The 554,099-nt window shown below is 46.0% G+C and overlaps 4 protein-coding genes, 1 long non-coding RNA gene and 2 other non-coding genes across 13 annotated transcripts; 4 read left to right on the top strand and 3 right to left on the bottom strand.

Annotated features, from left to right (window-relative positions):
- Positions 1–4,324: 4,324 nt before the first annotated feature.
- Positions 4,325–66,947, bottom strand: Mthfd1 (methylenetetrahydrofolate dehydrogenase, cyclohydrolase and formyltetrahydrofolate synthetase 1). Its single transcript, XM_021635535.2, has 28 exons — positions 66,645–66,947; positions 55,373–55,457; positions 46,569–46,628; positions 46,139–46,192; positions 45,628–45,764; positions 45,406–45,506; positions 42,689–42,825; positions 41,865–41,976; positions 37,553–37,680; positions 37,058–37,155; positions 36,704–36,877; positions 35,520–35,656; positions 33,218–33,264; positions 32,448–32,555; positions 32,232–32,306; positions 28,433–28,535; positions 25,423–25,499; positions 24,457–24,597; positions 22,792–22,860; positions 22,106–22,217; positions 21,872–22,011; positions 19,818–19,859; positions 15,279–15,379; positions 14,306–14,483; positions 11,107–11,214; positions 10,508–10,660; positions 5,943–6,036; positions 4,325–4,542 (listed from the first exon to the last, which is right to left on the bottom strand). The coding sequence occupies exons 1-27, from the start codon at positions 66,683–66,685 to the stop codon at positions 5,947–5,949; spliced, it is 2,808 nt and encodes a 935-aa protein (XP_021491210.1). The 5' UTR covers positions 66,686–66,947; the 3' UTR covers positions 4,325–4,542; positions 5,943–5,946.
- Positions 66,948–67,012: 65 nt separating this feature from the next.
- Positions 67,013–108,965, top strand: LOC110547761 (coiled-coil domain-containing protein 170-like). 3 transcript variants are annotated; one of them, XM_060387669.1, is made up of 14 exons: positions 69,912–70,075; positions 70,283–70,468; positions 70,730–70,869; positions 71,793–71,813; positions 75,155–75,510; positions 79,155–79,241; positions 80,716–80,844; positions 89,773–90,029; positions 92,981–93,104; positions 95,357–95,662; positions 97,747–97,944; positions 102,635–102,856; positions 105,519–105,734; positions 108,697–108,965. In XM_060387669.1, the coding sequence occupies exons 5-14, from the start codon at positions 75,373–75,375 to the stop codon at positions 108,853–108,855; spliced, it is 1,836 nt and encodes a 611-aa protein (XP_060243652.1). In that variant the 5' UTR covers positions 69,912–70,075; positions 70,283–70,468; positions 70,730–70,869; positions 71,793–71,813; positions 75,155–75,372; the 3' UTR covers positions 108,856–108,965. The 3 variants fall into 3 exon arrangements, with proteins under 3 accessions (XP_060243653.1, XP_021491209.1, XP_060243652.1); XM_060387670.1 differs by lacking the exons at positions 69,912–70,075; positions 70,283–70,468; positions 79,155–79,241 and adding an exon at positions 67,013–68,126; XM_021635534.2 differs by lacking the exons at positions 69,912–70,075; positions 70,283–70,468; positions 79,155–79,241 and adding an exon at positions 67,014–68,126 and having other exon boundaries at positions 102,650–102,856.
- Positions 108,966–123,519: 14,554 nt separating this feature from the next.
- Positions 123,520–174,622, top strand: Esr2 (estrogen receptor 2). Of its 2 annotated transcripts, XM_021635561.2 has the most exons (10): positions 123,520–124,058; positions 131,616–132,068; positions 133,568–133,740; positions 141,927–142,043; positions 148,789–149,088; positions 152,654–152,792; positions 153,639–153,692; positions 158,206–158,339; positions 171,059–171,239; positions 172,456–174,622. In XM_021635561.2, exons 2-10 carry the CDS (start codon positions 131,650–131,652, stop codon positions 172,640–172,642), a joined length of 1,704 nt encoding a protein of 567 aa, XP_021491236.1. In that variant the 5' UTR covers positions 123,520–124,058; positions 131,616–131,649; the 3' UTR covers positions 172,643–174,622. The 2 variants fall into 2 exon arrangements, with proteins under 2 accessions (XP_021491236.1, XP_021491237.1); XM_021635562.2 differs by lacking the exon at positions 153,639–153,692.
- A 7,218-nt stretch (positions 174,623–181,840) lies between these two features.
- Syne2 (spectrin repeat containing nuclear envelope protein 2) lies at positions 181,841–484,428 on the bottom strand. Of its 4 annotated transcripts, none has more exons than XM_060387664.1 (116): positions 484,291–484,428; positions 440,721–440,847; positions 417,077–417,138; positions 415,211–415,306; positions 415,033–415,110; positions 414,852–414,944; positions 408,188–408,375; positions 406,559–406,755; positions 404,197–404,297; positions 401,213–401,314; positions 398,602–398,730; positions 394,343–394,507; positions 393,371–393,483; positions 391,985–392,147; positions 390,129–390,207; positions 389,440–389,627; positions 388,402–388,566; positions 386,799–386,921; positions 384,433–384,585; positions 380,327–380,485; positions 379,878–380,051; positions 377,392–377,526; positions 375,346–375,504; positions 373,210–373,421; positions 372,986–373,076; positions 372,140–372,258; positions 371,257–371,383; positions 370,309–370,466; positions 368,676–368,823; positions 367,235–367,836; positions 364,156–364,335; positions 362,935–363,085; positions 361,461–361,619; positions 360,263–360,424; positions 359,145–359,246; positions 357,760–357,960; positions 356,534–356,705; positions 355,985–356,097; positions 354,747–354,949; positions 353,609–353,728; positions 353,231–353,522; positions 352,041–352,192; positions 349,788–350,097; positions 348,566–348,730; positions 346,809–347,150; positions 338,462–338,617; positions 336,297–336,562; positions 331,930–334,027; positions 330,193–330,515; positions 328,282–328,426; positions 326,634–326,852; positions 320,590–320,855; positions 318,537–318,705; positions 316,508–316,663; positions 313,583–313,723; positions 311,410–311,592; positions 310,646–310,783; positions 306,718–306,903; positions 304,823–304,945; positions 303,795–303,977; positions 300,437–300,556; positions 296,439–296,633; positions 295,795–295,869; positions 293,112–293,222; positions 292,245–292,361; positions 284,623–284,802; positions 279,742–279,924; positions 274,540–274,668; positions 273,919–274,040; positions 273,411–273,552; positions 271,321–271,452; positions 269,467–269,619; positions 269,163–269,372; positions 267,656–267,757; positions 265,533–265,652; positions 265,185–265,385; positions 263,674–263,847; positions 262,109–262,240; positions 257,928–258,124; positions 256,671–256,803; positions 255,356–255,538; positions 254,803–254,949; positions 251,190–251,366; positions 250,250–250,405; positions 246,749–246,901; positions 242,980–243,150; positions 242,386–242,516; positions 240,635–240,839; positions 238,181–238,360; positions 237,490–237,618; positions 235,547–235,701; positions 235,309–235,453; positions 234,856–234,950; positions 233,608–233,842; positions 231,148–231,342; positions 229,074–229,199; positions 224,668–224,823; positions 222,378–222,536; positions 220,840–221,006; positions 208,439–208,601; positions 201,005–201,192; positions 200,228–200,378; positions 199,734–199,916; positions 198,406–198,543; positions 196,356–196,550; positions 193,034–193,316; positions 192,489–192,557; positions 191,409–191,548; positions 189,583–189,697; positions 188,466–188,668; positions 187,205–187,405; positions 186,249–186,377; positions 184,699–184,890; positions 184,032–184,118; positions 183,303–183,379; positions 181,841–182,718 (listed from the first exon to the last, which is right to left on the bottom strand). In XM_060387664.1, exons 2-116 carry the CDS (start codon positions 440,797–440,799, stop codon positions 182,496–182,498), a joined length of 20,664 nt encoding a protein of 6,887 aa, XP_060243647.1. In that variant the 5' UTR covers positions 440,800–440,847; positions 484,291–484,428; the 3' UTR covers positions 181,841–182,495. The 4 variants fall into 4 exon arrangements, with proteins under 4 accessions (XP_060243647.1, XP_060243649.1, XP_060243650.1 ...); XM_060387666.1 differs by having other exon boundaries at positions 273,411–273,549; XM_060387667.1 differs by lacking the exon at positions 192,489–192,557.
- Positions 196,943–197,049, top strand: LOC132655712 (U6 spliceosomal RNA). The gene has a single exon (XR_009593496.1). It is a non-coding gene; the product is annotated as a U6 spliceosomal RNA (small nuclear RNA).
- Positions 449,002–450,276, top strand: LOC132655436 (uncharacterized). Its single transcript, XR_009593247.1, has 3 exons — positions 449,002–449,520; positions 449,600–449,649; positions 450,152–450,276. It is a non-coding gene; the product is annotated as an uncharacterized LOC132655436 (long non-coding RNA).
- Positions 458,096–458,202, bottom strand: LOC132655484 (U6 spliceosomal RNA). Its single transcript, XR_009593292.1, has one exon. It is a non-coding gene; the product is annotated as a U6 spliceosomal RNA (small nuclear RNA).
- Positions 484,429–554,099: the final 69,671 nt, after the last annotated feature.

Below are 554,099 nucleotides of genomic sequence, written 5' to 3'. Positions count from 1 at the left end.
ACTTGTAGCCCTCTTACTTGCTTGGCTCTTAAAAGTAAAGATGCTGAACAGAGCCTAAGGTAAGAGGTGGATTTATCTCACATTCTAGGGAAAATAAGATTTATGTGATGAATAACTTATCTGACATCTCTCTTTCATGCATACACACACACATACCCGAGAGAGAGAGAGAGAGAGAGAGAGAGAGAGAGAGAGAATGACTATAAATAAAAAAATCTGCATTTGTGGCTTTTCTTTAGCATATGAGTAGAACTCGATGCCAGATGTTTCAACAATGTACCCCGTACCTCATACATGAAAGAAAAAGAAACCTGTCATTCCTAAACACACTTAAGTGACAAGACTGTTAAAGCTATTACTGTATTATTGCCTACTACTCCATTTGAATTATATAATTAGGAAATGAGCTATAAATACACTTCCAATCTGATGAGGAACCATCCTCCTCACAGCTTTATCTTATTAATGTCACAGATACAGCATGCCGACAAAATAGCCTACATATGTAGCTGAACAGCACTGAGCTGACTATACCATCTCTTCCACTGGGTTCCCATCCACCCAGTTCAGGCTTTTAGTACCAAAGCGGTCTTCTGCTCTTGAGCCTTCCTCGGTACCTTTCTCTGGAACACCATCTAACCCATCTCCTTAGCTCCAGGTCCCTGGTGCTTTGTTCTATTCTTGGGCACCACGAGAGCTGCAGGGAGCCAACACAAACCCAAGTGCTTTCCTTGGCAGCACAGACATACATACTGCCGTCACTCTTAAATTATGTGTACATACAGCTTCACTGTACGGCATTGGAGGTGCGATTGGGAGCCACAGTCTGCTCATCAGGGATCCTACCAATGCGGAGAAGGGAAGGCCAGGGCGGGAACCAATGGAGCTGGGACTGCTGCTAGTCCCACACCGCGCTGGCGACATTGACAGGACCCAGTGTGTTGATGCTCCTCTAGGTCTTTTATATAAGTGGCTGAAAGTACCTTACGCCTCTGCAAGCTTGTATCCGTCACGTTTTCGAGCAAAGATCCAAGAATCAATTGCATAAAATCCTTGCCCATTGGAAGTGCTCAGCAGCCACCAAGACCTATTTCTTCTCGAAACTTTGCTGCACCTTAATTACCTCTTCCTTCTAGAGGGGAGCGGAATGGACCCGGCTTTTACTTTGAACAGCTTGGTAGGGGCTGCCTTCTAGGAACTTCTGGCTTTGGAATAAGGTGACAGCAGGCACCAGCATTGATCCGCCTCTGTAAAATGAGGCTATAAGCCTCATCGATTATAAGTCACCTACGAGCAGGCGTTTCCAAGCAGGCGTTCAGCTCTTGTTATGAAGCCGGAGGCTCCCTTTGAGCAGTTCCCTGGCAGGAATTAGCTGCGTAGATGCTTGCACCAAGTTGCAAAGACACATACGAATTTCCCAGCTCTCTCTTCTCTTGCATTCTCTCTGCCTCAGTTTCTCTCCTGCTCCCCACCCCACCGTGTCTCTTTCCCTACCTCCATCCAATAAATCTTCCATAACCCCCCCAAAAGAATTTCCCATGTTTCCTACTGATGTCTGTTCACTGTTATTTATTTATTTACCTGTGATTGTGTGTTTGTGTGTGTGTAGCTGTTGATCCAAGCCAGGGCCTTACACATGCCAGGTAAGCACTCCACCACTGTACCACACCTGAAGCCCTACGCTGCATTATTTGTAACGGTAAACGCCATGGGGCTGGAGAGATGACTCAGCAGGAGTGGTTGCTGAGCTCTGATCTAGAGTTAGGATCCCAGCACCTCAGGTAGCTCTCAAAAGCCTGTTACTCCAGTTCCAGGGGATCCAGTGCCACCGGCCTCCATTGGCAACAGCACATTCTCACACACTGATGCATGCACATAATTAAAATTTAATCATCTGTTTCTCTGTGTCGTCCTGGAACTCTGCTCTGTAGACCGGGTTGGCCTCAAACTCGGAGGTCCACCTGCCTCTGCCTCCTGAGTGCTGGGACCAAAGTGTGTGCCACCAGGCCTACCTTAAAATCTTAAAAACAAACAAACAAACAAACAAACGGAACCCCATGCCTTTAAATCTAAGCATTCTGGAGGCAAAAGCAGGAGGATTTCTGTGAGTTCAAAGCCAGCCAGGTCTTCATGGTGAACTCCAGTCAGAGTTACACAGAGAGACCCTGTCTCCAAAAAACAAACCAGAAACTTTAGGGCTGAAGAGACCCTCAGTGGTTAAAAGCACTTACTGCTCTTCTAGAGGACCCAAGTTTGGTCTCAGCACCCAGATCAGGCAGTTCACAAACACCTGTAAGCCCAGCTCCAGAGGACCCCACACCCCCTTTTAGCTTCCACAGGTACCCACATATATGAAATAAGATGAATTTTAAAAATTGATCCAGATGGGCATGGTGGCACACACCTGTATCCCAGCACCCTGGGAGGCAGAGGCAGGCAAATTTCTGAGAATTTGAGACCAGCCTGGTCTACAAAGTGAGTCCAGGACAGTCAGGGCTATACAGAGAAACCCTGTCTTGAAAAACCAAACCCTACCTCCCTCCTCCCCCCAAAACTGATCCTTTAAAAAAGTGAACTAAATCCTTCTCCATCCTCTCTCTCTCCACTATATTCATTTGTTCATTATTCTTCCCAGTATTGAGGATCAAAGTTTGGCAACATGGAAGAAGACTGCATTCTTTAAGATGGGCTCTAAATCACTGCCATATCTCATTAGACTGCTTCCTCCTTGTTGACAAACTGAACAAATAGAAAATCCCAGATGATATTCTATTGACCATTTTGAAACTTACTAGAAAGATGCTTCACATCAGGGACAATACTCCAAATATGCCAGGCACTGTACAAAGCTCCTTACAGGGCTTGTTTGCTCGACTTCAGAGCCTCCCACAAGGAAGTAGCAACAGCATCTCTATTTCCATAAACTGGGTGAGCGGACAGAAGTGAGGGGACAGAGAGGTGTGTGAGGGGGCAGAGAAGTGGGTAAGGCAACAAGGGTCAGAGCGAGACCATGCTCACGACTCTTGTCATTCGTCTCCCAAAGGGCTGCCATTGTTTCTTCAGACCACGAAACTGTATTACAACACTGATGTGAACCCATGGGATCAAGTATAACAAAAGCAAAGATGCCCGGGAAAACAGCTCTGTCCACATCAGCAATGTTTAGCTTTGGTACCAGGGGAACGCAGAATCTCGAAGGAGCCAATGCAGGAAGAGAGGAAAAATAGATGACACAAGATAGAGGGGGAGTGAGGACATTCTAGAAACTTTAAACAAGCAGGAACTCACAAGACGCTCTGTATGGAGAGGTAGAGCCCAGGAACTTAGCAGCAGTCTAGCAAACATTCGCCAAGCCAAAGGAGCAGGAACAGTCCACCTAAAGCTGGTGTTGTCATCCCAAGGACTGGAAATGGAATCAGCATAGATGTCTATCACCAGCACGACTAATTAGAACGTGGAACATACATAACATAGGATTTTATCCAGCCACGAAGAAAAATGAAATTATTAAATGACGTGTCCTGTGCTCAGAAGACAAGTGTAGCTTGTTCTCTGCTACTCGAGGACTGTAGCCTCTACCTGCTTAAATGTGTAAATCGAGGTGGGCGTAAATAGGAGTAAAGGTCAGGAATCTAGAAAGGGGTCCATGGGAGAGGGGTAGGGATGATAACAGAACAGGATGGAAGGAGGAATGAAAAAGAAGGGATGTGGGGAACAATCAACCAAAATCCCAGCGCTCGGGAGGCAGGGGTAGGTGGATCTCTGTGAGCTTGAGGTTAGCCTAGTCTATGGAGTGAGTTCAGAACAGCTAGGGCTACACAGAGAAACCCTGCCTAGAAAACAAACAAACAACAAAAGAAACCTGTTCTTTTGTATACTAATTTAAAAAATTACACACATACACCAGTAACAAAAACCAACAGCCTTAAAGCAATGATTTGAATGGAAATCCCAAAGATGTCAAGACAAACATTCCTACAAGCAGGAGTTCCTCTGGGGAACTCAGTCAGACAGAAAGGTGTAAAACAGGAAAGTCTCCCTCTGTACTATACCCTCCCCTCCGTCCTTTCAGGTCTCCTGAGTTATGTGTCCTATGAGTTTCAGATCTAGTACAGAGCAGGAGGGAGGGCTTGAAGGAGGTGTGAGACTGGGGTGTTACAGGGTCATAAACATAGGCCAGCACCCCAGTGCTGCAAACAACAGATCATAAAGTACCTCCTGTAGCTTCCTTCTTTAACCCTGGACTCCCACATCCCCATCAGATAGAGGCAGCCATTCTACTCTTCTGCCTAGGTCTATCAACGTCAAAATTTACGTTCCGACACCAAGGTAGCAAAATTATTTATTCTGTGGACTTTCATTAAGTAAATAGACATGATTTATGTTAATTTATACATGATGGGATTTAAGGCTGTGAGAGGCTTCAGGGAAACTCCCACTATTTCTGAAGCTCTTCAGGGCAGGGGCAGACTTCCTGCACACTTCCTCAGTGCCTGAACAGACAGTGGCCAGACAGAAAGTAGCCTCTTGGAGATGGACCACCTGGAAAGACAAGAATGGATGAATGAGTGAATGTTTTTCTCTAAGCACAGCGGTTTCCTCTTTGCTTCTACACTCCATCGTTCTCCAGCTGCATCTCAAAACTGTTCACACCTACACCCTACTCTCTGGGTGAGTCTTCCAGGCTCTGTCCATATATGAACTTGATGGCTGTGTGAACACCGTCCCAGCAAGCGCAGGGAGCTGGCACATTCAGCCTCTGCAGATAGCGCTTCCCTAGAGCACAGCCTCCCCTGACCCTCCTCACCATGGTCAGAATGAAGACTGTGGCTTGCCACCTAGACCTTGACTTCTCAGGGCAGGTTTGTTTCTTACCTCTAACACCCCGTCTCCCAGCCCCTTCCAGCCCTCCCTCCTGCTCTGTACGAGATCTGAAACTCATAGTTGCGTGCTTGTGTCAGACTGCCCTTCACTCTGTCCAAAGCCAGTTCCCTAAAACTCACACCTTCCCCTTTTCTTGGCTTAGTTCCTCATTTTGCTGGAGTATATGACACTGTTAAATAACTTCCTAGCAGAGGTAGGGGTGGCAACCCTTTGGCTGTCTGAAAATACCTCGGCAGATTTGGCCAGGGGTAAACAAGGATGAAAGTTATCTTCCCCTCACACACTTGGGGACATTCCTCTACCGTCTAAAAGCTCCTTATTGCTGATAAGACAGGCATTTGTTCTCTTTTCATTCCGTGCCCTGGGTGCAGCAGACAGGCAGGCCACCACTCAGTCTCCCACAGGCAAGCTATTTTGCCAAGGATTTTCCTGCTTGACATTTTTGAGATCTGAACTGAATGTGTGACTGTGGTGAATGTACCTGGGGCCCTGTTACATAGGGTCCAAGAACTCCAGAACTGGTTCCGTTTCCTTCTCTCCTCTGCTTTCTGGATGATGACCCAGGTTAAATCTGAGAGTGTATGGGTGCGCTTTTCTGGGGACTGAATGTGGTTCCCACACAGGGTACCTATTCCACCATCATTTATACCTAGCCCAACTCTTGCCTCCTTTCTTTCTTTTTGAAGCAGGGTTTCTGTATGCAGCCCCATCTGTCCTGTCTGTATCTTTCCTGACTACCTCTTCTCAACGAAGCCTGGAGAGAAATCACTAGAATTTGAGTATTTGTAGACTTAGTTTGACTGCTAGAATTCATGAAAAAGCTACAAAGTGAAAAACAGAAAGACAGACAAACTTACTACAGGGTAGGAGAGATAGTTCAACCGGTAAAGGAATTTGCTGCCAAACCTGAAAACCCAAGAATACTGACTCCTCTGACCTCAACACACACCATGCACACATCCCTTCCTGATCCTATGACATAAATAAATCAATAAGTGTAGTTAAAAAAAAAAAAAACCCAAACAGAACAAGAAAACTCTTGCCCAGTCATAGCTCACCTGTTCAAAACAACCCGTTCACCTGTTCGGTTTTAGGGTCCAAATCAATATCATAAAAACAGGGCCGGGTAGGGAGTCCAGGCATGGTGCTCATCTAAAAGAAAACAGCACACAAGTCAACTCAACAGACCAGCGACAGCTCGGTGGGGAAAGGTGTTTGCTGTTGAGCCTCACAGCATAAGTTTGATTCCCGGGACCCACAGGGTAGAAGGCAAGAATCAACGGGTCGCCTTCCGACCTCTACACATTCCCCACGGCCCACGCACACACGAGGTAATGACTATTTACCTGCCTTCCCCTTTGTGCCTCCCAGCGGGGCCAAAGAACCAGACACACCTTCTGAGTTATCACCAAGGGGTGGGGAGGGGGCTGCTCTTCTTTTTACACATTAAAAACCCAGTCACAGAGCTTGACAGGAAGTCAACAAGAAACCCTCATGCCCTTCTTCAAGCCAAAGGCCTGGCCTCAGTCCACCCTTGCAAAGGACAGCTGTAGCTGAGGTGGCGGGGGAAGCGTGGACCCACCCCAGTGCCAGAGAAGCTGAAGAGTTCATCCTTCATTGCCTCAGCTGTGCTTTGGTGAAGGGAGACACCCTGTAAGCCCAGCACTGGGGAGGCCAAGGGAGAGCTGTTGAGAGTTTGAGACAAGCCTGAGGTACAGTGAGTTCAACACAAACCAGGGCTACCTGGCAAAAGCAGCTCTCAAAAGCTAAACAAAGCAACCAGGAAGAGGCCTAGCCCTCATGTCTGCTTTGAGCTGTTCTTCTGGCGAGCCTCACATAGGAGCCCATGCGATTTCTGGTGCCGGGACCTGTTGTGATGATGCTCCACATCCTATAACCTGGGTGTTGGGGGTTGGTCTGATGCTTGTATTTTGATGCTAATTACTGGCCCTCAAGATCTGGTTACTGCCTGGATACACCTATCCTTGTTGTAGAAACCTGCCTATGATATTATACCTGATTGGTTGGTTAAAGGGCCTAAAACCTGGGCAGGGCAGAATGGGGTAGGTGTGGCTAAGGTTCTGGGGCTTTGGGAAGAGAAGAATTATGGGAAAAACACAGACACATGGGAAGGACAACAGGATGAGTTATGGTGGAGAAGGTACCATGTGTGCTGGGAGGAAGGACTCCAGCAATGGCATAGGAAGGCCCAGATGAAGAATACAAGCAAGTATTTATAAGTTTATGGATGGAAGATAGGATGGTTAAGGCTGGTTAAAGAATGCATTGGATAGGGCTGGGAGGTGGACGGTGAGGTCATAGAAATCGCGCAGATGGAATTACCTGCCCAGTCCACAGTATTTGAAGGCAATTATAAAAATCTAACAGGTATCTGTATCTTATTGTGACAGTGGATTAAATTATACTGCTGCAATAATTATAGGGCTAATAATAAATAATTTACAGCCCAACACCCACTTTTTAATTTACTACAACAGTTGGGCCAAGGCATTTCTGTATACAGCCTGGACGGTTTTACTGTCTCCATTCTTACTGATTTCAGGCTTTCTAAAGCTACATACACTTCAAGCTTCTGTGCTATATTTGTGCTTGCTTCTTTTCTGAAGACTTGGCTCCACTTATTCGCATGGCTTGTTACTGAAAATGTGGTATTTTTTTCTGTCATACTGCCCATATAATGAATACACACACATGATCCTGACCAAACCCAGAAAGGAAGACAGCTTAGACTGAAGTTCTAAAACTTCACTATAAAAATGTTACAAAATAGACGAGCCATTTTCTGTAACACAAAACATCAGTATTTGAGGAAAACCTAATCCTGACGTCTCAGGGCCAATCAGCACTCTCCAAGGCACGGTACGTGGATCTGAGAGCTGGCCTCTGCTAAAGCATCCTGTAAGGAGCAGGAAAGGGTTGGATGTAGGGACAAACAGGGGAAAGGAGAGAACTGGTCTTCAGACCCAGAAGAGCAGACAGCATTAGGAAGGCAAGGGATGGACACCACTGACCCAGATACGCATGTGTGCTGGCTAAAAAAAAAAGAAAAAAGAAAAAGAAAAAGAAAAATAATCTGGAGATGGTTCTCAGAGCAGCAGTGAGTAGGATTTTCAGTGCTTTTATTCTTTCTCAAAGAGGAAGATCTGCCCCTGTAAACACTGGTCACTGATACGTAGAAAAAAAACAACAAGCGATGGCATATATACTTACCTGCAAACCTAGATATAAAACTCTGAAAAGCCACTCTAAAGCCACACACACGTGTGCACACACAAATGCACGCACTCGGGTGCTCAGGAAGACCTCAGGAAGTATCAGAATACAATTACTAAGAATGACTAAGGTGACTTCCTTGAAAAACCTGCCTACTCTGAGATGGGCCCTGTGACAGCTGAAGTTTTAATTACTGTGCCCGCGAGACCCACGAAACAAAAATGCCCCTAACCTGTGAACCCTTCTTTGCCCAAAGACAGGAACTTCCTGAGACGCTGCAGGCTGTTGTTTACGGGAAATAACAACCCCAAACAGGTTTGATCCAGCTGCACCAGATGTACTTCATGAGGGCAAGGAAAACATCAGGGTATGCTTGGCCCTGACAGGGAAAACGGTGACCTTATGGAGTTGCCCTTAAACAAAAAAACAAAAAAACAAAAACAAAAAAAAAAAAAAAACAAAAAAAAACCCAAAACGATCTGACTTGATTTTACACTAGGTAGGGGGCACAAAGCAATCCTCTTTAATAAAGCTGACAGTTAGCTTCACTTAGAATAATGTACATTAAAAAAAAAAAAAAAGTATTCACCTTACAAATTGTTCTGCAATTCAACAGCTCAGAAAACAACGTTTTGAAGACACACACAAGCCAATGTAAAAAGACAGATTAAAACTACTACAACAGTACAGGTTTGATATGGCTCAGACTTTAGAGCTATCTTACTGAATCTTACTGTTCCTTCTACTGTCTTACTGCTCCTTCGGCTGGCTCCATTGCTCCATGTTTAAAGCAACACCTCTTCTCCCTGGCTCCCTTTCACCTTTTGAGTCCAGCCAATATTCTCTAATATCAGAACTTTTTCAGCGAAGCCCCAAACACTGACGTGTCTCAGCTTCCCAACACGAAACTTGTCGTCACCTCGGCTGCGGCTGCTCTGCGTGGAAGATGCTGGTGCTCTCTAAGCCTCACCAGGCTTCTGCTTTCTCACAGGTTTATCTGGAGCAACCTCCCTTTTCCTCTCTAACTTTGTTTCAACTTCGCTGTCAGAATCACTGCCTGAAGAGCTTGGAGAAGCAAGTTTCTTTGATTTATGCATTGCTCTGCTCCTACCGTCCAACCTTGGGGTCACCTTTTGAAGCCTCTGCAAACTGTCAGCACTTATTTTTGGGAACCCAGGACTTGACCTGGCCAGAGTCTATGATGCTGGCCAGTATTAAATTAAAGCTTGCTTCAGATCTGGCTCAAAATTATGGTAGTGGTCTTATTCTCAGGGATTAACAGTGTAATAATGCCCTTTTCCTATTCTTTCTCTTAATGACCATTTTAAAAATCTATAATAAAACCTTTTTCTTTAATAAACAATTTTGAAAAAAAAAAAAAAAAAGATTAAGTCAGCCAGACATGTTGGCATGTATTTGTAATTCTAGCCCTTGAGAGGCCAAGGTACCAGTTCCAAGGTATCCAACACCCTGGTCTTCTTGGGCACCAGGCACACATCATTTGTACAGACATACATACATGCAGGCAAAATAGTAAGTTCTACATCTGTTAGACAGACACCGGATGGCACAGCCTCTGGGCTTAGTCCTGGGGCTCGGGGGAGGGCTGGTAAATCTGTATACCCTGCTCAGTAAACAGAACTGTGAGGACAGTTTCTCCCCATGGGGGTGGCTTTCTGTGACCCTATGGACCTCCAAATCTATGAGTGCTCAGTCGTTTTTAAGATGGCATGTAACTCACGCATACCTTCCTGTATACTTCACAGACACTTTTTTTTTTCTGTAGCAAGGTCGTTTTGGAAACCGAGTTAGAGATTTTATTAAAGATACTGTAATAGAGGCCTACGTAAGAGGATTAAAAAGAAAAGGAGAGGCATGTAGATGGTGGACTTCCCACAATCCACAGCAAGTAAGACATCAGATTCTTCAAGGGAGGGTTGCTGAACTTGTTTGGAACAGGGCTTCACTAAGTAGCTTTGGCTGACTTTAAACCCATTATATAGAGCACACTGGCCCCAGACTTCCTACCTGTGCTTCTCAGGTACTGGGCTTACAGGTGTGTGCCACCACTCAGCTCCTGTCACCAATCCCCAGACAACTGAATCAGTGGACGCTGAAGCCGTGTACACAGAGAACAGACTGAATACTGGCATCAACTAGACCCACTCTGGATTCAATCAGGAGCAAGCTGCCCCCGGGAAATAGAATCTTATTCAGTGGAGGTAGGCGCAGCATTATTCTTGAATGGGCACTGCATGGTCCACACAAAGACCACAATTAACCAGGATAGGCCTAATTACAACTTTCTCCCAGACAATGGCAACCTGGCACTTTCCGACAGCCTGAGCAGAGGAGCGATGAATGGCTTCCACTTATAGCTTCCACTTACCGTTCCCACTAAAGGGTATAGAAAACCAGCCCCAACACTGGCACGGATGTCCCGGATGGGCAGGATGAAACCAGTAGGCACACCTTTTTGCTCTGGGTTGTGAGACAAGGACAAGTGCGTTTTGGCCATGCAGATGGGTAGATTTCCAAAGCCCTGAGGGGGGAAAAAGGGGAATAGGGGTGTGAGAAAGGAAACCCTGACTATGCAATGAGAACATCTGGATGGCGTCATGAGGTGGCTAGCTCCCTGCATACCAACCTCCACCTTAGTTACCACAGACCAGAACAAAAGAGAATCCCTCTAAGAGGAGGAGGGAAGTACTCAGCTATATTCTACAAATGACTGCTTGATTCCCATCCACAGAATCAAACACGGCACACTACAGAGGGGTCCCAGCATTTCTGAAAGGCAGCCCATAGTTCCTCCTGGCTTTTCTAGATGCTCATATACACTTACAGGTAAATGTAGGACTTAGGGCTGGAACCTCTGATCCAAACCCAGTATTTTGGGAGAGGAGGCTGCTATCTGGAGGGGTGGAGCGTAGGAGGTCACACGGCTGGGAAAACTCAGGGTTCAAGGGCTCAGGTTCGAACACCTACCTGCTTTGTGTAGATTTCTGCTTTTTTCTGTGCTTCCGGGAGCAATTCGATGTCATCTGCCCCGTAGATCTTCTGCGCAATTATCCTGATTTTATCCTCAATTGGGAGCTGATGTACAAGAGAGAAGGGGCTGTGACTGGACACACACAAGGATCCTGAGCAAGGACATTCCAGACCAGTGTCCCCAAAAGGGACAGAATGCATTCTATGTGCGACAGACATGCAAATAACTTGAGGGTTTTTGGGTCACAAACATTTCACTAATTCGATTATTGGAGGTGGTGAGGATAAAACCCAGGGTCTTGCATATTCTAGGCTAACACTCTGCCCCAAATCCACACCTCCACCCCCAGGTTAGAACCATTTTCTTATAATTAAAAAACAAAAACAACTGAGTGCTGGTGGTGCATGCCCTTAATCCTAGCACTTGGGAGGTAAACGAATCTCTATGAGTTCGAGGCCAGCCTGATCTACAGAACATGTCCAGGACATTCAGGACTACAGAGAGAAACCCTGTATTGAAAAAAACAAAAGCAAACCAAATCAACCAAACAAAAAAAACAAAAAAACAAAAACTACCTTATGTAAAAGGATCTTTTATTCACCTGTTTCAATTGTCTCCTCCTTCTGCTAACCTAGGCCTAGTCCTGGAAGCTTCTAGCCTCTGTATAATCTAACCTAGGCCTAGAATGTTTTCACTTTTTGAGACTTGTTGCTGAATAAACTCACCCTTTCTTGTTCTTTCTGGCTCTGGCTGGCTGGTTCAACTCAGCTCTTCTGGTTCAGACATCTCTCCCAGCTGACTTATTCAATGTGGCTTCTCTCTTGGGACCCTGAATTGCTCTGCTTGGCCTTAAGTTAACTCCAACAATCTGCTCTAATCTCCTGGCTCCTTCTGTCTTCACCTGTGTCTAGCTTGCTCTCTCATTCTGTGTAACACAGAGGTAACACTGCCTCTTCTTCCCGCATTCTCTGTGCCGCTCCTTAAATAGCTACCCTTTCCTTTCTGTTCTCGTTGGGTGGATCCTAGCCTGTCAGACCTTTCTCTGATCTGTCACTTGTCCTGCTACTCAATTAAACATCACTTTCAAGCATGGGTGCCTCCTTTTACAGACTAACTTTACTTTCATTGTTTGGGATTAAAGACATGGGCCACCATGCCTGGACCTAAGTTTTTCGTTACCTGATACTTGCTCTATACTAGGCTGGTCTTAAACTCAGATTTTCTTGCCTCTGTCTCATGGATTAAAGGCATGTTTGTAAACGTGTATTTACATGTTTGTAAAGGCTGCATTGCACAGACCTAGAGGGTCTTTGGACGTGATCTCTTGCCAGAGCAGCCGTGTTCTGAATGAACAGTCCTCTACAACCTTCTTTATTCGTTGTATGTGGACAAGCATGTATGTGGATAGGCATGCATTTCCCATTGCTCCTGTGTGGAGGGCCAGAGGACACCTTCTGGGAGTCAGTTCTCTCCTTGAGGAATGTGGGTTTGGGGGATTAAATTCGGGTCATCATGTTTGCCTTGCCAGTCCAGAACCGCTTTCATGTGTAGCTCCAGATTTGATGAATAAGTGGGGAATATCTCACAGATGTGAAGTTATTGTGTCTATACACACACAGATATGCAGACGTGCACACATATTTGCAAACATCGTGCTTATCAGGCTTTCTCCTCCTTAGCAGCTAAGGCTAAATGAATATATTGGGTAGATTTTGAAAGGGGCAACGTTCTACCTATTACACATAAGCTTTACTTTTTACTAAACAGTGGCCACTTACAAGGGAGCTTTATAAAACGGACATGAAAACTGCGCTCTCAGTAGCGGCTTTAGAGAGAGGCAGATGACGATCATGTGCATCTTATAATTGGAGCTTGTTAAATGCTAAGGCACATTTAGAACTCTGGAAGCAAAACCATGTTGGTTGAGGGGTGACTTTAGACTCGCAGATGCTGAATAATACAGAAAGTGGCAGCCTCCACTTTGCCAGAACTGAGCTCCCAGGGGAAATGGGTCACCAAGCCCCTGTTCTCTCGCTTTTTCAGGTCACCTTCTGGCTCTCAAGACCTAGGGGTTCCTGGCCGTGGACAGTGGCTTGGCGGGGGGGGGGGCTACGAGTGAGTGCTCCCCATTTGTGTTCATGGCATGTTCTAGAAGGGCGATTGTTAAAGGAGATGTCAAACCCGTTTACAAAACCAAAGCTCAATAGGAGAATGTCATCATCAACAAGAGGATTGTGTGAGTGCCCGTGTGCTCAAGCTCAAGAGAGCAGGTGGAGGCGAGAGGATGGCCTCCTGGTCACTTTGTTTTCTGAGTCAGGGTCTCTCACTGAACCCGCAGCTCATTGATTTGGCCACCCTGGCCGAATAGCAACCCTAGAGATACCCAGCGCTGCAAGGGTTACAGACATGCACTACCACGCCTGGCTCTTCCGTGGTGCTGAGGATCTGCAATCAGGTCCTCATGCTCATGGGGCCGACACTCCAGTGAGTGATCCAGGCTCTAGACTTATTTTTGGTGGCCATTTCTGATTGTCTTCGAAAAACCAAGCCAAAAAGTAGCCTAGGGCATTCAAGCTGAATGGACTATAAGGTACACTCCACCTTCTAAACCAAGTTTCTAAGTACAGTTGATAGACTAACACCTTATCACATCCTGAAGTACAACCCTATCTGAAAACGGCATGCTTCGAGCTAACTGCAGTCTGTCATGGAACACACTGCTTCTGCCAGGCCAGAGTGATTCCCCTGACTGGGTGATGGAGACTCTGACAAAGCTGTGGAGGTGCTTTGGTTTTGGCGCTGGGGTTTCTCTGAACTGAGGTAAGACGATACCAGGAAGTGTGCTTGGGAGCACTCTTCTTTGCTCTATTACTGAGAAGTGGTCAGAAAAATTTCCAGAGCCAGATATAGCCAGCCCCTTGCCAATTGCTTACTGGTTGGCTCATGCCATGGTGAAAGGCTTCAACGCAGTGAGTTGCATGGTTGGCTCACCCACGAAGTGGCGTGTATATTGTAAGCTCTACAAAGTTAGGGGGTGAGGTCATCTGTGTAAGACGGATGCCTCGAGCTCAGAGTCCAGGCTGTGGTCGGGGTGACTCACTCATAAGGGGAGGCAGACACGGGTAACTACCCACACTGAGGCATTTCCACGCAGACTTCTGTTTCTGTTCTATAGGCACAGGGCAATTAACTCACCTCGAGGTCATAGAGGAGCCGGAAGCTGCTGGGGGCCTGTGAGGCTCTCTGGACCGCCTGGGCCAGGCCCAAGGCTCCCCGGCCCCCTTCCGCCCAGTGCGTGCACTTGACAGCATCGAAAGCTCCATGTTCTCTGGAGAGGCGGCTGATGAGGTCCAGCTCGGCGTCTGTATCTGTCCTGTACAAGAGGGCTTCAGGTTAAGGAATGGAAGGTGGCTGGGGAGGGGAGAGGTCGTCTTGCTTATGCCACTAAAGCCCGCACAGATTACCTCCTGAAAAACGGACACTACTCAATCCTGACTGCTTTCAACCTCAGCTCTATAACCAACCAGCGGGGGTGACCTTTGGCTGGTGACTTCATCTGTACTTTTTTGGCTCCCACAAGGGGAAAAAAAAAAGGAAGGAATCACAGCAGTGCTGCCCTGGGATATTGTGAGGCTTAGACAGCAATCCGTGTAAAGAATCTGGAACATTCCCAGCGCACCACTGGGAATCAGTAAATACCACCTTTAAAAATTGCTGCCTCCCATCGTGCTGCGGTGAGGGCATTATTGCCAAACCCTAAACAGTGCTCACGTGCCAAGCGACCCACACAGCTCTCGCTTGAGTACTTCTAGCTCGATACATTCAACCCTCTCAGCATAACGTCCCACCTGACCCTGAGACATAAAGACCCGCTGTAGGCTCTGCTCCTCCGTTAGCACAAAAGGCCTTGGAACGACTGAAAAGATCGTTCCTTATGTGTTCTTCCCATTGCTCAGGAGAGAGGAGAGCTCTCGGGAGCAATTTGGATTTCTGGACCCCAGCAGTGAGATGGCGAGTCTGCTGTGACACCACAGGCTAAACCACAAGCAGCAGCCATCAGCAGTACGTGAAGAAGAGAATGAAGTGAGAAGGGGCCCGGCACACCCTGCGGCAGGGGCTGTCGGCTGGCACTTTCTGCATTCCTCCTTTCTCTGTATTCTGTACTTACTTGAATGCGTTAATGGCCACGACCACAGGCACTCCAAACATTCTAGCATTTTCTATTTGTTTCTTCAAGTTACTGAAGCCCTTTTCAACCAGGTCCAGGTCCTGTAAAACAATAGCAGAAGGCCAGTAAGGTCAAAGCAAGCTAACCTGGAAACAGCTGTTGCCTCCTTTTAAGACAGATCGTCTCTGGGGCATGACAGGCACATCTGTAAACCTAGAACTCAGGAGGCTGAGCTGGAGGATAGATAAATTGAGATTAGCCTGGATATGCAGTGAGTCCTTGTCTCAAATAAATAAGCCAGCAAGCAAAGAAACAAACAAATAAGTAAATGAGTAAATGGAAGGTGTGTCTTTGAGCCAGAAGACACTCATAGCAAGGGCAAGAAGGTGGGCCAGCTGCGTGCTGTGATGCACACCTGTAATCCCAGCATTTGGGGAGGCAGAGGCAGGAGGATCTGTGTGAGTTCGAGCCCAGGACTGCCAAGGCTACACAAAGAAACCCTGTCTCAAACAAACAAACAAACAAACAAACCAATGAATGAATGAATGAAAGAATGAATAAGTGAATGAGTGGAATGAATAAACAAGCAAGCACATCTAAAGAAAAAAAAAAGAGAGAGAGGGTGTTAGAGATGACTCAGTGATTAAGAACACTGGCTGTGCTTTCAGAGGACCTGGGTTCAATTCCCAGTGTCTACATGGTAGTTCACAACTGTAATTCCAGCTTCGGGGATCCTGACAGCTAGCTTCACACAGGCATACAAAACACCAATGTACATAAAATAAAAGTAACAAATAATTAAAAAAAAATAGGCCAACTGGAGGTCCAGCAATGCACGTCTTATAATGCCGCACTCCCATCTACAGCACGGGAGCGAAGCTGTGCTGTCTCCCCACACCATGGAAACACGGCAGCTGGGCCATCAAGCATCACTATGCAATACAGTAATGGCCTCTTTGTTCACACCCAACAGCCATAAACACGGTCAGGCAAGAAGTCAGGCCAATACTGTTTGGAAAACTGGGCGGCCCTGATAGCTCAGTGGTTAAGAAGACTACTTCCTGTTCTTCCCCGGGAAATGAGTTTGGATCTAGTGCCCAAGTCCAGCAGCTCACAACAGCCAGTAACTCTAGCTCTAAGGCACACACTCTTCTGGTCTCCTGACGTGCCTTCCCCCCCACCCCCACCCCACGTGGCATGCACACGGAGACACATGAAGGAAAATAAGCTCAGAAAGAAGAGCCAGGGCTGGAGACGTGGCTTACAGTTGAGGGCAATGGCTGCTCCTGCAGGGGGCCCTTCATCAGTTCCAGGGGGACTGATGCCCTCTTCCGCCTCTGAGGGAGCCAGATAAGCACATGGAGGCTCTTCCCACGTACACATAAAAACCATACAGGCGTATAGCTCGCTTAGCAGAGTGCCTGCTCAGCATGCATGAAGCCCTATGTCTGACCCTCAGCACCAAATGAACCAGCTGTGGTGGCACATGCCTATGACCCCAGCACCTGAGCACACGAAGCCAAGGAGGACCAAAAGATACAGAAGCAGGCAGAACATCCCTACACGTAAAATGAATCAACCTTAAAAAAAAAAAAGAGAGTTTGCTCTGGGCAGCGTGCTGATACAGTCTCATATTCCACTCCCTGTACGTACATCTCCCAACAAATACTATAAAATCTAAAATTTAAAGGGACGTAATGAAAGGAACTAGTGGAAATGTTTACTTAATTCTTCCCTCCTAAAAAATGTACTTATTTATGATTTTATTTTTATGTGCATTGGTGTTTTGCTTGCATGTCTGTCTCTGTGTGTGAGGGTGTTGGATCCCCTAGAACTGGAGTTACAGACAGCTGTGGGCTTTCATGCCGATGCCGGGAAGTGAAGCCCGGTCCTCTGGAAGAGCAGCCAGTGTTAACCACTGAGCCATTGCTCCAGCCCCTTCTTTATTTACAGATAGGATTTTTCTATATTTTCTGGGTTCCTGTGATCCTCCTGCCTCATCCTCTTGAGTGTGGGGATCACATGGGTGTGCCACCATTGTTGGCTTGAGACACACCTTTAAATAAGTTTGCGTATCATCACTTAAAGCACCGATCAACTGCAAATGTTACTGTCCTTTAATAGTCTTGGCCAAGGAGGCCACACATGCACCTTCAATAAATACCCATCACATTGACACTATGAGAACCATCACCTATCTGTGCTAACATGGAGCCTACCCTAGGCGTACTACAGTAGCAAAGCTGTGGAGGGCTTAATCAACTCTCCTTAAAATATTTCTTTCTTTTGTTTTTTTCACTAGGTAGCTCTGGGTGTCCTGAAACTTACTATGTGGACCAGGCTGGCCTTGAACTCACAGAGACCTGCGTCCCTTGTGCTTAGATTAAAGGCATGTGCCACCATGCATGGATGATTTTAATTTTTAAATTATGTTTATTTGTGTGTATCTGTGTGTCATCGCCAACCCCCACTTGACCGTGCCATCGCATGAGCGTGGAGGTCAAAGGTCAATCTGCAGGGGTTGGTTCTCTCCTTCCTCCAGGTATTTCCCCGAAATGTAACTGTCTGTCTAGAAATAGATAGGGTCTCATGTTGCCCAGGCTTGCTTCAAACTTGCTATCTGGTCAAGGATGACCTTGGACTCCGATTCTACTGCTTCCACCTTGCAGGTGTCCCAACACCTGGACTCCTGCGCCAGCATGACTGGCCTCGTGTGGTGGTCAGGATTAAACCCAAACGTTCGTGTTTGTGTGGCCATCAGACTACCAACTAAGCTACTTCCCCAGTCATGAGAATATGTACTAACTGTTAAAGAATTCCATTTCCTTTACATTCTTGTAGTATCTAATTTTCTTTTTGTAAAGAAAGGACATATCATTTAAAATGCATTTCAAATGGGGGTAGGGTTTCAGGGTAGCACGCATGAGACCCTGATCTGATCCCAGCACTAACGTCAAAACAACAACCCCCCCAAACAAACAAGAGTACGTATCTGTGAGTTTCAGGGCAGCCTGGGCTACAGAGTGAGTTCCAGGTCAGCCAGGGCTATAAAGTGAGACCACATCTCAAGACAAACCAATACATAAATAAATATGGTTGTCTTCATAGTAACACCTTGGATCACGAGGAGAGCCTAGCACTGTTACTTCTTTGTGTTTAGATGCCTAAAAGAGCAGAAAAAGTAGGATGGTAAAAGGCAGAAAATGATCATGATCTTACAAACACTATTTATAACCCCCCCTTAATTTAACTGTAATCTGAGATCAAGATTAATCCGATGGTCTAAAGAGCACTCTAATTGTTTTTACTTCTAGTCACATGAAAACCAATTAATACATAAGACCCATTGAGAAGAGCTTTAAGTTAAGTCGAATTTCTTAAATGAAGACACCAGCTGGGCCACTTCGGGGCAGTCACTGTAATTAGATACAGGAAAGGCTGCGGGGTGGCAGGAGGGCCAGAGCTGTGAATTCCCCTCCTACGCGTGAATCACACAGATGACCATAAAAGGCAAATCAGAAGACAGGCAGACTCAAGGCACCAACCATCTCCCTCCCCCCAACTCAGTTTTGCAACCTTCACTTGGGGGCTGCAGGCTGACCCTGAGCTGACCTGTAGAGAGAAAGAGAATCCTCAGTGACAGGGCCGATGCTGCATCTTATCCCAGGGCCTGTCTGCTGTGTAACCACTCACAGTGGCCCTAAGGATGTTGCTTTGATGGTAAATGGTATCAGTATGAAGAATTAAAAAACAAAACGTTTTTAAAGTTTTTAAGAATTAAAAAAAAAAAAAGAATTAAAAACAAAACAAAACAACAGAACTGTTCCTTGAGCTCCTGCCCAATAGATCGAATCTGTTTATGGAAGATGCACTTCCTGGCTCTATCTCGGAGTCTTGGTTTGCAGAGAGAAAGGTTATTTCTAAAGCTCTCTTCTTGTTTGGTTTGAATGGTATTTGGGAATTTATTCGGTGCAGGAAAAACAACAAAAGAAAGAAACGCGCTGTCAGTCTGGGGCTTCTTAACTCCAGCGCTGCTGTCATTTTATCACCGGGGTGGGGTTGCCCCACAACAGCCTGGGCTGTTTAACAACCATCCCAGCCTCTACACACCAGATGCTGGTAAAATTTCCAGAAGCAGCTGCGACAACCGAAAATGACTGTCTCTAGCTGGGTAAGGGGTACATACTTCCAATCCCAGCACTTAAGGGGCTGGAGTTCAAGGCCAGCTCGGGCTACTTACCAATACTTACTCCTCTAACAAATAGCAACCAACAGCCTCCAGACACAGCCTTGTTCCCTGGAGTACAACTGCCTTCCACTGGTCTAGGGCAATGGCTTCCAGGGATGCTTGGTGGGCCAATTCTCCTCACTGCTACTTCTTTAATATGACTTCCAGTACACCACATGCTTTTTCCTCCTGTACCCCAAGGAACAGCCCTGGGTAGGACTGACTGTTGCCTTAGTTTTCCAGATTAGCTAGAGCATGCTGATTTGGGGGTGCTTTTTCCTAGGACAAGTGATAGAAGTGATTGTAGTTACCTCTTCTATGTAAGCCTTGGGAAGAGGCAGTCCAGCAGTGACCTGGAAGAAAGGAAACAGAGTCAGCTGTGTTTCCTACTTACTAGCTGAGCTTAAAGTGGCGCTTAGTGCATGGGTGACAGGCAAGTGGCTGCATGCTTCAGAGAGCAAGCGGCGATAGCGTGAAGCAGTTTCCTGCCAGGCGGACTTGGAGCATCAGACGGTGGAGCCCAGGAGGAGCACTTGGGTAGCTCTTTGTGGTGTGAGACGAGGAGGGACGGGTCGGATGAAGGCCAAGGTGGACAGGGATATGCTTGCGGCAGGACAGTGATCCCGGGGAGTGAAGCCCACACCAGCGGAATGGCAATGACGGTGAATGTTGGGGGAAAGACAGCCACCAGCCTGTGAAAAGTCACTACTGGTGTCTGAGGTCAGGCCTGCAAAGAGCACTGGCCGGCTCATGCCTTGGCAGGAGGGGTGGGGCTTGAGCTGTCAGAGAGGGGAAAAAAAAAAAACAAAAACAGCCAGTGAGCACCTGCCCTCCCTAGCGCTTGGAGGACCACTCCAAGGCCCTCATCGATACCAGCAGTTACAGGCCAGCCTGGGTCCAAGAGGAGAGAGAAGGGGTGGGACACAAGGAGACTTTCTTCCTCCTTGGAGCAGGCTGAGGGGTGTGTGAACGCTAAAGCAGTTAGGTCACTGTGTCTCTGGGAAGGGGACCCAGGGCCTGGGTCCTGATCTGGGATCTGGCTCAGCCCCACCGCGCAGCACAAGATCAATCCGCTGGTCACAGCTGGCAATGTCAGTGATTAAAAAGCCTCTGGCTGGGGCTTCTGCTCTTGAGGAAGACAGACGTCTGCATAGGCTGTGACGCTAAAAGGGCCGTGTGGAAGATAAACAGGTAGCCGAGATGTCCCACCTAACTTCCCACAGGGCTGGCTCCTGGGCAGAGCTAGGGTGGTACAGGATGAGGCTCCTGTAGCTTCGAACCTGGTCACATGCAAGTTGGTGATGGTGTGGTGTGAGGACAGTGGCTGAAGTGTTTATGAGACGGGAATGCTGGCCAGGGTCAGAACAAAGCCTACCCAACATTCCTAGCAGAAAGGTTGGTAGTCTAATCAGGGCAACCAGGCTAAGGGCTGAGAGAGGCAATGGTTCACAGTGCCATCTGGGGACCTGAGCCTTCCAGAGGGACCCCAGACCAAAACTATTTCCCTGACGGAGCCTTCACTTTCTCACCGAGTGGACAATGATCTCCCCAAAGGTCACATGCCATGTGATAACACAAGGCCACGGGTGGACGAGAACCCACCATCTCTAGTGAACCAGACATAGAAGAGATTAATCCCAGCGCTCAGAGCAGAAGGGTCTCTGTAAGTCTGAGGCCAGCCCGGTCCACACAGCAAGTTCTAGGACTACAGCCAGGACTACAGTGTGAGGCCCTACCACAAAAAGCAAGCAAGCAAGCAAAATAAACAAACACAGAAAGAAGAGATGGGAAAATAGTAGAACAAGAAGTGTAATTTTCTAAGCAATAGGAGTTCAGGAAGACACACCAAGGCCAGGCTGGGGCTGACCCTGAGGGAGCCCACCGTTTGCCTCTGCCAGCCGACAGTCCTGAGTGACCAGCATTCTCCTTCCCCTGCCCCTGGCAGCCCTACCAGCTCACTGCAGGCTCCCAGGGTCCTGCCAGCCAAGACTGCTGCTCACATCTGACTTCTGCTTCAGCTTGGTGTTTGGCCTGGCTGGCTGCCGGAGGGAAAACTGAAACTGGGTCTATATAAATAACAGGTTGAGGCGGACTTTCGTATCGGCAGGGTGAAGCGCAAGCCCTCAGAGGGGGGTAGATAGGTAAGTCACTAAAGCCAGTTTGGGTCCCCTCAAAAGGCTGCAAGGGGATGCGTCCCAGAGGGTGAGGCGACCTGTATGTGGGCACCCTTGGCTTTCGGCGCCCCGTCCAGCGTGAGAATGAGTGGGAGCAGCGGGATGCAGGCAGAGCCGGGGACATGGCCTGAAATCTCCGTCAAGCTCCTGGAATGTTCCTGACAGCCACTCTCCCGGCCCTTGGTCCTCACCGTGGGGCCGCCCCCGTGCATCTTAAGGGCCCTGACAGTGGCAACGAGAACCACCACATGCGGCTGGAGACCGGAATAACGGCACTTGATGTTGAAGAACTTTTCCATTCCGATGTCTGCCCCGAATCCTGCTTCGGTCACTGCAAGGCACATGAGCAACTGTAAGGTCGCCACCGCCGCTCCAAGACGGAGAACCAACACACGGCCACCCACTGAGGGTGCACTCGGACTCACCTACAAAGCCCTCAGGGCCAACAAGCTTGAGCGCAATCCGGTCTGCGATGATGGAGGAATTCCCGTGTGCGATGTTGGCAAAAGGACCAGCATGGACAAACACTGGCGTGCCCTGGGGAGACCATGACATCGTGAACAAATGCCAACTTGGCTTCACAGTGGGGTCACATTAGCCAAAGGGCTAGAGTTGAGTTGGTATTTGAAAAAAAGACTTCCAGGAGGGGGAAAAAAAAACAAAAAACAAACAAACAAACAAACCACCCCCTTTCCATGGCAGTGCTGGGAATCGAACCAGGGCCTCTTGCATGCCAGGTAAACGCTCTGCCACTGACCTACACCCCCGCCCCAATAAGAAAGGAAGTAAAGGAGGAGACAAGCGGTAGAAAAGGTTTCTAAGGGATGGCAAGATGGCTCACTGAGTAAAGATGACTGCCTTGCAAGGAGGACTGAATTCGTATCCCAAAGCCCAAGTAAAAGTGCTAGGAGAGAACCGACTCCACAGACTGGTCTGGTCCTCTGACTTCCCACACGCGTGGTGCTGCACACGGAATGCCCCCCATAACAAACCGATTTTAAAGAATCTTTTGTTTAAAAGGCGCCTGATTCTGCGGGGAAGGTGTGCTTCACACTCTCTTGGCTCTGACTACAGGGAGTGAACTCTGGATCCTGAGAGCTACCCAGCTCACCTCTAGGGTCTGCATGAGATTGGGCTTGATTGCGTCCTTCATCAGCACCGTCAGCGCTCCGCTCACACCCTGCAAGACAGGCCGGTGAAGCATCCACTCGTGCCAGCAGAAACCCGATCTCTTGAAGCCAGAACTCAGCACTCCGGGGGCTTCTCATTCATTTGAACCATCTTGGAGCAATCAGTACTTTACACTAATCTCAACAATTCATCTCCATTCTCTATTTTTCCTGGCTGTCACCGGGAAGTCATCTTAGCAGGGGCAGGAAGTAGAAGGAGAGTGGAATTCACATACAATTTCGGAAAAAGCATGTGGCGCTGGAAACAAGTACCCCAATCAAGCTCTGCTGCTGGCTGATGTGGGGAATCCATTTAGACCAGTTTAGCTCTAAGAGCATTGAGTTATTTATAACTCTGGTATCTGAGCAGAAATGGGTATAAATCAAATTCAATGTATGTTTCCCAAAGCTGAAGCAAAAATACTAGCCAGAAGTCTAATTCCAAGTGCTAAATCCAGCCTCTTCTTTTAAGGTACCTAATCGCTGCTGAACAAACCAGTGGCAAAGTAAAATCAAGCAATGGTTCCCATTTATATTCAACATTAATGTGCTTCTAAATTTAAGGTTTGGGTGTTAAAATTTAAAAATACACATATTAACTGTGAAAACAAAGTTAACATTTTTCTCCCCTTTCTAGATTTGTCTGCCATAACACCAACTATACTGGTGTGTGTTGATATAAATTAGTTCTTAAAAAAAAATTAATACAAAGCTAGTATGACCTATGGGTCATGAAGCCTTTGGCAAACCTCTATCTCTAAAAATATTTATATTATGTTCATAACAGCAGCAAAATTACAGTTACAAAGTAGCAACAAAAATAATTTTATGGCTGGGGTCACCACAACCCGAGAAACTACATCAAAGGGTCACGACATTAGGAAGGTTGAGAGCCACTATAATAATCCCACGACTCAGGCGGTCAAACTAGGAGGATTAGTTTGGGAATAGTCTGGGCTACATGATGAGTTCCAAGAAAGCTTGAGTTGGTTGAGACCTTGTCTAGAAAGATATTTGTTTTTCTATATGAATTTTTATTTCAAACTTTGTGTCATGTACATAGAGAGCTGGACATGGCGATGCACACCTTTAATCTCAGCACTTGGAGGCAGAGGCAGGAGGATCTCTGTGAGGTCCTGGTCAGCTTAGTGTACATGGAGTTTCAGGACAGCCAGAGACACATAGAGAGACCCTGTCTAAAGCAACAATAACAACCAACCAAGACAGAAAGAGACCCACTAGAAGACCATCACCCAAATTAGCTCGAGTCCTTCCAAGCCAAGTGTCATGGGCGGCAGCAGGGTGACACCAAACACTTGGAAGCAGGTGTTTCATACAAACTAGTCACAGCTTGTTCAGGAAGATACTTGAGCAAGCTGTATGATGCAGGATGAAGGCATCATTCAAATCACCTGGCACTTGTGGCCCATTCCAAGAGCCCAGTGCCAATACCGTCATTCACTATCAAGATCTTGAAAAAAAAATGCAAATAAACTTCATAATTTTTGCAATGAGCAAAATCAGTGAGTGAGTGAATTGCAACATTTTAAGTAGAATGTACTCTTTGTTTTCAGTAATCACTGGCGAGGCATGGCCATGTCACTTACCAGGTCTTCACAACTGATAGGCTCTCCTTTCTTACTGGACGCCACCACCATTTTGCCCAGTCTTTCTCTCATGTCTTCCAGAGAACTGGTGAGGGCCAGGACTGCCATGATTTCACTGGCTACAGAGATATCAAACTGGGCCTGTGAGCAGAGTGACAGAGGAAGGCCCTTTGTGTTAGACCAGAAGATAAATTATAGGAGGCATCCCTCTCGGCTTGGACAAATAGCTAACAAGGACAGAACAGAAATAACCAAATCATCTTCCAACAGTCAAAATTTGTAATTGTTCAGAGGCCTTGAGTAATCATTAAATAAAAATAAAAATAAGAACAACGTTCTAGGGGTTGTAGCACCAGGACACAGCATTTGCTTACTGTGCACAGAGCCCTGGCTTTGATCCCCTGAACCTCATGACATAGGTGTAGCAGTGCTTGCTTGTACTCCCAGCCCGTGGAAGGTGGAGGCCGGAGGATCAGAGTTAAAAGTCATCCTTAGCTTATGCTAAGTTTGAGACCAGCCTGAGACCACATGAGAATACCCCGTAAAGAAAAAAAAAAAAAAAAAAGTTGTAGCATGATAAATAAGCTTGGAATGTTGGTTACAGTTTTCCTGACTCAAAAGGGACAACACAGGTACTCTTACACTGAAGACATAAACCGCCAAATGGATACAGAAGAGGAACAATTTGATTGAATTTATATGCAAGAATATTCACTCAGGGTTCTCCACCTCCAGGAAAAGAAGGCTGGGGGAAAACCACACAGGTGACACATGCATTTACTGCAGAAGCTGTCAGGAGTGCTCGGTGCCACACCCACTCACTTCCATTTTAAAAGGAAGAAGGCAGAACAACACCTGCCGGTGTGGTCGTGGAGGAGGAGGAGGAGGAGGAGGAGGAGGAGGAGGAGGAGGGAAGCAGAGAGAGAGCTAGTTCCCACGGGGTAATTACTGGAGGTGAACAGTTACCGTGCGCGCGTGGCCTTTCTCTGTTGGAGACTGCCCAATTGTAATCTTCCTCAGGAATCTATCATTGGTGTCCAGCACTGCGGTGCAAGGGGAGGGCAGGAAGAGCTTTTAAGAAAAGGTGTCTGAATAAAGGGGTGGAGATACAGTCTAATGGGAGGACACTAATGGCATGGTCTAAGGTTGATCCCAAGCACTACTGGAAGGAAGGAAGGAAGGAAGGAAGGAAGGAAGGAAGGAAGGAAGGAAGGAAGGAAGGAAGGAAGGAAGGAAGGAAGGAAGGAAGGAAAGAGACACAAAGCTAGAGGAAACAGCATACAACTGTAATGCCAGCCCTGAGGGCTGAGGCAGGATGAGCACAGATTTAAGGCTTTCCTAGGTTAGACAGCATGAGCCTATCTTAAAAGTAAGTAAACAATTCCACAAAGATGTAGGGGCCATAAAAGCTAAAGGGAGCAGCAGAGTTTTGTGTGTGTGTATGTGTGTGTTTTTATTGTTGTTTTTCTTGACACAGCCTCCTGTATTATGTAGCCTTGGATATATCTGAAACTCACCAGGCTGGCCTTGAGCTCAGAGACCCACCTGCCTCTGGCTTTTGAGTGCTGAGATTAAAGGCATGCGCCACCACATCCAGTTCAACAACAGAGTTTTAAAACAGCAACTGTAACCTAGTGATGGTCTATTCACACTTGACTTCAAAGGACAACAAAGCTGGACTAGTGTGAGCCACAGCCGCACATCAGAAACGCAGAGGGACGGCACTTAGAGCAAAGGAATGCGGAGTGGCTGAGCCTCACTGCTTCCAAAGAATCCCAACAATTATGAAATCTGGACTCTGTTTCAAAGCTTGATGTTAGCAGAGAAGCGCAGAGCCACCCAGTTATGAAAAGGCTAAGGTATGTATTGTTCTGTGGGGTGACTCACTTGACCATACACCCACATAAGAGCCATCAACTCAGACCAAGCGCAAGTGCCTGCAAAACACTCCAGGTCGCGGGCCTGGCCTCTCCTTAGCACATTCTCCGGTGATGACAGAATATATACCCGTTTGTCTAACCTCAGGGAACCTGGAAAGACCAACCACCTGCCGATTCAAGCTTGCCTTCCCAGGCCCGGCTACTGTTTTAGTGGGTCTTTACTTTCGATTTTCCTATGTTTAGAATCCAAAAGAGCATATCTCATCTTCGCCATGGGTTCATGGCACAGAGCTCACAGAGCCCTCAGAACGTTAAGGGGACAGAAGGCCACCAGCAAGAACAAGCAATTGGAGGGATTGAACTTTCAGACTTATCCAGAGAAACTGACTGCCCCACCCCAGTGGACTGAGGAATAGAGATGAAGACCTAGAAAAATCATCATCATCAACATATTTAGTTGTGTAAAGCAGTGAGTTTCCAGGCTGGTGAACACCTGAAGGCTCAGGGAGGGTGATGTAGACAGATCTTATATAGGCTTCCGACACGCTCTTCCCCAATTGTTTCTTTTGTAACAAATCAATAAACATCATGAGGAGTAGTGAGGTGTGGTGCCTCATGCGAGGGTGAGAATCAAGAGTTCAAGGTCAGTGTAGGCTACATAGTAAGACACTCTATGTCTACACATGACCCGCCCAATGACACACACACTAAAGTTCATGACTAAGCAATGTATTAAACTCTCATAACAGATGGCGAGCTTGTTCCTTGTAATACTGCAGTGGGGTCTGGAGAGATAGCTCAGTGGTTTAGAGCGCTTATTGCGCTTGCAGAGGACGGAGGTTCGGTTCCCAGCAGCCACCCGGCAGCTCACAACCACTCACAGTAACTCCAGTTCCAGGGGCTCTCAGGCCTTCTCCCAGTCTCCCAGGACCCCAGGCACAGACATGGTGCTCATACATGCATACAGGCAAGACACCCATTTACATGAAAAAGAAACAGATTTAAGAAACTAAAAATGGTGTGGCCTTTACTTGAAGCTATTGAGGCAAAAGGAAGAATGCCAGTATGGTTTTGGTATTAAGAATGTCACTGGGGGGCAACAGAGATGGCTCCGAGGCTAAGAGCATTGGTTGCTCTTCCAGGGGACTTGGGTTCCAGAACAGGCATGGCAGCTCACAGCTGTCTGTAGTTCCAGTTTCAGGATATCTCACGCCCTCTGCTGGTTTCTGTAGACACCACAGAGATGAAGGCAAAATATTTATATACATTAAAAAAAAAATCTGAAGAAAATAGCTTTAAAAAATGGCATTTTAAAAATGCCATTAGGCCAGGATGGTGGCCCACACTTGTAATTTGGTATTTGGAAGGTGGAGGCAAGAGGGCTAGTTCAAAGTCAACCTTGGCTACATAGAGAACTCAAGATCAAAACAAACCAAAACCTCCAAACAAACAGGACATTAACGGTTACTGTGTCAATAAAACACATGTACACACGAAGTCGGTAAGTTGCTTTAGGGTACATTCTGCATGGCTAGGTGAAAATCTCTTCTCTGCCGTGATACAGAGGAGGTGGAGAGGAAAGAAAATCTCAAGCCACACTAATTGTACACAGAAAAAAAGCAGCATATGGCAGTGAAGTCAGGCAAATGTCTCGAAAGCTGAAGGCTGGCAAGCGAGTCACAAGAGGCGTTAATAAAATGAGAAACGATTAGCAGGATGAAGAGATACACGAGAAAGCAAGTCACCGGTGCCAGAGTTCTCAGAATAAAAAGCACACATGATTCAAGTGATTAAACATCATTTTCCCACTTCATGACACCAAAACTTTCTGCATAAAATTGAAACTTAAAAAATGTTATTTTTGCTTTATGCATGAACTTCCTTGAAACTGTCATTTCAATCAACACTGAACAGACAGCAAGACATTCAACCAATCCCACAACGGGACATCTACAGAGCAGCTAAGGTTGGCGAGCAAAGCGAGGGAAGGATATGACCATTCTGGACAGCATCCTGACCCAGGAGCATTCTGGGGGCATGGGAGGTGCAGGGTTACTGAAGCACAGGGGGTTGGCAGCCTGTGGTTGGGCACATACCTCTCTGCCACGTTATGGTTTCTGGATCAATATCCAGTCTGGCAAATCTGTTTATCTCATCGTCCGTCAGTGTGGTAGGGTCAGTCTTTTCAATGCCTAGCCTCTGAAAAAGACAGAAAATGAAAACACAGAATAAGACAAGGGCCAGCACTTGGGAGGCAGAGGCAGACAGATCTCTGAGTTTGAGATAGTCTGGTCTGGTCTACACAGCATGTCCCAAGACAGCCAGAGTACAGAGCCAGACCCTGTCTCAACAAAACGAAACAAAAACAAAACTCAGATGAGCATTCATTCGTTCATCCCTCTGTTTCCCCGATTATAGATGTGATGTAACCAGTTGCTTCAAGCCCCTGCTGCCTCAACTTCCCCACTATAAGGGACTGTACTTTGAACTGTAAGCGAATCTAATCCTTTTCTCCCATAAAAACATAAAAAGAGACAAAACAGAGAAGCATTTTTTTAAGCGACTTATATCTTGAGAGAGGGTCTCCATTAGGAAATAAGGACCATATATCCAGCTGGTGGTGCGCCCTTGGGATGCCAGCATCTGGAATGCCAACATCTTAAATCCAGAAGGGAAAACCCTGATGTGACCCCCACCCCCCGGCCTAAGCCTGGATGTTGCTTCCTGTTCCCACATGGTGTGTCTGCCTCTGTAGCTCATCTCCAGAGGGTTCCCTCAACCCAGCTGAAAACAGCCCCGGCAAAGAGGTATCACTGTGCATTTCTGGATTCATCAAATATACTGGAATGAAAAGAAACATGCAAAGTGACACTACTGAGAAACCCAAGACACCCAGTTGAAGGCAAATTTTAGGAAAGGCAAAAAATGAGTAGCAGTCAAAAAAAAAAAAATCACCTTAAATTCTTTTACATGGCTTGAAGGTTTTACTGACTTCTTACTGTTCTAAAAAGACATATTTAACGTCTATAAGGGTCCCCTCTCAAAACGGAAAATGCTTATAAAATAGCCCCTTTGAATTCAGGACACTCGTGAGTCAGTGAGCCCCAGCCAGATGAACCCCTGGCCCACGATTCTTTTCAAGACAGGGTTTCTCTGTGTAGCCCTGGCTGTCCTGGAACTGTAGACCAGGCTGACCTCTAACTCACAGATCCACCTGCCTCTGTTCCCCCAAGTGCTGGGATTAAAGGCATGCGCCACCACGGTTCTTTTCTTCTGTAGAACCTCGGATGCCCCAAGAGCCTCGAACTTGACACCGTTCAAAGAAAACGTGAACCCCTCAATGACCCCGCTGCTGGAGGTGAAGGTCAGTCTCATGGTCAGTGTGATGAGGTCTAGGGTCCCCTGGGAGCGAGGCTGCGGGGCAGGCCCACGGGGGAATCTATCGTGAGTAGGCTAACAGAGATGGGTGAGAGCCACCCACTCGATGCAGAGGACGTTCTTTGAGTTCTGACCCTGCATTGTACGAAAAGGAAAAAGCGAGCTGAGCGATGCTCTCAGCTTCTGGGCTTCTCCATCGAGGGTACAATGTGACAGCTGCCCTGCCCTTCCCTGGCTGTGACTTTGCCACCATGACGGGCTCTAACTCCAACTGAGGGCCAACACAGAACCTTCTCTCCACAGTTGCTATTGTCTGGCTTTTTTAAAAATCACAGCAACAGGATCATAGAACCCACTTTTGACTGTGCACATGAGCAGACTATGAAAACACTATGTAGCTGGGGGGGGTGGCACACACCTTCAGTCAGCACTCAGGAGGCAGAGGCAGGTGGCTCTCTGTAAGTTCGAGGCCAGCCTGGTCTCCTGAGTGAGTTCCAGGACAGCCAGGGCTATGTAGTGACACCCCATCTCTCTCTCTCTCTCTCTCTCTCACACACACACACACACACACAAACACACACACACACACATCTCAACAGCAAGGCACTGTGCATTGGAGAGTAGTTGGAAGGGAGGGACAGGAACCTGGGTTCTAGTGTGAAATGCAGCACTGGGCAATTCTCCTGATTTAAAATCCTTGAGCAGGTTGTCCCTTCCCCACTGACAGGAAGTCCCTTCAGGAAAGGCAAGGTTAGGTCATTGGCTCCCCTCACAGTACTCTACCAAGCCACAGGATGTGGCTGTGTCATGATGGAGTAACACCTGAGGTACCCGATGCACAGGTTTCAGGGGAGGCATAAAAAAATATGCTAAGGAGTATCAAACCACGTGAAAGCTGGTTAGTATCTTCTCCGTGGGCAACAAAAACAACAAAACCCTCACACAGAAATTATCAACAGAATTTTAAGTACAGAAACATGTGAGCAACACGTCGGGTAAAGGGACTTGCACGGGTTACTCTTGCAGCACCAAAATATGGAGTTGCTCAGGGCTGCATAGAAGGCTCAGAAGGTAAGAACCCTTGCTGTTCTTGCAGAGGACCAGGTTCAGGTCCCAGCACCTATGCGGAAGCTCACAACTGTCTGTGACTCCAGTTCCAGGGGACCTGATGCCCTTTTCCTGGCCTCTGAGGGCACCAGGTACACACCCACATACATTAAATAAATATTAAAAGAAAAAAACAACCTGACCCCCACAAACTTTGGGGGGTGTAGCTCAGAAGGGGGCTTAGTAAGTGTGAGACCCTGGGCTCAATCCTGAGCGCCACAGGAAAAGACAGGTTGCAAAGAAATAGAAATGAAGTGGATAGAACGGCTGATAATAACTCTATTCCGAGGGTGCTACCGTGCACACAGACACACAAACTCTCCCCCCACTTCAATTAAGTCACATACCCCTGGGCTAGTCCTTTAAGGTCACACCTTCCCCTTGACCCAGGACAAGGGACACAGTAGCCTGATGTTCTGTCACTGAGGTTGCACATCAACAGCGCAGCCGACGTGCCTTTTGATACTGGCTTCTCTTACTCAACAGGATGCCTTGGAGAGTCAGGCCAGGGGCTGTGCCTAGCAGCAGCTCATTTCTTGCTGCACAGATGCACCACAGTTTGTTTAACCATCCATCCATTGACCATTTTTCTCACTTTGGGGGAGATTATTAATAGAGTCCTTAAAATATTCATGTACAGGCTTTTGTGTGAACACCGATTTTCATTTTTCATGTTAAAAAAAATAATCAGAGAGTGGAATTTCTAGGTTGTGTGATAAAGCATGTGCTTACTGACAATAAGGTTTGGGGGAGAGGGGAATCAGAATGTAGACGCATTGGCTTTGAAAGCCCAATGACCTGAGTTCAAAACGCCAGATGTGCGCGCACACCTACAATCCCAGCCGTCCTACGGGAGGATGAGGGAAGACGGGAGAAGGAGCCACTGCGCGGCAGCAGAAACAGGCGTGACCTGCCGCCACAAACTGGAGAGCAAGCGCTGACTCCTGAAAGTTGGCCTCTAACCTCTACACGGCGCTGCAACCCACACAGGCCTACCTCTAATGCACACAGATTAATATCTGAAAAGTGGTTCCAGAGATGCCGCAGAATTCAACAGAGGCACAGGCGTCACCAATACTCCAGGAGTCCTTCCTCTGCATAGGGTGGGCGTTAGGCCCATTTATTATAGAAGACTGAACCCAGAGGCGGCCCACGGAGACCCAGGGCTAGTGAGAACGGGGATTCCAACCCTGGAGGCTGCACCCCTACCCGACGGCACCCTCACTCTTTTCACAATAAAAAGCACCTCTCCTCTCTCTCAGCTAGGACAGACTGCCAGCGCTCCATTTACTATGGGACCAATCACACAATTCACAAAGAAACGAGGGGAAAAGCTCTACCCATCAGTCCTCGCTGCCCTTTTCAGTTAGGTTTCTTGCAGTATCAGAAATCAAGAAGGAAGAAGCTTACCCGTAACCTCCGGATTTGGATGTCGGAGAACATTCTTATTCCATTTACTGAGGGTACCAAACGATTAAAGAGAGCCTTAAAGAAAGGGAAGAAAAGAGCTTTAGGTGAGGGGGCCCACTGTCATGAATCAGCACCCAAGGGACTAACACTAACCCAGGAATATCCACCACCACCCCCCTCCACATACAGACACACACACCCCCCTCCGCATCCTACCTTGTCTGTCTGGGTCTGCTCATGAAACATCCGAGCATCGATGGCCGCAGCCACAAGGTTGTTGGCTGCAGTGATGGCGTGGATGTCCCCAGTGAGGTGGAGATTAAACTGCAAAAGAGCAGGAGCCACAGCAGTCTCCAGCGGATCTGTCTTTCCAACCCGTACAGTCCTCCTCCCATCCTCCCCACACAACCAACTCATTCAGTGGGTGCGGGCTGAAGGACAGCTGACCGACAAGCCCAGGAGTGGGCTTCTCTATGAAAAGCTAATGCCGAAACTGCCACTGGCTGAAGGCCAGCCTGGGCTACACAGCAAATACCGGAGCTCTTTTTTGTTTGTTCTTAAAGAAACACAATGCCTGGCTGTCTTGTCCCTGAAACAACTCCTCCCAGAGAAAGAAGGAGCGCTTCTCTATCAACGTGTCCAGAGAGCAGAGCGCGCACCCCACTGCTGAAGCCAACAGCGGGTGCAAAAGCAAGAAGGAGCCTGACAGCTGCTCCCTGTGGGTCCCGTGCAGCATGTGTTTAAACTATCCGAAGGATTATCCCCCACTGAAAGGCAGACCCTGACACCAAGCTGTTGTCACAAGCCTACAGAGAAGACATTTTTGTTTAATGTGTTGCTCCTGCCAAGAAACAAGTGGACTGTCCACTAAGCATTCTTAAAAAAACTAAAAAAAAAAAATAATAATAAATAAATAAAAATCTCATCTCTGGAGAGGAGAGACTACCATAGAAGGTCGGATTGAATCAAGCTCTGGGCTGCTTTACCTCTTCCATAGGAATGACCTGCGAATAGCCGCCTCCTGCAGCGCCACCTAGGGGACAGACCAAGGGTGGGGACTCAGGTTAACTGGCTTCTCCAGGAATTGGAATGTGGTGTTTTTTTTTTTTTTTGTAATTACTAAGCATATTGTTTGTTTACTTCCTCCAGTCATTTGGACAGATGTGAGCAGGTGTTTTCTCATTTTCTTTACCGCACTAAAACACTTGATCGCGCTCACGCTGAATAGTCTCTCAATTGAAATCTGAGTGCAAATGACAAAACCATGAACACACGCATACATACCTACTCATTATCTTTAGAAATAGGTTCCCCGTGATTCCTAACATGTTAAAAAACCCAGGTGACAGTTACATAAAGGCAAGCCTGTTTCATTTCCTATTTTACAAAGCTACTCTAGTTTCCAAAAAAGGAATCGGTAAAGGTACACACCTAACAGAGACACCAACTCTTCTAGAAGAGAAGATACATAAAAAAAAAAAAAAAAAAAACAAAAAAAAACAGCTGAACTGCCAGAGCCCTGTGGCCTATGTGGTCGACAAGGGGCCACTCAAGATGTCCACGGTGCCATAACATTGGTTAAGGAAAATGTCAGCGTTCGAGTTTGGTGAGGAAGAGACTATACAAGGAGGGAAATTCAGTAAGAGGAAAAGAGAACAATGGGTTCTCTAAGCAGAATAAGGCAAAAATGCTCCTGGAGTCAAAAGGTTATTACAACAAGAGGGGCATTACTCGAAGGCGGGGCGCGGTGGCACAGACAGATAATTCCAGTTTTCAGGAGACAGGAAGAGAGAAAACTGGCCAGCCTGGGCTACACAGTGAGCTCCTGGCCAGCCCGAACTACCTGCAAAGACCTTGTCTAAAAGACAAATGGAAGCTAGCAAACAGAAGCAAGCCAGCCTTGGCCAGGGGGAAGAGGTGCACACGCCAAGGACATTTGCATTCATTACAGAACAAGCAGAACGTGATGCTTTGTCATCTAGCAAATGGATACTCTACCTCTGTCTGAGAACACATTATAATCAATAAAAATATAATCAATTAAGAGAGTATGTTTGGAAAGTAGGAGTAAAACTGTCTAGGAGAACAAAGAGGAGTAATAGGAGGAGGAAGAAATGAGAAAAGGTTGGGCATGGGGGTTTGGGGTGTGGAATGTATGTATGTACGAAAGTGCCGTCATGCAGCATAGCACCGAGTACGATGAATACACACAATGGAAGTTAAAACAAAAACAGAAGCATGTTTGGGTGTGTAGCTCAGTGGCAGTGTTTGCCTAGCATGACTGAATTTAATTCCAACCAATATGTGTAAAAAAAAAAAAAAAAAAAAAATGAATAAAATCAATCAATGACCTGAAAAAGAATAAAGAAAAGAGAGAAAACAAGAACGTCATTAAAGAACCATAGTGATCAAAATTAGGAGGGTAAATATGGTCATCGGCCCAGTGTTCTTACCCAACCAAAAGTGTTGCGTATAGTGGCTTAGGTGTCAAGTAAGAGTTGCTGTGGTCTCAGTTATAATGATTCCCATCTTCCTGATGCGGTGACCCCTGAGCTCCTCACAGCCATAAAATTATTTCGCTGCTACTTCATAACTATAAATTTGCTGCTATGAATCACAATCTGATATGCGACCTCAAAGGGGTCACGACCCACAGGTTGAGTCCAAGGGGCTGGTGGGACGGCTAAGTAGGGGGAAGGTGTTTACTGCCAAGCCCGATAACCCGAGTTTAATCTCTAGGATCCATACAGTGGAGGGAGAGAACAAACCTAGCAAGTTGTCCTCTGACCTCCATAGGCAGGCTGTGGCACGAACACAAACAAACAATCACAAACTAACTAACTAGCTGTATAACGGTACCTGTTACCAAGCTACCAGTAAAGTCGCATTGCGGCTGTCATAAATCGGTGGTGACATCATCTCATGTGGGAGGAGAGAGTGATGCATACACAAAGTGTTTAGCACGGGACACCCAGCACACACTAAGTGAAGGCAGGCCTTTCCTTTTCCCCAAAGGGAGACCTCTGAGGGGCTGGGCTCTTTCAGTGTAAGCCTGGACCAACAGCTGTGGTTTCCTTCCACGTCACACATCCCCAAGCATCTCTGTGTATGTCAAAAGCGGTAAGACCCAAGGTAACCACGAAAGCCTTCCTCAAATGCATCGCGAGACAGATGTCTGAAGCAAATAAATATTCCGGCTGTCTAAAGGAGCTAAAGCCCCCCATAAGCATCCAGGGATAAAGCCAGTCTGGGAAAGGCAGGGGAGGCGGGTCCCCCCCCCACAGGTACCTTTTATTCCAAAGGTAGGCCCCTGAGAAGGCTGTCTCACACACGCAAAAACATTCTGATGCAGGTGGGCGCCGAGGGCTTGCACCAGCCCGATTGTGGTTGTGCTTTTTCCTTCTCCCAGGGGCGTTGGAGTTATTCTTCAAGAAGACAGCAACAGACAACAGAATTCATGTATTTGAATCACTGTGCACACTGCAGAATAACTCCTAATCTAGATAATAGGCACAGGGGGCTAGAGAGAGAGAGCTTGGCAGTTAAGGGCGCTTGCTGCTGTTCTTCAAGAGAACCGAGTTGGGTCCCAGAGCCCACGTACCTAACAAAGCCATCTAGGTTTGCAGCCATCTGTAACTTAGCCCCAGGGGAATGCTACAGGCTTTTCTGGCATGTACACACACTCACGATTTTTTTTTTTTTTTAATAACAAAAGGCCTGAGAGCTTTTCTAAGAGTCCCAGTCATAATTTTCAAAAACATTAAGGACAAAAATAATGAGGTCTACCAGATGGCTCTGCAGCCTCAAAGCCTAACCCCGAGTTTCATCTGGAACTCATATAATGGTGCCATGAACAAACGAACTCTACAAAATTGACCTTACACTTCCACGTTCGAAGCCCTACATGCACATATCATTCATGTACACAATAATATAAGCAATTTCAAAGAACTTCTGCTCTACTCACTATGAGAGAAAGGTACCTGACAACCTGGCATCCCATGATTTTAAAAAGGTAATTTTTATTCTACGTGTATGGGGTTTTTGCCTGGCTGTGCACTGCTGCAGTGCCTGTGGAGGCCAGAGGGGGGCAGCAGATTCCTCAGGACTGGAGTTACAGACAGCTGTGAGCTGCAACACAGGTGCTGAGACTCAAACCCGGGTCTTTCGGAATCACTCTACAGCTCTCTCCTCCCATATAAAAAAAAACAAAAAACAAAAAACAATTTACTTATTTGTTTTGCCTGCATGCCGTGAGTGCACCACGTGTGCCTGGTGCACCAAGAGGCCACCGGATCCCCTGGAATCACCTGGTCGGTGGGTATCCACACTCACACGCCTGCGTGCACTCACGCAAGTTAAAACAAACATAAAACCAACACCAACAGAAGACCGGGCTAACGGCTCTTCCACACACTCGCAAATGGTGATGACGGCTGAATGTGACCCTGCTGGCAACAGGGCATACGTACCCAGTCACGACCACGTATTTCCCGTCAGGCTGGCACTTCAGGCGTTCTAGTACCGACAGCAAGACTTTGGCCTTCGTTTCCCCGTACAGTTCCACCTCCTCTGTGAGGAGCCCAATTTCTCGGGCCAGTTTCCCGATGAGTTTTGGTTTGTAAGATCGAGATATAGCAATGTCACTTTAAAAACACACAAGGACGGGTGCCGACTTTTAGTCACTGCAGTGAATTAAGCCCACACTAGCAACACCCTTTCACCCCCAATCAACGGTGCTGTCAGAAGCACTCATGGACTCACAGTACCCAATGGTTAACCCCTAACCAGCTACAAGGTTCCGACCAAGAACACCTCACTCTTACCTGGGGACGGGTGTCTGCAGGTTCAGCTTGTTATACTGAATCGTCCACTTTCCTGGCTTAAATTTCCGCAGGAAACGCTGCGCGCTCTCCACTGTGCTCTGGGTGTACGAGAGGGACGGGGTGCAACAGGTGAAGAGCCTAACTCCACACACAGCAGCTCCAAGCCCCAGGTCACAACAGTTCAGCCCAACTGAATCGATTCAGTTGTAAAGCCTCAACTAGAGCTGAGCGAGGAGGCGCCATGCTCTAAGGCCTCTGCCTCACCCACCCCTCACTGTGGCCAGCCAGCGCTTTTCTACTTCAGTTCTAAACTCCAAAGGCCTTAAGAACGGTTCTGCCTCCGCTGCTAACATGAGGGGTGCCATTTCTTTGTTCTCTCGTTCCTCTTTCCTTCAGCAGCCTCCTATCTGTGCATAGCTTCCAAGCAGGTTTTAAGTGGTGGTGTCTTAGGGTAGAAATGTCTCTAGAACAGTCACAGAACTGTCTACACCGTACCTGCATCAGCATTGCCACAGTCATGGGCCCCACGCCACCGGGAACAGGTGTGATAAAGCTTGCCCTCTCCTTGGCCTCATCATACGCCACATCACCCACAACTTTCTTTCCATTTGGTTTTGTATCGTCTGGGTCAGGAGGGGGGGGGAAAAAAAGCAAAGTCTCAGAGTCACGATAATGGCGTTTGACAATCTGGTTCCCCACACCCCCAAAAAACGATCTATGTAAAACTTATGAGTGCATTAGTCCCGTTCGGCTGAAGTGTCTACTTCCCCAACACCAGGGCTAGGTAGATGCTCTCTAGTTTCTAGGGAGAAAATTATATTATCCAAAATAAACCTCTTAAGATGTCTAAGTGGTAAGAAAAGAAAATTAAAATAATTTAGAAATAAATAAATACTTTTAAAAAGGGGGGCTTTCCAGATCCCAGAGAATCCTATTGTAGCCCGTCTGGTGATAAATGTTTCTTATTCTTAAAACTGACGACCTTTTAAAATGTTAATTTACCAAGGCCTACAAAGGATTTTTTTTTTAAAGGTACACAAAGCGCCAACTATGTCACAGCTGCCAGATACGGTTTCTACAGCAACTGTCTGCAGTTAGTGAGCTCCAGGCGGGAGCTGAAGGAACAATTCAACATCCCGTTCCAAAGACTGAGCAGTTACTTAAATGCTTGCTCAAGGCAAAGAATAGAATTATGCTTCCCTTAAAAGGACCAGAACCACAAACCTCAGCAGCAAAGAATAGCTATTGAAGGGAACAAGCTCACTGATGCACCATCGCTCACTCACACAAAGAACATCCTACACTCTGCTCTGGCGCACTTCCGGGAGATGCTGTGGGGGACAGGCCTCGTCCTTGGAGCATTCAAGTTCCCCAGAGAGGATCCGGTAGAATCTTAGCCACATTGCCAGCTCTCTTTAAGCATGCTGCTGGGTCGAGAAGGAAGTCTCCAGACGTAGCCAAAAACAAAACAAAACAACCCAGACTCTTGGATGAGCCCTAACTCACTAACTGTCCTCCACCCTTGGAGGCTCGGCATTGACCGGAAGTTCAAAACTGCAAAGGCCTAACACACAGCCACTCACAATGTTTTAGGTTACTGAAGAGACACACTATGGCAAGAGAGATTCTCGGTCAGATCCCCAGAGCCCACACAGCGCCGATGCACCTGTAATTCCAACATTCCTAGGGTGAGGTGTAGACAGAGACCAGGAAACTAGTGGGCCAGCTAGTCTCAGGGGAATAAGGAACGGCAGAAATGAAGCTGTCTCAACAAGGTGAAGGCAGGAGCCAATCCCAGAAAAGTTATCCTCTGACTTCATATCATTCCTAGCCCAGGCTTTCTCTTTCAACGGAAAGTTCCAAGCACTCGAGTTTGACCGTGACATTTAGTTTGGAGACCACTAACTACAGAGGACAGCACAGAAGCTGTCTATGTGGTGAGCAGGCACTGGTTCAGGGTGTGGTAGAAAAGCTTCTTTTCATAGCCCTTTAAGTAAAGCATTAGCACTTCTCAAATTATCTTTTCTAATGAGCCACACAGGAAAGCCACATTCACCATTCTGGCAAATACCTTCCTCATTCCGGCTCATTCCTAAAAAATATTCCTTTGAGGTAACTGGAGATGTGGTTCAGTGGCGGAGCGTTTGCCCAGAATGGGAAGGTCCTGAGTTTGATTCCCTGACACTGCAAATCAAAATTTAAAAACTGGAAAAATGTGTGCATTAATTCATTCTTAACCAGTAAAGTGATCTGTTCCTTTTATCCTTGAGTGGATCACAAAATCAATCATCAATCAACCAACCAACCAAACAACCAGTCTATTGACTTTTTTTGAGACAGTGCTTCTCTGTGTAGCCCTGGCTGTGCTGGAACTCCTTCTGTAGACCATGCTGGCCTCAAACTCTCAGCGTTCCTCCTGCCTCTGCCTCTACTGGGGTTAAGGGTGTGTGCCACCACCACCCGGCTCAATTTTTATTTTTATTTATTTTTAATAAGATAACCCCTAGAGTCTTGTGCTTGCTAAGCAATTCTTCTCCCACGGAGATTCAATTCTCAAGAAAACAATTTTAAAAAATATAAAATAAACCAAGAAGTGGCTTAGGGGTGGACTAAATAGCTCCATCAGACGAAGAGATTCAAAGATCAGCCTTCAAGTCTTCAGGTCTTGAAGCCTACGTCTGGCCAGTAGCCACGTGATTCTATCGTTCCCAGGGAGCTACCCCTTCCAGACATACTAGCATTTATGTGCCCATATGCCTAGGACCAGTGAAAATATTGATGGCCCCCTATGCTGTTTTAATACCTACATGAGAAATCAATGTTTATGCCGAAGTTTCAGGCTTTGTATCTACAGAATTCTAGCTCTTAACCCAGTTTTATTTTTCTTTTAATTAAATCTCCAATAAACAAACAAATTTCCCCTTTTCAATGAAGTAATAGGATAAAATCCAGGGTTTAGCACAGCTAGGCAACCCTACCACTGAGGAGCACCCCAGGCCACGTTTTTTCTTTTCTACCTCATGTCTCATTTTGTTGTTGTTTTTTTGTTTGTTTGTTTTGTTTTTTAATGTCCATAGTAGTTTATGATCCAGAGATGATGGGATGTAAGTAGACTGAGCTCAGATGTCACCCTGCAAGTATTCACAGCGGGGAGATTCAGGCGAGCAACTTCTTCCACACCCGTTAGATAATTACACCCAGAAAATGAGTGATCAATTATGAGCTACTGTCTTAAAAGCGAGGCCGAGTGGGAGGGAGGTTAGAAACAGCGAGAACTTGACAGTGACTAATGCTGCTGGCAGCTCAGTGTCTGCATTTTAAACTTCAGATGGGAAGAGGAAAAGGGGAAAAAAAATCCTTGCTGTAACTGGCCTCAACAACTCAACAGATCTGTCAGGAGGGAAGGCAGGGTGCCACAAGGCAGCTCGGAGACTACTGAGGAGCTCCCGGGAGCTGACTGAGATCAGCACAGGACGCAAGACACCCAAAACGCTAACTTCTGTGGGACAGGAGCTAGCGAGAGGGATATTCAGAAGACAAAGATCATGCCTGGATGAAAGGAAACCAGATATGGTTTAGGAAGGACTGCCATGAGGAATCGAAGAAGCTGCTTGAAGTCCAAACACAGAAGGGTGATTGCTGGTGAAATTCAATGGGAGGGCACTTGCCTACCATGCACAAGGCCCTGGGTTTGAGTCCCACAATCACAAAATGAATGGATAAATAAATAAATAAATAAATAAATAAATAAATAAATAAGAGAAGTCTGTAACTGGGCCATACTCTGTCACAGAGCCCACGGCCTGCCATGGTGCTCAGTGCACAGAAGTAGTTACTGAATTGGGAACTGCATGAAGGTACTCCTGAACTGTTCCTGAAAATTTCTTTTGAAAGAGCAACGCGCCGCACAGGCAGGAGGAGACGCAAAGAAGATGGCTCAGTGGGTAAAAGCACTTGCCGCCAAATTTGATGACATAAGTTCAAATCCGATAAGCGGAGGTTACTAAGAGACTTTCAGGTAAGTTGTGTAGTTGGCCTGGACACAGGTGACAGAGGGATGATTCCTGTCCCAGGGAGGAAGAATCGAGACAGAAAAGGACAGCACAAGATTTCATCAAGCCACACAGGACAGCAAACCATTTAAAATCCATTAACTGTCCAGGAGTGGTGATGCATGCCCTTAATGCTAGCACCCTGGAGGCAAGGGTAGGCAGGTCTCTGGGAGTTCAGGGCCAGGGTGATCTATATAATGAGTTCCAGGTCAGTCAGAACTACAGAGGGAGACCCGGCCTCAAAAACAAAGGAACCAACAAACACCTCACTGACTAGGAGTCCTCCGTTTAATAGTTTTGGATCACAGTTGACTGTGAGTAACTGCAACCAGGGAAAGCAAGATCATGGATAAGGAAAAACTACTGTAGTGTATCACACAAGTCTGCCTTTATCAAGATAAAGGTGTCAGCTACATATACGGAGGCAGAACGGACAGCAGGTGAAGTCCTGCACACCTGCAATCCCACACTCAGGGGCTGGCACAAGGCCAAGACTGTGATTTCAAGGCCAAGACTGGCTACAGGAAGAGCTCTTGTCTCAATTGAACGAGCAAACAAGCAAGGATGCGCCTGTCCCCCCTTCCACTCTCTCTGCACTGAGTCATCTGAGAATTAGTAGAGGACAGTGGCGAGTCATGCATCTGACAGCAGGCAGGACAGCCCACCAATGACAACTACTCCCCCACTAACCCGTCACACCAAGCCCCAGCCCCTGATCTAAAGTGAGCTGAGGGTCGTCTCCCGGCACCACTCACCTGGGACATAGTTGATCCCACAGTCTATGACCACAGCCCCGGGCTTGATCCAGTCCCCTTTCACCAACTCGGGCTGTCCCGCGGCAACCACCAGAATGTCTCCTTTGTTGACCTAGGGAGGGGAAGGGATCCAGACTTCAGAAATTCAGTGACAACGCTCCCGGTGAGGGAACCCTCTTTCATGAAATGCAAGTGCCACTCCCATCACTACCGCTGAACAGTTTAAGAATATTAGAGAGGGGGGTGCCAGGCCTCCATTTTATGCTCTGCCCGTACACAAAACTACACTGCCAACAGGGACACAGCCACGTGAGCATCCTTAGACTCCGGACTCCAACACAAGGCTCAAGAACAAGCTCCTGGGGCGAAGGCTGTGGCTCAGTAGTAAAATGCTGCCTACCATAAGGGGCTCAGCCCCAGCCTACCAACAATAATAACAGCAATAAAATAACCAAGAACAGCTGAAGATGCCCACTGCTCAGCCTCTGGAGCACCTCCATCCCCAAGGCCAACAGCATCAAGCCTGGGAGAGCTGTACATGACGTAATTACTGCACTGCGTTACTGCCACAGGGCACGCTGGTATAGAAAGTTTACGGTCAGAGCGTCAGAAAGAGCTGAATAAATGTTGGCAAGTTTATGATTTGAGTTTGCTCCTTCCTCCTGAAAAAACGAGTCAAGGAACATAGCACAGTTGCTGGTGTTAAGTGAGAGGATATACCTACACATGCATGCACGCATGCACACACACACACACACACACACACACACACACAGGCATGGAAGCTCGCCCTCCGGACACCTACTCTACTCTGGACCACCTACCTCTTTGTCCAGATGTGCGGTCTTGGAGTGGCAGGTGGTCACCGTGGCATTATTCCACAGAAGCAGGTCATGCATGGGGGCACCGACGATCTTACTCCGCCCAACCACCACGGCGTGCTTTCCAGCAATCTGCACCCCTGGAAGAGAGGCCAGAATGCATCAGAGATGGAGATCCCTGCACCGCCCGAGCGGAATACAGGGCATGAGTGCAACAAACAGAAACCTTCCTATGAGCGTTCCTTTGGCAATTGCATACTCAGCTGCAGCCTCAGACGGGAACCTGTGCTGTCCTTCTTGCAGTGGGATTTGGAGTTCTGCTTAGGTCAAGATCTGTTCATTGAGTCATAAGAGAGTGGGAAGAAATCCTACCCTCAAAAAAAGAAAGCTCAACATACGGCTAACAGACATATGGATGTAGTTATCAGATTAAAAACTACATGGGCAAAACAGTCGTGAAAACTATGGCATATGGAACAAGGTCAGAGCAAAGGAGGAAATTAGATTGTCATCAGTCGGGCTTTCCAAATTCAGCGAGTTGTTTCTCATCCAAAGTTCTGTCTGGCTTAGGGCCTGAAGCACGGGGTTATTTGCAGGGAAGTGACAGCGGGAAGCGTAAGTGACTGGAAAGCCTTTTAGCCGACTCAGCACCCGTGCTTCTGACACTGTATCAGCATCCCCTCCAACCCCCACCCCAGGGTTGGGGTTGAACCCAGGGAGCACACATGGTGCCCACCCCCCCCCCACTGAACCACACCCTGCAGCTCCTTATGCTGTCCCACAGAGGAGTCAGGTGCTCCGCCGCAGCCCTGACCTATGAGGTGCAGTCCGAGACTATCTAGCCTGAGGAGTGAGTGTGGGAGGAGCCTCACTTCCAGGAGGGGCCTGCAGATGAGCTGCCCACCCGGAAGGAAGCAGAGCAGCCTGGAAAACTCTGTCCAGCCGTTCTACCCCACTGTTGTAGATAAAAAATGAGTTTGGGGCTATATAAATGTTTATAATTAGTCCTAAGATGATCATGGCGGTATTATTTAACCAGCTATCACAAATAATAAGACACAGACACCTGTTAGATTTGATAATTGCCTTATTTACCCTGGGCTGGGCAGAATATTTCACCTACGATGGCTCAATAACCTCGCCATCCATCTCGCAGCTCCATCCAAAGCCATCCACCTTAATCCTCCTCATCTGGTCTACTTTCCACCTATAATCCCATGGGACTGGCTTGTTTTTTTTTTTATCTGGGCCTTTTCACGCCATTACTGGAGTCCTTCCTCTCAGCCCATGTGGTTTCCTTCTCCACATTAACCCGTCATGGTGTCCTCCTTCCTCTTCTTCTGTCTCCTGTGATTCTCCTGTCCTCTCTCAGCCTAGGAACCTTAGCCATGTCTATGCGATTCTGCCCTGCCCAGGTACAGGCTGTTTGATCAACCTATCAGGTACGTCTTAGGCAGGTTTACACAACAAGGATAGGTGCAATCAGATCTTGGGGGCCAGCAATCCACATCAGACCAACTGCCAACATCCCATCAAGGCTGAAAAGCTATGAACCCTTGCTTGAGGCAGCCTGAGATTTAAACCACACTTCTTGAAGAGTAATCAATTCCATCAGAAGACCAGCGCTTAGAGAGTGTCACCATCATGTCTGTCTACACTAGATGTGAAGTCCTCAAAATCTGAAGTGATTAACAAGTACAGCACTGGGCTGGAGGCGTGCCTCAACTGTAGAGCAGCTACAAGGTCATGCTGGAGGCACCTGAGTTTCATTTCCAGCACAGCAAACCAATCAGTCAATGAGACCTTATTGGACTAGTTAGGATTCAGCCAAGATTTGAAGCTGAGAAGCCACAAGTTAGTAGTTCATGAGGTTTGTTTCTATAAAGCTGTAATAATCGTTGGCTAAACATACTGAAGAATATAAACTGTAGGCCTGAACTGTCCTAGCTGGGCCAAGGCTTCTCATCGCTGGCCGACCACAGACAATTTTCATTACTAACATGGGCCAAACACCTCGCTTGAAACTTCTGACCTACTTTTCCCTTACAGGACTCATTTCCTTGCAAAAAATAAACTCTGCTGAGAGTATTCATAAAGAAAGTAAAACACGAAGGTACTAGCTATGTTATAAAGTAAGGCGGGGTGACTGTTCACGAGATCCACTCCAGCAACTGTCTAGTGCTGGAACCACAGTAGACTTGGTGCTGGCTCCAGGGACAGGATCCCACTGCTTCAATCACTTTTCTACTCTCTGAATTCTTACTGCCATTTGGGATATCTCCCCCCGACCCCCCCCAAAAATAAACTGCTTTTAAGGCACACAACCCTGGGTTCAAATCTTGACTCTGTCGTCTCTTTTGTCTGTTTGCTTCTTTTTGCTTTCAGGGAAGGGGACTGAGCCTCAGTCCTTGCTTTTGAGGCAGTTTCTCATGTAGCCCAGGATGGCCTCAAACTCCTGACCCTCCTCTCCTGCTTTTGCCTTCCAAGTGCTGGGGCTGCAGGTGTTTTTGCAAGTACACCAGCTCTAAGCCTGCTTCCTCGGCTATTAAACAGCAGCACGTGTCCTCCTCAGGGCTGGGGAGAAAACTGAGCATATTTTTCAGCTTGTTTTGTGCATCAAGTCCATTTCCCTATGAGCCACTTCTTTGTATTGCACATATCTTGGAGGCTCTTTCTCAGGCAGGCGGTGCCTTCCCGCTGCTGGTCTGGCTCATGTTTACCTGTCTCTTTGATGAGCTCCAAGCATCCCTTAGGCGTGCACGGAATGAAGCAGTTGTTTAGATCACCTCTGGCAAGTTTCCCAGCGCTGATGCTAGTCAACCTGAAACGAAATCATCAAAATAAGGCGGAAGGAACAGAGCCTCTGTTCTTTAGAAACAAGCGTGGCACTACGCTTCCAGGACAGAAGCGTGCTCTAAACCAAACCAGCGGGCAGCACTCACCCATCCACATCCTTCTCGGGTGAGATAGCATCGATGATGGCTTCCGTGCTGATGGGGTTCTCTGAATCCAAAGGTAGCTGCACTATGAATCCATGCACAGTGGTGTCTTCATTCAGGGAGATGACGTATTTTAACACCTAATAGGAGCGCCACATTTAATTTGCATGTTACACAGATGTTGAAAGGGGGAAGTGATCCGGGCACGGTGGCGCACACCTGTAATCCCAGCTCTCAGGGAGGCAGAGGCAGGTGGAACTCTGTGAGTTTGAGCCCAGCCTGGTCTACAAAGGGAGTCCAGGACAGCCAAGGCTACACAGAGAAACCCTGTCTCCAAAAACAACAAACAAGCAAAGACAAACAAACAAACAAAAGAAAAAAGAAAAAAGAAAGGGGGAAGTGAGGGCTGTGAAGAACCTAGAGATTTCTTTCTACAAAGTGTACCTCAGCCCCTAAGGCTCCACCAAAGCAAGTGGACAGGGAGGTACCTCACCAGGTTTGTTCATTGGCTCACCTCAGACTCTGTGGACGTCCTCAGTAATTTAATGTGAGTGGCTTTGATCCCAATCTGCAGAAACAAACACAGGAAACAGGCAAATGGTAGGAGAGCCTGAGAGCTGGGCCCGTCTCTTTGAAGGACTGTGACTGTGTGTGGAGAAGAATCAGCCTGTCCTGTCATTCACTTGTCACCATCACTCTCGGCATCATCCCACATCCACTCATCTGGCTCTCTGGGAAGAAAACCATCGATGAGAAAGAAGCACGCTGTGGGGAAACCCAGCTGGGCTAGGTCACGTGACTCTGGCCTGCCCAACAGTTGAATTAGGGTCTGCTGGTGACAGTTTTGTGGAGAGGGGCACACAGGGCAAGGTTAACCAACAGGACCTTAGGTTGGTGGGGGGTGGTGTGAGTTAGGATGCCAGCATTGGTGTTCTGGGCTTTACCTCTTCAGCAGCCTTCAGCTTCACATTTATATAAAGATTGGAGTCATCTCTGTTGCCAACCTGGAATAATAAATACATGCAAATCAGACAGGAAAAGGCAAAGTGTACAGAAAAACTTCAGGAATTTTAGTTTAGATAAAAACGAATACTTGAGCAGTGCTACTCTTGATGAGGAGAACTTTTACAGCTGACAAAGGAGGCCGGGGGAAGGCAGGAAGGCTGGGGGCGAGTACAAGTAGCTTTACTCTCTCACTCGGTTCACACAATCCGTTGGCAATGCCAAGGGAAGAGAACACGTGAAGCTGGAAGCAGTGACACGCACCTGGTTTCAAGCCACTCAGAGGGCTGAAGCCTGGGCAACAAAGATAGCCCATCTTTAAAAACAAAAACAAAACAAAAAAAGGGTGTGTACCTGTACGATATACAAGGCAAGAAAGAGTGCTACAGGCTACTGGAAACATGGGATTACTTAGAACGGGGCAGCAACTGAACGGAGAAATTATCCTCAGTCCGGAAAGACACCAAAGAGGCAGACGCACCCAAAGGCATAGACAACCCACTCTTCTACCCCAGGAGTGGTGGAAAATGCTCACATCCAGCCATACTGTAGCAAAACCTGCAAGAGAGGACGCTGGGCTCGCTTTTACAGACACCAGCAGGGAGGGTACGCCAGTGCCCACCGCAAAGCAGGCAGTGCCCTTTGAACCCTGACCCCACTACCCTGTGTAAGTTCTTCATCATGACCATGATCGCAGTTCTTTATTGCAATCAGTCATCTATGGAAATTCATGTCACAAATATTCTCTTTGCAGTAAGTTTTGCTTCTCTCCACACCACAGAAGGCAAGGTGCTGACTAAGGGAAGTCAATGACAGGACGCAGGCTGGCAGAGGCTGGCCTTCATAACAGCATTTCCAGAATTTGCCGTGTGGACAGTCTGACAGTCCTGGGATCTCAGGAATATGGCCTGAATCTGAGCTCTGGTTGTCCCATATGCATAGGCCCTCAGCTTTTTGGACTAGTTTGAACATCAAAGGAACTAGGAGAGTCCCAGAGGAACTCGATCCTTGGAGGTTTAGCTGTGTGTGTGTGTGTGTGTGTGTGTGTGTGTGTGTGTGTGTGTGTGTGTGTGTGTGTGTTTGGTCTTGCCTCCTGCATGCTGGATGCTAGGCAAGTGCTGAGCCTGCAGTACGTCCCCAGCCCTAACCCTCTCGTAGGGAAGCTGGTTATATAATCAATGATAGACTAGATGCAGGAATGTTTAAAGAACATTAAATTCCTGACTGGCAGTCAAGTGGGCGGGTGGTAGACTGGTTCCCCAGAACACATCTTAATCCCAATATGATTTATCAAGAATGTTACTTAAGCATTTCATCCTGAGTGCTAACCCTTCCTGCAAAGGGGCTGTGCCTTATACCATCAGAAAGATCCAACACGATTCAAGGTAGATGTGGAGGCACACACCTGTAATCTTAGCACTTAGAAGGCTGAGGCAGGAGGAAGACATGTGAGTCTGAGATCAACCTGGGTCTCACGTAGCCCAAACTGACCTAGAATCTTTTATGTAGCCAAGGCTGGCCCTGCTCTTCCTGCATCTGTCTCCCGCATGCTGGAATTATAAACCCTGGTCCAGCTCCTTTGCAAACACTTTTTATAACAGGCCAGACAGAGTGCATATTAAAGTTTGTTTTTTTCTTTTCTCTTTCAGACAGGGTCTCACTGTGTAGTCCTGGTTGGTCTAGAACTTGCTATGTAAACCAGGCTGGTCTTGAACTCACAGATATCTGCCTGCCTCTGCCTCTTGAGCACGGGGATTAAAAACATGCATTACACCATGGAGAACAGAGTTGTAATCCTGGCATTTTTGAGCTGTCTGCAGAGTTCAAGGCCAGACTTAGCTGCACAGCAGGTTCAATGTCAACTCCTGCTACATAAAACCGGTCTCAAAACAAAACAAAACAAAACAAAAAACCCAAACAACAAAAACAACCATCATCACTAAACTCCAAAAAATCCACTATCCTCTTCCTCAGGAATATACTAAAAGGCAGATTGCACAAGTGAAACAGGAGGACTGAGGGGTCCAGGCTTGGGAGGCCCATCCATCTTAGAGGCTGTGGTGAGGCCCCAGGGGCTCATGGAAGTAAAATGGAAGACAATGAGTGGATCCCCTCTCCAAGCTGGGCCACCCGGTCAAGGACATGAAGATCACCCCCCTGGATGAGATCTACCTGTTTTCCGTGCCTATCAAGGAATCTGTTCTCACTGAGATATTCTCTGGAGTGTCCCTGAATGATGACATTCTAAAGATCATGCAGATATGGGCTACAATGGCCATGTTGGTTTCAGTGTTGGGTGCTGCAAGGAGGTAACCTGTACCATCTGGGGGGCCTTCATCTTGGCCAAGCCTTCCGTTGGCAAGCCCCACCCAAGGTGGCAGTCACGGAGGCTTTGTGCTGCTGTACCTCATCCCTGCCCCCAGAGGCAATGGCATGATCTGTCCCTGTCCCCAAGAAGCTGCTTGGATAACCAGTGTTAATGACGGCTACATACACATCAGCCAGGATGTGCACTGCCATCCTGGACAACTTTGCTGAGGCTACCTCTGAGGCCACCTCTAAGCCTATAGCTACCCAACTCCCAACTTCTGGAGAGAAACTCTGTTCAACAAGTCTCCCCAGCAGGAATTCGCCGACCATCTTGTGAAAACTCACACCAGAGCCTCCACCCAGGCTTCATAAGGGTTTTTACACTAGAAAGTGAAGTGTAGGAAGGAAGGAAGGAAGGGAAGGAGGGAAGGAGGGAAGAAGGGAGGGAGGGAGGGAGGGAAGAAAGGAAGTCAACAAGCATATACTCGGACCAGAACATGAGTATCCTGCAGTATGTTTGTTGAATATGGATTGAATTTACAGCTGTGCACCAACACCCTGGCTGTATGGATGTCCTTGAAGAGAATGCTAATGAGCTTGAGATCCTGCGGCCTGCTGGCCTGCGAAGTAGACCCCTATGAATGTGAAGAGACTGTTGCCAGTAAGAGCCAAAATGACCTCTGGCTATCTTTATAGCTCCATTTGTTATCCACCTTGTATCTGACTTCCTCATAACCTTTAGACAAAACTCTAGAAATAAGCTTGAGTTTAGCCTCTATTAACCCTTGAACTAAGAACAAAAATAATACCTAAGTCGATTTCCTTGCCTTGGTATAGCGCACCTACCTGATTGCCCCACCTATGTATTTTGTTGACTGATAACTTTCTTTTAGTCATTCAGATCATCTGAATCCATATTTCCTGATTTCTCACGGCCACTTGTAATTGGCTGAGAATAAACTATTTTCTTATTCCCATAAGCAGTGTTAATTTTTATGGTGACAAGAGAGAAAAACAAGCAGGTTGTAGAACCAGTGCTTGGCCGGGATGCCAAACTCATCCTTTTTGACTGGCTTTGGCCAACCCCACAAGATGTTTGGGCATCAGTTACTGTTAGGACAGCTTTTATCTTATAGGGGTAATGTAGCGATCAGTACAATCACAAATATATACAGAACCTTTGAACCACAATAAACACTTATCTATGTGAGTAGAGCTATCATTTCATCAGTAAAAAGGGAGTGTGGTTGGGTGAGTTATGATAAGATTCCTATTTTAACACGAGCTTCCTGCTGGAGACAGTTCAGAGGCTAAGAGCACTGGATGCTTCTTCAGCAGAGCCTGGGTTTGATTCCCAGCACCTATACAGCAGCTCACAACCATCTGTAAACTCTAGCTCCAGGGGATTCAAATGTGTCTTCTGGCCTACATGGGTACCAGGTATGCATATAGTGCACAGACATTCATGTAGGTTCATTCATACACTTAAAAAAAAAAAGGATGGAGGTGTTTAGACCAGAAGCAGAAAACCAGTGAGGGTGACCCAGAGTAGGAAGAACAGGGACCTAAGGCAGGGAACAGATTCCGAGACCCATGAAGCAGATTCTGCAGGACAACAGCCTCAGGAGGACGAGACTTTGTCTTGTTTTGGAGACAGGGTCTCACACAGGAACAGACTGGCCTTGAACTTCTAGTCCTCTGGCCTTCATCTGAGCGATAGGATTACAGGCGCGTACCACCCAGGCTTTGAATGGAGATGACCTTAGACCTCTGGCATAGGTGTGGAGAAGACATGAAAATCTCAGGGCAAAAAAGATAAGAGGTCTGAAGAAAAGGTGAGATGGCAGTATCTTATGTAGCCTTACAGTCAAAGAACACGCCTTTGTTCCCTTGCTGACACATATGCAGCAGAAATTGCTTAGACTACGGTAGACACTTGCAAAATCAGTAATTTTGAGGTCAATTAAGAAAAGGGTTGGTTAAAAGGACTTAGGCTGGTATTGTGGCAGGCCGCTGTTATCCCAGCACTAGGGAAATAGAAACAGAAGGATATCAAGTTCAAAGCCATTTTAATTTAAGGGCCAGTCTGAGATACAGAAGACCCTTTCATGACAAAAACATCTACTAAAGGAGGAGGAGGAAGGAAGAAACCACAACGACTGAAAGACCTTAACTGGTTTCCTCTGCAATTCTACAATCACGCACACTTCATAAAACAGAGGAGCTTGGTTTTGTAGGCAGAAAAAAAGGCTAACGAAAGCAGGAAGGAAGAGCACCCGCCATTTTAAAGTTACCTGCTCTGGAAGGTGGCAGGGAGGGTCAGGGAGTCAGAACTACAGAAAGAGCAGATGGGGCAATGTCAGGTTACAGAGAGACTGGGCAGTCTGGGCAATTTGGTTGCTTTTCCTCAGGTCAGATAAACAGCTCGGTGGCATTGACCATTATTAGCATAACTGGGTCCATTTTGACCTCTCACAGGACCCAGGGAAGTAGCTTGGTCCAATGATTTACAAAAATGAATTCCATTTTTCTTCCCCTGCTCCACCACTGAGCTACACCTCCAACCCAGAGTCACAGTTCTTGCCCACGACATGCATTTCTTCCCACAACAAACAATTAAGAATCAGTCAAGAAGAATCCAGTCCCCAAATGGGCTGGGTCTACACCCACCACACAAATCTGTGGTTCTTGGTTATCCGAGGAGAGGCAAAAAAGGAAAAGCTACCACAGTGTGGAGCACAGCAGGGAGAGCCACAGCCTTCTGTGCGGACATTTCTGCTCCGCCCAGGCGGTGTAGATAAACAGCAGTGTGGGCCGGGGGAAGGCGGCATTTAACTACCACCCATTCTGAAATTCTTGATACATAAGGGACAGAGGCTTAGCACAGGATTAATTGGCATATGTGCAGGCGGGCACAGAGAGAATGTGGGACAAGGAAGATGGTGACTCTGAAACAAGTTTCAAATGAGAGCTATTTCTGCTGCCGAAATCAATCCTTCAGGCACCCATCTGTACATATGTCCAAGCAAATAGTTGCCTCCCTAGTGGATGAATTTAGAGATCAGGAGGAATGGAGTTTGGCAATACTTCCTATGAAGGAAAGAAAAGGGTGGAAAAGCTTGGTACATGCCTCCCTGATTCCAGCACTTGGAAGGCTGAGGCTTGAGGGCTGCCCTGAGTTCAAGGCCAGCCTGTACTACATAGTGAGCTCCAGGCTAGCCAGATGTACACAGTAAGATCCTATCTGAAAATATGAATGAATGAATAAACGAAAGCAAGCAAGAGAAATTACACTGAACTACATTAATGTATACATAACGTACAAATGTGTGTATGTGTGTGTGTGTGTGTGTGTGTGTGTTGTAATCAGCGCATGGGAGGCAGAGGCAGGATGATCAATGTAAGTTTGAGTTGATCCTGGTCTACAGAGTGAGACCCTGACTAAAAGGATATCATTAAAATGAATAAAAATGATTATCTTTCTTTAAAATGAGGGTTCCGCTAAGAAGAGCACAGCTGTCTTCATAGGAGCAATTCTCCGAAGAGAAATGAACACTGCAACAGAAATACATACACTTGCCACAGTAAATTATATACGTATCCAGGGAGGCAAAAGAAGACATGACTGTTTGCAAAATGAGGGCCCCTTAGGTTGTTCTGATACAATCACAGTTGGGCAGGCAGCTTGTTGCTGGGTGTATAGCCTTGCAGAAATGTTGTCTGTGTGGGGTTGTGGTTCTGTGGAAGGTTGTGGCATATGGGTACAGAGACTCTGATGACACAGGAATGCCTGACAACGGTCCCTTTGTGAGCCTCTCTCTGTCGAGGTCTGTCATTCAATTTCGTTTCAAATTCTGACCTTTAGTATGATGACATTTGCCTTTTTTTTTTTTTTAAATTATGTTGACTTTTGTATGGGTGGCACAAAAGTGGCAAGGGGTAGGTCTGCTGGTGGCGGCAGAAATCAAGCCAAGGACACCAACCCCCCTATTCTTCCATGTCTCCCACCCTGCCACAGCCCCTCAGGGAAGACAGATGTCAGTTTCACTGAGGAGCGCTCTGGACAAGTCGTCCCAATTATTGATGTCATTAAACTTCAACCTGGGAACCTCTTCAAGACTGTCTGTAAAGAAACCAGGAAGTTCCCACAGCACTCCTGCTGCCTGTGAGGGGAGCTCAGCGGCTATTAATAGGCCAAGCATTTGTGCTATTTTGCCTTGCCAGATAAACCAGATGCATTTTCCCACAGAAAACCAACTTTTCTTGAAAGAACTGACAAACAATGACTACTCAGGCTTGAGTATTTTGCAAATACATTCTAAAAATGATCAACTGAGGCACTACAGATTTGCAGCCCCACCACTGGGGAGGACTAGGCAAGAGGATGACCAAAAGTCTAAGGACAACATAGTGTGGCCACAAATTATAGGCACGGTTAAATTAAAGTGTAAAATCCCACAAAAAAAAAAAAAACCAGAAACAAAACCGTTGACTCTTGGCATGCTGACTAGTTTTTTTATGTCAATTCGACACAATCAAGACTCGTTTGGGAAGGGGGACCCTCCACTGAGAAAATGGGCCCACCAGACGGCTCTCTGGGCAAACCTGTGGTGCATTTTCTTAATTAGTGATTGATGTGGGCGGGCCCAGCCCATTGTGGGTGATGCCATCCTACAGGCAGGTGGTCCTGGGGTGTATGAAAAAGAAGGGTGAGTAAGTCTTGGACAGCAAGCCAGAAAGCGGCAGCCCTCCATGGCCTCTGTGCCAGTTCTCGCCCTGGCTTGCTCTGCTGATGGACTGATACGGAACTATAGTCTGAAGGAAACCCTTTCCTTCCCAGGTTGCTTTTGATCACGGTGTCCTACCACAGCAGTAGAAAGCCTAAGACGACTGGTCTGAGGCAACACACTAGCATGTGCTGGCTAGTTTTTATGTTAATTTGACTCAGGCTAGAGGCATCTGAGAGAACGAACCGCAGCTGAGAAAATGCCTCCAGAAGATCAGTCTATAGGCAAATCTGTAGGGCATTTTCCCCCACTCCGGACATAGCTTTTATTAAGTCAACAAATTTAGTTTCCATATTTTGCACAGGGTTTTGCCATATACCCAGGGCTGCCTTGAATTCACAGCAATCCTCCTGCGTCAGCATCCCAAGGGCTGGGAGTATGCATACGTGCCATAATGCCCATCTGTCTATTTTCTTACTGTGTGCGCCACCGTGGGAGGGCCCAGCCTATGATGGGTGGGGCCATCCCTGGGCTGGTGCTCCTGGGCTCTATAAGAAAGCAGGCTGAGCAAGCCAAGAGGAGCAAGCCTGTAAGCAGCACGCCTCCATGGCCTCTGCATCAGCTCCTGCCTCTATTTTTATGCCAGTTTGTGTTCCTGCCCTGGTGTCCCTCAACAGACTGTGATTCAAGATATATAAACCACATAAGCCCTTCCTTCTCCAAGTGGCTTTCGTTCACGGTCATCACAGTGATAGTAACGCTCATTAAGACAACTCCTGAAAGTTATTCTTTGACCTCCTACAGAGCGCCATGGCACACACATGCACCCATTTAAAAAAAAAAAAAAAGTCAACAGGTAACACATGCCTTCTCAGCAAATTTTACTACCAAAACGTTCTGAACTGGGGATGGTAGTGCATGTCTATAATCTCGGTGCTCTGAGGGTCACTGTCAGCCGGGGGTACAAAGCAGGGCCTGTCTCAAAGCTCTTTCTCCATAATGTTTATGTTGACATACTGAGAGTTTCCTATTGGCATTTTGAAACAAACGATATTTAACGCTTAATCTGGGGGATGGGAGGGCTGGTTCGGAGGGACAGAGTGTTGTTCTCAGCACCCACATTGCGGAGCTCACAACCACCACTAACTTCAGCTCCAGGGACCCTGATACCTCCTCTGGACTCCAGCGGTGTCTGTGTTCATGTATGCACATACCTACCCAAGGATTAAACTTATACCAGCCCTTAAAAATAAAGAAAGAAAAACCTTTTAGGGCATGGTCTGGTGGTACACACATTGAATCCCAGCACTCAAGAGGTGAGGTAGGCAGACAGATCTCTCTGAATTAGAAGCCTGGTTGATCCAAATTTTATTTCCAATACAGTAACTGTTAATAGCCAAGTTCCGAGAGATCTCTAAAATTTATGAGTACAAGGGGTCCTAAGAAGACCTACGGGGCAGGGCTAATGATGCAGCTCAGTGGGTACAGGACGTGCCTAGCATGCAGGAAGCCCCATGTTCCAACCCCAGCAACCCCACAAATCCAGGCAACAATCCTGGCAGTCCGGAGGCAGAGGCAGGAAGATGTGAGTTCAAGGTCATCCTTGCCTCCATAGCCTACATTGCAGAAGTCTGGAGTGCCGCAGCCTCCAGTGCTGTGGAGAGGCTAGGTTTAAGGGTGGCATTAAGGGAAACAGGATGTTATACTACCTGTAGGATTGCCAGGCCAGGGGTGAAGCCAGGAACTTGCTCCTTCATCTGAGTAACCTGGTTCTTCAGCCGCTCCCTTATTTGCCTAGAGGGAAAGGCAAGGTGGGATTACCATTACTTCATGGGCAGATCATAGGATATATCTCTAGGAAATCAAAACCACCTTCGCTGATGGATATTATCAAGTATGCCGCATCACATGGCCTTCCTGATTTCCCTGGCCTCAATTTAACTTGGCTTGTTTTCTGGCTTCTACTGACAGTCACTGAATCAAGAGGTAAGTGTAGGAAGAGTCGATTTAAAATACCTCAGTTGGGGGCTGAAGACAAAGCTTAACAGCGGATAGAGAATTGCTGCTGCAGAAGACCCGGCCTCTTGACCATCATGATAAGGGCCACACATGGTGGCTCAGCTGCTCAGGGTCAAAAGTTCAAGGTTTTTCTCGGCTATAAGTGAGTTCAAGGCCAGTCAGGGCAACTTAAAATGAAAAATAAAATCTGGGTGTAGGGAGGAGACTCCTGTAATGCCAGTATTCAAAGAGGCTGAAGCAAATTTACTGGGTGTTCAAGGCCAGCTTGAGCTATGTAGAAATATCAAGTAAGCCCATACATAGCAAAGGCCATGCCTCAATAAAAAGAATTCAATTTTACTAAAAATTTCCAATTTTTATTTCTAGTTAGTAACCTTGTCTTTTTTCTTTTTTCTTTTCTTGAGACAGGGTTTCTCTGTGTAGCCCTAGCTATCCTGGACTCACGTTAGAACAGGCTGGCTTCAAACTCACAAATATCCACCTGCTGCCTCCCGGAAAGCTGGAATTATGCCACCATGCCTGGCAACCTTTTTTTCTTTTCCGAAGCGTTAATCAACACAATAATAAAGTTCAAAACAAGAATAGGCCGTAGATTTTTGTTGTTGCTTTTAAACTGGATTTGACCTGGACCATGGACAATACAGCTTGATGGAAAACATGATCAGGCTCCCTTGCAGCCGCTGAGTTTCTGCTTCCCAGGAGTCCCATTGCTGCTCCCTGACAAGGAGTTGTGACAGGAGGACAGAGCTAAGGGCAAGCTCTGACTTCTGCCGTCAAGTTCCCAGGCTTGCCTCTTCTTCCCACTCCCTTCCCTCTAACCCGTCAGTCAAAGCACCTGCCTTTAATCCCAGCAGCTGGGAGGTAAAAGCCAGAGGGTTAGGAGTCTGAGGTCATCCTCCGCTACACACTAAGTTCAGGTCTAGCCTGAGACTGTGTCTCAAAAACAAAAAAAAGGGATAGGACGGAAGAGGGGCACGTGGTAGGCCAATATTTTCTGCCTTATTCCAACCTAAGCAAAACCTATGCTTACAAGCAATTACTAGCAAGACATAAAAAATGGCTCAAAGAGAGCAGGAGGAAAAGGAAAAAAAGAAGAGGCGGTCACTTCTGAGACTACCCTGTTGTCAAGTACGACGCCAGAGGTGTTCTGTGTGTCCTTCGCAAAGGAAACACAGGCTCACAATAGACCTGGAGCCAACGGGCAAAAAGATGAGCACGTGCCACGGCCTGGGAGCAGGCGACTGATGACGAGAAGCGGGGAGCAGCGCCAGCACAGACACTAGTTTCTTCTAATGTAACAGGAGGCCACCACAGGGTCTTGAACACAGGTCACATGGTCATTTGTACACCGTTACTTGGCTTGTTCCGGTTGCTGAACTGAAAACGGACCAGGGATGCTGCAGTCTGAGGTACTAGAAAGAAACCATGACCACTACAAAGCACAGGCCGGCAACGGTCTACGGCATTGATGACAGGTTAACTGAAAAAACACGAGAGGGTTCTAGACCTGTCTGCAGGAAGCACATAAAAGATGCCACATACAGGCTCTGAGCTTTGGGGACTGTGGAATGGTGACAGGAAAACTAGCAATGGGGTATTCCAAGGCCCAGAGCAGATTTCACACCAACACGCTCAATCTATTTACCAAATCCTCTAAAAGTAATTAGGCATTTGAGACTCCAAAGTTGGAGGTCTAGGGAGAAATAAAAGTAAAAACACTCAGCAGGTGGCTAAGCCGCAGGAACTCAGCGCCAGCGGTGGCGAATTGGAAAACACTGGTTTCGCTCAGTAGGATAAGACCATAGAACAGAATGTTCCAGAGTTCTAGTCTGCCATTTAAAAGAACCTAAGCTTGAATTTTCCTTGTTTGGGGAAGAAAAGGTTTTAGTTGGAAATCATTTACATTGACTCTCCTCAACTTTTCCTAACAGGCAGCCCTCTCTTCTTTGTATGTTTTCATGTACACAGGTATGCACATGTATATGGAGGTTTGTGCATGTGTGTGGAGTTGGAGGACAACCTTGGTTGCCATTTAAAATCTCTTACTGGCCTGGAACTCACTTACACTGGCTAACTAATGAAGCACGGAAAGCTGGGCTATACCCGTATATGGCCAGGCACAGTGGCACACACCCTTAATTCCAGCACTTGGGAGGCAAAAGCAGGTAGATCTTTGGGAGTTCAAGGCAAGCCTGGTCTACATAATGAGGTCTAGGCTAGCCAGAGTTATACGGTGAGACATTGTCTCAAACACAAATACATAAAATTACTGTGTGTATGCCATAGTATCTATGTGGTCAAAGGACAACTGGAGAGTCAATTTTCTCTTCCCACAGTGTGGGTCTTGAACTCCTGAACTCAAGTCATCAGGCTTGCTAACGGGTATCTTTACCCACTGCACCATCTCACTGAGCCCCTTTCTTTTTCTTAATAAGCCATCTCTATTTCTAGTACTTTGAGGAAGAAAAAGCACTCTGCTTTTGCTTTCAGGGTTGGCTACTAAGAACCCTAAAATAAAGAGTTGGAGGAAAGCTAAGAGTCGGCTGCAGCTGAAGCAATGGCAGGTGAGGAGCCACAGAGGAGGGGCATGGAGAGAAAACGCAAGCCCACCTTCACCTGGTCTCAAGGTCATTAAATGGTAGTAAGTTCTTCAATTATACCACGAAATTCCCTGAAAGTCTAAGTGCTGTAGCAGAGCGACTTCCCAATCACTACAGTCTTCTAAGTCATCAGTTGCAGGAGCCTCTGCGCCTCTCCACTGTCCTTGGGCTAGATCTTGCATGGATAAGGACACCAGAGCCACGTGAGGCCAAAAGAAGCAACTGGAAATACTCATGGTCCTCCAAATAGAAATATTCATGGCAGATTCACAGTATTCTTCACCAACCACCTACAGTCTAAGGGAAGACATTTGTCAGTCTCTGTGTAAGAGCAAGCAGTACTGAAGTGTGCACGGAAACCCAAAAGCCAGGGTAGCACTCAAGTCTTTTTGGTTCTGATTGATGGACACCAGTAAAATAATCGTAGCCAAGTCAATATGATTCAAGAAGTGAAAACATGGACACAGGTGCAGCTTTAAGATGCTACTGGCATCTAGTGGGTAGAAATCAGAGGTGCAAGAAATAGATTTGGTTGAGAGAGGCTTCAAAAATGTATTATTTTTCCCAGCACTCGAGAGACAGAGGCAGGTGGATTGCTGTGAGTTCAAGGCCAGCCTAGTCTACAAAGCAAGTCCAGGACAGCCAGAGCTACACAGAGAAACCCTGTCTCAAAAAAATAAAATTTAAAAGTAGACTATGTGGATGTGGTGGTGTATGTCTTTAATCCCAGGACTCAGGAAGCAGAGGCAGGTGTATCTCTGAGTTCAAGGCCAGCGTGATCTACAGAGACTTCCAAGATAGACGGAGCTATAAAATAGAGACCCTGTCTCAAAAAGCAAAGCAAACGGTGGTCTATAAGGCTGAAGAGATGGCTCAGTGGGTTATAGCACTTACCAATAAGCCCAACAACCTGCATTTAATCAATCCCTGGAGCCCACATATAGAAGGAGAGAAATGACTCCCCACCAGTTGTCCTGACCTCCAAACACAGGCTGTGGCATGACACCACCAAGCTCCTCCCCTCCGCCCTTTACCAAATAATAGTGTCAGCAGACCATAAATCCACCAAACACACAATTAATGTAAACGGAATTTTAAAAAATTTAAGATTTATTTATATGCATGGGTGTTTGCATGTTTGTAGGTACGTGCTCCATGTGTGTGCCTGGTACCCATGGAGAACAGAAGAGGGGCATATCCCTGAAACTGGAATTGCAGGCGGTTGGTGGGTTGGAAGCTTCCATGTGCTAAGAACCTAAGCCTGGCCCTCGGGAAGAACAACCAGGCTTCTTAACCCACTGCCCCAACAAAACATCTTAATTAAAATAAATAAATAAATAAAGTTTAAACAGCACATTATAAACTAGCAGTGGTAGCCCCTGCCTGTAATCCCAACACTCAGAAAATCGAGGGAGGAGGACTGTTACACTTATAGGTCAGCTATAGACTAAGTCAGCCTGGGCTACAGAATAAGAGCCTAATAATCCCAGACTAGTGAGATACCCCAGTGAATTAAGGAGCTTGCTACCAAGACTAACAACCTGAGTTCACATGGTAGAAGCAGAGGGAGACCCTACCTCAAAATAGAAGACAGATATAGACAGATAGATATAGACAGACAGAGAGATAATTCATTCGGGAAGGATAACAGAGAAAATCACTATCAGAATCCCAGTGTATTCAAGGAAGGGTAAGATCCCTGCACACATCCTGATGCCCTGCCTTCCACCCTCTTCAAGGAAGGAGTTGACCAGCACCCACTCAGGTCCAACAAGCTCCTGACAACAGGCATTCAGAGCATACGGAATGCAGCCCGGTGGCTGGGCTCCTGCCTAGCACACACAGCGCCCGTTTCAATGCCAGCACTGCAAGAATACAGAACAGAACAATGCTAACCCTCCATCGTCTTTCAAAGAGTCAGGCATCCAGATTTTTAAGTATAATTACAGACACGAGTGTGTCTGAAAGTAATCTAATTTTTTAAAATAATTCTGCCAAGTAAAACAAAACACTTGGCTTATAAGCCACTGTTTTGTTAGAAGACAGAGTTGAGAGGCAAGATGGGATGGCCCTGCATACAGAGAACCCAGAAGCTGTGGCCAGCTAGGGAAAGGCGGGTCAGTGGGTCTGCTAGCATGGGCCTCACACCAGAGTCAGTCTCTCTATCTATTATCACCTAACCATAGGTCTGCTGTCAGAGCTGGTTATGGTGACAAGGGTTAGCTACAAGTCACCTGTAAACCTGGACATTATCACCAGTGGGGGACATGGCAGTCTAAAATATATCTGCTTAAAGAAGAACAGGCAGAAGCCAGTACATGAGCCACACAAATACCCACGTTTCTGCTTTCGAAAACAGACAGACAGACAAACACACACAGTTAAAAATAAAATGAATCTTAATGCTGGGTGGTGCAGGAGCATGCCTTTGATCACAGCACTCGGGTGGAAATTTCAAGGCCAGCCTTGCCACAGAATGAGTTCCAGGACAGCCAGGGCTACAGAAATCATTTGAGCAGCAATCTCAGTAAGATAGTGATGGTTTCCTGAATGCAACACCTCAAGACTGGTCATGACCAGGGACACAGAGGAACTTGGGAGCCTAACTGTGACATCAACCTGTTTTCCAGAGTCAGTTTGTAAAGGCAAAAACCACAATTAGCTCACAAAGGGGGCAGATGCTGAAACAGGGTGGTCACCTCTGACTCGAGTTATTTGGCTAACAAGCAGTTCTAGCTGACCTTGAAAGTGTGCCTGGCAGCTGGGGCCGGCTGTGCTTGTGGTTGGGGAATTTCTGGGAATAACAAGGCCACAGAGTTTCTCATTGAATGCAAACATAGTTTATGATCAACCTGACCTTGTGCAGAGAGTCTGTACAGATTCTTTTACATCAGCAACAAGCTGAGATGATATGGCTGGTGGACCTTAAACTAAAAAAAAAAAAAAAAAAATGGCTATACTTATGCCAAAAGGCCCATGCCTCAACAGTAAGCCCTTCAACTCTCTTGGGAGCTCTTTTCTTACTTTACCTTAATAAATTTACATTTACTCTATTTACTCTTTGTCTACATTTCAATATTTTTGGGCTTTTTTGTTTTGTTTTTCTAAATTAGGTTTGTCTGTGTGTAGCCTTGGCTGCCCTGGACTCTCTTTGTAGACCACCAGACTGGCCTCAAACTCAGAGATCAGCCTGCCTCTGCCTCCCCTGAGTGCTGGGATTACAGGCGTGAGCCACTGCACCCATCTTAAAGGAAAAAAAAAAAAAAAAGGATACACACACACACACAGGGTTTCTCTGTGTAACAACAACCTTGGCTGTCTTGGAACTCTCACTGTAGACCAGGCTGGCCTCGAACTCAAAGAGATCTGCCTGCCTCTGCCAAACTCTTTTTGTAGATCAGGCAGGCCTTGAACTCACAGAAATCTGCCTATTTCTGCCTCTCATGTGCTGGAATTAACCGCCTGGCTCAAATTTTTTTTTTAACTTAAAAAAGATTCTTGCCGAGTGGTAGTGCACATCTTTAATCCCAGCACTCAGGAGGCAGAGGCAGGTGGATCTATGTGAATTTGAGGACGGCCTGGTCTACAGAGTAAGTCCCAGGATGGCCAGGACTACACAGAGAAACCCTGTCTCAAAATAAAACAACTCCCACCAAAAAACAAAACAAACAAACAACAAACAAACAAAAAACCCAACAACAATAACAAAAACCCTATATACCTCAAAATGACTTTCTAAGGGAAAAAAAAATTTTTTTAAAGGCAGAGATAGCTGGGCATGGTGTTGCACACCTATAATCCCAGCACTCAGAAGGCAGCAGCAAGCAGATGTCTGTGAGTTCAAGGCCAGCAAGGTCTACAAAGTGAGTCCAGGACAGCCAAGGATACAAAGAGAAACGCTGTCTCGAAAACAAAGACAAAAAAAGACAGAGTCTCATGTAGCCCAAGCTAGCCTCAAACTTACTGTGTAGCTGAAGATGACACTGAACTCCTGGTCCTCCCACATCTATCTGCCTCGTGCTGGGCTTCCAAGTGTGTGCTGCCACACCCACCCTTTTTAGAAAGAAGAATTAAGGGAAGTACAAGCAAACAAAGGCAAAGCCCAACAGATCGCACAAAACAGAACAGCCCCCTAGAAGAATTATGCTCTCACCTAAGAACCAAAGCAAGGTAGTTCTGACACTGGCAGACACCCCTTGGGCCATGCACACAGTGCTCACCCTTTTTCCGGGGGCAAATTTCACCTCCAAAGTCAGTTCTGCCACTCACTCAAGAGGGGCCACTCAGTTTGCCACAGAGCCATCCCTGCTGATCCAAAGGTCCAAAGCACAGGCTATGCTTGTATTCTTGATTCGGATCCTCCTTCCCCAAAACACTGACAGGCTCACAGCACAAGTCCAGGCCCATAGGTCACTTTCACACAGAATTAACATTCATGCTCATTAACCCTGAGCCCAAAGAACAGAAACCTCCAGCTTTCCTCCCTGCTCTGGTTTTTTCCCCCCAGCACTTCCTGATCCTAATTTATCATGTACACGTAGCTATTGGTCAGCAAACTCTGTGAGGGGAGAGAGCTGGGGTACTTTATGCACTACTAGAGTCGTGGGCTTTGACGATATCCTGACAGAGAGAAAGCACACAGATACTGCTGAGTAAGAGGATAAATGCCCCAAAGGACACATAGCTGTCTACCCCAGGCATCACCCTCCCACAAGTTCCAGGATAGTACGGGTCACACAGGAAGACCTCCCGCCCTCCAAAAGCAAAACCAAAAGAGGTTGGGCCTAGCGGCAGAGGGCTGTAGTTTTAGCTGAGAGGTGGAGCCAGAGGATAGCAAGTCTGAGTCTTGCCTGGGCTACGGAGCTGGTTCCAGGGCAGCCAGAGCTATACAGAGAAACACTGTCTTGAAAAACCAATAGATAGACAGATAGATGACCAAAGAGATGATAGCTCAGGGGCAAGCTAGCTTTGGTCTCTAACACCAGTCAGAGGGGAGGACGTCTTTTGCCTAGCAAAAAGAAAAGTGTGGACAACCTACGAGCTCTACGTACCTACAGCTCAACCTGCTCAAGCTGAGAGAAAACCTCTGGCTGACTGAGCCAGGCAGGCCATCTCTCCGTCCAGGATTCTTGTTCTCTGAGAACTGTCAGCAGGCACACCAGCTCCTACAGTCAAGCTCTGCAGGAAGGCCAAGTGACAAATGGCCACCATAGGAGTATAATGAGTTTGATCCCTGGAACCGGGAGTGGGGGTGGGGGTAGAGGAGCAGGACATGACCCACCCTACACAGTAGTCTTTTGGTTTCCATATGTGCACCATGGCACAACTGTATCAGCACTCACACACATCCAATGATAAATTAAAAGAAAGAAAAAAACTCTTGCGGTTGGCTGATACACTCAAAAGCAGAGCACGTGCCGAACAAGGTCGTAGGTTTGAATCCCAGCACCCACCAAACGAAAAAAACCTTACAACTATGTAGTGGTACATGCTTGTAACCCCAGCATGCCAGAGATGGGAGGCAGCAGGGTCAGAAGTTCAGAGATATCCTACACTACATAGCTAAGTTCAAGACCACAAAGAAAGAAGAAAAAAGTTGTTTGGAGCCAGGCACTGTAGCTCAGGCCTGTGATCCCAGCACTCAGGGAGGCGGATACAAGTGAATCTCTCTGAGTTCAAGGCCAGCCTGGTCTACAAAGCGAGTCCAGCACTACACAAAGAAACTCTGTCTCAAAAACAGAAAAAGATAAAGAAAAAAAATTCCCAGCACTTGGCAGGCAGAGGCAGATGGATTGCTGTGAGTTTGAGGCTAACCTGGTCTACAAAGCGAGTCCAGGACAGCCAAGGCTACACAGAGAAACCCTGTCTCAAGCCCCCCTTCCTCCAAGAGAAAGTTGTCTGTAAGCAAAAAGAAACCTTGATCTTGAACCTGGTCCCTCTGTAAGAGCAGCAAGAGCTCTTAAACGCTGAGCCATCTCAGGTGAACCGTATTGGTAGGAACTGGCCACTCTTTAAAGAAACAATGTAAAAAGTTAGCTTGTTAGATTCTGATCTTGCAGGGTCCCACCCAGTCCCTACAATTCTAAAACACATTCCCAACAGAAACCTGCACATCAGAATGTTCCCCCAGAAAAATGTTCCACACACAAAAATACCTGGAACAGCCAGGCAAGGCGGCACACACCATTCATTAGTCCCAACACTTGGGGTGCTTGTGACCTTACTGAAGGTCGCTCTTAGGACATTAAGAATTCGTTTGGAAGGCAGGGCATCGCAGATGCCAGGCGAGTCCTCTACCAATGAAATAATAGCCACAACCTCAAGAGACAGAAGGATAAAGAGGACACAGACATATTGTGGAATGGTACTCATCCTTGAAAGAGGAGATCTCGTCACCACACGGGGGGAACCAGAGGACAGTACGCTCAGGGAAGCAACCGTGACGCTGCAAGGAAAATGCTGTATAATCTCACTTACAGCGAAGCTACCACCCAAACAGATGGCTAGAGAAGAAAACAGGGCTTGGGGGGGAGATGGAGGGAACCAGATCAAAGATTACAAAGTCAGAGACCGGTAAGAGTAACAAGTAGAGTAACAAGTTGGGAGCTCCAAAGGACTGTGAGTAATCAAAGGATACTGCATCCAGGATTGTGTTGAGTAAGTTTATTTCAAAATACATAACTACCCATGCATCTACTTCACTATAGGAACCATATTTACTGCCTATATGCATCCCATAATATGTAACCAACCTCAAATATACATACTAATTTTTTTTTTTTTTACAAAAACTGCTAAAATTATTTATGTGCATTTATAAGCACATGCCATGCCTGTGCAGGGGTTCCCAGAAGGCACCGGTTCCCTTAGAACTGGAGTGTGATTACAGGCAGTTGTGAGCGGTCTGACCCAGGTGCTAAGGACTGAACTGAGTCCTCTGGAAGAAGCGCTCTTCACCTCCCCCCCCAGCCCCCTTCCAGCCCCCCACATTAAAGTTTAAGAAAGAAAGAAAAAAAAAAGCCCAATGTAGTGGTACAGATCCGTAATCCCAGCGCTTGGAAGGTGTGAGCACTGAGGCAGTAGTTCGAGGCCAGGCTCGGCTACATTTGAGTTAAAGGAAAAAGCACTCAGACGACTGTATTTTGATTTCTAGTCCAAAAAACCCTTCCTCGCCTTTGCGCAAGAATTCGCCATCTTTATTTACATTTCTCCTCTTTGTTCACCTTCCCAAATTGTCAATGAAGGATTACTCTGCCCCAGGGTAGATTTCCCCATCATTCCCTCAAATCTTCCACTGACGAAGCCAAGGGTTTACTGGGCACTTACTATTAGCCAGAGCGGTTAAAAAATAACCAGTGATACCTAATGTAAGAGCAACCTTCAATAAGGTCACAGAAACACACCTTTCTCCCTTCACAATCATCATTGCCAAATACTCCACCCCAAAAAAAGCAAGGAATGTAGGCTCAGTTCCCAACCCTCTCTCCCCACGAAAGCAAAAGGGTATTACTCTCCGGGAGTACACCTGGCAAACATTTCCACCGGTTAAGCATTCAAATGTGCAGGGCCGGCACAGGTGGGGTCAAATGAAACCGAATCAGCACGCAGGAGCCAAACCAAAAACTTCTGCGCCAAGACGGATAGGTGGTTACGAGAGCATGGAGCAAGAGAGGGTTGTGCGGCGCTTGCGTGGAATGTGGGACACCTTGGAAGCGGGACACAGACCAGATGGAGAAGAAAGTAAAAGATGGGGAGAACGCGTTGGATTCCAAGAGACCCTTTAGGCAGGGGGTGGTGGCGCACATCTTTAATCCCAACACTAGGGAGGCAGAGGCAGGAGGATCTCTGTGAATGCCAGCTCGGTCTACAGAGTGAGTTCCAGGACAGCCGGGGCTCTGTGGAGAGAAAACCCTGTGCCAAAAAAAAAACACAACAAAAAATTTAGAAAAAAGACCCTTCATCACTAACCAACCGTGTCAAGTCTGGTCACAATCGAACCACACCAAATTACAAGACCAGCGGCTACGCTGGGTTTCTGAGTTCTGACTCTTCGGGCAGCCCAAGTCTGGGCAGAAAGACGCCGCCGGCAGCTACGCTTTTGAGAGCTAGATCAGGCCAGGACTTGCCGCCAAAACCTAGGAACGCAGCCACCAGGCAGCCGATTGCAATCGCACACTGGGCCGGGGAGGTGTTTCTCTAGCTTCAGGAAACGGATCTTCAGATTCGAGAGGCCGTGTCGGTGTCCCCTCTTCCCACCATCTGACTGTGTGACGGGCACCTCTCCTGCAGAGCCCAGGAGCCTGGGGACCCCGCACGCCCTGCTCTGAGCCAGCCACCCCTATCAGCAAGGGCAGGTGCTTACGCGGAGATCACCTTCCCGTTCAGGATTCCCGCCGGTGCCATGGCCTTTACTAGTCTGCCGCCCACGATCAACACCAGCAAGAACCAGGCTCCTGCCCCTCCGCGCGCGCTCCGGACTGCACGACCCACGTGCTCGGGGAAACTCAGCCACTGCGCTTGCGCCGCGCTTCCTGGAGCCGAAGGTGCGCAGGCGACCCGGAAGGACGGCGGACGGCGGAGGCCCGGGAGAGACCGCGGGAGCGGTCGGAGGCTGCAAGGAGGATGTCGCCGAAGACTGGCTGGCGGCCGTGACTGGCTGCGGAGAGAGCCTGTGCAGAGCTTGTCTCTGATGGGCCGGGAGCGTCCCACCTCGCTTCTAGCCAATCAGAGCTCGTGTCTAGGGGGCGTGCTGACGGGGGCGTGGTCTGGCCGGAGCCCGGGCGGGAGCGAGCCTGTCTGAGCAAGTTTCTCTGATCGAGGTTACAGGGTTGCTGTGACAGAGTCCTGTGCGTCCCTGTGTCGTGGCGTGATTCTTTTGGATCGTCCTGGGCAGGAGCTGTTGGGGGCCTTAGGCTAATTGCGGGTGCTGGACCCGGAGCCCGTGATGCGGCTTTCTCCACTTTGTTAGGTCCCGAGCTTTGGGGTAACTTTGCCTCACTGTAACCCCCCCTAGCTGGAATGAGGACATCCTAACGAGGCAATTATGTCCCTCCCGATAGCCGTCTGCCGAGAAACAAAACATCCCAGGGAAATGAATTTCCTCCTGGAATCTCGTGCGGGGAGAACCTGCTTAGTGTCAGCCAGAGTGGAAACTTGTTTCTGGGGAAAAGATTTCACACACAGATCACCTTGCAGGACTGAAGCCTAGACAGTGATGAATGGGACACGCCTTGGCTTTAACTGTTCAGCTCTGTATAAGTCTGACCGTTTAAACCTTACCCTCATCTAAGGACCGAGAAGATAAGACTTCTCTTTGTCCCTCTTCCCAGTGTGACCACTTTGAACAAATCTCCTTTTTCTGTTACTTAGCATTACTTGCTTAGTTGGCTTATTAAGGATGGTGGCCAACTTTGTCTATTAGATTGTAAGGGCCCAGGGTCTGACTGACAAGCTCTATAATCCAGCTTTCCGTCACTTAATAATATTGGTCGAACCTGCTACCCTCTCAGGGTTGAAGCCCAGAGGCACGTTCAGCCCGGCAGCTGAGAAGGACGCCAAGCTGCAGTCTGGGGCGCCAGCCTTGTGGAGGCAGCAGGAGTCAGGATGAGCGTCCCTCTGCTCTCAGCAGATCAATATTGGAGCAGCGACCACCCAGCTAGATGCCAGTAAGGCCGACACCCCTCTGCGCTGGTCCGGGTGCAGAAATGAGTTTGGGCATTTCCTTCGGAGCCTGGTGATGGGAAGGGATCAAAGTCGCTGAACTGGCTTTGTTTTTCCTGCTGCTGGAACTGGGCTGTCTTCTTGCCCTTCTCTGGTTGCAGTTTTCCCCACAACAGTTCTAAAGGTAAGTCCTTAGAACGTCACCACACGGCTGTTGACTTATCTATCAGTCATTGTTAGAGTGGCTGTTTCAACGAACGGCGGGACGCGTGGTTACCTTGACCTTTCTGTGCTGGAGTTAACCTAAGGCTCACATGCTAGGCAAGCGCTTCTCATCCGCTAGGTTCCCAGCTCTGGGACAGAGCTTGTACTGAACTTGACTTTTTTTTTTCCCCTATTGTGTGTGTATTTTAGTTTGTGATTTTTACCTGAAACCACATCATATATAGAGCTAGAAGATCTTTCATGTCTCATTGGCAGTTTAACTGAAGTATGATGTGCATACTGTACAATTTGCCCATCTTTAAGAATAGAAGTTGATGATTTTTAGTTTACAGTGTTTGCATTTACAGAGCTGGGCGACCATCACCAGGGTATAATTAGGAAATCTTCGCAATCTTCGCCGTCTTCATTGTCGGTTGGTTGTTTATTTATTTAATTAACTTTGGATACCTAACCCAGGCCCTCGCCTATGGTTCAACATGAATTCTACCACAGCCCAAGCCTGTACTTTACTATTCTTTTTTCAAGACACTTCTCTATGTAGTCCTGGGTGTCCTAGAGATCAGTCTATAGACCAAACTGGCCCCTCAAACTCACAGAGATCCACCTACCCCTGCCTCCCAAGTGCTTGGATTAAAGAAAAGAAAAAGGGGTAAGGGGAGGCTAGAGAGATTAAGAGAGATTAATCCCAGGTGGTTAAGAGCATTTGCTGCTTTTGAAGAGGGCCCAGGCTTCGTTCCCAGCACCCACACAGCAGTTTACAACCTCCTATAACTCCAGCTCCAGGCAATCCAACTCCCTCTTCTGGGTATCCATACCACATCACACACAAGCTATACACATGAATACATTCAATAAAAATGTTTAAATGTTTCTGTAAATTGCAGTTAGTGTTTCTATTGTATATTGCGTTTCAAAGAAGAATCTTACTAATTTATTGCTAATTAATTACGAATTTGTGAGGAAGAGGCCCAAGCCCCATTTAACAGGTAGAGAAATGGTCTTAAGCCCATATACCTACTGCCAAAACCTATGACCAGATTAGGCTCCAATCCTTGATGCCTCATCCCTAAGTCTATTGCCTTTACCATCTCAACAGACTGGTTTTAAGCTACAGTATCAATGTGTGACATGTTTAATCCATTCACTGAGCAAGTAATTGTTGAACAGCCATTTCCTGCTAATAATTCTGTTCCAAATGCTGACAGCACCCTAGAGAGCCCAGTATCACAGTGAACTGTTCCTGAACCCAGCTCATATTCTAGTGAGAGTAGGGTATAGCCTGTTCTGTCAGATATTTTTCTGATTCGTCACTGTTTCTGCCACTCAATTAGACATCACTTTCAAACATAGGTGCTTCCTTCTGCAAACTATCTTTACCTTCATTGTTTGGGATTAAAGGTGTGTGTGGCACCATGTCTGGATCTAAGCTTTCTTTCTTTCTTTCTTTCTTTCTTTCTTTCTTTCTTTCTTTCTTTCTTCTTCTTCTTATTTTATTTTATTATTATTTTTTTGTACCTGATACTTGCTGTACAGCAGGCTGGCCTTGGACTTAGATCTGCTTGCCTCTGCCTCCTGGATTAAAGGTGTGTTTGTATTCCAGCCGGATCACACAGGTCTAGAAGGTCTTTGGATGTGAACTCACGCCAGGGCAACCATGTTCTGAAGTAACATTCTTTTATAAGAGGAGATGGGGAAATGCTGGGGGTTGGCTGGTTTGTTTTCCGTGGCTGAAGGTTGAAGCTCACACACCTAGGTGCCAGGCAGTCACTCAGTACTGGTGCCCCATCCTCGGTCTAAGTGCTGGAAAGAGAAGCTTTTCCGGGCATCTGATGTGAGAGAAACCTGACTCAAGCAAGGGGCTTGGAATGTCAGAGAGAAAGCAAGGATCTGGCCTAAGCAACTAGGCAGGTAGAATTGCCATTTTAACTCTTGGGGGTGGAAGGCTCATGTTACGGGGATAAGATTCTCAAATCATTTAAACTGTTCTTAAATGCCTCCCGGACATCCCGTCCCTAGAACAGTCCAGTTTAGAATCCCAGGAGATTATCAGGGGAGATGGCCCTGTGGGTAACAACGCTTGTCATGCAAACCCTGACAACCTGAGTTCCAACCCAGGTCAAAGTGAAAAGCTGGGTGCGGCAGGGTGCATATGTAAACCAGCACTCCTGCTGTGAGACGGAGGCAGCAACCGGAGACGCACAGAGAAGCTGGAAGCAGCGGGAACAATGCGAGACCTCACCTCAAAACAGCGGAAAGAGAGAACTGACTCCTGAAACTTATCCTTTGAGCTCCATGTGCAGGGTTGGTGTACACACACACACACACACACACACGCACACTATCTGAATGCAATGCCAGCATTACAGTAAGGCTGTAATGTAAGGCTACAGTACCTTGCAGCATCTCTACCTTGTGCTGAAACAATTCATCTCAGTGTCTCCTGGAGCCCCCCCATGGGACATTCCACACACACATTTTTTAAATTTGTTCATTGTAGGCTTAGATTTTCTTTCAAACACCTGCTTTATTTAATGTTCGTAAACACCTCTACCTCCCTTCCAGCCTCCTGACCTCAGGTGGAGAGATGGAAGAGAAAAAGAAGCTGAAGGTGATGTGGATAATGAAGAGAGGCAGAACTGGAGACGCGAGGGTAGTGAGGAACAGCCTGATGAGAGTAGGCGGCAATGCCAGCTAAGGCCACGGTAAGGTCCTGGTCCGTGCTGCCACCAAGAGCCATGTCAGGGTCTGTGGTCCTGTAGCAGCGAGGCTCTGTTAGCAGAAAAGAGCAGGAGGTTTTTCCAGGTCTGGGCTGCTAGCTGGAGCCATGCTGATATGGAAGGGCGGTGCAGAGCTGGCCCCACTGGTTGCCTGAGCATGTTGGGAAAGCTGGTTCTGGCAGCAAGAGAGCTGACCCCACCCATCTCTAGCCAGCAGCAGTAGTCAGAGAACAGCCTCCCCACCCCCACCTTGCCCAGGCAGCAAAGGAGAACGGACCCCGGTTGTAGGAGTTACAGGTAAGCTGGCCTAAGAAGAGTGGTGAACGGGCAAGGAAGAGATGCCCTCCTCCCTCCACTTCACCCCTCACTACCTGTGGCAGGCTGGAGAGCTGGCCCTGAGGTCATGAGAGCAGGAGAGCTGGCCCTACTCCTCCCAGGCTGTAACACTCAGGATAGCAGGACCCAGCACCTCACCAGGGCAGCACAGTAGAGCTGGCCCTGCTGGCATAGGTGAGCTGGCCCCAAGGGCATAAGAGCAGGAGCTGGCTCTGTCCCCTGCCATCTGCAGCAATAAGTGAGCTGACTAGGGCAGTGTTAGAGAGCTCACCCTGGTGGTGTGGGTGCCAGAGAGTCAGTTACTACTCAGCCCCAGGGCTTTGAGGGGGCCCACCCCAACATCTACCCCACCTCTGAACTGCTGGAGTGCATGAAGGGCCAGGTCCTGCAAATACAAAACTGCAGGGTCTCCGTGATATAGAGCAATGACGGAAGCCAAAGCCCTGAAACCAGACCAATGACTCATTGCAATGACCATTTACAAGTAAAGAAGTGTGGACAAAAGGTTATATTTTGTGATGCACTGTGATACATTAGAGCTTCTACAATGAGATTTTTCTCTTCTTTTGCAGAGGAGGCCGCAAGGATGAAGGGTATGTACGAAGGGATGAGGAGATGAGTGGGACTGAGAAATTCACAAAGAATCAATAAAAAATTAAATTAAAAAAAAGGCAAATGAGGATGTATTTCATAGAAAGAAAGACAGTTCTGCAAAATACCAAAGACAGGGCAAGTACATAAAGACTAAAATGACCATTTTTTCTAAGGCTAGAAAGGCAAAGTATTTAAAGGCTAATAATGACATTCATTACTGACACTGTATATCATTTTGCATTAGGCCCATTTTTAATTTCGTAATATCTATCAAAAATTTAAACATAGCATGGTGGCACATGCCTTTAATTCTAGCAGTTGGCAGGCAGAGGCAGAGGAATCTCTGTGAGTTCAGGGCCAGGCTGATCCACATAAGGAGTTCTAGGCCAAAGCTATGTAAGTGAGACCTTGCCTTAAATATATATACTTAAATGTCAGGGTGAAATGAAGCATGCTCTAAGATCAGCGCTTGGGAGGTGCAAGGTTGGTCTCAGCTAAACAGATTTTGGTGTTACTAATATATATATATATATATATATATATATATAAATGGGTAATTATTTTGGTTTTAAGCTCTAAGAACTTATCCCACAGTGATTTTACACAGAAAGATGTATCTATGAAGGCATTATTAGTCAAAATATTAATTTTAATAGTAAACATAAAGCAGTCCATCATAACCAATTTCTTTGCTAAAGACATAGTAGATACACATGTGAAGACGGATAACATATGTGTCACACACTACATAGATGTCTCACATGTCTGACCTTTTTTTTAGGTGGGGGAGAGGGGTGAGGCAGGTCTCATATAGCCCAGGCTGACCTTGAACTTGCCATGTAGCGGAGGAGGGCCTACAGCTTCTAATCTTCCTGTCTCTACCCCCTGAGTGTTGTATTTATAGGCACGCCACACACCTGTACTGGCAGGATGATGGTCATCTTGGGTGGCAGGACGGATCTTTTTCTCTGCCAGTTTAAAGAATGAAAAGTCAGGAAAAGCACGGTCTCAGGATTCAGGGGAGTTTTATCAACACTGAAAGCACAGGGCCTCTCTGCCTCCTAGGAAACCCTTCTACCAGTGAGCTACACGCAAACCTCAGAGGGTTTCATTTTAGAAATTTTATAGAGAAAATGTTGTTTCTCCGGGTTTAATTATCTACTACTCTCCTTCTTGTGAATCTTAATTTCTTTCTGCCTAATTTTTATTATACATAAATAAAGACAGTGGACAGTCATTTTTTTTCACCCTAAATTTTACATTTGAATGGCCTTACAGCTTCAAAAATATTTATGCCTAGGATGCACCCTCAAATTAGAACTTGGAATGAGGTCAGACTATCAGTATTATTTGATATTTGAAGTATATTCTCGGCTGTTTTGGCATCAAGAATATACATATATTAGAGACAAACTTTCTCTGCTGTGAAAATATTTTTCCTAGAATAAAAAATTCCTGTTTTTGAGGTAAATCATCTTTTCCTTAGGAATAGTAGGTAGAAGTTTCATTTTCTATCCTATTAGGGAATCAGATGTTTTATGTATATAATTATATGATGTAACCTATATTTACATATATGTACATATGTAAATATATGTGTTTTATATTTATGTACATTTTACATATATGTGTATATATCTCTGAACATATTGCATATATATCTGAACATAACCATTTGATCTCTTCTAAGAATGTCATCAAAGCCTCCAAATACAATTGTTTTTATGTTTGATGGAGTGGTGTTTGTCCACTATGGTAGGCTCATTTTCTTGCATTGTTTTTTGTTTGCTTGTTTGTTTTTTTTATGTTCACTAATATTTGGTGAAAATGCTTCGTGCTTTTACTTCCTTAGGGAAATAGTCTCAGCCTAACTGCCGCTTTGAGAGGGTTCTGCCTCTTTTGCTCTCTATGATGTGTTCACCTAGCAACGGTTTCTGTGACATGCAAACATTCTATTGGCAAATTGCGCAGGACACCCACTCGTTTGGGTGTCTCCTGGGAATCGATTTTGGATTTGGGATGTTTCTCTTGATCCTGATATGGTAAAACAAACAAACAAAAAAAGCTTTGTTCTCTCTCCTAAGTGAGCCATAGCAAGCTATATCTTATGTGTAAGAAAGTAGGACACACGGAGTGTGAGGGTGGGATTTTCAGAGTTGTAGAAAGTAAGCAGTAACCTGAAATAATCTTAGATAGAACTCAATGTCCATTAAAAATTTTTAATTACATATGTGTGCATGCGTAATTACCATGGTGGTCAGAGGACAACTTGCAGGAGGTGTGTGTCTATGTGTGTGCATGCCTGTGTATACAGATACACAGTACATATATCATGTGGAGGTCAGAGGACAACCTTCAGGGGTCTGTTCTCTCCTGCCAGGTGAGTCCTAGGATCAAGACTCGGGTTATAGGAGTTCGGCAGCAAGGAGCTTTGACTGGATGACCCTCTCACTGGCCTTCACCCTTCTCTTGAACCTCCATAAAAGAAAGACTTAAGTATTAAGCAGGCCCTCCGAGTGCCCTTATGTGTGTGGCCTGCTACTCTAGGCTGTTCTCATCCGAGCTAGCACTAGGCGTCACACAGTTTCCCTGGTTCAAATCTCTGCGTGCTTACGTCAGTGCTTTGAGTAAGATTCCAAGAACCCGGGAACGTGGGACTGGCTCAGTGATGAAGGACCTCATTTCTCTCAGGGAGGACCCGGGTCCAATTCTCAGCACACATATGGTTCTTCACACCCTGGAACTCCAGTTCCAGGAAACCTATACACATTGTATAGACAGACAGCTCGGGCACACACACTTACACACATACACACACACACTAAAATAAATATTAAAAAAGAGTATTGGAAACACCAGCCCAGACCCTGACCTCCGGTAACACTAACACACTCAGAGACCCTGATTTTAATCCTTAAAACTGAAAAAATAAACAAAAAAGTAGCATAGGTTACATTTACGCTTTCCTTTGGACATAAAGAAGCTCTATAAACTATTGTATACACATTATCAATTCATCAATTCATTTATGAGTTTTTATAGGTTGGTTCTTGAATCCTGTAGTTAACATTTTTGATGGGCTGAAAACTTAAAAATGATGGAAATTCACAGGTCATAGAACTATGACTCAGATATAGCATTAGGAATGGCATATATATATATAAAACATTAGAAATATATAATTAAAAATTAAATTTATAACATGTAAATATAGATATTATAATATAAATATTTATAAATAACATAAATATAATATTTAATAGATATAATATAAATATTTAAGAAATAATATATTCATTTATCTCCAAATGACACTTCAACTATGTTATGTTCTCTTTAGAAACTAGGTCCACATTGTCTCCAAGAAACAAGTTCAGCAGGCAGCCCCTTCTGAGGCCTAACTGAACACTGAGACAGCACTGAAACCGTCAAGACATCTTTGCTTGTTGGCCCTGGGCACGCCTCAGCCTCTCCTCCTGAGCGCTGTGCAGAAAGTTCCCTGGGAAGCATCGGGGGTGACCACGGGTGGACCTGTTTCATGCTTCCTGTGCCTCCAGCATGTCGAGGCCACTCCAGACTGTAAGTCACTCGGATCCAGGGAGGCTTGCTCATAGCCAAAGCACCGAGGCCTGTGATTCCAACCTGTTAGAAGCCAGGCACCGATCACATCTAGCAGCTCAGGAAAACGTCCCGGTGGTGAGTTGGACTCTAGTGTTTTGTTTCCATTCTGAGAAGGAAGGAAAATATTGTTTGGGTACTGTTGAGAGCAAGTCAACGGAAGGGAAGGGTTGCTTCTGGCTGCCCACTTGCTGGGGCACTTAGCATTTCTTTGCTAGAGTATAATACAAAAGATAAACTCAGGGGCCTGTTGACAGAGTTCAGCAGATAACAGTGTCTATGGCACAAGCCTGATGGCCTGAGTTTGATTCCTGGGACCCACAAGGTAGGTAGAGAGAACCAAGTCCCAAAAGTTGCCCTCTGACCTCCACGTGAAGGTTGTGGCACACACTTGATCATACATGCAAAAACAAATGTAAAACAGCAACAACAAAAAAAAAACCCAGAGGTTAAATGATATCCCAATTTTTTTTTGTTTGCTTTTTGAGACATGGTCTCTCCCTATGGCCCAGGACCCTATAGCCCAGGCTAGCCTCCCATTTATGTCTCCTCCTACATCAGCCTCCAGAATTCTAGGATTGCAGGTGTGAGGCGCCACACCTCCATCTTTGACTCTTGAGACTGTATACATGACTGACCTGACTATCTAATCGGGCAAGCCTCACAGTCATGCTGACCACCCCTGCCTCTGTTTCCCTAGCACTGGAAAGACAAGTAGGCCATCAGGCCAGTCCTCTTCCACTTACATTTTTAATTTTTTTATTTACTGATTGATTGGTTGATTGATTGATTGATTGATTGATTGTGGGGGGGTCAGAGGACAACTGTGACAGTCAGTTCTCTCCTTCCACTATGTGCTTGTCAGGGACAGAGCTCAAGCCATAGGTTTAGCAGCAAGTGACTCTACCTCATGAGCCATCTGGTATACCTCCCACTGCTCATTTCTAAGTTTAACTCCAGAACAAGAAAAAGTGAAACATCTGGATCTAATAAAACCTCCAATAAGTTTTGGGGTTGCTTTTTTTTTTTTTTTTTTTTTTGGTAGTTCAAATTACTACTGCCCATTACTCAATCAAAATGAAAGCCTGCTACAGAGTGTCTCTGACCTTACTGTCTTGTAGTTTAGGAAATCCCACTAGCGAGCAGCCACAAGATTTAGTGGCACCACCAGATGGCCCAGCTCTCCTCTTCTGCCCTATGGGGCTGCTGGGTTCACAGACTTCATTCAGGACCTTAATGGGGATTTTTTTTTCTGGAATTTAAATATCTTTCTCAGAACAAATGATGGCCTTCCACTGACGTTTTTAAGAGCACTGAAAGATCCAGTCTTTAGCTTATTTACCGCTAGAGCAGTGGTTCTCAACCTTCCTAATGCTGCGGCCCTTTAATACAGTTCCTTATGTTGTATGACCCCAAGCATAACATTTTTGGTTGCTACTCTCATACCTGTAATTTTGCTGTCGTTCTGAATCATAGTGTAGACATCTGATATGCAGGGTGTCAAGGCCATTCTTGGCTGCATATGGAGTTTGGCGCAAGCCTGGGGTACTCAAGACTCTGTTTCCAAAAAAGAAATTTGGCCACATTCTACTATCTTATTATGTGTAGTCTGTTTGTTACACCTCATTTGAGCATGACAAAAATCTGCTTGTTTTTTTGCATTTTGTTTATTTTATTTTTGCATGCCTTTCCTCTTTTCTATTATCTTAGAAGTTATACAATATATGATATTATTTCCACAGCTATAAAGCTTTTACTATTGAGGTGGATGTGATCAAAACACATTTTATGCCTCTATGACATTCTCAAACAATAGTTTTATTATATTAATATACATATACACTTAGCATAGTTAACTAAAATCTTTACTAGTCATTTAAATTCTTTAGTACTAAACTTTTGTAGTACTTAACTTCTTTTTATGTTATTAATCTATGTCCCTCTAAAAAAAGAAATTTCTGCAGGGCACGATGGCACACACCTTTAATCCCAACACTGGAGAGACAGAGGCAGGTGGATCTCTGAGTTTGAGGCCAGCCTGGTCTACAGAGTGAGTTCCAGGAGAGCCAGGGCTACATAGTGAGACCCTGTCTCTAACTAAGTGAATACAAAAAATTATAAAAAGAAAGAGAAGAAACTGCTTGTATTAGTTGCTTTTCTATTTTGATAATACAATATATCACAACACAAGGTGACTTATGGAAGAGTTTATTTGGGCTTACAACTCCAGAAGGTTGAGTCCCTCATGGTGGGGAGTAATGGCAGCAAGCAAGCAAGCAGGTCTGATGTCAGGATCATGTTGAGAGATCACATCTCAACCACAAACGCGGAGCACAGGTCCGGCTGGAAGTGGCAAGAGGCTTTAAACTCGCACAGCTCTTGCAGTGAGGTTCTTCCTCAGGCAGCACCTTCCCACAACCTCCCCCAACAGCGTCACCAACTGGGGACCAAGTGTTCAGATGCTCGAACCTAATGGGATTGGAGGAGCCTTCCTTGTCCAAGCTACCACACTGTTTTTCGTGTGTGTGTGTGTGTGTGTGTGTGTCTGTGTGTTGTATGTTTGTGATGTATGTAATTTTGTGTGGTAGATGTACCTGTGAGTGTGCAAGCCTGCTCATGGGCCAGCAGAAGCCTGAGGACGGAGTTGGATCCTCTATCACTCTCCTCTTCTGAGGCCGTATCTCTCTGAACACAGCATTCACGTCTCTTCTGCCACCAGCCCCGGAGATAACCACTGGGCCATCCCTCTAGCCCAGCCTTCTTGTTGTTGTTGTTCAGTACCTTTAGTTTCTGCCACAGATATTACAATTTAGAACCCACGTGGTATTCTATTTCCTTCTTCTTTTTGTACTCCCTCCCCACCCTTTTGGTGATATCTGTGGTCCAGGTTGACTGCAGACTCACAGCAACACTCCTGCCTCAGCTTCCCAAGAGCTGGGATTACAGGTGCCAGCCACAGCACGCAGCATGTCTGTTCCCTATTCTTGCTTGTGTTTCACACTTGATAAGTTTGCTTTCTTTCTTGGTGGAGTGCACGAGAAGCTTTCTAAAGTACGGACACATTGTAGTAAACTCAGTTTGTCTAAAATGCCTTTATTCCTTTCTCAATCTTGAAAAATAATCTGGGCGTGTATTCCAAGTACCTGGGAGACAGGAGGGTCACAGTTTGAATCCAGCCTAGGCTGAATAGCTAGACCCTGTTTCAACCAAAACACCCAGACATAACTTAATTCAGTATGAAAGTATGTTTCCAGCTAAGTATGAACAACATGAACCATCTCGAAGATGCCGCCCCAACTTCCAAGATAAGGAAATGTAGGGGGGCTGGAGAGAGTTCACTGGGTAGTCTGCTTATATCGGAACTGTGAGAGTCTGAGACCAGCTTCTGGCATCCACGTGAAACCCACAGGCACAGCCAAATGTGCCTGTGATTCCAGCACCGTAGAGACAGGCAAAGGCAGATCCCACTGGGGGAGCAAAAAGCCAGCGAGAGATGACAGCACCTAAGGAAACACAACACACACACACACACACATACACACACACACACCAAAAGGGAAAAAAAAAAGAAAGAAAGGAAAATATGAAAATTTATACTTCTTGGAATGGATGAAATATGTTACATTTAAAAAAAATACATTAAGAATACCATTCTGCTGTTTTCCGCTCTCTGTGTTAGTAGCAAGAAATCACTTTGTTGTTTGTAACTGTCTTGTGTCTAGGCTGCTCTCAAACTCACCATACAGCTGAGGAGGGCCTTGACTGTCTCATCCTTCTACCTTCACCTCCGGAGTGCGGGGATTACAGGTGTATGTCACCCTGCCTGGTTTTCCATTAGCTACCTTTTTCTTCTCCTTTTTGAAACTACTTTTTTGTTTTTAAAGAAAAAAAAGTTTCTTTTACATTTTAGTGTGTGTGTGTGTATATGTATATGTGTGTGTATGTATGTGTGTGTGCACACATGAGTATAGGTACCTTCAGAGGCTAAAAGAGGAAGTCAGATCTCTTGAACAGGAAGTTGTGAACCACCCAACTTGGCGCTGTGAACTGAACTTGGGTCCTCTGGAAAAAGCATCAAGTGCTCTTAACATCTCTGCAGACCCTAGAAACTACTTGTCTCTTTCTTCTTAGATTGATTTTATGTGCGTGAATGTTTTGCTTTCATGTGCACATTTGTAGCACATGCATGCCTAGTGTTCTTGGAGGTGGGAAGAAGACATTTGGTCACCTGTAACTGGAGTTACAGATGGTTGTGAGTCACCGTGTGGGTGCTGGGAATTGAACCCAGGTCTTCTGCAAGAGCCACAGGTGTTCTAGACTTCGGAGGCATCTCTCCGGAAACTACTTTTAAAATTCTTACCGTGCATGCATTTGTGTACATATGTGAGAGGTGTATGTACACCTATGCCTCCATCTGTGTGCATCTGCAGACATGCTTGGAGGTTGGAAGAAGATGTTAGGAATCCTCTTTGGGGCAGGGCTTGGAGCTCATAGGTTTTTTGTTTGTTTGTTTGTTTGTTTTTACTTTTCATTATATTATATATAGTATTCTGCCTGCATGTACACCTGCATGCCAGAAGAGGGCACCAGATCTCATTATAGATGGTCTTGAGCCATGATGTGGTTGCTGGGAATTGAACTCAGGACCTCTGAAAGAGCAACCAGTGCTCTTAACCTCTAAGCCATCTCTCCAGCCCACTTGTGGGGTTTTTTGGTGTGTGTGTGTGTGTGTGTGTGTGTGTGTGTGTGTGTGTTTCTGTCTAGATGGGCAGCCAGCAATCCTCAGAAATCCCCCTGTCTACATCCCAACCTGCCTGGTACGGGCTACAGGTGTGTTCGGGACCATGATTTGCCTGTTATGGGGGGTATTGGAATCCGGACTCTTGACCTCCTGCTTGCTCGCTGAGCCTCTCCGCAGCTCTCTCTAGAGTTATTAGACACACATGGAATCCAGACATCCAGGCGCTGTGTGTATGTTGTCTGGATTCCTGTCCCCTCAGAGATCACATCGCACCATTCACACAGGCTGCATTTGCTTCCCGATTGTAGAAACTGTTGACGGGGAAGTATTCGGTTTAGAGGGAGGTAAAGCAGATCAGCATGATTCTTTCTGTTTTCCTGCAAACTGCTGGGTTTGCTAGCATGGCACCTCAGAGTAAATATTCTAAAGCTGTGTCCTGTTTGCAGCTTCTTGTTGTAAGAGTTCGCATGGGCCAAAACGTTTATGTGTTTGGATCTGCTGGGCACAAATTTAGTTAACTAACTGGCCATTTCTCTTTATAGGCGTGTTTTGATCCACCTCTTGAAGTGGATATGACCAGAAAGCCAGCTGTGTACAACCAAAAGGCAGCTGACCCACTGCATCCTGGCCTTGCCAGCTTGTTGGTGAAAAACAAGACTCTTTTCGCGGAGGTATATGGATTAAGAAAACAAAAGTGGGGATTATGTCTTCCATCAAAGTTAGGAGGGAAATTTCTGGCAACAGCACGAGGCATTCTCTTAACCCAGTTTCGTCCTCCTCCCCGTACTGAACTCTCATCTCTGAGGAGCTCAGTTTGGATTCATGGCCACCTTTAACACTGTGCTGAAGATGGCGCCTGGTTCAGTGCTTTTGGAGGTCAGCCTGTTGCTTGTAGAATACCATGCTCAAGTTTTCTGATACAGGGGCTAGAGAGATGGCTCAGCAGTGACGAGCACTGTCATGCTTGCAGAAGACCCATCTTCAATTCCTAGCACCCACATGGCAGCTCTCTGTAATTCCAGTTCCAGAGGATCAGACACCCTCCTCTGGCCTCTGCAGGCACTGGGCACACACCTGGTACATAGCTGTACATCCAGACAAAACACCTATACACATTAAAAAAAATTGTAAGGGGAGCAGAGGCAGTTACCAGCATGAACTCGGTTGCCTGCTCTTTGACCACCTCCCCTTGGTAAGGTGGCCTTACTAGGCCACAGAGAAAGAGGATCCAGACAGTCCTGATGAGACCTGATAGGCTAGGGTTAGATAATAGGGGAGGACCACCTCCCCTATCAGTGGACTAAGGGAGGGGCGTGGGAGGGAGGGTGGGATTGGGAGGAGATGTAGGAGGGGGCTACAGCTGGGATACAAAGTGAATAAACTTAAAATAATAATAATAGAAAAATTTAAGTAAATAAAAGATGTTGCCCCACAAGCCCCTCGCCCGTGTGTGTGTGTGTGTGTGTGTGTGTGTGTGTGTGTGTACCTGAGGCTCTCTCCTAGGACCTTGCACATACAGGACTGAGATACACTGTGTGTCCTAAAATTTTGTTTTGTTTTGTTTTGGGAGACAAGGTTTCTCTGTGTAGCTCTGGCTGTCCTGGAACTAGCTCTGTAGACCAGACTGGCCTCGAGCTTACAGAGAGCCACCTGCCTCTGCCTCCCAGTCCTAAATATTTTTAATAGAAAGGATGAGTTCCCATTTTCAATGCCTCACGAGGTGGCAAACATCCACTAGTCTTAGTTAATACTTGGTAATATCTGAGTGTATCACACGAACCACCTTTGTAGGAAATACCTCGACTTTACTGCCTGTGATGAAGTCCGGGGAGCGACTGTAGAATTTCTTTAACTGAGCATGACTGTCCTCAGGATTAGTTGGCTGAGACGGCCTTCTGGTAACCACGGCTGGAGGCTCACTGGTCTCTGTCTATGTGAAGGGTGCTGTACTATAGCTGCCCGCGTCTGTTCCACCTCTCTGTGATGACCTTCAAGCAGAATCCTCCCAAGGCTCACCAACAGGCCAGCCTCAGACAAGCAGCTTCTCTGTGTGGCTGCGTTTGCTTCCTGGGGCTGCTATAGTCAAGCATCAGACTGAGCACTTAAGCAACAGCGCCGACTAGTGGTCACAGCAGCTAGAAGCCAAGGTGTCAGCAGGGGTAGCTGCTCCTGAGATGTTTCTTCTGGGGCTGTAGAGGGCGATCTTCTCCTGGTATCTCTCTCCCCCAGCATCTGTGTTCAGGTTCCCTCCCTCCCTCCCCTGCCTCTCATCCTCCACCTCCTCCCCTTCTGAAGATTTATTTTATTTGTATTTACGTGTGTGTCTTTGTGTATGTCTGCGGACACACCTACAGGTGTCCCAGGGGACTAGGAGACATCGGAGCTCCTGGAGCTGAAGTTACAGGTGGCTGGAAGCGACCTGACGTGGGTGCTGGGGACTGAACACCAGTTCTCTACAAAAGCAGCAAGGCCTCCCACCTGTGGAGTCACCTCTCCAGCCCCGAGTTTCCTTTTCTTATAAGGACACCAGCCAGGAGGCTGGCAGGATGGCCCAGTGGGTAAAGTGCTTGCCTCCGGTCCTGATGACACGAGGTCCGTTCTGGGCCCCAAACAGAAGGAGAAACCCAACCCTATGAATTGCCTTCTGATCACCGTGTGCATTACACAGCGTGTGCACATGTGAATGCGTGCGCTCACACATACAAATTAATATTTTAAAAAAAAAGGACACCAGGGACCACCTTAATGATGATATTTTAACTTAATTACTTGACTTAAAAGTATCATCACATTATGAGATATTGGGGATTACAATTCCAATATAGCAGCTTGGGGGGACACTCAAGTTGTTCCTGTAGAGGAATGATCATTCAGAACATGGCTGCTCTGGCAAGAGATCACAGCCAAAGATCTTCTAGGTCTGTGTGATCTGACTGGAATACAAACACGAGTCTAATCCAGGAGACAGCGGCAAGCAGATCTGAGTTCTAGGCCCGCCTGTTATAGAGCAAATTTCAGGTAAGGAAAAGCTCAGATCCAGGCATGGTAGTGCATGCCTTTAATACCAAAACATGAAGGTAAAGTTAGTTTGTAGAAGGAAGCACTGTGTTTGAAAGTGGTGCCTAATTCAGTGGCAGAGGAAGTGACAAATCAGAGAAAGAGTTGACAGAGTAGGATATGCCCAAATCTTATGAGAAGAGAGAGGAAAGGGAAGCTACTTAAAGGGCAGTGAGAGAGAGAGAGATGGCAGTTTCACCTGGACAGTAAGAGAGATAGGTTGCAGAAAGAGAATTCAGGTGAAGCTAGAATGAGTCAGAGAATGAAGAAAGATCCAGGAGATTAGAGAAAATTGCTTGAATTAGTTGGAGGCCAAGCAGAGCAATTCAGGGAGCTGAGAGAAAAGCCAGATTGAGTGAGTAAATTGGGAGAGAATTTTGAGCCACAACAGCTGAGTTGAACTAGCCAGCCCAGAGCTCAGTAAGAAGAAAGGGTGAGCTTATTCAGCAGTAAGTCTCAGAGGCTGAAAACATTCTAGGCCTAGGTTAGATTGTACGGAGGCTGGAAGCTTCCAGGACTAGGCCTTGGCTAGCAGAAGGAGGGTTGGTTAGCAGGAGGCAGTAAACCTTTTGCAACAATTGAACCAGACAAAAAAAAAGTTCCTCTTACGTGTTCATTTTCTGCCAAGACTTTTGGTTCTTTGTTGCTGTCTCATCTACCAATAGCTCAGTCCCAGATTCCACTTAGGAAGACACAACTGTAGCTCTGAGGGACTGGGGTCGTAGGTCAGCTGGTACAGTGCTTGCCTTACCTGTGTGAGGCCAAGATTCGATACCCAGGCCCACAAAGTGTGTATGTGTATATATTTTCACATACTTCGTGTATTTTGTATTTCTTTTGATTTTATCTTGTGTTATTTTAAAGGCTCATTTAGTTGAGCCCCCGGCTCAGTGGTGCGGAGTAATGGCGGAGGCAGGTGTGGTAGACCAGGTCTTTTCACTTTATTTACCCCGAACATTTTAAAAGTGCGTTTGCCTCCATGTGGGAACGGTACACACTTTTAATCCCAGTATCAGGGGGCTGAGAAAGGACAGCTGAATTTGAGGGTTACAGGAGACCTTGTCTCAACAAAACAAAACAAATCCAAACAATAAATAAGCAAGAATAAGGACGAGAGAGAGGAGTTAATTGGTCACGTGTTTGTCATGCAAGCACGAAGATCCCTAAAACTGCTTTAAAAAGCCGAGCGCTGTGGTGTACGCCTATAATCTTAATGCCGGGAGGCAGGGGCAGGAGGGCCCTTGGGTTTGCCAGCCGAACTGGTGAGATCCAGGTTCAGTGAGAGACCTTTCAGAGATTAAGGTGGAGGGGCCAGTGAGATGGCTCGGCCAGCATAGGCACTTAACTATGCAAGCCTGCCGGTTAAAGCTCGGTCTCCAGAGTCCACGTGCATTAGTTGCTTTTCTGTGGCTGACCAAAAGCGGCTTAAGAATTTAGTTTACAGTTTTCAGAGGGCTAGATGTCCGCAGTGACGGAGAAGGCATTGAGGTAGGAGTGGGAAGCTGAGAGACAGCGTGCAGGAAGCAGACATCAACAAAGTGGGGAGAGGCTATAAACTCTCAAAGCCCACCCCCAGTGACGTACTTCCTCCAGCAAGGCTCTACCCCCCCCCCCCACAAGGATCCAAAACCAACCCTAAAAACACCATCAGTGGGGACCAAGTGTTCACATACATGAGCCTTAGGGGTCATTTCTCATTCAAACCATGTAAAGACGGAGAGGAAGAGGCTTCACAGAGTTGCCCTCTGACCTCTACACATACAAATGTTATGAAGCGCTCCAGGCCCCCCCCCATAGGAATAACAATGATAAAGATTTAAAACGTAAAATGAAGAACGCTAAGGTGAGAAAGGCAGCTAACATGGACTTCTGGTCTCTCCACACACACACACACACACACACACACACACACACACACACACACAGCAGCAGCAGCATAGAAGTTGTCGTAGTTTGCTTTCTATTGCTGTGATAGAGACAACGTGACCAAAAGCAACTTGGGGAGGAAAGGGTTTATTTCCATGTAGAGATCACAAGTTGACTGTAAAGGGAAGTCAAGGCAGGGACCTGAAGGCAAGCACCAAAGCATCTTCTCAGCTGAGGTTTCCTCTTCCTAGGTGACCCTAGTTTGTGTCAAGTTGACAAAACAAAAACAACAAAACAAAACAAAACTAATCAGCGCATAAGTTTTTCATGTTGTCATTGTAAGTAATAACACAGTAATGGGTTTTCAGCACACTAGCGTGAGTCTGAGTTAATAACACATAACCTACTTATTATGTTTGGTAAGAAGTTAGGAAGGAAGGAGTTTTCCCGAGAGAGTAGGTTTTTTTTTTTGTTTTGTTTTGTTTTTTTAAGATTTACTCGTTGTTTAAACAGCGTTCTGCCTGCCGTGTGCCTGCAGGCCAGAAGAGGGCACTATGCGGTTGCTGAGAATTGAACTCAGGACCTTCAGAAGAGCAGCCAGTGCTCTTAAACCTCTGAGCCGTCTCTCCAGCCCCAGATCAGATTTTCTTTCTTATCGCGTAGGGATGGAGTCCTCCTTGGTTTTTGAACTGAAGCGACTAACGCAAAGGCAGGCTTGGGATGAGGAGAGGGGGGAGCAGAGAGCCGAAGAGAGCCGAGGAAGGAATGCTTGTATGAAGGAGCTCAGTAGAGATCACAGTTCTGCCTCAGGGCCACCCCTCCCCACCCCACAGGCTGTGGCACAGGCTGCAGTGACAGGGAGGTGGGGGCAACGTGCACCCTCATTCTTCTCTACGGTATGTCTCAACGGTAACGCGTGAGAGGTTTGGGGGTTTGTTGAGCTGGACTCAGATGCAATTACTGTCAGCGGTAGTGGCAAGTTTGGTGTGTGTGTATTTGCCGTGGTGTATGTAAGGCAACACTCTACCAGCTGACCTACGGTCCCCAGCCTATTTGCCATCGTTTAAGATAGACTCGAACTATGTAGCTCAAGCTGGCCTTGAACTTGTGATCCCCCTGCTTCAGTTCCTGAGTGCTAGAGTCAGTTCTCTCCTTCCACCCTGTGGGTCCTAGGGATGCCCTTCAGCTTGTGGAGCTTGGCTGCAAATGCCTTCATCTGGTGAGCCATCCTTCTGAGCCCTGAAAAGCTTTGAAACCGAACTGTCAAGAAAGAAAGGTTTCAGGTACCTTGCTTAAAGAAAATATGTAAATTATCTCCAAGAAGTTCAAAGATTTTCTTCAGTTGCTTGCTTTGAGATGGAGTCTCACTATGTCACCCTGGCTAGCCTTGAACTTGTGGGCTTAACTGAGTCTCCTTTGTAGGTTACCAAGTAGCTCAGGCTACAGCCATGGGCCCCAGTGCCCTGCTCACTACACACTCATGCCTGGCTTTCAAAGAATTATTTGTTTGAAGCTACCCTCTGTGTACATATAAGCATCTAAATATTCTTTAGGATCATTTTGTCATGATTTTAGATACTATATACATTTAAGAAAGAACATTCCATCCAGGCAAGGTGGTGTGCACCTATAGGCTCAGGGCTCAGGAAGCCTCCACAGGAGCCTTACTTCAGAGGCTGGCCTGGTCTCCATAAGGCTTAGAGATGTAACTCGGTGGTGAGAAGCCTGCCTAGCAATGTGCAAGTCTCTGGGTTTGATCTCCAGCTACACCCCATCCCCCAAAGACTCTGTAGCTCCTATTCTAATCTAACAGAAATTACAAAGTCAAAGCCAGGGAAATGCCAAAGACAGGCAAAGGCCTGTCTCCAAGACTGACAACCTCAGTTTAGTCCCCAGGATATACATGGCGGAAGGGGAACAAACTTCTGCAGGTTGACCTCTGACCTCTGCATGTGTGTTGCCATGACATGTAACACACACACACACACGCGCGCACACACACGCACACACACACACAAGCTAGGCATGGCTGCATACTCCTATGGAGCCAGTACTCAGGAGCTTGAGTAAATTTGACGTTAAGTTTGAGATCAGCCTGGGTGGCCTAATGAGACCTTGTCTCAAAGATAAAACTTTGGTGATAGTTCTTATGATATGGTATTCTCATGTTAACATTACAAACGGAAGTTTAGCAATTTCAACAAGATACCTGATCGTCGGCATGAGTCATCTCCACCTCCCCCGGCAGCCTACCATTAAGTCCCTTGGGGACCCAATTGTCTCGAAAAGGTAGTTTTCCTCTTCACAGCATGCTTTTTGGTTGTTTGGTTATAATTAAACTTATTTCTCTGCATAACGTGCAAAAATAATTGCAATGTTTTTCTGTCCTATAATGGAGAAACAGGTGCAAGAGATCTGTATTTGGCTAGGGCCAGATTTAGAAAGAATAAATATCAGCCCATTCAGCTGGTGGTTGTGTGGACTGGTTTAAGGAGTGTGGTATTGAGCTAAAACTCTAGCAGAGGTGGGCTGCAGTGGCAGAGTTAGGAAGTCACTGAACATATGGAGTTGGATATGGTAAACAGGATACAAATTCAATGCATTTTAAGGATTTATCTTTAACTTATCTGCATGAGTGTTTGCCTGTATCTACGGCCAAAAGAGGATATCAGATTCTCTGGAACCAGAGTTACAGATAGTTGTGAGCCAAGCCACCATGTGGGTGCTGGGTGCTAGAGATGGGACCTGGGTCTTTTGGAAGATCAGTGGGTGCTTTTTAACCTGTGTGAGAGGAGGAGGACTTCCTGAATAAAGCAGGCAACTACACTGAGCACGAGGCCGGACAACGAGAAGAGACTGTGGACCTCGTCCAGCCTGTCTCTAACGCAAAACAGCTCCAGGTGTCCCCACCCTCATGCTCACCTTTGGCCTCCCAGGAAGACCATCACCACAGCTGCCTGCTTCGGTTGCTGCCTGCAGCACAATTCCGCTAGGAAGCACGTAGGGCCCTGAGGGTCACCCTTCCTTCACCTGTGTCTACTTTTGAAGCTGCACTGTCTCAGATGCTGGCGGAACTCCCCCGGGGTGTGTGTGTGATAAAATCCTGGAGTCTAGTGCTTGCTTTTCCTTTAGCCCCATAAACTTGGTGTTCTGCACAAGGGCCACAAGACCACACTCCAGTGACACTCAGACTTGGCGATAAGAAACCCCACCACAGACTGTGACTGGATGAGGGGCCCGTTGCAGCTGCTTCTGCACATGCTGGCCCTGCCTAGTTGTGAAACTTCACAGACCGCATAGGCATTCAAATGACGTGTGTATTTTATTTACTAGCAAACAGATGTTGGGCCAAGCACCTCTACCCCGTGGCTTGGGTCTGCAACCCTGGGTAGGAGTGGTGTAAGAGGTGACTGACCTACAGAAAAGCTGAGGTCAGATGGCTACTACCTCGGTACTGGGGGAGGAGCTAGCTGCTCTCTGTAGGACCTCTCCATAGTAGAGAGGCTTCTCAGGCAGGGAACACCCAGAAGGATGAAGCTGCAGGTGCTAGTTTTTGCACACATTGGTCAGTTCTTCATAAAACCCTCCTGCCTAGAAGGAGGAAGGCTTTGCCTTTCTGAACCTGGGTTGCTGGGACCGTAAGGGGTGTGGTGGGTGGGGGACGGGGCTCTTGTCAAAGGACACACACTTACTCAGAACTTCCGTAGCTCAGGACGTCGCTTGTTTTCTATAGTCAAGCAATTATTGAAGAGAAACCCAAAGAAACTATAAAATACACATTGCCAGTCTCTGTAAAATATAGCAGGAACGAGATCCAGATGTGCCCGGGATCCAGATGTGCCGGGTATCTGGGAGCCCTTAGGGGCAGATCTGGAACTAGAGTTACAGGCAGTTGTGAGATAGCGTGTGGGTACTGGGAATTGAATTTGGGTCCTCTGGAAGCACAACCAGCACTCTTGACTGAAGGGCCATCTCTCTCTTTCATCACACAGCTAGCCTTTTTTTTTTTTTTCTTCTTCTTCTTCTTCTTTTAGACATAGCTCTGGTTGCCTTGGAACTCACTATGTAGACCAGGCTGGCCTTGAACTCACAGATATCCTCCTGCCTCTGCCTCCTGAGTACTGGGGATTAAAGACGGGTATACCACCACACCGGCTACAGTTAGGCATTTTAATTTTTGCTCTTCTTCTGGATTCTCTCCCTCTATTTTTTTCCCCACCAGCACGAATCAGGAACCAGACAGAGCTGTGAGCATGCCTGTGTTCACACATCAGAATGCAAGACATCCAAGGCTATAACATCGCTCCTGACAGAATTTCCCAAATCCATTATTCCTGTAATTTTTTTTTTTTTAAGTTTTTTGAGACAGGGTTTTTCTGTGTAGCCTTGCCTGTCTTGGACTTGCTTTGTAGACCAGGCTGGCCTTGAACTCACAGCGATCCACCTGCCCCTGCCTCCCTGAGTGCTGGTATTAAAGGAGTGTGCCACCATGCCTGGCCTGTTGCTATTTTATTTTAAAGGGCTTTTAAACATTAAGAGATACTGTTAAGGAATAGATTGGAAAGGCTTCATTTTATTCTCTAGTAATGTGTAATATATTCACAGTAACGTAACATCAGGATGTTTAATGCATGGTAAGTTATTTTAAGTTGGTACTTTCTTCCCCTTCTCATCAGCTGAGAAATCTTCAAAGCAAACTTTTCATGAAAGAAACTTCATTGCAAGAGATGAAGACAGAGCTAGAGAGTTACAAAGAAAGTAACGCCCAGCAGTCGCTACAGATAACATCCCTGAGAGATGACGTCAGGAATCTTCAGGACCTTATTGCTTCTCTAATGAAAATTAAAATTTTGAAAAACACAAATTCTCAGAATCTTGGAAGAGGCAACTGGGATCTAACTGAGCAAGTTATAGACTTAGAGAACCGTCTAAGGTAGGGATTTTCCGGTCTGTTTTCCAACATGCCTTTTGTTATTTGGTCTTTCTTTTTGCCTTTCTTTCTTTCTTTCTTTCTTTCTTTCTTTCTTTCTTTCTTTCTTTCTTTCTTTCTTTCTTTCTTTCTTTCTTTCCTTTCTCTCTCTCTCTCTCTCTTTCTTTCTTTCTTCTTTCTTTCCTTCCTTCCTTTCTCCTTCCTTCCCTTCCAACTTCTCTCTCTCTTTTTCTTTTTTTTTCCGAGAAAGATGTTCTGGAACTCACTCTGTAGACCATGCTGGCCTTGAACTCACAGAGATACACCTGCCTCTGCCTCCTGAGTGCTGGTGTGGACCTGTAGGTGCTCAGCACTGCTGAGGCTGAGCCACGTGCCTTCCTAGGGGCTTGCTAACCCCAGAACCTGACCCAACTGATGAGCTTTGGGTCTCAGTGAGAGAACCTGTCTCAACTGAAAAGATGGGGGTCTCCTGAAGAATGCCATCGTAGGCTGACCCTTGCCTCCACATGTATGCGCAAACACACACATGCTTGCATGGGTGTACACATACATACACACACACACACACACACTTTTTACTAAATTGTATAAGATCCACCTTAAAGAGTATACCTGTGTGAGCATGTGTGAGTGTGTCTGTGTGTTATTGTATACGTTTGTGTTTGTATATATTTGTGTTTTTGTATGTGTGTGAGTGTGTGTATGTGGTACTGTGTATGTTTTTGTTTGTGTATCTCTGTGTGAGAGTGTTTATGTGTATGTGTAGGTGTTTTGTGTGTGTGTGTTTGTGTCTGTGAGTTCGTATATGAGTATTTGAGTGTGTGTGTGTGTGTGTGTGTGTGTGTGTGTGTGTGTTGCTGAGTGTGAGTTGGCCAGCCATCACCACTATCTAGTTTTAGAACATGCATCACCTCCAAAAGAGGTCCCACACCCATGGATGCCACACTTTCATCACCCGGAAAGGAGATCCCCTACCTGTGGACGCCAGGCTTCCCCAGCCCCCAGAGGTCACTAATCCTTTATCTCCATGGAAGTTCCATTCAATATGAGTATAACCATAAACATACGTGCCTGTTCGCCTGGGTTGTAGCGTTAATCAGTACCTCGGCTTCTCTTACAGCTCAGCTATTATGGCTTGGGCACGATGGCTATTTAGCCATTTATATGTTGAAGGATGTGTGGGTTGCTGCTAGGGGCCTTTTTGTTTTATGACTTATGCTGCTATAAACATTCAACTACAGACTTCTACATAATTTTCTTTACTCAGGTTTTGTTGGGCTATAGAGTAACTGTTTAATTATTTGGTGTTACTTGCTTTGTTTGTTTGATTTGGTTTTTCAAGACGGGTTTCTCTCCATGTAACCCTGGCTGTCCTGGAACTCTCTGTAGACGGGGCTGCCCTCAAACTCACGGAGATCCCCCTTCCTCTGCCTTCCAAGTGCTGGGATTTTGTTTGTTTTGAGATCCAGGTCTCATTGCGGTTCAGACTGGCCTCAAACTCTGTGTCCTGGAATCTGGACTCGCACTGTGATCCCCCTGCCTCCCACGTGCTAGGATTGCAAGTGAGCACAGCCAGCTTCTTTGAAGTTATTTCTAAGGCGTTTCCAGACTGCTTTCCAAAAGAGGCCGTTCCTCTGTCTATAACCCCAGCAGCAGTGGGGCCGGGTCACAGTGTTCCCACAGTCTTACTAAGATGAGGAAATTGGGCTCCTGGAACCAGAGTTTTAGGCGGTGGTGAGCCACCTAACGTGGGTGCTGGGAATTGGACCCAGTCCTCTGTAAGAGCAGTAAGTACAACCGCTGAGCTATCTCTCAAATTCCTTGTCCCCACCCTTTTTATATAGGGTCTTACAATGTAGCCTAGCCAGCCTGGAAGTTGCCTTGTAGACCAGGCCAGCCTTGAAGTCAAAGAGAGATCCACCAGCCCATCTTTCATTGGTTTCAAATATTGAACCGGTTGCTTTTTTGTCAACCTGACACAGACCTAGATATATCTGGGAAGAGGGATCTTCACTGAGAGACTACCTCCATCAGACAGGCCTGTAGCCAAGCCTTTGGGGACATTTCATAACTGATGATTAATGTGAGGGGGCACAGCTCACTGTAGGCAATGCCATCCCTGGGCTGCTGGTCTTGGGGTGTATCAGAAAGCAAACTGAGCAAGGCATGGAGAGCAAGCCAGTAAGCCTCATTTGCCCATGGCCTCTGCTTCAGGTCCCGCCTCTAGGTTTCTGCCTTGAGTTCCTCCCTGCCTTGCCTTGGTATGATACTCCCTAACATGGGAACTTAAGCCAGAAAAATCCTTTTCTCCCCAAGTTGCTTTTGATCATAGTCTCTTATCACAGCAACAGAAGGAAAAGAGATAGATGTCCTTTGCTGACATTTATTATTTCTGTTGGAAAGTGTGCCATTTGCGTGCCTTCCTGCTCTTTGAGGTTAACCTGGGCTTCTCTTGCAGGCTTCTCTTGCTGTTTTTAATTTTAGTGGCCTGACTGTGATATGGCTGTATATTTGTCCAATTTCAAATTTGTAGATTTTATTGGATTTTCAATTAATACCTTTGATTTTTGTTTAAAAAAATCAGGAGCTATTTTTCCATATATTGTTTCTGACTCACCCTGTCACTTGTGTTATAATGCTGAAGTTTCAGGTTTGTTAGTTTTGTTCTGTTGTATTTTATTTTTATTTGACTCATTTATTTAATGTTTTTAAACAGGAAATTAAAAAAACATTAGAGCCGGGCATTGTGGCACACACCTTTGATTCTAGCACTTGGGAGGCAGAGGCAGGCAGACTTTTGTGAGTTCGAGGCCAGCCTGGTCTACAAAGCGAGTTCTATGACAATCAGGGATGTTATACAGAGGAACTCTGTCTCGACAAAAAAGTTTTTTAGTTATGTTGAAAATTGGTTGAGCTGGTTTCATTGCACTGTTGACCAGTTTTACTCTACACAGAGAGTACCTGGTAGAAAGAGAGAAGGCAGAAATTCTGGAGAAAAGGCAGTCCTATCCCAGCAGACTCTCTCCCTACATACATCTGAAAGGACCAGAAGAATCCTTGGATATTTTCCCAGTGAAGGTGAGAATGAGTTTTGACTGTTTCCCAGGAGGAAATGGTAGGTGTTGGGAAGGATGCTGGTTCTGTTGTGGACAGAGAAGTCAAAGAAGCTTGGTGGACCAGATGGCTGGGGTACTGCAAAGAGGGCTAGAAGCTGTCTGTGATTCCAGCAGAAAGGTTTGGAGGGAAGGAATGGGGCCCTGAAACACCCGGGAGGGGGGGAGATAGTGAGATGTCAGAGCTGTCCATTTCTTGTTCAGATAGGCTCTTTTGATGAATTCACGTCCCTGGATGTAGGGGAGCAGGCCCAGGTACCACAGCCAAGTTGTTTGTGGTTATCAGTTTTGGTCATTGACACCTAACACTATGGATTCTAAGACGAAGTGCTCCTTAAAGAGGAAGGGAGGAGGCAGGCCATTACCGAGGGAGCCCTGAAAGTTTATTGCCAGCTCCTTACACCATCACAATTCATTCTGTAAAACAGGGACCTGTGTGACTCAGTTAGTGTGGAGGATCCCATTAGAAACAAACAAACAAACAAAAAAAAAAATCAAGGGCTGAAGAGATGGTGCAGCAGTTAAGAATGCTTTGCTGTGCAGGTGCGAGGACCAGTGTGTGGGTTTTAACACCCATGTAACAAGGCAGGCATGCTCAGGCATGCCTCTATCTATCCTCAGCACAGAAGGGGCCAGGATCAGAGGGTCTCTATGGTTTTCTGGTTCCCAGGTTCAGCAGAGACCCTTCCTCAAATGAATATAGCGGAGTGTGATAGCAGGGGACACTTGACACCTTCCTCTGGCCTCTGAGAACAGGCACACACAGCCATGCACACGCACACGCATTCAGCAACTACTGTCAACGTAACTTCAATTGTTATACGCATCTCAAGTAATTGATTTTAACACTTTCCCCCTTTTGAGCTTCTGTTGTGAATCTCTCATACCTAAAATAATAATAATAATAATAATAATAATAATAATAATAATAATAATTCCACGAGAATTGGAATCCAGTCAGTTCGAGCTTTTCTTTCTTGCTCTTTTTCCCCTCTAGGTTTTTAGTGATACAAACTCATCATTACTTTTATTATTCTTTTCTCTCTGAACTTCACCCAAGAACAACAATGACAGCAACAGCCCCACAGCAATTGAACTTGCTGACTCAGCAGGCGGACTTCTGGGCGGGGGTGGGGGGTGGGGGGTGGGGGGGGTGGGACTCAGCAGGGCAGGCAAGCGGGCTCAGCTGGTAATGTCCTTGCTGAGAAAGCCTGATTGCCATTGTTCGGTCCTCAGATCCAAAGGTGGAAGGAGAGGATCAGCTCACCAAAGTCGTCCTCTGGCCTCTCTCTACTTGCACTGTGGCATGTGCGCTGTCCGCACCCACTTACACACTTACTTTTTAGTTTAAAAAAGCTCAGTGTTCTCTTCTTTCTTGTCATATTTACAAGATAAACAGCCCAGGGGAAAGAGATGTAATTTCTTTCACTTACATTATCAAGGTTGTTACATTTGATAAGCATGATTCTTTTTTTTTTTTCCTTGCCACTGAGCTACAGTTTCAGCCCTATAGAAGTATAGTTCTTTATGAAAACATGTCTCCCTGACAGCTCTTTCCATAATGGCTTCCGTATTTCTTTGGTGACCCTTGCCCAAATCAGTCATTTCATTAGGCGTTATAGAACGATGGTTTCCCAGCTGGGCATGTTGGCACACAGGTGTAATCCCAGCCCTAGGGAAGACTGCGCTATGGGCTCATTATAGTTTGAAGCTAGCTTGGGCTTGGCTATACAGCAAGATCTTTTTTCACAGAACCCAGCAGGGCCAGTGTGAAGGCTCAGCAGTTAACAGTCTGGCGACTTGACTGGCAGCACGTGAGAGATGGAGAGAAGTGATCCCTGCAAGCTGTCCTCTGATCGCCATATGTATACAGTGGCACATACCACCTCCCTCATAATAATAATGAATAAAATAATTAAAATGATAAAACGATAACTTTTACATTCCTTCTACACCGTGAGCGCGAATGTTCTGTAGCGTTTTGCCCTCATCCACAAGGGCTTTGGGCTAGCTGTTTCAATTCCTACTCTTTGCAGTTATTATTTCTTCTTTTAATTCTGTGCCCTTGCTTCTTATGTGACTCTAATGTTTTGAATTAAGAGTCTTCTCTCTTGAGGGTTCCTGTTATCACTGTATTTATAGTTCCTAAGAAGGGGCATAGGTATCTCCATATTAAGTTTCAAATGGAAAGTTTAAACCCTGTGTTGGTACATTTAGGACAATGGTGAAGCCTCCAACTTTGAAAGAGACAACATTGTTTACTCTGAAGGACCAATCGATGGACAAAACTTCGGGGATAAATGTCAACAAGATTTGATACACAAAGAAAAATTAACGTTTGAGTTGGACAGACCGCCACATTCCTGCCGCCGGGACACCACAGCTGAGCAGTCCCATCACCAGAATTTCCTTGCTCAGCTGGCTACTTTACTGAGCGACAGCATCGGCCCTATACTAGCCACAGAGGAATCAGTGAAAGAGAGGATCCAGGAAATGGGCATAAACGAGCAGCTGTGGAAATCTGTAAGTATACCGTCAGAAAAGCTATCCTTTCCAATTGAATTCTTTTTGTTTGTTTTCAAGACAGAGTTTCTCTGTGTAGCCTTAGCTGTTCTGGAACTCACAGGGATCCGCCTGCGTACCCCTCCTGAGTGCTGGGATTAAAGGCGTGTGCCACCGAGGCCCGGCTTAATTCTCTTTTGTTTTTTTAATGCATGTGTTTGAGTGTGTGTGTGCGTCGGAATGTGTGGACGTGCAAGCCAATTCATGTGCAGTCCAGAGGCTGACCCTGGGTGTGGTCACTGGGGTTCACTGATTTGGCCAGTCTGGCTGGTCAATGGGCTCTAGGGACCTGCCTGCCTCTCTAGCACTTGTGTACACACTAAGCTTTTAATATGAGTGGTCAGTGTCCAAGCTTGGATCCTCGTGCTTGCACAGCAAACATTTTACCGTCTGAGCCATCCCCCCCACAGCTCCCCAATTTTATTAGTTTAGTATGTAGATTGTGATATTAGCCAATTAAAAGCTCTTTGGCTTCACTGTGATTTTTTTAACTATTTGTTTCTACTTTATGTATGTCCATGTGTGCGTGTGTCTATGTGAATGTGTGTGTGCCTGTAGAGGCCAGAGGAGGCCGGAGCTAGAGTTCCAAGTAGCTGTGAGCTTCCGGACTGCAGGGCTCCCAGCAACTACCTTGGAGTAAAGATGTAAAGCAGAGTAAGGATCCCGAGGGAGACAAGAAGCTGGAGTTCGGTAGCCGGTGTCGGTTCAAAACTCAAGAGTCTGACCCAGAGTATTTTCTTTCAGGCATATTTACTCACAGCACCATTTGGTGAAAACTTGAGGTCTTCAACCTCAAGACAAAGCTACATCGGAACCCTTTGTAAAGTGCGTGTGACGTTTTCCTTTAAGATGGCTTCTGTAGATTGAGGGCAAGGGATGTCTTTCACAAAGACAGTTTTTATAGATCGACAAGTTCACAGCAAGGGCCCCGGGGGAGGATCTGGTGTGGTTGTCTGGGCCGCACAGGTAGTACAGCACAGTGCAAAGGTCACCTGGCTGTTCGTCCACTCCCAGCCTTCTCAGCGGAAAATAGCTTGCACAACCGTCCGTTTGAAGAGACAACCACGTGTGTTTAACGTGTCTGGTTACCCCACCCCACCCCGCCCCGGTGCTCTGTGAGCCAAGAACTTCTGGGCCTACCACACCCGCCCTGGGTGTTGGGACCTGAGCCTGAATGGTAAGCGCCTTACAGTTCTGAGCCATCTCTCCAGCTCTTCGAGGTCATTTTGACTGCATTTTTATTACTAAATAAAAATGTCCTGAATTGTGCTGGAGACATTGTGGCTTGGTTGGAGCACGGAGGCCTGCTATGACCCCAGACTCCCCCAAATGCCAGCTGTGCGTTCTCGGGCACACATTATCTGTCCCGTGTTTTAGTTCCATTTGTAAACTGGAGTGAAGAGGTGTCATTCCCACTTCTCAGCGTGGCTGCAAAGATTAAACGCGTTGATACATGATAAGTGCCTACTGTCGTTCAGTTAAATATTAACTTAATAGTACTATATTAGCCAGCACTATGAACGTATCTTATCCCTAAGGTTTTCTACTTTCCCCAAACAACAAATACATCCAGATGGATGATCCCCAGCTATAACACTAGTACTTGAGAAGCTGAGGCAGGAGACATGCTGTGAGTTCAAGGTTGTCCTGGCTGACAGAACAAGATGCTGTCTCCAAAATCCAAACAAACAGTGCTATCGAGACGGCTCCGTGATTAAGAGCACTTCCTGCTCTTGCAGAGGACCCAGGTTCGATTCCCAGCACCCACACGATGGCTCCCAACCATCCAAAAACTCCAGTTCCAAGAGATCTGATGTCTTTTCTGGTCTCCTTGGACACTGGGCATGTATGTGGTGGTGGGGCACAGACACACATGTAAGCAAAACACCCATACACACCATAAAAAAGTACAGGTCAAATCTACTCATCTGTCCAGTAAGTCAGCCTCACAGCAGTATGTACAGAAACAGAACTTGTCTATGGTTGGAAATGGCGTGGGACCCAGGAAGCACTGGGAAGTGCTTACTCAATGTCACGTCTTACAGAGGTCTGAAGGCCTGCAGCAGGAAATTCAGAAGCTCACCAAGAGGCTTGAGCAGCTCTACTACCTCTATGAAGAGGCCATGGAAGGGTTACCCCAGGCCGAAGAAGATTACACAGAGCAGAAAAGACCCCCTCGACGTCTGGAAGGAAAGGCTGCTGTCAGCCCCTCTCCGAGGAGCTTAGACGTGGGCAGGACAAAAGTAAGGGCTTCCTGAAGGTGACACGTTTTTCTAAGAATGATCCTGGTTTTGTTTATTTCCTCACTAGCTGTAACATTACTAAAGCTGCTTTGTACTATTTATATCTTTCTACTTTGTGTGTGTGTGTGTGTGTGTGTGTGTGTGTGTGTGTGTGTGTGTTAACATCTTACTGAATACCTGGCTGTACTCAAACTCAGAGCATTCCGTCTTCAGCCTCCCACAGGTGTGCACCTGAGATCTGGCTTATACTTTTCTTGAGGACAGGAAAGGGGGAATTTGCTTCAAATCATTATTGCTTTTGATTTTCTAAAAAAAAAAAAAAAGAAAAGAAAAAAGAAAGAAAACCTTCTCTTGGGGCTGAAGAGATGGCTCAGCAGTCAAGAGCACTATCTGCTCTTCCAGAGGTCCTGAGTTCAATTCCCATCAACCACAGGGCAATTCATAATCATCTATACTGGCACCTGATGCCCTCTTCTGGCAAGCAGGTGCACATGCAGATAGAGTGCTCAAATAAATAAATCTTTAAAAAATTAAATTAAAAAAAGTTTTAAATTTAAAAGCCTCTCTTCCTTTTTTCTATCTTTTTCTCTATTGTGCATATATTTGATAAGTATTATGATGGTACTCATTAATATGAATCTTATTTTTAATAGTTTTTTGGGGAGACAGGGTTTAGTTTAACAATATAATGGAGCCCAGGCTAGACTGAAACTCTGTGTAGCCAAGGCTGACCTTACATTGGCAATCCCCTCCTCTCTGTCTCCATAATCGAGCTGTGACTGGAGACTTGTGCCAACTCCCCCGGCTAAGCCATATCTTAACTCACCTTTAAATGAGGATGATTGGGAATTACACTCAAAGGGATGGCTCTCTAGTGGTGGAGTTGAAGGAATTGTGATGGATAGACACAGTGGTAGCCATGAGGGGACATAGACAACACTTCTCATCATTAGCTGCAGACCTTCTCTGCTTCCTGATTCCATGTATCTGTGAGGGAACCGAGGGCAATGGCTGCAGTTTATTTCCAGAAGTTTCTTTTTCCATTTCTGCTCCTCTTCATTGAAGTATGTGCCATGTGCTGGCCTATGCCACACAATTATAGAAGAACAATGGCTCAAAGTGCTATCTCGCTCTCTCACCATTGACTGAGTTGATCTCTCGGCCTGGTCATCCATCAGTGTGTACTTTTGTTGTTTTGGCTTGACACGCTGGGAATCAATCTTATCATGTGGCCTTGGCTGGTCTGATAGCTGCCAGGAAGACCAGGTTGGCCTCAGACTCATAGAGATCAACCTACCTCTGCCTCCCCAGTTCTGGAGCCTTTCAGTATTTTTTAATAGCTTTTTAAAAGCCTCCATCATTGGGGCTGGAGAGATGAATCAAGAGTTGTTGCTCTTGGAGAAGACCTGGGTTCGATTCCCAGACCCCACATCATGGGTCATAACCATCTGGTACTCTAGTTCTCAAGGATTCAATGCCCTATCCTAGTCTCCTCAGGTACCAGGAATGCACATGGTACACATACATGCATGCAAGCAAGGAGTATAAGATACAATATAAGACATGATACGTGAGTCTAACAAAACCAACTCCTTTATCATTATGAAATGACAGGGGTTTTGGCTTTGAGGCAGGGTCTCACCATGTAGCCTTGTAACTTGATACAGAGACAAGGCCAGACCCCAACTCTGAAATCTGTAGCCATTAAATGCATGTGCCATCATGCCAAGCTTCAATCTAAAATAGTGTTTAAAAAAAAAAAAGTGTGCCTTATAGTGTCCAAGCTTGATCATAACCTTCTGCATCTGCTCTTGGACAATAGTGATTCCTGTCTGTGCAAAAATTTAAACAATTTATCAGATTTTAAGAAAACATGAATAGCGTATCATTTCCTCTACCTCTTTCTTTTTTTCTTTTTGTTTTTTTTTTTTTTTTTTGAGACAGGGTTTCTCTGTGTAGCTTTGGCTGTCCTGGACTCGCTTTGTAGACCAGGTTGGCCTCTAACTCACAGTGATCTACTTGCCTCTGTCACCGCGCCTTGGTTTCTGTATCCCTTAAAAAGGTCTCAGGGAAACAGTAATAACTGTCTGATCCCTCTTTTTGCCTCTGTCATCCCAGGAACCAATGGTTTCGGCATGCATCTTTCAGAGACATGGCTGTGGTACCTTACTGTTGCAATAAGTGAACGTCACAGCCAGTTGAGTCTGGTGACATTTTTTTTTTGTTTGCTGGTTTCTCTGTGCATATAAAAATTGTAATGACATTATATTGTAGTCTATTATGTTTTCATTATCTATAACATGTGTCAAAATAAACTAGTAAAATGTTATTTAGAAGGATAAAATAGACAGCCAGGGAAGCTGATTTAATGAAGGTGAAAATACGCAGTTATTTGTGTGGTGGTTTGAATGAGAATGGCCCTCATGGGTGCCTATATTTGAACGCTTATTTCCTAGCTGGTGGAACTGTTTGGGAAAGGATTAGGAGATCTGGTCTTGTTGGAGGAGGTGTGTCACTGGGGCTGGGCCCAGGCTCTCTCTGCCTCCTTCCTGTGAATAGGATGTAAGTTGTTAGGTAGTGTTCTGGTGCCTGCCTGCCCACTGCCATGCTCCCCGTCGGGATGATCATAAATTCATCCCCTGACGCTGTAAGCAAGCCCCCAACTAAACGCTTCCCTTTATAAGTTGTCTTGATCATGATGTCTCTTCACAGCACTAGAAAAGTAGCTAAGACAATTTGTATAAATAGAGCAGGAAAATAGAAAAGAATGTTTTGTCACCTAGAGACAATAAATAAAAAATCTGGGGGGGTCTTGGTGGACTGTGTGTGCTCAGCATATTTAAAATGCTTGGTTTCAATAGGTGGGGATGGTGCATGCCTTTAATCCTAGCCCTTGGGAGACAGAGACAGGTGGGTCTCTGAGTTTGAGGTCAGCCTGGTCTAAATAGCTCCAAGACAGCCAAAATTACACAGAGAAAGCCTGTCTCGAAAAACATAAATAAATAAATATCCTTGGCTTGATTTCTACCAAGGATGAGGAGAGGGGAGAGAAAAGAGGAGAAAGCAGAGGAGAGCTAAAAGAAATACATGATAGACAACATAACAAGACAAAGTCAGAGCCAACATATCCAAGATACTCAGAACACCAGGAAAAACAAACAAACTACTGAGCTTAATGAGACAATCCAGTAAGTAAATAATTAGTAAAAATATAAACACACAGTCTGAAGAAGTTCAGGTAGCAAGGCACTTGCTTAGCATAAAGAAAATCCTGGTTTCTGAATGAAAAAGAAAAAAAAAAAAAAGAAATAAAAAGGAAAGGACCTGACTGCTTCTAAGTATAGTGGAGAAAGTTTACTGCAGAGAAAAGGGAGAGTCCAGAGTGGTCATGACCCTGAGCCAGGTTGAGGAGAATGGGGAGGGAAGGGGGGAGGGGGAGGGGAGACCAGCTGCAGCAGCCCGGAAGCCAAAGGTACAAAAAGGGGCAGGTAAGGAAATGTCAGGATCATATAGGGAAGAGCCTCTGGGGAGTTCAGGGTAGAGGGTGGGGTATGCCAGCCATACCCTGTAACAGGTAGGGACTGAAGGATGCTGGGAGAACCTGAGTCCAGGTCCCTTTGATAGCTTAAATAGGCACCTCAGCTGTTTGTCCCAGGTTTGAAACGTAACAGGTTCCACGTCCAGTAACACATAAACTAGGCATGGAGGCACACGCCGGTAATTCCACCATTCTGGAGGCGGAGGCTAGAGGATCAAAAGGTCAAGGTCATCCTCAGTTATGTGATGAGTTCCAGGCCGGTCAGGGATTCATGAGCCTCTTTGTCAGAAACCCTCCTCCAAAACGTCAATCAATTCCAAGACTTTGAGGCAACCAGTGTTTTATGAGAATATTTTCTTTTGACTATCCTATACGTGTGTGTGTGTGTGTGTGTGTGTGTGTGTGTGTGTGTGTGTGTTTGAGGCATGGTTTCTCTGTGTAGCCCTGGCTATCGAGAAACTTGCTCTGTATGTAGACCAGGTTGGCCTTGAACTCAGAGATTCCCCCTGACTCTGCCTCTGGAGTGCAGGGCTTAAAGGCTTGTGCCACCACCGCCTGGCGTTCTATGACTATTTTAACATAACTGAAATAAGCATAGTTTCTTTAATACACTTTTTCATTTAGCTATATCACTATTTTTGTTTAATCTATATTTTAGAAATAATTTCTAGGAAATATATATCTAATACATAATTTAACTATTCTGATTTGACATTTGCACAGTTTCCATATTTTCCATCACAAATTATGTTGTATATCATGTTGCATGTGAATCTTTATCCAAGTTTTTAATACATTTTAATATGTTCCCAGAAAAGATGGATGAATCTATGCTAGCACATAGTAGTTATTATAAAAGTGACCGTTTAACTGTACTTTCTCTAGCATTGTGTCATGATTTTCATTTGCACACTTTTTATTATTTTATCAGTTGATATTTATGCTGACGGATATTTTGCTTATTCAGTTATCATTAAACTTCACCCAGAACAACATTCTTTTTTTAGTTACTTTTTAATTTTAATTTTATTTTTATTAATATCAGTTCATTCACGTTGTATCCCAGCTGTAGCCCCCTCCTCCTCCCCTCCCAATCCCACCCTCTCTCCCCAGAACAACATTCTTAAAGTACAGTTCTTGATTTCAATCCAGTTAATCTCTACAAAGGAAAACTCCAGGACTGGAACTGCCCATACAGATAAACACAGCAAGTTCACACACTTAGAGTTGTTATTGAATATTGAGCAGAACTCCAAGACGGCTGCAGCCCCAAGAATGGAGGAGAAAATTCAGAGACTTCAGAAGCAGCTTAGTGATTTGAAATTGTCAAACAAAAACATGAAAACTCAACTGACGAGGGTAAATGTCCTTAAGGTGAGTGAAGGGAAGCCGGGCTTTCAAACATTCACCTTTGGCTTCTTCTATTTCAGTTGTGTGTTTCCCAGTGAACTCTGATCCTTTTCATTTGATGGGTTAGTGGGTAGAGGCACTTGCTGCCGAGCCTGAAGATATGAGTTGAATTCTCCTGAAAGTTGTCTTCTCGGCTCCACGTGTGAACTGACAGCAAGTCAGTTGGTCTCGGCCTGTGCTCCCAGCCAGGTTCCACCGCTCTATGCCAATGGAAAGAGCCAAATTAGGGGCCTGGAGGGATTGCTTAGTGGTCAAGAGCACTGGCTTCTCTATACAGACGATGCAGGATTGATTCCAAGCACCCGCATGATGGCTAACAAACCGTAATTCCAGTTTCAGGGGGTCCAACTTGACCCTCTTCTGGGCTCCTCAGGCATTGCATACAAGTGATACACAAGCATTCCTGCAGGCAACACACCTACACGCATAAAATAAATAAAGTATACATTTTTAAAAGGAGTCAGATTAATAGTGGGAAAAGAGGAGATTTATTCAGTTAGTTTGGCCACATTGTGAAGAAGGACAAAGAGATCCAGAGACACCCCACACACAAGTCCATCTTTGGGGTCTTGAAGTGAGATCTCAGTTTAAATAGTTTAAATATGCACATTTAATGCACATATTCTGGGCCGAGGTGTGACTCTCCCAACCACTGACCTATCATTGTCTGGGTCTCAGTCTCACACATCCACTGGTCTGACAAGTTGTTAGGATTGTGTACAATTTCCTCCTAGGAGACAGGTTTCCCCGCCGGCTGTGACTGTTGCTTCTCCCAGGGTGAGATTTCTGTGGAAAGTCCCGTTCCTTTGGGATCATTGAATAGTCTGATAGTCAGATTGAGAGACACAGTCTCTCACTAGGACATATTCATTTCTGTCATGTTATTTACAGTGCTGTGGCATGTGCATGCATACATGCACACACACACACACACACACACACACACACACACACGCACACACACACAGGTGAGATCCCTGCAAGCATGCAATGCGCAAAAACCCACACCTCACCTCCACACAAAAAGAAATGTCTAAAAACTTTAAATCTCAAAATGATTTTGGATACATGCAAAATTATTACAACTTACAGGACGGTGTGACCTGTATTCTAATTCTGTTTAACACAGTTCCTCATGTTGGGGTGACTCCCAACCATAAAATCATTTTCATTGCTATTTCATGACTGTAATTTTGTGGCTGTTGCGAACTGTCGTGTAAATCTCTGGGTTTTCCGATGGTTTTAGGCGACCTCTATGAGAGTGTCATTTGAGCCCCAAAGGGGAACCATTGCTTATAGGATAATAAACTGGATGTCTGTGTAGCCACCAGATTGTTACTGCTCCTTTTGAAGCCAACTTCTCAAAAGTAACTAGGATTCCAGCTGTCAGAACTGGAAACCACTCGCTTTCTGTCTTAGGCCCTAAAGATTTATTTGTATGTATAAGCTCATTGTACCTACATGAGCTTGTGTGTCCCACGTGCACACGTATGCCCACAGAGGCCAGAAGACGGTGTTTCAAGATCCCTTGGAGCTAGAGCCAGAGGACGTTGTGAACTGTCTTGAGGGGGTTTTAGGACCCAGACCCAGGCCCTCTGCATGAGCAGTGAGCTGTCTCTCCAGCCCCTGCTTTTGGTTTTGCTGGAGTGTTTGTTAGAGAAATGATCTCACCCAGTGGCTCTGGCTGGTCAGGAACTTCTGACCTTCCCGCTTCTGCCTGGAAATTGCTGGGGTGTTTTACTGTAGTGTTTTATCGGGTCAATAGGCTATCTTATTTTTAATAAAATATATTTTTTTTATTCTTTTTGGGCCTTCTAACTTCTTGAACTATACTATTTCAAGAGTTAGTTGCATCTAAATTCAAACATGCACTAAATAATCAGCCATCTGGTGGGTGCTTTATCGATATTTCTCTCCTGCAGAACCAGTTATTTTCTGAGATTTAGTTAATATGCAGTGTAATAGCATTGCGGGCATAGAAAATGTTAAGCCTCTTTGAATTTCATGTGTCCAGAATGTAAAATTACTAGGACAAGGTATGTTACTAGTGAATATTATAGAATATTAAGAAATATTCTCTTAATTCTGAAAAATGTCCCCATGTTTCTTATGAAGTTTTTTCTTCCTTCCTTCCTTCCTTCCTTCCTTCCTTCCTTCCCTCCCTCCCTCCCCCTCTCTCCCTTCTTTCTTTCTTTCTTTCTTTCTTTCTTTCTTTCTTTCTTTCTTTCTTTCTTTCTTTCTTTCTTTCTTTCTTTCTTTCCTCCTCCTTTCCTAACCCTAACCTAACCCAAACCCGAACCCTTTTTCATTCCTTTCTTTCCTTTTTCTTTTCTTTCTTCCTCCCCTCCTTTCTTTTTCTCTTTCTTTTATTATTATTAAAGGCATGTGATACAGGAGTAGTATCATATGCCTTTAATCCCAGCACTAGGGAGGTAGAGGCAGGAGGATCTCTGCAAATTCAAGGCCAGCCGAGTCTCTGTACCAAGTTTCAGACCAGCCAGGACTGCATAGTGAAAGCCTGCCTCAAAACAAACAATGAAACAAACAAAGAGGAATTGTCTGTTACTTCCAGGAAATCTAAACATATTTTTCTCCTTTCACCCCCCCCCCCTTCATCCTCACACAGGATAAGACAATCGAGAGGCTCAGGCAATCTGTAGCCAAAGCTGAAACATTGAAAGAGAAGACAGCTGCCAAAACAGATAACTTGAAAACCACAGCAGACACTGCTGAGGAGGCGGTGAAATCCGAGGAGAGGGCCCAGCCGAAGGCAGCCCGGGACCCTCCTGAGCTTCCCACGGTCAGGAGCACCCTGAAAGGGGTCTCAGGACGAGAGCAAGAGGTCTCTTTCTTATGACTGTATTAAAATCTGATTACACCGAAGTGATCAACATTCATCTCAACTTAGACTTTATCCAGCTTTGACGAAAAGGGGTGTTTTGGTCACTGGCATCAGAGACGGTTTGAACTACCGAGCCTCTCAGATGAGTCCCTGACTGCCATAAGCAGCACCTTGCACCTTATAAGGCCTTTTTTCTTCTCTTCCTGGTGTCCATGTGACAGCTTGTGTGTTCCATTAGCAGCTGTTTTTTTGTTTGTTTGTTTTTTCCCGTATGGCAGGAAATATGGCCACTGAGAAGCATGTAGTTTCATATTTAGGTTCTGTGACAGGATCCATAACCCCAAGAGAAGTTCTTCCGGGTCGGGGTTGGTACTGGGTCAAGTGCATCTCCCTATGAACCCAACATGGCTAGGGCCAGGATATGTGCCTATTTTAGCTTCTGTTTGTGTACACCACCTCTGACAAACCAGGATGGTCGAACACGTAAGACAGGGAAACATGCTTTATGTTGCGTCCCGGTCCTTGGGTTAGCACACCTGCCTAGATTGTCACTTTTGACATAAAAGCCATGGCTGGCACGAAGATGAGACATGGCATATTCTGAAGGTGACCATGGCTTAGACAGAAAGATTTAGGTTGCCCCAAGTACCATGTTCCAATGTGCCAGCAATTTCATGAAGTTTTTGTAGCAACAACAAAGAAATTATAAATTGAAGATAGATTTTGTTTTTATTTATTAAATTGCTGTTTGTTTGTTTTTTGGGACGGTGTCTCACTACATAACCTTGGTTGGCCTCAGCCTTCTATGTACACCAGGTTGGCCCTGAACTCACAGAGATCCTCCTGCCTCTCTGCTTCCCAAGGGCAGGGATTAAAGGTGTGCGCCACGAGCCTGACAAGACATTAAAAATCATTTCTATTTTATTTAGTTATAGTTTATATATAGGTGTTTTGCCTGCATGTATGTCTGTGCATCATGTGTGTGCCTGTGGCCTTCTGGGTGCTCTCTCCAGATCCAGAGAGACAGACAGTTGTGGGTGGTGGGAATTGAACCTGGGTCCTCTGGAAAAGCAAGCACAGTGCTCTTAACCACTGATGCATCTCTCCATCCATCCATCCATCCATCCATCCATCCATCCATCCATCCTATCTAATCTATCTAATGACTGTTTTGTACATATATGTCTCCACATGTGTGTGCGATGCCTGAGGAGTCCAGAAGAAGGTATCAGATCCCCTGGAACTGGAGTCACAGGTTGTTGTGAGCTGCCATGTGGGTGCTTGCAGTACTCTGAACACTGAGCTGTGTCACCAGTCCGCTGTTAAAATACTTTGGTCCACGGTTCACGAAGGTGCATTGTTCAGTAAAGTGGGAATGGCTGCTTTGGTGCTTCAGGTGCTGTCTGATGAAGTGCTTAGCCTTCGTGGTAGAAGCTAGGGGCCATATTTATACATTCTGAAAGTTCCCCACCAGTCACAAAGTTGTCAGGTCACACGTGAAGCTGGGCAGTAAATGGCACAAAAGAGGACAAGATAGCTCAGGATAATTTGGCTCTGGATCTGTATCAGTCTCGCCATATTTCTGCTTTAGAGCACTTCCCAGGTTTCTACCAGGATCTATGATTATTTCAGCTGAACAGTGCCCTCTTCTGTTGTCAGAACAAGGGTGCTTGCTTTTGACTTTCCTTGTTTTTGAGGTACTGACGCAGGCCTTGCAGATGCTAAGAAAGCACACTGCCCTGAAGTTCCAAACCCAGCCCTTAAACTTTTCCTTCTGAGACAGGGTTCCACTCAGTTGCCGAAGCTGGGCTTCAACTCCTGTAACCCAGGCAGGCCTTGAACTGCGTGGTTTCTTGGCAAGTCTTTCTTTGGAGGTGGAGGGTCTGTGTGATGGCTCCTTCTGCAATACTCTCTTTATATGATCCCTTAGTTCCATCATCTCTCTTTTCTGCTCCCCACCTTTCCCTTGTACACTCTTGCAGCCTCCTCTCACAAACCTTGCCTGTTAGAACTGCCGTTCCTGGTCTCACAGGCTTTCAAGCCTCTTTCTTCTCATTTCCCGCCAGTCTGTGTGCTGATCCTTCGGGTCTCAGGCCGGCAGACATTGAATTCACCACCCTCTGGAGCTGCTCTGCTCTCACACACAAAGTGAAGGCTGTCATTTCCTTTCAGTTGGCTTTGTGGGTGTTTTTTTTTTTTTTTTTTAATTTGCTGTCCTTGTTAATCCCTTTGGCCTTTGGAGGATGTTTCGAGAAATATACATTGAGGATTGCTATTATCATTAAACAAATCAGAAGCCCAAAAGACCCAGGGGTACGTGCCAATAGCCCCTAGTTTGGGAGATGGAAGCTCACGAGTCACTCAAGCCCAGGAGTTTCAAGGCTAGGCTGAGTAACAGAACAAATTAAAAACTATGCTGGCAAGACACATGCGGTGGGTAAAGGGGCTTCTGCCAACCCTGCCAACCTGTGTTCACTCCATGGTAGGAGGAGAGAACTGACTCCTGAAAATGTCCTCTGACCTCCACATTTTACATACATGTACAAATAACTAAATGTAAAAAAAAAGATTACAAAAAATAATTACATTATGAATGAAATAGAATGAATAATAAAATCAGGTTTAATGTACAGAAGTAAAAAAATGAGAAAAAGAAATAAAAATACACAAGAAATTTTAAAGAATTCTTGTAATAGAACAGATTTTTCTAACTTGACAGTGCTGCTTCACCCAGGTGTGAAGGAAAGCCTGGCTGTAATTGCAGCGTTTGGGAGACTGGGAGGAAGAAAGTGGGGTTCAGGTCTAGCTCAGCAGCAGAGCAGGACCCTTTAAATCCCTCTAAGATACGTTGCATTAAAGAAATGTTTCATGAACCTAAATTTCAGTCCATACCAGTTTCATCATACGTGAGTGTCTGACTCACAGCAAACGACACATTGATTTGTGCGGTGGTTCTTTGCAGCTTACCGACTTTCGAGAGACCATTATGAAGATGTTGGGATTTAACTTGAAAACAGCAGACAAGGAAGTCATTAATCAGCTGAAGCTTGTCATCCAAGTTTATGAAATCTCCAGCAGATCAAAGATGGCTTCTCACCAGGAGGCTGGACAGGACAAGTGAGCAAGCTCTGCCTCTACTCGCTGCCAAGAACTTGGGTCCAGAGGTTTCGTACAGCATCCAGGATACAGCTCCATTGTGAATAAAAAGCACCCAGAAAGGTTCACTTACGACCTCTTCTGTCCTGTGTTTGCTGTTTACCTTTCCCTTTGGGATGATCTTTCTTGACACTATCCCTGGCTTAGTCTGTCTTGTCACTGATGACATATGGTACTGACCTGATTACTTTTACTATTTTAAATAGGATAGGAATCATAAACGTATTCTGTAATATCTAGAACCCTAGTCAATAGCCCATGTCTTGAATGAGTGATTGCATCAATAACCCCTCTTAGAAAGGCAGGGAATCTATCCTCTGTTGACCGAGTCTATCTCATTTTCTCAGCCGGGCACACGGATATCAGATATGACATGTCGAGAGGCTAGAAGGCCGTTGAGACTCCTTGTAAGTAGAACAGGGCAATAAACTGTGTTGCGGTTTTTGTCCTAGTATTCACTAGTATCTACCTAACATAGGCTCATTTTTTCCTACCAATGGTTACATCATTCATTTACATGTGTGTTTTGAGAGAGGCTCTTACTCTGTAGCCCAGGCTGGCTTCACACTCAGGGCCTTTCCAATTTCTATCTAGAAACCAACTCTAGAACCTAGAGGTTGCTACGTGTGTGTGTGTGTGTTTGTGTTTGAGACACAAACATGCTAAGCAGCACAGACTGGCCTCAAAGTCGTGCTCACACACCCTGAGTGCTGGGATGAAAGGCCTGTGCCACCACTCCTGGCTAGCTTGCTCGCGTTTTGTTTTTTAATTTTTAAAGATCTACGAGTGTTTTGTGTGTGTATCGTGTGTGTACAGTGCCTGTGAAGGCCAGAAGATATCAGATCCCCTGACCCTGGAGTTAACAGATGGTTATGGTGTAGCTCTGGCTGGCCTGAAACTCGCTATGTAAAGGAGGCTGGCTTCAAACTCACAGAGATCTGACTGCCTCTGCCTCCTGAGCACTGAGATTAAAGGCAGGAGTCACCATGTCCCACTTTTGTTGTCATGCTGTTTCTCTGGTTCTCATATGTGCTGCTCCTATTTCTCATATCAGAGCCCTTGTCGTTACATTAGGGCCGCTTGGACAATCCAGAAAGGTGTCCTTTTTTTAATGTATAACTTTTGCAAACATAGGGCCCTCACACATGCTAGACAAGAGTTCTACTACTGAACTACACCCCTAGGGCCGACCACCTTATTTTAAGGTCAGCTGATTTACAACCTCAATCCTCTTCTGCCTTGAATAGTCAGGTTCAGTTACTGGACATTTTGAAGCCATTATTTAGCATCCACTAAAACTGAGCACGAATATACTTTATGAACAGGCAACGTCCTTGCCTGAGGTTCAGAATACCCAAGAGGCCACCTAGTCTGTTCAGAATCTGCTTTCGTGGTGCCACCAAACTTGAGGCTCCGAAGCTCACGACAGTTCAGCAAAACGGGTCACCAAGCCTGAGCCCGTGCGGGCCATGCTGCGCTTGCGCACACCGCAGAGGGCGTGGCGTTGGCGACAGAACGTCCCTGAATTGCAGCCAATCAGGTGCGGAGGTACCAGGGCGGTGCCAGGGCGGGGCAGAAGTGCGTGTATTTTCCGTCTGTGCAGCAGCTAGCGGGTGTTTTCCCTGACCTTGCTCCTTGTACCCAGGGTAGGAGCTGGTGGCACGGTTAGTGGCCTCCCACTGTCTAACACCAGCTGAGCCTGACTGGGGTCCGCCTCTAAAAGCGAGGCTGTGGGACGGTTTCCAGAACTTTGCAGTGCTGCCAACAGCTCTGCGCCTGCTCGGCATGCAAGATTCTCCTAAGAGACACCTGTACTCGCTCAGCTCTGCGAGGATTTAAAACGCCCTGCCTTAATACTTCCACAGCTTTCCACGTAAATTAGTAATTATATGATAGTCTAACAGAATTTGACTACTCCACACCTACCCTAATATAGTCTTTTGTTGATGTTGAGATGGGGTCTCACTATGTAGCCCTGGCTGGCCGGGAACCCCCTATGTAGACCAAGCTGGCCTAAAACACACAGATTTCTTGCCCTCCAAGTGCTGGTATTAAAGGCTGGGTCGCCATGCACAGCTTCTTTTTTTAAGAAATACGTATATTTTTATTTTATGTGTATATGTGAGTATATGTTTGTATGTGGTCCACATACGTGTGGAGGCCTGAAGAAGGTTTTGGATTGCTTGCACCTGGGCTTAACAGGTAACTGCGAACTGCTGTGTAAACGGAGGGATCTGAACCCTAGTCCTCTGCAAGAGCAGCCGGTATTCACAACTTCTCAGCCATGTCTCCAGACCCTTCTTTCTTCTTTTTTAAAGATGAGTAGGCCAGCTGGAGGCAGGCTGTGTTTGAGCCCCTGGTGGTCTACAGATCAAGTTCTAGGACAGCCAGAGCTACATAGAAAAACCGTGTCTCTAAAAGCAAAACAAAACAGGCAAAAAGACAGACAGAGCAATAAAAATAGGCAAGGTTTCTCTTTTAAAAAGATATTTCTTGGGGTTGGGGATTTAGCTCAGAGGTAGAGGGCTTGCCCAACAAATGCAAGGCCCTGGGTTCAGGCCTCAGCTCTTAAAAAAAAAAAAAAGATATATTTTTTTTTATTTATATTAGTGTTGGTATGCAAGTGCTACAGTATGTGTGGAGGTCAGAGGTCGATTTGCTGAAGCCATTGCTCACTCTCCACCGAGTGGGTTCCAAGAGAGAGAACTCTGGTAGCCAGGCTTGGCAGTAACAATGCTCTTCACCTACTCAGCCCCCGGCCTTTCCCACAGGGTCTTAATATAATTTTAATCAGTATCACTTACCAATCCACCAAACTGATGACTTTCTATAATTATTTTGAAACTAACCCGAAAGTTAAAATCCCTTCTCTGTGACTTCTCTTGTCTTCCTGCCTTCTAAACACAGTTCTTAGCGGCAATGATTTTTGAGAACCACGAGAAAAAATAAAAAATCTAACATGGAAAAGGAAAAAAGAGTTCGTTTTGCTGGGAAGGGCATATGAGGAATTCACAGGAGAATGACCCAGAAACACTGGGATAAGAAAGGGTCAGACTGATTGAATTAAATATTTTTGTATGGTCTGTCGATAGAAATTTGAAATCAATATGTCCTTTTTATTGTCTCCACCAAGGACTTTTTGGGGAATGGGCAAGATGAAAGCTATCAAGGTGCTTGCTGAGGCAAATGAAGACCTTAGATGTGAAAGCTCCCCAGAATCCCTGGAAAGAGAAAAACAAACAAACAAACAAACAAACAAAAACCCAAAAAAAACCCACATCCATCATTTTACCTTCTGGAATGAGCTTTTTATAAATGTGTATGAGCTACCACTGCCATACGTGGGATGCTGGTCTTCATTTGGAACACCTTCCCGGCTCTTCATTGTCTCGGGGTTCCATGGGAGCCTCTGGAGCAGTTTCTGCAAAGAGCACATACCGATGGTCCTGTATCATGCTGCTTTCAAAGGCAGGTTTGTTGTTGTTTTTTGAGGCAGGGTCTTATGTAGCTCAGGCTGGTCTGGAATTGGCTGTGTAGACCAATTGGTCTCAAACTCACGGAGATCCATCTGCCTCTGCCTCACCATCTGGTATGTTTGTGTGTGTGTGTGTGTGTGTGTGTGTGTGTTTATCCAGCTTAAAACATTTATTTGCTCTGTATGTGCCTGAGCGCAGGTTTTTGCATGATGTGCAAGCAGCGTCAGAGGGAGCCAGAAGAGGGCTTTGCCTCCCCGGAACTGGAGTTATAGGTGGTTGTGAGCCGCTGTGTGGGTGCTAGGGACCACACTCAGGGCCTCTGCAACAGCAGTAAGTTCTCTTAGCTGCCGAGCCATCTCTTCAGCCTCTGTTTTGGTTCTTAATATGTGTATGCGCTGTGTCTTTGCGGGGTTGGGGTATGTGCATGTGTGTGCAAGCGCCTTGGAGGCCAGAAGAGGGTGTCTGATCTCCGGATGCCCCGAAGCTGGAGCTGCAGGCAGTTTGTGAGCTGCCTGATGAGGGTGCTGGGAGTTAAACTCAGGTCCTCTGCAAAACTGGTATCTGCCCTTAACCTCTGGGTCACCTCTCCAGCAGCTTGTTTTTATTATTTGAGACAGGGTCGCCTGTAGCCAAAGATGGCCTTGAACACCTTAAGTAGCCTCCCCCCCCCCTTTTTTTTGAGACAGGGTCTTATGACATGGCCCTGCTGTCCTAGAACTTCCTATGTAGACCAGGCTGGCCTGGAACTTGCAGAGATCCACTTGCCTCTGCCTTCCAAGTGGTGGCATTAAAGGCCTGTGCCACCATGCCCGGCACATATCCAGCAGCCTTGAATGGACTTTCCTACCACCACATCTCAAGTTCTGGTATCATAGGGGTGTGTGAGACCCAGGTTTTTTTTCTTTTGGGGGGGGCTTATTTGTGTGAGTCTCACGTAACCTGGGCTGGGTTAGAGCTCACTGTGTAGTCCGGTTTGGCCTCGAACTGGCAGCAATTCTCCTGCTTCTGCCCCTAAAATACTAGGACCACAGGCTGATGCCACTAGGTAGCCTAAAGGGACAGTCCTGGTTGGATCTCAAGAAAACATTCTAAAAGGGACACTCTTGGTTCCTTTCGCTAAGGACACTTCTTTCTCCTTCCTCCCCGCTGCGTTTCATTTGTTAAAGCCCCACACTGCCCTGCCCCTACGGTCCTGGGATCTGAGCTCCTCACACAAGCTAACTGAGCTATCCCCTTCCCTTAGCCATTGGCAGTTCTGCCTGAGACGTAGAAAGGTTCCAGGAGAACTGCTGGGAAAACTTTTCTTACCCTCAAAGACACAAGAAAGAGTGCTACGTTTCCTGTTGAACGGGTGCTTGCGCGTGACCCTTGACAGTCACATCCACGGCCATCACGGATGCACCGCTGTTAGGACAGATTTTCTGGCAACCGAGAGCTTCTGGATTAGTCAAATAATAAAGGGGAAAACGTTGCCCTTCTTTCCCTTTCCAGTTTCCCTGTGTTGACCTCCTGACGTCGGCATTTTCCGTACCTACAGCTAAAACTGTCACCTGTCCGCTGGCTGCGGGGTCATTTGCTCTGCCTGCATAGAAACGGTGGGCAGGCAAAGAGACCGGCTGGAAGGACCGTCTCTGGTACCTTTCTGTTCTTCCAGGGCTTGTCAGCTGTCGTGGCAGTAGGCGGACGGAAGCAGTGGCTGGGGGCGCCCTCTAGTGTCAGGGCCCTCGACGCCTGGGCTAGTAGGACCCTCAGCCCTGCAGGGTTTCAGACCCTCGTCCCTCCATCCAGGATTGTAGCTCTCCTCCTGGGCTCTGAGACGCCTGGCCCTGAAGGCCTGCTTTCGTTCTCCGTAGCTGGCGCTCTGCCCCTTCCACAACCCAGTCCTGGCTGCGGCGACTTGAGTGTAGGTCACTCTGCCTAACTCCCTCGCCTTCTTTTTGTGCTGCTCTTGGAGATTAGTGAGAAAAGTTACTACTCTAAAAAAAAAAAAAAAAAAAAAGAATTATTTACTTTCAGTGCATTGGTGTTTTGCCTGCGTGTGTATCTGTGTGTGGGGTGTCAGATCCCCTAGAATTGAGGTTTACAGACAGCTGCGAGCTGCCATGCGGGTGCTGGGAATTGAACCCAGGTCTTTTGGAAGAGCAGCCAGTGCTCTTAACGGCTGAGTCATCTCTCCGAGCCCCAAGTAACTAATTTTTTTTTTCAATGAGTTATACACATCACAAAGTAATTTAAAGAAAAAGCTATTCAGAACTGGGCATGGTGGTGCACACGTTTAATCACAGCCCCTGGGGAGGCAGAGGCAGGAGGATCCCTGCTAGTTTGAGGTCAGCCTGGTGAACACAGCAAGTTCCTGGCCAGCCGGGCTTCTGCGCGGGACCCTGTCTAAAAAGAAAGAAAAGGAATCTAGCGAGTCGTACTCTCTCCCATCCACTAGGGGGAGACATGAGCCTGCTGTGTGATGCTTCCGGAGGGTCTAAGGAGAATGGAGGCAGCCGGTCCTTTGCAGCTTGTGAGGCCTGACTCGATTTCCGCAGGAGGAAACACGCATCCACGCAGGGAGTGAGGGAGGTCTGTTGCTTACAGTGAGATAAATGACCCGGGACAGGAAAACTCTCTCTTTCAAAAAGTAATCTAAACAAGTTTTTAATTTTATTTCTGCTGTTTTATTATGTGTATAGGCGTTTTATCTGCGTGTACATGTGCGCATCACTCACATGCCTTGTACCAATGGAAATCAGAAGAGGGCGTTGGATCCCCTGGAATGGCAAGTTCAAGACCAGCCTTGGACAGTATAGCGCGCGCACACGCACACACACACACACACACACACACACACACACACACACACACACTCTTTCTCTCTCTCTCTCTTCTTAAGTTGAATTTGATCAGTATTTTGTTACAGCAATATAAAGTAAATCTAGAAAATACCTAGAAACTGGCTGGAGACAGGGCTCAGCTGTAGAGTGCTTGACCAGCATGTACATGCAAGGTTGTTAGGTTTCCTAGTTCTGCAAAATAAAGCATTATCTGTCCACCATTTCTCCGCTGATACATGCTCGTGTCTCATTCCCATTTTACAGAGAAAGATCAAAGACAGAAGCGTTAGGCAAGTGAGACCTCAATTGAGAAAATGCCTTCCTCATACTGGCCTGTCTATAGGGTGTTTTCTTGATTGATGATTGATGATTGATGTGGGATGGCCCAGAGAGGGGTGGTGACACTCTTGAGTAGGTGGTCCAGGGCTGAATGAAAAAGCAAGCCAACGAACGGCTGGGTTTCTGCCTTGAATTGCCGCTCCGACTTCTCTCAACGATGGGCTATACGCTGTAAGTTGAAATAAACCCTTTCTCCTCAGGCCAGCTGGAGGATTCAGATGAAAACCCAAAGGAAATCAGCACATCAGGCTCCAAAACGTCTGAAGTCTGCTCAGATAATGGTCTCTGAGGGTTACTCTCTAACACAAGCATAAAAACAGGTGGAAGGATGGCTCAGAAGTTAAGGGCACTCACTGGCTGTTCTTCCAAGGGTCAGCTTCAATTCCCAGCAACCACATGGTAGCTCATAGCCATCTATGATGAGATCTGGTTGCCCTCTTCTGGCCTGCAGGCACACACATGCAGGCAGAATACTGTATAAATAATAAATAAATCTTTTTTAAAAAGCAACTTAAAAACACTGATACAACTTCTCACACACACCCTGAAAGCCCACAAAGTCCTCTGCCTCCGCCATTCATTTCTCATTTACTTCTACCAGGCCTTGAGGGGATCTCATGGCTTTTTGTTGTTGTTTGTTTTGTCTCCTTACTTTTATTGTACGAAGTATTGGGAGAATAGCAATGCAGAGAGCCTGGGCTTTGGAAAAAGGCAGGTCTCGTTCGAAACCTTTGCTATTCATTCGCTATGTGATTTCTATGTAAACTCCCCGATTCTTGGTCTCTTCGTTTGTGAGGTGGTGACATAAACAATAACCTGTCTTGCCTGTTTGGATCTTGAATGTTTTTCAGTGGTCCAGGTGTTGAAATCTCGAAGTCCATCCCCATGGATTGGCAGGTAGTGGAAGTTTTAGGAGGTGGGGCCCGGTGGGAGCGAGTTAAGTCACTAGGGCACGTTCCTGACATGGATGCTGGGGCCTCAGCCTCTCGCTTTCCCTTTCTTCCTGGCCATAAGGCGCCGAGCTTCATCTGCCATGAACTCTGCTTTGCTCTAAGCCCAAAACAATAGGGCCAACCTTGGACCAGAGTCCTGAAGCCAGTGACCAAGGGAAACTCTTTTGGGTGTAGGCTTGGGAGAGGTAGAGTCTCATTGTATGGCTCAAGCTGGCCTTGAGCTCAGGATCCTCCTTCCATAGCTTCCCTATAGCTGGGACTCCAGGCATGCAGCACCCCACCTAGTTCAGCTTCTCTCTGAAGCTGATCTCAGGCATCTTGTTATAGGAATGCAAGCCAGTGAGAGAAAGATTGAGTGAGACGAAGCCAGTAAGGGGATAAATGATAGCTGTGTCCTCCTCGTGAGAGAGCAAGTGTCCTCATATTTCTGCATGGCTCAGACACTCAAGGCATTATGGTTTTCAGCATTAAGGGGGCATCTTTAAAGACATAAATGCAGGCAAATAGCATCCTCAAGGAAAAGTGTCTTATGAAAGAATAAATGGGATGTTGACTGTCAGAGACGTTTTAAGATGAAAATAACTGAAGAAGCTGTCAAGAATCTTCTCTCCTAAATTGTATTTTAGAGCGAGATGGGCATGGGAGAGTACAGGCAGGCACAGAGGGAAAGGATGGGGTCATGCCGACAATACTAGGAGACAGTAATTCTGGCAGCGGACGTTTGGAGATCCCAGTGGTATGAACATAATGACGGAATCTCCCTGAAGGAGGTGGATACAGACCACCATCCAGGCCAGACATCCAGGTTTCTACAGATGTAGATTTTTCTTCTTTTTTTTAAAATGTGGTAATGTTACCTTTTACTTTTTATTCTCTAAAAAATTGACACATAGTTGGGTGTGGAGAGATGGCTCTGTGGTTAAAAGCATGGGCCACCACTTAATTTTCCAACCTGCTTTGAAATGCATAGTCAATTGCTGATACTTACCGCTGTCCTACTGTTCCATGCTAGGATTTACTTCTCCCCCTGATAAACCTCTGCAGATCTGAATTAAAAAGAGAACAATTTATGAAATGGTTATTGGGGCTGATATGGGTCCAAAGGACATTATGAGTCATTTCCTCTGTGTTTGTTTATTTATTATTAGTGGTGTGTGTGTGTTTGTGATGTGTACGTGTGATATATGTGTGTGATGTGTGTGTGTGTGTGTGTGCGTGTGTGTGAGATGTACTTGTGTAGGCGGGAGTGGAGTTCAGGAGGACAACTTGTGGGAGCTGGCTCTTTCCTTCTGTCTTTTTAGGTAGGTTCCCAGGACTGACCTTAGGCTATTGGTGGTTAATTTGTCGTTACTCACGGAGCCATTTCTTGAGTTCAATATGAGGCATTTCTAATATTTTTCTTTAATGAGTGAAAATTTTGAAAATGTTAAATACATGAGAAGTACGGGAAAAAAAGAAAACCTGGTCAATTAAAAACGGAAAAGGACCGAATTATGGAATTCAGACCGTCTTATTAGAATACGTAGCTCTTAAACCGTGTCTGTCTATAGCCCTTCTCTTTCCTGACCTCATTTCTGGACTGTTACCCTGTCTGGCCAGTTATTAATACTGTTTTATTCTGAGCCACGAGAGGTAAGGACGCTACAATTCCAGAACTGAGTTTGAGTCATTTGTGAAATTGCATCTTACAATTGGCCACCTGTTCTGGGGGCTCGTTAACATTTCCTTCTCAAATGGGCATGTGCGCTCACACCAGGGACTAGTTTTCCTTCTACATCACGTGAGAACATTGCCTGGGAGGTGGGGAGGTGAGGCCAGGGATCTGCACCCTTCAGGTTGTTTGGTTTCAAACGGCTGGTGTATTAGCAGCTCAAGGTATCTGAGAGACTCAGCCTCTTCAAGGAGTAGCGGGAAAGTAATTCACGGATGTCGAAGATTAACACTGAGACATGCATGGGTACCTTGTAGAGAGCTGGCTGCAGGTCAGAGGACTCTTGTCCTGTGTACACAGATATCAAGTTAGATCCGCAATGCTGCTTATGTCCTTGGCCCCTGGGATGCCAATCAAACATAGATCAGTAAAGAGTTTGGTTGTACCGTTGAGCTCGTAGGCGGTCGGGTCTGGAGCAGAACCGGATGACATTTCACACAGCACTACCTGCTTCTACAGGATGGTCCCACTTCAGGCTATGTCACGAGTAAGGAAAAAACGTCATATGCAAATAGAGATGAAGGCAGAAGGTTAGCAGGTGCATAGGTAAACCTGAGGTGGAACAATTGTTTAGCCCTACGCGTGTAGAAACGTCTCTTCTCTCTGAGCCTCGGTTTTACCATCTGTAGAAAGGGACAGGCCCCCGGAATCTAGGAGGACCCAGGGAAGCAGGTCAACAAAACTCTGCAAAGAGGCTGTCTGAGGCCTGGGCTGGAGAGATGTTCGCTAAACATTATATTCGGTTTTATTTACATTTTAATAAACATGACCTATCTATCTATCTATCTATCTATCTATCTATCTATCTATCTATAGTTACACTTCGAGCAATGAAACATGTTTTTGCAGAGACAGAAATGCCAAGGTTTGGCTGTTTGGACAAATGAAGAGATTTAGAATATGAAAATATTGTCATAGTTATCCCGGGACAGACAGGGACTGCTTTTGCCAAGCAGCTGTTAACCAGGGTCATCCCGTCTGCCTGGCAGAACTATGCCTCCTGATAAGGGGCACAGGGTTCAGTTAGCACTGTCAGCCAGCCAGGGTCATCTTCTCAAAACTGCCAGGAAGAAGCAGTGCTCCTTTAAACCTTACTTTCGTGTAACTTAGGAGTTTCTAAGAGAATATATTAGTAAGCCCTTTATAATACCAGTTCGTTACCTCCTTCAGCATTGTACGAAGTCTGGTTTCTCTTCTTTTCTTTTTTCTCTTCTTTTGGTTTTTCAAGACAGGGTTTCTCTGGGTAGCCCTGGCTGTCCTGGACTCGCTTTGGAGACCAGCCTGGCCTGGAACTCACAGAGGTCTGCCTGCCTCTGCCTCCTCAGTGCTGGGTTGAAAGGCCTGCACCACGGCAACAGCCCACACAGTCTGCTTTCTGAGCAGTGGAGATGACCTCTGTACCACTCATCACCAATGAAGGTGTGACTGCTTTGCCGCCATTCAGCTTCACGAGTGTGGGTTCTGCCTCCCCAGATCCTCTTCAAACAGGCCAAGTTATAACCACAGAAAGTGGAGTAGGTCTGACCGTATGCTTTAGATCAGATAAGAGCACCCCAGGACCGGAACCCTCCAGCTACACTCATCAGAGAAAGAGCAACAATCCAAAGGCATGCCCTAGCGTGATCCCTGCCTGGTAGTTTTGTTTTTATTTTTTTAAGAGTCCCTCCATCCTCTTCAGTTTTTCACATCGGTTTTTTCCCCCTCTTGCCTTGAACAGTCTTTTGTTTGTTTTGCTTCTTGATTATTTCTTACAGAAATGCCCCACCCCCACCCCGAGCCCATTTCCTCCGATCTTCCGCATTGATGCCTTTGTGAATGCCTGAATGGGCAAAGTGGTGCTCCGAGATTGTGAAGGATGCCAGCGACACGAGATGACACCTTCGTCGGTGTCAAAGGTGAGCTGCGCACTGCTGAGAAGCGGAGTGCGCATTCCGCAGGGCCGATGTTGGTAGAGGCAGGGAGAATGGAGCCGGGGCATCACCAGAGAAGAGGCAGGACCAGAGATTGGCGAGTCCGCCTTCGTGCCTCCCTACAGCAGAAAGCAGAACAGTTACAGACAGGATTCTTTGCCTTCTCCAGTGTCGCCCACATCACGCCCCACGCTAATCCGGTTACAGTCGTCGTGAGCACCCGCGGATGGAAAACAAACCGGTTCATTAGAAAGCGGTGTGTGTGCTGGGAGTGAGGCTCGGTGACAGAGAGGGTGCGTTGCATTACAGGCTGGGCACCCTGCTTGGCACCGGAAACAGCAGCAAACACAAGCGAGTGAATTGCTGTTGCCTATCATGGGTAACGCTATTGAGCTCTAATAATTCGGCGATTCATTCCTGAGGGCGATTTACTAGCGAGGAGTTCGGTCTCTGTGATGGGGTATTTCAGGGGAGAGGGAGACCTTTTCTTGTCACACCTGTGACTGCCCTTCTCAGCAGCGTGGAGGATAAGACAGAGACAAGACCGTGTCCCTGCTAAGCAGAAACGCCATTCTTATCACTAGGCTGCAGGGTTCTTTGTGGTCTAACCATTAGCACTCACTGTCCCAAGAACCCCTCCTACGTTTTGGTCATGGTTCGGGTAGACTGGGGGATAATCACCGTCCTTCAAGCAGGCAAAGCACCGATCTGAGTTGCACTGTCTTTCCTGACGGGCAGGGTGAGTCAGAAAGGCACTTTCCTCACCTCCACTCATTCTCCTGGCCTCAGATGTCCTGCCAAGGTGTGTCTGGTGCAGTGAGCAGTAAGCTGTGGGTGTTTGGGGGCTTCAAAGCGGAACGTGCTGCCCCTGAGAGCAGCTTTCTGAGGGAAGTATGACGGTGAGCCCGGGGTTCCATTTCTGGGCCTGAGCAGTCTCGGCTTTCACAGGTGGCAGGAGATGCCCAAGAGGGCTGTCTGTGGGAGGGAGCAGGGTTCTGCATAGAGCCAACCTTTGAGTCAGCTTGATTGCTCATTCACTGTCGATGTGTATTTTTTTGTCCTGGTTTTTACAATTATTTGTTTGTTTGTTTTCAGACAGGGTTTCTCTGTGTAGCCTTGGCGGTCCTGGAACTCACTCTGTAGACCAGGCTGGCCTCAAACTCGGAGATCCTCCTGCCTCTGCCTCCTGAGTGCTGGGATTAAAGACCTGCACCATCACCACTTGTCTTTCGTAGATGTGGTTTAAACGGACACAGGTCCGGGCCTTAGGCTCTGTCCTAGGTTCAAACCCTTCCCAGCCACTCCCAAGCTCTGTGATCTTAGGAAGCTCACTTGATCTTCCTGGTTATCCATTTTTCCATTGGTAAAATTGGAATAATTAATGATAGAGTTTGCTCTATTGGCAGCCATGACAAGAGAATTGCAAATTTGAACTTAGAGGCAACCTGGGCTACACAGTGAGTTCAAGCCTGTCCTGTGCTACATAACAAGACTCTCTCTCAAAAAAAAAAATAAATAAAAATAAATAAATAAAAACAAATAAAGGAAGGAAAAGGAAGAATGTGTTTTATATGTTCATTGTGTATAAAATAAAAAGATGATACATCTGCATGTGTAGGGTAGGGTTTTTTGTTTTGTTTTGGTTTGGTTTTGCCAACTTGACCAGCCAGAGTCATCTGACAAGAGCCAACTTCAGCTGAGAAAATGCCTTCATAAGACTGGCCTGTAGTAGGCCAGCCTACGGGCTATTTCTTGGCTAAAGCTTAACGTGGGAGGGCCCGAGCCTTTGCAGGCAGTGCCAGACCTGGGCAGGTGGTCCAAGATTGTGTAAGACAGCAGGTGGAGGAAGGCAGAGGTGCAAGCGTCTACAGAGCACTCCCGCCTGGCCCCTGCATTGCTCGGCCTCCCTGTTCCCCGCCCTGACTTCCCTTCCTAACAGAATACAGCAGTAAGCCAAAACAACCCTTTCCTCCCCGAGCCGCGTTTGGTCACAGTGTCTATGACAGCAATGGAAACCTCGTGAACGCACAGGCACGCACCCACGCACGCACATGAAAGCGGCACGCAGTGAAATGGCCCCTCGGCGGTCGCTGTGTGTAAAACCACCATTGCTGCTGGGTTCCTATTCGTCTTGTGCCTTCACATAGTGGAGGTGAGCTCTGGAGCCCCCATTCCCGTCGGGAAGGCGAAGCCGGTGCTACCTGCCTCTCAGAACTCGAGGAAGGATCAAATGCTGTGCAGTCTGGCTTGCTACGGATGGTTAGTTGATGGATGTCAGCTCTCCTTCTCGTAGCACCTTTGCCTGCCTCTTGGCTCGTGACTGAGATGCCTTCACTGGTGTTCCCTTCCAGATGCTTTTTTCTTTTTAAATTATTATTAAAAATGTATTATTGATGTGTATGTAATGTGTGTGTATGAATGTGTGTGCACACGCCACACATTTTGTGTGTCAGCCAGGGTAACTTTGGGCTTACTTCTCCTTCCGTTTTTATTCGAGTCATTCGTTTTTATGTGCATGGGTGTTTTGCCTGCTTGTGTGTGTGTGTACCATACATGTGCTTGGTGACTGGCGGCCGGAAGAGGATGTGGGGTCCTCTGGAGCTGGAGTTACAGACAAGTGTGAGCCACCGAGTGGGCGCTGGGAACTGAGCCCGGGTCTCACGTAAATCCTTCCACTTCCCTTGGCTCGCTAGGACTCACCTCGTGCCCTGTCACACCAGCTTGGCTGCCCCTCCCTCCGGTTGAGTCTCGTCAGCGAGCGAGTATCAGTAAATGAACGGATTGGCTTAAAGTCTCCACTTGAACTCTTCTACCTAAGGCAGGAAGGGGGGGGAACACGTGGTCCCTAGCAGGACACCCGGGAAAGGGCACCCTCTTCTAACCCCATGGATCCCACACCCACACCTATAGACTCCGTGAGCATCTGCACGCCTGTGCACCCACGCATGCGCACAATAAAAAGTGTCACCAACACGTCCGCACGCTGTGCCTGGATGACTGGACGACCCATTAGGTCCAGCCGTGACAGCAAGTTGGCCTACAGGGCTTTTTTTTTACCCGTTTAACTTTTGCCACCAATGGCTGCCTTAATGTTTAAAGCCGATTGTCTCTCCAGGACGGAGGGACGGGCCCAGCCTGTGCACCGTAGGGCCACATCCAGGCGGGATGGACCCAGCCTGTGCACAGTAGGGCCACATCCAGGCGGCCGAGGAAGGCGAAGGCGGGAGAGCCGGGAGAATGCAGCCGCCAGCAGGGGGCGCCGGACACCGTCCCCGCGGAGGAGGAGAGGAGCCCTGGATTGCAGGAGGCGCCGGGCGATCTGGAACTCACCCAGCGCTTCTGCACTCCCTCTCCCATCCCGCCGCCCCAGCCGCTGAGAGATGAGCCTCCACGCCTCCGCCCCCTCCGGCCCGGGGCCTTGACGTTCCGGGGGGCTCGAGCTGACACTCCCTGCGCGGGGATCTGGCTTCGTGACACCCACGTGGGATGTCAAAGTCTGGAGACAGGATGAAGCCGCGGGCCCCTGGACCAGCACCATCAACTCCAGAGTCCCCGGGCATCTGATCAGAAACGCCCCTTCCCGGGCCCCGGCTCTGTCACTCGGGAGGAGGGGTGTCCCCCCGGGGGGGGGGTGTCTGTCTGTGGCGCGGCGCGGGAGTGCCCGAGATCTCCCGCCCCGGGTTCGCGGTCACGTGGGCTCCCCCGCCACCCCCTCCCACACCGCTCGTCCCCGTCTTTAAAAGAAAGACCCGCTAACCGTCCCTTCGTGGTGGGTGCTGGCCTGGTCCCTGCCTCCTGCACCCAAAGTTCCTGGAAGTGGAGGATCTGGCCCTGGCATCCCTTGGCATCCCGGTCTGCATTCGAGTCCCGCGACAGCCAGCGGCGGCGAGACCCTCGCGGGGGAGGATCAACACGTGCATTCAGAGGATGCCCAAAAAGAGGATGTTCAGCTGCCAGGTAGGTGCCCCCCTCGCTCAGAGCGTGCTTCAACCGACTCTGCGAGCAATAAAGGGGCAGGAGGGGTGCACGCAACTGTGTTCAACTCTTACCGGAAAGGGTTGGTTTTGGCTGACTTTTGGGTTGGTCGTGTGAACGCAAACGTCTCTGCAAAGGAGGAAAACTGCCGTGGTTTCCCCCCGCCGCGTGGGTTTCTGGCAGCGGGTGAGATGCCGCTTCTTGCTCGAGCGTGGTGGACCCGGGAAGAGGTGTCGGTCTCAGGCAGCTGGTGATGGCTTGAAAGGGAGTCGACCGAGCGGCCATCGGCAGTAGTGGCAGAGACAGAGCTGAACTTCTGTCCTGGGGAGCCCTCGAGAGGTTAAGTCCGATCTCTCTCATTTGCTGGCGAGGAATCCAACTGTTGCTTCTTCGGGATTCCCTGTGGTGACCGCTTCGTAGCAGAAGCAGAAAATTAGGTCAAGTGAATATCATTTTGGGGTGTGTGTGTGAGTGTGTGTGTGTGTGTGTGTGTAACAAAACTTCGAGTTTGAGTGGAGCGCTATTCAGAGAGCAAGCTTGACGATTTTACTTATGTTTTAGAAGGCAGGTTTGTGTTTGGTGCGGCTGGAGGAAAGATTTTTTTTGTCTTACTCTAGTTCAAGAATTTTTGTGAGCACTGCACTTGAAATTTCATTTCTGCTTGCAATGAGCCGGCTCACAGTGGCTGTTTCCCCTCTCCGTGTGTAAATGTTATCTAACGAGTGAGAGGAAAGAGTAGAAAGCAGGTATGTGGAGACAATGAAAAGAATCGGTAGATACTTTGACTCACTTTCCAGAGAATGGTGCTACAGAAAACATTCTCAACCTGTGGGTCGCGACCCCGCGGCAACCATATTTGTATCAGGATCATAACAGTAGCAACATTGCAGTGATGGGGTAGCAACGACAATAATTTTATGGTTGGAGGTCATGACGTGGGGAACTGTATTAGAGGGTCATAGATTGCGAAGGCTGAGACCCACTGCTCTACAGACATTTTATCTGAGGTGAAAAGTGAGGGTCTGTGAGGAACTGTTAAAGCAGAAACTTTAGGGTTTCATTTTATGTTCAGTGGTTTTCTAGATCAAGCTGAAATTCTTATTTCAAGGGCAGTTTTAAAAGTAACACTCTCAAGTCTTGCTCAAGGTATATGTGTTTGAAATCACCCAAAAGCAATTTCAAGGTGGGTCTGGTGAGCCCAAACGGATCCAGTCAGATTTGATGTTTCTCAGAATTTATGTTTAATATAAAAGGCAAACAAATGCTAAATTAAACCTGTCAAATATATAATTAGCATTTAATGGACATTATGTCTTTTTTTAAAGGCTAAAACTCTGTAATTCTTGTTAAATGTGTATCCAAAAGGCACTGACTTAAACATATTTTTCATGATAAAATTTTAGTTGATATTTCAAGCCATTTTCTGGAATGTGTTAGAAAGTGACTCTATAAAATTCTGAGGCATGAACTTCAATCATCTCCTGGTAAGTTTTTGTTGATTATATGCAAAAGCCCTTGAAAACTGAATTTGGATAGTAGATTCCATAATCCAGTGTTTAGCACCTCATTTATAGACATTTGAAAAAAAATTATGATCATTGCAGTATTATTTATAGACAGTTACATCTAAGCTTTTAGAAGAAGTGCCACTCTGAGAATCATGACAGCGAGGAATTACCTTTTTCTCATTGTAGAAGATAACATACACAGTTTTAAAGAGGTTCGTGCAAGTCAATTATTAATGGTCAGGTTCATGGCTATTTTAGAGTACATTCTCTTTGGTGCTAACATAAAATTGATTGGTGGCCTTGATATGTCCCTCTGGGAAGGATGCACTGCTAACAGAAGCACACAGTAGGGCTGCTTGACGCTTAAGAGGTCTATCTAAAAGGGCCAGATATGTAGCTCAGTTGGTAGAGAGCCTCCCTAGCTGGCACAAAACCCAGGCTTCCGGCCACAGCATCACATGACTCAGGCATGATGTACTTGCCTATAGTCCTAGAACTCAAAATATAGAAGCAGAAAGATCAGGGAGTTTAAGGGCAACCTTGGTTACATGGCACTTTTTAGGCTAGCCTGGGCTACATGAGGCCTTGTCTTAATACAAGAAGAAGAAGAGAAATGTATTTATATGTATTTTTTTCTTGTCCATGAAATTCTTTCCGGATTTTGTGAGTGTGAGTTTTTACTTTTTTGGGGAGCACAGGTGTGGGGTGTTCGAATAGGCTGCTTCAGGGAGTGGGGAGAAGAATGGGGGTAAAAGTTGGCTATGATCGTGGGCCCGGGGCATGGTACTCGGAAGAGGTGGCAGTTTCTTTAAATACACATTGCAGACAGATTCCTAACAGCTTTTCGGACTGCTTGTAGAGATGGATTTCTCTCAAACACAAATTTAAAAAAAGGAGAACTCAGAAGCAAAAGTTGTGGTGCTCAGAATGCATTTTGTCTAAAACTGCCTGGGAATCCTGACCATCTTGAGAGGTTTGCCCAGTGGCATGTCAGTGGACTGGCCACAACCCCTTCACGGTCTCACGATCCCTCACGGAATGCCTTCACAAACGCCGCTTCCTGCCTTCCCCAGAGCGCTGTGAAAAGGTGCAGTGAAAATTCCCATTTCTACTGCAAATGACATGAAAATCCAAGGAATTTATGTGACTCGTCTGAGGCCTGGCTTGAGGCATTGAGGAGCCTGGGGTCCAGTGTCGTGGGTCCACAGGGCCGGAGTGGTCACTGACTTCTGTCCTTCAGCTGCTTCTGTAGGTCTGTCTGCTTGTTTTGGAACATCATGTCATTTCCAGGGCCAACCCTTTTCTTCTCCACAAGAACCACTGTCAGTATCTGGGGGTTTTTTAAAAATTATCTCTTTAGCTTGGGGTCCAAACTGTGTTTGCTAGGACCTTAGCCTGCCATGCATAGCCACGTGGGTGTGTCAAAAAGATATTGGGGGGGGGAGGAGAGGGGCAACCCTCGTTCTATGAAGACCGTCTGTCCAGCAGTGGTACTGATTGTGCTGGGGCTTGGTAGAAAAACTAGAGCAGTTGGTGGAGGGCATGCCAGCGTACGAGGCCTCTGTATTCCAGGTGATGCCATTGTGGTAGCTGGTTGATGACCTGGATGACGCCTGCACTCGCCTTTCATCGGCAGGGACCTGACAGGCTCCTTTGAGCTGCTGACCGGAGGGAGGGTGTACGCTTCAGCTGTCGGTGAAGGGATCAGTTCTCTGCTGGTCTTAAATCCCGAGTTTTTTTTTGAGACAGGGTCTCTCATCAGTCTGGTATGGACCATCCAGTAGCTTTTTACATGGATTCTTGGACTGCACTTGGGTCTTCAGGCTTGCAGAGTGAATGCTTTACTGACTGTGTTATTTCCTCAACACAGGTACTTCATGCTTCTTAGAAGCCTGGCAGGGCCTGGAGAGATAGCTCAGCAGTGAGAGGGACTTGCTGCTTTTTTCAGAAGTTCAATTCCCAGCACCTATGGGGCATCTAACAACCATTTGTGACTCTGACTCCAGGAGATCTTTTGGTTTCCCTGGGTGTACAGACATCCACAGGCAAAACACTTATACACAGAAACTGAGAAAAGCAAATCTTCAATAAGAGAAGAAAGCACGGCAGAGGCTTTGACGGTTGCTATGTAGCGCCTGCTGAACTTCCAGCTGCTGGGGCGCTGACTGTATTCCTTTTGGAGATGAAAAGCTAAGACCTGTGTGTTCAGAAAGACCTTGCTTGATCACAATGCTAACATTTTATCAGACCATTTAATTATATTTGTGTTAACTTAGCATTATCTTCAAGTCCTCTGCTCAAATTTGTTTCAAATTTACTATTCTCTTGGCTTTTAATTTCCTGAATTCAATTACTTTTCATATGTCGATTTTGAGTGCTGTGTTTGTTCCTTATAGAGGTTTGCATTCTGAAACACTCGATGGCACTTCTGTGTTTTTCTGTTTGTTGATTGATTTTTGTTTGTTTGTTTGTTTGTTTAAACCAGAGTCATAGTACATAGCTCTAACTGGCCGGGAACTCACTATGTAGAGCAAGCTAGCCTTGCCAGCAGTAAACCTTGCCTCTGCCATCCCAGTGCTGGGAGGGAGGTGTGTGTCACCGTACCTTTCATTTCAGCAGTATTCTGCATGGGAATGGCCGTCAAGGGCTGGGATGTGGCTCCATTGGTTGTGTGTTTACCCAGCGTGCACAAGGCCCCGGGCTTGATCCCCAGCACCACAAATCCTGGCTATGATTGTGTACATCTGTAATTGCAGACTTGAAGAGGTGGAAGAGTTCAAGGTTATTATTACTTACATGGCAAGTTCAATACCAGCCTGGGTTACACGAAGCACTCACTCAACAAACAAACAAACAAACAAACAACAAAACAACAACAACAACAACAAAGGTAGGACTGGAGAGATGACCCAGTGACTAAAAACAATCATGAGGACCAGAGCTCCAACCCCAGGACTGGTGTAATAAGCTAGACATCCCATGCTTGCACTCTCAGCTCCAAGAGGGGTGGAGAAAGGAGGTTCTGGAGTTTTTGGCTGATGGCCTGGTAAAGAAAATCTTGAGATCTCGGTTCAGAAGGAGAAGGAATAGGTAGGGAGTGACAGAGGAGGCCATCTGACATCCTCTATCTGCAACCTCCATGGTTGTACACACACACACACACACACACACACACACACATGCACACACACACACACACACACACACACACACACACACACACGCGCGCGCATGCGTGCGCGCACACACAAATATATAAATAAACCTTTAAAAAAAGGAAGACAGCATCCACACCACTGTGACTATACTCATTTTTGGATTTAATTTTGGATTTGTTAAGTTGGACCTTTTTATATTTTTTGTCATGTTCAAGAGATCAAATTTTTAATTACTACCTCTAAATTTTGTGTACAAACACTATTGCTCTTCATGCCAGGAGCAACAGCGTGTTTCACCCCCAGTCGATAGAAAGTGCGCTGCTGAAATCCCGTTGCTGAAGTGCTTTGAGTGTGTTTTGGTTTAGGGCCTGGCAGCCTCCGACGTGCTCCGACGATAGGCTGAACCGTGTGCACTGACGTGGGGTCACAGAGCTGAGATGCTGAAGATAAAGTACAGGGAGGGCCGGGCTACGATCGTCCTGGGCCTCGAGAGGCTGCTCAGTGGCTAAGAGCACTTGCTGCCCTTCCAAAAGTCCTCTTCATTATACACCAGATTTCCCCTACCTTTGAATCTTTGTCACATCTGTTTCTAGTGGTATACAAGTTTGGGTCAAATTAGGACATGCGGTTATACAATACCTCCAGTCGGGGAAGTTTAGTGCAAAGAAATACTAATTATAAGAAGAGGTGATTATAAACTCTGCAGCAGTTCTTTTGACCCCTTAGTGCCGAGGGAGAACACTCAAGGAAGGACGATCCTGAAGGGCTTTAGGACTTGCAGGGCAAGGTGAGGTTTGGCCATTGACTCGCAGTGATGTCTGCGGGGTTAGAGGTTCTAGGCTTGCCGATTCATCAGTGGGTGTTCCCTAAAATGCATTTCGGGGGTTGGCTGCCAGCCACCAGGCCACGCACATGAAGTAGGACTCTGGGTTCGGAGCGTGCCCAGGTGTTGGCAGGGTGAGGGCATCTTGTGCAATGGATATCTCTGCAGTGTTTGACCTTTGGGCCACAGTCTAGAGAGGTACCCATGAAAAGGTCATGGCCGCGCAGGCTGCAAGGTTGCTGAGGGATTTCATTCCGAACCTTTGGCGGGGGCAAGAATCCATCCTGGATTCTCACTCACTGCCGGCCTCTGCCAGGGCCAGAAGTTGCAGCAAACCTTTGTCACGTGTCGTCTCTCTAAAGCTCTCTGCTAAGTTTAGCAAGGAGCTCAGGAATTCTGTTATTTATTTTTTGTATAAATCCTATATTGAAGGTTGGTTTTAAAGTTTAGAGGCAATAGGCTGACGAAGTTTCCATGGTCAGACTATTTATGTGGTAAATTTCTCATTGTTGTTATTGTGAGTTTACGGCATATTTGAATATGTTAAAACTGTAATAGTCTCACTCACTGCTGTCCCCCTTTAGGCTTATTTTTTTAGTAACAGCTTACAGTAGAACCTTATGTAGTTCTCGGGGGAAAAATACCATATGTATTTTGGTGTTTTTGAATTTAAAGGTAATTTTGTAATAAATTATGGTGGTTAAAAGTTCTCATACTTGAGGCCTGGAGAGGGGGCTCAGCAGTTAAGAGTTTGCTTCTTCTCCAGACGACCTGATTTGATTGAGATTCCGAGTGTCTGCATGGTTGGATCCAAGTACCACAGCTATCTGCAACTGCAGCCCAAGGGGATCCTGGCACCTCTGTTGGCACCAGGCACATATGTACCACACAGACATACATCTGGCAAAACATCCATGCCTATGGAATAACAATATCTTTAAAAAAAACTCCTGTAGTTGACCTCAGCAACAATAGCGTAATGAAGTGAATTAGGGGCAGGGGCGTGGCTAGAATGAGGGGTGGCAGGGGTGTGGCTGGCAGGTCGAGGAGTTTGGTCCCCGAATTGCACAAGTCCGTTGGTGAACACATAGAATCCCATTTGGGAGGGAGGTAGAGACAGGCGGATCAGGAATCCAAGATCATCTTTGGTTGCATCAGTATTTTAAGGACAGCCTGTCCTAAAAAAAAAAAAAAGTGCACTGCGCCTTACCTTTCCAGCCCTCTGTAGGTAGTGTTTCCATGTGTATCTTCCAGGATTCACTTGGAGTCCCTTGCTAATATGTGTGTTAGCATTGTTCGGATAAAATGAATACTCAGATAAAAAAAAAACCAAACACATTTTATGTGTGTGTGAAACAGGCAGACACAGAGAGACAGGCGTGTGGGCACGTGAGTGCTGTGGGCTGTGTGTGTCTCCACAGGACAGTCTTCAGGGCTGCCTCCCACCATGGGTTCCGGGATTGAATTCTTGCCATCGGGTCTGAGCAGCAAGTGCTTTCACCCACTGAGCCATTCTGCCGTCTGTTCCTTCTCTATTTATTTATTTATTTATTTATTTATTTATTTATTTGAGATATAGCTTCATGTATTCCGTGCCGGTCTTGAACTCCTGACAAGAGGATAATCTTGAACTTCTGATCCTTCTGCTTCCCCCTTCTGAATTCTGGGTTTACAAAGCTCTTACACTATGCCTGGTTCATGCAGTGCAGGGGATCAAAGTCAAGGCCTCCTGGGTGCAAGACAAGAACCAACTGTATTGTATTTCCGGTCTCCTTCCTTCCTTCCTTCCTTCCTTCCTTCCTTCCTTCCTTCCTTCCTTCCTTCCTTCCTTCCTTCCTCTCTTTTCTTCTCCTTCATTCGTTCACTCATTTCGTTTGTTTATTTATTTATTTAGAGATTGCATCTCACTCTGTAGCTAGAAATCCTCCTGCCTCAGTCTCCTTGAGTGCTAAGGTTACAGGTAAGCACCGCTGCCCCCTAGCTAGGAACGCATTCTTCTTGTTATTTACCCTCCCAGCTTGAACTAGGACTCATCTGCCTCCCTCTGCAGGCCTTCCTCCTGACGGCGCGTCTCTGAGAACACAATGTCCATCTGCACCTCCGCTTACAAGGATCTTCCTCAGCTGCTGCCTGCTCGCGACATGGAGATCAAAAACTCACCATCAAGCCTTAGTTCGCCGGCTTCCTACAGCTGTAGCCAGTCCATCCTCACCCTGGAGCACGGCCCCCTCTATATCCCTTCTTCCTACGTAGAGAGCCGCCACGAATACTCAGCGATGACCTTCTACAGTCCTGCAGTGATGAATTACAGTGTCCCTGGCGGCGCCGGGAACCTGGAAGGAGGGCCCATCCGACAGACCGCCAGCCCAAACGTGCTATGGCCGACTTCTGGACACCTCTCTCCTCTAGCGACCCACTGCCAGTCGTCGATTCTGTACGCGGAGCCTCAGAAGAGCTCTTGGTGTGAAGCAAGATCGCTGGAACACGGCTTGCCTGTGAGCAGGTAAACTCCTGTCCTCCTCTAAACCACGGGCGGCTCGGCCCTCACTTCACAGTTTAGCATGAAGACAGACATGTTTCAGACTAGGTCTTTATCTTGTCACCTACATTTGTAGGGTACTGGGGACATGTCGGTCTGTCCTATTCGGACCGTCTTATTGAAAGTTATGCTCCTGGGTGGGTACTGTGGAGAGAGTCCACCATAATGAGCATTCTCTTGATGCAGCAGGCATCAGACTTGCATCAGTTTGGTTTGGAGGAAGGTGTTGGGTTTTATTCTTATTTTTTATTTTTTTAGGTGTTGGGTTTTAAATGGCTTTTTTTTTCCTCCCAGCGAGATTAGAGCCTTACTGTAAAGTGACAGGTTACTTACTGTTAATGACAAATTGTCTCCAGGATGAAAGTAGCCATGGTAACACCTCAACTTTCATGAAGTAGCCATGCGAAGCCAGGAAAGCTAACGGGCGTAAGCTTCGGTGATGAGGCGGGCCAGTGCTTTGTGTAAGGAGCAACGAGAGACTGACTGGAGGGTCGTGTCGAGAGCATCTGAGGTGGAAACAAACTGAACTCCAAATGCACGGCAACAGGACGGATTGTTTCAGCCTAATTTGGCTGTGGAGGGAGAGGCTGGATAAGTGGCAGAAAGAAACGGGATTCTAGAAGGAGTTAGTGCTAAGCTGGGCACACTGACTATTCAATACATTATCTGTTGGGTGGGGTGGGGTGTCCACCTTTGATCTGCCAGCCTGGTCTACATCGTGAGTTCCAGGACAGCCAGGGTTACATAGAAAGACCCTGTCTCAAAAAAAAAATAACAGAAGCATTACTTCAAATATTGTTATTAGACTTAGAGGAGGCAGAAGCTGGAGGGCCCGTCTCAGGTGACAAGGCTCTGGGTCCAACCCCCAGCAGCCCCCAAACCAGCACCCCTGAGCTCCGAAGCAAACCAAGCCAACCTCTGAGAAAGCATTGCAGAATAACTTAATTTTTCCTTTCAAATCTTTTTCTTTATTGGTAAAAAGCAAATATAAAAACTGTGAGTCACGTCTTAAGATGAATGCTTTTCACTTGCATCTCTTTTAAAGGATGGTTATTTTATTTTTTTAACCTCTTGAATTCTCATCAAGGTCCTGCTAATATTGGTGAACTCGTTTTCATCATTCCTAAACTAGTCAGCTCGTAGGTGGGAGCGTGCTGCTGCCTCTGGGCTCTTCCTCCTTAGAGCTCTTGATCCCAGCCCTGCCCCGAGCCACCTCCTTCATAGTCTTCCAAGGACTAGTGCTCACCACAGAAGCACTCACAGATGCCCGTCTTTCCCCCCGAAGCTGGGGCTCCCGGTGATCGGATGTCAGGTTTCCTGGAATATATTTATTCCTAGCCCTGGAGGGCAAAGAGATTAAATTGGCAAAACTCACGCTATTTTTTTTTTTTTTTCCTTTCTGGAAAGCCTTCTCCCTCTCTTTTGTGTCCTTCTACAATGGCTGTTTTCTCTGCTCCCCCTAGAGAGACACTGAAAAGGAAACTCAGTGGGAGCAGTTGTACCAGCCCTGTTACCAGTCCAGGTGCCAAGAGGGATGCTCATTTCTGCGCTGTGTGCAGCGATTATGCGTCTGGCTATCACTACGGCGTCTGGTCGTGTGAAGGATGCAAGGCCTTTTTTAAAAGAAGCATTCAAGGTACAGGACTTCGATAGACCACATCTTTGGTTTTCACCCTTTGGCTTGCAAGCATCTTTGCAGAGATGACCTGATACAAGTGTCACTGTTGGCCTGGCTGGCACAGTCCATGCGCTTTAGCAGCTCAGACGAACACGTGTGTTCGGGAGTAGGTTGAGTCGGGGTGTATGGATCTTTGAATGGCATGTTTCCGCCCCATAATCTCAAGATCACAGGGCTCAGTTTGCCCCGATATTACCTAACTGGGGAGAGGGGATCTTTAGGAAAGGAGAGAAGATATCTATTTACAACCTGGAAAAAAAAAATCTGTGCTCATCAGGAACTCTAAAGGGTGTCTGCCTGCCTGCCTGCCTGCCTGCCTATCTGTCTGTCTGTCTGTTCTTTCTTAGGTCTAATATAGGGTATGCTTATGGTGGATTGGCTCCTCAGGGAAAGAGAATCAATATAATGTATGGGAATAGTCAGGAAGCAGGAACTAACTATAGCAGACTTTGAGGATTGTGTTATCCTTGGACTCACGGAGTTTCCTTTGTAATCTAGTTTTTAGTCTGGTATCAGACTGTCTCCTTGACCTTCACTGGAGTCTTTGCTGGCAGAATTTTACTTGTTGTATTATGTTTGCTGTTAGTGTGTGCGTGTGTGTGCGTGTGTGTGTGTGTGTGTGTGTGTGTGTGTGTGTGTTAGGGGAGGGCATGAGTATGCCACGGTGCACATGTGGAGATCAACGCACAATGTGCTGGAGTCAGCTCTCTGCTTCACTTTGTGGGTCTTGGATCTTGAACTCGGGTCGTCATGCTCGGCAGCAACTGCCTTTACCCACAGAGCCTATGTTGTTTTAATTACGTTTTTAATAGCGTTCAAGCTGAACACGCCTGGCTCTCAGGCTAGTCAGCCTGCCCCTGCGGCGTCTCCCTCCCTCACCTTGCTTTCCTTTACAGCCCTGACGGGCTAAAGTCATTTGATTTTTTAAAGATGTTTATTTTTAATATGTATGGGGGGGAGTATTGTGTGTGTGGAGAAGGACATGGATACAGGTGTGTGGAATGGTACACGTGTGGAGGAGTGCGTGTGCGTGGCATGTGTGGAGGTGTGTGTGTGTATGTGCACAGGAGTACGTGTGCACATGCGTGTGTGCATGCGTGTGGAAGCCACAGATAGACATTAGGTTTTTTTCTTCATTGTTCAATCTTCATGAATTTTAAAACGCCATTTTACTTTATATGTACGAGGGTTTAGCCTGTATGTACGTCTGTGCACCACCTATGTGCCTGGTGTCCAGGGAGGCCAAAACAGGACATCAGACCCCCTGGCACTGCAGTTCCAGATGGTTCTGGGCTGCCACGTGGGTGCTGGGAATCGAACCTGAGTCCTTCTTAAGGGCAGCAAGCGCCCTTGACCACTGAGTCATCTCTGCAGCACTCTCTATCTCTGCTTTTTGAGCAGTGTCTCTCACAGAACCTGGAGCTTGCCAACTGGGCTGGACCGGCTGGCCAGGCAAATCCCTGGAATCCTGCTGTGTCTGCCTCCCAACACTGAGGCTACAGGAATGTGTTTACCTAGGCATTGGGGCTCAGAACCCAACTCCTCATGCTTGTACCACAGGCAACTGACTCACCGAGGCATCTCCCCAACCCTAGTCCCAAAGTTACTCTCTTTGGGCTTCTGTCTGTTCTGGGGCTCGTTTCTGTTCTGTCACTCTGTCCTTTCTCCCTTATAGCTTTCTTTCGGGCAATCCCTGTCTCAGAGTTTCTTTTCTTACCCACGCTCCAGTGCCCAGTTCTCAGTTATTAGCGTGAGAGCGACGATTTAACTTGTGCATTGATAATTCTAAACTAATAGGACATTTTACCTCAGGAGAGAAACAGTGGTAACATCTGGAGGCTGGGGGTAGGCATGAGGTAAAGAGCCGTCTTTCTGTGAGTGCCTGAAGTGTGTCCTGTACAGATGACCACCTGTTGGCCCCGGCTCCTTCATTTGTTAGCTCTGTGGCTTTACCACCATCCTGCGTCCTCTCCTCTAATGGAAGCATTCATGGAGTGGCAGTGTTAAAATACAGTTATATGTGTTTTTATTTATGATCGCGGCAGAGATAGATTATAAAGCCCGGTCTCGTTTCCCACTCTATGATCCCAGCAATTCAGATTTTCTGAAATTTAGGTTTGAAAGGTTTTTGTTTGCTTGCTTGTTTTTTAGATGGGTTCCCAATATAGCTCAGGCTAGCCTAGAACTCTCCATAGTCCAAGCTTAGTCTCAAACTAACAAAAATTATTTACTGTGGTTGGAGAGGTGGCTCAGTGATTAAGAGCACTGGCTGCTCTTCCAGAGGACCTAGGTTCAATTCCCCGCAGCCACCTGACAGTTCTCAACCATCTGTGACTCCAGTCCCAGGGGATCTGATGCCCCCTTCTAGCTCCCATGGGCACTGCACACATGTAATGGTGCACAGACATACATGCAGGCAAAACACCCATATACAAAAAAATCTTTAAAAAATATTCATGTGTGTGTGTGTGTGTGTGTGTGTGTGTGTGTGTGTGAATGTCTTTGTGATGTATGTGGGTGTGAATGTTATGGTCTGAGTATAGACATCAGAGGCTCAGGACTCCAGGTTTGCATGGCAATACCTTTTACTGGTTCAGCCATCTTGCTGGCCCCACCCACTCTTTGAGACAAGGTCTCTTACTGAAATTAGAACTCACTCATTTGGTCAGAATAGCAGGCCACTGAGCTCCAGGGATCCTCCAATTTTAGACTCCCCCAGCACCCTGCCTCAATTTTCACAAAGGTCCTGGGAACCCAAACTCAGCTTCTGTAGTAAGCTCTTTGCTGAGGGAGCTGTCCCTCTAGGCCCTTGAATCCTGTATCTTGCTCGGAATGACCACGTAAGGAACTTTTGACCTATTACAGGTAGCTGCCCTCTTTAACAGGAGAGACTGTTCCGTTTTGCTGTGTAGGAAATGCATGTCCGCTTGAAATATCTGTGGACCTTGAAATATTATAGGTGCCAATTGTTGACAATAAAATTTGCTCTTATTTTTTTTTCTATTGTGTCTGCCCAGATGCCAGCTCCTAAATATATATATTTATATATATATATATATATATAAATATATATATATATATATATTTCCTTTTATATATATATATATAAAAGGAAAGTTAATGCTCAGGATGATCCTTTCACTAGACTCTTTATATTTTTGCGGGCATAAAAAACGTTGCAATAGTTGAAAACCTTTCATTTATTTATTTATAAGACAGGCACGCACCATCTTGCCTGGCTTCTGTAGTTGCAGGGGCCCAAAGCAGCCATGCTAACAGCTTTACCACCCCATTCTTTCACACATGGATAGCTGTTGCAATTTGAAGAGGCTTCTTTTATTTTACTTGTGTAAGGTTTCTCTAGGCTGTTTTTAATTCAGCATGATCATATTATTGAACCTTCTGATCTTTTTTTTTTTAAGGTAAAAGTATCTTCTTATATGTAGAGCTTATCGTTTTTGAGATTATAGTTACATCATTTTCCTTTTCCTCCTTTCAACCCCTCCTGTGTGCCTCCTTGTTCTCATTCATGTTCATGGCCTTTTAATTTAGTTGTCGTTACATTTATATATAAGGCACTGGCTACTCTTTCTGAGAGCCCGGATTCAATTCCTAGCAACCATGTGACAGCTCACAACTGTCTGTAACTTCATTTTCAGGGTGTCTGGTACCCTCTTCTCATTGCTATGGGCACTGGTGCTCATGTAGTTTACACAGACTTGTAGGCATTCATACAAATACATAATATCTTACATCTATTTATGTACCTATCTATCTGTCATCTATCTATCTATCTATCTATCTATCTATCTATCTATCTATCTATCTATCTATCTATCTATGTATCTATTGTCTATCAACCAATCTATCTATCATCTATCTATCGTCAATCTACCATCTATGTATCTATCTTTTCTTCTTGTTCTTGTTCTTCTCTCTCTCTCTCACTCTCTCTCTCTTTAGTTGGCTTTGTGGCTCTGAATCCACAGGGATCCACCTCTGGACAGCTGGCATTAAAGGTGTGCCACCATCATGTCTGGCCTACAAATAAAAATTAAGGCTCTATCACACAGATTAGAGAGAAATTTGCAATCACGGATGCATCACTCCTGGCCTGGAAGAAAGCTGACATTACTCTGTGAAATAGGTGATGAGCTGCAGATGCCTACAGGAGCTCAGGGCAGGGTACACTGAAGAAGAAGAAAGAAATGGAAGCAAGAAATGGACTCCTACACTGCCACGACAGTGTACCAGTTCTACCAGCAACTCAGATGAGTGAAGAAGACCTTAAGCTGTAGTAGTTGAGTGAATAATTAGCTACAGTTTTAAAAAAGAATGTCAGTGGAACCAGGTGGTGAAGGCTCACACCTTTAATCCCAGCACATGGGGGGCGGGGGCAGAGGGAGGTGATTTGAGTCCAAGGCCAGCCTGGTCTACAGAGCAAGTTTCAGGACAGACAAGGCTACATAGAGAAACCTTGTCTTGAAAAAAAATCAAGAAAAAAAAAAATAAGAAAAGGAATGAAAACATTTAGTTGTTTGAGAGAGAGAGAGAGAGGTTGGCCTTGAAGTCCTCCACTTCAGCCTCCTGAGTGCTGGCATTACAGTTGTGCTCTACCATCTCTGGTGCCAAAATATTTGTTTTTAATGAATGTTAAACTTTAAGTATGTACATGTGATATAAAGTACATTTCCCCGGGAACTGTTTGGGGAAGTGTTGCCAACAAACTTCATCACCCAGAATCCTTTAACATGTATCTGTGTATCCACCATACAACTGTCAAATCTGAGAAGCGAGTTACCATGTTACCACCACCTAATGCTCAGGCTTGGAGTTTTGCTCATGCCCTGCCTAGCACAAGGGTCAAGATCAGGAACTGACTGTGTGTTTAGGTGTGATGCCTTTAGTGTCTGTCCTTCAGAGCTCGCATTGTTTCCATCAGCACGATACTTTGGAAGACTGAAGCCACCATCTTGCATACTGTCCCTCAGTTTGGCTTTGTCTCATCTTCTGTCTTTAGACTCTGCTTGCTCGTGAGCAGGGACAGCCCAGACATGCCGCTGTTTTCTCAATAGCACCTTTCATGTCATGTGGTATGAGATTTCAATTTGTTCTGTTACTAGTGGGCTCATTTTGATTATTTGATTAAGGCTGCCAGGCATCTGTTCTGCAAAATTACTCTTTTTTTTCCCTTTGTGATGATTTTTTTTTGGGGGGGGGTTGGAAACCTTTTGAGTTAAGTAAATACTGGATTTTTTTTTTTGGGGGGGGTTGGAAACCTTTTGAGTTAAGTAAATACTGTATTCTTCACTAAGCCAATGAATTAATTTCTGTCAGTACGACTTATGGTTCTTATTTTCTGTATTGGGCTGCTATCATTATTATTATTATTTTTTTTTTTTTTTGAGGCTCATATTATCTCAGACCTGGCCAGTAGGAGTCTTTAAGCTGACTCCTGTCTTTTCAGGATGTTCTTGTAATTTCTTTGGGCATTACTTTTCTCCTTTCTGGCACAAAGTGTTTCAGGCAACTTGTGCATGTTACCTGCCCTAGTTCTAAAATAAGCTGGGTTTTTTTTTCCTTCTTCTTCTTCTTCTTCTTTTTTTTTTTTTTTCATGGAACCCTGCTTCCCCTTACTGGAAAACGACAGTACTAAAAGATCTGAGTGCTCCTTTCTCTTTGCTCTTGGAAGGTCCTTGTACCAGGTCCTCTCAGGGGACGGAGTTAGAGAATAGATTAATGTATAGATCCATGTGTGTGCGTGCACAGACATACATTCATCTGTTCCCATTTCTCTCTCTGTATGTATGCCTGTATGAGGCTGTATTAGAGATGCTGTCATGTGTGTGTGTGTGTGTGTGTGTGTGTGTGTGTGGTATATGTGCACTTGTGTGGAGGTCGGAGGTCAACATTGGGTCATCCATTGTTGTCCACCTTAATTTTTGAGACAGTTTCTTTGCACTGAGTAGTGAGACTAGTTCGCCAGCATTTAGATATCTACCTCTCTCAACCCTGCCCCCAACATACTTTTTAAAGCTAAATGCTGTATGTGTGTGTATTACAGAGCTGGAGTTAGTTTTTAAATTATCTTTTTGCCGTGTGCTAGCGTGTGTGTGGAATCCAGCGAATAAAATCAAGAGCTAAGGTACTCCTAGCTTTTACCGTTTGTGTTTGACCTTGCTATGGGTGTTACAGGTACATGCTGCCACTGCAGTTGGATTTTACTTGGGAATCACATCTTGGGTCCTCTTGTTTGTGCAGAAAATATTTCACTCACTGAGCCATTACCCCAGCCCCCCAAAAGCTCCCCTGCCACTTCAGTGCCCCAAGAAGAAGAAAAAGAAACTATCTCTTAAAAAAGGATTTTTTTTAAAAAAGTGTTTATTGTATGTCCATGAGTGTTTTGTTTGCATGTATGTTTTTACCTAATTCCCTCAGAGGCCAGAAGAGGTTATTGGATCACCTGGAACCAGAGGTACAGAAGGCTGTAAGCCTCCACGTAAGTGCTGGGAATTGAACCTGGGTTCTCTGGAAGAGCAGTCAGTGCTTTTAACTGTTGAGCTGTTTCTCCAGCTGAGAAAAGTTATCCTTCGTAAGAAAAAATTAACCATAGGGCGATGGTGATGGCACACACCTTTAATCCCAGCATTCAGGAGGCAGGAACAGGTGTATTTCTGTGAGTTTGAGGCCATCCTGGTCTATAGAGCTAGTTCTAGGACAGCCAGGGCTACAGAGAAACCCTGTCTTGAAAAACAAACAAACAGAATTATAGTTTGAGTGTAATTCAAGAAAAAAACTCCAAGAAAAGCTTATAAAACATTGTACTTCACGCATATATTTAAAAAAAAATGAAATTAAATTTATTTTGTATGCATTGGCGTGAGGGTGTCAGATCCCCTGAAACTGGAGTCACAGACAGTTGTGAGCGGCCACGCTGGGGATTGAACTCAGGTCCTCTGGAAGAGCACAATCACTGTGCCATCTCTCCAGCCCCCTTCACACACTCTTTAAAGATAAATGATATATATGTATGTTACACATATGGACTAAGTTTTTAAAATATCTTTCCAGCATGTGCTAGTATATATGCAGAATTCTGTGACTTAAATAAAGAAGGGGAAAGGAAATCCTTGTATAGTCAGAGTTCGGGGCAGTCTCCCAGCCCCACTCTGAACGGGCTCTACAGTCACAGTCTACCCCACCCCCACCCCTCTTCCCCTGGCTCCAGAACCAGGATGCTCTTAGCTTTTACTGTCCTCGCTGTGGTTTGACCAGAAATGCACACTGTCCCTTCACACTGTCATTTGCACTTTTTTTTTCTATTAATAGAATTACATTTTTTTTCTCTCTCCACCCTTTCCTCCTCCTCTGTCTCTCTGTCTCTGTCTTTCTCTCTCTCTTTCCTTTCTGGGACAGTCTAACTTAGCCCAGGCTGGCCACTAACTCAGTATGTAGCTGAGGATAACCTGAAACTTGATCTTCCTGTCTTTATCTCTGAAGTGCTGGACACAGACGTGTGTCACCATGCCCAGTTTTATGCAGTGCTGGGGACTGAACCCGAGGTCTCATGTGTGCCAGATAGGCTCTCTTCCAGCTGAGTTACGTCATCAGCTTTAGAATTCTATTTTCCTATAATTTGCCCCTTTTTCAATGCATCCTTTGGCTACTCGCTTTTTTTTTTAATTTTAATTATTTGTTCATTTATGAGTTTCACTTGTTGCTGATACTGACAATCCGGGCATCACAGACATACACAAGTACAAAACAATAAAAATAATTTTGGGACTTGTGGCATGGCTCAGTCTGTTAAAGACACTTGCTGCCAAGTTTGAAGGCGTGACTTGGATCCCCCAGGACCCACACAATGGAAGGAGAACTGACTTGTAAGACCTTTGACCTACATCCTTTCTCTCTTTAAATAAATAAATGTAAAAAATTAAGTAAACCTTTAAAAAAGAGTAAAGGCACCGAGGCTGGGCATGCAGCTCAGTGGGAGGGTGCCTAGCACGAAGCCCCCGGTCTTTGTACCCAGATATCCTCTTCACTGGGCTGGACTTTGTATCTGTCCCCCGTCTCTCAGCTGCTTGGTGTTACCAGTGTCGTCTACCGAAAGGTTTCACCAGTCACCCTTTCTCCTGCCGTAGGACATAACGATTATATCTGTCCCGCCACGAATCAGTGCACCATCGACAAGAACCGGCGGAAAAGCTGCCAGGCCTGCCGGCTTCGCAAGTGTTACGAAGTCGGAATGGTGAAGTGCGGTGAGTCTTGGCTTCCTTTTTCCTGTATCAGGTGCCCGTGAAAGCCACGAAAGCCGAGGAGCTGGAGACGAGGCCCGGCAGAGAGGAGACTTAGGGCATGGGACGTATCTTTGAGTACCTGTGTCCATCCGAGGGAGGGACCGGTTATTCCTTGGGATCGCAGGCAAAGTTGGGGGACAGTGACAGGCACAGGGCGAAGATGTCAGCGTACTGGAGTCTTGCACAGCTCAGTGGCGGGGCAAGGAAGAGGCCGGGGGACTTGAGGCACTGAAAAGCGCAGACGGCTGGAGGCCCACCTGCCCACCAACGGTGGCATCCTGGCGTAAATAGACTCGGTTAAGGCTTGTGGCAAGAAAGCAGACTGTCTTGTGGATTGTTCAGGTGACGATGGGGAAGGTGCATTTCTATCTCTCCACCAGCTTTCTAGAAGTAGGGGGGAAACATGAATATATTATAGATCTTATTTATAGTATAAATATTTATGTTATATATAAGTATATTTGCTTCTCACTCATATATATATATTTACAAATACGTCAGAAACGTGATAGAACTATGAAAAGTACACAGGACACAGATCTTTATCTACGACTGTGTTTACTTGTACTTATGCACACACATGACTTACAGTCAACTTAGAGATAAAAGTTTACATACATACATAATGTATTTTATGTATCCATCTTCTTTTAGCTTTTTCCTTCTTAAATTCTTGTAAAAATTATCTATATGTGTGTGGGTAGGTGAATGTAAGCTGCAGTGCCAGCAAAACTTAGAGGTTTTGGGTCTCCTGGAACTGGAGTTACAGGGGGTTGTGGGCCATGTTGTGTGGTGCTGGGAACCAAACTTGGCTCCTTTGCAAGAGCGGTACATGCTTTCTGCCGCTGAGCCATCTCTCTAGCCATCTCGCCATCTCTCCTGGCCGGCCTTTGAGTCACTCATCTGTACACACTTTCTTAATTATGTATATTCACATTGTCTTTGCCTGCATTTATTTTTCAGATAGCCACTGTTTTGCCAGTAACTACTTGTAACTTCTGTTTGAAAAAATTTAAAAATAATGTCCTTCCCCCTCCTCCCCACCCCCCCCGTCCCTGATCATCTCTTAGTAGCTCTGCTTAAAAATATTTTTTTTACAAAAGTATATCTGTGTTTGGCTATGTGTGTGTAGGGGCCTGAGGAGGCCATCAGAGTTGGAGGTACAGGCAGTTACGAGCAACGTGAGGTGGCTGCTGGGAACCGAACTCCGGCCCTCTGGAAGGGCAGCAAGTGCTCTGAAACGTGGCGCCGTCCCTCCAGCCCCACCGCCTCTGTCCTCTGAATATTCTCTAACTTTAACTCCTTTTCTTTTTCTGGGTGCCGTGGACTAGAATGCCCACCAAATTTGGAAGGTCAGCAGGACTTCTCTTAATCCCTCTGGCTTGCTAGAGTCAATGATTCTCTCCACTTCCTGTGTGAGACATCCTGCTTGTTATACACTCTCCAAAGGTTTGTGTGCTCAATAAAGACTTGATCCCCGGGCGCCTCGATTAGGATGTGGTGGAGCCTTTGAGAAGCTGAAGGCTCCGTCTTTCAGGCACCGAAGGTGTGCCCCTCAAAGGGATTTGGGGACCCTATTTTTCTCCTCGCCTTGTGTCTGCCATGAGGTGAGCAGGTGTTCCTCCCCAACCCCCAAGACTACTGGCTCCCTCCTGCTATGTCAGATACTCACATCTGCCTGAAACTGCCAACACAGAGGACTTTTTCTTTATACAAAGCTGCTTACATCTTGGGTCTTTGCTATGGTAGCAGAAAGCTGACTAACGTGTTCCAGTGTCCATGACCCACCCCCACCCCCCACCCCCCGGCCAGTGTGCAGCGTGTATTGGTTAGTCTCTCGGAGACTTGAAGACTTGAAGACTTCTGTCCCAACCGCTTCAGTTATCCCCGTGTTAGAAACTAGTGGGGCTTCTCCCCAAACCTGTTTTTAATCACGGTTACGTTGTATAATTAAGATTTATGTAAACATGAAATATGAGTAGGAGAAGACAGCTGTTTCCAGGAAAGCCTTCCTGGTTGAAAGGTTTAGTTATGGAGTTAGGAATGAGTGAGATTTGGGGGTTAAATCCCTAAACTTGAGAAGATTCAGAATTCAGATTGCCCTGGAAGTGTCTAGGTTGTTTCCTCTGTTTCGTTTTGTTTGGAAGGGGAGGCTAAAGAATTATTTATTTTTGTTTTATGTGTATAAATGTGGCTTGAGTATGTGTGCGTGATCCCCTGCAGTTAGAGATGGTTGTGAGCCTCCCAAGGTGAACACTGGAAACTGAACCTGGGTCCTCTGTGAGACCAGCAGGTGCTTTTAGCTGCTGAGCAGCCTCTCCAGTCCCTGTTGATCTGTTTTAGCCACTGACCCTGGGACTCCCGAGATAGCATATTACAGATCTGCGCAGAAAAGAGACTGGAGCAGTTGCTAGAGATGCTTAGAGAGAAGGCCTTGGCCCTTTGATAAGATACTGCAAATACATGTTTTCTGCTTTAGGCTAATCGGAATTTTAAGACGAGTGTGTATTTAGGGAACCGTTTCCAGCTTAGCCGTTGGAACACATTCCCATATCGTTTGTGTTGACCGGCCGTAAAGGCAGCTTCAAGGCAGCATTCCTGGTCGGCAGAGCTGGCATCTGCGGAGCTTTCCATCTTTGCCTCCTCGCTTTCTGCGGACTGCTCTTTCAGCTTCGGCCCTCTAGCCCTTGGGTTTCTTATCTCTGAAACTGAGCTATCGGCTTGTTTGGGTTTCGAGGGGAGCGGCAAGCAGACAAGTGGGGATCCTGGCACTGTGTCTGGTACCCCCCCTTAGCTCTCCTCATGGATGGTGCCTATGGATCATGACTTTGGTACGGGGGGTTTCCCCAGGCTCGGTACAGAGAAGTAAAGAATTGTTCACCTAGGCCAGGCATGGTGAGGATTGCCGTGGATCTGAGTCCAGCCTGGATGACAGAGTGAGACCCCGAAACAAAACAAGACAAAACTGGCTGAGGCTCTCTAACCTCTGGGAATCCAAGAGCTTGTGCTTAAGAGGTGTTAAGCAGATGAGCGTTCTGCCCTGCACTAATCGGAAAGCACAAATAAGCACAAATAACTCCTATGACAAGACCTCACTTTCTCTACCTCCCAGTAGCCATCGCATTATGAGTCCATCACGAGATTAATCTGCTGAAGAAGTCACAGACTTTGCAGCCCAGTTACCTCCTTTTTTCCCTTATTATTATTATTTATTATAATTTATTCACTTTGCATCCCTCCTTCATCTCCCCACCCCCATCCTACTTTTCTTCCCTCTTTCTCCTCCCCCACACCTCTCCCCTAGTCCACTGATAGGGGAGGTCCTCCTCCCCTACTACCTGACCCTAGCCTATCAGGTCTCTTCAGGACTGTCTGGATCCTCTTTCTCTGTGGCCTAGTAAGGCCACCTCATGATGAGGAGGTGATCAAAGAGCAGGCAACCGAGTTCATGCCAGTGACGGTCCCTGTTCCCCTTACTAGGGTACCCACATGGAGACTAAGCTGCCTGTGGGCTATATCTGAGCAGAGGATCTAGGTCCTTTCCATTTATGGTCCTTGGTTGATTTATCAGTCTCTGCAGGCCCTGAGGGCTCTGCTTTTTTGGCTCTGTTAGTTTCCTTGTGGGGCTCCTGTCCCCTCCAGGTCTTTCTATCTCCTCTGTCTTCCACAAGGTTCCCTGCACTCTGCCCAAAGTTTGGCTATCAGCATCTGCTTCAATAGCCTGCTAGGTAGACTCTTTCCGAGGCTGTCTGTGGAAGGCTCCTGTCCTGTTCCTTGTCTTCCTCTACTTCCGATGTCTATGAGTCATATCTCTTGAGTTATTTTTTTTCCTGTTTTTCTGATCCTTCCCTTTAGGCTGAAGCACTCAGATGTTTTTAAAAGGGTGAAAGGACGCCCACCTAGGCTGACTTCTTCGGGGGTGGAGGTTTGGTTGGGAGGAAGGGGTAATAGCTTCATTATAGAGTCACACTGTGGTGTATAAATATCCAGGAGCAAAGCTGAATGGCCGTACATTTGGTTTGTATCGCTGTACCAGGACAGTTGCTCAGCACATTAGGTGCCATCTCTTTACCCCTGAAGGTGGCCGGGCCAGTGACAGTAGGCGGTATAAAACAGCCATTACAAATCAGCTTTGGACCAGACTTTGTTTGGGGTGACCGTCATTCCCTAGCTTTTCTTCCTAATTTTTAAATTTTGTGCGTACATACATGTTTGCATGTACACACACGTGCAATGTGGATGTGCATACATGTGTGTATATGTCTAGTGGCCAGAGGTCGGCCTTCAGCTCTTTCAGTTGCTTTCCAGCTTTTTTTTTTTTTTTTTTTTTTTTTTTTTTTTGAGACAGGGTTTCTCTGTGTAGCCTTGGCTGTCCCAGACTCACTTTGTAGACCAGGCTGGCCTCCAGTTCACAGAGATCCACTTGCTTCTGCCTCATGGTGGCACACACCTTTTATCCCCAGTGCAGGGATAAAAGGTGTGTGCCACCATGCCTGGTTCCAGCTTACTTTCTGAGACAGTTTCTCACGGATACCTATTTGTCTAGACTGACTGGCCTAGGTAGCCCTGGGGACCCTCATGTCTCAGCCTTCCTAGTGGTGGGGTTTCAGGGATATCCTGACATAGCCAGCCTTTTCATGTTGGTGCTGGGGTCAAGCCCACTTCTTTATCCTCACACAGCAAGCACTTTGCTCACCGAGCTGTCTCCTAGCCCTCATTTTTATTTATTTATTTTTTTGAGATAGGGTCTCATTTAGCCCAAGGTAGCCTCGAACTTGCTATGCAGTCAAGAACAACCTGTAGTGCTGGGAATCAAACCCAGGGCTTCATGCATGCTAGGTCAGTACTCTAGCCCTCAGCCCTGACACCTCTTCTTAAACTCCTTATCCTCGTACACCATACAAGAGACAGAAAAGTACTTTTAAAAGATAATCTATTTCATTTCATTTTACTCGTGGGGCTATACTTGATTTAAAGTGTCTATAGCACTTTATTAACAAAGGGAAATATATTTGGGGTGGTCAGCTGGCTCAGCTGGTAAAATCACCAGCCACTAAGCCTGAGGACCCCAGACTCTGCGTGTAACCACACCGTGCAAACGAGCCACGTCCCGCATGCAATCTATTAGTAGGTATAAAATTTAAATGTGTGTGTGCCTTGTTTCAGCAAGTTGGCTCCTTTGAATTTATTATAAAGAACTAATAGATCTATGAGACAATTTTCATTGTGACAGTTAGTAAAGAAATTATAATGTCATGGGCTTACACCAACATGGGACTTTTTAGAATTTTGTTTTTTGAGGTATGATTTCCTGCACTCTCGAGTTAGTTCAGCCTGGAACTTACTGTGTGTCTCCGGTTGACCTGGAATTTGAGGTAATCCTCTAAGTTCAGGTTCCAGGCCTCTTCCACCATGCCCAGAACAGGGCTGGATTTCAAAAATAAATATTATATTAATAGAATGGAATGCTTTACAGACTGTGGACTTTGTTTATTATTGTGTGTACGTGTGTGTGTGTGTGTGTGTGTGTGTGTGTGTGTGTGTTATAGCTCATCCAAGGAGATCAGACAACTTTTGGGAGATTTCTCTTGTTACCTCATTGAGGCACCGGCTCTCTTGTTTTCTCAGCGCTGCATTCGCTGGGCTGGCTGGCCTAAGGGAGTCTGGGCAGCTCTCCTGTTTCCGCCCTCTACCTTGCTGTAGGAGAGGAGGGGTTACAGAGGTGTGCTGCATACACAGTGGAAGCTTATTGCTGTTGTTATTGTTTACCAACACAGGGTCTCGCTGTGTAGCCCCCGGCTGTTCTGGAACTCACTCTGTAGACCAGGCTGGCCTCGAACTCACAGAGATCCATGCACCTCTGCCTCCTGAGTGCTGGGATCAAAGGCATCGCCACCCTGTCCGGCCTAGAAGGCTTCTTCTACTTCAGTTCCGAGTGTTGAACTCAGGGCATCCAAGCTTGTATGGCTGCTGATGTTATCCACAGTGCCATGTCCCCAGCCCAAGTGACGTTTTCTATAAGATAAAGAGAAGTTTATAAAACAGGGTAATGTGCTATGATTCTGATTTTTGTTTATAAAATATTTAGAAAGCACAAAAGAAAAATACTGAAAGAATCTATGACAAAAATTAACCTCCTTTTGTATTTTCCAGGCTTTGTCAGTTAATTTATTTGAAATATATTTGTTTGTATAAGTATGTGAAAAGAAAAAAAATGCATACATGTGTGTAAGTGTTTTTAAAATGTTGTTAGCACAAATTATTTTTGCTAACTGGAAATTTCAGTGTTAAAGTCCTGACTTTTCCTCATTTTCTGCTTGAGGAAGAATTTCTAGCTCCCTATCTTTGAACCTGGGGTCTATCAGCATACTTTGGGAGAGAAACAGATTCAGTGGCCAGTGATAACCTTGAAACAGAGCAGAAGTTCCCAAACACGTCGTGTTGTTAACATACCCAGACCGTAGTTATCTTTGCCTGTGGCTCACAGACTCCAAAATACAGAATGGAATGATATCAACGCTCTCAACACAGCTGCCTCTTAGTGCTGGGGCTGGGGGTCGAACTCAGGGCCTTAGCACGTGCCAGTCGGACACTTAACCTGCTTACCTACAGCCTCAGGCCTTACCACTTTAGCCTTGGTCGTTCAGTGAGTGGGGATCCTGGGCGGAGAAACCACCGGACTGACATCCTCTGCTCTCCTCCTTAGGATCCAGGAGAGAAAGGTGTGGGTACCGCATAGTACGAAGACAGAGGAGCTCCAGTGAGCAGGCGCAGTGCCTGAGCAAAGCCAAGAGAAACAGCGGGCACGTACCCCGGGTGAAGGAGCTGCTGCTGAGCGCCCTAAGCCCAGAGCAGCTGGTGCTCACCCTGCTGGAGGCGGAGCCGCCCAACGTGCTCGTGAGCCGTCCCAGCATGCCCTTCACCGAGGCCTCCATGATGATGTCCCTCACCAAGCTGGCTGACAAGGAGCTCGTGTACATGATTGGCTGGGCCAAGAAAATTCCCGGTAGGACTCTCCCCTCGTTCTGTTCATCTGTAACAAAGGCCCGTCTGTCACATTTTGGGGGCGGTGATCTTCATCTGCGTATGTAATAGTTTGTTTGGCACTTTTCTTATACGATTTTTGTTTTTAAATTAGAAATTTAATTTTACGGCTATGAGCACAACCGCCCGGTGACCAAGGAAGCCAGAGGTGTTAGGTCCCCTGAAGCTGGGGTAACAGGCAAGAGTGAACTGTCCAGTGCGGATGCTAGGAGTTCAAACTCAGCCTAGGTGCTGAGAATAAAACTTGGGTCCTCTGCGAGAGCAATCCATGCTCTTAACCTCTGAGCAAAATTTGTAACTTACAACGATGGTATTTTTTGTTGTTGTTGTTTTTTCTTCCTACCTTGACATACGTAACGTGTCTTGGGAGGTTAGATTCTGTTTAGAATTCCCAGACTCTCAAGTTTTATATCAGCCAGAGTAGTTCAGGAAGTGACATATATCACCTTTCTCTTTACCTGACTCTGTTTTTGTCCGAGATCCATCTTTGACACCTTCCAACACTGGTTATAGCCACCTCTCCTGCAGACAGTACCCATTGCTTACCTCTGATGCCCAGGTGTAGTTTGGGATAAAATCTAAGAAGGGACACACCCAGGTTTGGAACTGGACTTAGGGACACTTGGGCCGGTCTAGGGGTGTGGGGCTTGGTTAAGAAGGTAGAGATAAGGATTTCATATTGACCAGTTTCTTGGCCGTTGACATCTCCGCTTGTGAGGAAGGGCATGGTCAGATAGGGCCAGGATAGGACCAGTCCCCCAGTGTGAAGGTGAAAGCTTTGTCAGATGAAATATCACTCCTCTAGAGAAAGAGTCAGTACTATATACGAGTAGGGTAAATCAGCAGTTGAAGGATTGTGAATCAGTGGGTCAGTAGCTCCTCATGCCATCCAAGTGTGGCCATGTAGAATATGCACTTTTTCAGTCTATAGAGTGGTTGTTGCTCCAGGTCCCACCTAGTCCCCAAGTTATGGGTTAGCTCACGGTTCTTCCCTATGGATGTGATGCTTGAAAGTAATATTCTTTAACTCATTCTGGTTTTTTCCTTCAGTACGAGACTCAAGAGACCACTAGAGCTATTTGATGCGTTATTATAAAACAGCCCTTGTACTAAATGGTTTTACTAAACTGTAGGCAGGCATAAAGTTCTAAGCATGTTTAAGGTAGGCTAGGCTGAGTTATGATGTTGAGGTTAAATTTTTGTTTGTTTGTTTTTTGAGACAGGGTCTCTCTGTGTAGCCATGGCTGTCCTGGAATTGCTTTATAGACCAGGCTGGCCTCGAACTCACAGAGATGCACCTGCCCCTGCCTCCCTGAGTGCTGGGATTATGAGGTTAAGAGTACTAAATGCACTTGTTTTTAAATTATTATTATGAACATTTGTTTACTATTATTGTATCATTATCATTAGTGGTGTGTGTGTGTATGTGTGTGTGTAGAGGTCAGAAGTTAGTTCTTTCCTTGCACCATTGGTTCCAGGGATCAATCTGTCATCGCCATGCTTGCATGCAGAGCGCCTTCACCGAGACGTCATGTAGCACAACCCTCCATTTTGCCCTGTTGTGAGGGTCTCACAAGGTGGGCCATCCACTTCTTTTTACCACCACCCAAGAAACAAAGTCTCCCTCTCTCTGAATTCTAAACAAGGCCAAGGTTCCCGTGGCCTGGAGGCAGCAGGGGCAGTAGTTGTACCAGGCAAATTGTAAAGGTTTGGCATCGTTGAGTAGACGGATGAACGCTATGGGAGCCATGGCCCCAGGTGTAAGGCTGTCTCCCAGCCATTGCTGGCTGGGCTCCATTTTTTTCTGAGCATTCTGGAGATCTCCTGGCTTCCAGCGTTGTTTTGTCTAGTGCCTCCACCTTTGCCAAAGTTATTTCATTTTGTCTGCTGTCTCCCAGAGAAGAAAAACACGAGTGCACTTTCCTCTACTTTTTATTCCAAGTGTTTTCCAAACACCGCTTTCAGGATCTTGCAGGAAGAATGGAGATGAGATCACTTACTATGGAAAGCTTTTTGGCCTTTTTTTTTTTTTTTTGGCTGCCCCCCCCACCATTAGTCTTTCTTCAAGCCTAGTGTTTTGAAAGATTTGCAGGTGTCTTACATATGACTGTGAGCGAGATAGCAAAGTGAACATGTATCAGGAACCTGAACTGAGCATGAGCATGTGGCTCTGGAAAGGACTTGTTCGTCTCTGTGTGGTGTGTATATGTGTGTATATGCATCCATGTGTGTGTCTAGAGGCCAGGGGTGGACACTGGTACCTTTGTGAATTGCTTGCCATCTTATCTTTTAGTACAAACGTTCTCACTGAACTTGGAGTTCACTGATTGGCTAGACTGGCTGGCCAGTAAGCCCAAGAGATCTTTCTGTCTTTTTCTCTCTCATGTTGGCATTATGGGTGCATGCTGCATGGGTACTGAGGATCCAGCTCAGGTCCTCATCATTTCCTGCAAGCGCTTTACTGACTGGGCCATCTCCCCAGCTTTGGGTTTGTCCATCTTTACATTCATGCGTGGCTTTACGCTGTAGTAACACTGGTAAAATATTTATATGTGATCTTAACTGTAGTGAATTCTCAGAAGGAGGGAAGACCCCTTCCATTTTTTTTTTCCCACAAGAACAACTGATTTGACACGAGGGCAGCTAGGGATGTAGTTTAGGGGTAGCATGCTAGCATGCTCAAGGCCCACACATATGCACAACTGTACACACAGTTACTAGTTAGGAAGGGACTGAGCTGATACTCAAAACCAGAATCCATTTCGCCCCAAGGCCATGCCTTTGACTGCTCTGTTTATGCTTCGAAGCCCCCTCTTCTTATTGTGGGTTATGGAAGAAGTTCCCGTGCCCCCCGCTTTGTACTAAAGGGATTCACTCCCCTAGAGATTTTGTGTTTCTTTCCAGTTCTGTGGCTACTTCATACCATCAGAGTATCAACTGCTTTGGCTGTTATCTCTTCTCTTTAGATAGACTCACCTAGAGACGGCCCTTCTACCCAGAACCGTCCTAAACTTTGCATGGGAAACGTCACACAGTCAGAAAAACTATTTCAGTTGAAGCCTTGGCTTTCTGCAGGGGTTGGCACCACTCTTTGCTTACCTTCCGCCCCCAAGCCATCTAGACGCTAGCTACCCGACCCATCCACCCTCCAGACCATAGACTGGGGTAGACAGGCAGCCCTTCTCGTTGACAGGTGAGCTTTGGCTTCCTCAGCAGGGCACAGGAATTATCAGGACAGCACAGCTACAGCTAACCAGACTCAGCTCTGCCTTTTGGGTCCTTCCTAGCATCTGTGTGGGGAGCCGATGGCTCTTTAGAAATACTAAACAGAGTTTGCTTGTTTTCTGAAGGAGTCAGAGGCCGGAAACTGCAAACCACACAGCCCAGGTCCTTTTTAATTAACATTTAATCAGCTCTTTGGAACACTGATTGATCCCTTCCCCACGTAGTCTGGGTTTCCCTAGCACTTACAGAAATGGGTTGCCGAGGGGGAGGGAGGTGTGTTTAATGGATTCTTGTTTCCCCAGGCTTTGTGGAGCTCAGCCTGCTGGACCAAGTCCGGCTCTTGGAAAGCTGCTGGATGGAGGTGCTGATGGTGGGGTTGATGTGGCGCTCCATCGACCACCCCGGCAAGCTCATCTTTGCTCCAGACCTCGTTCTGGACAGGTGAGGGAACAAAACAAAACAAAACAAAACAATGTTGTATTTCATCTCGGATCTGTGTGACTAAACTAAGTGAGTGGGAACAGAATCCTAGGTGTTGCAATTAAATTCTCCCACCTGAGAGGGCAGTTGGAGGATGATAACACCATCTACCACTCCTCCATGGGGTCAAGAGCCCAAGAAGAAGAGGGCATGGGCATGGGATTCATCTTCCATGATCCATTTTAATCAACCGCCATTAGCCTGGGCTGTGGCAGGGCACTGAATCCTGTGATTATCGGCCACCGAGTGCACAGTCAACAGAGATTTTTTCTTTTTTCTTTTTGCATTAAAAATTCTATTCTCACATTATATTCTTAAGTCACCCTGCTGCTGAGTGACCAGTCACATCCCTGGATAGGTGATGAAAATGCCTTTGACCCTTCCAAATTTATTTTCACGCGCTAGACCTTTAATGCTAATAGTATCACTTGTCTCTACTAGCGTTTTTTTCCACCCAAACATGTGGTGGGAGTGCTTTTTTATTAAGGCCAAACGAAAGCCAATGGACACCGGGACGCGACCAGTGCCGATGTCCCCAAGCTGATTGCACTCAGTTTTCTTTTAAAGATGGCACAGAGCGGGTACTAAACTTGGTTTCAGTTGCCCTGCTTCTGGAGATAAGCTGGGATAGCCAACAGCCGTCGAGCTCTGTGGTAGGAAAGACGGCAACCTCTTGGTGCTCCTCTGAGCGGCCTGAGAAACCTCCAGGGAGAAAGTGCTAGCCAGCGCCGAGCAGGAGGCTGCCTGGTGCCGCGGACCGGAAGTGCACGCGCCAACTCTCGCATCGTAACCCTGTTGCCACTGTAGGTCATCAGAGGACCCTCACTGGCACGTTGCGCAGACGAAGAGTGCCGCCCCAAGGTATCCATTCTGCCCGTTGTCATGGATGGCATTGCCAGAGAGCACTGTTCTGAGTAACGGAGGTCTTGTGGTGGAGAGCAGATCCCGTGGGAAGAGCTGAAGCCTGGGATGTGGCTTGAGCACGAGCAAGCCCAGGTGGTGGAGAAGAGAGGGAGGCTCTGGAGGGCCAGAGCAGTGGGGCAGGTACCAGGCCCCTCAGGGACCATTCAGATGGCCAACTTAGTAGCTGGTATGTGCCGGGTACCACCTTAAGCGCTTGCTGAGTGTCGCCTTATTGAATCTTCCCGAAAGCCCTTCTGGAATAAACACCGTTGATCGTCCCAGCTCTTTACTTTAGGAAATGGGAAGCGAAGCCACTGACTGACAGCTGCTGGTAGTAAGTGACAGAGCTAGACGCGGGGATCTGTCCCAAAGCCCATACGCACGGCGCATTACCCCCGTGGGAAAGAGGATGGGAAGGGAAACGAGGAGGCAAAGGGCAAATTGGTTTCATAATTTACCCTTTTTGTCGTAGCACACAGCCCTAGGACCTACCCGCTTCAGAAACAGGCTTCTAGGTGTCACTTCAGGGTTGTCAAAGGCCAAATACCCAGGCAGGCCATGCCCCGTTCATTCATTCTGCTTCACAAACACACATGCACAAACATATACGTGTAATCCTGCTACCTTAGCTGTTCCACCCACTGGGGCACATTGGGGTTAAAATTATGTTGCTTTTTGTTTCAGTTTCTCGGGATGCCAAATGGGGCGTTTCAGTAACCGAGTCTCAGTGGGGAACATGTACCAGGGTAAATTTAGCCCTCCCCTTTCTCCACCCAGGTTCTTTAATCCTTAGAGGACTGAATGTGTTACTGTAAGGAAACCCAAGCCTCATAAATATCACGCCTACCCCTTAGATAGCTGATAAACAAAACCCAGCTCTGGCCACGTGTGTCTGTAACCTGTGTACTCGTGCTGAAGCAAGGGAATCAAATTCAGGGCTAGCGTGGGCTACGTAGACTAACCCTGTCTCAAAGAAAAGAAAAGAAAGTTTTTTTAAAAAAATTATTTTAGGAGATTCATCTTAGTCTATAAATACTTATTTGTTTTTTTTTTTGTTGTTGTTGTTTGTTTACTCTTGGTGCTGGGTACAAAACTGAGAGCCTCCATGCTTGCTGAGCAGACACTGGGTTCAGACCCCTACCCATGCCATTCACTCTTGCTGAGATCTCTACAGAAAACAAAACAAAACAAAAACCCTGAATGTGCTGAGAATGAGAGGAAACCCGGTGATTTGGGCTTATTTGTAACAATCTGGCGTCCACTAGAAACGTGGATTCATGCGAAGATCTGTTTTAGAACCTGAGCTTCTGTTTGCCCCCAAAATGCATACGTAGCTGGCAGGATGGCTCAGTGGGTAGCAGAGCTTTTCATCAAGACCGGTGACCTGAGCCTGATCCCTGAGACTCACATGATAAAAGGAGAGGACTGACTCTGCAACAATATCCAGGCATGCACAAAACATACACACACACACACACAAAATGTAATTTAAATTAAAAAAATGCATGCTGAGACTTTTTGTGTCAGTGTCAACAGGAAACGGTCTTGGACTGTGGAGGACATTTGGAGCCTGGCCAGGACCCCACTGGGAACACCGACGGGGCTCTTGGGACCCTGCGATTTTGAACGCCCTCATGGGCCGCACTCGCATTCAGTATTGTTGTGCTGTATTCTCTTGAAGGCCCTAAACCTTGCCTTACCCTTTTAGCCGAGCATTTTCATTCTGGTTAAACGCTTACGAAGCTCCCCCCTGTGCTAAGCCATAACTTGAGCCCCTTTACACAAACCGGGTCCAGCTGCCATGCCTACAGAGATGAACTGGTGTGCAGCCAGCAGCTGTAGATGCAGGTGGTAACCCACTGAGCATATTTTGTTGTTGTAGCAAACCGGATAGGGTGTTTTTACTAACTTTACTTGGCACTGGTTCAAAGCACACTTCTATAAATAGGCTGATTTGACCAGCGCTTTCTAACATTCCAGCGTCTCTGTCTTTAACGCCAATCTCTCAATCCTGTCCTGACTCCTTTACTTGTAACTCAGTTTGCGTCCCTACTGAATGTCGTGGACGCTGTCAGCTTGTGAATGTCCCCATCCCCTCCCCTTTTTTCTGCATCTCAAAGCAGGAGGTTATGAGGTGCACTTAGGAGTTTATGAGGTTGGGAGCTAGGAGTTGCACTTTCTGACTTTCTGTCCTTGAGTGGCTTCTATATTCTCTAAAAAAAAAAAAAAAAAAAGTATCTGGTTTCTGTAGTCTGTGATGTCATTGAAAACACCTGAAGCCTGCGTGAGAGATGAACTGGTTGCCTGTCCCCACCTGCTGGAAGGAAATAGTTAGGCCTGGTCCTTTAGTTTAGCCTGGACTTTTTCTGTGAGGAGCACGTGTGGGCAGCTTGAAGTTACAGTGTCTGTCAGGGCTTTAGATGCCCCAACACCTAAACAACTCAGTTTTGGAATGTTAATTTTATTGTAGTAAACTGTTTTCAATAAGGAAATGGGGGGATATTAGTCCCTATATTTAGAGGCTTTTTTTTTTTTTGGCATGGGTGGAAACTTCTAGATAATAAGATTGATTTTGACTGAGTTGATTTATCCCTTTGGGAAGTGTGTGTGTGTGTGTGTGTGTGTTACACAACTGTGCACTTGAATTTGACTTTTGCAGAAGAATCAAGAGTCAAACTATTAAACCATCAATGCACAGTTGTGCATGGTGGCCTACACCTATACTAGTCCTGGGAAGGTGGAGACAACAGGGTCACACATTTGAAGCTAGCCTGGGCTACACAGTTGGACTCTGTCTCAAAAAAAAAAAAAAAAGCAAATAAGCAGAACAAAATGAAAACATCGGTGTAAGGGTCAGTGTCTATGTGTTTCCTCTTTGGTGATGTTCTAAGACCAGCTTCTCCTGGTGTCAAGCATCTCGGAGCTCAGCGCTCACAGTTGTAGGTAATGATCCTTCAATGGGCGGAGTGCTGTGAGGCTTCGTCCTGAGGAGCCTTCAGTGCCCAGGCGTCTCCTCTCCGCTTGCTGTGTTCCAGGCTTCCGCCACCCTTACAGGAACTCAGAGCTGAGCAGGAGGTTATAAGGGAGGTGTGAAGATGGGGTGTATTGATCGGCCAAAGTGAGTGTTTGCACGCTTGTGTGGGTGAGCCCGTGCGGGCTCTCAGTGCTGTGGAATGCAGGGTCCTGATGAGTTGCTGTCACACCTAAGTCCCTGTAGGCAAGACTGGTGGTTTCTGGTGGTGTCGCCCCGTGTGACTCACAGTCTCTGGAATATCACAGTCGCTAGAGGTGACAGGAGACAGTGAGCAGTTTGTTGTTGTTTTGTTGTTTGTTGTTGCTGTTGTTTGACTTCAGCCCTCCTCCTCAGTCTCCTGAGAGATTAAAAGCAGGCCCTGCCTGCACTCATCGCTGCCACGGCGCCCTTCGGTGCCTGCTGCCGGCTTTCAGGAGCTGGGAGAATTTGTGGCAAAACCATCTAACTGCTAGTCAAGGATCTCCGGGGACTCTGCAGCTGAAGAGAACGGTTTTTGAGAGCAGTGAGCCAGAGTGTGACTAGAAATCGGTGCTCTCCGGTTCACGTATACATTCATTCCAAAGGCAGGTGAAACAGTTCACTCCCGTCAGGCATGCTTAAAAGGCTTGTCTGAAACCTTTGTTTAAAAACCTTCTTCGGGCTGGGTGTTCGGGCACGCGTCTGTAATTTCAGCATTTCAGAGGTGGAGGTAGGGAGACCAGCTACACAGCCAGACCTTGCCTCAACAAAACAAACAACAACAACAAGACAAAAACGAAACAAACAAAAACCCCACGTCAGCAGCTTGCCCCCATGTCTGTCTTCTTTCCCTAACGAACCCACCTTCGAGTGTCACTTCTTTGTGTGTTGCATCTGCCTTCTTTAAATGCCATCTAAATGTCTCTTGGTTCCTAGACCAGTTTCTAAATTCGGCCCCATGTATGACGATGATATATGAAAGCTTGTCTTTCTTGAAATATTTGGTTCTGACAGTCTCCCTCAGCAGCATTTCCTGCTGGGTGTGTGGGATCTCCCTCTTTAATACTGAGTCATTTCCAGCAGGGCTGGCTGACTGCAGTGGTTTGTGTATAAGCCACAGGAGTGCTAATTTCTTTGAGAGGCTCTTACATAACAAGTAGAAAGAAACAGGCAGCCCCCATCCTCACTTTTGCCTCAAACACTGTTTAAGACTTTCTAGGAAATGCCCCCCCCTTAATCCCCTCCCCTCCAGTGATAAGGATTTAAACCACAGCCTTACGAAAGCTAGGCAGGAGTTCCACCAAGTCATACCTTGTTGCCGTTGTATGGACACAGTGTCAGTGGCTTCCGGCTGCTAAGCGTGGTCTCCCTAATTCCTCAGTATAGTCAGAGGGCGCACAAGACGACACCCGAGATGATGGCTCTTTGATGCCCGCCTAACGCTGTGTGTTCCTTCACTTCCCAAATGAACTCTTGCAGGGATGAGGGCAAGTGCGTGGAAGGCATTCTGGAGATCTTCGACATGCTCCTGGCGACGACGTCAAGGTTCCGTGAGTTAAAACTCCAGCACAAAGAGTATCTCTGTGTGAAGGCCATGATCCTCCTCAACTCCAGTGAGTAACCACGTGGCTGTGCCCGTGCTTGGCCGGGTGGGGGGAGGACACCAGAAAAACTGGTGTGGCAGTCGAGAGTACTGAACTCCTGTTTTCTTTTAAAAGAATTGCTCTGCCCCCCCATGACTTCTCCGTGTGACCCCGTGTGCTTGCTGTGGGCGAGGTTGTTATGTTGTGTGTAGAGAGTGGTGACAGAAGGTGTGCGATTGTAGGGCTCTTTAAAATGGGAGGTCAAGCCCAGAGCTCTGCCTGTGCTGGGTTAGTGTGCTAACTCTCTCAGCTACCCCCTTGGCCGGCCCCAACTCAGGGTAATAACAGAAAATTACCATAGAGAGTACGAAATGCTATGCTAACACTTGGAGTGATTTCTGAATCACTCTGCCTGAGGCTGTGTGAGCATCCAAGCGCTTGCTCTCGGATTCTTGTCGTCTCCCTGTGGGTTGGAAGAGAATGTTCATGGCGCATTCTGGGGGAGAGCATAGGGCGTGGTTAGACAGTGGTGGGACGAGAGTGAAAACTGGGTTAGGCCTTGAAGGGGAAGGGTAAGGAGGGCCAAAGAAGGAATCCAAAGGACCACAGACTCTTAAGACAAGTTTGGAATCTTTAGATGGAGGTTACCTGGGCCTTTTGAAAAACCCAAATGAAGGTCGTCTTTTATTAAATTATTTCAGGCTGGGTGTGGTGGTGCGCGCCTGTAATCCCAGAACTCGGGGAGGCAGAGGCAGATGGATCTCCGTGAGTTGGGGCCAGCCTGGTCTACAAAGTGAGTCCAGGACAGCCAAGGCTACACAGAGAGACCCTGTCTCAAAAACAAACAAACAAGAGACAACATTTGGGTGCTTCTGATAAGGCGTTTTCCTGAGCCAACACCTCCCCTTTCTCCCATTTCGTTACTCTTCACCTTTTACAAAGCAGTGACAGAGCATTACTTTTGTCATGATTCAGGTGATGTCCGTGCCAGAACTGTCTAGTGAGGTGTTTCTTTCAGGCCTCAAACTCAGAGATCTGCCTGCTTCTGCCTCCAGAGCACTGGGATTAAAGGCGTGCTCCACCACTACCAGAGCAAGGCACTTTTAACTTGCTATAGACAGTGTCTCCACCTGTCTGTCTTTGTTAAACAAAGGGAGATTTGCTTGAAAAGTATTGTTCCCAGCTCATCGGTGGAGGTTGCTAAATGTCAGACTTGTCATTCTTCCAGGGGGAATTTAGAACCCTTGCAGTGTCACCGAGCACCTCCCAGAAAGCCATTTGTTTGTTGTTCAAACACTTTATGGGAAGGAGCTTTCTGCTTGGTGTGGCTCTGCACAGCCATTGGCATCTTCTAGACTTCACTGTCCTCAGAGCTGCACATCCTCTGTGTAGATGGCCATGACAAAGCTGTGGCCTTCTTTCTGTGGCATCAGATAAGGGGTGAGGAGGGCTGTGGAGGACTTCAAGCTGGACAGATAGTCATCTGTTCTAACCTGATTATACTGGTCTGGCCTACTTCCCAACCACATGTCCCCCTAATTGCCAACTAGATTTGCCCTGGCTGCTCCTGCTCAATCCATGTCCTCCTACCTGGGGTCAGAAATCCCACCTTAACTCTCCTGCCCAGCTATTGGCTGTTCAGTCCTTTATTATACAATCAGAGGTGGTGGAGAACAATTTTTACACAGCACTGAGACAAGGGATGCTTCAATAATAATGATAATGCCAACATCCTGACTGTAGCCAGGTCTCTGGGTACAGAAATCAGTGCACAAAACTTTCCCCTTTTAGTCTAATAAAAGGATCTTTCTCTTACATTAATAAACTATATACAATAAGAATGATTATGAAAACTATCAGGTAAGACTTATAGTCACAAATGTCCAGTCCATTTGTATTTGGCAACCTTGGAGAAAGTAGTCTATCTATCCTGTTTTGGCGAGTTTAAAGTTTTATACTTAAATCATAACTTGCATTTATCAAACTAGAAATATCTTTTTAGATCTTAAAACTTTTTTAAAAATCCTAAATAGTTTAAGCTTAATTGTGAGGCTATAACTATCTAGTCCTCAACCCCATCAGAGACCTGAGAAGGATACATATTACCTGAGTAGACAGGCAGGGCAGAGCAAGCAGCTTCCAAAACTACAGAAATGACAGAGAGTACTGGCTACCTGGACAGTCACCCAAGGCTTCTCTATAACTTTGGGGCATCATCTTCTGCCTCTGGCTGAGTATATGTCAGCATTTTCTGTGAAGCAGGGATTAGGAAGGACTGCCTCCCCTTGGCTTTGCAAAGCTTGGCAGTCTACTTCCCTGCCAGTTTGTCCAGTTTGTCCAGCATGCTGTCTGCAGTTGAGGCAAAGGCAGTTTCTTGGCCAGTGGCTAAGCTTGCCACATTTGACGCAAACTCCATATGGAGGTTCTTTGGTGCCCATCATCTTCTTTGAAGTAGGCTGAGGGTGCTGCCAGGAGCTGACATGTCTCATGTCAGAAGATACTTTCATTAATAAAACATCCTTAAATGCCATATTCTCTGAGGTGTTGAATGCCATCTATTTATAGCATATCTGAATAGAAACATTGCTTGTTTCTAGCTATTTACCATATGATTAACTTTGAAAACATCTACAGGAGGCTAAATGAAACTTGTTTCTGTGATTATCTAAACTAGCACCTGACATGACCATAAGTTTGAGCGACTATTGCATTTCTTAATTATCTTAAACAGCTTGTAATAGCAACTTCATAGACTAGAACTCCACATTATATTTCTAAATGAGTTGCAGAGGTACAATCCCTTAAACAAGAGTTGAAACATACGCACAGTATGCTATAACAAAAATCTTTATCAGTATACAAAGATCCATACCAATGTAAATTTTTTGGCTTGCTGATGCTCCTTATTTTAAAAGTAGATTCAATAATATACCATTTTATCCTATCATTTCTGTAATCCCCCTTTTTTTCTTTTGTTCCTTCCCCCCTTTTCCCTTTAACACTAAATAGGAGAGAAAGAAGGAAAGAAAAAGAGAGATCCCTGAATCTAACATTCTTTGCTTTAAGACCATTAACAACTTGTGACCAACAAGTTAAATGATGACAAACACCCATCACCCGCCGAATGACCAAAAACCACCCACCCCATTTTTTTGAGGACGGGGTATCAGTCTCTTAAAATTGCTTTCTGTTGTCTTGGGGAGACAATTTCTTTTGGGGGGCCCAAGAAAAGTGGGAAAATGTCCAAGTCCTGGGAGAGCTAGCTGTCTCGTTTGCTGTCCAGTCTCTGAGTGATGGGAAAGTGCTGGGCTGAACTGAAGTCCCGGCTGGAACAGTCTGAGGCTGGATGATCTAGCTAGCCATTTAGAAGTTGTTCTGGATGCAGATTCTTGAGGAAACAGCTAGTGAGGCAGTCTGTGAGGCTGGATTATCTGGGCTGCTTGTCTTCCTTGGTGTCTGGTCTTTTTGCTCTGCAAACACATGAAGTGTTAAAGGTAATTTACATGTCTGCATTTACACTTGCATGGAATGTGCAGTGTGTACAATTTAGCTAGAGATGATGCTCTGTTCTTTTTTTGGCGGGGGGGGGGAGAGGTAGAGACAGGGTTTTTTTCTGTGTAGCCATGGCTGTCCTGGAACTCCTAGAGATCCACCAGCCTCTGCCTCCAAGTGCTGGGATTAAAGGTGTGCACCACCACTGCCTGGCTCCCCCCTCCCCCCACTGCTACCCCCTAGTATAAGGATGTTTATTTGGAGGAGGGAAATGGAGAGGAGTTAGGGCCTCTGCCTCCTTTCTGTCTCTGTTTTTTAAGCCATCTAAGATGGCATTATATAGTGTCCAAAAGCTCTGTTTTATTGTTTTTTTTCTACATGTCTTATTTCTTTTAATTTTGTTAATTTCAAATTATTTATAGCTCTCTATGATTTTTTTATACCCCGTCTTCTTTTTTTTCTTTACTATTTCAGCATAATTCTGAACGTCATTACCTGATCAGAGGTTTGGCTGTGCTTGGGTCTTGGGTTTCATCTGCCTGACGTCTCTTCTGTCCAGCTCAGCACAGTGCAGTGGTTGTTCTGTCCCAGCCCTTCAGCTAGCTCCGAGCTAGGTACCAGTGGCTGCACTGGCCGCAGGGTGCAGCTGGTTCCAAGTGGGATGCTGTTTTGCCCTCCTTCTGCCTGGGCCCTGTCGTGGGCTGAGCTGCTGTTTACACTCTTATGAGAGAGCCGAACCTTATGTTTGTGGGCACAACTGGGAGCTGCATCTCATGCAGCTCTCTCTCAGCGCGGAGAGTGCAAGGCCACCCAGGTCCGGCTGCACAGGGGAGACGGTGTGCTCACTGGACCCTCTCCCAAGGCAGGGACCCCTTGGCTGCCACCAGTTGCACCCCTGGCCCCTCCCACTTTGTGCCAATGTTCTGGGGAAAAGCCTGAGAGAAGACTGCAGTGCAGTTCCAGGACCTGCCAGCTGGGTTAGCTCATGGCTATGGTCAGTGCTTGGTGGCACAGCAGGGGCGCTTGAGGAGCTGCACCTGTGAAATGCACTCGGCTTCAGCGTCCTGTCCCTACCCGGCAGCTGGCTTTGTTGCTCCGTGGAGGCTCTCGGGGAGCTGCCTTCCACTCTCAGACTCTCTGCGCTCTCCCAGGCTCCCGCTCCTAACTTGCTAGGAAGCTGCCTTTGTTCCTGGGGCGTGCCTGTTTCTGCCTGACTCGAAGGAGTTTCCTAATACCCGAGTCTTTTGTTCTAAGTGTGGATTTCTGGATTCTGTGCCCCACGTTGGGCGCCAAATGTAAAATTATAAGTATGGGCTTTTCTGTGCCCACCTTAGCTCCCAAATAATGACACAGAGACCTGTTACATTTATTAATAAGCTTCAGGCTCTTAGCTGGGCAGATTCTCAGTTAGCTCCATCTAAATTAACCTGACTAGTGCTGACACTGGCCTACTTCAGAGCCACGTTGCACCCTCGATGCTCCTGCTCCAGCCATGTCCTCGTGGTGACCTCTTCATGGTGACCTTCTCCTCTCTCTTCTCCACCAGGGATCCTCCTTCTGGGATTGCAATTAATTTAAAAACAAGCTTAAAGTAAGGACTAGCTTGGTGGAAATTAGCTGGTGCCCTCAACCAGAATCTGAACAGCCAGGGCAGCTAGGATTTGTATGGGGAGTGTTTGAGAGGAAAAGGCTGAACATAGCACCTGTGGTTTGTAGGCGGCGCTCTTTAAGGCTTCAGCTGAGTGCTAACCTGCTCATGTTTTGAAGCCACTAAGTGAGGGAGGGCAATGATCTCTAAAGTTCTCACAGGCTCAGGAAATGCCTCACATTCTCACCAGTGGGGTAAGGTTAACCCAGGTCTACAGACTACCAAATGAAACATAAAAGCAAGCCCAGATTATCAAGATGTCATGAGATCATTTAACTACAGTCTAGCACAAGGCTCAAGAACATTTGGAGGAATTCTTACCTGCTTATGGACAAAGCCTGTAATCCAGTCTCTAGTACTACCAAGAAGCCAGGGGCCTGGGAAGGTAGTTCATCTGGGAGAGTGCCTGCCTAGCATACAGGAGACCTGACTTTGATACCTCCCCACCCCAACAACCAATGTGAATACTCACAATCAAGGAGAAAACAAAAAAAAACAAAAACCCCAAACAAAACAAAGCAATGGCAACAAAAAGAACATAATGTTAGCCAGAGCCTAGAGGTAACCATCACAATACACAAAATAACTAACTGAAAATTACTAAACGTGCAAAGAAGAAAATATGATCTTTAATAGGAGAAAAGCCACCCAGCTGGAAAGATGACAAAGTGAAGTAAATGAAAGAGATAGTATATACAGAGACATTAAAACAGTTCCTGCATCTTACAGGTAAGGCAGGACACAGGATGTGAAAGCTGTCGCAGAAGGTAAGTTAGCAGACGTGAAGCACAGCAGGTTTGAAGTGAACTAGACTTACTGAAGACTGTGAACAGATTCCAAGATGCTCTGTTAACCCCTGCGTAAGAAGCATGTGCAGAGCCACAGCCGGGACGGGCCCTTACCAGAGTGTTTAAAGAGGAAAGAGAAAAAGCCACTTTCCTTTCCTTTCCTTTTCCTTTTCTCTAAAACAAGGTCTTGCTGTGTAGCTCAAGCTGTCCTGAGGCTGATGATTCTCCTGCCTCAGCTTCCTGAACAGTGTTCCATGATGGCCAGTTCTTCTTCTGTCTCACTGTATAGCCCAGGCTGGCTCAAGTCACCCACCTGTGTCGGTGTTTGGAGTCACTGAGAATATTTAGGCATAGACTACCACACCCAGAACAGAAATATCCGTTAAAACAAACAAACAAGCAAGCATCTGGATAAGGAGAGGGAATGACTATATAAGCAAAGAAGGAGAGGTAAAGATGACAGCATATTTCTGTTTTGAAATCCAAGTCAGAAGACAGAGAAATAGGGGCTGGATCGCTGGATCAGCCATTAAAAGAGCTTGCTGTTTCTGCAGAGACTTCCTGTTTGTTCTGAGGATCTGCAGAGAGCTCTCATAGACACCACCAACTCCAGCTGCAGGGGATCTGACACCCTTTTTTTTTTTTTTTTTTTGCCTCCACAGATACCTGCCTTCATGTGCCATACGTGCATACGTGCACACGTGCACAGTGTTTTTAAGTCTTAAAGAGACAGAAATGGCATCTTTAGAAACAGTGTTACTCTAGAATTCTTTATACTTTCAAAACCAGAGGCAAAATAAAAATATTTGCCACAGGTACAGTTTCCTGTATCTAAGTCAGGTAGCTCTCACCTGCCTGAACCTCCAGCCCCTGGGGAGTTGATGCTTTCTTCTGGTCTCTGAGAACTCTGTATTCACATACACATACGGCCCCATAATTGAAAATATTAATACACATAAATCTTAAAAGAAATGGTAATAGATATTCTTTGAAGAGGAAAAAAAATTCTACCAAAAAATTGTGGAAACAGTTCTATGCAAAGGCACAAAGACCACCTCTAAGTAGGAATCTGCTGAGTGAACATTTAGTTTTCTTATTATCTAGTCCTCTGTGCTCGTATTTCAAAACTAAAACCAGAAACAAACCAGTGATAAAACAGTCAACTAAGTAATAATAAAAAGCCCCAATGTACTGAGGGTTTTTATTTATTTATTTATTGAGGGTTTTTATTAGAAGTAAAATATATAGTAAGTGTGCTGATATCAGCGTGGTTGGTGGCCAAGTCATTGTCAAAGAGATGTTTCAAATAACTGCAGGTTTTGGTCGATATAGCCCTACTAATGGGAACAGCATAGACTAGAAATAAGCAGTATCATCTAGTAAAATTTCAACTCAGTTTCTGATGCATGCCAATGATTTTTAAATATTAAGGATAGCAGAATGAGCTAACTGCAGGGCTTTTGGCTTAGGGTGTTTGTATTTCATGAATTACAAGGTGTCACCCAGGGTGGTGGTGGTGGCATGGACAGGGGCAGGGACAGGGGCAGAGGCAGAGGCAGAGGCAGATTGATCTCTGAGGTCGAGGCCAGCCTGGTCTATAGAGCAAGTTCCAGAATAGCCAGGGCTTCATAGAGAAACCCTGCCCCCAATAACCAACAAAACAAAACAACTTCTCCCCCCAAAAAGGTATCATGTGAGCCTTTGGGGCTAGCAACATACACCAAAATAAGGTGACATCCCTTGTCACCTGGGAATCTGAAACTATACCCACGTTCCCCTAGAATTAGGGTCTAAATCTAGGGGACAGAGTGGAATAACCCTGCAGATGATTGCCATTGTTCTTTTAAAGTAGCTTAAATTAGGGGCAGGGAGCTGGGCTCAGTGGTGCCAGCCTGCCGTTCCAGAACCTGGGAGGGACAGCAGGAGGATCAGGAGTTCAAGCTCTTCTTGGGCTTCATAGCAAGTTTGAGGCCAGCCTGTATTATACAGACATTGTCTCAAACAAACAACAACAAACAAATAAATTAGCAACAGATCTATTTATTTAAAAAATTTTAAGGTTTTGAAAGAAAAAAAAAACCCATTTCATTAATTAAAATAATTATAAGGTTAAACCCAGGCCCTTTTATTCTGCTTTAGAACAGCACACACATTTCCCTTCACCCTTCAAGGCCAGAAAAAAAAAAAAAAAAACAAACACCAAAAAACTCCATGATACTATTCTAGGATTTTTAAGTAAAACACTCCAGATTTTCTGAATTATTTCCCTTCAGCTGAGCAAAGCTTGGATCTTCCTCTTTGAACATGTAGAATACCACAAATCTTGGAATTTGTGCTTCCAGAATGTCAGATGGGCTAGAGAGAGGAACACATAGCTGTTTCCAGGAAATAGCAGGGTCAGGGTTTGTGCCCTTGAGTGACTACCTTTGCTATGTTTGGGGCATTGTGCCAAGAGCTCCCTCCCTCCCCTTTCTCCTCTGCTAGATCTCTTTAGTTTTAGGAAAAGTAATCGGTTTTGTTTTACAGTGAGTCATAGTGTTTCTATTTTTAAGGGTGAAAGGGGCTCAGGTTTGTTGCTTCCTGTGTATCTGATTGCCAGGGCTTCTGGCTTGTCCTTTGCCCCTTAGAAGGCCTGCCGCTTAGTAATTACTGTGCGCACGCGTGCTGTCTCAGTGAGCAGGCGTGTGGACGCCCAAAGTGTGGTATTCCCGAGAGAGGTGCAGGAAAGCAGGGATCCTGGGCGATTTTATGTTACTTTTAGATGTCTCATAATTCACTCCCCCTTATAAAAACTTGACATGGCAGGTGCCTCTTTAAATGTGGTGCCTCCGCTTCCCAAGCCGATTGATCGCAGGCTCTGGATGAGACTGCACTGCCTCCAAGCTCGTGGAAGGCCCAGGGTCAGCCCTCGGTAATGATGCTGAGTCACGGAGAAGGGGGACAGGTTACCAGCCATGTTCGTGGAGGGGAGCCACACACTGCCCGTGGCCATCTGTGCTGCTGCCATTTTGGTTCTGAGGACTATTCTAACAACTCTATCAATGACAGAATACCACAGTTGTCCCATTTGGAGTCTATAATTCAAGCTGTGTGGTGGTGCCGCCACCAAATACCCTACAAAATGCAACTAAGGGAGGAAGGGTGATGGGAAAGCATGGCCTTGGGGCCAGTGTCTGTCCGTAGCTGTGGGGGACCACAGCTTTCACATCCTTGGGTCAGGAAGCAGATAGGGAGCTCTGGAGCTCGCTGCGGTAGACTCCAATCCACCGCACAGGTTTCCCCCTCAGTTAATCTTCCCTGGGGAAGCCCTCTTGGACAGTGCCCCAGTCGATAATTACAATGAACCATCACCTAGCCACCCTTCATCGGAGTGTAACTGCCAGTCTGTTTTGTCTCTGTGGCCGAGTCTGTTCTCGAGAGGATCTTAATAGAGGAATGAAAAAAAAAAGGGGGGGGGATTAACGCTGGGGCTGTAGCTCAGTTATTGATGGTGTATGCTTGTAATCTCAGCACCCAGGAGTAGCAAGATGATCAGGAGGTCAAGCTCATTTTTTTTGCTATGTAGAGAATTTGAAACCAACTTCATGGGCCATACGCTGTGTTGAAAAGTGAGGTCTTGGGGGCTGGAGAGATGGCTCAGAGGTTAAGAGTTCAATTCCCAGCAACCACATGGTGGCTCACAACCATCTAGAATGAGCTCTCCTGCTCTCTCTCCTGCCCTCTTCTGGTGCACAGGTGCACATGCAGGCAGAACACCGTATACATAATAAATCAATAAATATTAAAAAAAAAGAGGTCTTTTGTGACAGGCTTATCTCATTAGCATAATATACAGGGTTTCTCTATGTATCTCTGGCTAGGTTATCCTAAAACTTGCTGTGTACACCAGGCTAGCCCTCAAACTCACGGAGTTCTAGCTGCCTCTGCTTCCCGAGTGCTGGGATCAATGATGCGCACCACCATGCCCAGCTCAAAATTCCCTGTATTTTTTAAATCTGTATGAGCTTAAAACATACATTATTATTTTAGGTATAATCATGTGACCGGCTAAGAACATACAAAAACGTGAACCCGCGTGAATCCAGTCTAGTTCTTTCCGTACGCAAATGTGTCTTCTGTGTTAGGCAATGTAGAAGGAGATGGGGATACCGTGACAGATGGGCAGGGTCTGTGCCCTCCAAATGCTGCGTTGGCCTTGATGAGGGTGGGAGGGTGGCTGTGGGGCTTCGGGCAGACACGGCAGACATGACGGGGAGAAAAGAACTCAAGGCAGGTGCAGGCTGGGACTCAGGAGGCGCTCCCAGAAGGAAGTTCATGGCCAGGCTGAGATGTGAAGGAGGGATGATGGAGAAGGAAGACTCTCTACGCAGACTGTGGAGAATTCTCAGTGGGTCACGGGTGCAGGGAGTTCAAAGTGGGGTTCAGGGTGAGGTGTGGGGACTGGGAGAGCCAGCAGAGGGCCGGGGTTGTAGATCCGCTGGTAGGCAAGCGCCTACCACACACAAGGCCCTGGGTTTGGTCCCCAGCACTACATGGATAGGGTGTGCCAGCTCAAGCCCAGATCACAGCACTAGGGAGATGGAGGCAGGAGGAGCAGCAGTTCAAGGCCATCCTTGGCTATGTTCACAGTTTTTTTTTTTAATGGGGTTGGGGTCAGTGAGGTGCCTGAGCAACCAAAGCTTCCTACTACCACTAAGCCTGACGACCTGGTTTTGATGCCTGGGACTCCTATGGTGAAAGGAGAGACACCTGCAAACTGCCCTTTGACCTCCACACATGTGTTATGCACCCCTCCCTCCCCCAGAAAAAAAAAAAAGATTAAGAAGAGACCTGAGTCCCTCAATGGCGGCAGCACACAGTAGGGATCTGCTTTACCTAGCTAGCTGGGATGTCATTAAAGGAAGCCACTAGGAGATCCAAAGTCCGGCCGCCTAGGGGAATGAATGAGTGGCTGTGGGGGAGGGTCTGAGGGTATGGAGGAGGTGAACAGCAGCTTGAGACAGAGCTCCGGGGATGTCTCAGTTGCTTACTGAGGCACAAGGGCTCATACCCAGGGCCTTGTGCACTCCAGGCGCACGACCACCGACCTCCGTCCTCAGAGCCTCACTGTGTAGCTGTGGCTGGTGGGAACTCACCAAGATCCGCTTGCCTCTGTCCCCTGAGTTGTACTAGTTAATCCTGTCAGCTTGACACACACTAGAGTCAGCTGGGCAGAGAACCTCCACAGAGGCACCGACTCCATCAGATCGGCCTGCTGACAAGTCTGTGGGGCATCAGTTTTTTCAATTAACGATTGATGGGGAAGACCCAGCCCACTGCGTGGTTCCCCTCTCCCCCCGGGGCAGGAGGACTTGAGTGGTATAAGAAAGCAGGCTGAGCAAGCCAGTAAGCAGCTCTCCTCCGTGGCCGGCTCCTGCTTCAGCTCCTGCCTCCAGGTTCCCGCCTGTACTTCCCATGATCTGGAAAGGTAACTTGTAAGTTTGCTCCCCTACGTTGGTTTTGGCCAATGTTTAATAACAGCAAGTGAGAACCAAACTAGTGCTGAGATTAAAGGTGTGTGCCGCCGTGGCCAGCTGACCCTTGGTTTCTTTTTCTTGTTTATTTTTTTTTCAAGACAGGGATTCTCCGTGTAGCCCTGGCTGCCCTGGAACTCACTCTGTAAATCAGGCTAACCTTGAACTCAGAGATCTGCCTGCTCCTGCCCTCCAGAGTATTGAGAATAAAGGCCCACGCCACCACTGCCCGGCTTAACACTTGGTTTCTTGAGATAGCACCTTGTCATTGCCAATTAGCATTCTCTCCTCAAAGGGAGTAAAGAAGTAGTTTATACTGAGCCCAATATGAATGACCGTGGCCCCGGAGCACAGGTTCAGGTTGCTACAACGGTGTTTCCTAATGTGAAAAATTTTATAGTTACAAATCCAGGTATTTGTCAAGTATACTGATGGAAACACTGGGGAGGTGAGTTCCAGTAAAGCAGGGAGCTACTGCTATGGGTCTCAGATGCTGTCTGACGTCATTCTCAGCCTGGGTTGTATGCGCCGAAGGTTGTACATAATAGTCAAAACAATAGTAGGTCTAAACCAGGAACGGGAGTGGGAGGAGCTGGGGAACTGGTTTAGGGCCAGAGAGCTCCAGTCAGCTGGTGGAAAGTAGGTTAGACCCAAGTAAAGATTGGTATCCTTCCTGCCCCTGCAGGGAGCCACAGGGAGGAGACACTGGGCAGAGGTGGCCTCAGGCGGTGTTCTGGTTGTCTGCGGCACACGGAAGATGTGGGGGGAGCACACAGAGGTTCATAGCATTGGCCGCCAGTTTGTTTCTTCAATGCCAGTTTGTTTCTTCAATGCTGTGATGAGGCTGGGGAAAGTGACGCACGCCTGTAATCCCAGCACTCGGAGAGGCATAGGCTGGCGGATCTCTGAGAGTTCAAGGCCAGCCTGGTCTACAAAGTGAGTCTAGGACAGCCAAGACTACACAGAAACCAACCAACCATGTTGTGACGAGGAGCCCTGCTTGGCACTAAGTGGAATTAACCTCACCTGAGCATCTTCATGTAGCATGTGCCACAGGTTCAAAACATAATTACTTGGTTGTCAAGGAACAGCTATCCAGCCAGGATTCTGTTACAGTGATAAGGTTTTGCTCTCGGGGAGGACTTAGGGGGAGATAGTTCCTCGTTCATGTTGGCCATATGCAAGTTAGAATAGGTCTGGTCAACGCTGCCTCCTCCCTGAGGAACCAGGCACACTCAACAGTTGAGTATGTGACCCCAGCTTCCTTTTCTCTGGGCAGTGACTACGGGGCTCTCCTTCTCTGTCCAGGCATGTACCCGTTGGCGACAGCAAGCCAGGAGGCGGAGAGCAGCCGGAAGCTGGCACAGCTATTGAACGCAGTGACGGATGCCCTGGTCTGGGTGATTGCAAAGAGCGGCATCTCCTCCCAGCAACAGTCTGTTCGACTGGCCAACCTCCTGATGCTTCTTTCCCACGTCAGGCACATCAGGTACACCCCCCCGCTCCCCGCTCCCCCCTCCCCCCCACTCCCCCCTTCCTCCCCCCCGGAAGCTGCTCCAGTGGGTGTGGGTGTGGGCGGGGCGTGCGCTCGGAGCTTCCGGAAAACACAGGCAACGTTGCAGCGGATGTGGTAGAACGTTCAGCTTTAAAGAGAAGTTAAACTTTACAGTATTCTTTAAAGTTCCCCACACTTTCGAATGGGAGCAAGCACGTCATCAGTGCTTGCTCCTGCACCAAAGCCTGGCGCATAGTAGGTGTGGAAATGAGTGCCACTCAGCACCTGGTTAGATTTTTGTGGCAGCTGCGGGACCCACCTTGGATGTAGTGTTTAGAATTTGTTTGCGGAGTCCTAAAATGGGCAGTTCTCCCTCTAAAATGAGTTGCCGCCCGCCCTCCTCCTACCACCCAGGGCCGAGGCCTGGGCTTATTTTTGTAAGGGTGCTAACTAAGCCTGGCTCTCCTGGTTGTCCTTCAGCCGAGGGACTGGGGACGCGATCTGGGTTGTCCTTAGGTTTCCATGGCATCGGGCTACCAAGGGTAAGATCTGAGGGAGCTTCCCAGCAGGTTGAGGAAGCAAGGCTGTGGATGGAACAGAGTCCAGGTCAGGACGAGGACAGTGTGTGCACTGAGGAGCATGGGCTGTGGTAGCTATTGCTGGCACAGTGATGCTCAGGGGGGTGGTGTCGCCCAGGAGGAGGTGAAGATGGATGGAAGTGCTTACCTGTGAGGAAGGACGCTGTCTGGTTCACCTAATTGCCGAAGTTTCTTCGTGACCCCCCCCAAATCAGTACACGTGACCTTTTCAAGGTCAAGCCAAGAATGGTGATGTTTTTCGGTGTCTTGCTATGTCCATTCCCAGCCGGGTCGGTCAAGGAGATAGGTGCTTCAGGTCTCCCGGCGTTTGAAGCTGATTCACAATTACACTGTTCAGAACCATGCTTTTGGTTTTGTGCTCTTCATGAGTGAGCTCGTGGCGCAGCATCCGGTGGTGAGAAGGAGGTCAAGGGGATGTCACTTTTGCCCTTGAACGTAGACTGTTGAGGGATCTGGATGCATGAGCCACAGAACAATGAAATGGAAGAAAGTACAGGAGAGGTGTGTGGGGTGATTGGGCTGGCTTTGTGCAGGAGCTAACAGGGACCATTTCTGGCATTCTCCTGGCCATCTGGAGGGAAGGATTCTCAGTGCTTTTTCCCTCCTCATAGTAACAAGGGCATGGAACACCTGCTCAGCATGAAGTGCAAAAATGTGGTCCCCGTGTATGACCTGCTGTTGGAGATGCTGAATGCGCACACGCTTCGCGGGTACAGGTCCTCCGCTTCGGGGTCCGAGTGCAGCCCAGCAGAGGACAGTAAGAGCAAAGAGGGCTTCCAGAACCCACAGTCTCAGTGATGGCCAGGCCTGAGGTGGACAGTCTACAGAGGTGTTCAAAGGCGGAACCACACACCCTCAAAGCTCGGGCTTCATCTTAATGGCTGCCTTGGTCATGTACCCCTTCCCCGACGTTCCACTTCCCGGGAGTCAGGGCGGGTGGGTTGTGGCGTTCCTTGTTCCAGGGTGTACCTTTGAACTCAGAGTTCTGACTTGTATAGCCTTAGAAGGCTCTTGATGTGGCCCTCCTCTCACTTCGCACCTCCTTGCCCGCGTGGAAGACACCTTAAAGGTTCTGGGACGAATAGTCAAAGTCTGACTCGGAAGGATTGGCCTGAGATGGGGGAAAGAATGTGACGTGGGACACAGATGTAAGAAACGAACTGTACAGTTAACTGTGTGGCTGTAAAGTTAGCCTTTGAGTGGGGTCTCCTGGACCCTTGATTGTAGGGCGGAAAACCACACTGGCAATCCACTGGCTTCACACTCCTACCTCGCAGGCCTGTGAGGAGTAACAACATGCTACTGGTGATTCCATCAGAGACTGGAGGCATAATGGCCAGGCTCAGATGTGGGCCTTGTCCCTCCTCCCCAATCCTCTTGCTGTCCATGTGCAGACTCATCCTTCTGGCTTACCTTTGTAAAGCCTGCTTGTTTGGCCTGTCAGAGTGTGCCCACTGTCACAGATTAAGATTTAAATTTCTGATGTTCTTGAAGCTATGTTGGTGTTCTCTCTCTTTTTTTTTTCTCTCTCTCTCTCTCTGTGTATATGTTTGAAAGGCCTCGTTTTTGCAAGAATGGAGTTTATCCTGTGGGTGTGAGTCATAACACATTGTGAATGTAGATTTCATCTTGCACAGCAGAGGAAAGGGATGGGAGACAGGAATGCTTCAGGCTGTAGATGTACAATCCTCTGTAAAGATTACACACACACACACACACACACACACACACACACACACATATACATACCTTCAGGCCTATATAGTGTGGATTGGATGGGCAAACACCTGAACACATTTTTTTTTAACCCCTTCACAAAGAGTTATTTAGGGATAATTATAGCAAAAAAAAATATTCTTCTCTAAACTATATAGGTCTCTTAAAATATTATCAGAACATTTGTGAGGTGGGTTGGATGAAGCAAAAATGTGATTTGTAATTCACGTTTTAGAAACTGGCATTTTTGGACAGCTCTGCTTTGGAAGTAAGCAATTAAATGATCACGCCGATCGGATGTCTTTAAGAGTAAAACCTGGCGATGCAGTATGAGGTAGACTTCCCTTTGAAAATGGTGTTTCTGTGGTCAGTACATCCTGTGTTTACTGAGTCATTCATTAGGAAGATTACACTTAACGAGAGAGAACTTGAATGTGTCTTAATTTTGCTATTGGTATGCCGCTGCTAAAGCTGACGTTAGCAGCTGTGACAGATGCAGGCCTAGGGAACACACAGGTGCTGGGGGTTCAGAGGCATTTTGAAGTTATTAGCAGTTCAGTGCTATAGCCTGAGCGCAGCAGTACAGAAAGCATCCCACTGCGGACAAAGGTTGGGTTGGAGGGCAGGAAGTTTGATGCAAAGGCAGCCTTGAAAAACATGTCAGGAAAATTTTGTTTCTTTCTAAAGAGCCTGACGGACGAGAATAATAAAACAATCAGAAACGAGCTCCAAGCTGCTGTCTAATTAATACCCAGTGAAGTTCTTGGTTGAATTTGGATGCCTAATGAAGGGATCAGTTTGAACTCAATCAGTTACCCTCCCATGGCAAGGCCATTAATTAGCCTGGAATCTTTAATCCTCCCTCAGGAGCCTGACAGAATTCCAGGCGAGGACCACCACACCCAGCCGGTTTCTTATTTCACATCACTTCTACCTGCTCTTAAGGCTGCTCCTGTCACTCACTGTGCTTGGTTCAATGGGAGGAGTCTTGGCTTGTGTCTCCCCCGGGTCTGGCAGGGACTCGGGTTAGCCCTGCCCGAGACTTCTCAGTACGGGGCTGTTTCCCACTGGGCTCTGGAACAAGTGGATGGTTGAGATACAGTCTACCCTCTCAAGGCCACGTGTTGGCTTTGCGTACCCGAGGGTCCCGCTTTCCCTTTCAGCTGAAGTGCTAGCATCTCTGCCCATCTGTTCCAGACATGCTGCGGAAGGTTGACGCGGTTTTCAGCGTACTGGTGACATGCTCAGTGCCCATCTTAACGATGGGCCGTTTCTCTTTAGTGGGTCGTTTCTCTTTAATGCACGGCGGCCTCCTTGAGCCGTGAGCCGTTCACATTCCTTTCGGGCAGCTCTGGAGTTCTCTCACAGCTGAGGACAAATGTCTCAAATGTTTAAGTTTCCTTTAAAGGATGGCTAGGACCTGGCACCTGGGAACGTGGATTAGATTACCCAGCAATGGACTCCCCCTTGAAACCGCAGCTCACAGTACAGAGCAGCGGGCCTCAGCTTTGCCTCAGTCGGGTATGGCAGGGTTCTTTTGTTTTAATGTGCAAGTGGTCACCCAAGAAGCTTCTCTGCGGATGAGTGGCTTTCCCTGTCCCCCAGGTCACATGTTTTAATAGAAATGTTCACCATGACATTCCGAGGTGAGGATTCCCACAGATTCCTGGGTCTGAGCTAGCCCTAGAGAGGAATGGTATGGCAATCCCGGGAAACCACACAGTGATTTCCTGCAGATATCCCTGTCCTTTCAATGCCTCTGCTTACTCCACTTGTCACCAGGAGAGGGACTAACTCCAAAAAGAATCTCAAAGAGGTTTTTTTCTCCCCCCTCTGCCCCCCCCCCGAGAAATCCAGGTGAGAACATAAGATAACACAGTGAGGGAGTTTTAGTCATTTAAAAAGACATACCAGCTATTCTAGAGTTTTGCATGGGTAAGAAGGTTACTTCTAATTCTCAGTACAGAGACAAGTAAGCTAGGTGGAAATTTCTAGCATCTGAAGGGTTTGGTTCCTGTTCGTGTCTGCATATGTCCTTGACTTCTCAAAAGTCAATGTATTCTCTGGCTTTCTAGTTCTATTTAGAAACAAAGGAGCTTTGTCTTGTAAGACCTGATACATGGCTTTAAGCTGCTAAAAAACGAAACAAAACAAAACAAACATAAAAGTCACACAGGTAACAAAACCATACATCTGGTGTGTAAAATGGGTATCTGGAACTTTCACTGTATGCCAGACGCAGCTTTCACGGCTAATCTTCGTAATCTGTTACTCTGACTCCGTTTTCATCGTCATGATGTGGAAGCTGGAAGGCCAAGCAGACGTACTCAGGGTCACACAGAACAGATGATGGAACTGACGCCTGGCAGTTCTGGTCTAATGCTGACAGTGGTTACTCAGTTTACCCACTTAAAAATACTGAATTACCCTAGTGGAGCTTCACTCTAAGAGTTCTTGCTTCATGTACAAGGCCATGGGTATTGTCCCAAGCACTGCAAAAAAAAATATAGTTTTAAAAATATATATTTTTTGCTCTCTACCATTGCCCTACACTCCCTGCCTCCCTACTCCAAAATTACAGAATCTATTGATCAGGCAGGGCTGGTCAGTGGGATCCAGCCCTGAAACTCCACACGTCTAACACCAGGACACCCGTGGAAACGGTCACAAACCACTTTTGAAATTTCTGACACAAAAGTCCCAAGTCTGTATTTCATCCATGTGCAAATTAAAGCTCGGAGGGGCTGCCTGACCAGCTGCTCAAAGTCCTGCAACTTCCTGTGGTCAAGCCTGGTTCGCTGGCTGCGTTCTCTGGCCCTAAGATTCTACCTCTGAAGCAGTCTCGTGACAGTTGGGGAATCCGGGGGTGACTTCTCGGTCCCATTTCTTTTCTAGCTTCTTAGCTGAGAGGGGGTCTGCTTGAACCTTGTGGAGCAGCAGCCGGGATGGGCAGAGTAGACTGACTGCTTTACTCCTGTCCTGGCATCTGGGGTTCTTAAGCCAGGGGGCCCTGCCATCGCTTTCTGGTACTTTTCCTCTAGTGCATCAGAGCTTCGCATGTGCCTGGAAATGATACCCGTGTGAAATAGCACATCTCTCGGGCACCAGCGCCTCCCTGTGGAGCCGAGGGTAAGAACGACACGCCAGTCCTCCCCCGTAGCTCTCAAACTTCATGGAATTTGGATCCAGTAGAATCTGTAAGTTGAGTGCCGTCTCTGTGTATATGATTTTCAAAATCCCAGGGAGCGCCTTCACTTGCAGGCTGGCCAGTGACTTGATAGCAGTCTTGGCCTTTGTGGAGGATAAATGTTTGCCAGCCCAAAAGAGTCCCCGGTACCTGCACTGTCAGTGTTGATCGCGTGTTTGCCTGTGAGCCCTGTTCCTAGAACTCCATCAGGGGTCATGTATCTTTCTGAGCCTGCTGGCGGACTCTAGTTTGTCATTTTTTTTTTCAGACAGAGGTCGTGTACCATCAGGCTCATGTGTGGGTGACAGGCTTTAAACTGTGAGCCTTCAAAGAAACGAGCGTTAGTTGGGTGTGGTGGCTTACTCCCAGGAGCCCAAACACTTGGGGCTCTTGACATGAATTTAAGGCCAACCTGGGCTACTGAATGAGATTCTTACCCGAAAAAAACCAAAAAACCAAAAAGACTGTGCTTTTAAGACTCGCAGTCCATCCCCATAGGGGTCCTTTCTCTTGGCTATATCCCTTCCATGTCTGATTTTCCTCCTCGAATTGTCTTCAGGGTCTGTGTTGTTGAAAGCGGTGGTCATTCTTCCCAGGAGAGGGATCGTTACTGTGGCTGCTTGCCCACCGTTTTAGACTCGCCACCCCCACTTCCCCTAGGTTTCCTAAACAGGAACAGTTTACCTTACAGTCACCTAATCACTTGAGGCATGTGACCACAGGCACTGTGTGTAGATGTGAAAGTCCCCGGGTAGTTTATTTGGGTAGATTTTCTGTAATTTTGTCATCTGAGTCAAACTAGTAACATACCCTTTGGAGATGGGGTGAAGCCAGTCATTCATTCATACGGAAGTGTTTGTTTTGTCTTTGTGCCTATGGTCATTTGAAGATTACCCCCACAAGTGGGAAAGGAAAGATGTGAATAGTTTAAGAGTGGGAGTGAATGACACCATGGATCGTGTCATTCAGTTCTTTGGGGGATATTCCAAGGTCTACATGAAAGAAGACAGAAGTGGCTTCCTGTGGCTGGAGATGGATGGTGTGTGTGGGAGGGGGGTGAGGGCCATACTCAAACTCAAAAAATATCATTAGCCTTTAAAATGCCACCAACCCTTAGACACACCCCAGTGTCCCTTCCTGAGGCATCGAAGGCCTGTGAAGCATTTTCTTTGGAGTGCAAAATGGAGGCGCTGGAATTCTGCCACTTGCCTCGGGCTAACACAGAGCATGGAATCTTGAAGCAATTCAGTGGCTTAAGAAAAAGGTGGCGGTAGCATTTAGGTTTGTCCCCTGTTCCCAAGACTACTCTAAGCCACACCCAGTTATGCTGGGAACGTGAGCCTGCCTTTTCTCCCTATCCACTTAATAACTTGAGAACGTAAAATGACAGATTTTTAATGGCCCCTGGAGAAGCTTCGAGGTAACTGAGTGAGGTGGTCTGAATGTCTGAGGAGTGAAAGGGTCACCTGTCGAGACATTCTGATAGGCTTTGCTGGCCTAACCCTCCAGTCATTGTTTGGGCCCGTCATTCCTGACTCCATGTACTAATGCAGGTGAGGAACTGGGTTAGTAACGTGTATCAAGGATGGAGAGGCGCTGAGACTCTCTTCATCCTGAAGCAGGATGGCCTCAAACTCCAGAGATCCACCTGCCTCTTCCTCAAAAGTGCTGGGCCTAAAGGACTGCACCACCACACTCAGCTCAGACAGAACCTTCCCTCATTTACAGATACAGAGAGTCACAATAGCCTAAATTGACCTCTCCGTCCCCCAAACTTTGAAGGCTCAAATGAGATCACAACCGGAAAGTTTTGTACCATGAAACTTTATTTCATGCACAAAAGTCACTAAAAACACGGTACCTTCAGAATATATGGCTTAGGTATATGTGAAAGATAATCCTTTCTCCAGATATCTCATTATAAGTAAAAATTCCCACATGCAAAAATGCCTTGAACTCAAAGTACTTCTAGTCATAAGCATTTGGGGTAGAGGTAAGGCACCTGTAGTTCATTCCAGAAAACTAAGAACGGAAAGATCTGGGCCAAGCGACTCTTTTTATCTTTAGATGCTCCCCCTGCTTCCTCCCCTCCCCCGGCAATGGATGGTCAGGGTTTGTTGAACCATTTACATATTGGGATGGTTACTGTGAACTGGGCGAGCCATACATCACTCTGGGCACGCCTGGGGGGGAAGATCTCCCAGCTGTGGGCAGCAGGATTCCATGGGCTGGGTCCCCACCTGAAGGAAAAGGCTCAGGTCCGGTGGCTTCCAACTGCCTTGAACTGCAGTCCTAGGGGATCTGACAGCCTCCCATCTCAGCAGACACCGCCCCTCTTGTGCATGTACCACACATAATACACACAAGCTCACATTTAAGAAAAAAAAAATCTTTTAAACGTCTTTGTTGTTGTTGTTGCTCTGAGAATTTATGTTTACCCCCATGGTGCCAAGATCTGTCTTGTCCCTCCTTCTCCCCTACTCAACTGTGCCTTTTTTAAACAACAAACAAGCAGTTTGTGCTGCGCAGATATTTTTGGATGTTTAGCCTTCACTGGAGGGTGGTCAACCCACTGAGGGCCGTAAAGAAAATGGACTATCCCTCTCCCAGAGGCTACCAACTCCCAACGGTTCCTTAGGTATCAGCACCGCCTCCTCACTTTCTGTCTGTCTCACTGCTCTTGCGCTTGCAGCCTCAATTGCTGTGAATTCATCTGTGCAGCTGTTCTGTGTCTGGAAAGCTCTGTTTCCTGTCATCCACTGCTTAGGATTCTTAATAATCTCCCCACACCCTCCTCCACAATGATCCTTGAGCCTTCGGAGGAAGAGGTTATGACGTAGATACAGGGCTTAGCCTTCCACAGTCTCTTACTCTGTGTCCTGATCAGTTGTGGGTTTTCCATGTGAAATCACCATCTTACTGCAAAAACAAGGCCTCTCTTATGAAGGTTGACATACACACTAACCTATGGATGTCACAGTAACTCATTAGGAGCTAGTTTTAGGAGCTAGGATCTGAGTTCAAGGCTGGCCTGGTCTACATAGTTGAGTTCTAGGTCAGCCAGGGCCGTAGAGTGAGACTGTCTCAAAAAGAAAAAAAAAAATCCTCCTCTTCTCTGTAGCATGCTTCATTATAGCCTTACTTGGCCTGGAACTTAGCGATCTGGTTGCCTCTGTCTCCCCAGGGGTGCTGGGATGAAAGGCATGTGACATCATGTGTGGCTGTCCTTCAATTTCAGTATATAGTTTTGTTGGGTGAATTTATAAGTGATTTGAACTTCCTCCCTTGGAGCTCTAAAACCCTGTCTATATTTTGTGTTTTTAATATCTTAACTATAATATGTTGTGGAGAATTTGTTTTCTGGTCTTAACCATTTGGTGACCTCAGGAATCTTTTCCTCTAGGTTTGGGAGATTTTCTTCTATTTTCTATGCCTCTACCATGTTTTTTCTCCTTCTATGCCCAAAATTAGGTAATGTCTTTTTATGGGGGTACCAAAACTCTTCCATGTTCTATTTGTTGTTATTATTAAATTTCTCTTGACCTCTACTAAGTGATCTAATTCTTCTGTTTCATCTTCCATCCCTGTCTGCTTTTTAACACAATCCATTCTGTTGCTCAGCCTTTCCACTGGGGCTTTTAATGGGTTTATTAAGGTTTTCAGTCCTGACATTATTTCCATCTGAATTGTCTTTAAAGACTCAAACTAAGCCAGGCATGGTGGCGCATGCCTTTAATCCCAACACTCAGGGAGGCAGAGGCAAGTGGATTGCTGTGAGTGTGAGGCCAGCCTAGTCTATAAAGTGAGTCCAGGACAGCCAAGACTACACAGAGAAACAAACAAACAAACAACAACAAAAAACCCTCAGACTGTTTTCACGTCTTGGACCAGCTCTCTCATCTCGTCTTCTTTGAGTTGTTTGACCATAGTTACAATCATTCTTTGAATTCTTTAACGTCTGTGCCATTTTCACAGGGGCCATTACTGTTGAGATTTGTACATCGGAAGTCTGTTGGGGAGGATCTTTTTGTTTTTAGATTTTTAAAAAAAAGATTTATGTATATGAGCACTCTCTCTGCACATGCATCTATCTGCATGCACATTATAGATGGTGGTGATCCCAGTATAGGTGGTGTGATCCCAGTATAGGTGGTGTTGAGCTGTCATGTGGTTGCCGGGAACTGAACTCAGTACCTTTGGAAGAGCAACCAGTGCTCTTAGTCACTGAGCCTGGCTGAGGGTTTTTTTCTTAAGCACAGGTGTTCTAGTGCTCAGGATGCTAATCAGTTTGTCCGGTGAATGGAGATACAGCTTCTCTCCAAGTCTGCTGTTTCTCAGCTAGTGTCATGAGAACAAGCTTCCCCTGGCAGTATGGACTGGGTCTCAAGACTGGAGAGGGCAGCTGGCAGGGCTCTGGGACTGTGGGCCACGTGTGATGGCTGAATGGTCGCTGGCGGGGATTGTGTTAGGATCTAGAGGTTAGGAAGACAGACTAAGAGGAGGAGGAGGCTATTCCTGGCAAGCAGCCAGAGGACTTGGGTGACCTAAATGGAGGATAAGGGGAAGGAAAGTGCGGGCATCCATTGGGCATACACCAACATGTGGTGGCTGTTAAGTCACTAAGATCAGGTGAGTCTCCAAGGCTGTGAGGAGGGCGTGGTCTGCATGAGGGCACTTGGGGAGGGAGAGCTCAGCCTGTGTCTGTGTCACATGTGGTGGCTTCAGGGTCCACGGTATCAAGAGGGGTTGGGATCAGGTGCGTCCAGGATAATATTTGTTGTATTTGGAAGAGCAAGTGTGCCACCAAACTGCTTTCTGACAGAATCCAATACAATACAACAATATAGTTCTTTGATTTTTTTTTTTTTTTTTTTTTTAATGAGAAACCTCTGAGTTGTACATATCACAAACAGTTCCAAGTTTCTTTACCAGGCCCTGGCGGCCAAACAGCTCAACCAGACCTGAAGTGTCTTTTTAAACATGAAAAGTCTTTAGAAAATTAACTTATAAAAACATCCCTAATAAGTCTGAAGTTTGGCATTTACTGTACATTAAGTCAAAAAGCTCAAGCTAAAATCTGTTTTTTTTTTAAGTCAAAGTTTACATTATCCATACAGATTCAGCATTGTTAAAAAATATGCACAAATAACCACATCCATGCAATAAAATTTCTTTGAAAATTTTAAAGCAGTATAAAAGAACCGACCTAGGGACTGGATGGGAGATTTTGGTTTAGGACCCCTGCACACAAACCACTAGCTGATTGGAGAAAAACAAACAAAAAAACTGATTCTAAACACTTAAAATGTGTTTGACTCAACCAACCAGCTCAGTGCATAAGAGTTCCCGAACCATTACTAAGGTAGGTACCCATTAGCTTCCTGGACATGGTTCATTTATTTACGTATTCATTTATTTACGTGTTCATGGGCCTTATCAGCTGTGCTGCAAAAACAGTGTTTTACAAAGTGCGTGGCTCTTGGGGGAAGCCCCCCTTCCCAGAGTTCTCTGAACTCATCTGCTAGCTTTGTCTGAATGCCAGGTCCTGCTGTCCTCCTGTCCCCCAGAAGGACATCTTTTCTGAGCAGTCCTGGGCCCCCAGGGTCCATGTGGACAAGAGGAGGGAGGTGTCTGCAGCAGGTCCCTGGGCCTTGGCAAGGCTAAGAGTCACTCATGGGTTGGCCTGACAGCAGCTGAGCGCCTGTGGCCAACAGGCTGCTGGCGTGGCGCTGCAGCTGGCAGCGCCCTCTAGGTGGGCGGCGGCCCGTTGGTGTACCGCAGCATGGGGTAGAAGGACCGGGCGAAGTTGTTGGCTTGGGTGCAGCTGTAGTCGTCCTCGGAGGCCGGCAGCAGGCAGGCCAGGAGCAGCAGCAGCAGCAGCAACAGCTGCAAGGGCAGGGCTGCCCGGATCACCCTTGAGAGGAAGGAGCGCTTGGGCTGGGAGCTGCTGGGGCCATCAAGACGGGGCATCCTGCCAATAGAGAGGTTGGGGGGACTCGTCAGGAGGGTTCAGAGAGCACACTCTTCATTAGCCGGCTACATGCTTATGGCAACAACTACAGGGCTCTGAGATTCAGATGAGCTGACAGCTGTGGTGATGGTTAATTAACACTGTCAAATGGACAAACTATGGAATCATAGAGGAGATTAGCCTCCGGGCATGCCAGTGACAGGTTATCTAGATTAGGTTAAGGGCTCTAAGAGTGGCGGCACCATTCCATGGGCCGGGGCTCTAAACTGAATAAAATGGAGAAGGCAAGCTGAGAGCAAGCATTCCCCTCTGGCTGCTGCTTGACTGTGGGTGTAATTCGACCAGCAGCCTCAAGCTCCTGCTGTCATGATTTCCCTGCCATGATGGACTGTACCCTTGGACCTGTGAGCTAAAAATAAACTCTTCTTACATGCATTGCTTTGTCAGGGTATTTTGTCACGCCTACAGGTAACTCAGACAGCTGGGATGCACTTTTGGAAGAGGAGCCTGGTCCTCTCCAGAAGGACCTGGCGCATGGCATTGACAAGACCGGGGAGTCGCTGTGGGGACTGTAATGCCATTACCTGTTGTCTGTCTCCTCCTCCTCTTCCTCCTCCTCCTCTTCCTCCTCCTCCTCCTCTGTAGATCTCTCTGTCCCAAACTGTCGGAACAAAGAAGCCCATGATGCAATGTGTCCTTCCCTTAGGTTAGCTATTCCCCCTCCCCCCACTTAGGTCACTTTTCCTGCCGCACTTTTGGGACTAGAGTCATACCGCATTGTGATTCAACTTGATGACATAGGGAATGATTAGGTTTGTTAAGCCATCAAGATTTTCATATTTCAGTTTACTGGAGACAGGAGGAAACCCCTTCAGCAGAGGCCCTCATCTACAACCTCCTGTGACCTCAAAGAAAATCAACTCACTAGGAGAGAGCCTTTGAGTCAAGTCTTTAAAAACAAAACAAAACAAAACATTTTTACTAATCATTTTAAAGGGCCAGAGAGATAGCTCCACAAGTAAAGGTACTTTCTGCCAAGCCTGATGGCCCAAGTTCAATGCCCAGGACCCAAGTGATGGAAGGAGAGACCCGACCCCTTCCTGCAAGCGGTTCTCTGAGCTCCACTGTGCTATATGTGTATATACATTGCCCACAAATAATTGTCATAAGAAATGTTAGCATTTATCTTTTGGCCAGAAGGTTGAAATAGATATGTGCTGTCATGAAAGGTCCAAAAGGGCCTCGGGAGTTTCTGCTGTTATCGTGACTATGAGAGCCATACCGGTATTGTTTAAGGAAGGAAGGACACCGACCTTTGCATAGGAAGCGACTGCAGAGGGTGCTGGAAGCCGTTCCCCGGAGTCCACGTCATCAAAGCTGGCCAGAGAAGGGTCTGGATTCTGAAAGCCACAGCCACTCATTCAGTTTAGGGCGACACAAGAGAGCAGTTTGTTCTTAACCTAGCTCGCATCCTTCTAAGTTCTCTCTCCTCCCATGCAAATAGAGTTTTTTTCAGGCAAAAGGCCAAAGCGCGGGAAACCCATCATCCCCTGTACATCACAGATAGACTTGTGTGTCCTGCTCCAGCTGAGGGAGGCCACAGTCTGGTACGCCCTTTGAGTTACACTGCATTTTCAAGAGACCCGAAAGTCAAATGAGTAGAGAATAATTAGGAAAGAGTGCAGGACAGTCATGAGAGAAAGTGAAGGCTTGTTTGTATTCAGCACGAAGGTAGAAATGATGGCGGACCCCACTTGCGCACAGCATGATTGTTACCTGCATATTTTCCAATGACAGAACACTATCATTTGTTACTGGGCTTATGCAACTTATTTTATAAAGCTGCACAGCCAGAAAAGGGCCGGAACCTTCCCACAGACTACCTGCCCCCTCTACCATAGTGACAGAGCAACCTGCCTTCCCACCGGCCTCTACCCAGGTAGCTTCTTGACCTAGAAAAGCAAACAGGGCCTGACTCACCAGGTTTCTCTGCAAGGACATCAGGTCTTGAGCCACTTGCTCTCGCAACTGTCTGAGCTTCTTCTCGATCACGTGGACCTTCTCTTCGGCCTCAATGTAGTCTTCTCCGTGCCCCTTAACGAGAAGGCTGGAGGAAATCTCCTGCAAGGAGCTGACCTGAGGCTGACGGTCTACCAACTCCTTTTCCAGTTGCTGAAAGCAAAAGCGAAATGGTGTAAAAACAGTTGTTGGCGGGGTGGGGGTGGGGGTGGGGGGCTGTGGGATGCAGCTTTCTGTGTTCTGGGATGGATGCTAGGTCCCGCTCAACTCCAGAACTTTCTATGGTTCATTAGTTTCAACCTTGGCTTGGCACTGTTGGGAGGGCACTTGAATAGGTTGTACCCCAACCCTGTTTTTAATTCCTTTTAACTCCAAAGATACTTTGATGTCGAGAAATGAGAGGGAAGAGGTGATGGGGTGTGGTATGGAAAGACCAGGCCCCTTAGATACCAGGTCAGGGAAACTGAAGTCAGCTTGTCAAGAGCTGTTAGCTTCAGCACACTGCTTGGATATATGGAGGGTGTACCGGGTTAATCACTTGGAATAGTTAAGGGCTGTTTTCTTGCTAGGCTGCTAACTCCCTTCAAACTGAAAGAGGAAGATTGGTTCTAATCACATTTCAGGTCCTTAATAGCCACCTGAGGCTGTAGAGGCAGGACATTTCCACCCATGTAGCACTGAATGCAGCTTTACAAGAATTTTAGTATAAATTTGTTCCAAAACAATGCCCACCAATTTTAAATATAAAATACTGAAAATCAAATTACATATGTGCTTATACAAGGCTCCTTGAGTACCTTGAGTACATACATGAGACTGTATAGATCTCACCTTGGCCTATTAGTGAAAAAAAAAATCTATAAAGATACAACTTACCTCTAGAAAATAGGATATTTTTACTATGAATATAAATAACTCACGCATCTCATCTAAATGAACAGTAATGTCGGCCCTCTGTGCCTGAGGGTCCTCCACCCACAGTCAGCCAGCCACGGATCAAAAAACACAACAAAAGAACTACCATTGTTCTGAACACACAAATGCTTTCCTGTTGTTGTTATTACCTAAGTGTGATCTAACAGAAAATTATGCGGCATTTACACAATTCATTTACATTATACTAAGGACTGTAGTCGTCAAGAGAAGACTGGAGGTTTACGTGAGGATTTAGGTTGTATGCAAATAACATGCAAAAATAGGTATGTTTTTCCTAGCAGACTCAAGTACCCCCCAAATCTGGGTATGTGTAGGAGTCTAAGCCCAGTCTCCTGTGGATATCCAGGGATGACTATATTAACAATGGAAAAAATAAATGCTTCAGAGGCCTTGAGTTTCAAAAGGTATTGTTGAAACACTGATGTCCCTAATTCCCAAGAGTCTTAAAAGCATCTTGCTACGGATGAGTCACAGCCATCAACAGCATCGTGGTCCCCAGAACACTGGGTGAAGCTGCCAAGGACTCTGACCCATGGAAGCAGGCCCTGGCTGGTGGTCCGGGGGAAGACACTTACCGTCAGCTCTCTCTGACACTCCAGGAGAACCTGGCGGTCTGCCTCAGGGCCGGTGACTTGAGCCTTCTGCCTGCGGCTCTCTGCACTGGCTAGCCACAGGAGCAAGTCTTGACTCAGCTGGTGAAAGTCCTTCAGAAACAACACTCCTTAGAGTACTGCCCTTGGAGGGGGGCTGAGGGCGGGCGTGCCTAGAAGGAGCTTGCTCTTCCAGATCCGTTAGTCACCTGCCCTGCTCATCATCCCAGCCAGTCATCAAAGGACCAGAGTTCAGCAACAGGCCAGGGACTCAACCAAGGAGAGGGAAAAGCGGGAAACGAGAGGGCATGCTTGGCTGAGCCCTGGGAGGCATCAGGGATAACGTGATACACACCAGAAGGGAGGGGTTCTAGGTACTGATTTAAATGTGAAGCCCACGTATGTTACTTGACCAACATTCCCAACAGAGGTTGTGAGATCCCACCCCACATGACAGGCTGTGATGAGCTCATGTTCCTCAAGACAGACTCAGAGCTAAACAGAGAGCTAGCGCACGCTCGACACGTATGTGTGCTGGGTAGTGGGCTGGCATTATACACGCTGCATTATTCAGTCCTAAAAATGAGGCCGAGAGTCAGGCTTGGGTCTCAGAGGGGAACACTGGGGTCCAGAAGCTTCGAGGATTTGTTCCAAATATTAAACTGATCTCCTGTTTCGGGGCCAGATCTCTGGATCTCTCTGACTACAGGACAGAGAGGGGCAGGTCCCTCAACCTGATGGCACGCTTGCTGTGACCCTTACTTCCATGGCGGGTCCACAAACACAGGGTCATTTTAATGGTGCTGGGGGGAAGGGGATAGGGAGGGGAGCCTTCTTACTTCCTAACCCAAGCCAGCTTGATGATGGTTAAAAATATCCGTAGCTCTTAGCATGTGGGGCAGGCTGCTGCTGGGGCCCTGCCCTCGGCTGAGTCAACGTACCTGGCACTGCATGAGTGACTGTCGTAAGTCTCCTCTCCAGCTGTCCATCATGCCCTGGACCGCATCCCAGGACAGGCTCAGCTGATGGAGCCTATTTTGGAGTTCTGTGGACTCGGGGCTCTGGCTTGGCAGAGATTCCTCGTGGCTCACGTTGATAGAGACCATTAAAGCCTTGTAGGTATCAAAGGCTTTTAGTAGCTCCTGTCAGCAAGGGAACAGACTGAGTCAGGGCTTCCGGGAGCAGGGAAGAGGGGTTCATCATTTTGAATACCTGTAAGGGACAGACCTTCTCCACGCTTCTCCGAGCAGTGGCCACCGAGAGAGAACTCGCCTGTGAGTGGCTGGGAAGCGTCAGCTGAGGGAACGGCCTTACAAGGTTAGTGAGCTTGGCTGGCTGGCTGGTTGGCTGGCAGGGCCGGGGAACCAAAGGCCTGCCTCCTCACTGACAGGCTCAGGCTTGACCAGAGGCATGAAGAGACCCCTACTGACCTCCACAGTCCCTTTTCTGTCACTGGCTTAGGGACAGTTCTAGGGGAGGCTAAAAGTTTTCCAGATAAAGACAACCATGTTGCTATTTTGCAGTTGCCCCTAAGGACCCCAGGAATGTCACCCGGAGGAATGGTAACCCCTGTGTACACAACGAGAAAGCACAGGTGTGAAGAGAAACTGGACATCCCCCAAGAAGACTCCTGCCCTGGGTTTTAGGACCTCAGACTTCTCTGTTCAGGGCACCCTCAAAGCACAGGGCTTAAGCTGCCTCCCCCTCCTCCCACACACCTTGGGCTGGTGCTCCTGAGGCCTGGGGCCGATCACCTGGGTAACACATCCTAACTGTATCACTGGTGAGCCGAGTCAGGCCATAGGATTCCTCAGGCCAGTGAGCCGGTCCTCCCAGTTTGAACCCCTCCCTGTAAGACTCTGCTGTCAGTGCTGTGTGGGATTGTTGCATACAGGCCACCAGGCTGGCTTGGCGCTCTCTGACTGCCGGCTACCAGCACCTCCACAATATAAAATCTAGACCTTTCCAGCCCTGGGGGGTCTGAGCCCTACCTTCTGGATTTGGGGATTGTCTGTAGAGCCTCTGGCATGTGGAAAGAGAACCCCGCACTTCGGTCCTTACTGAAACAAAAGCCGCTGACCTCTACACACCCTACCCGCATGCTGCCAGCGACTCCAAACCCAGGCCCAACCTGTTTGTTCAGCGCCGCAGAGCTAACCCTGCCCTGCTTTCCTCTCCCCTCCACCCACGGCCCCCACTCACTTGCAGCCTCTTCACCCTGAGTGCCATTTCCTGGGTATCAGAGGGAGGGGCTGCCAGCTTCAGGGCGCCCAGCTCTGCTTCCGTTTTCTCGAGCCAGGCAGCGATGTCGCCGACCTCAGAATGCAGCCGCTGCGCTTGCTGTTTCAGCCGGAGCTTGCCGGGAAGCTCCTGCGCTTGGATCAGCTCCCACCTGTCGAAGGCACCTGGAACCCCAAAGCTGCTGGTTAGATCGGAGCACTAACGCAAGCAGATTTCCTCAAGCTGTGGAGTGGCTCGGAAGGTAAAAGCGAGTCAAGGATGCTCCTGGCAGGAGGGCCAGGGCCAGGGAGTGCTCTCTTCTTGGAATCTCCATGGTCCGATCTAAGGCCTGTCCCCTCCACTCCCACATGGCTGGAATGGGGTGGGGACAGGCAGTGAGGAAACCCAACCTGTGGCCAACAGGTATTCTGGCCTCCAGCTTAGTGTTTCAGGTAGCGCCGCTGTTTTGATTCACAAGTGATTAGCATGACGTAATGAGCTCTACTCTGCCTTTAGCTCAGCAATTACTTTGGTAACTACAGGACTAGTCTTATGAGGCAGCTGAGACAATGTGTTAATTACCGATTTCCCTTCTGGATTTTCCGTGCATGGGAAGTTAGTAAAACAAGCATTTCATATCGGGCAGAGGTGGCGCACGCCTTTAATCCCAGCACTCAGGAGGCAGAGGCAGGAGCATCTCTGAGTTTGAGGCCAGCCTGGTCTAAAGAGCAAGTTCCAAGACAGCCAGGGCTACACAGAGAAGCCCTGTCTCAAAACAAAACATGCATTTCATTTTAGGAGGCTCCTTTGTCACTCACTGTGTAAAGAAGAGTTTGCAAACAGCCAGGGGCATAGCTTTGTGGGACACTTGTCTACCAACCCCAGTACCACAAGAAAAAAAAAATCAAATTTAAAGAGAGAAGCCTGGAGGTTCATTCATAAACACAAATTGGCTCGTTTCAAATAACAGGCCATTGTGGGGTAGGCTCAGCCGTCTTGGTAAATTATGTCATTGCTTGATCTCTAATTAACATTCTGTCAAGCAGACACCTGGCTAGGCCCAGATACCAAGCTCCACATCAATGCCCATTTCTGGTACCTGGCTTCTCCTCCGATGAAGTGGCCAACTGCTCATCTTCCTGCTGGGCGCTGTCCTTTGAACCCTTCGGGCCACCTTTGTCATCATCAGCGCCTTGACGTAACAGCAGCTTGACCTAGAACGAGCCAGTTTTTAAGGTTATTTCTGTAAAATCCTGAAGAGATCTTAAAAGTGTGGGACCCTTCCCACCCAGAGGCAACTGATGAGTGGCAGATGCCATCACTGCACAGGGCGAGATTTGTAAAGCGAGCAGAACCGAGGGCCGACAGCAAGCTCCAGCCGCCGCCAAGGAAACAGATGGCGAGTCGTGGATGGGAGTGAAATGGCCTGTCTAATCTGAACCCTTCCTCAGGATCTCCACACAAACTATGGGGAAAGGTCAGAGGTCTCCTAAGGTAGCACTTTTACACTTTCATGGTCTTTCAGAAAGCCTCCTCACTCCTCCGCCTCAGTCTGTTTGTGGGTTTGGCATTTTCCTCACTGTGAATGGGAAACACAGGCTCCTCTGCCTCTCTGGGTCATTCATTGTCAAGCATTTCCCCTTCAATGTACACAGTGACTCTTCCGCTCCCGCAGAGCTGATCGGCCTGTCGTGTCAGGCCTTTCTAAAAATAAATGGGTCCCTCTTAGAAAAGCTGTGCTTTCTCTGGGTGGTGTCCATATGGCCCTCTTTGTGTGGAATGGGGGGGGGGAGACGAGACTTCCGATCTCTGGCAACACGTGTGGTTTCACAGCCAATAGCAGAGCCAGAAGTTGGCCTGGTGAGGAACACAAGCCTGATGCCTGGGAGAAGCCGAAGCACAGCGTAGGGACAGGGTTCGGGGCTGGGTGGGGTCTCCTTTCCCAGTCTGTGCTGCAAGCACAGATGGAGACAGTAAAAGCAGCAGCTGTCTGCTAAGCAAGGGGAGGAGTTCTAAGTGGGCACGGCCAAGCCTGCACCAGATCTGACCAGTTGAAGACACAACTGTTTCCAGTTAGCTAGCAGAAGCACCCCCAGACACTGAAGGCACACACGTTGGCTAACCCCACTGGCCCTCCACCTCCACCGCTGTTGGCTACTCTGAAAGATGCCCGTGCCACTAAAATGCCAAGGGACATTTTAACCTCAACTCCCTCACCGTGAGTGCTCTGGACCAACAACAATCAACGGCCAACCTTTAAACCTACGCCATCTCCAGCCGCTGCCTCCCTGGAGCACACCTGGAACTCTTGCCACTGAGAGGTGCAGGCGTAGTGGTTATAGCAAACACCCTGATGATGTCCTAATAAGGACCGCCATTCTGAGGGGCTCCTCCCTGTATCCACACTAACCCTGACGTATGAGGCAGGTTCACTATCAGGTGAGGGAGGCTCCCAGAGTGCTGCACGCTCCACTGTTACGGCCTGGCAACCAGATCCACGTCTCATGACCACCGTAGCAAACAATGAAGTCCCCACCCCCCCTTCCTTTTTCTGACGTGCAGTCAGAAAGCAGATAGAGCAAAGATCTGAGAGCCAAGAGGCAGCCCAGGAAGACTCTGGAAGCCCTGATATTTAAATGGATAATTGCCTCTAGCAGAAAATAGTTCTCGTCGCTATCGGCACACACAAATCTTGGGGCTGGAAACCTTCAACCCTAGTCCGTTTGCTGGATGCCGATGAAGCAGGAGGCCTCAGCAAAGGGCCCAGTTCTTTGTGTGGTGCTGGGAGGTGAACTCGGGGTCATGCCAGGCAAGCTCTACCACCGAGAGATGCCCCTTTCCTCAAGTCTCAGAGCGCAAGAGTTGCAAACGAGCTTGCAAATGCATACATGTAACCGGCTGCATTCCCAAGGGGTCGGGACTCACATAGGCTGGTTTGTAAGGGGTGCTGGCATCCGCAGGGGCTGGTGCTACAGTCCTGTCGCCTTCCACTTGTTTGTAGTGATGCTTGGGATGGGAGGGGCTGTCGGGAACATGCCACGGGTGGTCCTCGGAAATGGATTTACCTGAAACCAAGTGTCACGCCGGGTTAGGGTCTCCTCTCCGAGCAAAAGGGTTTCTATTTAGCGACACAGAGATGGCCACAGGTGACACGGCATCAGGTTATAGTGTCAAAATGAGCTCTGCAGCTTGTCCTTGCAAAGCATGCAATGTTTGCAACATGTCAGTATGTCTTGGGAGGGAATGAGATGAGTCATGCAACGGAGCGACACTGCACGTTCATGAGATGGGACCACAGCGGAGCATAACGGACATATGAGTTGCTGCAGGATGAGCGGCCGCCCGGAGGGAGCTGGTGTCTGCAGTGGTGGGGATACTGGGCAGTGAAGGCCGGGCCCGGGGGCCGAGGGGATAGAAGGCCTTTGAGTGGGGAGGGCAAAAGTGATGGCGAAGGTGACCTTAGAGACCAAAAAGCTGCTGCTAGCCCTCTTCTGCCACTGAAGATGGGGACAGGGTGTGTGTGTGTGGGGGGAGTGGGTGGGTGGGTGGGTGTGCACGCACACTCGATGGGGAGCGGGGTAGGATTACAGCTGCAAATCGAGGAAAGGTTTCTTTTGCTGTGGCAAAGGCAATGGTCCTTTCCAGCCCCAGCCACCCATCTCAGTTAACCACCAGAAGCAAGGAAACAGTCTGAAACCAAGCCACCATGAAGAGAGCTTGGCCCACGCCGAAGGACTTGAGGTAGACGGAGGGGGAAAAGAATAACCAAAGACAGACAAAAACCCTCTCTGTGGGCACAGGCGTGGGTGGGAGGGCACTCTGGCATGTAAGGAGCACGCAGGTCTGGGTGAGTACAGCCGTGTAAATACACCATGACTCTCGGACCGAGGCGCATGGTGTCCACAGAGGCACAGGTCAGACGTGACAGGGGAGCGGGGTGGAGGGGGTGCAGTGTGTGCCATGGGATGCGGCCATGTTGAGACACATGCATGGGCGGGGGCCTACCAGAAGATGCTTTCAAAGATTTTGTGGTCATTTTAAGATAAGCCTCAGGATTTTCGGGGATTTCTACATCTGAAAAAGAATAATGGCGTCGTCCTCACCGGAGGTGCCCAGGGAACAGTGCCTAGCTAGTCAGTCAGCAGAGCAGGGGCGTTGCCGGGCGGGAGGAGGCGGTTAGGTAAGGCAGGGTAACCCTATATGTTTTAGGAAAAGAATTTCAAAACCCAGAAGGATTTTCCCTCCCGGTCAACTCCTGTTCATTGCAGTGATGGGTTAAGGGGCACGTGTGGTAACAAAGGCCACACTCAATCTCCTAAGTAAGCTTTGATAGGTGCCCTAAAGTCAGAACGTGGGCTTCACCCTGCCTATAACAGGAGCGAGCCAGTTCGCAGGAGAGGCGAAAGGTGGGCAGGGCAGAAGCCAGGAAGCCGCAGACCTGCGCCCATCACAAGCCATCCTCGGCGTCACTGAGAACTTGCCATGTTGCTATGGAGCTGGAAATACAGCCCAACGGGTCAGGCTCGCAGGCTCCGGGAAGCCGCCTTTACCTGACAGTGCGCTGTAGAACGGGCCCTCCTCGTCGTCTTCGTGAGAAGAGGAGCCCCCCACGTCACCTGTGTGGTCCCACTCCAGAGGGATCGAGTCCACACTGACAGGGGTCTCACAGCCGGATCGCTCATGGCCCAGGGGCGGGGGCACGAGGTGGCACAGAGACTGGGCGGACGAGGGCTCCTCGCTCTCTCTCCTCTTACGCCAGGAGTCAGCCTGGATCTCTCTCGGGTCTTCTATGTCCGTTTCATTCTCCGAGGCCTCCTTTTCATCTTCTAAGCCCTAAATGGGAAGCACTGGGGTTTTAGGATGAGCCAGCTGAAAGGCTACCGCAGCTGCCAAGAGCTTTGGAAGCCGCCTGTCCAGCAATCCTGAAAACAGTTGGTGTCAACATTGCTGAGGCACTTTTAGGAACTGAGGGTGTACTGGGGAAGAGGTGACGACCTGAGGTGAAATCCTTAGACCCAAGTGGAAACAGGACATCATATTCCGTGTGGCTCAAATCCCAGTGCTCCTGCTGGAGGCAGAGCTCCTGGACATCTGCTGGTCAGCTAGCCTGGCTTCTATAGCATAGGGTGTACACAGCAGTGAACGAGCTGGTGGAAGGTCGGATCAACAATGGTTGCTCCTTCTGAGCTCCACACGTGCCCCATGGGACACTTGCACGACCCCTCACACTCAAATGCGCAAACACACCGCACACGACGCCATTTTTAAAAAGTTCTTTGGTTATTCAACTCCGAACAACCCACAGTGGGGCCTGGAATCTGTATTTTCAAAGGGCTATAACTTTTTTTTTCTTAGCAGAAAATTAAAAATTAAAAAGAAGAAGAAGAAGAAGAAGAAGAAGAAGAAGAAGAAGAAGAAGAAGAAGAAGAAGAAGAAGAAAGCTGAGCATCTAGGCTAAGTTTATCTAGGAGAGAAGGAAGCAATGGCCCAAGTGTCACCATGGCCAACAGAAACACATCTTCAAGAAGCACACGCTCTGCTTTGCCCTTTGTGTGTGTGTGTGCCTGTGTGTGTGCAGGTGTGTCTGTGTGTTTATGTCTGTGTGCAGGTACAGGTTAGTGTGTGTACATGTATGTGCATGTGTGTACATGTATGTGCATGTGTGTACGCAGGCTGCAGGCTGATGGTAGGTATAGTGATAGTTGCTTTTGATGGTCAACTTGATGGAAATATGCCTGCAGCCACGCACGCCAGTGTGGGATTTTGTGGATTGGGGTGACTGGCTCGGGAAGACCTACCCTGAAGTGGGTGGATTCCGCTCCACGGGCCCCAGATTGAATAAAAAGCAAGAAGTGAGGCGAGCAGCAGCACTTCTCACTCCCTGCTTCCTGACTGGACACCATGTGGCCAGCTGCCTCACTCTCCTGCTGCCATGACGGATTGTGCTCTTTGTGAGCTAAAATAAACTTTCCCCCCCATGAAGTTGTTGGGGTTTTTTGTGGGGGGGGTGTTTTGTGGCTGCAACAAGACAAGTGAACCAAAACAGGTGTCTTCCTCAGTTGCACTCCAGTTTTCCAGCTGAACCCGGGGCTGGCTGGCTGAGCTAGACTAGCTGGCGAGGAAGAGCCAGGATCCTCCTCTTTGTCTCTTCCAGCACAGGGTGACGCGGGGCCTAATACTGTGCCAAGCTTTTATGTGGGTGCTTGGAATCTGGGCTAGGTCCTCATGGTTAATACAGCAGGTCATCTCCACAGCTCTCATTCGCCCTTTTTGTTTTTTAGTTTTATAGTGTAGTGTTTCTGTTCAGCTTCTATTATTAAAAAAAAATGACTGGTAAGCAAATACATTTAAAAACGTTGACTTCTTGGAGACTTTCTGAGGCTACACTGATGGAAATTCAACTATAATTGAAGTTTGCCAGTTGGACCACACATAGAAGAGACCATCTAGCCAGTGATGGTGGCCAAGAAGTAACTGTCCTGGTCCAGTAAGATGGAAATGTTGAGTGAGGACCTTAACTCTATGTGAACACTCCAAACTGCCTTGAATTTAGGGAAACATCAAGGTCGCATTGGAATGCGGAAACACTGGGCAAGAACTGAGCACGGGAGAGGAGGCATTGAAAGCTTCCGGACATGAGAGGAAAAGATAAATTACATTCTCAAGTAGCTAGTGGATATGCTCCAACCTAGACAGTTTTCAGTGAGTTCTAGGGGCCATTGACACTGACCAGAAAAACCCTGTACTGAGAGGATGATGAGGGCAGGGGAGAGGAGCACAACTCCCCAGCACCATCCTTCCCCCAGCTAAGTAACTGGAGCTCTAAGTAATTAAGAGTGAAAACAGAGTTCCCACCCCTCCACCCCCCTGTGCCGCCATTTTGGTTCCTGTTTCTGTCGTACTTGGCACCATTTCTTAAAAGTAGTTTCTCAATCGTCCTCTTGAAAGAGAACATTCTAGAATACTATCATTAGAAAAAGCTCTGAAAAGCATGGCTGTTGCTATGTATTATAAGACAGGCATGAGGCACTTCACTTTAAGAGGAATGATGCCATACTGCCTTATACTTGTAACATATACTTTAGAAGCATTCCAGAGACTTGAGCCACTTTCCCACCAGAGGGCCCAGAGGCCAGTATGACACAGCTCTTAAAGAAATGCACCCTTGGGATTTCCTTTTCATTAGCCACACAGTTCAAAACTCAAGTACTACTTTCTTCAAGAATAGTTAAAATACTGTTATACACTAAAGAAGGCTGGAGATATGAGATGGCGTGAGTTCAGCCATGTTGGCTCACAGCTGCCTGTAATTCCAGCAGCAAGGGATCTGACACCTTACTCTGGCCTCCAGGGTGTTCTCTAAAGGTTTTCTACTGAGACTGAAATATCCATCTTACAGGGAAGCTCTTGAAACAGAAGGTACCCAACTCAAAATAGCTTCAGGAAGTTCCTGAAACTGACCAGATTCACTAGGCTCCTCCCTGCCAGAGTAAGCAATTAAAGCTGAGAGTCCCCCTCAGATGGAAGAAAGCTGAGCTGCAAAGAAGAGTCTTGAGGCCAGAGCAGCTGGCTGGAAGTCACAGAAACCATGTGAATTGCCTGGAAGAGGTTTAGACAAGGAGTCACATGGAAAGGACATTTTCCAACCTGCTGAGCTGCCTGCAGGCTGTTGCAGTGTGCTCTAGGTTCCCAGATTTTCTGAGCTTTCACCCATGCTGTGGTGGACTTTGGTGATACATCTGTCTTTGAGTCATTTCTGCTCCTGTAAGTAACCCCAATAAAACTCACTGCTTCACCAAGCTGCACTCTGGTGCTATCTGTGTTGTGGGCTCCCTCTGGAGCTGGGAGTCCTGGCCGGTGGGCCCCCCTTACCGGGGCGTGCGAGGTCAGGCGACAGTGAAAGCGGGACACTCTGCCGAACACCTCCTGACAGTATCGGTGGAGCTCTTCCAGCTCGTCCTCGATCAGGACGGCATCCAGGGGCTCGCTTTTCTGAATGAGCTGCTCCCCGAACACAATGAGCTGGTCGATCTTGTTGGTGTTCAGGGTGATTTCCTGTTGGAAGCCCTGTGTGCAAGATGAGATGGAGCTTTGAGGAGAGATTCTTTTTTTCTCTGCGTGCGCCTAGGGACTGGTCCACATGACAGGATCATAGGGGAAAAAAAAACATTAGGTGCCATGATGGTTTTGTCCCTTTTCCCGTTCTGCTTTGTAGGGGGTACCATGGCTTCTGCTTTTAAGGAACTGACCGTGACAGTTAATTTAAAATGATTCTAAAATTCTAAACTTTTTTTTCATATGAAGAAATTATGAATTTGACCCAAATGGATAGGCATCATTATGGGCATGGGTGAGAGAATTCATCTTCTTGACACTTGGCAGGAACAGAATATTTCCCCAAAACAGCCTTGGTGAAAATAATAATAATAATAATAATAATAATAATAATAATAATAATAGTGCTCGCTTCGGCAGCACATATACTAAAATTGGAACGATACAGAGAAGATTAGCATGGCCCCTGCGCAAGGATGACACGCAAATTCGTGAAGCGTTCCATATTTTTATGAAATTTGCAGGTAAATGGTGGGATCTGGAAAGGATCATCCTGAGTGAGTTGTCCCAGAAGCAAAAAGACACACATGGTATATACTCACTCATATAGACATACAACATAGGACAAACCCACCAAAACCTGTGCATCTAAAGAAACTAAGCAAGAGAGAGGACCCTAACTAAAATGTCCAATCCCCATCCGGAAAGGCAAAGAGGATGGACATCAGAAGAAGAAGAAAACAGGAAACAACCTAGGAACCTACCACAGAGGGCCTCTGAAAGCCTCTGCCCTACAGACTATCAATGCAGATGCTGAGCTTGATGGGCAACTGTTGGGCAGAGTGAAGGGAATTTTATGTAAGAACTGGGAAATAGTAAGAGCTGGAGAGGACAGGGTCTCCACAAGGAGAGCAATAGAACCAGAAAATTTGAACACAGGGAACTTCCCAGAGACTCATACTCCAACCAAGGACTATTCACGGAGATAACCCAGAACCCCTGCACAGATGTAGCCCAGGGCAGTTCAGAGTCCAATTGGGTTACATAGTAATGTGAAGAGGGACTGCCTCTGACATAATCTGATTGGCCTGCTCTTTGATCACCTCCCCCTAGGGGAAAGCAGCCTTACCAGGCCATAGTAGAGGACAATGCAGCCACTTTTGATGTGAACTGATAGACTAAGATCAGAAAGGAGAGGAGAACCTCCCTTATCAGTGGACTTGGGGAGTGGCATGTATGCAGACGGAGGAGGGAGGGTGGGATTGGGAGGGGAGGAGGGAGGGGATTATGGGGGGATGCAGAATGAATAAAGTGTAATTGTTGAAAAATTAAAAAAAAATTAATAATGTGCTTTTTGTATTAAGAGGCAACCAGTTTTCATTTGTTGATGTTTTCTAACAAAGGAGAGAATGGCTGTGAAAGAAAACTAGTATGAGGCTGAATATGTCTCTAATCTCATCATCACCAGGCAGGGTGTCTGCCCACCTCAAGGCAAGACATTATCTCGAACAACAACCAAAGCAAAACTTCCAAACTGACTGTAAACAGAGACCTATAGCAGTGGGAGAGCAGACAGTGTCTGTTCTTGGCCCAGCCAGTGACAGCTAGCCTGCCATGCATGGACTCAGGTACCGGATAAATGGCAACCTATGAAGTACAGTCTGGACTAAAGTGAGCTTTGTCCTCAGAATGAGCCCTTGACCACCCAGCATCCCTGGTGTGAGCAGTGTAAACGCTACAACTGACATGTGGCCTGTTGCCTGGAGAATTCTGGAACATTCTCTGAGCAGCGGCGAAAACCTGGCACTCGGCCCGTTCTCCTCCACAGAGCTGCCCCTTCTCGAGGCACTGAGGAGGTGACACTCACATTCAGCTGGCGCATCTTGTCCTCGGCGTCACTCTCGGAGAAGTGTTCCACGTTGGTCAGCTGCAGGTCCATCTCCGTGAGCCACACCAGGATGCTCTCCCTGGTGCCCTCAAATTCTTCCCTCTGGTTGGTGAAGTACTGGGAGGGAAGGGAGAAAAGCCATGTTTGCACCACACACTCATGTCGGGCTCAAGGAAAGGGTGCTTAGTGCTCTCAGACAGAAGCTGTCTGTCTCTGGGGTGCCCCAGAAGCCTCGACACAGTGCGGCTGGGGCCTGGGGGCTTGTCTTGGATATAATTCGAGAACGTTCGGTAATGTGCCACATAGTCTCTTAGGTCCTTCCAGGAATTTGAAATTCTGGGTTTTCTAATCTAACTCAGTGAATCTCCCTGTCCATGGACGATGCAGGCAAGATGCCCAGGGGATTTTCTTATTAGTCTGGAGGCTGAGGCAAGAGAAATCATGTGTTCTAGGCCAGCCTGGACTACATGGTGAGGCTCGGTCTTTTAACATAAAAAGAAAAAGAAGGAAAAGGAGCCACGTGGAGCTTAGGTTTGATGGCTTTGTTTGCTTTCCTGTAATTCTGAACTTGCAAAAGCAGATTCATTCCGTCCAATGAAAGAGGCCTCCCAGATTACCACTTCATCAGAGACAGGCAGCTGTCTCCAGACAAAGGTGGCATTTCGGGCTGTGTGAAGGTTTAGACTAGTAACTGCCAAACCAGCAGGAAATAGATTAATGCAAAGGAATCGTCTGGATTGTTGGACAAACTGCTAAAGCCCTTCTAAGAGGGTTAAAAAAAAACAAAAATAAGAAGCCTAGGTTCTCGTCTTCCTAGACTGCTTTGAGGTTAATCAGCGTGCTCTAAACCTCAGGTACTGTCCCAATGCCCCACACAACAGAGTGTACATACATTCGGTGTTTTATCCGTATCTCTGATGCAGGGCTGATAAAAACAGATGGGCAGACAAGGCTCTTTGCAGAGGTGCGTGTGTGCTTTTCACTGTCCCAGGAAAGCCATGCCCCACACTCTGTGGGCAGCCCGTGTGCCAACGCCCACACCATCGGGTTACAGAAGTTGTAGGGAGAGACGTGTTTTGGTAACGCAGATCACACGGGCAGGCTCTGCCCGAGAAGCCCTATGCGAATCCCTCTTTAAGAATGAAGGCCGGCGGCCAACTGACTCCTTTGTGTGGGAAGAATGTTAAGATAACTCGGGCTTTCAGTGAGATCTGCCTGCTGTTGTCCTGCCAGCCTGCCACGGCATCTCACACATCACCTCTCCCCGAATAGCCACCGACAGCATCCCGGGGCCCCGGGCGGGTTACCCTGAGTCTCCGTAGAATGGCCGTGACCCGCTTCTGCAGATTGTCCCAGCGCTGGTTGCCCTCATGCACCATCTGCTTCAGTTTGCTGGCCGTGTCCGTGCGGTTCTCCCGAGCCAGCCGGCGGTACTGTTTGTTGATGAGCTCCAGCTGGGTCAGCCTCTCATGAATTTGCCGCTGGAAGGCCTATGGCGCAAAGGTGGAGGTCAGCACCACACGGGCAAAGGGCTGGCACTCCCCGCTCCGCCAGCCCCGGGTGGCTTGCTTTGAGAGGCTGATGCCCAAGTCGGTAAGAGCAGCAGAGCACCACTTCCCGGGTCTGAGGCTGGCAGAGCACGGGCACCGATGCACACGGATGTTTCCAGCCAGGCCATTCCGGCAGCTGGGGGTGGGCTGAGGGCTGTGACGGGGCTGGGAGTGTGTGTCCACTCAAAGTCACTGAGCAGGCGTGGCTTGCAGCGGGAGAATGCAGTGTGTGGGGGTGGGGGAAGGCTCACCTCAAACCTCTTCAGCTCCTCCTTGGCATTTGTATACAACACCTCGGAGGAATTCGGGCAGGCCGCCGTCCTCTCGGCAGACTTGAGCCAGTCCTCGAAGCGGGAATGGTCATCTAAAAACTTCTGCCACAGCCGCCAGGTCTCCTCGATTCTGACGGAGCGGAGGGCAGAAGGTTAGCACCACCGCCCATGTCCACAGGTAGAGCGTGGCCTGCCCGTTCCGGAGTTCTGTGTGTACCCTGATTGAGCCCACTTCCCGGTCTTTTATTTGAACTGTTAGGGAGATACCCACTACTCTTTTCCAGGAAATAGCTAAGGATGATGTTGTTCTTGGTCTAAACTCAATTCTTCTGGGGAACCCAAGCACCTCAGAACTCCTGCTTCCAGGGCTTGGGGCTGCCTGCCCTGCTCTGTGGCTGGAGAAAGGCAGTACTCCAGATAGGTTTTTGTTTTGTTTTGTTTTTTCTCAAAGTGATTTCCTTGTTCACCCTACTGGGCCTTCTCTGCCAACTCTTGGCATTTCTTTCTTTAAAGACAAGGTCTCTTTGTAGCCCAGGCTGGCCCTGAACTCTCCACCCTTCTGGCTCCACTTCCTACAGGCTGAGGTGACATACATGCATGCCATTCCCTGGGGACTGAATTCAGAGCCTCCTCCATGCTAGGCAAACACTCTACCAACTGAGCTACTTCTTGGTGTATTTCTAAGTGACTCGAACAGGGCGCAGTTACTGTGGCTGTGTGTGCGCATGCCCTGTTTCAGGCCAGCTGGCTGCTTACTTCATGCGCCGCTCCATCGACATGGCACAGATGTTCCTCCAGCGCCTGTCCAGGCTCCTGGTGGTCTGCTGGATTGAGTCACACTCCGTCTCGTTCGCACAGGCGTCAGAGTCATGCAGTAGGACATCACAGATGTTGAACACAGACTCCACCCCTGCACTGTGCTGTTCGATATCGCGCTGCAGATCCTACAAGAGCAAGAGGGCACGAAAGCACTTGAGTCAGAGGAACCCTGCCCACTCCTCCCTCCCCACCCCCGAGCCAGGGGACACGGGTGTCTTGGGATTCAGACAGACTGAGCCTGTTGCCTTCGTGTGGCCCCGCGCTGTGGATACCTGGCTCAGCCTACATATTGGCCTCTGTGTAGCTGCACTACTATGCTCAGTTTGTGTACTGGTTGGGGAGGGGTGCCCACCACACGCTGACAGATGGCCGAGATGCTACTGCCCAGCAGCTTTGGGCATACATGGGGCTCGATCCAAACCATCCAATTCTGGAGGTCCCCAGTAAAGACTCGGTTTGGGAAAGGTTTTCTTTGAAAAATAGTCTGTTCAGCAGGAACTCAAATCAAAGCGACCGGCTTTTGATCTTTGATGGGTCACAGAATTCTCAAACCTATAGAGACTTGAGCCTACACACCCCTGGCAGCTGCAGGCACGGGAGTGGGCGGCTTCTTCATGAGCCCATCTCAATGAGGACTTTGTGGACCCCAGGGGAGAATGCTGAGGCTTCTAATTTATGGGGTACAGCTGAGCCTGTGGCTTGAGAAGGTGGGAAGGCCTCTGGAATTTTGTCCCAATACCTACAGTCATGGTACTTCCTTGCTTAGAAAATATAAATACATATAAAGAGATAGAAGGGTGGAAGATCAGTTTCTGTTGTCCTCCTTTTATCTTGACCCTCAACCCCACCCTGGCCAAGTGATAGAACGACAGGCATATGCTAACAAAGCCTTAATAATTTTCCTTAATAATAAACATGGCTTCTTCTTCATCAAGAGACTGAGGGAATCCTCCCCACCCTGTGTACTGTGGGTGTGGGCTGGCTGGGTGTTCATAGAGAGTTGAGAAGTCTTTCCTATCATCCAGACTCTGTGACAAGTGATGAGAGAATTGCCCCCAATTGATCCTGGTGTCTCAGTCACACACCAAGAGGTAGCAAAGACAAAGTTCGATTCTGTTTTAATTGTTTCATTAACGTGTCTGTTTCTGAAGTTTTACATTTTCACATGAGCCACTGTTAATAATGCTAAGGCTGTAGGTCAGGCCACAAGAAGAGCATTTTTTTAAAAGTGGCTTCTGTCCACAGAAAGGCAGCTAAGGGTCATTCTAGGTCACCTGAATATTACTACTGTATGGACTATGGTTTGGCCTAGTATTTTCTTACATCTCTTCTGATAAATGTAAGCCTGGGCATTCTGTGTTCACAGTAGCTATGAGAACAAATGCTGGCACCCCATTCTCAGTTCTCCACCAGGCAATCCCTGACTCAGATCCAGAGTGAAGACAGGACATATTTATACGCAGAAATTCGCTCTTGCTTGGCCCTGGGAGGAGAGATGTGGGGGTGGAATTCTTAAGTTCTGTTGTCAGGGAGAAGGCCTGAAGTACCGCAGGGCCAGGAGGGTCTGCAGGATTAATACTGGGGCTGGCTCTACAGCGACTGCATTTAAGCAGAACTCCAGCTTTAAGAATTCTTCCTGGTTTACAGAAGGGTCTCTGGATTTTCAGAAGCTCCCTGGCATTGATGTACGCTCTTTTTAGCTACGAAAGCAATGAATCAGCACCCCAAAGAGTGGTCCTGAAAGAGCATAGGGACACTTTCAATTGGGAAATGTCCAGGATGCCATCTGGTTCTAGTTAGCTAGGATAGTTTGGAAAGGTGCGGAGAAATTCTAGCCCAGAGGTAAACATGAATGTGACATACTGTAAGAATCATTTCAATGGTCTTACGTAGTCATTAATTTTAATATGTAATATGAAAGAATTATGTATGTGGGTGTTTACATACATGTCCCGTGTCTATGTACCTTATATGTGCCTGATGCCTATGGTGGCCAGAAGAGGGAGTTAGATCTCCCAAACTGGAGTTACAGATGGTCACAAGCCACCCGGTGGGTTCTGGGAATAGGACCTGGGTCTCCTGGAGGAGCAGCCAGTGCTCTTAGCCACTGAGCCATCTCTCTAGCCCCTATCTTATTATTATTAATCCAGCTCATGCCGAATAAAATGGCTAAAGAAAATGGAATATGTATGGCAAGTGGTAGGAAGAAATGGGCTCTGAAATCAATCAATCAATCAATCTGGGACAGGGTTTCTCTGTGTAGTCCTTTCTGGACTCACTTTGTAGATGAGGCTGCCCTCAAACTCACAGAGATCCACCTGCCCCTGCCTCCCCAAGTGCTAGGATTAAAGGCATGTGCCACCATGCCCAGCCTCCTGAAATAATTTATAAAAGACCACCTTCATTTGGGATTTTTAAAAGGCCCAAGATTTTTTAACAGAAACCTCCATCTAAAGATTCTGTATCTTCTTGGAACACTACAGAGTAGCTGAGTGATGGTACAGTAGTTATCTTGTGCTGCTACTAGTTACCTTGTACAATATAAAAGAAAGTGGACTGTATCTGAAAATGTAATCCAAGTGAGTGCAGGACCAGTGACATTGTTGTTTGCAACAATAACAAATCCTATCACTAACATACACCAGGGCACATGTCTGAAGAAGAGTTACATTTCAGAAACTGTCTAGACTCTGAGAAACAGCACAAGCTAGCAAGAAAGCCTTTCTGCTTTCTGAAAACAAATTTTTGTCCAACTTGATTTTTCTGCCCTTATCAGGCAACCCAGGGCCCTGAATTTGAGAAAGGGCCAGGAAGGAAGAAGCAGGCATCAAGAAGAGATGAGAGAAAAGTGAAACAAGAGAGGAGAATGCAGGCAGAAAGAATGGGGATAAAAAGAGCCAGGAAATGGGATGGAGAAGAAATCCCAGGGAGCACTGTGGTGGCAGCTGCAGGATATCCCTAAGGAGAGGCTTGAGGGACACACAGTCAGGCAGCAAGTTGAGCCAATGGTGGTGATGCTTTGGTAGTTTGGCGTGATGCTAAACAAATCTGCATGGGGGAAAGAGCCTATTGCTAGTCAAAGAATAACTGATAATAAACCATACCCTAATCCATCATGGGACACCCCACAAGGAACCAAGAAGCAAACAAAACCAGAAAAGAAATCCTGGGACTCAGTGAAAGTGGTCCATGACTGAAGAGCCCCCAAATCCCCATTGTGTTTCATTCTGAAGAAGTAATGGTACAATTCTAGCACCAGTCACTGAGAGGAGTACATGAAAGGGCTCAGTGGGGCCTAACCCAGCATTTCTCAACTTTCCTCATGCTGTGACCCCCTAAATACAGTTCCTCATGTTGTGGTGACCCCCAGCCATAAAATTATTTTTGTTGCTACTTCATAACTGTAATCATGCTACTGTTAATGAATTGTAATGTGAATATCTGATGTGTAGGTTATCTGACCCCTGTGAAACTGTTGTTCAAGACCCACAACTTGAGAACTACTGGCCTTACTCCTTCCTGTGCCACCTCCCCAGGGTTGTTGTCCTAAGAGGACTGAGGAACAGCAAGGACCATAACAACTTTAGGAGCTAAGGACTTTTGAGAAGATAGTATTAAGTGATCTCAACTTTTTAGGTCTCATTTTTGGAAGCAGTCAAACAATTTATGCTATTTATCTGGGGTGAAAACATAAGCAAAGTTTCGAGAAATGACCTAACCGTACCTCCTTGCAGTAATATTCTGTCTCCGGTGTTTCAGAAAGTCTGGACTTAGCATACCAGACCTACGGCCATGTTCTTTTAAGTAAAACCACTAACAATTGCCTCAGCACCTCTGCAGTAGGTAGGATACGACCTTTCTTGCCGTCAAGAAGGTCCAAATCCTAATCCCAGAGTCTGGAGGAGTGGTTTGAGTGAGAGGGCCTGGTGCTGTTTGAAAGGGTTAGAGGGCTTAGAAGGATTAGGAGGCGTGGTCTTGTTGGAGGAAGTGTTACTGGGGTGGGCTTTGAGGTTTCAAAACCCTTGTCAGCTACTTCTCCAGCACCACACATCCTTGCTGCCATGTTCTCTGCCATGATGGTAATGGACTAAGCCTCTTCAACTGTACGCAAGTGCCCAATGAAATGCGCTCTTTATATGAGTTGCCTCGGTCACGGTGTCTCTTTACAGCAGTAGGACAGTGACTAAGACACTTGGTAAATGAGAATTAAATTAGTCAATCATGTGACCTTAGAACATCAATAGTCTCCTGATTATCTGAGTTAAACTAATGTAATACCCACTTAAAAGTGACTGGGGGTCACCACAGCTTGAGGAACTGTATAAAAGGGTCATAGCATTAGAAAGGTTAAGAACCAATGCTTTAGAACCTCGAGAAAAGATGGCAGCCTTCTTTGACACCCTGTTGGAACTGTAAAATAACGAGTTGGAGATTTTTAAGCTGCTAAGTTTGTGGAATTTTATTAGAATAATAGAGAAATTAATACAGTAACTATTTTATAGTAATGCTAGTTCCCTGTAGCAACGCTACCATTTTTCTTGGTAATTATAAAGGACAAAAATTCTATTTCTGGTGATCTTGAACTCTACAAGGAGGAAGCCTTAAAGTCAGCCAGGTTGAAACTACCTACCGCTTTAGCATGGGGCACAAAGAAGGCCATGAAAATGCTAGTTTTAGATTTTATGGCTTGAGGAATAAATTCTCTGCCATTTACTGTTGTGTCCCACTTTTGATTTATGAAATATGAAGACAGGTTTCAGGCCCAGCCAACCATTCTTTGAGAGCAAGGATGTTGCCAGCATCCATAGTCACCTGGATAAACCCACCATTCAGTGGACAGTTACTTGCAAGGCTTTGTCTGTTGAGAGGCTGTCCAGAGGAATTCACACTAGTCAAACTGGCAAATAAAACTGAATATTCCCGCAGCTGTGACTTCACTTAGACCATTCTCAGTGCACATTCACATCTCTGTAATGTCCACTGATACTGTACGATGCTCAAGACTGTCCTTTATTTACCAAAGCAAAGACAGAATCTAGCAGGATGGTTCTCAAACTTCCTGATACTGTAACCTTTTAATATGGTTTCTCATGTTATGGTGACCCTCCAACCATAAAATTATTTTCATTGCTACTTCATACTTACAATTCTGCTACTGTTATGAATCATACTGTAAATATCTGAGATACAGGATATCTGAAGGGGTCCTGACCCACAAGTTGAGAACAGTTGACCTAGATAATCTCAATAAAAAGACATGTTTAGCTGAGTGTGGTGGTGCATGCCTTTAATCTTAGCACCAGGGAGGTAGAAGGAGGCAGATCTTTGTGATTGGAGGCCAGCCTGGTCTACAAAGTGAGTTCTAGGCCAGGTAGGGTTATACAATGAGACTTGTCTTTAAAAGAAAAAGAAAGAAGGAAGAGAAGAAGGAGATGGAAGGAGAAAAGGAAGAGGAAAACAAGGCCAGCATTTCAAATCTGTTGCATTACTAAATAATACTAATTAGAAAGCCAGAGAATAGGTATCAGTTAAATGGTAATTGTAATTCCACTTTATTTATTTTTAAAAGAATTTACATGTGTGTAGCATGGGGTCTGTATGTGGGTGGTGCACGTGCCCACAGAGGCTAGAAGATGGCATTGGATCCCCTGACCCTGGAGTTCCAGGTGGCTGTGAGCTGCCTGGTGTGGGTGCTGTGAACTGAGCTCAGGTCCTCTGCAAGAGCAGCAAGCATTCCTAACCACTGAGCCACCTCTCCATCCCTAGTGATAGCATTTCAAAACGACAGAAACAAAAGCACTGTAGTGAACACCTTTGCTCTCAGCACTTGGAAGGAGGCAAGGGGATTTTCTGGGAGTTCAAGGCCAGCCTGGTCTGTAGAGCAGGTTCTAGATTAGTCAGGACTATATAATGAGATGCTTTAAAAATGAAAACTGTTGAGTGGGGGCTGAGGAGATGCTCAACAGGTAATCGTGCAGACGGCTGTTGCACGGGGCCCTGAGTTCAGTTTCTAGTACCATGTCGGGAAGCTTGCAGCACCCTCTAACTCCTAAGGGACTCAATGTCCCTGACCTCTGTGTATACCTGTGCTCATTAGCACACGACACACTTACACATAATTAAAATAATCAAGACAGATTTTTAAAAGTGTTTTCAGGTACATTTAATTTAAAAAGTTATTCTATGTAAGGTAGCAAAAAAATGTTACTTTGAAATCAATAAAAAGCCAAGTATTGGTGGTGTACCCCTTTAATCACAGCACTTGGGAGGCAGAGGCAGGCGGATCTCTGAGTTCAAGGCTCAGGACATTAAAGGCTACTCAGAGAAACACGTCTTGAAAAGCAAAAAAAAAAAAAAAGCAACAACAAAAAATTAGGCCAGTAAAAGTCAAAGGAAGTTTTCAAGGTTACCCTCAGCTATCTCTCTGTCTCTCTCTCACTCAAACACATATACACACACACACCAAAAACAAAACAAAGCAAAACAGAAACCTGGGGTGTTTCTTTTTGGTCTTGACTGAGCACTTGCCTAACATATGAAATCCCAGGAGCGAGGGGTTGGGGAGGGTGAGTGTGTCTGTATCCAGGTATGATGGCTATAGTTATGGTAGTTAGCAGGTACTCTTGTTTGTTTCTCTGTTGTGAGAAAACACTGACCAAAAGCAAGTTTGGGAGGAGGAGGTTTATTATTTGGGTATAGGCTATGATTGAGAGAAGCCAGAGCAGGAGCTCAGGGCAGGAACTGAAGCAGAGGCCACGGAGGAATGCTGCTTACTGTCCCCCTCTCCTAGCTTGCCTGGCTACCCTTCTTATACAGCCCAGGTCCACTTACCTAAGGATGGTACCGCCCACAGTGGGCTGGGCCCTCCTACATCAATCAGGTGTGCGCCCTCAATTTCAGCACTCAGGAGGCAGAGGCAGGTGGAGCCCTGAGTCTGAGGCTACCCTGTTCTCCAGAGACTACTCTGCGGAGGCTGTTCCTCAAGCGAGAGTCTCCCCTCACAGGTCTATCCATCTGATGTCAGTATGATAGGGCACAAGGCTGAGAGTCTGAAGTGAGTCTGGATCATATAGCAAGACACTAATGATCTCATCCCCCCCAAAAAAACACAAAATATACCCCCAATTTATTGCCTTTCAAAGCGACAAAGGTGCAACAAAAAAATCCCACTGACCATCAAAATGAAGGTTTGCATTCTCAACATTATCTGAACTATCTCACAAAGAGGTGTGCGAGAGGGAAGGTGGCATTCGGAGGTAGACCCGCCTCCTCTGATGAGAACGTGCGCCGGCCAGCCGGCAGATGAGGGCAGGCCCGCCTGGGCCTCCCATGGTGCCCCTTTTCTTCCCAGCACTCCCTCCCATCGCTCACCTGTTGCTCTGCGAGCCTCTTCTGGATCTCCTGGTTATCGCACACGTCATACACGACGGGCTTGGAGAGCTCGGACTCGATTCGCGCCAGCCAGGTGCGCAGGTTGCTCATGTTTTTGTCTAACTGCTGGATGAAAGCAAATGTCTCTTTCAGCTTCTTCACCCTGAATGCGTTGGGGGGGAGAGAGAACCCGTCATGAGCAGGAGGGAGCGCTGGCTGGTACGGATGCTGCTGCTGGGTGGGAGAGCGCGCATGCTGCTTTGGTTTCATAGCAGGGACAACTCACACGTCCCCGGGTACGTATGTTCTCACTGTTGGTCTGGACGGTTTTTCACAGAGACTCAATCCTGTCAAACCCTCACGGACTCCTCCTAACACCCCGGCCAGCTTTCTGGGGCTCCAGACTGGAGGGAAGATGCCGTTTCCCCCCTCTAACATACATACATTCTGGTCACTTCGTTCCAGGTTCTGTCACCGGCATGCCTGAGATAATAGTCAGTGGTCCTCCCTGGATGGCTGATGTCTTATACCCAGTTCACTCGGTACTTATTTGGCTCACGATGCCCCTTATATATTCTGAACAAGGACAGAACACACGGCCACTCTACCACTTCGGTGTGAGGGTTGGTGCTCCATTGAGTCTGCTTTGTGGGCTTGTTACGGGGCGTCTCTGAGTCAGGAGGGAAACGCCACTCAAGCACAGCTCTGCTTGCCATCTCCCTGACAACCTCAGTTCCCTTCCAGCCTGGCTCGGCACACAGCAGGTTTGAGGGGATGCACGTAGCTCGTGCTCACTGGCATGTCATGCTAACGCTTACAGGGGAAAGGGCTACTGAAGCAAAAACCATCTCTGTTGGTCTGAGACAGGGTCTCACCAAGTAGCCCATTCTGGCCCCAAACTCACAGACCCTCCTGCCTCTGCCTTCTGGATGCTGGGATTATAGGTGTGTGCCACCTTGCCTGGTTAGTCATCTTTTTTATTTAGTTTATTTTTTAATACAGAGAGCAAAATGAAATGCTCCAACTGGCTGCCTTCATGAGAGTCCTAAAGCAGAAAGGGTGAGCGCTCTCACTGTTGATCTTGGGGGATTTGGGTTAACCCCAGAGCCCTGAAGTAAAGGTTACAGTTCAAAGTCCCTACTCACCAATCCTCTCGTGGGAAGATGCCATCAGAACTGCATCCTGGCTGACAGCAATAGAAAGAGAAACTGAGATGCTAACCTCAACTCACAGGAAGCACACTGCCTCTGCAACACCTCCATCGACTGGTAACTTAACCCGACAACTTCCTCCTGGCCTCCGTACCCTCCCACCCGCCACCTTTGCTTCCATTTCCGAAGACAGGTCTGATTCATGCTCGGAACCTTTCAACAGTCTGCTCTCTACCCTGACAAACCAATTTAATCTCATAATCTGCCTTAACACCTCAAGCAATTTGAGCGGCCTCTCACCAAAAAGAAAGCTGTTCCTCTCTCCTTTGGGAACACTTCTTCCATCACTGGCCCTGACTCCACCCCCACGCTCCTGGAACACCAGGGCAAGCTAAGACCACTGTGGGAGACCCTCCGCACTCTACAGAAGAGAGACATAATTGAGCAGTACCTTCCCTAGGCGGCTGTGGACAGGGCTGCCAACAAATACTTGTTAAATGAATAAATGTGCAGGATCACTTCCCCGTAGGCTGTTTTATTTTCAGATAGGGTCATTTGTAGCTCAGGCCAACCTCTATCTTTCTGGGTTGCCAAGGATGATCTTGAACTCCTGATCCTTCTGCCTTCATCTTTGTAGTGCCTGGATCATGTCTGCATAGGACCCCCACCGGTTTACGGCGCTGGAAATGGAATCCAGGGCTTAGTGCATGCTGGGTAAAGCGATCTACCAACTGAGCTACATTCCCTACCTCCAGGCTGTGGGGTAAGTGGACCAAAGAGTCAGGGTGTTTTTATCTCACAGTTAACCAAGACAGCCCCGGGGACTGCCTTCCAGCTCCGGATCTACTGGCAGCGAATTGTACGACTTCGGGAGAATCCTTTCACCTCAGCCCCTCTACTTACAAGCTTCTGGCGTCTCTCAAACCTCAGGGATAAGGATAAGGCCAGAGTGTTGGAGTCAAGCAGACCAGGATTACAGTCCTACCCCCCTACCATCTACAAGCTCTACCGCCCGGTCGGCAAGATACTTGGCTCAGACTCCAAGCATCCTTATCACCTATAAAATTAGACATCTTGCAGGTGCTGTGGGACCAAGGCGACAGACAGCCGCTGGGACACACTAAATGTTCAGCAGCGTGACTCTTAATGCTCCTGAGGAGGTGTGGTGCTACACTGCCCTGTCTAGCTGGCACTGGACTTTACAATACTCTCTCCTGAGTCTTTTATTCTCAGTGGCCCCATAAGGTGGGAAGGCCTGAAGGCAGGCCATGCAGTCTGTAAGGGCCTGGGGTTTGGGGTGTGGCTTCACTAATCACTTGTGAAATGGGCCTTCCTTCACTGGGTTAGCTGGGAGGAAGGCAGCAGGTGTGCCCGCAGGGTGCTTGGGACAATCTCTGGCAAGGACAGGTGCCCAGGAGTCACAGGCATGATCGGTTTCAAGGAGGTACATTTTCCAAACTGCACACTTGCAGCAGGACAAAAAGTCTCCTTCAAAGCCACAAGATGATTTATTGAAAAGGGAAGTAACAGAAGCCAGGCCAGGCCTGGAGAGAGCTCTAACCTAGATCATGCTCTCATCTCCATAGTTTAGCACCAGGACCCCCTCTCGCCTCATCTCACCATTGACTGTGCAAGGGCCAGATGCTGTCCACACAGCTATGAGGGGCTGCCCTCACAAAACAAAACAAAACAAAAAACAACGCCTCTGGCTGGAGAAGAGGCCTGGCCATGACAGCTTCCAATGGGCAGAGAGCAGCATTCCAGCTCAGCGATCATCTTACTGCCTCCCACCTGCCCTTCCCCCTTCCCAGGACGGCAGCTCACCATCCAGAACCTACCCCTTGGCCACTCTGAGGATCACAGCTTTTCTCTTCTTACAAAGAAAAGAGGTACGTGGAGATCACTTTCCATGTGAAGGGAGCGAACACTCAACAAAATAAAATAGCCTAGGCACAAACATGTTTGCTTTTGCCAACCAGAGGTGAGAGATGCTGTAGCTCCTGGAGGAGAGGAACAGGGTGCTTGCTTTTCCTAGGACGGTGGTATTCAAAATGGCATGCTCCAGACAGACCAGCGGGGGAGCGGCTGGAACTAAAATGCAGACTGGACATCCCTAATCCGGAAATCCTAATCTGTAATGTTCACAAACCCAAAGCTTTTGAGTGCTGTCACGATATCACGAGTGAAAAGTTCTGCATCAGACCTTATATGATGGCTACAGTCAAAGGACAGGCACACTAAAGACGTATAGAATTACCTTAGCTACATGTATGAGAAATAGCAGTGGATTCCCAAGCGATCTCATTGTAAATATTCAAATATCTCAAAATTGAAAAAAAAAAAAATCCAGAGTATCTCTGTTCTCAAGCACTGGGGTGAAAGGATACTTAGCTACGCCAGCCTTTGCAATGCGTAACTCATTCCTTTAAAATACCTACACTGGAGATGCTCTGTAACTCATAAATAAGCCACGGCACTAAACCGGAACACGTATGCAACATGCTAAGATTTCCCTCATAGGCTAACATATGTCAGGCCTGCTGGGCCTCACGTGCGAGCCACTCAACTGTCCTAATGAGGCTGACAGACAGGTACTGTGGTACTCTCACCATGTCACCCCCATTGGACACTTGAGGAAATAAAGGCATATGGGGGTCAATAACCAGCCCCAGTCACTTGGGCCATTGCTCAGGCAGGGGCAGGAGTCTAACCGCTGGCAGTCTGGCCCCTGCGGCTTGTCACATATCTTGCGCACACAGATGTACATAGGGGTAGAAGATGGGTTTTGCTGCTGTCAAGGAACCAGATTCAGACAATGGAGTCAACATAGGTGTTTCTGCGTCCTCCGGCTTGTGGTCAGCGCAAGGGACGAGGCTTGAAGTCGCAGATTTACTGCCCATGTTTCCCTTGCATGGGCTCCTTTCACTATACATTTGAACATTTGCTTTGCTTTGGGCCCTATGCACATTGTGAGGATTCAGTAGTAAACTCAGAGATGGGCCATAAGGCCTACAGAGCTTATGCCCCTACAACTTGATAGCGCAATACAGTATCAGAAGCACTCAGAAGTTCCCGAGGGAGGAGGAAGTTTTTCTTCGCCATCGTTTTGATGGCGATTCCATATTTTAAAGACTAGAGGATATCAGAATGTTTTGCCCACAAAGCAACCTGCTGCCCTACTGTGAGTGTCATGTGACCCATTGATAATAAGTATACTGAAGGCCAAGTAGAAGAGAGAGAGAGAGAGAGAGAGAGAGAGAGAGAGAGAGAGAGAGAGAGCGCACCTTACCCAGTCAGAGTCTAACCTGCTCTGCGGCTCATCCTCGGTCTGGAGTCCTGACACCCTCAATGCACTGGCATCAGACTGTTTCTCCAGCAGTCACCTGGGCATTTATTCCAAGAACCAACCGGCAAATTGTTGAAGTTTATATAGTTCTGTTCCCTGCAGACACTGTAACTCAACTGTCATCACCTTCCCTGGGTCAGGAAGCTTGTGCCCTTTGCTAATCCTAAAGGCTGACCTCTATACATTAGGCCTCGTTACTACGGCTCTTGAAACGCTCAGCTCTCCAGATCACGTCAGGAAACAAGGAAATCTATTCAGAGACCAGGCTGTTGGCATGACACCAATCACCTAGGCAGTTTGTGGGGCTCCCACCTTACCCATGACCATCCAGGTAATAGTTCTCATGTACTTCCCCAGAACATGTGACATATACCCAGAAGCAGCAGGGTCTCCTGAGCTGAATTCTAGGACTGATGATCAAAACTGTAGTTTCAGGTGCAAAGGAGAGGCCATCTACCCCAGAAGACATTTCCCCCCATGAAACCAAACAAAATTAGCATCATGCCAAAGAGCAGCTTTGAATAGAACAGAAGAGCACTATTACAGGAATTACGGGTATGATCAAGGTGAATAAAGTTTTTCTTTCATCTTAATTAGACGTGACTCGAGAACGGTCAAAATGAGGGTGCACACAGCAAGCAGAAGTCTTGCTCTGTACGAGAGAGGCTTTAAATAGCAAATACGTATCTATCTGGAATAGTTCATCTTCACGCACCTGGAACAACATGCCTTTCACAGGTTATTAAATGCTCAGGTCTGTGTGAGTTAAACGGTGCCTCTGTCAAGGTGGCCAGTGTAACAAAAATTAGTAAGGAGAGCAGAAATGATCAAAAGTATCTGAGCCTATGGGTAGCTGTCAGTTGCTAAACATGCAGTACCAAGCCTGCACAATTTTATCTTTTTAAATAATATCTTCATAGTAAAAATCATTAATTTCCACACCCTGATTTCAGGGCACGGACAGTACAGTACGTTTCTGAGCCAGCTGCTTCTCTGAAGCATTTTTGATGCCGGGAGATTTCCATTTTTCCCACACAGCATAATCCCATCTCTGACCGGCTTGTCAGAGGCAGACTGCGGATACCACAAGCACGCCGACCACAAGCCAGGGAGAGAACCCATCCCCCGATGGCTGAAGGCACACACTCCGCAGCCACCATCTCATCGGTGATCTCTATTGTAACCAAAAACGCGAGCCAGACAGCAAGACACAGGGAGATAACGCGTGGGGGGTGGGGGCAGCTGGGTCACGGGTGCGGCTGTCAGCTGAAATGGCACTTACTGTTGATGAGAAAAAACCATTCCTTAGGTTTCCGAGGACGCTCCAAGTTCCCGGCTGCACCTCCACCTCCTGGCCAGGCGGCCCCTCCCCCTGCCCAGCCTGCCCTCTTCATTCACTGGCTCAGCATCTTCCAACCCGGCCCTCCTCCCCAAGGTTCCTCGTCGGAGGAGGCAGCGGCACCACCATAGCGGCTGTCTCATCGGCGCAGGGCCATACCGGCGAGGAAGGAAGTCACCTTTTCTGGGCTCTGCGATTTTTCATCCGTTTCCCCCCTTGCAATAAAGAAAACATCTCTCTCCAGCTCTTTCCTCTCACACACACAGCCTTTGTTCTGCCGGCTGCTACAGGACTGCGAGGCTGAGGGGAGAGCGTCCCTGCGTTATCTTGGCACCGTGTTATTTGTGAAGTGCTATAAAGCCAGGAGGAAACATTTAGATTGGGAACATGGAGGAGAAAGAGATTTCTGGTCTATAATTTCTCCGTGTCACATTTACAAGTAGCAGTGAAACCTGAAGCCCGAGCCATGTGGGGGGGTGAAGTGGGGGGGGCTTCCACCAGTCCTGTGGAACCATTTCCCTGAGGAGTTTTCCTTTTGCCTTAGTCCTGGAGTCCTGCCTGAGGAGGCCAGAGTTCATTCACTTGGTCCCACTGACTTGCACAGGGACTCCACCTTGCAGTACAAACGGGACTAAAGACAGAGGAAGAGATTTAAGCTTCTCCCTCCTGGGTTTTTCAAAGTAGGAACACGGGAGTCCTTTCTCCTATGAAAAGGTGTCAGGCTCGCTTCTTTTCCTGTCTTGAGACTTGGCCTCCTGCAGCTCCTCCAACCCACCACTTAGCCCTGACTACCCTCCCCACCTTGGAGATGAGGTGAGCCTTCTCTACCTGTGGAACAAGGTACGCAGGCCTGGCAACACTTCAAAAGCGTGGCACCTGCTCGGCATACTCCCACTTCCTGGGCTGCTCCTGTGACCTCCTAAGTGTGAGACTGGGGAGCTCGTTTCCTGACCATGCACATCAGGCCAGGAGCTTCCCATCTGCTGATGGCTGGCTACTGTCCCCTTGGGGAAGCCCTTGCTTCTGCAGGGTATGTAATGATAGTCCAGAAGTGGACCGGCTGGTGGGAAGGAAAATGGAAAGGCTATGGCTGTCTTTTCTCTAAGCCCCTTGACCTCCAGATCCTCCCTGGCACCTATAGCAGCTAGAAGAAGGCAGCTCTCTGACTGGCAGCATTGTCTGGCCTTTCACAATGACCTTGAGAGACTACAGATAGAAGGAGAGCCATGGACAGGGTTAGCTCATTCTACAAGGGATGAAAATATTTACCACGGTTGCCAGGGTAATAATTGCTGAGTTTAAATGACAACATTTTACTTGCTGTTAGTATACATTCGATGGGATTGTCACAATGATAGGGAAAATGTGAAAAGTATGTTTCATTTCTTTCAATGGACATGATACTTCTGAAAGCAAAATGGCCATCCAATGTCAATAGGAAGGGACTGGTTTTTCGGTTACATGTTATTGTTTGAGTTGAAGTCCCTCCTTTATAAGGATATACACTAGTAAATATAGTAAGCCCATTCATGATGATACCATGGAGGAGGTATGGAAGAGAATAGTAACAATTTCCTTCCTTAGAAACTGTAGATAAAATGAAAATGACCACTAAGGGGTCTCTCACAGGGGACATGGCCAGTATAAATCTTCCAAGGGAGCTCTTGCAGGCACTGGAAATGTTCATTAGGTCATTCACCCACACTGCTAGAAAGAGTGTTCATAAATGGTCCCACCCTAGGGCTAAGGAGATGGCTCAGTTTGGTAAAGTGTATGTCACCCAAGCATGAGGACCCAGCACCCATGTAAGAGCTGAGCATGGTGCTGCACATACTTGCAACCCTAGCTTGGGGATGGGGTGCATTGCAAGATCTCACTGGCTAGCCATCTAGCCAATGCATGAACCTGGGGCTCAGTGAGAGACTCTGCCTCAAAATATAAGGTTGGGGAGCTATCGAGGAAAGATGCCTACAGTCTACTGTGGGCACCTGCCCTCGCCCTGGAGCTTCTGAAAAAGTTCAGCCAAAGACAGGCACTCAGACGTGTGTGTGTGTGTGTGTGTGTGTGTGTGTGTGTGCGCGCGTGTGTCCCCACAGTGACTAACCAAAGACACAGGGTGACCTGTGGTCATGGTGCCTGCTTCACACAACAGAAGATGCCAAATCCTCCCCTGACTTTAGTCCAGTGAAATTTAATTAGGAAGGCCCTCTTTGAGCTATGTTCCCTGTTGTTTAGTTTATGTGGATCTCCCTTTGTTTTGTACCCAACCAGTTTTAAGGGAACCCCACTTCCTCTTAGAGGACCCTACAGGTAGATGGCTCTGAAAAATAGCTTCTAAGAACATGGTTGCCTCTCCTGTATTTAGGTTTTGCCAAGATATATATATATGTGTGTGTGTGTGTGTGTGTATACACACACACATAAATATACATATACACACATATAACATCTAAGAAACATAAGAAAGAGGGTTAATGACTGTTTAACAAAGTGTATTCTCCATTTAACCTTTTGAGTGAGCAGAGAAGTATGAAACTAATATTCCTTGTCACCGAAGTCTGACTGGATTCTAGATAATTATAGCCCAGGGCCCATGTAATCTTGAGTGAAGGCATCTGGGGCTCCCCAGCCCTTGTCAAGGTTATTGTAGGAGCCGGACCTTCAGCTTCTTTGCTTTAAGGAAGTGGAGAAGACGGTGGTTCGAGGCCACGCCCCCTCTTCCTGCTGTGGTTCTCTCACAGCCACACTGGATGCCATGGAGGCAGATGTGTGTGGACCCTTGCAGCTCTCTCACCGGGACCTCAGTCCTCACAGGTCCACTGCGGGGGAAGCAGGAAGCAGGGCTTGTCCATGGTTTCTCAGCGTGGACACTGGGGCTCAAGAGTCATTCACAGATTTCTGACTTACTTCAGCCTATTGCTCACGTGTTTCTCAAATACTGTCCCCATCAAGGGTACCACATGTTGGCACCACACCAGGGCACATCTTAGAAATGAAGGCCTTGGCCCCACCCAGACCTGTGGATGGAGCATCTCTAGACGTGGGACACTGAGGCGGGTTCTGGTGCGTGCCGAAGCTTGAGAACCATGGTCTTCCAGTGGACAGTACCTGACATGGGGTTCTAAGGTTCAGAAAAATGTTAATACAGTGCCTTGGAAAGCCCGTGTCTCACAGGAGCCAGGCATGCTTTCCTCCCCCGTCTACCCTGAGACAGGCTGTCTCTGTGTAGCACTGCTGTCCTGGACTTGCTTTGTAGACCCAGCTGGCCTCAAACCCACAGAGATCCACCTGCCTCTGCCTCCCCAAGTGCTGGGATTACAAGCGGCTGAGCCAGGCCACTCTTAAGAAGCTTCCTGTAGAGAAACAGACGGACTTTGGCTCCTGTTCCAGTTCTGCGCAGAAGTTCCACAGTGACGTCATTTTCCTTCTCAGTTTCTCTCTGTGTAAATGAAGGCTCAAACTGGCCGTTCAGTGTTGTTTCAAGAGTCAAAACAGCTGATATGAAGAGCCTGGCTCTGCTTCCCCTGCCCCGGCAACCCCAGAAGCCTACTTGCCTGAAATGATCAGATGCAATGTAGCTTTAAGAAACCCAATGCATTGTCATGTTACACTAATTATTTTGGAATTTGTTGAGAATAAACCCAAAGTAATAGATTTTTTTTCCTTTTTTTAAAATAAAACAGTGAACAAGACCTGTTTTAGTGGGCTTTAGAGTTCTGAACACAATGACAAGCCTTCAACTTTAACTGAGGCCTAAGCGAGAACTCACAGAGTTCTAGTCATTGTGTGTTTCCAATTAGAAGGGTCTAAGGTGGTGGTGGTAGTGTGTGTGTGTGTGTGTGTGTAAACTGCCTGAGTTGAGATCCTGGTTGCATTGTGGGCTGTCCATTCATTCAAGCAAGTTATTTAACTTCAGCCTTCAGTTTCTTTATCTGTAAAATGGGATGACGGCACCAACTTTTCAGTATTACACTGAAAATCAAGGGAGGGCTACAGAGATGGCTCAGCAGAGAAAGGTGGTTCTTGCCAGGTCTAATGACTTGAATTTCATCCCTGGGATCCACCATGGTGGGAGGAGATTCCGCAGGTTGTCCTCAGACCCTCACACACGTGATGTGGCACTTGCTTCTATCCTTTCCCTATATTAAGTGACATCATGCATAAAAAGCATATTGCTAAAAACTCAGTTAGTGGGGCTGGAGAGAGCTCAGCAGTTGAGAGCACTGGCTGCTCTTCCAGAGGTCCTGAGTTCAATTCCCAGCAACCTCATGGTGACTCACAACCATCTATACTGGGATCTGATGCCCTCTTCTGGCAGGCAGGTGTACGTGCAGATAGAGTACTCACATACATTAAATAAATCTTAAAATGGAAAAAAAAAACCAACCCAACTCAGTTGGCAGTCAAGATAATTGTTGCCAATTGCCATGGCCAAGAAGGATTACGAACTTTCAGCTGCTGTTTCCTCTCTTTTCCACCAAGGGCAGCCAGCGAAGCAGAGAAGCCGATGGCCTTCTACACTCACAGTGGTACAACCTGAAAAATGCAGGCTACTCCCCTTTTCAGGAAGCACAAGGTAAGACTTACTCCTGAGCAGCTGTGGTGTCATCACACCCTTGATCGGTGCCGAGTACCCAAGCTGACGTGGAACATCAAGATGGCAACAGCAAAGCCACAACTGACCCAATGGAGAGGTTCTTATTCTCACCCCATCAGAATACTTAGCCAACAAACACACGGGACCGTGTTCTCAGCCCTGGGAATGATTATTTCCTTAAAGCTTTGTGTGTGTGTGTGTGTGTGTGTGTGTGGTGTGAGAGAGCAGGCACACATGTGCCACACCAGTCATGTGGAGGTCAGAGGACAAATCGGTAGCATCAGTTCTCTTCTTCCACCTCTTCTGGGCTTCTGGGGATCAAGCTGAGGCCATCAGGCTTGCGCGACAAGCGCCTTTTACCCAGTGAGCCACCCCAACTGCCCGTCCATGGGAATAATTTAATCAAATCCCTGGCCTCACGGAGGCCTCTCTTCCCTAGCTATAACTGAGGGAGTCTGCCTCCACTTCGCAATGAAAACCATTGGTTAACTAGTCCACAGAGAGGCCGTACTGAGGATCCTGTGTCAAATGAGCACAGCGCATGTCACACATCTGAACAGTGCGAGTGGCTTCAGATGTGCTGTTTGGACACACGTGAAAGACGAGGAAACCGGAAAAGTTAAATCCCACACTCAGCTTTCTACCATGGGAAAGCCAGGAAAGGCTCAAACATAAGCCTTGCATCCGGCCGTCCTAAGTTCCTGTAGGTTTCTTTTTCAAGTGGTCGATGAGAGAAGCTGAATTCAGCCCAGCCTCTTCCTCCAGCCAGGTCCCCCAGATCTTCCATTAGGAACTTTGTCACCGCTGAGAGACCACGGCAGGCTCAGCCTTTACTTAGGAGGCCAAATCTGTGGCTGACATTCTAAGCTCCTATCTCTCCTCCTGTCTTTCTTACGCTGGAGCCAAGGGGCCTTCTTGTCCCTTCCTGGGTGGCTTTTCTCCTGCTCCACGTCATACCTGTTTGCTCCTAACAAGGGTCTCTCCCACTGCCGGCAGTGGCCTTCCGGAGCTCCAAACCTTTGCTCAGGACCGCCTGGGTGGCAGCTCTTTCCTTGTCTCCACCCTCAGAAGATAGGATCTAGGCTCTCCATATGCTCACTCTACTGCTGCCAGAAATCCACTCCCATTAACTGCCGCTTTCCTCCCCGCCTGCTACACTCATGCCACGTCAGCCACGGCCTCTGCTGAGCGAAGCAGGTTCACTTACGTTTTCCAGTGACCGGGGAGGGAAAGGATATGCCACATCATTAACAATAACTATCCTAGTCTTAGAGCCCTCCAAATCTTAGCACACTCTCCAGGCTATCCTCCAAATTCCAAACCATAACCATGTTCACCCTTGTGCACACTCTTCCGTAAGCCATGTTCAGGACCAGTGGCAGATAATGTTGCATAAGCAGTTCCAAATAGACGTCTCCGAATACCAGGTCGCCACAGAAAAACGTGTGGTTTGGGGAGAAGGGTGCCGTCTTTATTGAGGGGACTTAAAAACAGAGGCTGTGTAAGAACATTGGGCATTGCCACTGTTGGTGGGAGACAATATTAACAGGTCTGTTTCGGGCAAAACTGCACTGGAGAACAGAGCTGTGACTTGCAGTCACCATTGAGAACAAGATGCTGACCAGTACTCGGGGCTGTATTCTCCAGTGGATCTGGTGTCCAGCAAGGACTCCTTAAACTGTGCACTGGGCCCCAGCTGTTACTACACAGAGCGAGGTGGGACCGGGCAGGCGTAATTTCATGGGGTGGCGGTTTCTAAACGAGACCTCCCCGTTAGGGTCACTTTTCTACCTAAGTTTCCAACCCTTGCTTAAAACAAATCCAGCTGGGCACGGTGGCAAAGGCTTGCAGCCCCAGCTCCTTGGGAGGCTGAGGAGGGAAGACTGGTTCAAGGCCAGCCTGGGGAACACAGCTGGACCCCACCATCAACCGTAACAGTAGCAGAGGCAGCGATCACAAATTTCTTACCTCGATCCAATGACATCAAAGAGGTGCTGCCAGCGATCGTTGACTTTGCTGAGCTTGTCCTCCGTCTCGGCCGCCTTGGCCTTGCTGCTGGCCTTGATCAGCTGGTCACCCAGCTGCTTCAGCTGGAGCTTGTTTTCACTGAACAAGCTTATTTCTTCCATGCAGTCCTGGCAGGAGGCAAAGAACGAGGCCCTTGTCATCACCACCGGCTCAGTCCCTTCTCCAGCCAAGGGCACAGTTCTCTCTCAACACACTTTTATTTTTATTTTTATTTTTTTAATGTTATCAGACAGGGTCTCACACTGTCGCCTAGGCTGATACTGAACTCCAGGCAATATTCCTGCCTCAGCCTCCTACCTGCCTCAGCCTCCTAGGTGATGGATGGGACTGCAGGCGTGTACTGCCAGTTCTTCCGGGAATGGCTACATCAGCTAGTAGTAGCCACGATACAGAGTGCGGCAGGAACAGGCAGGCAATAATTTCAGGGGTGACACATTATTGCTAGCACACGAAGACAGTTTCTTGCCTTTTCTTTTTTTATTTATTTTACGTAGATGAGCGCTCTATCTGCATGTACACCTGCACTCCAGAAGAGGGCATCAGATCCCAGTACAGACGGTTGTGAGCCACCTTGTGGTTGCTGGGAATTGAACTCAGGGTCCTCTTGAAGAGCAGCCAGTGCTCTTAACCTAGGAGCCATCTCTCCAGGCCCTTAAGATTTATTTATTTACTGTGTATACAATGCTCTGTCCGCGTGCCAGAAGAGGGCACCAGATCTCAATATAGGTGGTTGTGAGCTACCATGTGGTTGCTGGGAATTGAACTCAGGACCTCTGGAAGAGCAGCCAGTGCTCTTAACTGCTGAGCCATCTCTCCAGCCCCAATGACAGTTTCTAAATAAGACCTCCCCTTTTGGATCTCTTTTTTAAACCAAGTTTTGAAAAGCTAAGTGTGGTGGTGAGTTGATTCTGAAGTGTTTAAGGCAGCAGTGACTTTCTCTCACTGCAGCTCACGATTCTCCTGTCTCAGCCTCCAGAGTGCTGGTGCAGGCATACACTCCCCCTGCCTGGCCGTGGGCACTTTCTTTTTTTTATCCTTGTAGGGCCGAGGATGGAACTCAGGGCTTCACGCATAAAAGGCAAGAACTCTATCACCCAGGCTATATTCCAGCCCCGTCAGGTTCTTTCTGAACAAAAACACCTCTCAGTTTCCCCTCACAAACATGGAGCCCAGGCTAAATGGGTTTAACCGAGTCAGCCTGAGGTCAGAGTTTTCCCAGGGTTTGTGGAGAGGTGTTTTGGGTGACTGTAGTCTTTCTAACCAAGGGAAAGCCGCGCTCCTCAGCGTCCTATCCACCTGAGACAGGCTCGCACTGCTCATCTTCCCCACCTCTTCCTTCAGCGAGATCAAAAACTATCCCTCAAAACGTGTTCGTCGCCGCTAGAAATGCCCGTGACAATGCTGGTCCTCGAGCCCCTCAGAAGCCCACGGCCCCTCTCTGTGCACCCCACCTGGGCCCTGCCCCGTTCCCTGCTCACCTTCTGTAACTTTTCAATCATTTCTTCAATGCTAATATCAGCTGTCTGTAGAACCTTGTTTTCCATCTGTACCAGCCAAGCACACAGTTCTTTGTTTTTTTCATTGAACACGATCCATGAATTGAGTCTGTCTTCAATCTCCTGCTTGCGGACAGCCACCTAGGTGAGACATGCATTTGGCAGCTGAGGATAGCAGGGAAGGAAAATCCCTTGACTCTCAAAAAAAAAAAAAAAAAAAAAGTGAGCATCCCTCCCACCAACCCTCCCACCCCACCCCCAACTTAGACACACAAACACAAATGAGCACAAATGTCACGTGCTTTTGCCAGCATCTCTAAAACCTGTTTCTTTCTCTTAAAAGTTCAGCATTAACAAAAGTTTTTTTTTCACCCTTGTTAACTGCCATAAAAGCTAACAAAAGACGAAACAATGGCGCTTCACACTCGGCGTGTTCACCACTATCAAGCCTAGGAATCGGAAACAAGAACAGTTAGGTACAATCCAGAATTGTCATTCAACACTGTTTTCCTTCTTCTTTCAATATTTACTGGTTGCTTCTTCCAATCTAACTTCTAACTTCGTGGCCCAAAGTGGTTTCCTTTCAAAACTCAAGTCTTTATATCCAGAAGGCCCTACACTAGGAAGAAACAACAACAAAAACAAAACAAAAAAACCAGACAACCAGTCCTTAGTAACACAAATGGACCACAAAGCTCAAAAGCAGTAAAAATGTTTGAATATTTAAACAAGCCAACAAGGCCCAAACCAATTCATTTAATCTACTTTGCTGTTACTGTAGCTTTTTGTACACTGTAGCTTTTGTCTGGAAACCATGAAAATGTCAACAAAAATTGGTTTGGAGCAAGCAGGCTGACCCCCAAATGCCTAGTGTTCTATTATGCTCACACCAGCCACGGGGTTTCCCTCTCTCCTCAGGGGGCCACAATTTAGCGATCAAAATTTTACATCTAACACAAACCAGCCTTCATAAATGTACATCTACTCTCAGTTTCTGAAAAATCTCTGAAATCTTAAATGGGGTAGCTAAGAGTTCTTTCGGTAGTGTTAGCGCCCCGCTTTATAGAAAAGGAAAAGGCAGCTACAGTCTCTGAGATTTTTCTCACCACGTACAAAAGAACTTCTGCTCTTCCCAGACTGAGGTCAAGATACCAAATGCTTCTTTCTGTGTCCCGCCCAGCCAACTGTGTTTAAAAGGCCCGAAAATCTATCCCTAGAAAAACAAGCATTTTACTCCCTTTCCGCCAGCAATCTATTTATTCTAGCTCTTAAAAGTGCTGGCATTTTTGTGCCAGGATTGAGTCTACAGTGGTAACAATTAGGACCATCTGGGGATGCTCTTCGAGTCCTCCTTAACCCTTAGAAGACTTTTCATGGATTCTAAGTATTTTCTTTTACGTAAAACACAAATTAGAACAATTTAACAGACACTTAGAGTACACTGTAGCTACTAAAATCAAGTTTTTGATAAAGCGTATTTACTTCAAAATGTAATTAAAAGTGTCTTTAGAACACAGGTGTTTACAAGTGTCAAAATTCATTCCTACAAAAAAAAAATTAATGAGATTAAGGAGTTAACTTTTCCTGAGAATTATGTATCCTTAACACAGGCTCTTTGAGATTAATTGAACCCTTTAATTCCACTTTGATCCTGTCAGAGACTTGAACTGGGTAATACTCTAAACACAATTCCATCTTTATCCAGTAGAAGTGACCTGCTCAGGTCCTCAGGCCACACTCAATCACTTCAGAGTTTAAAAAAAACAAAAAACAAAAAAAACGAGCTCTTAGGACTGAACACTGGAATGCAGGAGGAGCCTGGTTCTCAGATAACTGCTTCCGTGTCTGTGGGCATCGAGGCCCTGGAGGTTAGCCCAGGAGAGATACACAGAGGGCTCAAAGAGATCTCTCCCAGTACGCTCTCATTGGTACCATGCAAGCCACAGAGAAGAGTAAGCATGTCCCTTGCTTGCACCCCAGCTTAAGATGATCTTACACACACACACACACACACACACACACACACACACACACAAAACCAACAAAACTCAACTCAGGAGAAGTGTGCAAAGTTGCCCAGTGGGTGCTGTTGAAACAAAGAGGTCAAATCTGTGAAACCGGGTTGCTGCCTCCTAAAGGAAGCCGCAGGGATACAGGGTCCCAGCACCAAAGGGCCCGGGCTTCAAGGCGGCCAGGACCCTGGACCCTTTCCTTTGCCCTTAGCACATTTCAATCAACTCTCCGCAGCTCCGCAGGCAGCTGACTGACTTACTCTCAGGCAGAGGTCCTCCCATTGTCTGTGCAAAAGCTCGATCTGCTCCTTGAGGACCGTCACGTCCTCCGCCAGGATGTGCTGGCTCAAGTCGGCCTTCATAGCTTGAAGTTCTTTCAAGTTGTGTGTCCAGTGAGCCAGAGACGCCTCTACCTCCTGCATTTAAACACAGGGGGAAAGAGGAAAAAATGCCTTCAAGCCCAGCTGCTGTTGTTTCCAAACCTGTAGGCTAATCCTTTGATTAGGCTCTGGGGGAGGGGAGCCGGGGAAGGGGAGGGACCTTGGAAATGAGAAACAGCCGCTTGCCTAGCTTGCCTACTGCAGCCCTGCCAGGCTGCCTACAGTCACCTTTCCCTCAAGGGGGACAGACTGTCTTTGCTCTCTTCCAGGACATTCCTTCAGGTAGCTTGCGGTTAAAGAAGTCATTGTGTTGGAAAGCCACCCAGGCCCTTTACCATACTTTGGAGGGCGCAGCGTGCGTAATGTAGGAGAAGCACCCTTTACACACGTTTCTGGGTTAAGACTCAGAAACTATATTAAGAAGTGACACAAAGCGTGGTGCCTCACATTGAAAACGCCCGGGTGTGGTACCAACACTGTGTCTGCTGTAAAGTGACAACTTCCATTTGGAAGGAGTTATCTTTGATTTTCTAAACAAGTGACTATAACAGAAGGAAAAAAAAAATGCTTGCTGATTACTGGCAGAGATTAATTAGCAGAAAGATTCCTATGTTTATCGTTTTTCATTCATTCATTCACTCACTCATTCATTCATGTGCAGGAGATCCAGCCTAGGGCCTCACACTAGCTAGGCAAAGACTGCATCAATGAGCTATACCATGAGCTCTGACAAGTTTTTAAAATGAAGTTATTTCCAGATCCAATGAACTGTAGCAAGTGACCAAGAAAATTCTTTTCCCTACAGAGGAAGTGAAAGGAAACAGTCCAAATGCTCGAGGGTCTACGAGGTCTTAATTGTGTTCAGGGTTCCTTAGGTATGGCACATTTTCCAAGCCTCTGGTCCTGCCCTTCGGTTGAAGCCAGATACCATGTCATTTACACCAGAGATCAGTCCAAAAGAGGCTACGGTAAAGAGGAGCTAATTTTTTTTTCTTTTTGAGACAGGCTTTCTCTGTGTAGTCCTGGCTGTCCTGGAACTACTCTGTAGACCAGGCTGGTCTGGAACTCAGAGATTCACCTGCCTCTGCCTCCCAAGCGCTGGGACTAAGGGTGTGCGCCACCACCGCCACTCAGCATTATTCACAATAGCCAACCTACAGCAACAATCTAAGTGTCCCTTTACTGATGACTACACACACACACAATGTAGCTATATGGTTAGCATGCATCTCTCCAACAGACTGTATGGACAGAATGGCAGGGACCATGGCAACACTGCTTCTGAAACACAGCCTTTTCCTCTCAAGATGCTTTCGATCGTGGCGTTTTATCATGACTTGCCACATGCACACTGAATCCTCAGATATCAAAATGTGTGAACGAAAGGAAAGCAGTCTGTCCATTTATACCAGTAACTTTTTTGTTGTTGTCTATCTGTTTGGTTTTGCAGTAATGGGGATTGAACTCAGAGCTTCATGCAAGCTGTGCAAATGATGGGGTCCTGCCATGCAGCTCCAAAAGGCCTGGTACTCGCTATGTAGCTTAAGCTGGGCTCCAGCTTGTAGCAGTCCTTCTGCCTTGGCTTCCTAATCTGGGATTAGAGGTTTTGTATAGCCATACATGGCTAAGAGCTTTAAAATGTTCATAAGTGTTAAGAGAAAAACAAATGAGGGAATCGGACAATACACAGGGAGGTCTAGTGTGTGAGCTAATTAGAGCTGATGATTACTTTTGTAGAAACATTCCAGAAACCATGCCTCAGATTGGGAGTTTATCTCAGTGGTGGAGTACTTGCCTAGCATGCATGAGACCCTGGGTCCCCTCCCTTGGAAAAAAACCATCCATTCACCCAAACACCCAACCAAAGAGTACTTCTGCCTCTAAGTTAAGATGCCCCAGATTTGCTAGAAAATGATTGCAAAAGAGAATAAGTCAGTCAGATAAGTTTCCTTTATCTTTAGCCTGATAAATGGTCAGTATTACAAAACTAATACATGTAAGATTCCAGTTACCCCATGATGTATAACTTCAGATTTTTCTATACAGCAGCATATAGGCTTCGGTTGGTCTCCCTCCGGCAACACGGCAGCATAAGCCTTTTCCAGTGGTATCAGTTCATGGTCCCATTTTTCTGCTCTACCACTGGAACCAAAAGGGATGGGCAGATGCTTGGGAGATACCTGAGGATCTGGGTTGGATCCTCCAGTGTGAAAAAGCTGGTGCGTGCCTCTCTAGCACCAGGGAGGGGAAGACAAGAGGGTCCCCTGGGGCTTGCTAGCCAGAAAGTCTAGCTGAATCGGTCAACTCCAGATATAGTCACTGGTTGGATGAACTTGTGGATCTCTGCCATGATTGTTTTCACTGATCAATGGGGCTGAGCCAATAAAAGCTTCGGGCACCTCGGGAACGTCCCTAAAAGTTTTTATTTCAAGGTCAGCACAGGCTTCTAGACTTTATGGAAGAAAATTCCCACATATCAGTGGAGAATGACTCTGTATTCTCTCATTTATTATTGGCATCTTGATCTAAATCTGATATAGCCCAGACTGGCCTTAAACTCTCTATGCAGCTGACACAGGCCTTAACCCATGATCTTTCTGCCTCTACCTCCTAAGACTGAGATGCCCTGCTAATGGCAGTTTAATACTGAGGCCAGCAGGAAGGGCAAGCACACTGGGAATTTGAAATGTTTATTTCTTTACCCGATGATAACAGACAACAGCTGTCTGTCATGTTTTTTGTTTCCTTGTGATAATACTGGGGAGGAAGCTAGCTAGAGCCTTCTCTACATGCCAAGTGAACACTCTGCCTTAGCCCTTTGTTGTGTCATTTTACAGTAATTAATTTTGAGAGGAGGGTCTCGCCTAGCCTAGGCTGGCCTAGAACTTGCTATGTAGTCAAGGATGGTGCTGACCTTCTGGTCTACCTGCCTCTAACTCCAAAGTGCTAGGATTCATTACAGAGATGACCTTCAGCACCCTTTATGCTTTTGTGCTTTTATTATGCCTTCAAAGTACACTAGGAAATTTTTATGACAAAGACAAATGTATATAGGAAGAAAGTCTACTTTCTGACACAGATTCCAGTATAAGACCCTTTCCTTTTCCTTTTCCTTTTCCTTTCCCTTTCCCTTCCCTTTTCCTTTCCCTTCCCCTTTCCTCCCCTTTCCTTTCCTTCCCTTTCCCTTTCCCTTCCTTTCCTTCTTTCTACTTTTTATCAGTTCAATCCCTAGTCACTGAAGGAAGAAAAAAAATTAAAAGACCATTCCAAAAGGTCTCAAGAAATTTCTTAAACACCAAACAGGTGGACAAGAAAGAGATATGGAGGTTCCTGACTTGGAATTCAATGATCTACAATTCCTACTTGGAATTCCTGTATATAACTCTGCCCCATCTTCTGCAAAGATCTCTGATGTTCAAGAACCTTTGCCAACTAGACAGAATATAGTTCGGAGGGTTTTCATAAACATGTTGTACTTGAAAGAACTCAACTCTATTGGTTTTAAAAGTGAGCTTTTAAGTCATACTTCAGTATTACTTCAAAGACAAAGTCATTTGGTCAGAGAATAAACAGGTTTTTGTTTTGCTTTGTTTTAAGTAATCTCAAGGCCAGGAACACAGCCCAGTGGGCAAAAGTGCTCACTGTGGAAGCCTGATGACCGAGTTCAGATCCTGAACCCACATGCAAGTCAAGCGTGGGTGGTGATGCATGCCTGCAGTCCCAGCCCCTCTACAGTGAGACGGTGAGATGGGGTGCAGAGCTAGAAGCTTACCCCAAAGAAGCTCACCGGCCAGCTAGCCTGAGTACTTGGTGTAGGAACACACAAAAGAAACTTGGCCTCAAAGAAGGTGAGTGGCAAAGACACCTGAGGCTGTCTTCTGACCTGCACACTACACAAATAAACCTGCACATGTGTGTGTGCACACACATACACACACACACACACACACACACACACACACACACACACACACACTAAAATACTCAGAAGCCAGATCTTCTATTACAGGAAAGAAACAGATAGAGAATATGAAGGAGAATTGCCCTAAGAGCCTACAATGTACTGTTTTGCAAAAGCCTTTCTCATCTTTACACAAGGACCACTCGAAACATCGATTCTAACACCTTAAGAGACCAGAATGATGTTAGACTGAAGACAGGGAAAATCTTTTCCAGCTGACCCAGAACACTCAGCCTGATCACACAAACACAGAGGCAGGAAAGCATTTTGAATGCCCAGAAGGCGGCTGTGTGATTATCTTGGCCACGGGCTCGGCCGTCAATACCTTAATCAGCTCCTTTTCTTTGTGGAGGTCCTCGTGAAGTTCGGGAAGAGGATCTTTGCTTTGTGCGTTCAGAACTTGCAGCCTGCTTTTCAGCTCCTTGATTCTCTTTTCACACTGGTCCCAGGTCTATTTGAAAACAGTGTTAGGACTGGTAAGCACTTGGCTCTCCAGACTGAATTAGACAACAGACCAGTTCGCTTAATGCACGTGTGCATTCTTACAAATGTGTTTGGAGAGGCCACATAGAAATCAGTCCCTTCCTTCACACAGATTGACCGGGGGGACACACAGGACATCAGCACATGTCAATCACTGAGATGGATTGGTTTGGGGAAGGATCTCTTCCTGTCTCTCCCTGGCTCCATCTTTCTAATCCTTTGGGTCAGTTCTAGATGCATTCACATCTAAAAGGCTACCGGAAGGACTGACTTTCAGCATGCACACCTTAAGTGCATGTCACGACAGCAGAGGCAGGCAGAGTGTACTACCATTCCCGTCCTTGCTTATCTGTTCTGTGTCTCTCCTGATGCCTGGCTCCTTTCACAGCTGCAACTTCTCTCTCCACCTGCCACCTTCTGCTTAAAATACTTTGGAGTTTGCAAAGAGTTTTATCACCTCACTGAAGTTGTAAAAACCTTAAGACACGCAGCGCTGGCTGACACGTTTGGAAACGAGAAAGCGGAGGCTTGGGGATAGCAGTTGGCTCGCAGATGGGAAGTTAAAGATGTGGGTAAGAGATGAGCCTTCTCTGCCTTAACCCTTATGGTACTAGGCCAATAGGTGCCTGCCTTTTCATGTTTGTGGCATCCAGAACTGATCCACTAGGGTACGTTCCTACTTCTGAACTTGCTAAAAATGTATAAACACGAATAGAATATTCTATTCTTCAGTACTGACCCTAAGCATTATCGGGGTAGTCTCAGTCAAGGGTGATACCCTTGAGAAGGGTATCATCTTGGGATAAACTATCCGGAACTTAGCTAAGAAGGAGGCAAACGGAGAAGCACCCTCCTGCATGCAAGTTCCTTTACCTTGATGTTCATTTACGCCCTGCTCTAGGAGCAGGGCTGACACTTAGCCTGTCCGCTAGCTCGCGCATTTCACAGAGTCAGCACAAGAAAACGCAGATGCTCTGTTCATAGCTCAGGGGCTCCAACCAGCTCACACAAATTCACTCTTGATTTAGAAAAATTTCCCTGGGTAGTCTGGTTATGTGTCTTTGGTACGCCAACAGATTGGAGGAATGTCAGAAATAAGCATACAAATGAAAAATAAAACAAAAATAGCTTAATATTCGGACAAGAGAAACAAACTTAAAAACTGCATTGCAGTGTTGGGTCATAACTTTAAAACAGTTCAGTCCTTGAGAACAACTTGGTGTTCGAGCCAAAAAAAAAAAAAACAAAAAAAACCCCAAAAAAAACAACAACAAAAAAAAATCAAACAAAACAAAACCAAAACCAAGATTCTCCTACTAAAAAAAACATTTCGTTCTTAAACACATAGTGATCAATTACCCAAGAAACTCATGTCCGTGGAAAGATGCATTCTTTGGTGATAACAGAAGAACACAGCACAACTGTGTCATTTTCATGTATCATACCCCAGGACGGAGCGTGAGTGGAATGTTAGTTTCATGCACTGAACATCCGATGAATCTGACTGTTTCGTGCTCCATAGAACTCTCCTTTTTACATTTGTTTATTTACTCATTTATTTAGCGTATGTGGATGGGTGGGTACGGGTTTGCCACAGCATGTGATGGAGGTCAGAGGACATTCTGTGGGAGAGGGTTTTCTCTGCCCACCACATGGGTAGCGGGGATTGAACTCAGGCTGCAGGCTTGGCTGGAAAATGCCTTAACCTGCTAAGCCAATACCATCTCAAGTGTTTTTAGATGCAATACTTGGTTTTCCCCATGCAGTTATTATTTCATTAACAGCAGTAACTGGCATGACTCATATATTGGTAAAAAATTGACTTTCATTAGAAAACTCAAAATACTGGATTAAACAAAACAAAACACTCCTATTGTCCCAGATTATTGCAGAGGATTGCAAGGTCTTTCATTTACCTCTGCAGTGCTCTGCAGCTGTCTGATCATCTCTCTCAGGCTCAGCTCCGTGTCCTTCCAGGTGTCCTGAAGCCTGCTGGCTTGCCTGTCGATGAACTCTTTAGTCTCCAGGTTGGGTGTGTCCCGTAACTTCTCCCCAGCTTCCAAGGCCAGTTCATAGGTGGTTCGCCACCTCTGAACATGGATCTCTTTGTTCTAAAGGAAAAACAGGGCTTGACTCTGGTATGCTTAAAAGGTGACCGTGGATTTCCCTCAGAGCTCCACTTGAATGTTAAGTTCTACATAAGGTAGACAAATCTGTACAGAGTATATGCATGTGAGGATGCACACACAAAACACATTCACATCCAAATCAAATGCTTAACTCCGGGTAGGCCTATGCCCCCGCATGCGATGGTCATGGCATCATTTCCAAGGATATAGTCACAGTTAAGACCTTTAGTAGATGAAAGCTCAGGGTGCTGGAGGGGTGGCTCAGTGGTTAAGAGCACCAACTGCTCTTACAGAGGATCCTGGTTTAATTCCCAACGTCTGCATGGCAACTCACTACTGTCGGTAACTCTAGTACCAGGGGATAGGACATGGTCTTCTGGCCTCTGGGGCACCACACAGTGTACAGACATAATGTAGGCGGAACACACATACACACATACATACATACAAACAAAAATTACATGTACGTATGTTTATGTGTGCCTATATATATTCACAAATAAAAATCTAGAAGGCAGTGGGGATCTCAGAGCAGTAAGAAGACAATTAGAGTCTTTGAATTGAAGTCGTTACACAGGTTATCACCAGGGTAACTCAGTGGAGTGAGCGTATTATGCTGAGAGCACAGGAAAAGAGAACACACAGACAGGCAACACCACTAGAGCGTACAGTTAAACACTGACACACTGGTCAGTGCATGAAAAAACAATGAAAACACCTGACCTGAATAGGACACGGGCTTAAGGTAGATTGAAACAAGCCATCTCCAGCACAGAAACGAGGAATTCTTTGAACTGACTCCTACTTCAAAAAGGAGCGGTGTGTGCCGCTCCTCAGACAAGAGGCCTGGCCTCTTCTGCTTGTCTCTGACTTGGTCAATGGCGCATGGTTTACCAAGATGCTTGGCCAAAACCCTGGAGTCTTCTCTGACTCAGTTTCTTCTCTATGTGCATGTAGCAGCCAAACTATGTTCCAAATCTTTTTGGGGGTTGGTTCATTTCTCATTATTCAGGTCCTGCTTTAAAATGCCACCATCCCATAGATCACCCAAACCAACTCCTCTGTAAATTATCTGGTGTAAGCTGACTACACTCTTTATTTTCCTTAATTGAATTAAATTAATTAATTCTTTAGTTAATTTCCTGGATGTGTGCATGAGAGCAGGAGTCTTCTGGTTGGTCCTTATACTGCGATGAGGACAGAGACCAGCACAGAGAAGGTGCTCAGTCAATAGCTGAGGACTGGATAAGTGAATGAGGCCAGCCCAGCACTTCAGGGGGTGGCATCTGGCTGCGTCTCCAGTGGAGGAGCGGTTCTCTCTACTAAAGAGGGAATGCGTTCACTATACTCTAATCCTATGCTCATGCAGCAGCTTTCCTTTAGTTTTTTATATGTTGATTTGCGTATAGAATTTGGGGCGCATCTGCCACTCAGTGCATATCTGGAGGTCATAGGACACTTGTGGGAGTCAGTTCTTTCCTTCTATCATGTGAATCCCAGGGATTGAACTCAGGCCTTCAGGCTTAGCAGCAATCACCTTTACTCTGAGCCATCTCGCCAGCCCCTAAACCCTTTCTGATGCATGCCTGGTTGTCTGACTTTGCTCTGGAGGAACAATCAGCTCTTCCATCTGTCACTGTACCTGTGGACCCCTTACACATGTGCCAGTCCCTGAAGGGTTTGGGTGGTATGATCCCATCACCACAGACTTCTCTCGTTTTACCCGCCTGTCGGCAGTGCGTGCTTTTTCCACACCCTAAGAGCCCACCTCCATTTCTAGGTGTGTGGATAAGACAGGGCTTCCAACACACAAAGCTAGGGGGCAGGCTGTGGGCAGCCATACCTAGCTGGCTTCCCATTGTACACAACACACTTGGGTCGTGATGGAAAACACTGAACCTCAGGGGGCCGGAGGGACGGCTCAGAGGTTAAGATATACTGCTCTTTCAGAAGACCAGAGTTTAATTTTCAGCACCCCTACAGGCTCACAACCACCTGTAACTCCAGCTTCTGGGGGAACCCAACACCTCTGGCCATTTCAGGTACTAGCACTCTCTCTCTCTCTCTCTCTCTCTCTCTCTTTCACACACACACACACACACACACACACACACACGCATGCGTGCACGCACCCATGATTAAAAAAAATAATAATACAAATAGATTCAAATAAAGCCTCAGTCCAACAAACATCTTGCATATATAAAGCTTTCCCTCTCCTCCCCCCCCCAAACTGTGCATTCATACCTTCAGCTCGTGGATCAGGCGTCTGGTTTGGCAGGGGCTGGAATGGTCCCGTTCCTTCAGTGCGGACAGTAGGTGGCCGGTGTCAGCGAGGAAACGGAGCAAGTCCTCCACAGAGGTGGTGAAGAAGCGCCACTGCGTCACCAGCCGGTCAATGTCACACTTCCTCTGCTGAACAGCCCGGCCAGCACTCTGCCATCGCTCTGACAGCTTTGAGAACTCGGAGACAAATTCTGGTCTAGGAAAAAAAGAAAATGATGAGAGATTAACGGGAACGTGTAGAGAAAGCAACTGGCAAGGACCAGCAGAAGTCTGCGTGCGCGCTTTTCACGAAACAAAACGGCTTCAGGTCCCCAGAGCCCCGTTCGTCTTAAACACGGTGAGGGGTGCGGCGCTTCGGGTACGCCGTGTGTGTAGAATGTACCCAAGCGTAACCTGGTGACTGGCCAGCACTCCCGGGGAGAACTCCCTTGAACACTCAGAGTTGACTTCCCGAAAAGCCAGAAACCTGACCAACGGGACGTCCATAAAGAGGCAGGTGCTTTGCGGTGCTCAAGATGACTGGACGAGTGCTTGACATGATGCCCACCAGGATACTGGGGAAGGTTTGAACGGCTGGGCCACCTCTGGATTCTGGCCGTGCCAGCTAGCTACAGGGGCGGCTCAGCTGTGCCCACAGGCTGGCCTCGGGGCTCTGCCCAGCTTGCCTGCCGCTGCCCTCCATCTGGGACAACATGGCTTCACCCTCAGGGACAGTGGCACCTGACAACCTATTTTCAAGTGACAAAACCGCATACGGGTGACAGAAGAGAGAAAAAGGTAATGCAGAGGAAGCAGCAGAAACTTAGTTAATATGCCCGGGTAGCGGCCGTTTCCAGGCTCCTCTGTGCTGCCGCCTTCATCACTTCCAACAGGGAAAAAAAAAAAAAAAAAAAAAAAAAAAGCATTGTTAGCATTTTTTCAGGGCTGTAAGGCACAACCCTGTCTTAAGGTTTCCGTTTGGTAGTTAGGCACCCTAAGAACTGGAGTTCACAAAGACTCTTACGAAGAGCCGGGAGAGAAGCGCTCGAAGGCTCCGTGCACAGGCAGGTGTTAAGGAGACAGGGCTAATTACCCGGAGTGACTAGAACTCACTGCGGCATGACGCTGATGGGCTAAGCTGCCACCAGGCACCCTGGAAACACCTACAGAGGCTCTCGTGACAGGCCTGTCCCAGCAAGTGCAGCGGCTCCGGAACCCCACCCAGCTTACCTGCACTGTATTTCTGTTGTGTCCAGAAGCTGTAAGGACTGGGCCACGTAAGCATCGGCAATGGTCTGGCTCACAGAGACTTCAGCTTCCAACATCTGTTTGTGAGCCAAAACATAAAACATCAGCTGGAGGATTTCACCGCCAGGAACCTGGAGCATATGCTTCCTACTACAGCTCCCGGGGCGGGGGGGGGGGGGCTCTGTGAAATGACTAATTCCCAAGTTATTGGAAGCCAACTGCAAGAAACGGTCAACGATCAGATTAATATCATCCAGGAATACAATACTGGGGGAAAAGAAACCAGACCTAGTAATAGTAGCTATTTCAATCGCTGGATGACAATTAAAAACTTTTTTTGGAGGGACAGACACTCCTTGTGTTTTATTTGAATGGCTCTTCCCCCCGCCCCCCCGCCCCCCCCGCCCCAGGGGGAGTGGCAAAGCGCCCATTTACCTCATAGGTTTTCTGCTGCTCCAGGAGTGCTGGGAGGTCATGGGCAACATTCTCTGTGAGGGATTCTTGTATCTTCTCCAGAAGCTGGCTCCATTTTTCGCAGTAATGAAGGAACTTTGCATTCAGCCCGTTTCCCTGAAGTTTGCTATAAAGGTTTGAAAACAAAGCTGAGCCTTAGAATAGCGATGTTAATCCTGCCTTCCCTGAAGTGATGGGGGTAGGGGGAAGATGCTCTGACCTGCAGTGGTCCAGCGCTGTGGCCGTAGCTCGGATCCACTGCCGGTTAACATTTTGTAATGTTTTTATTGTTATGTCGCTGAGGGGGAGCCTGAGGCTCTCCTCATTCAAACGCTCAATGTCAGGTGACTGGGCTGTCAGTGCCAGCACATGGTTCTGTGAGAAAAAAAGTAAAAATGTTTACATGATGAAATGGCCTCCTTACCTTAAAGATGAAGGGAAACTAGGCCCGAATAATACAATTTGCGTACAGTCAGACAGCTAGTTAGAGTTAGAATTGGGCCTCAACTTAGATTTCTCATTTGTGGATGCCAGCCTACACATATGGCATGAGGGCATGTGTCAATTTTGACAGGATTTAGGATCATCCAGGAGATACATCCTCAGGAATGTCTGTGAAGGTGTCTTCTGAGAGATCTGAGGGGGGCAGACCCATCTTGAATGTGGTTGGTACCACACAGGCTCCGTAGCCTACAGGTATTCCCTATGGGCTGGGTAGCATAGGCTGAAGAAAAGGAGAAAGAGAAGCAAGCCAGCTGCGTGCCGGCAGTCATGTCTCTCTGCTTCCTGACTGTGGGCACAATGCGTCAAGCTGCCTCACCCCTGTGCTACCACGATGGACTGGAGGCCCTCAAAACACGAGCCAGAATAACCCTTTAAAACCCTTATTATTATTACGGGCGTGAACACAGGATGTGGAGGGCAGAGGACACCTTTACGGAATCGGTTCTCTCCTTCCACCTTTGGGTGGGCTCCACCCGCAGAGCCACCTTGCTGGCCTCCAAACCTTTTCTCCAGTTGCCTTTGCCAGGGATTTTGTCATAGCCAAAACAAACAAACAAACAAACACCATGCACAAGTAGCACCAAACCAGCTCAAGAAGTAGGAAGGGACGTTAAATCTTGTCTTTAAGCAAGACGGAAAGTGAGTTCTTCTCTTTTTAAAGGACAATTCTGGACTTCCAAGTCCTACGTAATCTGCCAATGACTTGAGCTTCAACAGGTTATTTCTACAGTGTGCCTACACAGCGACTGAAAATCTGATCGTTCCTATTACCCTAGCTAAATGGGACACTTAAACCAGACCTAAAGCGTTCTACCCATATTTTCCTAGGGTAGGAAAGCACAAGAAAGAAAGACTGATCAAAACTTGCCAAAAAGATGTCAACAGTATGTAAAATAAACGCCTTCCACAATACCCATACTTTCTCCTCAACTCTGCTGTCATAGTCTAGGTCAGGGTCAACATTTTTTTTTTCTTTAGATGGCCAGCCTAAGAGTGTTTTAGCTTTGTGGGCCATCTTGTCTGGAAAGCAACCATTCAAGTCTGCCCTTATACCATAGACTCCCTCACAGATAACGTGCAAATGGGCTGGGCTTAACTAAAATTTTTGTTTACAAAATGGACTGGGATTTGGATAGCATCCCATCATTTGCTGACTCCTCATAGGGGTAAATTCTGACCTTTGGGAATCTGCAGGATCCAGAATTCTTGAGTCCCTTCATTAATTTTATGTTAATTATACAAAACTCACTGAAGTAAATTAAAAAAGGAAAGCACCCAATTTTAATTGAATATTTTATATTTGATCTTCAAACTAAATAAACCCAACTAGTCACAACAGAGAATTCCTTGAATATTTGGGTTCACTGATAAAAAAGTCTATGGGCAGTGCATACATATTAATAACATAGGTATATTGATAACTTATTGATAAAATAGAGTCCCACAATGTTCCGTTTTTTGAGACCTTAAGAAAACGGAGCAGGAATGAAAGAAGTGAATGACAGTGCTCATGAGTTAACCAGAATGCAGATGAAAGAGAAGTGAGTGATTGAGCTCCCAAGGAAAGAAGGATGAGAGCAGGTTCACGCAGTAGTAATCAGTTTATTTTTTTAACCCTATAGAAAATAAGCTCTTAGGAAAGACACATATTGCCAATACCAGGAACGAGTCAGGAACTTCCTCTTTCTCTTCCTGGTAAAGTTTATTCAAATTTTCTTCCTCGTGCATAATAAGATCTTTTAAATATGTCAGTCGGTCGCCCAAATCCTTAAACTTCGCCAGAACAATCTATAAAGAGACAGAATTAAGCCCGGCATTATGAACTGCTAAGGGTTCAAGTTATTTTTCTGCTCATCGTCTCAAAACTTCACAGAGGTCTCTGCAAAGGCTCTGCAGTTTCATTCTGTGCCTTGGGAAGGTCTTCCTAGTTCCCTTTGCCTACTACCTGCTTTTTCTCCTTCCTGCTGACATGGAGACAGTATTAGAGATTCACCGCCCTCTAGGTATTCCGAGCACTGCAACTCGGGAGATGAATGAAGACTCCAGTGGACAGCTGTGTTTCCAGCAGCCACATCCATGTCTCAATTACTCTCCTTAAAAATTCCGATAACCGAGATCTGAACAGGGGAGGAGGCACGCCCCTTGCTAAACTAACATGTTTGGTCGAGAACAAACGGCTGCTAAGGAGCTGGCCCTCGGCCCCGTGACTAAGCAGGACTCTGGGATGGCTTCACTCTATGGTTTCCCCGAGGTGCCTTCCAGACGGCACAACTGCCTCATAGGCTCCAACAGACTGGGGGTGGCATGAGAATGTCCACAATCACTGCTCACGCGGAAAGGCAAGACGAACCTCAAATTCATTTGATTTCGCCAGCAGCATCTTTTCCAGATAGGCAGCTGTTTGGAGGGCATGCAGTTGTCCGGAATGGAGGCCAGGGGTGCTGCGCTCTGCAGGCCGTGGGAGCTGATCCAAGAGGGTGGAATTTTCAAGGAAGGCCTCTTTAGTCTTCAGGACATCATGGCACAGCTCCTGGAGAAGGAGAAAGGGTAGCAAAGTGTTTGCTCCTCCCCTACCACGGCCCCAACCCCTGCTGCTTATGCCTCTGCAAAAGCTTTTTGTTGTTACTGTTTAAGTAGCTGAAAAAACAAACAAAAAAAACAAAACAAAACAAAAAACAAAACTTGGGCTTTCTTAAAATGATGTATCGTACTGGCGCTGCTCTGGAGGTTGGCAGTTCAGCACGGAACCTGTCATTTCCCAACAGTCCGGGCTCCTAGGTTCTGGAAGCAGGAGACTGACTGAGAAGACGGGTGCTTTCTGTTTCTAACCGTCTAACTCCTGAGGGACGAACTTTGAAATCATCTCAAGAACCACTATGGCCTGTCCCTTGCTGTTGACCTTCCAACATAAATGGGTTCACGTAGGGTCCTCAGCGTCTCCCTAGGCAAGTGGACTGCAGGGCACTCTAATTAAACCTGTTTCTCACTTTTGATTTCACCTACAGTGTCACAAGCTATAAAACACATCTTGTTACCAATACTATGGCGTACTCACATTCTGGCTATTTCCTCCCAGCACTGGAAAAACACCATAGCTCAAACTGCTCTGTTCTTAAACAGTCTAAGATTACTGACTTCCCTGAATTCCCAGACGAGCAATACTCATGTGGAACCAAGTCCAGGTGTTACTGTTTTTGCTACATTTGAGAGTACGTACGGGTACGAGCAGGCGTGTTTGAACTGTCCACTTTGTTTACTTACTTAATGTTTTGGGTCAGGGCCTCTTCACTGGCCTAGGCTCACTGCTCTGGCCAGTGAACCCTGCCGTCTCTGTGTCCACTGGGATTTCAATTGCCACACTTAGCTTTTGACATGGGGTTGAATTCAGGGCTTCATTCTTGTATGGCAAGTACTTTAATCACTGAGCCATCCCCTAAGCTCCCATCATCATTATCATCATCATATCATCATCACCACCATCACCTCCATCACCACCGTCATCATCACCATCACCACTTTTGTTTCAAATTATGTGTACTGCGCTGGCTAGTGCTCTGTTAATCATTCGGAAAGAGGGAGCCTCAACTGACAAAACTGTCCCTGCTACACTGGCCCGTGGGCAAGCCTGACGAGCATTTTCCTAATTAATGACCGATGCATGCGAGTGGGCTCAGCCGTTGAATGTGGTACCAGCCCTTGGGCAGGCGGTTCTGAGTTGTAGAAGAAGGCAGGCTGAGCAGGCCACGAAGAGCAGGCCAGTAAGCAGCGTTCCTCCACGGCTTCCGCTTCAGGACTTGCCCTGCCTTGCGCTCCTGCCATGCCCTCCTCTGCTGATAGACTGTGAGCTACCCAACCTCGGTGCTGAGGAACAATCCAGGGGCCTCAGAAGAAGCGGGTCTCATTCATAACTGCGGAGCCACCTCCCTGAATTCTTGTTTCGTTTGGGGTTTGTTTGCTTGGTTGTTTTTCCAGACAGGGTTTCACTGTATCCCCTTGGCTGTCCTGGACTCGCTTTGTCAACCAGGCTGGCCTCGAACTCACAGTGATTCATCTGCCTCTGCCTCCTTGCGTGCTGGAATTACAGGCATGTGCCACATCTGGCTACCTATGATAATTATTATTATTTTTTTTAAAGATAATTACTTTTTTCTTTTTAAAGAATTTATTTTATTTTATGTACATTAATGTTAAATTGTCAGATCCCTTGGAATTGGGGTTACAGACAGTTGTGAGCTGCAATATGGGTGCTGAGGCCTTGAACCTGGGTCCTCGGAAGAACAGTCAGTGCTGTTAACCACTGAGCCACCTCTCCACCCCAGGATTATATTTAAAGCAAGACAGTCTTACCTGAGCAGCAGTAACTCCAGCTCTAAGGGATCAGACACCTCCTTCTGGCCTCTGTGAGTACCCCCACACCCGTGTACGTACATTCACACAGACACAGATGCGTGTCTTAGCTAAGGTTTCTATCGCAGAGACCGAACACTGTGACCGAGTGAGGTACTGTGGTTCTATTACAGATTTTGTATGAGGCTTTTCTCTAGGGATTTAACTGCTGACACAGAAATGTGAACTTGGGAATAGGTGGGTGGCAGGACCTCCCCCCGGAACCACCTGCTACCCTGTTCTCCCAACCCCACGTGTCCCATCTCACCTGTGCCCTACACAGCCAGCCCAGCGCACCTGTCCGATGACTTCGCCTTCCCTGTGGTCTATCCCTTTCCCAAGGCCATGGCCGCCCCTCACTGGCTCTGCCTGTTTTTGCTGATGCGGTTTGGTTTCATTCCCAAGGCTTTGGACCCACCTTGATGTCCTGCAGGGCCGGTGGCAGGATGTCTGCCAGGTTGTTTCCAGACATATTGATATTGGCAAGCTGTTGGAACCTCGCCTCCTGCTGCTGGAGCCGGGCTGCGGCCTCTGTGTGAGCGCCGTCAGCAGCCTTCCAGAGCTGAAGCTGACCGCGGGCCTCCTGCAGCTGGTCTGCGAGGTCTTGGTTCACCTGGGTCCACCTGGCAGTTAACGATAAGACAACAAACTTCATTCCATCCTCCCCTTGCAGCAAACTTACATGTACACGCTCTACTAGAAGTTAAAAGCAGGGGGATTTTTATTTATTTATTTATTGAATTTTTGAGGCCAGGTCTCATTGTGAATCTCTCAGTGTCCTGGAACTCACTGTATAAACCAGGCTGGCCTCGAACTCACAGAGATCCTCCTGCCTTTGCTTCCCAGGTGCTGGGATTAAATGGATGCCCAGCTTTTCAATAGGTCTTCCTTATATACTGTGCTTGTGTCAAACAAATTTACTGTGCAATTAATGAAACAAACAAAATATTTATTTTCAAGTTAAAACAAAGGAATCTTTAAATTCCATTTACAGGTTTTCATCTTGCTTTTTTCCTTTCCCCTATATTTACTCCTTTTTTTTTTTTTTAATTTTCCATGCTAGTAATCAAAAAAGAAAAGTTAGCCAGATATAGTGGCTTGATTAGAATCTCATCATTTAGGAGGTTGAGTCAGGAAGATCATTACAAGTTTGAGGCCAGCTGGGACTACACAGTGAATTTTAGGTCAGCTAAGAGCTGAATGAGATTCTTCCAGAGGAGGAGGAAGAGGAGGAACAACCGTTTCGTTTTTTGTTATTGTTTGTTTGGTTTTGTTGAGACAGAGTTTCTCTGTGTAGTCTTGGCTGTCCTGGACTTGCTTTGTAGATGAGGCTGGCCTTGAATTCACAGAGATCTGACTGCCTCTGCCTTTTGGGGTTACAGGGATGCGCCACTGTGCCCAGCTCGGAACAACCATTTTAAAAGACTGTACAAAACATTCTGCAGATTATTTGTTGCACTTGCATGAACGGAGCTGGGAACGTGGCTCAGCGGTAGAGCATTTGTGTAGCAGGAGTCCAGCTCTGGGTTCGGTTCACAGCAACCCAAACAACAAGCAGAAAAGAATGAACTTGTATGTGCAAAGATTCAGTGACCTGAATCTTTTAACAGCAACGGCACTGCCTGTGCAGTGAGTGTTGCTGAAACCGAACCCGGAGCTAGACATATTCCGGCCTCCCTTCAGTGAAGAGTCGGTGGAGAGCTGGGGACACCACGTCAGGGTCCGCACTTTGCTGTCCTATGTTCAATACTTTGCAAAACTCGGCTGGCTGAGGCAGTGGAGTCTGCAACGAAGGAAGACTCGAAAGCAGCCTGCTCGGGCAGAGCAGCGTTAGGTCACTTTCCAAGAGATGCTGTGAGCACATCCATCTGAGCTTGTCCTACAGGTGCCCTACTCCTCAGTGTTTCTGTTGCTGCTTTGGGGGTTCCCGAGACTGAGCCTGGCATTTAGAGGATGCGCTATGGAAGTGGCCCCACTGAGACATTTCTGGCTTGATTATCCCAAACACCGTACAAGACACACGAAAGCTCTCATGACACTGAACCTCACATGATGATACGCAGAGCCACAGTAATGCTGAAACTGGGCATCTTAGAGGAGTGGGAAGCCTGTTCAAGGCATAAGGAGCAAGAGAGAGGACTGCTCTTTCAAGTTTCCCTCTGAGCGTACCTTGAATGAGCATCCTGGCATTTCTCCTCAATTATCCCAGCAACGTAGGGGCAGGAATCTTTGAGCCTGCCAATAACCTCCTGCAGTTTCTCCCAGCTGCCTTCCCTGCTCTCAGCTTCATCTTGAAGGGCCTGAGGACACAGACAAAGGTCAAGTTCAGATGGTTTGACTATCCCTCCCCCAACCCCGAAGGTAACATTTTCTTGGCCCTTGTGGCTGCACAATAATGACACAAACACTTAGACCTTACAGGACGGTGACACACAGCCAAGAACAGGAAGAAAGCAACCAACAACGCATTTCTTCCTCAAGCTGAACTTAGAAGTATTAAGCTGCTAACCACACAGCACCCGGCCCTACAAACAACGTCATAAGCCATGAAATGAAACAGACAGAAAATGCAAGATACACTTAAGGTTTCCTGTGGCTCATGCGACTAGCTTTAAAATTCCAAGCTGTGCCTTTGGTACCTCTAGTTAAAGTGCCACTTTTTGCTTCTCTGTGAGCAGTGAAAAAGCACCTGCATTCATCCTAAGGCTTGCTCCAGCCTTCAGTTTCTACCCACAATACCCTTGGCCACGCTGGTTAATTTACCTGGAGCTTCTGCACCTGGCAGTCCAAGGCCTCCAGTGATAAGACCGCAGGCTTGCTGTGCTCCATGGAGTATGCCAGTTGGGTTGTCATCATATTGGCCTCATCGTAGAGCTTCTCACAGGCCTTCCACTCCTGCAGCGCCGACTGCACGGAGGCTCTGAGCTGATGGACCTATGGCGAAAGCGCAAACCCTGACTTAGCATTCCTAAGACTCTCTCATTTTGTTTCCTCCCAAGGAATCTATTCTTGTATCCAAGTTAGACATTTCAACCTGAAAGCACTGGAGACCTCCACTAACTTCCTGAAGGCCGGAAGGCTAGGTTAAGGAGCATACAGATCTCAGAGAAGGCTGTTCTAATATGAGGTAGTGGGAAAGAGTCCCAAGACCATGAGGCTTAGGACAGGCAAGAAAGGGAATCTGAGCACGTGGGTCAATCACTCTGCTAGCCTTCTGGCTTTGGACAAGATTACTTAACTTTGTTATTGGTTTCTTTATCCACAAATCAAATTAATTAGCAAAACAGACAAAACAAACACACACACCCAATAGGGTTTGTGAAAAATTCTCTACAGCTGTAAAGTGTTGTAGGTTAAGATGCTAAAGTGATGCCTGAACTTAGCTGTGACTCCCTCAAAGCCATCACAAGCTGGAGAGAAACACACAGGATGCCCATGAGGGGCAGGCACATTTTACCCACCGGGACATTTTGCCACTTAGTGAAAACGGTCCCTGAAGCTACATGTGGGTGTGTGCCTGTAATGCCAGCACCTGGAAGGCTGATGTGCTCAGGCCTGGGCTATATGACGAATTCCAGGACAGCCTGACTATTTGAAAATGTTGAGGGCCATGAGATGGCTCAGCAGGTAAAGGTGCTTGCATATAGTTCAGGCAGGCATGGCACCTGGACTCTTCTAGAGTGCTGGGATCAAAGTGTGCACCACCACACCCAGCTTTGATCCCAGAAGATGCCACACGTTTGGTCTGAGGGAAAAGAGAAGAAATTTGTTAAGTGAGCCTTCACAGAGCAGAAAGAAGAAATGTGAGAGCTGGGCTCAGCTGGCAGAGCTCTGAGCACCGTGATAGGCATCCGTCATTGTTACAGCAGAAAGGGGTCAGATTGTGTTATCATTCCAGAGAACAGGCTTGGGGAAGGAACCTGCCCATGGACAGAGACGGAAAAGTGAGGCAATCATTGCTGGCAGTTGCTGGAATTACAACCATGTATCTTCATGACCAGCATCTCTTAATGTGGGTTCTGGGACTCAAACCTGGGTCCTCATGTTTGTCCCCTCACCAACGGAGCCACCTCCACAGCCCACCTCCCGCATTTTTTTAAACCGATACTTTACAGAGATAAAATTCACACATCATGTAATTTACCTATTTAAAAGTTAAAATTTTACAATCAATTTTAGAACACATTTTTTTTTTTTTTTTGCTCCAAAAAGAAACATCACATCCATTTAGAAGTCACTTTTCTTCCAGCCAAAAATAACCCACTTTCTGTCTGTACAGATTTTCATATAAACAGATTCATACATGGTCTTTTTTATGAGAACTGGCTTCTTTCGCTCACCAGGCTTTAAAGTCCATTGACGTAGACTACACTGTCGCTTTAGAACAGCTGAGTAATATCCCACAATGCAGGTACACCCACTACATTTTACTAAGACATCCATAGTTGGATAGACAATGGGTTGTTACCGCTTCGGGGCTATCACGATTAGATGGCTGTAAACATGGACCACCTAGCTGAACTGCAGAGTCCTGTCAACTCTACTGTTTAACCTTCAGGGAACTGCTGCGCTCCTTTCCAGCGCCTCCGGACCACTTTACACTCGCACCTGCAGCGTATGACCGAGTCCTTGCTATCGCTTGCTATCGTCTGCCACCAGCATTGGCTAATGCCGCCATCCTCGTGGGTGGCATCTCATCACGGCTTTGATCTTTATTCCCTCGATGGCTACTGATGTGCTCATTGGCCATTCACATCATCTTCTGCAGAGAGAAGTCCATTCAAGAGGCCTTCCCATTTTCCTCATTCAATTACTGCCCTGTGGCTTATTCCACTGTAAGTACAAGCCCCTTAGCCAAGACACAATCTGCAAATACTTTCCCCATCCTCAGGGTTAGGCTTCCATGGTTTTCTCTTTTCTCTTAGTCCTGGTGGTTAAGTAACTTAAACAAACAAGATGGACAAATGACTGAATGAGCTCATCCCTGTTTCTCCCCGTCCTCTCCGCTTGTCTTTACATTTCTTTGTGGTGCTCTTCAAAAGCACAGAGTGCTTGATTTTGATGAAGGCCAGCTTTCTGCCCCCTCCTCCGGCGATCGATGCCTCAGTGTCCTGTTTAGGAGGACAGGCACGAACAATTATGGTGCTTCTTAAGGAGTTCATAGCTTTAACTCTGACATTTGTGTCTGATTCATTTAGAGTCAACTTCTGTATGTGGTACGGAGTCAGCAAGTCATTGTTTTTCATGTTAATATCTGGGCGCCCTAGTGTCATCCTGTGTGGGGAAAAAAAATCATCCTCTTCCCTGTGAGTAATCTTGCTACCTTTGTTGAAAAAAAAAAAAACTGAAAATGTATTTCATGGTTGGACTCTTCCATTTACTTGTGTGTCTCTCTTATGATTTTGCTCTCTGCATGCTATTATTATTATTATTACTACTGTTGCTATTATTATTATTGTGTTTATTTGTTTGAGACAGGGTTTCCCTGTGTACCCCTGGCTGTCCTGGACTCATTTGGTAGACCAGGCTGGCCTTGAACTCACAGATCCACCTGTTTCTGCCTCCTGAGTGCTGGGATTACAGGCTTGTGCCAAGGAGGTTGGCTTCTGCATGCTTGTATAAGTACCATCTTAATTCAATCCCCCTCTGTATTACACCACACCACTGTGATCTGTTCCTGTGCATTTCTTGCACTGCTCAAGCTCCTCGGAGAGCATGGTCCCATTACTTTCTGCTTTCTCTCACCCCTGGTGGTGAGCACAGTCACTCAAACATGACTGACAAATGACTGAGCCAGCTCATCCCTATATTCCCGGAGTCCCGGTCCAGGGGCGAGGCTGCCCGTTGCTTAGGGATTTCAATCATACGGCTTGTTCCCAAGTCCCCTAGGGGCACAGGGTAGAAGGCAGATTTTAACACGTGACATATATAACTCCCGGTGAGGAGGCTGGAGGAAACGCAAACACATTATAACTGAGAGCCTTCAGAGCATCCTCGGCGGGAGGTAAACGCCTGTGCAGAGTCTCAGCTTCCTCTCCCAATGTCCTCCTTTTGCGGGGGGGGGGGGGGGGAGCATCCTGCACACTCTTTCCCTTCCCTCTTTCTTCCTGCCTCTGGGGTTCCCCCCATGCTGACCCTGCTCCCAGCTCCCGAGGCTATGTGATACAGATCCCGCAATCTCTCCCGCATCTCCTTCAGGCTTGGGCTGCTCTTTTCTAACTGCTGCTGTGGAGCTGACCTGGAACAATACCAGATGCTCTTCTCGTCCGAGAGAAGGAGAGAGACATTTATACTTGCCTGAGTACGTTAGACAAAACAGAGAGAGCCAAGCGTATTTCCTGCCTGCCAGTGCCGCTTTGACCCATGGCTCGCCTTCAACTATTTAGTGCCTAAAATGAGACTTGAAATACTTCTCACTTCAGTATTCTTCCCAGCCGCAACATGGGGTGAGTCTCCGTGATCCAAGAACAGCAACAACGATAAACGAAAAGACTGTAGGAGGAGAAACAGCAGACTGACGGATGTCCCCTACCTGGCTGGTCACGTGACCCTTCTTCTGAAACAGCTCATCAATTCCAGACGCCATGTCCTCTAACAATGGCACGCCTCCCCCCTCCAAAGTCAGAGGACTCTGTCTCAACTCATCCAGGGCTTTGGATTTCATGGCGAGCTGATTTTCTATATCCTGGATGGGCAAGACAAAATAAATAAATAAAATAAATAAAATAAAGTATAATAGTTCTGAACAATTAATAAGCAGGCATTTACTCTTTTGAGTAAAAAAATGCCAATGGAGCATATAGTTATACAGAGCACTGCAATGACAGCACTTTAGTCACGGCTTGCTTTTTGAGACAGGCTCTTGCTGTGTAGCCCAGGTTGGCCTCAAATTCACAGGTCAGGCCTCCGCCTCCTGGGTCCTGGGATTAGAGGTGTGAACCACCATGCCCGGTCTCACAGCATGTCCTTATTTCAACTCTATAGTCTATATTTTAGGAGATGCTAGGAAACAGGTTGTTAGGGGCGTGGTATGGGAGTGATCCAGATCAGCTAGTCTTTGTTAAACGTCTGCCTGTGCTAGCCCCACCGTGTGGCCCCAAGTCATCAACCCCCAAGTCCCCGTTTCCTTAGCACCCGGAGTCAGCCATGGCTGGAAACCACAAGCAGGAAGGCACTTTCCATCATCAAGGAGCATGTAAATGGCATGCTTTGCGGCACTTGAGTCAGCTAACAGCCTGCCTGTCTTTTGTATCTTCATCCATTAAGTCACTCATGAAGCCACGCTAAATGGCTCTGTTCGTTACAGCCATATTCCCAGAAGCCTATAATATGGTCTACAGAAAAACAGAACACAGACCCAGCAGTGTAAGCCAGTTGAAGGAGGCCTGAAGCAGCTGGGAATGATTATATACGCCTGTAATCCCAGCATGTGCAAAGCAGGAGGATTGCTATAAGTTTGAGGCTAGTCTCTATCTATCTGTCTGTCTGTCTGTCTGTCTGTCTGTCTATCGATCAGATTATATATAGTCTGAGATAGTCTGATCTCAACCAACCAACCAACCACCAACAACCACAAAGATGATTCTCATGCTTGGGAGTGGGCCCGGACCACCAGAACACGGAGTGACAGGAAGTCTGTGCTATGTAGCCTTCTACCCCTGCACATGACTGCAACACCCTCACTTTGACAGAAATCCATGCATAAGCGCACCATGGAGTCCTCACTGACAAGGGGCTGCTTTCTGGGCTCTTCTTTCTATGGTTTAGTTGTGAAGGTCCTCGGCACACAAAACAATGCCTCAGAAGCGGGCTTTGCCAGCAGGATTCACTGGGCACTGCGCTGCTCACCCCTCCCCCATACACCAGGCTTATGCGGATATGTGCCTCAACACCCATCGGAAGCTAGCACGTTTTTCTGTAAACTGGTATCTTGAAATATATTTGAGAATGTTGAATTGCTGTCTCCTTCAAATTTCTAATAACCATCTACAGACGCTCATGGAACTAGATGTTTCTAAAAAAGTACTTCTTCACCACTAAGTTGTTTTATTTCCTCTCCAATAAAAGGGAATTTTTTTTAAAAAGGGCTGTTTAGCAGGGAGTTAAAAGGAAATACCAACACACACTCACGCACTAGATCAAGAACGAACAGCATAAATAATAAGCCTGGCAATGCTAGCTCCTGAGCCCTTCCCCACGAGTCTTCGTTCTTTTTCTCCCGGACTGGGCCTAGTGGTCCTGAAGTCCACTCTTGCCACACTGGGGCCTTCCAGCGCTTCTCAGGCATGCCAGTTCCCAGCTCACACTCACCACCTCACTTTAAATCCTAACCTGCAGCACAAGCCATTAAGTGGAATGAAGAGACTTGCTAATTACATAGCTTCTCCAGGAGCTAAGTCCTGTGAGAAACACTGTGAAGGACTGTTTAAATATCCCAGTCCCAAGGCTGGAGATGGTAAGATGCTCTTGCAGAGGACCCCAGTCCGATTCTTAGCACCCAGGTGCAGTGGCTCAAGGCCACCTGTAGCTCCATCTCTAGGGGTGGCTAGCTCAAGGGCTAGCTAGCACTCATGTACCCCCAGACACGGGCACATAATTTAAAAAAAATCACAAAATAAACCTTTAGGAAAACATCCAAGTCTTCTGAACGGATAGGGACTGACTTCTGCTAACTCTGCTTGCTTACAGTCTAAGGCACCAAACTTTAACTTCCCGCTTTAGCCAACTACACATTTCTTTGGCAACTGCCCTCGCTTTTGTTGTTCATATCCGTTATCTCACGGTAACACAAATGTTTCTACTTCAGATGGTCTGGTCTGGTCTGGTCTTGTTTGGTCTGGCATGGCTGTCTGCCTGTCTCTCTCTGTCTGCATGGCTAGGCTAGTAGAATACTTAAGCCATGACCCCTTAAACCTTGCATCTGTTAAATTACAGCTTGGGGGTGAGACTGGGGTGGGCAGGTGGCTAAAATGAACCTGTCTCAGGCTTGTTTGGAGGGCAGCGCCAGCAGAAGGAAATACAGTACTAAGACTAGAGTCTATGGAAGACGAGCTTAGGTTAGGCCTGTTGGCATTTCTTTGCAGCTTCCTGCAGGGGAATGCTGAGGTGGACACTAAGGGAGAGAGGAGAGTAGGGGCTGGGAACTGGAAGTGGCTGCCAGAAAGGACCTCCTACTTGCTGCTGTTCTTACGTTATGACCAGTGCTGACTGTAACCTCTGGAGAACAGAATTTTGACCCAACCTGGCAGTCCCAGCGGTGGCTAGTGTGGTGCTTTCTTTCACACAGAAGCAGTATGTGTGCCCTCTGCAGCCAGGGCAACAAGTGATGTGTGACCCAGGCATGCCCAGCCCTGGCATGGGTCTACACACTGCAGAGTTTCAAGGACGGCATGACCTGGTCAATGGATAACAGCTTCGAGTCACCAAAGTGTGACTTAGATCCTGGCTCCAAGGGACAAGTGGGCCTTCTGGAACACTGTTCACAATAGGTGGAAAAAAATTGTCTCCTTCAGGCAAAGTGCAGAACGCAAGAATAATAATAATGGGAACATCTAAGTACCGTCCCCAGTGCTGGGCAAAATGGTAATAATAATAGTAAACGCAGAGGAAAAGGCATGGAAGCCCAAATTTCCTGAAAACGTTTCCTTTCCTTAGGTCTAATATTCAAACCTCATAAAAGCAACAGTGACCACAAAAGGGCCTTCTTCTCCGCTTGAAAAAGTATCACGTCACAATTACTTAAAACCCATGCATTCCTGGCTGATCTACATGAGAAAGGATAGTATGCACCACACGCTTTCTGACATTCCCATACATCCCGGGTGTGTGGCCGGCAACCGAATCCTAGGTTTGTGTAAAGACAGTCTGATGCGGACTCTGCTGACTAGGAGCCTCTTAGATCCACCCCTGTCACTAAGCAACACAGAGCTGAGCTCGCCTGGGCAGCTGCAACATGGTATCCCGAAACTACAGCATCTTTCCTCTTCCTCAGAACAAGTGCAGTACCAAGCACGAGGGTGCTACCCCGCCTCACCTGGCAGTCCAGGAGCAACTTCTCCATGGAGACAGCACTTTCGGGTTTCTGCAGCATCTTCAGTCTCTCTTCCTGTGCCTCCAACCAACTGTTCAAATTCTGTATCTTGTTTTCATTCTCAGTGATACTTTCCAAAAGTTGTTCTAAATGTTGAATCTATACATGATGGATAAAAACATTACAAAGGAAAAAAAGTTCTTACTTTCACCGCTCTTCTTTAAAAATGTGTGATGGTTTGACAGAGAATGTTCCCCCATAGGCTCAGGCGTTTGAACACTCAGTCCCCAGGTGGTGGAGCTGTTTTGGGAAATTTAGAAGGTATGGTCTTGCTGGAGGAAGAATGTAACTAGAAGAAAGACAAGCAGATGGAAAGGAAGAAGAGAGAGAGGGAGGAGTGGGCTTTGAAAATGTACAGTCTCAGCATCTACTTTTGGTTTCGCTATAATAAAGAGTGCAGGGAGCCTTATGGAAGAGGTGAGGAGATAGAAGGACCCAGATGGACAGGAGCTCTACAAGAAGAGCCAACAAATCTGGGTCCAAGAGAGCCTGCGGGCACTGATGCTCTAACCAAGCACCATGCATGGAGGGGACCTAGCCCCCTGCTCAGATGTAGCCAATAGGCAGCTCAGTCTCCATGTGGGTACCCTAGTAAGGGGAGCAGGAGTTGTCTCTGACATGGATTCTGTTGCCTGCTCTTTGATCACCTCCCCCTGGTGGGGCAGCTTTGCCAGGCCACAGAGGAAGAGGATGCAGGCAGTCCTGATGAGACTGGATAGGCTGGGATCAGTTGGGAGGGGAGGAGGGCTCCTCTTCCTGAAGACTAGGGTGGTTCAATTTCCAGCAACCACATGGTGGCTCATAACCACCTATAGCGAGCTCTGGTGTGCTGGCACACATCCAAGGGCAAAACGATGCATCCACGTGCGAGCTCAGGACACACCTTTCTATTCAGGGTCCCGTGCACTCGCTGCCACTGGCGGTTCATCTCCCCCAGGTGCTCCGCGAACTCCGTCCTTTCGTAGCGCTTGCTTTCTACATCACAGGTGCTCAGCTGAAGCAGTGACTGGTTGACAAAGTCCACTATCCACTGCTTGTAGTCCATTTCCATCCTGAACTCCTAAAACACACCAACAAGCGAACTTAAACCCCAAAGGCAAAACGAAGACCCCTCACACTTACGGCTGGACTCTAGGGGGCGCCAAGCGCCTATCCATCGATCCGGCCGCCAGGCCTACCTTCTACTCTCCCACCTTCCTTGGGACAGGGTGGTTGCTTTGGACGTAAGGAGGCTGGGAGGGAATCACACATTATTAGGGACAGCAATGACTCACTTCCCTCTGAACTCACTGGAAACTCTGAGGGAGCTCCAAATAATGGTAGCTGCTGTCTGTGAAGGGGTAGCAGGACCCTGGTTTGGCAGAGGGGTCTTGTGACAAGTTGCCTAAGAGTTATGAGACACTCTGAGCCATGTGAGGACTCAAGGGAACGGCAGCGTAGAAAACAGAAGCTAGGGGTCCTGGCCAACTTAGGTAGCTGTTCCTTGTAGACAGAGGCCTCCCATGGCAATTTGGATGGCTTTAAGTTCTACCATGGTCCCACTTGGGGTAATTACGCTTTCATCAAGCCTCTTAAGCTCATCACCCGTTGAGTTTTACCCAAGGAAGTTCTGGCACTTCTAACGGAGACATCCAGGAGGAACCAAGTGGATTGTGGTAGTAACTGTAGCTTAGGTCAACATTTTGAAGATGCGCCCAGGCACTCAAGTTAGGATGTGATGGTAGATCAAAAGCAAAACCAAAAGCACCCACTCAGACCAGGCATGGTGGCACACTCCTTTGATCCCAGTGCTTGGGAGACAGAGCAGACAGGTCTCTATGTGTTTGAGGCCAGCCTGGTAAGCAAGTTCCAGGCTAGGGCTAGAGATCGAGATCTAGCTTTGCAAAGGAAAAAAGTCAGATCGGCTACAATCATACTTGGTCATTAGGCCATTATCTTCTGCCTGCCAGACACTAGGCTCCATCGACCTACAAACTCTTTGAAGGTCACAATCCTCATTAACCTTCCTAGAATACTACCTGATACACATAATTGTGCTTTGTTATATGCTAATTAACTCTACTCAAAATTCCTATCTGGTGTAGAAGACAGACATCAACTTGTTTTCTTTCTCAAGGACATTTATTACTAATCACTGCAGGCCAACTGCTGGAGTATTTTTTTTTCCAGGTAAGAATCTCAGTCAAGAAAGGGAAACTGGCAAAGTAACTAAACGGCGGTAATAGCATAGGAACTAGAGAGAGTCACAGAGATATCAAATTTGGCAAAGCCATCTAATCAGGCCGGGAGACCTGGGGTCAAAGAGCCATTGCAGACATGCTAGGGCTGACCCCTGAAAGCTGGCTCAGAGGGTCTGGAAAGCGGGCATTCCAGACAGAAGGTACAGCGTGCACATGGCATGTGGTGGGAGAGCAGCAGAAGCAAGTGAGGGACCAAAACTGGATCCGGTGCTGATGTGGGGAGTAAAGGGATGCCAGGATTGAGCATCTTCCCTAGGGTCTTCCGTGTTGTTAAGCTTCTTTAGGAGTATAGATTTTAGTATGCTTATCCTATATTATGTGGCTAATATCCACTTATAAGTGAGTATATGCCGTGTGTATCTTTCTGTTTCTGGGATACCTCACTCAAGATGATCTTTTCTAGTTGCCACCATTTGCCTGTAAATTTCATGATTTTCTTGTTTTTAATAGCTGAGTAATATTCCATTGTGTAAATGTACTACAATTTCTGTATCCATTCCTCTGTTGAAGGACATCTAGGTTGCTTCCAGATTCTGGCTATTAAGAATAAAGCTGCTGCAAACATGGCTGAGCAAGTGTCCTTGTTGTATATTTGAGCATCTTTTGGATATATACCTAGGAGTGGTATAGCTGGATTTTGAGGTAGCACTATTCCTAATTTTCTGAGAATGCACCAGATTGATTTTCCAAAGTGGTTGTACAAGGTTACATTTCCACCAGAAATGGAGGAGGGTTCCCCTTTCTCCACATCCTCTCCAGCATGTATTGTCACTTGAGTTTTTTATCTTAGCCATTCTGATGGGTGTAAGGTGGAATCTCAGGGCTGTTTTGATTGCATCTCCCTAATGACTAAGGATGTTAAGCATTTTTTTTTATGTGTTTCTCTGCCATTCGATATTCCTCTATTGAAAATTCTCTGTTTAGTTCTGTATCCCATTTTTTAATTGGATTACTTGGTTTGTTGGTTTTTAACTTCTTAAATTCTTTATATATTCTGGATTTTAGCCCTCTGTCAGATATGGGGTTGGTGAAAATCTTTTCCCAATCTATAGGCTGTCATTTTGTTCTGATGATAGTGTCTTTTGCTTTACAGAAGCTTTTCAGTTTCATGAGGTCCCATGTATTGATGGTTGATCTTAGAGCCTGTGCTATTGGTGTTCTGTTGAGGAAGTTGTTTCCTGTGCCAATGAGTTCTAGGGTCTTCCCCTCTTTTTCTTCTAACAGTTTTAGTATGTCTGGTTTTATGTTGAGGTCTTTGATCTACTTAGACTTTAGTTTTGTTTAGGGTGATAAATGTAGATCTATTTGCATTTTTCTACCTGTGGACTTTCAGTTAGACCAGCACCATTTGTTGAAGATGCTATCTTTTTTCCATTGTATCATTTTGGCTTCTTTGTACAATAGGTGTCAGAAGCAGGAGAAGACTGGGAACAGGACAGGAGCATACTACAGACAGTCTCTGAAAGACTCTACTGATCGAGGTATTGAAGTAGAGACTAAGACTCATAGTCAAACTTTGGGCAGAATGCAAGGAATCTTATGAAAGAAGCAAGAGACAGAAAGATCTGGAGAGGATAAGAGCTCCATGAAGAGCCAACAGAACTCCAACAGAGCCATAAAAACTGAGCCCTGAGGGCCTTGAAGAGAAAGATACCCCAACCAAGGACAAGGCATGGAGAGGATCTAAAACCTGGTCTCAGATGTAGCCCATAGACTCAGTATCCAAGTGGGGTTCCTACTCCCTAGTAAGGGGAGCAGGGAATTTCTCTGGCATGAACTCAGAAGCAGGCTCTCTGATAACCTCCCCTGGGGGGGTGCATCCTTGCCAGGCCACAGAGGAAGACAATACAACCAGTTCTGATGAGACCTGATAGGCTAGGGTCAAATAGAAGGGGAAGAAGAGTCCCCTATCAGTGGACTAGGGGAGGGGCATGGGGGAGAAGAGGGAGGGAGGGTGGGATTGGAAGAAGAGATGAAGAGGGCCACAGCCAGGATACAAATTGAATAAACTGTAATAAATGATAATAATTAAAAAAAGGAAAAAAAAAAAAAAGATGGCAGGAGGCTGAGCCCAGCCCGAGCCCACTGAAGGCTTGGGCTGTCCACTCTAGCATCATTGCCAGTCCCTTCCCTCCCTGCCTCCCTCCAATCCATTTCTCTTGATTATATCTCACACGTCTTTGGGTCAAGCCTTTTCCCTGAAGTGATTTGCTTCCGTATTCAGTGGAAAGCCGTCGGCCCCTTCTGGATAATTACCTTGAGCTTCTGCAGAAGGCTCTTCACTTGAGACGCAGAACACTGCTGGAGCTCAGCGTCCCCACCTGCCACCTGAGGCTCCACGGAATTCATCCAGCTGATCATCTCGAAGATCGCTTCTCGAGACGGCAGCTTCTCCATCTGAAGCTGCAAGGGCAGAACGATTTCCATTTAATTACCTGCAGCTGACCAAATGAATCAGGGCATCGCCAAGGAGGGCGCCTGCTTTGATAAAAGGTCTTGCAGGTTGGCCACAAAAACAAGCCCCCAGTCAATGATAAAGACCTTCATATAAGCCAAGCCAGTGGCACAGAGACAGCCAAGCAATAAAGTAATTAAGCTTGATTTTTCTCTTAAGAAAGATCTCATTGGAGGAGAGTCTAGCGATTAAGACCTATATTCAGTGGTGTGAGTGTGTGTGTGTATATGTGTGTGTGTTGGGGGCTAGGTAGTGTCAAAGAAAATGATTGAGTTAGAAAGATAATTTTAAAAGAGTTGCGAGCTCACAAGCGCACGCTCATTTCAACGCCAGGCCTTTAAATTTAAAGCGTACCTGGTGAAGCTTCTCTTGGATGTCGGGAAGCTGAGTTATGAGCTCCGTCCACTTCTGTTCAAACTGTGCTAAGGAGGCTCTCAGCGCGGCCGTGTCCGCCTCTTTCAGGTGGAGAAGTTGGTTCCCGGTACTCATCACTGCAGATTTCAGGGAGGACTTCTCATCAACTTCCTTGGAAAATTCCTAGAGGAAACAGTTGCTGAGATGAGACACTTTCAAAACTTAAGTACAGTCAGACTTTACTGTCTGAACTGTAAAACTAAAGAGAGTAAAATGTCTATACATACACACACTCTCTCTCTCTCTCTCTGCCTACAGAGAGTTGGATAGCATTTCAGGGGCCACATATATGCTGCATGGGGTCCCGAGCTCCTTTTAACCTAGAGAATTCATATTTTTTTAAATATACAAGTATTGCCTGGAGAGATGACTCTCCAGTGATTAAAAGCACTTCTTTTACAGAGGGCCCAGATTTAGTTCCTAGTGCCCACATGGTGGCTAGCAACCATTTGCAATTCCAGTTCCAGAAGATTTGATGCCTTCTTCTGACCTCCGAGGTATCAGGCAAAACACTCATACACATAAAATAAAGCTAGATAAGGCTGCATTCAATGGTCAACTTTGCAAGAAACTGTGGAGTCCAATACATGTCCATATTCAACTAATTACTTGAAATAAATTTTCGAATAAACTGTTTGAAGTCTTTCCCTTTCGCTTGAAGTCTTTCAAGTGCATTAAAAAAAAAAACCTATATTTTAATATCTGAATAGCTATAGCTATAAAATGGAGGAGAGTATAGACCCAGGAAAAATATTCTGTATATACCTAACAAATTAATACAGATCCCACGTATAACTTTCTGTGCTGGGTGTTGATCCCCAGTACCTGCACATTTGTTAGGCCAGTGTTCCATCACTGAGCTACATCTCTGACCAGTAAGCGCATTTCGTTATGAAAGAAGAGCTTCTACCCACCCCACCCCGCGATCAAAATAATAAAACCGAAACTTGAACAGGGAATTCTCACAAGAACTTAAAATCACGCATCTGTTGACTCCATGAAATAACATTGGTCTAAGGCAGCCAGAGGTTTGGCTGTTTCTTTTCCTATTAGTAAAATATGCCCGTGTGTGAGCAAGCTTCCCGTAACATATGTTCCATAGAGTTGGTTAACAAGCAAATGGCCCTAAGAACACGTCTGCGACCTGCCCCCTGCGTAACCCCTCACCCGCAAATGGAAGCAGAGACCATCACAGCAACCCTGATACTTTTCTTTCTGGGGTATTTCTTCCTGACCGGGAGTCTGAGCGACTTACAAAGAATCTGCCGATGCTGCTTCTGATGGTATCCAGGTCCTGAGATGCATTGAGGGATTGCTCTTTCCAGTAATTCAGCGTTTGCTGAGCCGATTCCAACCACCTGGTGAGCTCGGCTGAACCGCTGCTGTAACTGATGGGAGCCAATCAAGAATGGAAATGAGAACCCCAGCTCTGGCGATGACACACACTAGTACCTAGCGCTCTTAGTTTACGTTTTATAAGATAAAATAGTGCCCAACAGCACCCTGCCATTGGCTCAAGGCTGCCGTATATCATCTTAGGTGACGGAAATAGCAATCAGTGCTATTATTCAGAAATCCATGGAGTGTGTAAGTACTCTATCATGTCTTATACTGTGCCCCAAGCTCAATGGTTTTTACCATTTTCTAGAACTCTCGCTATTGGAAGTAATCAAGAAGGAAGAGGCATTTTTTAAAAGTATGAAACATTCTTACCATAGCTATACTGAAGCCTACCCATCAGCCATGGCAGAGATCAGCTTGGTCATCAATGTTTTCCAGTTATGTGTTTACAGTGAAAATGGAGCTGGCATTTGCATACGAGTACACATGACATTGGCTGCATGCTATTATATTATCTAATATGCTGGAAATAGCCAAGCAGAATGCTGTCTTCCTTGTCACTTTTCAACTTCTTCAGCTCTAACGGTCTCCGAGAGGCAGGCATGAAACTGAGGCTTAAATGCTCTCTATTTTTCCCATCATCCTCTGATGGTTCAAGAAGACTCCAAGAGAACACAACACATCCTCTGAAGAAGTCAAAAGTCCTCCTCAAACTGCTCAATGAGCTAAAATCATTAAACATTTCTAAACTTTCTGTCTAGCCCTGACTGTCCCGGGACTTACTCTGTAGATGAAGCTGACCTTGAACTTGGAGATCCACCTGCTTCTGCCTCCCAAGTGCACTGGGATTAAAGGCGTACCACCCCCCCAACCCTGAGTTATTAAACTTCTTAAATCTTTGGAATCGTGTGTGAGATTGTGACATGCCGGCATGAAAGTATCCTAGGAATTGCACCAATCCAATTCCTTATGCTTGTGGAAATGTGCAAATGCCCCAGGAGACTGCTAGCATGTTATCCTGAGTCTAGTGAACCAAGATCGGAGGTTAGCCTAACTGGAGGGAACACGGCCTGATGTCAGGGACGGACAACCTTGGGCTGACTGCAGACTCTCGCTGGGGTCTTTTCTCTACAGCAGAATGCGAAGCCCGCCTGTCTCGAAGGCGACGTACCTGAGAAGGTGCTTCAGGAGTGACTGCAGCCGGTGGAGCTCCTGGTCAATTCTCTTGTTGAGGGACAGCCAATGCTCTTCCAGCTTCGCGATCTGGCCCTCTAGCTCGGGGCAGCTCACAGATGCCGCCAGCTGTTTGCCTTCATTCAAGGTTTGGCAAAGCCGCACATGCTTTCCATCAGTGTTTCTTTTTATTTGCTTAAAAAAAAAAAAGTCACAGAATAAATCATTTAAAGCCAAATCTGCCAATCTAGTCTCTCTCTCTCTCTCTCTCTCTCTCTCTCTCTCTCTCTCTCTTTCTCTCTCTCCCTCTCCCTCTCCCTCTTTTCATAAGACAGGGCCTTCTTGTATAGTCCAGGCAGACCTGAAAACTCACCATGTAGCCCAAACTTGAAAAAGTCCGGCCTGAGCCTTTCAAATACTGAGATTACGGGCTGGCTTCAAACACTGGGACTAAGGGAGGCCCTGGCTCCACCTCCTCAGCAGCGTGACTAGCATGGCCTACCATTTCAGACAGGTTTGCCTTGACATGCAGATTACTTTTTCAAACTTATTTAATTCTTTAATATTACTCTTTTGTGTGTATGGATGTTTTGCCTGCATGTATATCTGTGCCACAAACACATACCTGGTGACAGAAGAGGGCATTGGATATCCTGGAACTAGACTTACAGCTGGTTGTGAGTGGTTGTGTGGGCACTGGGAATCGAACCCAGGTCATCAAGGAGAGAGCAGCTAGGGCTCTTAACCACTGAGCTGTCTCTCCTGCTGACGCAAAGATTAATTTTGAAAGTCAGGAAGTTTTAGACATTAATTGCAAAAAAATATAGATATCAGGATTTCCAGTGCCTCTGGGAACACAGGGAGATGTATCAATGAAGGGTCTATAGCCCTCTGAAGAAGGGCCTGAATTTTGCAGTTCCTCCCACATCAGTCCCCACTCCCAGCTGCTGAGTCTCACAGACTGAAACTTAGACTTGAGCAGGGGGATAAATGTAAAAATAATTATCCATTATCCACAAGACACAGAGACCAGGCAGAGAACTAATTTGTAGAGGTTTCTGAATATGAGGACTAAGAGGGGGAAAAAAAAATAACTTTCAAATAAATTAAAACAGCACGTCATTAGGCCGACTTCACACACACACGGAAAATAAAATCCTTCCAAACTGCAAATGCAATGACCCCCTGAAGAGAACTCTGCCTAACAGCAATTATCTCCACAGCTTGATTCAGCCAATGCCACTTACCTGGTGGCTGTTTAATCTTTAAAAGTAAATTATCAAAATAGAACTTTTGCTATTTTCCAATTAAGCCTTCTTGAAAACCCATCAGTTTTTGTCCCCCCCCCTTTACTTGTAAGTCTCCTCCTACCACTCCCAGCTACAATCTGAACCTACAAGCTAGGATAAAATGTCCAAAGCCAATCACAAAACGAGTCGCCATTTTCTAAGCCTTAAGCATCAGCTGCTGTGTCATTACAACTCCTCTGGGAGTTGTTTTTGCTTTTTAAAAACGTATATATATATATATATATATATATATCCTGAGTTAATATATACCACCTATTCCGGGAGGTAAGGGGTCATCTTTATAGGTTGACCTGATCTAGGATCCTCCTGCTCCTACCTCCCACGTGCTAAGACCATAAGCCTGCACTAACGTGCTCGGTTTATGCGGTAGATCAAACCCTGGATGGGCTTCATGAATGGCGGGCAATGAATTCGACCTACTGAGCGACATCCTGAGTCCCCTCTGAGGGGTTCTGATGCCTTCATTCATGCCCTAGTCTCTTCTAGGGCAAAGAGACTACATGCTGGTCAGTGAAAGCTTTTCAGTTCTAAGCAGCGTCTGAATATGAGTGTGTCCCAGAGCAGAGGCTACACAAGCACCATCTGCCTTCCTCGGTCCAGACTCCACCAACCAAGGAAACCACATTGGTTGGACATACACAAACCTCTGTGACTACATGGGACTATGAACGGTCCAAAGAAGTCTACAGCGAGGGTGGGCTTTGAGGGATACAGTACGGAGAATTTGTTTGGAAGTCTTAGAACAACTATTTCTTTGAAAAAGGCTTTCAGGGATTGGGTGGGGGTTGGAAACTTTGTGGTTTGGACCTCCAACACCCATAAAAAAAGTTGTGTGAGAACGTATTTGTAACCCCAGCACTGGGGCAGTGGGGAAAGAAAGGCAGATGCCTGAGGCTCTCTGGCCAGCCGGCCTAGCTGAAATGGTCAGCTTCAGGATCACATAAGCGAGGGTCTGTCAGGCATGGTGGCATGTACATTTTTTTTTTAAATTAAAAACATTATTTTATGTACATGAGTGTTTTGTCCGTAGGTCTCTCTGTCTATCTGTATACCATGTGTGTATCTGGTGCCTGCAGAGGGAACTTGAGTTACAGATGCCTGTGAGCTGGGAATCTAACCTGGTTCCTTTGCAAGAGCAGACAGTGCCTTGAACTGCTGAGCCATCTCTTCAGCCCCAAGCAATGCACACCTTTAACCCCAAAATTCAGGAGGCAGAGGCAGGTAGGTTCCTGAGTGTGAAGCCAGCCTGGTTTACATAGCAAGGTCCAAGACAGCCGGGGCTACACAGAGATTTCATCTCAAAACAAGGTACGGAAAACAATAGAGGACGCTGATCTTCTACTCTGGTATACACACATGTATACACACACCAACATATCACTCACACACACATGCTTTATATCACACACACATGCAAACACACAAGATTTCAGATTTACTAGCATAACACTAACATCTGAGAGGAATAACCAGGGCCACATTACATTGTCTACTCTTAGATCATTTCCTTTTTTATTGCTGTTGTTTTGCTTTTGTGATATGAACCTTTACTAACTCATTCTGTAGCCCAAGCTGAGATGGAGCTTACAGAAATCCTCCTGCCCCAACCTCCTGAGTACTGGGTTTATAGACAAGCTAGATTGTATTTTGTTGTTGTTTTTAATATACCGTGGTTTAATTTTCAACCTCATTCATCTAGGTGTTTGGCTAGCACAAGAATCCTGCGATTCTTGATGTTTCATGGATCCAGATTTACCTAACTGTGGATCGTTAGCAAGTACAAATAAAGTGTTCCAGCCCTAGGAAAATGCCATTCTCTCACTGGCCCCCACTGTGCATCCCAGGCAGTTTTCAAGATCACAGTCTTCTTGTGTCTCTGGAATGCTAAGATTACAGGTATGTATGTCAACAACCCCAGCCTGCAGGCTTTCTATAACACTAGAGGCAGATAACAGATCTTATGTGCCTCGGAGGCTATGTCCAATCAGAATTGCATTGTAAGCACATGTGCAGAAGCTCAGGGTTTACGAAACTCTTCCTGTTCTCATCTTATGTACTGATAGGTAAAGAATAAGTGACCATGTTTGCTCAGCCACAGATGGGATGTCTCTGCCCCCTCCCGTTCCAAGGCTCAGAGGACACACTGTGGAGGAGTGGGCAGGAAGAAGGCAAAGACAGAGGGAAGAGTTCTGTGGAATGCTGTCCTCTGACATGCTGTCACTGCTGTGCACACGAACTCACAGCCGCTGTGATTACCTGAATAAAACCTGCAGGAGACGGAGCCAGTTAAAAATGACCGCACAGGGCTGGGACCTGGCCCAGTGGTTCAGAGTGGGTAAAGCTTTTACACAGGACCAAAGCTCAGTTCCCACGCACCCATTTCCGAGAGGTTACAGCTGCCTGTAAATTCTGATCCAGGGGATAGGAAGTCATCTTTTGGACCCCACAGGCACCGCACTCACATGCATAAACACACACACGCACACACAATTAAAAATAAAATCTAAAATATTTTTCAGCATGGAATGGGGAGGGGCTCCCAAGGTCCTCCCCCTTACCATGGAGCTATTGGCAGTTAGTAGCTGCTGGGGGAGGCAGAGTTGCTGCTTTGGGTGTTGTTTGCTGGCACGGTGACCCCACATCCATGTGGACCGTGGGTTGTTTAAAAAGCAAACCAAAGAAGTTGGAAGGAAGGTATACTAGGTGGTGGGGAGAGTTGGGAGGGACTCCAAACCCTCCTGAATTCACCCATCAGCCAGTGGTGTGAAAAATAACATGAAACCCCCCAGCTTCAAAACCCTGCAGCCCCGTCAGCACAGCTCACAGAGCGCCGTGGGCCAGGCCTGTCATCCAGCGGCCAGCACGCTACCTGGTAAAATGAGATCCTTTCCAGCAGCCGCTCCTCCGTCTCTTCCACCAGACTCACAGAGGGCAGTGAAGAGATGAGAACTTCCAGGTCCTTCTCAAGAGCTGCATAGTTTTCATCAAACTCTTCCCATTTCTACAGAACAAGCCATGGGAATCAGTTCCAGGCAATGACAATCGTGAAGCCAGAAACAAATAGAGGCCAGAAGAAGCTGAAACATGGACCCCACATAGACTCTGGGTGCACCCAAGAGCTTATATGGTGCGAGGAAGGACTCAGTCACCAGCATACACAAGCCCATTGCTTTCAAAAGGTCTTGTTGTTGGTGGTGGTGTGTGCATGTGTGTGTGTGTCTGTGTGTTTAAGCCCCACTGGTATCAGAATGTGATTATTTGCTTGCAGTGCTGGGGGGAATCAAACTCAGGGTCACATATGCTTTATGTTGGCATGGTGAAACGGGGTAATGGGAGTGAGAAAACCACAGTGAGTTGAGGTGCCATTGTGAACCCTGCTGTAGAGACCTAACAACGTGAGGGAGCCCTGTTCTTATTGGGAAAGGTGGAGTGCAAATTTTGAAAAGCTTTTTGCAAAGAAGTACCTCCACCAGGTTGTTCTTGCCTCTCCAGTGGAACCCCAAAATCTAGCGGGCATAGTTTTACTGAGCTACCTGACTCATACCTGACAGCCTACCTGAGCTCATAGGCGGTGACAGCAGGGAGGAGGGCGTACTTGTACCCCAAACCCCCACGACACGACTATCTCCCTTACCCTGAGTGTTGCCTTATCCTACTCAGGGGTGCTCAGAATATATTGTTCTATCTCCCCATATTTCCATGGCAGCCCACTGGCTGGAGTTCCTAAGCACTAAGGAATGGAGTTACTGGCATTAAAAATGATCTCTTAGGTGAGTCCAGGACAGCCAAGGGCTACAGAGAAACCCTGTCTTGAAAAAAAAAAAAAAAAGCAAAACAACAACAACAACAACAATTCTCCTTTTTGTTCAAATAACATCCACTAGTCTTACAGGGCCCTCACTGGGTTCAGAAAACCTTTTAAAATCACCATTACTATAAAACCAATTTGATGACATAACTGGCAGATAAATATTGTCATCAGGAAATAGTGCTGTATTTATAACATTACAAAGTTGACTATTTTTCCCTTTTAAAGATTCCCTTTATGGGCCAACATCTGCTGTAAATGGTTCAGTGAGTTAAGAGGACAGCTTTCAAGCCGAAAAGGGCTCGATACCTGGCTGCTTTTTCTTTGAACTGAGGCCGGGTTGTCACAGATGCACTTTCTGACAGCATCCCCAATAGCTCTTCAAGGAGCCTAGACTGTGAACCATGGACTGTTTCGTCCAAACCATCTCATCTGTGGTTGTCACGTGCCTTCAGTGCTACCCTTTACAGACAAACCTACACCATTGTGTATGACGTGCTTGAAGGGGCAAGGGGTCCACCTGGAGCCTGGTCCACCTTCCCCAACTGCGACGTTCCCACCCAGCCAAGGCTCTGACGCCTGGCACCAGCGGAGGGTGGAACCAGAGATCCAGCGGACCGCCATACCTCCAGCACACTCTGAAGCCTGGCGCCATGCAGGCAGGCCTCTTCCTCCACAGCTCTCACTTCTGCCGCTCGTTCTGCCCCAAATCCCTCTCCCTTCTGTAACGAAGGCGGGAACATTTTGGCCGAATAGGTTTGAATCAGCAACATGTCAGCCACCAGCTTCTGGAAAAATCCCTGTTAACACAGAAAAAGGGTTTCTGGTATTTATTGTTTTAATTGGGAATGCTGTAAAAGCCAAACTGTCTTGACATTTTACCCCAGTTCCTTTGATCAGCCTCCCTCTGGCACTGGGGCACCTAAACCCTCACACACGCTGGGCAAGGGCTCTGTGGCTGAGACATGCCCCCAGTCCTTGGGAGGGGATTTGCTGCGGGGTGGACTGGGCAGCTTTCAGCATGGAGGCCGTGCTTCACACGGCGTCTGCACCCAGCCGCTGACTCTAGTTCTTTGGAGGGGCCTCTTTCTTAGGTGAATCCCTTCTCCTAGCCCTAGGAATGGACATGACTTTGTTGAGAAGGGTGTGATTCTACTGCCTCATTCTTGAGTATTAACTTTACTGATGACAGGGTCAAAAGGATGGATGCCACCGTGGGGGGTATTTTCCCCTCTTCCTCTGACACTAGTGTAGTATTCACCTTCTAAATTTTCCTAGACTGGGCTGGAGAGATGGCTCAGCTGTACTAAGAGCACTGGCTGCTCTTCCAGAGGACCTGAGTTCAATTCCCAGCAACCACAAGGTGGCTCACAACCATCTATAACGAGATCTGGTGCCCTCTTCTGGCATGCAGGTGTATGTGCAGATACAGCACTCATCTACACGAAATAAATTAATGTTAAAAAAAAATTCCTAGATTTAAGGTCTGTTTACCAAAGGTCTTGGCTAAAATAGGAACCGTTCTGTGCGTGCATGTGTGCATGCATGTGTGTGTGTGTGTGTGTGTGTGTATGTGTGTGTTTGTTTAAGAGAGGTTCTTACAATGTAGTCCTGGCTCGCCTAGAATTCTCTACTTTGACCAAGCTGGCTTTGAACTTATAGAAATCTTCCTGCCTCTACCTCCTGAGTGGTGGGATTTAAAAAAAAAAAAAAATTGTACTACGAATAAATGAGAAGTGGAGATACTAACTAAAGCGTTAGATTATAAGCCTTCCTTTTGATTCTGGTTCTTGAGAAGGCCTTTGCTGTCCTCCCAAAGTCAGTTCCTCCTGTTAGATGCCTCGGAGGATGAACACACTCTCCACTGCAGATTTGCTTAGAGACCTGTCGATAAAACGCCTGCCTTCTCACTCAGTGCAGAGCTCCGAAGAACTAAGAAGTAGAGTCCACTGCCACCCACAACCCAACCCTGCTTCTAGAAGCTCCCGGGTCTCTGCTCCACTGAAGTCTCTGAAGGAGCCTCTAAGTAGCAGAATGCTATGTGCGTCCTCAAAGGGGGCAGTGGATACTTTCTCTTCACACTCAGGGACAACGGGAGGTTAGGATCACGAAGGGGGCCAGAGGAAGAGGCTCCTACCTTGTGATCTTGTAATTGCGCCTGCAAAGCATCTTTACTCTTGGCATGCTGTAAAGGGCCAGCTGCAAGCTTCTCTCTTCCAATACTGACTAGCTCCGCCATGCCTTGAAGCAGGGCGCCCTGCTGGCTCTTGGAGAGGAACGGGCTGCTGAGTTCGAAGTATCTGGCTCTCAGGATGCCCCACATACTCTCAAGAACATCCTGAAGCGGAGAGAGCAGATATGCACGAGCACTTCAGCCAGCCAGGAAAATAATCAGGCAAAGGACACATCTCAACCCTTGCTGGGAGACCCAAGCCCTGTCCCTTTTGCCCCTGCTTCCCTATGAGCGCTTTCTGCCCCCACACACCTCTAACTTGTAAACGTCCTGGAGTAAAGCATGAGGGAAACGGAGCCTCTCTCCTTCCTTTCTTAGTTTGGTGACTTGCCTCTCGCAGTTCTGCAGCTCCGCTGTGTGCACATCTGCTTTCTAAGTGAGAAGCCAGACAAGAGGGAAAAGGCCTCAGTAAGTCAGGAAGCACAAAGTGTTAAAACAGAATCAAACGCAGAAGTGCCCTTGGGAGCACTGAAACAAGCTAAGGGGAAAATAAAAATCAAAGTCCTACGGCAGTCCCTGCTCCCACCAGCACGCAGTTCTCTCCAGAAGTGCCAGAGTTGAATTTGTTCCCAACACACTCTAAGCACATGCCAAACAAGGCATGTGTGTATACATGTGTGTATACATGTGTGTATACATGTGTGTATTCATGGTCTCCTGTAAGAGTAATTCACCTTCTTTAATTTCTGTCTCAGAGGCTTACTGCCTTCTTCTGCTAACCTAGGCCTAGTCCTGGAAGCTCCCAGCCTCTGTACAATCTAACATAGGCCTAGAATGTTTTCAGCCTCTGAGATTTACTGCTGAATAAGCTCATCCTTTCTTGTTCTTACTGAGCTCTGGGCTGGCTGGTTCAACTCAGCTGTTCTGGTTCAAACTTCTCCCCCAGTTAACTTAAACAATCAATCTGCTTTTCTATTGGCCTCTGAAATGCTCTGCTTGGCCTCAAACTAACTCCACCAATCTGCTCTAATCTCCTGGGGCCTTCGGTCTTCAGCTGAGTTCTCTCTACAACCCATCTCTCTATTACTGTCCCAGGAAAACTGCCTCCTCCGTCTCTCATTTTCTGTGTTGCTCCTTAAGCAGCTTCCCTTTCCTCCCTCTTCTCCTGAGAGTTGGGCGTATCCTACTCTGTCAAATCTTTCTCTGATTCATCACTGTTTCTGCCACTCAGTTAGGCATCACTTTCAAACATGGGTGCTTCCTTCTACAAACTAACTTCACCATCACTGTTTGGGATTCAACGCTTGTACCACCACACCTGGACTTAAGCTTTTCTTTACCTGAAACTTGCTCTATTACAGGCTGGATTTGAACTCAGATCTGCTTGCCTCTGTCTCCTGGATTAAAGGTGTGTTTGCATTCCAGCTGGATCACACAGACCTAGAAGGTCTTTGGCTGCGATCTCTTGCCAGAGCAGCCATGTTCTGAATGAACATTCCTCTACAGTCTCCACACCCTAGTGTTCTGAGTGACCATCAGCTCTTTAGCACTCCTTCAAACCACTACACAATTACCTTTCAAAAATTAACTAGCCTGGACCAGAGCTGGAAGTGCAGGCCTTTAATCCCAGCATGTGGGAGGCTGAGGCAGGTGGATCTCTGTGAACTCTAGGCTAGCCTGGTCTACACAGTAAGTTCTAGAGCAGCCAGGGTTACCCAGTGAGAGGGCACAGTGCCCATACTCAGGTTAAAGCAGGAGAGCTTGCTGAATATAAGACCAGCCCAGACAGAAGAGTAACACCCTTCCCAAAAATCCAAAATCAAAATCAAAATAAAGAAATGATGGAAAATATATCCAACAATCCAATTCCATGCTGCTGGAGATTAAACCCAGGAGCCTAGGCATGCTTAATAAGGTTACACCATGAGCTATATATCTCTCTCACTCCTTTTCAACAGAGACATGGCATGCCATCATAAGCGTACATGCTGCTTTAGTCACGGCAACTGTTTAATTCAATGGGCTCTGGACTATTTATGGCTTTTCTAACAAGCACTGATACTGGGGTCCATCCTTAAACAGTTGTGATAGATCTATCTTTATGCAACTATTCTTTTAGGCTCTCTGCCTGGTCTCAAGAAGCCCAGGCTGGCTTTAAACTGTCTAGATAGCTGAGGGTGACCGTGAGCTTCTGATCCCCCTGCTTCTACCCATCTCCCCACCCCCACCCCCCACCCCGTGCTGGAATTAGAGGTAATCATCATGCTTGGTTTATTCAGTGCTGGGGACCAAATGCTGGGCCAACAGTAAGTGTTCTCATTTGGAGGATCTCTTAAACTTCACCGATACTTGCCAAGGGTTTATAGACAAAGCAGCTGATGCCTAAGACTCTCTGGTCTGAGGTTGGGGTCATGTCAACTATTCTGACTGTTTACCTGAAGCTGTTCGCCAATGCTCTGCCCACTGGCTTCATTCAGAGACTGCTGTAAAGCCATCTTCTTCTTAATGAGTTGATTGTATAATCGCTTTATTTCATTCTGTACATGAGAAAGGTACATGTAGGAGACTGAGCGATTCCACCCAGACCCTCCCTCCCTTTTCATATTTAGTTAGTATTTTCTGGAGATTTTAAACATACATAGATACACATGCATCCACACATTCTATCTAGCCCACAGCTGACTCCTTCCTCCTGCCCTCCCACCTCACCCCAGCCCCTGGATCTCAGCTAGACCTAACTTCCCCTTTCTTTGGATTATTTTGAAGCAAACAACAGAAATCAAGTCATTTCATCAGTACTTCCGGTGTTCTCTCTATTAAAAGATAAGCACCCCCTCCCGCTAAAAATGCTACCACCTTTCCCTCAGGATTAATACTAATCCTCCATATGATTAGCTATCCAGAGAGGGCGCATACTCCTGTGGTTGCTTATGATTCTTCCTTCTGGTGTCTCATCTGGGATATCACTGAGGTCTTCATGTCACAGCAGAATGTAAACCCAGACAATATCTCCTTCAGTTGGCTGGCTCCCCTACTCGTTCTCTCTCTCTCTGTTTCTTGGATTCACATGTGTAAGAAAACATGAGCCATTTGCTCTGGATTTGGCCGATTATATGCCCAGATGCTGACATGTTCTTCTCCCCTTATGTCTGTTTTACTTAGGTTCTAGAAGCTTTTTCCAGGGTTTGGTTTTGTTTTGTTTTGGTGGGGTTCTGCATGTGTGTGGTGGATGTGCATCTGTGTGGATGCAGGGGCCAAAGGAGGTATTTTCCTATGTCGTCATCATCATCATCATCATCATCATCATCATCCTCATCATCGTCATCGTCATCATCATCATCACAGGGGCTCCAGAAGCTCACTGTTGTCTAGGTTGGCCAACAAGCTCCCAGGATCCACCTGTCTCTGACCCGAGTACTGAGGCTACAAGCGTGTACGGCCATGCCTGGCTTTTATATGGATTTCAAGGATGAGAACACAGGTCCTCTTTGTGTCTATACTGTTTATATTTTATAGCAAGCACTCCTGTCCACTGAGCCATCCATCTCCCCAGGCCCTTAGGTTTGATTTTTATAGGCCAGATTCTTTTGTAAACGATGTTGTGTTTCGTTTCTTTTTCATTATACAATTTTAGCAGCTATCTAGCTAGTCCGCCTCAAGACCCTACCCAGGCCCTGGATTATCATGGGATTGTCAAAAAACAGTAACTTTTCTCTCTGGCCTAGAAAGTTAAATAAAACTCCTCTCCATGACAATCCCTAAGTAGCAAATGTGGTACAAGAAAAGAAACATCATGTTAGATCATCATCACACCTACAGTTTTGGAAGGAGGCCTCATTTCCAAGCGGTCTCTCCACCAAAAGCAAAGGCGGGCCTCAGCACTTCTTCCTATAAGAACTAATGGCAACGACGGTCCATCCAAGTCAGTGCTCAGAGCCATACCTGATAGCTGCGGCTGTGGTCAAGGCCAGCCTTCAGGGATGAGCTTCTCCAAGCAGCTCTTGCCTGGGCACTCTCCAGGCTGACTTCCAGAGCGTTCAAACACTCAGGTAGCAACGTGGCGTCCTTGCCAGGCCAAGTCACAGCTTTCAGAAGATCATCCTTCTTGTCGCCCAGGGCTAAATAAAGTTTCTTCAGCTCTAGAGCCAGTTTCTGCAAGATGGAGAGAAAGGAAGACAGGCAATGAGCTCCGGCCTGGTGAGCAACTGCAGAAAGATGGGACTTGGGCGTGCTAGGCGCGCAGTACCTCGAACAGCACCTGCTGGGCAGACGCATCCTCCCTGAGCAGCCCGGGTCTCTGCAGCAGCTCCTCCACACTGCCCAGGCACCGGCTGAGGCTCAGGAAGAGTTCAAATAATCTTCTATCCAAATTGATGTATGTTTCTTCTGTCATACTTCCCTAAGTCAAGGGAAAAAAGAAATTGTTAGGTCCCTTGCCGTGTTTTCCACAATGCCATCAGAGTGTGCAATTTACAGTATACTTTAAAAAGAGGACTGTTTTCAGTACTTTGATTATATGTATGTGACTGTGTGGGGGTCTGTGCACGGGAATGCAGGCTCCCCCGGAAGCCGGAAGCATCTGATCCTCTGTCTGATCCTGCGGTTACAGGAGGTTGTAAGGCACCTGGTAATGGCAGCTGAGAACTGATCGTCAGTCCTCTGAAAAAGCGGTACCCTTCCCTCCCCTCCCCCACATGGGACAATGTTCATTAGAAAACGGTTATTATTTTTAAAAATTCATACATTACATCTTGACTGAAGTTTCCCCTCTCTTCTTTTCTCCCAGCCCTTCCTCCCACCTACCTTCCCCGCCAGATCCACTCCTCCATTTCTCTTCAGGAGTCCCACAAGAACACCAAACGACACGACCATAACATAACCTCTATGCGGAGGACTTAGGTCAGACTCATGCTGGCTCCCTGACTGTCGCTCTGTGTCTGTGAGCCCTGTTTAGTTGATTCTGTGGGCTGTTTTCTCGTTGTGTCCTTGACCCAAGAGCAGCGCTCTGAACCACTGACCTACCACCTCTCCAGGCTCACTTCCTGAAAAGCTCAGGATAAACTGTTTTAACTAATGTTCACTGGACGACTGATTAACCAGTGTTTTAGTAACTGGTAAACGAGTCTACTCATTCTGTGAATTATGCTGTAGAATAAAAAAAAAAAAACAAAAAAAAAAAACAAAAACTAAAAGATTTCTTTTTCGACGTTGAGAAAAACAAGCTTAAGAATGTGAGGCAAATGAATATGGAATGGAATTAACAGGGAGACTGCTGGGTGAGGGCTTTCCTTAGCATGCCATCTAGGTGAACCTGCAGACACCCTCCTCCTGCTGCCCACCTCCACAGTTTTGAGGCAGGGCCTTGTTACGTTCAAGCTGTCACCTGTGCAGGCTGACTGAAAGCTGAGGCCGCTCTGATAGGTACATTTCCAACGGGGCCTCTGGGGCTGAGCTGCCTTGTGCTGTAAGCCGGAGAGCATGAGCTGCTGGAACCATCCCTTCTTTGCCTTGAGTTCCTAACCAGCTGCACATGTTTTGGGGGTCTGGCATGGCCCCCGAGTCATTACACTGTTTAACCAGCCTGCTTCCACTCAGCCTCACGTGCGCTTCGTTTTCGTGTCTTAGCTAATGGATACCTAACGTCCCCGGCACACCACTCAGCATGAACTGACTCAGGTTGCCTATGTTCCTTCCCTTTCCTTCCCATCCCAGGGCACTCTGTAGACATCATTAATCAATCACCATCCCGTCTCACACGCCCCTCGTTGATCCCGGGCCCGAATCAGAAGTCTTTGAATGTAGTTCTTTAGGTAGCCACTGCCAAATTCACCAGAGCTGGCAAAGGGCTGGGAGTGGAGCCCAGTGAGACAGCATTTGCCTAGAGCATGTGAAGTCCTGGGTTCAATTCCCAGCACCACACAAACGAAGCTGGCAATTGAGAATGAAAAAAACCCATTTCTGACCCTCAGACTCATTCCACGATGACGGCATCATTTGTTCTGTAATGGAAATTATAACCAGTGTGCAATGATGATATCCTATCGTTCTTTTCTCCGAATGTTATTGCAATGAGGAAAACACACGGTACGTAATTTCTTACCCGTGTCTGAATGTCCTTTGCGTCTTGCCGTAGATCTTCTAGCTGGGCGGTGTAAGTCTGCAGCTCGTCGGCTGTAGGGCCCCTGAAGTTATACACACTCACACTGGGCAGAGTGCTCGTCACTGTGGCCACCTAGATGAAAAAGAGAAACCTAATTGCTGGCAGCCTGAGATGCTGCTGAAGCAAAGGCACGCAGGTAAGAATGCCCGGGCATGCAGTCTTCCAAGCCAGGAAGCTCTGTGTCCCATCACTACTAACGAAGCAAGCAAAGATCCATTTAGATATTAAATAGTGGGAGAAAACACAAATAAAGAAATTAAGAAAGCCACTAATTTATAGACGTCTGGATAGGTGTGCATGTTTACTGATTACTTTGGCAGGTCTAGGGGGTCTTCTGCATGCGAGGCAAGCGCTCAAGCTCTGAACTTTGTTCTCAGCTTTAATCCTGAATTTCATAGGAGAGCTATTCAAATCACAAACTTAGCCAGGTTTTAACTAGTCTGTTTACCATGTACTAGTTCATTTACTAGCTGGCCCCTTGCATAGCCAACTCTTAGAATGAGATATAAATCACATTTAGGAAAAAGCTGGACAGTGGTGGTGCACGGCTCTAATTCCAGTACTTGGGAGGCAGAGGCAGGCGGATCTCTGAGTTTGAGGCCAGCCTGGTCTACAGACAAGCTCCAGGACAGCCAGGGTTACACAGAGAAACCCTGTCTTGAACCCCATCCCACCCCACCCCTCAAAAAACAAAACAAATCACAATTAGGGCTAGATCCACATTTGATTTGTTATTGAAAAGGCAAGTAAGCACTGGGGGAAAAAACATATTTCAGAAGGAAGACTGAAGTCGAGTAAATTTCTCAAATTGAAAAAAATATTTTATAACACCAATGGATGTGCCAAAGTGGATGAGGAAAAGCCCGTCAGACCTCCTGCTCCACTGAATGGGCCTATATCCATAAATATGTGAGCATCAGAAATAAGGATCAGCGAGCTAGCGGGGCAGTGGTGGTCACACACCTCTAATTCCAGCACTCCCTGAGTTCGAGGCCAGCCTGGACTACAGAACGAGTTCCAGGACAGCCAGGACTACACAGAGAAACCCCTGTCTCAAAAAACAAAACCAAAGCCAAACAAAAGAATCAGTGGGATGTATATATATGTTGGGAGGGGGAGGGGCCGTCAAGTTGGAAGGTGTATATCAGAGAACTTAGGGAAAATGAAATGGACTGTAAGCGAATATCAACACCATTGGGGACCTTTTGCCCAAGCCATCTATGTACATGCTACACTGCTAGAACATGTTGGTGTTTAGAGAGAGATCTCAGCCAAACAAAACCTATGGGCAGTGATATGTGCTGGAGGGAACGTGAGCTGACAGATGCCCTGGCACAGGCGGGCATGTGGTAGCTTCTACAGAGTCATCTGATGAGTGAGTGACATGTATACACCATCTTACAGTTTTTAAGGTGCTCTTGAAAGTACAAGTTATTCATTCAACAGATGGTAAATCAAGACTCCATGATGCCACAGGCACTCCGCTAGGTATTCAAATGTGAACCAAGCAGACTCGGACTTTCTTCTCTGACCTTCTAACGGGGATCAAACACAGGCCATCACAGTGTCAATGTGGGGGGCCCCTGTGAACCGCTGGTTTTGCTGTGGAAGGTGACCTTTGACATACGAGGTCTTTCTGGTGGATGTGAGCCACTGGGGGTGGGCTTTGAAGGTAACAGCATGGCTCTGTTCTGCCCCACTCTCCCATCTTCCTGATCCATCAAGACATGAACAAGCCATGTCATAAACACTTGCCACTGTAGAGGGAGCTGCCCCAGCTGCCATACCTTCCCCTTCACAGATGACCTTCTGAAACGGTGAGCTAAAGTCTTCCGTCCTCCCTTTTGATGTTCTGTCCTAGGAATGCACTAACTAATGCCCAGTCAGATAAGCAAATGGGTGCTATGACTAGAGAAGTGGGCGCTGCTGGAGCTCGAGGGCAGGGATGGGCCAGGGGAAGAAACCATGAGGTTCCCACAAGGTTTCTGGACCAGCCTCGCCGGGTTCCCGAGACACAGATGCACACAGACCTGGGGCTCCACGAGCTGAGGCACAGGGGGATTTGGTCTTGAGGCTAGTTCGTGGTGAAGATACTGCCATTTATCTCCACTCTGGCCCTGGCGTGGCAAGGCTGTATCTGGAGCTGCATTTCCAGGACTAGGGGCCTTGCTGCTTTGGGGAGGAAAAAAAAATGATGAAAAGAACTGACAGAATAACAATCACACATTACATTTAGACAATGTATCATGCAGGATTTTAAAATAAACAATTCTCCCAATAATAAATATCCAAATGGGGCCTGGGAGGGCTGGAGAGTTGGCTCAGAGGTTAAGAACACTGGCTGCTCTTCCACTGGACCCAGGTTGAGTTCCGAGCAGCCACATTTTGGTTCACAGTTGTCTTTAACTCTAGTTCCAGGCGATACAACACTGTCTTCTGGCCACTTAAGGCACCAGACACGCAATGGTGCACAGACACACATACGGGCCAAACATCCACACGCTTAAAATAATAAAGAGAATTTTTAAAATGCTTTACCTCGAAGCTGACAGCTGATTTGCAACTTTATCCTCTTGGCAACGCTGCAGCCATGGTTTCTTAGCATTAAATTCTGTGAACTTGATTAAATCTTTCTGTTCCAATGGTTTTAACTCCAGAACCTGTAAATGAATACAATTTAAATGGTTTCACCAATCCATTTTTTTTTTCAGTTAGCCGTCTAAAACGTCTTCTGCTGAAATCATCTGGTTTTACACCACTACTCAAGTCACTGCCACTTTTCTTTTTTGCTTGCTTATTTTGTTACCATCTATTTCCCCAAAACCCAGTTAAAAGCTATGGCTGTGGCTCATATGGTGGAGCTCTTGGCTCCCATATGCTAGCTCCTGGATTCTATCCCCAGCACTGCAAACAAGCAAACAAACAAACAAACCCAGAGACACAATGAACAACAAAAACATAAAACAGTCACCTGACAGCCACGTGTTATTTAAACTATATTGGACGCACATGGAAAAATTACCAACGAACATGCTTTGGGACAGCTGGCAAAGCAGGGCTGTAGCTACAGCGCCCTCCAGTGGCAGCTCAGTCTTTAGTCCAAAGACAACACCTAGAAAGTTTGGCTCCAGTTCTGACAAGTGAGAGGGGAGGAATTACCTGTGGCTGGGGAAGGTCTTTCTGTCTGCTAAACTGTGGCCTTTCAGTTGTGACGGACTCCAGCTCAGAAAGGCTAACTGGCTGGAGGGCAGTGAGGGGCTCTGACAGTTTCTTGAGAGCGGTGAAATGCTGAAAGACAAACCAACCAGAATGTCCCATTATGGCAGAGTAATTATTTAAGAAGACCCACATGGATCTCAGCTACCAACAGAGCAACAGAACAAAGCAGACGGCAGTGCTATTATTTACCCTTTTTTTCTTTGTTTGGGGTTTTTGTTTTGTTTTTCTGAGATAGGGTTTTACTGTATAGCTCTGCCTGTCTGGGAACTCTCTCTCTGTAGACCAGGCGGGCCTCAAACTCAGAGATGAACCTGCCTCTGCCTCCCACTACTGCCATGCACCATCACCACTGGCTGATTACCATAACTTAATGTACTTACTTCATATCAATTTCAAGAGCTACTGCATCTAGTGGAATGATTATCTTCTATAATCTCATTTTCAATGTCTAATAGGTCCAGTGAATTGGTTTTTTTTAGGATTTATTTATTGGTTATACAGCATTCTACCTACATGTGTGCCTGTGCACCAAAGAGGGCACCAGATCTCACTATAGATGGTTGTGAGCCACCGTGTGGTTGCTGGGAATTGAATCAGGACCTTTCGAAGAACAGCCAGTGTTCTTGACCTCTGAACCATCTCTCCAGCCCTTGTCCAGTGGATTTTTAAGTCAGGAAATGTATTATCTTTTTTTTTTTAAGGAACAAAGTAAACAAACAGAACAAAAAGAGAGGTGTGAACTGCACCCTATACCCTGTTCTCCATTTCCCACGCCACAACTCTGCCTGCTTTCCCTGTGGCCTGGCAGCAACAGGAACACCAGGTAAACCTGCCCCCTGTGCCCTAGCCCTTGCTGCTAACTCCCCTGAATGCACACCCAACAGCGGTGAACCTCACCCCATATCCTATGCTCCATTTCCTGCCCCACAACTCTTCTTGCTTTCTTAGAGACCTGCTGGTACCAGGGACACTGAGAGCCTATCCCAAGCCCTTGCCGGCTGTATCCCCTTAAAACACCCCCAACAGCCTTAAACACATCCCATCCCTTGGATTCCATTTTATAACCACAATTCTGCCTGCTTTTCTAACACCCGCCAGCACCAGGGACCCCAGAGGCAAAGTTAGCACCCAACCCCCAGAGGCCACACAGGCCACAAAAATCCCAGGCAGACACCCTGCTGGACCTGAGGACTCACCAGTCACCAGAAACCCAGGACACTCAGGCCAGAGGATAGACAGGAAACAGAAACCAATGAGGGTGGGGGAGACATCCATCCAACAAAGATAAACTCAGAAATCAGCATCTAAACTTATAACAATGCAGAACCAGATAGCTAAAGGACAGCATAAGAAAACAGTCAAAACAGCCAGGGTAATATGGCATCACCAGAGCCCAGCTATCCTCCTACAACAAGCCCTGGATATCCTAACACAGCTGAAGCACAAGAAAATAATCTTCAGTCCAATCTTATGAAGATGGCAGAGGATTTAAAAGAAGAAACGAGCAAATCCCTTAAAGAAATAAGGAAAATACAATCAAGCAGGTGAAGGAAATTAATAAAACTGCTTAACACCTGAAAATGAAAACAGAAGGAAACACACACACACACACACACACACACACACACAGTGGATCCTAGCGATGATAAACCTGGGTAAAAGATCAAGAACTACAGGTGCAAGCATCACCAACAGAATACAAGAGATGGAAGAGAGAAGAAACGATAGAAGAAAGTGATAGATTGGTCAAAGAAAATGTTAAATCTGAAAAGTTTTCGTGAAGGGAAAAAAGAAAGACAAGTAAAATAAGGCAGACCAATCAGAATTACACTTGACTTCTCAACAGAGACTCTAAATAAGCCAGAAGAGCCTGGGCTAAGAGACTACAGAAGTCAACCCAGACTACTATACCCAGCAAAACTTCCAATCATCATAGAGGGAGAAAATATGATATTCCATGAAAAAAAAAAACCAACAAATTTAAACAATATCTATCCACTAACCCAGCCCTACAGAAGATACTAGAAGGAAAACTCCAACACAAAAAGGTTAACCACACCTAAGAAAACACAGGATATAAATAATTCCACACCAGAAAAAAAAGAGAGAAACACAACACATACATACACACACACACACACACAAACACCACGAACATCAAAATAACAGGAACCAACAATCATTAATATCTCAAATGTCAACGAACCAACTAAAAGGCTGAGAGATAATATCCAAATTAACAAAATCAGAAATGAAAATGGCGGCATAACAACAGACACTGTGGAAATCCAAAAATCATTAGGTCTTAATTCGAAACCCTGTACTCCACAAAACTGGAAAATCTAAACAAAATGGATAATTTTCTTGACAGCTACCACTTACCAAAACTAAATCAAGATCAGGTAAACAATCTAAATATACCTATAACCCCTAAGGAAATAGAAGCAGTCATTAAAAGCCTCCCAACAAAAAAAAAAAAAAAAAAAAAAGCCCTGAGCCAGATGGTTTTAGTGCAGAATTTTAAAGATTTCTACAAGACTTTCAAAGAAGAGCTAATAGCAACACTCCTCAAATTATTCCACAAAATGAGGCAGAAGGAATACTGCCAAATTCATTTTATGAGACCATAGTCACCCTGATACCTAAACCCACACAGAAACTCATCCAAGAAAAAGAATTGCAGACGAATCTCTGTTATAAACACTGCTCAAAAGTACTCAACAAAATACTCACAAACTGAATCCAAGAACACATCAAAAACATCATCCACCATGATCAAGTAGGCTTCAACCCCAAGCAGCAGCGATGGTTCAACATATGAAAATCCATCAATGTAATCCACCATATAAACAAACTGAAAAAATGAAACCACATGGCCATTTCATTAGAAGCTGAAAAAGCCTTTGACAAAATACAACACACCTTCATGATAAAAGTCTTGGAGAGATCAGGGATAGAAGACACATGCCTAAACACAAAAAAGTTAATATATGGCCAAACCAATAGCCAACATCAAATTAAACGAAGAGAAACTTAAAGCAATTCCAGGGACAAGACAAAGCTGTATACTCTAACCATATCTGTTATAAACCTGATCTTATAATGCTTGAAGTTTTAGCTAGAGCAATAAAACAACTAAAGGTGATCAAGGGGATACAAATTGAAAAGGAAGAAGTCAAAGTATTGCTATTAGCAGATGATATGCTAGTATACATAAGTGACCCCCAAAATTCTATCAGAGAACTTCTATAGCTGATAAACAGCTTCAGCAAAGTGGCTGAATACAAAATTAACTAAAAAAAAAAAAAAAATCAGTAGTCCTCCTATATACAAATGATAAATGGGATGAGAAAGCAATTAGGGAAACAATACCCTACAAAACGGCCATAAATAATATGAAATATCTTGGTGTAACTCTAACCAAGCAAGTGAAAGGCTGTATGACAAGAACATCAAATCTTTGAAGAAAGAAACAGAAAAAGATATCAAAAGATGGAAAGATCTCCTATGCTCATGGATCGGTAGGATTAACATAGTAAAAATGGCCATCTTGCCAAAAGAAATCTACAGATTCAAAACAATTCCCATCAAAATTCCAACACACTTTACAAACCTTGAAAGAACAATACTCAACTTCATATGGAAAACAAACAAACAAACAAACAAACAACCCAAAAATCCAGACAATAAGAGAATCTTTAGAGGTATTACCATCCCTTATTTCAACCTATACTACAGAGTAAATAGTAATAAAAACCACATGGTATTGGTAGAAAAACAGACAGATTGATTCAATGGCATCAAACTGAAGATCCAGAAGTAAACAAACACGCATATGGACACTTGCTTTTTGATAAAGAAGCCAAACTGTATGATAGAAAAAAGAAAGCATCTTCAACAAATGGTACTAGTCTAACTGGATGACTGCATGTAGAAGAATACAAATAAATCCATATTTATCACCCTGCACAACACTCAAGTCCAAAACCTCAACATAAAGCCGGATATACTAAATTTATAGAAGAGAAAATAGGAAATAGCCTTGAAATAATTGGCATAGGAGGCAATTTTCTGAACAGAACACCAACAGCTCAGGCTCTAAACTCCACAATCAATAAATGGGACCTCATGAAACTGAAAAGCTCCTGTAAGGTGAAGGACACAGACAAAAGGGCAGAACTAAAGCCTACAGAATGGGAAAAGATCTTCACCACCTTTACATCTGACAGAGGGCTGTTATCCAAAATATATGAAGATAAGGTTTTACTACCTAGCCTTTGCTGGCCTGGAACATGCTATATAGACCGGGCTAGCCTTGAACTCAGAGAGATAGATCCGTCTTGCCTCCTTAGTCTGAAATAAAGAAGTGTGCTACCAATTTATTTTATTTAATTAATTTATTTTTTTAAAAAAAGCAAAACGGTTATCTCTAACCTGATATACTGCCAAGGATGTCCTTATATTTTTGATCCTCCTGCCTCTACCTCCCAAATGCTGGGATAGCCTGCTGTGGGGGAATGAAGCCAGGTCTTCACGCATGTTTGGGAAAGCACTCTTGATCTAGCCACAGTCCTGATATAAAATTTTAACATTATTTACCTATCTATTTGTATATTTTCTATGATGATCTCATTTTCTAGCCAATTAGGGCCACAAAATTTCTCTATTTTGTTAAGTTCTCTATTTGTTATTATCTGTGTGTTTGTGTGCGCACGCTGTGGCGAACCTGTGGAAATCGGTTGGCAACTCGTAGGAATTGATTCTCTCCTTCTCCCATGGGCTCAGGGGGTTAAAGTTATCCGGATTCCAGGGCAAGCTCTTTTACCCCTAAAACATATTGCTAGTTCCCCCTCAATTTCTTTAAAATACACCCTTCCCCATGAAAGAGCCTTTATACCACCAGAGCTCATGAGCAAGAGATCCTCAGCCTCATCGAATCCACCCAGGCCAACCTGCCACCATCACCAGCCAGAAACCTGTGCAGGGAAATGCAAGTGCACTCCCAGAAGCCCCCTCGTCTCCTCCTCTCATCTTAGCGTTCTATGACTCTCTAGTGAGGGCAGCATCTCGGCAGCCACTTTGACACCTCCACCCAGAGCACTGCAGAAAGGCTCTGGCATGTCCACACAGCTCCGTGCCTACCTGGTCCTCGCTGTACTTCTCCTGAAGCATCATCTGGACCTTTTCCAAGTTGCCCTTCACAGTCTTGAGTTTCCAGGAAAGGGCTTCGGCCTCCTGCTGAGTGGCCCCACAGTCGCCCAGGCCCTGGTCTTTGCAAGTCTCTAACAGAGAGGCGACCTTGTGCTCAATCTCTGTCAGCATAGCCTAGGAGAAAACATCACCGAATTATCTACAGCGGGTTTTAGGGGGTGGGGTAGGATTCAAGTGGCGGCACGAGCATCCAAAGCATGCTGCTTACCACTGAGCTACCCATCCCTAATGCAGGGCAGGGGTGCAGCTAAACCACTGCAGATGTTACAGTAAGCAACCCTGTAAACACTTCAGAAAACACTACGGAGCATGCCCAATGGTTCCTGCTGGTACTGGCTGGTTTTGTGTGTCAGCTTGGCCCACGCTAGAGTCCTCAGAGAGGAAGGAGCCTCAGCTGAGACAATGCCTCCCTGAGATCCAGCTGTAAGGCACTTTCTCAATTAGCGACCAATGGGAGAAGGCCCAGCCTACCGTGGGTGGTGCCGTGCCTGGGCTGATGGTCCTGGGTTCTAAAAATAGGTAGGCCAAGCAAGCCACGCAAAGCAGGCCAGTAAGCAGCACCCCTCCATGGCCTCTGCATCAGCTCCTGCCTCTATGTTCCAGCCCTGCTTGAGTTCCTGTCCTGACTTCCTTCAGTGATGAACAGCAATGTGGAAGTGGAAGCCAAATAAATTTTGTCGAAGCAATACCCCCCCCGCCCCCCCGAGACTAAGACACCGCTGATTAATACCACAGTTGCTACCTCATCTATCCGGGTTTGGATTCCAGTCTTCCCACATTGTAGCCATGTTCCCTCAGGAACCCTATGTGTGTGCCTCGAGTAGTCTTTAAAGTGGAGATAAGGACAAAATTTACCTTCTAGGTTCATTGTGAGGAATCCATCAACTATGTGTATTTTTGCCTCAGTCAATGTGCTTTGTGTTTAATGACTTAAAATCCTGTAGCGTATTCAAGCACAGGATTAAGTGAAGCACTGAATATCTCCCCTCACTTTGCTCATTTCTTAATCTCTCTGCAGCCTCCAAGGGATCAGAAGAACACAGGAGTAATTTGGAACTTAAGATGCTTAGTGACTGATACCACCTGCCAATCTGCAAGAGTCTAAAAACGAATCAGCTTCAGAAAGCGCAATTCCCAGTAAGTCAGGCTCTTTGCGTGCCTCCTCCACTTACTGCTGCACTCTCTCAAAGCTCAGGGGCCCCTGCACCCATGCCAGCTGCCTGGGCACAGGGTCAGTAGCCCTATGCACAGCCCACATTCCAACCAAGACCAGTGGCACAAAATTCAACCTGGAACTAAAACCAAGTTCAGTTAAAGAAACACTTGGCTTCCAAATAGATTTTCCAGTAGTGTATCTTGTGATGCCTTTATCCCAGGAAACTATTGATTGTATCCCCATGAGCTCTTCTGATCCTCAGCAGTACGTACTTACACTCCTAGCGTTGGCGGTGGCTGTTCACAAAGGGAATCTCAACTTCACGCCGGCTCACCTAGCCACGTAGCAGCTTTATGCAAATATTCTATGTCTACAAGCTGATGCTTCCCAGTGACTGTCTCAAAAGCCACAAACTGCTCTCTCTGACTCGCTTACCCTCCTCCTTGTTACTGCTTTGCTTAGGCTGGTCCCACATCCTCAGCTGTCTTAGTTTTGTTATGGCCTTAAAGATTTCTTTCAAGTTTTATTGTTACTTATTATGTATATGGATGTTTTGCTCGTCTGGATGTCTGTGTACCATGTGTGCACAGACATGTACAGTGCCCTAAGAGGCCAGAAGACGGCGGCAGATCGCTTGGGACTAGAGTTACAGACAATTGTGAGCCACCGTGTGGGTGCTGGGAATCGAACCTGGGTCCTCTGGAAGAGCAGCTAGTGCTCTTAACTGTTGAACCAGTTCTTCAGCCCCTTAGATCTGCCTCTGCCTTTCAGTACTGGAATCAAAGGTTGAGCTATGAGGGCCAGCAAGTATTTTCTTTCTTTAAAATTTTTTTTTAACTTTTGTTCCTTCCTTTCTTCTTGTTCTTCTTTCTTTTTCTTTCTTTCTTTCTTTCTTTCTTTCTTTCTTTCTTTCTTTCTTTCTCTCTCTCTCTCTTGCTCTCTCCTTCCCTCTCTCTCTCTCCCTTTCTTTCTTTCTTTCTTTCTTTCTTTCTTTCTTTCTTTCTTTCTTTCTTTCTTCCTTTCTCTCTCTCTCTTGCTCTCTCCTTCCCTCTCTCTCTCCCTTTCTTTCTTTCTTTCTCTTTCTTTCTTTCTTTCTTTCTTTCTTTCTTTCTTTCTTTCTTTCTTTCTTTCTTTCTTTCCTTCTTGTTTCTTTTCTGAGTCAGTACTTGAGAGGTAGAGGCAGGCAGATCTCTATGAGTTCCAGGCTATCCTGCTCTACAAAACAAGTTCCAGATCAGCCTAGGCTATATGGTGAGACCCCAGTTTTTTGGTTTGTTTGTTTGTTGTTTTGTTTTCAAAGGCATTATTAGGTCAAAGGAAAAGAACATTTTATTATTCCCAAGTGACTTTCCAAAATGTTGATTCAAATAGATAAAACTACCAAATATGAGAGGATCAGTTGTTTTTTTTTTTCTTCTAATTCTGTCAGGGTGTTATAACTGTTACAATTATTAAAAAACAGAATAACAAAATTGCGTTTTAATTCACATATTTTGTGTGTTTGCTTTGAGACAGGGTCTCATGTAGCCCAGGCTGGCCACAAATTCACTATGTAGCCAAGGACGGCCATGAACTCCTGATCTTCCTGCCTCTGCTCCCAATTGCTGAGATCACAGGTGCATGCCACACCCACTTCATGGTGCTCAGAACCAACAGCAGGGCTCTGTGTGCATGCAGAGCAAGCATTCTACCAACTGAGCCAGAGGTCTGTTCTGTCCCCATCATCATCATCCACCCCGCCCCTCCCCCATTCATAGATTTTTAATAATCAAAGTTTAACGCCTTGAGCATTAATTTATCAAATAGATTGTTTTCTTTCTTTTCCTCTTTTTTTTTTTTTTGGTGTTTTGTTTGTTTGTTTGTTTGAGACAGGGTTTCTTCCTCTGTGAAGCCTTGGCTGTCCTGGATTCACTACTTTATAGACCAGGCTGGCCTCAAGCTCACAGAGATCCGCCAGCCTCTGCTCCCTTGGGTGCTGGGATGACAGAGGTATGCTACTACGCCTGGCTCAAATACGTTGTTTTCTTAACTGATCTGTTTGTCCTCTGGCCACTTTCCACCATAAACTTACCATTTTTCACAGCTGGAGGGCCTTTCATGTTTCAGTACGAAATCACATTGTCATATAAATGAGAGAAAAGTAGTCTTGTTGTACTATACTAAAGTATAGTTTATTTTCCCACAGCAGGTTCAAGGCCCACCATTACCAAACCCAAATTTCTATATATTTGGTTTAAATACAGTTTAAATATTTAAATATAGTTCAAATGAAGCACATTTAGAGCCTGAAAACTGCACTGTCCAGGATCTGCCCGGCTCCTCTGCTGCCCCATCCAGGTTCTCCATTGTGTTAAGCCATTATGTAGATGGCAAGACCCCACCCCATCCCTCGACTCCTCATCTTGGGAATCCATGGCCCCTCCCCCCCCACCCTTAGCCTCTAGGAAGCACTTCCTGGTTCCTTAGAAGCATATTCCTGCCAAGTCTGCCCACAGCAAGCTTGTTGGGTGCTACTGCCACCTGGTGGGCACACCTTGTCGTTCTATAGTTGCTCACTCTTCAAAGTGAATGCACAGCAGCAAGAGGATGGGCCTCCTGGTAGTGCCCAAGCCACTGGCACGAGGTCTACCTGGTTGGTAGCAAATCAGTATCAGCCTTAAGGAGCTGGAGTTCAAACTTGGGGACGCCTCGGGTACAACTTAGCGTAGCCCTGGTCTGTGGCCGTGCTTAACCTCATCACTGGGGCGGCCGACCAGAATGCCAGTGTCTGAGCGGACAGGCTATTAGAAATGACGATTGGGACTGCCCCAACTCCTGCGACCTCCCCTTCCAGGTAGTTCTGGATAGAGGAAAGGAGGGACCCCATCTCCCTTTAACCACAGGACAGGTTCTTGAACGAAGAGCTTCTGGTGGCAGGACCAGTGCCTTGAGAGGCACTGAGACAGACAGGAGGACATCTTTTTCCTTGTGGCAGGAGGCTAAGGTGGGTCTGCCGGGCATATCTTGGGGAGAGGCCGCCATGAGCAGCCGGCAAGCCTTTGCTGTTGTGACAGCAACCACACAGCCCCTCCCTGGAGAGACAGAGAGCCCCGCCTTTGGGCTGAGCTGCCAAGCCTTCCTCAGGGAAGAAAGGTGACTTCAGACAAGGAAGCTGACATCCTCGTCTTCTCCAGGCTCAGGGCACTCCTGCTAACATGGTCACAGAGCATTACCTGGTCTCTGCAATCTTGCATGTTATGACGTCTAGTTTCTTCCTGATGAGCTAATTATTTATTCACAGGCTTGTGATTATTGATTAAAAAAAAAAAACAGTAGCAAATATCGGGCACAGTTAAACACCAGGCGCTTGTGAGCTCATCTCATTAAATCCTGACAAAAATTCTGCGAGCTAGCCTACTCTACCAGGGGAGAAAAATCAGGTTGAGAAAGGAGCTGTTCCACGTTCACAGACAGTGTGACCCTGGGGGCTGGTTTTGGGTTCCTCTCAAAGGGGCTGATCACACAAACAGTCACCGGCAAAACCATGAGCTGAGGCCGAAATAAATGTGAGGCCTGAAGCCGTGGGAGAGTTGTCCTGCCGCTTTAAGGGCAATTTGCCCCATCCTGGCAGGACACTGGTGACTAGGCAAAGGCTGAGGTCCTGCCTGGCCTCTTACCTGGCACCCAGCCAGCTCCTCTTCCACCACCTGCTGCATGTCTGTGTCTAAGGTTTCCGGCTCGAACGCCACGTTGGCTTGTTGCAGCCACAGCTCCAGCTCGGCCACCCGGGTCTTGCAGGCATGGAGGACTTCTGCAGGCTGAGGCCTACCTCTCTCCACGGTGGCCTGGGAAGCTCCCTGTGCGCGAGGAAAGTCCAGAGGTGCAGCCTCGGTGGGAGGTGTGGCACCCCAAAATGAAGCCAAAGATAATCCGGCAGCGAGAAGCCAGGAACCCAAGGCTTTTACACGGGAGCTTGGAAAGACCTGGAACCCCGTAACCCACCCCCTCGCTCCCCCCAGTTAAAAGAAACAAAATAAGGACTGAGAGGAGGAAGAAAGGAGGAAGAAAGGAAAAGAAAAATGCACTCTCACACTCATAGCAACAGCCACGTGACCCGGTGGCACAGGTTTCCAAGCAGCCAATCTACATGTACACAGGTACAGTATTCCCGGGCACAGAGGCGGAGAGTGGCAATCCCCGGGAGACAGGTGAGACAGTGTGCGTCCCAAACACTTCAGGGAAAGGGCTAGTGCTTACAGTTGTAAGGCCCACACTGCTGAGCACCCCAAGCAAACAGAAGACAGAGGACCCAAAACAAAAAAACCAAAACCAAAACGAAACAAAACACCCAACTACAACAACAACAACAACAACAACAACACACACACACACACACACACACACACACCAGAAAAGTGTCCTCTTCCTGCCAGCAGAACTAATAATATACTGGGATCTGCCCCACAATCGTAACATATTCCCAAGTAGCAAGGTTATGTTTTGGTTTTTCTTTATCCGTCTAAACTCTCTATTGAAAACAGCTTGGGTCAAGGAATGAACTTCATGGGGTAATACAGAACGTTTTCTCCCTTTTCCCAGGAAAATCCCTAAAATGGCTTTTGCTTTTTGAGACCCTCAAATGTGCAGCCAAGAACTGCCTGCTTCAGTGTGACGTTTAAATAAAGCGTGATATGTGTTCTAGGGTATTGACATAGCTGCATTTCTTACCAGCGTAAGAGCAAACTTTCTCCCAGGTAGAGGAGATGAAAATATTCCAACACTTACGTGTTTGTTAGTTTCCATGTGGAGGAAAAGGACGGTGTTAACGTAGCAGACTTGCTGATACTGTAGGACCTACCCTCTCCAAGAATACTCACAGAGGACACTGAGCCTTCTAGAGAAGCCCCTTCAGGGATACGGATGTGCACTCTGATTCGTACAAATACTAGTCTCCACACATTTTGTGTTAATTACAATTAACATGAATCGCAACGTTTTCCATTGAAGACTGTGTGAAAACTTGTCAACATCGATCTAATAAAGCACCACTGGGACAAACAACAGGCTTCCAACAGGAGTTGCTCAGAGACACACATCCTACCTCAAAAATACAACCCCAGAGGAGTTCTCTGACTACCTATCAACTTTACATGTATTAGTTCTTTCCCAGTAAAATGCTATTTCTTGGGCTTTGGTATTCTCAGTGCTAGATATTTGCCTGGCGTGTGAGAGGTCCTGAGTTGATCTCAGTACCCCCAAACCCTCAGACAACAACAACACAACAAATCAACAGGGCAGCAATTTTCTTCCTTCCTTCATCCACCCATTTTTATATTTTTCTTCAAGGCCTATCTTCTCAAGGGAGCCCTCTCTCAAGCTCAGCATTTTCCCTGAGCCTCGTAGACACCTGGCCCTTCGTTCTTCACTGGCTTTGGTGTTCCTTGTTAAGGTAAACAGTTGTGGGAATTATTGTCAGACATCAACTTCCAGCCTGATTACTTATATAAATAAATGATTAGTTATTTCCAAGGCTTTTTTTTTTTTGGGGGGGGGGTATGAAGGTACCTTAGTGGCAAAGATTGTGCAACCTCCTTTTTCTGCTCCCTCACATCATCTGTTAATATTAACTGGTTAATCTGTAATAACTAACTCATCACCTGTCTTTTTTTTAACTTACTCAACATTTTTTATTTGGCCACCTCTGGCAGGCCAGGTACGATTTTAAGCTGCTCTGCTTTCTTACTACCTTTACCTCACAAGGAAATGAGCAAGCTAGATGACTAATCCGCCCTTTCTTTAAACCTGGAAAGAATCCAGAGGGGGTGGGGGTGGGGGCGGGGCAGAAAGAACAATTATGCACAACCTTAGGAGAGCTCCAAGTGGCCTCAGGAGTCCCATGAAGTAATGCTCCCCACCCTACTTTTTTTTTTTTACAGTCCTGAACCCCAGGGATGGTGAGATGGTGATCTGGTTCCAGCAAAGTGTTTCTGAGAGGCACAGGCCTTGAGACAGGGTTTCCCAGTGAAAGCTAGCCATTTCAGCGAGGCTGCCTGATCCTCAGATCTGCCTACCTCTGCCTCCCAATGTGGGGTTATAGGGTATGTACAGCTATGCCTTAAAAAAAAAAAAAAGGTGCTGAAGATTTAAACTCATGGCCTCATGCTTACACAGCCAGCACTTTTATCCTGTAAGCCCTCTCTCCTTAAAGCTCTATTTTGTTTTTAAAACAGAGCCTTAGGCAGCCCAAGTTGGCCTTGAACTCATTCCGTGGCTGAGAAGGGCCTTGAAGTCCTGATGTATTTACCTCCCATGTGCTGCAATTACAGTGTGTGCCGGCATGAAGGTTTTAAGAAGTATTGGGATCAAACTCAGGGATTTTATGCACACTCATCGAATGTTCCACCAAATGACTACATCCCAGACCTCAGCACTGACTACGATAAAGTCAAAGCTCTAGAAAACGTGAAGATGCTCTGCCTCCTGCAGCATTCAATGCTCAGCCCAAGAGGCAATTCTTTATGTAAAAATAATCAGGGATCTCCATCTCAACAGCGTGCAAAACTGCTTTCGTGGCTTATTAGTGGTAAAACTATATGTACAGCAATGGATTTGGTGTGCATGTGTGTGTGTGTGTGTGTGTGTGTGTGTGAACATGCGTAGGCAGAGATCAGAGGAGTTGGGTGTCCTGTTTTATCCCTTCCTTCTTATTCCCTTGAGGCAGGGTCTCCTACTGAACTAGGTGCTGAGCTGAAGCTAGCAGCCGCAGCTATCCTCCTATCTCTCCTTCCTAGCCAATGTCACAAGTGTGTGCATGCACACCTGGCTCTTTCTTGATGTTGGTAGTCGGGACTGGCTCTCGGATGCCCATGCTTGCTCGGCACGAACTCTGACCCACTGAGCCATTTCTTTGACCCTCATTGAACTGTTTTAAAAATAAATGTATGGTATGATTAAGCAGTAAATATCTGATACTGTGCCCATTCTATACTCCTGCACACCCAGGGCGAGTACAGTCTTCTGGAGCACAAAGGGATCTTGAGTGGAAGAGGCTGAGAGGTTCTGACCCACAGGAAAGGGCTACAGCTTAACTTGAAAGTTAACTCTCTGGCGATCACTACCTTTCATGGTAAAATCAGCTTGAAACTTATTTATTAATATATCACTCAATTCTTAAAACATCTGCACGCCTTCCACACTCTCCTAATATCAGTAACAGCCCGAAGGGCAATGCTTATTATTAGCACACGTATAGATAGGATGCATGACTTAGTCATAGATTTCTGCTTTAAATATTCATTTTCATGAGACGTGGGCTAGAGAGGACTCAGAATTTTACTGAGAGTACTGTACTCCTAATCTGGCCAAGGCTCTTAACGTCTAAAATCAGAGACTGACACTGATACGCGACTGGTGGAATGGGCTGCCATCTCTGTGGAGCCTCCGGCTCACCCTCACTAGGGGTGGCGGTACACCAATGAGATGGAAATGGCTCCAGCAGGAGAAAGAAGGGCTTTGGAGTCACCGAAGGGCTGGTTCCTGGCATTGCCAAAGGCGACACGTAATTGCTTTTTCTCTTTCAGGAACCTACCAAGATCTGGGCAAGGTGATGTACGCCTGCAGCCCAGGACTGGGGAGGTTTAGTCAAGAGCGCTACATAGCCAAGATCAGCCTGATACACAGCAAGATGAGCTCACAAACAAACAAACAAACCCCGCAGCCAACCAACCAACCAACCAAGAAGCCAACCAACCAACCAACCAACCAACCAACCAAGAAGCCAACCAACCAACCAACCAAGAAGCCAACCAACCAACCAACCAACCAAGAAGCCAACCAACCAACCAACCAAGAAGCCAACCAACCAACCAACCAAGAAGCCAACCAACCAACCAACCAACCAACCCTGCAGCCAACCAACCAACCAACCAAGAAGCCAACCAACCAACCAACAGCTCTGCTAGGAAGAAAATGGAAGCTCCTAATCTCATTTGGAGAGACAGCCATCCAGCTATCCTTGCTTCAAGTCAGGAGGCAGAAAGAGCTGGATTTCAAAGGTAACCGACACCTAGAAGGTATGAGGCTCTGGAGACTTCTCTGTCCGTCAAATGACCTAACATACATACATACATACATACATACACACATACATATACATATTATGTAATTGTCGGGGGGGGTGTACACATGCCAGAGCAAGTGCATTGAGGTTGGATAACAACTCTGCAGAGCTGGTCCTCTCCTACTTTTATATTGGTTTGGGGACTTGAACTCACATGGCCAGGTTGTACAGCAATTGCCTTTATGTGCTAAGCCACCTTGTTGGGCCTACATCCCTTTTTTCAACCGAGTCTTCGAAAGAACACAGCAGGGGCCAGAGGGATGGCTCGGTGCTCACAAGCTTTTGCTGCTCTGGCTGAGGACCCAGTTTTAGTTCTCAGCACCTACTTGGTGGCTAACGAGCACCTGTAACTCCATTTTCAGTGGATCTGACGCTCTTATGGCCTCTGAGGGCAATGCATGCATGTGGTGCATAAACATACATGCAGGCAAAAATCCGCATGTAAAATAAATATAAATAAATCTAAAAACCAACCCATCAAACTAACAAACCAGACCAATTCTGGCTTGCAAAAATCAAACAACAGCCATAAAACAATTGGGCAGGTCAACAGCTTCCCCTGAGCGGTGCGAGTAAGGCCGGGGAGTGCATACCTCTACCATCCATCATCTGACAGCACTGTTAGAGAAGTGGAGGATGATGGGAAAGGAGCAAACAGGACTGACAACCAGTGTTCACTTTCGTGAGAACAGACAAAAGGTTGAGAGAAAAGACCTATGAACATAACCTCACATGAAAAAAGCCTTAAAAACCCAGAAAAAGCCACCACCTCCCTGGGGTCTTTTTCAGTAATTACTTAATAAGACCTTAGAGCCTGGGGTGGGGGGGACGTCAAACAGCAGGTCCAGTAATTTTAAGTGTATTTCTGTTTAGATCACAAAGGACATTCACTTTGAATTTCGGCCTGCCTTTTGCAAGTGGCTTTTCAATTCAAATCACTAGTAAGATAATTATTAAGAGGAAATGACCCACGAAAAAGAGTAAACTGGCCAAGTGGTATCGCTGCCCTCTTCAGACATAAACGGAAAATGGTCTTTATGTGGTTCCGATTCAGTTAAAAAAAATCAAATCCAGCTTAGGGTTTGGAGTGTAGCTCTCTCCTTCTCAAAACCCACCCATGCTTGTTAAAGGAAAATCCAAAATCTGTCTCATATCAGAAGAGCCATCTGGTATAGAACAGAAGAGAACAAAAAATAAGGGACTCCTCTATTGCCACTAATCTCATAATGTTTTGGTTTTCATTTGATTCTTCAAAACTTTTTGTTTTCGAAGATTTATTTATTTATTATGTGTACAGTGTTCTGCCTGCATTTGTCCCTGCATGCCAGAAGAGGGCACCAGACCTCACTGTAGATGGTTATGAACTACATGTGGATGCTGGGAATTGAACTCAGGACCTCTGGAACAGCAACTGGTACTCTTAACCGCTGAGCCATCTCTCCAGGCCCCTCTTTAAAACTTCTCTTAAGGTGTAAATATTATCTCAAAACCTATAAGGTTATTACATATATATATATATATATATATATATATATATATAAACTTTTGTACTAACTAATTCTAGAAATAAGCTTCATCTAGCTTCCTGTACGTGTTTTCTGGTTTGAGTCTGAAGCAGGTAACTAGGAACAAAGTTTGTGTACCTCAGATGTACTTAATAGATTGTGGTCTTTAAAACTTTCAGACATCTGCTTAAACTGGCATTTAAAATGTTTAAGTTTCCTACAATAAACCATGACCATTCCTAACTGTAACCTTTGAGGTCTCCAAGAAGATGATGAATCCAACTGGATTATGGTAAAGTTAACCACTGGGGAAAACTGCCCCATGTCTTTTCTGCCACCAGGTTCTGCACAAACAGTGGACACCTTTAGGTTGACTGCTGTGTTCTACCTAGCCAGGTTAGCCACGAAGCAGACAAACACCCCCCAAAGATCAGCTTCGGAATAAAAACTGCTTGGGACAGTCAAACTGCTGAGTTCATATGAAACTGCTATGATCATTTAACAGAACTTTAAACTCAAAAATACTTAATCGTAGGACCACCAAATACAACCGAGCTGGACATTGTGGGAAGCTTGGCAGAAATTGCTTCATTGTTGTAAGTAATTTCACCGTGTTAAGAGTTAAAATCTTTCCTTTTTACTTAGACAAAATGGGGGAAATGCTGCTGGATCCCACTGTGAACCCCAAGATTGTGCTGTTTACTGGAAAAACCTGTTTCTAGTTGTGGTGTGGCTCAGTCCTAGCACACACCTTTAGTACAAGAGCTTTCTGCTTGAGTATTGGAAATAGGATAAATAAAGTTAACCATAGGTCAAGAAGCGGAGCAAGCAACCAGTTGACAGGAAGTGAACAGGGGAAAACAGCAGAGAGTGAGAGGAAGTTGGGAGGATGGACAGGAAGGCGCACAGGAAGTAGAAGGGAGGGACATTCAGTTAGAGAGGAGTTCTGAGATGGTATGGGGAAGGAAAGCTTGCTTTTCCTTTGGGGATGTTGGCTGAGGAGGAAGGTCAGTTGGGTACTTTCTCTGTCTCCCTTAGCTAGTAGGCTTTCTCCTCAGCATCCAGCTCCCGAGCCTTTGTAAAATGGAACATTTGAGATTTTGTTAATAACAACAGGGTTCTGCAGTAGCTCTTCCTGAGAAGTGCAGTGGGTTTCAAATTAGGAAGTTGGAACGAACTTTCTGGGGCAACTCCTTTCTCTCTTATTTAGTTCCTGCAATTTACCCTCTGAATCTGATCCTCCTTTGTAAATACAAGGTAGGCATTAACTTGCCTCTTATAATCTCATGATTAAGCAGCAAAGAATATAACAGTGCTTTTTCTGAGCAGGCCCTTGATCAATATTGTGCTATTCTCCATTTTCACACACACACACACACACACACACACACACACACACACACACACGTGTTATACCCACAGATTAAACACTTAGCTATTAACACAATTATTTTGGGCTGACAATCGACGAGCGAGAGGGAAGTGCAAAGAACAGATGATAAAACTTGCCCACAGGGACAGCTGACAGCATGCTGGCCTTCACAGGGACTCCAGGCTCAACACACAAAACACTGCAGAAGTCAGACAGCCGAGGGCAACTGTGGGTTGGGGCACAGGTTGCTCCCCTGGGAATCTGCGCAGCCAGCCGGTTCGTCATTGACAGACAGGGACTTACCTTTTGTGTTTGGCTGAGCCTGGGGGAAGGTTCTGGGCCTTGCTCGGTGCTTCCAGAGTCTGGTACAGTAATGTGTGCCATGGAACTGTCACAGGTGCTAATTCTCCCGTCTGCCTCCTGTGGAGAAAAGAATCGGCCCCTGCCAGGCTCCCTGCCCCCCGTCAGAAGGCTCCTCTTCCTCACCTGCTACAGACTGCCTGCTTGCTCAGAAGCCAGGGCATCATTTAGTGCATGGTAGATGCCTCTTTGAAAGTCTTTTTGCTCTGGTGTTTCTTCACAAAATCTTTTAACCTTATTATTTGTATGTGTGTGTACCTGTGTGAATTTGCTAACTATACATGTGCAAGACCCCCTGTTTCAAATAAATAAATAAGTAGATAAATAAATAAATAAATAAATAAAGGGTGAAGCAATGAAAGGCAAGTTCATGAATAGCCATACAGTATTCACTTAAAGTTACTGAGAGATTTTTTTAAAGATACTGAGAGTTTTTAAAAAGTGTTCTCAATATAATTTATAATTTATCAATGTGATTTATTTCATGATAAAATGTGAGGTAATACATATGTGCACGAACTTGATTTAACCATTTTACAATGTACCTGGTATTTCAAAGCATCGTGATGTATGTCCTAAGTATATACAATTTTGGAAAAAACCCAAAACCTAGCAGAATCATCTCTGGATCTAATCATTCTTTCTAACAAATCCTCTGATCTGCCATCTCTTATTTTTAGTCTCCGTATGAGCCTCTCTGAAGGCCTGGGGATGCGGAGGGCAAGGTGAGCAGAAAGGAGCATGGGGAGAAAACCCAGGCAACGAGGAGCTCAGACAACCCCTCCCTTGACGGGTGCCTTCCCCAGGTACCTGTACGAGAGTGGCAGACGATGAGGATGCACCATCCTCCTCCAGGTCCTTTCTGAGCTTCCACAGAGGAGGCCAGGGAGCAGAGGGTGGCTGTGCTCTGCTGTGTCCATCCTAAGATGGCGGTCAATCAGTCAGAAAAGAGAAATGTTTTCATAAGCGGAGCCCTACTCGCTCCTTCAAACAAGCCTCAACCACCCGGGGAAACTTGCCACAGGTCTTTTTCTCCCTCTACCCCATATCCCACATATTTCTTGCCCTAAATCCCGTCTCCAAATGCGGATGCTTTTCCTGAGGGGAGAAAAAAAAAACCAACCACAATTTTCTTTACTAAAGAAAAATAAGCTCATGTCCTACAAAGGGGACTTATAAAAGTCATTCTGGAATTTAAAAGTTTGGGTAAATGTAATCTTAAATGATATTTCAAAAGTAAGTGTGTGAAGTATAAGAAAAATAAATGGCTCAAGCCCACTAACTGTAAGAATGTAAGGTGAACTGCAAGGAGGGGACAAGGCTTTGGCTCAGCAATTGAGTTCTTGTCTAGCACAAGAGGTCAGGGGCTAAATCCACAGTACTTCGAAATGATTAAATAAATGAATACAGATGAATGAAAAAAATCGAATGAGACATCGTGTCTATTACAATGGCCTTTAATCAAAACGCTGGAGAATGTTCAGTGTTTGGAAACAGAAAAGGTCTGGAGCGAATGTGGAGAGGACAGACTCAGAGATACTGTTGGGGGATTATAAAGGGGAGACAGCAAGGAGGCATCTAAAAAAAAAGGATTAAAACACAACAACCCCATGCTTCAGCAACCCCATCACAGGCCATGTGCCCAAAGGAGAAGAGATTGGCATGTAGACGAGATGTCCACACTGTCATGCTCACTGTGGCATTATTCACAACAGCAAGTCATGGCATCAACCTAAGTCAGTCAAGAGATGAACGGAAAAAGGAAACATGTCCAGGCCAACTGTAGTGGGGCCTACCCTTAATGCCATCCCTTTGGAGGCGAAGACAAGCAGCTCTCTGGACATTGGAGGCCAGCCTGGTCTACAGAGCGAGTTCCAGGACACAGCCAGAGCTATATTGTGAGACCCTGTCTGAACAACAAACCAAACCGAAATGTAGTGGATGTACCCAGTGGAACACCATGTCATCTGTGGTGACACAGACTAATGGGAGAGCCGTATCTTAAGGGAAATAACTCAGCCAGGCGCAGAACCACAATCATGGCACGGCACTCGAATGTCAAGTGTAGGGAAGCTGAACTTGTCAAGACACAGCTCAGCACAGTGGCTCAGTCGATAGAAGGGGATTAGAGGGACACTGATCAAGGATGCAGACTTGCCGTTAGCCAGGACGGTTATGTCCAAAAGATGTATGATGTCATGTGCCCTTGGAGACGGCTTAGACAGATGTCAAATGTTCTTATCACACAAAAATGGGAGTTCTCAAAAAAATACACACGTACATTAGAATGATTTAGGTACTTTACTGGGTGTATGGTAGAATACCACGGTGTAGTTTAGAAATATGTGTCATTTTTACTTGTCAGAAACACCCCTGCAACTAGATGAACACATATTTTTTGTTGTTGTTGTCAAAGACAAACAAATCCTCTAAGTGCATCATCTCAGAAGCATGTAAATGTCTGGAAGGGAAACGCGTGTGTATCTTCTTTGCCTGAGCCCTGGGTCCTTCTCCAGGCTCACAATTCTCTCTGCCATAAAAGGATGCGAGCAGACTGTGAACTCAAGTTGTCTGGTGGTCAGAGTACTGTCGCCTGCACCCTCCAGTTACACCGTGCTCTAGCGACACACAAGGAGTCAAGAGGTCTACCTGACGATGGCGCTACAAAACAATGTATAAAATGAGCAAAAAGTCATCCTGTGGTTGTACCTGAGTTATATACACTCTGAGTTATATACAAGCTGCTGCTGGCTTCTGCTGAGGGTAAGCTGCGTGGTGCCTTTAGTGTTCAGCATGAGATGGACGTTGGTACCCATAAGGTCAAGTCTCTTTCAGTCACTTACAATGAGGCAGTAAGAATCTGCTTTACTAGCTGTAAACACAACTCAGGTCCTTGTCCATACTACTCCAAAACTAAAGCAAGTCTCAAATATGCAAAAACACTACCTGCCCAAAAAACCACACCGAATCACATGCTCTCAAAGGCCCAGGGAAGCATTGAGACATCATCACCTAATGGAGGACTCCTTCATGCCAACAAGCACTTCTGAATTACACTCACCCACCTCCTCAGTGGCAAAATGGGTTTAGATGACTTTAACAATATTAATAACCAAATAAGTACCTCAATCACAATTTTTAAAAAATCAATATTAACTTTAAAAGCCTTAGGTTTTCACTGGCATTCATTTAGAGATCTGGTCCTAGCCAATTATAACCAAAAACAAAAACAAACCTGTTTTCCTGGGAGCTGGAGAGATGGCTCAGCAGTTTAGAGTATGTATTGCTCTTGCAGGGTCTGGGTTTGATTCCCAGTACCCATTCTGGGATCTGTAACTCCATTTCATGAAGATCAGAAGCCCCTCACCTCTGAAGGCACTTATACTCATGTCATATGTACACACTTTCCCCATCCCTACACACAGATAATTTTAAAACAATAAAATAAACTTTTTTTTTTTTTTAATAGAAAAAGAAAGTTGTTTTTTCTTACCTCACTCTTCACAGAGCTTTCCTCTGCCTCCTCCTTGACCACTGGCAGGAAAGACATGGAGCTTGTTCTGTTCAGCTGAAGGGCAGAGCACAGGGGCACCTTGGGTCAGGCTCTGGACTGGCATCGCATCCTGGCCTGGTGGCATTCTTACGTAGCTAAATCTTTACCTATTGTCCGATACGTCCACCCACGCCGCCCAGAGTCTCTGGGCCTTGTGCCTTTCAATTCTTTCAGCCAAAAGTCTTGCCTGTGGAATTCTCCTGCTTTGCAAGATCCCCATGGCCCCACCCCCAAACAACTGGAGTGCGGTTCACTGATGTGGACCACTTCTGAGTCTGCAATGGGGTGACTGTTGTAGGGCAGATACTCCAAAGGTGGTTCCCTCTCACTTGCTCGAGGAATTCTTTTCATAAGAGTGTCTCTAGATTAAGTCAGGCCTAAGAATTCTGGGTTGGGGCCAGAACAGACACACCCTGAGGATTTGTGCTCAGTGGTAAACAACTCGAAGTGGAATATTTCCACTTTAAAAAAAAATAAAAATTCCTCGGCTGTGGACAGAGATAATGCAGGTTGTCTGAGTGGAAACATTACCCATTAACTCTGGAATGTGGAACCAGAATTAGGCGACCGCGCGCCATGCCTACCTTCCTTTCTGAAGCGCTCCTCTCCGGCACTGCGCACTCTTCTAAGGTGTCTGCGGATGGCTTCTCTCCTCCCTCTTGCTGTTCTTGCTTCAGGTGCTCGTGAAGGTTTAATACAGCAGCCTTCAAGCCCACCAACAGATCTTCTTTTTTCTGGTTTAGATTCAGAATCTGCTCTTCCAACCCTCCAATCTCTCCCTGTACAGAAAGAGTGGTAGGCATCACTTGAGGGAAGCCGGGGTGTCTTTTGGATGCTCCCAGGGGCCAGTTTCTTTCAGTACAAGAGATGCTTACAGCCCTGGTCCATCATCCATCACTAGGTTTGCAGACCCAGTAGCGACTTCCTGATACAGTACGCTCCTTACCCTGGTTGGCACGGCCAGGGCACTTGCCTAGGATTTATAATCTGTACGGTTGCTTAACCTCTCACAGACCTTGTAAAGTTAGGGATATGGGGGTTGAACAAAGCATGGGAATTTGTAACAAGGTTCATGGGTGACTTTTGTGCAGCCTGGGTGGGGAGCCAGTGCCATAGCTGCTAACCACAGGACTCACAGAACCAGAATCCCCAGGGCCAAGAACCACGGGCCAGCACTTTGATAAACACATTACCTGCCACTTTATGCACAGATTATGAATATGTGTTCCCAGGAGACTCTTAAGAAGACTGACATTTGAGAACCCCCAAGACAAAATAGTTAAGACGCCTGATTTTTTTTTATTGCCTTCGAAGATGCCTATAAAATTTGTTTACTTGGTCTACAATCCAAGCATCCTGAAAAGTGTTTATCAACTAAAATAAGGTAATTTATTTGCGGTGAAATTCACTATGGGAATGACGAGCAGGTGATTCCAAGCTCTATAATATTATTCTAGTAACTGTTATTAATATGTACGAGTAAGTTTTCCGACTTCTTTTTTTCCACTTCTGCCTATTAGGATTGAGGAACTTTAGAAGCTTAGGTTGCAGGTGACAGTTACTCTGGCTCTCTAGCACCCTCTGCCCAGGCTCCTTTTCAGAAAGCTTGCACTCATTCAAAATTTCTCCCTGGCTGGGGCGTAGCTCCAGGGGCGGAGTGCTTGCTCTCCTACCTCCTAATCCCATCTCAAGCACCCACCCACACACACACACACACACACACACACGTTTCTAACACATTCCTCAAAAATCTCTCTCCATTCAATACTCTTAAAGCCACTAAACTGTGTGTGTGTGTGCGTGTAAGCGCTTGGGTGCATGTGCGAATGTGTGCCGGAGGTCGACCTCAGAGCCATCCATCCATAAAAACAAACAGACAAAAATCCTATAATCCCAGCGCTCGGGAGGCAGACGTTGGTCTCTGTTTTGGTTTTCATACAGGCTCCAGGGATTGAATCGAGGATCCTATATGGTCACCAACGGATCTATCTCCTTTGGCCTCAGGTCATTGGATTTTCACACCCAAACGTAACATATACACACAAGGGAGTTCTCAAGTTTAGAGCAAGAAGGTAGCTTCTGTCAAGTTGCAGCTAGTGTGTGACAGGGCCAACAGAGCTTCCTGATGACCCCTGGGCTCTGGCCCTCACCATGAAACTGATAGGCCCGTTCTGTCTGCAATGAAAATTCCCCAGTGGCACAGTTAACTCTGAATTGACTCTGAATTGTATTCCACTTTCTTTCTTTCTTTTTTTAAGACAGGGCTTCTCTGTGTGGCCCTGCTTGTCCTGGACTCACTCTGTAGACCAGGCTGGCCTGGAACTCACAGCGATCCGCCTGCCTCTGCCTCCCCAGTGCTGGGATTACAGGTGTGCGCCACTGCGCCTGGCTTGTGTCCCACTTTCAACAAACACTAAGCTTCACCAGGAGCTGCCCCGTCCAATAAAAGCAATACCACAGCCACCGGAATAAGCTCAGGAAAGCAGCAACCGTGTTCTGTAGGCACTGAGCCACCATCTGCATGGTGGGATTCACAGCTCTCAGGAAGCCAGCCGCTAGAGGTGTCCGGAGCTGAGGGACATTGCCCCTAAGGTTAATATCACTGCTAATATCCCATAACACTGCTAAAACGTTACTGGCTGTCTCCACTGTGTTGGCGTTTATGCTGAGGGCATGAAAGGGTTGGTGGTAAACCCACAGGCCTCTTTTATGAATCAAGGCAGGTGGCACCAATTATGGTAGGAAAGCATGCCAATCCCATTTCCGAATGTCCTTGATGAAGACGTCCACGCTGGGCGTCTGCAGTGGAGTGGTCGCCCGGCAAGCTTTGTATTCAGTCCCCACGCTGCACACCTGAAAGCACATCTCTAAGATTCTAGCAGCAAAATGGGAGGACTGTGTGAAACACTTTGGCCGTGTCTCCCAGGTACGACGACCGGAAAGCACTTCCAGGCCTGTGTACGTCTGAGATGAACCATCACTCCTTTTTCTTACAGAACATTACTGTTAGCGAGAGAAAATAGCGGACGGCCTCTCCCTACACGTCTAAACGTGATTCTTCAAGATTGCTCTCGTTAAGCAGGGGCTACGTACTGACTATGGGAACACACAGAGTTTGGAAGTGGTGCAGGACTCAACCAGTATTCATTAAGGGACCCAGAGGGACGTGGTAACATCGTCTATGGACGCAGCATAGTGCCAAAGCATGCAGGGACCAAAAGAAAGAGTCTGGAGAACCCAGTGATGAGGCTGTCTATCCCATCCAAGTTAGCCCTAACTTGCCATCCGCTGAGTTTTAGTGTAGCGTTTAAACAAACAAACAAACAAAAAACCCCACGAAACTATGTGGCACGTGCCTGTGCCTTTAATTTCAGCACTCAGGGAAGCAGACACAGAGGCAAGTAGAGCTTTGTAAGTTACAGGCCAGCGTGGTCTTGTCTGCCACCATCCCCTCCAAAAGGCTAATCAGCGATTAAGTATTAAGAGTCATTTACAAGTGGGCAGTTATGATGACAATCTTGGATTGATCCAGACAGTTTTAGGCTGTGGCTGGTAGCCTCACTATCTCCACCTCATGAATATCACAATTACATCAAATCATCTGGTAGAGCTAAGGAAGAAGTCTACCTTTTCTTGAGTCAGTTCTATTTGCCCCTTCTTTCCTGACACACTCACTGCCAGCCAAGTGCTCTCCCTGACTCCTTGGTCCACCAGGGCCCATAAAGGCCATCAAGAGAGCAACTGTGTGTGTGTGTGCGTGCGCGTGTGTGTGCACACTTGCACATCCCTGTCTTGTGTTTCCTATGTATGATTTCCTTTATTTGTTCTTACACAGGAAAAGCTCTTTGAAGTCTTGAGTCCTTAGGCATCTGAAGAAACTTGATACCCTCCCTCTAGTGAGCCACTCACACTGGGACTGCGCCTCGATTCAGCAGGAACAGGCTGTGTCACCTGAACCTCTCATACTTCACCTTTCGTGTTAAGCAAGTTGCCCTCATTCTCCCAGCTAGTAAATGGCCGGCCTGTTGTAAGTACCACATCAACTGCCCATGGATGTCCATCAGATGGCAAGAAAAACACACAGCTCTCCTGCCTTGGCCTCTGTCACACCATTTTAATACAGACATGCTAAGATAAAGACAAAGGCCGAAAAGGTCCTACCCAGAGTGTTTTATGGCACGAAGAATACAGTCTTGTATCCCAAATCCTTCATTATAACATGGTTTAGAGTCTTATTGCCCTGAAGTCCAGTGTGCCGACTCTGCTTGACCCCCACATCAGCCCCTTGGGCACAGAGAAAATGGCAACCAAGATACCGCATGCTGAGAATGTGGGCACCCACGAAACCCACATGAAGACTCAGAAGGGATGGCCCTACCCAGTTTCTGGGTCCAGATCTCAAGTCTAGGGGTCCTAACGGCACACTAATGATGCTGCATAACCACATGAGGAAGGAAAGAAAACCGCTACAGTTGGAAAACAGAGGCCAGGCACAACACCGTCACACTACTAAAGGTTCTAGACACGAAGGGCACGGTAAGCATCTGTGTGACCATCGGAGAGATGGATGAACGTGACCTACCTGGAAGGAAGGCAGGTCATGTGGCGCACGTTCAGGCGGGAGCTCAGCTGAATCGTTATTCAAGATCTGTTTCAGACTTTCTATTTCTTCATCGCATTCCGTGGTCTGTTTCATAACAACCTATAAAATAATACCCACCCCCAAGAAAAGTCAGGGTTACCACCTGAGTGCCATGCAGGCTATTTCCATGCTCTATCCTACCCAGTTCCAACAAAAATGCAGAGATGATGTTCACTCACGGATCCCAGGAGGAGACAGATTATTATTATTTTTTTTTGTTAATAAAAAATGACATTATTTTGTATTTATTTGTCCATATGGGGGAGTGGGAGTTGTACCGGTGGAATTGAGGACAGCTTGCAGGAGTCAACTCTCCTACCATGTGTATTCCCGGGTCAAACTTAGGTCGCCAGGCATGGCAAGCGCGTGCATTTACCTACTGAGCCTTCTTGCAGCTCCTCTCAGGGTATCCCCTTCATATATATATATATATATATATATATATATATATATATATGTATTCTAAATAAATAAAATTTTCAAATATAGATATATTCTAAATATTACCTGTACTTATATTCAAAATCTAGATAACCAAGTTTGCCATGCTGGAGCCTAAGCTTCCTGTTTCACTAGACTCCAGGGCATCTCGGTAGGGCTGGAGGCACAAATCTAATTAAACACTGCTCTATATATGCTTTCTTTAACATATAAGTGCTCCATCTGCATGTATGCCTGCATGCCTGGAGAGGGCATCAGATCTCACTATAGATGGCTGTGAGCCACCATGTGGTTGCTGGGAATCGAACTCAGGACCTTTGGAAGAACAGCCAGTGCCCTTAACCACTGGGCCATCTTTCTGGCTCCACTCTTATGTATTCCTAATCTGGGGGCTTATTCAGGGAAGCCTTTTGTGGCATGCGAACATAAAGTTTCTAAGTCTCATGAAACTGTGGTATGACATGCACACCATTTAAGAAAGTTTCAGAAGTGTGTGTGTGCAGGCTCATGCGCCCCTACCACATTTCTGTGGGTTCTACAGGTCAGGCTCGGCTCACCAGGCTTGCAAGGCAAGCTCCTTTACCTACTGAGCCATTTTGCCAACCCAAAATTTAGCATGCTACTATGATGTGCAGGTGACGCCTCCCGCATACAGTGGTGACATGCCTGACCCTGAGTGCACAGAGCACATTATCTGACAATACGGTGACTCTTCCCAGCGCACACGTCCTCCTTGCTGCCCTTCAGAGTCAGGCATGCACATTTCAGGAGTACAGTCAGAAGTTTCCAGAGCAGTGTGAGTTTGAAGAATGAGGCAAGGCGAACCAGAACATGCCACAGACTGATGTTTAGGGAACGGAGCTCACATTTACTTGTCGTCTAAATGAAACAAGGTGTAATGAGAGAGAGACAAACAAACAAACAAAACAGACTTCAAAAGCATGTCTGGATATTGGTCTGCTGGTGCTTCATACAGAAGCGAGATGTCTTTAGAGATGACGTAAGGCTCTGGCCAACACATAATCCTTCTTGGTATGTGAATAAAGCATTGAACCAAGAGTTTCAGCTGCATTTGCTGCACGCATCTGTTTTCCCAGCTTGCAGCAATGAGCGATGTCCTGTTATGAGCCGGAGAAGTCACTTGTCTTACTTTCCACAGGAAGGGGACCTGTCCCACTTAAGTGGGAACCAAAGAAAATGTCCCACATTCTAATGCTTTTTATTACCAAAGGCTCACTTGCTTTGAGATAGATGAGGGACATGTGATTCCCATTCACACAGTGAGATGGAAAAATTTTGTAGCACAGTTTGATGTCTGACTTGATGCCCAGGTATCATTCATTCACACACACACACACACACACACACACACACACGCACGCATACGCATACACATGCACACACACCCTTCACTATCATCTCCTTTTCTTCTTGAAGAGGCACACTTTAAAGCACACTTTAGGGTTATTTTCCTTTCCTGGCCAGAGGCACAGTAAGAGAGAAAAGATTAAAAATGATACATCAGAACTGATACTTTTTTTTTCTTCACTTATGAAGTATTTCTTTTTAAAAAGGTACATTGAATGCTAGGTCATTTTCCCCTCTGTGGTTATGAGGAGAGAAATGACATCAGCCCATCAGTAGCCAGGCCGAAGACCAAAGGGCTGTTAAGCTTCAAATCAGGGAGTACAGGGGCCCCCAACTTTAGAGGGACAGGATGTCCACTTACATTTAAAGGCAGTTTAGAAGGAAGAAGGTACAGCACTTTCTAAAACAAGAGGCAGAGCATCTCTGTCAAGAGGACAGATCGCCCATGGAGCCCAAGAGTCTTTTAACAATTTCTGTTCTGTGGGAGAGGCTGTTGGCCTAGGAATATAAACTCTGATGACTCCGGCTTCAGACTGGTAGAGTAATAAAACCTTTGTGGGGCAGGGAACCCTCCTGAGAGTGATGGGAAAATGTTATCAGAATGAAATGACTCCTCAGGACGGAAAAACAACAGAAAACCCTAGAACGAAAATTCTTGCCTCGTTGCATAGGAACTAACCTGGACACAAGTTAACTCTATGGTTTTCCATTTAATCTTCAGACACGGGTCTCTCTGAGACAACAAGTGGCCTGGGCTACCTATGTCAGGTGTTGGAGAATACACTGAAAGAGGAAGTATCACAGTGGACAAGGAGATAGCCATGTGATGCTTACTGTACAGGTCTGCAGTCTCCGGACACTGCAAGGTCCTTGACTGGGTTTGAACTCTCTTCCTCTGTTTTATTCACATAGGTCCATCACAGCCTCACTAACACCACAGAGCATGGAAGGCTAATGCACTCAACCAGAGCAAGGGTATGAAACATGGGGGTGGGGTCAGGTGGGAGAAGCTTACTTAAAATTTGTTTAAACCGAATGTCACTTCCTGGGGGACAACTGCTTTCAATTAAACTTGAAAACTACAACGGCTGGTTTTCCTGGGGTTATCCAGGAAGAGGAAACCTCAATCAGACTGGCCTGACAGTACATCTGTAGGGCATTTTCTTGATTGATGGTTCATGTGGGTGAGTTCAACCCATAGTGAGTAGTGCCTCCCCTGGGCAGGTGGCCCTGGGTAGATTAAGAAAACTGACCGAGGAAGCCAGTAAGTAGGTCTCCTCCGGGGCTTCTGCTCAGCTCCAGCCTCCAGGTTCCCTTGACTTGAATTCCCTCGACGGACTATGACCCAGGATACGCAAGCTAAGTAAACCATTTTCTCCCCAACCCGTTTTTTATCACAGCAATAGAAAGCAAACTACACGAAGAATACAGCCAGCTTCTTACTGAACTTTCTCATGTACAAAGTTGACTCTCGCCAGGAGCCTCTCACCTTCAATAACTCATTTTGCTCCTGGGTCACATTTTCCAACAGCTTCACATCTTGTAAAAGCCGGTTTGTCCTCTGGAACACAGGCAGAGGTTTGCTTCCTGTCTGGGGCAGCCTTAGTTCCACTTGGTAAGTCAGGATCTCAGCAATAGTCTTTTTCATAGGATGGATGTTTTCAAGTATGACCTTAACGGCAGAGAGGAAGGCCAGGACGTGAATGAAAACAGAAACAAAATCAAATAAATAAACAACCCCCCCCACACAAAAGCAAGTTTACTTTGTGGAGATTTAAAAAATGTATAATTTAATATTGATCTTTAATGTGCAATTTCAATTAAAAATATATACTTTTCAATTGTGTGTATATGAATGTGCTGAGAGCCCAGCTTAGCTAATGGTCTCAGTACCAACACACAGAGATAAGAGAGAATCCAGAAACTATTGAAAGCCAGTAAACATAGTTGCTGGGGCCAGAAACCCTCCACAGATTCATGTAAGTGTTCCAGGTCTTGGGAGGGCAAATCTTTAATCTTTTAAAGATTAAGTAACCTACAAGAAAAGTACTGTCACACAAGGAATGCTGTAAACACGATTTGCCTGCTTTTAATGGAGCTGCCATTAAGAGCACTGGCTGCTCTTCCACCCGCGCTCAATTTCCAGCACCCACATAGGGGCTCAAGCCTGTCTGTAACTCCAGTCCCAGGGGAATCCTACTCGGTCTTCTGGCCTCCAAAGGGCACTTCATGCATGTATAGACGTGCATTTAGAAAACCTTCCTTCACATGAAACAAAAACAAATAAAACCTCAAGAGCACTTAAAAATGTTTTCAATATGCATTTATAGCTAGTCCCAATCTTATCTATTACTCTAATGAGTCCAACACTTTGGGTCATACCCTATGATTATATACTTTTAGGCAGACAGTAAGTATTATGTATACATACATACATACATATATATATATATATACATATACATACACACACACACACACACACATATATAACTTTCAAAAATGGCCAGCGCATACCTCCCCGTGCTTGAGATGTTCTTCAGGTGAAAAATCAAATATTTCTTTGGATAACAGGATAGCTTTGATTTTCGCAACCTTTTTCTCCATTGATTTAACTTCGGACTCGATAGCAACCACATCCTAAAAGTTTAGAAATAAGACACACTCATGTACGACATACTACACATTACTGACCGGAAATGAAAACTATATTGTTGGGGCTGAAGCCATGGCTCAGAGGTTAAGAGCACTGGCTGCTCTTCCAGAGGTCCTGAGTTCAATTCCCAGCAACCACATGGTGGCTCACAACCATCTATAATGGGATCTGGTGCCCTCTTCTGGCGTGCAGGTGTACAAGCAGACAGCACATTGTATACATAATAAATAAATAAATATTACAATAAATTTTAAAAAATAAAAAATATATTGTTATTAATTCTATTCTTGCATTTAACCAAAGGGTATTTGCCACATCCACTGCTTGAAAACTAAGTATCACACAAAGAGATGATTTCATGCCTCTTGTTTGTTTGATTGGTTTTTTGAGACAGGGTTTCTCTGCGTATCAAGCCCTGACTATCCTGACTATCCTTGCTTTGTAGAACAGGCCAGCCTCGAAATGTCAGTCTGCACCACACTAGAAAGCATTGTGAAGTCAGGATATTCATAGGGCCAACTTTCAGTTCTCATGAGAACAAAGGTTGTCACGTTTCCAAGCCAACTTCAAAAATAAACTCTTGAGTGTCTAGAAATTCTTTAAGTCCATCTCTGGGATGTGTTTAAATACATAAACGCAAGAAGGCCTGGCATTTTGGGAGTGCCCATCACTCTAAATGAAAAAATGATAAAGGCACCCTTACAAAACTAACAGGCAAGGAGCTGGAAACCTGCCATGGTCTCTCTTGCCCACCCCTAATGAGCTCCCACAGAGCAGAATGGTGCTGAGTGATGCCACAGCCCACTCGAGTTAATTTAAACACTAGAGCTCTTGTCTTATGGTTAATTTTCTCAGTGTCAACATCCAAAACTGAGCCGAGAAGCTTAAAGCAAAACGCTAGTAAAAAGAAGGTGAAATGTGTGAGGAAAACCCACACGCTGGAATGCTCTGACTATCCCACCGCGCTCAGGCTTGAGCTTAGAACGCAAGACAGGTGCGACCCAAGAAGAAGAAGATGATGCTGTCGAGAAGGGAAGTTTTAAAAACAAGGTAGGAAGGCTGACGGCTTAAAATCATAGCAGTTTGGAGATACTCAATAGTAAAAAAAAATAAAAAAATAAATTCTTTATTAGTCTGAAAGTAACAGCACTAAATTACAGTAACTATAGGAACATATCTAAACAGGACAATGAAACTACATTAAATTTTTCTGCCTACTATTTAAGGAACTCTGCCAAAGTATAGAAGGTTTCTTAAAGTCATTTCCATCAAATATCACAGAAGCATGCTACCATTTTGGGAAAGACTTCTGTGACTAAGAATCAAGCCCAGGACTTGGATCAGAGACAGAATTAAAAAACAGCACTCTTATTTATCAGGATTCTTCATGTTGGAGCGGGACATACGTCTTGCTGGAGTTGTATAAAGTAAAATATAACCCAAGAAATCACACCAATTCAAGAATGCATCTGCCGGGGCTGGAGAGATGGCTCAGGGGTTAAGAGCACTGGCTGCTCTTCCAGAGGTCCTGAGTTCAATTCCCAGCACCCACATGGTGGCTCACAACCATCTATAATGAAATCTGGCATGCAGGCAGAACACTGTATATGTAATATATAAAACAAACAAACAAACAAACAAATAAATAAGTAAGAATGCATCTGCCTAGCACGCTCTCAGAGGATTTGGGGTGATCCCCCGGCATACTGTCCCTAATGAGCTGCACATGGGAACCTGCATCTCGGCAGTCACTTACGTCTGCCACCTGCTGGACGTGTGGAAGGGCCTCTGCCACCTGCTGCTGCAAAGCGGCCACCTGGCCACTCAACGCGTGGACAGACTGGATTAAGTCATCCGTTTCGAAAATGACGGACAGATCTTCCAGATCCGTGAAAATTGAATGTAGAAGGCCGTGTTTCTGCTCCGAGTCTTCCAGAGCCATCTGGATCAACAAGAAGAAAAGGGAAACACCCATCAGACTGATGAATCAGGTTCAGGTGCATGAAATGTCATGGAACGTCTCAGAAGCTCTGAGTCCTGGCCGCTTCTGCATTTGGAGTGAAACCTGCTGGCACCCCACTGTCCACGGGGGTCACCTTCAGCATCCGCCTGCAGACTCCGTCAGATGATACACATTGGCCGCCTGAAACTTCCACACTTTCCTGGAACTACACAGCTACAACTAACACACAGAGAAGCCACCCAGGTTATCTAGTTAGCGGGTAGAGGAATAAGCAGGCTATTGCTGGGCAATGGAAAGACTGAACCAGGGATGGCTGCAGTGACGGCGTGAACCACAGGTGCATCATGCTACGTGAATGTGTAATCAGAATAAAACAAAAATTAGTTAGGAGGCTTGCCCTGTGGCTCGGGCTGGCCTTGAATTTTTGATCCTCCTACCTAGTCTTCTAAGCACAGGCTTTACAGTGGATTGCTACTGTGCCCAGCAAAATGAATTTTCTTATATGTTTAGTGGAGAGTACTGATAGTCATTTAAGTAAATTTTATAGGGGAGAGAGACAGACAAACAGACACATACAGAAAGAGAGACTAAGATGACAGAAAAGGAATGGACAGGTATGGTTGCACATGCCTATAATGTCAGGACTTCAGAGGTAGAGGCAAGAGGATTAGGAGTTCAAGGCCAATTTAAGCTACATGAGACTTTGCCTTAATAAATAACAAGTGCCAAGCACGGTGGCACACGCCTTTAATCCCAGCACTCGAAAGGCAGAGACAGGAGGATTTCTGTGAGTTCGAGGCCAGCCTGGTCTACAAAGTGAGTCCAGGAAAGCAAGGGCTCTGTTATACCAAGAAAACCAAAAACAAATAATTGAATACATGCATGCATACATACAAAACAACCCAAACCAAAGAAGGGAAAAACAAATAATGCCAGAAAATGGAACAGAGTATCTCAGTGTTTATTCTTCATACAGTACACACGTGGGAAGGGCACACGTATGCCATGGCATGTGAGTGGAGATCAGACGACAATCTGCAGGAGCTGGTTCCCTTCTTAAACCATGTGGGCCTCAGGGACCGAACTCGGGTCATCATGCTTGCACCACTGCCTGCTGAGACATATCCAAGGGCCGGGATAGCTACTTCAGCGATAAGGACAAAAAGGGATTTTCACACAGGCCCAGTTCTTCAGTGTTTACTGCCCATTCGAGGATTGACTAGGATTCACTGTGTGGGAAATAAACCCGTACAGTCCCTTTGCCTTGCTTCCTCTGCGCGGTCCAGCCATTTAGAATATTCCAAAACAGTGTGGGAAACTCACTCACACTCAGACACTTCCATCATTGGCACAAGGGAGCAGAAATATCCTTTTTCCTGAGCTTGTGGCTTACTTTAGTCAGAGAGAGAGAGAGAGAGAGAGAGAGAGAGAGAGAAAGAGAGAGAGAGCGAGCATCATTGCTCTCTAGCAATCTTAGTACTGAGGCATGGAAGCAGTAGTCTCAGAGGTCTCTAAGATTACACATCAAGTTCAAAGACAGACTGGGCCTCCTGAGACTGCCTCAAAAAAAAAAAAAAGAATGGATTGGGGTAGGGGAAAGGCTAGAGAGTAGAGAGATGGCTCTATTCTCCGTTGGTAAGGGCACTTGCTGCTCTTGTAGAGAACCCACTTCAGTTCCCAGCACCGACATGGCTGCTTACAAACCCATAACTCCTAGTCTGGGAATCCAGTGCCCCCTTCTGGCCTCTTGTTGGCACTGCACACATGGTGCATTCTGACACAGGTAGGCAAAATCAATAAATCTTTCACTGGGTGCTGGTGGTGAAGGCGTTTAGTCCTAGTACTCATGAGGCAGAGGCAGGTGGATCTCTGTGTGTTTCAGGACAGCCAGGGCTACACACAGAAACTCTGTCTGTCTTAAACAAACAAACAAACAAACAAACAACTTTCAAAAAAGGTCAATCACAAAACTGATTAAAAGTAGAAAGAGGAAATGCTATAGGAATGTAGGGAATCAAGCCAGGGTGTGTGTGTATGTCTGGAGTGGAGACAAAATAAATCAGATGCAAGGAAAAGAAACAAGTAGGTGAAAATGCTGTCTCTTGACAGAGGTTCCCATGTGACAAAAATGTGCCACCAAATCTCAGCTGTCAGATAGGCAAAGCCAGCCACTCAGGGGCATACTGCGCCATCTTAAATTTATAAGTGACTTAGACCGTCTTCCAGGTTTGGTTACTATGGAAACTTACGGAGCAATTCCTCAGTGACTCTTTCTCAAGACCTAACAGTGAGGGAAAGAAAACCCACCTTCATAATCAACCCAGTCAGTACCAGGTACTGGACAACCCCTGGTACTTCCTTCGGCTCTGCCTTCTCCAACAGGCCCAGATCACCTGAGGGACGCTTGGAAGGACAGTCTTCCAAAGCACAGCCTGTTAAGCCCAACTTGCATTTCTAATGCCAGGTAACTATCTATTGTAAACTTAGTTGCTTAAAACCAAAGACATGTATGTCGCTATGCTCCAGGGCACAGGCCTGGCGGGAGGCCGGCCTCTGCTAACAGAGCCACAGAGCTGCAGCAAGAGGCCATCTGGGGCACAGGGGCTGAGAAGGCCTCACTCCCTCCTGGGGAAAGCTGTCAGTGGTTGCTGAGGGCGGAGGTGTCAATTGCCTCATTGGTGTAACCTCCAGTGAGCTGCCCGTGCTCCCATTAATACCCCTTATGCTCATGCTGAGCATTTTTGTTTGTTTTGTGATATGAAAACATCAATGTAGAAGAAGGCTTATTGGACAGTGAAGGGGTCCAACGCCTTGATAGTAGCGCAGAGGGCAGAATGGTTGCCTTGCCTGTGTGATGCCCTGGATTTGATCTCAGCACTACATAAACAAGGCCCTGTGGCACAAGCTGGTAATGGACTAACAGGGAAAGCAGAGCAGCCAAAGGATCAAAGTTCAAGGTTGGCCTCACACATGGCAAGTTCTAGGTCAAGAGACATTTTTTTTTTTTTTTCTAGACAGGAGACGTTTTACAGGTTTTCTTCCAGACTCGATTAAGCTGTTGACAGTCAGTTGTCGGACACAGGGTAGATGCTAGAGATGGAGGTTCCTCTCAACTTCTAGAAACCACTCTGGAGACCTGCTTCCACAGTGCCCTCAAATATGGTTGCTATTTTCTTCAAGGCAGCAGGAGAATCTCTCTGTAGTCTGCTGCTCGGAATGAAGTCAAGCACTTGTGGCTGACAGTGTATTCATAAGAATGACCACCACATTGCCTTGGCCCTGTGACATGCCCTAATGGGCAAGGTGGCCATCTCCTCTCATTCCTATTCCTAAAAGAACATCAGGGAGAAGGGATCACACAGATCCTGTACCCAGCGAATGAGAAAAGTGGTCATCACTTTAGAACTCCGTGAGCGGCCACCATCAACACCACGTACATAGTATGATGGTCTTATGTCATGGATGGGGGAAACTGAGGCCCTCAGAATATACAATTGTAATGCTCAAAGAGGCATGCCACAGGACGAGAGGATCCAGAACCCATTTCCGAACTCTCTGCCTAAGGCCTGCCACCACCCCAAGCTTCCCTCTGTGCCTTGGCATGGGCTGGCGATAAGGATGCGCTTCACATGAAGAGTGGAAAGCCCAGGTGCCGCTAATCGGGTAGGCCCCTCTTCGCTCTGGAGGTTCTCCGACTTGGAGAGAAGACTATGGGTCCTACCTGAAGGGTGCTGGCCCGGTGGCTCAGGGTCCTTGAGGAGTCATAGCAGATGGGACTGGCCAGCAAACGACTGGTTTTTTCTATCCACGCCCCTGTGCTCTTCAGAAGATCACTATATTCTTCCATCTTGATGGTGGCCTATGGGGGATGGGAATAAGCCTGTTGGAAGTAGTTACTAGGCTGGGCTGGCCCCTGAGTGAGGAGCCAACGACCGCTGGTCAGTGGCACGCCAGGCCTTTGGGGGTCTTTCTCATGGCTGAGGACACAAGCCCAGCTGCTCCCACTTGTCCTCCACCGGTAGCAAGGGTGAGGAGTTTCCTGCCTCCACAAAGGTTCCCAGTCAGTGCTGCAACTAGCCTAGTCCCAGCTCGTCCTCATTCTGAACACGGGGCTTGTACTTTCTCCTCCAGATCAGGCCCTGGTCCTATCATATCCCGTTTCAGGATTCTGTCCTAGCTGGATCACACTTGGAGCTCACCAGACACAGTCACTCTTTAGCGGGAGAAAGGGATCTTGTTCCCAATGGCACCTTTCTCACTGCAGGCTCCCTCCCCGGGCCCTGGAGACAGTCCGCTCTACATGCCCACTCATTTACATAGGGAAACTCATCTGCCTGGACTCCTGCTGAGGTCTCACTATGGCATCTAGGGAAGCCGGCCACAGGACACCACTGGCTGCCTCTGAATGTCACCCTTTGTCTGTCTTTGTTTAAGCCCTTCTTGGAAACCGCTGCGCTCTGCGGCCATCAGGCCCCATGGCTGCACCTTGTTGAGCTGCGAGGTTCTGGATTCCGCTCTCTGGGATACTTGCTGGTGTCGCTGGAAAGGAGCCATCAAGTCATCCATCCATTCTTGAGCCTGGGCTGGGTCCTGATCGGCGAAGTCCTGCGCTTCAGAGTCCAGCTCATTCAGCTTGGAATGCCAGTGGTCCAGCCCGTCCCATATTTTCTAGGGACGGAAACGCCGAGTTAGTTTGAAAGGAGATGCCACGGGGGTAACGGCTAGCCTGTACGCGGCAACTGGCAACACGGCAGTGCCAAGACAGCACTCACACATGTGAATGAGGCACGCCTCTTCATTCGCACCCAGCAACCACTCCTTGTCTAAATTGAGAATCGCTCTCTAATTTGAACCACAGCCGCCTCACTTCAACTGAGCTACCGCAAGACAGGGAGACCCGGATGGTACCCAAGGATGATTCATAGCAGACAAGGTCCACAGAGCCCTAAACGTGCAAAGCCAGGAGGTCCACAGCGGGTCCTAAAAGGGCTATTTGAGCAGGCTGGGATGATGGATTCTCTTAGTCTCAGACTGAAGCAAGATGATTGCCTAAGATCAGGAATTTGATCAGGGATGACAGGAAGAATTCCATCTCCCAAAGCAAATAAAATAAAAATAGGACTATTTAGACTTATCTGTGTGTGTATACATGTTCAGGCACACATATGTACTAGGTCTAGAAGGCAACTTCAAGTGCAAAAATAAAATTAACAACAATGTCTACTGCCTAGGAATTGGCATAGTTTTTGAAAGTTTTTTTGAAAGTTTTTTTGAAAGTTCTCAACAGGCATTGGCTTTCAACAACTACTTTTGACTCAAGAAATGAATAGGTTGTATTCAAGTCTGAACATACACGTGCAGAGGGAGATTTCAAAGGTAAAAATTTCAAGTCTTACCTAATATTTGTATAACAAAAAGCTTGGGAAAACAAAACCTGATTTGCTAAGCCTGGGTTCCTCTGCTTAGGAACCAAGACTGGACAAGGCAGCGGTGGCTCACATGTTTAATGCCAACATCAGGGAGGCAGAGGCAGGTGGATCTCTGAGTTCGAGGCCAGCCTGGTCTATAGAGTGAGTTCCGGGACAGCCAAGGCCACACAGAGAAAAGAACCAAGACTGTCTAATAATGACCTAAGGACCTATAACCTTCTCATTTTTTTAAGACAAGGTTTCTCTGTGTAGATCTGGCTGTCCTGGACTCACTTTGTAGATGAGTCTAGCCTTGAACTTACAGAGATCTGCCTGCCTCTGCCTCCTTATTGCTGGGATTAAAGGCATGCACCAAGCCACTATAGTTTTACTGGCTTTTTGAAGCCCCTTATCACATTAGAGGGCTTCCTAAAATGTAGATGGCAACATGAATTCACAGACGGCTGTTAACGTGGAGTGTGGATATAGAGTAACGCTTATCTATGGTTTTCCTAAGCAATTTCACAAGAGAAGTAAGTTTGGAGTTTTTGTGTTTGTGTTTAACCTTGGCAATCTGAAGAAAAACTTACTATTTCTCAGACCCAACTGACTCACTTTTTACGTCAGTCTTCCCACGGTAAGATTCTTACTGCCCCTTTATTTGTGGAAATGCTATTTCCCAGTCAGCGGCTGTCAGAAGCCAGGACAGGTGTCGGCATAGCAAAGCCTGAGAGTAATGCTTCCATGCATCCGACCTTTTCTGACTGCGTGTTGCCTTCTTCTCATCACTGATTCCCCAGTGATGTTTTTCCATCCATCCATCCATCCATCCATCCATCCATCCATCCATCCCTCCATCCGTCTGTCCATCTGTCCGTCCATCCATCCATCCGTCTATCCATCCATCCATCTATCTATGGAGACAGGACCCCGGCCCATGCTGGCTTCAGACTCCCTATGTAGCCAGGAGAAACCTTGATCCCTGCTTCTACCTTCTGAGTCCTCTGACTACAGGCATGTGCCACTATGTCCTGTTTCATGCTGCGATGGGGCTCACACCCCGGGCTTTGTGTGTGCTACATAAGCACTCCATCAACTGACATGCGTCCTTAGCCCCAGTTCAGGTTCTTGGAGCCTCAGATCTGTCCAAACAACTCACCTTGGGCCGATGAAGTGATTCAAGTCTGGGATGTGGGTACAGGGACAAGACAGAATAGCGAATGCTGAAGCTGTTTCATGGAGTGCGTTACCTTTTGAATTTCCTGAGCTTCCTCAATGTTCTTGCTTTTCTGCTGCAGCATTTCTTCAAGGCAGTGCAGCCCATTGTTAATTTCCTCTATTTTCTTCCTCATGACACAGGATGGCGAACTCTTTGAGACCTCACTGCTCATCTGTGACGAGGGAGAAAGTGGCAGTTGGTTTGCAGACAATTTCAGCTCTCTGTTCTCTGGTTCAAACACCAAAAACAGCACTCACTCTTTTGACTTGTAGAATATTTTGACATTGGGGGTGGGAAGGCTCCAAGCCATTCTGCTAAAGCACTAGCCACAGGGCAGAAAAACAGCCTATAACAAACGGCAGCTGTATGCCTTTTCAATAGAATCTAGAAATAAGTTTATTCAAATAAATAAAATTTCTATTCTATTGGGAAGAATTACTGAGCGAGGCTCTTTGAAGCATCAAATAATTGATAGGGAAAAACTTCTGCAGGAGAAAAGGCTTCCTTTCAGACCCCAGACTTGAAAGGAAAATCTTCTACACAGCTCTGTGATCAACCAGACCAACTTTATTGTTAGGCTAAATTAAAACAACTGTGATGTCCACTTTCCTGCCCAGGTAGGTAAAACCTCCGAGTAGCTACCTCTTAAGGATGGAGTGTCTCTGCTGTTTCTAGTGTGTGTTTTCCTAGAAACCAAAACTCTAGCCACCGAGCACAACAATTTGTTTTTTTCTCTTAATCTAAGTGATTTTTCTTAAGAAAAGAACTTGTGCTAGGAAAGATTAGGAGTATTGAATGTGTTGTTTTTCCAAGGGTCTGATCAGTGTATTTTCCTACTTTTTAAGCTACTGCTGATAAGTCATCATAAAATACCCATATAGAACTATACAGGCCGGCTGAGGCAGAAACTACCCCAGTGCAGATAAGGAAGCATTAGCAGATGCTGAAACCCGGCCTAATAGCTAACTCAGCGCCAAGCCCACACATCAAGGTGCTGGCGGAACACCAGCCTAACAGAAGCCTAACAAGCCCCTGATTCCCAGACTCTATGTGACAGGTTCCATTCACAGTGGGCTGGTGATACCTCCACGTTATATTTTTATTCGCAGACCACATACAATAATAAAGAATGCTGTTTTAAAATACCAACTTAATATTTTCAGCTTTATTTTATATGTATGAGTATTTTGCCTCATGTATGTACACCACGTGTGTGTGTCTGGTGCCTGAGGATGTCACATCCCCCGGAATTGGCATTAAAAGATGGTTGTGAGCCACCATGTAGGTCCTAGGAAACGAGCCAGGGCCCTCTGCAAGAACAGCAAGTGTTCTCAACTGCTGCGCCATCTCCCTGGCCCCTAAACTCTCACTTCAATTCTGCATTAATGTTTTGTTTCTTGCTGTGCATGTAACACGGTACCAAACAAATGAAGTTACCTGATACGGGCGGGTTGAAATCATACTAGCATTTGAACACACCGGGCAAGATTATGAGGCAGGGGTCAGCAGCCATCTGAATTACAGACATGATACTGTATGTGGCCGAGGCCTGGACCCCCTTGATTCCTTGGGAGCCATGACACAATAAAAATCAGCTCCACTTGTCACAAGCCTACAAGCTCATAATGGAAAACTCCAGCCTTAAACATGAAAGACGGTTTTTCTTTTTTAATTATAAACTTACTTTGGAGGTGTTTTCACATGAAGTTATAAAAATAACACTGAGTTTCTCTCAAAATATTTGGTAGTCTCTTAAAAAGAAATAACTAACGATCCTTGAGAAAAGCCCTGATAGGTTACCGTGTGTTAATCAAAATGCCTGTTCTAACGTATTAAGAAACTGCACGCTTACGCATACAGATTATACGTTCTAAGAACCTGTCACGGAGGCTGAGGACACACTCTAGCATCCAGGGGGTTCGTTGTTTCATTGGTTTGTTTTGCTTGAGAAGAGGGTCTCACCCTACAACCCAAGCTGTCCTCCCATAGGTGGCAGCCCCCTGCATTAGCATCTGTTGTGCTGGGATTACAGGCGACGTGAGCCACCATAACCAACACCAGCATCAGAGTTTGAAATCTGATTTTTTTTTTGTCCGTATCTCCGTTTTATAAGAAAATCGATACAGCTCTCCATATCTATATAGAATGTTGCACACAGTATAACCGACTTTACTTTTGGGCCAATTTAAAGACAAAGGTGACCTCCACCTCTCTACCACCTCTCTCCTCTGAGTAGCTGCTTCTTAAGAATGGAGAGCCTTGTCTTTCTCAGTGCTGTTTCCAGTGGCGTTCTGTTCTATTCACCGAGTTGTCGGTATTCTGAGCTTAAAACAAAACACAGAACTTTCCTGGGGACAGCAGACCAAACATTCTGTTGGTCTGCGCTGCCTAATAAGACTGTTTTGCCGAGCACTCACGTTTCCAGCACAAGGGAACATGTCACACCCTCTCTGCAGACCTGGACTCTCTGAGGGGAAAGGTTTGCCCAAGACGCTTTTTGAGAGTTCCATCAACATCACCGTTAAACAGACACCACATGCTGAAGTGCTATTCTGGGTGAGCAATGAAATCTGTATTCCCACTGCCCTTGGTTGCTCTTTCAACATGTTTCGGGGTGGGGGGGGAGAAGAACTTGTTGAAGTAAAATATTATATATTTCTCCAGTTTTAAAAGTTTTTTTTTTTAGGATAAATAATGATGTAAAATCATAATAACAGTAAGCCAAGCAAAAGATACCACGAACTATTAAAATGTAAAGGGGGGAAACTAAGCGTCTGAGACCCCTGGTGAAAAAAGACTGATTATCTGAAAAAAAAAAAAAAAAAAAAAGACTAGTTATCTGCCACCTATGCAATTTTATTTCAAGCTGAAACTAGAAAAGCAAGAACTGACACCAAAGTACTTTCTTGTTTCCGTTCACCCAACCCCATCAACATCGCACGTGTGTGCTCATTACCTTGTCGTGGGCATCTTCCATCGCTCTCCTGCACTCTCCCACCTGGGGTTCAATCTCCGAGGGGACTATGCTGTACATCTCGGAATACTTGATGCGCAGCTTTTCCATAATGCTCTCAAAAGTCAGCTTGCCTCTCTGAAGAACGCCTCGCAGCTCCTAAAACCATCAACAGAGTCTCAATACTTACAGGACCTGGGAAAGAGTTTAGCCCCGTGTTAAAAAAAAAAAAAAGTGAAAGCAGATTTCCAGGGTCCTCTCGGATTTAAATAAGCCAACTTTACATGACAAAAACCCCCTATTGATACAAGCAGATTAAGCCCCAGAGATACGGGGGTTTAGTCAAACGATGCCTTCTAATTTGTAAGAATTGAACTTGATAGCTCTTCATGGTGTCAGACTCTAGTGTCTTCTGAAAGACATCAGAACAGCCTCTGCTTCTTGCCTCTAGGACTGACCGGATCTCAGTTGCCGCCAGTCAGCAGAAAAGCAACAAGCAGCCAGAAGTTGCAAAGGTTTTTCCGTGTTGTTATTAACTTGTTGCTATTTCTACTTCTTCCAGCATTATCATCACAATGAGTCAAGGCCACTGAGAGCCCCATGCCTGAAGCAAAAGTGTCTGTTTCATGTAATTAGACAGCCAGGCAGAGCCTGCTCCTTTCAAAAGGGAGGGTTCCAGTTCCTGGTAAAGAATGTAGGTTTCAGGAGATAAAAGCCCTGTGAACAAATGGTCCATTGGCTGTGGCCTAGAAACAGAATCTGATCTGCGTTCTCCTGCAGTAATTATAAAGGAGAAACTCATCTGTTTGGGAAAGTTTCCCAAAGATTGAGTGGAAAACTACTTATTGACTTCTCTGGGCCTTTGTGTCCCTCGGCTCTCTGGTGTCTGCGGAGAGTCCCAGCCCTGAGGAACTGTCCCCACTCTCAGCCTGTCATGCTTCACCCTGCTCCTCGTGCCCATCCTCAGCTGACTGACAGGCCTAGAGGGGGGAAGCCAAAGAGAAGCATCCCGTTCTTTCCACCCAGGCTGGACGGCAGGTCTCAGCCACACGGAGACACCGGCTCCTCCGAAAAGAAAACATCTCAGAGCGACAGTGGGCTTTCCCTTTCGGACGCTGATGAGCAAGGGCTCTGTGGTCAGTGAGGCTTTTGCATCAAGTCCCCAGAGAGACTTGTCTAGTGGTTGGGAGAACTGGCTGCTCTGATAGAGGACCCAGGTTCAGTTCCAGCCCCCACAAGGTGGTCCACAACCAAATATAACTCCGGTTCCAGGAGATCCATCTCCGCTTGCCTGCTCCGGCAAACACCCACACATGCTCAGAAAAATTTAAAAAGGGGAGCGGCTGAGCGATGGCTCAGTGGTTAAGAGCACTGGCTCCTCTTGCACAGGACCTGAATTTTGGTTCCTAGTACCCACACGGGGGCTCACAGCCATCCATTTCTCCAGTTCCAGGGCATCCAATACCTTCTCTTAGGAGCCATGGGCACCAGGCACACATATGGTACACATACATACATTCAGGCAAAACACTCATATGCACAAAATAGTTAACATTAAAAAGTAAATGTTAATGTTTTATGTATATGTAAAATTAGCAAATCTTTAAAAATTTAAAAAAAAAAAGTTCCCAAAGTCATTTTTGGACTAAGAATAGGAAGCCACTCTGAAGAAATGAGTTCTCAAAGTGATCCTCAGTGTAGACACAGCACCTCTCCCAGCTGAGACACCATGCCCAAACAAAAGAAGCGGTCTAAGCATATTCCTCATGTGTAGGCCGAGGCCTCTGGTCACCAAACACACTTGAAACATGGTTCGAATGGGACTGCGTAGTTCAGAGTGACCTGTCTCCCAGCATGGCTTCAATTCCACTCCATTTTCCAAGCACGCACATCCTCCCCTGCCTCAGCACACAGCCTGCGCGAGGCTCCTTCCTCCTGGTCTCCCCAGATCACCCCTCCAATCCAGCTAACCAGCTATCTCTGCGCTCGGACCAGTGTCAGCCACTTAGGCTCATCCCTCCCCCTCGCTTACCTCTATCCGTTCTGCCCTTTCTGGATGGCCTTCTGTTGCCAAATCTTGGGAAGAAGTTGAGATCTGTTCAAATAAATGCTTCACATCATTTATTTCCTTTATGAAAAAATGCCGTGCCTGGATTTCGGTCTGAACCGAGTCCTTATTCTTTTGAGTTGTCTGAAGAAGCCTGAAAGAAAACATCAAAATAGAACTCATAAAGAATTCTCAAAAATACCCTTTCCCTCACTAGGAGAAAAAGTACAAGTTTTTACTGATTCATATACCAATCGTCAAACATCAAACAGAGTCAATAAACAGCTTCCCCAAAACTTTCGTCTCCACGTATATCCTCTGCATATTCCAACTACCTCTGCTAGCTGCCATCTGTCCCACGTGAAGTGAGACGTAGGTGACAGATCCCATGGGAAGTGACATACATCATTAGCCACAGGTGGGCCAGCCCGGTTCTTCTTAAGTTGAGCCATTTCCTGAGCAGGCAACTGTGTGCGTGGTGGGGAGGTCTTTCTCGAGAACTATTTGGTATCTGTGGTATGGTCGCGCAATAGACATCTATACTTGGGTTTCTGCCCTCTAGGTCTGACACGGGGTTGTTGGCTTTCTGTGGTTTTTGTTTTCCTCCTTACAAAATCACTTGTTCTATTTTCTCTTTATGAAACAGGGCTTCACTATGTAGCCCTGGCTAGCCCTGAGCCCGCTGCCATCCTGCTGCCTCTACCCCATAAAAGCTGAGCTTACAGGTGCGTGTCACCACACCTGGCTGAGAATCTGTTCTTCGTTTGACCTTGGGCCTCATTCCTGAGACAGAGCTCTTGTGCTAAGGGCGTGTCCTGTCTCTGGGTGACTCCTTGGATAGCCTCATGGGGTGAGAGCTAACTATTGTGATTGCGGAGCTCCACAGCACCCTCCCAAACCCCTAGGGAGGGGAGAGCAACTGAAGGCTGAGCTGACCATTATTGGTCAATGCTATAACCACCATATGGAACGTAGCCTCCAGGAGCTTGTACGTCTCAGAGCCGCTCTATCATCTTATGGAGGGTCAGAGCGCCTGGACTGGTGAACAGAAGTGCCCACAGGGTCACGCGTTGCAGCGGACCGGGAAGCCGTCCCAGTCTCACACCCCTTGACCCACACATCTTTTCCACATTCTTCTTCATCGGTATCATTTATTACAACTTCCGCTGATAAACGGACAAACCCAAGTCGTTCCCTGAGTTCTGTGAGCAACTACGAAAGGTTCTGGAGGGAGTTCCAATGGCCAGGCAGTCAGAAGCCCCACATCTGAAGCTCTGTGAGACTGAGCGCTCAAATCGTGGCGTCTGGGCAGAGAGAGCGCAGCAGAGCTGAGCTGCGTGCGGAGGAGGGTATCAGCTCGGCAAGTATGGGGGAGGAAAGTCTTCGCCATCAGGTGGAGGTGTTCAGCGACCAAGAAGAGAGAGAAAAGCTGCTGCTTTCCTCCTGCCATGAGCACATCCACTGCTGGGGCTCTTACAATAAACACAGTCCAATTACACAAAATTTAAAAGATCTTTAAAGGGGTTTAGTTAAACATACCGTGACATATCAACATTATAGACTGTTTACACAGGTATGTTTTTTTTTTTTTTTTTTAAATTGACACTCAGTGGCACAGGAGACAAAAACAATCTGGGGATAAACAACTCAGCAGATTACAAACAGTGTAAGCACTGTAATCTCAATCACCACAGTGAAAAGCAAGCAAAGGGTGATTGGCAGGGTGTTTTGCCACGTGGCGAGATGAAAGTAGATTTGCACATTGGTCTTTGTAATTTCCCATTCTTGAAATTTCCTACAGACAATGGGTATTACTAAAATGCAAAACAACACAAATTTGAGGGGGAAAGTTCACCAGCAATTCACAAGGCAATATCAAAATAGAAAAATGTGTACGTATGTCTCCGTTACAATCACTCGTCTCTTCTGCTCCCTTTGTAGTCCTTGGTGTGGATTCTGTGGTAGCGTCTGTGTATCTTCTATCTTTGAACAGAAGCAGCCAAGATCACTTTCTTAACAATCTCTTTACAAATCTTACCTGTTGCACCGCTCCTGCATAGACCTAATCTCTTCACATGCCGGGATGGTTTCCACAGTTGCCGCGCCTTCGGGAATGTTCTGGATACTCCTCACGCGCTGGAGAAGCAGGCTCAGCAGCAGCAGCTGCTTTTCCGCACTCTCCTCGTGCTGGTTCAGAGAGTCCCACAGCTGGCAGAGTTCTTCCGTGGGAGCTCCATCCTTTGTCTTGGAAATTTCTGGAAGGTCCTCCTGAAGAGCCTCTAAAATGATTGCTTCTCGCTCAATCTGATTGAATGAATGCCAGCAAGGAGGAAGAGAAAAGCACTAAGATTTTGAGATCTGAAATCTACCTTGGCGAGCACAGGTTTTGTATACCCTCTCTTTAAAGCATTCCTAATGCCATATCCCGGCCCAAGGTCATTATTTGTTCAACATAGCTGGGAATATTCGTCCTCTACGGTCAAGAATCCTGTGGCTCCCAGCTGCCACGCATGTAGATGTGTGATTCAGATGAGGAAATGCTATTGTGAACGGGCTGGGAAAATGCTATTGAGTAGAGTGACTTATTTCCCCTGGAGGTTTCTGTTGGTGTGAGCGGGGTCCATATGAGATCTACACGAGGTGCTTGGAATGGCCCCACCACAAGAGGCTGGGCTACTGTTGGATGTGGAAATTTTCCTACACGTCTCTTCTCTTTCACTTTGAAAGCCTGCATCATGCTGTAAAACTAAGCCTGGCAGTTTGTTATGAACCTGACGCTTTCCAAAGGGAGAACCACTGGGACTACTGAACCAGTTGTGTTTACCACCCATTGGTATGTACAAAACTTAGAAATATGTAACTTATTACAACACCTACTTAGAAACTAGGAATTCCACTGGCCCTGGACATGGGGAACAGCCTCAAAGGCTCCTGAATAAAACGTTCTTTGCTCCCCTCCCCCAAGCCCCATGTCCATTCCCTTTAGCTACAAGGCTCATTTATACCATTCTGCCCTCCTAACTCTATGTTCAAACGGTGGCCCATCTTGCCACCATAAAATACTACATCAGACAACTATACTTACGGCATCATGCTAATTGAAAAGGTGGGCAAGGCTCTGGATACACCAGAGGGTGAAAATAAAACCTATGAAGATGCAAGCACCCCGACATCATGATCATAAGCTTCCAGCGTCCCCCAAATCTAAGGCATGCTTCTTCAAGTTGGTCGAGTTGGTCCATCTTTCAATGGCTAACAAAGAGAGATACCACAGGGCGGGGCTTTTGGATTGTGGAAGTCATATATGTTACGCTTCAGATTACTGTTCAAATCCGTCACCAACAATGCTTCCGATGTTTTCTGGGGAAAATGAGCCAAAGCCTCCAGAAGATACAGGGGGTGGTATCTGCTGCCCTGTCACTTGGGCTCTGTGATACGGCGGGATCCCCAGCTGCTACAATATACCATGTACAGAGGGAGACTGCTCCCTCCCTAAGAAACTCAGCTACAGAGTATGTGTTTCGCACTGTCTCAAACCATGGTCCTGGTTCCCGGGCAGGCAGCTATACCTGAACCAGAGAACGGGACAACATTTCACACCTTCCTGCTTAAAACCATCATACTAATAAAGGAATACCGCAATACTGGCAGGAGACTAATGGTAGACCTAAATTTTCTAAAATTACTGGGGCTCAAGGAGCTTCCTCAGGAAGCCAGAACTTAGTGGGGCTTCACTTGGTACAATGAGCACAAGTGAACAAATCGACGACCCCAAAGAGCATGGAACAGCCAACAGCACATGCCCTTTCAGTTTCAGCTCGCCTCTCCGCCAACCTGGCCCCACTTCCCAGAATACACCTCCTGCTGGCAAGCCCAGCCTCAGCTGCAAAACTGGAAGGCAACCAGGCAAATGCTCAATTTGTGAATGGTTAACTGTTGTCCACCCACCCAAAATAATCCTGCTTGGGGGGATGAAAATGAACACCCAGGGCATGAGGGAATTTTCAGTGATGATGGAAACGTGCTACCTTTATTTTGTTGGTAGTCATGTGATTACATGTACTAATCAAAAGTCAGCCAGCTCCATGCTAATTGTTAAAGAAAGTCCCCCGAGCCAGGAAAACAATCACCATAATATGTTCTTGCCCTTTCCCTTGGAAAAAAAAATCTCTGTACCCTTTGTTGACTTTCTTTGGACATAAAATCCTAATAAAACCCTAATAAAATGTAAGGTTCACTGTAGAGGCAAAGAGATTGAAGAACCATAGTTGAACACACACACACAGAGAGAGAGAGAGAGAGAGAGAGAGAGAGAGAGAGAGAGAGAGAGAGAAAGAGAGAAAGAGAGAGAGAGAGAGAGAGAGAGAGAGAGAGAGAGAGAGAGAGAAGGAAAGTGAAAATCTTGGGACCTGAAGAAGTCCCAAGAAACGGCTTTGGGACTCAACCGAGTAAGAAGAAGCCAGCTTCTTATCCCCAGTTATCTCTAAAGAGAGGACTTTGCCCCAGCACATCATGATGACGAAAGCATAAAAACTATTACTCTAAAATCAGGTGTTCTAGCTTCCTTTCTGTTGCTGTGATAAGAATAATCTGACCGAAGCCAACCTGGGAAAGGAAAGGGTTTGTTTCATCATACACTTCTAGGACCACAGTCCATCACTGAAAGAAGTCAGTGCAGGAAACCCACTCTCTGCCTCACTTCCAGGCTCATGCTCAACTAGCTTTCTGATACAGCTCAGGGCTACAGCAGGCTGGGCCAATCATCACAGGCCGACATGGAAAATCCCTCCATTGAGGCTTACTCAGATGACTCTAGACTGTGTAATGTTGAGAGTTGAGAATAATTAGGATATCAATAATGATAACAAGTACATTTTTGCCTAAAAAAATAAAGTGTTATATTGAGAGAGAAAAAAATTCAAATCTAAAGGTAAACTGATTTAAAAAAAATCTACCTAGTTAAATTGTCTATTCCATAAAGATAGTGAATGGTTATAATAGTTTAAAAGCAGTTTTTATTGGTTAGCTACTGGATGGTTAATATTGACTGTCAACACAATAGGATCTAAAACCATCAGAGACAGTGGCTGGGCATGCCTATGAGCTACCATCTTGATTACATTAGCTAATTGAGACAGTAAGTCCTGCCCTAACTCTGTGGCACCATCCAAGAGCTGAGGCCTTGGGCTAAACAAAAAGGAGAAACCCAGCTGAGCACCAACAGTCATCACTGCCCTCTTCCAGACTACAGATGCGACATCACCTGCCTCAAGCTCCTGCCGTCAGGAGCCATGGCAGACTGTACTCTTGAACCCTGAGCCCAAACCAACCTTTCCTCCCTTAAGTTGCTCTTGTCAGGGTATTTTCTGACAAAGGCGCCAACAGTGCTAGCAGAATCTTGCATGTGTAAGTCTTGTGCAGATAGAGGAATGACATCATTTTCAGTGAATGAACAAGAGCTGCGTTAAGATCATACAGCCAGGGGCCAGGAGCGATGGCTCAGAGGTTAAGAGCACTGCTCTTCCAAAGGTCCTGAGTTCAATTCCTAGCAATGACATGGTGGCTCACAACCATCTATAATGAGATCTGGTGCCCTCTTCTGGCACAAATGGAGGCAGAATGTTGTATACACAATAAATAAATAAATTTTACACATATAAAGATCATACAACCAGGCTGGAGACGCAGTTCAGTGGCAGAGTACTTGCCTAGTACACACAAAGCGTTTGATTTGATCTCCACTAACACACATCTATACCCACACAATCGTACATCGGACATACACAGATAGCACATAACCTAGACTCCCAGTGATTAGGCAACTTGTAAGTTTGAATCCTCTTGTAAGTTTGAATTTGGGTGAGTCACTCAACACTACTGAGTCTTGCTGACTTCATGTATTGCTGCTAAAACTTTCTGGGGGGGGGAATGACCCCCCCACCAGTTTCTAAGAAAAACCCCTTCCTTCTGAAGTCCTAATGACAAACCGAAGCACAGTCTCACAGAAGTTCGCTCAAGGGACCCAATGAGTTTGTTGGGCTTACTTACACAGAGCATGAGTGAAGGGTTACATCCAGGAGCCTGGATGACCCCAAAGCAGCCCAAGCTGGAAAGTCTTCACCACCCCCCACCCCTGGAGGAGGGCCTCAGGAACACCACACAGATGGAGACCGTTCCTCCTGTAGGTCTTCCCCAGCCTACACCCTCTAGCCCCTCCCCTAGACGCTGAGGACACAGGCAATTAGGGCAGAAAAACACAGACATGGCTGAGGGGAGAGGCTGGGTGCTCTAGTGCGGGTTCAGTGACCCCCTCCACCTGCTCCTTCCAGGCAGGAACGTCAATAGTCAATCACACCTTTTCCTTCCAGGAGGGAATTTCAGCACTCTATGGGCACCACAGCAATGGACAGGAGCAGGGCCACACCGCTGGAGGATGGGAGGGCCTAAGCCAGGCACACTGTGAGAGCTCGCTTCAGTAGCTGCACTGTTACCACAGGTCATCTCTTTCTGCTGGCCTCTGTTGGGCTGGGGATGGCGCTCAGTTGGCAGAATGCTTGTGCCATGCACAAAGCCCTGGCTCCAGCCCAGTTTAAACCAGCTGTGGTGACTCACATCTGTAACCCCAGCGCTTGGGAGGCAGAGGCAGAAAGGTCAGAGGTACAAGGTCACCCCCAGCTACGCAGCAAGTCCGGAGTGAATTTTCATCAGAGCCTGGTCTACTGTTCGTGGAATGAGAAAGAATGAAGTGAGTAAGATTCCAACTAATCCCATATGACTTCAAATGGATATAAAAGAGTAGTGGGACAACAAAGGGAAAGCTTAGAGAGCAGTCTAGGTGTGGATCTGAATAAATGCCCTTCCTCAACAAATATTTCCTGGGTGCCCACTAGGTATAGGGTTATAGCTGGGCTGCCAGGTTCTAACTGTGAGTAAGACCTCCCCAACAACAGCCCCATCCAACAGGGGCTTGCCTGCAGGTCTCAGTCTGCAGCTGGGGCTCTTGGGTTACTACTTTAAAAAAAAATCAACCAGTGCCTCAGTTTCCCTATCTATTAGGTGGTAGTAGTAGTTACTAAGGCCAAAGCAAAGATCCAGGACACTTATCTGAAGTGGTTCCTCAGCCCAGTGTTGGGGCTCAGGGATTGGTATCATGGCAGACAGGAAGGAACTCTTGCTAGCAGCCCGAACAAAAGCAGAACTGACAGTTTCCTCCGGTTTGAACATCCAAGGGCTGTTCACTGATTAAGCCCCGAGGGCACCACTGAAACAACACTGATTTCAAGAACGTCAAGTTCTAAGTAGGTTAATGGGAAAGTGATGAGCGCAGGTGATCTCCCGCCAATTAAGTACAGGCTCATTACATTTCCAGCTTCGGAAAATTCGCCATTAATTTCGAAATGAAGGAAGGATCCTTTTCAACTCGCATTCTGATTTGTACCTCAATTATCCATGTCACTATGGAATGATTAACAAAGACTATGATCTCTTGTTATTTCTCATTTTCTTTCTTAATATATGTAATGCGTAAGTCCTAAGTCACGACTAAGCTATCATCTGTGATTGACGGGTATCAGAGAGGTCTTCCTTGGGACAGTGTTCAGAAAGCACCCCATTTCACATTTTAGGCCCACGCTTAACAACTGTAACTAATTTCCATACTTAACAATTGGAGCTGATTTCCAATTTAGTCAGTTATCATGCGCACTGCTCAGCTCTAACCTTTAGCGTACCGAACGCAAAGGCAGTTATTTTTAGGGATTAGCTCATCTTCACAATGAAGATTTTTAAGGCCTTACCCAGCAAAATAGTCGCCTTTCTAGTAAGAATCATCTGAGGGCTGACAAGCTGGCTCACAGGGTAGAGGCGCTTGCTGCGAAAGCCTGCGGAACTGACTTTGGTCCCCAGAACCAGGCGAAAGGAGGGCGCGCGCTTCCTCAGAGGCTCTTTGTAAGGCCTGACCTGCACAGATGCTCGTGAGAAGTGTCTAACTGACGTACACGTGAACGACCCTGAACGCAGCGAAGGGGTGCCGGCCTGTCACTGCACGCTGCAGGGCTGGCGCGTCGAGAGCAAAGGCCTCACCTCCTCACTGATGAACTTCCACTCCCTCTTCAGCTCTCCACTCCACTGCTGCCACTCTCTGGCGGCTTCCAGCAAACCCAGCCACTTCTCCCACAGAGCGGAGGCCACTCCAAGCACACACGTGCCATCATTTTCTGTGCACCTGCAGCTGAGGTGTCTGAGGAGCCGACGGAGTTTCACTAAGTCTTCTTTGACGGACAGGAGATTTGAGGTTAGGGCCTTCCAAGAGAAAACAATCGGAGGGATACACGGTCTATAACCTCATTTGGAATGTCACCCTTAAGTCTGTTAAGGTTTTTATAAAATGTAGTCCTGGCTGGTCTTGAACTCAGAGATACTCTTGGCTCTGCCTCCTTCCTGAGTGCTGGCATTAAAGGTGTGCGCCACACCATTCCTCCTGGCCAGTTAATGATTTTAATACTCTTCAACTCTGACGGGATCCTTGTCTTGACTCTGAAAGTCACTCAGGGTCAGGTTGAGAGTAATCTATGCATTCTACTCTACATGGATTTAGGGCTGAGTGGGGGAGGGGACAGTAATACGACCTCGAAGCAAAACTGTCAGAGTAAGAAAATATTCTTTTTTTTTTTTCCGTTTTGTTTTGTTTTGTTTCTGTACTTTATGTACAATGGTGTTTTGCCTGCATGTATGAGGCTGTCAGATCCCCTGGAACAATTGTGACCTTCCATGTGAGTACTGGGAATTGAACCGAGGCCCTCTGGAAGGACAGTCAGTGTTCTTAACCACTGAGCCATCTTTCTCTAGCCCAAGAAAATATTCTTAAACGTAAATATTTTGCAAGTTCATGTACACGGTGCTTAGTCTATCAACTGGTAACACAACATTTAGGAGTGTTCGATTTGTTTGTTCAGGTTTTTTTTGTTTTTTTTTTTTTCGGTAGATGGATGGCCTCATCCAGATCATAATGACAAGGCAGGAGTGGTTGCTTGCAAGTTCAAGACCAGCCTAGCTATGCGGTGCGACTGTGCCTCAAAACAAAGACAAAGACAAAGACAAAACAAATGAACAAATAAACAAAAACCACTTAGAAACCCAAGGCATAACAACACAGCAGCACAGAGTCTAACAGATGAAAATAAGCAAACTCCGAAATTGTTTCACAGCTGGGGATGTATCCAAGTTAGAGAGCGCTTTGTCTACTGTGTGTCCAGAAATAAATGAAACAAAACTAAAGTAAATCCAGACATGGAGGCCCCTGCCTGTGACCTCAACACTTAGGGTAGGGGAGGAGTAGAGGCAGGAGAGACCTGGGATACAGGAGACCCTGCCTCAAATAAATAAATAAACAAATAAATGAGTAAACAGCTTAGTGATGGTACAGGAAATGACAGATGCTGTTCTGTCATAGATCCAGCAGCCCAGCTCCAAACACCAAGAAAGGGAAAAATCAGACAGGCAGTCCACAGGGCAGGAAGTTACGGGGGAAGGGAGGATGCACTGTGGATCTGATCACCCAAAGGGGTCCGAATCATCCCCTCATCTCCCCTCTTCCCTCCCCCCCGCCCCCACCTCTGGCTGGGACTCTTTACATGGGTGTTTGGAGATCCCACGGCACTGTGCCCTCTGCTGCCACCACCTGCTTGTCCTCTGGGTCTTCTCGCAGACCATCCGCAGACGGATGATTTACCTTGCTCTGTTCTAGGCGTGCTAAAGCTTCTTTATAAGACCTGGGCATTGGGGACATGGACTGCCTGAGCTCTGTCTCCATTTTCCTGAGCCGAGAGCAAATTTCTTCCTTCATTTTCCTATATTGTCTGTAATTCTCCAGGGACCTGAAGACGCAATTAGAAAAAAAATATATTAAAATTTTATTTCTCCTAAAACCCTTCCCATATACACACATAAAGAAGGGGGAGCTTTCTGTGTTTCTTTCTTCCTTTTTATCTGTCTATCTTTCTTTTAGCCATTTTAGGCACATATGGCTTAAAACAAGTAGGCACAGTTGCCCTGAGAGCACTTAGACAGGCACACACATAACACACTCACAGAGACTGAGGTTTTTTATGCACTACGAATGGGCTGTGGGCAGGCGGAATTCTGGGAGAAAGCTATGAAATCTTCAAAATGCCCACATTTGGATTCATGCAGTCAACTGCTTGTTCTAGAGAGTTAATCTCAAATATAAAGAATTTACCAGGATAAAAATCATTTGCATAGTAAAATCCTTTTACTCATGAGAGTATTAATTAAAACAGCAAGAGGACTGTATCCAATAGAAAGCATGATCCAGTAAACTGCAACAAGTCATCACAGAATTGTGTATTTGGATTATGTATTTGTGATGATGAAAAAAGGGACTAATGTTATATAATAAAAAAAATTAAGTTGGACAATTTATATTTAATTGTGATGTATTTTTAAAAACACTATAAAATTACCCATTAGGTAGGCACTGCCTATATCCTCCACCGAGAGTAATTTAAAATTCTATTATAGGGAGCCGGAGTGTAGTTCAGTGGTAGAGCAAATGCCCAACACATGTATCACCTTGATTTTAATCTCTAGTAACAAAATAAATAAAAATTCTGAAATGGCTCCCTTAAAATGAAAACTTTCTCACTCCTGAAATCCTAGCACTCACAGGAGGCAGGAGGACAATCTCAAGTTTGAGGCCACCCTGGTCTACATAGTGAGTTTAAGGCAAGAGGCTAATTTCAAAACAACAGCAAAAATAAAAATAAAAATAAATTTAAAAATGCACTATATGCTGTGTGTGTCTGTGTGTATGAGAGAGACACAGAGACAGAGAGCGAGGAAAAAAAAGAGAACATGCATTTATGCATGCATGAATATCATAGCCTAGACGTGTGAAGGCCAGGTGTCAGTGTGAGGCGGCTTCTTTGCCCTCCATCTTAGTTATTGATACGGTCTCTCACTGACCCTGAGGCTTGTTGACGAGGCCACGTTGGCTAGTCAGTGACCTTCAAGAATCCGAGGGTTACAGGTATAACCAGTTTTTGCGGTGGTATTGGTGATCCAAAATCTTGAATCTCATGCTTTCAAGACAGGCACTTTACTGACTGAGCCGTCTCACCAGCAGACTCTTACTGTATGTATACAAGGTATGCACACATATGTGGACAGAGGAGCATGCTTCTGCGCCTGAGTGAAGGCTGAGGAGGCCATCCAGCATCCTGCTCGATCATTCTCTATCTTATCTCTTATCTTATCATTCAACCTGGAGCTAGGCTGGCTGCCAGCAAGGCCCATCAGTCCTCTTGGCTCTGTCCCCCTACAGCTGGGTTTACAGGTGCATGAAGAGGCCATGCCCAATTTTTTGCATGGGGTCCAGGGATTTGAACTCGGGTCCTCATGTTTGCAAAGCAAGCAGTTTTATATACTGAGCCATCTTCCAGGCTTCCCTTACTGTTTAATGACAAGTGTTAGTGAGGAGACAGGGCAACTAGAATATGGATCTGGTTTAGTGGAAATAAGTAGGCCATGCTAGGAATTGCATATTCAGATTTCTCCGATGTGCACATGAATTATAAGGACAGGGAGAACGGTGTTCTGTTACCTGAAAGTCCAGGCCACCTACCTTCCATCCTCAGCCTCCTGGGCCTCCAGCCTTGCCTTCAAGGTTGAGTTCTCAGACTCTACAGTTTGTAAAGTACACTGAAGTTGCTCTTTGGCCTCGGGGCTGGAGATAGCCCCCAACGTCTCTGTGAGGTTCCGTAAGTCAGCGACTGTGGCCTGCAATTCCTCTTGCTTACGGCGCGCAGGCTCCAGCGACTCTTTGGGATTGTGAAGGTCTACTCTGTATGATAGGAGCATGGCTTCCAGAGACGTGATGGTCCCCACCGCCCTGGTGACTACCTCATCGTAGCGGGTTACATTTTCATACGCATCGTTCAGGAGATTCTGGTGAATCGGAGGATTAAACACAGTCACACAATTTTCCAACTTGGGGGGATATTTTTTTACCTTCAAATATGATGCATTCACCCATTCCCTGAGCCTGATGAGAGCTGACTGCTTATTCACACAGATTTTACAGTATTCCATTAATATTTAAAAATGAGTGACTAAAAGAAAAAAAAAAGGTCTATTTTCTAAGCAATCTAATTCAGATTTAAAATAGCATCTCATTAATCCTGTCAGTTGGTATATAATTCCTACTCTGGAATTCTGGTACCAGGACATGAATTAAACAAAACATTGTATGTAATGCCTATAACTTTAATTTCTATGAACACAGGAAAGCAGCCAAAAGCCAGATCTCTTGGGCTTCAAATGAACAGCATTGTCTGCCATCAACTGCAGCTCAGCGACAGCACCAAATGTCCCTCTACCTCAGTCTTGTCATGAAAATAGCAAGGGAATTTAAAGATCTCTTCCTGTCCGGCTCTCATCGAATTACTCATGGGTGGGGTGAGTCATATAGAGTGTTTCTCAAAACTATTAAGATCATTTCTTACAGGACCATTTAAACAGCACTCAAGGATCTGTTACCCTATCCCTTTGTATTTCTGCAGCATTTACCCCATTGGCTGTTGCTGGCTCCGAGTAAGAGAAGGGAGTTTCCCTATTCCACAGACTGAAGATAACGAAGGCAGCCACAGTCACTACGTAAATAATAGGCTCGGCTGTGCCCCAATAAAACTGCATTTATGAATCAAGCACTGTGGACAGGATTTGGCCAATGGGCCTTACATTTAAATTAAATTAAGGATGCCTGCTGTAGACTTAGACAAATGTCAGTTTGGGTCCTGACTGTCACCGCTCTAAGACCCTCATCTAAGACCCTCACAGAAAGATTCCATGTTTCTGAGAGTCAGCTTTTTTATTGTAATTTAATAGTTTTTTTTTTTTTCTTCCAGTGCTGGGAATTGAACCCCGGAGCTTTGCATATGCTAGGCAAGCATTTTGTCATGAGCTATACCTCTAGCCCTCAATTTCCCACTGTAGAAGGCTAATAATAATCACCTCCACCCCCAAGTCCCAGCAGGATATAAGGCCTAAGTAAACATTATCATTTGCTGTCCTTCCCTCTGTACCAAACTTCTATTTCATATCATTTTACTATTGATCACTAGAGGGGGAAAAAAGTGGTTCAATGGAGCTTCTGAGGGAAACGAAGTTAGCTTCATCCTTTCTCTAATTTCTGAGTTACTGAAGTTTGATACTGAGTAAAGTCAATGTGTTTAAGTGGCTCACGGCCCTTCAGAAGATAGTTTTCTCCCTGCAGAGGAATCTCCTGTAGAACCTGTACTGCCTTTACAGCAACCACTAAGGACCAATGCCTTAAAGACGGCTGATTCCAAAGGCAACTTACTGTGCGAAAATCAATGCTTTTGCTGAGCTCTGTCTGAAGACCTTCAATGTCGCGTAAACTTGCCTCCACGTCACCGGTTCCCGAAGCCTTTTCTTCTCTCTGCTCCTCAGTCGCTGGCATGGCTCTAACGCCATACACTTCTGCCTGAACTTGCTCGTCAAGTGTTTCTAAAGTCTCTTTCTCATCTTGAATATGTTGACTCCCCAAATTTACACATAAAGGCTGCTGTAGCCGAGACTTGATTTGCTTTAGAACACGTAGGGAATTTTCTAATTTATCCTGAGAAGCCCTTCCGCCCATTCCTTTCTGTTGCAACTCTAGCAGCATGCTCTGGAGAGCCTCGTGAAGCCTCGCATTTTCTTCTGCATTTAGCTTTAGTTGCAGCATCTCACGCTCTCTGAACGAGTTGTCAAAAGCCTCATTTTTGCTTAAGTTTTTTATTATCTCGTCATGCAAACATTTTGCTTTTTTAATTTTCTGAATCAGAATCTGTGCATTGAGCAAGGCACTTTCTGGTGACGTACTGGGGGCTTTCAGCAGCGAGGCGGCCCTTTCCTTAATTTGCAAATCCAAAGCCCTCATCTTGCTCAGCGAGGCTTGGTATGTGTCGCATGCTTTTAAAAACGCGTCCAGCTGCTTAGTTTTTTCTTCCAGTTCCCTTTCCCTTTCCAACACTTGGGTTCTCAACTGCTCCAGCAGTGAACCGTCCCAGCTAAGCCCAACAGCACCAAACACGTCTTCAGAGGTCGACACTTGCGAGATACGGCCTCGAACAACAGCCAGCCTGTCTCTAAGACGACCGAGCTCCTCTTTAGCTTCCAGCCCTTGATGGAGCGGGAGACGCTCACCATGCTGGATGCTCTCAAGCTCCTCCTGAAGCGCGGCTGTTCTCTTGCAGAATTCTCTGCGAGACTCCATCCCGTGTTCCAGTTCGCCACAGCTGTTCTGAATGAACCTCTGGGCTCTGTTGGCCCTCGTTTTGAGATTTTTTAACTGGTCATCCAGGCATAACCTCTCAAACACATTGGCATCCTTGTAGGCGTTTGTGAGTTCGTAAAGGTGCGCTGAGATGCCACTCTCCATGTCTCCAAGCTGCTGCTGGGATGCCTTCAAGGCGGCCCGGCGGCGCTCCAGCTCGGCCTCCGTGGAGGCTCCTTCCCGGGTGGGAAACATCAGCGCTTCGCTCTGTCCGAGCGTGAGCTGGGCCTTCCCTATAACTGAGAACAGTTTGCTTCTTTCTTCCAGCTTCCGTTCTAGCTTCTGTGACCTCTGGGTTGATTTCACAAGCAGCGCTTGGTACTGGCGCCGTAGGCCCTCCAGGAGAGCCTTCAAGCCATCCCTCTCACGGGCTGCCAGGCTGGGGGTGACGCCCCTGACCTCTTCCACCAGCGACTCCACTGCCTGCTGCTTCCCCAGAATGCCATCGTGAATCAACTTGCACTTCCTGATCTGAGAAAGGATGTCGTCGGGGAGAAGGGCGACGGGGGCAGTGAGCTCTGCCAACATGCTCTTGACCCAGGACAGGGTCTCCTTCATCCTGTTCCTCAGGCCAGACTTCTTAACCTGATTTTCTACCTCTCGGTTTAACGGCTCCAGCGCCTCCAGCTGCTTACTCAAATTATCTATCGCGTCCTCCAGGGTTTTCTCGTCCTTTTCTCCCCAAAGTCTCTTCATCTGCAGCTCAGCTTGCCGCTTAAAGCCAGAAAACTCATGTTTGATTGCCTGGAGCTCAGCGGCCGGAGCGAGCATGTCCACGCCCCCCTCCTGTTGTTCGGGAGGGTTCAGAGCCAGCAGGAGGCTCTGTCGCTGCTGATGCAGAGAAGCCTCGATGTCCTGGGCCTTCTTCAGGAGGCAGGCAAGTTCACTGTGTTCTGTGGCCTGCTGAAAGCACTTCCTGTGAGCCAGGTGCTCCACAAGTTCCCACCCCTGTTCAAGGTGCCTCATCTGGCTCTCGACCAGCTTTTGATCCTCGGCCGTCAGGTGGCTGGATAAATGCGCCCATTCCGTGCGGAGCCTGCTCAGAGAGCCGTTTTCTTTTTCAACCGATCCCAGGAATTTCTTGATTTTGCCCAGATAGGTTGCACTGTCTAATGAGCCTCTAGAAAAAAATAAAAAATAAAAAATAAAAACGAGGAGACAAAGGGAGAGGAGTAAGGAAAGGAGAACAAGGCACGTAAAAGTGCTTTGTAAACGGAAAGCCTTTCTCCCAAAGCTTAGTCTAAAACGGAAAGCCTTTGTAAAGGGAAAGCTTTTCTCCCAAAGCTTAGTCTAAACAACTTCTTCAGGTTGTCCTCTGCCACAGATAACCCGTGGCATGTGTATACACACACATACACAGATACACACAGACATACATAAACACATATGTGCATACACACATATACACATGTGCACATGCAGAATACACAGATGCCCATGCACACATGTGTGTGAGCACACACATTCACACAATGCATACACATGCACAGAATTCACACATGCACACATGTACACTCACATATATATACACATATGCAGACATACACAGACACATACATATAAGCACACTGGTTAGCCCAGTCTCCAACCCCTTGTTTCCAACAAGAAGAGCTAGTCTTTTGAATGTAAAATCATTTTAAGGGATATTACTGAAAATATAATACATTAAGACACAAGCATAAAGCAAACTTTTATGGTGAGAAATGGTTGCATATTGAGCCATTTTCTGTTTTCAAAGCAAAAAAAAAAAGTATTTATTATTATTAGTGTGTGATGGGGGTGGGGTACTCGCACGATGGAAAGGTCAGAGGACAACTTTGCGGAGTCATTTCTCCCCGTCTACCTTTACATCAGGTGGTGGTTTGAATAGGAATGGACCCCACAGACTCGTGTGTCAATGATTGACCACTAGGGAGTGGAACTACTAGGAGGTGTGGCCTTGTTGGAGTAGGAATCGTGTTACCGGGGGCGGGCTTTGAGGTCTTAGGAGCTCAAGGCAGGCCCAATGGCGCACGGCCCTTCCTGCTGCCTGACAATCTAGATGTAGAACTCTTCAGCTCCTCTCCAGCACTACCTCTGCCTCAGTACCACCATGCTTCCCATCATGATAATGATGGACCAAACCTCTAAACCTATAAGCCAGCCCCAATCAAATGCTTCCCTTTATAAGAGTTGCCTTGGTCCTGGTGTCTGTTCACAGCAAAGGAAACTTTCCCTAACCAAGACATGCAAGTTCAGAGAACCGAACTCGGATCACCAGGCTTGGCAGCAGGCACCTTATCTGCTGAACCATATTACTGACTCCCACTTAAATGTTTTTAATTTACATTTAAATAAAATAATTACAATAAGCAATATTCAATATAGGATCATTGAAACCAATTATAGTATATAAGGCAACTTACATATATAAATGTAAAATATTTACCCTATTGTTTAATTATGTGTAAAACACAGTACTCAGTACGGACACACACACACAGAGCATGAATCCAATAAAGTTTTCTAAAATAGATTTAGTTATGGCTTGAATGCCTATGCTCACCCTAGACAAATTCTTATTTTATTGTTGTTGTTGTTTTCTGGGGTTTGTTTGCTTTTCAAAAAACATATTTATTCTTGATGAGACTTGATAAGCTATGGGCAGGTGGCAGAGGAGGAGAACTCCCCCTTTCAGTGGATTAGGGGAAGGGGGAAGGAGGTAAGAGAGAGAAAGGATGGGGCTGAGAGGAGTTGAGGGTGGGGGCTGCAATTGGGATATATAATGAATAAATTGTAAAAAAAAAAAAACAAAACATATTTATTTGTGGGATAGGGGACACTTGTGTGGAGAACAATTCTCTCCTTCTCTCTAGGTCCCGAGTACTGAATTCGGTTGCCAAGCTTGGTGGCAGGTGCCTCCCACACCAAGCCATCCTGCAGGCCCTTTGCTTGCTCTTCTGAAACAGGGTCTCAGATACACGCGTTTTACGTTGAAAGCTAGGGGGCCTCACATTGGTATTAGGAGCTGGGGTCTTTTGGGAGGTGATGAAGTTGTAGAGGTGGGGCCTTTAAAAGAACAAAAGTGGCTAAGAGACAGCCACAACCCCCATTCCTGGGAAGACGTGGCTGGTTGACACCCCTGAACTCAGAGGGAAGCTTCACCAGACACCAAGTTTGCCAGCACCTTAGAACCTGGACTTTCCCACCCTCAAAACAGTGGTAAACTGCTGTGCCTACGCCACCTACTCTGTGACATTTTTTTGGAGCAATCCAAACAGACTCAACCAGTCTCCAACACGGAATCAATCTCCATGCAAGATTTCAGGATTCCAACATCTTCTTGCAGCATAAACTGAAGCGCTCCAGGCCTGCAAGGAAGCAAAGAACCCCAGGGCCTGGATTCTTACATTTTGAGGCTATCCACTTCCATCAAGAAGCTGTTCAGTGAGGCTTCTGCTGCAGCCAGCTGGTCTTGAAAACCATCCAGCAGCCCATACTGGCTCTCTGCAGTTTTCTTCAAGGTAAGAAGCTCCTGCAGGAGACCGTCCAAGTGGCACGCTGAAGATTGGGCAGTGGCCAGGACCAAGGCTCGCTCTTCTGCTTGTCCGAGATGCTGAGATTGTTCCAGAAGTCCAGTGGCTGCTCTTCTTGCTTCTAATTGGGTATATAATTCCTAAGGGATGTCACACAAATCAGCATGAAGGTACACACACACACACACACACACTTATTCATTTTCCTTCTTGCCCTCCTTCCTTAACACACCCCATTCCCACAAGAGAGTAATAAATAGTTCACCCATGTTCACATACCTCTGTTTGTTTTGCTAGAATCACATTAGGATCTGGACCACTGGTCAGCATTTGCTATCTCTTAGGAGATGCCACCGTCTTAAAAGCCCTGTACTTTCTAGAGGACAGCTCGGTTTTGTTGTTTGCATCTATCCCTGTTCCCCTGGCTTAGATACATGTTTACTGTTCTGTAGAGTTGTCTGAAACAGCAGAGACCTTCCATCATGGTGATTCTCAACCCTCCTCATGCTGCAGCCCCCTATTACAGTTTCTCATGTTGTGGTGACCCCCAACCGCAAAATTCCTTTTGTTGCTACTTCCCAACTCTAAGTTTGCTGCTGTTATAAGTTGTAAGTATCTGTATCTTCTGATGGTCTTAGGCGACCCCTGTGAAAGGGTCCTTTGACCCCTAAAGGGATGGTGACCCACAGGTTGAGAACTGCTGATCTAGAGTTTCACTTTTAAAAACATGGTCATGTATAGGATTTTAATAGCTGAAAATACATTGCTCCTGCTTAGAAGCACAGCTGGCAACCTGGTCGAGGAGGCGGCAGCACACCGACCCCTAGGTAAAACAGAACTCAGCCACAGAATTAGAATACATGGGGCTACAATAAAGTATGGCGATGACTAGGATCCACTTATGAGTGAGTCTATACCCTGTGTGTCTTTCTGCTTCTGGGATACCTCACTCAGGATGATCTTTCCCAGTTCCCACCATTTACCTGCAAATTCCATGATTTCCTTGACATGTAATATAGGATAAATATACTAAAATCTGTACACCTAAGGAAGCTAATCAGGAAGAAGGACTCTGGCTAAGATGCTCAATCCCCATTCAGAAAGGCAAAGAGGATGGACATCAGAGGAGGGAGAAAACAGAGAACAGGACAGGAGCCTACCACAGAGGGCCTCTGAAAGGCTCTACCCTGCAGGGTATTGAGGCAGATGCTGAGACTCATGGCCAAACTTTGGGCAGAGTGCAGGGAACCTTATGAAAGAAGTGGGAGATAGTAAGACCTGGAGAGGACAGGAGCTCCACAAGGAGAGCAACAGATCCAAAATATCTGAGCACAGGGGTCTTTTCTGAGACTGATACTCCAGCCAAGGACTATTCATGAAGATAACCTAGAACCCCTGCACAGATGTAGCCCACGGTAGTTCAGTATCCAAGTGGGTTCACAGTAATGGGAAGAGGGACTGTCTCTGAAAGGAACTGATTGATTGGCCTCTTCTTTGATCACCTCCCCCTGAGGGGGGAGCAGCCTTACCAGGCCACAGAAGAAGACAATGCAGCCACTCCTGATGAGATCTGATAGACTAGGATCAGAGGGAAGGGGAGGAGGACCTCCCTTTTCAGTGGACTGGGAGAGGGACATGGGTGGGGAAGAGGGAGAGTGGGATTGGGAGGGGAGGAGGGAGGAAGGTACAGGGAGGATACAAAGTGAATAAACTGTAATTAATAAAAATTTAAAAAACTAAAAAAAAAAAAAAAAAGTACGGCAATGAGTCAGATTCTCCAAACTCTCATGGAAGTTTTCAGCAACTTTGTGGAACAGAAAGGAAGCCGAATGTTCATTAAACTCTCCCACTTCTTAAACGGTTAGAGTTATACAACTTACTGATTAGTACATAATTATATAGTTACCAAATTGATCATCAGGCAAAGGTTAAATAAGACTTTTCACTCCATACAAGCAAGTTTTTGGTAATTAAAATATATTGTATTGCACTGGGTAAGTGATGCAATCATGCTGTTAGTGTTTTTCTTGTTCCCATACCTCCATCCCTCTTAATTGTTCATTTCTTAACATCACGTCCAATTCTAAAGGTTGATTTCGCAGCTCGTTGACTTTCCGCTCATCTTGGGTGTTTTGCATGCTTTCTTGAACATTGAGAGAAAGTTGTTTTGACAAAATCATTTCCACAGCTGAGTTCTGAAAACATAAAAAGATTAATTGCTGAATAGCCTACCTTCCAAATGAACCATTTTCATTTTTCTTGATTAAAAAAACATTCCAGTTGCTTGTTGACTCAGGCTAAAGGCTTTAAAGAGGTGTATTAGGGTGCTACCAAAGACAGAATTTTCCCATATGATAATTAATACCTGCATTGCTCCTCCTTCCCCCAATATGAAACATTTTTGTCATTGTAACAAAATTGCTCCATTATATACTGAGGTCTAATATATAACCTTAAAGAAATCAAACAGAAGGGTCAAGAGTTCCCACATTTATACTTAGTATCCATAACCTGGGGAAGACCAGACAGACGGTAGGTGTTCATTTCTACCGATCAGTAGTTCAAAACAAGTAGGTAAGTGAGGAAACGCCAAGGTGTCATGACACTGAGAATAAACGAGGCCTTCAACCAGTTGGCAGTGAGGATTACAACCTGGCCAGTTGGGAGATGACTCAGTAAACACAAGTGCTGCTAGCCAAGCTATCCTGCGCAAGTCCAACCCTCAGAGCCCAAGTCAACAAGAAGAAAAGTCGGATGTGCTGATATATAACCCAGGGATTCTACCTCCAGATGAGACTTGGAAAGTGTACCTGAGTGCATGTGTGTGCACGGACCCCCAGAACACACTTGCATAACAAACAAATAAAAAAAATTACGTAAGGTGGGAACTATTATACAAGGGTAATTTAGTCTTTTTTGAATTGTTTTAGGAACTTGTTATCAATGGGGCATTTGTGTTCACTTTATTTTCAATGACAGGTTCCTTTTTATCTTAAATTAGATTCATTTAGCATGTGTATGTGTATTTAGCATGGGTGTGGACATCAGAGGACAACCTCTCTTGCTGAAGAGGACTTGCTTCTCTCCCTCTGGTCCCGGGGATTGAACTCAGGTTCTCGGGCTTGGCAGCAGGCACCTCTACCCACTAAGCCATCTCTAAGCATGTATTGAACACTTACATGTACCAGGCACCATGTCAACAATTCTGGGAGTAGATGCAGACGGAGACAGTGCTGAGGATCAAACTTTTGCCTGGCATGTACAAGGCAGGACCACATAAACTTTACAAAATAAAACACATAAGCTAACGAAAAGCACCCCCCCAACACACACACACACACACACACACACACACACACACAACTCACAGAGTTAACAAAAGGGGACACATGCAGGAAGATAAGGGGAACTTTTAATCCTATCTTTGTAACTGTCCTGAACATCCGAAACAGTCCTAAAATGAAAAGTTTACATAAAGCAAGCACCTGCCTGGAGTTTTGCCAGCTCTCGCTGGTAAGAGAATCCAGCTGTCCTGAGCACCCAGTTTGGAATAAGTTACTGCTTTGAAATGTGACAAATAATTATGATTTTGCAAGTCCCCTCTTGGGCTTTGGTGAAAACCTGTGTGGAGGACAGCCTCACAGGGAGAGGTCCAGAGAGGCAGTGAGTTGAAAAAGAAAAGGCATGGGAGGTAAGGAGGGAAAAGGTTGCTGGTGATGCCTGCCTCCTCTCACCTCCTTGGAAGGACCCCCCAAAATGTCCCTGGACACAAGAGGGCCTTCACCAAAGGCCTAGAGGCCAGGCCCCAGGAGAGCATTAGCTATTACTGCCATGCGCCAAGAATCTAAAGCAGCAGTACTTTCTTACCTGATGAGTCAGCGCCTGAGGACCACCAGTAACCCAGGATGTCACAGGCAACATTTGTAATGTCAGACACAGCATGTCAAACACTCCAACTCACCAAAACCCCCCCAAAACCATGTGTTCATTCACCCCAAAAGCCATTTTCAACCACGACAGACAGGCCAACAGAATCCCTCCAACAAACATTTCAAACGTAACAGGCAACATTCCATTGGCTCATGCCAAGGAGGTTGGAACCCAGCCTGGGCCCTGATTGGCTCCTGGAAAGTTCCATCACTTCCTCATGCCCTGCTCACCATCCTCTGTTACATTTTATTTTGGTTGTACATGCTACTATGAAACGTTTTACCTTAAATCATAAAACAGGTAAGACTTATATGAAGGAAAAAAAAACCCATGTAATTGAAAACAAAGATTAAAGTGATACAATTTTCCATATTAAAGAAACTTAAAGCTACCCTCATATCTCCTGTAACTTGTTCATCTCCCAAATCAAATACTTTCCTGTAACCAAACATACATTGTCATCTTTACCATGTTATAGTCTATATTTTGTTATTCTGAGCTCTCATAGAAATTAAGACCTTATATGTATCACTTTGTAACTTGTCCCAGTTGGTAGATTTGGAAAAATCTAACAGATAGACATCAGTTCGGGTTTTTGTGGATCTGTTTTGTTCAATGAAGGAAGACATCAGTTAGACTCTTCCACTAGTTTTGTTTCTGTTACTGTGGCGAAATACCCTGATGGAGAGCAACTAGAGAACTCAAGGTTTACTGTGGTTTATAATTCCAAGTTATAATCCATCGTGGTGAGGAATCCACGGTGGTGTGGGAGCCTGAAGCACGAGTCATGTCACATCCAGAGTTGAGAGCATGCGCGACTGGTGCTCAGCTTAGTCTCTGCTCTTACACAGCCAGGCAAATGGCATCGCCCACATTCAAGATGGGGCTTCCCATCTCTTTTAACCCAACTAAGAAAACTCCTCACAAACATGCCCAGGAGCCAATTATCTACATAACTCCTGACTGAGACTCTCTTCCCGGTTATTTCCAGATTATATCAAGCTGACACCTAAAACTGTCACTATGAATGACGTCATTGCTTCCCCACCTTCCCATTACAGGCGCTGCTGTGACACAGGTACGTCTGCAGATCCTGCATGTGCACACGTGTGTCTTCTCCCCTTTCCCTCTGGTATGTCTGCATAATTTTTCGTTAACTTCTGTTCCTGGCCCCTTGGTTTTAAAGCAGGTCTCACTGACGCATGAGTTTCTTATCTGCCTAGAACAAAATTACTAGTCATAAAACACGATCCATTTGGTTCTCTAGACTCGATTATCATTTCTATTACGACCAGTATGACAAGTCAAGAAAGCCAAGTCAATAATAATGTCTTTTTCCCAGTCAGGGAACTATGATACGATGACAATCAGAACCCTACATCCACCACCTGCCAGCAGGAGGATAGACGTTAGAGCACCTCTCCAGGATATCTTCTCTCTTCTCCAAAACCTTCTAATATGGTACAGTGAGAAACAGTTATAAGGGAAAACATCACATGACGGCAAACACCCTGGGAAGATGCCACGGTGGCATGGTGGGTGAAAGGCACTTGTTCCACTGGCATGAGCAGCCACAGAAAAAGCCGTGTGCGGCCATGCATGCATCTGTAAGCCCAGTGCTGAGGGAGAAGGGCAGAAATAGGAGAAACCCTAGGGCTTGCTGCTTGCCAACAGGGTAGAAAAATGGGCTGAAGGTTCAGCGAGAGACCCTGATTCAAAGGCATAAAATGGAGAGCCATACAGGATACTCAGCATTTTCCTCCGAACTCTGTACACGGAAAGGTGTCAAACAAACATACATCACACACAAACACACACACAAAGACAAAACTGAAAGGCAGAGCGCAACTGTCTCCGAGCTGTGTTTCTCTCCGTGTGACTCTTGTTACAATGTCTAACATATTACTGTGACTTAGAAGGCAAACCTTCACCTCTCCGCCCTCATCACTGTCACTCTGCTCTCCTCTACCCCTGTACTCCAGCCAGAGTTATTTTACTACTTCTTCCTTCTTCTTCTTCTTCTTCTTTTACTACTTCTTCCTTCTTCTTCTTCTTCTTCTTCCTCCTCCTCCTCCTCCTCCTTTTTTTTTTTTTTTTTTTTTTAAGACAGGGTTTCTCTGTCCTTGCTTTCCTGTCCAGGAACTCACTTTGTAGACTAGGCTGGCCTCAAAACTCAGAGAGATCCACCTGCCTCTGCCTTGTAAGTACTGGGATTAAAAGTGTGTACCACCACCAACCAGTAAGACACAGAGTTCTTAAGACACTGAAAATGCCTCCCACTTCCCTGAAACCTGTTCCTCTGTCCAGGGCTCCCCATACTCGGCCCAGGCTCTGCTAGCTCCAGCAGGCCTCTGCATCTGTATTCAGATCTTGCATCCTACAAGAGGCCCTCCCCCATCCAACCATCAAAATCCAACAACTTGGCTAAAGGCTAATGGGGAGGATGGTTTCCTTGCCCTCTTCTGGCATGCGTATGTACATGCAGATAGAGCATTCATACACTAAATAAATAAATAAAGCTTAAAAAAATATTCTTAATTTTTAAATTTAATTTGAATTCGTGTTTTTGTCTCTTCAGTTGAAAAAGAAACAATTAAATGGGCAATAAAGAGTCAAATATAGATATGGCCTTTGTAGCATGTTCTCAAATGCACGCTGCTCATGGATGTGCTTTGGAGATCACTGGTCCCAAGAACGATAACCCCTGGATTGTGAAAAATGTCTCTCTCTCTCTCTGTGTGCATGTTCATCCTCCCATTAAGGTACCAGGATAAGCAACAGCTGACAGAGACCTCAACCACTATAGTATTAAACCCCCACTCACTACATGGCCTTCCTTTCCCTCTAAGCACTGACTCCAGCCATGTCCCTGCTTGCTTACCCACTGCTGGAAGCCTAGCACATATGAACCACATGTATGATCACCTGTCTTCCAGGACTTACCTACACATGTTTCTTATGCATCAAATTATATAAGTTATAATTGCTCAGAAATTTCTTTTGAAAAGAACTGACAAGAAAGTTAAAACATAATTATAGACGAGAGGTTTTGGGGGTTTCAAAGCAATTATGTCATATAGATTGCAACTTGGGAAGAGTGGGACAAGAAAGATCATACCAATTATGCAGAAATGTCACTCTAATTGTTTTCTGAAAAATAATAAATTAGGAGCGCGCGATTTTCCTTGTTATTATTCCCTATCATTTCCTTTCGATAACACATAAAGTCCTAAGAGACTAGCAGTCCTCATTCTCTACCACCTCTCAACTGTTAATTCACTTGACCTTACAGGAGGGTGGGAAACGGGGGCCGTTCTGCCTATGCATGGAAATCACATTTATAAAAATATGTAGCATGCTTTGAATGGACACCATGCAAATACGTCCCACTTTCTTCTTGCCTGGAAGCCTGCCTTAATCACGCCAATATTAAGACAAAGTCAAGACAGTCCCAATCTAAAAGAACTTGTTCCATTCAAATAAAATCCTGAGCGGTGGATTCAAATACATAGAGGTCACCACAGTTATTACTTGCAAGCACAGCCGTGCTTTCAATGAAACCCAAATCAATGTTATTTACTAAAGGAAAATATTCACCAACCAACACTACAAAAGAAAGAGATGAGTGAGAGAGAGAAAAAGGGAGAGAGACACAGACAGAGACAGATAGTAGAGGGTGGGAGAGTAGGAGGAGTTAAAAAAAATATTAAAGGGCTTTTAAAATCTTCCAGAGGCTATTTAAAATAACCTGTTAAGGGGCTGGAGAGACGACTCGGTGGTTAAGAGCACCCTCTGCTCTACTGTAACGGTCAGAGTTTGGATCCCAGCACCTGTATCAGCTGGCCTCTCAAACCCCAATCGCAAAGCCCTGTAACTCCACTTCCAAGGGATCCTGCACTCATAAGCACCTGTATACACGGCACACACTTACGGAGATACGCTAACACATAAATAAGAACAAGTCCTAAAAGATCCTGACAAATGCGGCATGTAAGGTGAACATTAAAGAAATGTTTAGCACCACATTTAAAGCTGTGAAAATTGTTCTCTTCACATCATACCTGAGCCACCGGCACAAAAAACAGGTCTCAATAAATACTTTATATTTATCTGTGTGTCTATGTATCTATCCATCCATCCATCCATCCATCCATCCAGAGGACAACTAACTTTCTGAGGTCAGTTCTCTCCTATCAGGTGGGTCCTGGAACTCAGGCCATTGGGTTTGGTAGCAAGCAACTAAGCAACTTTACCCAGCAAGATAGTTCACTGTCACTCAGCGATGTATGTGACAGATTAAGGGCTTTCTTTTGGGATGGCACGTATTTTATCTCATTCGCCTTTGTCTTCTGAGACAGGCTCTCGCTCTACTGCCGACAGGAATAGCTAGGGCTCTTAGGCTTGGCCACACCCTGCTGCATGATTACCATATTTTGGATCAACCAGATTAAAAAAAAAATCAATCAGCTTTATCATGAAATAGTGTTCCTTCATGTGCCTGTGTGTTGATCACCGAGGCTCCCACCCAGTTGTGCCATGAGCTTCATTACGCCTGGATCTTAGTTGTCCACCTACAGCTTTGCTCCTTGATCCCTTTCACCAGCGCTGTTTGTTCACCCTCAACATCGCTCTTAACTTTACACAGTACAGTGTTACGAATAATGAAAGGATGCCTGGCACCAGTGGTGGAAAAAGATGCAAAATGCATACCCAGGAAAGTCACATTACAAAAGAAGAAAGCATGTTGCTGCAGAATTAAAATTAAAACCACCTTTCTGTAATCCAGACTTATGAAAATTATTCAAAGACCGCGCTGGCTAGTTCTGTGTCACCTTGACACAAGCTAGAGTCATCTGAAAGGGGGAAACCTCAGTTGAGAAAATGCCTCCGCTAGGTCTGGATGCAGGGCATTTTCTTAATCAGTGATTGATGGCAGAGGGCCCAGGCCAGGGTGGGTGGTGCCATCCCGTATCTCCAGGTGGTCCTGATTCTCTAAAAAACGCAGGCTGAGCAAGCCCTGAAGAGCAAGCCTGTAAGTAGACCCCCTCCAGAGCCTCTGCCTCAGCTCCTGCCTCTAGGCTGCTGCCCTGCTTGAGGTCTTGTCCTGGCTTCCTTCAGTAATAGACTCCACTGTTAAGACGTAACACAAATTAAACCTTTTCCTCCCCAACTTACTTTTGGTCATAGTAAAGGCAATATTACTTTTGGTCATAGTAAAGGCAATATACAGCAAGCCTATAGCCAACATCAAACTAAACAGAGAGAAACTTAAATCAAAATGCCACTGAACTCAGGGACAAGGCAAGGCTGCCCACTCTCTCCATATCTCTTCCTCATGTAAGATTAAATTGAAGCTTAATAAAATTAAAAGCCATTTTTGGATGGTGATCTTTCCCTGCAGTTTTCTATATATTCTATTGAACTGGGGTGTCATAGCTACAATGGGATGGAGAAATTTGTTTACAGGTGATTAGGCAACGAGCCCCCTTTGGTAATGCCATATGTTTGCTCTCAACAGAGCTAAGAGCACTGTCCAGTTGTCAGGACTGGAGTTCGAATCCTAGCACTCACATCACAAGCTGGGTATGTTGTGCAAGCCTTCAGTCCTAGTACCATGAGGCAGAGATGGGAGGCTCCCTAAGACTTGCTGGATTCCACCCTGGATGAAGAACTGGTAGTTTCACACTCAGGAAAAGGTCCTCCACCAAAATCAAAGGGATAAAGAAAGTGATTGAGGCCTTCCGTGCACATGCAGAGAGGCACAGACCTGCCCACCCACCCCCCACACGTATGTATATATGAGCATATACATTATCTTCAAGACACATTCGCGCACATGTACAAACACAAACAAAGCTCTTAAAATGTTATGTACGGTACATAACATTTTTAAAAATAAAAAAGAACTGCAAGAAAACACACTTCTTCCTTCTTTTGAGGAAATCCAGGAGCCTAAGTACTGGTATTTTCTCACTAATGATCCGGCAGCATTTCCAGGTGTGTTTGCAGTACAGCATTAACAAAAGAAGAGAAAGGAGCCTATTCCTCGGCAACAGTCTCTGATTTCATTTACAAAATTGACCAAATGGGGGGAAAAATAAGCTCTTGGATATATTTTTTTTTAACTGGGAAAATGACTAAAGCCCATTTTCTTCTCTTTTGCCTTTTCTAATTTGCCTTTGTGCTCTTGACCCAAGAAACTGTATCTGATTACATATCGGCGAGAAGAATCAGCCTAAATTGATGACTGACATCTGAACAGACTGAACAGTAATATTTCACCACAGAAATCTGGACCATTTTCTGAGGGCTCTTTTGACAAGTGAGCTTCCTAAGTGGCCGGTCCTTTGAGGACTTAATTAGGAACTCAGAATGCTTGATTTGAGACTCTTTTGAAAGAGGCACACCTCTTCACTCGCAGACTCTGCGTCTCGGGAGCAGAATCACGGCACTTACTGCGTTTGTTTCCCAGCGTCTCGGGGACTCGCCCACTGCTGCCGACTTCTGAGTGGGCTCGGGCACACTGGAAGCGGCTAGCGCCTCTCCGCCTGGCAGAGAAAACTTTGCATGTTTTTCTGTCGAGCCTTTGGATTGAAGGATGTTGTTGAGACTCTTTTCACTCTCATGCTTGGCAGCTTCAATTCTGTTTTCCAAATCCTTTTGTTTACATTTAAGCGCTTTCATGTCATCTTTAATCATCTTCTGTCCCACCAAAGATGTGTTGTGCTTAATGGATTTTGCTAAGGCCGAAGCCTTCTTCCATGTGCTGCCTTGTAAACGGAGCCTCCCCTCCAGCGCCTAGGGTAGAGCAAAGGCAGTTACAAAAAACATCGCATTCAGGTCTCTGCAGAGTTTGTTGACTTTATGTAAATCACAAAGTATCCTGTTTTCATTAATACAAAATATGTACTTAAAAAAAAAAAAAGGTGTCAATACTTCGAAGAAGAAACTTCGGGGAACATTCAAACCACTGCGGCACCCCACATCAAGTTCTGTAATAGATTTCATTAAGATGTAGGGTGTCTGCAGCCAATAATAAGGAAAATATTCATAGCACAGTTTGTAAAACACAGGAGGCGGTTCATAGGCGTTTGTTGGGTAGATTTCATTTAAGATATCGCCTCCTGAGCTGGAGAGAAGGCTCAGTGATTAAAAACACTGACGGCTCTTCCAAAGGACCTGAGGTTTGTTCCTAGTGCCCACAAGGCTGCTCACAACTATCTGTAACTTTAGTCCCAAGAGATCCAACTCCCTCTTCTGGCCCCTGTGGGCATTGCACACACAGGGTATATACACACACACACATACACACACACACATACACATACAAACACACACACACACACACACACACACACACACTAGACACTCACACATAGAAAATAAAAATAGGTAAATCATCAGGTGTGGTGGCATATGCCTTTAATGCCAGCACCGGAGAGGCAGAAGCAGGTGAATCTCTGAGTTCAAGGCCAGCCTGGACTATGTAGCAAGTTCTAGGCTAGCTGGAGCTATATGATGAGACTCTGTCTCAAAAAAACAGGGAAGAGTCAGGCTTTTCAAAACTCAAATACTGAACGAGTACCTCAACCATGGAAAGTATCAAAGAGGATAAAGAGTCATTTGGGATGCCCGTATCAATCTAAATTCTAGTATTTAAAATTAAGCTAATTTTACACAGGGCACTATATGGGCTTGCTGCATTGATGCACAAGCAGTGCAAAAGCCAGAGGTGTTTTTCAGACACAGATAAGGGCGTTGGTCCTCTCTTAGAAAGGACTGGTTGATACGGGACAAAGAGTAAAGGAGACTCTTCCAGGCTCTACCAGAATGAAAATAGACAGGGCAAAGCGCATACAAGTCCCATTCACCCAAGATGGAAGGTGCAGACTGCTACATTTCCCCAGTGTCAAGCTATCTGCCTTCATTCTGCGGCTTTTCAGAATCCTGTGGAATTACATTGTTTCTGAAATGAAGACAATGAGGAGTCACAGGCTGAATCACTGTTCAAATGGCTTCACCAAGGGACTTGACCACTAGAGAAGCATTTTTTTTTCTAGACTACTAAGAGCTTTCTAAATAGCATCTGATTTTCCTTGATCAAAGGTACTGAATTACTGTTAGGCAAAGGCAATGAAAAGTCAAGTTGTCAAGAATATTGATTCCCCACCCCCCAAAAAAATATTGCATTATGTTTGGACATTGCTAAATACCTGTAATTTCTGCATTCTGTCCTCAACCGTTATTTGGTCCTCAGAGTCATCACAAAGGCTGAGAAACTCCTTGGAGATGTCACCCAATGTGTTGTTTAGGTCTGCGAGGCAATCCTGGTATGAACTGTGTTCTTGAACATGACCCTCTAATTTCTGCACAGAATCCTGAAAATAAAACCACTGACAATTAACAAATTAAGGGTCCCCCCCCACACACAGATTTACTTTACAACGTTTCACATTTACTCTATTTATTGCTTTAAAACAAAAGAGTTTGCCTCTCAAAATGAGACAACATGAGAGCAACCTAACTCCAGGATCCTTTCCTAAGGATAAAAGGCAAATCTGTGTCAGGGAAAAGGAATCGTAACTCAAAAGCAAGGCCATCTTCAGGTGATCTTCCTGGGCTAAGGACGCGACAGACCACACCTTAAGCAGATACCGGCAAGAGGTAACCTACAGAAGATCCATCCAAGCAGGCTTCCCAACCCAAGCCCACCTTTGGGTAATCAGGATTTCGTGCCCAGGTGACTCTTATACTGAAACTGGATTTCAACGTTTAAGGAATTAAAATCAGTTTGACTGAAAGAATGGACTCTGTTAGGCCACGGGGACAGCTCATCTCAACTCGTTCTATTGCAGATCGTGTGGAAAGACCTGAGGCAAGAACATGACAACTGATAGAAATTACTACTCCGGATGAATGGATAGATGAGTGGGTGGATAAATGGTAGGTGACTGAGTAGATGGTGGGTGGGAGGGTGGGTGGGTGACGGGTAGGTGGGTGGAGGAGTGGATGCATCTGTTGACAGATAGACAAACTGGACGAGCGGGTTAGTGAATGGATAGATGGACAGGGAAGTGGATGAGCAGATGGATAGATGGGTGGATGGGTGGGTGGATGGATGGATGGATGCATGCATGCATGCATGGAAGATGGGTGGGTAATGTCACATAACCATCTTCGTAGAAATTCCTAAGGAGCTTTAAGTTATCCAATACTGAGGAAGGGAATTTCAACAAAGGGAAATAATACCATAATCAAGACAGAATGGCTTCCTCTCGCCATAGTGACTCCTGCCTTCTTGAGAGTCGCCATTTTCATGTAACACTGAAACCCACTGAAAGCCTTGGGCTCAGCAAGAGAACAACACCCGAGCACTAGTTCCGCGTTAAGAATCCTGACTGCCGCAGGCGCTGGGCTTTTCTCTGCCCATCTCACCTGGAGCTGCTGAAGAAGGCTTTCATGCAGGAGTTTTATTTCCAGCCACGGCTCCTCACGGAAGCTAGGATTTTTAGTGCACTCCAAGAGGTAATTGCCCTGAGATTTCAGCTCCTCCAGCAAGGATGTCAAATCTTGGGCTTTCTGGAGGAATTTCTTATAAATTTTTAACTGGGCTTGCTTCTCTGGCAAGCCGGGTTGGAGAGCAAAGCCCGCTTCTTGCTGCTTCTTCAGTTCCGTGAGCATCAGCCTCAGGTCCTCCTTACTCTGCAAATACTTCTCTCCTTCCAGCACAAGCTTTTCTTGATGGCTAAATGTTTCAAGAGAGTTTAGAAGTAAAAATAAGCAAAGGAAGGGGCACTTTGCGTACTCTATCTCAGCATACATTAGATGTAAGTGGCACTAAAGTAATACAACTGCATATTATTTCCAGGAACGCAGCTTAACTCTCCAGCCCTTCAAACAGCATTAAGCTTAGCTCAGATATTATTTGACTATTACTAAGGGATAATTTTTGTTATACAATGAATATTTTTTACAAAATAGTATGTTTTAATTTCTAACTAGTCCCAGCGATGTTTACCACACTGCAATGTGCTCTAAAGTCCTATTTTATACTTCCATAAAACTAAAACAAGTGGGGCTGGAGAGAGAGGTCAGATCAGTAAAGTACCTGCCTTGCAGGCAAGAAGAGCTGAGTTCAATCCCTAGAACCAATGGAAAGAAAGAAAGGAAGGAGGGAAGGAAGGAAGGAAGGAAGGAAGGAAGGAAGGAAGGAAGGAAGGAAGGAAGGAAGAAGGAAGAAAGAAGGAAGAAAGAAAGAAGGAAGAAAAGAAAATGAAAACTTCAGTAGAACAATGCTATAACCACTGTGCCAGAGAGGAGAAGGCGATGGATGTCTAAGCCTCACTGTCCAGCTGGCCTGCCTAACAATTCCATGCCAGTGAGAAACTATGTCCCCAAAACCAGGTAGACATGCCCAAGACCATCGTTAGAAGTTGACCTCTGGCCTCCACACATATTCATGCATGCGCAAACACACACAGAGCAAACATGCACACACGAAGGCTTCCATTCGGATTCAATTCCAAACAAGAAATGTACTGTTTTAGATGTGAGTGTAACCCGAGGCTCAGGATCCATTACAGGAAAAGGGGCAGAAAGATTCTAAAGAGCCAGTGGTCAAGTAGGGCCAAACGAAACAGCTTCTTCTGGACATGACAAGACCCCTACACTCTTGAGCTCGTGGGAGCTGTAGTTGCTAGCACAAGATCAAGTCAGGCCATGGTCGAGCATAAAAGCAGAGGGGCTCATGAGCCCCACCCCTAACTGAAGAGCTATGGACAGTTAGTGGTTCTTAGGGGGGGTCAGCTTTCTATCAGGGTGCAGTTCCTGCCTGCTCAGCCTCACATCATATCCATGAGCACACGGACAGCACAAACTGGACTCTGAAGTTATTTTTGTTGTTTTTCTTTTCCAAGACAGAGTTTCTCTGTATAGCCTTGGCTGTCCTGGACTCACTTTGTAGACCAGGCTGGCCCCGAACTCACAGAGATCCTCCTGCCTCTGCCTCCCTGAGCGCTGGGATTACAGGCGTGTGTCGTTGTGACCTGCTCTGAAGTTACTTTTTTAAAAAATAAAGAGAAAAGAAAAAGACGCAAACTTGAGAGAGGATGTACACGTGAAGGGAGGATCTGAGAGGAGGGGGAGAGGAACAGGAGGTGAACGAAATGGAAATACATTACGTAAAAACCTCAAAAAATTAATAAAAAATTATATGGTGCTTTTAAAAGATATGATATGAAGAATAATTTTCACAAGAGAAACTAGCAGCATGGCTCCGAGGGTGAAAGGTGCTGGCAGCCAAGTTTGATGACACAAGTTCAATCCCTAGGACCCACACGGTGGAAAGAGAAACCTGGGTACAGGTTGTCCTCTGACTTCCACATGTGCGTTTTGGTACAAGCTGGCACACACACACACACACACACACACTCCTAAGAAATTCCTTAGAATAAGATTTAGAGAGAGTCATTATTCCATAGTCTTCTGTACGGATGCTGTTTGGGGGAAGGCTGCAGCACAGGAGCATGGAGGGAAGACAAACTCTGTTGCCTAAAGCCCCACAGGTCAACGCGTCAGCCACCCTAAGCAGGGCCACAGAGAGGCTACCAAGCCATCTCTTCCAGACCCAGGTGGCAGGAAAGACATGTGTTCCGGCTTCACTGGGCGAGGAAAACAGACAGCCTTTACCTGAGGTAGGTGTTGGCGAGATGAAGCGTGCTGTCCCATTGGTTCCTGAGATCCGTGAGGGACTCCTGGGCCAGTGGGGCCTCACAGTGTTCGGCCTGTCTCGTTACCATCTGGATTCTGGCATCTCCTTCCGGCTTCAGTAAAATGATTTCCTGAAATTACAAAGGTTCTGTAACTTCAGCTGAATTACTTCCGGGTAAAAGCTATGAGATCCTTTTGTCAGGCTTATACCAAGGTGCTAGCTGTAGAGTCTATTTCATAACAACAGTTTCATCTTATATGTGCTCCAAAGATGTACACAGTTGATTCTTAATAAAGGAGTGTTGGTTTCTAACTGCATTCTTGCTCACCCTTGATTTTCAAAAACCCCGACAGGCCTTCCTTCCTGGCCCGGAGAGTCAGAGGCGGCAACCTGAACAGACGTTTTACACACCTAAGAGGAGGCTCATCGCTTCTCACAGGAAAGGGGCCCTTCCTGTCAGCTCATTCCTCCGTCTCCTCCCCTTCTTCTGTTAAAACTGAGTTCTTGTCTTGGCAGCAACTACTCAGGACTCACACTGTCCGGTGAAATAGTGTCTGGAGACGTATCCCAGGGACTCTGAGCACTCATTCTTAGCAACCCTTACATAGCAGCTCACTACTCCCCATGGCTTCTTCCTGCCATGATGCCCCTAAGGATGCCATGATGCCCCCACCTGCACAGCTACCTCTTCAGTTTCTAACAAGTCATTTGTGACCCTCTCTTGGGTAAAGAGGCAGCCCTGGAGACTGTCCTGTCCCCTCATACCCCCTGTATAGCCAGTAAAGCTTCATGAGCACAGTTGCCTACTCACAGGCTTCCACCCTCCACACCGCTGGGTCCTCTCCTGATATGGATGACTTGGTGTCCTGCCAGACCCCTGCCTGCTGTGCTCTCTCTAACGCCTTTAGTTCTACCTGCTACAAAGGGATCGCGAGGAGCAGGTCATTGGCCTCTTGGAAGAGGAGGACATACTTTTTCTCTTTCATATGCATTAAATTAACTTCAGACTCATCACCACCCTTTTCCATAAGCTCGGCAATTTGAATTTCTCCAGCCATCCCACAGTGATCTTATTTTCTATTAGAGAGAAATCTTTGCAGTTTTCCTCTGAAGCTTTTCAAAATGAGAGTTCACTCTGACCTCTCAAATTTGGTTTCCACGGTTATACCTTTATTTTTTGGATTCTTTCTTCGAGTGGCATTTTGCCTTCTGATGAATTCAAAGCCATAAGGGACTCTTTAATCTCCTTTATCCAGTGAATTACATCTTGTGCAAGATCATTAAAGCTCTGGTCTTCGGCAGGTGGTAACTTATCCTCTTCCTCAATTTCATGTAATTGTCTCAATAAAGTCTGGTATCTATCAATCAAATGTGTTGATTCTTTGATTGTCTCGTCTCCTTCGGTAAGCCCAAGCTCCTTCAGAGAGTCATTCAGCTGGGCCACAGCCTCAAACTGCTCCCTGTAATTTCCAAATATCATTGACAGTTTATTGGAGCCTAGTGGAGAACACTCCCAAATAACACATTTCTATCAAGACTGCCATACCTCTTCCTAGTTAAAAGTTGGTAAAACAGATCCGTTCTCTTTCCTGATGCGTCCATTTCTTTCCAATTCTCTTCTTGATTAGTCAGCCACTTACTTAGGCTTCTGCATTCATCTTCCAATCTACAAGACCAATTTTCCGATCAGAATATGACATAAGAAAAGATGGCTGTGCCAACAACAGGATGCTGATGTGTCAACTAGATTTTACTGCTTTTTTTTTTTTTAAGTAAACTGATACATAGCCAGACTTACATAATTACTGCCGATATTGCAATAGACTTGAAGAAGGCAAAGAACCAAACAACTACAGGAAACTGACAAACCAAGAAACAGTGTTTGGACTCTTTTCTGAACTATTGCCATTTTTTAGATAACTCAAAGAGCCCCCTAAAGTTTTATATCCCCTATCACAGAACCCGAGTTCTGTGCCTCCCAGTACAGCTCACAAAGACAATGCTTCCTGTGAGGCCTTAGATGTTACACCAGTGTGGGGAGGGGCAGAGGAGCTGGAGAAACGGCTCAGCACTTGTTGCTCTTTCAAAAGAATTGGGTTCAGTTCCCAGCAGCCGTAAGGCAGCTCATAACCATCTTGAACTCCAGTTCCTGGAATTCCAACAGGCTCTTCTGACTTCCATGGGCACCAGGCACACATGTAGCATATAGTCGTACATGAAGGCAAACACTTACACACATAAAACAGGTATTTTTTAAATGTATACTTTACTTCTGTAAGAGTGAGTCCCAAACCCATGGGATGACGATGAAAATGGATCAAAATTATTTGACAACCAATTATATCTGTATTGAAATATATGTGCAGCCTTTTTCCTTTCTTGCCCGTATTCCTTAAATACACAGTATAACAACTATCTATAAAGCACTTACACTGTGCTAGTTATTATAATTAATTTACAGATGATTTAAATAAAGTACATGGAAGAAGGCGCATTAAGTATTGCAAATACCATGCAATTTACAGAAAGGACGTGGGCACCCACAGGGGTCCCCTGAACCAGTTCCCAAGAGTCAGCAAGGAACGACTGTGCCTATACCACTTGGAAAATTTGAATATCCCAGCGCATATAGCACATGGAAATCACTACAGAAATAGTCTGAGAAGATGTCATTTCTTTCCCACCTCAGCAGCTGCTGAAGGGAGCTCCTCAGCTCCCTTGCCCGGGCCTGGCAGACGGATTCCATGTTTTCTAATTCTAGTCCTTGACTCCTGAGCCAGCTGCCCAGCTCTTTCACGTGAGCTTTGGGGAGGAGCATCTCCACGTGCTGTAGAACAGTCTCCATCGGCTGTATTTTGCTAGTTCCACCTCCAAGAGTCAAGAAATCCTTAAGAAATAACACAAAGTCGGTTACGTCTACAGGGAAGTCACAAAGTGTCTGCCACCAGTTTGGGCTAGGAAGACACGGCTGGTTCCAGTGCCGGGTCATGTCCAATAGCTCTAGTATGGAGGTGTGTCTGCGAAGGTGTGTATCGTTGTTGTTGTTTGTATGTGTCTGTGTTTGCATTTGCATCTGGCTTTCCCGGGTCTACAGCAAGCAAATATACTGCAATACCGCTACGATGTTTGCAAGGGAACAAGATGGAAAAAGCTAAAGTTTCCTATGTTGGCAATGCTTCAGTTCTCATAAATCCTTTCTTCATCCTCCTCCTGGCCATCCACGGTGTGAAAGCGAACAGGATTATTCTTCACTTACTTTTGCCCAAATTCCCCCTCATCCCCGTGTTCATGTTTCAGTGTCTGGGCATCCATTTCTGAGGCCCGTGAAATGAGCAAAAGTGAGAGTGAGAACATTAATGGCACGGGGACATTCTGAAGCCCGGTGCTGAGGCCAGTTAAGTACAGAGAGTGATGTGGTGCGTGGTTTGCGCAAACACCTTTCCAAGCATACAGGACCTCAACAGAGGGACTTGGGGACCATCAAACAATAGCAAGAGTCACACAGGAGAGCATGTACAGGGTATATGGAAACACTACAACATTTTATATAAAGAACTTGAATACCCATGGACGGGGAGGTGCCTGGGGCTACTAACAAGCTTAAAAATACAACGTATCAGCCCGGCAGGCAGCACTCGCCTGTAATCCCAGCCCTTGGGGAGGCAAAGGCAGGTGGATCTCCGTGAGTTCGAGGCCAGCCTGTTTACGCCAAGGCCACACAAAGAAACCTTGTCTCAAAAAATAACAAAACAGCAAAAAGAACACAATGTCTGGTCTAACCCGAGCCAGAGGCCCCAGCTGACGGGTGAGAGAGGAAGGTGGGAGAACGGCTTGAACACGGGGCCTCAGGGTCCCCACAGAACATAGTGAGACTTCCCCCAAACGTTTCAGTCTTGGTGAGTTTGGGCATATGTTATCTTACAGAAAGTTTCTGCAGCTTCTGTTCCATGCTCGGTTTTGTTTCCGGTGGTTCAAAGCATTCCTGCAGATTCACTTTGACGCTGCTGAACCAGTCATTAAAGTTCTTACACTGCTCTGTAGGAGAAAAGAAAAAAGTCCCACGTATTCCAACAGGAATTCATACACCTTGATACCCGGAGGACGAGGAACTTGCTTCCCATGGCGGTGGGCAAAGCCCTGAGAGGACAATATGGAGTATTTTGTGCACAAACACCTTTCTAAACACACAGGACATGGGCACGGGCAGCATGCTCACAGGCACACCCCACCCTCAGGCCCACTGACCATATGTCCTCAGTGGCGATGGATGAGAGACCTGAGGCTTGAAGAAACGGACAGTATTTACACTAGACGTTAACAGTGTTTCCCCAAAGGATTTATTGAGATATTATTCCTTTAAACACAGTCTGTGCAAGCCGAGTTCATACCAGCCTTTGGGCCCACGGTGCGCTATTAGCATATTCATATCTCAAGATTGCCGAAAACAAGGTTCAAGACGCCTCACACTTACCATTTAGGAATGTGGCGAAGTGGTCTTGCAGCGCGCTCTTTTTGGTGTTAAACAAGTCGCTGACACTCGCGTACTGCCTTTTCAGGTCAGAGAGCTCTGGAGTGAGGCACCCTATTTGGTTCTCCAGGACCGTCATGCAGTGCTTCTGCTGGAAGATCTGCTGCTGGATCTCCTGAGCACGGGAGAGACCACAGTCACTGCATCCTCGGGAGGCCCACCTCAACCGACTCCCGCGGGCTCCCAACTACCGCTGCGTCTGCGCGCACGCGCATGTAATGGTGGATACACATTATTGTATGTGTGCAAGCGCGTGTCAACCTCGGATGTCTTCCTGATTATTCTGCACATTCCTGTGATTATTTGTTTTTATCTTTATTGAGACCACTGAACTGGGGGCTCACTGATTGGTCAGCCGGCCAGTGATTCTCTTACCACTGTTCCCCCTGCACCATGGTTACCATCCTTGGCTCTTTAATAAAAGCACGGATGCTAGGGATCTGAACTCGGGTCCTTCTGCTTACGTGTCAAGGACACTGACAACTAAGCCATCTCCCAGGCTTCAGAGATTTTCATTATTTCTTAAGCTCGGGCAATTTTCTTTTCTTTTGAAGATTTATTTATTTTTATGTGCATTGATGTTTTGCCTATGTGTGTGTCTGTGTGAAGGTGCCCGATCCCCTGGAACTGGCGTTACAGATAGTTGTGAGCTGCCACGTCGGTGCTGGGAATTGAACCAAGGTCCTCGGAAAGAGCAGCCAGTGCTCTTAACCTCTGACCCACCTCTCCAACCCCACCCTGACAATTTTCAATGGAGTGGCTTTGCTTCATATTTCACAGTCAATTTATAGTACAATGCAATTTACTTTTTTTTACACTTGTTCATTTGATGTGTGTGTTGGTGCCACTGTATGCAGTGACTGCGTGTGAAATGTCGAACTCCGGCCATCAGGCTTGGGCATTTTCTCAGCTAGCTCACTGACCCACAATACTATTTTTCTGGCTGGCCTGCCTTCCCTTCTCTCTTTCTTTTTAGAAATAAGCTTCCTCCCCTACTCTACTTTCACTAACTACAGAAGGCCAAGATCCCCAAAACTAAGTGTTAAAGATATCTCAGTGGTAGGACACTTGCCTAATATGAACTAGGTTTAATCACTAGTACCGCAAATATATATATAAAAGAGTGTGACAGTAGATGTGAGCACAGGAGATGGGCAACCAGGTGGTACCTCAAGTTTTGTGAAGATCTCCAGGCTATCGGAGGGAGACAAGGCGTTCAGGAGGGACTCTGTCATCCCCATCCGGGTCTTGGCCTGGTCCAGGTCCTCCCTCAGCTCAGCTGTGTTTCCACTGGGCACACAGCTATTGGATTCTCCTGTGACACGCCTTTGGACATTTTTCATCTTGCTTAGGACAGAGGACTCCATGACCTGAAATGACAAGACCCACGACCCTGCGGTAAGGAGCCCTGTCTCAGCACGCCTCAGCCACCTGCTTGCTACAGAGAAAGGTGACAGCGCTAGGAGTGAAGTACATTCTTGCCACATTGTTCTATATCGAGACAGCAACAGTAACAGGAACCAAAGCCGGGTGTGGTGGCGCAGGCCTTTAGTCCCTGTGCTTGGGAGGCAGAGCTGGGCAGATCTTGGAAGCCAGCCTGGTCTCCAGAGTGAGTTCCAGGTCAGCAAGGCCTGTGCAGAGAAACTCTGTCTCAAAAAACCACCCAAACAACCAAACAAGAAGAAATAAGAACTATACGGAAAAACAAAAACAAAACAAAAAAACAGAAATTGACATTTTCTAACTGGAATCCTCCTCCCAAAATACATTGTATCTAGCATGCAAACTGAAATGTTACGGCACTCATGAGAAAAAAACTATTTCCAAACATGTAAGTGATATTAAAATGTACAGACAGCCACTTAAATGGCCTTGTTTCATTGAGAGACCGGATCTCATTACCTAGTCCATACTAGTCTCCAAACTCATGATTGCCCTGCTTTACCCCAGACCCCACCTGTTGGGCTTACAGGCATGCACCGCTTCCCTGGCTATCACTGGCTACTTTTTACATGTTCAGCAGGAGGCGTGAACATTTCATAGACAGACTGAAGGAGATGGATCACAAAACTAGTAGGCTGTACAGACAAGGTGCTAGCCACAAAGCCTGGCCAAGATCTCCTATATAAACACTACAGACAGCCCTTCGTCTAAATGACACTGAGATAAATCTTTTCACACCACAGAAAAATCACAGTCGAGGCAATTTCTCTCCACATCCCTCGGTTAGGGACCCCCAGGGACCTCTCCAGACATAGTCTCCTCCCCCCAACACACACAGGGAACCACTGTCACTTTGTGTGGAAACACAGCCACGATTTCTCCTCCATACACTGGGCATGTAGAGAGCAAAAAGGAGAGAAGAGTCCAAGCACATAATATTATCACGCCGAATGCAGACCACATAACTGCCTAGGCTGACACTTACATTTTTAATTGAGTGCAAACAAGTAACCATTCTGACTTCATTTTCCATTTGAATTCGGAATGTGTGGGTTATAGATGCTATTTTGGAAGGTAGAGAGAATCTTTCATTGAAGCAAAATTCCCATACCTGCAGTTCAAGCGGTTTCTCATTACTCTGAAGCAGCAACTGAATGTCAGCCACTCTCCTGGAAAATTCTGAAGTTTGCTCTTCATGGACTTTTAGCTCTTCCTATAATAGAAGGGAAAACATCATTAGCCCATCTTACTTTCAGGCACCTAGGGTTATTATTGTTGATGGACAGAAACTTAAAACAAAGTGTTTCTTCTACTCCTTTGTTTTAATAATGTTCCGGAGAGTAACAAACCCAAAAGCCTTAGGGGTGAGGCAAATGACAGCCAAGGGAAGCATTCTCCTTTCGGGACAACCAGTTAGAGTAAGATTTGTGCCACGAGGCTCTGGCATGGCTGAAGAGCATGGCCGATGTCTTGGCTATGGATATACAAATTCTAAATGTACCCGGCCCATAGGCTGGCCGTTTACAATTCCTGACATCACACTTTCAGATAATCTACAATTTAAGACACATCTAAAAGATTCTTAGCGATGACTCATTTTATAACCTAAGGGTCCAGGAAATTGGAAAGTGACCTCACATTTTAAAAACTTTTCCCAGCATGTAGAAAAAAAATACATGAATTAAAAATTGAATAAAATGCAAGAATTTGGGAGATAATGGGATACATACACATAGTTTTTTAGACTACACTGAGTCACTTTTAACTGCCAGATGTTCTCTAATCTAGAAAGACATCTTGCAGATTAATGACATTAAATGATGTAGAAACTGAACGTGGAGCCTCAACCAGGCAAGACAGGTGCTCTCCCTCTGAGCTGTACCCAGTGAGGACAGAAACAATTCTTCCCACAATCAAAAGAGGCAACTCAGACTCTTTCTGAACGCCACGCTGAGAGCACTGTTTAGAAACCAGCTTCCTTCTTGTTGTAATCCCTCCTCACCCACAATCCCTGTGTGCACAAAGCCCGTGGGTGTCTGTGAACCCCAGATGAACGGTAAATGTATACATCCGCCTGGATTTCACGGGGCAATCAATAGAGTTCAGAGCCCTCACGGGATATGGAAAGCAATATGTTATCTCATTGGAAGTTTCCTCTGTGCTGTAACAAAGCAAATGCAACATTCGGATCTCCATAGCAAGGCAGCTATCTTAACCCGGTTGAGTTACCTTCAGCTTTTCTCTGTCCTCCTCCGTCAGCTCATGTGACTCCACTTTCCCAAGGGTCTTTTCAGTCCACTCGTCAATATTGGTTTTTAAGTTGAAAAGTTTGTCCCACAGGGCCAGCGCTCGCCCAAGATTTTCACCGTATTCTTCTGTCTTCTCATTTATCTACAACCGATGGGGAAAAGAAAAAAAATGGGCACAGGTGTGGAAAACGTTGTTTCATTCACTTGTTTTGAAATAAAATGTATTTTGAAAGTAGCTAACTTGTTCAATTCATCAACAACAAAAAATTACTTTCATGTGTCATGTTGCCATCACTCTTTTAAAAAAAAATCTCAGCTGATTCGGTATAGCATATATGTAATTTAAAGCAACTGTGAGCTTGAGGCCAGCCGACTAGATAAGGCTCTGTCTCAAGAAGGGCATGGTAGGACATGGCTCTAATCCAGGCACTGGATTAAGAATCTCAGTGCAAGTCTAAGGCCATCCTGGAATTCAGAGTAAATTAAAACCTACCCTGAGCTACGTAGCAAGACCCTGTCTTGATAAACAAACAAACAAAAATTATCTAATTAATTACAGAAAGTACAAATACTCCTAGTTTGTAACTCACAAGAATAACAAACCAGTACAAATTCATCAACCATATGGTTAAATATCAAGACCCTTTGCATGAAAGGCCATGTTGACTAATTTATTTTTTAATATGTTGAGTACAAGTTTTAAAGCTTTGCTTCTTTTTTGAGACAGACACTCACTAGGAAGCCTTGGATGAGCTGAAGTCTACGTAGACCAGGCTGGCCTAGAGTGCACAGAGATCAACATGCCTTGTATGAACAGCACACACCAGCGTGGCTGGGTGTTTTTATTTCTTTTGACTCAGGCTCTCATGAAGCTTGGCCTGGCCTTCACCTCATTATCTTTTTGTCACTACCTCCCAAATGCTAGGATTAAAGGTCTACACTACCACATCTGGTAGATATGCGTGTGTGTGTGTGCGCGCGCGCGAAATCCAGAATACTAAAGTCCCATTTGTTAGTAATGTCTAACTGTGAGATGAAATTCCTAAGTTATAATATTACTTTTTTTTTTTTTACAAAGAACAACAGCTTAAATTTTAAGTATTATGAGAATACCAAAGACATTATCCCCGAATATCAATTTGTTATGAAACAGAAGTTTTAATTAACTGATCACATACATCAAGCCATCTATCCACAATGGCGTTCGCCTCTTTTTCAAAGGGAGGCTCGTCAAAGGTTTTCATTTTATTTAGGTGATACTGGAGGTTTTTACAAATCTGATTTATCTTGTCTACAACTTCCAAATGTTCACTGAATTCTTCTTTGACAGTTTCAATCTGTAAAAAAAGAAAGAAAAATTGTTTTTTACATAGTCAAAACATACAAATAGAAAGAGGCAACTGGGAAAACAATTCTGGTTGTTTTATTATTATTCAACCTAAAAGAAATCACCAGCAAGATGGATAAGTGGAGTAAAGGTCATTGTTCCCAAGCAAGCCATGGGTTCAATCCCAGGACCCCCCTCCCCCGTGAAAGGACAAATGACTCCCCTTCCACCACTTATCCCTCACGTGTGTTCTGTGGCATTCGTGCGCTCTCAAATCTCAGGAAATAAATGTGAAACACACAAAGAAGATCATAAATAGAGTGTAACTGTTCTGCTTTCCCACCGGCCTGTTGTTAGAAATGGGAAGAACAGGGAGTTAGAGAGATGGCTCAGCTGTTAAGGTCACTGGCTGCTCTTTCAGAAGACCCTGGTTCAATTCTCCGCACCCACACGGCAGCCCACAACTGCCTATAACTCCAGGTCCTGGAGATCCAACACCTTCTAGCTTCCATGGGCAGTAAGTATGAGGTACACAGACATCTGTGCGGGCAGAACACCCATCCACATAAAACTGATTAATTACTTAATCAAAAGTCCATTTAAAAAGAACTAGGGAGTTCAATAAAACAACTTTCGAACAATCAAATGCATCAAGAGAACTACATGTCATGTGCGCTTGTGGCATCTTGACAGCCCTGCAGTTGGCTCACGAGCCAGTGGGAAAGACATCGTTCCGAAGCTGTAGAGAAAGAACACGGTCCACTCCTTCCCAACCACGTAAATTCATAGAAAATAATGACATCTAGTGTCCAAAAGATGTTGTTCTCCCTAGCCTACGGAGCTGGGATTAGTGAAGCCACCAACACAGATGGGCGACCGACCGGGAGACTGGGCCAGCACATCTCCACAGAAAGTGAGCACGGGAATTGTGACGTCCTCCTCGCCTGTGAGAAACAGAGGGGGTTTCCCACCATCTTCATCTCTCATGCCTGCATGGGGGCTCAGGTTTCTTCTCAGTTATAGGCCTGGGGCAAGGGCCCTTTACAGCCCTACACAGGGGCGGCGGATGAGTCCCAGCCTCTGGCAGAGAGAGCCACAGTCCCAGTGCTAAGGCCCAGACCGAAGGAACCTGGTACTAGTTTGGAAACCGATTTCTATCTATCTGTAGTGACCGATCTGATGAATTTTAACTATCCAGTGAAACAGTCACCACCACAGTCTTTTAAACCAAGTTTCAAAGCTCATTCCTTTCATAACATCTCTTCACTGCTGGGCAACTCAGCCCTGTCTGCGTGTTCGACAGCTCCTTTGAGAGAAGAGCTTACCTCGGCTATCTTCTTCTTCAGGTTGTCCTTTCCCATGTAGGAAGCTTGCTGGGAGATGATGCCCTCTTCTTTTTGAATCAAAGCTGTCAAGTTGTTTTTAAAATTCTGGTATTGTTTCAACAGCTCCAGAACGCTTCCGCACTGCTCAAGGCTATGTAAGAAAAAAGGAGGGAAACAGCCTGAAAATAACACTGTGCGACTCAAGAGGCACAAAAGGACTTTCCCTTTCCACACATGGCTTAATTAGGTTACCAATAATGATGATGCAGCAAATAGGCTGTATAAATAAATAATTACCAGATTCGTACTTTTTGTTTTGTTTTTGTTTTTATTTTTTTAAAAGACAGGATTTCTCTGTGTGGTCTTGGCTGTTCTAGACTTGCTTCGTAGACCAGGCTGGCCTCAAACTCAGAGATCCACCTGCCTCTGCCTCCCAAGTGCTGGGATTAAAGGCATGTGGCACCACACCTGGCTCAGATTCGTACTTTTATTAATTGTGTTAACACACGTAAGCTCTGGAAAGATACACAGGATTACATGCCAATACATGTAAGCTCTGAGGAGAGATACAGGACTCACAACTGGAGAACCGGCATTTCGGTCTCGTCAACCACAAGACCCTTTGGAAGACTGAGCCCCTTTCTAGCATTCTCGAAGATTATTTTAAATCAGATTATTGCACAGCTCACATATGGGAGTCTCTCTTCTACTCATCCTCAGCTCAGCCCTCTTTGGAAAGTAAAATAGCTCAGCAAACGTAGCAATTGACTTGGTTTCCAGTATAACTAGGTACTAATTAGTCCTAGGACTTTAGAGAAGGCTCTATGGTCTATGAAGTAAGATTAGATCATGTGCCACAGACTGGCTTTATCATGGCTTCGGTATATACAGGTTCCCTTCGCACGCAGGGCATGCTGAAGAGAGAGTAGAGAAAGGACCATGAGAGTCCAAAGTCTTAAGGGAAGATGAATACTGTCTCAGAAACATCCCACAAACAGGTCGTGTGCTTCCTGAAGGAGACAGGGAGGGAAGCGGCCCCAGCCACAGAGGTGGGCACTGTCAGGAGTGCCAGAACTCCACGTGACAGATGTTGGGCTGTGAGCACCAGTGTGATGCTCTGTATTTGCACCTGGGTCCAGGGGGACGTGCTTCCAAAACAAACACTTCAGAAGGTTGGTTACACAGAAGCATCTTCAGATGCAGAAGGGATTTTCCTCTTACCTCTCTGTGACAGAGCCTTTCGTATTCTCCCACAAGGACGCTGTGTCTTGACACTGTTGAATCACTACTTTCTCTCTGCCATCTTTGAATTGCGGGAGAGAGTTAGCCATTTTTTGTATGCGCGTCTTCTCCTCTTCAAGTCCATCCAGGTCCTTATCCAGCCTGAGTAATGACTTCTTCCTTGAGTGTGGAATCATGTTTTAAAAGTGTATTAGCCAATTGTTAACCAAGTTGATTCAACACAAACATGGGAAATGTCAGGAGGGTGCTTTCGTTTGTCCTCAGGAGATTAATGGCAAAATTAAGCACTCTTACTATGAAAGAATTCTTGTATAATAGGCACAGAAATGTACCCTCGCATCTCAGAGATCAGAGGGCTCCCTGCGTTACCAGAATGCTATTTAGCATTTTAATTAAACATAATAAATACACAAAACTATAAGCAAAAACATTTCCCCCTTTGGTGAACATACGTGTGTGTACATACACACGAGAGAAAACAGACAGAACGTGTGTGGGGATGTGAAGAACAGCATGTTATAGACAGATAAGTGGTTAAACAAAGCGAGGCCTCCCGGAAAGGGTGGGGACTACGGAGGAGGGACAGCGGGGTACCACACAGTACAAAAAGCTCTCCCAGGTGAAAAAGGAGCCATGTCACCAAGGCTTTATCCTGCAAGACAATCCTGGAGAAAAGAACTCCATTGTAAACTGCAAACAGCTCAGGCTCTTCCTCCTCGCCTCCAATTCGCCCTGGGACCCACTCTGACAACGCTTCCCCTCCTTATGCCTTCACCCAAACTGCAATTGAGACCCCCAGTCTAGGTCTTCGTCCTCATCCACTGGCCAGCAACATCACACGAGGGTGGTCACTTGGTAAAGCTCCCAAGTCGCTCCTGATCTCCCTGCCACCCCCAATCTTCAGCTGGTTCTTTCTTCCTTGTTGCCCTGATCTCACAAAGCACCCTTGGAGGTACGACCTGGACCTCTTCTCTTGTCATCTAAACTCAGTTCTCTGGCAAGTTCAGTCAACCCCATGACCTTCAACAGCAACTGAAGACCCAAATGTGCACCTCTAGCTCAGACCTTTCTCCTGACATCATTCATCTTTAAGTCATGCCGAGATGGCCATCGGTCAGACAGGTACTTCAAATCTATCATTTCTAAAAGGAAGCACACCAGATCCGTCATCCCGTAGCTGGGAAAGGTCAGTCTTTCTCATGTATTACTGCTAACTCCATTCTTCTAGCTGCTCAGGTCAAACCTTGGAAAAAACACAGCACCTAAACATTCTCTCCCTCACCGCTGGTTCATGCTAACACCATCCCTCCCTCACCTGGATAGTATCTTCCCAGCTCCCATTGTCTATTTTTGGTATATCAGCCATAGAGAACCAGTTGTGGCTTGAACCACATCACTTCCTGCTGCTTAGAACCTTCTAATGGCATCCAGGTCACTCAAAGAGAAAGCCAAGGTCACACCATAGCCCCATATGAGTTAAACCCAATCCCCTCAGCACTGTACTTTTTTGCCTCTTTCACCATCATACCTGGACTTTCAGCAGCTGATCCCTTGGCCTAGAAGGCTCTTTCTCCAAGTAGTGCTGAGGCTGCTCTTATATTTTATCCAATGCACATGGAATGTTCACAGTGCTTCTGTCTCTGATCGCTCACCCTTCAGTTATGACTCTCCTTTCCCTATTGAGCAATGTCACCTTGGGTTTAATCACCAGTGACACGATATAGCTAATCTGACCCAGGCGCTAAGCTCTAGAAAAGTCAAGAACTTTCTACTTGGTTAACTGCTGGATTCCCAATCCCCAAAACTGTGACTAGCACAGAATATATATCTGTTCTATTCATAGCTACCTGAATATGCAATTTTCATTTGTAAACACATGGCTCTTAATGAATACATTAATATCCATTACTTTTTGGTGAACACATAATTAAAATTTATTGAAGTAATAACCACACAAATGATTGGTTCAATACCTCATTACAAACTGGGGCAGTAAGGATGAAAGTCTCATCAGGCCTGGGGGGCAATTTTTGGAGGGAAGCGGCATATTTAACTATTCTTAAGGGGCTTGGGTCAGCTAAAAAACAAAAACAAAAACAACTCCAAAGAAACCACCAAGCCAAAGAAGCTAAAGTGGTAGAGAGTGGAAAAGGCATTGGAAGAAGAGGAAGGTTCTACACGAGTAACTCCTGCTAATACCTCAGGACTTGCGCGCTGGCAGACATATTCTGAACGCTGACATTAAAATGGCGTGCATACCGCCAACCCCAATCAATCCACGCAAATGCCTCTTTAAACTCAGTGCCCCTCTAATCCTGCTGGGAGGGGAGGGGACCAGCAAAGAACCAGGGAAGTCCAGGGACACACGATGACCTCTGGCCTTCTACTACTGTCCCTTTCATTTTGCCATGGCTGACACTGTCAACTTGACGGGATCAAGAATTATCTCCCAGCTGCGCAGGATGATCTAGAGTAGGGTGAATGAGGTGTGAAGGCCCACACCAACTGTGGGCAGCATCATTCCCTGGGCTGGGGTTCCTGTACCGATTCAAAAGGAGAAGGCGAGCTTTACAATAACATCCGTGGCTCCCTGCTTCCTGACCGAAGTTGGCACCTGCCTTGAGCGACCACAGCCAGGATTTCCTGCCATAACCTTCTTAATCCCCAAACTGTGAGCCAATAATGCTTTCCCTGTGGAGCCCCCTTTGCTGAGCAAGTGAGGCAAGCCTGAACTATGCGAGACCTGCTAGGTTTTCACCGAGCTTCAGGGAACGCCGCAATGCACACAGGGAAGAACAAAGGACCTGGAAAGTAACTTATGTCCTTCACCCCCGGCTCTCTCCACTGCCCCCATGTCCATGACACACTACGGAGGAAAGGATGGATAACTGTAGAGGAACCTTATCAATAAGAAGTAAGTTTGTGTGAAAGTCTGCCGAAAGGGATGCTGAACACTGAATGGCCAGGGTGATGAGGTAGAAACGGAAGACCGGGAAGTATTTGAGAAGACTGCCAAGTGTCACCGCGGATGACAGAAAACAGCCCCACTCTTTCTTACCGATGCTTCACAGCTGGAGCGGTGGGATCCTTAAGGCCAATTTTACCGATCTGATTCTGGATGTCTTGGATGTTTTTAAAGAGCTCGTGATTTTTGGAGCTGCAAGCTTCCAGGAACTTCCTGTCCTCAGTAAGACCCTCCTCTTTACTCCGGCCTCGCACGGCTGGCGACGTTCCTGACAAAGCACGGAGAAGTCCCTCACAGGTGGTGTTCTCCCGGCCCTCGGCATCTTTAAGGATGATGCCAAGCGTCCTCAGGCGTTCGTCCAAAGGCCCGGCCTCCTCTCTCATCTGGAGGAGGTCTTCCTCAATAGCTCTCCCCGCCAGAGCATGTTCTGGTGCATTGGAGGCAGGGGGGTCTGCGGGGAGCTCAGCAGCGAGCTTAGCTGCTCTCAGAGAAGCCAAAAAGCCTTCCAGGGCCTCCAGGGCAGCTTCCCTCATCTCTGCCTTCTGGTTCACGAGCTCCAGCTGGTGTCTGCATGTCAGCGCTATCTCCCCTACTGCACGCTGATCTAGCGTGTGTAGCGCCCTCGGTACGGAGTCACTTGGCTCTTTCAGATTGGCACATATTCTGATCTGCTTTGCTATAGAATCTCTCCTGTCCTAAACAAAACAAAAACAAAAGGCAGTGAGAACAGGAGGAGAAGCCCCGGGTTGAATCTCCTACCCCAGGCACATGCATGAGCACCTGTGTACGTGAACCTATGTTCTTGTGTGCACTCTCTCTGTCTCTCTGTCTGCCTGCCTATCTCTGTCTGTCTCTGTTTCTGTGTCTCTATCTGTCTGTCTCTCTCTGTCTGTCTCTCTTTCTTTCTCTCTCTCTCACACACACAGAGCAAAAATTACAACCGAGAGGACAAAGCGCTGACTAAGTTTGATCTAACCAAAATATTGCTGAGTTTAACCAAAGCTGAACATTTATTTCAGAATCAGGAAATATTTTAATAGCAAATGAGCTGACGGTAACTGTTTCTTTATCTAACACTGTCCTTGTGCTTGAGTTCCCCAAAGAAAGCAATTATTTAGATCTACTACTTCAAAGAAAACAATTATGGGCCCACAGTGAAGCGCCCTGTCTGACAATTTGGGATGAGTATTTAAAATGGGACATGGAATAAATAAATTGAAGAATATACCAACTTTAGCCTTTGAGTTAATTCCAATATCTAGAAATTCAGTTCCTGAAGACATTCCTAAGAAAAGCTTTGTTTTGAGTTGAAATAAAATATCTCTATACTTACTTCTTGGGACCTACCTCTGAACTTGAAGGAACAAAGGAAATGAGAAATGAATAACAAATCTAAATTATTAAAGTTATTTATATCATGTCTTATACTCTAAATCTACACTATGATTTAAAAAAAGTTTAAAAAAATCTTTGAACGTCTGAACATCTCTGAAGAACTGACGTTCTTGTAAATACGCTGTGAGAATTTATTCACCTGCAGGTTCTGATAGAGGCCATCGATGTCAACGGGACACAGGTCCAGGAGAGCCACTGTGCAGAAGGGCAGGTCAGAGGCACACAGGCGAGCACACTCCTTCTCCAGGGGTAACAAGATCTGCAGGGCCATCTCCAGTGACTCCATTCTGGGGAGAAAACAAACCCAACGTGATGGAAAGACAGCGAAAGGCTATCCTATGAAAACACGCCAACCGCGCCTTTCAGCCGAAAGAAGGAAATGGTCACCCAGTAAAACTACATATATAATGACATGTACAGACCATCACATTAAAAACCAAACCCACGGACCTAAAGTGCCAAAGAGGTTGGATGAGGATATAGCCCAGTGGTAAACTGCTTGTCCAGCAGGAAGCTCTGAATTTTACCATCAAAATTAAATAAAAATAAAATAAAGATGCATCACACACACACTCCATTCATACGCACCTTCAAAATTTCATATACTAAGAGAACCTAGGCTAACGATTGTCCTGTTGGCCTGGGACAACTCTACCTTATGTCTCCAGTTCTGACTGTTTGTTTGATTTTGTTTTGTTTTTTTTTTGAAGCGGGGTCTCAGCCCAGGCTGGCCTGGAACTTGCTATGCAGCCAGGATGACTTCAAACGTCTGACACTTTTGCCTCTCACACAGATCCTAGGATTACAGGCATGCAGCACTCCACCCACTGCACACGGTGCCTGGGACGAGGACCAACGTTCCGAGTGTCCACAAGTACTCTAGCACCTGAGCCACAGCCTCAGCCCCTCAGACGCCATGACTCACTGGTCCTCTCCTACTCTTCAGCATGTCTCAGCACCTAAGCATTCTGCAGAGTTTAACAGACACCACGCAGAATGGAAATGTTTTGTTAATCATTTACTGTTTGACGCTAAGCACTTTTCTTTGAAAAGTACAAAACTTTCTTCTTTGGAATAAAAGAATAAAAACAAAATTTCACTTGGATTTAAGGACGAATAAACCTAAAATATATTTTTTATTATAGCATTATATTTCCATATTACAAGTATAATTGCTTATCAGAAGAATGGAGATAAATGGGACCCAACAAATAGGCTCCACTGATAATAATTCAAAGCACCATAAGTGAAAAAAATAAGAATTTAATTAAAAAATAATAATAATTCCAAGCACCACTGTGTGTAACACACAGACTGAGTCTTGGCTGCTGAAACACTGGGGATACACAACCATGAATTTCTTTTCGTCGCTACTTCCTAACTGTGATTTCGCTGCTGAGCAGGGTCGTGGTTCCTAAGACCGTCAGAAACATGTGTTTTCTGGTGGTCGCAACCCACAAGTTGAGAACTGCTGCTCTATTTGGTCTCGGATGCCGGCAAGTGGACAGGTTTCTCTGCCATGCGCACCCACCCCCAACCTTCTGTACCACCAGAGCCTCAAGCGACAGGACCAAGTGACCAGGGTCCACAGCCTCTGGAGGCTGAGCCGAGACAAATTCCCTTAGTCACTCAATTTATGTGACAGAGACAGGACAAGCTCCTCACTGGGTTGGCACATAAAATATTGCAGTGTAGTGATCAAACATTACAGGGTAGTTAGTGACAGCCTTGCTTAAGATGACACTCAGCAACGTGTCAGGTCCGAGGCGCACCTGGCGTTAAGAAGCACTTGAAGTTCGTGTTCTTTCCCCTTTAAGAAGTCTCGCGCCTGGGCTAGCGTCGCCTTCTCCGAGTCGCTCACCAGGCTTTCTAGGTTCAGGGAAGCGACCTCAAACTCATCCCAGCAGGCATCCGTGTCAGCCTGTAAGACCTAAGGGAAATGAACGAGTCAGCGTGCCAAGTCACGGGTGCTAGGACCCGAGCCAGATCCTCTAGGAGAGCAATCTGTGCTCCCCCTGGGCGCCTACCTCCGTTCTTGACGGCCCCACTACGAAGGCTCGACAACATACTCAAAGCATGCAACAGGAAGACCGCACGGCAATGCTTGGGTAACCCTCAGGGTAATTTAGAGGTACAAGGTATACGGGCTGGTGTGCCTATCTATAGAGTCGAATGCGACAACTTCTCCAAAGTCTTTTCCACAGCCCTGACCCTCCCTTGCCAACAGCACACAGCTGGCATACACTACTGCAACTCCAATGCCATGACCACTTGATCAAGACAACGAACTACTGAAAACAGGCATTTAGTCACTAGTTGTTCACTTTAGTCATTGAATAGGAGCTCACTGTGGTGCCTAAGCTGAACCTGAAATCCCCCTGCCTCAGCCATCTGGAATTCAGGTACCCACTATCTTGCCCAGTTATGAACTGCTGCTTAAGAACACATCGTTTTTTGTTTGTTTGTTTTGGTTTGGTTTGGTTTGGTTAAGCCTGCCCGAAACCCTACGAGCCGTAATAGTCCTCATAACAGAAGAGACCACAGGCGACACATGAAGACCCTGAACCAAAGTCTTTCCTGGCTTTGGTTCTTGAAAGCAAACCTCGGCAAGAACGGCACTCTAACGGACCCCTCACACGTGTGACCACCGAAGAACTGCGACGGCTATATTCGTGGCAGTGTAATTTGCTACGATGAGGAATAATGCTTTCAGAAATTACCTGCAGTTCCTTCCGTTTGCCCCGCAGGCACGAACTGCTCCGTTCACTCTCACTGGGAAAGTCGGAGGTAGCCCTGGTTTTGCTGTCTTGCAGGCGCCGTTCAAGAATCTCCCTTTGTTTATCATACCTGGGAGAAAGTCAAGTGCAATGAGGCTTTGTATGAGGAAGGGCAAAGAGTGAGATACGGATATATGCATTTATAGGAAATGTCACAGTGAAACCCGTTTCTCGTTTGCTAAACAACAACAACAAAATTAAATAAACTTAAAACATTACTTAATAAGAAACTCAGATAGAAATAGTTTTAAATTATTATCAATTGTGCACGCAGAAATACCCAAGGAATTTCTGCTTAAATTACAGCCACATGCCAAAATTACAGCTAAAGAATAATTCATAAGAATTATGTATTATTATGTATAAAGAATAATTATAAGTCTTAAAAGTACATAACACATATATAAGCAGGTAGAGCAGACCAATGGCTACAGGCACCTGTGCCAAGCCTGATGACCTGACTTTGATCCCCAGGACCCATATGGGGGAAGGACTCCGGTCAGTTGTTCTCTATTTCCATATACATGCACTCACCAACACACCCACATCACAAATAATTTTTTTTAAAGGTGGGGGAATCAAGATGGCTTAGTGGTTAAAGGTGCCAGCCACCAGGCCTGACGGCTTGAATTTAATTCCTAGAACCCATAGTAGAAGACCCACAGGCACACACACACACACACACACACACACACACACACGCTTGCATGCCATACATAAATGTGTGTTATATATACACACATATTACGTATCTATATCATATGTATGATCTGTCACATACATGATATGATTTTCAGTGGCCCTTTACTGTTTAAAAAGAACTTACCTCTCCTGTAGGTCATTTAGAGAAGCACTGCCATCCTTTCCTTCCTTCTCCACAATGCTTTCTTCTTGCTGAGGCTTTAACTCTGATACCTGGCGTAAATTCTTAATGGGTCCCATTGCCTAAGCAAATATGCAAAATGGTAAAGACAAGACCTTCAACACGTTTACAGGTCTGTACAACTTAAGTGCTTTTTGCTCGGGGAGGTAAAACTGGTTCTTTATATCCCAAATCAGAAGAGACTATGAGTCTTTGAGAGGTCCTTCACTCAGAGCAAAACCGTCTCACACAGAGGACAATCGATACGCTGACTGTGGCTTCCAACTGATTAAGGAATTCTGCCAGGCCACCCAGTGTGTATTCTGCAACAGACGTCATGGGCTCAGGCAAAAGCAAAAGCCCCAAAAACAAGCATTCCTCATTCCTTCCCAATACCTGCTGCTATATAAATACCAACTTCTCTACCTTCAGCCATCTAGCAAACTCGATTCCCAAGGGAAACAAAGTGCATTCTACCGAGAAGGCAAAGGAACCGTTCATCTCAACCTAGGGGGTCGTCTGTGAAGCCCAAGATCAGCCTCCTCCACCTCAACGGCAGCGGACACAATCTATCTTCGGAATTTGCCCAGACCCACTGCTGGGACTCTCAGTAGGTGGCTAGGCACACTACATCTTTGGCTGGCATCACCCTAACTCTCTGAGGAGTGGGGCCTTCCCTGCATTTGGTGAAGTGGGAAATCTTAACTGATGAAGACAATCAGATAACTAATCCGACGCGCACGAGAACGGGATGGTTGGACGCTTAAACCTTCTATCTTGCTGTGAACTGTATCACCCTCATTTAAACACCTTTTCGGTTGACAGCTGGTTATCTGGTGTCTCACGCGGTGCCTCGTCGTGAGCATCCCTTCTGCCGTTCTCAGTTGTAGCCAAGGCACCCCTAGGAAGGAATGGTGACTGCGTATTAGAGTGGGGGGACCAGGGACCCTAACAGAGCACGGTCATACTTGATGTCCTCTGATTGTGCAAAGGGCTGCTTCCTGCTTTGCTCTGAAGCATGTCAAAGCACTAACCTCTCCTTCGGTGGCCCTGCCCGGGAGGACTGCAGGCTCACGTGGATCTCAGCAGCGCATTTCAGAAGTCTCTCTATCTTCTGTTCGTAATCTCTGAGTGTTCTCCTCAGCTCTTGTCGGTCCTCGGGTGAGGTCAGCTCTTCACACAGCGCCCTCAAGACCCCCACATGCTGTTCTAGCTGGCTCGCGATACTTTCCGGAGAAAAGAAAGCCTGTGGGAGAAAAGAAGGCATGGCTGTGGACTCCAGCCGGGGGATCGGGAGCAGAAACGCCAGGGGCTGGGGGGTGACTCTGACAGCATGCTCTGGTGTGGGCCGTCTGCTATGAGTTGAGCATGGTCACTGGGATGAGGGAAAAGCAATGAGGAAGGAAGTCAGCCCTGAAAGAGTCCCAGTTCAGTAACTGACATGCAGGTGATGGTCTGTAACATCATGAGAACACCACCATCTGCCTGCTTCGCACAGGGGGCCATCCGAGCTGGATGTGCAAGGGACGAGGCGTTCTCTAAGGGTGACTGGAGGGCAGCCTGAGATTCTCTTCCTGTGGACATAGTCAAACATCCTGACGAAGGCAACTTAAGGAGGCAGGGTTTAGGCTATCACACGGTTTCCAAGGACAGTCCATCACAGCGGGGAGAGTCAGGAAGCAGGAGCTGGAGCTGCTCCCATCACTCCCATCACTCCCACAACCAGGAAACCAAAGGATGAATGCAAGCGGGTGCTCAGCTCACCTCCTCCACTTAACACAGCCTAGGATGCCCTGCCTAAAGAATAGTCCTATACATCAGTCAAGCGAGATGACCCCCCCCCCCATCCATCTCCCAGGTCACTCAGCTTCTGTCAAGGTGACAGTTAACACAACCAGTGACGGAACACATGACAGGTAGCTAACGTTCTGACGCCACAGGTCCCCTGCTGCTCTTGGAGTGCCCCGCCCAGGGGCGAGACACTGAAGAAAAGTCCTGGATCCTTCTAAAGAGCGTAGGGCTGTCCTTGAGAGGGGAGAGGGTTACCACCTGTAGCCAGGAAAATGAGACCTGTGCTTGAAAAGGCTATTTCTGGGGCCTGGGGATATGGCTGAGTCGGTAGAGTAGCCATTTTAAGTGACTGATGCCCTGGTCTTCAAACCCCAACACTGTCCCCTACTCCCCATCACCCCCCAAAAAAAGCAGATTGTTGTGGTTAAGACTATTCATCACAAGTGTAGTTCAGCCTCTCGGTCACTGACTACAGCTGAGGGAGGAGGCAGGGAGACAGCCAAAGCCGTTCATAACCACGAGGCTGAGGAGAGGAGGGAGCCAAGTTTGAGAGGTGAGGATACTGGTTCGATCCCAGACACAGGAATCTACAGTCCCTGAACAACACTTGTGATGGCCACCAGCCGGGCAGGAACGGACCGTAGAGATCAAGGTGAAGGCTGCTGGACAGGAACACGCTGGTACAACCATAAACAGGGTATTGCATACTAAAGATGCGTGAAAGCAGTGAAAAATGTAGACTACCCCTTCCAAAAACTAAGACATATAGGGGAAAAAATGGAAAAATTGGTGGAGAGTAAAACTATAGCTTTCCCTTCAGCCAATATGTGTGTACATATATATGATATATGTATATCATTTATAAGTATTTATATGTCTGTGCAAGGAAGGGTGACGCTGTGAGAGCCACAGAAGCTGACAGTTAAACAGAAAGGAAAAGAGGACTCAGCGCTATCAACTACACAAACCCAGTCGAACAGGCTGGAGACCAAAAGGAGATCACCAGATTGGCCCCACGTTCCTGCCTGACTCAACTGGCTCATGTCCGCAAAAGCTCTACCTGTGAGCACCCTGCATCCCGGTAAAAACACCTGAACCACAGCAGAGTTGACAGTTCAGAGCAGTCTCAGGAGGAGGCGTCACCCCGCCATCACAAGCGAAACGTGAGACAAGGACTCACGGCCGAGAATTCCCACTTCTGTTCAGTGATCTAACTGATCCCAGGATCCAGCTAGAGCCCAGACCGAGTAACTGACAGGTCCAGGGGGATGAGAGGGCTGAAATGATTTCCACGGTACAACCAGTCCTCGGGCATGAACGAACACAGTGGTTAGCCACCCAACACAGAGGCAAACGGCAGAGGGCGAGGGTGGCTTTACCTCGTGTTCCTTGGTGAGGCCCCTGGTCCTCCCTCTACGGAGAAGCTTCTTTTCTTTATTGATTTGCTTCTCGAGTTTTGCAATATTGTCTCTGAGCTTGCCTTCTTCAATGTCTATTTTCAGTTGTTGGATATACAAAGAAATCCCATGATGGAGAGGCTGCAGGCAACAAAGGGGTGTATTAATCACACGAAGACGAGACACCGAACTCTTTCTAGCTACGACAGAAGGACCAAAGGAACAAAAGGAAGGCAGCAAGCTTGCCCAGCCTGGTCATTCCCCCTCTTTATCTTTGGGACGGATGTTTACAAACTTCCCAGACCCACATACTCAGCTCTTTTTTTTTTTCTTTCTATCAACAAAAATTTTACTTTAAATTGTGAAAAATGCTGTTGAGAAAAATCAAAGAAAAGCTACAGTCTGGGAGGAACTTACATTAGAAAAGGTATCTGAAGCCAGACATGGTGGCACACGCCTGTGATCTGAGCACTCTGGGGGCAGAGGCAGGTGGATCACAGTGAGTTCCAGGCCAGCCTGGTCTACAAAGTGAGTACAGGGCAGTCCAGGCTACACACACACACACACACACACACACACACACACACACACTCAAAAACAAAAAAACAAACAAACAAAAAAAAAAAAAACAAGACATCTGAGCCTAAGGAGACATTACAAATGTATAAAATATGTGTCCTGGATGGGGTCCTGGAGGAGACAAAAAGCATTACAGGGGCTAGCACAGATCTGAGGAGGCACAAGCTTTAGTTACTATAGCACCTCCACATGCTGAGACTGTGTAAGAACGCTCTGACCTATCTCTGCAGTGATTCTTTGACATAAAAGCTGCTCTAAAGTAAAAGCCCATTAAAAAAAAATGCTTAAATGGTGGGAATACACCCTAAATCCCAGCTCTTGGGAGGCAAAGGCAGGTGGATCTCTGTGAGCTCAATGCCAGCCTGGTCTACACAGTGAATTCCAGCCCAGCCAAGGACACAGATGAGACCCTGTCTAAAGAACAAAACAAAAATAAGTTATTCCAAAAAAACCATTGATAGATTTTTAATTCAGATACATAGATAGCCTTTGAGGCAGAACTCCTCCCCACTGGGGATACTAAAACCTGAGGACACGCAAGTCCCTTATGGAAAGTGGCCTGGCAATCTGCATATTACCTACACACTCCAATATACCGCAAGTCTTCTCTAGATTTTATATAATGCTTAATACAATGTAAATGCTATGCAAACACCTGCTATGCTGTCTTGTTTAGTGAATCATGGATGGGGAAAAGAGGCTGTACACCCTCAGAGTAGACAAGTCTTTTTTTCAAATATTTTTAAACTCCACGGTTGACTGCATAGACACAGAACCCAAAGATATGGAGAGCTGACTCTACTGATTAGACACATGCATGTATTCATAATATAATTATCACTTATTGAGCATATCCAAATCTTTGTAACAATCCTGCCAATTAAACTGTGTTATCCCCACCTTACCAGTGAGGATCCTAAAAGTTTACAGCCTGCCTGGGGTCACAGCTTTACGTCCACCAAACCCTCCCTCTGTCTGACGGCATGGACACCCATGTCCCTGCATTATCTCAGTCAGGAGCCAACCAGGGAATTGGAAAGATGCTCAACTCTTATTCTGGGGATATTAAATGGCTCTAAGGCATGAGAGTCCAGCCCAGTCAAACTAAGAAGGGAAGGGCAATCTAGAGAAAAGCAACTGGGAGAAAGCTGCTCCCAGCCCTGGGCAGGAGGCTTCTGTGGAGCCCAGGGAAGAGGGAGTCATGAGTTTCCAGTGCTGGAAAAGAGAAGCTGCTGCTGAAGACCTTGTGGAGAGGCAGAGAAAGCGGCAATGTATGCTCTCCTCTTCTTCCCCTAGTTGCCCTCAGATCCATAATGCATTATTGCTGCCCGAGGCAGACACCAGTTGAGGCCAAGCCTGGGACCAGCCCCTCTACTCTAAGTCATGGACCAGCGCTAATGATGAACAGGCCCAGCAGAGCCTCAAGCCCAAGGCCCACGCGGCTCTCACCTCCCACTTGGCACACGCATCCCGCCTCCGTTCTTCCAGGAGCAGCTTCGCATCACCTGGGACATTACGCCTCAGTTCTCCAATAGCCTGCAGAAACTTGGCCAGACTATTGGTGTTAAAAATTTCCAAAGCTTCCTGGAAAAAAAGAATCATGAAAATCTGATTATACTGCCAGATCCTGGGGGTTGGGGATTTAGCTCAGTGGTAGAGCGCTTGCCCAGTAAGCCTAAGGCCCTGGGTTCGGTCCTCAGCTCTGGAAAACAAACAAGCAAACAAACAAACAAGGTAACTGCCAGATCCTTTGAGATGATCTGGTATGTCTTCAGCAGGGAGAACCAGAAGGGGAAGGTAATGGTGATGATGTGGATATTTACAAGAGGCATTTTGTGATAAGTTGAAGCTGATAACCTATTTTTTTGTATCTTGAGTTTTTTTCAGAGTATACAAAATACATTTTATGGAAAGGTCTTTACCTACTTGATATCCAACATGAAAAGCTAGCATAGAGTAAGGCAAACATTTACTGTTGGATTTATGTGGCAGCTATTTAATTCTGTGCGTGAGCAATGCTGTGTTGCCAGGAGGCACCATTGCCTCATCATCAACTTAAAGTCTTGCCCAAGGCTAGCCCACGGACAATCCCATCTCTGGGAAAGAGCTGCAGTAAACAGCTGGGAGAGACTTGCTGGACCTGTGTCTCTGCTCCTCCCCTGGCGTGCTCCCCTGACAGCAGGAACCTGGTTTAGGAAACCAGTGAATGGGAGAAAGAAAAATAGGTTGGGAAGTTCTTGAGAAGAGCTGAAAATCCACAGAAGAAAAAATTCTGGAGAGGGCAACGAAACAGGGCAGAGATTCATTCACTCGCACAATATACATTTATTGAGCACCAACTGTAGGCACAACACAATGCAGAATCAACCCCAGGGCCCCGCCCAGGGGGCTTCTTGTTAAGTGAAAAACACTAATGTTTGTATAAGTGCCCGCTGCATTCACATCGACGGAATACAGGGTGTCAGGAGAGTACCCAATGGGGCACGGTCTTGCTTCTGTGGTGAAAATGGATCCTCACTACATGCCCCAGTCCAAAACTGAGAATCCCCAGCCTCAAATTCCAAAAGGAAGGTGGCCAGGAGAGGAAAATGGGACAAAAGCTGATGTTTTTCCTTTACCAAGGAACCTCAACTTTTTTTTCCTCGTTTCTTCGTTAATTTTCTTTATGCATAGGTTTGTCTGTCTGCTTGTCTGTATGTGTCCGTGTGCATGCGGGCGCCTGTGGAAGCCACAGGAGGGTGTTGGATACCCCAAAACAGGAATTACAAGGAGTTATAAGCTGCCAGTGTGGCTCCTGGCAACCAAACCCAGGTCCACCACAAAAACCGGTACTCCTGACCACGGAGCCATCTCTCCGGCCAATTTCTTTTCTCCTTTACAAGGCCACATCAGACTCTTCTGTAATCTGCCTTAGCAATGAACTGACCACTTACGCCCTTGCTTCTCTGAAGTAGAAGCTCATGCAGCTAAGGCTGGCCTCCAACTGCTGGGTGGCGAAAGGTGACTGACAACTCCTGCCTCTTCAGCTTCGGCCTCCTTGGTTCTAAGACTCCAGGAGGAGCCACTCGCAAGTTGTCCAGGCTCTCTCTCTCCCTCACTCTCTCTTACACACACACATATACACACACAGACACAGAGACACATGCGGGGGACTAATTGAGAAGAGAAAAGATCAATGGGACTGAGAAGGGCCTGAGAAAAATATTTGCATCATGAAAATACTACAACGAAACCTACTATTACGCATAATAGATATACGTACAAATACACACCTAGAAATAAATGAATGAATGAAAGAATAAATAAATAAATAGAACCCCACAACAACCAAAACCCTGCAAATTCTACATAAAACAATACTATTGGGTCTTTGGGTCATAGATAAGTGTATGTCTATGAAACATCTCAAAAGAATTTAGTAATAGTATTCTTTTACATTCACAGATTTTTAAACTAACAAAACGTCTCTGTGTGCTGTTTTGTTTTTTTTTTTTTTTTTTCATTTAGGGCCTCAGCAAATCTGGTACTTGGGCTGTACTGAATTAATAAGCTCATTCTGCAAGTAAAAAATGAAAAGAAAGAAAGAAAGAAAGAAAGAAAGAAAGAAAGAAAGAAAGAAAGAAAGAAAGAAAGAAAGAAAGAAAGAAAGAGGGAGGGAGGGAGGGAGGGAGGGAGGGAGGGAGGGAGGGAGGGAGGGAGGGAGGAAGGAAGGAAGGAAGGAAGAAGCCAGAGAAACTAACTTCTTCTCAATCTTGGACTCAGCCGTGCTGTGCACACTGCTCGTAGCCTGAATACTTATTTTTAATACTATCAGGGGAACAAGCTCTAACACTGGGAAACCTCTGCAAGCTACAGTAACTCTGTAATTCGGTGAAGGAAACATCTCCACGCCAAGCACCATGTGTAACTGCTCCTCATGCGAACAGACTTCCCACCTTGTACTTTGAAACAAGTCCACCAGGGCGCTCTCTCTGCTCAAGTAACTGCTCAGCTCGAGCGATGTAGGACTCAAGCTCCTTTTCTGCCTCCTCCACCTTTAGCCTCAAGTCTAGCTCCTGTGATTCATCAGTCAAGTTCTTCAACACAGTGGACAACTCTACCATGGTGATCTGCAAAGGAAAAAAAAAAAAAAAAAAACCTTCTCAATTTAACAGCTGGGCTGACTTCTGACCAAATTCCAAAGTTTCTAATATTTTTTATATTTTATAATCAGGCATAGAAACGTGCAATTGAATATGCTTTAAATTATAAAGAAATAAAACATAATGTAAAATTAGTATTTCACAAAATATTTCCAAGATTCAGGCCAGACCTTTCTGTTGGCCCACCCATCAACACTTGGTTCTCGGCAATAAATTCATTAAATAAGACATTAACTGGACACCTGGACTCCTTCCTCAGCTTCCTGGATTTTTGCCTGAAGGCCAGCTCTGAGGACGTTTTGGAAGGACTCCAAGTTCGAAGCACTTTGAACATCCATCTGTAAACCATCTTTGGTTCTGGCCAGGAGTTCTTCATACATAGAGCCTTTAGCAACAAGATGCTACAAAACAAGTCAGAGATTGCAGTAAATATTCAGATTCTAAGTCACACACTAACATGTATCAGGAAACTGGAGAATGGAAATTGTTTATCAGGAATGAGGCAAACTTGTACTCTAAAAAAATACTCTTCTTAAAAACACATTTTCTAAAGATTTATTATTTATACAGTATTATATCTGCATCTATACCTGAGTGCCTGCCAGAAGAGAGCACCAGATCCCATTATAGATGGCTGTGAGCCACCATGTGGTTGCTGGGAATTGAACTCAGGACCTTTGGAAGAACAGCCAGTGCTCTTAACCTCTGAGCCATCTCTCCAGCACTTGAGAACACCTTTTTAGGCTGGGATGTGGTTCAGTTAGAATAGTGCTTGCTTCCTATGCAGGAAGCTGAGTCCCATCCACAAAGAACAAGATGTAAAATCAGGTGCGATGGAGCACAGATGTAATCCCAGCCATGGGCAGATAAAGGCGGAATCAGAAGTTCAAGGTCATCCTTGGCCCACAGCAAGTTCGAGGCCAACCTGGAATATAAATGACCTTACCTCAAAATATAAATGAATAAGGGTTGGAGAATTGGCACTGATGTAAAGAGCACTTACTGCTCTTGAAGAAGACCTGAGTTTGGTTCCCTATATCCACATCAGATGGCTAATAACTGCCTGCAACTCCAGCCTCAGAGGACAATACCCTCTTTTCTGTCATCACAGGTATGTGCTCAACCCCCCCAGATACACACACAGACACACACACACAAATCTTGCTAGGTGTAGTGGTACATGACTATAACCCCAGCATTTGGGAGACAAAGGCAGGAAGATCTCTGTGAATTTGAGACCAGCATGGTTTACATAGTAAGTTCCAGGACAGCCAAAAAAAAAAAAAAAAAAAGAATAAGTCTTTAAAAAATAAATCTTAAAATTTTTAAATAAGAAAAACATTTGAAATATATTAACACAATCAGATTCTGACAAGATCTTTCATGGAATACTCTTTATAAGCATTCCAATAAAATAAAAAAGAGTTAAATGCAATGCCAATAAAAAGGAACTAAAGGAGAATAGCAACTTTTAAAAATTAAATTATTCTTAGTCAAACTTGAAGGGAATTCAATAAATGTTACAAGAGAAAATGACTACTGAAATAATCTTTTAAGAACTGTTTTAAAACACACAAAAGTAAATTCCAGATGGATCAAAAGGTGATATGTAAAATATGAGGCCTTGATGAAGAACAAATTCCCCAAGAAAACCAGCCTGCATCCTGGATGCAGTCTGTATTTAGGAGTTCAGGTAGAGAAAGAGATGACTACAAAAATATACGTGCTTCTTCTGTAAAACCAGCTACTAAAAGGTCAATGATTCAGTGAGAACATTTGCCACAGGAGTGAAAATAGATCACAGTTCAGAGAGCTTATGTAATTCATTAAGAAAATCCAGAAAGGCCCAGCCTGGGGGCTGCAAGCCCAGCCAAACAACAAGGAGAGGTAGAGGTCACCTGGTTACAGAGTAACTTCAAGGCTAGTCTGGTCAATGTAGTGAGATGCGTTCTTAATGCTAAAAAGTATGAAAAGGGCTGGGAATTTGTAGCAGGTGCCGGCCTAGGATGTTCAAGGCCATAGGTACAATCCCCAGTAACACACACATACATATGCACACACACACACACACACACACACACACACACAACTCCCCCCAAAAAAAAGGTAAACTCCAAATAAAACTCTGACATAAAAAGCGTATAATACAGTTACATATTTAATAAGCACATAAAAGATAATTTGATCTTCCATGTAAATAATGACTTCCAAGCTTTCAAGTTCTCGTAAGAAAGTTAATTGTACCTCAAGAGCAGGCTGGATGGGTGTGGTAAATCAGATACCAGTCTGGACACCAGCAAGCGCAGGCCACTTGGACTGGTTTTCGTGTAGCAGGACAGTGGAGATTTTATTTTTATAAAATTAGAACGTTCACTCCTAATTCTGACTTGTTTCTCTTTTTAATTATATACAAGTCACAAGTGAGCTCCCATCATAGAAAGGCATAGTGCGTGAGGAAAAGGGCCCTTTCTCCAGCCTACCCGCTCAGCTGTCACCTGATCACTGGACTTTTAAAGTATTTATGTGTCTGTGCCAGAAACTGAGTACAGTGCAGGGCCAAGCCACCCCGTAAGTTCTCTTTCTCTGCTCACAGACATTGTCCCGTGGATACAGAAGTATAAGCTATGAAAGCACAGCTCTGGTTTTAAAACACAAGCAGAGCGCCCATACCGTGTACAGGCCTTTACACTGAAAATGCATCTTCTGGCCAGGCCTGGTGGTGTACCCCATATTCCTTATTCTGATATTCCATATTCCTAAACTCCTGATCTGGGTGTAGTCAGGAGGGATCAGGAGTTCAGGCCTGTGAGGCCAGCCTGACTACATGAGTTCTGCCTCACCCAGCTCCCACATATTATATATATATGTATATATATATATATATGTATATATATATATATGATCATGATATAAAGATCATAAAATAGATACAGATCAGATATATTAAATTATACGTGCTATATTTTATATATAATTATATAAAATAGACATTATATAAATGTTATATTTATATAAATGCTATATAATATAACTAATATATAAATATAATATTTTATACAAAATATTATACACAATAATATAATAAATACATATGTTATTAAAGCATATATGAACTATATAAATATATCATAAAATATATTTAATATATTATCTATATTAAAATATAGAACATATATATTAAAGTACATTAATAAATATATTTTACTATGTTAAAATCATCTATGACCTACCATTTTGACAGGACAGAGTTTACTGAACACTCCAGTGACTGAAGTGATGACAACATGATTATATTCTTACTGTTTATAAGAAGGATCATTGCTATTGTTTTTTTTTTAATGTAAAATAATTTGAAATGGGGAAAAAAAATCATACTCTAAAGCCAGCAAGATGGCTCGGTGGATAAGGGTGCTGGCCACCATGCCTGATGATCTGAGTTTAATCCCCTGGACGCCGCGGTTTAAGAAGAGAACCAGTTCCTGCAGGTCACCCTCTGACCTCAACGTGCGCAATGTGACATGCCCCACCCCCCATGACGTAAATGAGTGTAGTTTTTTTTAACTTAAAATTATGCTTTAAAAATCTGTTTAATATTTGATACCTATTTCCTTTCTTTCGCTGAAACAGACTGCAGATTACCTAAATTTTCAAACAATGAAATTAGGAAAAAGGAAAAAAAAAAAGCAGATAAAGTCAGTTCTTTAAATGTTACATGTTACTTCGTAAGAATACTGTTTTCAAACTATTAAAGTTATCACTGTCACAAACAGAGAAGATATCACACGCTGAGCTATAGACCTTTCCAGCAATACAGATGTAGAAAACTACACAGGCGCTCCTTTATTCTGCCAGCTTCCCACCTTAGCACAACTATGGCACACTCCACTGGTGTCAGGGCTGTGCTTGAGCTCAGTAAAAATCCTCAGTTATCCTAGGTCATAGCCAGACACGCCTGCGCCTCATGGCCTCTCACCTGCATCAACTTCTTGAAAATGGGTGCAGAGAGGAGCTCAAACATGACAGTCACCTCTCCACCAGTGAGACAGGAAGAACTTTGAAGGTACAGCTTACGTAATTCTTGTCCCCACTGTGGTGAGCCACCAGAGACTCAGTGCCCTCATCAATCCCCATGCTACGGGCAGGAAAACCAGTCAAAACCTTGGCGTTCCAAGCACCTTCACTGAAGAGGAATCGGTGATTGGGATCCATGCCGTATTAAACTTCCTCAGGAAGGGAAATTAAAGGCAGGCTCCTTACTCTTTAATTTAATGTTGTTTATCTTAAAACTCAAGCCCACGTCAGGTTTCCAACCACGAATACGCCTTCTGGAACTTGATCACAGTCGTACCTGCAATGTGTCCACCTGCGAGCCATCTGCATCAGCTCCACGGCGATGGAGATCCAGGACGGATTTGGTTTCAGCCTCCCACGCTTTCACCTGTTTGATGAGCCTCTCAACCTCTTCGTTCACTTTCAATTGTCCAGCTGGCCTTCCCACAGCCTACAACACCCAAAACTATCACTCAAGAAGCTATCATTGCGATACGGAAACGTTGTTTAAAATCCTATCACGGTCTTAAAGAGTAGGAGTTTAACAGCAAGTTACAGAGTGCTTGCTTAATGACAGGGACAGAGAAACACATTAGGTACTCATTCCTAATGGATCAGAAATGTATTAGGTGTTCTGCCCCTGTGTGACCATCCCGGGCAAACATCCTGACACAGACTCAGACAGCAGAGCTAGCAGGCTCTGTGTTAGAGCTACTGTGATATGTTTGGTCTGCACACAAGTGCGCGTTTGTGATGTTAAGACCTGGTTTGGACACTGATCGTATGAAAGCATGCATCACTTTACAAATGAGGAGCTCGATCGTGCCTGCTATTTTAATTACATCCTCTCTGTCAGCCAGACGATATCATCTCATTTTATAAGGAACACTAATCTGAATAAACGTGTCTAAAACTCACAAACAAAGAGATGTAGCTGTTAACTAACAGGACTTATACAGTATCATCAAAAAAGAAATTCAGAGCCAGGCATGGCGTCACACACCTCTAATCCTAGCATTCAGTCGTCCAGCATTCAGAAATAGGATTGTAAGGTCGAGAGCAACCTGGGTTATATAGGAAAAAAGTAGGAATGGATACACTAGGTACGGCAATACATGTCTGTAATCCTAGCACTCGAGAGGCTAGGGCAAAAGGATTGCTGTGAGTTTGAGGTCAGCCTGGGCTACGCAGCAAGGCTCTGTCACACACATACATACACACATACATACATAGTTTTAAAATAATGAGGGAGGCTTAGACGAAATTTCATAACAGTCTCTCAATATTCTATAGGCTGATGTCGTATAGCTTCGCACAAGCCACAGCTTCAAAGTTGGTTTTGGCTAGGTGCGGTGGCACCTGCCTTTAATCCCAGAACGCAGGATCTCTCTGAGTTTGAGACTAGCCTGGACTGCTCAGTGAGTTCAAGGCTAGCCAGGGTTACACAGAGAGGACCTGGCCCAACACACACACATACACACACACACACACACACACACACAAGCATATATCTAAACATTTTAAGGGTATGGAGATTTGTATTTTAATGTATATCACATAAATTAGAATCCTTTTAGATTTTCTTTGATTACATTCTTTTTTTTTTTTTTCCATGCTGTGGTACAGACAAACCCTAGCCTCCTGCATGCCGGACAAGTCAAGGCATCATCGTGCTCTTTGTCCACCAGGCATTCTTTCTTCTTTTAAAAAAAAATTTTTTTAAATAACTTTTTATTTTCTGTGTGTCAGAATTTGCCCGTATGTATGTTTGTACACCTTGTGTGTGCTTGGTGCCTTCAAAAATCAGAAGAGAGTGTTGACCCCTTGGAACTGGGGTTACAGACAGTTGCGAACCATCAGGTGGTGCTGGGAACTGAGCCTGGATCCTCTGCATGCAAGAATAGCCAACACTCTTAACCCCGAAGCCATCTCTCCATCTCTCCACCCATTAGCTATTCTTATTACCGAGAAGATCAGCATTCCTCTGCCAGCTAGCTAAAGGCGGCCAAAATCACTTACATAAGGTGACCTGGCTGGTTTCGGGGTACGGCTGTGGGTGTTACGGCTACACACGTATGATTTTACTTTAGTTCGTGTTCCCTTTCCATAGTCTTACAATCTGTCCTCCAAGCTGCCCGTCGAAACAGGAATATTAGCTATACTTTCTTCCTTCCCACAGGAAGTAGGCAACACAAAAGAGATCTTGGTGAGCAGCCAAGCTTGCAAGTTGCCAGCTATGTCTAACCTGTGGCCCACGGGCCCCACGTGGCCAAAGAGAACTATGGGACGGCCCAAGACAAAATTGTAACATTACATTGTCTTGCCTTTTGGTGTTTGTTTGTTTGTGTAACTCCACTGCCATTTGCTTGAACATAAACTTTGTAGCTGCCAGCAGGTTGGACACACCTGGTGGAGAATTATCAAGCACTAGTCAGAAGTCCTCCAGGAAAAATAGAAACTTGATTGGCACCAGGCAGGAGTCTGCTATTATTGGCACAGAAGCACAGAGTGGACCCACTACAGTGTTTCCTTAATCAACAACAGTGCCAAGACTGTTATCTAGCAAGGCAGACACTTCCCATTGTCCCAACCGGCCCTCTCCTAAGAAAAAAGCAGCGAAGCTGTCTCATTCCTGTGTGCGTGTCCAAATTATACCCACCTTACCTTTATGTCCTCACCATGATTTTCACCAGGTTCTGCTGACATAGCTGATTCCATAGACAGAACTCTTCCAGAGCTGTCCCCAGGGGCCTGATTCTGAATTTTCATAAGTGGCGCTTTCAGTTCCTATTAAAATTAGATTTATAAGTTTCGTGCTCATGTTGCTATTTCTTTGATAAAATATATGTCAAAAATAGTAAGTATAAAAATAGTTAAATATACTTTTAAGGTATATAATTCATCATCAGTGTTGTGAAATGTGTATTAATGACGGGGGGGGGGGGAGGTGCACACTTGTAATCCCAGCAGGAGAACCAGGTGCACAAAGCTATTCTCAGCTTATATAGAGAGTTCATCACAAACACACAAAAATTGTCTACTAAACATATCTAAGAAAGCCAGGCAGAGTAGTGCAGCCTTTAATCCCAGGACTCAAGGAGGCAGAGGCAGGAGGATCGCTATGAGTTTGAGGCCAGACTGGTCTACAAAGGGAGTCCAGGACAGCCAAGGCTACACAGAGAAACCTTGTCTCTAAAACAACAACAAAAATCTAAAAAATTGTTATGAACAAGTAAAAGAGTAATTAAAAAATTTTTATTATAAATATTTTTAAAATATTTATATAAATGTTTATATAAATATTAAATTATTATAAATATTATGTTTTGTGTTTTATGATAAATATTAACATAAAGACAAATAATTAGACTCTTGATGAGCTTGGATTGGTAAAACACTGCTTATATTTTTGGTAAAGGAACTCAGGCATATATTAGAAAAGGCTCAAATATTAAAATTTTCTTCAATATGTAGGTGCCCAAAGAAATTAAAATGCCTACATAACTACAGTGGCCACACACAGCGGAAAGAGCCAAAGTGTGCATCACGTGATGGCTAAGCAACTAAGACCTGGCATATTCATACAACAGGCTTCTACTCTCCCATGAAAAGGAATGAAGTGCAGCTGCATAGCACATCTGAAGACTCATGAACCTATGAGCCTTCAAAGCTTTGTGCCAAGGGCACTAAGCCTCGCAAGGCAGCACATACAATTCTATTTGTAGGAAAAGCCCCAGACAGCAAATCTATAGACAAAGGAAGTGGACCGGTGGTCACCTGGGGCTGGGAGGATGGAGAAGAAACACTGACGGAAGCTATAGGTGCCGGTCATCTTCGTGAAACGATGACAGTGTTCCAAAACTGGCAGCCCAGCAAGAGTGGGGACCCGAGTTCAGGTCCCCAGCCCCCATAGGAAAGCCAAGTAGAGTGGTGGGCTTTTGCAGTCCCAGTGCTAAGGGGTGACAGACGGGGTTGGGGGGCTCGCTGCAAGCTAGGCTAGTCAGCTGATGAGCTCCAGTTCAGTGAGAGAGCTTGTCTCAAAAGTAATGTGGGCAACAGGTCACACCCACACACACACACGTACACCACACACACACCTACATGCATGAGGAAGTATGCACAGATACCACATACTCCAAAAAAAGACTGACTGTGTCGATGGCTGCACAACTGTGAATCTGTTAGTTGCCAATTTGCATTCATGACCGAACTGCAGACGTATGTGGGTTATAGGCCCAGAAAGCTGTTACCAGAAGCAAGAACTTACGAGTGGAGTTTTTGTGATGAACTTTCGCCACCTTTTATTCAGCCTTCTCAGTTCTTTGGAAACAGACGACCCAACTTCGCCACTGCTGACTTCAATGAGGAAACTCCCCGCCTCGTTTAGAGAAGTGTATTTCGCATTCCACTGGGAGAGGGTCTCAAAGGGAACCTACATAACATATAAAGCAACAGGAATGGTTTTGTATTTGTATTTCTAATTTCCATCCTACATCTCTCCCGAGGAGCATTCTCAGCAAGACTGAGTGTGAAGGCTTTTGCAGAGACACTGACTTCCTTCCCTCTTAGGGAACTTCCCAGCTCGTTGCCTCACACTGCTGCCTGGCAGGTGCCCAGTACTGATCCTGATCCTGGCCCCGGAGTCTTCAGAAGTGCCCGGTCGATCTGTCTAAGTGCCTGATGAACTAACAGAGTTTCCCAGACTCATTTGATCAACAGAGGCCATACCGCCTTGGTACTGATTTCAATAGAGAATATGTCCGCCTTGGGGCTGGTTTCAGTGAAAGCCATACTGCCTTGGTACTGGTTTCATTTAGTCCCAAGGCCAAGAATTATTTAAGTCATCTAGTCCAACAACTTAAAAGTGTCACAGTGTCTAAGTGACAGATGCTACCAAGCGACCTTCAAGACTAAACAGTCTCTTGCGAGATCCCTGGCAGCCCAGGGCATCTCAGCAGAGGTTTGAAGCTATATTATTTATGCAAATGTATGTGTCTATAAACAAACAATGTGAAGGAAATACTGACAATTACATTAGTAAAAAAACTAAGTTCTTCCCAAGACCTTGAAGGATTTTCTAGCAGATATATATTCACTCCTTTGTAGACACTTAACTTAGGAGTAAAAATGGGCCTCCAAACAAACAAAAATTTAAATCTAGCCGGGCATCGTAATGCATGCCTTAAATCCCAGAACTGGAGAGGCAGAGGCAGGTGAATCCTGAGGTCCAAAGCCAGCCTGGTCTACATAGCCAATCTCTAAAAATAAAACATAAAACCGGGACAGTGCCGTTGATTTCCAATACCTCTTTAATCTCTTCCTTCTTTGTCACCTCAAAAGACGCCTTCAGTAGAGGGAGGTCCTCCTCGTAAGCTGCCCAACACGCCAGGACTCTTTGCAGCATGGCCTTCGTGTCATGTATGCGCTCTCTGTACGTGTGAACGACCTTTCCCAACGTCCCACACTCCTCTTTAATACTCTCACATTCTCCAGCTACATCGGCAAAACAAAAAATACAGTCTTAAAAAACTTTTATTTAGAAGTAATACTAAGAAAACTATTTGCATGGTCTGATAAATGAGCATGTTCCCAAACGATCTGAAAAGCAAAAGAAAAAATTTCCAAGAAAAGCATACATTTTTTTAAAAAAAAAAGTTCATTTCTGGGCTGTGGAGAGATGGCTCAGAGGTGAGGAGCACTGACTGCTCTTCCAGAGGTTCTAAGTTCAATTCCCAGCAACCAAATAGTGGCTCACAACCATCTATGAAGAGATCTGTTGCCCTCTTCTGGCATGCAGGTGTACATGCAGATAGAGCGCTCATACACATTAAATAAATAAATAAAATAAATAAATAAATAGATAGATAGATAAATAAATAAATAAATAAATGGAAATCTTTTGGGAGAGAAAAGTTAATTTCCAAACCATTAAAGTAAAACAAATGTCATCTTGAAATGATGGCCATCCCATTAAAAAGCAACTGGATACTTTACCCAAACTCTTACACATTTCTTCACACTTTTGAAAAGAAGTATCAAGTTGAGTGAGGAACTTTTTCTCTTCAATAAATTCCTGCAAAGGAGAGGAATAAATAATGACGGTTTTACTTTTGAAAATGTACCAAGCAGCCCAGCTGCTGGTATATAATGTCACTAAGGGGCAGAATTGACAAAAATTTTTGAGTATGCTAAAATGCTAACACTGCAGTAGCAGAAATGAAAGAAGCAGCTCGTGAAGGGTGGCTACGACTTAGAAGTGAGTGTACGGTGACACAGAGCTGTCGCTGCAGAGTTAGCTTAGCATGGTCATGTGACTTCACATTGCTTTCTCTTGTTGGGAAAGGGGGAACCCATCACTCAGAGCAAATCCAGAATCTTCTACGTCACCTGCTTCAGTAACATAGTTTAGCTATATCAACTGCTTTTGTTTCAGGGGTTTTATTTATATTAATAAGTCTTCCTTAGCTACATTAGGTTACTTTTTCAGGAGCTATCCCCACCTGCCCAGAAATGGCTATGAAACTACTATTACCTAAGTCAGCTATGGAAAAACACGGAGCTAACTCAGAGCTGACTCTAAACTCACTGTTTACTATACGCTTGTTTTTGTTTTTATTTATTTATTTATTTATTTTTACCAGCAAACTACTGTGATTATTGAAATAGAAAAACATAAATCCAAAGCTGGGCATGGTGGCATACTACTGTAATCAGTTTGAGACCAACCTCGCCACATAAGACTTTATCTCAAAAATACAAATGAACACACAAAAGCCCCCCCAAAACAGAAAACTAGCTGGGCATGGGGGCCTATGCTTTTAATATCAGTACTCAGGGAGGCAGAAACTGACAGATTGCTGTGAGTTCAAGGCCAGCCTGTCTCTAAAAACAAAACTAAACAAAAAAAAAAAAAAAAAAAAAAACAACAACAACAAAGCCCCCAAAACTTCAGAAAAGGCAAACAATTATATATATCATTATTCTATATATGTTACATATAAACAAAACCTAGCCCAGTACAGAATGCTGCCTCCAATTTGGGAGCACACAGTATTTAAATAATGAATTATAAATATGTCCTCATCATTCTTTTCCATTTTCCTCTGAAACTTACAATTCTGGATTTTTCAAGACCCCTCACCTTCCATCCCCAAAAGGAAAGGAAAGGAAAAAAAAAAAAAAAAAAGGAAGGTTAAAAGCTAACAGTAACACGGGTGTTTTTGTGGTAATTCCATTTGCATTTCTGCATGGACACACCTATATTTAAACATGTTTTTCTCTAAGACATCTAGGCCATTTTCTATTCAAAGTTGGGCTAAGGGAAGTAAGATGGCTCCACAGTACACAAAGGCACTTGCCACCAAGCCTGAAGGTCAGAGTTCACTCGCTGGGACCCACATGACATAAGAAGAGAACTGATTCCCACAGTCTGTCATCTGACCTCCACATGCATCATGCAGCCTCAGCCACCAACAAATCAACATAATTTAAATTATCTTTTTTTTTTTAATAAAACTTGAGAGGCTAAGACCAAAGTTTTCAAAGAAAAGTTAACTGCTGAATGAAAGCATAAACCAAAGAAGAAAAATAAGCATGAAAAAAAAAATGTGAGTGAAAGAAAAGACTCGTAGTGGAGAAAAACACAAGACCACAGGAAGCCATAACCGCCTGACTCCATCTTGAACCCAGCAACCCTTGCTTTCTTACTTGACCACCACTGATGTTTTTCCTGCAGAAACACTGAAGCTAATGACCCCTAGCAACAAAAACCCAAGCCTAGATGAGAAGAATTCCAAAGCTAATCCAGAACAAGCGGAGCCGATGCCCAGGCCCAGACTGCAGCAGCTCACACGCCAGTCTTCCAGGAGGACTTCCACGGACTCCTTGTTCCCGTACGCCACGTTCCAAGTGTCCAACTTTGCCTTCGCTTCATCTAGCAGAGCAAGAACTGAGCACCTGGAGTCGTGAAACTCCAGCAGCGGGATGAATTTGCTACCCAAAATGTTGTTGATTCTGGAAAACAAGCAGGTTTTAGAATTGATGGAGTATCAAAAATCTGTTTGGCATTAAAAAAAAAAAAATACCGTGATTTAATTTTCCTTTTCAAGCACATGGAACCCAATGTATCCTCAATGAAGCACAATGTATCCTCAAGAGGGGGTGCGGGATATAGAGCAACCATTTCTCAGTTAAAAATGTAACAGAACACTCTCTGAAGAAATTACTCCCTTATTGAGAAATCCTGTAAGAATACCCTTAAGGAACAAAATATCTCAGAGTTTAAAACTGTCTATGTAATTTGATACAGCTACAATTTTTTAAAGCTTACACATGAAGACACTTTCATCATGAAGGACTAGCCTTTTCTTGTTATTGCAGTAAGCCACTTAAGAGTAAAGAGAAGAGAAAAGATGGTGTGGATGACCTCCAGTTAAATGACTTCTAGACTAATAACGTGTGTTTTTAAAGCTTTTATGTTGCTGATTGTTGATGGGGGGGGTGTATGCGTCTGTCTGTCTCTGTCTGTCTGTCTGTGTGGGTGCAGGTGTCTAAAGGGGCCGGAAGAAGGTGTTGGATTCCCCTGGAGCTAGAGTTGTAGATGGTTGTGAGAAACCCAACATAGGTTCCTGGGGAACTGAACCTGGGTCCTCTGTAGGAGCGGTGTTCTTGCTCACTCAGCCCTTATAAAAAAGATTTATTTTATTTACTCACGTCTACGTGTATCTTCATGAGTATATGTGCACACATGTGTGAGTATAGATGGCTATGCACAAAGGGGCCAGGAAAGAGACTTCGGTCCCACAGAGCTGCAGTTAGAGTACCTACGGGACCCCAGGGTTGTTACACAAGTACTGGGATCCAAACTGAGCATCATGACTGCATAACCAGGGTTCATAACTGATGAATCACCTCCCCGTCCCCTATTTTCACTCTGTAAAAATGCACTTATACCCCCTCGGCCTTGATCTAATGTCCTTGTGACTCACGGACAGGGAGACTGTCATGAGCCTAAGCAACCTCAGAAAGACGAGGCCCCCCATCACAGGAGTCTGCTGCTCAGTGCCACGGGATGTATGAGCATGTATGTCGCCATTGCAAAGCATGAAGGTGTGGTCATCAAGATGTAGAAGCAAATATGTCAGACATTATCTCAGAGTCTCTCCACGTCTGTGGTATGCTAGCAATGCTTTTGCTAAACGTGAGTAGGGAGGTTGTGAAATAGCACTGCTACGAACCGTCTTTTCATCTCCTCCAGTTTATCAGGTGGCACAACTGGCAGGCCATTCTCATCACCGTTTTCAAAGGCCGAAAGAATATTTGAGTGATAGTCAAAGCTGCCCATCAGGCTCTGAAAGAAAGTTAGCAACATGAAAATCAGATTTATCCGGTGCCGTGGAAGGAACGCCCATTAGGCCTGTGTTATATCTGTTTTGGAAAAAAAAAAAAAAGTCAAAAAGCCAGATGGACAGATAGCCTCTGCTGGCCTGGAACTCGCTAGGCACCTTACTTTGACTGCCCTCGGATCTTTGGTAATACTCCTGCCTCAGCCCCCAGAGTGCTATGATCCCAGGCATGAGCCACCCTGACTGGTTCTCGTCTCTTCCTTTCTAACCTAAGATCTTCATGAACCAGTAAAAGTTTTTACCTGGGACATTTTCCAAAGGAGCAGCATGCAGCGTCTCTGGCAAAGCCATTAGCAAAATATCTTGTTTTCCCCAAGCCTCTCCATCCCTCCAGAGAAACAACTCTCACAAACCAGATTTGCCCACACGTTTGCAGTGAGAACCCCATCGCCCTCATTTTCTTTGATGTTTGTCCTGGTTGGATGCCACAGCTGCTTTAGAACTGACTGGCTTCTACCTTTCCTGATTTCTGTCTTGAACAGCACGTGAGTCACGAACGTGAAAGCATCGCCACTCTGTTGGGGGTTGCTTTGTCACGGGGTCTCGCGTTGCCCAGCTGGCCTCAGGTTTACTCGACGGCCAAGATGACCCTGAACTCCGGATCTCCCGCCTCTACCTCCCAGGCACTGGGCTTACACCTAGCATCACCAAGCGCACTCAAGAAAGTCATCTCTGGATCCCAGGACAGGCAGCTACACCACCCTCGGCCACCAATGTATTTGCTCCTCTTCTCTCTAGAATACGATCTTCCTCAAGAACAGACCCTGAGAAAGGGTCAACGTCTCCATAAATCTCTTTTCTCACCTTGAACAAAGACATTTTCCCTCGGATCAGAGTCAAGGCCTCAGAGGAATTCTGAGAGGTGGGCAGCCCTTCCTCCACAAGCCCCTCCACATCCTTGAGCCAGGCTTCCGTCTCCTTGAGCGGTGAAGGCAACGTGTCATCCAGCTGGGCTTTCCACGCAGCAATCTGAAATAAGAGAGAGCCATCGTTCATGGGTGCTTACCCAGCTTATGTCTTCATTAACGTGTGTTCGGTTCGTGTGCTCCAGAAAGACAAGGCCAGTTTATTGAGGGGATTTTATCCATGGGCAAACTTCTTAGTTCTAAATTTTATTTTACTACTTGCAGGGGAGGAATACAGTTAGTTTTAAAGCTATTGGAAAAGAAGGCACAAGAGAAAGAAAGGTTTGGAGGAATCTCATATAAGTTGCATAAAGGAAATTGTCCTCTTAGCCATTTTATAAAAGTTCCGTTTCCAGAATGCCCTGGGCACTATTCACTGGTGGGGAAATTCCTTGAGTTGCACTAGTTCCTCAGATTTAGCAAATGGTTTGGGAAAGACACTACAAACATAAGCTCTCATTTCTGCTAGCCAAGCAGAGATCACACCAATGTTTCCTATGCAGGGCCTTGATGAGAAATCCTGACTTTGTGAGCCATGCAGTCAGTCTCTCTGTAAACACAGTGAAATCAGTGAATCCTACAATTAACTCTATTAATTCATTTAAAGAGTAATTGATGAGGGGCTTTAGAATTGGCTCTGTGGTTAAGACCTTATAAAGGACCCAAGCTGGATTTGTGGTACCGTACACAGCGGATCACAACTGTGTCCACAATTCAGGTTCCTGGAAACTTGACATCTATGAGAACCACACTTACACATATAAATAGATACACATATGCACAAAAACATACACATGCATGCAGTAAGAATAAATCTTTCATTTAAAATAGTTAATGGTGTTGAAGAGAGGGTTCAGTGGGCAATAGTACTTGGCCTACAGGCATGGGATCTAAGTTCAAGTCTCCAGAACCCACGCAAAAGGTCATGGCTACAAATGCCTATACCCCCTCTTCCCCACAGCACTGGAGGAGAGCACAGGCAAACCCCAAAAGCTCACTATCTCGCTAGCCAAACGAGCCAAAAAGGCAAGCTTACAGCTCAGCGAGAGACCCATAGGCAGGAAAGCAGAGAGCAACAGAAAAAGATGCCATTCTTTGGCCTCCAAACAGGCTCACACATCTGCCCACTCATGTGCACATACCACAAATACATACGGAGACATGCAGACGATCATTTCATTACCCATTTGAAATGAGTGACTCTTAAGATGTGTAAGTAAGATGTTAATAAAATTAACTTTTAAAAAATAAAAGCGAAATAAACACATTTAGAGATCAAGGAAAATGAAACTAGTCTGTTACTGTGATGTATGTTATCACTTAAGGTTTTTTTCCTTTGGGGGGAGGGAGATTAAGAAATGCTCAAAATCTATAGAAGAATGAAAAATGGTAAATATCCTTTTTCCTTTCTTGTTTTTTGATTGTTTTTAAGATAGGGTCATGTGCTGAAACTTGCTTAGTAGACCAGGCTGGCCTTGAACTCACAGGGCTTCACCTGTTTCCTGAGTGCTGGGATTAAAGGCCTGCACTACCATGCCCAGCTGGTAATGCTAAATATCTAGGTAAACATGAAAGACTGAAGTTTTCTCTTAAATACTTAAAACTGAGTGCTGGGAAATGAGTCAAATGGTTAAGAGGTCTTGCTCCTCTTCCATCAGCTCATAACCCCGGGTCCAGGGGATTCAATGCCCTCGTGTGGCTCCATGGACACCTGCGCATACACGCACATATGTGCCCTCACACACACACATTACAAATAAAAATAAACTTAAAAAGATCTTTAGAGCATATGGTTGCTCAGAGCAAAGACACATGTATTTTTTGTTTTGTTTTACAAGACAGGGTTTCTCTGTGTAGCCTTGTCCTGGACTCCCTTTGTAGTTCAGGCTTGCCTTGAACTCACAGAGATTTTATCATCTGCCTCCCCAAGTGCTGGAATTAAAGGCATGTGCCACCACGCCCACTGGTCAAGACACACACACACACACACAAAACAAGCACAGAATAATAAACAGGAAGTAAATGAACTATTTGCTTGCAAATATGTTGCATAAGGAGCTGGCGAGATGGCTCAGCAGTTAACAGTGGATACTACTCTTGCAGAGGACCCAAGTTTGGTTCCCAGCACCCATGTCATGCAGCTGCATGGATCCCTGTGCCTTTGTCTGTGCAGATACCTGCACTCATATGCACATAGCCACACAGACACATAGGCATACACATAATTTAAAATATAATAAATATTTCTCTTCTTTTGAAAAATGGATTTTTTTTCATACAACATACTCTGATTACAGCTTCACCTCCCCCTTCTCCTCCCAGTTCTTCCCCTCCCATCTGCAGCCAAACACTTTCTGTCTCTCACTAGAAAACAGGCATGTAAAAAATAACAATTAAGGTTAGAAAATAACTTGTAGAAAATGAATGTTACATGGTAAGAGGTTCTACAATAAGAATTTGTACTGACCAAAATTTTGATGGTAAACAGTTTAGAATGCACATTATAACCCCTAGAGCAATCACTGAAAACTTGATACACACGTAAAGCCTAAAGCTGACATGTTAAAACAAAATTTAAAAAAAAAAAAAGAAGATTCAAAAACAGAGGGCATATGCAAATTAAAGAACAAAAGACACTCAGGAAGGCAGAGAGATAGTCGGCTAACTGTGAGTTTCAAGGTCAGCCTGGTCAAAAGTGAGTCCAGGACAACCAAGGCTACACAGAAAGCTAAAAAGCAAAACAAAAAAAATAAATAAATAAACATAATGAGTAAAAGGCTACACCTAAATTAAACAATAAAAACAATTATATTAAGTATAAATGTACAAAATACTCCAATTAAAAAGCCAAGATTGTCAGAATAAATAAGAAAAAAATATGTATTTTCTTTAATAGATGTACTGTAAAGACTTAATGTGTTAAAATAAATGAAGGGGAAATGTGTAATTAAAACAGCATCAGAATGTCAGAATCAGAACATGACACTGATATCAGAGAAGCAGATACCAAGCAATGGACTCACTAAATTTACTACTTATGTTTTTGTAGTATACTACGAAATATACTTAGTAGTATATTATAATATACACTAAATATATTAATAAATATAATTAAATATATAAATGTATATAATAAAAATATAAATATACAAATTTAGTAGAACAGTACTAAATATGAATACTTATACTATTTATATTTAGTGAGATATTTCATACAGTGTCAGTCAGAAAGACATAACTATCATGAACCTACATATACCTAATAAAGTTTTAAAAGGCATAAAACAGAACTTGACAAAGTTAAAGAGGGGTCTATATATAGATTTTTTTTGGATTTTAGGGTTGTTGTTTTTTTTCTGGTTTTTCAAGACAGGGTTTCTCTGTGTAGCCTTGGCTGTCCTGGAAATCACTCTGTAGACCAGGCTGGCCTCAAACTCAGAGATCCACCTGCTTCTGCCTCCCAGACCCTGGGATTAAAGATGTGTGCCACCACGCACAGATCTACAGATTTTAGACTTCCCTTCCAACAGTTAAAGAACTACCCAAAAGCCAGTCAAGACAAAGATAGGATGGACAAGAGCATCAGCCACCTTGTCCTAACGGATATTAATAGTATACCAGGTTGCTGAAGAATACAAAAAGCATAAAAGGATGACAGAAAAGGGTGAATAAACATAAAAGGATGAAACCGTAAGTGTGTATAACACCCCCAAACACAATCATCCTACATGGGTTTTCAGGTTGTCCATATAACTTTTCAAGCATCTATTGATACTGACAATTGATGGGAGGGAAGACTACCATTTACCCAAAACACTCATCATCTTCCATAGCAGAGGTTACATTATCCACCATGGTAAACCAAGACACGATGGCCAGATAGCTTTGAGTAATCTTGCATTTAAGCAGCAGGCCATAAACTTCTTTTAAAATTCGACTCCTATCTAATAATATTATGGGAGGGGGAATAAAAACTGAGCATGAATGTATTTTCTGAGGAAACATCTATCCTGTCTCCTAGAGAATTCCTGATGAAAGTCTAGAGTTAAGCCTTCACCCAACAAAGCAAAGCTGCCCCCCTGAAGAGTTCTATACATTTACATATTTACACACATACACACACACACACACACACACACACACACACACTACAGTTACCTGGTGCATGAGGCCGGTCCAGCTTTGTGTCAGCCGTAACTGATCCTCGTTCATGTTCTCTTTCGGTGACAGGACATCCACAAAGGGTTCCTTTTCTTCATTCAACGACTCCATAAAGGAGAGCAGACTCTGCGATTAGAGGAACATTTTATAATAACCTTAAACACCTAATTCCATTTATGAACTGTAATCTGATACTTCCAGGTCTATAGTTAAAGGCTATGTTTAAGTCTGGCTTAGAAAAAAAAAAAACTCTGAGTCTAGTATCCTCTCTCTGACCTGGCTTCTCCTCTCTGATAATTTGAATAACAGCAAAAATGGCACAGGGTGTGCCAGCTGTGGGATTTGGATCGCAAAGGTGTGGCAGAGCCACCTGTTGCTACATGAAGATCATGATGCCAAGGGTAAAATCTGACCAACCCGGAGCAGAGCAGAGAACTGCTGGCCATGCCATGTATAAATGGCAGCTGTTTTTGCCATCGTGGGATGGCTCTCACTCTGTGTCTCAGATGGGTACGGAACTTACGATGCACCTAAGGCTGGCCTCAGACTCATAGCAATCCTCCTGTCTCAGCCTCCCAAACACGTGGAATACACATCTGAGCCACATAAGGATTTCCAAAGCGGCTTTTGCCTAACAAAGATTATGACAGCTTTTCCCAATGCATTCTGTACATGCTAAAAAAAAAACCCTTCTGCCTGCACTGGGAATTTCAGAGCAAAGTTTTTCTTGGTTTACACTTGTATGCAGTATTAGTGTTTTAGAATTACTGATTCTGTGTTATTTAAAACATTACACAATTGTTAATAATATTCCTAATTATGCTTAATGTAAGTTGGGTACAGTGGTAGGGATTGTTATAGTCCCAAATATGTGAGAGGCTGAGAAAAAAAAATTATGTGAACTCAAGAATTCATGGGCAGGTTAATGAAATTAGCGATACTGAGCCCTGAAAATAAATAAACAGCAAATAAATTTACTTTGTCTCTGATAATAACTTCATAAAACCTTTTATTAAAGAAGCACCAATTTATGATACACTACTAAATCAAACAGGTAGTGGGAATAAGGTACCTCCACTGAACACTAAGCAGCTCTTCAGTACCAAACATGTGTCCAGATGGGGAAGAAGCCCATAGATACTCTGCTGTTCTGTTCAAAGAAGAAGAGAATTTCTGGTCCCTTCCTCCCCTACAGACTTTGAGCCAAGCAGGACAGCATGGTCCAGAAGTCATATGATCCATTCAATGCTGAATTTGGAAAGGCTGATTCATCCAGCTCCCTCGGGGCAATGAAGGCCCACAAAAGCGCTAAGGGCTGTGCAAACTCATGACAATATCATCCTGTTTCAGAACAGAGAACTGGTGGGAAGCACAAAATTACACAGACAATGGGTTCTAAGAAACCTTCCCTGGCTCCCTCAAGAGTGTACAGTTAATAATTAACATGTCCTGGAAAATCAACAGAATGTGAAAAGAGCTGGAGCCTTAGAGCCACACTCCACTCTTGAGATGCTGTATAAATTCAGAAGTCATTTAGTCCCTCCAAATCCTAAGGTCTTCATGTGTGAAACCGAATTAACACCGCCGAGTTCAGCCAAATGTGCTGGCCTACAAAAGACTTCTCAGCAAAGGGCTTTGCTCTACGGCAAACGGTCAGTGTTCGGTGAAAACATCACCACTGTTCAAAGGACTCCCGGTTGAAGCCCTGTACTATAATTCTGAGAAGCACAATTGATAGTCTCCTGGGTTTTTTTTTTTTTCCTTTCATTCAATATTCATAAGGGAATGGTCTACTCAAAATTGGGGATCGAAGAACTCTCATTACAGGCAGCAAGATGATAAAGCTCTTGGGCTTCATGGACCGTTTGGTCTCTTTACCAATAGTTCAGACCCAGGGATAGCTTGGAAATAACGACAAAGAGGACTTAAATGGACACAGCTCTACCCCGATACCATTTTCTCTGCAAGAGCCAAGAGTCCAGGGCCAGAGGCTATAGTTTGCCATCCCTTGCTGTAGAGCCCTGTAGCTCAGACTACTATGGACCAGCAAGATCAACAACCACATTAGCAACGTGGTATTTCAGGCCCTGAGCAGAGCTCCTGACTCACAGCATCCATGAAGGACTCAGAGGCGCTGTCCAGAAATCCAGCACCAAGTCCTGGGGTTGTTTTTTTTTTCTAAATATCACTCTTAAGAGTTTTCTAAAATGTACTTGTGTTAGTTTGAGTAAAAATGGCCTCCACAGGCCCCGTAAGGAGTGGCACTAGTAGGAGGCGTGGCCTTGTTGGACTAGGTGTGGCCTTGTTGGAGGAAGTGTGTCTCAATCTTCCTTCCTGTTGCCTGAAGGATATAGAACTCTCAGCTCCTTCCCCAACACTATGTGTCTGCCTGCACCCCACCATGCTTCCCGCCGTGACAATAATGGACTAAACCTCTGAACTGTGAGCCAGCCCCAGCAACAATGTGCTTATAATTTTCCTTTATAAGAGTTGCCATGGTCACGGTGTCTCCTCACAGCAATAGAACCCCTAAGACAGTACTTCCCTAAATGTACACTTAGCACTCTTCCCCAAAGCAGGACAAGCAGGTGTTTAAAGTCTCACTCACCTGATACCGGTTACAGTAGGTCTGGCTTGCTGAATCCTTCAGCATCTTCTGTACTTTCTTCTCCTGCAGAGTTAGCCAGACCATCGCATCCTTCACCTTGGCCTGTAATTAGCAACATGTGAACGCGCATGCACGCACAAATATATCCAAACTATATCCTGCATATCTTTTGTGATTTCTATGAACAATAAAACTGACAACTTGAAAGAGCAATGGAATGTTATTTTACACCAAAGACACACTATACCCAAGAGTAATTCTGCTGGTTCCTGTATTACCTAACCTTTAAAACTGGCTGAAACTAACACCTGAAAAGCATACTGCTAAAAAGATTTCTCAAAATTTATAAATGGAGACTGCAGAAATGGTTCATAGGCTAAGAGCAATTGCTGCTCTTCCAGAGGACCTGGTTTCAACTCCCAGCACCCACACGGCAGCTCACAGTTGACTGTGACTCCAGGTCCAGGAAATTCAATGCTCTCCTCTGGCTCCACAGGCACCAGGCACACCTGTGCCATACATACATACATGCAGGCAAACATGCAGAGACATAAAAGTAAATAAAGTAGCCAGCTCACATCTTTAATCCCAGCACTCAGAAGGCAGAAACACAGAGATCTCTGGGAGCCCAAGGGCAGCCTAGTCTACTTAGCAAGTTGTAGGACAGCCAGGACTACATAGAGAAATCTTGTCCTAAATGAATAAACAAACAAACAAACAAACAAAGCAAATCTCTAATACATATTAATTGCTTTATTAATTACATAATTAATATATCAATTAACCAATATTTATAAATTTATGTGTTGATTAATCGATATTCATATATTAATTAGTATGTGGCCTACCCATACTAATTATTCCTCATACTAATTATTCCTCATCATTATTCCTCAGTTTTTTTAGGAAACCTCATCCTAGATCATTTTTTTAATTTTTAATGTTATTTATTATTAATGATGAGAGGGAGACACACAAGGCCAGGCAAGTATACTGAGGTCAGTGGACAATTCTACGGCACCCATTCTCTCCTTCCACCTACTTTACATGGGTTGCACACGTTGAGCTCGGCTTATCAGGCTTGCTCAGTCAACGCCAACCATTTTTACCCACTGAGCCATCTCGACAGCACCCTAAATCATTTTATAGCAGGTTTGCCGCCAAAAAACATTCCCACTCAAAAAAACTCTGTGAATACTTCAAAGATAAAAACAAACAAACAACAATAACAAAAACCAAACCAAACCAAACCAAAGAAGACAAAAAAAACCACCAGTGAAGTTTGGCAATGTGCTATCCTGTAGAAGTGAGGGGTGCCCTTTCCCCTGCCAGCTTTGGTTGGCTTGCTCACATCTGAATGCAGATTTTGCTGCTGGAGGGTAAATCCGGCTCCCCATCCGTTTGCCTTCTTCATCCAGTAAACAAGAGGGTTGCTTAATATTTCTGTACTCGACTTCATAGACAGTTGAGTTTGTCATTTTTATATGAATATTTAATTAGGAAGGAGGAGCCTCTCAGCAGGTCCTCATCTCTAAGCCTAGGGAAGGCTTCCAGAGAGCTTCACTGCCAGAATCAGCAATGTGGCCGACAGCCTCGGTCATAACAACTAGAAAGGGAGCCCAGTTCGTCAAACAAAAGGCACTAAACGTGCCCAAGGAAGCCATTTAATAGAACTTTTTAAATGATACAGATTTTCCTTGATATTTGGCTACATCCGCTGCACTCGTTTATCCTCATGGGGGGGGAATGAGTTTCTTTTTAGCTCAGTGATTGGAAACTGAGTAATCAAAAGCCATCGAACGGCAATTCTGGGAACTCTCCACAAGCAAAGGCCAAGAGCAGAGCACACTGCCTCCCTGTGTGTAAATCCCACAATTCCATTCGGGCAACTCCATACTGACAGAGCAACAAGCAAAAGGGGACAAAACCTAGAAGATGGAGGCATGGCAAAGCGTGCTCTGCACGATCAGGTAAATGCCTAAAAATTACTGAGCACTTTAAATGGCTTAATCTTATAGTATATGAGTATTTGAGTAAAACAAATGCAAGTTACAATGCCAGGCGGCGGTAGCACACGGCTTTAATCACAGCACTCAGGAGGCCGTCTGGTCTCTCCCTCCTCCAAATAAATAAATTTAAAACTGTTCAAAGGGCAGTAGCTTAATTTATAACTCATCCTGTGCAATGCTCTTAGAAGATACTGTTACAGGCTTAGACACTAGGGAGGGAAGCGGCGGCACGTAGTGGAAGCAAAGAGGTCAGGCCTGGTAGAAAGCTTTAAGTCGTAGAGGGCATATCCCAAAAGGGGACCACTGAACCCTATAGTCTCTTTCTCATCTGTGTTTCCCTGGTTCTGCCACACAGTGCCCATTACTGTGTACCATCTGACCAATAATGGCTGGCCATGGCCCCAACTCTTCAAACCGTGAGCTAAAATGGACCTTTCTCTTTCAAAGTGCTATTTGTCACGCCAACACAGAACTAATGCAATCCCTATTGACAAGCTGTTTAAATAATTCAGTAAAGCTTGACAAGCCATCACTTGAACTTATTTTTAAAAAATCAGACAAAACAAATTACAGTGAAAGAAATTCAAATATTACTTTCCCGGGATGAAGCATAGGGCCTAGGAAATAGGCCTAATCCAACATTATGGCTATTGGAACTGTGTTACAGCATAACTTCATGTATGGTTTACATACTTAAATGAGTTGTACTTTGTTTGTTTGTTTTTGCAAGACAGGGTTTCTCTGTGTAGCCCCGGCAATCCTGGAACTTGCTCTGTAGACCAGGATGGCCTCGGACTCAGAGATCAGCTGCCTCGGCCTCCTGAGTGACGGGATTAAGGCAGTACAGCACCACTGCCCAGCATGAACTACACATTTCAGTTGTGTGTGCAACTTACATTTCTGGTTGGTTTGTTTTTTAATCAAACCATTAGCGTACAGCCAAGAGAAACTGAGTACACCGCTATAAAGACATACCTGAGCTAAGCCTCCAGGGCCAGGCGCATCCTTTGAATACTTCAGGAACTGTGCCACGTAAGTCATGATGGACTTCTCGTCGGGATTCATGACATCAACGTCTGTAAGACACACCCCTTAATTAGTTCTCCGGAAGACCACAGCCTAGGCCACTGGGTTCAGAGGCTCTTGAGTTAACCAGTCAGGGACCAGCCCTGAACTCTCTTCATTCCCCTGGCTCCAACACCATCCATTAGTTCAGAACTTAGATCTACAGTCAGACAGAGGTAGGTAGGACGCTGACGGTGCATGACCAGCCTCCAAATGAGAAATGCAGTGTTGTTCTGGCTGGTGTTGAGTAAGTGATGGCACAGCAATGCGAGAGGTAGAGGGAAGAAAACGAAAGCATTTCTCTTTCTGGAGACATGGTACACAGGATCTCTCAGGATACGGGGACACAGGGCGAATATAACTGATTCCTGGCACACTAGTCTAGCATCTGTGCAATAAACCACTTCCAAAGGCATACATTATGTTGGAAGGCTTGTTCAGGACATTCAGAGTTCACTTACTCGTTCACGAAATGAATAAACCTGACCTCTAGGAACCAGTATTTGTGTCACATGGAAGAAAAATAATTACTGAATTACTTAACCCTTCCCAATGAAAAGACTTTATATTTGCTATTACTGGTTCTTTAGAAACTTAATAATGTCTGCTAAGTCATTACTTGCATTTATTGATGTATTTTCAAACAGGGCCTCATTAGGTAGCCCAGGCTTGCCGCGGCTGGCCCTCCTGACTCAACTTCCCGAGTGCTGGGATTGCAGGCAAGCACCAGTGTTCACCTGCATCTGAATGCAGAAAGAGCAGCATCTCACCCACATCTCCCAGCTCTGTTCCACGGCTTGGTGATAGCAGCTGAGCCACCACAAAAGTACAAACATGAGGACCTGGCTTGTCCTTTCACTAGCATCGAAAGAAACCCACTGAGGCAATTGTTAATAACACAGATACTAAAAAGTATCCTGTCTAGAGCTGTCCTGTTACAGTTAACATTAAAAAAAAAAAAAAAAACTAATATCAGCCAAAAAAAAGAATCATTAATGCCACCGAGGAACAAGCGGGATTCTGACATACCTGCTATTCCTCCTCCATGTTAACATAAAGAAAATGCCCAACCGACATTCACGTTACCTTCGTAATTCTGCAACCCGAAAGCCGACAGATCGCTTCAAGAGTGTGGAAACATTCAAGAAAAGCATTCTTGGCCTTCCTAGTCATTTAGCAATTTTGTGCCACAGGAGCTTTACAGAAGTCAAATTTATGATAAACAAGTCTAGGTGTGCGTGTCCCACACATTTGGAGAGGTGCGCAATGATGGCGTCTAATCTACGCTCCGCAGAGACGGCTATGGCTATGAATTGCATCTGTTGGCTCGCTGAGCTTTTCCCTAATCCCATATACCATTTTTTGGCACTTACTTATTTGGCTGAGGAGAGGTACATGTCACAGCACACGTGAGGAGGTCAAAGGACAATTTGGGAGAGGTGGTTCTCATTCTACCGTGAGTTCCAAGAACTGAATTAGGTCATCAGGCTTGGCTGCCAGTGCCTTTCCCCATTGAGCAACTTTGCTGACTCTGCTTACTAACCTTCCTTCTTTCGTCACTTTCTTCTCTCCTTCTTTGCTTCTTTCCTTCTTTCTTTCCTTTCTTCCTTTCTTTCAGACAGACCCTCACTATGTAAACCTGACTGGCCCCGAACTTGCTATATATACCAGGCTGGCCTCAAACTCAGAGATTGTTCTGTACTTATCTCCCAAACCAATATTAATTTTTTAAAATAAATATGTATGTTATTCTTGAGAAGCAATACAACCCATGGGAAAGTGTTCTTCAGAAAGAAAGTATTTTAATAATAATCCTATAATGTTAAAATTGGCATTTTAGAATGTTCTTGTTAATAATCAAACACAAGGATTGAGCAGAATGAATGCTAAAGTGTGGCCAACCACACAAGGAGAACAGGGAAGCAGCAATCACTGCTCTTCCTCAACCACAGGAAGACACATGAACTAGAGTAATTCAAGACTAAAGAATATTGCAGGAGAGCTGTAGCTCAGGAAATACAGGATCAAGAACACAATTCAGAAATAGATGGAAATTAAGACAAAGGCTCAAATTACTCCCAATAAAGGCACTGCTTACCTTCAGCTGTGACCTCAATGACAAAATGTGTACCGGCCTAATTCCATGAAATTCAATTAAGAGTTAAATCTCCCAGCATAAAAATACACTGTGATCGCTAACAAGGGTGCTGCTTCAAATCCGTTTCATGCTGGACCTTAAAACAAGGAGGTTTCATAAGAAAGAAGACCCTACCTTCCGGTTCCAGCAGCCTGGGGATCTTCAGCTCGTGCTCTGCGATCCTGAAGGCCTCTTTCAGATTGTCCTTGTTGGACCTGTGCCTCATGCTATCCATGTCAATCAGGTCTGGTCGCAAGGCATGAATGACAGCCAAAAAGGCCATCCCATTCCTCCAGCTTGACTTAAAATCTGTGACGTTGACAGCCTCAGACCTGCGTAAAAGGATGTAATACAGACCGTTGTAAAAATTTTTAAAAAAAGTAAAACTGCTTCCACTGTATTCAACGGTAACTAAAACATAACTCAGAAGATCAAATAAACGCTATATATGAAGAGAAAGGACTTGCCTTCTTAGCCTGAGGGGCTGAGTTCAATCCTCAAAACCCACATGACAGTAGGAGAGAACCAACTCCATGTATGACATGGTACATGTGTACACATGTACCCCTCCACACACACACAAAAAACCACAACAAACACAGCAACAATAATAGTTAATTAATAAATTTCGAAAAATAAAAATATATCTTCTCTGGTCTCTTTAGGATCAATTAGAAAGTGGCGTTGAATTTCCAAGAGAGGAAGACTGTTGTCTCTAAGCTGTAAAAACAGACATCGCGATACTTTGTGACTTAGTTATTCATTCACTCCTTCACCGCCATTATTATAGACTTATCTCGGGCTGGTGACATGGCTCAGCAAGTGATGCGGTTATCACACAAGCCTGGCAGTCCGAGTTCAATCCCCAGAAGCCTCCTAAAGGTGGAAGGAGAAAACCAACGCCACACAGTTGCCCTTTGATCTTCGAGCATGCTTGGGTCAGATTCACACATTCACACACACACACACACACACACACACATACACCAATAAAGTTCACTGTCAGCTTGATGGGATTTAGAATCACCATGGAAGATGGGGTCTCTGGGCAGGACTGTGAGGGATTGATTAGATAGATAGATGGATGGATGGATGGACGGACGGATGGACGGACGGATGGATGGACGGATGGACGGACAGACAGACAGACAATGGGGCTGGGGCTCTGGGCTGACCACTGATTTTACTCTTAACTGTGGATGCACAGTGATTTGCCTCCTCATGCTCCTGCCATTGTACCGTCCCTGCCATGATGAACTGTGTCCCCTGCAACTGTGACAAAACAAAACCTCCACTTCCTGAGTTGCTTCCATGTAGTTTTTTGTTGCAGCAACTAATACAAGGAGGTAAGATTCCAGACCGAAAGCTGCCTTCTGGCTGCACGGGCGAGTCGTGCCTAAAGAAAACTAAGCCAGGGGTGGCGGTGTGTGCCTTTAATCCCAGCACACAGGAAGCAGAGGCGGGGTGGGTGTGAGATGGGTGTTATCCTCACTGTCACAGTGAGACCCCATCTCAAAAGGGAACGTTGCTTTTTCTGCCCGCCACAATAAACCGCATAAACACAGCAACTGGGGTAACACTGCCATCTTTGAGAGCCGAAGTAGCTAAGCTCACCCAGACCCACTTCTGGAAGGTTCGCTCTGAAATGGTGTTTCTGTGAGTGGACCATCCAGCCGTCCTGACGGTCAGAGCTGGAAGCTCCCGAGGTTGTGTGGATGGACACAGCTGCCCTGTCGGTCTTTTGGGGCACAGCAAATTACTTACGCGGCACACTGCTGCTGAGCCCACTGGAGAAGAGCCTTCTTTGCGGACAACTGCCATCTTGCTTGGGCTTCCGCTTTGGAGCTCTTCTTAGCGGGAGGACTCGACGTGGGAGATGAGTCGGCCACACTCACGACCTCCGGTGATGGTTGGTTGTAATCACAAGACAGAGTCCGAGCAAGTTCCTCAATCTGAGGAAAGCACAGTGGTTAACTGGAACCTCAACACATGCTGCTCGGGCACAACTGTTAACAAACAGGCTAACACACGCTACTCGCTCAAAAGCATCTAAAGCATGTTAACACATGCTTGGTCAAAAGCCCCTGGAAAGCAAGCTTCAGCAGTGACAACGTATTCTTTATGAAGCAAGTTCTAAACACGGTTGAGTGTCAGCATTTGACCTCTGGGGCTACAGTTCGGCTTTCCTTAGTTCTGGGCAGGGGTTATCCTGCAGCTGACCCAGGCATGGCACCCCACAGAGGGGCAAGCCTCCATTCTTCCCCTCAAGATCCCAACTGAGCATCGCCAGCGCGGCTGAATTAAACTGAGGAGAACCAGGTGGACCTACTCGAGCGCCTTTTGAGAACGGATGGACTGGAATGCATCTCCCCTGATTACAAACGCACACCAAGCGACTCCCCCGACTGCCTATAACTTCAACTCCAAGAAGTGCAAAGCCCTCTTCAGGACCTGCACTCACAGGTGCACATACCCACACACAGACATACACATAAAAGTAAAAAAAATTAAAAGAAAAAAAAAAAAACCCCACACAATCCCATAAGTAATTTAAAAAATCTAAATATACACAGAGAAGGCTAGAATCTACATATAACATGGGTGAAAAGTTTTCCTCCCAGAGATAGTGAGAGCATGAAAAATGTCATGTTCCCATATTTGCTGATGAACACACAAACCGATCTGAATATTTTGGACGACATGATAATATCTATTTAAAACTTCAAAAGACACATCGATGAGCATAGAAACATTTAATGTTTCTCTGCATCATCGGCAGGTTAATCAATCATCTAATCGATAATAATAGTAATATGTGCTAGATATGGGGGCGTGGACCTGAAGTAGCAGTACTTAAGAATCTGAGGGATAAGGCTCACTTAAGTCCAGAATCACCTACGCCCAGCCTGGGCCTCACAGTGAGACGGATGTGAAAACAGCAAGAACGAGAGATGCAGCCAACACCCTCACCTAACTGATCTGTGAAGCATTGATTGGAGAGACATTGAATAAAAAAACGGCAAAGCCAACGTTGTCTTCAAATGCCTTCCAAGAGCTAGGGGTATAGTGCCGTGGTGGAGCACTTGTCTAGCAAGCATGAAAGCCTGGGGTACTCCAAGTGTTCAGTGCTCAGTGGTTAGCACCCCCTATTCTGTACAGTACAGACACGGGATGTTTCTCTCAGGAAAGAAAATCCTGTTGAAGGCTGAGGGTCCGGCTTGCTGGTAAAACTCTTCTGGACTTGTGGGTTTAATCCCCTACACCACATTCTCCCTTATTTTATTTATTTTTATTTATCCTTGAGACAGAGTCTCGTGTATCCCAGGCTGGCCTCCATTTGCCACGGACCTAAAAGTGACCTGAGCTGCTGGTTTTCCTGCCTTACTCCCTAATGCTAACGTTACCACCTCGCCTGGCTCCATATTATGTACACAGCAGAATGTTCTACAAAATCATCGTAGAAATAGCTCCAGAATATTGACAGAGGTGAAAAACAAGAAGTCCTGCCCCATGTCAGTATCGCAGAAGTATTTTCTTATGCTGTGTTCCAGAATAGTCTTGTAAAATAGAACATTTCGTTTTGGCTTGTTTTTACTTTTTCCTAATTTTTTCAGACAAGGTTTCACTACATAGGCCAGGATGGTCTAAAATTCATAATCCTCCTGCATCAGTCTCAATTCAGTGCTGGTGCTGCAGGCACGCTTATCAAGGAGTGAAAAAAGAATGCCCAAAAAAGCAAAAAAGTAATAACTCAAACTATATTAAAAAGTCTCCTGCCACTAAAAGATTAAAAGGCAAGCCACAAAGTCTGAGAAGTTACTTCCAGTTTACACGGTCCAACAGAAGACTTCTATCTAGAATACATTTCAAAACCTCCACAAATTATTACATATAAGAGCAAGGTTAATACTTGGAGATCTCCATTGGGCCTCTCTCCTCGGAAAAGCACGAGGAAGAACTGCAGCAGAGGGGTCGAAGACATCAAGAAACCACAGCCCACAGAATCAACTAAGCAGGCTCACAGGGGCTCACAGAGACTGAAGCGCCAATCATGGAGCCCGCGTGGGTCTGTGCTGGTGGGCGCTAGGTCCTCTGCATGTCTGTTATGATGGTTAGTTAGTGTGGTGTTTTCTGCGGGACTCTGAACAGTGGGAGCTGGGGGTGTTTCTGTTACCTGCTCTTAGGACCCTTTTCCTTCTACTGGGTTGCCTCCCTCAGCACTGATATGAGGGTTTGGGCCTAGTCTTATTGCATCTTGCCGTGCGGTATTCAACTGGTATCCCTGGGTGTCCTGCTCTTTTCTGACAGGAAACGGGAGGACTGGATCTGGAGGAGAACCGGAACTGAAAGAAGTTGGGGGAGGGGAAACTGGGGTCAAGATGCATTGGAAGAAAAGAATAAATTTTTTTAAAAAAGAGAGAGCAAGGTTAAAGTGTGTGTGTGTGTGCACGCACGCGCATGTGTGTGTGTTGAGATTAAAAGTGTGCACCATTACTCCATACGTTAGGACGGGCTGGGGTAAAGACCATTCAGATTCTGCAGGGAATGGAAAGAAGGACAACATTTTTGACAAGCTGGCAACATCTACTTGCCACAGCTTCCCAAATGTTCCGTTGTGGCTCTTGGTTCCCACTAGGAAGGAGCAGGGAAAGAGACATTCATGAAGTAACTAGGACTAAGGGCTCTGCTCTCGGGATGACTGCATGGATGTCATCACAGATTCATGAGTCTGTCAGAAAAGAGCGCGCTGAGCCGCTTTCATCCTTCTCCCTCCCTTTACTAATCCACCGGGAGGTGATAGAGCGAAGAGGCCACTGCCGGATGCCTTCCCCTCGATTTCACCGTTTGTTCGTTGTGTCACTAGGATGGAACCCCTGGCCCTGTGCACACTGCTGAAGTGTTCTGCCACTAGCCTACATCCCAGCCCAGCCCCTTGAAGCCCCTTGACTTCCCAACCTTCAGAACTATAAGGCAACGTGCATCTGTCTATCATAAAACGCCCAGTCTGCATGTTCTACTATAGCCTCGCAAAACGGGAACACCACAGGACCAACAATTCCACTTCTACATACATTCCAATGGAAACGTAGGCCCAAATCACTAAATGGTACTTATATAAACGTCCCCAGTGATTGGATTAATAATAGCTAAAAACCGTCAAGAGTAAAAATGTGTACCAGGAGTGGAACAGTGAAAAAGTGTGATACCACAAACATGGAAGACACCTTGTCACAATCACATGAATTCTCAATGAATTAAATCAGACACACGGCAGTTGAAGAGAATAAACTCATAATTCCGCCTCTACAGAACTAACAATGCTAAGCTGCCTCCTGACAGGGCCCAGAGTGTGGGCACCTTGAGGAAAAGAGAAGGGCTGGGGTGCCAGCAGGGTTCCGTTTTTATCCTAGGTGGTGATGGCACAAGTGTGTTTAACTTATGGAAATTCACACACTTTACATGTAAAATTGCATGTCTTTCCCTGTGTGTCTTGGAACCTCAACAAGTTGACTTAAAACAATGTTTCAAACCAATTCCTAAAGCTTTGAAACTGCAAATCCTGTGTCCTAATTCCACTTCTACAGATTTGACCCATGAATCATTACAGTTGTGCACAACGATTTTAGCCTAAGGCTAATAATTGAAGTTACTTATAATCAGAAATAACTGTGAGCCTTTTGGCTGTCCATCACTTTACAACCAATGCCATACGCCTCTAGTAAAACATACATAAATTTAGAGCAGCAGTTTCTCAACCTGTGGGTCAACCTGTGGGGGGGGGGCCTAGCAACTCTTTCACAGGGGTCACCTAAGACCATCAAAAGACAGATATTTAAATTACGATTCAGAACAGTAGCAAGATTACAGTTACGGAGTAACAACAAAAATAATTTTATGGTTGATGGTCACCACAACACAGGGAACTGAATTAAAGGGTCGCAGCATTAGGAAGGTTGAGAACCACTGATTTAGAGAGATGCTCATTAGAATGGTTTGATACAGTGCAGTGTGGGTAACATGACCCAAGGTTGTGATGACAGCTGCAGAAAGATGCTCGAGGTCCTTATATTATGTGGCATATTCTTTGCATACAACCTATGCAAATCTCCTGCCTCATTAGTCATCTCTGGGTTACCTAGAATATATACAACCCAATGTAAATGCTATGAAAATGGTTGTTATGCTATGTTACAGAATGATGACCCAACCCCGTGAAAAAAAAAGTCTATATACATGTAGTTCAAATAGAAACATTTCTCAGAGCTATCCTCAATCCTTGGTTGGAGTAATCCACTTAAGCAGGACCTATATATGACTCTGTGTTAATTCCTGCTGGATACATAAAGATTGAGTAGTAAATTATTCTCAGCAGTTATCTGTGACTAGTAGCCTATAAATATTTTATGTTCCATCACCCGTTTTAATTTCTTAATATATATAAAATACTTAGGATGATATGGGTAGCAATAAACACTTATAAACTATCCAAATATGTTTAATTTTATTTTATGGATACGAGTGTTTTGCCTGCATGTATGTCTGTGTGCCACATGCATGCCTGGTGCCCACGAAGATCAAAAGAGGGCACTGGAGTTACAGAGGGTTCTAAACTGACATCTGGATGCTGGGAATAAAATCCAGGTCCTCTACAAGAGCAGCAAGGGCTCTTAACCACTGAACCATCTCTCTAGCCCCAAATTATCCAATATCAACATCTTACCATATTTGGTCTTGTTTTTTGTCTCCAATTCCACTTTCCTCCTCTCCCAGAGGAAAAGCAACACTAAATTTAGTTCTCATCATCCATATCTATATTACTTTTTTGTAGCTACAAATGCATGCAATCCAGAAAAATATCCAATTTTTGTATCAATTAGCTACACAATATTTGAAGTCACTCTAAAATAAGCATTAGTTCCCCGATACGTAAATAATTATGTAGTTATTTTGTGAACAACAATAATAAACACTCTCCCATGCACAGTCCGTTCAGACTGGCACTGTGGCGGGTTCACCGAGGGTAGGGCAGCGAACACTGGACATTCACAGTCCAAATGGAAAACAACAGGGAAAAGGCCGAAGGCCTGCCATATACCTTCCTTTGTTTAAATGAAGTTTGGACTCTAATTAAAATCCAAACAGGGATCCATTAAACAAATAAGAAATACTTTGAGAGTCAAAGCATCCTGAGAGGCCTGGAGTCGTAGTTTATTCCAAAGAGACCTCAGCCAGGAGTTAAGACTGGGTTTTCAGTCTTAACTAGTTACATTTGCGTAGCAGAAAACAAATCAGCATTCTACAGACATCCTTCCGCTCTCCCCCTCACACAGTCTCTTCATAGTTCAAAGGAAAAATAAACAGCTTTCTTTCCTAGCCAATGGGCCTGTCACGGCTGCCCTCTGAAATTCTCCTGAGAGGGTATGGGACATGAAATCTCACAGAAATTCCTGGGATCCCAGGACAACTTTCTTATCTTCTGTTTTTGTTTTGTCTGTGACAGGGTCTTACTTTGTAATCCAGTCTGGCCTGAAACTCACTCGGTAACTCAGGCTAACCTTGAACTCCCAGCAACCTTCCTGCTGTGGCCTCCCAAAGCTGGTTGCCTTCCTTTGAGGGGAGAGAGGCATCAGCCTTTGTACCAGGGAGTCACTGTGTCGCTCCACAGTTCCAGGTGAATGGAGCGGGGACAAAAGCATAAGAGAAAGATCAAAGCTTTCCTGAACAACGCAGGGAGGCAGAGCAGTCCACCTACAAAGGACTCCAGCCACACCCAAAACTCAAGAGGGAAGGGCAGAGCTCAGAAGGAGCTAAGGCAGACAGAGCTCCATGGAAACAGCAGACCTGCCTAGTCAAAGTTTCACCTTCTCAGCTCCCGCAGGTGTTTAATGCAATGCTGCTGTTCAAACCGGTATTAAAACCCTTCCAAAAACAGGTGACCAGAAAAGGCTACTCCTCAAAGAAGTGACAGATGCCACCAGGCACAAACATTGGAGGCATAAAAGATGGGCTTGATGGTACACACCTTTAATCCCTGCACTTGGGAAACTCTAGAAGCAAGTGATTTCTGTGAGTTTGGGCAGCCTGATCTACATACAGAGTTCCAGGCCAACCAGGACTACATAGCAAAACCCTGTCTTTGAAACAAACAAAAATTTTAGGTGGGCGTGTATTTACCTGCATATATATACATATATACACACACACACATACACACAAATATGTATATGTAGAGTATATATACACATATATACAATATATATTACATATATGTCTTGGAAAGGCAGCCTCTGCCATGGGCTTTCTCCCTGTTGGAGATATCTCATCCTGTTTACACAAGTAACTCAGGACTGAAGGACACCCAGTCACACTCGCAGTGTGACAACTCCTGCCACATGAATCAAACAAGTCATATTCCCATCATGCTTACATGGAAGTGCAGGATGATGGTCCAGATCAGGCCAAGAATAATGGATGGGTTGCCTTCCACAATGTCAGCAACGTGGATATTTATCAGCTTGATCTGCAAACAGAGGAACACGGGTTAAACGGAGGGAGCCTCCCGCTGAGCCCGTCCCTCCCGTGAATGTGCGGGTGTGATTCACCCTTACCGATCGGTTCTTCAGGAATGTCAGGGCATGTTCTATGTTGATTCTACACTGGAATGTGTTAGATCCTTTATCCCGAGGCTAAAAGTTCAAGCACACGAGTTACTCAGAAACAGGAAGCGAGCAAGTTTTTTTTTCAAACAAAACCAACAAGTGTCTGGGCACCGCTTGGAAAGCTTACCAGCTGCTGCCCAGAGAGGACTTCCAACAGGTCAAGGAGGACATGGCCCTTCTTGATGTCTGCGAATAAGTCAGATATAGCCGAGGGAGGTGTGTGCTGCCAAAGGAAACAAGGAAAGTAATCAGCGAAGTGTCTGACAGCACTGTTCAGTATCTCCTGAGTGGACACTGTGTCTGTATAAACAGCCTAGACTCAGAAGCTATTTTCTTAAGAGAACGCCTCCATACTCAACGAATTACATTCCAGAGCGTGGTAAGGCACAGTGAGGCTGCCTTATCTCATGGGCATATTTCCAGTGACACAGTGCTCTTTCTGAGTGGCACTTCCACAGCCCTAAACCTTGTGCATGGAGAGCACAGTCAATGACACTCGGAACCAGGCCACGGTGACCCCTCAGGAGAGCAGGCTGCGTCGCTGAGGGATCCGTCTCCTTTTGGTCAGAATGACACGCATTGTGTGGGGTGGGCAGAGAAGGAGGACGGAGCGTGAGAGCCATTCACCAGGCATCCAGGTTGCCTGAGGTTCTCAGCATCACTGAGACACAGGAAGGAGCGGCGTCTGGATGGAGGCCCTGAGGTCCAGCCTGGGGCTGGGGCCCAGCACTCTCCCTTGCCAAGCGTGTGACCAGGGGCAAGTCACAGGCCTTCTCTGTAGGGATCACGCCGTGTCTCACATAGCAACACTGTGAGAACATTTAGAAATCAGGAGGAAGGCAGGTAAAATGAGTTGAGCCTGAAATCCCAGCACTAGAAGGCAGAGGCAGGAGGACTGCCAGAAGTTCAAGGCCTACTGGGTCTACAGAGTGATTTTTCAGGCCAGCCATGGTTATACAGTAAGACCTCCCCTCAAACAAAGGAAGCGCAGCTGGAGAGATGGCTTAGTGGTTAAGAGGACCCAAGACCCAAGCTTGGTTCCCAGAACCAATATCTGGCTGCTCAAAACTGGAGCTCCAGGGGAACTATAGGCCTTTCTGGTCTCCACGGGCACCCGTACACAGAGGTGCGTGTACACACAAGTAAATAAATATTTTTTAAACAAAAAAAAAAAAAAAGAAAAGAAAAAATCATAAGGGAGTCAAGGATATAGCCCAATGGCAGGACATCTGCTTAGCATACAAGCCTTGAATTCAATGCCCAGCAGAAAAATGGAAGGAAAATATGAGCTAGGTGGGAGCCCTTCTAGAGTCATAGCTACTCTAGAACTAAGGTCAGTCAGTCACTTAGATCTAGGAGTTCAAGACCAGCCTGGTTAACATGGGGGGGGGGGGGGAAGCTTTCCTCATCCCCAAAACTAAAATGTGAAAAAAGTAGTAAAAATTAGGCTGAAAATAAATGGCACTCTCCAGCGTCCTGTTCAAGCTATGATTTTTCAGCCAGCAGATGTCATAAGCACTCATCACCATCAACACGGAACAAGTTTAGAGTGGTGTCTAACACGCATCACTCAATGCAAACATCACGTTGTTATCACGTCATGGAGGAAAGAAGTGTGACCACTCTAAATATTTTTACAGCACTGTCCCGATCCTTCAAGGGTGCCGCCTTCTTGTTCCCGGAAAGAGAAACAAATCAGGCAGGACACCAAGGTAAGCCATGGCACATTCTATAAGAAAAAGACTTTCCGGGACCTCCTGCGTGTCACCACTGCATCCCGCCTTGCTCTGGTATTTTCATCTGTATGTTATCAACAGGGTCTCACATCGCCCAAGCTGGCCTAGAACTCGCTACACAGACAAAGCTGGCCTTGAACCCCTGATCCTTCTGCCTCCAGCTCCCAGGCGCTAGAAACCCAGCCATCGGGCCGCCCTGAGGTGAAAGCTGCGGGGCTGAGGGAGCAGCAATTGTGAGCAATCCCCCTCTTCCTCACCTTTGCCAGCTGCGAGTTTATCCAGCAGGTGAAGGTTTTCTTCTGGGTGTCCTCCTGCTCGGCTAGGAAAGAAGAGACAGCAGTGGTCACAACACCGGAAGCCACAGACTCCTTCTGAACCTACAGAAGCACCAAAAGTCCATCACCTGGGGAGCGTGTCCACAGACTCAGATTCGGACCACATTTCAGGCGTTCAACCAAAGACTGTTTCAGAAGTCACAGATCATGTGATTAATATACATATATTAATGTGATATATATCACCATATATAAATATATATATGCCACAGCCAACTGACAAGAAACAATGGTTTTCAGTACTTTTTTTCTTTTTTTTTTACTAACAAAAGAGCCTTTCACAGAGCTGTACTGTTCAAGCAACTGTAAAGAAGGAGAGGCGTCCCTAGCCCCCAGCTCTGAATCACCCTGGGACATCTGAAGATGTTTTCAAAGGTTCACCGAGGTCCTTACAGTTTGACCTTGACACTGTATCGTGCAATTCATCTTATGAAATGCCCCAATATTGAGAAAACCATAAAGAGACCTGGATTTGAATCCTGTCCCCACGACTGAGTGACTACGTGACCTTAAGCGGTAACAAGCACTCACCCCTGGGGGCCGATTTGAGAGGCAAATGATTTACCTAGTGTGCCTGGCCCAGACCGGCACCTAGCAGACGCATAAGCCACGCTCTCATTAACCAGGCAGGAGCTGGGACTAGGGATAGCGTGAACACTAGACTCTCCCTCCCCCTCCCTCTGGGCAGGCGGCCCTGCTACACCTCCTTCAGCTTCTGTTCCCTCAGCATCAAGCAGAAACCCTCCATGCTACAGGCTGAGAAACAGCACTGAGCTTCTCCTGATGGGAGGCTAGAAACGGGAGCCTGGACACGCATGTCCACCTCTGCCTGGCGCTCACAGCTTCCACAGGTGCCTGTGAAGTGTTGTCTTTTCGTCCTACTGCCCATCAGTTAACAGGCACATGCATGAACACACATGTTCGCCTGTCTATGTCACGCACTGTCGTGGTCACATGACAGCACTTTTCTCACCCCTCTAAACTCAGTCTGATTTTCTATGGGCGTCACTCTCCAGCTTCGCATTCTCTTCTTCCCAGTCTCAGGGACCCCAACAGTAACTCCAAGCCACCATTGTCCCTCACACCTGCCAACAGCCTTCCTGTCATCCTGATCCATCCCAGATGCTAAATCAGATGATCAGCACGTATGTCCCTCATTTGTCTTGTATCGGACGTCTTGTGACTTTTCTCCATGTACCTCATCCTGTGTGTATACTGCTGACTGAGGCCAAGGCGAGCCCCACTGTGGTGATTTGAATGAGGATGGCCCTCAGTGACTTATATATGGGAATGCTCGGGCCGTAACTGGCAGAACTGTTTGGGGAGGATTAGGAGGTGTGGCCTTGTTGGAGGAGGTACATTCCTAGGGGTGGGCGTTGAGGTTTCAAAAGCCCATGTCAGTCCCAGCTAGGTCTCTGCCTTGTGCTTGTGGATCAGGATGTATGTTCTCAACTACTGCTCCGGCAGCACGTATGCCTGCCTGCTGCCATGCTCCCAACCATGATGTCACGGACTCACCCTCTCAAACTGTAAGCTCCCAATGAATTTGTTTTTTTATAAGTTGCTGTGGTCATGGTATTTTGTCAAAGCAATAGAAAAGTAACTAAGACACACACACACACAACCGTGATGATCGGCCTCACCAGCACCCACTGGTACCCTCGAATGACGCTCAACAGTCACAATGGATACCTCTATCCCACTAACGAACAGATGCATGGTAATGTCACATTTCCTTCTTCACACCCCCCAGTGCCTCTTCCCCTACTCCTAATTCTCTGCTAAGACATTTCTTTGTTGTTGTTTGTGCTGGTTCGTGTTAACTGCCAGCTTAACACAACCTAAAATCACCTGGTGGGGGGATCATAATAAGGAATTGTCTACATCAGGTTAGCAGGTCTGTGGGGGACTGCGCTGGTTGCTCATCGATGCAGGAAGACAAAGCCCACTCTGGGAGGCCACATACCCTATGAAGGGGATCTGAAAGACAGGAGGGAGCTACAAGCAAGGGAAGATGCATTCACTCTCTTTGCTCTTGACTGTGGGCGTGATGTGACTTAGCTGCTTTAATTCCTGACTTGATTTTTCTGAAACAATGAACAATAAAGCAAATAAACCCTTTCTTCCCTAAGCTGTCTTTTTTTTGGCGGGGAGGGAGGCAGGATATTTTATCACAGTGACAGAAATGAAACTAGCACATTGCTGTCCTTGTTTGTTTGGTTTTGTTCTTGAGACAGTGTCTCAAAGTAGCCCAGACGAGCCTCCAATTCACTGCGTAGCTGGTAATAACCCTGGACTCCTGATCCCCTGCCTCCGCCTTCCAAATGCTGGGATTACATGCTCCCCATACACACCTGGTTCGTACAGTACTGGGGATTTCACCCAGGACTTTAGGCGTGCTAGGCAAACGCTCTGTCAACTAAGCTACAGCCCAGCCCAGCCCATGAGAACTTCCCCCAAGACACCCAGCAATGGAGTCAAACAGCTACTCCACTGTGACCTAACAGCATGCAGCAACCCGCCTTGTTCACGCCATCACCATCCCTTCTCCCTCATTCATTCATTCCTCTCTCTCTTACCAACCTGAAGATGTCTTCCTCCCTTCTAGTCCATGTCACCTTCTCCCCCCACTCTTGAGCCATTCCCATCAGGTTAAACACACATCAGGTTAACACTCCCTCTAACAACAGGAAAACCCACCTCCTGTAGCACCTATTTCCATCAGCACTGCTTCATTTGTCTGCTCTTCCTTGTGGCAACCCCCCCCCACCAAAAAATTTACACTGTCTCTAGGTCCTATCTTCACCCGCTCTTAAACGGCCCCACAGCAGTCAGGGCCTCACCATTCCATTGACACTGCTCTTACTCAGGTCACCACGAGTCAAGGTTATCACCGCTCCCCATCACTAAAACCCTCGGCTGATATTCAGCCTTCAACTTCCTGAACCACCCAGCAGCCTCCGATACAGGCAACGGCTACCTCCTACTCTCAGGACTCACACTCTCCTATCCCTGGCTGGCTCACCCCTTTCTCTCTCAGGTCTCACTTAATACCTAGGGAGATCCTCTCAGGTCCATCATCAAAACATGCTCTGGGGCTGGGGAGATAGCTGAGTCAGCGAGGCATTTGCCTTGCAAGCCTAAGGATCCTCACTTTGATCCCCAGAACTTACCAAGAAAAAAATAAAAAACAAACAAAAAAAGAACCAGGCACGGTGTGACAGTCTTTTAAGCCCAGAGTGAGAAGGCAGAAACAGGTGGACTCTTGGAAGCTATCTAACAGCCAGTGAGAACAACAGCAGCAAAAGGGATGCACACACACACACACACAGACGTGAACACACACATACACGCATACCACATTCTGGATAGCTCTACTTTTTAGTATCCCCATTACTCTACCCTCCACAGGGTTGTGACCTCCACAGGGGCTACTGTAATGTGTTCTTACAAGTGTGACAGCACACTCAGGACCTTAAGATGACAAGCACCTGCTTAAGAAACACAAAATGGGTAAGTGGAAGTACACAGCACAAGTGCCTGGCAAGCGTGTGGCTCACGATGGATACACTTAGCCTCGGCGTATTTCCTTTTAACCAAATCTCTTTTCCATTTCTCTGCATTACGGGTTTAGGTCAGCTGTAGTTCAACGGCGTGGTCAATGATTGTGGGCTAACCTAAACGGGGTTCTGACAAGCCAACTGGAATCTTCAGGGTTTTGAGAGTTAATGCTTTTTTATTTTAACTTTATTTGACAGAAGAGTTGTACAAGGGCCACAATTTCCTTTCCAAGTCTCCTGGAATCTCTAAAAAAAAAAAAAAAAAAAAAAAAAGTGCTTTCGGCATTTTCCTCCCCAATCAGTAGATGATAAATAACTTTAAACAAGTCCTGCAAAAAAAAAAAATGCCCTGAGAGATCATTTTATTTCTCAACAGAAGGAAAAAATACTAGAAAACAAGGTTTTTAGGATTCCAAACCAAATTACACGTACACAGTGTTCATTTACCAAGCAGGAAGAGACCTGTCTTCCATAACTATAAAATAAAATTTCAAAATAAACTGTAAATAAAAAAAATAGCAACAACAAAACTCTTCCTTATCCTTAAGAGAGTCTCCTATTTAGGTGTGGAAAAGGAACCAGGACTATCACCACATCCAGAAGGATGCTGCCTACCTCCAGGGAAGCCGCAGGGATGGGGAGAGAAGGGCAGCACATTAAATCACCTTGGTGGTGGAACAAGGTTTGAAACCAGGCTCAGCGAGCGCATCCCGCCCTCCCAGAGTTTCAGCGCTCTGGGTTCATCGGTAAATCTCAGTCACTTGATCTCTGCTCCAAAAACGGGAGCTTTCGTTTCATGTTCATCGAACACTAGACAAAACAAGTCTTGAGACTGAGCACGCTGGGGTCCCTGAGCTTTCCCAGGGTGGGAAAACAGACACCAAAATCAGGGTTTTTATTCGATGGCTGAAATCGGAGCAGCTCATCTAAACAGAGGCCCAGGGAGGAATAACCCCCTGACCACGAGGACGCACACACCTTGGATTAAAACAGTCAAGCTGTTACAAAGAAGCTTAGTTCTCCATGGCCTGATTTGCTTCAGCTCCACCAGAAACAGGGCCTGGGAGAAAGAGGTGCAACCCCCTCCACAGAGAAGCAAGGCACAAAGGAAGCCTCCAGACAAGGGCTTGGAAAGCGCTCTTCGAGGCTCTGTAAAACTTAACTGTCCAAACAGAACAACTCTCTTCAACCTGAGGGGGGGAAGGGGGAGGGAGGAATCGGAGCCCTTTACACACAAAGGCAAAGACACCCCCTAACCCCACCCCGTGCCTAAAACACCTCTGCAAATGCTCCAGGCCATGGATCCCTCACCTCACATTTCACAGGTTTTTATCCTGCCTTGCCCCGGAATAGCACAGCTAATTCTATAGGAACCAGAGCCAAGCAGCTCACCCTGTGCTGCCTGCCGGGAGATGTAACCTTTTGTTCTTCTAAAGGCTGACCCACGGGGGAACAAATAATTAAGAGCCACGTGCTTACCGCAACTTAATAAACCCTTCTTAGAATGGCACCTAGAGAATAGGACCTTTTAAACAGCAGATGGCAGGGGTGGGGGAGGGGGGGAGGAAATGAAAGGAATGGTAGAATGATGTGTTACAACGGTGAATTTCTGTGAAAATGCTAAGAAACGGCTCTTGATTTTGGAGGCAAATGAGGACTACGGGCGACACACACCAACATTAATGCAATCATCCATCGTTATCATTCTTCAAGACTACTTAGCTGGATGAAAAGGGAGGCAAAGATTTTCTCTTGGCATCATTACCATGAAAATACATTTCACCCGACGGTTTGCTCCGATTTAGCCTCCCTTTTGTGAGCTGGCAACAGCATCACCCCTTAGCTGGGAGGGGACTGAATTGAATTAGGTAAAACTTCAGGGCAGAGATTTTAAGTGCGTAGCTCATTAGGAGGCTACCACGGCTACTGGGTCTCAGAAAGGTCCCGATGTCTCACACCCTAAATTCACCTGAGATGCTGACACTAGGTCATCCCACAGCAGGTTCAAAAGCAGCGCCCCAGGACACCCCACAACGTTCTTTTCAGCCAAGAGCTGTGAGGGCGGAAGTGTGGCAGCTCCAGGAGCAATCGATCAATTCAGTCCGGCATCCAGCCCCAGGCTAGGACTTTGCTTTTTTTAATTCTCCTCATTAAAATCTGCCCATCATTTTTTAATTCCTTAATGAATAAATTATAAGCTCCTAGGCTAACCTTCTCTACTAGTAATGTACCTCTAAGCTACACATATGTTGTGGGCTGGGAAATGTGTGTGTGTTTGACGTGCACACATGTGTGCCTAGGCCAGAGGTTGATATTAGGAGTGCTTCTCAATACTCTGCTTGCAGAGAACCTGGGTTTGGTTCCCAGCACCTACAGGAGATGGCTCACAACTGCCTGAAACTCCAGCTCCCTGGAGACCCAACCCCTCTGGCTTCAACAGGCATCTGTACTCATTTACACACACAACATACACAGAGATTAAAAATAATTTTAAAATCCTTTTTTTTTTAAGATCTGAAATCACAAATGTTTCAGTAGAAATTGGAATAGCAAAACTTAAAATTTAACTTTTCTCTTTAAAATCCCACTCCTTTTTGTAACGGGGTCTCTCTACGATGAAGCCAAGGCATCCTGAAACTAACTACATAGACGCTGGCTTTGAACTCACAGAGATCTACCTGGCTCGGGCTCTGACGCCGGGATTAAAGGCTGCCACCGTGTCTGCTAAAGTTCTCCATTTTTCGCTCAGTGAGAGCTCTGAGCCTTCCTCAGAGTCCTCTAGACTGACATGTTGAAAACAGGAAGAGCTTGCTTGAGCTGTTTCCTGGGTCCCCAGCTCCTACGATAGCACTGAGTAAGCAGGAGGCACGAATTCAGTATTCACAGAATTAATGAATGTTGATTAAATTAATGCAGATGAGGTAGCTTCATTTCCTTCCACTGACAGTTTAAAAGGCAAAGATTTAGGCACCGTCCTAGTTTAGGTTTTTTTTGTTTGTTTTTTTTTTTTTCTTCTGTTACCGTGATAAACACCATGACTAAAAGAAAGTTGGAGAAGAAAGGGTTTACTTCATCATGTATTTCCAAGTCAGGTCATAGTCCATGGCTTTCTCCATAGCCTCTGCTCAGCTAGCTTGCCCATACAAGCCAGGACCCCCTGCCTAGGCATGGTTCCGCCCACGGTGGGCTGGGTCCTCCTCCAATCTATAACCAGGAAAATGCCCCACAAAAAAAAAAATGCTAGCAGACCCATCTGATCTGGGCAATCCCACAACTGAGACACCCCTCAGGTAACTCTGGACTGGGTCAAGATGACTGTCAGGGCGGACTAAATAGGAAAAGCACACTGCTTAAATTTAAAAAGTAGCTGCTACGCTGTAACAGATTTTTTTTTTTTTTCAAATTATAACCCTTCCAAAAACACAGAAAGGACATAAAATACATACACCCAACAGAAAGAACAGCATTGACGCGTAGGTGCTACTAAAGATGTCTGCTTCAGTGAAAAGGAGCAAGCTGGTCTGAGGATGTAGTTCAGCTGGTCCGGTGCTCGGCTAGTATGCTCCAGCACTACATAAAGAGAACGTGATACTGCATACTTAGAATCCCAGCACTGGGGAGCAGGAGGCAGGCTGCTCACAAGTTCAAGGTTATCCTCAGGTGTTACAGTACGGACTCGTGCTTCTATTCAGATGTTAACTGCTTGCCCCCTGCCCTCCTCTCCCCACTCCCCAGATTCTGACGTTTCCAAACTATCCCTGACTGGCTAAATGAATGCCAACACCTGGACAGGGCAGACGTGAAGTAGCCGGAGCTAAGCTAAGGCTTTCAGGCTTGGAAGACAGAGAGTCATGAGAAGGGAAGAGAAGAAGAAAAAGGAGGAGGAAGAGGAGGAGAGAGGGGAGGAGAGGAAGAGGGGTAAGAGACCTCCACGCAGGGAAGAACCACGAAGCCGGGAGGAATTTACTCCGAGGATCTTCATGGCTGGAGAGAAGCATCCCAGATAGAAATGGTCAGAGTGAATGTCCCGGGATGTGGGGCTGTGACGTAACGAGATAGTGTGGGAGGATAGCATCGGCCCGGACCCAGGTGAAACAAGACACATTAAAAAAATCTAACAGCCGTCTATGTCTTTATTGACATGACAGCGGGTTAAATAATAACTGCCGAAATAATTCTATGATTAATAGTAAACATTAACGTAGCCTTATTCCTTTCTACCACACTCAGCTCATATGGAGTTTGAGATTCTGTTTCAAAAAAATAAAATGTTTGTTTTAAACTGTGCTTATTATGATTCTCTGCATATTTGCATGTGTATATTGAAGGGTGTAGCCTGACACTGTTGCTGGTTATTTAGATCACCTCCCGCTGCACACTTACTGTAGCTACGAACCTTAAGCTTTGTGCCTTCTCTCCTGCTCTGTGCAAAGCCCATAACACTAACCAAACTTCCCTGCATTTGTGTTTCCCCTTCCCGAGTTCCACATGTTGAAAGTACGCTCAAAATACTTGCTGATGGACAGAACCAGTCAATATTACAATGGTCAGGGAGCAAACCTGTCACTGTATAAGAGAAAGGGTCTTTTTGCCAAGTTTTCTCAGGCTTTCCTAATTCTTCTTCTTTTCTTTCTTTTTCTTTTTTAATAAGCCCTAGGGGATTTCTTCCTCTAACAAAATACCTCAAACAAAAAGCCATCTCTGCGGCTGGGGAAACAGCACAGTCAGTGGAGTATTTGCTGTGCCAGGTGTTTAGCACCCGCCTGTGACTCCAGCACTGTGGAAGTGGGTAGTGGAAACCAAGCCAGAGGAGTGAGCCCGGGTCCTAGGGAAAGATCCCATCTCAAAAAATAACGTGGATAAGAAAATAAAATCAGGCAGATGGCTCATGACACTAGAGCCTGACCTCTGGCCCGTACTCTGGAGGCTAAGGCTGTGAGTTCGAAGTCTGGGCTACACAGCACAAGCCCATCTCAAAAAAAGGCAGGGCAAAACAAAACCAGAAGTGTATCGCTGAGGAAAAATTCTCTGTGCTTTCCTGCGTTACCTCTCAGGACACCAGCTGTGGGGTTCTGCCCTCAAATTCATCAGTTCTCCACATCTGCGCCCCCAGTTCTGACACTAACCATACCGAGTTAGTGTAAACCCCGAGAGATGAGAGCTCAGGTCCTCAAGACTGTCTTCTCCAGTTTGGCCAGTCACGACAACGGGTCTCCACCTCACCCATACTTCTTGGCTTTAACCCAAGAGACCCTGAGACCCCTCCTTCAGTCAGTTATTCACTGTGATGACTCACTGAACTCTTCTTATACATGCACACGCACACGCACACACATTTTAAAAAATGTTCCTGTTATCCAGAACATTCCAGCGGCTTGGAGAGCTCTGTATCAGGAACAGGACCAAAAATCAAATATCAGAACACAAATGCCCCTGATGTCCTCAGGAAATTGCCAAGGGCCTTAGGAGGTCTGAGCCAAGAACCATGGCAGAGGGTAAGTACATATTTCTTATGAAGGCACGGGCACGGGATAATAAGGCCCAGTTGCCATGCTTTAAAACAATATTCCCAGCTCACCCATAGGTGGGCTGGATAATCAAGTTTGAACAACACATTTCACCCACGTGTTCCGACCGACCTCCAAAAGAATCATACATAACCGGTTGTCCAACGGAGAGGGCACGAAAAGGCCACTCCGGCCTTAGCTGCTGTTTCTCATGGAGATGGTAACAAACAGGAATAAATAAAGAAGCAAGTTAAGGGAATTAAAAGCACAGCACATGGAACCCAAACAAGAAAACTGTAAAGCCCTGGAAGGATAAACAGGAAAGGGCCTGTTGCTGAGCTGCAGAGCGGGAGAATAACCAGCGGAGGGAGACGGAAAGCGTTAACACACGCTCCTGCTGCGAGCTACAAGCAAGAAAGGAAAACTAACACTTCCTGGGACAGAGATCGGCCTCGCTGACCCAGTAAGATGAGTCCAGGAAGTAAACGCACCTGTGCAGCCACTTCTGCTTCACACAGGCTACCTCGAGCCCCCCACCCCCCACCCCGTGGAAAAGCCCAGCAGGAAGGACTTCATCAGACCATCTCCACGGCCCCTCGGCATGCAGTGGCCTTCCTCCTCCATCAGCCTCAGGTCCGGCTGCATCCGGACCTGCCTCCTTCCAGATGTGGTACCTACTCTTTCTCTACGCTCACCCTCACCTTTCCAGCTCCCCTGCTCAGCCTCCAGGAAGCTCCGGTGGGGTGCCTCTATGGCCAGGTGGGTCTGCTTGGCACCCCTCCATGCTGCTCTCCACCCCAGCCAGAAAATCAAACCACACTTGCCTTTGTACCCTTGGGAGGTGTGGCTTGCTCTTCAGATCAGCATCAAGATATTTAACAGGGTTTAGGGGATCTGAGACATCCTACCCCAGAGCATCTCTCCAGACTCAGTCCAGACAGACACTTCCGGCTTCCTTCCTCTAGGACCCTTCACAAGCCTTAAGGTAACCCCTGTCTTTGACCTAGTCACCAAGTCCAGCCACATTCAGGTCTTGGCCCTGTGGCTCTACCTTGAAGGAAAGCAAAGGGGACCAAGTTTTTATTTCCTGTCACGGAGTCAAGGGGACGTTTCACACTTGCTCACGAGCTAGTAGTGCTCATCTCTGTCTACAATCGTTGTTGAAACTAAATCACCCGTTTTAGAGCAACGTTACTTCCATTTGATCCGTATCTGCTACGATCCGATCCTATTTAAAGATTAAAATATTTATATCTGGTCCTTTGCAGATCAGTTTATTAGTACCTGGTATACATAACTCCAGGTCTATGCAAGTAAATATTAGGGACTACATGAAAAACCTGATGCTACGTAAAAGAAGCTAGTCATGAAAATATTGGATGCACAATTCATTTCCATGACATGCCCAAACAGGGAAGTCTGTTGGGGGTACAGCAGCTAGACAGCTAAAATGAATGGTACTTTTTTCCTAGGTTACCGAACAAGATTTAAAATCAGATGAGGCTCTGTGAATGTCTAGTTCAACATTTCAAGCAGGTGACATAGGTGATATGTGGAATTTTTAACTATTTTATCTTCGTTAGTTGGTTTGTTGTATTTTGGTTTCGTCGTGGGGCAGGGAGACCAGGGTTTCACTGTGTAGCTGTGACCGGCCCGGAACTCCCTGTGCAGATCAAGCTAGCCTTGACCTCACTTAGAGACCTGCCTGCCTCAGTCTCCCCGGTGCTGGCATTAAAAGAATTCAACCCCACACTCAACTATTAACCTTTTTGCAGTTCTAGGGAGCTAACCCAGGGTCTTGGGCATGCTACCTAAGTGCTCCTACAGCCCATGAATTTTATATCATATTATATCTTAATAACGTTTTAAGACCTGGGGTTATAGGTGCTGGCACCTCCTCATTTGCTACCAAAGCTAATGTCTATGAGCCATGTCTGATTTTGCTTCCTGGTTTTGTTTGTTTTTTTTTTTGTTTGTTTGTTTTTGTGTTCTGGTGTTTTGCCTGCCTGTGCAAGCCTAGTGCCTGCGAAGCCAGAAGTGGGCACCAGAGCCCCTGGAACTAGAGTTACAGACAACTGTGAGCTGACGTGTAGCTTCTAGGAATCAACCCCGGGCCCTGTAGAGAAGCAGCCAGTGCTCTAACCACTGAGCCATCTCTCCAGCCCCATGATTTTGCCTCCCATTTCACCTGGATCCCAGGGTGCTTTTCATGCTATAGGGGAAATTTAAATAGTGTGGAAAGGGCAGAGGGGACATGCTGCTGTTTTTCCACAGTTCGATAGGAAATTAGACAGCCCGTGATTTCTACTTTGGGCCTTTGTATGTGACACTGGCAAGTTCCTGCTGATACAGAAGTGAGTCACGCCCCTGTGTAAACACCTGAGATTTTGCACTAAGCCCTTCACCACCCTCCCTGGAATATAGCTCCTGGCTGTCTGGGTGAGCAATCGAGCCCACAGCAGACACAACGCCCAGAGTCTGACAAACCTGAGCTGCTTAATAAATAAATGAAACAGATAAGCCAAAAACTTCACTATACTTTTTGATGCATATTTGCAACTCTTTACCACCACCTCTTATCTCAGTCTTATCAAATAAAACCAGAACCAGCTCTTGTGAAAGCCAGGGCGTGGGAGCCAGAACTTCTCCTGGGGCCAGTCCGGGTATGCCTGAGCAGACTTCTGGAAATCCAAAGACCCAGGCTGCCTGAGCTGCCTGTGATTTCAGACATGGATTCTCACTCCGGAAAACTGGCTCATCACTTGGGGCTCAAGTGTAAGTTTCTGGGTTCTGCCTTGCAGAGATTCTGATCCACCTTATTTTGGAGAACATCTCTCTAAACCTATCTGGACAGTATTACACATAGGATTCATTATTGAGACAACATAAGGGAGCAGGAAAAACAGACAAAATAGTGTGGCAATAATCCACTAGGTTATTAATCTGGTGTGTAATCAATATGTATCTGTCATCCCATGTGGATGTCCTAACACGTGCCTACAAAGGCTTGCCAGAGCCTGTCAAGTCCAAGAGTAAGGGAAGAACTCATGGTGAGAACCATGACGGCATTCTCCAAAAGCCTCGGTGTTTGGGGAGGAGATCAGCCATGAGAGCTGGGGTCCTCAGAAAATGGAGGTCTTTTATTCACTCATCCACAGAAGCACTTATCAAAGGCCTCCCTGCCTCCACCAGCCTAACCCAGATTTCACATCCCTTAGAGGAGAACTTTAAATGCAGATATATCAGATTTTTTTAAAAATCATGTTTGTTTCTTTACAATATGGAATCATGTCAACCCCATGGCTGTTTCGGCCACCATCTTTCTCTTTTTCCTGCAAGCCCAATTATTTATATATGTAGAGACAGGGTCTTTCGTATCCTAGGCTGGCCTTGGGTGACAGCTGAGGAACTCCTGGTCCCCCTGATTTTTATCTTCTCAATGCTAGGATTACAGGCGTGTGCCACACCCAGTGCCTGCAGTGCTGGGAATGGAACCTGCGGCTTCATGCACAATAGGCAAAGCATTCTACCAACTGAGCCCCAACCCCAGCCCCAAGCCCAAACTTCTCTAACATACTGCCTTGCCTTAGCTAACTTACTGCACTCACTTGTCTGCCCTCTGAGTTGGTAAGCCACAAGCCCTCCACTTAATGATCAGGTAGGCCCCTGTAATGTCCCCGATGCTACCCAGGGATCCTTCTCAGTACTCCCCAGACATCTGAAAGCACCAGGCCCTGTTTTCCCGCCACCTCCCTTCTTCACTGTGACCCTTGGATCCACGTTCACCTGGGTGTCGGGCCTTCTCAGGACACCTTCTCTGACCCACTCTGGACCCATTTCATCTCTTCCTATCTCCATCACAGTCCACCTGGGCCCTTTCTTTGTCTACATAGTCTCATCCACTCCAATGGTAGAAGCCGCCTTTACGGCCTAATGGCCCTCAAGTCGATAGATAACCTCAGTGAAGTGAACTCTCTCTGCGCCTCCTGCTTGCCTAGCTGATTGCTATCTGTTCCACAGACACCTTCCACTCAACATTTCCAACGCTGAGTCATCTCTAACCAACTCCCTTCCTCCCCTGCATGGTTTTCAGTGAGTGGTGCCATCATCTACCCCATTGCCTAAGAATAAACCTGAAAGTCTTTGATAACATCCTTCTTCCTAGCTTCTCCTTCTTCCTCCCTTCTCAGTCAATCAAGAGGCCCTGATGCCTGTTAGGTACCTTTTGAGTACCCCTTCCTCTCCATTTTAACGGTCACCTCCAGGTCAGACCACCACTGTTTCTCAGCTAGATCATCATGGCGTTCTTCAGGCAGTCTCCACACTGGTTCCCATGAAGGCGCCCCACAATGTGGCCTGGGGGAGAGGAAGTTCTGTATATGTATCTACCCAAACATTTAGTTGCTCCCTTTAGACTTAGAAAAGGTCCCACCTCTGTGTGCTTCAAGCCAATGAGAGCACCATTGCTCCACAATTCATTCATACTCTGATCACTCCACTTCCGTGATCTCATGCTGAGCCTTCCCTCTGCCCTTTCCTCTCTGTTTCCATTGCCCAACCTACTCCTCTCATCCTCACCCTGATCACATCCTAACAGTGTTCCCAGTGTAAGAATCCCTTCCCCCCGGAAACCCTTCCTGACTTTTAGCTGGGATGAGGGGACCCCCAATTTTACTCTCCCACAGCGCATTCCCCGTCTCTCTCAGTACATACCATTTCATACCGATTCTGTCTACACGCTTGTGGGGATCCCTGTAATCAAACATATTTCAGAAAAGTATGTGCCGTGTAGAACACCACGTGTTCAGTGGAGTGCCTTACACACAGCGCATACACAAAAATATGTGCTGTGAGGTAGGCACAGTGGCTCACGCCTGTACCCTTTAGCATTCAATTGAAGCAGGGGGATTGTCCTAAGTATGAAGACACCCTGGGCTATAGCAAATACCAGGTGGGTCAGGTTTACATAGAAGACCTTGCCTAGAAATGAATTAATACTTAATTTTAAAATGTTGAATAATAAATAAATCAAATCCTAAAGTAAGTTAACCTAAATTTAGAAGTATAACAGGGCCAGTGCAATAGGTTGAGTAAAGGCACTTGTGGCCAAGCCGGACAACTTGAGTTTGATCCCAGGTCCCACAAGATAGAATCAGAAAACCAGCTCCACACGAAATTTCTTTTTCATTCACTCCACATATCCCGTGATCCAGGCCGCCATGATCCCTCCCCTAAAGCACCCCAAAGGAATGCTAACTGCCTCTCTTGCTCTCCTCATGTTCCCAGGTCCCTCTCCCGGCAGCAAATGAGGTGACCTTTTGCAATATATATATCAGATCACGTTACTCCCCTAAATGAAGGCTTCCAACCCAGACACTGTAGTGAGAGCATATAATCCCAGCACATGTAATCCGGAGGCTGAGGCAGAAGCACCAATGAAGCCCCAGTGTTCTAAGCTAACCTGGGCAAGGGAGTCAGAACCTGTCTCAAAACTAAAACTAAGGCTCAGGATGGCTTCCATCCACCTCCAACCTCAGAACTGTCATATCTGTACCTGATGCGTCTCTGTGTTGCCCGGCTTTCCGATGGCAGCTCGGACAAACCCACACCCATTGCATGCGGTTTCCTTTTCTGTATAATTTTACCTTGTCTGTATGCCTCCACCTCTGAGCTTCCCTAACTCGCTGCCTCAAACTGGACAGTTTTCAGCCTCTCTGCACTGATGCCCGCTCTGATTTGGCTTGTTTTTAATTGTTATTTTTATTACAGTGTGTATGTGGAAGCGAGAATGGGGGGGGGTGTAAGCAAGAGTGGTGTGTGTGTGTGTGTGTGTGTGTGTGTGTGTATCCTGAGGATCAAACTCAGTTCCTCAGGCTTGGTGATAGACACCATTACTCAGTGAGCCATCTGTGTCACTTGATCAGTCAGTGCTAAGCTCTCCCTCTCAAAGAAGCCTCCTCTGAGACAAAGGAGTCATCTTTGCTGGGTAGTTTTATGTCAGCTTGACACAAGCTGGAGTCACCTGAAAGGAAGAGGCCTCAGCTGAGAAAATGCCTCCACACGCTTGAACATTTTCTTGATTAGTAGTTGATGAGGGAGGGCCCAGCCCATGGTGGGTGGTGCTACCCCCGGGCTGCTGATCCTGGGTTCTATAAGAAGGCAGGCTAAGCAAGCCATGAGGAGCAAGTCAGCGAGCAGCACCCCCCCATGGCCTCTGCATCAGCTCCTGCCTCCAGATTCCTGCCCTGTTTGAGCTCCTGCCCTGACCTCCTCTGATGATGAGCAGTGCTGTGGAAGTGTAAGTTGAATAAACCCTTTCCTCCCCAAGCTGCTTTTGGTCAGGGCGTTTTGTTGCAGCAACAGAAACCCTAAGTAGGACATCATCTGAGCACTATCACAAAGCCCAGCTAATTGGCTCAGCATCTGCCGTGTGCTCACATTTTTCTACTCGTTCCCTAGTCTATCTCACATACAAGCTCCTTGGGCTCCAGGCTGTCCAAAGCTTCAAAGGGTTAAATTGGAATTATCCATACTCTGGAAGTGTCTTGATCTGAAGACACCAGCCCCTCCTGGAAGTTCTGCCAGTAAAACATACAAACAGGAACACTAATTCCTACTCTTTTCTCGAGGATCCAGAGAGATAATTCAGTGGTTAAGAGCACTGGCTCTACTTTTAGGGGACCCCTGCACCCACACAGAAGCTCACAACCACGAAGAACTCCAGTTCCAGGGGATCCAACACCCTCTTCTGGCCTTTGTAGGCCAGACCCAGACATGGTGTATAGACATACGTGCAGGCAAACCATTCATACACAAAAAATAAAAACAAAGAAACTTTTTAGAAAAATCCCACTAGGCTAAACAAAAGGTTAACCTTCGATGTTCTGGAAAGACGTGAAACACTTCTCAAACACGAAAAGGGCTGTTTGAGCTCAGCATTTGAGCCAGGCTGCTACGCCTTGTAATACAGCGCCATGATCCAGCTAACCATCCCTGCACTGTAAAGTAAGGGAGAAAATGCATGACCAGCAAGGTGTGCCCAAGGGCTCCTTCCACGGCCTTCTTCAGGTTTCCATTCAACACGTCCCACAGCCTAGAATCCAGAAGAGACTGTTCGTCCAAGTCCTCCAAAGACACACGCAGAGAACTTTTGACTCTCCCATTTCTCTGGCAATTCACAAATTCTTTTCTCTACCTGAGTCAAATGACCATAAACACACCAGGTGAGGGGCGAGGAGATGGCTTAAGGGAAAAGCCATCCTCACCACAACTGAAGATGTTTGAAACCCAGGACCCACATGGTGAAGGAGAGACTCGACTCCCTCAAATTGTCTTCTGACACACACATAGACGTAAAAAAATCTAAAAAGCTAAAATAAGATACTTTTACTTAAAGACAGCAAAGGTGGAGAATGATCAAAGAAAGAGGCCTGACATCCGGCTCATGCACACACCCACACAAGTACATGCAACATTCACAAGCATGTGAACACACACCGTGAACTTCAGCTCTCGTGCACAACGTAAACACATGTGCCTGTTGAGGTGATCTTTTTGTGCATGGTGTAAAGACTGTATATTCAAACGCTGGTCTCTGCACTAGCAGAGAGCTGAATGCTGGCTTTGGCACTGTTATTCTTCGGCTGCATCGTATTTGTAAACACACCCCCCAACACCTTCTGATTGGTTTAATAAAGAGCTGAGCGGCCAATAGCAAAGGCAGAAAAGGGAGGCGGGACTTCTAGCAGAGATAGGAACCCTGGGGAAAAAATCAGGCACAAGGAGGATCACAGAGACAGAGACAGAGGAAGAAACAGGTGCCAAGACTAAAGGACGGTAACAAGGCACGTGTCAGAAGTAGATTAGTATAAAGGCATTAACTTAAGGTAAGAGCTGGTTGGGAACTACCCTAAGCTAAGGCCAAGCACTGATAATTACCAAAAGGTCAAAGAAAAGCCCGTTCTATGGGCTTTACCTTTACCAAAATTCTCCTGAATGACTTAGAAAAGCCAGACTCATTCAGAGAAACGGCAATCATCTATGTTAACAGCAGATGAAGGAAAAGAGTGTCGAATGAAACCTTTTTTAAAAATCCCTACATTTCAGAATATTAAATCACATACGTAAGCCATGAAACACATACAAATTAATATGCTGTTTTAGCCCTTAATTTCCCATCTCCATCATGACAGCCTGACTTTTTTTTCCTTACTCCCTACTTCAAGCCCAATGCCCCTCCCCCCACACACACACATGCTCTAACAACCTTGCATCTCTCCTGGGGCTAATTTAAAAGAGGATTTTTATTTCTATCAGTAATGAGTGAGATCTTTGTTAACCCACTTTAACAAGATTCTAAGCAACCCTGGCTTTATCTTGCCCTAGTTTTCTAAGTGTAACTGATCCAGAACAATGAAAGCTTATCTCCAAATTCCTTGAGAAAACAGAACTAAAGTTCCCAGAAGCCAAAACTATATGTGCTACCTGAGGGGGCAGGGATATTTTTCTTATAAACACTATTGTGCAAACATTACCAGAGTATTTTTAAGATTACAGAACTCTGTAATGCCAAAGCAAACAACATTCCAAGAAACTGTTAAAAAACAACAACAACAAAAAAAAAAACAGAGAGAGAGAGAATATTATGATTATCAGGAACTTTGTGGAAGCTTTTGGCTGTTACAGCACAACTCTAGTAGTCTGTAAAGAACTATTGTTTTCCCTGGATAGAATATGACCCAGCCAGCAAATACAGGCCGGCGAGATCACCTGCTTCATAGAGAGGAACTGAGCGGTATGAGCCAGTTAGGATAAAAAAATTAGTGCTTGAGAGCACATATCTTCTGTTACTCTTTGCTCATCGTGCCCACCCATACTCCCCACCAAGGACTCTTTCACAAAGAACAGAAGTCCTCCCCAGGAGCCTTCTACCATTCCTGTTTCTCTTCCTCAGTCACTGAGAGTTCATTCTCACAGCCCTGAAGTAGAACAGACTTTCTCCCAGACACATGACACAGCCAGAGTCCTTGTCACTGCCTCTTGTCACCCGTCACCCGTGATTTCATGCTACTCGGCACCATGCACACAGAACAACCCAGCTACTGAGGACTTGATACCCCTTCATTTTGGTTTCTACAAGTTTGGTTGTTTTTTTTTTTTAAATTACATTTATTTATTTGTGTGGGTGTGCACGCGTGTGGGTGTGCACGCGTGTGCACATGACACAGTCCACATGTGGACGTCAGAGGACAACTTGTGGGAGTCAGTTCTGGGGATCAAAATCAGATCATCAGGCTTGAAGTGGCCTTACCTAAGCCATCTTGATGGCCTCAGACCTTGGTTTTGTATACCAGAATGACCAGTTATTCAGTTACACAATTGGCTTGAAAAATCTGAATACAACTCATTAAATGATGAACCCATTTAAATGGAGTAAAAAATAATCTAGCTGCAGAGATCAGACTTCTCTACCTAGCCCTAGAGCGACCAGGGAGCAGAAGAGGTTTTTAATCTTTTATAATATGCCGTCTAGATGATAACAGTGCTAAATAAAACATTCAAACATTGTCTGAGATGGCAGGGTAACTGGGCTGAACGTGGGTCCGTAGAGGCACACGGGGACAGCGGAGCCCTCAGCAGCACCTGGGCCAGGCTACATGAAAGCGCCCTCCTCTCCTGGTGGGTGAGGTCACAGAACACGGCTCCTGCCTAGCTCTCTGGCTAAGTGAGGACATTCATTCTGTCGCTAGACGCTATTTTGCCAAAGCACTGGCCTACCCTATTTGTGAAAACAAAATGATTATATAAATAGTGCCCTTTTAGCAGCCCGTGCGTTCTAGCTGCTGGTTCAACGTGAAATAATTTAACTCTGAAATGAACAAGGGAAATGTTCAAAACAGGCCAGTCTAGCCCACAACTCCCTTTCGAATTTCTCAAGTGAGGCTGGGTGGGCAACACAGCGGCCGAGCAAGGGCTTGGGTTCAACCTCTAGTAAAAAGAGTCTAATCAAAAGACTTCTCATAATTGAGCCAGCGTAGGCGGCCACCATCCCTCATGCCATAACGTCAGTGCCCTCATGTCCATGTACTCCATGCCTTCCTTTCCCTAGACACCTGAACACTTCAGTGCTCTTCCCCTTGTAGGACAGAAAAGGCAAAATATATATCAAGCTGAGCGTGACAGCACACACCTTTAATGCCAGCACTGGAAGGCAGAGGCAAGTGGATCTCCGAGAATTCAAGGCCCTGTTCCACACAGCAAGTTCTAGGCCAGCCAGGCCTGCATAATGAGACCTTGTCAAAAAACAAAACAGGAAACCTGATAATTTCTTCAACAGTTAAGCCAAATTCCTGTAATCCCAGCACTCCCAAACGAGCAAGGAGAGCCCACACATTTGAGGCCAGCCTGTTAAGTATGGTGAGTTCCAGGCCAGACAGTGACATTAGAGGGGGCAGAGGGAAAGGAGGGAAGTAAAGAAGGAGGGAAGGGAGAAAAAGAGAGAAAGGAAAAAAGGAATAAAGAGAGAGGGAAGGGGAGGTAGTGGAGAAGAGGAACAAAGGAAGGAAGGAAGGTTGGAAGGAAGTTTAGAAGGAAGGAAGGAAGGAAGGAAGGAAGGAAGGAAGGAAGGAAGGAAGAAAGAAAGAAAGAAAGAAAGAAAGAAAGAAAGAAAGAAAGAAAGAAAGAAAGAAAGAAGAGAGGGAGGGAAGGAATAGAGAAAGGGTGGAAAGAAGACAGAAAGGATGGAAGAAAAGGAGGAAGGAAGGAAGAAGGGAGAGAGAAGGAAGGAAGGAAAAAAGGAAGGAAGGGGCAGAGGGAAGGAGGAAGGAAGGAAGGAAGAGAAGGAAGGAAGGAAGGAAGGAAGGAAGGAAGGAAGGAAGGAAGGAAGGAAGGAAGGAAGGCGACAGGCAGGCAGTCACTGCTTACTGCCCTGCTCTGAGTCACCACATTTCTGCACAGATATTTAAATTTTTCTTGAGTGCACTATTCTTCATCAGGGCATGACCACAATTTCTTCACCTTAAATGAGGGCTTGTCTGTTTTCCAGCAAAATAGACCCTGTGGCCTAATCAGACCCTTCTACTGATTATCCTTTCCCTATGTGCCACTGAGACAGGTCCTGAATGAAGAGAAAAGTAAACACACTTTCTTGTAAACAGCACCCAGAGGCCCCATGTTGCACAGAATCTCCTCCCTCCTACACTGTAAAGTACCAGCAAACACATAAAAATCTGAGCAACTACTAGGCTGTCTACATCGTGAAGGAAATCATTTAAAAAAGCTTTAAATATTATGATTGTATGTGTGCAGTGTGACATAATACACATGTAGAGGTCAAAGGGCAACTTTACGGAGTCCGTTCTCTCCTTCCGGAGATCAAACTCAGGTCGCCGGGCTTGTTCTGCGATTGCCTTTAACCACTGAACCCTCTGGCTGTCCCAATAGACTGTTAGCAATAGCCCTCATCTACATTGTACTCTATAGAAATAATCCAATCTACCATTTTTTTTTTGTTTGTTTGACCAAACAGGTAATAATTCTACTATGATACCAAAATTGCCTTCACAAACAACATGGAGCCTTGCCTTGGGAAATACATTCATCCCACACGTTGTTTTTGTTCTGCATGGAAACAGAAGTCTAGGCACTGACTAGAGTGTCTTAAGTGTCCCTGGGCTAATGCGAACTGATCCTGCCCAGGGTCGAGCTGATAATGCTATGATGTCATTCCACTCCTCCTACCCAGGAAGCGGGGCATCGACACCTTCTACATACATCATGCAAGTGCATGATCCAAGAGAACATGGGCATCACTTCCTCTTGCTAAACAGCCCATTCTAGAAAATATACACGACGCAGTTTCTGAGTCATTTGATAATTATTCTAAGCAACTTAGGAACCTGAGGGCCCCCATCCACATTCCGAAAGTTTGCTATAGATAGCATGGAATGTCTCCAACGTAAAAGCAGCTAGGGGAAAACCCTGAGCAGAACTGCCTCTTTCAGCTTGTTCTTTAGCAAACCAGACGGGTGCAGTGCAAAAGCCAGCTGCAAATCACAGCCCAGCTGCTCGCCAGCTGTGGGACTCTGGTGGAGCCTTTCAGGCCGCAGCATTCTGTTCATCAGAGAAGCAAAGATCTACCTCAACCACGAGGTTGTGAGGACCAAATGTCACTGTGTGAGGCGGATCTCTGTGGGTTTGAGGGTAGCCTGGTCTACAAAGCGAGTCCAGGGCAGCCCAGGCTACACAGAGAAACCCTGTTTCAGGAAAAAAATAAAAAAGTTGGGGCAGGAGAGATGGCTCAGAGGTTAAGCATACTGGCTGTTCTTCCAAAGGTACTAAGTTCAATTCCCAGCAACCACATGGTGGCTCATAACCATCTATAGTGAGATCTGGTGCCTTCTGGTGCACAGGCACACATGGAGGCAGAATGCTGTATAAATAATAATAAATAAATAAATCTTTAAAAAATATAAAAATAAAAAAGTTGTTGCGTAAAAGGCAGCAACTATGGGAAGCTACAGCCTCTCCATAAAACTCAGGAAGCTTAGTCTGTGTCAAGGAAGTATTATTAACTGCAATAATCACAAATCTACAAAGTCTCAAAGAGACAGAGGGAGTGGAAGGGGAGGAAGAGCTTATCTCGGGCTACCAGGGCAGCTCACAGAGGAGGCTGGGGCAAGCCGGCCTTGGGTCGGATGAGCTGGACTTCTCCCAGAGGGTGCAGCTGACTCAGAGCACACAGGCCGGGAGGACCGCAGCGCCCTAGGGAGATGTGGAGTGGGTTACAGAGAACACGTGGGGCTGGGGTGGGAGGTGAGTGTGAGAAAGAGGCAAGCACCCGGGCAGGGGGACCCACGGGCCTCGCCAAGACTCGCTTACAAGTGATGGGAAGCCACTGAAGAGAAACAGCAAAGCAGAGGACGGTGAACACAATATTTCAGGGTTTCCTTTTTTTTTCTTCCTTATACACCATGAAGCTTCTACTATAGCCCTCCTCCTACACAAGAATTTTACTCAAAAAAAAAAAAAAAACCTATTATAAATATTTAAAAAGGAGTTGTGTTTACTGGGTCCCCAGGCAACTACGATAAGCCCTTGGTCTACCACGACTGCCCATCCTCAACATGGCCGCGACTAAAATCTCCATTACACAAATGAGGAGACAGAGGTCAAACGACCAAAGCTCTCAACTGAAGCCAGAGAATCACTAAGCAATAGGGCCATTGTGAGAAACGGAATGACAGGCTACGTCTTGCAGCCAACCCTTACACAAAGGAAAATCCTTATTTGGGGTTTTATCCGGAACAGGGTCGGGTGAGGTAGTCCGCGCTAGCCCACCGTCTTCCCGCCTGCCTCCTAGGTGCCAGCTTTACTGGCGTGTGCCACCATGGCCAGCACACAATATTTAATTTTTCAAAACCTGCTGCACAGAGATGCAGTCTATTCTAATAGCTATGAATTTACATCTGAAAAGGAGCTAGTTTTTGAAAACAGATTCAAAAAGAAGATGTTTGAGCCAGGTGTAGTAGCGCGTGCCTCCCAGCACTCAAGAGAGAAAGGCTGGAAGCGCAAGAGTTTGGGGCTAGCCTGAGCTACGTAACAAGATCTGGTCTCAGAAAATAAAATCAATTTTAAAGGAAGGTTATCAGAAAGTCATTTTAGAACCTTTACAAAAGAATTTCAAAACTGGTAGCTTTTGTGGAATGTCTTAACTGTTGAATTATATTGCCCATAACTTTAAACTTTATTTTAAAAGAGTTTTACAGCCGGGCCATGTGGTGCCTGCCTTTAATTCCAGCACACAAGAGGCAGAGGCAGGCAAATCTCTAAGTTGAGGCCAGCCTGGTCTAAAGATGGAGTTCCAGGACATCCAGGACTACATAGAGAAACCCTATCTTGAGAAAAAAAAAAAAAAAAAAACAGAAGTCTCATAAATGTTTTCAAATATTTGTCATAGCCTCTCTAGTGTACTAGCTAGCTACAACACCAAGACTTATCAACCAAGAAGAAAAGTTCACTAGCTAATGAATTTTCAAAGGAGCATCAGAACTATAGTTAAGTGCAATAGGAAGCCCTCTTGACAAGACGAATTATGGATGTACATATGAGATTCACATCACTGAAATCTCACCTTCCCATAATATCATTACTGTTCCTACCTATTAGGACAAAATGAAGACAAAGTGTCAAAGGTACCGTGCAAAAAAAAAAAAAAAAAAAAAAAGACACAAAATACGTGGAAATAATGCCAAACCATAGCTAGCTTTTAAATTTAGACTGCAGATAAAGTACATATATACATAAGAAGCCAAAGATAAACAACTCCTTCCAGGATTCCTTGAAAGCAGAGAGCTGAGCTGGAAAGTCTAACACTGCCTTGCAGCCATCTCCAGTTGGAAAATACAGACAGATTTCTGAAACCACGGGAGGCAGAGAAGCCAACAGGACTCAGAGTTAGAAGGGGATAAGCTTCCCACTTCCTTCCAAGTCTGAATTTACCTTGCAGTGAAAAGTGCAGATCATCAATGCCCAAGGGAACCTGTCCGTCCTCCGTGGGATGCTCCCGGCTAGCGGCCATTCTTTGACTCGATGGAGATTAGAGCACGTCCATCTCCGTTAGAGCGAACTGAAAGTAGAAAGGGATAAAATGCTCATTAATAACTCTGCAGCTCGGCAAGTCTGGTAAAATTGCAGGAAACAGCAAAAAGCCAAGTCAACCCTCTGGAAGAGCGATGGCTCTCGGGGAGGATCTCCTTACTACAGGAAGAACGGAGTAACCACACCTTCTCTTTGAATCACATCAGGACTGTGCCCTGTGACCCATTCGGGCTCTTTGGAGCAGCTGCTGGCAGAACTCCAAAAGAACAAGCCTTGTAGGTTCTGTGCAAGCTATAAAAAGGAAAGCTACGCACTTCAAATCCAGAAGCATCCAGTACTGTGGCGAGAGGAAGGAAAGTCAACATACGCTGCTATCTTTGGCCTTTGGCTCACAAGAGTTCCCTTTAAAAACTTTTCAATTCCCTCAGCTCCTTCTCGGTTCCCTAAGTGTTGCCACTTACTGGAAATAGTAAGAGCTGAGCCGGACCAGCCTGCAAAGCGAAACTAAAAAAAAAAAAAAAAAAAGACATCAGAGTGACTATTTTGAAGAATGTTACATTGTTTTCCCAAGGACTTCTGTTTCTATACTTTTCTCTTAGCTCCATCTTGAGTCTTTTTTTTTCCCTGGTTACAAGAGGCTGAAACAGGGCCTGATACATCATCTAAGGGTGTACTCGGTCACTGAGCCTCTTTACCTACTGAAAGAATCCTCCCAATAAAAGCAATTCGTAACTCACACCACTTAAAAAGATATCGTTTCATGTATAAGGACATCACTATTCACCTCTGCAGGCCGAGAATAAAAGGTGAGTTCTCTTGCACACATCATCAAATAACCAAAATCAAACTAATCAAACAGAAAATGTAAACACAGTTCTGTGAGAACAGAACTAATGTACAAGCTGACGTTAGACTCTGCATATTGGAGCTGACAACATAATTCAGTATGTCTTGGGTTCAATCCCCAAGACTATAAAGAAAGACTCTGTATACTAAATATTTGTAAAATCCTTTAACTTTGTATACACTAGCAATTTTTTTCATGAGAAAATGTTAGAGGGAAAACTAAAAAAGAAGTTTGACACCAGCAGCTAATCAGTCGTACTAAATAGTAAACAGACTAGAATATGCAAAGGAGAAAAATCATTACACAGTTCCAAACCCCTTCCATCCCTTTTTTGCCAGTGTTTATTTTCCAAACCCTCCAGTCATTACATCTCTCATGAATCACTATGTTAAAAGATTTTTACCTACCAAACACACTCTGTTAATAATTGATTTGTTTCTCCTTTCAGCAGAGATCAGTCAGGAACGGCCTGCTGTTACCATGCTATTCTACCAAGCTGGTTCAGACTAACAAAAGGAAATGCTGTTCATTAGTCCACAAGGGCCAGGGCCCTGATGGCCAAGGAGGCACGGGTGTTCTCAGCCTTGTCACAGAGCGAGGCCCTCCACTACCACTTCTCCACACCCTAGGGCCCCCAAAGCCCAATTGCCATTTCATTTAAATAGCAGAAAAAGTGAATTCCAAATGAATTTCCTAACGGGGACCACTGTTTCATGTCAGGACTGTTTTTAAAGAGGGGAAAGGAATAACAGAGGTGCATGCCATTAATCCAAGTACTCAGGAGGCAGAGGCAGGCAGAGCTCTGTGAGTTCCAGGTCAGCCTGGTCCACAGAACTAGCTCTAGGACAGCCAAGGCTACACAGAGAAACCCTGTCCCAAAATAAATTAATTAAAAACTTAAAAATAGCACCCACATTTATAGCACTTACTATCCACCATATATACAGAGGCATTACTTGAAGCACTTTGTATATGCAGCTCCTCGTGTGAGCTGTAGTCCATAACTGTCCCCTTTGCAAAGGGGGACAAAGCAAAGACTCAAATATGATAAAGAACTGTCAAAGGACACACAGGTAATAAATGATGGCACCAAGAGCTGAATCCAGGTGGCTGGAGAGGTGGCTCAGTTAGCACTGTTTGCATTGCATGCATGACGCCCAGAATTCAAGCCTCAGCACCCCACAGCACCAGACGTGATGGCATGTACCTATAATCCCAGGACTGAACAGGTAGAATCAAAAGAATCATAAGTTCAAGGTTACCCTTGGCTTACACGGTGAATCTGAGGCCACCCTGTCTCTGGAAAAAACAAAAAAGTCAAATAAACCTACACAGCACCTGGGAGGCAGAGATGAGCAGATCACCTGTGAGTTCAAGGCCAGCAGCTGGTCTATAATGTGAAGTCCAAGACAGCCAGAGAGACACAGAGAAACCCTGTCTTGGGGGGAAAAAATGTGTAAACAGATATATTACTTATAAAATGTGGCTAAGTTATTATTAAACAACTGTGGCCTGCTTGTGCAACAATCTCAGAATGCCTGTGCTGGTTCTGAAACCTCAAAGCACAAGCAAATCTCCCTTTTAAAAAGAAATCTTGGCCTTTGCTCTGGGTTACAAAGGCTAGAATGTTTTCAAATGAAGAAATGAGTTGTGAAAAGGATCTACTTCTAATAAATGAAACTACACGACTTTTATTCTCTTCGTTCTGTTTACCTATATTTTCAGATTTTTGAGTGACAAATGTTTATTTCTGCCTCAGTGAGAACATTCTTATTTTCATGAAACTGGGAATGAAGCGTTGTGTATAGTTCAGGATCCATTCTGCTGTCCGCATGCTATAGACCCTGTCTAGATGACTGTAATGAGAAAAGTGACAGAAACAGTATAAGGAAAATCACTCTGAGGGGCCGAAGGTACAGACAGGCAGATCCCTGAGGCCCAGTCACCAGCCAGTCTGGCTGGATTGGTGAGCCCCAGGTTCAGAAAAAGATCTGCCTCAAAATATAAATTCAAGAAATATAGAAGATATCCTGTGTCAGCCGCTGGAGTACACACACACACACACACACACACACACACACACACAGGCACGTATACAAACACACATGAAAAAAAAATCTTCAAAGTTTGTCAATTTTTTTCTAGAAAATACTGCCAAAAACCTTTCTGTTGGCTAAAGGGACTCTTGTTCTCTCATTAATAGACGGCTCTGTAAGAATCGCTGCCAGACTAACAGAAATGGAAGAGTCTGAATGTCCACGGTGAGGAGGAGGCGGCGGTAGCTAGCCGGTCTTCAGGAAGGTAGAGAGGCGGGTTCGCAGATTATCAGTGACTGAAATGCTAATATTTCCCCAGGAACACTTCCCTGCTCTTATGCCCTTTACCTGGTTCCCGGGAACCCTGAAGGATGCCCCCTCAAGTCAGTCAAACGAGAAGGCTACCGACAGTCACTGAGTTATTGGGCTGGTTCTGTTTCCAAGCTCATGGCCAAACATTGCTGACACAAAGTTAATACACAGTTCCTTCGCCTGTGTATTAACCTTCAGGCAGGTCAGCTGGTTTTGAGGCAGGGTTTCATTATGCAGCCCTGTCTGCTTTGTGGACCAGGCTGACCAAGGCTGCCGCAATCCCCTTGCCTCTACCTGTCAAAGGCTGGGTTGACAGGCAAGCACAATTGCACCCAGCCATGTTTACTGACTAACTCTCCTAGTTACTTTAAACTGTGGTCATCATCGGACCAGAAGTAAAACCGGTGCAAGTTTCCAGAGCAAATACAACTGCTCCCACGTACTTTATCCATGACAACTCGGGAGAGCAGAGGATCGACTCTAGCGATGCACTGGACTCTCAAGAAAGAAGCAGGTCCTAGTGATCAGGTTAGGATGCTGCTGAGTTAGGATCTCACAACAAAGCTTTACTTGCCACACCTATGCCAACCGTGCCCCTGTGCCAACAGTGTCCCTGTGCCAACAGTGTCCCTGTGCCAACCGTGCCCCTGTACTACCCACTTAACCAAGATTAGAGCATACTGAGAAACTGCGGCCTCTCCCCTAACTGCCTCCCATGGGCCTTGACCATAGCCCGGATCTCTGACCGGCATTCACACTGCTGGAGTGATAAAACTGTTACGTAAGTGGATGCTACAATTCCATCTAAAGCCACTTGAAACCAACAATTTACAAAGAAGGAGCACTATCAGATGCTCTGCAGCGCATAAATGGTTATTACAAGCTGTAATTTTTCCCCTTATGTTTTACATTAGGGATTAAACCCAGGGCCTTGTGTTCGGCCCTTCTTAAGTCAGCAGTAAAGCATATAAACTAGTCACCACAGTAAAAGTAAGGAGAAAAACAAGAAGAACTGGGGGTTAAGAGATGGCTCAGCAGTAAGAGCACTGGCTGCTCTTCCAAAGGACCTGGGTTCAATTACCAGCAGCCACATGGCAGCTCACAACTCTGTGTAACTCCAGTTCCAGGGAATCCAACACCCTCATACAGGCATACATGCAGGCAAAACATCAATGCATATAAAATAAAATTAAATTATTTACAGGGGCTGGAGAGATGGCTCAGTGGTTAAGAGCACTGGCTGCTCTTCCAGAGGTCCTAAGTTCAATTCCCGGCAACCACATGGTGGCTCACAATCATCTATAATGAGATCTGGTACCCATTTCTGGCCACAAAAATTCTCACAAATGCTGGATAACTCCACCTAAAGTAGTCAGACAGCAGCTACTGAGGGATGGAGGGCAAGATGTTAATTTCGTGCCTTGAAATTGTTTCAGGGGTATAGATATTCAGTTTTGCAGGACAGGTTCTAGAGGCGAATGTGGTGGGTGATGGCCACACGGAAATGACTATGTGCTTCCCCCCTCTGTACTATGAACATTTAGAAAGTTATGACAAGAGCCAGCATTCCAGAGGCAGAGGCAGGTAGATACCTGAGTTCAAGGCCAGCCTGGTCCACAGAGTAAGTTCCAGGACACCCAGGGCTACACAAAGAAACCCTGTCTTGAAAAACAAAACAAAAAGAACATCACGATGATAAACGCTGTTAATAAATTTCTAAGTGAAATGTTGCCAGTCTATAATCTGTATCACACTCTAGGATAAATAAAATACTAGGATAAGAAAACACCATTTCTGGACAGGTAACACCATGGTAAAAAAAAATGCATGTCCTATGCATTCACTCTCAGAAGCCAAATAAGGAAGCAAAACAAGAAGGGCTGGAAGTTCGGCAAAACAGAGCACTGAGAAAGAGAAAAACAGGATAGGGCTCTCAGACAAAGAAGAAAAGAAAGTTTCCCAGGATGCACAGGGAGAGCTCGGGGACAGTGTGCAGTGGGTGCTGGGGAAGTGGGGATTAGGAAGGAGGGAGAAAGAGATGGGGAGGAGGATCAGACAAAAACGGAATACACTCCTGACAGGCTGAGGAACTTCAGAGAGGAAACTAGACAGACTGGAGGAGAGGGTTAGCCGTGTCAGTGAGCAGCTCAAAGCAGTCCCACCGTAAGCCCTCAGAAACTTTGTTTATAATTTTTAAACTATTTTTAATTGTGTATGTGTGTGTGTGTGTTCACATGTGTGTGAACACGCTTGCAAACGCTCCCAAATAAGAGTGGGTGCGCTCACAGAGGCCAGAGGGATGGGTCTGGAGATGAAACACAGGTGGTCAGGTGGCTGGCTGTAAGCCACACCACATGAGTATGGAAACCAGTCTCAGGTCCTCTGGAAGAGCAGCAAGCGACCTTAACTGCTGAGCCATCTCCCCGGCCCTCCCTCTGCAGCCTCCCCACCCCCAGCCCTCTTTCTACCCATCGCTCTCCAGTTCTCTCTCACAAGCTTATCCATCCCAGGAAGATGTTACCAAGAACATACTCGTCTGAGGAGTTCTGAGGGAGAGCTGGGTGAAGGGGGCTGGCATGAGATGGCTTCATTTTTTTCTTTTTCTTTTTTTCTTCTTTTTCAGGAAAATAAGCAGAGGGGTCATCTCTGGGGAACAGGGGCAGCAAGGATGGGGTACAGCACTTGCGAAAGGAACAGTGCTCAGACAAGGCCACAGTGGGCAACAGGAACCAACAAGCCAGAGAGGTAGACGGGGCTGAGAAAGCGGCTGCAGGCCGGAGCTACACAGGCTGCACGTGGCCCCAGCAACATCCTGAAGCCGGGGTTTGCACGGGTGCCCTCAGCCCAGAAACACTGGCCTCTACCCTGAGCTAAAACACAAGCAGCAGCCACTCCCGACCTAGTCAAATTCTGCCAGCTGAAAAGATTGCTCTGCGATCCTCCATAGCTACAAGGACCTCAGCGCCCATCCCTGGCAGAACTGTTCAGAGCAGCAAACGCTGGATATGAACTAATCCTGTTGGCGCTTCACACACACACACACACACACACACACACACACACTCTGCAAGACTATTCCGCATCCCTGTTGAGCAACCAGCAGCAGCAGAGAACAAAACATATTCAAGCCATCATGGGCACTAAGGAGAAAGGAGAAGTTCACTTACATTAGTGGATGTAAGTTTTATTTGCTTTTAATTGTTTACATTCATGAACTTATATTCGGGGAGGGGTGCATGTGGAGGTCAGCTGACAACCGGCAGGTTCTATCCTTCCACCACGTGGGGCAAGGCTCGGGCCATCAGACTGGCGGCAAGCTCCTTCACCTGCCAAGGCATTTCATCAGCCCTGGATCTGAAGTCTCATGGGCGTTAGAAATCACTTCTAATTCTTAACACTGGAATTAAAACTGATTTAAATGTCCTTTTCCCTTTTTGTTTTGTTTTTTTGGGGGATGGGAGGTTGTTTTGTTTTGTTGTTCTGTTTTTTGGTTTGCTGAGACAGGGTTTCTCTCTGTAGCCCTGGCTGTCCTGGAACTCACTCTGTAGACCAGGCTGGCCTCGAACTCACAGAGATCGGCCTGCCTCTGCCTCGAGTGCTGGGATTAAAAGCATGTTCCACCAGCAGCCATTCCACTTTTTCACGGCAACAGAAGCCAACTGAGGTTACGGAGTGGGGTGCCAAGGTGGAGAGCACTTGAGCAAGAGCCGGAAGGTTTGGCTTTCATTCCAGCTTTGGCGCTGACCACGGGCCTTGTGCCAGCCTCTGCCTCTCGGGCCCTGATTCTTCAACTGTGACATGAGGGCAGCGATCTCGTCTGGGCCAGCACAGACTTCTCGGTTCCTGCCAAAGAGTCCAGACCAAAGTTCGCCAAGGCACGCTTGGAAACACTGGGGTATAAGCAACCCCATCTGCGGTGGAGGGCCCTGTTCTCCGAGCCACCAGGACTCCAACCATGCTATTAAAGGGCTCTACAAAAGAGAGACAGGGATGGAGGGAGGGATGGAGGAATGCAGGGAGGGAGTGTGGAGGGAAGAAAAGAAGATGTGGAAGGGGTAGAAGAAAGGGCAAGGAGGGAGGGAGAAAGAGGGTGCTGGATGGCCCACAAACATCTATTCATTGGTACTTGTAATGATACCCCTAAAGGTCTGACCATTGTAAGGGGTGTGCTTGTTCATGTGTGTCTGTGTGTGTGCGTGACGGTGTATGCGGGCATGGTTAATACTGGGTGAACGACCCAAATGCAATTCAATATGCCTTTTTTTTTTTCAAGACAGGGTTTCTCTGTGTAGCCTTGGCTGTCCTGGACTCACTTTGTAGACCAGGCTGGCCTACCTCTGGCCTTTCTCTGCCTCCCTGAGTGCTGGGATTATAGGCACGTGCCCACCACTCATCGCTCTAACACACTCTTAAAAATACATTGATTCTTTGAAAGTTCTGGATATGTACATAATTTGTTTTAATTATATCCTCCCTCCCGCCCTTATCCCTCCTCTCTCACTGTGACTCAACTTTTTTCCAGCAAGGTGTGTGCAGTGTTCATGTGTGTATGGGGGGGGTGGCTAGGCTGGCTGATGTCCTATCTCTATATCCCTAGCACTGGGATAAGAGACACACGCCCAGCTTTTTAGGTGGCTGCTAGGAGTCGAACTCGGGTCCTCAGGCTTGTACAGCAAGCCCTTTGCCAGCCGAGACCTACCCCCCACTCCGTCACACAAGCAGTTTTACACATTTCCCTTGTGTCGCCTTTCCCCACTGATGAAATTCTCAAAAATTTCAAACAGTAGTCTCTCCAAAGATATTTAAAAGAAATATTTCTAGAATTGAAATGTTTGACATCAGATAGCAGCCAAAAAAATATGCTGGCTGTTAAAACGAGAAGCTTGTCACTGAAATACATTATTTCGCTAGAAAAATATTTGCCCGTTTTAACGACAGCTGCAAGCATAGACTCACACTCAGAAGCTATTCTACGATCCTCAGCAAAGGCAGAGTGTCACGTGCCTTCCTTTTGGCCCGGCACTACTGGAAGGGACCCGAAATCCACGTTGCTTTCTTTGACACAAACACTGGCTGCTGCCGCCCCGGGACTCACTCTTTCTGTCACTGTGTCCCTCACACAGAGAAAATTAGCAAAAGCAACCTTTCTCGTAGGAGCTTGTCTTATACATAAGGAACACCGTGGCCCTAGATCGTACGGACGTGAGAGGCCAGAGGATCAAGAATACAGCACCCCAAAACTACCCTCTTTGGAATAAAGTGAGCTAAAGGTGACAATCAAGACCAGAAAAAGCTTTACAGTCGGAGCCTGTTACCCTTCCGTAAAGACAGCTTGACTTATGAGGACACTCCCAGGGGACGGACGGATGGCTCAGCAGTTACAGGTCTAGTTCCCAGCACTCGTGGTGGCTCACAATCATCTGTACCTCCATTTCTGAGGACCCAACAACCACTTCTGGCTTCCGCTAACACCAGGAACGTTCGTGACGAACACACACCCGTGCAGGTAAGACACTCACACACATAAGAGTAAATTAATCTTCGATATGTTTAAATATAAAGGTGACTCCCCCCCTCTGTTTCAGAAGGAAGATTCTGATTGGTTCTTGAGGATGGAGCTTGACCTCTAACCGCTGTGAGTACAGAGCATAGTCCCTTTCACGTTCCCTAGGGGCCTCCCTTTCTCCTTTGTCTAGCCTCTTCCCCATTTGGTCATCTTCTGGTGAGCGTGTCTTCGAACCCACACCCACATCCACACTTTTGCAGAACTTCTCTGCACATCTGCCCAGCGTAAGGGCAGGGTCCTAGGTCACTGGACCCTGGGAGGGTAGAGGGGGTGTGGCTAATTCACAGATTTTCGGAGGGCTGGAGAGTTGGCTCAGCGGTTGAGAGCTTGCCCTGTTCTTGCAGAGATCCAATGCCTTTGGCCCCACCGGCACTATGGGCTTAGATTTTCCAAAAACCTACTTTATTTAGGGTTCTTAAGTACCCCTACTTCTCTTCCGACAGCCTGACACTAGTTAGGTTAGAAAGCAGGTTAGCAGGGCAAGGGGCACAGACCTCTCTACTTAACTTCCTGCTGGTTAGGCATGTTGGGTTTTGGGGAGCAATTCCAATTTAAGTCATCTGTATTCCAGGAAGTCCGCTAAACAGCAAACCAGCAATCCCGCCCATACAGCAGCAACCTAGAAGTGTTCCCTGGAGCATTCTTCCCTAGCAGTGGCTGAGAGCAATGCGAAGCAAAGCAAAGGAGCCAAGGCACGTGAAGTAAAGATGCAAAGATGCAGAGCAATCTCTCTTTGTTTCGGGGCTATTTCATACCCTCCCAAAGTCCATACGGAATGCTTTTGGGCTGACAAAAACCATTCCCCCCACACACACAAGGCAGTCCCCAGCTGCCCCATGGGCCTTTTCATTGGGCTGTTTTCAGTGGTGGGGGGAGGGGACAGGACACAGGGTGGGTGGGAAGACATACCCAAAACATTTCCATATCCCACACTTGGGATCAAAACACAGACATGCTTACATCCACTAAAGGACACCTATGTTCATATGCTCGTCCTTCCACACAGACAGTCAGACAGTGAGACAGACCAGGCAGCCCCCCCCCACACACACACACAAACACACACACATACTCTTTAAAATATTAAGTTTGCGGCCCAAATGAGGTGACACCTACCTTTAATCTCAGTATTCAGGAAGCAGAGGCAAGAGAATGTCTGTGAGTTTGAGGTCCAAGGGGTCTACCTCACAAAAACAGCCAGCCTACTCAAGAGGTTTGCTGCCCCAAGCTTACTCGAACATGGAGGCACAATCTAAAGATTATAAAAACATGACCTGAATTCACTTCAAGTTGAGAGGCCATCCGTTCACTTACCACACACAAGGAAAGGGGCTCCTCCCTGCCGGGCTCTGAGACACAGAGATGAGTGTGTCAAAACGCACAGAGCTCAGGGAGCATAAAGAGCAGCTCCTAATCCCCAGGTTCACGGCAGCAAGGCTCTCCCACAGGCACTCAAGCAAGAAGCAGTTTCTACCATCCGGTTCTCAAGACTTCTCTGCTGCACTTAGCAGGCCGGGCTAAGCTAGAGCCGCCAGGGGGGTGGACAATGGCCAGACTAAGGCAGCCTGGTGACTAATGTGACAGCCAGAGTTTGTTTTAAATTAATCTCTGTGCCTGAGAGGCCCATGAAATAAAAACGTCTCTAACCTGTGAGCCCTTTGCCCAAGGACTTGCACTTCTTGAGATGCTGGAGGCTGTTGTTTACGGGAGATAATGAGCCACTTGTTTTCACTACCTTAAGCAAGTCTGTCAGGCCCAACTGCTGATCACAGGTGGGCAGGAGGTACATCTGCATACATGCTTGCCCTGGCTGGACCTGGCGGTAAATGTGTGGCATTATGGGGTTGCCTTTTTAAGCCTCTGCAAACATGTGACTCCCTGCCATTTCCCGGAAACTCCAGAATGGTCCCGGTCCGCGTCCATCATCCTGGCCATTATTTAATTAAAAAATTTGCTTTAAATTTGACTCAAAACTGGGGTAGCGGTCTTATTCTTGACCTGTGGGATTAACACCGGAACCCATTAATAAGTTCAAAGAAAATTTTATTCCCTGTATCCACCACCACAGGATGAGCCAGATGAAAATGAAAAATTTTTACGAAGTAAATGATATATTTATTTATTTATTTTGTTTTTTAGCCCAGGCTGGCCCTAGACTGGAAAACCATCTGAGTCAGAGTGCTAGAACTGCAGTCATAAATCATTTCCCCAGGGTAAGGTTCCTGGCTCATAAGATAAGAAGTTGGAAGAAAACCAATAATAAAAAAAAGAGCAAACAAAAGAGATAAGAAGATTAAACACAGTTCACATATATTTTCCATAAAATGAACTGACCTTTCATTAAAGAGGATTTTTTACAGCCTATAATGTATTCATTAAAGGAACTCTTCTTTAATGAGAAGTGGCTGGTTATTTGTGTATGTGTTTCACTGTTTTGTGTATGTCTGTGTGTGTGTGGCATGTGGTGTGTGGACGCATGTGCCTACAGGCACACCTCCCCACACGCATACACAGATGACATAGCATGGCTGACGACATTATTCATCCTATTCCCTGGCTGCCGGCCCAAGCGTTCCTATCCCCATCGCTCCACAGTACCGGGGTTCCAGACACAAGTGACCGCGCCTCGCTTTTTATGTGGGGCCTAGGGATTTGAGCTCAGATCCTCTCAACTACCGAGCCATCACCCCAGCCTGGAAGGGACTTTTAAAAAGTATTTACTTATTTATTTCTGACGCGTGTGACTGTGTGGTTCTGTGTTCCCCTCGGGCACTCAGGGGGCCAAGGATGCCACAAGAAAGTTATGGATGCAGGATGACAAGCTGTTCCCTCTGACAGGGATGCTCAGAGCAGAACCCAGGTCGTTCGCTGGAGCAGTGGTCTCTCCATTTCCACAAAGCATCACCCAGTGTCACAGGAAACTGAAAAGTCATAAACTCCACCTCCAGCCCCACCGTGCAAATGGCACCGCTGCCACTACTTCTGAAAATTCTATTCAAATTTCTTATCCTAAGCCTTCCTGTTTTATTTTTTACAAAATCGTTATTTTACACAGCCGAGCCTAGTGGCTCACAAGGCAGACACAGGTGCATCTGTGAGTGAGGTCCAGGACAGCCAGAGCTACACAGAGACACCCTGTCTTGAAAACCAAAAATATATACATTATTTTATATCATATTTTCATTTGGGGGATCTGCTAAATATTAACAATCACCATTTCTGTGTCATTAATCTTCACAAATATAATTTAATGTCTCATTAAAATCTTGCTGGTTCCTAAAAACTTGACTAACAAAACAAAGGTTATGCTCTTAAAACAGCTCAAAGGAACCATTAAAGCATCCAAAAGAAGATTTGGAGGGGGTAATGAAATAGATCTTTGTAGCTGGCCTTGAACTCAAGAGATTCAACTGTCCTGCCTCTCAGATTCTGAGATTAAAATCTCGCTAGGCATGTCTAGCTCAAAAGGCATTTTTTAAAAAATTTTCTTATTTAGCTTTTATTTATTACTAGTCAGTAACTGGCCGGGAAGTATTTGTGCATTCAGGACTTCCGTGTTCCAGGCACAGGGCTGGGCGTTCTGTGGCATGGGTTACGATTACCTCCCCTAGCCTGGCTACCGTTCACTGGGGACGTTCGCTGTGGGCGGTGATTTCTAGCTGTACAGCAAGCAGGATCCAGACTCACCTGGGCTAGAAAACGGCCAAGCCCTGACTCAAAACCCAGCTGCGGTGGAGGAAGCAAACATCAGCCTCTTCCTGATGCCTCTCTGCCTTGCCTGGCCAAAGCCAGCTTAGACAAACCTGTACGCACCTCGGGAGGCTCTGTTCTGTATGCCTGCACCTCCGAGCTTCCCTAAACTGCTTCAAACTGGGCAGCTCTTAATCCACTCCACACAGGCGCTCTCTGTCATTTGGTTTGTGTTTTGTATTGTTTTCCCGGGGAGCTGGGATTCCAGGCTGGCCCTGCCCTTTTCCATTTCTTTCAAAGAAAAAATAAATATAATAATAATAATAATAATAATAATAATCCGTATTTGCTAATTCCCAGGGTCCCACATTTATTCTAAAGCAATATTCCACAACATAAAGAAAACAAATATCTAACTGTCAGCTTAAGAGCTAATTCAAAAATACAAGCTGGGCTGGAGAGATGGCTTAGTGGTTAAGAACACTGGCTGTTCCTCCAATGGACCTCGGTTTGGCTCCCAGGACCCACACGGTGGCCTACAACTATGTGTGACTCCAGTTCCGGATGACCCAATGCCCTCTTCTCATCTCCACCGTCACCATACACACACAGCGCACACGCACTCACTCAGACTCACTCAGAGTCTTCTCTGATCCACCTTTCTGCGCTCAGTAACCACTCTGCAACTCCCCACAACGAGAAGGAGCCTGAATCACGGAAGAGCAGGTGTGGTGACACACACCTGTAACCCCCGCACCGAGAAGTGAAGCAGGAACGAACAGACAGCTTAACATCAGCACGGGCTCCACACAAAGACCTCTGACCCAAAACAGCACCAACAGAAAGGAAGCATGGAGACAGCCGAAAATCCAAAAATACAAATAAAAATGGGTTTTGTAAATCCACGCAGCACAGAAATGGTATTTGAAAATCTCTAAGCGTTACCACGGTTGCCAGCCTCGAGCAGCAAGGGCCTTCATCGGCTAATCCATTTTACAGGCCCTAAGCCTAGCTGGACCTGTGTGGCGACTCGTCTTTAATTCCAGCATTTGAGAGGCAGAGGCAGGCAGGCCAGCCTGGTCTGCACACCAAGTTCCAAGCCAGACAGGAATGCACAATGAGACTCCAACTCACAAAAACAGCAACAGAAAACTTTCGAGCGGTGGTTCTCAACCTTCCTAACGTTGTGACCCTTTGACACAGTTCCTCAGGTTGTGGTGACCCATCTCAACCCCAGCATTGCTTTGCTGCTACTTTATAACTGTGATTCTGTTAGTCTGATGAACCCTAATGTGAATATTGGATATGCAGGATAGCTGATATGTGACGCCCAAAAGGGTCTTGACCCACACAGACTGAGAACCACTGCTTTTCTTCTTCTTTTTTTAATATAATCTTTTCTTTATTACAATGTATTCACCTAGTGTCCCAGCTGTAGCCCCACCCTTGTTCCCTCACTATCCCGCCCCCCCTCCCTCCCTCATCTCCTCCCATGCCCCTTCCCTAGCCCACTGATAGGGGAGGTCCTCCTCCCCTTCCATCTGATCCTAACCTATCAGGTCTCATCAGGACTGGCTGCATTGTCTTCCCCTGTGGCCTGGTAAGGCTGCTCCCCCATCAGGGAGAGGGGATCAAAAAGCAGGCCACTGAGTTCATGTCAGAGACAGCTCCTTCTCCACTTACTAGGGAGGCCATTTGGAGACTGAGCTACCATGGGCTACCTCTGTGTAGGGGGTCTAGGTTATTTCCATGAATGGTTCTTGGTTGGAGTATCAGTCTCAGAAAAGACCCCTAGGCCCAGATTTTTTGGCTCTGTTATTTTCCTTGTGGAGCTCCAGACCCTTCCAGATCTTTCTATCTCCCCCTTCTTTCATAAGATTCTGTGCACTCTTCCCAAAGTTTGGCTGTGAATCTCAGCATTTTCTTTAATACCCTGCTGGGTAGAGTCTTTCAGAAGCCCTCTGTGGTAGGCTCCTGAAATTCCACCTCACACCCATCAGAATGGCTAAGATCAAGAACTCAAATGACAACACATGCTGGAGAGGATGTGGAGAAAGGGGAACCCTCCTCCACTGCTGGTGGGAATGTAAACTTGTACAACCACTTTGGAAGTTAATTTGGCACTTTCTCAGACAATTAGGAATAGTGCTTCCTCAAGATCCAGCTATACCACTCCTAGGCATATATCCAAAATATGCTCAAGTATACAACAAGGACATTTGCTCAACCATGTTCATAGCAGCTTTATTTATAATAGCCAGAATCTGGAAACAACCCAGATGTCCCTCAATGGAGGAATGGATACAGAAATTGTGGTACATTTACACAATGGAATACTACTCAGCAATTAAAAACAAGGAAATCATGAAATTTGCAGGCAAATGGTGGAATCTAGTAAAGATCATCCTGAGTGAGGTATCCCAGAAGCAGAAAGACACACACGGTATATACTCACTTATAAGTGGATATTATATAGGATAATCATGTTAAAATCTGTACACCTAAAGAAGTTAAGCAAGGAGGACCCGGGGTAAGATGCTCAATCTTCATTCAGAAAGGCAAATCGGATAGACATGGAAAGAAGGTGAAAATAAGGAAAAAGAGAACCACTGCTTTAGAGGCTGGCCATAGTAGTACTCTCCTGTAATCTCAGCATTTGACAGGAAGGAAGATAAAAGAGTTCAACAGCAGCCTTGGCTACAGAGGAAGTCTGAGATCCTGGGCCATATGAGACTCTGACTCAAAAAGTAAATTAAAATAAGGCCGGGCATGGTAGCACATGCCTTTGATCACAGCACTCAGGAGGCAAAGGCAGGAGATCGGTATGAGTTCGAAGCCAGCCTGGCCTACAGAGTGAGTTCCAGGACAGCCAAGGCTACATACAAAGAAACCCTCTCTCAAAAAAAGAAAAAGAAAAGAAAAAAAAGTGAAGGGGGGGCGGATTTTTAAAAATTTAGGAAGATTTTGCCTCTGTTCAAAATAAAATAAAATAAGAGGTGGGCCCCCAAGCTCTATACTCAGTATTTAAATGGAAAAATATATATATATATATTTTTTTTAATAAACAGAGAAGAAAATACTTCCTAAAGAATGGGATTTGTAGTTAATAAAAATAATAAGACAAATTGGGCTGGCAAGATGACACTGAATAAATATGTGTAATTTTTTTTTTTAATTTGTCTGTGAAAAATCCATTCTGCTGGAGAGCTAACTTGCTGGGAGCTAGGACGCCCCTTGGTTGTTGGTCCATGAGGAATGCAGCAATGCTTTGCTCGGTGCTAAACTTCTAACTAAAGAACAGGTAGATACTGTGCATATTGGCAGAGGAAGGGCAGAGGAGCGCTTGTCTGTCTTTCGTTCCATATTCATATAAATAAACTGAATTTTGCTCCTTTGTCTTCAGCCTTGCAGGGTGATCTTTGGGGGGGGGGGGGCCTTGTCACTTTCCCTTTTCTGTATGTACACAATTATCTGTCTAGGTCAAATTGGCTTTCCACCTTCCCAGTTTTATGCCAGGACGTCTGCTCTAGGTTAGTTTTTAGAGAAGACAGGCCTCCTTCCTCAGTCTGAGAGTAGAGCACATCAATACGAAAAAGGACGAGGGTTAATCTGAACTGGGCATGGGAACACAGGCAGAGGCAGGCGGATCTCTGAGAATTCTAGGCCAGCCCGGTCCACACAGCACGCTCCAAAATCACCCTCTTCAGTGTCAAGTGTGTCTGACTTGCAGCACATCAGCCTCCTAGACCCCATGCAGCCAAGGATAGCTAGAAATACATGCCCAAGACAAAAATCACATCCGTGCTTAAAACATTATGAGATCCGTCTGTGATTTTGTTTTGCTGGAAAAGTCAGTTGAGTGGCTCTCAGAGCTTGCATTTAATAGCTGACAGTGTCATTCTGCAATGACACAAAAAACTGACATGCCTACCACTGAACACCTCCTGACTGCTGAGTTCTCCCCACTCCACCTTTTTTCTTTTTTTATTATTATTACTATATTACTATTATTTACAATTTATTCACTTTGTATCCCAGCTGTAGCCCCTCCCTCATCTCCTCCCAGCCCCATCCTCCCTCCTTCTTCCCCCCCCCCATGTCCCTCCCCTAGTGCATTGATAGGACTCCTCCCCTACTACCTGACCCTAGCCTATCAGGGCTCATCAGGACAGCCTGGATCCTCTTTCTCTGTGGCTTTTTTTTTTCTCCTTGACTTTTCTCTTTAAAGGAAGAGGTGCTCAAAGAGGAGGCAACCAAGTTTATGTCAGAGACAGTCCCTGCTGCCCTTACTCGGGTGCCCACATGGAAACTGAGCTGCCCATGGGCTGCATCAGAGCAGAGGGTCTAGGTCCTCTCCGTACATGGTTCTTAGTTGGAGCATCAGTCTCTGCAGGATCCCCTGGGCCCAGATTTTTTTTCTCTGTTGGTCTCATTGTGGAGCCTATCTCCCCCTTCTTCATAAGACTCCGTGAGTCTCTGCATCTGCTTTGACCCCCTGCTGGGTGGAGTCTTTTAGGGGACATCTCTTGTCTTGTTCCCTGTCTTCTCCTATTTCTGGTGTCTGTCCTGTTTGCCATTCTGAATGAGAATTTAGCATCTTCCCTAGGGTCCTCCTTGTTGTTTAGCTTCTTCAGTTCTGTAGATTTTTAGTATGTTTATCCTATATTATATGACTAATATCCACTTATAAGTGAGTGTCTTTCTGCTTCTGGGATAACTCACCCAGGATGATCTTCTCTAGTTCCCACCATCTGCCTGCAAATTTCATGACCTCCTTGTTTTTAACAGCTAGGTAGTATTCCATTGCGCAAATGTACCATAGTTTAAAAATAGGGAACGCTTCACGAATTTGCATGTCATCCTTTCACAGGGGCCATGATAACCCTCTCTGTACCGTTCCAATTTTAGTATGGGTGCTGCCGAAGCGAGCACACTTTCCTTATTCCTGTGAGCGAGGACTCACACTTGTTTGGGCTGTCTGCCACTCCTCAGTATGAAGTCAGGACTTGCGCCCCTCCTAGAAGGAGAGAGTCACTAAACTGTGACACACAGTTGTAGGCACACACAATCTTTCTTCTTAAGTTCACTATCCTAAAACACTCCTATCTTCACACCCATCACTGCCTCACACGGGTCTTCAAGAGCAGAAAGGGAAACCCAGAGAGAGTGGCATCAGAGACCATTATTTTTGATCGCTGGTGCCCCAGTAGAGAGAATGTCTACCCCACACAATCACCCGCCCTTGGGAGCAGGCCGTTCTGAAGGCCGCAGGACCCTCCGCTTGTCTGGGTGCCTCACGCACAGGCCCAGGAGACCCAGCCTCACGGCCTCACAGGGAGGAGTCAGAGCCGTGTTTCCACATGTGTCATCCTACCCTCTCCTCATTCAAAGACCACCACCTAGGCTGATGGCCCAGGCTGTGAACGACTAAAAGTCATGCCTGAGACAGCGCCATGAAACACTAGAAACCAGACGTGGGTAAGACGCACAATCACAGACACTCCTCCCAGGAGATTCGAGAGGCCTCTTTCTCCCACGCTCTTGGCAACCCACCCAAAATCAAACACACTCCACACCCTCACTTCTTTTTCTTTTCTTTTTTTTTTTTTTTTTTTTTTTTTTGGTTCTTTTTGGTCTTTCAAGGCAGGGTTTCCCTGTGTAGCCTTGGCTGTCCTGGACTGTCTTTGTACACCAGGCTGGCCCTGAACCCACAGCTATCCGCCTGCCTCTGCTCAAAGGCGTGTGCCACCACACCCGGCTTGACTTTTCTTTTTAAAGCTCTTTGTTGCTGCAGTTTTTCTTTCTTTTTAGATTTATTTGTGTGTACGAGTGCTTTGCTGGCAAGTATCCATGGGCTCTGCATGCCTGCCTGCTCCCGGGTTTCTTTGTGTAGCTTTGGCTGTCCTAGAACTAGCTCTGTGGATCAGGCTGGCCTTTGAACTCACAGAGGTCCGCCCACCTCTGCCTCCAAAATGCTGGAGTGAAAGGGGTGTGTCACCACCACACCTGGTCTTTTTGTCTCACAACAGCAACAGGACACAAATTCTGGTCAGGACACTTAACATGCATCTGTCTAGTGATTCTACCTCAACGGTAACCTTAAGAGGTGGAAACGGGGCTGAGAGACGGCTCGGAGGTTCAGGGCACCAGTTGTTCTTCCAGAGGCCCTGAGTTCAATCCCTAGCAACCACATGGTGGCTCACAACCATCTATAGTGAGAACTGGCGCCCTCTTCTGGCCTGCAGGCAGAACACTGTATATATAATATAGATAGATAGATAGATAGATAGATAGATAGATAGATAGATAGATAGATAGATAGATAGATAAGAAACCTATTTAAAGGAAAAAAAAAGAGGTGGAAACGTCTCGTTTGCACTGGCATGGTTCCATGGATCACCAACAGGGAAGGGGCCAGATGGAGGTAAATGAACTAAGCGCATCCCAGCAGGAAAAACAGAAAGGCTCAGAAACCTTATTTACTTACACAAATCATGCCCGAAACATCCTCTTGCCAAACTTTTGACCTAGTCTGGCGTTGAGCAACGGTAAACTCTAAAAGTGAAGTTTCAGCTACGAATCATGGCTCTCTTTTGACTCAAGTCCTAGGATGCCGACTTCACTTCTGCCCGAGTTCTCCAACCTGTTATTTTTATGTGTGGAAACAAGCATTGTGTCCCTTTGCTCTCTCCCTGAAGACTCCCCATAACCTATTAATAGTGCCAGAAGTTGCCCGCCCGAGCTGAAATATAATTCATTAACAAAAGTGGCAGTTCAATGACTGACGGCTTGGTTTCGTTTCTCATCCTCAGAGAAAATCAATTGCCCAGCAAATGAATGGTTCCCTCTTTCATCCCCAGAGACCAACAATTAAGCCGGAGTTAGGCCTCAGCATGTCTGCTTATGGATGGGAATAGATGTTAATCTCCAAATAATCTCCAGGCCCTCTGGACCCAAGGAAAGCGGCTTCTGACCATGTTACCACGTCATCCACTCACAGGGAAGCTTTAATCAAGTCACTGTATATCTTAGTTTTCCCTGACCAGAGAAAACTTACTGAAACCCAGGCAAGAAGTCTGGATCCTAGAAACTAGGGATGTAACTAGCTCCGTTGGTAGAGGGTGTGCTTAGCATGTTTGAAGCCACCGCATGAAACTAAACCCCTTCAATCTCAGTTCCTGAGTGGTAAAAGAAGGTCAGGGGTTCAAGGTCATCCTCACTCAATGAATTCCAGGACAGCCTGGGCTATATAAAACCTTCTCTGAGAAAATAAAAGAAAATCTCGGTTCAAATGTTTTTTTGTTCGGTTGGTTTTTCATCAAGAAAGTGCAGTGGTATTCACTATTACAACTAGATAAAATTTTACCAGCTCTATCCAAAGCCACCAGACCCACACCCGTGTCTGCACAAAGCAGAGCCTGGGCCCTACCACACACTGGAGTTACAGACAGAGAAAACACAGGCTGTAGTGGAACAGCTCAAGAGATACTGTTGGAAGGACCCTGCTGTTTGAGGCTGCGGTCCTCCCAGACCGGATAGCCAGCCATTCTGAGCTCGGCATGGCGTTAAAGTGTAGGACTCCTTCCCCTCAGCAGGCCCTCCTGCTCTCTGCCTGACTTCATCTGCGGAGTGTCTTTAGACACAGGCGCCCCCAGCCACTTTTGACAGAGGGCCTCTGACACAACTCCCTGATAGCTCTCCCCTCCTGGCGCCTATATGATATATATGATAATCAGGTATTATGTTTCCATTCGTGTGATAGGAGCGTGCTGCTTAATGAAAATCAAGCATTCCTAAAGTGCCTAGCTCCAACCAATTATGTCCACCTATCCTTGGAGTCCCCCAGCCACTCCCCAATGGGTACATAGCCTTTGTTCTCTGGAATTAAAGTTGAACTAGCTCCTTGATGTGGCTCCTGGGGTGTGTGATCTCTATACAATGCTCACCGGCCATTCCAGGCGGCTTTTCCTCTCCTGTGAGACAGGCCCCAGGGAGGAAGAGAACCACAAGAAATAATTCCCTAGGTCCTGAAGACAGTGCAGGTAACCAGCATGCCTCTGTGTGGCAGCTTTGGGAAACCTTTTATCAGGATCCCATCAAGGTCTGCAGGACTCCAGAGGCAGGGAAACAGCAAGAGGGGTGAATGTAGCCAAGCCTTGGCCTATTTTAAAATCTTAATTTATATACAAATTAAGAAAAAATTGAGCCAGGCAGTGATGGTGCCTTTAATTCCAGCACTGGGTGAAGAGGCCAGCATGGTCTACAGAGTGAGTTCCAGAACAGCCAGGGCTACGCAGAGAAAATCTGTCTTAAAAAAACAAAATTAAAAAATAATAATAAATAAAATAAAAATTAAAAAAAAAACAAAATAATAATAATAATAAAGAAAAAAAAGAAGATAAGAGAAAAAGAAAAGAAAAAGTTGGGAAGTCCAGACCCATATGTATGAATCCCTCCCTGTATGAACTTCTTTTAGCAAAAAGGAGAGAACACTCAATCTGACAATTTAGAGTTCTAAGGCCAGCCATGTCAAAATATTGAGGTCCTCCTAGGAAGGAGGTATGCATTCAGTGATACCTTGTTGGTTTTGGTTTACTTTTTTTCCTTCCTTCTTTCCTTCCTTCCTTCCTTTCTTTCCTTTTTAGTTGTGGCTTATAGACAGTGTTTCCAGTAGCCGCTGGCTAACCTCAAATTCATGCCTCTGAGGCTGGCCCTGAACTCCAGCTCCTCCTGCCTCTGTCTGCACAATACCAGACCTATCCTAGTTTCTTAACAATAGTCACTGGGTTTCTCTTTGTCCACACAGCAAGTCCAGCAAAGCCACAGAACAGGGTCTTATCTGGGACTCACCCTTTGCCAACAGGCACTCGAGCCAGTCTCCACCCTGACCCTGGCTTTCCAGCATCAAGTCTCTGGTCTAGGTGCTCTGGATGCCCTGGGGACCAGGAGAGCACACAGAGAGCTCATTCTGCATTGCCCTTGGCCAAAATACTGTTAGTATAACATCTTAAATTGTGGGTCACAACCCCATATGGGATATGAAAATATGGCAACAATAAAAGGGTGGCTCCTGAGGCTGAAGAGATGGCTTAGAGGTTAAGAGCACTGGCCGCTCTTGCAGAAAACCCAGGTTCAAGTCCCAGCACCCACACAACGGTTCACAACAGTCTAGTTAACACCAAGTTCCAGGGATGGGACACCCTTACACAGGCATACACGCAGGCAAAACACCAATGCACTTGAAATAATAGATAGATAGATAGATAGATAGATAGATAGATAGATAGGCGTGGCTCCTGCGACCATCAGATTTCATTCTAAGCCAAGTGTAGAGTTAATCTGAAGTATTCCCTGAAGTGCTTGCCCATGCAACACTGATGAACAGGCCTCAAATGGCTCCACTAAGACTCAAGACTATGAACGTCAGTGTTTGAGTGTACATAGAAAACAAAGCGTTTAAATCTTGACATCTTCCCTCAGCATGTATCAAATTATTGTATCTTTGAACAGTACTTACGTAGAATATTTAATTGTAAAATTACTATTTGAGCTCCTGGCTTGAATGTTATTATTATTATTATTTTAATAGTTAAGAGGCTGGAGAGCCAGCTTAGTGGTGAGGGGCAGTTGCTGCTCTTCCAAGGGACCCAGGTTCAGTTCCCAGCACCCTTAGCGGTGGCCCACAACCACCTACTGACCTCTAGTTCCAGGGTATCCAAAGCCCTCTTCCGGCCTCTGCAGACACCGACACTCACATGTACATATGCACGCACACACACACACACACACACACAACACTTTTGTGATGAATTTGGGGGCCCAGAGAGACAGCTCAGTGGTCAGGAGCACTGCTGCTCTGTAGAGGGGCCAGGTTCAGTTTCCAGCACCCACGTGGCCATGGCAGCTAGCAAGCACGTACAGCTCCAGTCCTGGGTGAGCCAGCACGCCATTCTTTTCCAGGCACTGCACGCACGCGGAGCACTTCCACACATGCAGGCAGAACTTTCCAAAATGGCCCTAAACGCTCTTCTGCCATTTTGTGCCACACATTTCTGTGAGGCAATGCCCTCACCATCGACGGTTGCAAAATCAAGTTACTGCTCAACTCTGAACGCCACTGAAGGTGCTCTCCACAGTGTACTGGCCACAACTCGGCTAAGACCCAATTCCTTACGTGGAAACAGACAGGCATAGTCATCTCTTCAGCTTACAAGTTAATCTTTAGTGATTTCAATGCTATATGTATGCTAAACAATTGTCGTAGTATTGATTTATTATGATTTATTTTCAGTAAGTGTTTGACACACATGTCAATTTTATATACCTATGTAACCAGAGTCGATAAAGATTTCTTGGATGATATCCTCCTAGTTTGCTTTCTATTGCAGGAGAAAAGGGTTGATTTCACATAGCGGATGTTATAGTCCGCCATCCAGGAAGTCAGGACAGGGGGTCAAGCAGGAATCTGAGGCAGCAACAGAAGCAAAACTCTAAGGAAAAGCTAGGCACTGGCTTGTCCCTCAGGGCTTCCTCAGCTTCTCTCTTACATACCCCAGGACCCCTGCCAGGGAAAGCAATGCCCACAGTGAGCTGGGCCCTCCCACATCAACCATCAATTAAAATAAAAGATTCCCCACAGATTTGTCCATAGGTCAGTGTGATAGAGGCACGGCCCCAGCAAGGTTCCTTCTTTACAAGAGCAGAAAAACTAACCAGCCCAGGTAAGGGATTAAAAACTAGAAAAAGTTTAAGGAGCTCTGCTCCAGTACATGTAAACAGTCAAGAGCCTTTCTCTCTCCCTCCCTCCCTCCTTCCCACCACTCTCTCTCTCTCTCTCTCTCTCTCTCACACACACACACACACACACACACACGTAGAGAAATTATTTCCTACAAATATCAGCATTTTAAATTTTCACTATTATTGAAATATAAGCCACTCCTCCCTTCAGTGTTTATTACTGCACTCCTCCCTCCCCCTCTCCCCCTCCCCCTCTCCCTCTTTCCCCCTCTCCCCCCTTTCTCTCCCTTCCCCTCTCTACTGTCAACAGCCCTTGAAGCACTGGTGCCTCACCAATCCCACTGCATGATATTCTGATTCCGCAGAAGCGGCTGAGAGGGCTATCCCAGGAAAAGCATTTCCCTCCCCACCCCCAACTGCATTTCCAGAAGGAAGTAATACGCTAGGGAGAGGCCCTGAAATGCCAAAATGAAATGCCATCAGTGGTACTGCAGTGAAGCGGACTTCCTTAACCATCTTTGCCTTGCTCACAGACCCCTGTGGAAAGTCAAGTTTGTTACATTAACCCTGGGCTTTGGGTCTGTGGTTTGTGGGTTAGTGGCTTTGGTTTTGAGTTTGGTGTTTGGGATTTCCCCCCTTGGATGGGATCACACTCAAGAGCTTTAAGCGAATGGGCAGAGCTCTACCACAGAGTTTCAAGACAGGGTTTCTCTGTGTAGCCCTGGCGTTATAGACCAGGCTGGCTTGGAACTCATAGAGATGTAGCTGCCTCTGCCTTCCTGGGTGCTGGGCTTACAGGCACTTGCCATCAATTCTGGCTGGGCTCCCCTCTTTTTAATCTATGGTGTATGGTAGATTATTGCTAGAATCAGGAACTCAATGAGCGAAACCCCACCCCAATTAAATCAGGGTTCTTTAGGAGCCAACCACTTGAAAATCCTGCCGTTATGCACACACTCAGGAAGGCTGAATCGAAGGAGCAGCCTCTGAGCGTGCTGCTTGCCTCCTCCCATGGCACCATTACCTTTGCACCAGCAAATGCTTCTTTTCTCCTCCTTAAAAATTTTACTACTCTATGTTTACACATGCTCACTGGGGCAAAGGGCCACGCATGTACCACAGCGCATGGATGGAAGTGAAAGGACAACTTTCCACTTTCACACGGATCCCAGAAGTGAACTCAGGCTGTCAGGTCTCATGTATCCCCAGCCAGCCTCTAACGTACTATGTAGCCAAAGATAACCTTGAACTTCTGATCTTCCTTCCTCTACCCACAGAGTGCCGGGGTGTCTAGCTTTCCAACGTTTCTTTAGATCCCTTCATATTTTTAATTCTGTTATCACAAATCAAGCCATACGGCAAGAAACGTAAGGGAAAGAATTTCAGGGCCACTAGGATAACACTGATTTTGATAAACAAACACAAAAAGCTAAAATGCAAAACACAGCTTGTTTTCAAAATATTCCTCTGGCAACGAGTTTGTTCCTCTCTGAAATCACCCACTTACAAAGTCCACCAGTTCTTGCTCCTTACAAAGAGCAATTTCAGCAAATAAGCTCAAACTAGTTTCTGCTTGCATAGATAGATTTCAAACAATGTTCTCGACTCTAACATCCCTGCTAGTCCCAAGGCAGAAGAAACTAGTTTAGATGACATTTTTTGAAGATAAGAGCACTCAGGCAGGTGACAGGGGACAGTCCCCGATCTATCTTCTGCCCACACTATCCAGCGAATCACAACACTTGGTCAGCTCCCAGCAGCGGGAGGGCAGCGCTCCACGAAACGCAACCTCAAATACGACAAGCATTCTGCGTTGTTCCGGTGCTCCTTTGCAACTTTGAGGAGGCTAAACAAAATTCAAACCGGCAAGGGTTGGATGCTTTGAAGGGCGGCTACGTCAGAGCCAGCTAGCTCAAGCGATGGCTATAAAAAGATACAGCAGAGAACAAAAGGAGGCCCGGGAAGCCAGGACGGTAGAACAGGAAGATTACATCTTCCAAGCCCACAGCAGATTTCACTGTCTTAATCCTGGTGCTCAAGATCCCTGAGAACCACCTTTCAGAAAGCGGATGTCAGTGGCCGACAAGAAAGGGTCATGTGCACCTACTAAGTCAACACCGACTAGGGGAAAGAGAGCCACATATGACAAGAACTTAAATAAAGACAGATAGAAACTCAACTGTGGTGCGTACAGAAACTGTCTTTCTGTGCCTGGCATGGTGGCACGTGCCCTTCATGCCAGCGCTTGAGAGACAGAGACAGGAGGATCTCGGTGAGTATGAAGCCAGCCTGGTCTAAGCAGTATTCTAGGATATCCGGGGCTGCATAGAAAAAGAGAGACCCTGTCTCAGACAGACAGACAGACAGACAGGGACTGTTTTACTAGCGCATTGCCAGCAGTGAGAGGCTTTCACTGTAACAGATACTCTTTTGTTGAAAATGAAGAGTCCACCTTGTCTTGCTGGCACATGCACACAGGACACGCTGAAGGAAGGCGGACGGTGCCTTTGAGGTCAGCCTGGGATACGCTTAGGTGACTAGAGGCATGGCTCAGTGGTTAGGAATGTACGCTGCTCCTGCAGAGGGCCTGAGTTCAGCCGCAGCAGAACCCTCACCACTGCCTGCGACTCCAGAACATCTGAGGCTGTCTTCTGGCCTCTGAAGGCACTGCACACACATGAACACACTCCTCAGACTCACCTGAATTCAGACAATGAAAAATGAAAGATTAAAAAAAATGTTTTAAAGGAACGGGGAACTGAACAGAGTAACTCCAGAGATGGTGATTTAACAAAGCAGATTAGGAGCCATTCGTGGTGGCACACGCCTTTCACCCCAGGGTCCCAGGAGGCAGGAGTTCTGTAAGTTGGAGGCTAGCCTGTGATCTATATGATCCCCCACACACACACAGCCAAGGCTGCAAAATGAGACCCTGTGCTCCAGTGGTGAACCCGGCAGTCACTGCTACTCCCCAGGGGAATCCAGAACACTCTCTACTGTGTTTCCACTTCCTTCTCCAACAAAACTGACCTCTCTCACCTGAAGAGGAACAACTAAGCTCTTTGTTGCTGAGTTTTCCCCCAAGGATACAAATTTGCCAGCTCTCATGCATTTTAGAATCTGGCCCAACCTCCTGTCTCCAAGAAAGAACAGGAGGTGCTGTGCGCACAGCCTCCTCTTCCACTTTTCATGTCTCTATCAGAACTTTGTTTGACCAGAATAAACAAAACAAAACATCAACAACTTAATTTGTTTTTTATTTCTGAGATTACAATTCTTCAAGGAGGTTTCCAATTTTTCATGCACTTTTCCATAAAGATGAAATGTCCTAGGACGCATGGATCCCTTCTGACTCTTTCTCTGCAAGGACTAAGGTTGCAGGGGTCTTCTTTCAGGGAATTTCAAGCTGAGTTTGGCGATCCTGGGGAGCATTTTTCCCTTCTCAGAGCCCTCCTCATGGAATGAGCCCTGACCTCACCCCAGCCCACTCCCACACACTGCATACATAGATGGCCTTCACCAAGAAGCGCTGCCCAGGAGGCTGGGAATATAGACCAACAATAAAGCGCATGCCTGGTATGTGTGGGGCTCTAGATTCAATCCCCCTCTCAGAAAAAGAAGGGAGAGAGAAAAGGAGAGTTAAGAAAGGAAGTCTGGGCTGTTTCTCTCCATTGCTGAACAACTCAACCAAACCTCAAAAGATACCTTATAAAGGCTATAGTATCTTCCGGAATAGATGAAAAACAAAGCATTAAAAAACAGAAAGAAGCGGGACCCCTAAGATGCGAGGAAATCCGTGGGATACTTAGAGCTGACCACCAAGACAGATCCGTCATGACATCTGCAGCAGCCTTCCAAAGTTCCTCAATAACTAAACATTCCTTCTGACAACTAACGCTGCAAATAAGAGTGAAATCCCCTGTGTGAAAACAGGGGATTCCCCTCTTAAAGGTGACAAAACTGGAGGTGCTCTGCCTGAAAAGAATAAAACAGTAAAAGAAAAGCTAACATTTGCTCAGTGCTTAATTTGTGCCACCCACTACGCATGAACCGTGACTTTGGCAAGCCTATAAAACACAACCATCTACACGCTTTAGGGAAACCGGGAGATTAAGTAACGTATCCAAAACCACACAGCAAGCGATTAGCAGGACTAACTTGAACCCAAATACTTCAGGCTTCAAAGGCCACGTCCTTAAACCACTACAGCGAGAAACCTAATAGCCAACATAGGTCCAATCCTCTACTGCATAATTCCGTAGAGAAATTTTATACTCCGTGACTACGGCCCTACCACCCTGAGTGTGCGCAGTCTCGTGTGATCTCAGAAGCTAAGGCTGGGCCTGGTTAGTACTTGGATAAGCGATATTTATTCGCACGTCATCTGAACTTTCAACACAGGAAACTAAACAGAAGAAGCCAGCCTCGTGGCACAAGCTTGCAATCCCAACACTGAAGAAGGCTGAGGTAGGAGGCCTTGAAGCTGTAGGCCAGCCTGGATCACAGAACAAAAGTGTTGAAAGGAAGAGGAGATAAAGCCAGACATGAGAAACCGAGAGAGGGGAAGAGATTGAATACTGTGACCAACGTAATTTAGAGCTAGGTTCATTTATTTGTTTTATATTTTTAATGTATGGTTGGGGTTTTTTGGCATTTTGTTTTGTTTTTATTCTGTATGTGTAGGTGCTTTGTCTGCCTGTCTGTCTGTGTATCATTTGGTGCCATGGGAAGGCACAAAAAGAGCCAGATCCCCTGGGACTGGAGTGCAAATGGTTTTGACCCACCTGAACCCGGGTCCTCTGAAAGAATAGCCAGTGCTCTTAACCACTGAGCCATCTCTCCAGGCCCCATTTTGTTTATATTTTTGAGACAGAGACCGTAAGCCAGGCTAGCCTATAGATTACTATGTAGCTAAGAATGGCCTTGAACCTCTAACCCTCCTGTCTTCCCCTCCCTCCAGTGCTTGGTTTATGCAGTACTGGGGATCAAACCCCAGGGATCTGCCCACGCTAGGCAAGCAAGCACATCCCACGCCTAGGGATTCCTGTGTAATCACCATTGTCGGAAATTCTCTGCCCTTTCTGAGAGAGAAAAAGAAAATAAGGAAAAGAGAAACATGCTTTTGCCCACTGTTGCATTTGGCTGTCAAACTGGTGTGATAAATTAACTAACCAAACTGGTTTCGAAGCAAATGAGAAGTCCAAGGTGTTGGAATTCTTACCCTGGTTACAGTCCAGGATCTAGCAGAACATTTAAAGAGGGTTAGATTTAACATGTGCTGGGCTTTCAGAACAGAGGGCTGAAATAAGAACCAGGGTTTATGACACCTCAGGAACAAACCACCACACCAAGGATCTAGGTGAGAAGGAGAAAGCGCAGAGTCTAGAGACAGTGGTGAATTTCTGCAAGCCTCCAAGGGTTTGGAAATATTCAAATGAAGGAAACATAACAACTGTCCATAGTGATAATCTCTAGGGAAGGGCACTGTAAGAGTGGAAAGTGAAAATAAAACAGGGGAGGTGCCGAGCATGCGTCTGTGTTGGATTTGTGTAATGAAAATAAGATCTTTACCAACTCACTTAAAGTTCCAGGATTGAATTCTTAAATGTACAAAGGCTATTTAAATTTTAACAGTTCTTTTTTATTACTTTTCTGTGTATTGTGTTTCTGGTCATCTACAGGTCAGAGGAAAACTTTTGGGGGTCAGTTCTCTTCTATTACATGGGTCCCCTAGGTCATACTCCAGACTGTCAGGCCTGATGGCAGATGCCTCTTACCTGCTGAGTCATCTCACTGGCTCTGCAGGTGTCCTTTTCATCTGCACCCACAATGTCACCCTAGGATCACATGTTCCTTCATCTACTAAAGGAAACACAAGCTGGACAAAGGGACACATGCCTGTAATCCAGCTACCGGGGAGGCTGAAGATAGCAAGTCCAGAGCCAGCCTCATCATCATCTTCTTCATCATCATCTTCATCATTATTGTCATCATCACTGTGGTTGTTATTGTTGTCATTATTATTATTATTATATTATTATATTATTATTATTATTATTATTTATTTTGGAGGGTTGTTTGGTTGGTCGGCTTGGTTTTCCTGTTTGTTTTTTTGAGACAGGGTTTCTCTGTAGCAGCAGGTAGCCCTGGCTACCCTTGAACTTGCTCTGTAAAACAGGCTGACCTCAAACTCAGAGAGATCCACCTGCCCTGCCTCCCAAGTGCTGTGCCAGGGTTAAAGGTGTGTGCCACCACTGCCTGGCTAACAGTGCCATTTTAAAATAAAGATAATAAAAAGAGCTGACGTGTAGCTCAGAGGTGGCACACTTGCCTGGCTTGCCCAAGGCCCTGGGCTCAGTCTCCAGCACTGCCAAAATAATAACATGTCAAGTAAAGGGGAAACTGTTAAAGACAGAAAGCAATATGTTCACGTTAAGGATGGGGCTCAACTGGAGGAGTGCCTGCCTAGCATGCAGGATGCCCAGGGTCCCATGGGAACACAGGTGGAGCATGCCTGTAATCCCTTCAGGTGGAGGCAGGAAGCTCTGAAGCCCAACACCACCAACAACCAGTTAGAGGTTAGCCTCGGGATACATGAGGCTCTGGCTCCCAATAAATAAAATTTAAAAAAAAAAATCAACAATAGCAAAGCAACATTCTCTCTCTACCTCAGTTTCCTCTCCAATTTAAGTAAAACGGGGCCCATCAAATCAAGCATTTACCCAAATGATTTCATTTCAATTAGAATTAAGAGAAAGGGGGCCTAAAGGCACCGAAAACTCCAGACACTTTAAAAAGAAAGAAATATTAGAACACGAGGCATACAATGGGGAATGAACTCCCCTTGACACCAATCAGCTGACAAAGAGGAGCCGCCCAGGTGAGGGAGGGTGCCTGTCTCAGACTCTACAGTGGGAGTGAACATTCAGTCAGTGAAAAGGCAGAGGAGCCATAGGAGCCACAGGGGCCATCTGCCTGCTGCCTACCACCTTGGCATCAACTCACTCATCACTGTTCTAGCTGGAAGACAAGGCTAAAAGTGAGAGAGGTTGATGGCTTTTTCTTAATATATATTTTATTTTACCTGTACGGGTATTGTGTCTGCGTGTATGCCCGTGTATCGCCTGTGTGAGGGGAGCGCCTGCAGGAGCAAGAAGCAAGCATGGGATCCCCTGGACTGGTATCACAGAGGTTTGTGAGCCACTGTATGCTGTCGGGAACCAAACTCAGGTCTTCTGGAAGAGCAACCAATGCTTGTAACCACAGAGCCATCTCTCCAGTCCCAGGGTCAATGCTTTCTCCGGCTGTGATGATACACATTTGGAGTCCCAGTTTCTACAAAGGCTGAGGCAGGATTGCTTAGACCTAAGCAACACAGTGAGATTTTTGTCTCACCTGTGAAAACGGGCTGGAGAGATGATTCAGCAGTTAGGAGCACTTAATACTTCTTGCAGGGTGTAAGAGTTTGGTTCCAGGGACCTACATCAGTCAGTTCACAAGCCCCTGTGACTCCCACCCCAGGAAATCCGACGCCCTCTTCTGGCCTCTACAAGTACTGCACTCATGTGCACAAATCCTCACATAGACTCATAATTTTTTTAAATAAATAAATAAAAACATTTAGACATATAAATAATTAAATGAGTGATAAAATGGAGGGAAAGTGAGGAAGAAGGAAATTTTTCTTTTAATCAATAATTTGTGAAAAGTCAAGGCAGTAATGGCACATGTGTTTAATCCCAGGAGAGGCAGGCATATTTCTTGAATTTGCGACCAGCCTGATCTACAAAGCAAGATTCAGGACAGCCAGGGATAGTCTTGAACTGTGTCTTGGAAAACCATTAAGAACAATAATAATAATAATTTGTGGAAGTGCTTAGCATAAGTCTGAAACAGTGTGTGCTCAATAAATACCAGCTTCCTCCTTTCCGAACTGAATTTCCAGCTGCTAAGTTACTGGATGTTTGGTTGACTTTAAGAACCTGACCCCTACATCACCAATCTCTCTCTCTCTCTCATGCAATATCACAACATTATCTTTGGCACATACTTTAAAATCCTCCCTCCCCACTTCCTCCTAACACTCTTTCGTTCTGTTCTGCAACATTTTTCACATTCACCTGACTCTCTGTATTTGGGCTGTCTCCCTCTAAAGCCGTGTGTGTGCACACACATGTGATAGTGTTATGTAACCCTGTGTGTATGTGTGATAGTCTCATGTGAATGTGTGTGTGATAGTCTCATGTGACCCAGGGTCTCATGTGGCCCATGCTAGCCTTAGAGTTTCCACGTAGCTGAGGATGAACTTGAGTTTGGACTTTTGATCTTCCTCTGTTTCCTAGGTGCTGGGGTTACAGGCATGCACCACCACAGCCACTCTGCACAGTGCTGTGGATTGACCGAGGGCTTCCTGTGTGCTAGGCAAACATTCTAGGATTTGAGGTGTAACCCTGGCTTTCTCTGATACATCTTTTTAGAACATCGTCATGAAACAACTCACACCAATCAGCCGTTTTGGTTCCTGCAAGTCAAACCCACCAAAATCAACCAAGATGACCCACTACCTACATCTCTAGCGTTCTCCCTCACCAAATTCTGCCCCGAACCTGTACTTTCCTTCAGCCTAAAATTTACCCTCTTCCATTCCCCACAAATAAACCCTCGGGGGTAGTTACAGGCCAATGGCATACCCCGATTCCCCAAAGCTGGCATTAATCACCCGGGGCTGGGTGGACCCACAGCACCGGCTTCTCTGCAGCCAGCACTTCCTCCATTCCAGAGACTGTTCAGTGGCCACCTTCCCCAGCAGCTAAGTACTGAGAGCCATGTCTGCTTCGTTTCTGACAGCCTCTAAACACCTGTCACCTGTGTGTGGTACCCTTGAACACAATGCAACGGCTATTGTTTTAAACATGATTGCACTATGAGCCCCCTAGGGAATGAGCAGGGCACGCCTCTGAGGGTGTCTGTGAGGGCTTTTCAAGAGAGGGCTAACCTGAGAAGAAAGATCCACCCTGACTTTGGTGGGTGCCAGCTCCCAAACAGAGCTCTAACCTGAATAAAAGGGGAGAGATGTTTCGGGAGTTGGAGGCGGCTGGGGAGAAGGAAGAAAGGAAAGAGGAAAAGGGGGGAGGTATGGGGTGGGGAAGAAAGGAAGCAGGGAAGGAAGGAAAGGGGGAAAAAGGGTTCAGAGGGGAGTCAGTTCAAGGTCATGTTCAGTTGCACAGTGCATTTGAAGTCTTGCCTGGGCTATGGGAGACTTTCTTGAGGAAAAGAGAAAGAGAGAGAGAGAGAGAGAGAGAGAGAGGAAGGGGGGAGCGAGACCGCTGACTCACAGCGTTCCTCTCCACCTCTGCTCCCAGACTGCTCACTCACTAGGACCGCTGCCATACCTTCCTCACCACAGCAGACCGTACTCTCCCCTAAACCCCAAACCCTGCCTCCCGTAAGCTGTTCCTGTCAGGTGCTTTGTCTCAGCAGCAATGCCCACTGGAAGCAGTAATGTGAGCGCACCTTGCGTAGTCCGCTGCATTACCCGGTAACAGCCATAAACCCTCTAAACGCAGCAGTTCCTTAACCTCGTTTCCTCCGCTCTCACAAGGGGCTCCGAGTAATACAGCTCATGTGGGCCAGAGCTGGGATGAGCCAACATCAAGCTGACTTTAGGGACCATGCTCTTCACCCCTAGAGTTCCTAAAGCTCGCTGTTCCAAGACCAATAGTGACACGTGAGAGCAGAGTTCAACAAGTGTTGAAGATCGCAGTCAATCGTGTTGGCGGATCTATAGGTAGATGGATGGTGTGCAGGATTCAATCATTTCCCTCCTCCCCCTCTGACTTCCACCCACCCAGTTCCCACCCCAATACAACCCAGGGCAGAAGTGGCTTAGGAAGTAGAGACGGAGGAAGTGCTCATTCCCTCGCTCCCCGAAGTAGACACAGCACAAGTTTACAAGGCTTCACAGGAATGCACGCAGATCCTGAGAGAATACGCCAGGTCGTTTCAAAACATGCTTTTCCCTGCTCAGACCTGAAATCAGCAGCAGTTGCTAAGAAAACACACGGCCAACCGTGAGATGACTCACAGATGGAGCAGGCTCACCCTCCGGCTCCCAGGAACAGCACCCACAGAGAAGCCTCATAACTCAACTGTCGGCTGGCAGTGGTGAACAGCCAGGAGGCCTTCCATGGGGGCCAGAAGGGGAAACGCTCCGCTCGTGAGGAAACATACCTATAAAATTAATTATTACCCAACAGAGCTGAAGTTTCCCCGAAATGTGAACACCGGCGCAAAGATCTCAAAGGTGGCAGCCCATCTTCTTAAACCCCTGTTCACGCCCTCAGATCTTAACAGGGGAAACTTTTCCTCGATGTCACCAAACGGGTGACTGTGAAGGATGCTTTGACAAGAATGCGCCAAGAAACCATTTTCATTGCCAACGTGGAAGTGCAGATAATAAACAGGCATTTCACTTTTAATGAGTTTATAGTCGAGGTTCCTTTTCAGCTTTCCCTTTCCTTTCTGAATCAGCAGCTCACACTTCTAACTACCAAGTTTTGCCCTGCCTCAGTATACCCAAGAATCCCTTCCCATGTTGCCTACAACACCGCTGTCACAGCTTCTAGACCTTTGGGGTGTAGGTTTCTGTATCCATTTGAGGGGCCCGGGAATGCTCACGAACAGCTTTTGATTTAAACATATGCCACGCACCCGATCATTTCATCCACAGATAGCTGGATTGGACATCCTCTGAAGTTCCTGAGGCTTTAGAGACGAACCTGAAACTGGTCATGTGAACCGTAGCATTTTTAAGTGAAAATTAGCTAACTGCTATGGTATGAGCCCTTAATTAATGACTCATGCCGAAGCGGCTAAGCGTGAAGTTCTTAGTCATAGGTGGTAAAATCAGCCCTGTCCTCCCGATACACTTGATTCCTGAGCCTGAGAAAAACAGGTAGAGTCTGGTGTAAATCAGTTCTGCCCTCTCTCCACAAAACTAAACACCTCAGAGGCTGATCCCCGGCAAACGGCGTTATTCTAACCTTGAAGACTGCACACAGCACACTAAACTAGTGTGGGGTTTTCGCTTGTTTGTTTTGTTATAATTCTTTTGGTTTGAGGCTAGAGCCCAGGCCTCCCACACGGCAAGCACAGGTCCAACACAGAACTACAGCTGCAGCCCAAACCAGGCAACCAAGCAGCTGGAATGAGTAATGAGAGGTCTGAACAGGCATGTAAAAATCTGCCCTCCAAACCTTCAAAATACCTACCCTTCCCCAAAACCTGCCCTTCCGATGAAAAGTGCCCCTGCAAGCACAGTTCAATTTCAGTTCAATGTATTGTTGTATTATTCTGGAATATGATCTGTAAATAGAATGCTGAGGACATTGATACAATACTGCTGTGCATAAATTCTAACAACACAGTACTAACAAGCCCACTTACCTAATGAGAAGGCACAGACACACATGGTCACACTGGCTTTCTCTTATTCAGCTTTGGTACGAATAAGCTCTAGAAAAATTTATCTCTAGTTCATGCAAACCAGCTTCAAATTTATCTCAAGCATCTTAATAATCAAATAACGTAAACTCCAGTTCCTTATGGGTGAAATACAATACACAGAATTTTCCTAGGAACTCTCCAGCATCAGGGAAAAGGTGAGGGTGAAGATGGTAAGTTTGGTCGTCCTTGTTATTTGTGTACTCTATGCATGTGTGGGCACGTGTGGGCACGTGTGGGCACGTGTGGGCACGTGTGGGCATGTGTATGCCATGTGGAATTCAGAAGGTAACTTTCAGGGGCCAGTTCTCGGGTCCATGGTTCAAACTCAGCTCCTCAGGCTTGACGCCAAATGCCCTTTTTCACTGTTGGTTGGTTTGTGTGTTTGTTTGTTTGTTTGTTTGTTTGTTTGTTTTTGAGATAGTGTCTCCTGTGGCCCAAGCTGACCTGGAACTTGTGATTGTCCTTCCTCCACTTTCTGAGTCTAGTGTTAAGGTGTGTGCCCACACTTGCTTTATGCACCAACAAGGATGGAACCAAAGGACTCTGGCACTGCATGTCAGGCAAGAATGCCACCAACTGAGTCACATCCCCAGCCCCTAGTCTCTCCAAGGGCTGGGATACAGGCACAAGTCACCATTCGAATAATACAATTAGGGTCGTCTATACGGTACTTTCTCAGTTCCACCCACATTCCCCACATACACTGGGGGGAAACGACTTCAAGAGCTGGGAGAATCGTCCGCTCCCCTCTGCTCCTCCACCTCAGTGGCTCAGTCTGGAGCACACAGCAGAAGCCCTTTCCAGGCTTGTTCACAGACTGCTGGCCCCACCAGTCAGTGTTTGAATCTTTCTCTCTGTAGACTGACATCTGGTCTCCCAAACCAGACTTTTGTTTCCTGTTGTCTTATCTGGGGGAAAGCTGAGATGGGGTTCTTGCTTTGGAGCCCTGACAGGCATGGAACTCACTATACAGAAAAGGTTGGCCTTGAACTTTTGACGATCTCGCTGCCTTGGCTTTCTGAGTGCTTGGACTGCAGGTGCGAAAGACCACGCCCAACTTCCCAGACTGCGCTTTGAGAAGCAGCTGTTCCTACCAACTCCCGCTGGCCATGGACTCTTCAGCCCGGTGCCTGCCCGTGACCGACCCCACCACAACAGTGTTCAGGCATTTCTCCTCCCACACAGCTGAGAGCAACAGGACACTGATTTTCACCCCAGTACCAGAACTAGGATACAAAATGACTAGTTGCACGATTTGAAGACACACTCAGACAGAGAGGAGTTACTCACCCACTGATTCGAGCCACAGATGCTGGTGGTACCCCCCAAAAAGGAGGAAAGACAGCCAGAGCCAGACAAGTGGACGGCCTACTCCAAAGGGATTGAAGAAGTGCATCTCGCCCTGTAGTCCCATTAAATACAGGCACAGAACCAAAAAGCCTGAAGCCGACCTTTGTGAAATGAGTTTCTCTGGCCTGAGGACTAGAAGCAGGTGCTTTTCAGTTCATACACCAATGAGGAGAAATGCTTCCGAATGCAACGTTCAGAGCTTGTCAGGGCCTGGTGAGTGTCGGTAGGGATAGACTCCTTCTCCTCATTCACCTCCCTCCTTCTGATGTTGTCAGGGGAAAGAAAATCTAGTGTGCCAGACAGATTTGACTATGTGTACCCCAAGTCCAGGGGTTGTTTGCCGGATGCTCCAGAGTTCCCTAGATGCCCTATTGCTACAACTGTCCGTGACACGCCAGTCAGCTCAGCTTAAGACTGATTCACAGGACTGGATATGGTAGTGTACATTTGAAAATCTGGCCCTTGGAGGCAGAGATAGGAAGATGACAAGTTCTAGGTTAGTCTGGTTTACATAGTAAGTTCTATCTAGGTCAGACAGAACTTCAAAGTGACTCTCTAGCCCAAAAAGAAGGCAGGAGGGAGGTGGGACAGTTGTTTGTTTGGCTGGATATGCTGGCCCATGAGTTTAATCTCAGCTCAAGAGGGGGAGGGAAAGCAATCAGGAGTTCAAAGTCATCCTTGGCTACATAGCTAGTCTGAGTTAGCCTGGGATACATGAAACCCTGTCTCGGATTTCTGGGTTTCATTTCTTTCTTTAACATTTATTTAATTTTACCAACTAGACTATATTAAAGAATCCAACCACCTTAAAAAAGAATTCTTCATTTTTGTTTCACCTAATAAAGCAATACAATAAAGGCCACAGCCAGTCCGTGCTACTGTGTGAGTGGATTGTATCATTTTCTTTCTTATTATTACAGTCTGGACTTCAGAACAGATGAGAGATCAAGGCAGAAGGATAGTGCGGAGCTCCAAAGGCGCCGATCCAAGCCCACAATCCCAGCACTCGGAGGCAGAAGCAAGAGCATCCTACAAGTTTGAAGCCAACCCAGTCCAAGTATCAAGACACTGTGGAGACGGGGTGCTGAAGGGGAAGGAGGAGAAGAGGAGAGAGGGGAAGGGAGGGGAGCACACCCCTCTAGAGCTTTCGCAACCCACAGGAAGTGGTATAAAGCCACTCTCAGAGAAACTGTGATGTGCTGCAATCATCACGGAAAGCATCAAGAATGACAGCCAGCAACCAAAAACACAGATAAAAGAGTTTGTTTGTTTTTAGTTCTTGAGCCCGTGAGATGGCTCAGCAGGTGAAGACAGTTGTCACCCAGCCTGACTGCCTGAGTTCAGTCCCTGGAGTCCTCGTGGAAGAAGGAGAGAACTGATTCCCACAGGTTGTCCTCTAACCTCCATAGGCATGCCATGGCATACATGTACACATACATTAATTTTTTAATGAGAGAAAAATAAGTCAGGAGGGAAGAGGGGATGAATTAAAGATGAGAACATTAGAGAGCTTCTTCACCGAGCTCCAACTTCCTCCACATCTCTGATAAATGATGCTCTGTGAGGGGATCTCTCCCACGAGGCCCTAGATGCCGGTCACAACTGCCCCTGACCCAACAGTGCTGGCGGGGGTGGAGTGAGTGGACTTCCGCTCACGCATCGTGCTAGAAGCAAAAGGAAAGTGCATGTACAAGCTTGTAATTGTACAAGCTGTAAAGTCACTGTGAGCAGATTTCACTGGAGATAACAGCAGAAGTACATACCAGTTACTTTATGAAGAGTAACCGATAAATCAGAACTGAAACCCAAGAAGAGTAACCTTGAAGACCACGCGAGACACTGTCGTGGCAGGAGGGCATCCTCCAAACTGATGAAGTTTGATCATCATCCCAACAGTAGTAAGAGGTGGGAACCTTAAAGTCAGGGGGGCTGAGCCTGCAGGAGAGAACAGCTGATGTCTCGGTATCATCCCACCCTTATTGGCCTTGACCCTCCCTAGCAGAACAGCGCAGCAAGAAGGTCCTGTAAGGTCCTGGCCTTTTCTAGTAAAGTTCTGTGTACTATAAATTGTCCGGTCTGGCGTGTGGTGCTACAGCAGACACAACTGAGTTATCTGATAAAGGATTTGCAGCAAGAATACATAAACAATTCTGAAAACAACATAAGAAAAAAAATGCAAGGAAGATAAAGGCGTGTCTAATTGATAATGACAATATAATAATAATAATAATAATAAATGTTTTAGTTATAAGGGGCCAAAGAGATGGCTCAAGGGACAAAGGCTCTTGCCACCAAGCCAGACAACCCAAGTTGGATCCCTGAACTCCTGAAAAGGCCAAAGGAAAGAACCAATTACACAAAGTTTTACTCTGACCTAAATACACACACACACACATCATACACAATAACAACAATAATCAACACAAAAATAACAAAAGCCTATAAGTAGTTAGACATCAAAATTTAGAGCTTAATTTTTTTTTATTTTAAACAGCTGAGAGGTGACTCGGCAGGTAAAAGCACCCATTTCACAAGTGACTGATGACCTGAGTTCAATCCCCAGGGCCTGAATTTAAAAAGCTGGATACTATGTCCTGCACCAATAATCCCAGCACTCGTATAAGCCAGGCAGGAGGTAGGGCCAGGAGAATTGCACAGAAGCGCTCAGGCCAGAGAAGGCTGCAGTCCTCAGCACAGCAGAAACTAGAAAGAGCCGGCGTCAACTGAGGAAGGGACAGGCGACTTCTGAAAGTTGTCCTCTGAGCTTCACACGTGGCACACAGGTGCCTGCACTCACACGCACACACATCATACACATATATACACTCACTAATAGGTAATAAGTAAATACTAAGAAGACATGATCTACTGATGTGACAACATGAGCGACTCTCAAGATAATTATGCTAAGGCGGTGTGGCATGCCTGTAATGTCAGCACTCTGGGAGGCAGAGGCAGGCGAGTTCGAGGCCAGCCTCAGCTACAAAGTGAGTCCAGGACAGCCAAGACCACAAAGAGAAACCCTGTCTCAAACAAACAAACAAACAAACAAACAAGCAAACAACAACAACACAAAACAAAAGATAATTACGCTAACTGAAAAAAGTCAAGGCAAAAAAGAGAGAGAGAATACACAATCCCATAGGAAAATTCAGATCTGTTGAGTCAGCGTTTTCAGCGATTGTGTGGAAAGGGGTTGTGGGGAGCAAGGGAAGGCCAGAGGTTTAGAGCGCTTGCTGTTCTTCCCTAGGATCCAGGTTCAGTTCCCAGCACAACGACCCTTTAACTCCAAGGCTCCAGGGATCCAAAGCCCCCTTCTGACATCAGAATTCACATGCACACACACACATGCATACTTGTACATATTATGTGCATGTGCACACACACAGGTAACTAAAAAAAATAAAATAAAATAAAATTCTTTTAAAAAAAGATAAAGAGAAAAGTTAAATACTGTTATTCTAGGAAAGCAGAGATGATTCAAGGTAAGAATCAAAAAATAATATAACCTATAACCTCCCAAGTTCATGAAGACATGCAGGCACTAAGCAGAAGTCATTTTATACTGCCTCAGATACAATATTTTACTTTGTGAAAGCAGAAAAGGGGACATTTGACACAAGCCATTGTTGCAGTAAAGGCACTGTCTCCCCTCTCCCAGGCCCAGTCGTGTGTGTGTGTGTGTGTGTGTGTGTGTGTGTGTGTATGTGTGTGTGTTTGTGTGTGTTGCTGGGGGGCTCACACACATTCAACACAGTCTTTAACACCTGGTTGGGATTTTGGGTCTGGGAAGGTGGCAGGGGGGTGGTGTTTGCTTTGTCACCACCATAGGCTTTTTTGTTTGTGTTTTTTTTTTTTTTTTGCAACCAGGTCTCCTGCAGACTGTCTATGTAGCCTTGAGCTGTGTCTGCCCTCCAGCTTCCCCCCCCCCCCCCAGTGCTAGGATTACAGATGTCCCAACTTGGCTCTTGCTTTGCTTTTCACCCTCCCTCCATGAAGCCCTGAAGAACAAGCTCCTCATCGTGTATCCGCACCGCTTCTCAACTAACCCGTCTCCACACCGATGTTTCTCAGGGAAAGTGATTCTGCTCTTTTCCCCGGCATAGCCCTGTTCCACTCCCAGACAGACTCTTCCCATAGCCCTGGAAGCTCCTGCCTCGAGGTACCTAATGGCCCTCTGCATGCTCAGCTCCCAGGCCCATCTCCGCTCTGCAGCCTCCCATCCCACCCACAGCAAAGCCACTTCCTTCCCCCTTTCTAGTCTCAGCACCACTGTCGCCTTCCAGGAGCGTCTGGTTACTGTGCCTCAGCTCTCCGTCGCCCCATCATCTCCATCAACAAACAGTTACGGAGGACCGATGGCACACCAGGCCCTCTTCTGGATTCTAAACACACAGCGGTGAAATGGAGTTCCGAGGCTCACACCTGCTGTTAGCACTTGGGAGGGAAGAGGAAGAGGATAGGTTCAAGATCACCCACAACAACAAAGCAAGTTCAAGGTCAGCCTGGGCTACCTGACTCAGTCCAAAAAAGAAGAAAAAAAAAAAGAAAGAAAAGATACAGCAGTGGCATATGGTGGCTGGGAGAGAGCTTGGGCAGGATGTGTCGGTATGGGAAGACAAATTATAAGCTAGTGAGTGATGCATTATACATTCGGCAGCCATTGGCACTATGGAGACAAAAGTTATAAAGGAAGAATAGGAATTGCTAGGGTGATTGGGGTTACAGAGAGGAAGGCAGGAGAGGGACCACATCTCAGGCAGACACTCAGCAGCAAGAAGGCTGGTGTGACTTAGGCCCCTGGGCAAGGCGAGCCCGGTGGGTACCAGGATGAAGAAACCAGAAATCAGAAGGGGTGGCTCCGGGAGCCCCCGGCAGGTCTGTGCCCATCTGAGGGAGCTGGAAGGGCTTTTAGAAGGTTTGGAACAAGAGGATGAAGAGATCTAATTTACACTTCAAACGTGTGTGATAAAGCTGGACTTGGAGGAGCACCCGTCATCCCAGCTGCTCTAATCTCGGCTGAGACAGGAGGATCCTAACCAAGTTCAAGGCCAGCCTGGGCCACGTAAGCAAGCCCTGGCCTCCAAAACAGGAAAGGGCTGGGGTTCCACTCAGTGGTAGAACATGGAACCCTGGGTTTCATCCCTGGCACATAGCAAGTGAATACAAAGTGCGTTGTTAGTCTAGTAATGTTATTTTTTTATTTTCCACCTGCTTTCCCCACTACATAAAGTGATGACAGCTGCCTTGTCCACGCTTTATCCCCAGCACCTTGTACAGTGCAACCTCCATACTTAATAAACGCTTACAGATAACCACACAGACTACAAAATGTGGGTTCAAAATAAGCACTTGACCGATGACCAGGGGTTGGCACACGGCAAGTCTATTTGCATAAGTGAATGTTTGTTGAGTTACTGAAGATGTCTACTCAAAACGCAGGGTGAGTCTCACGAATGAATGAATGAATGACAAACGGCGTTTCATCCCCGGCAGTTACCAGAAGGGGACCCATTCCGTTTTGAATCTTCCATTAAACTCTCACCTGGAGCTACCGAGGGCACAGCCCAGACTCAACCCTCGTGACTCATTCCTTTTAACCACTGCACCAGTATCCAGCAACACCATTAGCCCGAGTCCACCGAAACGCTAACAAAATCTAAGTGGGTAAACTTGAACTTTTTTTTTTTTTTTTTTTGAGAATCTTAACATATCAGACGAGCTGATCCAAACTGGTTTAATTTTGACTTTTTTTTTTTTTAAGTTCAAACAGAAGCGTGTTAAGCCGTATGTGGTCACACCTGTAATTCCAAAACCTGGGAAGTGAGGGGGCGGTAGATAAGGAGTTCAGAGCCACCTTCCATCACACAACAAAGTAGAGGCTACCCTAGACTGCCAGCGACCCTGTATACAAACGAAACAAAACCGAAGCTTCTTCACTCAAATAGACAGGCAAACACCAAAACCCTTCCTTCCACGTTCTGCTCATTTTGACCTCGCCAGCCAGCGTCTTCACCAACTTTCTGAGTATTGCACCGGTTCCCAGATCCCAGGGTGGGTGGGGGGCTGCGGGGGTGGGGAGGAGACCGCCGACGGGCAGGCCAGGAGACACGCGGCGGTCACCTTTAAGGAGAAGCCTCCGGGAGTCCTGAGAACTTTCCAGAAAGAAAACTGGGGCCCCAATCATGCATCGAAGCATGTAAACAGGCCAAAAAAAAAAAAAAATCCCAGGCCATAAAAACCGAATGCTCCCTCTCCCGTGATGGTTTTTACTGGTCCGGGAGCTGCTGAGGAGGCCGGGCGTGTTTAACTGCGTCCCCACCCGAACGAGGGAGGAATCATTCGAGCGCAGCCAGAGAGCTACCTGCAGCAGGGAAACAGGAGAAGTTGCTTCAAATCAAACTTTCAAGCTTTTTCTCTTAAGCCCCGCAACGTGCTAAGCGGCCACAGAAAACCCTCCCTGGTTTGGCACAACCGCGCCTGCCGCCCCCGGGTCCCGACGCCCCCTTCCCCCAGGGGAGGGGAAAACAACTTTCGGAAATAAGGCGCGTCCACAAAGGCAAGTGTTAAACTGGCCTCTCCACCTCCATCTAATAAAACGGCTCCGGCGGCCGGTGGCCTTAGAGACAGTCAGTCGTCCGCACCCCACTCGGGACGCCTCTTCAGACCTCAAGGGATGGACCCTAAGGAGGGCCAGGTGCTACCGTCGGACCCGAAAGGCAACCGCAGAGACAACAAAGAGCGCAAGCTATCAAAACAGAATTCTAATCCCGGCGGTCCCAGCGCCCCCTCTCCTCCCAGCAGAGGCTCCGGGCCGCCGTGCTCGCCCCTTTTCTCCTCCACTCCGGGGGTGGGGGGGTCCCGCGTCCGCTCCACCCGTGGTGCGCCCCAGCCGCAGGTTCTCCAGTCCCCCGGGCAAGCCTCCCGTCCCCCGGGGGTTTGGCAATCTCTGCGCGCCGCAGCTCCGGCGCTCCATCTCACACCCGGTTCAAAATCTTTCCCGCCCAGGCGTGACGCGAGGAATGCAAACAATCAGCCGAGCGCGCCCTGCCTGGGTCGGGCTTGGGGGTGGGGTGGGGGGGACGGCGGGGAGCCCCCGGGACCGAGCCTGGCCCGGAGGTGACACAAAGAAGCCGGGGAACACCAACGCCAACCGCTGGCGCTCGCCCCGATCCCCGGGGTGCCCCGCCCGCTGCTAAGTTTGCAGCGCCCCGCGCGCCCCGCCCGAGCTAAGTTTCCAGCGGCCCGGCTGGGAGCCCCGCATTGGGAGGCTCCCGTGGGCCCCGGGGCTCCCCGCACGGCTCGGGGGTGGGGGGGGACTCCGCGGAGCTCGCTCCCGCCCCTTCCCCGCCCTCCGGCTCTCGCAGGGCGCTTTAGGGCGCCGGGGACGGGGGGGGGGGGGGACCCTCCCGCGGCCGCGCTCACCGGTGTCCAGTCGGCCGGGAGGCGAGGGCCCGAGCTCGATCCGCCCTGCTCCGCGCCCCTCTCGCCTCACCGCCCCGATGGCGCCCCCCGATCGCTCTCCCGCTCGCTCTTCCGTGCGGCCGAAGGAAGGCTTAGGGCGCAGCCGAGCGCGCCGCGCTCCGGACTGGAGGCTGCAGACCACGCCCAGCGCCTCCCGGGCCCGCCCAGTCCCGCGCGCTCGCCGCCGCCCGCAGCAGCGCGCGGGGGGCGGAGCCGCCTCCCCACGGCCGCCGCAACTTTCCCTCCTCCCCGGAGACCCCCTCTGCAGGTGTCCCCCAACGGCGAGCCAACTCCGGAGGCAGGTTCAGCCTCCCCCCTGCCTCCGTGCCTACCCGCGGCTGGAGACAAAGGGGAGGCCGGCTCTCGCGCACCACTTTTCGGGCGGGCTTCGCTTCTTCGCCAGGGATGGATGCCCGCCTCTGCGAACTCGGCCACCGGGCCGCCATCGGGATGGTCCTGAGACCCGGGCGGAGACTTTCTGCTTCTTAGAAGGTCGGGGAGTCCGGACCTCGACGCCGCCTACGGAGATGAGATAAAGAGACGCTTGTTTAACGGTGCAGATTAATGACCCCCCCCCATCCCGGAGGCGGGGATGTGGAGAGCCGCCCCAAATGGGAGAAAGTGGGTCCTGCAGGTGCCGGTTGGGTTTTCCAGCCGTCCTGCGGACTCGGGATGACATCACCTGGCTCCCAGTCTCCTCCCGAGCTGCTCTTAAAGGCGTTAAGACTCTCCAGGTCAGACAAACGCGTCCCTTCGCTGTTCGTACACAAAGAAGCGGCGGCCTGGAAGAACCGATCAGCTGGGGTTCTGTCTCAGTCAAACTGAGTTTCACTCAGCCTAGCCTTACGTAAGTTGTGTAGCCATATAAAAAAAAATCGTAGGGTAAGGGTCCGAGAGTACAAGTTTGACAGTGGGTTCAGCTAATCCGTGCCTTCTGGGAAACATAGTTTTAAATTATACCCGAGCTTGCGGGGAGTAAAAACTTTCCTCTCTATGAAAACAGACGTTTTACTGTCTTTCGTCCCGGAACAGTGTCTGCACGGCATTTCTTGGATTCTAGGTTCCCTCTAGGTGACCGTATTGGTTCTTGGGCTGTTTGCTAGGCATCGGGTAATGGCTTGGTAGAGCTGGGGGTGCCGTTCCCCTGGTGGAGGGCTCGCCTGGCATGCTGGAAGCCCCAGGGTTTCATCCGCCGCACTTCCGATGAGCTCGAAGTGAGGGTACACACTTGGAATCCCAGCACCCAGGAGGTGGAGGCAGGGGGATTGGGAAGTCAAGGCTGGCCTCCGCCACATAGCAAGTCCCCGGGATGGAGTACAGGAGATGCTGCCTCCTTCTCCTCTCCCTTCTAGGTTGCCTCATCCAGCCTTAATGCCAGGGGAGGTGCCCAGTCTTACTGCAACTTGATATGCCACGTTTGGTTGGTACCTTTGGGAGGCCTGGCCCTCTCTGAAGAGAACAGGAGTGAATAGGAGGGGGAGGGGCAGGCAGGAGGTGAGGGTAGGCATGGAGAGGGGAGCAGAGGGGAGGGGAGACTGTGGTCGGGGCGTGTGTGTGTGTGTGTGTGTGTGTATATCTATAGGGACACAACAAAGTTCCATAAGACAAGAAGATTCTTTTTGGTCACAGAGCCCCTTTCCCTGAAGTCAGGGAGTCATGGTCTAGAAGACGGGTTTCGGGGTTTGTAGAACCACCCAAAAGCATAACCTCTAGTTGGGCTCCCCTCTACTGGTTCGGTTCTGTATTTGTTGCTTTCTTCGCAGCAAATGTTACCGGTCATCACGGCAGCCACCCCAGGAGAGAATGTTACAAATAATTTCCTAATTACTGCTCCCTTCTAGGCATCCGTGCTCTAAGCCCTCAGAGTCAGAGGGCCGCTGGCCCATATCCTGCTGCTGCGCTTGAGCGCCTAGAACGCAGTGCTTCAGAATGTTTTCCGATGTTTCCAATTAGATCCTCCTAATTACCTGTGGTTTCTCCTAGGCGTGCCAGCTTGGATGAGAATTTAATACCTACTTTCGAATCTGAAAGTAAGGTTGATGGTAGGAGCATTGCAATAGATCCTCTTCGCTTTGAAGTGGAAATTAAAGATGTAACACCGAGCCCCACCTGGATCTTTTATGCGCAACCTGGAGCCTGTAAACAGAGGGCCCCTTTCCTTCCATCTCTGGGAAAATCGTCAGGGAACCCGCCAGGCCTTCCTCCTCCCAAGCGATCTACACCTCCGGAGTGCTGAGATTACAGGCATGAACCGCCACACCCAGTTTTATATAGTTCTAGGGATGGAACCCAGGGCTTCATGCGCGCTAGGCACGTCATCTTCCAGCTCAGCTTCATCCCGGGCTCTCTCTTAGCGTGTGTTTACATCAAAGGTCCGTGTCTACTGGAAATGACTCACTGGTCTCAGCAGCCTACCTGAAAGACTACAACCGTGGGCATCTTCACGTCGTTAAAGTAGCTGAATTCAACACTGCAAGTTCACCGGAAACTCCCCTCTGAACCAGTACCCTTTACCCTCACCTAAAACGGTTTGCATTCCTGAGTCTCAAGCCCCTAAACAAGCCCCAGTTTGGGTCTGCTATATGGGGGCTTTGTAGATGACTGTGAGGCTGCATCTAGCTCTACCATGAAAGGGGACTACATGGCTGCTGACTCTGTGCTGAGCGCTCACAAGAAGGTGCTGTCAACATTACAATCAAGTATTTATCAACCCTAATGATAATGGGGGGATAGTAACATTATAAGTGGCTGGCGATAGAGAGAAGTGATTTTATGTCAATACAAAGTATTAAAAAGTATCTGCCGAGGCAAACAGCAGTTCATTCACCTGCCCAGGGTGAAACAGGTACTTGCTTCCCCTCCTTTGTTAACTATGTTACCAGCACTGGCAAAAGCAAATTGGTTTGGCTCTTCCTGCTCGGTGTTGATGGCCTTTCTCTGCCTACCTTAAGGAACAATCCACCTCAATGTTTTTCAGCACTTTGGAAGTACTCTCTAAGCCAGGGATGAAAATAGCTGGCCAGGAAAAAAAAAAAATCACTGCTCCCCTTTGTCCAGAAGTCCAGTCACACCCTACAAAAGCCCAAACTTCTTATCTTGTTCTGGACTGGTTTCCTGCCACCCTGGAAACGCACAGGAATAAACCGTGGCTAATTGCTCCCCTGACCGGCATGATTTTTCTGAGTATTGTTTTAATAAGCGTAGATAATTGAGTACAAAAAAAAAAAAAAGATATACAAGTGTGTACAGCCAACTGAGTGAGAGTCCAACATTCTGGAATTCGAAGGAAACATTAATTGGTCAAGATTCATCAAAGCGGTGTGCAGGAGGTGCCAAGCGTACAGACAGACAGAAATTGAGCTTGGTTGGTTTGTTTGTTTTTTTTTTGTTTTGTTTTTTGTTTTTTTGTCTGTTTGCCATAGGGGGGCTTAGAAGGCAAAGCACTTCAAGCTGGTGATGTATTGAACTTTTTAAGGTTTATTTATTTCATGTGTAGGAATGCTTGCCTGGATGTGTGCACCAGATGCATGGCTGGTGCCTGCAGAGGTCAGAAGAAGGCATCAGATCTCCTGGGACTGGATGAGTGTGAGCCAATTTGTGGGTGCTAGGAATCGAACCAGGCCCTCAGCAGGAACAGCGGGGGTTCTTAACCTGAGTCATCGCTCCCATCCTCATTTTGTATTAGAGTCTATTAGAAGTCTACAACTGATTTCACTTAAAGTAGCCTAATGCCATAAAATTAATAGTAGCAGCACCTGAATTAGAACCTAGGTAAAGGTAAGGTGACACATACCTATAAACCCAGCACTAGGGAAGCCGTGGCACGCAGATCTCAACCAGACTGGGCTATAAAGTGAGATCTTGTCTCAAAACAACAGAATACACACGGTAATACACACCCCTCAACCCCAGCACTCAGAAGCTGTGAGAGGAGGATCAAGGATTTGACGGCAGCTTGGCTATGCAACAAGACCTTGTCTCAAAATAAACAATCAAGGGGCTAGGGAGATGGCTTAGTGGTCAAGAGCACTTACCTTCCTGCAGAGAGGTCAGGTTCGGTTCCCAGGTTGGTGTCTCACAACCATCCATAACTCCAGTTCCAGGGAAGTCTGATGCTCTTCTCAGACCTCTGAAGGTACCAGACACGTACTTAGTGAGCGAACATAAATGCAGACAAAACAATCATACATACAAAATAAAATTAAGTCTAAAATATAATAATAATACTAGAATCAACTTTTTTCGGATGTCTGTTTTTATGTTTGTTTGTTTGTTTGTTGAGACAGGGTTTCTCTGTATAGCCTTGGCTGTCCTCGACTCACTCTGTGAAACCAGGCTGGCCTTGAACTCACAGAGCTCCACCTGCCTCTAGGCCTCTCCAATGCCAGGCTTAATGGCATGTGCCACCCTTGCCCAGCTAATAATAATAAGTATTTTTAAATGGGGTCAATGAGGTGACTCGGGGACTAAAGGCCCATCAGCCTGGCCCCTGAGTTTGATCCCCAGAGACAAGTAAAGGTGGAAGGAGAGAACCAGTTCCACACTGATGTGTGCTGACCTCCACGTATGCTCTGTGGCACAAACAATAATTAATTAAAGCAAAATTATTAAAAGTACGAGGGAGTTGGCTCTTCTGGTAAAGTGGCTGCTATACAAGTCTGGCACACACATGCATGGGGACACACGCAATTAAAAAAATTAAGTTGGACTTTTTTTTATAAATGCAACATTTAAAGAAATTCTGTAGTATGTCTTCTTTTTTGTTGCATCCTCGGTTTTAAGAAAAAAAGATGTAATCATTCTGCTCAGCTTACAACAAAATAAGAATATGAGTAGCCCAGTGTGGTGGCCGACACCTACAATGCCAGCACTTGGAGAGCTAAGGCAGGAGAATTGCCTCAAGCTCAAGACCAACCTGGCATGTATAGTGAGTTCTAAGCCAACATGGGTTACAGCGTGAAATACTGTCCCAAAATAGTAGTAGTAGAAGAAGAAACAGTGATGGCCCCAGTGGCTAAAGATGTAGCTCAGCTGGTAGTGCTCCCACCGAGCATATGTAAAGCCCTGGGTTCGATTCTCAGCACCATACAAAGCAGCCATGTGGCCCATACCTGTAATCCTAGCAGTCAGCGGCAGGGGCATCACTGCAAGTTCTACACCAGCCTGGTCTCCAGAAAAGAGCACCAGGCCATGTTGTTATAAAGAATGAAAATCCCAATCTTTTGATTTTACCAGTGAAAACTCAGGAACCAGATGCTGGGGTGAAAATGTGCTAGTTCAGAGAGGCAGAGAAAGCACCCAGCTGACCTTCCTCCTCAGCCAGAAAGAAAAGGCCCTTCCTACTCAGCTCATGTCCCAGAAGGAAAAAGCTCTTTATCCTTCACAATGTCTTAAATATCCTTCAACTCAATGTCCCTCCTTTCTGCTTCTTGTGTGTCTCTCTATCCATCCTCCAGACTTTCTCTCACACTCTCTAGTTTTTTCCCCTATTCACTTCCTGTCAGTCTGTTGCTTGCCTCTTAACCAAGGGTTAACTTTATTTAATCCTGTTTACAGAAAGTTTTGGGTTAAAGGTGTGTGCTAGGGCTGAGCCACACCACAAGTACCTGTTTACAGTCAACAGCTCTAGGATCAAAGACTGAGCCATACCACAATTAGAAACAGGTTTCTACAGTCTCAGGGTTCACAGTGGGATCAAATATCCTGAAACAAGGTCAGCCTGGGCTATAGGAGGAGACTATCTCAACCATCCCCAAAAGGGAAAAGTTCTTTCCTCCTCGACATTTTAAAGAGATGCTGAATGACGTGGGAAACATAATGCAGATGGAACCTCAATAGTGTCTTTAAAATAATGACAATAGACGTAGCACATGTCAGGGTTTATAAAGAGGAATGAGAGATGATCTTATAGCTGTAAATACTTAAATCAATCAAAACCTGATACAATGTCTTCATGGCTGAGAGATTTCCTACCATGCAACATGCTCTTGGGTTTGAAGATGCTCCAGGCTGTGGGTTATATGAGACTGTGTCTTAAAAAAAAAAAAAAAAATACAGATGGTAACAGAAACAATAACCCTCATGTGCAAGATCCCTAGAGAAAAAAGGAAGGAAGGAAGGTAGGAAGGAAGGAAGGAAGGAAGGAAGGAAGGAAGGAAGGAAGGAAGGAAGGAAAATCCCAAAGCCAGAGTTTGAGTGATGTCACAGTTGCTTAATAGAAATGCATCAGTTGGTAGAATTTTTTTTATATATATAAAAAGCCTAATATTACTTATGGTAACACTGTGGACACATAGCTCATTTGGTAGATTGCTAGCTTAGAACATGGATTCAGCTGAAGTTGGGCTACATGGCATATCCCAGGCCCAAGATACCTGAGACCCTGTCTCAGTAATAAAGATAAAGATTTCAATGTGGACATCAAAATATCAAACACTTTCAGAAGAAAAACCTTTTTTTAAATTATTACTTAATGGTATAGAATGTTTTCTCAGAGAATAATACATAAAAAGGTCCAAGGTGGGGGGGGGGGACATTAAAAGTAGAAATTTCCACTCTTCAGAAATCACTAGGAGGGGCCGGCAAGATGGCTGGGTAGAGGTGCTTGCTCTCAGCCTTAACGACCAGAGTTTGATCTCCAGACACAGCTGCAAGAAGAGAACTGACTATGATTTTTTTCCTGACTTCAACATACATGTGACAGTATACACACACGGGCATACACGCACACTCAAAAAATACATACCTGTAATTTTCTTAAGTCACTATCAGAGGAGTGTGAAAAGACAAATTACAGAAAGAAACACTTGTGAGCAAGGAGGAGCTAGCATCTGTACTCGGCTTCCAGGTCCTCACTGCTGGGAGTACAGGTGCCACCACACTCACCTTGCATTAATTCGTGCTGGGGATCCAAACACCAGTCTTCATGTTTGCAAAGCAAGACTTTTTCCACTGAATCACCCCCCTCCAGCCTCTGGGCCACAGTATTTCATACTTTCACTTTCAGGTTTCTGATGACTGTACTGGATGCTCTGACCGTATGGAACCCTTCACCGTGATGGAAAGAAGTGTGGTTTTAACATGCGCTTTCTTAGGCATCTTGGCATGAGTTTCTTGGACTAATTTTTGGTGGTTTGGTTTTGTAGCATATACTATCCTCTGCTTCCAGGTCCTGGAGTTACAGGGATGTGCTACACACCTGGATTTTATTGAATTTTAACACATGCACACACACACACACACACACACACACACACACAGAGGCATTTTCTTATGTGAAGTGTCGTCTGGCCAAATCTTTCATCTATTTGTAGATGTTACTATGTTCTTTCTATTTATTTATGGTGCTAAGAACTGAACCTAGGACCTCATGAAAGCTAGACAAGGATTCTACCAACTGAGCTATATCATATATATATGTATATATATCAAAATAAATAATGAGGGCTGGAGAGATGGCTCAGAGCTTTAGAGCACTGGCTGCTTTTTTTAGAGGATATGAGTTCAATTCCCAGCACTCAACCATCCGTGATTCCAGTTCCAGGAGATCTGATACCATCTTCTGGCCTCCAAGGGCCATACATGTGGTACACATATATGCATGCAGAAAAAAAAAACACTCATACATATAAAATAACTAGAAGATGAGAAAGAGAGATACATAGATACATAGATGATACAGGCATTCACTAAATTGCCCAGGCTGTCCTTGAACTCATTCTAGGCAGGCCTTGAGCTCACTGTGTAGCCCAGGCTGGCCTTAAAATTCTAATCCTCCTGCTTCAACCTCTCCAACATCTAGGATTTTAGGCCTATGCCACAAGAGTCAGCTATTATTTTATTTTGAAAGGAACTTATTATTGTAGAAGGAATATCTTGTGTATTGTATGGATGTATCACCCGTCAATAATAAATCTTATGGCCTATAGCTTGGGCAGGAAATAGAAGGTGGAACATCCAGTTAGCAGAGAGGATTTGGGGCTAAAGAGAGGCATGCAAGATTTGTCAGCAAGATGTAGATCAGTAAAATGGGATATTTTAAGTTATGAGCTAGTCAGAGAAGAGCCTAGCTATATGGCCTAGGTATTTTTAAAATAACGATTGAGTCTCATGAATCATTATTCTGGGAGCTTGGGGAAAGAAAGAAAAACCTCCTTCTACAAATTATTATTATTATTGATTTGGGGTTTTGACGTAAGGTCTTATATGGCCTAGGCTAACTCAAAGTCTCTTTGCAGCCAAGGCCGGCCTTGAATTCCTAATCTGCCTGGACTTCCCAAGGGCTGGCATTGTGGACATATACCACCACACCTGACTATTTTCTTACATAAATTAACTTCAAGCTTTTTTATTCATATGTGTGCCCATATGTGTCTGTGTGAATTATGCCACATGTGTTCTCATGGGGTCCAGGGAAGACATTTGATCCTCTGGAGACGGAGTTAGAGAGACAGTTGCAAGCTGTCTAATGTGAGCACTGGGAAATTAACTCTGGTCCTCTGGAAGAGCAGTAAGTGTTCTTAAGCACTGAGCCATCACTCTGATACCACATATATTTTTAATTGTTACAGAAAAACTATAAAAATTGTCCATACTGTTCCAGTTTTTTTGTTACTCTGATTTAAAATAATAACAACAACCTTACAGGGAAGAGTTTATTTGGCTTACACTTCCAGGTCACAATCCATCACTAGAGGAAGTCAAGGCAAGAACATATGCAAGAATTGGATACAGCGACCACGGAGGAACGCTGTTTGCAAGCTCAGTGGGAGACCCCTGGTTAGCTGGTTGCTGTTTGTTTGTTTGCTTTAAATAAAGCCCAGGACCATGATGCTGCCCACATTCAATAACCCATCAATTAATAACCCAAACAGTCTCCCACAGACATGCCCATGGTCCATTCTAATGAGGGGTTATCGCTCTTTTTTTTTTTACATTTCTTTTTTTTAGACTTTTTATTAATTATGAGTTTCACATCATGCACCCTAGTCCTACTCCTCTCTCCAGCCCCTCATTTCTGCTCTTCGCTCTTGCAACCTTCCCCCCAAAACAAACACACACACACACACACACACACACACACACACACAAAGCATAAGCTTCCACATCTTATCGTGGAAGCAGCTCTCCTATGCCACGGTGTGTCCCACAGTGCATTCCTCTGCCCACACATCCTCACTTGCAAGTGTTCACTGCAATGAGTCATTGGTCTGGTTAGGGATCTCTGGCTTCTATGACAACATCAACATTGGATCCTCACCTTGACTCCTCCTATTATCCTGCTGCTGCCCTGTGTCATGGTGATCCCATGGCTTTGGATCAGCAAGACTGGCCCTTTCAAAAATCCCAACTGTTCACAAATGGTATAGATTTTGGGGTGGGCCAGCTCAGCCCCGAATCTGGGCCTGGGTGGTAGAGGGGAAGCTCTTAACTGGGACTCTCTTCTCAGGGCACTCTACTCTGTGTCTAGTTGACAGCTGTAGCTAACTAGGACATACATCAGATACGTAACATTTCAGTCAGGCGAAACACATCTATGTCCTCAAACCCTCATCATTTCTTGGTGGTAAGACTGCAAAATCCTCTAGCTTTCTGCAATGCATATCACGTAACTGTTGTCACCCTGCTATGTAACACACACCCAAGCTGCCCCCCCCATGATCAACTTTCCCATCCTTCTCTCTCCTTTCATCTATTCATTCAGGTCGTTCTTAATCATTGTCAGAGTCCTCTCTATGCCCCAGGGTTAGGTTTATGTACTACATTGTAAATCTTTCTCCCAATCTACAAATTCATTTTTCATTTTCTTACAGGTGTGTTGAGGGAGCCAAGATCTTGGTTTTTGTTAGTGTTTAACTATAAAAATATATTATCAACAAGCAGGTACCCTCTATCAAGCCTTCTCATTAAGTAATTCTATATGCAAATGGAGGGAAGGTAAGATTTTTTTTTAATTGTTTTTGTTTTGGGATAATATCTCCTATAGCCAGGCTGACTTCTTGATATACAGCCAAGGATGACCTTGAACTTCTGTTCTTCCTGCCTGTACTTCTCAAGCACTGGGATTTCAGGTATGTGCCACCAACTCTTAATAGTTAATTAATTATTAACATTTAATTATCATGTAATTAGTAATGCTATCAACATTATTAATAAAATGGTTAATTATTAACTAATAATTACTTTGTGTGTGTATATCCATGTGGGAGTCAGAGACAATTTGGAGAAGTTGGTTCACTCTTTCCATGTATGTTCCAGGAACCAAATGGTGCTACCCACAGAGCCACCATGGTCCTCCCAACTCTGATTTTATGCTGGGCTGTGTCTTGAACCCAGGGCCTTGTGCATGCTAGGCAAACACCCAGCGCCAACTAAACTACAGCCCCAGCTCCAGCTAAACTATCTTTAAAACTATTTTATGATCTCACGGAAGCATGTGCACGCTCTGATTTCTCATATTCTAACAAACCCTCTGTATTAGTTATTTTTGTATTGCTGTGACCAAGATACACATCAGGAGTAGAAAGATTTATTTTGTTTCTCAGCTGTTGGTCAGAGCGGGGAAAGCATGGCTGGGGTAGGACTCCTGCCGGTGGCAGCAGGACCTGGGAAGTGATCCGTTCATCACTGGGTGGCAGACGGGGAGCAGAGAGCAGAAGGGGAAGCAGGCCACCCTTTGTCACCTGCTTCAGCCAGCCTGGTTCGCCCATTGCCCAGAGGCTCCATGGCCTTTAATGTGGCACCACAGGCTAAGTGCTCAAAACCAGCCCGTGGGGAACACTTCAGGTCCAAACCACACCAGCACGTGTGGATTATTTTATTTTTGTCATCTCTCTGGTTATGGCTGTCAACTTGACTGGAGTCACTTGGGAAGACAGAACCTCAGCTGAGGAATTACACCCATCAGATTGGCCTGCGGGTTTGTCATTGGGGCATTTTCTTGACTTATTTATTTGGGAGGGCCTGGACCACTGTGCTTGTTCTTGGGTTGTATAAGAAAGGTCACTGAACAAGCTACAGGGAGCAAGCAAGCAAGCAGCATTCCTCTATGACCTCTGCTCAGATTCTGCCTCCAGATTCCTACTCCGAGCTCCTGCCCTGGCTTTACTTCCTGATAGACTATAACCTGTAAACCAAATAAACTTCTTTTCTCCCTGAGTTGCTGTTGGCAGTGGTTATCACAGCAACAGAAAGCCAAGTACGACTCTACCCCATGGTGTGTGATGTTATATCTCAATGTTGTTTTGATTTGCTGTCTTCTAATGAGCTGTGATACTGAGATCTTTTGGGCGATTTTTGACCATCTGTATATTTCCTTAAAGAAATGTCTATTTGGGTGTCTCTCCCCCCTCCCATCATTGGATTGTTTTTTTTCATTGAGGGGAAGAATTCTTTAATCATTGCGGATACAAGTTCCTTACCCTACATGTGACATGCAAATATTTCCTCCAGCTTTTTGTGTCAACTTCATTATCTTAAGGATGTCATTTGAAATAATAAATTATTCACTTTACTAAAAGCACACTTTGTATTTTCATATTGTTGTTGCTTTGGTTTTTTTTTTTTTTGGTTTTTTTTTTTTAATCATGTGCCTGTGTCTCTGTTTGTGAAGAGGAGGAGCTCAAGGCCAACCTCAAATACATAGGGAGCCCAAGACAAGTCTAAACTGCATGAGACCATGTCAATAAAAGAAAAATTAAAAAGAAAAAGAAACTATCACATAAAACCAAGTATGGTGGCTGTATTTGTTATTTTTACGTTGCTAGGAAAGAATATCATGGCCAAGACAACCTATGAAAAAAATTTATTTGGGCTTGCGGTTCAAGACGGATGAATTCATTAATGGTGAGGAAACCTTGCAGCAAGACGGATGAATTCATTAATGGTGAGGAAACCTTGCAGCAAGCAGGTATAGGGACAGAAGCTCACATCTCAAACTGTAAACACAGAGCGGGGAAAGTAGCTGGCAATGGCCCCAGTCTTCAAACTCTCAACTCCTGCCTCCAGTGACACTTCCTCCAATAAGACCACCCCTCCTAAACCTCCCCCAATATGCCACCAACTAGGGACCAAGTATTTGAATGCATGAGCCTAAAGGGGACGTTGTTCTCATTTAAATCACCTCAGTGGCACAGTCTTAGAACTTGGGAGGTAGAGATAAGATGATCAGAAATTCAAATTCATGTTCAGCTACACCCAAGGCTGGCCTGAACTACATGAACTACATGGCCCTGCCTCAGAAAAATAAATTAAATTAAATTAAAAAGGAAGAAATCTTTCCTTAAGAGTGCGCTATCTTGTCAGAAACCTGGTAACAAAGAACAAAGCCAAGCCAAGGAGCCCGGGGCCAACTTAACCCCGGGGAGACACAGCCCTAGGAGGCAGTCTTCCAGATGGGCAGCAAAGCTAGCTACTCATAAGCCACAAAGTGCAGGCAGGAGAAATTTGCCTAGGGATGAGAGCTCTGTGCTTGGGGACTGAGGAGTCTGGTATCCCTAAGCTTGGGATGGGTGATCCTTAGCAGCCAGTAATCCAAGATAAGGTCAACAGGATAAGGGAACTAGAGCACCAACGGGAAGTTCTAGGGGAGCACAGCTTCATCCTTTAAGAGGGACATAGCATCACCCAGCTGCAAATGTCCAGGAGAGCACAGCCTCCCGCCCCCTTCCAAGAGGGTTTAAAGCTGAGTGGACTTAGAACATTCGGAGACTGGAACACCTGTGTTTGTTTCCCCTCAACTTCAGATATCCCGGGAAGACCCTTCCTGTTTATAACATCAGCCACCCCTGCCTCTGCCTTCCAGTGCTGGGGTTAAAGGCATGCTTCACCACACCCAGCAAGGTTAGCAACTTAGTTTTTTATTTTATATGTATGAGTGTTTGTCTGCATGTATGTATGTATGTATGTGCTCTGTGTGCTTGTCTGGTGCCCACAGAGAACAGAGGAGGGTAGTGGAGTTACAGATAATGGTGAGCTTCTGTGGAGGTGCTGGGATTTGAACCTAGGTCCCTCTGGAAGAGCAGCCAGTGCTCTTAACTGCTGTGTCACCTCCCCAACCCCCACTAACTTCAATTTTAGAGAACCCACAAAGTTGTCATTTAAATACTTCCTCTTTTATTCTTGCTGCCTCTTTCCCCTTTTTTTACCCTTTCCCTCCTCTTCCTTTACTTTTGTTCTTTGTTTGTTTGTGGGTGTTTGAAAAATCGAAGCCTAAAGAGAATTTTACAATAGATAAAAGAAATGGATAAATCCCTACACATATAAACTTACCAAAATTGAATTAAGTACTACATAATCAATTTAAGCAGATCTATAAAAAGCAATCAGACTGAAAAGTCTCCCAACCAAGGAACACTCTGGACCAGGTGAATTCCCTACTGCATTTCATCAGACCTTTAGCATCAGTCATCAATGATTATCCCATAAAACACAGGAGGCTGGAACTAGCCAAAGGCTCTCTGTAAGTTGAATGAATAAAAGAAACAAGAAGAAAAAGAAAGGAAACATTGTGGCTCCTAGGTTTGGTGGAGGAGAAAGTTCATTGTAGACTTGTGGGAGAGCATAGCCATAGGCAGGACCTCTGGGAGAATCCAGAGTGGACATGACCCTGAGCTGTGTCATGTGGGAGGGGGAAGGGGAAGAGAGAGGGGAGAAAGGGGGACCAGAAATAACAGACAGGAGACCCAAAGGTACAAAATGTGCAGGTAAACAAAATGTTTGGATTATACAGAGAAGAGCAGCCCAGACCACTGGGCTTGAGATTTCAGGGTAGGGGATGGGGTATGCCCTCAGGAAGGCCTTGTAACAGATAGGGACTGAGGCATGCTGGGAGAACTTAGCTGCCATTGTCCACTTTGATAGTTAAATAGGCAGCTCAGCCATTTCAAACCCATTTGTCCTGGATTTGAAACCTAACGTAAGTCAGTATCACTCTGATGCCAAAAACAGACATAGTTAAACAAAAGAAAAAAAAAAAAGGCCAGGCGTGGTGGTTCACACCTCTAATCCCAGCATTCAGGGAAGCATAGGCAGGTGGCTGTCTGTGAATTTGAGGCCATCCTGGTCTACAAAGCAAGTCCAGGACAGCCAAGGCTACATAGAGGAACCCTGTCTCGAAAAACGCAAAAAAAGAAGAAGAAGAAGAAGGAAAAGAAAGAAGAAAGGAAGGACTGAAGGAGAAAAAAAAAACTTGATAACTATGTCCCTAATAAACACAAAAACAAAAATTCTCAATAAGTGCTTTGTCTTAATTAAGGTTTCTATTCCTGTGAAGAGACGATGTGACCAATGCAACTCTTATAAAGTGAAACAGTTAATTGGGACTGGCCTACAGTTTCGGAAGTTTAGTTCATTTTCATCATGACAGGAAGTATGGCAATGTCCAGACACCCATGGTGCATGAGAAGGAGCTAAGAGTTCTACATCTTGATCCACAGGCAACAGAAGGAGACTGTGTACCACACTAGGTGTAACTTGAGCATAGGAGACATCAAAGCTCGCCTCTACAGTGACATACTTCCTCCAACAAGGCCACACCTATTTTTACTACTCCTAAGGGTCAAGCTTTCAAACACATGAGTCAATGGGGGCCATACCTATTTGAACCACCACACACTTGCAGATTCAATTCAGGAGTACTTTTCAGATAACATGCTCAGGTTGGTTTCATTCCAGGAATGCAAAGATGGTTCAACTTATGTATATCAGTAAATATAATTACACAGCTGGGAATGTGTCTCAGGTGGAAGAACCACATCTAGCATGCACAGAACTCTGGGTTTGATCCCAAGCACCCCATAAACAAAACATGATAGTATGTGCCTGTGCCTGCAATCCCAGATCCCAGGAGGTGGAGGAAGGAAGATCACAAGTTTGAGGTCATCCTTGATTATACAGCAAGTTTGAGGTTAGCCTGAACTGCTGCTTGAGACCCTATCTCAAAAAAAAAAAAAAAAGTCATAACAATACATAAATATACTCAGGGCCGTAATTCACATGACTATTTCAATAGATGCAGGAACCTAGAGGCGGGACCTCAGGCAGAGACCATGGAAGAACACTGCTTTCTCTCTGGCTTGCTCAGTTACTTTTCTTTTCCTGTCCAGGCACACCTGGCTAGGGAAGGCACCGCCCAGAGTGGGGTGGGCCCTCCTACAGTAATGAGTAATTTTAAAATGTCCCTCAGACATGCCCACAGGCCAATCTGATGGAGTCAGTTCCTCACTAGAGGTTCTTGCCTTGGCTTCCCTTGATGATAAACTGGAACCTGAAAGCCAAGTACGCCTTTTCCTTCTCAAGCTGCTTTTGATCAGTGTTTTATAGCCAGGACAGGAACCAAACTAGAACGGGAGGTGGAGAGGTTTAAAAGAGCAAAATCAAAGTATCCCCTCTTACAGATTCCATGACCTTATACTTAAAAGACTCTACGTGACAGATAAGAGATTAGGCTCAGCTGTAGAACACTTGCGTAGCATGCATAAGACCCTAAGGTCTATTGCCAGCACCACAAAAGCAAAACAAAATAACCTGAAGAACTCTTCCACAAACCCCTGAGGGCTGTTAAATTCCTTCGGCAAAGTAGCAGGATGTAAAATAAACCTACCCCCCAAATAAAAGTAGTTTTTCTGTATACCAACCACGAACTTTCTAAAATAGAAATTGGGGCACACCAGGTGGGGGTCCCTATTCACAATTGCCTTAAACAAAAAAACCTAGTAGACTGAGGCTCAAGGGATTGTCCCTTCTCCCAAGCTTTACGCTCCACCATGAAAGACAAGACAGAGAAAGATGCAAAAAGATAAGAAAGGAAGACGCAATAAGCAATTCTGGGCAAGAGGCCAAGAAGAAATGGCCCAAAGGCAAAGTGCCAGCCAAGCTCAACAATCCAGTCCCGGCTGACAAAGCTGCACATGACGAACTCTGCAAGGAAATCTCCAACTCTAAGTTTGTTACTCCAACCGTGGTCTCTGGGCAGCTGAAGCCCATCAGGAACTATTTAACGAAGGACTTACCAAGCCGGCCTCAAAGCACAAAGCCCAAGTAATTTACACCAGGAATACAAAGGGTTGAGATATGCCAGCTGCTGGAGAAAAAAAGCATGAACAGGTTTGGTCAAATGGACATTTGGAAAAAAAATAAAAATTTATTAAGTAAAAAAACTAGTAAAAAAAAAATCTAACCAGTGAGGTTAAGGAATTTTACAATGAAAACTTTAAAGACACTTAAGAAATTGAAGAAGAAACTTAGTAGAAAGACAGACCATGCTTGTGTATTGACAGAATACTATGAAAATGGCTATACTACCCAAATTAATACACATCAAAATATAATAATATTCTTGACCAAACTAGAAAGGCAATCCTAAAACCCACAGAAACACGAAAGACCCGAAGTAGCCAAAGCAATTCAGTACTTGACCTCAAAATACATTGCAGAGCCATAGTAACAAAACCAGGATGGTATGTAGAGACACACAGACAAACAGAAATGTAGACTAACAAAATGATAGAAGACTCAAAAATAAAGGGTTCAGAGCTGTAGCTCAGTTGGTAGAGTTTATGTCTACCGTGTACGAGGCACTGGCTTCAATCCCCCGCACCACATACACTGTATGGACACAAACACCTTTATTATCAGCACTCGGTGAGTCAAAAGTTCAAGGACTTCCAGAGACTGCAAAGACAACATGGATTACCTAAAACCCTGTCTCAACAACAACAAAAGGAGCTGGAGATAAACCCATGTAACTGTAGCCCAACAGCCACCTGATTTTTAAAACTTTTTATTGATGTGTTTAGTTCGTGTGTGTTTGTGTGTGTTGAGGGGCGAGGGCATGTGTGCATCATGGAGCTTGTGTGGGAGGTCAGAGAATAACCCCAAAGAGCTGGTTCTCCTACCCTGTGCACCCTGGGATCTAACTCAGGTTGCCTGTTTGTTGGCCTGTTTTTATTTTGTTTTGCTGTTGTAGAAGGTGAGACAGGATCTCTCTCTGTCTCCCTGGCTGTCCTGGAACTCACCACGTTGTAGATCAGGCTGACCTCAAACTCACAGAGAGATGCTCCTGCCTCAGCCTCTCCAGCGGTGGGATCAAAGGCAAGAACTAAGCCCAGCCTAGGTTGTTGTCTGGTTGGGTAGCAAGCACCCATATCCATTTGGCGTCTCACTGACCCTGGTTTTGTTTCGTTTTGTTTTGTTTTTTTGAGACAGATTCTCACAGAGTCCAAGTTGAAGTAGAACTTGCTGTGTAACAAAGGATGGCCTTGAACGTCTGATCTGCAGTGCGGGAGGATTACAGGCTTGCACCAGCAACTCTTTTTTTTGTTGCCATTAGTTGTTTGCTTGTTTGATACAAGGAATTACTATGTAACACAGGCTGGCTTGGAACTTGCCATGTAAACCTGGAGGGCTTTAATTTCCTCCTGCCTCCACCTCCCAAGTTTTTTGTTGTTGTTTTGTTTCGTTTTGTTTTGAGACAAGGTGTGATGGTTACTTGAAGGGAGGGAGGGAGGAAGGGAAAGAATGAGGGAGGGAAAAATCATTAAAGTAACCATCACACGTTGGACAGAGAGAGAGAGTTTCCTTGTAAAGGAAACAGTGAGAATGAAGTCAAGAAAAGCTTTACCAAGTCTAAGAGGACCTTAGCATCTAGACTTTTTAAAGAACTTAAAAAGTTAAACACCCAATGGGGAGGCGGGAACCATCTAGTTTCTAAATGAATGAAACAAATGTCTCAAAAGAAGAAAGAGGAATGACCAGTCAGTATATGAAAAGAAGAGTTCCGGTCCTTAGCCATCAAAGGAAATGCACGTTAAAACTACATCCAGATTCCGTAACAACCCAAGAAACACGTGGGGCTGGGGACCCCGCTCAGAACATAGAATGCTGACCCAGCATGCACAGAACCTGAGATTCTCTTTAGAACATTTTTTTTCTTACAGTGGAGCTTCAGTATGAGATCACAGTTGCATCTTTTAGAATTGCCAGTTTGGGTGGTTTTAATATTCTTTAGACTGATTCATTAATACTCCCAAATTACTCTAATACTAATGACACAAATATATCAGCTGTCTAATTTATTCTTTTTGAGACAAGGTCCCTCACTGTGTACCCATGACTATCCTGAAATCCATTATGTATAATGGGGTGGCTTTGAAATCACAGAGTATCACCTCCCTCTGTCAAAAACTGGGACTGAAAACTTGTGCCACAAAGCCCTGCCAGACATTAATTCTTCTTCTTTTCCTCCTCCTTCTCCTCCTCCTCCTCCTCCTCCTCCTCCTCCTCCTCCTCCTCCTCCTCCTCCTCCTCCTCCTCCTCCTCCTCCTCCTCCTCTTTTAGTTTTTCAAGACAGGATTTCTCTGTAGCCTCTGCTGCCCTGGACTCACTTTGTAGACCAGGCGGGCCTCCAACTCACAGAGTTCCACCTGCCTCTGCCTCCCCAGTGCTGGGATTAAAGGCGTGGGCCACCACAACCTGACAAACGTTAGTTCTTACTACACAGAAAACAGTAAGCCCAACACAGCATCTGTGGGGGTCAAATAGGAAAAGGAGCTGGAGAATCAGGTTTCTTTTGTTCGTTCATTCATTCATTCATTCATTCACTCATTCTACAAATACCAATAGATTACATGTTATGTGCCTACTGTCTTTCCTTGATGCTAAAGAGGCACAAGTTGGGGGGGGGGAATGCTTTTAATGGGCAGAGCACTGACTGCTCTGCCAGAGGACCTGGGTTCAATTCCCAGCACTCAAATGGCAGCTCACTACTGTCTGTAACTCTAGTTCAGATGCCCTCTACTGGTCTTTTCAGGCTCCAGGTACCCTAGTGCTACATAGCAGGCAAAATACCCATACATAAAATAAAATTTAAAACAACATTTGAAAAAACATAAGCTGAGCCGTGATGGCCCACAGCTTTACTCCCAGCGTTTAGGAGGCAGAAGCCTTGTGAGTTCAAGGCCAGCCTGGTCTACTGGATGAATTCCAGGACAGCCAAGGCTGTACAGAGAAACCCTATCTCAAAAAAACAAGAAGAGGAGGAGAAGGAGGATGAGGAGGAAGGGAAAGAGGAAGAAGAGGAAAACTCAGATAAACAAACAAACAAACATAAAACCCATACATGGGCTGAACCTAGGCCCTCTACACATATGTAGCAGATGTGCAGCTTGGTCATCATGTGAGTACCCTAACATTTGTAGCAGGGGCTGTCTCTACTCTTCCTACTTCCACTCATGCTGGATTCAAAGGCCTCCTCCACTGTGTCCCCAGCACATTCATCGGCCTGGGCTAGTTTCTCAGGAACAGCTTTAGATGAAGATACAAAAGCACATACTTATGGTTTTGTTTTGTTCTCTCTCTCTCTCTCTCTCTCTCTCTCTCGAGACAAATTTTCTCTGTGTAGCTTTGGCTGTCCTGGACTCCAATTTGTGGACTAGGCTGGCCACAAACTCACAGAGATCCACCTGCCTCTGTCTCCCTGAGTGCTGGGGTTACAGGCATGCGTCACCATGCCCGGCCTCAAAAGCACATTTTTTTAAAAAATCTGATTCCATGGATATTAACTAGACTGAAGAAGAAAAAAATACTACAATGAAAAAATAATAAGGGTCAGTTTAAAATTATTTTTAAACTAGGGCTGGAGAGATGACTCAGCGCTTGAGTACACATTCTTCTCTTCCAGAGAATTGAAATCTGGTGGTCCGAAAACATCTGTAACTCCAGCTCCAAGAGGAACCCAATCCCACCTGCACTCACAGCTCACACACATAACTAAAATTAAGTACTTTAAAATAACACCAGAATAAATAAATAAATTAAATAATGGCCCACAGTAATTAATTAAATAACAGCTCGGCAGAAGCGCATATGCTTAGAAAAAGGAAGGCCCCGGGTTTATCCCTGGGTACCTGAACAACAGCCTCAACGAAAGCACGGTTACTATAATGATTTTGCAAGAAATTCTGGCGATGATAAATACTGAGTCCAAGGCTAGGGATGTGGCTCAGCGGGAGAGCGCTGACCTCACCTCAGCCTTGAGTTTAATCCTCAGCACTGAAAAACAGCAACAGAACTAACTAAAGAGAGAGTAACACAAGAGAGAGTACAACCCCTTTGGGGGGGCTCATGGGAGTTATTCTTTTGAGGAGACTGGGGAGGGAGGGGCACCGAGAAACAGGGCAGACATTAAACAACACATGGACAGTGATTCCTTGGAGAGGAGGGGCAGAGGTCGCTCAAGCAAAAGTGCTGGTACTGGACTGTGGTTTTATCATGTATAAAGACAGGCAGCACTTGGGCTAATCAGTGGTCAGCTTGTGGGAACTCCTAGCCTGGTACCCATCTATCCTCACCTATACTATCTGTGTGAGAAAGGAATGTGCGAGCTGATAGGGGCTGTGTCTGCCTTTTATTTGGTACCCTGGAATGCCTATGTGCCTCTTTAGTGACGAACTCAATGAACTCCCAGGCCTGTCGGCACAGCTTTGGAATCCCCACCGCTCAGAAGGCTGAGGCGTTGAGGATGGAAAATTCAGAGGCTGTCCGGTGTAAAAAGTGAGTCCAGGGACAGCTCGGGTCTTTAGAGAGACCCCCCTCTCAAAATAAAAACACAAAAAAAGGGCTGGGGGTGCAGCTTGGTGGTGAGGGGTACTTACAGGGTCTGTGAGAGGCCCTGCGTTCAAACCCCAGAGCTGCAGAAACAAAACCACCAAGAGCCCATGAAGCAATTCTAATGCTTAGCTTTTTGGTTTTGTTTAAGATTTTATATTTTAATTTTATATTTTGTATTTTAATTTTATATTTAAAATTATAAGATTTTATATATTTTGTGTGTGTGTGTGTGTGTGTGTGTGTGTGTGTACGCTTGTGTGTGATTATGTGCACATGAGTGCAGGTGCCCACAGAGGCCAGAAGAGGGCATAAGATCCCCTGAAACTGGCAGTTGTAAGCTGTCCAACAGAGGGAACTCAAGTCCCCTACAAGAGCAATACATGCTCCTAATACCAAGCTGTTTGGTATTAGGTTTGGTCCCTTGGTTTGGTTTGGTTTGGTTTGGTTTGGTTTGGTTTGGTTTGGTTTGGTTTGGTTTGGTTTTGGATTGGTTTGTTTTTTCCAGGCAGGATTTCTCTGGATAGCCCTGGCTGTCCTGGAACTTACTCTGTAGACCAGGCTGCACTCAAACTTAGAGATCCCCCTGCCTCTGCCTCTCCAGTGCCAGGATTAAAGGTGCACACCACCACCGCCTGGCTTGTTTTGGTTTATGAGACAGGGTCTCACATAGCCCAAATAGACTTTGAACCCAACTATGGTGCCGATGATGGCCTTCACCTTCTGATTCTCCTCGCTTCCACGTCCCAAATGTTGAATTACAATCATGAAACATGATTCTGGGTTACAGCATGCTACCATCCAGCTAAGGCCCTTGTGTGTGCTAGGCAAGCCCTCTGACTGAGCTTCACCCTCAGCATGATCATTTGTGTGTAAATTATCTGCACCGCCCAAGGTCATTCAATCCTGTTCATAAGTAAAATCGTGAGGCACCCTATTTGTGTGCTGTGCATATCATATCTATTATCACAATGTCTATATGTGAGGGGCGGGGGCGGGGCAATATCGTGGGAAAGTTCACATGCCATGGCCCATGTTTGAATGAGTAGAGCTTTATGGGGCGGTTTCTCTCCTTCTTCTTTAAAAAGTCAAGCCTTTGGGCTTTCAAAGCAAGTGCTCTGCCCACTGAGCCACCTCGCTGGTCCCATAACTATTGGTTCTTTTACTTTTATTATTTATGTATTGTTTACTCTTTTTTTTTTTTAAGATGGTCTTGCTATGCAGTCCCGCTGACCCAGAACCCATTCTCTTCCTTCTTCCCCTGCCACTGGAGTCCTGAGATTACAACCGTGGGCCACGGTACCAAACCTTTAAGGTTGTAAGACCTAGTGGTGTGTACCCACTTTCCCAGCACTTGAAGTTTGACAGAAGGAGCGGGAACTGGAGACCAGCTTGAGACAGAAAATTAGCCTCTGCCTCAAAGATAAAAACACAGTCTGGGGGCTGGCGAGATGACTCAGCAGTTGAAACCAATTGCACCCACATAATAGGCCAGAGACCTTTGTAAGCCTATAACCAAGGAGGGTGGAGACAGGATCCCTGAGGCTCACTGTCTTCTCTGCCCAGGAAAATGTGAGTCCCAGGCTCAGGGGAAGAACCTTCCTCAAAAAGAATAGGCAGAGAGTGATAGAAGGGAAAATTCAATGCTTTCTTCCATCTTTACCCAGACACACACACCTACAATGTCTTAAAAATCTGTACATGGAAATAATGTATTGTTACTGTTTCTCTTCTTTCTCAATATGATAGTAGATTATCGTAAGAGATTTATAGCTTGAGGGCTTTGAATTTGGACAGCGTCGGGGTTTTTACATAGACCTCTCTTTTTAAGTTCAATTAAAAGTCCCAACAGGGGGCCAGCAAGAAGACTCAGTGGATAAGGTGTTTGCCATGCCAGCCTGATGATCAGAGTTCAGCCCCTGGAACTCACTAAGGTGGTATGAATAGACATGGCTCCCGTAAGTTCATAGGGAGTGGCGCTGCTAGGAGGTGTGGCCTTGTTGGAGGAAGTGCATCACTGTGAAGATGGGCTTTGAGGTCTCATTTGCTCCAGGGTGACACACAGTCTCCGTTTGCTACCTGCAGATCACACTGTAGAACTCTCAGCTCCTTCTCCAGCACCTAGCTGGCCGGCACACTGTCAGCTTTCCTAACGTAACAATAACGAGCTAAATCTCTGAAACTGTAAGCCAGACCCCAAGTAAAGGTTTTCCCTTGTAAGAGTTGCCGTGGTCATGGTGTCTCTTCACAGCAACAAAACTGACTCAACAAAGTTGCCCTCTGACCTCTATGCCCACAACACATATCATACACATAGGAAACAATAACAAATAAAAATGCAACACCCAGCCAGGCAGTGGTGGCACACACCTTTAATCTTAGTGCTTAGAGGGAGGCAGATTTCCGTGAATTGGAGAACAGCCTGGTCTACAGGCTATGAGTTCCACGACAGCCAGAGCTGCACAGAGAAACCCTGTCTCAGAAAAAAAAAAAAAAGAAAGAAAGAAAAGAGGGTCTGAATATGTAGCTCAGTTAGTAGAGAGTGTGCCCAGCAAGCTTGAGGCTCTGAGTTCTATCCCCAGCATGCCTTAGCATCGTGGCACATTCCTGTAAGCCCCTCACTCAAAGGGTAAAGGCAAAAAACCAGAAGCTGTGGTTATGGTTACCTTCAGCTACACAGCCAATTCAAGGTCACCTGGACTACCAGAGTCCTGAGAGAGAGAGAGAGAAGAGAGAAATTGGGGTATAAAGTACAAACATGAGCTGGATGGGACATGGTGGCTCATACTATTAATCTCAACCCTTGGGAGTCTAAGGCAGGAGGATGGCTCTGAGTTCAAGGGCATCTTAGACTACATAATGGGTTCCAGAATAGAAGGCTCAGTGGTAAAATTACTTGCTACTCTTGCAAAAGACCTGATCCCAGCACCCACGTGTTGGCTCATAGCCAACGCATAACATCCCAAGGGCCTGACACCCTCTATAAAGTGCCTTTAATCCCAGCATTCAGCAGGCAGAGGCAGGTGGTTCTCTGTAAGTTTGAGGTCAGCCAGAACTGCATAGTAAGACTCTGTATAAAAAAAAAAAAAATTAAGTTAAAACAGAGCTGGAGAGGTAGCTCAGTGGTAGACCACTAATTGCATCCCATACCTCCAGGTAAATAATTTAAAAAGTCTAAACTGATATATAAACACTTACGTTGTTATTTGCCAATACAGTTATCCTGCTTTGCTATATTTTTAATTATTATTTTATTAAGTCTTTGAAAAAAAAATCATACCTGTATATATTTTGATTGCATTTTCCCATCCTCCTCCTTTAACTCCTCCCACATCCGTCCTTGCCTCCCATACCAACTTTGTGTTCGCTTTTTTTTTTTTAATCTACAGTGTTCAATTTATGCTGCCCATGTTATATACTCGGAGGTGTGGGGTTACCCTCTGAAGTAAGGGCTACCTATCAGGACTTATACTCCCGAGGAAAGCTAACTCCTTCCGCAAGAAGTTATCAACTGTTCGGAGTTGGGATTCCTGAGCCTCATCCTGCTCTGGGCTGGAATATTGACTGGCTTGTTCTCATGCAGGTCCTGTGCCGGCTGCTGTGAGTTCATGGGTACGGTCCTGCCATGTTTGGCTGGGTCCTCCAGGCCTCTCGTCCTCACAGTCTTTCTACACCCTCTCCTGCGGTGTCCCTGAGTCTCGTAGGGCAAAGGTGATGTAGGGGTCCCGTAAGCACTCCAAAGTCGCTTATTCTCTGCACTTTGACGAGTTGTGAGTTTCTGTGCAAAGAAACTTTTCCGATAATGCCTAAGAGCTACGCCGATCTATGGGTATAGAGGTACGGTTTTAGAGTGAAGTTTGATATTATGTCAGTTTATCTAAAATAATAGTAGCAGGTTCAGGCTGGAGAGATGGCTCGGAGGTTAAGAGCCCTGGCTGGCTGGTCTTCCAAAATTCCCAATCAACCACATAATGGCTCACAACCAACTATAATGAGATCTGGTGCCCTCTTCTGGCCTGCAGGCGTACATGCAGGCAGAATACTGTATAGATAATAAGTCTTTTAGAAAGTTGTAGCAGGTTCACCTCTGATGTTTGTGACCTCTCCAACATTGAGTTCTTAGTTAAGTTTATAATACCACTCAGAGCGCACCTTAAATCTAACCAATGTTCCAATGTTGCTTCAGAATATTCATATCACTATCCTGTCATGGTCATATCTTGCCACACTGGTCATTATTTGAAGTTCCCAGGTTCACACCCAGGCTTGACTGTTCATGACTTTTCCCCTCAGCAGCCAACAGAGCACCTTTGAGTCCTATGAAAGCTAGTCAGAAGGGAGATGCTTCCTGCTCAGCAGTAACTTGATTTCTCCATGCCTTGTGACCTGGCGTGTATACTTCTTAATGTCTTAAAAATTACAACTGAAAAGGAGGAAAGAGAAGAAAACAGAGAAAAATAAATGAATGAACAAAAGGAAGAAAGGAAGGAAGGAAGGAAGGAAGGAAGGAAGGAAGGAAGGAAGGAAGAAAGAAGGAAAGAAAGAAAGAGAAAGAAAGAAAGAAAGAAAGAAAGAAAGAAAGAAAGAAAGAAAGAAAGAAAGAAAGAAACTGAGTGGAAAATCCCCCAAACTCCCCTACTCTACCGTAATTGTATTCTGAATTCTTCAGCTGCAACTTAAATCTTTTCTTCTGTTGAACTATTATTAAGACTTTTCGGGGGCTGGAGAGATGACCCAGTGGTGAAGAGCACTGGCTGCTCTTCCAGAGGTCCTGAGCAACCACATGGTGGTTCACAACCATCTATAATGGGATTCGATGCTCTTTTCTGGCATGCAGGCTCTGCATGCACATAGAGCACTCATATACATAAAAGTAAAGAAATAAATCTTTTTAAAAACATACTTTTCAATATAGAAGAGAATTTCTCAACTTCATAGAATTAAAGGCATTAAAAATGTTAGAAATATTGACCAGTGATTTTATTTTTGAAAGGTTTATTTTTGCTGTTTTTAATTGAGTGTGTGTGTGTCTGTGTCCATGTTGTGGACATGTGGACATGAGTGAATTGCTGGAAGCCAGAGGCATCAGACCTCTCCCCTTCCCCACTGGAGCTGGGCTTTTGTTGTTGGCCACGTGACATACAAACTAGGAATCTCACTTGGGCCCTCCCAAAAAGCTAAAGTATCTCTCCTGCCCTTAGCTGGTATTTTAATTAAATTTTCAAATGGTTTTGATAATGGGCAATTACCTATTTTGAATTTCATTGCCCAAGACAAAGAAAAAAAAAATCAATTGATATGTTACTATTTTAAAACACTGCCTTTTTCTGATATTCATTTCTCTACTTTTCTTTCTTTTTCTTCTTTCTTTTCTTTCTTTTCTTTCCTTTCTTTCTTCTTTCTTTCTTTCTTTCTTTCTTTCTTTCTTTCTTTCTTTCTTTCTTTGTGTGTGTGGGGAGTTCCAGACAGTATTTTTCTGGGTAGCCTTGGCTGTCCTGGAACTCACTCTATAGACTAGGCTGGCCTAGATCCATCTGCCTCTGCCTCCCGAGTTGCTGGTATGTGCTGCTGACACCCAGCTCTGTCTACTGTTTTTGTCTGGTTCTTGTTTGGTGTCTGCCTTCATTGTATTTTTCCTCTGGTGTTGACTCCTTTGTGACTTAAAATCTCTTCTTTCTTGGAGCATGTAGAAAACGTGTGTGCATGATGTGTGTCCTCTGCTTTGGATTACTTCTTTCACCCATGAGTCTTTTCGCTTCTTTCTTCCTTCCTTCCTTTATTCCTTCCTTCTGAGAAGCTTGATACAGTTAGTAGAGTCCGTCTCCCATCCCCAAAAGGTTCCTCACCATCCTCCTCAAAGAACTGAGCGGGCAGACAGTGAAGAGTACAAAGGAGAAGTACTTACTTAGTAGTCAATTTAAATAAAATAAAACAAATAAATTAAACCCTGCCATGCAGGATTAAATGAACCGGGTTTAAGCTCTAGGTGGCGAGTGCTTGCTGGCTGGCACCACGGCAGCTCTGAGCTCTGGGATGGCTACAGGTGCCAACCAAGAGCAGTCCTTGTGGAGCAAGTCTGTGGGTACCCACAGGAGTCGGGGAGGCCGGAAGTAGCGCAAGAATACATTTCTCTTTGCAGCCAAAACTCAACATCTCCGAAGCTAAGGCAGGAATGGGGTCCCCTCCACCACCACCCTGCCCCCTCTCCACACACTCCTGCCTGCAGCTACTGGCTGGGTCCTGGAAGCTCCCTGTCCAGGGCAGAAGCCACAGGCACATGGCATCTCCAGTGAGTCTGTCCAGGGATCAAATCTTCCCCAGCCGTCTTCCCCAGCTTGGAGCCAGGCCCTCAAGTCTTCAGGCTTCTTCCCTGAAAAATACCAGGAGCCTCTATGGCAGATGTCTTTCTTTGTTTACCATTTTCTGGATCTTTGAGACAGAGTCTTTATATATAGCCCAAGAAAGCCTCAAACTCCTAATTTTAATAGAAAAGAAAAAAAATTTTTTTTCTAGATAAGGTCTCACTTATATAGCCATGACTGGCCTGGAACTCACAGAGATCCATCTGTCCCTGCCACCCAAATGCTAGAATTAAAGGTATGAACCTCCACCCTGGCCTGAACTCCTGATGGTCCTTCTGCCTCAGCCACCAGACTGTTAAGACTATAGGTGTAGCCAGACACAGTGCTACACTCCTGTAATCCCAGCACTCAGGGAGGCAGAGGCAGGCAGGTCTCTATGAGTTCGAGGCCAACTTGGTCTACAAATCGTGTCCAGGACAGCCAAGGATACACAGAGAAACCCTGTTTCAAAATAAAAATAAAAGAAAGAAAAAGAAAGAAAAAGAAAGAAAGAAAGAAAGACACACAAAGACTATGGCTATATGCCATCACACTTGGCTAAAATGGTGACTTGTACCTCTTTTTTGGTAGTGCTAGAAATTGGACCTTGAGCCTTACTTAATCAAAAGCTTTATATGAGTTGCATCCCCAGCCTTGAGGGAGTCTGTATTCAATGAAACAAGGAATCCCAGTTGATAGAGCCTCATCTGATCACAGTAGAATCTATAGTAATGGCCACATTTATTTCATTTATTAAGTTTTTTCTCATCTTGCTACTGTTATGAATTTTAATGTAAACATCTGATATGCAGATGGTCTTAGGCAACCCCTGTGAAAAGGGTTGTGAGGGACCAAAAAGTTTAAAGGCCCAGCCACCTGGGAAAAGAAACTAGCTTAATGCAATCTTTCCCCGCCCAGTAGTTATACAGTTGCTAGGAAACCGGCCCATTCCCCCTAGGGACACCAGGTCATTAAAGGTTTAGGGACCTTCCTATAGCTAATCAATTCAAAATGCAACCTCCCTTTTGTGTTTCAACCAATAGATGCTTTCCAGGCAGGAATCCCCCCTGCTTTGGGCACACTGGGAGGGACAGGACTCTTTAAATCACCCAACTAACCTGAGCAAGAGGCTTTCGGCTCTCAAGGCTTCGGCCGTGGGGGTGTGAGCCCAAGCTGCAGCTTGTAATAAAAAGATCCTCCTGTGTTTTGCAACTGACTCAACTCCTGGTGGTGGTCTTTTTGGGGGTTCTCGATTTGGGCACAACAGTTGCAACCCACAGGTTGAGAACCACCGCCCTGTAAGGATCGGGAGACGTTTTTGTTCAGTTTCTAGACAGACAGGGGGCTCTAAAAGCATCTTTTCTCCTCAGAGTATTTGATGAGCCCTGTGGTGAAAGTCAGCACACACCAGTAACTTCCTTCTCTTCCATCAAGGCGCTTTCTGTTTGCTTGGTGTTGGTTCGGGTTGCCTTTAGCAGGCTTCAGGCACAGTAGGCAATCCTCTGAGACACATGCCTCGTACCTGGGAGGCATTCTGCCAGAATCCCACTGTGCTCCCGTCTGTTAGATTTCAACCTAATTTCAGGAAGAATGGAAAAGAAAAACAATTAACAGCTCAGAATTTTCTGGAAAGACCCCTCCCCCATTTTGTTAACACAACAGAATGGAATTAAGTACTTGTTCGTCTTTGCAGTTACTTGATTAGGGAAGGGTTTTTAAGATAATCGTTTTAACTTCGAGCTTTTATTGTATGTATAACGTTTTGAGTGACACTGGGCAACAAATGAAGGAGAGAAGCTGAGAGGTTTTCTGACTGCCTTCAGCGGCAGAAGGCTGAGCCTGGGCTGGAAACCACACAGGCTTCAGGGTCAGATTGTCAGCAGTGCGCGTGCGTGGCGGTAGGACGGTCAGCGACGTAACAGCAGGGCAGTAGGGAGTCCTGCAGGTCCCTAGAGCCTTTCGGGGACCACCACTCGGGGAAAGCTGAGCCCCTGGATTTACCACAGAGAGAAAGTTCAGGACAAGCCACTCTGAAACACGGGGGGGGTTTACCAAAAGACGTTTTTAAGGGTCGGGGAAATGGCTCAGTAGGTGATGGGCTTTGCTGCACAGCATGAGGGCTGCTTAGAACTGCTCAACCGCGAACAAGAAACCTTGTCCCCAGTAAGGAGGGAGGTGAAGACTGAAGCTGTCTTCTCACCTCCACGCTTGCCCTGTGGGATGATGGCACCAGCATGCCCCACACATGAACTGGCACACGCGCACACAGAGGGCAGGATAAGGAGGAAGAGAGAGAGAGAAGAGATTCAAGGACACTGCTAACTCAGATCTTAAGCGTGGAGTTAATAGGAAGAGGCACCCAGGAAAGAGTAGGGCAGCCCTGTCAGTGTGGGCACAGCTCTGTTAAGGAACATTCTTACCTGAAATGCTTCTATTTTTAAAAAAAGAAATAGTCTTTATTGGCAGCCAATGTTAGTGGGGCCGGAATCCTTGATATTCAGGTGGGAGGCTTCAACAAGACTCCAGAGTTTGGGGTCTCCTTACCCTTCTCATGTCCTTCCTTACTTTCCCTGACATTCTGACTTGCCTCAAAAATGACTCTCCGAGGGCTGGGTATGGTGACGCATGCCTTTAATCCCAGCACTAGGGAGGCAGAGGCAGGGGGATATCTGTAAGTTCAAGGCCAGCATGGTCTACCAAATGAATCCTGGACAGTCAAGGCTACACAGAAAAACCCTGTTTCAAACAAAAAACCAAAGAGAGAGACAACAACAACAAAACTGCCTCACCAAAAGAGAACCGCTGAGCCAGAGGGCAAAGCTGTTTCCCCACAAGCCTGAGGCAGCCTGAGACTGAGTCCCAGAACCGAAATAAAAAGAAGAGGAAGAGGGTCTGCAAGCCTCTATTTCAGTGTCTCTGTATTTTGAAAGAAATTGGGAGCCAGTAAAATAAGATGGGTTTATTTATAGATTGGGCAGCTCTGGGGAGATAAAACCTCACACTTTTAGTTGTTCTAGAAGAAATAAAATGAAGCAGGAGTTTGAGGACTGAATTCAGCCGGGACCTCTGGGCATGGTGACCCAGCTGTGAGACCAGCTGTCTGATCTCTTCCTGGAGGCAGAACTCAGCCTATTCCCTCCTCTGGCATGGGATTCCTGGGACAATCTTAATTCTTTAGGGTCCATTGTTTGCCCCAGTTTTGGCTCTTCTTCAATAGACTTTTAATTTTTCTTTATCTTCTGGACACAGAAAACTGCACAAACTCTTTCCCGGTTTTCTTTTAAACACTTGCATTCCAATAAGAACTCTCTTTTTTTTGTTTTTGTGTTGTTTGTTTGTTTTGTTTTGTTTTGTTTTGTTTTTTGTTTTTGTTGTTTTTTTTTTCCCCAAGACAGAATTTCTCTATGTAGCTCTGGCTGTCCTGGAACTTGCTCTGAAGACCAGGGCTGTCCTCAAACTCACAGAGATCCTTCTGCATCTGCCTCCTGAGTGCTGGGATCAAAGGCGTGCGCTACTGCCGTCTCTCCGTCTTTTCCTTTTTTGAGACAGAGTCTCACCATGTAGCCTTTGAACTCACAGAGATGGCCCTGTCTCTGCCACCTGAGGGCTGGGAGTGCTCCAGTGTGTCTGGGTCTTAGTGGGGTTCCTTCCTCCTCACGACCTCCACCCTATTTCTCTCCTCATTTCTACCCCATTCCTGGGTTAAACTTGTTACTCAGTGCAAACGGCTAAGATGTTTTTTTTTTTTTTTCAAGTGCAACAGTGACATCTAGTGGGAGAAGACAGAATGTTCAGACTGTTACCAAAGGATGACATCAACATTTTCTATTTGTCAATTACAATAAATAATAAATAAATAAGTGTGCTCCTTAATAAACTCGTGGTTTTCCTAAATACAAGTCAGCTCTGCAGTAGGAAAAGTGCCCAAGCTTGCACTAGAAATGCTCCCGGCAACTGTGCGTGCCACAGATTTGGGCTGTAGGTGGAGCTGTTCAGCGGGCTGTGAGGCGATACCGGGTATCCCCTTAGAGAAGGGATGAAACTTGTTCTCTCCCTCCTTTCTTCTGCTGCTAAGCCTCTGGTGAAGTGAGAGTGGGTTTTGGGGTGTTTGTTTGCATTGCAGAGACGGGTCTTACACGATAGCTTTGTCTGATCTAGAGCTTACTATGTAGCCCAGGCTAGCCTTGACTTCACAGCAGTTCCCCCTCTGGGAGAACTCGAGGATTACAGGCGTTTACCATCAGTTTTGACAAAGTGTCTTGACAGTGACAGTGAACACGCAGTGAATAGGCTCCGTCAGACATAATAGTAAAATAATGTCTGCTCGAGCTCTGGGTTGAGGTCACAAACGGGTGGAGGTTAGAGCGAATTCCTAGGTAAAATATATGCAAGAAGGGTTCAGGGTACTAATCTAGATCAAACAGAGAAACAAACCGGGCTCCCGAGTAAATGCTAAATGGTTCTTTGTTCTGTTTCAAGCTTAGTCTTGCTCAAAGGTGCTAGGGAATCTCCCGCCCTTCCGTAGAAGGATGACGAGCTCCGGTACCTGAAAGAACCCCAATGACTAAAGACTCCTGTCTGTCCAGAAGAACTGGGGTTGGAACTCCAGGGTTTGCGCACCCTGGGCAACGCTTTATCGCTGGAGCCACACCTGAGCCCTGTTCTTCAGACGGGTTCTCATTACGTAAGAGCCTGCTGCTCTCAGCCTCCGGATGCTCCTGCCTCAGCCTCTAAGTGCTGGGATTACCTGCCGGCATTTCCTGTTAGACAGGAGAGGAGAGGGGAGGGGAAGGGAAGGGGTGGGAAGGGAACGGAAAGGAGGGGGAGAGCAGAGGAGGCGGGGGGGGGGGGGAAGGGGAGAGGGTTTCCGAAGGCTAGAGGGTGTTACTTTCACAGTAGAGATAGAGAAACAAAGCTGTGACTGTTTTTCTTTCTTTCTTTTTTTTTTTTTAATTGCTGTGATTATTTTTCAAGGGCAACGCTGAAGAACAGCAAGCAGAGGCGACCAGCCTGCAGCACATCACCCAGAGACGCCCCCGGAATAGCTGTGAATTTGGCAATGACGCCACAAGTACCGCAATGTAGAAAGATGAGCACCCCAATTATAAAACATGGGCCACCCCAGATTGTACAAAGGATGCCTCACTAGGCTGCTTAAATGACGAACCCAACGTTTTCAGTGAATTAGAAAAACACCTGTTTTGAGAACTGTCCCTTGAAGCCAGAGAGCTGGCTCTGCAGTTAAAAGCGCCTGTTGCTCTCGAAAAGGATCCAGTTTTGATTCCTAGCACTTACGTGGTAGCTCACAGCCATTCGTAATTCCAGTTCCAGGGCATCGGAGGCACTCTTCTGGCTTCCATGGGCACCAGGCACACATATAGTACACACAAGCAGGCAAAACATTTGTATACATGAAAGACGTAAATAATAGTCAATGTATTTTTTAAATGTCCCTTAATATGTAACAGGGCCCCAGACCTTAGTAGGCCCTCAGGTAGCAATACTGACTCCATCCAGGCTGTAAAACTCAGCAGGTAGACAGTACTACCTGCCAAAAATGAAAACAATAGACCCAATCCATCAGAGTCCATAGTTCTGGGAAATGTCACTAAATGTGCCAACCTTGCCTTTTGGCTTCTGTAGTTCTGCTTCGGGCTAAATGTTCTTGTTGAAAAGTATGTCAACTCAGGTTTTTATGCTTAAAGGCTGATCCTGAGAAAGCCTACATTGGGGTCTCGAATATCCAGTTTAGTCAACAGCTGGCTCATAAGACTTAAACCCATGTCGTCTGTCCTCTTAAACCCATGTCGGAGCAGTCTTCTCTTGAGTGTGCCGCAGACCTGGGGCTCCAGGTTCTGTTCAGCAGCTTGAGGCTGGTGGCTACATTATTTGGATAGCAGAAAATATCTTGGTCCCAGCTGCCTTTCTCTGCCTATTATATTTCTGGTTAAACCATGGTGGGGTTTTGCTGCTGTTTGTTTTTGTTACACTATATAATTACAGTATAACTATGCAGTATAAGCTATGCAGACCACTCTGAATAATCCTCCTGCCGAAGCCTTCCAGCTTCATGAAGTGTTTTGACAGAAATGAAACAGGCAATAGATGGGACTAATCAAACTCTTCTATGAGATAATAGTGAACTTAGTAGTGAATTTGAGTCTAGAATGGGAGAGGGCTAAAGTAAGATTCCTAGGTAAAGCTGGTGAATGCGAAGAGTTTAATACAGCAGTTTAGAGAAAGGGAAATAGATTAAGAAATACATACACTGTTGAGTAACTTCTAAATTGTTCTTAGTTTTCTTTCAAGCTTAGTCTTGCTTACAGGTTCTGGGAAATTGCCCTGCCCTTCTGCAATTCTGCCGATTCTAATATTTGAAAGAAATTTGGTGCCTAAAGGAAGCCCCTGATTGTTCGGAGTCTGCTGTGAGCAAGGTTAAATTAAAGTTTTAGACACATTAATTCACTCCAGATTTTCTATGGAAGTTCTTTTTTTATCTATTTGGGGTTCTTGCTGTTTCTTATCATCTTGTGTAAAGACAGAGTCTCACTATCCAGGCTTACCTCAAACTTGGCAAGTCTCTGGGCTCCCGGCCCTATGAGCTGAGATTATAGGTCTGCGTCATCATGTTGGGCTATATGCAAAATTCTGATCTGTAGACTGTCCACAGTTTGTTTGTTTGTTTGTTTTTCAAGACAGGGTTTCTCTTCGTAGTCCTGGCTGTCCTGGAACTCACTCTGTAGACAAGGCTGGCCTGGAAATCAGAGATCCACCTGCCTCTGCCCTCTCGAGTGCTTAGATTAAAGGTATATACCACTACCACCCCATTTTCTTATTTTCTTGCTTTTTTGAGAGAAGGAAGGTCACTGAAGCACAGTATTGTGATTTGAATATGAAGTGTCTCCTATAGGCACATGCAAGCACACACATACACCACACATATATCCGTGCACAAACCCTACACCATCACCTCAATAGATAAAAAACAAAAAAGGTATTTGATAAAATCCAATACTTTTGCCAAGCATAGCCATGCCTGTAACCCCAGCATTCAGAAAGCTGAGGCAGAAAAATTGCTACAAGTTTAGTGGCAACCTTGTTTCCATAGTGAGTTTCTGGCCATGGGGCTAAACAGACCCTTTCTCTAAAGAACCCTCACTACCAGCCACCATCTCTGTATGAGCGGTTAGAAGGGCTATAATTTTCAGGGCATCAGGCTCTACATCCTTAGCCATGTAACGTCCGTGTATAAAGAAAACACAGAACAGCCTGGATATAGAGGAAGTGGTCCATAGCGACTCCATCTCTCACTTGTCACCGGGCAGAAGGAGAGGAAAGCTGCAGCCTCCTGGCGAATTTCCACAGGGGAATGAGATTCAAAGAGAAGAAAAGAGTTTTAGGAAGAGCCAGTGTGAAGAAAAGTTTTTTGTTTTTTGTTTTTTTGTTTTTTTGTTTTTTTTTTTTTTTTACTAAGAAAATGATGGTTTTGGTTTTTGAGAGGGGCTCCAGTTAGCCTAAGGTAGACAAGAATAACCCTGAACTCCCGATCTTCCAGAATCGCCACCTAAAGTCTGGGATGGCGGGCGAGGCTTATCCACTCGCTTTGAAGCTGTGGACCTGGCTTGACATCCTCTCAAGACGGGAGGCAAACATCTCATGCTTGCATTGCCAATCAGGTCTCTGAATGACCTGAGATAGCAGCTCTCGGGTGGACCGCAGATCTGCTTCGCAGAGCCCTGCTATCTAAACGCCCAGGAACGCGTTTGTCAAGGGTTGGGGCTAGGACTTTCTTTGTCATTTGGCTATAAGAGTGCATGGAACCTCTCTAATGAGGGGACAGGATATCCAGGGAAACTTGAGTCCGTGTTCGGGGGCCAACACCCCTCATATTTAGCTCAGAATAAACGACTTTGTTTATTCTGACTTTCCTCTAAGGCAGCATTCTACGCTTGATCGTAGACAAAAGGCAGAGGAGGCAAGATTCTTCTTTTAAGTAAACAGTGCTGCTCTGCCATGTGCAAGACTGTGAAAAACGAACAAGCCAAACCAAAAACAGGTCAGTGATTGTTGCAGAACTAAGCTTCTTTCAATTCTGTCCTTTTTGTTCGTCTGATTTTGCTTTAACACATTTGTTATTTGTATATATTTGTAATTGTTATACCTTCCAAATGACTCAACTATTTAATCATTATAAAATACCTCTTGTATCACAGCCTCTGTGTCTCTCGTTCTCTTCCCCTCTAAGCAATGTCTTCTTTGAACCCCTGGCTGGTCTGGAACTTTGAGCAGTCCTCCTACCTCTGCCTCCTGAGAGCTGGAATCACAGGTTTCTGGCATCAGGCCACTTGGCTCCTAATAAGATGAGCATTAACTGCTTTAAGGTATGGGCCACCACACCTGCCCTTATCTATTTCTGAATCATAACTCCGTCTCTAAACGGGTATACACAGCTGCGTGCCACCGGACGTAGGTGCTGGCATCAGAACCCTGGTCACATTTAAGAGCACCAAGCAGGCTGGAGAGATGGCTCAGGAGTTCAAAAGTGGGCGCTGCTCTTGCAGAGGTCTCACGTTCAAATCCTGGCACCGATTTGGCAGCTAACAAGCATCTGTAACTCCAGTTTCAAGGGGATCCGGTGTCCTCCTTTGGACTGCATGCACTTGATGTGCAAATATATATATATATGCAGGCTAATAAAGAAAATTCAAAATTTTGCTTTAAAAAAAGAACATCAAGTATTCTTAGCACTCTTCCAAGTCCCCATAAATATATTAAATTTTAACTAAGAATGCACTTGATCCCTGTTGCCAAACACGCTGGCCATCTCAGTCAGTGTCCCATTACTGTGAAGAGATGCTATGATCAAGACAACTTGACTTATACAGGTTACCGCTGCTGTGCTGAAATCCCATGACCAAAAGCAAGTTGGGAAGGAAAGCATTTATTGTTATGAAATATAATGATGATGGTGGGGCACCATGGAGGGTCCATGCCAAGGTATAGACCCTAGGGGAGTATGTCACACAATAGATCTGGTATAAAGAAGGTTTACTGATGGGGGAAGGAAGAGTGAGTGAGCCATTAGGGCAGAGAGGGGCTCAGGGAGGGAGAGAAAGGGACACTAGGGACAGAGAGAGAGAGAGAGAGAGAGAGAGAGAGAATGTGGAGACAGAAGGAAGTTAGAACAGAGAAAGGAAGCTAGGAATGGCATGGGGTCCTTATATCTCACACACACCTGGCGGCGTCTCGTGATGAGTTAAGCAATCGTTAGGACCCCGAAGGCACAACAGCTGAATCGCCTGTACTCTGACATTTGTTTTACTCACAGTTCCATACGACAGTTCTGAAGAGACCCCCATATTGTGTCATGCTCCCCTCTGGACTCCAGATTTGGCACAGACCCACACTCAAACACCAATATCCAACTGCAAATCAAATGCAAAAAGATCCTTTATCAAGCAAGGCAAAAAGACAACAAAGTGGCTGAATCTGAATCCGGCAGAAACAGCAGCAAATGGCTTTGCAGGTGTTCATTCTAAGAGGAAGAACGGGAGGGGCTGTGTTAGAATGATCGAGGACGTATTGGTGAGGTCTGGTTGGGTATTTTAATTAGGTTAGTCAAAATAATAAATTTTGGTTGCTGGATCTTGGTGTTTTGATAGTTGGACCTTGGTGATCAGTCTCAGGAATGAGTCAGTGGCCAAATAAGGGACTAGACCTTGGGGGCCAGCTTTGGGGATGTAATCTAACAGTTTAGCCAGGGGTAGAAAGGGAAAAGGCAAAGCCTTTTGGTGCTATGTTTGCCATGCCTAGGCCTGCTAAAGCCCTTCAAGTTTATCATCAGAAGCAGTGAGGGAGAAACTCCTGGAGGCAGGAGCCATAGAGAGATGCTGCTTACTGGCTTGTTCAGTCTGCTTTCTTAGAGAACCCAGGACCACCAGCCCAGGGATGGCCCCACCCACAATGGGCTGGGCTTGCCCCCATCAATTACTAATTAAGAAAATGCCCTACAACTTGCCCACTTGTCCCTCCCCCGCCCCCTGGACAGGGTTTCTTTGTGTAGCCTTGACTCTCCTGGACTTGCTTTGTAGACCCAGTGTGCCCTGTAACTCAGAGATCTGCCTGCCTTTGCTTTCCTAAACGCTGGGATTAAAAGCATGCGCCACCACTGCCCAGCTGGGATTTTTTTTTTTTCTTAATTAAATAATTTGAGGTAGCTGGGCCTGGTGGTGCATGCCTGTAATGCCAGCACTCAGGGAGCAGACAGATATCTGTGAGTTTGAAGTCAGTCTGGTCTACAGAGTGATTCTAGGACAGCCAAGGCTACACAAAAAAAGACCCTGTCTCAAAAAAAAAGGGGGGGGGGTTTGAGGTAGGAAGACCCACTTTTAATCCAGATCTTTTGAAGTGAGAAGTTCTACCTCTCATCTTGGGCACCCTTCTGCTGGCAGCCTACAGAAAGGACGTGGAATAAGGGAGCTTGCCATTCCTTCACCTGCACTAGAACCTACGTCTTTGGCATTCTGGCATCTACTGAAGACCAGTTGAGACATCCAGCCTTGTGCACTGAACAAACTGCTGGATTCTTGGACTTTTTGTTTGTAGACAGCCATTGTTGGACTATCTGGACCACAGCCAGTAAGCCATTCTAATAAATACCCTTTAGATAAATAGATAGATGATAGATATGATAGATAGATAGATAGATAGATAGATAGATAGATAGATAGACAAAAAGACAGACAGATAGATGATAGGTAAATTGATGGGCAGATAGATTGATGATAGATACATAGATAGATAGATGATAGGTAAGTCAATAGATAGATGGATGGATGGATGAGTAGATAAGTAGATAATTCTATTAAATTCAGTTCCTAATCCCTGACTGATACACATGGCTTTCTCTCTTCTCTCTCTCCACATTGAGTCCTACCTCACCCACAATCCCCAAGGTTTCAGAGATTTATATCTTGTCTGCTCTGTTGTTTTTTCTCAAACTCTAATAAAATTGTCTTTGAGCCCCCTACTGAGAAAAGATAAAAATCTAGGCACAATGATCCACACTTGTAGTCCCATGCTAGGGAGATGGAAGGAGACCAGTCCCTGGGGCTCTCTGGACAGCCGGTCTATTCTGCCTGTTGGGATCCAGGGCAGCAGTCCCTTGGGTTCCAATGGACTATCTCATAAAGAGAGAGAGAGAGAGAGAGAGAGAGAGAGACAAAGGAAGAAAAGAAGATGTACCAAGCCTGAGGAATTACAAAAAAAGTTACCCTTTGACCTTCCCACCCATGCGTCTACATGTAATCCTGCATGCAGAAGGAGGAAATGGGTCTGGACAGGTGCCTCTGTGGTTAAGAGCACATAGTGCCCTTGCAGAGGATCCTAACTAAGTTCCCATGTGTCTTGGTCACTGTTCCATTGCTGTGAAGATGTGAAGAGACACCATGACCAAGGAAACTCTTACTAAAGAAAGCGTTTAACTGGGGGCTTGCCTACAGTTCCAGAGGGCGAGTCCATTGTCATCACGGTGGCAAGCAGGCAGGCATGGTGCTGGGGAGTAGCTCAGAGCTTTACATCCTGCTCTCCAAAACTATGAGAGATAAACTTCTATTTGTAAATGATCTAGGTTAAAGTATTTTTTTTTTTTTAGGAACCCTTTCTTTTCGTTTATTTACTTACCGGGGGAGCACACGCCACAGCATGCTCATGGGAGTCACAGGGCAACTAGCAGGGGCTGATTCCCGCCTTGTACCATCGGGATCCTTTACCCGCTGAATCATCTCGACAGCCTCTACAGCATTTTGTTTTAGCAGTCCAGTTGAACTAAAACAAAAGTTATTTTTTTCCTATGTATCCACATACACTGAATTCAATGTTTGAAAACTGGGGGAGGGGGATGCCTGTGAGAAGACTTTGAAGTGTTTATTCTGTAAAAAAGACAGTTGAAGTTCTGTGGAGGGGGAACTGGATTTTCTCTGAGAGTCCAGTGAAAAATTAGAGCCAAATGAAAGCCATCACAGAAAGGCAGATTTCTGCATAAGGTGAGTTTTGGGATTTCTTTTGTTTTGTTTTGAGACAAAGTCTTAACATGTAGCTCTGGTTGGCCTGGATCTATATAGAACAGGTTAGCCTTGAACTCACACAGACCCACCTACTTTTGCCTCGATAGTACTGGGATTAAAGACACCTACCGCTATGCCTAGAGATGGTGCTTTGTTGTTGTTGTTTTGTTTTTCTGTTTCTGTTTTTTAGGATTTATTTATCTTATTTCCTGTGTTTTGTTTACATGTATATATGTGTACCGCATGTGTGCCTGGTGCCTGCGGAGGTCAGAAGTTGGGGTTCTTCCTCTGTAAGAACAGTAAGTGCTGCTAACCACTGAGCCATCCCTCTAGCCCCACTGAGATTTTGTTTTGTTTCGTTTTATGTGAGAACACTCAGTAATTAAAATGACTTGTCTTCGGTATCTATTGCTGTGATAAACTGCCAAGGCCAGAAGTAACTTTGGGAGGAAGGGGTTTGTTTGGTTTACAGTTCCCAGTCCATCACTGAGGGAAGTCAGGACAAGAAATCAAGCAGGAAGCTGGAGACGGGAACTGAAACAGAGGCCATGGAGGAAATGCTGCTTACTGGCTTGCTCCCATGGCTTGTTCAGTTTGCTTTCTTACACAACTTAGGGCCATCTGCCCAGGGGTGGTGATGCCCACAGTGGTCTGAGCCCTCCTACACTAATTATTAATCAAGAATATACCCAAAAGAGCTGTCTATAGGCTAATCTTTGGAGGCATTGTCTCAGTTGAGGGTCCCTCTTCTCCGATGATGCCAGCTTGTGTCAAGTTGACACAAACAACTAGCCAACATAGGAAGTGATACAGTTCTAAAGTTACCTTAAGGTTCTGCAGTGCTACATGGTAGTCTTTGTAAGCAGATGCACAAAGGAGGGGTTTGGGAAAAAGGAAAGTATATTATCTCATTAAAGGGATAATATACTCCCAACTTGTAAAAAAAAATTTAGATTAGTTTTATTCATATATATGATATATATCATATATATGTGAGGATTTTGCCTGCATGTATGTATGTGTTCTATGTACATGCTTCCTGGTGCCTAGGAAGTTAGAAGGGGCCTTCATAACCCCTGGAACTGGAGTTACAGAGAGTTGTGAGCTGCCACATGGGTCCTAGGAAAAGAATCCTGGTCCTCTGCAAGAGCAACAATCACTCTTAACCACTGAGCCAATTTTCTAGCCTTCCTTCCATCTTCTTAGCATGTATTTAGGTAAATCAGCCTTTCTTGGGAGTACTCTCTAAGCCAGGTAATTAACAGGCCTAGCTGAATTAATTTTGTTTTTAAAACATTTGTTTTTATGATGTGTGTGCGACATGTGTGCCCTTATGTCCAATGAGACAAGAAGAGGATGTTTTTTGTTTGTTTGTTTGTTTTTGGTTTTTTTTTTTGAAGGGGGGGTGGATTTTCAAGATAAGGTTTCTCTGTGTAGCCTTGTCTGTCTTGGAACTCACTATGTAGATCAGGCTGGCCTCAAACTCAGAGGTCTGCCTGCCTCAGCTTCCCAAATGCTGGAATCAAAGGGGTGTTCCACCACCACCAGTTGATATCATGTAGCTAGAGTTACAGACAGTTATGAGCCACCTAATTTTTGGTGTGGGAACTGAACTCTGGTACCCTGAATGAGCAGCAAGTCATTTTAACCACTGAGCCATCTCTCTGATCTCCCAAATTAACTCTCTCTCTTTTCCTTTTTTTGTGAATTAACTCTTAAGGGAGAAGACAACAATATGCAATGTTGTAACTCTTGCAACAAGTCAAAATGTTATGTCTCATTCCAGGACATAAGACAGGGTCAAACTCTGTGTGTCCTGAAACTTGCTCTGTAGACTAGGCTGGCCTCAAATTCACAGATCCAGCCAGATGTGAGTCACCACATCTGGTGATTCCATTGTTTTGACTAGGAGGAAACAGCTTTCCCTTAAAGGGTTAATGTTCCCTTAAAGGGACATTCTCCGTGTCTATCCAGTTGCCATCCTCTGTCTCCTCTAAAACTACCATAACATTTCCTTTCAAGACCAGAGATCCTCATGGAGATGAGCTGAAGCTGAGAAATAAATATAATCCATTTCTACCATGAAAAATCTAGAGTTCCAACTGCAAAGCTGCTCGCAAGAAGAAATTAGTCTCTGGACAGGAGTTTTTGGCCACTTCCTCATAAACAGCTCTTTCAGGAGATAAGAAAGGAGAGCTTCCTTCTGTCCTTCCGGCCTGGAGAACCAAGGCTTTTTCCTGCTTTTGACCAAGGACAAAAATGGACCTATTCACTCTCAGGGTCCCTGACCTTTAAGTACCTCGTCAGTTCTATTGTCTGTCTCCATCACTAGTGATAATGGAAATAAAGCCTGCTACTTACTGAAGATTTACGCCTGTCAGGCTCTATTCTAAGTTATTTGCATGAATTAACTCACCGTATCCTCAAAATAATCATAGGGAAAAACAAACAAGCAGTTTGTTTGCTCAGGATCAGACAAAAAGAGGCAGATTTGGGGCTGGGGGTACGTCTCAGAAGATAGACTCTTAAGCCTGAATTGATTGCTACTGTTACCACTCATTTCTTTTTTTCAAAAAATTTCTTTGCACAATGCTTGACCAGACTCGAAGCCTCATGCATGCTGCCTATATCCACACCCCTAAGCTACTGTGTTCAGCAAAGATTTGTGACTGATGGCAGAGACAGGCAGGGTGAAGGATGTTAAGTGCTGACGAGAATGAGTAATTTGCACAAGACTAGTGTCTACATTTATTGTCCAGTGTGTGTTGGGGAGGGGTGCTGGATTAAAGATTTAGTACAGGTTGGGGCTGTAGAGATGGTTCAGAAAACTTGTTGCTCTTGCAGAGGATCAGGGTTCGGTCCCCAGCACCCCCACAGTGGCTCACAACTCTCTGTAACTCCAGACCCAGGGGTGTCTAAAGTCCTCTTCTGATCTCCATGGCACCAGGCACACACTCGGCATACTTACATATACGCAGGCAAAACACTCACGCACATACAATAAAATAAATACATCTGGCTGCTGGGCGGTGCTGGTGCATGCCTTTAATCCCAGCTCTTGGGAGGCAGAGGCAGGAAGAAGGATGGCTTGTGAGTTTGTGGTCAGCCTGTGCCACAGAGCCAGTTCCAGGACAGCCAAGGCTACCCAGAGAAACCCTGACTTAAAAACAAAACAAACAAACAAACAAAATACCAAAAGATTTTATACATGTTGAGGTAGATAATCCAGGAAAGCATCAGTGGGACAGAAACAATAATATTACCTCTTTAAGCATTTGTTTATTTATTGTGTGTACGTACCCGGGGAGGATATGTGAGTCACAGCACCAGTGTGGAGGTCAGAGGACAACTTGAAGAAATTGGTTCTCTCCTTCTACCATCTGGGCCTGGGGCTGGAATTCAGGTTTAGCAGCAAGCAGCCTTAACTGCTGAGCCAACTCGCCTGCTTTGTTCTGACGGCAAGGAGCTCAATTAGACTGCTACGACTGTATCCATTTTGCTGATAAATGGAAGTTTTGAGAATCTCCCAAAGTCAGACAGAGGTGAACTCAAAAGCCACTGGTGAATACAAAAGCCAGCATGTGGACTCAGATCCGGCGCTACATTGGCTGCCTTCTTCCCCACTTGAAGTTCTGCAGTTCCAGGAAGCCAATAATGGAGATTAATGTATAAACCTGGCTTCCTGGTGAGTGCCTGGCAAGCACCTAACAAGTGGTGGGCGTAGGCGGGAAAATCAAGAACTCAAGGACATCCTGAGGCCAGCCACTGGGAGAAAATACATGGATGGATGGATGGATGGACAGACAGGAGGGCAGACAGATGAACAGAGAAAGAGAGAGAGATGATATATTGGAGAAGAGAAGGAAAGACATACAGATACTTAGCCACCCATCAGCTGGTTTTTTGTTGTTTTGTTTTTACTTTTTTATTTGTTGGAGGGGGTGTTCTCCCATGTCACAGTATATACGAAGGGATCAGAAGACAATTTCTCTTCTTCTAGCATGTGTTTTCTGGGAATCAAACACAAATCATCCATCTTCGCTGCAATCTCCTGTACTCTCTGATTCATCTTGCCAGGAGCTCTACATTAGCTATGTGAAATTAAATCTGTGTGTGCATGTGTGTTTTAATATGTAATTTTGTGTGTATATATATGTGTGTGCGTGTGTGTATGTAATATGTAATTATATGCATATATATGATATATATGTCATGTGCATACATGCATGAGTACACGTGTCCTAGTTTGATTTCTGTTGCTGTGATACACACCACAAACCAAGCCAACATGGGAATAAAAGAATATTTCATCTTAAAATTGCAGGTCATAGTCCAGCGTTGAGGGAAATCAGGGTGGAAGTGAAGCAGAGGCCACGGAGAAATGCTGCTTGCAGGCTTGCTTTTTTTCCTGACTTACTTGGCCTCCTTTCTTATACTCCTAGGACTACCTGCCCAGGGGTGGCACTGCCCACACTGCCCTCTCCTCTCCCGCATCAGTCATTAATAAAGTAACAGCCCCACAGACATGCCAATAGGCCAATCTGCTGGAGGCAATTCCTCGGTTGAGATTCTGTCTTTCCAGGTGACACTAGAAAGATTTGACAGAATATGTTAGAAATAGGATATACCCAACTCTCACAAGAAGAGACAGGGAAGAAAAGCTACTTAATTGCAGCACAGAGAGAGAGAGAGAAAGAGAGACAGACAGAGAGAGAGAGAGAGAGAGAGAGAGAGCAGGAGAGTTCATGGAGACAGAACAGTGTGGTTCAGGAGTAAGATACAGTTCAGTGCAGTTCAGTTGAGTGAAGTTCAGTTTGTACAGTTCAGTTCATGGAGCTCAGAGGCAGATTTTCCAATCAGAGTAATTCAATGAGAAGCAGAGAGAAGCCAGTTTGAATCAGTCAGCTTGGAGAGGCGTTTGAGCCAGAACAGCTGAATTGAACCAGCCAGCCCAGAGCTCAGAAAGAACTAGAAAGGGTGAGGTTATGTAGCAGTAAGTCTCAGAGGCTGAAAACATTTTAGGCAGAGACTGGAAACTAAAGCCTTCAAGGTCTGGGCTTGCAGAAGATTAGATTGTATAAGTGCTAGAAGATTCCAGGCCTAATCCTAGTAGGATAGTTAGCTAGAAACATGAGGGCTCTGCACAAGTCATGTATTTATAAAGCTTGGGTATGGCTCTCATTTGATTCCCCAATCTGAGAAAATAAAATCAACAGTTTAAAAAGTCCCCATAGTGTCAACAATCTCAATATTATTCAAAAGTAGAGCTTTCTAGAGCTGGGTAGGTAGCTGACTTGGTAAAAATGCTTGCTTTATAAACATGAGGACCTGAATTTGGTGCCAAGCCGGGCCTGAGAGCTTAATGCTTATAATCCTAGTGCTGGGAGGCAGAAACATGGGGATCTCTGGGGCTTGCTGGCCAACAGCCTAGCCTAACCGGTGACCTTCAGATTTAGCGAGAGATACCGTCTCAATAAACAAAGGAGGGGCTGGAGAGATGGCTCAGCAGTTAACACCAGATGCTCTCCCAGAGGCCCTGGGTTCAATTCCCAAGACACCACATGTGGCTCACAGGACCACAACCATCTATAACTACAATTCCAGGGGATCTGACACCCTCTTCTGGCCTCTGTGGCACTGTACAAATGTAGTATGCAAACATACATGCAGGCAAAACACCCACAGACATTATATAAAAGAAATAAAAGGTAGGCAGCATCTGAAAAACAACATTCAAGGCTGACCTGTGGTCTCCACATGTGCGCGCGCGCACGCACACACACACACACACACACACACACACACACACAAATGAGACAAATTTTTGAAATACATTCTTTTCTGGGACTCCCTGGAATTTCTTTTTTTCTAATTAATTTATTTTTTATTGGTTACAGTTTCTTCACTTTGTATCCCAGCTATAGCGCCTTCCTCATTCCCTCCCAATTCTACCCTCCCTCCCTCATTTCCTCCAATGCCTCTCTCCAAGTCCACTGATAAGGGAGGCCCTCCTCCCCTTCCCTCTGACTCTAGCCTATCAGATCTCACCAGGACTGGCTGCATTGTCTTCCTCTGTGGCCTGGTAAGGCTGCTCTCCTCTCAGGGGGAGGTGATCAAAGAGCCAGCCACTGAATTCATGTCAGAGACAGTCCCTGTTCCCCTTACTAGGGAGGCCATTTAGAGACTGAACTACCATGGGCTACATCTGTGCAGGGGTTCTAGGTTATCTCCATGCATGGTCCTTGGTTAGAGTATCAGTCTCAGAAATGAGGCCTTTGCCCAGATTTTTTGGTTCTGTTGTTCTCCTTGTGGAGCTCCTGTCCCCTCCAGGTCTTTCATCTCCTCCTTCTTTCATAAGATTCCCTGTATTCTGCCCAAAGTTTGGCTATGAGTCTCAACATCTGCTTTGATACCCTCTTTCAGAGGCCCTCTGTGGTAGGCTCCTGTCCTGTTCCCTGTTTTCTCCCTCTTCCTAAGTCTGTCCCATTTGCCTTTCTGAGTGAGAATTGATCATCTTACCCAGGGTCCTCCTTCTTGCTTAGCTTCTTTAGGTATGCAGATTTTAGTATGTTTATCCTATATTACATGTCTAATATCCACTTATGAGTGAGTATATACCATATGTGTCTTTCTGCTTCTGGGATACCTCACTCAGGATGATATTTTCGAGTTCTAATCATTTGCCTGCAAATTTCATGATTTCCTTGTTTTTTATTGCTGAGTAGTATTCCATTGTGTAAATGCACCACAATTTCTGTCTCCATTCCTCCGTTGAGGGACATCTGGGTTGTTTCCAGATTCTGGCTATTATGAATAAAGCTGGAATTTCTTATCTATAAAGGAAGAAGGAAAAGCAAGGTACATACTTTCAACACACAATGGAATAGAATAAATATTCCCATTCCAAAAAGGAAGGATCACGAGGTTTAAAAAAAAAGAGCAGCTTAAAAACCAGACCAAACTCTGTGGGACACACACCAAACCCTAAAGCTCCATGTTCAGCATCTGAGGTTCTTAGTGGCATCATCCAGGCTCCAACAGGCTTGAACAGCTCTGTGGTCCTCTCTGTTACCTGCACACATGTGGCCTCTCTCATAAGCTGGCTCCACACAGTGCCTATGGCTTTCTTTGGCAAACATTCCATGTTTCTGACATCTCCAAAAGCCTGGAGTATTCGCTGCAATTAGGTTTCAGCTTCATGCACACACATGCCCACTCAGAAACACCATGCAGAGAATCTAACCCTCTTACATACTAGTGTCTTCAGTCATTTTCTGTAAATTTAGTGTAAGACCCTCTCACTCTGGTATACCTCCAAAGCCAGTACCATGGGGGTAAAACCCAATTTGGCTGCCATCTGGGATGAAGCCTGGTTCCACTGGACCACAGCTATGGTGGGCGTAAGGGGTGAGAGGGATTTCACTAGGAGCCCCTACTCTATGCCATGGGGTGGTCTTTGTCCAAGTACCTCTGTACTCCATTTTTAGCCCAGGCTGACCTGGAAATCTCTACACAGGTGAGGATGATCTTGCCTCCCTTTACCTTTTAAATAACAGTAGTTGTCACCATCATATCCCTAAGCTCTGTTTTTAAATTATTTTTATTGCGTTTCTTTTTACTTTTTGTTTTCCGAGAAAGGGTTTCTCTGTGAGCCTTGGCTGTCCTGGGCTTGCTTTGTAGACCAGGCTGGCCTCGAACTCGCAGACATCCTCCTGCCTCTGCCTCCCAGAGTGCTGAGATTACAGGCGAGTGTGTCAGGCTTCAAATGAGTTTTAATCAATCACTGCAGTTATCTTCTGCCATCCAGACATGCAGGCTGTGGTACGTGTATGCACTCTCATGCTCAAACTTACACACACACACACACACACACACACACACACACAGATTGGAGTTAGATGTAGTGTTATATGTTCGTATCCTTAGGACCTGGGATGCTGGGCTCAAAACCAGCCTCAGATGGTGAGTTCCAGCCTAGCCCTAGGCTACAGAAGACATCGACTCAAAAACAAACAATAAACAAGCAAACTAGCAAGCCACAGAGAAGGGGATGGGGGTGAAACCCGGAGAGCTGCGTCAATGGTTAAGAGCATCTTCTGTTCTTGCAAAGGACCCAGGTTCACATTCCAGCAACCACAACTCTGGTATCAGGGCACCTGACGCCCACTTCTGGCCTTCAGTGGGCACTGTCATACATATGGTATGTATGGCCTACACATACATACAGGTAGGCCAACACTCATACAGAAAGTCTGCAGAAGTGCCTGCGTTGGTGAAATGCTTGCCCAGACGCCTTGTGTTCCCAGCAACCCGCACCTGTGATGTCAGCATTTGGGAAATGGAAGCAAGAAGGGAAGGCTACTAACTACATATCAAGTTTGAGGCCAGCCTGGGCTACACGGGACCCTGCCTCAGGGAATGACAGAGCTATCAAAACGTCCTTCCAAAGATGACTTTGCATTTATACGTGGGGAAATTTTGACTTTATGATAGGAAATTTTGGTGGCCCCCACCTTAGGCCAATGAGCATCTTGAACATTAGCCACACCAAGACGATCAGACAAGGTGTTGCTCCTGTCGTAACACTTGAGGAATGGTGTAGGGTTGCTTAAACACATAAACCAAACCTAATGATGAAATGTCAGCCAAGCCCAGATTGAATGGCACTCTACAAAATACCAGACCACGCTTTCAGCTCTGAGGAACTTTGCCAGATACAAAGCAACTGCTGGGCTATCACAGCCATGCACAGTACCCAATTCTGAGTTAAATTCTGGACAAGGAAAAAGAAAGAGCAGCAAAGGACACTCTTGGACAGCTTATGAAACCTGAATAGACTATGGATTAGATATTAAAGAATTAATATAATAAAGTTTTATGTAAGTCAGTGTAAGGACTGTGTAAGAGAATGTCCTGTTTGGGGCGATATGCACAAAAAGTACTCGGTGACAAAAGGAATAGTTGCTTTCTGAGCTTCCTAAGAACTCAATTTAAATGGTAGAGAAAAAAAAAAAAAGCATGAATGTGCACACACAAAGGAACAAATGAGTGGATTCACCGTAGAGAAAATTGTGCAAGATGTGAGCAATTTGTGAGTCTGATGGATATATGAAAACTCCCCGGGCTATTCAGCAAGAGATTGTAAATCTTAATGGGTCAAAATAAACCCTCAAAAGGTTGATTGTCAAGACATGTATGTACAAGTGCCAGGGCCTGTGTGTATAAATGTGTAACATATGTGTGTATTTTCTATCTACATGGGAGCTTATTCTATTTGTGAGTGCAGAAGACGACTACAGACTTTAACATTAAGTTTGGAATGTTGTGGTGGTATGGTGGCAGCTGTGCTCTTAATGCTTGGGAGCCTGTGGCAGGAGGATGGTCAAGAGTTTGAGGCTAGCCGAGTCTACTTTATGAGTTCTAGGCTAACCAGAACCACAGCCAGAATTTTTATTTTAAAGCAACCACACACAAAAATAATCGAACAAAAAGACATTGTTTGGGGGCAGGACAGGTGGCTCAGAAGTTAAGAGCACTGGCTGCTCTTCCAGAGGTCCTGAGTTCAATTCCCAGCAACCACATGGGGCTCACAACCATCTATAATGTGATCTGGTGCCCTCTTCTGGTGTGCAGGTGTACATGCAGGTAGAACATTGCACATGTTCTAATAAATAAATAAATAAGGACATTATTTCTGTCTTACTTGGGGTTTCTATTGCTGTGAAGAGTCACCATGACCTTTGGTAACTCTTGTAAAGGAAAACATTTAGTTGGGGCTGGCTTACGGGTCAGAGGTTTAGTCCATTATGGTCATGGCAGGAAGCATGGTGGCACACAGGCAGACATGGTGCTGGAGGAGGAGCTGAGAGTTCTACCTCTTGATCCACAGTGGGAAATGACTGAGACACACTGGGCCTGGCTTTGAGCATCTGAGACCTCAAGGCCCACCCTCTGTGACACACTTCCTCCAACAAAGGCACACCTATGCCAACAAGGCCACACCTCCTAGTAGTAGTGCCACTCCCTATGAGCCCATGAGGGCTATTTTTTATTCAAACCACCATAGTTTCCAAAAAAAAAAAAAAAAAAGAATAGGAAAACTTTGAAATAGCACCTTTTTTTTTATTTGTTTGCTTGAGGCAGGATTTCACTGTATAGCCTAGTTTGCCCTTGAACTTCTTTAACCCAAGTGCTGGGACTGCAAGCAAGCAACATGACACACAGTTGACTGAGACAGTCTGTTCGAGGCAGGCCTCAAACTCATGGCAACCCTCCTGTCTCAAGTCTTTCAAAGGCTGAGATTTCAGGCTTGCAACACCCTACCCAGTTTGGTTATCTTCATATTCTGGAGTTAATACTGTCATGGTTTTCAGTTGCATTATTTTTCATTTACTTCCAAGCCCTTTGACAACTGCTTAAATCTCCCTTCAGAAGCTTTGTGCTTACTGTGGCAAAGCATGTCTGCAATCCCCTCCCGGGGGAGGTGAGAGCAGGAAAGCCTGGAGTCACCCTATCGTAAATTCAAGACCAGCTCTCCCGGAGACCTCGTCCAAGAAAAACAATAAACAAGTCAAGGAGAGATCAAGGGCTGGAGATGTAGGTCTGCAGGTCGGTGGTATTTGCCTAGCTCATGGGGCTGAGGGAGAGAAAGGGGGCGAGGAGAGGAGAGAGGAGGCAAGATTTCAATCTTGGAGTCATGAAGAAAGCAAGGTGCAGTGAGTAAGAAACTGCCTAAACAGAAGGTCTGCCAGGGAGCACCCAGCACTCGTGAACGCCTGTTGACACTTCGCGGAGGCGGCCGGCTCTGTGCAAGAAGAATTGCTACAATTTTCCAAGCGCAGCAGAGAACATAACGCCTTTATTGTGCCTCTTGTTTACCTCCTGATGGGAACTTCATTCTCACTGGGCCCTCTCCAAACCCTGGTGTCTAGACAGAGAAGAAAATTTCATCTAGAGATAGAGAACAGAGAAAGAACAATTTAATAGCTACCTCAGACCGGATGTCTGGGGGCCACAGTCGCTGGAAAGGAAGGATGTATTTCCTTAGTCACTGAGCTGTGTGTTACTCGCTCTCTCCTTTTCCCCCCAGACCACCCCAACCACTTCAAGGGGGTTGATGGGGATCAAACCCCAGTCACCAGCTGGATAGCCTTTCACCTCCCCCACCCCTGTTGAAATAGTACTAGGATTACAGGCATGCACCACAACACCCAGTCTTACCATATGCTGGGCCTCCTGTGTGCTAGGCAAGTGCCCCACCCACAGGGCTACAACCCCAACCCTTCTTTCTCACGAACTACTGTAGGGATTCCGTGGGTTTGGATTCATGAAGGGCCCCACAGGCTCGTTTCCAGCTCAGCTCTGTCAGGGCCCTTTGGATTGATTTCCCTGGGTCTGCAGTGTTCTGAGTTGGGGTCCTGGATTGTCTTAACCTGACAACAGTACAGATTGGCCCGGTGCTGCCACTCCCAGAAGCAACTGATATTCCACAAGCGTCTCTATGTTTGCAGCTGTGGGTTTATTTTTTACCTCGGGGCTTTTTGCAGGCAGAGCTGCACCTCCGCTGAGTCTTGCTGTGCAGAAAACGCCCCTTAGACTCTCTTGATTCTCCCAGGATCCGTGGGAACCATTGGCCTTTAACTCAAAAGCATTTCACAAGCTTCGTGTTTCTCTTCAATTATTGGCACCTGGGAGTTTTCTGGTGGAACTCGTAAAGAGCCAAGAAAACTACCTTTAGCCAGTAGATAAATAGGCTTAAATTTTCAGAAAGAAAAATAAATTCAATTTCACTGCCATGTTATACTATTTAGGATTTTTTTTTTCTTTGAGGGTGGGCGAGGGGTACACACATATCATGGCACATACTCAAAGGTCGAAGAAGATCAAACTTACAGGAGTAGCTTTTCTCCCACTAGTATGGGTCCTAGGGATCAAACTCAGGTTGTCAGGCAAGCACCTTTGCCTTTGGTTCTCCACCATCCTAATGCTATGGCCCTCATGTTGTGGTAACCCCCAACCATAAAATTATTTGTGCTGCTACTTCATAACTGTAATTTTGCTACCATTGTGAATCCTACTATAAATATCTGATGTTTCTGATAGTCTTAGGAGACCCTGTGAAAGGGTTGTTTGACTTCCAAAGGGGTCTCGAACCACAGGTTGAGAATCTTGGTGCTAAACCATCCCACAAGCCTTCTATTTAAGATTTAACTTCAAAGCTGGGTGGTGGCGGCACACACCTTTAGTCCCAGCGCTTGGGAGGCAGAGGCAGGCAGGCCTCTGTAAGTTCAAGGCCAGCCTGGTCTACAGAGTGAGTTCCAGGACAGCCAGGGCTACACAGAGAAATCCTGTTTTGAAAAAGCAAAAACGAGCATCTTCAGCGCTCGTGAGATGGCTCCTCAGTGCGGTAAAGTGCTCAATATGCAAGCTTGAGGAACTGAGTTCGGATCTCTAGTACACATGTGAGAGCCAGGCTCCCAGATAAGCAGCTGAAACTCCACCACGCAGAAAAGGGTGCAGTTGGGTCCTCGTGGGGGCTTGCTGGCCAGCCAGTCCAGCCAAGAACAGCCAGCTCCAGATGCAGTGAGAGCCTCTGTCTCAAAAAAAAAAAAAAAAAAAAAAGATGTGGAGAGAGACTGGAGAGATGGCTGGCTCAGCTATGGAGTTACCCGTGCTATAGCTTCTACTGCCGAGAGGTTTGCAGCTGGCAGAGGAGCTAACCGCTGTGGAAACAGGACCCAAGTAAGGCTGACCCAGATGGAGAACAATACAGGGGCAGTAAAGGGCAGTAAAGGAAAGCTGGTGACAGTGTCAGAGTTGAGTAGCTATGGGTGTAAGGTTCTTTGTATGCAAATCAATGGGGCCCAGGAGTTCAGGGTAAAGTGGACTGCGTACTTTCAGACTTACTTGGCAAGATTACCTTCTGTGACCACATCTCAGCACCGTGCTAGGGTGCTGATTATTAATACCAACATACCTCTTCCTATTGGAATTATGTATATGGGTTAATATATCAATACGCATGTGAAACCGCAGGGCTATTCCTCCTGTGCCCCAGTTCCCAAAATGACTCTGAGACCTTATTATTATGAATAGTGGGCTCATTCCCCCCTAGCTTATGACTTTATTTACCCATTTCTTCTGTTCTATGTATGCCACATAGCTGGCTACGTCTCTTCAGCTTCATCTGTGCATCTTCCTCAGAGTCCAGGGTAAATCTCCCACCTCTGACTCTATCCCAGAGTTCCTCTGGTTCTCCCGGAAGCCCCACTTCCCAGTTCCTGCCTCAATTAACAGGCCCCCGGCTTTTTCTTAACCGGTGATGCTTCCATACAGCACATAAGAGATTCTCTCTACATGCATGCTACTCTGCCCTTAGCCAACCACAGTGGCACACATCTCCGACCCCAGCACTCAAGGGGAGGCAGAGGCAGGTGGATCTCTGTGAGTTTGAGGCCAGCCTGATCTACAAAGTGAGTTCCAGGTCAGCCAGAGCTGCTACACAGAGAAGCTCTGTCTCAAAACAACAACAATATCAAAAGTTCACTTTGTTGAATGTGGAACAAATGAAAAAAACAAAACCTTTAACTGTGCAAGAGTGTCATTATGACTGTAGATAAAACCACCATTACAAACATCAGAATGTATTTGTGTGTGTGTGTGTGTGTGTGTGTGTGTGTGTGTTGAAAGAGGGCTCTTGACGTGTTGTAGATCTTAAAGGAGGAAACTCGGTATTTCACCCAGTAGTGAGAGGTTACCTCAAACCTCTTTCCGTAGCTTCTTAGACAGTGAAAATTTAGACCACAGACCCATTTGTTTATTTATTATGTTTTGAGACAGGGCTCACTATGAAACCCTGGCTGACCCAGAATTCATGACGTAGACTAGGCTGGCCTTAAATGCACAGAGAGCCAACTGCCTTTACCTCCTGAGTGCTGAGATCAAAGGTGTGTGCCACCACCGCCCAGCTAGGAATTTTTAAATTTTTTTCTGAGATAGGATTTCTCTGTGTAGCCTTGGCTGTCCTGGATTCGCTTTGTAGACCAGGCTGGCCTCAAATTCACAGCGCTAGGACGACTTTTAAAGCTAGGAATGTAACTCATTAGGTAAAGTACTTGCCTGGCACGAATGAAGCCCTTACTTTGATCCCTAGCACTGCGTAAACCAGCCATCATGGTACACGCCTATCATCTCAGCACTCAGGAAGTGGAGGCAGGAGGATCAGAAGTTCAAGGTCATCCTTGGCCATAGAGCAGGTCTAAAATTAGCCTGGGACATACGAGACCTGGGCTGCACTCACTTTGTAGGCCAGGCTGGCTTCGAACTCACAGAGATCCACCCGCCTCTGCCTCCCCAAGTGCTGGGATCACGGGTGTGTGCCACTGCACAGGGCGTTAAGTGAGTTTTAATCGATTACCTCCGTTATCTTCTCCAGACATGCAGGCTGTGGTGTGAACTGAGCAGCACTCGGAGGCTGAGACAGGCGGTCCCCAAGTCCCAGGGCAATCAGGGCTACGCTGAGAAACCTTGTTTTGAAAACAAAACAAAGCAGCTGGAGAGATGGCTCAGAGGTTAAGAACACTTCCTGTTCTCCCAGAGGACCCAAGCTAGGTTCCAAATACCACATGGGAGCTCACAACTATTCATAAGTCCAGGGGATCTGATGCCTTCTTTTGACCTCCAAGGGCATATAGCATATACATAGCACACACGCATACAGGCAGGCGAAACGCTCATACGAATAAAACAGATATTTTAATTTTAAATCTTTAAATGGCTTATCAATTTTATCTGGATAATCTCTGATTCTCTAGAATTAGGAAACCTAATATATTTTACTTTGATTTACTGTGATTTACTAGATGCATATAAACACAGTCTCTGGCACAGAAATCCCCAGGGCTGAGCCTTTTCATTGTCCTGCCTGCTCCAGAGCAGCTGGCAGAATTACCTGTCAGTAATAAATTCCCGTGATTGATACCTAAATTTGTCCAAAGACCCAAGTCCATAACTTTTCTCTATTTACTAGTGATTTTTGCCGTCAACATTACTAATCTACGTGATCTGACATCTCCAGGGTTTTCTGTTGTTTGCTTGTCTTTGAGACAGGGTTTCAGCAAATAGCCCTGGCTGGCCTGGAACTCACAGAGACCCACCTGCCTCTACCTCCACTTCCTGAGTGCCGGGGTTAAAGGGGCACACTTTCATACCTGGTGACATTTTCAGAATCACACAAAACAACGAGAGGCCGGGCATGGTGGCCCATGTCTTTAATCTCAGCACTCAAGGAGGTACTGGCAGGAGAGTCTCAAGACCAGCCTGGTTTACATAGGTGAGTTACAGGATAGTCAGGGCTACACAGAGAAATCTTGTCTCAAAACAAACAAATCAATGGAACAACAACAATCACAAAACTGTAAGAGAAAAAAAAAATCATGAAACTATAAGAGAACATGAAGATTTGGGGCTAGGATGTATGTAGCTCAGGGTAGGGTCCCTTTGCCTAGAACATGCAAGGCCCTATGTAATTCCCAATATCCAAAGATGAAAGGGAGGGCAAAAGAAGGATTTTTATTGTTGTTGTTACTGAGAAATGTACATGGTTTACAGCAAAAGCTGCTTAAATTCGAAGGCAGGTGTGCAGATACATGGAAGAAAAGGCAGAGAGATTGTCTCTGCCAGTGCATTATCAGAGAGCTTTGGGGTTTCGGGTGTTATTTCTCCGGTTTACTGCAAGCTCCAAGGTGAGATACTGGATTTACCTGTTCGCCAATTATCATTTTCGCTGTGACTTCTTCTGTCATGATCTTAATCAAAAGCGATGACTATTATCACAGTCACTGATAACCTCGCATGAACCAACGCGTCGGGCGAGTTCTGAAAAATGCTGGCATATAGGTCAGTATGTTCCTTTCAACTTGGTGTGCATAAATTTAATGCACACGCTCTGAAGGTTTTGATGGTGAAGGAAAAGTACTAGGCCAGAAGACTATGTCTCCTGTCTTAAACCGTAAACAAAGCTTTTAGAATGCCCGATCTCATACCCTGGCCGATTAACTCTCCTGTGTGGTCACTTTATTAATCTTTGCAACGGCCTCAGTGCCCACTGTGGATGTATTTACTTAGATGCGTTTAATTGGATTGTCAGCAAATATTTATGAAATAAACTCGCCAGTAAAGTTTGGGAGTTTTATTTTGTTTTGTGGTGCTGTGGATTAAACCCATGGTCTTGTGCAAATGCTCTACCACTGAGCTACATACCCCAGGCCTCCATAAATGGAGTTGTTTGGGTGACAGGAATGCATCAGGACTTGAGAGCTGTTTTTGTGCACTTAGCTGGGTGAAGGAAGCCTGAACCTAAGGCCTTGAACATGCCAGGCAAGAGCTCTACCACCACTCAGCTACGTCTCCAGATCTATTTTTAATTTTAATTTTGAAATGGTCTTGTTACATGTTCCAGCTGTTCTTGAACTCATTCAGTCGCCCAGGCAGGCCTTGAACTTGTCATCCTCCTGCCTTACCCTCCCGAGTAGCTAGAATTTACAAACCTGTACCACCAGGCCTTGATCTGATAACTTTCCGGTTCAAAATACCATCACCCTTCAGTATCTGAAGGGGATTAACTCCAGGCCCCCTTTGGAGACCGAAATCTGAGGATATTGAAATCTCTTGTGTCAAATGATCTAATATTTGTGTATAACACATACATATAACATTCTTTAAATCCTCTCTCGATTATTTATAATACCTTTAGAACAGCAAGTGAGGGGTGGGGGTGGGGAGCTCACACTGTTCAGTATAGAAACAGTGTTGTTTTGTTTTTTTAGAGAGGACTGGGAGAGGAGAGGAGAAAAGAGGAAGAGGAAGTCTTCTTTCTCATCACCTCTCTTCCATTCCAGGGCTCAGCAAGGAGGCAGCTTCTCACAACCCAGGCCAGCATCATCTTAGAACTTGGCCATGACCTGATCTGACTTCCAAGATTGCAGAACTGGGAGAAATGTAAGTCTACCTTTAAGTCACTCAGCTAGGGGGTGCTGGAGAGATGGCTCAGCGTTAGGAGCACTGCCATGTGGGTTCAATTCCAGGGGATCTGACACCCTCACACAGACATATATGCAGGCAAAACACCAATGCGTATAGAATAAAGATAAATTACTAAAAAAGAAAAAAGTCCTTCGGTTAGGGCATTTCGTAACTACTGCAGCCAGAAGTGGCTGCCTGAGACAGCTCGCATAGTCATTAAAGCTCTGCCTACATAATTAGGGCTATTTTGCTGATAAGACCTTCCTTATCTGCAGCCTAAACAGGTGAAAAATACATTCTAGTGACAGCTGATAACCAGCAAAATGCCAAACAAACAAACCATTGGTGGATCATAGTAGTGAAGGTCCTACGAGAGTTAAGATTACAAAATCTGTAATCCTATTGCAAGACCACACACACTTAGCCCAGACAAAGGATTATCTGCCAGGAAAACAAGCACAGGGAAGCGCAGACAAATGCGCAGCGGCTACACCCTTCATTTCACACTTAACTCTAATGCTCCAGGCACAATAATCCTAATATTTATGACACTATTTTTAAAGCACTTTATAATAGGGGTTTGGTTTGGTTTGGTTTGGTTTGGTTTGGTTTGTCCTGGACTTGCTTTGTAGACCAGGCTGGCTAGAATAGCTTTTTAAAATAAGCTTTCTATAAATAAATAAATAGTTAGATAGATAGATAGATAGATAGATAGATAGATAGAAGGATTACTTCATGTGCTGCCAGAGCTAGCTAGCTGTCTTATTAACTTTTAAAATAGTTTCCGGGGCTGAAGAGATGGCAGTTAAGAGTACTTGTTGCACGTAGGTGGTAGTGGTCCACGCCTGTAGACCCAGCACTCTGGAAACAGAGGCAGGCAGATCTCTGAGTTCAAGGCCAGCCTGGTCTACAGAGTGAGTTCCAGGATAGCCAAGGCTACACAGAGAAACCCTGTCTCAAAAAAAAAAAAAAAAAAACCAAAAAGAAAGAAAGAGAGAAAGAGAAACAAAGAGAAAGAGAGAAAGAGGGAGAAAGAAAGAAAGAATGAGAGAAAGAAAGAAAGAAAGAAAATAAAGACAGACAGAAAAGCACTTCTTGCTCTTGAAGAGGATCTGGATTCAATGCTGAATGCCAGAGTGGGTGGCTCAAAGGTATCTGTAACTCTAACACCCCTTTTGACCTCTGTGGGCACCAAGCATACAAGTGGTATGCATACATGCATGCAGGCAAAATATGCACATACATGAAATAAAAACAATAAAATCCTTAAAAAATAAAATAGCTTTCTTTTCTCTTTCTTCTTCTTCTTCTTTTTCTTGAGATAGGGCCTTACTATGTAGTCCTAAAATCTCACTATGTTGATCAGGCTTGCCTCCAGCTCACAGAGATCCACCTGCCTCTGCTTCCTGAGTGCTAGGGTTAAAATCATGTGCCACTACACCCAGCTAAAACAGCTTTCTAGAATACACAAAGTAAAGAAGAGCATTTACGTTAAACTACTACTACTAATTACTAAATAGTAAAAAAAAAAAAAAATACTCATATTAAATTCTACTACTAATAAATTAAATAGAACTCAACAAAATAAAAATGTGTTGTGTTAGGCCAAGCATGGTAGCACATACTTTTAATTTCAGCACTTGGGAGGCAGAGGCAGGCCTGGTTTACTTAATAGGTTCCTGGCCAACCGGAGAGCTACATAGTGAGACCCTGTCTCAACAACAACAAAAATGTTATGTTAGGGCCAGGAATCTAGCTCGGTTGGCAGAGCGTTTGCCTAGCACGAACAAAGCCACATAAACTGCACGTGCATGCCTGCAATCCTAGTGTTTTGGAGGTGAAAGCAGGAAGATTATAATTGCAAGGACATCTTCAGCAACAGTGAGTTCTAGGTGATTGTCAGTCTTCGTGGCCTACGCTGAGAACCACCTGGGAGACACAGTTTTGGGCACGTGAGTTTTCAGAAAGGATCAGCTGAAGAAGAAAGACTCAGCCTGGAGTGACTCCACCCCCACAGGCTAGGAGCCCAGACTGAATAAAAGGGGATAGGAGGCTGGGTGTGGTGGCTCGTGCCTTTATCTCCAGCATTTGAAAGGCAGACGCTGGTGGATCTCTGTGAGTTCAGAGCAGCTAGGGCTATACAGTGAGACCCGGTTTACAAACCAAAGTCTACTACCAAACTTCACTACAGAGACCATTACTTCTTCATTATAATGGACGGCATCTCCCAAACGGTCCTTAAATTGCCTCTTTGCCCATCATTTGGTCACAGCGATGATCAAAATACTAAACGTTGTACTGGTCTCAAGTAGGCCTGGCATCCCAGCCTCTAACTGTTGCATTGTGCTTGGTTGTCTCAATATATTTTTTGTTGTTGTTGTTGTTTTTGTTTAGTTTTGTATTTTTCAAGACAGGGTTTCTCAGTGTAACAGCCCGGCTGTCCTGGGACTTGCTTTGTAGACCAGGCTGGCCTAGTACTCACAGAGATCCACCTGCCTCTGCCTCTCAAGTGCCAGGATGAAAGGCGTACGCCACCATGCCCACCTGTTACTATCAGTTTTTTTTAAATAAAAAAATAGCTGATGCTGGTAAGTAGCTTGATAATGGTAAGAAACACTGTTTTGTAGCCGGGCATGGAAGTGCATTCTCAGGGAGGCAAAGACAGGCAGATGGCTGTGAGTTCGAGGCCATCATGGTCTACAAAGCGAGTCCAGGACAGCCAACGCTGCACAGAGAAACCCTGCCTCAAAAAAAGAAAAAGTAAGGATGTTTTTTAAAGACTTATTTTATGTATGTGCTGTCTGCCTGTCTGTCTATATGTGAACCTTGAGCATGCGTGGTATGAACGGAAGTCAGAAGAGGGCATTGGATCCCCTGGAACTGGAGTCAGTCACAGAAGGCTGTGAGGTGCCATGTGGATGGTGGGAACTGAACTCATGTTTTGTGGAAGAAGCCAGTGCTCTTAGCAACTAAGCCATCTCTCTAGCCCCAAGAAGTATGAGTTCTCAGCAGGTGTCATCAGTCATCTTTGGCTACACAGTAAGTTCAAGACAGCCTGGCTTATGTAAGATTCTGTCGCAAAAACAAACAGGCAGTTGTGTGCACGGGGACATTTAATCCTAGCACTCAGGAGGAGTGCGATAGTGTTAAGACCTGTCTCAAAAAAAAAAAGGAAAGAAAGAAAGAGAAGAAAAAGACAAATACTGTTTTTCTCATATACACTAGATTTAAAATTTATATGTATGAAAATACATATAGGAGCCCAGCATGGTAGTACATGCTGTTGATCCCAGCACATGGGAGGCAGAGACAGGTGAATCTCTATTATCTCTATGAGTTCTTTTGAGTTCAATAGAATCTACATAGTGAGCTCCTGGACACCCAGAACTACATAACAAAGAGACCTGTCTCAAAAAAGAAAAGGAAGAAACAAACAAAAGTAAATGTCACAGGGAATGCCATATTTACGTGTGTGTTCAAACAAACAAACAAAAAAAGTAATTAAAAATGGTTTTCTGATAGGAATGTAGAGAAAGAACAAGGTAAAATGTCCCTTGCAATGAGGTCGTGGGAAGCAGCAGGACTCAGACATGCAAGAATTAAAGGGCATGAAAGAGGGCTTTGAAACACGGTGATTTCCAAGAAGCTAAGCTTCCTTTAAGACCTGGATTCCTTTCTTTGGTTACTTGCCCTAAATTGCTCAAAGCGCGATACTTTACTTGCCAAGAGAGAGCTGAGGTGAGTTGGTCCCGCAGCTTCCAGTGCAGGGGTGAAGCTGGAATCTCCGATAGCATTGAGGTTAGACTTTCACTTGCTTTTCATATCTATGTGTGGAACACATATACGGGTAAAGCTGGGAAGGGGGTGTTGGTATACACCTTTAATTTCAGGACTCAGGAGGCAGAGGAAGGTGGATCTCTGAGTTTGAGGCCAGCCTGGTCTATAAGTGAGTTCTAGGACAGCCAGGGCTACACAGAGAAACCCTGTCTTGAAACACAAACAAAACTGTAGTGGGAGGTTTGGTTTCTTGAAAAACTCAGTTATGTTATGTAAACATGTTTTTGTTTTAATCCCAGGTGTGGGATATGGGACTGCTTTGGATTATCTGCAGACTGTTTACTGGCTCTGAGAGGGGCTTGATCTTTGCCAGCTGTAGATAGCTTAATTCCAGGGAGGGAATAATAAATGCCAGAGCCCAGAGAGGGACAGAGCGTGCCTGTAGAAGGCGGCATTGCCTCCCTACTGCTCCTGGTTGCTGTTGCTGCAGTTTGAGGAGAAGTTGGAGATGTCCTGATTGTCCCTGCCACCAGGGACCCCAATGACCCTAAACAGCAGGAAGTAGTCTCAAGAGAGTAGTCTACACTCCCTCCCCCCACTAACCTCCTTTCTCTCCTACCTGGGGTTGGAAGGGATTGGGGTGGAGAAGGGAGGTAGAGAGCTAGCTATCAGAACCCAAAGAAGGTAGATTAAGAATAAAAGCCTACACAAAACAAACAAAAGCTTCACCGTGGATAATGATGTGGGGCATTCACCAGAGATGACTGGTGGGATGTGGATTGAAGCCAAAAGAAAGAACTCATTAGCCAGCGACTACACTGGGTGTTCAGGATTCCGCTGTAGCCCTGGGCCTTTCTCACGGTGAACTTGTGAGCACGAAAGCCATGTTCAGAGCTGACATACTTCAGTTAACAAGAATAGTCAGCCAGAAGTGGAACTACAGAACCTAAAAAAGCAAGGCTAGTACATTTTGAGCCTTTCCCAGAACTACACGGACCTTAATGGATCAGGTCTATTGATTTAGTTTTGGCAGGTGACGTGTCTACGTGCTGAGTCTTGCAGCTGGAATGGTACTTCCACCATGGAGTCAGCTGTGCTTAGGTCTGGGCCCCTGTACATCTTTAAATAGGCTTGGATTTTGATTAATATCTCTTATTTATTTATTATTATGTATATGCCAATCTTAGGCACCAGAACTCATTATAGATGGCTGTGAGCCACCACGTGGTTGCTGGGAATTGAACTCAGGACCTTCGGAAGAGCAGTCCGTGCTCTTAACCTCTGAGCCGTCTCTCCAGCCCTGACTAATATCTCATCCTGGTTTTTATTTTATTCTGGACAATTGAGTCTCACCCTGTGTCCCAGGCTGTCTTCAGATGGCAATCCTCCACCACGCCTGGCTTAGCGGGGTCACTTACAAAACCACTGATGAAGGAGCAGCAGCTGTGCTGCTGAAACAACCCACCTCCACTAAACATGTTTAACCAAGTGCCAAGTGTGGGGGCTGGAGAGATGGCTCAGGGGTTAGAGAGTACTGGCTCCTCTTCCAAAGGTCCTGAGTTCAATTCCCAGCAACCACATGGTGGCTCACAACTATCTATAATGAGATCTGGTGCCCTCTGCTCATATGCAAACAGAACACTGTACATGTAATAAATAAATAAAATAAATCTTTAAAAAAAAATGCCAAGTGTGGTTGTCTGTAACCCTAGTGCCCGTAGAGGGTGGAGATAGGAAGGAGAATTCCTGGTTCTTGCTGGTCTCTGGCCTAGATCCAGGTTCACTGAGAGACCCCTGTCTCAGAAGAATAATGCAAAGTGCCATAGAGCAGAACACCCACTGTTCTTCTCTGGCCTTCCTATGCATGTGCCTGAGCACACATGTGTGCTAATACACCACACTCACATACATACACACTAAACTTGGTAGGGTACAGTAGTAGACTCTATGCTTAGCATGCGCCATGCACCAGCCCTAACACCAGCAACAGAAACACACACACACACACACACACACACACACACAGTGTCCCAAAAGACACTGTGAAGAAGAAATGAACATGCCCTAAGGAAACAGCCAAGGACAGGTCCCCAAACACCTCAGCCCCACACGCTATTTTGAGACACACCGGGTGCAGAAATGAGACTTGCCCTGTCCACTTCTTCCTGAAGTTGACAGCGAAATCTCCCTTGAGATAATGTCGTCTCTGCCAGGAAGGAAGAAATCTCTTATCATAGGCCATTGCAAATCCCTGCTAGGAAGCAAACAGAGCTTCTACAATAACTCTTATCATCCTCGCTACCCCACCCATCCCCATATCCACCAGTGACTTCTGTACAAGATACCATTTCCTGGCGCAAATCCTTCTTTGTCTTGCCACTTCTTCACAATTTAGAGTTTCTCCAAAAGATATGGCAGCTCTCTAGCCTGGTCACATGGTTGTCTATTCCCCTTTGCAATAGACATGCAAAAAAAAAATTATAAATAAAAAAACCAGGTGCAGTGGCCCATACCTCTAATCCCAGCACTCAAGGAGGCAGAGGCAAAAGGATTGCTGTGAGTTCGAGGCCAGCCTAGTCTACAAAGTGAATCTAAGACAACTGAGGCTACAGAAACAATGTCTCAGGAAAAAAAAATGCAAAAATTATAGAAGGTGTGCACTGTTCTTCCTCTATCTTGGGTCATTTTATTTCTCGAGCACAGACAGGGTCTTAAGCACAAGAGGAGTATTTTTTTTTCTCTCCCCCAACACTTCCCATAGGTTTGAGCCATATAATAATGGTCTCTTGTGTGGGCTTGCATTGTCCAACTGGACCATGCTACTTAGATAAACAGATAGTCAGTCGCGGTGAATGACAAGAAGCTCATCAGACTGAGCACTGTGTTGCCTTTGACTTTAAGACTTTAGATGAGCTAACCTTGTTATTTTCTGTGTGTGGTACTGGCTATCAAACTCAGGTCCCTACGCATGCTAGGGAGAAACTAGTAACCCTGAGCCATGCTCCCCAGTCCCAGAGAACTAGCTCTTAAAAAAATCAAGCTCTGGTCCTCTGCAAGAGCAGGCCTCGGATCTTATCCGCTGGGCCATCTCTCCACTCCAAAAAAAACCAAAACCAAAACCAAAAACAAAAAAACCCCAAACTAGTGCTTATAAAACATACTGATGATTTCATTAACTTATTCTGGCAAACCACAGCACAGTGGCCTTATGCTAGTAAGATTACATTAGTAAAATCAGATTTCAGATCAAGTTTTATTCCCTGGTGAGCAGACATATTACAGGAATGGGTTTGCAGCTCTACAGATTAAAAAAAAAAATTCATTCTAAGTGATTGCATACAATTTGAACTGAGGACATGCGTGTATACTTTATGTCGAAATGCTTATTTTACTAATCTGGGTGTTTGTCAGCCATGTTCTCTGCATTTACAGATTCATCATGGAGAATTATTCATTACAAATGCAGTGGTTATTGCAGAGACTCCTAACTGGTGAGTGCTCGCACTAGACAGTTTATGCCACATTTATAAGGAACGTGTAGAAGTCTGCCTCACAGCCGTTGCACTTGTGCAATCACAGGGAAGCCACTCTAATTGAATTCTGGATCACCACTGGCCTGACACCCACCTTTGGATTTTTCCTACAAGTTCATTAGCCAGTCTTCGGCTGAGGTTTGGTCCCAGACGGTACTTATCAGGGAAAATCTTTGTCTGCTTCAGACTTGAGGAATTTCCCATCCCAAAGAGGATATCTGCGCTGATGTCATGACTTCACCTTCCTGCCCTGCCTGGCCGACCACAACTCATGCCGGATATCCGATGCTCTGCAAGGACAGGGCCGCCTCAGGTACTGCAGCCCCTGCCCCTCGCGGCCGTGTTCCTGTTAACTGCTTTCGGAGCTAAAGTCTTCTGCATCCAAAGATACGTTTTCAGTAATCCCGTCTCTTTCCTAGATGTGCCATAGATGTTTAAACTCTCTTGTTGTTTTATTGACTTTGTGGTGTGTGGTTTCTATTTTTAAATCCCATTTAATTTTATATATAATTATATATAATTATAATTTATATATATATAATTTATATATAATTTTTTGAATGCATGAATGTCTAAAACTATATAATCCTACGTATTTATATCTAGTCGAGTGATATCACACACATTGTATAGTAATTACTTTTCACCTTTTTTCTATTTTGTTTGTTTGTTTTATGTATTTTTTAGTCAGGGTCTTACTGTATAGCGCTGGCCTTGAACTCACAGCCAATGGTCTCTCCCAGCCTACTGAGTACTGGGATTATGAGTACAAGCCACCATACCTGACTTTTTATTTTATTTTGTTTTGCTTGATTATTTTGGGGGGAGCCATGATGGATATGTGGCAGAGGACAATTTTTGTGGAGTTATTTCTCTCCTTTCACCCTTACTTTAGAGAATCAGTTCTCTCTTTCTGCCTTCATGGAGGATCTGAGAGTTGAACTGGGGCATTAGGTCTTGTCCACTCATCCATCTTACAAACATATGCTCCCCTCCCCCAACTCCCAATTTTATTATATATATATATATATATGGATGTTTTTTTACTGCATGTATGTATCTTTACTTCATGCAAGCCTGCAGAAGCCAAAAGAAGGTGTTGGATTCCCTGGAACTGGAGTTACTAACAGGTATGAACAGCCACATTTATGCTGGGAACTGAACCCAGGTTGTCTGTAAGAGCAGGCATGCTCTTAACCACTGAGCCATCTCCCCAGTCCCCAAGACTCGGGGTTCTCTTATAGTACAGGCTGGACCTCATTGTGAAATCACAGACTATTTAACTCAGTTTCCCTACCTAACATTGCATGGTAACTCTACCAGAGAACACGCACGAATACTCTTAAAGGGGAACATGAAATCTTAACGCTGGTAAGTCATGCAGGTTTTGTTTCTTTATCTTTTATGCACAAGAAAAAAAAATCCTGCTTGACACACTTCACTTGGCAAGGATAGCTAGCAAGGAGCAGAACTACAGAAGCCAAGAAGCAAGGCCAGTAAGTATATTGAGGGGCTTTCCTGGATCCTGGAAGTATGAACTAGGTCTTTGTTGGATTAGGTCTTTGTTCCCATTTTGACAGGTGTTGGGGCCTATGTTCTGGGTCTGAAGGTCAGAATAGTGTCTCCAACATGGTATAAGTTGTGCTAAGGTTAGGGACCCTGTTACAAAAGAAATATAGACCAGTGTTGTCATGCTGGGGCCAATAGTTTGCTACCCTAATTCCGTGTTTGTTTTTGTTAGGGACTGACCTAGCCATGTGCTCTGTCACTGAGACATTTTGTTAGTCTTTGTCTGTGGTCCTTCCCTCCTACTCTCCCTCCCTTCCTTCCAACCTCTTTCATGTCACTCTGTGGTCCTTGTTGATGCAGAACCATGGCCTCAAGCTTTCCTCCTGTCTTTACCTCTTGACCGCCCAGGAGTACAGACACATACTACCATGCATGGCTTCCGTATGGTTGATTTTGTTTTTTCGGACTTCAAATAAATTGAAATCATCAACCAAAAATGTGCTTCAGTCAGTTTTAATCCTCTGAATTTTCATGGCTTTAAAAGCAAAACTTATCCCTGTGTTTGTAAGTGACATGAATAGTTCTGAAATTGGAATTTGAATACAAGTGACTGATTAATGAATTAAACATCACCCTGAGGATTGGCACATCTAGAAACTTGATGAGATCAGTACCAGGGTTCTTTTTGCCTTCTCTCTTCCCCTCTTCTCCCCTCACCTCAGCCCCTCAATTCTGAGGATTGATTCTAGAGTCCCATACATGCTAGATTAGTTCTTTCCCACTGAGCTGTAGCCCTAGCCTTCTTTTTGTTGTTGTTTGTTTGTTTGTTTTTTCAGGGTGTAGCCTTGGCTGTCCTGGACTCAGTTTGTAGATCTGGGCTGGCCTCCAAACTCACAGAGATCCACCTGCCTCTGCCTCCCAGAGTGCTGGGATTACAGGCATGCACTATCACACTGGCTGTCCTTTTGTGTCTCAGGAAGTTACACAGGCTGACCTTGAATCTTCTAGCTCAGAGAGGGCTTGAATTGGGGATCATCATGCCTTGGCCTTCCAGGGCTTACAAGCCCTGTTCCACCAGGCCTGGTCTTAGCATTGAGCGTCTTAAAACAATAAAATGATAACTAAGCTATGGTGTGTCAAGGAGAAAACTATTAAGTTTAGTTTACTCAACTGCTAACACTTTATTACCCAGATAGAAGATGTGTTTGATGAATCACAGTTTCACAGTCAAAGCTGAAACAAAATCGGCAAAATGCAAGTGAATTGCTCCAAAGTTACTTCCCTTATCCAACAGGAAAATAAACTGATCAGTTAGGTCTCATTGCGTAGCTCTGGCTGCCTGGAACTTGTTATGTAGACCATGGTTGCTTCAAACTCGAAGAGATCTACCTCTCTGTGCCTCCTGATCTAGGACTGAAGGCCTGTGCTACCAAGCTCAGCTTGGTAAATCATTACACAAGGATTAGGGCTGAGGACAAATCACTATCAATCTGACTTTGATCTATCTTCCATGGTGTTCTCTCTTTCCCCCTCTTGATTTCCTCAAAGGCCAGATAACAACTTAGTTCCTCTTTGGATGTGGTACTTTGATATGTGTGACTGCATGTGGATTCTGAGCTTGATCCATTAGGAATGAGCTTGAGGCATTAGTCTAAAACAACATCCAGTAATATTTAATCTGTTTATATTCCTATTCATTCAACCATTTATATTAATTTGTTTGCAAACTGTTTAGGAGGAAGGGTGTACTAGTATACCTGAAGTCTGAGGACTCAGGAGGCTGAAGCAAGACCATTGAGGGTCCTGGGATAGCCTGGGCTACATAGACAGGCTTTGCTAGAGAAAAAGCAAAACCAAACAGAAAGCTGGCAGTGGTGGCGCACGCATTTATCCCAGAACTCGGGAGGCAGAGGCAGGCGAATCTCCAAGTTTGAGGCCAGCCTGGTCTACAGAGTTCCAGGACAGCCAAGGCTACACAGAGAAACCCTGTCTCAAAAAAACAAAAACAAAAAAAACAAACCAAAAAAAGTTCAGGGCTTTAATTTCTCTTTACAGGAAGTGCTTATTCATTTGTGCATATAAGTTTGATTCCCCTCTTAATGGAGGCTTCTAAGTTTATAGTTAATGAAGGCCTGTCAGGGGTTTAGAGATTTATCACAGTAGCAGAGCATTTCCTCAGCATGTGCTAGGTCTGGGTTAGGAGCCAGCACTGCAAGATGAGAACGAGAGAAAAAAATGTATAGCTCGGATGTAGTCCAAGGAAAGGCTTTTAGCTATACTGTCATGCTTTATGAATGCTTTGATCGCACGGTCCTGCCTAGAACGCTCTTCCAGTTATATAGCAGTAGTGAAAGGCAGACAAGACCCTACCAATATTTAGCAGACAGTTCTCATTCCAGCTCTACCACTTTCTATTGTTTCAGTGTAAAACTGTGACTGTGGGGCTTGTGAAATGGCTTAGCTGATAAAGGCTCACACAGCCCAATAATGCCAGCCTAAAAAAAGTGAGTTCATAATCCTGAAGATCCATGTAAGGTGGAAGAAAATAACAGATTCCACAAAATTGTCCTCTGACTTTCTCACAGGTGCCGTATGTATGCACCCCCAACAAAAATACAAGTGTAATAATAAGGAGCTAGAGAGATGGCTCAGAGGTTAGGAGGACAAACTGCTCTTGCAGAGAACCCCAGTGTCATCCCAGTATCTTCAAAAACCTGCTCACAACATCTTTTCTTTCTTCTTTTCTTTTTCGGCCTCTGAGAGCGCCTGCATGTATAGGAATTGTTCTGGCAAGAGATTACATCTAAAGACCTTCTGGGGTCTGTGCAATACTCCTGGAATACTCCCAAAAGACAGTGTCAAGCAGATCTCTGAGTTCAAGGCCACCCTGGTATAGAGCAAATTTCAGGGAAAGAATAGTTTAGGTTCAGGTGTGGTGGTACACACCTTTAACCCCAGCACTCAGGAGACAGAGGCATACAGATCTCTGAGTTCTAGTCAGTGCTGTTCTGGTGGTTCATGGAGAGGGTGCTTGAGAGGCAGTGCAGTGGAGTTGAGTTTGTGGAATTCACAGGTAGTTTTTATCGGGAGAGTTTTACAGAGAAAGGTTGAAGAGAGAACAAGCTAGACACAGGTGCAGACAGAATGAGCCAGAGAATAAGAAGCCAAGAGGACTTAATTTCATGGGCACCAGCCAGTCCCCAAAAGAGTCACAGAACTACTGTAGAAATTTACCTTTTTGGCTTTAAAAGGAGCCTTTGAGCTCCCCTCGTGGTCACCACCATTTTGTGAAGGTGGTGACCCCAGCCTGCTGGAATTCTCTGCAGAATAAACGCTCTTTGTTTTTGCATAAGATCTGAATCTGGGGTCTTTCTTCAGGACCCTAACAAAGCCAAATGATTGAGGCCAAGCAGAACAATTCAGTGAGAAACTGAGAGAAGCCAGGTTGAATCAGTCAGTGTGGAGAGGATTTTGAGCCAGAACAGCTCAGTTAAGCCAGCCAGCCAGAGTTCAGAAAGAGCTAGAAAGAGTGTGCTTATTCAGCAGTAAGTCTCATAGACTGAAAACATTCCGGGCCTAGGTTAGAAGACTAACCTAGGAGGGTTAGAAGCACTGGGAGATGGGAGTAGAAAAATGAGGAATAAAGCCAGATGCTGCAGTACATACTTGTAATCCCAGCACTCTGGGAGGCAGAGACAAGTGGATCTCTATGAGATCAAGGCCAGTTTGGTTCCAGTCTGAAATACAGAGCAAGTCCATGCCAGCCAAGGCTACACAGAGGAACCAGACCAGCCTTGGTTACAGCAAGTTTAAGGCCAGCCTGGGCTACAGGAGACTCTGTGTCAAAAATTAACTAAGTAAACAAATAAAAGCAAAAGCAAATGAAAAAACCAACCTAGCAATGAAGCTGAGCAGTGGGACAAATGTCCAGAACTTGAGAGGTTGAAGCCAGAGAACCTTGAATTTGAGGCAAGACTGTACTCCCTGGCAATACCTGGTCTTAAAAAACAAACAGTAGCATCAGCAACACAGCAATTGAATAAGGTAGTGCATGCATGTAATTCTAGCACATGGGAAGTGAATCAAAAAATTCAAGAGTTCAAAGCCATTCTTTCTGGATGTGGTGGTGCAAACCTTCAGTCCTAGCACTCAGGAGGCTAAGGCAGTTAGTTCCTGGTAAGTCTGAGGCCAGCCTGGCCTACCTAGTGAATTTTAAGACAGCCAGAGCTAGACAGTGAGAAAACCAAATAAAATAGAATGATTATGAATGTAATACAAATCATAAATCTGGTAAGGTGGCACTGGCAGTTTATCTTTATGTAGCTATTTACCCAAGTAACAACACGTGGAAACTGTGACTTATTTAACCAGCCTAGAGCACAACACTGAGCAATAATTACTCCATCCTAATACTCCAAGTTCACACTTCCTCCCAGCCCAATTTTTCATCATAATTGCTTTTTAATCACCTCCTAGCTCCAGTCACTTCTCCTGATGCTTCTTGGTCCTCTCCTCATGTCTCCACTTCCTTTCTCTTTTCCCACCCCTCGCTGGACCTGGGTGTCCCACCCCATTCTCTGTGTTGCTCAGCATTGGCTGGTTGGCGTTCTATTAGCACAACAGAGAACAAACGGTGGGCACGCTTACACAAGCTTGAGAAGGGAGATACGTAGAATAAACATTATTGTGCCATGTCCAGACTAAAACCAGATTGTGCGGTAGAGAAACCAGCATTTAAATAAACAAGGGCAAACATTATACAGTCCACAGAAGTCCAATAAAGGCTCTTTTTCTTTCAATAATAAAGTGATATTTAATAATAATTATGAAAGAATTATGAAAACTATTAGATAAGATTTACATATGCAATGTCCAGTATATATATGCATTTGGCAACTTTAAAAAAATTCTATTACCTA

This window comes from Meriones unguiculatus, chromosome 7, assembly GCF_030254825.1.
Source record: "Meriones unguiculatus strain TT.TT164.6M chromosome 7, Bangor_MerUng_6.1, whole genome shotgun sequence".
Taxonomy (NCBI): Eukaryota; Metazoa; Chordata; class Mammalia; order Rodentia; family Muridae; genus Meriones; species Meriones unguiculatus.
Note: the sequence above shows the minus strand (reverse complement) of the source record. Positions and strands in the feature narration are given on the sequence as shown.

Bases quoted from the DNA above. Each gene is read 5' to 3' on its own strand.
- Mthfd1 (XM_021635535.2), bottom strand. From the start codon at position 66,685: ATGGCACCGGCGGGAATCCTGAACGGGAAGGTGATCTCCGC. The intron at 28,536-32,231 runs GTAAGCTTCTTC...TGTCTTTTTCAG, and splicing joins TCCAAATCCGGAGGTTACGG to AGGCTAGGCATTGAAAAGAC. The intron at 25,500-28,432 runs GTATGTGCCCAA...CTTGCACCGCAG, and splicing joins AACCATAACGTGGCAGAGAG to TGCTGGACACCAATGATAGA.
- LOC110547761 (XM_060387669.1), top strand. From the start codon at position 75,373: ATGTCGAGGCCACTCCAGACTGTAAGTCACTCGGATCCAGGGAGGCTT. The intron at 75,511-79,154 runs GTGAGTTGGACT...TCTTGTGTCTAG, and splicing joins CTCAGGAAAACGTCCCGGTG to GCTGCTCTCAAACTCACCAT. The intron at 90,030-92,980 runs GTAGGGATTTTC...TACTCTACACAG, and splicing joins GACTTAGAGAACCGTCTAAG to AGAGTACCTGGTAGAAAGAG.
- Esr2 (XM_021635561.2), top strand. From the start codon at position 131,650: ATGTCCATCTGCACCTCCGCTTACAAGGATCTTCCTCAGCTGCTGCCT. The intron at 158,340-171,058 runs GTGAGTAACCAC...TTCTCTGTCCAG, and splicing joins CATGATCCTCCTCAACTCCA to GCATGTACCCGTTGGCGACA. The intron at 171,240-172,455 runs GTACACCCCCCC...CCCTCCTCATAG, and splicing joins TCCCACGTCAGGCACATCAG to TAACAAGGGCATGGAACACC.
- Syne2 (XM_060387664.1), bottom strand. From the start codon at position 440,799: ATGGCCGCTAGCCGGGAGCATCCCACGGAGGACGGACAGGTTCCCTTG. The intron at 269,620-271,320 runs GTAAGAAATTAC...CCCTTGACTTAG, and splicing joins CAAAGGACATTCAGACACGG to GGAAGTATGACAGAAGAAAC. The intron at 229,200-231,147 runs GTAAATGAAAGA...GTTTTCAAATAG, and splicing joins AGCTGCAGAGCACTGCAGAG to ACCTGGGACCAGTGTGAAAA.